This window comes from Camelus ferus, chromosome 24 (assembly GCF_009834535.1).
Source record: "Camelus ferus isolate YT-003-E chromosome 24, BCGSAC_Cfer_1.0, whole genome shotgun sequence".
In the NCBI taxonomy this organism is placed as follows: Eukaryota; Metazoa; Chordata; class Mammalia; order Artiodactyla; family Camelidae; genus Camelus; species Camelus ferus.
In genome coordinates this window covers 4,058,843-4,525,507 of record NC_045719.1, presented here as the reverse complement: position 1 = coordinate 4,525,507, position 466,665 = coordinate 4,058,843, and the positions used below count along the sequence as shown (strand labels likewise).

The 466,665-nt window shown below is 45.0% G+C and overlaps 2 protein-coding genes and 1 long non-coding RNA gene across 9 annotated transcripts; 1 reads left to right on the top strand and 2 right to left on the bottom strand.

The window, feature by feature from the left end:
- The first annotated feature begins 124,899 nt into the window (after positions 1–124,899).
- On the top strand, positions 124,900–222,450 carry LOC106729892. 6 transcript variants are annotated; one of them, XR_004315011.1, is made up of 8 exons: positions 124,900–125,596; positions 156,378–156,495; positions 157,502–157,611; positions 216,378–216,949; positions 218,112–218,224; positions 219,028–219,151; positions 219,283–219,407; positions 220,198–222,450. It is a non-coding gene; the product is annotated as an uncharacterized LOC106729892 (long non-coding RNA). The 6 variants fall into 6 exon arrangements; XR_004315010.1 differs by lacking the exons at positions 124,900–125,596; positions 156,378–156,495; positions 157,502–157,611 and adding an exon at positions 213,604–213,737 and having other exon boundaries at positions 216,378–216,562; positions 216,912–216,949; XR_004315013.1 differs by lacking the exons at positions 124,900–125,596; positions 156,378–156,495; positions 157,502–157,611 and adding an exon at positions 213,604–213,737 and having other exon boundaries at positions 220,216–220,314; positions 221,268–222,450.
- On the bottom strand, positions 158,126–167,867 carry TMEM200C (transmembrane protein 200C). Of its 2 annotated transcripts, XM_032467411.1 has the most exons (3): positions 167,030–167,867; positions 166,219–166,658; positions 158,126–163,406 (listed from the first exon to the last, which is right to left on the bottom strand). In XM_032467411.1, exon 3 carries the CDS (start codon positions 163,313–163,315, stop codon positions 161,444–161,446), a length of 1,872 nt encoding a protein of 623 aa, XP_032323302.1. In that variant the 5' UTR covers positions 163,316–163,406; positions 166,219–166,658; positions 167,030–167,867; the 3' UTR covers positions 158,126–161,443. The 2 variants fall into 2 exon arrangements, with proteins under 2 accessions (XP_032323302.1, XP_032323303.1); XM_032467412.1 differs by lacking the exon at positions 167,030–167,867 and having other exon boundaries at positions 166,219–166,719.
- L3MBTL4 (L3MBTL histone methyl-lysine binding protein 4) lies at positions 213,123–419,395 on the bottom strand. The gene is given in 22 exon segments (XM_032467410.1): positions 213,123–216,547; positions 217,838–218,049; positions 219,015–219,077; positions 219,255–219,361; positions 220,201–220,345; positions 222,933–223,102; positions 277,875–277,945; positions 289,518–289,691; positions 310,780–310,882; positions 330,213–330,327; positions 353,767–353,877; positions 355,905–355,990; positions 361,626–361,702; positions 362,706–362,860; positions 364,272–364,363; positions 366,002–366,137; positions 367,187–367,291; positions 378,723–378,814; positions 396,706–396,760; positions 407,277–407,379; positions 407,726–407,803; positions 418,887–419,395. Coding segments are annotated over 19 exon segments (2,109 nt in total). The 5' UTR covers positions 407,349–407,379; positions 407,726–407,803; positions 418,887–419,395; the 3' UTR covers positions 213,123–216,547; positions 217,838–217,869.
- Positions 419,396–466,665: the final 47,270 nt, after the last annotated feature.

Below are 466,665 nucleotides of genomic sequence, written 5' to 3'. Positions count from 1 at the left end.
ACCACTCCTCCCCTCTCCCAGCTGCAGCTCTTACGCCTCCGGCTCCCACAAGCCCACCCGAGTTCCCCATCTCCAGCCCACCAGGTACCTGTCTGCCTCACTCTCTCTCCCCACTTCCCACCATTCAGCATCTGTCTGACCCCCAGAGCCCTACGTTTCCTTCAAATCCAGGGTGAACATAGCACCCCCGACCCCGGGAAACCTTCCCAGTCTTTCTGTCAGAATTGTGTCCCCTCTCCGGTGTTTCCCCAAAACTGGGGCGATCACTTAAAAAGTACACATAAAACATTTTTATCATGCAATAATTTCATACATGTAAATACACACAAGCAAGTCATGAAGCGTTAATAATAAAACAAACACCGGCAAACCTGTCGCCTAACTTAATAATGAGGTGAGAATATTGTCAATGTCGTTGCCTCTGCCATTCAGTCCTCCTCCCTCCCCACAACATGGGTTTTCCTAAAGAATATCACTAAATGTTGCATGGTTTTGAGCTTTATAAAAGTCATGTTCAATCATTCAATCTTTGCAAGTTTTTTGCATCATCATTATTATGATTCATCCTTGTGGCTGGTTAGAGCTAAACATTCCATTCATTTTTGTGGCTTGTATAATATCTCCTTTTGTGAATATGCCATAATTTTTTAATCCATTTTCCCATCCACAGACATTTGTGACGTTTCCAATTTAGTGCTATTATGGATATTTTGGAAACATTTCTCAGTGCACATGTGTGACTGTTTCTCAATAGTATACAATTATATGCAGAATTACTATGTTGGAAAATGTGCACATCTTTACAAGACAATCAAAATTATTTTAAATATTATTGTTATCACTTTATCTGCTTCTCTAGCAATGCATAAAAATTCAATATTTGCATAAGAGCCTCTTTTGAAATTCATCATCACTTTCTATATCACATTTATTGGCATTTATATACTTGTCTCCCTATACGATGATAAGGGTCATATTTTATTCACACTTTTATTCTCATGGCCCACATCACTACCTTGCTTGTAAAAACAAATAAGTGAAAATCAAATTGAAGTAAATGCGACAACTTGTATTTGAGTTACAAGACTTTCTGCTTTTTAATGCAAATAGCATAGAAAGATTATGGGGTTATTAATCCCTTGCACACACACAAAAATATGATTTCATTCAATCAGATTGCTTTCTCCTATCACCAGGTTAGATAAGCAGAACTAAGAAAATGGTAGTTTTATTTGAGAAAGAGAGGAACTAATAAATTTGGAACAAGGAATAGATTTTGGGAAGAAAGCCCAACTATAAGCATAAAAGTGTGACTCAGGATTGTATGTGGACACCAGAGCCCAGAGAAGTGGCTCAAGAAGATGGACGTGAGATTTGGGAAGGGGTGCTTTATGCGTATGCGCGTTCAAAGATTTTCGCTGCAGGCTACCCACGTGATTGGCTTCCTGTTCTGCAGTCCCACCGCCGGTCCTAGTATTTCCAAAATTTGTTCATGACATACACTGAGTAATGTTGTCTGGACCAGCCTGGAAACCACCCATAATTTTCAACTTCTTCTCTCAGGGCAAAGAATTCAAAATTCCCAACAAATACTGACGTGCACTTTTGGAAAAAGGATTCATCTGTAAAATGGGGAATGCCTATATTCAGAAAGGAGGTCTCTGCCTTTTGTTGATCTAATCTTTTCACCCCTAGGACTGAGAAGAGCCAGAGGCTGAAAAAAAATAAGCATTTCCGTGCTCTTACAAATGCACAACCTCCACTAACCCCCTGTTTGATCACTGCTTATCTTCTGCTTTGAAAAATAACTCAGACAAGGAGTGCTGAAACTTACCAAAGTATGAGATCTGCGGGGCATTCCTTATGGGGGGAGAGGTAAACGTTTAAAAAAAAGACCGTGGGCTCAAAAAAAAAAGGGAGGACGCTCTCAGTAACATTGCTCCACCTGTTCCAAAGGGCACAGGGGTACCGAAGCCCGGCTTCTCCCCCGCCGCGTGAGCGCAATTGAAAACTCCGAGGCTGCAAGACAGTTCAGAGGTCATCGACCTCGTTTGTCTCTGATGCTGGCTTTTCGCATTATGGACAAACTGATACTTCAGCAGGTCAATGCCAAAAAGCAAGCAAATTTCTGAATTCACTGTGTTTCCTTATGAACAGAGAGGAGTCAACACAAAGTAGGGAAGAACCATACCATAACTCTCCCCTGCAAGCAACCCCAGGCGGACAAGTTCAGCTTGTCGCTACCACCAGGAGACTGTCGGACCATCAGCAGAAGAATGGGTCCAGGACGGAGCTGAGTGTTTTCAGCTGAGTATTGACAGCGCTCCAACTATCTGGTGTTAAGGGAAATTGAAACCCTTGCTGAAGTTACCAGGAGAGGGTTCAGAAAGACAGAGATCACTCTGATACCTGATATTTCTGATATCTGATATCTCTCTGATGAACTCAGCCACTTAAACATTTTCAGTTTGAAAACACATTTCAAACATACATGAACAGATGTGCTCTCATTTCCGTTCTAGTTCACAGTGCTAATAAATCAAGTCACTAGAACTAATTCTATTTACTGAACACCTGCTGTGTGCTCCGTGTAAAAGGACAGCCCCACAAAAAGCTGGCTTTTGGCTAGCTATTAGGAGAGTTTGGGGATTAAGAGGTAGAAACGTCTGGTTACAAAATAAATGAGTCACGGGGATGAAATGTGCAGCAGGAGGAATATTGTTAATCACTATGTAACGTCTGCGGGGTGACAGACGATAACTAGGCTTCTGTGGTGACCATTCTGTGATACATAGAAATATCAGGTCGCTACACTGTGGCCCAGGGACAAACGCAGTGTTGGAGGTCAATTCTACTTCAAAAACAAACACGCTCACAGAAACAGAGATCAGATCTGTGGTTACCAGCGGTGGCGGTGACACGAGGGGGGAATGAAATGAAAGTGGTCAAAAAGTACAAACTTCAAGTTATGAAATAAGTAATGCACCACACGATAAACTAAAATAATTAACACAGGTGTATGTCACACATGAACGTGAAGAGAGTAGATCCTAAGAGTTCTCACTCCAAGGAGGACACATTTTTTTCTTTTTCTTTAGTTTTGTGTCTCTATGAGATAACGGATGTTCTCGAAACTTCCTGTGGTCATTGTTTCATGCTGTGTGTGAGTCATGTCATTACTCTGTCCACCTTAAACTTCTACAGTGCTGTATGTCAGTTATACCTCAATAAAACTGGAAGAAAAAGAGAGTTTTGCAGACTCACAGACATAGAAAACAAACTTATGGTTACCAGCGGGGAAGGAGGTAGGAAGGGATAAATCGGGAGTTCAAGATTTGCAGATATGATCTACTATATATGAAACAGATAAACAAGTTCATACTGTACAGCACAGAGAACTATATTCAATATTTTGTAGTAACTTATGGTGAAAAAGAATATGAAAACGAATATATGTATGCTCATGTATGACTGAAGCATTGTGCTGCCCACCAGAAATTGACACAACAGTGTAAACTGACTGTCCTTCAATAAAAATATATTATATACAAAAAAAAAAAGAGTTTTTTTTGAGGGGGAGGCTAGGGCGATGTTCAGAGGCAATGAACACAGAAGGCGGGACAGCACCGTTACGTGACTCTGTCTGTGAACACAACGCTTGCTCTGTTGCGTCTACGAGAGCCGGCACTCGCTTTCGTCTGTATCCAACCCCATAAAGTGCAATGTGAGGGAATTATTACTTTCTTTCTTTTTTTTTTTTTCTTATTCTCAAGTCTCTTCCACAATCTTGTTACAGTTATACTTTTGGTCAGAGCAATAATTTTATGGGTCAGACACTTTTTTCCCAAATCAACCCATGTCTAGGCTGCATAGAAAGCCACTGAGGGCTCAGCCCAGCGGTTCTTTGACACGCAGCTCACAGTGAAAGCCACTTGCTACGTTCCAGGCCTGCCCAGCGAATCTTCATCGTCCACCGGCCTGACAGCTAGTCCCATGTAACCCACACTCCCTCTCCTCATGCCGAGTGGGGTCCAGGGGAAAGCATTTAAAAGATGCGCTACACCTCAGCCTGTGTGTATCGCTCAACAGATTTTAATGAAAACCATCAGGACAAATCATCCTTCTAGGCTCTATAAAGACTGCCCAGAACGTCTTTGAAATCATACAGATCTAGGAGGAGACATGAAAGGGGAGGAAAATAAAATGAAATTCCGGGTAACAGGGTTAAACAGAGAAAGTGCTGAGCCAGCTCCGAAAAGCCGTAGATTTGACTGTCATTAGGCCAATGTGACCAATTGTGCAGAGAATAAAAACGACATTACCTGCACTTATAGTGATAATAATATCACTATTATTGCTGTTATTAAACAATTCATTAGTGTTTCTACATAGCAGACCCTGTGCAAAGTGATATTTTCATTTCCTTGCGTCAAAATTGTGTTTCCATAACAGTAATGTGTAAAAACTGTCATGAAGTGTATGCCATGTCATCAGGCTTAAAAAAAAAAAAAAGAGGCTTATAATCTATGATGATGCTTTAGGATTGTAAGATTTGAAAGCCAAAGCAGCTGTAAGTCTGTCGTAAAGATGAACAAACTGTCATCTAGGGAAATTAAGTGCCGATGAACCCACAATCTGGAAAATTACAACACTGCCGATTTTTCCTGAAACACACGTATCTTCTAACTGTATCTAGGGGAGAGCAGAGTTACACTTAAGACCGAAATACTATGTGAAATAACCCAGAAGATAAAGAGTATATTCATGTATTCAAAGCACAAGGCATAAAACAAAACATCGTGACACTTTTTCACTTAGTGCAAAGCTTTGATGACGGGGTCACACGTACACTTAAGGAGCATTACTCACTGCTGTATTACCTAATTCATATCCATCTTTAATATGGTTTTCAAAGGAAGCAAACAGCTAAGAATAGCACAAATTACTCATCCTTTATAAATACAATGTGGATGATGTTGGAACATGATCACATTCCCCAGGAATCATAAATTTTGTGAGAGCAAAAGATCGAACCGACCTGTTAAGAATGAGATCTCTACATTTTCAGCTTTTGTTACTCCAACATCCAGCCACAGGAGAAAAAGGAGTCGTCTCCTGGAAAGCACCCAGGTCAAGGGAGGAGAGAGTCAAGGTCCCAGGCCCGTGTGGGGTGTGATGCTAGTTGCAAAAGCTCCTAACTTTCTGTCCTCCCCGGTCATCAAACTTACTCCCCGCAAAGCCTGAGCTTTCTATATCTACCCTCCTCATGTTACTCTTCTACATAGAAGGATCCATGGTTCCCCATTGCCTATTTGATGAAGTCCAAGATTTCATAAGCTCACAAGGTGAGTATATTTGTTCAAGCCTTTGTGACATGCCAGGGATTTTATATGAAAACACAAAAGCTGTAACAGACTCAGAGGGTGAGACAGAGGACGCCTGCTCCATGCTCCATCCTAACAGCCGGATGCTTGTATCTGGGTCCGGAGTGAAAGACCCACTTCAATTCAGTTCAGTCACAGAATCCACCAGGTGACCCTGCTGCGCCTCCAAGGTGAGAGGATGGGGCCAGGGGGTAACACAGCCGGCTGAGCAGTGATGCAGAACCTGCACCCACCTGCTGGCAACATGGGGGACTCTCCATGGGTTCCGGCCACGGTGGGTTGGTCGGCATCCTTGGGGGCATTTGGGATCTCTGAGGTCAAGTGTCGCTAAGGTGGCCAGAATAAAAGCAAGTGAAAATGGTGGGATGCAGGCAGCACAGAGAGAACCTGGTTTTGCAAGCAGGGAAGGGACCCTCAGGGACTCCTCAGGTCAGTTAGGAGAAATCTGACTATATTTAGAAGTCCCACGATTGCAGGTGGTGACAGTCAGCTGTATTATTACCCTTATTAAGCCGTTTGGCCAGGGAAACACGGGTTACTCTTGCATCCACTGTAAATTAAACTGCTCTTCTGAGAAAACAGATCCTCTCTGTCCATTTGGAAAAAAAAAAAGTGAAGTGCAGCAATTTTACCTAATTATCTTGGTAATTAAATGATCAATGTGGATCACTTTAAGATTGAGGAGTCTAAATGAATTTGTCAAGGATTATTTTAGGGCAGACAGAGACAAATGTCTACGAACTCAATATTTTCCCAATAACGAGTGATGCAGACGGACAGTAGATCAACAAAATAATAATTTCTGTTCAATTTCAAAATGCAGAAACATTTTGCAAGTAGGGTTACCAGGTTTATCTTCCCAGTTGCATTTTACTTTGGTTACTATTAAAAGAAAACTTGAAAAGCAACAAAGAGAAAATTACATTTCAATATACTTTGGATTAAAGTTTTTTTTTAATGATTAAAAAATAGATTTGCAGGTACTATTTGCAGATACCAACTACTATACATAAAATAGATAAACAGCAAGTTTCTACTGTACAGCACAGGGAACTATGTTCAACATCTTGTAGTAACCTATAATGAAAAAGAATATGAAAATGAATATATGTATGACTGAGACATTACGCTGTGCACCAGAAATTGACACAACATTGTAAACTGACTATATTTCAATTTTAAAATATTATAAGAAATCTGTAAAAAAAAAAATAGAATCAAAAGCTTGAAACATAAATACTGAGAGTAATATTTGATTAGTTAAATATGAGTTTTCATACTGAAGTATTAATAAAACATACATCATATGACACTAGTTTGAGCACTTACTATCTGCCAGACATTTCACAAGAATTTTTTCTAGTTCTTATGACAGCTCTGCTAGGGAGGTGTTACTAAACTCGTTCTGCAGAAGAAACTAAGACTTGGAACCCTGAGGGGACGTGTCCCTGGACATTCAGCTAGAAGCTGCCGGCTCTGGAGCATGGCTGGGTGAGTGTGGGGCTTGACTCTCTCCCATCTTGCACCCAGATCGTTATCGCGGGGTCTGCTTCCAAGCGAATCCAGACCAAGACACGCAGAGACTCTGACGTGTGTACGGGCGGCGGGGGGGAAGCTTAGCTCACAGGAGTGTGGAAGGTGGCTGAAGGTAGGGAGAACACTCTTCAGAAACGGCCTTACTTACACAATTTCTAAGGATCCCCGTTGACAGTCACTGTCAAGACTGTGATGACAGGGTGTCTGAGAGATCAGGATGAAAGTGAAACACTGAGACCCAGACGGACAAGAGGCAAAGCGTTCCATCTTCTGTGTGTCCCCACCCCAGCATCCACCCATGAATGATCCATTTCCCCTTTGCCCCAAAAGGTCCCTGCCCTAGACTCCCTACACTGTGGGACGTGTACTGAACACAGCAGGGAGTCTCTCTTGCTCATTTTATGTCATGTCCCTGTGTTTATTCTGCTTTTTAGGGTTTGCAGCTGCCTATTTTTAAACATCCTCATTTTGTAAAGATATTTTCTTATTCACAACTCAAACTAAAAAGGGCACTCAACCTTCAAAACAGCAACTATTTTGGGTGGAATGCAAATGAATCTCAATCTGTTTTAAAGCAGACCTCTAGCTTAGCCAAATGGTCTTTGCCCCCATGGGCTTCTGGTTTAATAATTTGGCTCTGCAGAATTTTGTGGCTGTTGGGGGAAAGAAATAAGTTCTTTATTTAAAGGTGAATATGAGTCTCTGATTAAATACCTGCTTGAATTTGAATTAGTTGTTGTGAATTTTCCATAATGTACTTAATGGAAGTATAGTTAGTTTCATGTGTACAGCAAAGTGATTCAGTTATACGTGTGTGTGTGTGTGTGTATATATATATACACACACACACACATATGAATTCTTTTTCAGACTCTTTTCCATTATAGGTCATTACAATATATTGCCACAATATACTTTTATGCTGAAGAGGTTAGAGAGATAGAAAGATTTACATAGCAAAATGCTGATTTTTAAAAAACTATCAATCAAGTAATTAAAATATTGTTTCTTACTTTAAGATGTTATTTGCTTTTTTTTTCCATTTTCTATGTGATATAGGGAACACTATCATTTCCATGTGCCAGTTTGAAACAGTGCCCTGAATAGGATTCACACATGTGGCCAAATGTTTTCACATGGTAGATGACCAGTATCTTTTCCATTTTGTAACATATTTATGGAAACTCTATAAACACCATGTGTCAAAATCTATATGGCATAGATACAATTGCTCTTGATCACTTAGATCATCCAATTTCTCAGATCTCAGAAGAGGTTTGAGAATATAATCCCAACATTATATAATAAAGCGTCTCATTCCCAACTCTTCAAACCTTCAGTACCTGATCATGCCCTGTTTTTCTTCCCTCTAGTTCATTCCTCATGTGCAATGGGCTGTTTATATCTATTTGATGAGGATGGATTTATCCTCTCAAGTTTGAAGGCTTATATATTGAAGAGTGTTTGGAAGCATGTCTGTTTCTGGAACATGGAAGCTGGCAAGATTTTTATAATTTGTTTTCCACCTGTCCTCAAACCTACTGTAAACACAAGAGTATCAGGTAAGTCTTTTCATTCTTCTAGATTAGAAACATTCAAACTACTCCCCAGGCTAATTAGCACACGCATAATTATGTATTTTGATAATACAGTATGTATATTTTGTCAGTCAAGGAGCCACGATGAATCAGATGAAGAGCTGCCTGAAAGGAATTCCAGATCAGACAAATTCAGGAGCCCCAGACCAAGAATTCCTCCATGTATCTGGATGCCGTCAGCATTTATGGGCACCGTGCGTAGCAAATCTGTTGTCTTCCAGCCCAATCACTATCAACTTGGCTTCCCCACCTCCTAGGCTGCTTTGGAAAGCTCTGTCCAACACACATGACTAGAAGCCCATTTCTACAATGAAGAATGTTAATAGTCATACAGATTCCTCCAGCTACCAGAGCTTAAGTCATTCATGCAATGGGACCAAAAGGAGGCAGAGGGTGGTTTGTGAAGCTTCAGATAATTGCCTCTTTTCCACTTTGCCTATAAAGACCCGATCGCTCAAGGGTTGGCTACTTCTTCCTCTTATGGACTTGAATTGGGTTTGAAACACCCTTTTCCTTCTGTCACTGCCCTTCTCTGGCATCACAACACAATCACTCTCTCATTAAGTTATGCAGCCCCCACTCTAGGCATCACTTAGTGATGGACACAAAGATAAATCAGGTCTCAATCAATGGGAACACATTGAAGAATAAAGACATGGTACGTGCTGTGTGAGAGTAAAAAGCCAAGATCTGCTGAGAGATGAGAGACCTTCTGAGACTAATGAAGGGAAGCTTCAGAAGGAAGGAGTATTGGAATCTTGAAGAACTGGTGGGATTTCAAGATGAAGGTAGGGTGAGGTTAGGCATTTCACTTAAAGGAAATGGATGAGCAAAGGACCTGAAAATGAAGCCTAAAGTCATGCATCCAAAATGGTGGCAGATGCCTTGGGTTTCGAGCTGGGGTCAGTGGGAGACCACACTGAGCATGCAGACATGGGCAAGCCAACATCGGGTTGTGAGCACAGATCTAAAGGACTGAGATCTTACCGTGCAGGAAATAGGAGCGACCTGAGGTTTGGAGCCAGGGAGTGATGTAATCAAAACTGTACGGTAAAAGGATTGAGCTAGAAGCACAGGTTGGGGGGTGGGGATGAGAGGAGGCCAGGATTTTGGCCACAACGATCCAAGCAGGACGTGACAAGAGCCTGGGGCAGGACCAGTGGCAATAACAATAGAAAGGAGGTGACAGTGGGAGACCCCCAACACAACCACTGGCATTTCTGTGGTGTGTGTCTATGTGGAAGTGATGCTAGAAGAGACAGTATTAAAAATGAAGACTAGGCTCCTGCCTGGTGACTCAGGACCTGCACTAGAAAAGGGAAGAAAGTATGAAACTGATGAATGAAACTGATGAATTCATTCATATTCAGCCTGAGGTGACTGCAGAACCTCTGGGTAAAAATATCTACCCGGCAGCTGGAAATATGAGACCAGATTTCTCATGGCGGCTAAAGAGAAAGACCTGGTAATCATTCGTCCAGGATGAAAATCGGTTCAATACAACCGGAAGCTTGTTGCCGGGGCAGCTAAGTAACTGTGTTTCCACGTTACTGACTTCACCAGGAGGTGTTCTTGCCCCGTGTTAGTGACAGGGACCCTGTGGTGACGTTGCATAGTGCACTGGAGCAGCAGTGCGGTGGCTGAGATCCGATTCCTGGTTTTCCCCCCCGCACTGAGACATGACACCTCCCTTTGTCTCCGAGTTCCCAGGGAAAGTACCCCCGTGCCTTCCTTTGCCCAGATCTCTTTTTTTCCACTTCTGATCTTGGTTCATCCCACTTGACTGAAATCCTCCTAGTGGGCCCCAATTATATTCCAAGCCATCCCCTATCTCATCACTGCTCTTAACCTAGTGAGCTGCTCACTCCCTCATTACAGAGGATTCCAAGATGTTGTCCTTTTAGCTCTGATGTCTTGTATTCAGCCCCACCAGGATCAGAGCCCTTGTATTAGCTTTGGGCTACGTGACTGGTGGCCCTTCAGAACCTACCAGACCCAGACCTGTTTGTACAGCATCTGTCCCCGGGACAAGCGCTTCCAAACCGAAGCCTCACATGCTACTCGACTTGCTTTTGAACACACTGATTTTCTTCTCCTCAGCAGTTTGGTGGCTACTTTGATTTCTCTCCTGCAGTTTCATTGACTCTCTGGACCAGTGACAAATCAGAAACTTTGCAACAGTTATTTATATTTCTCCATCTTTACTGTGAAGATCATGGTTCAATAGTGTTAAAATCTTCAACCCCTTTAGCAGCTCTCCGTGGAAAGTCATATTTTCTAACTAATTGTGTGTCTTGCTGTTCCTGGTCAACTAGCTCCGAATTGGAAAATTCTCTGTTCCATGTGCTCGCTCTCACACTCCTTCCCCAGGCCTCTGAAGTCATCAGTGGATTCTCACGGTGTGGCAGGTGAAAATTATTACTCCTTTCAGATGAGGAAGCGGCTGCCCAGAGTGGCGTGACTCATCCCATCCCTGGGTCTATTTAATGAACGTTCACAGTCAAGCGCTCTGACTTCAAGTCCTACAGAAATCATTCCCTGCTTGAGTGTTTGCTTTTTTTTTCTGCCAGAGAAAGCATGTGAACATTCAGTGTGATGTGAGGAAAGCTAGGAATGTGGGATGGGGGAACACGAAGAAGAGAAGAAACAAGAGGCTTAGAGACTGCTCTGAAATACAAGACCAGTGGGCATGGAGGCGAGAGAGAAGGCTCAGGAGGTGGTGCTGGGAGGAACAGATGTGCAGATGGGCTTTGAGAAAGTTCTTACAAGTCTGTTTATATGGACCTCTTCCGTCCCCAAATCCAAACCACGGGACCATCCTCAGTGGGGTGCCCCTTGCTGCTGCCACTCAGAGAACTTACGTCCCTTAACTTTCTCACATATCTATACGGCAGCACCAAAATCGTGGCTCTTTTGTGGCCTGCCAATGCGCATGTCAGGTTCAACCTTGAGTTCCTAACATTTGGATGATGAATTTATCTAAAATGGATAGAACCCTAGTGAACGTGGTGACGTCTCCGTTTCTAAAGGTATTCCATCTGAGACTGTTACAGAGGGACTTCATTCTCGTGCAACTGTCCTGTTATTTCTCAATTTCCTAACATCTTAAAGTGCATTCTTATTTAAAGTGACTTCACCAGTCCCAGATAGTTTAAAACCACATGTAAGCAAGGCACATCAGTCCTCAAACTGACTAAAGGGTTTAGTATTCTGATTTTCAAAATGATTGATCCTAGAAATTATTAAATGACTTTTCAGGCCAACATTTAAAGTTATAAGCACCGTCTATACATGTTTGTTGAACACGTAGTATACACCGGGCCCTGGGGCATGAGGATAAGGACGACAGAACTCTGCCCTCAAAGCTTCCATGCCATCAGGAGCATACCTCCTTTACTGGGATGGAGAGATCATAGCCTATTTACAAAATTTAGGTTTTAGAGCTCTGCTCCCCCTTGGAACACAGAATGTTTTCCTGAGGTCACTACGTGTTCTAAGAAGTCTGTTTAAAAGTCGTCTTTGGAAACTAACGTTACAGGAGAGGATCTTGACTCCTCGGTGTCACTTAAGTCTGAACATAATTGATCCAGCTGGGAAATGCCTGTGGCAGACAAGAGAAGGCCTGCAAGGTCATTTCCAAACCAGCCTGAACTTGAACGCTTCCCCACCGTAAATTAAGAGTAGAGGTAACAGCACCCCCACCGCAAAGCACGACCCCAGCTTGGGGAGGACGGGCCTGGCCTGGCCCTGCGATGACTGTCATTAGAAGAAATGCACCCAGCCCCTGCGCTACCAGATTACAGTCTGTTTCCAATCAAATGGAATTTGGAATAAACCGGAATTAGATTTGGGATTTACAGTCGTTTCCACTTTTATTCATTTCCTGGAATCCAGGCCTCTCCCCGCCCAGTCTTAATCCAAAGCACTTCGAAGGGAATTACGCAGGACTTGTCCACCAGCCTCAGCTGGGGGCGCAGCGGGCTGGAAGCCCCGGTCCCTCGGGAGAGCGGCGCCAAGGGCCGGACCTCTGGCCTGGGTCAGCCTCGCCCGGCGGCGCTCGACGGCGCTCCCCGCCGGATCCCGCATTCTCCCTTTCCGCGGCTTTTGGACGCCGCCCCTCGCTCCCCAGAGGATTTCGCCTCCAGCACCCCCGGCTTTCTGGGCGCAGAGGATTCATTTCTGCAGAATCAAAAGCGAAAGCCGCGGGCCGAGGGGGCGGCGGAACGCGCTGCAAGGCCGCTGCTCCGGAATCCGCAGCGGCCGCGAGGGCGGTCTTCACACGGCGCCCGCCTGGACCGCAACTTCCAGGTCAACTCTGGCGCCCCGGGGACCGCCGCGGCCCCCACGCGCCCTCCCACTCCGGCGCCCAGCCCTCCGGCTCCCGCGGCCCGGGGGCGCCCGCTCGCAGGTCGTCCCCAGCCAGCCCCACGCCTGCGCCGCGCGCCCCGCGCCGGCCCGCCCGCCCCTGGTTCCTCCGCCTCCGACCTGGACCCGCCAAAGTGGGTCTAGATGCTCAGTGACCCCCAACTTCGGCTTCCCGAGTGGCACGACGCCCTCCCTGAAGCGTGGCCTCGCCTCCGCCAGCCTCTACCCGAGGTCCTTCCAGCCGAGCCTCCGGAAGACGAAATGCCTGGCGAGGGGCCCTCCTCTGCATTTTGGAAACCTGCCTCCTTCGCCTCAAGAGCGCTCTGATCCCCCACCTGCACTCTCCGGCCGGATGGTTTTCACCCTGGGACGCGCCTAGGTGGGGCAACGGGCCCGGGGGGTGGGGTGCTGGCAGCTGGAGCGGGAGGAGGAGGGAAGCCAGCCGCGCTGAGTTGGTGGCATGCAGCTGCAAGCCGCTCGCGGCTCGGGGCGGCGGGGCCCAGCGGCTCGGACGGGCAGGGAGAGCGGGCTCCTGCGCCTCCGCCTCACGGAGGTACACACACACACATACCACACTGTCGCCAGCACCCCCACGCCGCAAGCTAGGATGCGGAGGTCAGAGCCACTGTCCACTTCACGGCAGGGGCTGAAACGTCCAGATGGAGGCAGCGGCTCTCGCCTCTTCTTTAAGGTTGGCAACATCCTAGAAGGCCCCTAATTTCCCAGAGTGAACAAGGTCTGGCTTCTGAGATTCCATTCCCTGGACAAGCAGTTCAAGCTGCAGGGGCAGGGATGGACAGAGGGAGCACTGGAGAGCGAGCCGGCGCCCCCTCCGCCCTCGGCACAGAGAACTGGCCCGCCGCACCCGCTCCAGCGCACAGCGAGACGGCTGAGGCCAGGGAGCCTAACCCCCGGGCGCTCCAACTCGGGCGAGGGTAGGGAGGGGAGTGATAGCAGCAACCACTTCGCGCGTTGGCAAAAGCAAGGACTCTCCAAATAGGCTGCGCCGCGGCCGCGGAGGGGTGGGGGCGAGAGGGGCGAAGGAGGAGTTGCGGGGCCGAGAGGAATGACATCCTCTGGTGCCCGGGGCTCGCGGGGACTGAAGATTCGTGTGCTCGCCCGGCCCGGCGCGCTCACTCCCGGGGTTCTCAGAGGCGCCGCGCCCGGCTCCTGCTGAGGCTCCAGAATCGCGCGCACAGGAAAGATCCCGGCCCGCTGCACCCAGGGTGCCAGCCCTCCGGCCACCTCAAAGCCTCTCTCTGTCCGTCTCTCGCCACGAATGCCCGCTCTGGAGTCCCTGCCGATTCCAGGCGGGCCGGGCTAGAAAGCCCCCGGCCAGGCCAGCCTCGCCCCTTCCTCGCCTTCTCCCTCCTCGACCTCGAGCCAAGGGCAGGCGCCCGTGCCCTGGCTCCTGCCCACTGGGCGAGCCGGCGTCCCGGCCAGCGCCCGGCTGCAAAGGGGGATGGGGCAGGGAAAGGAAAGGCACTCACCTGGGTCACCGGGAGCCTCCCTCTCCGGTCCCTCCCGGAGCCCGTTCGCCGTCCCCCTGCGCAACCTTCCTTGAAGAAAAAAAGTAGCGCAAGGGCAGATGAGAGGTAGGGAGGCTCACAGGTCCCTGCGCTGAGGCTTTTTTCCTTTGGATTCTCCCGGGTCCAGTCTCGGGTTCCGCCGCGGGAAAGAGCTCCTGGAGGCTGGAAGGGGCCGCCAGAGCCGGGCTCCCTCGCAGCGGTGGCGGTGGCGCCTCCAACTTGCCACCTGCAGCGCGCGCCGGGCGCCTGTGACAGCCCGCGCCTCTCGGCCCGCGCCAGCCCGCCCTCCCCGGCCGCTGGTTGGCTGCGCCGGGCGCCCGGGCGGTCCCCGCGCTCGGCCCCGCCCCGCTCCCGCCTCCGAGCTGCCGCTCGCCGAGTGCGGCTCCTTCCAGGCCGCCCCGGGCTTTATAGCCGGGAGTTCTGGGAGCGGCTGAGGCGTCTGCAGACGGGAAGAGTCCTGCACACACGCGGGCACGCGCAAATTGCGTGTCGCTTGGGGCCTGGAGGAAAGACAGAGGGTGTGAGAAGTGCCCTCCGTGTGCCTGAAGGGGACCTGGTACCTGGGCATTAAATCTGGGCGGTCTCTGGGGAGGGGTTCGGCCCCAGCGGCAAACGGGCGGGGAGGGCGCGGAACGTGCTTGGAGGCTTGTTTTCGCTTCAGCTTCACGCACGCTCACGCGAAGCGCTCGCACTGGGAGGTAAGTCCTGGAATCCCGGCCTTTTCCTAGCCACGGGCAACGAGGCCGGGGGGAGCCTCGGCTTCCAGCCCCCGCCAAGCCACCCGCCCCCACCGGTGGCCCCGGAGCCTCCCGGCCTGAAGGCCCGGGTGTCCGCCACACGCTTGCTTGGTTCTGCGCCTCCAAGTCCAGGCCGTGGAAACTCAAGCCGGTGTATACACAAGGCCTGGGTTTTGCACAACTCTGGGGCCTTTTAAGCAAACAAAGGGAACATTATCTTTCTTTTTTATTTCTCCCGCTGCCTCCCCGAGACTGGGACGGGAGTGCACTGCACCGTCTTCCAGGGCATTTGAGCGCACTCTTCACTCTGCCTCTAAGGAGGCACACTTTCTGCAAAACTACTGAGCAAAGTCTACCGAGGGAGAAAAACTATAAAAATACGCAAATACCACTCTGGAAAACTATCCAGTCAACCAGAAACATGTCACTCCTCGGGTGTATCTGTGCAGAAGAGGCACGTGGCCAAAGACCTGTGAGTTTAGGAACATTTCAAAATTAACTTCCCAAGTAGCACATTTTATACCCCACCAGGCACATGTCTTTATTTTGTGAGTGCAGGTGTGTCACTATTAAGGGACACAAGTGTACGTGGTCAGGCGTGTCTAGCTGGGCTGTAGACTCCTCAGCAGGGTGAGGGGCAGAAAGGCGCTTCACTCAAGGACTTCAGGGGACAGTTGGCACCAGTCAAGGAGCCACTCCCTGTCAACCGTTGCTAAGTAACTCAGAATGCTGCTCTATAGCGCCAGTTCCTTGCATCTTAAAGACAGATTTTGTTTCATGAGATCCTAACATCTTGGGTCCACTTTGAAAAATGATAGCCAGTGGAAACTTGTTTTTCCCTGCAGCCAAGTGCTAATGTTTACTTTTCTCAAGAAGAGGCAGGCTAGTCCTTATTCATCTTCTTGAAACTTCTTGAAACCCAAGACTAGGGTGGCACGATTCAGAGCTGAAGCATTCATGAGGAGGTACTTCAATACTCCAAGTTAAGTGCTTGCTAAATGCATTGCACTTTGACCTGAACTGGGTGAAACCAGGAGGAGCATGAAGGTGTGGCTTGCTCAAGTTTGAGGGCAGCTGACTCAGTACCTGGAGGAGAAGCTGATAAAAGGCGGGGCTGGGGCTGGGGATAGGGGCAGGGGGGATGTAAACTCACATCCACATCTGATGTGTTGACAGCCAGGTGAGGGCACAAACAACTAGACAAGATGCATTTCCTTACTAGTAGAGAAGGAGCTTGAAGACTCAAGTGGATGAGAAAGTATAGAGGAGAGGAATGAGAAAGAGTTGAGAGAGAAAATTGGAGACTCTCTGGACAGTGAAAGAAATCAGTGGACACCATTTGGTTCACTGAGCCTCCCAGTGGCTTAAGATTCTGAAGGAGGAGACAAGAGAGAGTCGCTGGGACCCAGAGGCAGGAAGAATGGATGCTCAGAGTCCTGGAGTGGCTGACGGAGTCAGCCGACACAGGGCTGAATCCAGGCTCCCACACTTCTGTGTGATGTGTTTGATTTGCAAGTGGGATCCGTTGTTTAAACCCCATTCTCTTTGTCTGTGTAAAGGGTCTAAGGGTGTCTGTCGGATGGAACTGTGGACAGGAATAACTGAGATAATGCATCCGTAACGTTGGGCACAATGTCTGCATATAGAAAGCATCCAATAAATAGTAGCTACCATTGTAAACAGTGTTTCAAAGGGGCCTAAAGGTCACCTAACAGTTTTTATATTCGTTTTTGATAGTGGAACTGTGGAACATTATATATTTTTTTCTGTGACTTCTTTCGTCCAGACTGAAAGTCCTGAGCCTCCGGGCCAGTCCTTACATGACCTGGTTTCACAATCATTCACCATCTCTCACCCTCCAAATTGCCTCTGACCTCCTTGAAAAAGAACGCAGTGCTCCAGCCCCGTCTGCTGGCCAAATACCTTTCTCCACGACGACTGCTGCTGCTAGTGCAGCCTGCGCTTCTGTGCACGCTGCGAGTGGGAGATCGAGTCGGACAGCTCATGAATCTTCACCTGTTACTGTCCCTTCAGAACTTTGTGGCTCCTGGTGCTGTAGAAGGATAGAATTAGACCCGATGACCAATGAAGTAGTGTTTTAATGATTTTGGGGAAACACTGCTAACTTACAAAAACATGGAACATGGTGCAAAGAACGCCCACGTCCTTCTCTCCTTGTTCTCCTGAACGTTATCATTTTATATTTGATCTCTCCCTCTCGCTTTCTCTAGATAGATACTCGTGATCAATAATCTTTTTCTGAACCATTTAAGAGCAAGTGTAGACAGGATGCCCCTTCACCCTTAAATACTCCAGGATTTGTATGTTTCCCCCAAACCAGGAATTCTCTCCCACATACAGCCAATTCATAAAACCCTTTCCCATTTCACCAACTTTCCACACAATGCCTGTCTTTCATTTTTGGTCCTGAATCCAGTCTAAGGTCACACATTACATTGAGGTGACACGCCAGGTGAGTCTCCTTTAATCTGCTGCAGGTCCTCGGTCTTTCCTCAGTCTTTCCTCGGTCTTTCGTGCCCCTGACAGCTTTAAAAACCACATGCCTTTTATTCTGTAGATTTAATAGATCTCAACCTGGATCCATCTCCTATTTCCTCATGATTGGCCCCGGTCATGCATTTTGGTCAGGAATATCAACGAAATGGTGCTGTGCTCTTGACAGCACACTCACTTTAAGAACCATCCCACCGTCGTGATGTGAACCTTAATCACCTACGTTGGTGGATGCTGGAATCCTCCAGTATAAAGTCAGCATTTCCCCCTTTGTAACTGATAAGTATTCTGTAGGGATCTATTCCTAGGCTACACCAATATTCTGTTCCGCATTAACCCTTCACTCAACCAGTCTCAGGCGGCATTGATGACTCCAGCCTGAATCAGCCATCACTACAATGGTTGCCAAATGACGATCCCCCATTTGCCTCTTTCCTTTTGCATCTATTAACTGATACGTCTTCTGTAAAAAAATATTTCCCGTCCCTGCATTTATCTATTGATGTCATGAATTCCTAATCCATCCAATGAATTGTATTGTTACTTTCATTATTTATTCTGATGCTCAAATTATCCAGATTTGGCCAGAGGGTGTCTCTTCAAGCTGGCTCTTAGGTCCCTCTGACATGTCCCCATTGTTCTCTGGGCACCTTCTAACTTCCTGGCACGGCAAGATCTTCCCGGCTCATTTCGTGCTTCCCTCGCCCTAGCCCTGGAGTCAGCCAGCTCCCCCAGGGGCCCTGGTTCCTTTTAATGAAGGATGACATTTAGGAACAAGTTTGGGCCCCCAACATGCTCACTGCTGCTGGTTTGTGGAAACCTCTAGGGTCTCACAGTGGATAGAGCAAGGAAATAAATGTCACGTGCTCACATGTAAGCTCACACACATTTATGTCTATGGCTACGTGTGTGTGTTTATCTATTACATAGCTATTTATAAATATGTATCTGTGTAAACATAGAGGTAAATCTGTCTCTGTCTCAATATCACATCAATACTCCCAATTCTTTCTTTTCTTTTTTTTTAGGGACATCAGTGGTTTAATGGGCAGGGGGAGCTTACACGTCTGAAGCAAGGTCCTGGAGCGACACCTCACTGTTTGCCGTGGATGTCGGGCGGGTCATGGTGGCAGTCTTTGCTCAATACTCCTAATTCTAACCCAACAAGTCAGGGTCCTTTTTAGCCCTCCCCCTTTCTATAGCTATAAGTCTTCTCTGACAGAGAGAAGCCTGGCTCCCATTGCCCTCAGAGTATTGACTTACTTGCCTGGCTCGCCGTACGTAACAATCCTCTGACCACATCCGCCCCCTCCTCACCCTGGCTCCGGCTGCAGCCCCGCTGCTCCTGCAGCCTCCTGGGTGCCGGCGGCAGCTGTCGGCTCCTGATCGTACCTCGTCAGTGAGATGACTTTTGCATCCTTGCAGGTGCTGAGGTCAAAATCCCAAAGTCATCCTTGACAATGGCCTTTCCCTCACATCCCACGCCTAATCTGTAGCAAGTTCTGTGTGTTGTACCTTGAGCGAGGTCCAGAATCCAACTTTATCTCACCACCTCCATCACTACAGCCTTGGTTCAGATCAACATCATCTCTTGTCTTAACTATTGTGACAGTCTCCTGACTGGTCCCCTGCATCGGACCTTGCTCTCCTCAAGGCTGTCGTCAACCCCGCAGCCTAAGAAAGACTTTCAGTGTTTGTCATGTCATTTTACTTCCCTGCTCAATGGCTTCTGCTTGGTCAAAATACCAATTCTAAATCCAAGCAGATCTGCCCCCTTGGTCTCAATGCCGCTTCTTCCTCACGTCTTCCTGCCCTCCCCCTCGGGCCCCCACGCTAGGTACACTGGCTTCCGAGCTGCCCCTCCTTCTGCCTGAGATGCTCTTCCTCAGGTGTCCCTTTAATTTCCACCACCTCCAGGTCTTTGCTCCAATGCATCTTCCTCACTGACGGCTTCCCTGGCGCCGTACTGAGACATGAGGTAAGCGGGCAGGTCACAGCCATTAAAAGAATGACACAGCAATTAGCACCAAGAGGGTGGAAGACTTAACTCCCAGTAGACCTGGAGCTTCGTTATAGGCTCACTCTAATACAATAGCTGCTAAATGGTAGTTTCAGGGCTGACCATAAAAGGTCAAAACATGGGTGATGGCCAGTTCCTGGGATTCCCCGCCCCTTCCCCAAAGCAGTTGGAATAGTCCTCCCACTTGTTAACATGTGAAGCTGCTGAACCCATAAAAACTAACAACCCCAGCCCGTACCTCATGGCCTTTTCTCTTGTCTTTTGAGATGGCCCGCACTCTGTCTATGGAGTGTGTATCTCTCTAAATAAATCTACCTTCATTCTACTATGGTTCGCTCTTGAATTCTTTCCTGCATGAAGCCAAGGACCCTTACTTGGTGGGGCAGGTCCCAGGGACTCGCCCGAGACCTGGGACACGGCCATCCTCAAGCTCCATTTTTCTGTATCAATATTTAAAAGTGCCCTTCCTCCCTCCAATCCATCTTCTCTCTTAACTGCTTGATTTTTCTCTATAGCATGTATTACAACCCAACATAGTATAGATTTTCATTATTCATTATTTATAGGCTGCCTCTCTGCCTGCCATGACTATAAACTCCAAGAAAAGGGAGATTTTAGTCTCTTTTGTTTACTGTTACATCCTCAGCGCCTGTATCAGAGCATGGTATAAAATAGGCCTTCAATAAATAATTGTGAAACAAATGGATGAAATTCCAGGAACACATAAACACATTTACAACTAACTATAGATATACCCACCTGCTAAGTGGTTGCCAATGTGACTTTCTTGAGAGATTGAAGCCAAATAGTGTTAACTTGAAAGGTTTCATAGAGAGGCCAGTATAATTAAAGCAGAGTACAGTAAAAGGTTATCAAGAATGTAAAGACAGAAAAAGGCTATGTGCTTGATGAATATGAAATAAAGCAGGTAATCTGGAAACAAAGCGTTCTTAGGTGTCAGTTGACCATTGAATGGGCCAAGAGGTGAAATTACATACCACCAGGCATCAAAATGAAAAGTTCTGTAAATACTTCCAAACATATTCTTTAAAATCATGTCATCTGTTAAGAGGATTTTGGACACTTTCCTTTTGTGAAACAGAAATCTCTTCAAGCAGAAAGAACTCATTAAAGGGGTGCACAATATTTCAAATTTAGCACTTTCTTTTTTTAAAAGTGGTAACTCAACTCACAAGGGAAATTAATCCCTTTCTTGTACTATTCAATCTCTGTGTCCCTCTTGGGTTTTTTTTTTTTTTAATTGAAGTTCAGTCAGTTACAATGTGTCAGTTTCTGGTGTGCAGCATAATGTCCCAGTCATGCATATATATACATATGTTTGTTTTCATAGTCTTTTTCATTAAAGGTTATTACAAGGTATTAAATGTAGTACTCTACAGAAGAAATTTTGGGGTTTTTTGGTCTATTTTTATATATAGTAGTTAATATTTGCAAATCTCGAACTCCCAAATTTATCCCTTTCCACCCCTTATCCCCCGAGGAACCATAAGATTGTTTACTATGTCCATGAGTCTTTGTTTTGTAGATGAGTTCATTAGTGTCTTCTTTTTTCTCTTTTTTAGATTGCACATATGAGTGACATCATATGGTATTTTTCTTTCTCCTTCTGGCTTACTTCACTTTGAATGACAATCTCCAGGTCTATCCAATGCAAATGGCATTATTTTATTCTTTTTTATGGCTGGGTATTCCATTGTATAAATATACCACAACTTCTTTATCCAGTCATCTGTTGATGGACATTTAGGTTGCTTCCATGTCTTGGCTATTGTATGTAGTGCTGCTGTGAACATTGGGGTGCATGTATCTTTTCAAATTAGAGTTCCCTCCAGTCCAGCTTGGGTCTTATAAGCCAGAAGTCCTTAGAAAATATTTATACAAAATGAAATGGAAACTCATATGTACTGGACAAATTTTCAGCATTGATTAGTCATCCAATTTTTAATGTACCTAGTTCTGTATACTTTAAAAGACTCTGAGTGCACATCTGAGAACTATTTAGAGAGCAAGTTTGACTGAGGCCAGTCCTGCAATTGTTTAATGACTGTGCTTGGAGATAACACATAAAATACAATGATTTATATTTGGAACTGCTAACAGTTATTTTCATTTTCTATAAATCCTCCAAGGTATCCAGGTAGCAATCTCAGGAAAAGTCAGTGAATTGAATGAAAGATATAGCTCCAATAGAAATTTCAGGTGTTGTAACCTTTAAAGATTTTCAGCACATCCTTAATGAAGTGAGATAGTTGGAAAGACGGTTCTTTCTCTTAAATTTATCTCATTAGTGTGAGTCTTCAAGATGAATTTTGGATTCTGCAAAAAATAGGCATCTGGTTTATGCATTCTTTTGAAAGGCAGACCTTTCCATGTTTTCTCGAAGGCACCATCATGGCTAACACAAAGGCCGGCCAAACCCGAGACCAGCATCCCCGCCTCCTGAGGCGCAGCCCGGAGACCCGCATTTGCCGCGTCAGTCTTTTCTCCCTGGTGCTGCTGTTCTGCTGGGGGACGCTCCAAAATGTTAGGCAAGGAGTCAAATAAGTTGTAATCTCTTGAAATGCCTTCTAGGCTTTTCTCCAGGGCCGTTTCTTTACTAGAAGCCTGATCACTGGATTAACCTCCCTGAAGCTCAATCTCCTTAGATAAATTGGGAACGGCATTGCGTGCCTCATCCAATAGGTAGGATTAAAGGAAATAATTTGATGAAAGGGCTTTGAAAACTATAAAGAGCCATAAGAATGACAGTGCTGTCATCACTGCCACCATCCTCCTCCTCCTGAAGCCACGTGTATTGAATAATAGTGGAAGTTTTAAAACACTATGGTTGAGAAGCCTGTCATTTTTCTTTCTTTTACAGTCAGATACTCCCATACTCCTGACCAGCTTTTCCCCTAAGTGAAGTCCTACTACAATACTTAAAACCACTGAATCTTCTGTGATTCCTCCGAAACTTGTTAGGTTCAGCTTGGCATGAACTAGCCCCAGAATAATTACCTTTTTTTTTTTTTGGAAAAAAGGACCTCTATGTTATAATAAAAATTTAACCAAGTTGCTGAGAGCAGAAAGTTCTGGAGGAAGCTCTGCCCTTTGCAGCAAAATATCAAACAGCCGTGACTGATCAATAAAACTTCCACATAACTGCAGATCATAAAGTCATTGTAAAGATTTAGGACTTGACGTTTCCCGGTTCTTGGCTTGGTTCACACCAGCCTGGGAAAAGAACACTCTTGATGCAGAAACTGTTAAGGTTATGTTCTGATCTGGGGCAAAGCATGTGAATTTAGCAATACTTTGGAGCTAATTATCTGAAAAGTGAATTCTTTGCTACATTTTACAAAGCAAGAAGTTTTCAAACGACAAGATAAGACTGACTTATAGTTGGCAGGTGTTGACACCCATATCACCTTAAGCCAGTGCTGATAATAACGGGGCTGAATATTAATCTGATTTCTACTTTTTTCTCTTTTAAAATCAGAGCCTTGTTCTTCGCCCTGAAAAGCCATACTTAGCCGATTAGCGATGTCTGTCTTTACTAGGTGAGATTTAGTCAGGCTCCTGGGACTTGCCAGTCTCTGTCTCACCTAACCTTGGCTCTTTTAATCTTGTCAGTTATCTGGGTGGCAGGGCCCTTCCCTGGGGAGGGGCTGGTCCGGCACTTTGCCAGGCTCGAGATGCCAGGAGAAGGATTTGATAGAAGTAAAGCTCAGGGATCTCTAGGAAGGGCTTCTTTGGAACTGTAGGGAACTTGGTTCTGAACCACTTCCTAAGCAGGTGCTATATGAACGACACTTTAAAGGATAGGTTTTTCTCCAGAGATTTGCTCCATCATCAGATTTTAAGCAAGCCAGTTAGCGTGCTCTTTTTTCACATATAGTGGAGCTGTTAAAAAAAAAAACTTATTTTAAAAATAAAATCCAGAATTTAAAATCTATAAAATCCAGTGTTTCAGCTTTTAAACCTGCACATTGCAAGGGTTCCTGACCTGAGTCACCAGAAGACCTATCAGGCTTGACCAGACCTACTTCCAGGTCACTTCCTCCACGTGTCCACGTCTTCCGTTGCCACGTATTCCAAACCTCCACCTTCCCTTGGTCTGGGCGGTCAGGAGTCTCCTAAACGCTGCTTTTCTCTCCCTTTGCTGCCGGCACATTCTCCTCATATCATCCTTTGCTTAGTCCTTTTCAATGACCTTCTGTTCACCCCAGATACAATTTGAAAAAGCCTAAGGTCACCCAATCTGGGATTGCCGCCAACCCCGCCAGCCCCACCAGCAACTCTTATCTCCTCCCACCGCCTCTGGCCCTGAGGTGGCTGCTGTTTGAGATCCAAGACCGCAGGGAGCACTGGCCCACCTCCAGGCCTCCCGGGGGCTGCTTTACCCGCCCAGATCCCTCTTCTTCCTTCTCTTCTGCCTGCCGAGGATCGAGGATTGAAGACGCACCTTCTCTGGGAGGACGCACCTCTCCCCTTGCTCCTCTGATTTAAATTAGATTCCACATCACTTTCTGTGGAGGTCCCCCGGCTCTTATCACTCAGTAGGGACTGGCGGGCCTGCTTCTCAGACAGGGCAGTAAGTTGCGTGATGACAGAGACAGGATGGGCTTGTTTTCCTCTTCATCTGCGACTTCTGCACCTAGAAAGAAGCTGTTCTCTGTGCTTTCTCCGCCAGCCCTGGAGCCAGACTGATGCAAGAGCGTGGGGAGTGGGAGTGGTTACAGTGAAAGGAGACACACACTCCACAGACAGAGTGCCGGCCGCCTTTCTCAGGAGGGAGAGCAGTGGCCTCAGGGCATGGGGTCGGCTAGGGAAAAATGAGGTCGCCCCGAGGTGCGGAGGTTGTTCGTTTTTATGGGCTCAGTAACTTCGCATGCTAACAAGTGGGAGGGTTATTCCAACTCCTTTAGGGAGGGGGCTGGGATTCCCAGGAATTGGGCCTTCACTCACCTTTTGACCTTTAATGTTCAACCTTGGAACTGTCATGGCACCATTTAGCAGCTGTTGTATTACAGTGAGTGTATGTTGAAGCTCAAGGTCTACCGGGAGTTGAATCTTCCACCATCTTGGTCTCACTGCTGTGTCATTTTTTCAGTGGTTGGGCCCTGCCCCCTTCCCTCCTGTCTCAAGACTGCCTGGGGTGAATCCCAGCTCTGTCCTTCTGACCTGGGGTAAGCAACCTAACACCTTTATTTGTCAACTTCCTAAGAAGCAAAAAGGGGCTATTGAAGTACCTCCCCTGTTGGATTTATCCTGGCAGGTCCTTTCTACACAGGAAAATCGTGAGGCTTCACTTCATTTATATGGCTATTTTATATAAGTCCATTATTCATTAAAACATATTTATCATTTTGTGGTTCACAAAGTTTAGAAAGACCATTGTAACTCTAATGCTAATGTAGCTTGTTGTGTTAGAATGACTTTTCTAACAATATGCTGATAGCTATGATTTGGATGTATAATTATTTACCTTAGAATTGAGCAAAATAATCTAGCATTTTTGCTGGTGTTGTTTGTTTTTATGAGGGGGAGGTAATTAGGCTTATTCATTGATGTCCTCTTGGAGGAAGTCCTGGGGATTGAACCCGGGACCTCTTGGGTGCTGAGCATGCGCTCCACCACTTGAGCTATACTCTTCCCCTATGATTGAGCATTTTTAAAATGAAATTATCCCATAACCTGGAACAATTTTTTAAAAATTAAAAGCATACATATGTGTGCATAGACCTCTCACTGGACCCTGAAGGAAAATATCCTCTGGTTTATATTGCTAATGGTTTCCAAATTCTCTTAAGACATGAGTTAGTTGCCTGCTTTCCTGAATTTTGAAAAGGCTTTTGTACATAAAATTATACCTTAATTTAGTGAGTCAAACCCATACCTATTTCGGTTAGAAGACTGGAGCATAATTAATGTCCTGAGTTGTCGGCTGGTTTATCCTTGACTAAATTTAGATGCGTAGAATCATTTTATACCAAGGGCCATTTTGTTTGCTGTTTGGTAAGTTCTATTTCTGATTTAAAATAAGCCTGCATATCTTTCCACACTTCCCACCTCCTATCCCCAGATCATCCCACTATCAAATTTGCTGTTTTTAAATTTCTGACAAGCTTGGGCTTGTATATATATATATTTTTAAGGTAAAAAATAGAATCTTTATATACTGCTTGATAACCTGATCCTTTTCACTTAATAAGTATTACGAACACCTGGCCACTCAATAAGAACGCTTTTTACTTATTTTTAAAAACGGCCGCCCCGGTTCTTAGGTCGTATTTCTCAAGGGCTCGTGTGTGAGAATACTGACTCTGCAAATCGCTACCTGGCTGTGAGTCTGAGCAGCGCAAACAGCTGCCCGAGTGTTGCAGTCAAACGTAGATGCTGAGAACTACTCTCACAAAGTGTAAACAGCTCCCCAGTAAGGCAAGGACAGGCCAGGGTGCAAAAGTCTGTCATTCACAGTTGTATGATTTCTACAATTCTTACATGCGTGGTGATTAAAACAAGCTTCATGTTCAAAGTCCACATGGAGATCCACTTTACTGCACCAGCGTGTAGTCCCGCCCGCTGGTTTCAGGTCGTGCCCAGTGCAGTTGGGCACAGACCCTCTAACTAATCCTGGAAATTGTCTTGATTTAGGCAGCTCGTAGCAAGTTTGGAGAGCTTGAGCCCCCTCATTTTTTATTGTGGGGCAATATACGTAACATAAAAGTTACCAACCTGACCATTTCTAAAGGGACCGTTCAGTGGCAGTAAGTACATTCACATTGTTGTGCAAACATGGCTTGATGCCTTTTGAGTTAAGCAGTGAGACTGACTCTAAGGGTCTCAACTTGGTCCAGCAGTGATGGCTTCTCAGCCAACCGGACACACAGCTAACTGGGAATACCTGGAATTTCTGGATGCTTGGAATGTTATTCTGCATAAAGAGTTCCTAATGTTGTCTTGAATCACTGTTTAGAATAATTTGAATTTTTCAGCTACCCTTTAACAACACTGGCTTGAAGTGCAGGTCCACTTATGTGTGGATTTTTTTCACTAAATTTGAACTACTGCACTATACGATCTGTAGTTGATTGAATCTGGAGATGCGGAACTGGGGATACAGAGGAACCGCGCATATGGAGAAACTGCGGTTATGGAGGGAAAAGTGTAAAGTTATATGATTTTCAACTTGGAGGGGAGGCGGAGAGGGTTCAGCTCCCCCAATCCCTGTGTTGTTCAAGAGTCAACTGTACAGAACTGTGTAGAGAGCTGCTACTATTTGGTACGTCCATCATTACCAGCAGGTAGCTTTCTTAGAACTTGGCCCTTAAAAGTGGACCCTTTGTTCTTCCCAACTTCCCAAAGCTCTGAAAGAATTAGCAGAAGACATTGGTGCTACTTCTCCTCACTTTATCAGCTAATTGCAACCTTAGGTGCAAACTAAACCACCAAACATGGTATTGCCATTTGATGGTACAAAGACTCTAACCAGACTGCCTTTGCAAGACAGGCAATGAGGCTGCCTTAAGCAGGAACCCAGTCACTGGTTCTAGGGGAGCAGGTGGGCTCTCTGTAAAGGCAGCATGTTTCCACAACTGTCATTTGGAGGCAGGACGAGCTCATGCCAGGCAGGCATAGCATTTGCCTCTGATTTCCCTTCTGTGCTTGTCACAGCGTGCAGACGGGCATTGCAGAATAGACCCACGTGCCTCAGATCACTTTCAGGGGCTCGAGCCCAATGTGGATGGACATACGTTTTCACTTGAATTTTTAAAATTTGACTTCTCCATTTAGATCCACTCACTTTTTGCTGAGTGTTTGCTCTGAATGGGTGTTCAAATCATTACGTGGACCACTGCACTTTTATTTTCATATTTTCGGTTTGTTACTGTAGGAGCAGAGAGCCTCCTGCAAGTGTGTCCCAGCCTGGTGTCCTCAGAGCATCTTTGGGACTCCTGGAGCTCATACGACTTTTCCTCTAGCGACCGTTACCAAGTTCACCACCCCGGTGACATAGTGCCTTCTTTCTGGATATTTCATGAGATACCAATGTCAAATGAGCAAGTATTTCTTGAAACAGCAACTCACAGCTTTTGGTTTTACAATCTTTTCCCATTCTTAAAAAACTACTGGGGACCACAAAGAGCTTTTGCTTAGGTGGATTGTACCAACATTTATTGTATTAGAAAATTAAAATAAGAAATGTATTTATTTAATTCCAGTTTTATTGAGAAAGAACAGACATCCATCACTAAGTTTAAATGCACAGCCTGATGGTTTGATTTACATACACTGAGAAATGATCACCACGGTAAGCTCAGCTAGCACATCCACCTTCTCATACAGATAAAATAAAAAAGAAAAGAAAAGGGAAAAAATTTCCTCCTTGTAATGAGAACTTTTAGGATTTATTCTCTTTCTAGCTTTCCTATACATTGTACAGCAGGTTTGGCTACAGTAATCATGTTGTATGTTATTTATATCCTTAATACTCATTCCTCTTATAACTGGACGTTTGCGCCTTCGGACCCCTTTCCTCCAATTCCCCCGCCCCATCCTCTGACTCTGGTGACCACAAATCTGATCTCTTTTTCTATAATCTTGGGTTTTGTTTGTTTGTGTTGTTTGTTTGTTCTAGATTCCACAGACACATGAGAGTTATTTGTCTTTCTCTGTCTGACTTATTTCACTTAGTGTAACTCCTTCAGGGTCCATCCATGTTGTCATAAGAGAGAGGATTTCCTCCTTTCTTATGGATGAATAATATTCCCTCATATATATACTGTGTACATATATAAAACTTCTCTCTCCATTCACATCTTCTTTATCCTTCATCCACTGGTGGACACTTGGGTTGTTCCCATGCCGTGGCTGCCATGAGTGACGTTGCCGTGAACATGGGGTGCAGATATTTTTCTAGTTGTTGTTTTCACCTCCTTTGGATGGATTCTCAGAAGTGGAACTGCGGAATCAGATGGTAGCTCTACTTTTAATTTTTTTTGAGGCTCCTGAATACTGGTTTTCATGATGGATGTACCAAATTACAAGTTAAAAAATAATCAGAATACAAGATGTCAGATGGTATCATTTCACGCCACGGAGCCTCCAGAAATCTCAGCGTCCCCTTACAAGAGCATAAGGGTAAAGACAGCAGTAATGTCTTTGTTCTGTTGTCAAAGTGCTTTTCACTTAACAGTCCCCTTGAAAGAGTCTCAGGGACTGCTCAGAGTTCCCGAGACCTTACTTCGAGAACGATTCTCCTAGAATAAATTTTCTTTTTTTCCCTTCCCTTTCCTTTTTTTTTTTTTTTTAAAGCTCTTTATACTCTATAAAACATTGCTATTTCATAGAATCCAAAGGACATATTTTAGGAAAAGATATTTGATAACATTCTTCTTAACTCGGGTTGTAGGTGGGAAAGGTGCTTGAAAAAGGGAGATGTTTTAAAAAACTGTTGAGATACTTTTCACATAGTTAGATGAAGTCTATTTTTTCCCACCTCCTACATCTCACAAAGTTAGTCTTCTGTCAGGACTAGAATCTTCAGTCATAGTTAAAGAACTCTAGTATAGAAATAGCAGACAAAAATGCATATAAAACGAAACTCCTTATTTCTACCATTGTGCTGAATTTCAATTAATGGGCTTTGTGGATATTTGAGCCCTGTGCTTGAAATGCAATCAAAATAAGGACCAAAAATGTCTTCCTTGGACACTCATTTCTGCAGGGAATGGGGGAGGGGTGCTGATGGCATTTCAGAAAAATGCCTTCCGAGCTGAGTGCTGCTGGAGATTCCAGGGAGAAGCCACAGGGAACCGGCAGGGGCTGAGCTGTGACAGCTACAAAACTCAAAGGGAAGGTGGTGGATTTAGGGTTAGGGGGGTGGGCTGGCACGGGGAGGGGGGTTCGTGGGCACAGATCTATTTTTATACGCAGCGAGCAAGTAACAGTCGGCAGCCACTCACAAACGTGGATGAAACGTCGCATAGCGAGGTGGGAAAGGTTGCATTAAGAGGTTAGCTTTTGACTGTCCTGACTTCTACTTGCTGGGTGGATCTAGACAGGTGACTTAATCCCTCTGGAAATATTTTCTCCCCTGGACAACAGTATTCTGGAACCTGCTTTGCCAGGTGGTTTTTGAAAAGGTGAGATAATCGTTTCTCCTTAAGAGTTACTTAACAGGTGCCAGCAAGGAAGATGGCCAGGAAATGAGAAGTCGCAGTGGTCAGGAGGGTAACGGTGATCGCCCACTCTGCACCGCTCCCCTCAGACCACCGGAAATCGAGGTAAAGGGGGGCACCCGCGACCTCCCACCCCCTTGGTCCCCTGCTTGGCCTCGACCACCTGAGATCACCTCAATATTCTGCAGGCAGAGCCAAGCCCCGTGCTTCTCAGGCCAGAGTATGGACGTGGAGGGCGCACACTGTTGCAGTCTTTCCCAGACCAGCTCCACGGGGCCAGGAGTGGCTCCTTCCTGGCCAGACTCTGCTTCCCAAAACCATGCACAGAATCACAGTATTGGCCGGTAGCCTTCTTTCACCAAAAGCACCTGTCACCTCCACTGAAAGTGAGGCAGGGCAACCCCCCGGCATTTTACACCAAGGAATGTGGAAACCAGATCTTGCTGAGTTTTATCTTCCCTGTCACATTATTGTTATGTCTAAGTTAGGGTGTAAATCCTTCAGGTGAGTCACTCATGTCAATGACTAGACAGTTTCTCATTATTTATTAAGAATGGTGTGACTTTTTATTTCCGACCCTTCTTCCCGCCCTCTCTTTCAACCCCTTGGCGTATTTCACTCATGTGCTCCTTTCTCCATCCCTCCGATAATTAGAGGTGTAAAACATGACAGGGAGAGCAGAAAGAAAGGAGACATGTTGCAGGAGTTTTTAGTAACATAAGACGACAATTAAAGATGTGAAAACAACATTTAAGACAAAGGAAAAAAGCATATCTCTGTAATAGGACCCGCCACTCTTTCAACCGAGGTTATTATTCTGAGCAATGAACTGAAACTTTTACCAGAGAGAAGGCACGATCTTAAAACATGAGACTGTTCAATCGCTGTTGATCAGGGTGCATGGTCACCTTCTGTTTTGCTGGGTGCCTCAGGGAATGTCACCTGACCTGCAAGTAATCCAGGGACATCTAAACAGGTTTCAAAGAGAGGCAGGGAAGAGATAAGTGTTGGCAAGGATGTGGAGAAAAGGGAACCCTCATATGCTGTTGGTGGGAATGTAAGTTGGTGCAGCAACTATGGAAAACAGTGTGGAGATCCCTCAAAAAATTGAAAATAGAACTACCAAATGATCCAGCAATCCCGCTTCTGGGTATATATCTGAAGGGAATGAAATCAGTATCTGGAAGAGATATCTCCACCTCCTTGTTCATTGCAACATTACTCTCAAAAGCCAAGACATGGAGACAACCTAGGTGTCCATCAAGGGGTGAGTAGATAAGAAGATGTGGTATATACACAATGGAATATTATTCAGTCATGAGAAAGAAAGAAAGAAATTCTGTCATTTGCAGCAACTTGGATAAAACTTGAGGGCATTAGGCTAAGCAAAGTAAGTCAGATAGAGAAAGACAAACATTCTATAATCTCACTTATATATGAAATCTAAAAAGCCAAACTCAGAGAAACAAAGTAGAACAGTGGTTACCAGGGGCTTCAGGGGGCAGGAAAGGGGGGGATATTTGTCAAAGGGTACAAACTGTCAGTTATAAGATTAATAAGTTCCAAACTGAAAAAGGAAAAGGAAAATAAAATAAATCACATAGTTTAAAAAAAATTAACAAGTTCTGGGCATCTAATATACAGCATGCTGATTGTAGCTAACAATAGTATGTGATATTCCTGAATGGTGCTAAGAGAGGAGGTCTTAAATGTTCCCACCACAAAAAAAGACATAGCAGTTAGGTGGCAGGATGGAAGTGCTAGCTAATGCTAAGGCAGGTATCATTTTGCAATTTGTAAATGTATCAAATCAACACATTGTACACCTTAAACTTTTACCCTGTTATGTGTCAGTTATATCTCAGTAAAGATGTGAGAAAAAAATAAAAGAGAGAGGTAAGGAAGATGGGAAGGAGATGAAAAAGTCACACCATTCTCAATTTGCCAAGACTTGGTGAAATATTTTATTCTCTTTTTGGCTGTAAGTCAGACTGTTCTTTTGGAAATGCCCAGTTTCACAGGAACTGGCTGAGTGACACTGGACACATGAACTGCCTTTAAAGTTAGACCAACTTAAACCGCTACCATCTTGTTTGATGCAATGACCAGAAGCTATGATCCAGCGATAACCAGCAGCCCTGAAAGCCTAGCATGTCAGCTGAGTGCAGTAGCCAGTGGCCAGCAACGAACTTGGATCTATAAAGAACTGAGTGCCAACCCTGTGATATTCCATTTTAGCCACTGAAAACAGTTGTTCGCCATAAGAACATGCAATAGATTTTTTTTTTAAGAAGGTAAAGGAGGGACACAAGACAAACTGGACAAGGAGAGCTGGCAGCATCAGATGGAGAGGTCACATGAGTGGTTGGAGCCTGGGGTCTGCTCAGTTGACGGGGAACATTGCACCCGTGGGCCTCTCAGGATGATGTTACGAGGTAAAGGGAGACAAGACCAGAACCTCCAGCTTTTTAAATTTCTCTTTTGCAGTGGTTTGAAATGCACATTTACAGTGTCCATACGTGTAGTTAAAAAATGTGTGTGCACAAATGGTCTACCGAGGGTGACGTTGTTCAATAAACTTGAGAGACCCCTGCGCCATCAGCGAGTCCTGAAGGAGGGGGCAGGGGGAGGAGGTCCATGTGGGCTCAAGAGGTGAGGAGGGGTGGAATTTGAATGTGCAGAAGAGAGAGGGGAGGGTATTCCAGTCCAGAAGATGACTCCAGCTGAAGGATGGAGCCACGTGGCCATCGAATGTTCCTGAGACCGAGAGGAGACTGACCGGTCTAGGGAGGAGGGAATGTATCTGAGAGAAGAGGGGATAACAGGCCAGGGATGGTAGCCAGAGAGCTTGGGTAGCACATCCAAACCATGACTGCAGGTGGGACCTGGCAGGCGGAGGACGTAAAGAAAAGAGAGGTTTGAAATTTAGGAGTTTCTGAACTGGGCTCCGACAGGTTGAAAGTCATGACTAAGGAAAACTCACCTGCCGGCAGAATGAAGCTGGGGTGGGAGGGGACGCACCAGGTAGGGATTGTCACAAGAAAAAAGGGACACAAAGTGGAAGCAGATGGTATTCAAGTTCTGTCCTCCAGTTCATTGTCCAGGAAAACCCACCCAACAGAGAACGGTAAACACTGAGCCAGCCCAGACTCCGAGTCAGAAAGACCTGGTTTGAAATTCAACCTTTGCTGCTTCCTCCAGTGGTACAACCATAGGTGAGACACTTTAACCTCTTAAAGCTGTTAACTCATCTGTAAAATGGGGATAACAATGCCTACCTTGTGGGGTAATGTCAGGACTTACGGGGTTGGGACACTTGAAGCCCTTTCAACATGGTTAGTGCTCAGTTTTTTGGAAACCTTTAATAAAAATTGATTTCAATGAAAACAGCAACAAAATATAAATATTAATTGGATTAATTGCTCTTTGAAAATAAACATTGAAGAAAAACGTATAGATTATAATTTTTTATTGATTGACTTTTCTGTTTCTTTGATTTATTTGTAAACCATTCCACTGTGCCTTTAAAAGTCAACCTTCAATTTTCATTCATGGCTTCTTGTTTATAAATCCCCCCCCACATCTTCCTCCAGAGGTGGGTTCCTGTGGCATGAATGGTAATTGCATTCATACTTAATCAGGTTCTAGACCTTCAGCAGGGCTTATTAAAACACAAATTGCTGGGTCTCACCCAGAGTTTCCGATAAGATCCCAGGTGGTGTCAATATTGCAGGTCTGGGTCGGTCTTTGAGAACCGCTGCTCCAGAGAGGAGTCCCCGGGTTTTCCTCCCAGGTGTGTAGGTTTGGATTCTGGGCTCTGCAGTTAACTCCCTCATGCCATCAGCTGAAGAAAATTGGGTGGTGATGGTGTTTCAGGGCGGAGGGAGAGCTGGTGTATTGTTTTTATTTCATAGGGTTGAAATTTGTGGAAAATCCTTTTGGGTTTATATAATATATATCGTATTTTACAGTTATGTTTTTCACACTGAATTTTTTTTACTGTATCTTTTTATGCAGTAAGTATTGCAATAGAATCCTGAAGATAGATTCTGGAATGAGGTGAATGCAATAAAAAAAATTGCTGAATCTCTAAAAAAAAAAAAAAAAAGCTTTGTTGCTGTTTCTTACATGTGGAAAGCAGAGAAAACAGAAAGTCATGTTGACTTTTTTTCCCCTCCACCTGAGAGAGATAAAGCTTTGTTTTCCCATCAGAGAGTAATGTTAGAGTTCTTCTTTGGTCGCGTGGGAAGTTAAGAGGCACCCCGTCCCTCTCTTCCTGTGTCCTTTGGTGTGGGAGCCTGGACGTTTCTGTGTAATGAAGTTTAATTACAATGGCTTCCTCAGCACTGACTCCAGCTCATACACTTGGGTCCAACATGGAATGTGCTCTGATATGGAGATTTTGTTTGCAAGTCAAAGCTTATGCTAATGGATATAATCTTCAAAGATTTTTAAAAATTTTAAATTGGGATAAAATAGGCGTAATAGGAAACTTACCATCTTTTAACCATTTTTAAGTGTATAGTTCAGTCATGTTAAGCGTATTCATCTTGTTATGCACCCAATCTCCAGAACTTCTGCATTTTTCCCTACTGAAAATCTGTACCTGTTAAATGACAGTTTTCCATTCCTCCTTCCCCACCCCCTCCACTGCCTGCCCCTGGCAACCTATAGTCTCCTTTCTGATTCTATCAGTTTGTTGCTCAAGATATCTCACTTAAGTGGAATCTTACAGTATTTGTGTGTGTGTGTGTTTGTGTGTGTGTGTGTGTGTGTGTGTGACTGGCTTCTTGCACTTGGCACAATGTCTCCCAGATACATCCATGTTGTGGCATATCTCAGAATTCCCTTCCTTTTGAAGACTGAGTAATGTTTCACTGTATGTAGAAACCACATTTTGTTTATCCATTTATCTGTCAATGGACTTTTGGCTACTATGAACATGGGTGTATACATATCCCTTTGAGATCCTGTTTGCAATTCTTTTGAATATATACTCCCAAGCAGCATTGCTGAATCATACGGTAATCCTATTTTTAGTTTTGGGGAGACTGCCATACTGTTTTCTGTAGCAGCTCAGTCATTTCATAGTTCTACCAATAGTGCACAAGGCTTCCAGTTTCTCCACATCCTTGCTGACTCTTGCTACTTTCTGTTTTTTTGATAGTAGCCATTCTGATGGGTGTGAGATTATAGCCTGTGGTTTTGACTTGCATTTTTCTAATGGTTAGTGATCTTGAGCATCTTTTCATATGCTTGTTGGCTATTTGTGTATCTTCTTTGCAGAACTGCAGATTCAAATTAGTTGCCCATTTTTTAATTGGGTTATTTGTTTTGTTGTTTTCAGTTTTGTTGCTGTTGCTGAATTGTAGTTTTTATATATCCTGGACTTTACTCCCTTATCAGAGATATGATTTGCAAATATTTTTTCCCATTATGTGGGCTGCCTTTTTGTTCTGTTGTGTTCTTTGAGGCGCAGAAGTTTTAAATTTTTATGTAATCCTGTTTATCTGTTTTTCCTCTTGTTACCTGTGCTTTTGGAGTCTTTTTCAAGAAATCATTGTGAAATCCAATGTCATGAAGCTTGCCCCCATGTTTCATGGTTTTAGCTCTTATGTTTAGGTCTTTGATCTATTTTAAGTTAATTTTTATATGTGCTGTTAGGTAAGAGTTTGAATTCATTCTTTTGCAGGTGGATTTCCAATTTTCTTAATATCTTTTGTTGAAAAGACTGTCCTTTTCCCCCACCAAATGGTCTTAGCATCCCTGTTGAAAATCATTTGACCGCACGTGCGAGGATTCACCCAGCACTCAGGAGGTTTTAACTATCTCTTGCTGACATCAGTGTTATCATCCAGAGATTGAAATCTCAGTGGTGCCCGAGGTGGCTTGAAATGTGGCAACACCACATTGCTTCCTTGACCATTCTGCTGTTACTTTTTAGAAGATCATAGTAACTCTGTACAGTTTGATAAATTGCTCCGTCATCCGCCATGGGAGGAGTAGTCCTCAAACTTCATTTTGATCGTATGATTCCTCTGCTCATAAGCTTTTAGTGGCTGTCACTTGCCTGTAGGATAACATCCAATCTTTTCATTTAAGTATCAAGATGCTCCTCCCTTGGGTCTTAATATCCTCATCCATCCTCTGTATCCAGGTATGTGCCCTGGGTTACATGAAGGGGGAGACCCAGGGCATGGCTGTGTGTTTGTGTAGACTGTTTCTGTATAAGGGGTTGAGTCAGCCTTTGCCTCCCCGCCCCGGCCATGGAGGCCGGCACCTGATGAGCCAATGCAGAGATGGCCTTCTTCCTCGTCTCATCGAGAGTCTGGTATCTGCAAATGTGGCCCATTGACATGATTTCTCCTTAGCCCTACTGTTTCTGCTTCTTCGCCATTGCATTTTTAGTTAATTTTTTTATCTCCATCTTCCTTCTTCTATGACATGACATTATCCCACTGGTTTCTGAGATTCTGTTCAATTTTTTTCAGTCTTTTTATTCTCTGTTCTTTCCAATGAATAATTCCTTCAAATTCATCTATTGCTATTTTGTCCATCTATTGGATTTTTCATCATACTTCATCTCTAGAAGTTCCATTTCATTCTTTTTTATTCTATTTCTATGCTGAGATTTCACATCTGTTTACTATATAGTGGATAATATATACATATTATTCATATATCCTCTTTTAAGACTCTGAACATATGTATACTTGCTTGTCTAAATTCTTTGTCTGTTGGTTGCACTAGTCAAGTCACCTCAGTGTCTGTTTCTGTTGACTAATTTTTTTAATGTATGTCACATTTTTCTGTTTCTTTGCAGATCTGGTGATTTTTGATTGAATAATGTACATTATAAATGGCACATTATAGAGACTCTGGGTTTTGTGACATTCTTCGGAAGAGTAGCTTTTGTTCTAGCTGGCAGTAGACTTGGCTAGATTTGAACCCCCAACTGTCTCCCATATGGTGAGCAGCAGCTGAAATCTCTGCTCAGTTCTTTCAGTTTCCAGCTCTTTTTGTCTGGGCTCCTTTGTGATTTTTGTGCTCACCTCTGAGACTCCCTTCCTTCCAGGATTTTTCTCCTAACTTGCTAGCTTCTCTGTGAGTCTCTAACTCTGTCCTCTGGCACTTCATCTAGTAAGTCTGGAGATTTCCACTGCTTAAGTACACAGAGACTGAGGGTGTCCTCGAGAGAAAAATCGCAGCCTGCAAATCTCACACACTGCAGTTGATCTCTCCAGGGCAGATTCCTTTCCAGTTCCTGCCTGCCTTTGGTCACTTCAAATAGTTCAGATAGTTATTTTATTTTCTACTTGTCCAGATTTTATAACTGTTATCTCTAGGAGGGTAAATCTGATCCACTACTTCACCATTAACAGAACCTGGAATCCAGAATCTGTAAAACACTGGATGTAATAAAGAAAATGAATTTTCGTTGCATAAGGATTGTACATTTCAATTCATCTTAAAGCTGTAAGGAGTGAGAGTTCTGGCAAATATCTTCTTGGCTACTAATCCTCCAGTGTGACACAGGTAGACAATATATACTTTGTCATCTCCTATTATTATGCCCACATAGGAAACTTATTTGATAGGTTTCACCTTCTCTGTGATAATCTAAGCTAAATACTCTATTTTGTGTGTTTGTGTGTGTTTCGGGGGGAGGAATGACTGGGGTGGCCGCAACACTTAAACATCTCTAAAAATTAAATTACCTATTCTGCTTTCAAGAAGATCTGCACTATTGAGAAGCTTAAGTCTCCTATGATTCCTGTTTCCCCAGATCTGAAAGCATCTTAGACTGCTTCTAAGCATTATTCACTTGAGATGGGAGAAGGAAAAAGTATTTCTTTTAAAGCAGCTGCTTCAAAAACCAATGATGTAATATGGAATTAGAAAGAAAATCTGTTATGATAACTCACAGAGAAAAAATGTGACAATGAGTGTATATATGTCTATGAATAACTGAAAAATTGTGCTGAATACTGGAATTTGACACAACATTGTAAAATGATTATAAATCAATAAAAAATGTTAAAAAAAAAAAAAGAAAGAAAGAAAATCTGCATCATGTAGACTCTGGGATGCACGGTTTGTAGCATTTCTCTAGGGTCTTGTTCAGAGAAACTGGAAGCAGTTTTTAAAGAGATTTTAAGAATATATTGTGTGTCTAAACTTCAAACAATCAGAAATTGGAAAATAGACACTGGGGAGACAAGTAAAAAGAATTCATTCAGTCAATGTACTGAAAAGCAATACTGGGCTTTTAAAAATGATATCACACCTCAGACTAGAACTTTAAGGAAGCAGATCTATGATAGTAACAGAATTCTCACACTTGCTTGTTCTCATGTCGCAGCAGAAGAGGAGTAAGATATAATCTTATCATTTCCGTCATCATCTCCCACATTTAATACCCAGAGTAAAGGTCTGAAAAAGTCTCATTATTAAATGCAGTCGGTACAGCAGGTGTTTACACAATGCCAATGATTTCATCTAAGTCGCTCATCAAAATTACGTCGAGTCGTTTTTCACATACACACACTTGACCACCGCCTGCCAGGATGGATTCAGTAAAACTCAAGTAGGAATTTGGACATCTGTTTTTGGTCATGTCTTTAATGTATTTAAATTTTTTTAAATTAAGATTTTACTTTTTTAGTGTAGTTTTAGGTTCATGGCAAAACTAAGGGGAAGGCCCAAAGATTTCCCCTAACCCCTACCCGCTCACATGCACAGCCTCCTCCATTATCAGCATGCCGCACCGGAACGCTACATTTGTTACCGTTGATAAACCTACATTGACATACCATCATCACCCAAAGTCCAGTTTACCTTAGGGTTCACTCTTAGTGTTGTACATTCTGTGGGTTTGGACAAATGTGTGATGACATAACCCATCATTATAATATCATACAGACTACTTTCACTGTCCTAAAGTTCCTCTGTGCACCACCGCTCTCCAGCCAGCAACCACTGAGCTTTTGACTGTCTCCATTGTTTTGCCTTTTCTGGAATGCCTTATAGTTGGAATCATTCAGTATATAACCTTTTCAGATTGGCTTCTGTCACTTAGTAAGATGCATTTAAGTTTCCTCCATGTTTTTTCTTGGCTTGATAGCTCATTTCTTTTTACCGAGGAATAGTATTCCACTGTCTGGATGGACCACAGTTTATTCATCCATTCACCAACTGAGGGACCTCTTGGTTGCTTCCAGGTTTTGGCAATCATGAATAAAGCTGCTGTAAACATCCGTTTGCAGGCTTTTGTACAGACATAAGTTTTCAGCTCCTTTGGGTAAATACCAGGGAGTGAGTTTGCTGGATCATATGGTAAGAGTATGTTTAGTTTTGTAAGAAACTGCCAGACTTCCAGTGTTGCTGTACCATTCTGCATTCCCACCAGCAATGAAGGAGAGTTCCTGCTTTTCCACATCCTTGCCAGCATTTGGTGTTATCAGTGCTCTGGATTTTGGCCATTCTAATAGGTATGTAGTGGTATCTCATTTTAATTTGCATTTCCCTGATGACGTATGACATGAATCGCTTTTTTCATATGCCCGTTTGCTCTCTATGTTCTTTGGTGAGGTGTCTGTTAAGGTCTTTGGCCCATCTTTTAACTGGGTTGTTTGTTTTTTATTGTTGCATTTTAAGGGTTCTTTGTATATTTTGGATAATGGTCCTTTATCAAATGTGCCTTTACAAGTATATTTTCTTTCATTCTGTGGCTTGTTTTCTCATTCTTTTGCCGTTGTCTTTCACAGAGCAGAAGTTTTTCATTTCAATGAAGTCTAGCTTATCAATTCATTCTTTCCTGAATCTTGCCTTTGGTATTGTAACTAAAAAGTCATTGCCATACCCAAGGTCTTCTAGGTTTTCTCATTTGTTGTCTTCTAGGAGTTTACAGTTTTGTGTTCTGCATTGAGTCTGTGATCCATTTTGAGTTAGCTCTTGTGAAGGGTGTGAGGTCTGTGTCTAGATTTATGTGTTTGCATGTGGATGTCCAGCACCATTTGTTGAAGACTATCTTTGCTCCATTGTGTTACTTTTGTTCCTTTATCCAAGTTCTGTTGACTATATATGTGTGGTTGGCACTGGTATTTTTAAAAAGCCCCTTAGGGGATTCTAGGATCACCCTCTAGGCACCGCAAGGAAAAGTTTCACCAATTAGAACCATGATAAAAAAAAAAAAAAAAAGTGGCTCAGAGAAGTGAGGAAATAATAGAAAGAAGAATGTTTACTCTTTTACGGAAGTCAAGTTTGGAATACTTCAGGACGTGGAAGACAGACGCAGTAATGCTATGTGCTATATTTGGATGAAATTGAGCAAATCTAAGAGCATAAGTTTTGCAGGTTATTCTTGGTGTCATCTTTTAAAAAAATTACGTAAGGTGCATTCAAATAGCCCTCTGACGACAGATAAAGGACCTCAAAATCCAACCATGCATTTTATCGCCTTTCAGACCCAGTAAATGAGAAGCAGATTTCAGCCACATACAGAATTTAATATGCACAGAGCTGCCTTCGCTCCCTGGAGGCAAATCTAGTCTCTGGTTGAAATCATGTTTCCATTGTAGCCGTTTCTGTTCTGCTTATTGAGAGAGCTCGTGCCACGACGGCGGATGCTAAAATAGACTTCTCAGGAGCTGGATCGCCGTCAGACAAAAGCAGCAGGGGTAGGAAGGGCCCTTGTGAGAAATGAAGATGAAGACCAACCCATGACCTAGCTCCCGTATGCCTTTTCCTTCTGGAGTCAGCGTCTTACTCTCCGTTTAAACATCTGTAGAACTGCACTGTCCATGGAAGTGTTTTGAACATAAGGACGAGCTACATGGGTTGGTGAACTTGGTTACTTGTTCCATTTAAACAGTCAAGTGCAAATCGGGAAACAGGGATGGAGGGCAGTCTTCTTAGAATGTTCACGACGCCCTCATGTCCCAGACTTCTCGTTCCTACTGCTCTGGCTGCGGAGCGCGGGGACAGTCATCAACGCGAATGGTCGCGCCTGAGAAAGCTCCTCCCCGCTGGCCTCAAAAACTGAGAAGGCCCTTTCTATTCATTCCATGCTTGAGAAATGGGGGAGTTAAGTTTTCAGTGTAGAGTAGTGGGAAGAATACTCTAAAGCTAAGGTTATCGAAAAGATTGGAAATACAGAAAATTCCTGAAAACTCCTAAGTGTGGATTGACATAGCTTTCAAGTACTTTATAATGCTGGGAAAATGTTACCTTGTCGTTTTTCTTCAGCCTGCAACTTTCCCCCAACAATCTTAGCTTTTCCAGCAGGAGGGAAGGGAAGCAGCTCAGTGGTAAAGCGCGTGATGCTTAGCATGCACCAGGTCCTGGGTTCCATCCCTAGTACCTCCTTCATGAAAAAAGAATGTCTGGTAAATTTTTCACCAGATGAAGTAGACTGCTAATTCTGAGAGGTTTTACATAAACTTCTATTAAAATCTCCTTAGAAACTTTTAAAATTGAATTAATATAATACAGGCCGTGAGCCTGATTCCAATTGCACAAGGGTTAATAGGTCTCTGCAGACAATGCATATGACAAAGTATGGGACATTGTTGTCCTTGGTAATCAAAATGACATTAACAATGTTTTTTATGATGTTTGTGCAGGCATTTCTAATTTGAAAACAGTACCTATGAGATCCAGGGAAGCAGAACAAGGTCATTTTTTAAGCTGCTGTGTGTATCGTTCATTAAAAGCGGATATTCCTCCAGGCTTATTAAACGTGGTTAAAACTCTCTATTGAGCTCATTCTGTTTAAATGGAATCCCAAGCACAATATTAGAGGGTTTAGATCCCACGTTCCCAGGGATTTGATCCCACAGCCCCTGGAACGATAGATGAGGGAAACCAGGACACCTCACTGTCATTTTCACGCTGACCACCTATTATCTGCTCTCCGTTAATCTTTCCCTTGACTTAAATTCGATGGCAAAGATCTGAGGCTTCATCATTTAAGACCAGCCAAAAATCTAGTTCCAGAGGCTTTTTTCATGAGACGCAAAGGGACAGTGATGTAGTGCTAGAAATAATTTCGGAGCAAGATTTAGCATATTCTGTTCTGATTCACACTTTGAAGTGAGCTGGATGAATATGAGCTTAAAGCTGGACGATTTCTGAAGAGGAGCAAATCAGTAACACTGCCAGCCTCTAGGCATTCTCCTCCTGGATGGAGAGCCGTCTCCAGACCAGATGGACGATATGATGTTAAGTGGAAAAGGGAAACAAAGTCAGCTCCCTAGTTTCTGTTGTCGCAACAGCTCGTCGACGTTGTAATCTACCAAGGGCAGGTGCCACCACATTTCTTTGTGTGATGCTCAGTTCCTGTCCCTCCGGCTCAGCCTGCCCAGATCCAGAGCCAGTGTTGGTCCCATCGGGCAGGCTCTGGCTCTAAGCTGGGGGCTGGGTGGGCAAGGCAGGGAGGATGGGGGTGGGAGTGGTGAGTCTTGAATTTGCTCTGGAGCCATCAGCCCAATGCCAAGGGAGCCCACGGTTGAGGGGAGCTCTGCACACACTGAGCAGGGGCTGTTTTCTAAGCCTCCTTGGAGTTTTCCCGGGAGCCAGTAAAGCCCAGTGATCACCATCCAGCCTCTGCAATCAGACTCCTAGCTTTAAAGCTCAACTCTGCTCATTCCTGTGTCACCCGGGCAGTTTATTCACCCTCCTCAGAGCTTGCTTTCTCCATCCATCATGCATTTCATCAGAGTTCCCATTCCCTGACTTAAGGGATTAAGGGCGGCCTGTGCCTCAGTTTCCTCATTTGTAAAACAGCATTCAAAGGACTTACCTCCCAGGTCATGTGCATATGAAATGAGTTAATCTATGGGAAACTTGTTAACTCTGCATGGCGTATACTAAGTGCAACAGAGAGAGAGCTGTTATTAATGGGGTGAGGGTAAGTAAAATAAGGAGTGGAGAGCAGATGGTAAACGCTCGAAATATTAACAGCTTGAGATTCTGTTTTGGTTCCTGGTTTCCATCCAGCTCCTGCTGGGGAACTGAAGCTCTCGACTAACCCCAGCTGGCCTGGAGGGGGCTCCGAGAACCACTGGGCCCTCCCCCGAGGTTCTGCCCTGCCCCAGCCACTAGCTTCTCCCTCCAGCAGCCTCTGCTTCGGTCCCAGCATGCCTTGCAGGCACCCCTCCTTGGGATGGTACAGCTCCGTCCAGCAAGATGAGGCAACGCACCATCCTAGCCGTTTCTAAGTGCACAGCGCAGTGGTGCGAGGTGCATCCACACTGCTGTGCAGCCGTCACCACCATCCTTCTCGAAACTCTTTTCATTTTGCAAAACTGAAGCTCTATATCCGTGAAACAATCACTCCCTACTTCCCTCTCCCTTAGCCCTGGGCAACCACCATTCTACTTTCTGTGTCTATGAATTTGACTCCTCTAGGTCCCTCATGTGAGAGGAATTATACCGTATTTGTCCTTTTACGTCTGGCCTGTTTCACTGAGCATAACATCTCCGAGGTTTATCCATGTCGTGGTGTGTGTCAGAATTTCCTTCCAAGGCTGAATAATATTCCGTCGTGTGCATACACCGCATCCTATTTATCATTCACCCCACGATGGACAGTTAGGTTGCTTTCGCCTCTTGACTGCTCTGAACGACACTGCCCTGAGCGCGGGTGTACCAGTCTCTCTTCAGACGCTGCTAGTGCTTCTCCTGGGTGCACAGGCCTACCTCACTTTGGTGTGTTTCACTTGATTCTGCTTCTCAGATACTGGTTTTGTTTGTTTGTTTGTTTGTTTGTTTAACAGATTGAAGGATTGTGGCAACCCTGTGTTGAGCAAGTCGATCAGCACAACTTTTCAACAGCGTTTGCCCACATCAGGTCTGTCATATTTTGATAATTCTCAAAATATTTCAAGCCCTCCACCGCCAAAAAGATTATGACTCAGTGACGGCTCAGATGCTGGTTAGCAATTTTTAGCAATAAAATATTTGAAAATTAAGGTATGTGCATTTTTTAGATGTAATGCTCCTGCGCGTTTCGTAGACTAAGCACAACCTTTATGCACGCTGGGAGACCAAAAGTCTGTGTGACTCACTTTATTGCAAGACTCACTTTATCGTGGTGGTCTGGAACGAGCCTGCCGTATCTCCGAGGTCTGCCTGCACACCCCGAGGTGGAGTTGCTGGATCATATGGTAATTGTATCTAAATTTTTTGAGGAACTGCCATACTGTATTCAAGGGAGGACTTTTTTCCATAAAGATTGTTTTTGTGTTACTTTATTCCATGTTTCACCGTAATATGAGTCCTATAACTATGCGTTGCGTTTCCACCTTCCAGGTTTCAGCTGAGATGCTGAAACTGAGGTCGACCCTGTTATCTTTCGTGATCGTTTCATGACAGAAGAACTTTGGTTGTAAAAACCTCCACATGCTAAAGGAAATATTAAAATGCTGGATCAAGAGGAGTGGAGACACTAAGACATCTGCAAATCATTAGCATCAATCAAGAAATCACTGCCTTACAAATCTTGCTAGGAGAATTCCTTGTCAGTTAGGAAAACGAGCTATCTCAGAGGAGAAATGAAAAGGTAAAGTTTTGCTGAGTTAAGAGTAATTAGTGTAGACCCCCAAGGAGAGCGGATGTTGGCTTTCATTCTTTAAATACTAGACTGGAACGTCCTGGATTATGGTATCAAATTACAATCTTCCAGGCAAGGCATTGCCAACTTTGTTCTCAGGCTTATTTCAAAGTGGAAGCTTTACCACCTGGGGTCTCAGGGTGACCCGTCGTCTGAATGGAACTGTGTAGTCACAGGAAGGAGCAGAAACAGGAATCCTCAGTGAGGAAATGTTTTTGAATTCTTGGGAAAACAACAGCTCTCCATTAGGCATGAAGCCAATTGATAACAAAAAAATCCGCTATTTTATTTCTTTCAATCAGAAATTTATCTGAAATGTCACCATGGTGTTGAAGTGACGTCCTGAGTATGAAATGAAGAGATTAGTTTGCCTCTTCCTCGTGAAGAGTTTCCCACACCTAGCAGGGAATTTGAGGTTCAGGCCATTTTTGTTAAATCCTTGGATATTTTATTCTGCAGAAAAGATAAAAGTAGGGAATGAAACGTTTTCCAGTTGCTGTTGAATATATATTTTTTAAAACCCCATTTCCAACTTCCAAAACAGGCTAAAGGCTCTTCAAAGGGTTTTGTAAACTTTTGACATTAGACAAAGACCGCTGATTATTCACAGGAGAAAAAAGTGGGAAGTGTTTCTGTTGAAACCATTTGTAATACAGTAAGTCATTAGCTTGTTCTGTTTTTCTGTGGAGGAAGTCAGCAGTGAATACATTTTGGTTCCAACGTGGACCTAGATTCAGGGTGAAGTGGTCCATCAGGCCTAGAATGTGCTGTAACTCAACACGCTGCTGCAGAGCCTCAGATCTCAGCCCCAGAACGCTCACCGCCCAGTCAGCTCTCTGCAGTTTCTTTTCCACAGAGAAAATCTACAGGATGTGGGCAGTCACAGAGATTTCACAAAGGGTTCTTCTTTGACATTTTAATTCCCAGAAAAGCAAACAGAATATTTAATAGGTCAAGTATTATGGTGACCGGCAAAAAGTATTTTGAAAATATACTCATACACACACTGACTATATTCTACTAAAATACTGAAAGTATGGTTGTTTCTGTTTGTATAATTAGTGCTGCTTCTTATTAAGCATCCAAAAGGAAAGGCTTACAGAAACAGACCCACAGACAGAGAAAACAAACTGATTACTGGGAGGAAAGGGCAGGGAGGCACAGATTAGGAGTTTGGGATTAACAGATACATATTACTGCATATAAAATAGATAAACAACAAGGACCTACTGTATAGCACAGGGAACGATATTCAACATCTTGTAATGAGCCATAATGGAAAAGAAACTGAAAAATATATATGTATGTATATGTATAACTGAATTGCTTTGCTATACACCTGAAACTAACATTGTAAATTGAGTATACTTCCATAAAAAATAAGAATAAAAAAAGTAAAACATTTTATAAAGGAAAGGCTTACAGTGTTTTATTTGTTGCCATCAAAGAGTTCGGACTGGAATATGAAGGACTGAAATACATGCTCTTTAAATTTTTACCCCACCTTGAAAGTTGGAAATTGAACCCTCAGGTTTGTTTTCTACCTTCAGGGCTCCCTGGAGGAGCCCGTCACGCCATGCTGTGATTGGAGTCCAGGGACAGCCATCCATCTGATAACTGCTGAGCAGGTGGGAAGTGCTTCAGTGAGGGCTTCAGCAACCAAGCTCCCCGCCGCCCAGCTGAGCTTCACAGACCTGCGGGTCTTCTGCGCGGCTGGTTGACTGACCTGGGCCCTGAAGAGCTCGCTCCTGTGAGCCGTCTCTGTACGACGCGCTGTGCTAGACGCCGAGTCACAAGGCGCGCAGGGGAGGAACCGCGCCTGCCTCCAGGGGGCTGGGGGTGGGCGGATACGCAGCGAAGAACTGCAGCCCTTGCTAAGTGCTTGGAAGGAGGAGTTGGGCGCTCTGGGAGTGAAAAGCAGGGAGCATCCGGTGCAGAGAAGGGATTGGAGAGTGGACACCAGCTGGGAAGCCCGGAAGAGGAGGCCAGTGTGTTGCTCTAGAGGTTCTGGAATGTACCTCCTCCGGCGCTACCTGCAGGTTCAGAGGGAAACTACCAGACCCAGTGGAATGTCCTGCACAAAACTGCAGGGTGCTGGGAGGTGGCCTGGGGCAGGACGGCCTTCTCAGAGCCCTGCCCGCAGCCGTCGGCCCCGCTCCACTCCAGGCGCCCTGAGAAGCGCTGCATCCTTCCTTCCTAGAGCGGCCGAAGTCACTCCAGACACGGATTTCTTGACCACTTTCGCATCCTTTACATAGTTGAATGCTTAAGGTTTGTCCTCAGTTTTAAACCCAATTCTTATGGGCAAAGCACTTGAAGCGAGTGCCTCAGAATCGCACAAAATCAGATTTCCTTTGTCTAATGAGGCTTTTTGAAAATGGTGGTAAAAAACTTATAATGTGAAATTTTCCATAGTAACCATTTCAAGTGGACGGTTCAGTAGTGTAAGTACATTCACGCTATTGACAGCCAACCTCCAGACCTCTTCCCACCTTGGCGAAAATGAAAACTCTGTACCCGTTAAATAACTCTCCACGTCCTCCAGCCCGCCGGCCCCTGGCAACCACTGTTCTACTTTCTGCCTCTGTGAATCTGCGGACTCTGGGTCCCTCATGCAAGCGGCATCACGCAGCATTTGTCCTTCTGTGACTGGCTCATTCCACTGAGCACCATGTCCTCAAGGTTCATCCGTGTGGTAGTCGGTCTCAGAAGTTCATCCCTTTTGAAGGCTGAATAGCAGTCCCTTCTTGGCAGAGACCCCATTTTGTTTAGCCATTCATCCGTCTACAGACACTTGGGTTGCTTCCAGTTGTTGGCTCTTGTGAATAATGCTGCTATGACCGTGGGTTAACTGGCAACTCTTTAAACAATCATGAATGAGAATCATACACCTACCCCTAAAGAGTAAATTGATAAGACAGAAATAATTGTTGGGGAAATAATTTCAGGGAAGCTGACTATGAGACGCAACTGAATCTCATATTCGATGTGTGAGCCTGGGCAAGGCAAGTCCGTCTTTCGGCATCAGTTTCCACATCCAGGAGAGCAGGGGGTAATGCTCCATCTTCAGGGTCCGCACAGGATCCTGAGCACCCCTTGGAAGGCAGCCTAGGGTTCTAGCCAATTAAGGGTTCGGTTAACATGGATGCAATATAACGTCTTTATTCATGGGGCTGTCCTTGGTCTTTAAATGATCTCATGCACATGTGGGGTTTTTTTCCCCCTCTTAATCTTCTCATCCTGGGAGACAAGGGGAAATTAAGGTCAGCAACTTTTCAAAGGAATTTAGAAGCGAAATAATAGGGGCCTTTTTTCTATGTGGAAACCTATGAAAAGAATGCTAAGTGCTTTCCTTAGCTTCCCCTTGTGAAATGACACAGGCTTAAGAGGGTCTGTCTAATAGCCAAGCAATTTGCATTGGAATATAAGTGGGCTCCTTTGTCTCTGTCAAATGCAATTTAGTGAAATGGCTACCCCAAAAAGCCCAAATTTAGAGCACATTACAGTCTGAGCTAAAGACCCAGCTAAGATCTTCACGGCCTATGAATTGTGTTAAAGACTGTCTCATCATCTGAGTGACCGCAGTCCTAACCCTGTCCTCGCTGGTGACCCAGAAGCTTGGATCCCCATTCTGTCTCACGTGCTGGGAGTCAAAGGGAGAGAGAACCATCTTCTCACGTGTCCACACAAACTCCTACTTGTCCTGACAGGTTCCTTTAGTGCTTGTCCTTGAAGGATGGTTCATAGGCTCATTTACTAAGAATCTGGCTTGACACTCTCTGCAGACACACAGGGAGGGGCTATCTTTCAAAAGGAAATGTCCCCACAGTTGAAATTGTCTTGTGGAAAGACACAAAATGCAAGGGAACCAGATTTATTAGGCTTGTATGTTAACCCTCAGTTTATAGAAAGTTTAGGTTTTCTAGATCAAATAGAGGACACCCAGTCTGAGTATCAAATAAATAATGAAACTTTTTTTAGTATACATATGTCCCAAAGAGTGGGACACAGAACATACCTATACTAAGAAAACAAATTGTTATTTGTTAAATTCAAATTTAACTTGACATGCTGTATTTTTATTTGCTAAATCTGGCAACCCTAAGGCTGTGTGAAACCATGTGGTCGGTTTGTTCAGTTTCAAAAACGTAAGAACTCTTACGAGATGGGGGTTTATGATCTAAGAGGCTCTCAAACACGTGTGCTCATTGAAATCAGGTTTCACTGATTGGGACACAAAACTGCAGCAGACCAAGACTATTGCGTGAACTTAAAAACAAAGCCTTTTAAAAAATATAACTGAAAATCCCAGTGCAATGGATAAAAATAAATATGCCCGCAGCACTAAAAACTATCCAGAGTAAGTGCAGGAAAAAGCAGGTAGGAGATTGTTCTGGATTCCATATCCTTTTATTTTCATGGAACTCTACATTTGTGGAGTAACTCTAAATAAACACAACAGCTGAAGCAGATGTTTCTCTTCTCTTAGCCCAGAGTTACATAATGAATTAGAAAGAGGATAGAATAAATTTTAAATGGAGAAGATGGTTTTATTAGATGTAAAAATTCGTGGTGAATGGAAGAGTTGAGTGATGAATAGCATTTTTATAAACCAATGATTTAAAGATTTTCAAAACCACCTGAAAAGGTGTCTCACAAGGAATTTGCTCTTGCAGAAATAGCTCAGAATATTCGAGTGGGTCTGTACACCAGGTTCCAGTGTTCCCCTCTACCTGTTTGCAGGTCACCTCTTAAAAACTTGACCAATCATACGAGCCAACGGTGGGCTCGTGGCCACAGGACTGTCCATTAGTAATTGGAGGTGAGCCAGAATTATACTAGGCAATATGAGATTTCTTGAGCCAAAAGATACAATTAAACCAAAAAGGGACACATTCAATTGCTCAGGGATGCATTACTGGAAAACCGTAGGCTCCCAACCTGGCAAAGAAGGAATGCCAACTTTATGGACGGTGCACCATTGATGGGGACACGGTCTTGATTTTTAAATGTGTATTGATCAGCTATTTCCAAGAGAAGAGCGAGCATCTATTTCAAGCAGAAGAAAAAGATTCTGGTTCTTTCTTCCTTTCAGAGATAAAACGAAAGGCAGAGGACGGCTGAGCCAGTGTACCTCACCAGCTAGCCACGCTCACCCAATATTAACCAAAGCTAACCCTCCAGCCTAAGTTGGCTTCCTATTTGGAAGTAGCATAATGAATACATATGACAATGCATCTGTTGAGAGCGCTGTAAAGGTTTTGTGTCTTCCTTTCTGGAAGGGTGAGGAAGGGGAGGTGATCCACAGTGATCCTTTCAAGATCTAAGAATGGGGAAGGGGCTCCCTCAGTCCTCGGAAGAGACAATACAACAAACTGATCGTCACACACCTTGCCTCAACCTTGTCTTCCCTTCACTGTTTTTCAAAAATTGAATTATATATAATGTTATGTTAATTTCTGGTGTACAGCCTGGTAATTCATTTATACATATATATATTCCTTTCATTTTTTTTCCATTATAGGCATTTACAAGGTATTGGATATAGTTCCCTGTGCTGTACAGCAGGACCTTGCTGTTTATCCATTTTATATATAGTAGTTAGTATCTGCAGATCCCAAACTCCTAAGTTATCCCTCCCCCCGATAACCATAAGTTTGTTTTCTATGTCTGCGAGTCTGTAAATAAGCTCATTTGTGTCTCTTTTTTTAGATTCCACACATAAGCAATATCATATGGTATTTTTCTTTCTCTTTCTGGCTTACTTCACTTAGTATGATGATCTCCAGGTCCATCCATGCTGCTGCAAATGGCATTCTTCCATTCTTTTTTTACGTCTGAGTAGTATTTCATTTGTGTGTGTGTGTGTGTGTGTGTCACATCATTATCCAATCATCTGTTGATGGACATTTAGTGACCCCTGGGTTGTTGAAAGGTCAGCTGTACTTGTCTATCCCCTTCCTGCAGCGCTTCTCAAGCTTGCCGAAATCGAAAATATATGTACACACACATACATACCCTTATACATGTCTATCTAATCTCTCTCTTCCTTCCTCCCTCCCTCCCCCCTCTGCCCCTCCTCCCCTTCCTGCCTCCTTTTTTCTTTCTTTAATGTTTCTAATAAACCTTTGGTAATCAACACCCCAAATTTCCTAGAGAGATCTGGAATTGCACTTCAACCTCTTGAAGGGCATCTGGTAGCTTGTAAATTCCTCTGGGTTTCGCCTGTTTACAAAAGGGGAATCTCTCCAGCAGCTGCGGAGCTTCTACCTTTATTCATATTCATCAAGAAGATTGCCTTGATTCTTATTTTCTCCTGATAAGGTCCCAATGTCTTCTTTATGTGCATTTTGCAAACACATCAAACAACGATACTTTATTTTAAAAATTAAGTTGTACTTACACAAACAAAAGCTAAAGCTATTACAAAATCTTAGGATTGATTTTTCTTACTAGGGACCTCCATAGCTAAGGATTATTTTTTAATTTTGAAAATAAATTGCAATTTCCAAATTGATTTCAAAATCTAGGAGCTTTATTTAATAGTCATTATAGATCTAGATGCCTTTATCTTAAAGCGTTCATTAAATGTAATTAGCAGAAAAGTAGGCAGCTAGCAAAAAATAATAGTGTGATTTGATAGAACTCCAAATTATCAATAATACTGCAGTGTGGCCTCAACCGCAAGGTTCTCTTAAGTGCTGATGCAACCAGCATGAGCTTGACTGTGGCTTCTCCTATGCACAGAAATGGGAACATCTCTGCACCCCAGACCTCTCTGTAAATCCAAGATGGGAAGCCTGGGACCACCACAAATGTGTACGTTGAAAGGCAATCCAAGCAGAAATGAGGAGAAGCTAAGTGATTTAACAAAAAGTTTTTGATGTTTATGCCCCTTTCATGGCTGTCTGAACCTCTGGAGTATATGGAACTCAGTCTGTACCTATCTGGCTGACCGCAGAACACGGAGGGAGCGTGCCCAGAGCACACAGTGGGGCTTTCCTGCTTGCAGAGTGTCGGATCACTTGTGTCATGGCTACGTTTCCACTTGTACAGAGCACCTTCGTGGGGCACTCCTATTTCTCAACAGGGCTTGCTAAGATTTTCTTTTTATTATTCTGTTGCCTTGTACAAGACATTCTTTTTAAACATTATTTAATACTGGAAAGTGGCGATGACATTATCTCATCCGGGTGGTCCAGGCAATTGTCACTGCCTGAAAATAAATAAAAGGGAAATTTGCATAGAAATAAGGGCATGTAGGCAAACATAATTGCAATTTTTCATCACCACAAATGAGTCAGTTATTAGCATAGGACGAGGAAATAGGAATCATGACCTCTGATATTGAAAGGCATTTGCCTAAAGAGCTAGCATGTTAGAAAATACAATACTTCTGAAAGAGTTTCTCTTCGTAGTTCTGACTCGGGACAATTTCAGAGCACACCTGGGAAAATACCACGAGGACAGCAGTGTTTATTTCATAATTGTTTTGGAACTAAATGGAATTTGATGCCAATTTTTTTTTTAATTTTTAAATTTTTGATTGAAGTATAACTGATTTACAATGCTGTGTTAGTCTCTGGTGTACAGCATAGTGTTTACAATATCTCGGTTCTAATGTTTTTATTAATAAAGGAAGGATTAACCTAAGCAAACAGCTTCAGCTGTTAAAAACTCTATTTGAAATCCGTTTTGATGGTTAAAGGTATTAGAGATGGAGAGCACGTTTTTCCCCCAAAGGCAGATTTTTCAAAAGTTCAGGTCATAGTGAGCACATTTTTCTCCCAAAGGCGAATTTTCAAAAGTTCGAGGTAGAGATCCAGCAATATTGAGGGTTAGTTATGTCGTCAGGGTGGTATCTGGCTTGGTGAGCACTCAGCCATAGAGGCTGGAAGCAGATGGACTTGCCAGGAGCCCTGCCATCTCGCTCTAAAGGACGGACTAGGACCATCTTGGTATAAAGGATTATCACACCTATCCGTTGCTGGGGAAGAGGAAGAGTGTGGACACTGCGTTTCAGCACTTTTTCATAAAAATGCTCTGTTGTTTACACTGCTCTACAGTCTCCCTGGAGACTCTGAGCCCCTCCCTTTCCCCTTTCCCTTCTAAATACCCTGAAGCTCAGATGCTCATAGACTTCCTGGCACCACCTCTAACAAAGTCAGAAATTGTATAAAGAACAGAGCTACCTTCCAAGTCTACTTGAGCAAATGACTTTTCCCCAGCATCAGCCTCCTGTGTATATTCCCAGTACTTTCCGCCTTACTACCTCCTCGGTACACAAATTGTGGTCCACAGATCAGCGGCAACAGCCTCATCCAGGAGCTCGACAGAGACGCGGAATCTCGGGCCCCATCGCAGACACACTGAATCAGAACCTTCATTTTAATGACTCGTATCACATGCATCTTAAACTTTGAGAAGCCTTAGTCTTCTTGAGCTGCTAGATTCTGCACACTTTGTATGTCTTAGCCATTAAGACTCATCTTCACTTTCTAATAAGGACCCTCGCACACTGGTTACCATGTGTTTGGTTTCCTTTGGACCCTGTTACCGTGGGAAGATGCAGATTTGTTTCCAGTCACACAAGCCTTCCCTGTTCTTACTCCTCTACTTGAGTAATAGAACTACTTTCCTGTCTACATGTATCTGAACCCTAATTATTTGTAACCCTACTGAAGACCTACCCATGAGGCGTGTGGTCAAGAGAACACAGTTCAGTGACTAATGAGTAATTTCAAGATAAATGTGTAACTATTTCTCAAATATCATGAAGTGTACACTTTTTAAAACTCCCTTTGTCTCTCGCATCTTTTTTCATAGACCATCATCCTCCCGCCCTCTCTCCATCACTCTTTACCAAAAGCTCAACATAAAACTCCTCCATAGTCCTAGCCTGCCTATTTCTTCTTCTAGCCTTTTTCTCTTTTTGCTCCATTCTGCATCTAGAAAGTCAAAGAAACGAGGTGGCCGTAGTGGATCCTTCTCCAAAAGAATGGGAAGGTACGGGAACAAAACGAACAAAGGCCACGGTGCAGAGGAAGGCTGGGAGCCCCGGTCCACTAATAACATCCTCCGTGTCCCTCGGGCCCCTTCATGTCTGCACGTCTCTATTTGACCATTTGTGGTGGAGACAGCTCGCTCTTATCAGATTTCAGCTCTCATCAGATTTCCGTTCTCTCTTTCTTCATGAGCAATCGGTTGGAAGATGTTTTCCAGCCTCCTGGATTCTAGGTGGGGACATATGATTTGTTCTCACCAGTGATAACGGGAGCCCACGTTGGGGTGTCAGTCTCAGGGCTGAGGCATCTCTGAGTGATGGGGCTTCCCTCTTGTCTTTTATTAGTGACTAAATGTAGAGGATCTAGTGCTGGGCAATGGTCCTAGGGCAAAGACTCTTAACCGAGGGTGGAGGAGGACGCAGGGGCCGAGGGGAGGGTAAGAAGTAGCTTTGAACCTCACGTGACATTTGACAATATCAGAGGGAGGCATTTCGGGTTGTCTAATCAAGGTTGCTACTGGCCCCTCGTGGGTGGAGGCAGGGACACTGCTCAACATGATACGATGCACAGGACAGCCGCCTGCAGCAGAATGGTCCAGCCCCACGTGCCAACAGTGCTAAGATGGCGAAGCCCTATCCTGGAGGATGGTGGAGCCACCAGATGGCCCGAGCCTGGGTCCTTTCCTGAGCACCCCAAAACCCAACTGCTGACACACACAAAACTGTGAAAGGAGCAAGAAATAAACCCTTTGTGGGTTTGTGGGTGCAGGCATTGAGCTTTGAGGGCTGTCTGTTTCGGCTGTGAGCCCACCCTGACCCGTAACTAAAAGCTCTGCCTCCATCTGAGTCCCGGGGTGGTTCTGCTGGTCTGCTGTGCAATGGTCCATTTAATCCGGGGACTTCAAAAAAAGCTGAGCATTGTTATGAAAATGACACCTCTTGGTTAGCAGCAGTAGACATTTACCACAACCTATGCATTTCCATCACTGCACATCAGAGCCCACTCCGGGGCTGAGGGCAGGTTCCCATGGTTATTAAACAATCACAGAGACTCAGGACCTCTCTGTTGTCTGTGCCCCCATTCTGAGAAAAGTGTGCGGCTAATTGGCCTCAATTGCCTGTGTGAAGTGGCTTCATTTGGGATTAAGATCATGGCACCACTTCCATTCCGGTACTTTCTCAAATGAGGGAAGGCGTATCCTTCTATGGATTCAGATTCAAGATGTTCGGTTTGGTTTTGTAAACGTCACAGACAACTGAAAGGGAAGCCAGGTTATCTGCAGGCTCCTAGAGCTTGGAAGATAAAAGGTGACCGTCTTGCCCGGTGTGACTGAGTGGTGGCTGTGGACCACCAGACGGACTCCTTGTTCTTAGGCCTGAAGAGGTTGACATCGAGTGGCTAAGGGACCTGCCCAAACAGCAGAACGGGGGTAAAAACCCCACGTCCACTAACAGCCTTTGTTGTCTTCTGCCTCCTGGTTGCTTCAGAAGCAACATTTCTTTTATCTTGTCTGTGTGCCTCCTTTTTCATTTATGAAGAGTTTGGCTGCTCCACTCGGCAATTAGGGAGGGGTTTCTGCAGTGTCCTACTGCTCTCCCCCGTTCAGATGTATAATTAGCTGCGAGCATTTCATTACAATCAGCGTTCTTCCCGGGGTCTCCACGACCCTTGAGTCACCAGTTCCCAGACCTCTCTGAATGCTGTCAGTTAATTAATTTTGCTGTCTGATGGGAAGATGTAAAACATGGAACCTGGAGCCTTGATGGAAAGATCATATCTAATGACCACATTATCCTCCATATTAAGGGAGCTTTATCAGGAACCCCAACAGAGGACCAAGTCAACAAAGCCGTTCTCTCTCGTTCCAGCAGAGAGGCGTGAGCCTTGCCAATCAACGCTGATTCGAAGAAGTGCTGTATTTAGTTACACGTGAACGTAACTCTAGAGTGTCATTCTTATTGAAGGGAAAAGACGCCGATGACTCAAAGGAGAGAAATATTCCACTGCGTTACTTTGAATGTGGGATACGGTCAGGGGCACACACTCAGGAACTAACATGAGCCTCTCTTAGTCTCCCCCCAAGGCAGGTTCTACAGACATTCCTGGAAAGGACAGAGCAGGTGACAGTGAGTGACACACACAGGAGAGGATCCAGTGATGGATTATTAAGAGCCAACTATAATGTGTCGTATGAATTCAAAGGAAACACTCTGGAGCAAGAGGGACGGGGTCCTTCCAGTCCTTTCCACACTGTGTGCTGGTACAGACAACTTGCGTGTTCAGCCACAGCTGTGTTTTCAGCATCTCTCACGATCTGTAGCTCTGTCCCCCTCAGGAGACCCAACACCTCCGATAAAAAAGAACCTTGTTCATTTTTTTTCTTTTTTTTTGATGAAGTCAAACTGTTCTGTTGGATAACTTGTCTCCACTGGCTTTGCAACCATAATGCCCATTTCAAGTGGTCTTTTCCCCCCTGTTTATACATCTTGTGGCAAACTCAGACTCAAAATATTCCTCTCACTGAATGAAGGCGCAAGCTCATCCAGAATACCTTTGGGTCCAATCCATGGGCACCATGCAGGGGCCAAAAGGGACTTAAGGCAAGCTAACAGGATGCATTCCAAGGGTCATTGTCTGTGATAATGGTCTTCTCATAAAATTTTGCGTGGCTTCCTGAAAAGTGTAATGAAACTGGGGAAGAGGCTAAGTGTCATATCTGGGTAAGTTTAAGCCTTGCAGCCTTATAGAAAACGGACCAGCCGAGGGAAAGGTGAGGGGCTGCATCTGCATGAGGGATATGCCGGCTCAATGGGTAAATCAGTGCACGTGTTTAGGGTGGGAAAGGCTTGGTTAAGACAAGAAACATCTTGGTGCTTAGTTAGCTACCACTGACTAAAGCCCTTGTTTTATTTTCTTTCCTGCTCCTTCCACCCCATTTTCACTGCTGGAATGGCTCCGATGGAAGTTCCCCTTTCCTCCCCACTTACGCATCCACTCCGTACTCTAACTAACCGCCCTGGGAACTTCTGGTTTGATGTGGAGAACATCAAGTATTCTGGAACCCTGCCTTGGGAAAACAGACCCATTCATGTTGAATTCCAGTTTCACTGCTACCGTGGCCATATGTTCTTTGATAAGCTCTTTAATTTTTTTCTGAGCTGTTTTCGCATCTGCAGAGTGTGGATAATAATAGCACCTACTCTATAGATGTTTTGTGTGAATTAAAATAATGGGCCAGACGCTTAGCAACAGGCCAGCTGCGCAGCAAGTGTTCTGCAGACTGTGATGGTCGCCGGATCCTTTTCATGATGCTTCTGTCATGATTGTTACTGTCGGGAGGCTGGTCACCTCGGCCTTCAGGATGTGTTTGGAATCCAGCCATGCTCACCTGCCTCTTGGCTGCCTTCCTAGCTCAAGCCACTGTGGTCCCTCGCTCAGACTCCTGCAGTATCCTTCTGAGCCATCTTCCTGTTTCCACACTTTTAAAATGATTTCCCAGACACCAGCCGGAGCACTCTTTTAACATTTGCTTCAATCTGATCATATGACTCCCCTGCCAAAGCCTCCATCACAACTAGAAGAAAGCCTACATTCCTCCCCTAAGACCTCAGCCTCCTTGTTTCAGCCTCTGTCCATCCCTTCAACTATGCCTCTCAGCCCTCCATCTCTTTGGTTCTCTGAGACTCAGCAGTTCTGCCCATCTGTCCCTCAGTTCTGGGTATTCCTGCCCCAGTGCCTCACACGTGCTCTTCTCTGGTCGGGAGAGCTGCATTCCAGGCACTTGTATGTCTGCGTCTTCCTCCAGTTGAGTAATCAGCTCAAGGGCCACCCCCTCATCCCATTAAATTATAGGCTGAACTGTACGAAATCACTGACATTTCCTGACCTACACTTGACCTACAAAAAATGGCAACTTTCCCTGATTCAGCCTAATAATGCTCCCAGCCACTCCTCCATCACCATGTCGTCTGTATAATCTTTTATTCTATGTTTTGCTATCTGCCCATTAAGCAGGTATGAGTCCATGTCAGGAGTGCAAACAGATTCCGTCTCAGATGACAACTCTTATCGATGGGTATGACCTGTTGATGCACTGTGTTGAGAAGGATTCTGAGGTTGCATTTACTCTGTCTCCCTCCTTGATGCAAACCTGATCTGAAGATGGGTGGGGGCAGGGATCTCAGACGCTGGTGTCGCCTTGAACCAAGTCTTAGTCCGAATTCTGCAGCTCTGGGGCTGCATGACCTGCAGACAAGTTACTTGGCTTCTTAAATTTCAGCTTTGTCATAGTAGCGTGGAGAATCATTGCTCCCTCTCGGCGGAGTTGCTGCAAGAATTAAACGCCTTGGACTTGCTAGGTGTTCACTAACTACTAGCCCCTAAAGCAGTGAGCCCAGTTTCCCAGAGCTGCCGTAAGGGTTAGATAACTTCGGGCCTGCAGGTGACCCGTGGTTCCCAGTTCACGGGAGGCACTTCAGAGAAGCAGGTGTTATGGATAGTCATTACTGATGGGTACCAATCAGTCAGGGCAAGGCAGACAAGGGAACAAGGGATTCAAAACAAGGGGCTCCAAAGACCTTGAAGACCAGTAAACCTGCCCCCCCACCCCTCTTCTCACGGGCAAACGGGGGGTTTCCAAAATGAGCGAGCGTGCACACCTGCGAAATGGAAAATCGCATCGGGAGTGTTAGAGTCCTCATGGCCACCTGCAGACGCGGCTCCTTTGCTGGCTGCAGATGTCCTGTCGCTCTGTCTCGGCAACTAATGAAAACGTGCCACCTGCTGTGACTCCAGAGTGTCCTGTGAATTCTTTCATGGAGGACCGTGGGTTGTTGACCCCTTACCCGCAACAGTGACCTCCCACGAGCCGTTGTACAGTGGGTGTTGGCCCACAGGTTGGGCTAAATTCAGCTGGGTGATTCTGTTCCTACAAGGAGCCGGCCCTCTTGGAGCTGACCAGACCCCCCACGCCAGGACTTGCTTCTGCCCGAGGCCCAGGGCACGTGGGCAATGCTAGGCGACCTCACGGTGGGTAAGCGGGGACCCAGCACCCTCACCCCTGCCGCCACCCTGCCTGCACATAGTAACTCCTTGGTCACCAGCAACACGCCTTTGCTTTATGAACACGCATGAGAGCAGGCATTACGGGATGAAACAAACATTTCCCCGTCTTTGCAGACCATGAAATTACTCACATTTTAATCTACTTGTTGTATTGAGGAAAGAGGCTTCTAATTTAATAGGTTCCACCAAAGTAAGTCATTCATAAACATGTTTTCAAACTCTGGGAAGGCAGATGGAAGAGCGAAACGATGTGCTCGGAAAACCCAGCCAAGTCGCAGCGTGGGGACTCAGGGTGTGAGGACGCCCGGCCCTCCCCCGCAGGCTGGCTCTGGAACTGGACAGCCTTACAAAGCAAAGGCTCCCCTGGGGATGTCAGGCCCGTGTCCCCCGAGCAAGGCAGGACCATTTCCCCATGCTCTTAGGCCAAACACCAGCTGGACCGAAATAGGCACCTACAGATATGTATGTCCTAATCCATTTCCCAGCACCAAATTATAGACTTCCTGTCACAACACAGAACCTAGAACGAGAAGATGTCACTGCATTCTTCCTGTATCTCATTGTGTGGCAGAAGTCTGATCAGCACCCACTGAGCTGCCGGAGAGCTCTGCTCCCAGAGAGGTGGGACATGCCCGAGGTGATGGAGGGGCCTGGGAGGTGTTCAGGCTTCTCTGACTCTTGGAAATTACTCCACGGATGACCCGAGAGTTTGTTTAAGGTATTCATTGCCCAATTGAATCTTAAGTCTATTTTTAAGGTATAGTTTACAAATATGAGGTGCACACATCTTAATGACGTAGCTTGATGAATTTTGTACCTTTCTGCACAGCCATCATCCAAGGCAACATTCAGGACAGACCCATCACCTCAGTCTGCACCTGAAGCCCTGAGAAGCAGGGGAGAGACGGTGTAAGGCCCTGTCCGAGGGCAGGAGACCCATGTCCCAGCTCGGGCGGGCGGCCGGGCGGAGGAGGGATGAATTCTGTCTCCCTCCAACTTTTGTTCCTGGCAGGGATAGGATGGTGCCCTCCCACACTGGGGAGGGCCACCTGCTCCACAGAGCCCACTGATTCAAACGCTAATCTCATCCAAAAACACCCTCACAGATATACTCAGAAATGATGTTTAACCAGACACCTGGGCATCCCTCTGCCCCGTGAATTTGACAGGTAAAACTAGCCATCACAAGCAGAATCTGCAGCAGCTATGACCTGAGCAGGCAATGTCACAATTCTTGGCCAAATAGACAGGCTATTTGGTTTGGGTCAATAAACTCGATGCTACAATTTGTTTTCCTGTCTGGGGCAGGGCGGGGGAAGGGTACGGGCGGAGATTTGCCTTTTCTCCCTCAATCCCTAGGCACTGGGCTCTGTCACACAGCCTCTCATTTAATCTCCACCCTGGCCCTGGATGGGAGGGATTTTTTTCTTCATTTTTTAGATGATGCAGTCAAGGTTCAGAGAGGTTAAATGACTTTCCCATGGCCACACAGCAGGAACAGAGTGGCTGTTTCACTAAGATCTGCCTCCCTTCAAAGCCAGAACTCAGTCTATTACACTATGTTGTCTCTCCAAAGTAGACGTTTTTGTAACACATTTAAATAAATTAATGTTATTTGCTTTAAAAAATCACTAGTGTTTAAAAAGCCAGAATTTCCCTTAATGTACAAGATGAATCAATGTTGTACAAAAATTACACTGCATACTCTCTGGACGACAGTCATTATTTTTATGAGGTGCCCTCATCTGCAGAAGAATGTAAGTCTATGGATTCAAGAACCTGGAAAACAGTATTAGTTTAATTAGAAAATAAATCAAATGGCTGTCCACTTAGATTCTAAAGGAATGACAAAAAGCCATTGGGAAGACCCATTTTGAAATCTCAGCTCCTTGAGTATGTTAGGATTTGTCCACATCCAATATCTCTTCTTTCCAAATCTACATGAAGAATCTGATAACTGGCATTCAGGAATGAGGGCCAAGATTTACTGCTGAACTTTCTGTCCTCAGAGCAAGAGCCTGCCATGCTCAGTCTCCCGTGCTCACAAAGACAGGAACGTGGGGGAGCTCATCTGGGAGGCGTTTTCAATCACAAGGATGGAAGCCACAAGGATGTCTTACTTAACCCTCAGTTTCATAGAACATGGAATTAATCAAACCACCCTGTTGCCCAAACATTTCTCTTAATCAAGGTTTTGCTGTCCTCCCGGATTTGCTGTTTTTTTTTTTTTTAATCAAATGCATCATTCTGGTGACATGGACAAATACAGAAGAAAAGGCTGATGTAACGGAAAAGAATCTGATTATATATGTATGTATATGAATCACTTTGCTGTATACTTGAAACTAACATTGTAAATCAGCTACACTTCAGTAAAAAAATAAGAATTAAAGAAGAGAAGAAGAAAATGCTGAGACAGGCTGGGAGAGTCAATGACTCTACAGGTCAGAGTGGAGGAGAGGCTGAGAGGAAGCTGAATGCAGCGTCAATTAACCTCTCAGGATTATGTACCTGGCTTTTGTACTTTTTTTTTTTTTAAGCTGGGGAAACATGCATCTTCACATCTCTTTGTGGAGAGCCAGCAGGAATGCTCCCTTTGTCACTGCGGAATGTCACCCATATCCTCCAGTGACAGAGGGTTCATCCTCCTGGGAGCCCCAGACTGATATTTTGTTCCTAAGAGATTGGCTTTGTGGTTTCTGAGGTTGCCCTTTGTTTTATAATCTGAAACATTCAATCTGCTCACTTCTAGTTTGTAAAGCAAAGGAGGTGTTTTGGGTTCTAATCCCCTGAGGAATGAAAGCAGACAGAAGGAACTGGGAAATGGGTGGATTCTGTGCATCCCAAACAAGCACAACCTCCAGACGCCAGGCTCAGGGCACCTGCATGGTTCAGCAGGCAAAGGCCTGGTGGCGTCCTTGGCGTAATTAGCCCGCGCGGCTCATCGTACGTCTTTGGAAGAGAATCCTCATCAGGATTCGGGCTCGCGGGGGTATTTCATCTTGTCTTTCTGGCCACATGGAATAATTTAGTAGGTCCCGAAACCGTGAGCTGCTGAATCTCTCGTGGCAAATTCAACAAGTCATAAATAGTCTTTGAGCACCTTTTGTGTACCAGACTAGGCATTAGGACTTTGACAGCAGACCACACTGGGTCCCAAACTTCAGGTGACCCACCTGAGAGCAAAGTGATGTCTGCCAGGCTGAGGCCACCAGTTCCAGAGAGGTGAGCTTGAAGAGGCTTTGTCCCCGAGCGATGGGTGACCTCAGGGCACCACACAAAGCTCGCTCACAAGCTCCTCGTGGGGAGGTTACCAAGGACACGATGTACAGAGAATGGATGCATATTTCCGGGGCACTAAGCAAAGAGTGGAATGACCTGGTACCCTCAACCACTTCACACACTGGGCCGAAGAGATACCGATGACAGCTACGGCCCTCTGCTTTTCTATGTGAAAGCTTTTCTTAAACATTTACACATTTCCTTAAACATCACACACGTACATTTCTTCAAAGCCATTTTCTTCAAATATCTGTGTGCCGTAGACTCTAGGTGTTCTCCTGATTCCACATGGGACACTTTCAGGACCTATTAAAGTTTGTTTGGACTGACAAGGATCATCTTTGGAAGGCAGGTAAGTAGATTATTTGTGATGGAACCAGCAGGCTTCAGGAAGGGTATGGAGTTAAAAAGGTCCACTGGACTGGAAGAGAAAGGGGGCGAAGGAGTAGGAACTACCAGCGTGGCTAGTGAGCTGGAGAGAAATCCTGGTTTGGCAGAGGCTGGAGGAGCAGATGGTCCAGCAACACAGGCACACGCACCCATGTGGGAGAGGAAAGAGCCAGCTACAAGGTACCAAAGCCCACCCAGCCATGATCGGCTTGGGGAAAAGCCCAGATGGGTTGATCCACTGAATCAAGGGATCTAAAAGATGGGCTGGAGGGGGCCGTCCCATTGCTTCAAAACTGGAGCAGGAACACCCAGTGTTTGTTGGGACCCTATTATGTCTTCCAGGGGAGGAAACTGGGTTCACAGACAGTTTAGAGGGCAAATTCTGATTCCCCATTTGCTGGCTGCGGGACTTCAGGAAAGTTACTGAATCTCAGTTTCTCATCTGTAAAATGGGATGACAGCATCAATCTGAGAAATCGATCTGAGGATTAAATGGACAATGTAACTTGTGTAGGTCGTCAGCATTTGGTGACTGTCAGCTGCTCCACAGCCCAGGGCGTGTACAATGCCACACCATCATGGTGAGAAGTCCACATAACTAATCTTTGAAGCTCCTAGCTCGCCGGCCGCTGCGTCCAGCCCTGGAAGCTGGGTGCTGCTTTCCCCACAGTGGACTATTTCTGCTCCTTTGTACATTTTCCTTCCTCTGATCCCACTCAGCCTCTTTCCAGGACACCATGCACATCAGAATGGCAGCACGCAGTGGCCCCAGTGACAAGCCGAGCTGTGTCATTTCAACTCCTGGTCTGAGTGATTCCAACTGTGAGCTCTTGGAAGGAGGCAGTTAGGTCTCCCTTATTTTTGCATCTTCAGACTTGGACCCTCGAAGCGCTCCTCCCCCGCCCACGTACATGTTACTAGATGAATGACCAGCTAGGGCACCCACTCGTCCAGGCCCTGCATTTCAGGTCTGGTGTGGACCTGGGGCTTGTGAGTTTCCACGGAGGCGGGTGAGGAGGCACTGCTGGCCAGCGTGCTCCGGTGGTGGTGGGGGATCCTGGATTTAGCTGTCGGCCTCCGAACCAGACTCTGGTTGCAAGCCATCCCTGGTGGGTGCTTTATGCACACATCAAAACCACAACCTGGATAAGCAGATGCCTGGCGGCAGCAAGCTGCCAGATTTCAGACGGCAGCCGTGCCCGGTGGGCACCTGGAGCACATGTCCCCATTACACCTGAGCCATTCTGTCAGGCGCGGACATAAACCTTCCCTCTTCCTGGGCAGTGAAAGAACAGAGCTTCTGAAAAGGGGTGGAAAAACAAATCAAGCAGGGCTGCACTAAGGACAGTTCTCCCTCTTTCCTCATAAAACAAAATGAGACCGGCTCTGCTACTCCATGTGAACCAGCGCCAAGGTGACTGGTTAAACGCTGGAGGGAAGAGGTCAGATCCCCAAGGTGAAACAGTAAAACCTGGGAAATAGCCTCTCATCAGAAATGAGGTAGGAAATAAAGAACGCTTTCAGATTTCCTGTACACCGGATGCTAAAATAGTCAGCCGTTTGGCTATCGCCATGTTATCCATCCAATTAACCTTGCTTCGTGCCGCTTACTGCCTTCAGCAGTACTGGTGTGTCACAAAGCCAGATGAAATGCCTCACTGCAGCCGATGGTGCCAGACAAGAGAGAAAACACAGGCTCTGAGTTCCTGAGTTTGAAAAGAAGTGAAGTTCAACTCTCAAGGTATGAAGGCAGCGATAACCTATGATTTGATTGCAAACAAGTATGATTTTCATTTTATCAGCAACATAAATTTGTCAAAATCATCAGCATGTGTGACTCCGTATCCTGATTAACAGTGATACTGGGAAATGAGTTTCAGCATTCCGCGGTTGAAATGACCCCATTAGAAATGAAGCAAAATTGGTACGCTAAAATGTTTTCTTGAAGAAAGGTTATTTTTTGAATAATGTCCACTGAATCCTATTATGTTTTTGTTTCAATTGCTTTATAAATAGAGAAACAGATGTTTTTCTTGCAGCAATTCTGCTTTCTCGCAATTAACATTTTTTTTGCTAAAGGTAAGAAGTATAAAGGACAAATTGAATGTATTATTAGCCCTACCTCTGCTGTGTTTGAACATTTTCAGAAGCTGATTTTATAAACATTTTATTACCAAAAAAAAAAAAAAAAAGACATGGAGGAGGGAAATTACCAAAATATCCCGGTAACTATTAAGTCTTTGGGGTTTTTTTTCCAACTTGATTTATCTGTTTAGTCATCAATTTATCTTTAGATGTAACAGGAACATTTCTCACAACTCACTCCTCTACAACTATGACTGTGGCTGAAATTACTATTAATATGTCTCCTTTCAAGGATCTACATGAAAAACTCATTAAAATTATGGCAAGATAGGACAGAATCCAGAAAAAATTCAACTTTGTATTTCTGTTTCAAACAAATGGGGTTTAAACACTAGTCCATCAGCAATCTTTAGCAAAAGCAAGGTGAAAACTTTGAAAACTATTTCCTTAAGTCTGTGGAATTTATCTCTGTTTTGAAGAGGGAAAAAAGGGAAGTGGTTCCCATTTAAATGTTTTCCAAAGTCACTGGAAAATAAAACACCTATTATATTTGTGCTACTTATTTCAGCCTTGGGAAGGAAATGACAGAGTTCAACCTTTTCACATAAAATACGATCCCATAACTTATAAACCTGACTATTACTACTTATGGAAAATGAGATATTTTCCTGACGTGGTTTGTAATTTAAGTATATGTGAGAGTCAAAGTGATGTGAGCCTAGGATAAATCACAGCAGCTCTGGCCTTAGTAATAAAGGGAATGTATTGCATTAGGTGGTGGCTCGTGCCAGCGAGCCCAGGTTTGAACAACAGGAATGCCAGGGTGCATTTATGGTGAGAGGAAGGGCCCGGGGCAGGAAATACCTCTCTCCAGGAACAACCAGTGATGAAGATTTAGAGGATGCCCAGGTGATGCAGTGAGGGGACCAGATTGAGGCTGGGCACTGTCACGGTGATGTTTCCTCGCTCACCTCCTCATCCCAATAAAGGCTCCCTGCCGGGCTTTGTGGGGTGTGGGATGTGGGGTCCGCTGGCTCCACGCCCTCCTCCCAGCCCCGTGCTCTACTCGCATTCAGCTGGCAGACCCTAAAGGCAGGAATCTTAAGTGTGAAAGCCCAACATATTGCAATGTTCCGGAATAAATACGTACTGAGGACTTTGCTAGGCATGATGCAGAGCAGAGTACAAGAGAGATTCTGGACCAACCAGGTCAGAGAAAGAACACAGAGAAATAAGCCAGTAACACAAGGTGGGATGTGGCAAATGCCTGAATGAGAAAGCCAAATTATGACGGGAATGAAGAACAAGAATGGCAAGATGGAGGAGGAGAAAGCAGAAGTTAACCAATAGATGGAGATCAGGTGTCTGATCTAAAACTACTTTTTAGTTTGAAGTATAGTTGATTTACAATGTTGTGTTAGTTTCAGGTGAACAGCAAAGTGATTCAGTTATACATATATTCATTTTCAGATTCTTTTCCATTACAGGCTATTACAAGATATTGACTAGAGTTCCCTGTGCTCTACAGTAGGACCTTGTTTATCTATTTTATATATAGTAGTTAGTATCTGCAAATCCCAAATCCCAATTTATCCCTCCCCAACCATTTCACCTTCTGTGACCATAAGTTTGTTTTCTATGTCTGTGAGTCTGTCTCTATTTTGTAAATAAGTGCATGTGTGTCCTTTTTTAAGATTCCACATATAAGTGGTATCATATGATATTTTTCTTTCTCTTCTAGCTTACTTCACTTAGAATGACAATCTCTAGCTCCTTCCATGTTGCTGCAAATGGCATTATTTAATTCTTTTTTTATGACTGAGTAGTATTCCAGTGTATACATACACACAACTTCTTTATCCAGTCCTCTGTTGATGGGCATTTAGGTTGCTTCCATGCCTTGGCTGTTGTAAATAGTGGTGCTGTGAACATTGGGGTGCATAGATTACAGATTCTAAGTCTTTTTGTTCCTCCTTGTATCCATATTCTGCCCATCATTCAATACCTGGCCAAGACAGCACTATGTAAAAACTTGCTCAGTAACTGTAGGCTGAATACCTGAATGTGGACAGAACGGCTGACTGGGGATTGTGTGTGAGGGTCGGTAGAGGTGGTGGGCACAACTGAAGGAGATTTCTCAGCAGAAGGAACACCAGAGCAGAGGTGAGGCTGGTTAGAAAGCCCCAGAATGCTGCTGGGGAGGGAGGAGGGGAGAGGAGGTTAGAAACTCTGAGGACAGATGGTAGAGGACCGTGACCCACTTTGTCATCTGGTTCAATTACATTCCTCCATCAGGACCAGCTGTGATCTGTTATCCCCTCCTCCGGGGCCCCCCTGGACCTCCAGGCCGGGTTAGGCGCCCCAGCTCCCCTCCACCCCGCGCTCATCTCACACTCGACCACGTTTCATTCACTGGCTTGTCCCAGTCTAGGGGAGACCGTGCATCTCTGTGCAGAAGGACTGAGATGTCGTTCACCAACAAAGTCTCGGTGCCAACCAACAGCAGTGGAGTGAACTCCTGAACACTAGCCGTGGGTCCCACTGACGTTTCTGAAAGAGGAACGGAATGCAATTGGAGCTATGCTTCCGGAAGGTCTAGTGGAAGCAGGAGACAGGTCGTCTGATGCGAAGATAACCTTGAAGGTGGACGTCTGTGGAGTAGCTCACGGCAAGATCCAGGGCTGCGGTGATAAGGGCGGAGGGCTGGGTGGCGGGGGCGGGAGAGGGGGTGCGGATGATGGCGAGCGCGGCGGGACCCAGCAGAACAACCCACGGAACTCGGTGACTGAGAGCAGGTGAACACAGGCCAGTGCGGAAGGCCCAGGCCGACGGTCTGACGGCGGCGGTGAGAAAGACAGAAAAGGAGAAGAGGAGACGGTGTCTCGTGGGAGGAGCTGGGAGGAGGAGGGGGTCAAGGCTGGAGAGAGCAGGAGGGGTCTAAAGGGAGACCTACCCGGGCGCATCGCCTACTGGCCGATGCACTGGAGGGAGGGCGTTCCGGGGGGAGGGGCACGTGTCCTGCAGGTCCTGCAGCCGCAGAGTGAGAGCAGTTCTCAGCCCTTCCTCGCGGAAGCAGCCCAAAGTGCCCCCGCGTCCTTCAAACTTCTGCTCACCCCGCAAGGAAGCTGTTTTCCCAGTCTATAGAGAATGGAAAGTCAAAAAGTTCTTTGCATCTTAACAGGGAACAATAAATAACCGTAATTTCCAAAAGCTTGTTTCTCCTGAGGGAACGTGCACAACTATTTCTTGGCCAGCGTGCCACTGGTTTGCTTTGCCTTCTGCTGGAAAATGGAGCAGAGACAACCTGTTGGGTTTATTTTTAGTTCTTACAGGGATGAATGACCATCCCCTGTGGTTTAACGATCATTTGAGTCTCCCTTTGGGCAGCAACCTGCAAAATCAATCTATGGTTAGCACAGCTTAGCTGTTCAAAAGTGATTATTTCACTTATATTTCATGAAAGGGGAGGCAGTGGGCTGGCACCGGGGGAGGGAGCTTGCCCCAAAGTCCAAGGTGTGGAGGTCTCAGCCACGCTGGGCCTTAGGGGGTCACCTGGTTCTGGACTCTGGGAGGGGCAGGCATCCTCCCTGTGCCTCCACTTATCCATCTGTGAAATGGGACGCTGCCTGCCTCTTGCTCCCCTCGCAAAGAAGGCACAATGACATATGGATCCTGAAAGAGTTTTTTCTATCCAGTCCCTAGAAAGAAGTGCTTGGAACTGCATGAACTAACTTAAAAAGACGTCCAGCCAAAAAAAAAAGTAAATATATACTGTGTGTATATGTACTGTACACATTGTATATAAAATATATACATGCTATGATCCATTTTATAAAATAATGGTAATTATTGTGTAGATATTCATGTATCCATAAAAACTCAAAGAAGTCCACATAAAATAATAACTGATTATTTCTGGGGTGTGTGATTACAGGGAACATTTGCTTTTATTTCTTAGATTATTTTTTACCACTTGTGTTTTCACAAGCTTGCATTTCTTTCATAACCAGAAAAAAGCTTTTTGATGCAGATAGATAAGTGAAGAAGGTTCTCGGTCTGTGGACGTCCATTTTGCTCCATCGATCCACGGATACACTTCACCCTCTCTGGAAAAGCTGACACAGCCCAGGTTGCAAGACCTCGGATGGCCTTTACCCTGGATGATTCACTTTCAGTGTCCCCACTTCCCACCCTGGGGCTCTAGTGCCGACCAGCTCTCAGAGGCGGGCTGATGTCAGCTCATGCAGGATGCCCACAGCCGACTGGAGTTGGTCAAAATTTTAAAGCCCACTAAGAATAAGCAAGTATTTAGAAAAACACATTTCCTTGCCTAAAAACGGCTGGAGAGTAAGGTTTTAATTTTTTTTTAATGCCAAGAGTTTTAAAAATTACGATTTGGCGAAATGTGTGTTTCTCCAAACAAGAGTTAAGCACCAGGACAAAGGCAGGCATGTGTTAGAACTGCTCCCCCCCCAAACTCCACTTCCCGACCCAGGCTCGGAAGGGCACGGCAGGGCTTGTCGGAGCCAGTTCAAGCTCTGCTTTCTGCATTGCCTGGGTCTGTTGTGGGTTGGGGTACAATTATGATGAGCAGTGTGAAATTAGTGCAGCTTTTGTTGCCAATTACTGCTGATGAAGGTGAATTCTGGAGTGCAGGAACTGGGCTGTAACTTTTAAGATACTAGGGAGGACGATAAAAATGCACGTTCATATAAACCCTGGGCATGTGGGGGCTGTGCGCCCTCCAAGGAGGGACAGGAAACTCACTCTCAAAACTCCATGCCCGGTTACTGCATTAAAGTGGGGGGGGGGGTAAATGAGGAGTTTGGGATTAACAGATACACACTACTATATATAAAATAGATAAACCACAAGGACCTGCTGTGCAGCACAGGGAACTGCATTCAATTTCTTACAATAAGCTATAATGGAAAAGAAACTGAAAAAATGTATATATAACTGAATCGCTTTGCTGTACACCTGAAATTGTAAATCAACTACGCTTCAATGAAAAATAAAATTAAGTTAAAAGAAAAGTATTTGGAATCTAGCTATTAACCTTGATCTGTGGTCAAAATTCCAGCATCTCTCTTATGCTTCTGTTCACTTTGACTCACAGAGAAACGCAGCATCTTAGGCTGCTCGTGTCCCTCTCAGACTCCTGAAAGTTCAGTGCTGACTTGACAGTTGAATGACATCTTGGAAATCTCGCGAACTTTGTAAAGCACCACTGAAAGCTCCCAACGCACAAGAACCCCTGAGAGAAAGGTCCCATTTCATACTGGGTTGAGTGTGAATTATTCGCAGAACGTAACACTTAAAAAATTAGATGGACATCTCACCCCATCCCCCAATTCCAAACAAAGGGCACTGTCAGAGCCATCAACAAATCTGCCGTCTTGGTCCCAGCTAAGAGGGCTGCCTGATGCAAAGGTGACTTGCAGCAAATCAGGTGGGCACACAAAAGGATGCCGTCAAGTCCATGGAAACTGAGGCTCGAGAGTGAGGGGCTCGCCACATGTTGCACAATCAGTTAGCATCCCTCCAGGAACGGAACCCTTTACCTTGTAGCCAGATCTCCTTCAGCGGCGCCAAGCCGCCTGCTTTCCGGGGGCTGGATCCCACCCTTGTCCGGAGCCCGGCACTTCAGCAGGGCTTCTTGATGCTGAGCATAGGAATTTCAGGCACCAAGGTGAAACTGCCCAGTGAGCTATCTGGGCACTCTTCCAGATCCCTGCCCTGGGTGATTATCTTGCTTGTGGTACGGCCCCTTGGGAAACTATCACTTGCTTTTCAGCAGTGCTGGACTTGAATGAGACATCGCCTGTGTGGACCTTCCGAGTCAGAGAATGCACACTCTCTTTCCTTTGATTAATTGGTAAGAAGGTCCAGTACTGTTTTTGTGGCCTTTGTCCTGTTTCAAGTGTACATTTTCACATCATCAGCAACATTTGTTGAAGGCAGTGATGCATTGGAGCTGCCTCCTGCCTGATCACCAGAGCCAGCCTGTGCATCTCGGTCCAGCTCAGGGCCAGCAACTTTGCACTAGTATCCTGAAATCAGACATGAGCAGAATACTTAAACCATGCAACTTGGCAAACATGAAAACTAGGGGTCCCCCCCCAGAGAGTCTGTTTACTAGCACATAATTGCTCCCAAGTATGCATTTTTCTCCTATAGCAAGAGAACTATTACCAACTTGTATTTCGTGCATGATAAGGACATGATGAAGATATTTGTAAAGGAATGAATGAGTGAATGAGCTAATGAACGAACAGATGGAGAATAAACGAATGGGCCTCTTCCATACATAGATAGTGCTCCATGCTGGTTTTTGAGACTCACCTGAAGCTATGCTAATTTTTATTTTTAAAAGCAGACGCAAATCCCAACCGGAAGAGCTGAACTATTCGGCAGAGTCTCATTCATTGCTGCCTGTCTGATTACCAGCTCCAGAAATTATAAAGGATGGCTTTCAAAATAGATGTTCAAATTCAATATGATTGTGCTTTGCATCTTGTTCCAGTAAAGTCTCTTGTTGGTTTGCTTGTCGGGAGCCAAGAAAAGCAGCAATTTTTGCTTGGGAAAATCCTGTGAATATTTATGTAGTGGCTCTAAGCTGCAGCGAATTTAAGATGCTTAGAAGTTTTTAAAGCAGGGAGTCACTGTAATACCATGAACAGGAATACATTCGTGTCAGACTTGAAATTCTGGGCGCTTAGTGCTATTCTGTTGGACTTGGACCTCCTTGGCCTTTTGAACGTTTCTGAAGTAATTTGACGTGGTAGTTTCTGCTTACTCGAAGTCGTCTATTCAAGGTTATCTGCACTAGTTTGCTAAACTTCTATGAATAAAGGCTAAAAGTTTTGGTTCTGGCTTTTGATAAATACTTGTCAAAATCAGGCAAAATAATTATGGACCAGATAGCATCTCTCCTGTAACTTAACCTCGACATTCTGTGGTTCCTGGTTGAATCTTACAAAGAGGATATTGACTGACTATATTATTCCACTCATATAAAGTTCAAAAACAGGCAAAGCTAATCCCTGGTGTTAGAAGTCCACATAGTGGTCACCCCTTCAAGGACAGTGGCAGAAGTGACGGAGGAAACTTTCTGGAGTGCAGGTAATGCCGTTTCTTGATCTGTCTTCTGGTTATACAGGTGAGTTCACTTTGTAAAAATATATCAAACTGCCAACTTACGATTTGGGCACTTTTCTGTATGTAACTTATATTTCAGTACGGAGTTAACTTTTAAAAACCTGGCTGTTCCCTGATTGGCTTTGAGATTCTAAAGCATTTTGAAGAGTGATTCTAAGTGGACAGGCGTGGCATCTGCAGGGACGTTACTGCAATGAGGGCAGTGACTGAGAGGGAAACGGCATCCCTGGTCTCACCAGCCCAACTCCAGCACCTGACTCTGCGCAAGAAAGACTGTCACTGCTCGTGCTTCAGCGGTTGTTCTCAGGGGACAGTTTCATGCTCCCCCAGGCAAGTGGTTGTTGGTAAATGAAATCTCAGTGTTATCTTTCTGCTTTTTTTTTGCAGAAACACACTACTGTATATAAAACAGATAAACAAGGTCCTACCGTAGAGCACAGGGAACTATATTCAATACCTTGTAATAGCCTGTGATGATTTAGTACATGAAAAAAATACATATATACACACGTATAACTGGATCACTATGCTGTACACCAGAAATTAATACAATACTGTAAACTGAGTATACTTCAATTAAAAATAAAACATGATTGGAAAATAAGAAAAACTTTTAGGGGTCATGTAAATAATTCGGCGACAGCCTCAGAGACCTCTGGTCTGTTGTCTTTGCGCCCCATCCTAAAATCCGCTCGGGAACCCTGGGCTAACTGGAAGTGCCAGCTAGCATGTATGGCATCAGCACACAGCCTGGTTCCGCAGACGGTTAATGCAATGCCAGGTCAGTAGGAACTCTGCAAATTATTTCTTCATTTCCGTCGTAGGCCAGTAGACGTCCAAGAAGGACAGAATGTCAGCCTTCAGTCAAGGAGCAAATGTGAACAGTTCCTGGCTCCTTACTGATGTGATGTCAGATTTTCATTTTCAAATGGAATAGACTCTGAGAGCATTTTGCGAAAGAGGCCCAGTCTTCTCAACCAAAGTACGTTCCCCCCGCCCTGGCGGGAGCCTTAGAAATGAGAACCACACTGTCGTTTGGAGCTATTAGCCGAAACGGCAGCTTTTAGGACATGATGGGTAGCTATCTTTCATAATCTTACAGAATAAAGGAAAAAATTAAAGGAATCTTGAAAGATAGGAGGAAACACTTTGGAGGAAAGATATTAAAATTTCTCTTCATTTGACCTTCTAATAATTCGTATGGAAGGCGATTTGGTTTCAAGTTTATGGCCACATTAGAGTGAAATGAAGCTCCTTTCAGAACTGTATGACCTGAAAGAGGCCTGCCGCTCTGTGTTCTCTGTGACCTGGTTGCCAGGGCTTCGAGCCTGGGGAGAGCGCCGGCGCAGACACTGAATGGAGAGTAATCTACTTCCTAAAAGGATAGCCCCTCCGGCCAGCTAAGAAGTCCAGGTGGGAGTCTGATGGCTGTCTCGATTTTTGAGAAGTGAACGAATTGTAAAATGATATTGCAGCCGGTTCCTTTCATTTCTGTGACTGACCTCAGACTGGTAACCGAAGTCAGCGTGTGTCTCCGCGCAGCCTGCAAACTCCTCCCTGAGTGTCAGAGGTGCAGAGACGGCTGCACCTCAGGGGCGCTCACGCTCTACTTACTGCTTTGGAACCTCCTGCCTCCTGGCAGCGCAGTAACGTTTCCCCAGGGGGATGCAATCTGGAACCAGAGAGTGGGGTTTTTTTCCTCTTATCTTCTTTTTTAGGAAAATAAAAGACTATAGAATTCCCCTCTCTCTGAAAATCAAAGTAAATTCAATGACAATGTCATCAATCCAGGAAAAATTAAAGGACAAAGCTATCATTTCATCTAAATTTCCCAGGCATGTTTTGTTTTTTCTTTCCCCAACTTACGATTTGGGCACTAGCTTTTTTTTTTTTTTTTTTCTTTTTCCTGCTCTCACATTCTTTCTGGACAATCATTATGGAACACTGGCTCACTGGGAATGAATTCTCAGCATTTCCCATTTGTTTGTTTTTCCCAAATTACTCAAGGGAGTGTAACGGTATATTCCACCGATGGAATGATCTATTGTGTTGATGGATGGGTTTTCAGAAATGTGCAGTCACGTGAGCAACTGACTCCACACGCTCGTTAGAGTCAAAGCTCTCCGTGGAAGCTTGGCCTCCTGTGCGAGGGCTTAACCCCCGAACACAGCTGTTGCTTGTTCTCTCCTGTGGTTTTCACAGCCCTCTCCCTCTGACCTTCTGCACTTTGGACAGATCTCGATCACAGCAGACTGCTCCTGTGCACAGGACTTTTCTGTGCCCCAGCCACACTCTCTCACACGTCCTCCAGCTAGTTCTTTAAAAAAATTTTTTTTAATATAATTTTTAAGGTTACCTTCCATTTACAGTTATTACAAAATATTGTCTATTTCCCCCGTGTTGTACGATACATCCTTAAGCCTGTCTCATACCCAGTAGTTTGTGCCTCCCGCTCCCCCATCCCGTGTTGCACCCTGCCATTGGTAAACACTAGTTTGTTCTCCATACCTGTGAGTCTGCTTGTGTTTTGTTGTACTCACGAGTTTGTGGTATTTTTTAGATTCCACATGTAAGTGATATACAGTATTTGTCTCTCTCTGTCTGATTTGCTTCATTTAGCAAAATGCCCTCCGAGTCGATCATGGTGCTGTAAATGGCAAAACTGTATTCTTTTTATGGATGAGTAGTATTCCATCTCACACACACACACACACCCCCCACCTCTTCTTTATCCATTCATCTGTTGATGGACATTTAGGCCATTTCCATATCTTGGCTATTGTAAATAAAACTGATATGAACACTGGTTGCACCAGTTTGCATTCCTACCAGCAGTGTAGGAGCGTCCCCTTCTCTCCACAGCCTCTCCAGCAGTTGTCGTTTGCAGACTTTTCGATGAAGGCCGTTCTGGCTGGCGTGAGGTGACCCCTCACTGTGGTTTCGATTTGCACGTCCCTGATGATGAGCGATGCTGGGCATCGTTTCACGTGCCTGTTGGCCACCACACGTCCTCTCGACAGGTCTCCGTGATGGCGAAGATTGCGTTCTGGTGCCCAGGACGTCTTCCGTGCCCCAGCCACACTCTCTCACACGTCCCCCGGCTGGTTCTTTCTCCAGGGCAGTTCTCAGCTTAAATATCACATCCTTTTGAAGCCTGTCTTGACCTCTCTCTGTGAAGCTGACGTCAGGGATCCTGTTATGTCGAGACACTCTCCCTCCCGTCTGCCTCCACACTGCTGACTCCTCCACGTGCTTTTCTCTGTAACTGGTTTTGTCTGTTTTCCACCCTAGAATGTCGCGGCCTCGGAGTCTCAGACTAGGTTTCTTCGTCCACAGCCCTGTTCAGGGCCTGGCGTGGTGCCCGCCGTGTGGCAGACACTTGGCAAATATTTGCAGACACTTAGTTTTCCTCCCTCACCTACAGGAAGGCTGTATTTCCCGGACACACCAGCACCGTCAGAACACTGTACCAGAACAGTTAAAGGCTGGCAAACGATCATCGACAGACTTCAGCTGCTCTTTTCAAATCAACTTTTGGGAGGAGTCAATTCAACTGTAATAATTCTTCGAAGTGACGGAACATGGCTTTTGACCAAAGGAACTAAAACTTCCTTTAAGTTTTATCTTTCAGGTAGGGCTGATTCTGCCACAAATACTCCATTTGTTCTACTGGTCATTCAAATTGGGTTTTAAATTCATGAAATAATCATTTCTGATGAATTTATATAACTTCCGTTCCTCCTGGTGACAGGCCAGGCCGAACAAGAGTGAGACAACCATTTGTCTCTGCTGCCCTGACTGTCCACTTCCCTCAGGTGCTCAGACCCGCACTGGTGCTCTTCCTCTCTTAGTATAAAAATTAGTCTTTGAATCCTTCACTCACTCCAAAGAACACGCAACTTGTTTAAAAATCATCACCCCTTCTAAGGATGTTTATAATACTAACATCCGAGTGACATAAGGGTTACGTATGCGCCCTCCTCGTTTCTGTGCTGACTTGCATTTTCACATACAGACATGGTGATGTCACTCCCTCCTGTAGCACCTCTGCCCCTTCCAGGATCCTGGGGCCCTGGCTCCCTGCTGCACTGCGTGCTCTGAACGCTTTGCCGTCCTGGGTCTTGGGCCCTGTGCAGACCTCGCCTTCCTGGGCCCCGCTGCTCCCCCCGCTCACTGCTGTGTGTGAGTTGCCTGAGGTCTTGTCGTCTCTCCCTTGGGACAGTGGGCAGACTCTCAGCTCATCGCCCATATCCCCAGCCCAGCCCAGGCAGGGCCGGGCTCAGGGTAAGATCAGAACCCGCACAGTGAATGAAGGAAGCTAAAGAGATGGCGCCCCAAGGGTGGAATTTCAGGGATCAACCCGAAGAAAATATAATTGCCTGGGAGCTGCGTTGATTCCCCCAAAACTGTACCATCCGAACAGCTGTGTACTTTGCCTCTGCTTTTGGTACATCCACCTTGTCCGGACAGTTCTATTTGAAGATACACGTCATACGCACTTAGAGGGCCTTGGCTAGGCTTGGCCCATTACTCAGTCACTAAGTGTATTTTTTATTACCTGCTGTATGTTCCTCTGAGTAATATCTGGAGACTCAGTCTAACTGTCTCTCCCCTCTGCCCCCAGAGACGCCCCTGAAACCATCACTCCATCCACGCTGTGCTTTCTTGGCTGAACCAGTCGGCCCCGCCTGGCCTGGGCTGCCTCCCTGCCTCCCCGGCCGGTCTCCGGGCCTGTGAACAAAGCTGATAATAATATATACTCCGCTGTTCTGAATGTCCCCCTCCTCAATGGCTGTGCCTCCAGACACTTGTCCTCTTGGAGCTGAGTGAGCAAGTAGATGGACTGGAAGAATAAACACAGGAAGGACACTGGAAATTTTCTTACACCCAAGTCCGACGATGAGGACGTAGCCGGGAGGTCCGGAAAGGCCTCGGGGTCAGGTGGGCCTGGTGAACGTGGCCACAGTAGCTAATCTCTGCAAGCAAGGAGGAGGCCTGCTCCCTCACAGGGTCCTTATGAGACGGTGTGTGCACGGGGCCCTGGCTCCTGGTAGGGGCTCTGTGATTACTCACTTCCATCCCCTAAAGGAGACACCTGGGTGCCCGAGGCCATGAGTTCCTGGATCGGACAGAACTTTTCCAGATTCAGGATACACTCAGCACTGGACCACATTTATTTTCTCGAAGTTTGCCCTTCCCCCACCCTTCACTGAGCTAGCCATCACCTTACACAACTTAAGCCTCTACTCACAAAACCTCAGGAACCTCGTGGAACACCTCCCCACAGCAGCCGGCTGGGAGTGTGCAGTTACCCCGGGGCATGCTTCTGGAAGCCAGCATGGATCTAGTCCCAAACATCCAGGTGTTAGGTTTCCAACTGTCTGCTCCTCGGGCAAGAATGTAGCCCTCTCATCTGGTTTTGCTCTTATTTAGCAGAGCTCCGTCCCCTGTAAGGGCAGCTGAGGCACTAGTGACAGTTTACGAATAATGAACAATGGCTATACCTTTGCCGGAGCCAGCGACCTAACGAGCCCAGTGTGGACAGAGCGCTGACTCGTGTGTGTGTGTGTGTGTGTGCGCGTGTGAGCGTGTGAGAGTGGACGTGGGTGGAGCCCTTAACAACAGTTCCAGGGACACAGCTACCCGTTTACAGTTGTGAAAATTTCATCTTGTCTGCTCTGGGTTCCTATAGAAAAGTCACCAGGTTCTTACAAAAACTCTGGGTCTTTGTGGGATTTGCAGTTTGTGTCATCGCCGTTTCCCTGCAATCCTGTCTTTCCAAGTGCGAGTCTTCCTCCTGATAACGCTCACCCTGAGCCCCCTCCCCAGTGCCCCCTCGGAGGACTCGGCAAACTTGTCCATGCCTGGTTGGGAAGGAAGTCAGTGACACCCCCAAATCGGCCTCCCTTTCCAGCTGGTGCCCCCATATGTAGAGCTGATAAACTCCCTGGGCCCCAGATAGAAGGATACCTGTTTGTTCCTTATGTTTTATATTATAAACATATATTTAGTTACATTATAATATTTTAAGAACTGAAGAGGAGATCTGTAAATGACGGTGGTTCTTTTTTCCACCGCTTTCTGCCTCCCTTCCCTCCAACCTCTCCGCATAATTCCCAAGGGGATGTGGACAGCAGCTGCGACACTGTGGTCGTGGACTTGGGCCGGGGATACTGCACACCAGAAATTGACACATTGTAACTGCCTATACTCTAATAATAATAATAAAAAGAATTTACATAAGGCCATACAGCTCAGTACACGGCATGGCTGGAATTTCAACCCTCTAGGAAGGAAAGAAAAGGAAGATAAAGGAAATCAGGACTGAGGTTGCCGGCGGTGTCTGGTTGGAGAATGTGAGTGGTGGAGTGATGGGTCGGGCACGGAGGTGTTGCTATGAAGTGTGGAACAGAGACGAGGGAGCAGCAGCAGGAAGTGCCCTTGGACAATGATCCTACCTGACTTCTCCCTTCTTCTTTTCATCTGTTTCTCTTTCCAACCTTTCTTTCTCTTCCACGTCCTTCCCTCTGTGCACATGTATGGAGAGACTCCAACATGTTAGGATCAAGGCTAAGTTCTGGAGACACAGTTGTGTCTGCAGGCATAAGACAGAGTTATGCTGCCTGTCCCCAGGGAGCTCACAGTTTTATGGGATTAAACAACGCTTTCAGGGCAGCAGGGTCAGGGCACAGAGGACGGATGGACACCTGGCCTAATTTTGAACGACAAAGCTCTTGGCTCTTCTGACTGCTGCCCGGGTTCCTTGTGCTCGGACCCATTTGTCGTTCGTGTCGATACCATCTTTGCCATCACAATCATCACTGTTAGTGTCGTAACTGTTTATAGAAAGTTTACTATCTGCCTGGTACCAGGCAGACACAGTACACAGCTTATTTAATTCTCACAACTAACAAGATAGTTACTATCATCTTGAGAAATCAGCTGTGTAGAGATGAAGTAAGTCGCCCACAGTCACCAGTCAGGAAGGCTTCCTCTGACTTTTCGGCTGTGTCTCCCTAGTACCCAGTGAAGGTCATTATCATCGTGCTTAGCCGTCATAAATCTAAACAGAATGTATGTATGTTTCCTGACTGCACACACCCTGGAACCACTCTCTCTCTCTTTTTTTTTCCCCCTCTGTAAGCCTAATGCCTAACTCAGTCTCTGGCTCAGAAGTCATTAAATAAATATGATTTATGTAAGGCAAAGTCAGGATTTGAACCCAGGTTTTTTCTAACAACAAAGCTCATGCTTTTCCATTGTGCGCAGCTGTCCTCCAGGTTCTGTCCTCGGCGTTCCTTCTCCCCCTTATGAATGAAGGTTCACCCCCCCCACTCTTACTTTCTGCCCCATAAACGCTGGGCCCCAGCTGATGGTCCTCTTCGTCTCTCTCTGGGAAGACCTGTGATTAAACCGATAAGCACAGACACATCTTTTTCAAAAGCAAATAAACGCCTTTTGGAAAAAGCCCTCATTGCCTTCAAGGGCAGCGCCAGCACTAATGTGAGCACCCAGACAAACCTCCTGTCGTAAATATTTACTACATCATGGGCAGAGACTTGGGACTCCATCTGTTCTGCAGGGTGGAATTTAGTAGAATCTTTTGAAACCGGATCCGCAAATCATTGTTAATATTGGCCATGCCTGGAAATATCTTGCTTAAACAGAACACTCTGTTCAAATGGCATCCGTTCCGAACCTTTAGTCTGTCTACACCGAGCTGCAGAATGCAGCACAGATAAGCCGCGGCGCGAACCGGGCTCATCACCCGTCAGTCAGGAGATCGCCTTTCTCGGAAAGCTCCCGCCGGCTCACAGGGGCCTGAAGCTCAGGTGGAAACGGCAGACGGAACTGATGCTGCGCAGAGACCATCCTGCCTCCTGCAGTTCTTCGCCAAGTCCTTTCTCTTCGCCAGTTGTTTACACGCTCACTTTGGGAGGCAGAAACGTGGAGGAACAGACCTGGAGTCTGGGGACACAGCGGGCAGAGTCCTGTTTTGGCTGGCTGAGCATTGGGAAACTGGGACCTTGGCAAGCGTGAAGCGCCTGAGTCCTGAATCTATTTCCCCGTCTGTAAAGTAAGACCAGCAGTGTTGTAAAGACGAAATAGAGAAGCCGTGTAGAACCCTGGCGCCCTTCAGGGCAGAGTCGTTGGGCAAAGACTCTGCGCTGCCCTTGCAGGAGATGGAGTCACGCGTGGAGACACCATGAGCCGCTCCCCACTCCAGGTGTCCTGATTCAGTGGGAGGCCTCCTGGGCACCTGAATGTCCTGAACGTGTTCCAGGGAAATCCATGTGGAGAACCACTGGAGGTGTGGGACCAGTTTTCTCAGTTGAGGCAAATCTGGGGGCTTCAAATTGGGTATTAAAATGGATCGTCAAGCTCAGGATGCCACAAGCACTATCACTGTTTATAAAGCACTTTACAATAATCATGTGTGTTCTTTCTGTATCCTTGATGGTAAGTTTGGTTTTCTGAGCTGTACTTTCTCCTCGAGGACACAAAGATAAAAAGATTAGCTCTGAACATCATTGGCAGCAAAAAGATTGGAATCCAGAACATTTATCACACATGATAGCGGGACATTAAGGTCCTTACTCAAGCAGAATGGCTAACGACAATCTGAGTATGACTGCACTAAAAACTTTGTTCACTCTGGCTTATAAATTATGTTTTAACAGCCTGTTATAAGTTGGCCACACTAAAAGGCAAATATCAATCTTACGATTTGCAGTTAAGAATAAGTTGAAAATTTTATCCACCCGTTTATGGAAACTATTAAGAACTAGTCCTCCAACTGAGACTCTCCTAGTGGGAATAGATGCAAATTCAGAGGTTTGTACAAGGAAGAGAATGGTCCCAAATGTAGGTTTCTAGGTATGAAATAGGAAAATTTGAATAATGGATCTTGGGAAATTCCAGAAGTTTTTATTTAAATGAGAAAATCATCAAGTTGTTTTAGTAACTAACCAGGAAGCTCTTCTCCCAAGCTGCCAATTTTATGCTGAACTCGATGAGAGATGAGTATTTCACGGCTTGCTTTCACAAGGGCTTCATGTAAAAAGCCCCACATTAGAAAAATAACCACAGACCAGTTATCTGGACACCGTCATCTGCTGGAAAATTTGTTTAAATGTAACTTGCTCCCCATTCTTCTGTCAAATAGATGAAAAGCCCGGAGACAATTGTACAAAATCACTTGGTAAAGGTTATAAAGGGGCTAAAAGAATCCAGATAATAAAACTCTTCCATAACACAGTCATCTTTCAACGATGCTTTGGTACCATTCCTACTCTATTCCCTGGAAAGGAATAAAACATACAGTGTCCACCCTTCTCGGTGTTCCAGCTATGATTTTTGTGATGAAATATCATGAACTGTGTCATAACACAGAGGTATTTAATTACAGTCATTTAACACATTGTAACTCACCAATGATTTTTGCATTCAGCATGTTTCAAACAGCTGAGCTTTAAAAATGTGGAGATTTGTTCAGCCCTCATTATCCGTGGGCGCACACAGCCTCCTAAATAGGGTTTTCCTCTGTAGCTTCACAGCTTCTCAGAGCAAGACAGAAACCAAGGAAACAGCGGCAAAGAAAAACTCCCACCTGGAGAGCAGGTTAGCCCGGGCATGCAAATGGGACGTGGGGACCAGCCCGAAGGAAGCAGGCAGCCAGCCTCCTGGAAAGGGGGACCCGGGCCATGGGTGCACATCACTGCCCTCTTATTTTGGGTCTCATATCCTGCCCTCTTATCTGGAGAATCTGTGCAGGGAACTCAGAGGGGGCTTTCCACAGGGTGACCCCCACCAGTCCCAAGCACAGGGCTGAATTCCATGGTGAGGAGGCCCCAGGATGACTCAGGCCAGTTCCAGCTCCCATGGCACCCCCGGGCCTCCTCTCCGACATGGAACCCCCCAGCATGAGTGGGACAGGGAAGGCCATTGTCCCCAGAAGGAAAATGTTACCTGAAAGTAACATAAGCTCTCCTTGAATTTTCCTGGTTTTTTTCCCTGAAATACATTTCTTCCCCCGTCACAAAAACAAAACAAGATCTTTCCACAATTTAAAAACTGATAAGCAAAAAAAAAAAAAAAAAAAAAAAAAAAAAGAAGAGACGAGAAAACCCTGAATCCCACAACTCAGACCGGAGCACGGTCAGCCCGTGGAAGACGGCCCTCGGTCCTTGTTCTCGGGGAGAAGAGGGTCCTGCCCAGACTCTAAGCACATCTATTTTCATTCCTTAGGATGCAGCCCTGAAGGGGTTTCACTGCCTCGGATGCTGTGTATGTTTTAAATGTTTCTAATAAATATTACAAAATTGTCCTCTGGACAACTCACTATTTTATATTTGCATCAGAGGAACATGAGAGTGGCCATTTCCTAACACACCTGCTTACAGGGAATATTAGGTTTAACCTGCTGATCTGCAAGGTGGGAGTCATTTCTTAGGTGGTTACAGTCACATCACCTAAACATTCCTCTTGAATTTTCACCTCTCCTTCCCACCCCCTCCTTCGTGAGTCCTCCATCGAGACTCGCTGAGCATCCCCCTGGTCCAGCCCCATCCTTTCCTCCTGTTAGAGTGAATGGACAGATATCTTGAAGAATGAAGAAACAGTAAATATCTGCTTTGTCCAAGAGGGGAACTAAAAGTTTCTTGGCGTAAACTGAACTTCTCTTTGGAAATGGGAAGATATTTAAGGGGGAAAAGGGTGCGACTAGAAATGGAATAGAATGTGGCTGAGACAAAGCCTAAAGATGCAAGGAGCCTCTTTAAAAATGCCCACGGGCAGCAAACGTGCAAAATAAGAGGCTGGTTTTTTTCCTTCTGACAAGTGAGGCTCTGACCCGATCACCTTCATACGTATTTAACAGCAGTTGACTTCAATTGACTCCAAGAACCTTCAACCCCATTTAACGCACCTCTATTTTTGCCAAAAACATAAACTCAGAGTTAAAACTAGCAGAATGTAAGTGATGGCAAAATAGGCTGAAAAGGCAGGAATCATGGAATGGCAATTCAACAAGCAGGGACGTGCGGTAGCTGCGGCCACCAAGGGAGAACTTGAAGCAGAGGAGGGGGTGTCAATCTGCACATGCCTGCGCTAAGCCATGTACTGCTTATAAAACACAGAACTGTTTCTGCAGCTCCAGAGAAAGATGGTCAGACATGTCTTTATTTTATCGAATTTTCTGTTTTCAGTTTTACCTCTTTAAAGGATGTTGACACCATTTTCAAAGAATGCCCATGGGAGGGTGGTTGTGTCTGAGACCAGCAACGCCCGCCCATGAACCGTGGCGTCAGACATCACAGCATGTCAGCCTTGTGGTCCCGCGGTTATGTTAGCAAGTGGCTAAGATAAATAAGAGATGAAAGTGAATCGGCAACCAGTTTTAAGTGTTTTGAATAAGACTATTCCCTTGCTGAATTCCTCAGTATGACTCAGCCAAGTGATGGATAAATAAGAAAAATCTGCCTAAGAGCTAGAGTTAGAGAAACGGCACAAATCAGGTTCAGATGGATGCTGTGATGCTGGCTGTGAGTAATCAGCTTAACGCTAACGTCCTCGTGGACCTTTTAGGATTAAGTGCAACTTCACGTTTGCCAGACTCCATGCGATCTGCCCCTGCCCTTGCTTGATTCTGTTGGTAGAATCTACTGTATACATGAGTCTTGAAGTTTAGGGGTGAAACTGACTTTTCAAAGATGTTTAATTAGATTTTACCACTTTATCTGCATAAACGTTGTAATATGACAGTTACTTGTGGTAATTACTGCAAGATGCAACTCCTTCTCCTAATTGCTCTTTTTTATCTAAAACTGCTGAATCTAGCCATCGTATCTTTCATCTTCACCGGGGCTTTTCCTGTTTTCACTTTGGCTTTACACCCAGAGAACCTTAACACCGCCCTCCCTGCCAACTACACACACACACACACCCACCACCACCACCCCCGTGTCCAGGAAGGACGCAGTAATATCATTCCATATTTGTACCTCTGTAGCTCATATTCCATTTTGTATTTTAGAACTCTGGGTACATGATATGTCTGTCTCTTACCAAAGAGACATTGTACTGGAGTGGTTTATAGCAAGGCTGGCAAATTTTTTTCTGTAAAGGACCAGGCAGTAAGTATTTTAGGCACTGCAGGCCATGCAGACCACTTCTCAGCTCTGGCACTGTCATGCAAAAGCAGCCAGAGACAGCGTGGAATCCGACAGGCACGTCTGTGTTCCAATAAAACTTTATTTATAAAAGCAGGGAGCGCACCAGATTTGCTAAGCCTGGGTGCAGGGCGTGGACTCTGCAGGCACACTGGCTCTGTGCCCTTGGGGAAGTCACTAACACCTCAGTTTTCTCGTCTTCACGGGAACAATGGTCACACCTACTTTCTAGGGTTGTTTCGAAGGTTAAATTAGCTAATATATGTGAAGTGACTAGCTTTATACCTGGCTAAAGATAAAGTTTGCTATTGTCCTAAGCAACTTGAGAAAGAAATATACTATTTATTTTCATAGCACATAGAGTCCAAGTTATACAGATGCCCAGTAAGTATGTGTTGAATCGAATTATTCTGACTTGTTTTGTCCTTACTTCTTTACAAAGAATAACTAATTACTTTCTCTTCTTACTCTTCCCTCTGATCAATAGATCATGTATATTTGTTGCTTCCTTACTCTTGCAGCAAAATTTTATTTTGAGATGCTGCAACCAATGTTTTTTCCCTCTTTGTGGTTTAGATCTAAACTTCTAAAGGGGGCTTTCCTAAAGAGATCAAATCTTTTGTTCTTACTCAATATTTCCCCGGTGGACAGACTCTGAGGCAACCCCAGTCACCCTCCCTTCCTGGTATTCTGGCCCCATGTGGTCCCTTCTCTACGAACTTAGGTAGGACCTGTGACTTGTCTCTCAGCAGTAAATGATGGCAAAGATGATGACGTGTCACTTTCATGACTGTGTCGCATGAGATTGTAATTCCCATCTTGCCAGGAGGTTCCCTCAATTGACAGCTCCTCTGCCACGCAGAGAGACTCACAAGACAAGGAACTGAGGGTGGCCTCTGGCCACCAGCCAGCAAAGAACCGAAGTCCTCAGTCCAATAGCCTACAAGAAACTGAGTCCTACCAACAACCAGAGGAGTTTGGAGGCAGACATGTCCCTGGTCCAGGTTCAAATGAGACCCTAGCCCTGGCCACATCTTGGTTACATCCTAATGAGAGACTCTGATCAGAGGACCCAGCTCAGCTGTGCCCAGAATCCTGACCCACAGAAACTTCGAGATGAGACACGTGTTGTTTTGAGCGGCCAAGTCTGTGGTAATATTGTTATGCAGAAATAACGTAATATTGGGCTACTGGATTATAACAGCAATTATTGAACGTGATTAGAATGGCTTCTTATCAATGACTTGGTTTGTCAAGCATCAAAAGGATTTACGCGTTCATTTTTAATGGCATCATGCTCACCAGCCTGGTTCACTGCTGACTCTGTGGTAATTACTGAAGTTCGTGCATAATCCAGCCTTTTTATAAATTCAGTTCTCCATAAGAATTCTGAGTCCAGAAGACTGTGTCAGAGAGTGAACAAATTCAAAATTTTGTGGAATAGAACTAAGAAAAATTGAAGATTGAAGTATTACACTTGTTCTGTGATACAGAAGCAAGAGGTTTGGTTCTAAAAGTAGACACATGGGAGCTGGGCTTGAGGCCACTCACACCCTCGATGCTCCTTCTAAGCACGCCTCCTACATCACTGTGCTCGGTGTTTGGAACTGGGCAGAGGCATCTGATACAATAATCACCCTTGGAGCCAGTATCCTTGACCTGAGAGCTGTGATGCACACTAACTTTCTAAGCAGCGCATTTCCTGCTGTGCAGTGCTTAAGCACTGACGGAAATGGGTCCTAGGTAACTAGGGAACAGTAAGTCATGTTTTTCTTTCTTGCACATGCGTGACCATGAGTTGGATGGACCAGATCACTTTCTCCTCCCCCAGGGTGCTGTGAACACGCAGTCCCGGTCCACAGACAGGTCTCTCAAAGTCATATTTCCATGCTTACCACAGGTTTCCCTCAATCTCATAACCCAAAGGATAACGGGGCCATGTTGAAACAGGAGAGAGGTGACGCCGTAGATTTAGGATGTGGGGGTGGCTCATTATAGTGTGTGTTTGCCTCCATATTGGGGATGGGTCACCAGAGGAGCTGATGATAGAATGTGAGGGTGGTGAGGATGCTTGAAAGCCTCATCCCATCACATGTCAGGGGGGGCCCCTCTCTCAGACAACTGGCTCATTTCATTAGGCGGCTTGGCATTCTTCCCTCCAGGACGATAAAACCCTACTGGCCTGGACCGTCTGGTGGAGGTGAAGACAGCTCTTCTCCTCTCCTGCCTTACACTCTTGGAGGACACACGCCTAAGGAAGAGGGAAGGGAGGTTATGATAAAAGCACAACCTACCAGCTCAAGGCGTGGAGGAAGCCTGAATACTGAGACTCCCCTTGTCTGTAGGCAACAGGCAGAGAGCTGAGCGTCCGGCGGGGTGACTTCACTTACAATCAAAGGTCACAGAATTAAGTTTTCAGCCAAGCTTTCTATGAAGTCATTTTTATGCATTTGGGGCTCTGTTTAGCTGATTAATAGCTTCAACTCTTCACTTGGCTTCATCTTCATAAGAGGGAAATACCTAATTGTGTCTCGGACTCACGTTAATTTGGTTCACGTCTAATTGGAAGACTTTTGTTCTTCTGCAAGTATCATTTACGGGAATAACCCACGCAGTCATCATGTCTAGACGCTGAAAACTCACTCTGCTTACTTCCGACAGCCTGAAAATTGTAGTTGGTTAACGCTGCGGTTCTATTCTGAATGAACCCCAGGGCTTGTCCTGATCAAATTCATTGCCTGCTGCACTGGTTTCCTGGTTAATTCCAGATTCAGCGGAGTGCCAAGGCTTGGAACACTAGGCTGGCGTTGAGCAGAGTCCAGTGACTGCTGGAACTGCCTTGCCTCCACTATCTCTGTGCGAACTAGACTGGAAAGGTTTGCTTATCTGAGAGCTCCGCTGTGCCCAGAATCTCACTCTCAGATCCAGCTGGGCTTCCAGCATCCTCGTTGCAAAAAGAAATCGTACCCAGCCAGCCGGTCCAAGGCTTCTTGGCTGATGGTAATCTCATTCTTTCCAACAGCCATCTTGTTTTTGAAACAATGTAATCTCCATGTGGTGCAGAGTTTAGCCTGACAGCACTTCCAGATTATTAGAGTTACTTTAGACAGCTCATGGGAGGATTTGATTGTGTGTGTGTGTGTGTGTGTGTGTGTGTGTGTGTGTGAACACAAGTGGTAAATTCTGGTTTTTCATGCCTGCAATTGGCTGTAACTTTTTTTTTTTAAAGAGTACCTGTATTAAGCCAGTTCCCGGGACCATCAGACTATGAAACACCTCAAGCTAACACATTCTTCTACTGCTCTTGTAACCAACCCAAAGGTCAAAGGTGTGGTGTGCTCCTGTCCCAACGAAATGCTCTCCTTTCCGGTCAAGCCAGTCGTTTCTCTGACTGTGGGGTATACATGTCACCCTCAAAGGCAAGTGTCTTTAAGCTTCCAGGAATTTTTTTCAATGACTAGGGACTCCAGATCAACAACAGCAACAAAAACTACCCGGTGCTCCCTGACAGGCTCCCTGTCTCCTCAATCTCACCTCCCTGTCACCCCAGCGTCCACTTCAGTCCCCATCTCTCACCTGGAAGCCTCCGTCAAAGAACTGTGGACCTCACCAACAACCAGAAGAAACAAGGCAGTTGAAATGAGACCTTTTCATGAATCCCACACCCCAGTAACAGCTCAAGAATAAAGAAGAGTAAAGGATGCCGGCTGTTTGGGGGTGCACACCACCACGCTGGGCAGCTCGGTCACGCTCTTCTCCCGCCCACGAGGGATTCCAAGGAGCCCCCCGACAACATGCCACAGTCATGCCACCATGAGAAGAGGGGATCTAATCGTGGTTGAATGTTTTCTCCTGCACCCCCTAGATGACGTTCAAGCAAAACACGTTTCCTTTCTTTCTGACTGCGATACGATAGCCTTCCTTTAACTCTTCCCTTTCTGCAGAGCTCTGAGGTTAAAAGAAGTTAAGTCACGCTACCCTTAGTGCTAAGACATTTCCCCCTGTTGGCCATTGTCTAGTCTGTTTCCGAGTGGGTCGGGTGGGTATTCCAGCCTCAGGGTTACTAGTGATTGCCCACAGTCTGTCGCAGTGAGTAATGCATGTTGAATACTCCCGGACCGCCAGGTGCAGAGGAAGGCCAGTCAAAGGATGAAAAAATAAACTCTTTCCTTGATCCCTCCAAGCCCTTCCTCCTTTAAGAAAGATGTCTTGGGTGAAGGTAGAAGCACTTCTATTTCCTACGCATGGCAGGATAGTTTTAAAGTCCCCTTCCTGTCCTGCAGGGCACCCCTCATCAGCCTTTCAGACTGAGTCCAGGTTCATCTCCTGCAGGGGACCTCCTCTAGCCCCTGCCGGCTGCAGTGGGTTCCCACCCATTTCCCTGTAGACTGCACCAACCACTATGTACTATTCCATCCTGCTCTGGGGTCTGTCACCTCCAACTGGCTGCAAGGTCCTCAAAGCAAGAAGAGGGGGGAGGGTGTAGCTCAAGTGGTAGAGCATGTGCTTAGCGTGCACGAGGTCTGGGTTTCAATCCCCAGTACCTCCTCTAAAAAGAAAGAAACCTAATTTCCTCCCACCCATCCAAAAAAAAAAAAAAAAAAAAAAAAGATCTGAAAGCAAGGAGTCCATGTCTTATTCATTTTTGTGTTTTAGTGCCTGGCATGCAGTGGACACCCAAATGTCTTTGAGTGAATTGATGAGTACATGACAGCAAAGAATATCCTGAGCAGACTGCTCTAATGAAAGCGCGTGCTCCCCTGGGTCGCAGCTGACGTGCCTCCACTTCGTGTCTGGCAGGCAGGGGTTTCCAGCGTCCTGTGACCCCTGCCTCAGTTTTCCATCCATTCCGTGGAGATAATTATAACACTTGCCACCCTCTTTCCCACCGATGAGTTCTGGGAATGAATGCGGTCACAGGGAAATAAACAAACAGGACTTGGATTTTCCCAAATGCTGTCTAAAGAACAGAGGTGTTTGATTAAGCGTCTCACTTCTAGGATCTCTCTCTCTTGATGGGTCTTTTCTTGTGAGCTGATCAAAAACCACCACCACTTTCCGTCTTCTCCTTGGAGGGTATGAGCTCATCCCTTGGATGAGGGTACATTTTATTGAATTAATTTCATTTCTTTCTCTGGGTTCAAGATCTTTTAAGGCCAGAGCCACGGGAGCCCTCGCAGGCCCAGCCTGGACGGGCCAAGGTGCCGGGGGCAGGGGGAGGGAGGACGCCGGGGAACTCAGATGGCCGCGACCTCGCAGAAACTTCTGATGTTAAGTTCACTGGCTAGTTCCAGCTGTGACCAGTTCAGCACGTCATTCAGGCACCACCCGTTCACCCCAAATGTGCTGACCCCCTGATGTCCACTATGCAAACTGTTAAATGAGATAAAATCATTCAAATTCCCTATCATTAGTTAGTGCTCACTATGTGCCAAGCACTGTACTCCACGTTTTATGTGGTGATCTCAGTTCACACCAAACTTCCTGGGGCAAGGAAATAGGAAATGAGACTTAAATCAGAGAAATAACTCAGCCCAGGTGATGAGAAAGAAAGAGGACTGATTGCAGAAGTCCGGTGCCTACAGGCCGCCCTCGGCTGCCTGCTGCGTGCCTGGGACGTTGTCCTCTCCCCTGGAAGCTCGTCCGCAGTCCTCCTGGCCCTCCTGAATCTCCTTGCTCTCTCTTCCTCTCAAGAAGATTCAATTGAGAGAAGAAAGTTATTCTCCCTGGGCCAGAGAATTAAAAACAAGAGCCCACGAGAAAAAAACTCAGTCATTAAAGTGTTAAGTTTCCCATTGATCCCATCCCTGGGCTAATTGAGCTTTCAGGATGCTTGCAAACCCTCAGAACCACCTCCTCTTTGTCCCCAGGCTTCACCATACCCAGTGGATGCATCAGCCAGTGGTCACCAGTTTCCATTTGGAAAATGGTCCATCCGAGGTTTAAAAGATCCCTGACACTCGGAGATGAGTCAGCATGCGGTGACTCTTAAGGCCAGCCACGGGGGACACTGGAGATTCTTTTTTCACTTTCATGAGTGGACAGGTAGGCCTTGAGAACTGACCTGTCACTGCCTGGCTTTACCCTTCTGTCTGGAAAATAATCTGCGCCCAGTCTTGATTTCAGCCAAGTCAGAAAGCAGTAAGTGGCAGGGCCGAACTATGCCCTGGGGCCGCAAACCACCGGTCTCCGGGGACTTGATGGCTCAGATGTGCTGTTCTGAGCACTTTACAGAGGTCATCGTGCCTCCCTCACCGACCCCACTGCTGCTTTCATAACAGGAATGAATGACGGGAAGGGATATTTGGGATTAAATGTAACATCACTACTTTTAAAAAGTGGGCTTTGGCTTAGATCCGTCACAAGCTTGTGCAGATGTGCAAAGTCTACTTCTCTTACGAGAGCAAGGATGACATCACTCTGCAGTGTGGTGTACTGGTGAGAAAGAAAGAAAGAAAAAGAAACGGAGAAAAGGCATGCAGTAGCACCCCAGCCACTCTTACCATGGCTCTTCAACGTTTAACCACCTCCGTGGGCACCTAACTGAACAAAACAGAAATGACAAAAAAAAAAAAGGCATTTTCCATCAAAGTCAAATGACATCAGTAAGCTAGAAGCCACTTAAAACAGAAAGCTCTTCACCCTGGAGATCTGGAAGCACCTGGCTCGCTCAGCCTGGGTCAAAGGGAAGCTTAGGGTGCTGCGAAGTCGTCTAAGCTGGATTCGGGGCTTCATTGTACGCCGTGCAGAACACAGCTTGCCTCTCGCTCGCTCACACCCAGAGGGAAACCTGGGCCGCGGGTCAGGAGAGAAAATGTGGTGTCGTGTGGTCAGATACCAGGATTTGGATGTGTCTGTCTAAGAAAATAAACATCTACAAGCGTTTCTGTCCGCTCTTGGAAAATAGATTTAAAATAGCTAACGCTTGCATGGCGCCTCATATTTTTAAAGAATCCATCAGTGAACACAGTGCGGCGAGGACTCGCGCCCCCGACAGTGACGTCGCTCGCCTTGCACCGCCTGCTCCTCTCTCTCCCGTTAGCTCTGGCTTCACAGATCCTTTCATGTCAGCTTCCCCAGATGGCTGGAGTCCCCGAGGCAGGGGCCTTGGTGGACTGGTCTTGGTGGGCCATCGGTACCAAAGGTATTAGAAGCAATGTGTATTTGTTGGGTTAAAGCCTTTACATTTCTACAGATATTATCAAGATGCCTGAAATTTATATCTTCATTAAAGACTCAGCTTTGGCTAAGAACCTATTAGCAGGGAAAGACTTTCAGCAAATTCATTAATTAGGGTCAGTCTGCTGTCAACTTTATTTGCTGTTCTGAACTGTGGTTCCCCTGGTTTTACACCATCATGACTACTTGTCAGTGAATGCTAATAAGCTTGAACTTTACAAGCACGTGGACTTTACGTTTCCAATAATAATTGTTACTATTAACATCTACATACGTCCCTGTTGCCTACAACAGGCCTGTGCTAATTAATATTTTTTTCATACTCATAGTTGTCGTGAAGGGAAAGTTCCCAAGGTAACTCTCGATAAGAATCATTTCCAAGGGTACTTCCGACGTGCACTTGACCTTGGGAGTGCACAGGGCAGGAAGAGAGAGCACAGCCAAGACTCGGATCCCTTTGGACGGTGCAGGAGTTTGTTGGGGGCACGGAGAGCAGGGGGCTCCTTACTTTCAATGACAATGTTCACCCTTTTTGGGGTTTCAAGGCATCTGGTTCTCACTTATCTTCCCGGCCTTTTGAGGAGAATCCAGATTTGTTTGGCATAGAGGCTCTGCCTTGTTTTGTTTTATTTTTCTCAGCCTTCCCGTGGCCTTTCCCACTGGCCACAGACCTCCAAGGGGCAGCTGCCAAATAGCTGCGGTCACGCCCGCCAAATGCCACCTGGGGCCCCGCGGCCTCCTGCCTCCAGCTGCCCACCTCAGCCTCCTTCCTGCTCCCGGGCCTCCTCTGTTTACCCTGCCACCCTCTCACCTACGACGGGGACCTTCCACAGGGCTCCTCGGGCTTCTGCAGCCCCGAGGGCTCTGTGTACGTTGGTCTTGTTTCCAACCGAGCTCTCAGGTTGAGTGAGTCTGAGAAGAGGTGGGGGGCTTTAGGGTATAAAACGTGCCGTGTCTGCGGCCCTTCCAGCAAGGGTGCTGGGACGCTGCACCTGCCAGGCCCCAGGGGCCCCTGGAAAGGTGGGATGAGGGACAGGGATGTGGACAGATGACATCATGACCATCTGTCTGCTCAGAGGCTCCTTCCCACAGCGCTGGTACCTGCGAACTTCCAGAAACAGAAGCCTGTTTTCCTTGGTGCCGGGAGGCTGCGGGGACGGGTCCAGGCACGGGGCTGCCTTGATTATCCCCTTCCTCGGCACAGTCATCGCTCTCCCAGCTTATGAAGCCCAAGTGTTGTGGTTCCAAAAAGAAATGCTACTTGCAAACAAGACATCAAAAACAGTGTGACAGTATGTTGGGGTTTTTTGGGGGTTTATTTTTAACTTTAAAAACTTTGATCTTCTGGGTTGAAAATGGGGTAAGCGTCTTTTTTAAAACTATGTCATGTCGTATGCTGTTCGGTTCATGAATGCTGGTGGAGGTGGGGGCAGACTGGAGTTTGGTGAAAGAGAAAAACAGATCATCTTTCCACAGCACTCAAGAGTCAAAGACCCTTTCTGAGGATGTCACCTGGGGAAGAAGTATTTCTAGAACTCAGAGTCACGAAGTCACTGCTGGGGCCTTTAGGCAGAGTGCAAGCCTGCAGGAACCTTCCACAGCATTCTCAAGTCTCCTGCTCACCATCTCGGAGTCATGGTCCGTGTCTCCAAAGCCCCGCACGTATGCAGGAAAAGCAGTTTTGTAACAACGGGTATTGCCGCAGCGGGCTTTTTTTGTACTCTTGACATTTCTGATCCAGTGTTTTTATCACAATAGTCAGACCCTGCACCTACACCCTCTACCTTAGAAAGCTGGATTCCTGGCCTCCCAGGGAGCTTTTCTCAATCCACTGTTTCAGAAGGGATCTCAGGAGGTTCATTTACAGCAAAGATCCGATTCCTGCTGTGATGCTAATAAGTGGGCCCAATTTTCTTACCTTTTAATAAAGTCATCAGCAGAGACAAGTGGGCTTCAAAGCAGGGTAGGGGGCAGTGCAGAGAGGCGTTTATGCTCCTTGGGACAAGGGCTCTCTTCTACATAACTGACAGTAAATAAAACTAATGTCTAATTAAGAGCTTGACATAGCTTAAAATAGAGCTCCTTGCTTGGGAATTAAATGCTTTGAATCCTCATTGAGTGAAACTCTAATTGGACACGTTTTGGTGTCCTGGTCCAACAGCCGAGAGCAGGACAGGCCTGACTTGGGCGGGACCTAGAAGTTCAGGGAGGAAGAAAGTTGACGACGGGGACAAGTGTGGAGACAAGCGCCTGTGGCAGTGAGTTCCAAGCAGCGCACGGTGACAAGCCAGTAGGGGGCGCAGACAGGTGGCCCCAAGGCCAGCCTTCAGTTCTCAGTTGGACAGGTAGGAACAAGACATGGAGAAAAAGAAACCTGCACACGGTTCAGACAGACGATATGACAAAGATCATTAGTGGGTAATGAGAGCTGACTCATGAGGAAGGAAAAGGACCAAAAAAGGCAAAGCTTGGTTTCAGGAACAACAGAACAAAGTCAAGGATGCAAAGGACGCCACATCCTAAGAACTGTCTCCCGCACCCCCACCCCCTGCGCCCAACCAGACCCCTTGTTTGAGCTGCCCTTTGACCCTGAACTCCAGCCTTGCACCTGCCCTGCCCCACAGTCACCTTATAGTCGGAGGGTGGGGTGGGGCCAAGCACTGGCCGGCCTTCCAGATCAAGGTCAAGGCCAAGGGCTTCTCAGCAGCTCTGTGCCAGGTGCAGGGGCCCCGTGGCCCCCCACGGCCTGGCCTCTCTCCCCGTTGAATTTATTCCAACCATTCAATAGGGATAATGAGCAGCGAGAAATCCATCGGCGCCGCATCAGCCCTGTAATCCTGACCCCATTTAACAAATCTGATGATACTTCGCATATCAGCATGTTTGCTTTCTTTCCAGCAAACAGTCAAACATGATTAAACTCCCTCCTCATTTCCATATTAATAGCACACCCGTGGGAAGAATTTTTGGAAAACACATTTCTGGAAATCTCAGTTTTGATTTAAAATTTTCCAGTCTGGCAATAAACAGGGACACACTGATGTGCGGAAACGTCCCCTTCCCCTGGGGCCCGTTTCTGGCAGCCGCTTCCCGGGTCAGCCGCTCCCGCAGGCTGCTGTCTTCCCCAGCCGCTTCTTGGGTCTGCAACTGAAACGTGCTTCTTGCCCTTCCCTCATTCTCAGGACTAGAGGTAAGAGCCCACTAGTCATCTGGGCAGGACCCCTCCTCATACCTAATGGTGACAATAGCACTATTCCAGCCCCTTCCAGAATCTGGAGTCAGAGACTCTTCCTATTCCAGCTGAATGGTTCCATTTTCTCTCATTTTTCTTCTGATTTTGGTCTGAGACCAGTTTGCGGTTAAAGACTAGAGAGAAATAGGGGTACAGTCGGGTTCCAGATCTCCGTGAACACATCTTGCAGGCTGACAGCCAGTCACACCATCTTCCTCATGGAGATGTGGCTGCTCTAAAGCCCCAACCTCAACCCCGGGCCTTGGCCAGGAGGGGGCACAGCCGCAGGCTCTGGAAACAGGTGGAGCAGGGCCCATGTCTTGGCTCTTTTGTGGACAAGCCGTCTCATTTTGAGCAAGCTTACCCAACACTGTCTCTCTGCCCATCAGAAGAGGAGGCATAATAGTATTACTTGCATTGATCTGCTTTGTAAGGTTGTCATGCGGAATTTTAAATAAATGATGCATATAGAGCATTTAGCTCAGGGCCTAGAATACAGTAAGTGTCCAATAAAAGTTGGCTATTGTTACTTTGTTTCAGTTATTTTAAATAATATATCACTGTTCCTTGTTCCTCCCAGCATCCCAACAGCGGTGAAGAGAGGACAGCTCCCAGCTATGACCCAGCCCTCGTGGTCCCCTCTGCCACCAGGCGGCAAGGAAGAGCGAAGTTGTAGGGAGCTGACGCAGGCTCCTTCTGCCTCTGGTCTCCCGCTATATTCGGGGGACAAGAAGATGCACTTTTTAGCTCCAACTCTGTTTCCTACCCCTATGAAGTTTATTAAAGCTGTAAAACTCTGGGATTTCTCTGAACTTGTTTCAAGTTCCTTGTCTTCCTGAACTGGGTGTAGTGAACAGCGGTTTATTTGTAGAGGACTTCAGTGGGTGCTGTGAGGCAGATTTTGCAGGGAAGGAAACTGAGATCCAAACTGAAGTCAAGTGACTTGCTTGGGACCAGAACACTGGTCTTCTAAGTCCAGATACATTGTTTTTCCACGTGGCCCCACCATCTCCCAAAAGACCCAGGATACCTATTGGCTGCGATAAACCACGCCCCTGCTGCGGCAGAGACGTGGTGACTTCTGTCCAGTGGTCTCTCAGAACGCTTCTGCCCAGGACGCAGAGCCCAATCTTGTATTAGTTCGGAAGCTCTTGCATTCCTGAGTGCAAATGTGCGGCCCTGGGCTTGGAGTTAGAGAACTTCCTTCTATTTCGGAACCCTGCCACCTGCACTCCAGGTGTTCTGCTCCGGATGGCCCGTGACTCTTGCTCTGTGGATCATTCTGAATAATTTTTGGGTTTTCTTACAAAACACAAAGCAGTGAAAATGGCCCTTTTTGGTCTGGGACAGGGAGTAAAGAGGATGAAGGGAGGAAGGATTGAGAGGACCCCCTTCTGTCTCTTCTCTGCTGTTTCGCTGATTTTGTCCCCATTAACTTCTAGATCAGTGACCCAGGGTGTGCTGCCTGAGCCCATCCCAGTGAGCCCGTGGGGGATCCTCCTTGTGGAGACCAGATTGCTGTTCTGGGACCCCTTCCCAGTTTCATCCCCACCGCAGGCTCACTGATCCCCGTGCCTTTGAATATTTGCCTGGGGAACACCGTATGTGTAAACTAAGTTTACCAAGAAGTATGCTTAAGAATAAATTTCAAGATGCTATCTTTTCAGCAGCCTGTGAATCACTTCAACTCATTTGCAAAATAAACTGTCTGCCAGAGGAAATTCATTTTTGATGACCGTGGAGAGCATGGACGTCGTAACACATGGGGCTCTTCCCTCCTGAGAGTCATGAGCTACCGCGCTGCGACGGATGACAACGGGCGACCAGATAAGGCACAGAGGCAGACTCCCGAGAAGGAAAAATGTATCTCACCCATCAGACGGTGGGCGCAGCCTCCGGTTTCCAGAGCTGCGTGGCGTTTTGCCAGACAGCGTGGACCTTATTCTGCTCTTTCACCGTAAGTAAGAAGGTGAGTTTCATAATTAAAAAGAAAGATTTTAGAGTTGCTCTGTGCCTTGATTGACCAAAGAACCATTCATCTCACTACCTGCTTAAGAAAAAAAGAAAAGCGCGTCTGAAAGCTACTCCCCAGGGAGGAGCGTTAAGAGAGGGCCTGGGCACTGACTCGGGAGGGGTTCGCTGCATCCTGATGGGTGGAGGGAACTGTCAACAGTGAGCGAGATTTGCTACCTGTGTTGGGCCTCAGATGCACTGTTTCTATTTTATTGGATTTTGCTGCCTCTTCGTGTCTCTGGGATTGTCGGCTGAATGGTGCCTCTTCAGCTCTGTCTGCTCAGTCTGTTGTTTTTTCACATCCTTATCTGGAGAAGGGAAGCTGGGGCTGGCGAGTGATGCTGAGAGATACGAGTGAAAAGCAATCAGCGCTCCTTCATCAGGAGCGAAGCCAAGATGTAGGTCGTTCCCGAGGATCAGAGCCCTGTGCAGCGACCTCCTCAGGGAGCGTCCCAGATGGTGCTGGGGAACTGTCCCGGGAGAAGCCATGTCACAGAAATGCGCACTGGAAACTGCTGACACTCCAAGGCGGACTGCGGCAGGGTTAAGAAACTGCCGGAATGCTCTCGGTTTTCTTGCTGCAATAATTGTACAAATTGTGCTGTCTTCTCTTTTCCAGCACTTTTCCTGGTAGCAGTTCCAGGCAGGGTTGTGCTTCTAAAATCAGTCCTCGTCAGGCCCCCAGGGATCAAATCTATCAAAGTGACTTTACCGAGTGATCAGTATACAAGCCCTGAGCGTTGGAAGTGTGCTGTAGAATGGGGTTTCAGCACAGGCCCAGAAGACGTGGGATGCAAGTGTAGGCTCCAAAGCAGGTCTCAGGTCTGTGCTGAATAGAATTCAGTTGCTCCTGGCTTTCCTGCTGACACCTTGGCCCAGCCCAGTAATGTTCTGCACAGGCTGGAGAGTCGAAAGCAACTCGAGTTTGGGTTTGACTTAACGCCAGTGTGCACGCCTAGCTGGTGTGCAGGGTGAACAAGTTTTGTTTTTTTTTTAAGTGTAAACATTGAGCCAGCATGAGCCAAATCCTGTTTGGTGCTCAAGGATCAGTCACAAATTATTTTATTGGTTTTTAACTTTATTTTTCTCCTCCTTGGGCTGTCAGCCTTTCTGCACAGCAGGCCCTGGGTGGAGAGCACCGGGTGGGGGAGACTCCCAGGCAGGAGTTCCCGGCAAGCATGGAGTTTGGAGGCTGGGTTAGACCCCCATCCATCGCGGGACATTGACGGCCCCGTTCCTGTCAGCAGGATGGCGTGGCAGGACATTAGGTGTATGGCCACGCATGGCCACGTGTGTACCACGTGATGTGTATACACCTGTGATTCAGCAGTTGATGCACAAGATGCTGGCCTTCCAGCATCCCTGAGGACAAGGACTGTCTCTTATACATCTTTTTACATCCCAGGGGCTAATACAGAGTTTACCTTCAATGAGTCATGGAGATGATACCAACCTATAAGAAAGAAGCCCAGAGTTGTAGCCCTGAGTTAACTTTTTGCCAAGATACACTGTGTGCAAACATAATCAGATAGCCACGTGAGGGACCGTATAAATGGGGTGTTTTATGGGTTGAATGCAAACATTTGCAGTAATGATACTGTTTGCCTCCCAATACCACATAACATGAGGAACACAACGTCTCCTGTGAAGGACCCTTTCCAAACCACTGGGATTTAATTAACCTTTAGATCTAACTCTTACTTCGTAGGAAAGTCAGAGAAAACAGGAACAAGTTAAAACACCAAAAAGAAACAATCCTACATACCCAGTCTTGGGATATTCTACTGGACAGCTGGTCCAGTCTTTTAAAGAGACTGAAATGTTATTCTTTTTTTTTTTTTAACATTTTTTATTGAGTTATAATCATTTTGTAATGTTGTGTCGAGTTCCAGTGTAGAGCACAGTTTTTCAGTTATACATGAACATATATACATATTCATTGTCACATTTTTTTCTCATGAGCTACCACAAGATCTTGTGTATATTTCCCTGTGCTATACAGTGTAATCTTGTTTATCTATTCTACGTTTTGAAATCCCAGTCTGTCCCTTCCCACCCCCCGCCCCAAAACAGGGGAGCTGTTGGAGGGAAGGGGAGTGGATGGTCTAGATTTTGAAAAAGACTTAAGATGTAACAACCAAACGTAATGTGTGCTCCTTCATGTGGAGCCTGGTTTGGAAAAAGAGAAAAGCCATAAAAGATATTGGGCCAACTGGTCAAAGGGAAGCCTGATCTGTGCACTAGTGACCTTGGAGGGTTATGTGTGAAAAAGCAGTTGCTGGATCAATGTGGGGGGCGTGCATTGTGTCAGTCTTTCTATTTCTCTGTGTGTTTGAAAATTTTATAATACAATTTTTTTAAAGGAAGTAAAATACCACTTGGCCCAGAAGGGAAAAGACGTCCTAACACCCCGAGACAGCACGGTGGGTTCTGGGATGCACGGGGAGCTCCAGTTTGCGGACTGGCCACTCCGTGTGGGTGCAGCAGACAGAAGCGAAAGGCAGAGAGGACTGACTACGTGCTGGAGCTTGGGATTTCTCCTGGGAGCAAGAGGAGCCGCAGGAGGCTTTTATTGTGAATAACCATATTGAGATAGAATTCACACACCATGAAGGTCACTCTTTTCAAGTTTCCCACTCAGTGGTTTGGGGGACATTCAAACAGTTGTGCATCCATCACTACTGTCTAATTCTAGATGTTTTTATCACCCTGACTTGAAACCCTGTACCCAAGAGCAGTCACTCCCCACCCACTCCACCTGCCCCAGCCCCTGACAACCACTGATTCACTTTCTGTCTCTCTCGATTGGCCTGTCCTGGGCGTTTCATACAAACAGAGTCACAGAATAGATGGTCTTTTGTGTGCGGCTTCTCTCACTTAACATGTGTTCTTTTTTAATTGAAGTATAGTCGATTTACGTGTGTTAATTTCTGGGGTACAGCATAGTGATTCAGTTATATATACATATACATATTCCTTTTCATATTCTTTTTCATTGTAGGCCATTACCATTACCACTTAGCATGTTTCAACAATCATTCACGTTGTAGCGGGTATCAGAACGTCATTCTTTTTTATGGCTGAATCTTTATTATATGTGTATCCATTTATCAGTTGATGGACATTTGGATTATTTCCATTTTTTGGTTATTATGAATAATGCTGCTAAGAACAATCATGGACGAGTTTTTGTGTGGACATTTGATTTCCATTTTCTTAGGTATAGACCTAATGGTGTACATCTAATGCTTTAAGGAATAAAACTTTAACTGCTGGCATGTCTTTTCCAAGGCAGCTGAACCATTACATTCCCACCGGCAAGGTATGAGGGTGTGAATGCCTCATTGCAATCCCATAAGAATCTTCTGCCAATATTCTAAAGAGGGCCAGACTCAGGGTTCTACTTGAGCTAAAAATGAACTTTCCTTCCCTAGAGACCTTCAGTCAGAATCTTATAAATATGATCACTGACACCCCAGGTGTGGGCTGTCATATGGAAAACTTAGGGAGAGGGTTGTCAGGCAAGAAGGCCTGCGCCTGGAGAGATCTGCGTTAAAGGGGCCACACATACATCCTCTGCTGGGGGTCAGATCCTTGAGACGTATGCGGGGCTGAGCCCTAAGATGGAGAGGAAGTTGATACAGCCCGGCCGTCCGGGTAAAGGCTCTGGAGGCAGGAGTCATGCAGGCCGAGCAGTGAGGCCAGGTGTCCGTGCAGTGAGAGAACCGAGAAGGCTAAGAAATTCTCTTTTCTGAGAGGATGCGAAGCAGCAGAAATGAGAGGCCAAGAGAGGAGTCCAGAAGCCAGGCCTGAAGAAGTGAGGGCGAGACAGAAAGGCGAGTGGGAGTCCAGGGAGGGAGGCACCGGGGCAGACACCACCCCAGCTGGACCCAAGGTGCTGTGGGACAGGCCCGTGCCCTCCAGGAGCCAGGAGGAGACTTAAGGAAATAATTTGGTTTTGATGGGAGTGGAGTGGGCCCGCCAGAGGCTGCTCTGGAGTCAGGGTTAGGACTGTGAGCACCCTGCCTCCCCACGCCCGCCCCAGCTCGGGGCTGGGCCTTTCTCCTCCATGTACTCCCCCAAATTCTGCTGCTTGAGAAGCCTTCCACTCTGGAAGGACCATGACCACGGATCCATGTCTCCTTGTGCCAGCCACTCAGAATTACCAGCTGCTTTTCCCATGTGTCTATATGCAACCCCAGGAAAGACAGATCTGAATCTAAGCTCTCTCTCCCCTAACCCAGGGGAAGGATTTTGGGGCCCAAGAAGGAGAAGTGACAAGAAGAGACCCCCAGAGGAGCTGTAGTGTTCACGCTAGTGATCTGGGTGGAGCTGAGTCATGAGGAACTGCACTGGATGAAGTTGATCTCCAGGAAGTTCTTCCTCTTTCTACACCACAGCTTCATGAGTGATGGTGGCTCACAGTGCAGCGTCTCAGGTCCTGCTCTGGGTGGTGAGGACACAGAAAGGCTGTTCGGGAGGATGTGAAGTTGATCTTGAGCCAGAGGTCTGAGGTTCTGGTCAGAGAAGAGGAGTCTTGAAGGTGGAGAACCTGCATTTCTCCTTAGTCAGAATTTTTTTTTGGATTCAGCCTCCTCCCCATGGATTTGTCCCTAAGTGGCACTGACAGAAACCAGCTCTCCCCTAAGAGGAATGGAAGCATATTTCCTTGTTTCAGTTGAAGCTTAGTTTGCTTTTGTCTCAAAGGAGGATGACTTCTCCCAAAGGCGCCTGCTCCAATGTGCCTGTAAGACTCGGCAGATAGTAGGATTGTTTTTAAGGAAATATGCCTGCTTCAATTCTTATTCCACCTACGTCGAAATAGCAATTATGAACACACTGGAGTAACTGTCACGATATTAGCAGGGACTCATTTATCATGTTATCTGCAAGCATCCACCCTGAGTATTTTGGGACGCTGTGGGAATGGTACCTTTCATGTTGATTAAGGCAAGCATGGAGGTGGGGATGAGGTGGACAAGAAAGTGACCATTCGTGGTCTGGGGATAAGGGGGGCACCTCTAAAATAAGATTGTAGGAAGAGATTAAGAGTCATCACTTTGCCGAGTGTTTCTTTTTCCTCCAAAGGGAGTATGTGCATCCATGGAATTTCTGCCTCAAGCTGCATTTCATTTCTGACTAATTGAGTCAGATTACAAATCAAATCTGTTTAATGTAAACAGAAACCCAGTTAAGCTTCAACCTTCCACCTGAGTCACCTGCTAATTAAATTCTTGATGTATCAGCCCCTAACCCTGGCTCCAGACCATCTCTCTCTCATTCTCTCCCTCGGGTCAGACTGCCTGTGGTCAGTTCACCTCATGACTTCTCAAGATGGAAGCCAGCCTGATGGACAGCCCCACACCTCCAGCAAACCTAGATGCTCCAAGTTTAGGGGACAGATACCTCGAAGCAATTCTCTCTTGCTTGGTCTGCATTGTGGCCAATACAGCCTCACACGGTGATAAATCACCTCCATATTGTTTTTTGAAAAGTTAGTTAATTGTTGAAATACCCTTTCCAACATATAAAGCATTGATCCTTACGTTTGAAGGGCCTGTGAACAGGGTCTCTCTAAGGCAGGAGGGGAGGTCTCAGTTAGGTAGAGGGCTGCCCAACACAAGATCCTGACAGCTCAGCCTTGACCTGGGAAGGGGACCGAGAGCAGGGTGGAGAAAGACAACAGTCGTCAAAATCACCCCTCGCCTGCCCAGGAACCCTCGACCTGGCAGGATTTTTGCAGTCCCTCTCATTTCTTTCTAGGGACAAATTCTCCTCATTTTAAGGGACAAAAGTTCAGGATGAAAGAATTTTTGTTCAATGTATATACTTTCCAGTGACTGACATGCCCTCTTTTAACTTTAATTAGAAACCAAACTGAATAAAATACTTGACTTTGACATATCATAGTGATTTTAGAAGACTTTTCAACTCCAGTAAAATATGAAACAGTCATTCAAAAGGCCATTAGCATGGCCTCCCACCATCTCTTGGGCACAGGGAAAGACTAAATTACTCACAATGGTAATCATGCCACAAATCAATTACTATTTAGGATTATTTCGACTAAACTTAACCACAAAATGCCTCACATCCACTGAACCACAATCTTAACTGTGGATTTTTGCAAAAATAAGCCATTCCTTATAATACACACACTCTCACACACACATCATGGGCTATTAGCTGAGAGGCGATCATTTTCTTAAACAGCATATATCATTCACACAGAGCCAAAGCATAATTTGAATGCAACAGAACAAGATTTTCCTTAGCTTCACATAAATTGGAGTGGGAGATAATAATGCTTTCTATTTTTTCCCTATGCAATAAGATAAGCATTTAGCTCTAAAAAAAAACAACACACACACACACACACAAACTCTCAAAGTGTTTCCAATTTAAATACATTATATTTAATGCAGTTTCTAAATTTTAACCATTTCTGATTCTTTTAACTGTTCAGGGAAAGCATATCAAGATTTTGAGATTTCCCAGTTGAACGGAAATGAAGCCCACAAGCATCAGCAAAAGTAGGGCATCGCTGGCCCTCTCAAAAGCATCTCTGAGCCTCCAGGTTTCCCTGCTGAAACTGCATCCCACTGTCAAACTAAAACATTTAAAAATTAAAATTTCAATTCAGTAAAATTACTTTAATAAAACATCTTCTGAGAAGGAGAAGGAGAAAGAATACTTGAGTACAAGTTTTAGGTAAACCATCCTTTACATACAGATAATTTTACATTGGACTGCAGTAGTGTTTCACTTGCTACTATGATCTATTTTTATCAGCGCTAAGAAAAATCAGATGCTTTGGGGAAGAATAAACAAGGACATCCTAAATTAAGGTGCATAAATAATTTCACACTTTCTACTTGAGTGTCTAATGTGTGTATTTCATTGTCTTTCATATGGTCTACAAAGGTGCAAACAACTGTTTCATATCCTGTGCCTATTCGGATACTGCTGTATGGTTAAAAATTGCAGCCCCTGTCTTCTTGATTAAGTAATGTTTGGTTCGGTGCCTCTTGGATTTCCTCATCTCAGATTTTGCTCAGTTCTTCAGTTCCTATTAAATTCTTGCCCATAAGTCTGTAACTTTTGGCTTATTCTCATTGGGAAAGTTACTCTCACTTTATCTGTACTAATAAATTATAGGATGTCTGTTCATAGCCTGGTATTTCTTTAGACTGCTGATTTGTCTAACCATGAAAAATGACTTTAAAGATACTTCTTTAGCAAATGAAAATGACCCTCCCTTAAGATCACAGGTTCAGTGGGGTAGCCATGAGGGCAGAAAGATGAATGCTGAGAATAATCCATTTTACTAGAAGTTCTAGAAATCTTTATTTTAAATAAATGTATGCTATTAGGCAGAAAATTCTAGCTCTAAGCCCACAGGAAAAAAAAAAATTGTTCTCTCTTATCTTCTTTTGAATGCTTCCACGACGTTTCTCCGACCCCCGTGTTTTAGTCCAAGGATATGTTGGGAGCCATCTTCACAGTAGCACCAAATACGGACTTCAAGGGGAAGAAAGCCACATTTGGGAGATCTACACTTCTCTGCAGACGTTAGATGTATCAGCAGACTGTGCCTCTGAGCAAGCTATGAAGCTCAGAAGCTCTGCTAATAACTTGAGACCTTGACCTTTACTGTTCTGAGTTTCTGTATGCCATTTCACCTTTGAGTCTTCTCACTTATTTATAAAATTGAACTGTTTTATAAATAAATTCTCAGCCTACCTAGTGTTGATATTATGGGCATGAAGATGCAATATCCATGAAATTATTCTGAATTACTTAAAACGTGACTTTCACTCATTCAACAAATATTTATTGAGCACATCCTTCCTCCCTGGTGCTGTGTCAGGTTCTGGGAATAGAACTGTGGCCATGACGGATGTAGCCTCTGGTCTCAGAGGTACGACGTGAAGTATCGCTCCTCATACCATTGGTATTATTTCTGTAACATTTGTTATTACCACTACTACCATAATATTGGTAGATATTTAAAGAAATTGCTATTGTTTATGTAACCATCAACATCCTTTATGCTAGGATAATATTTGAGACATCATCATTATCAAATGATTATCATCCTTACATAATTTTATAATTTTTAATTATTAAATTCACCTCCAAAATATTTGGTGATTTTGTAGACAGTGAAGCAAGCACCCTCAACCCCATGAGTTAGTTTGAGCTTTTGCTTCTAATTGGATTCACATTGTACATCTCTGCCTGACATCTTGTGAGAGTCAGGACCAACCAGAACCATACACAGGAAGAAGAAAGAACAATCTCGAAGGAGATCAGATGTCAGATCTGTACAAATGTATTCAGCTCTAAAGTCAAAGCTCTTCCAGCTGTAGCCAACAGTTGTGTTCTCTCACTGGCTCCTTAGCACGTGAGATTCCTTAATGTGACTCAGTCCACATGCAATTGATCAATAAGAAATTGTTGTCATTTTAGCACAGACCTCATGCCGGTAAATTGGTGACTCTTCCAGGGTGATAAAGTTCTGACAGGCTCAGGAGCCAGTCTTTTCACAATTAAATCAAAGTCTTCATGATACTGAAGATCTTCAGGAGAAGGCTGAAGCCAAGAAGAAATTCCTTCTACAGGAAGAGGTTGCTATAGTGGCTTCAAGAATGGTGACATTTTGCAGGATGTCAGCTGTTCTGGGACATAAGCTGCATCAGAATGAGCTGGAAAATGTGTTAAAACACAGGTAGCCAGGCTCTTCCTCCTTCCCCACCCCATCCCCAGGGCTTTGTGGTTCAACGGGACAGAAGGATGGCCTGAGAATCTGCATTGGAGGCTTATGTTCCTGGTCTGAGGGCCACACCTTGAGAGCCAGTGGACTGTGTCTAGCCACCTGGGGAAGCTGCAAATGCCGACGCAGAATTTGCAAGTTTTTCCTATGTCACAAAAATTGAGTGATGAGGAAGACGACCTCCAGATTATATGTTTTATGTTGATGCAACTGGTCTCTATCAGAAGCGAGTGTCTTCAAGGACGTCATTCTTAAGGGAGGAAACAGGAGCCCTAGAGAGAAGGCCACTGTGATGCCTGCACTGTGAATCTAGATACGAATGCCAGCGGAGACTTAACTGCGCCAGTATCTTAAGCGGTTGCTGTTGTTTTTGTTTCTTCTAATTACAAAGCTTTATAGGTTTTGAGTGGTCCTCTTTAATCCGATTTTTTCCACTAGTCCTGTAGCTTTTACCATGTGATTTTGCAGAATATAAGGTTTTTCAGAAACACAAATATGGCATTAGAGTAGAATACAATTAGATAATTAAAGTAATTAAACAAGTGATAATGAATAATACAAAAATAGTGTTACATCTTTATTAGAGCTATATAAAGAAATTTTTATCAAATCCAGTGACAATGACCCACAAATAGAAGACAGAGAAGAGCCAGCAGGTGGAGGTGGAGCTGATGACCTGGAAGTCGTGCCGGCCTCATAGGTTCTCACTGTAAAACTGAGTGAAACATCTTCCCTGAATTTGTCAGAACACCTCCAGCAGCCGAGCTGGACCAGCGCGCAGTGTTGAAGTGCAGGGGATTAAAAAGATGCGAGGCGGGGACAGAATAGCTTCAGGTATTTTGCTGAAAAAACAAAACCCTTGGTCTTTCCATAAATTAAACAAGCCTGCTCTCCTTGACATATTTTGAACATTGCTCATGTTTCCAAGTGTTTCCCTTTGGGGTGCTCTGTCTAACCCTCGTCTTGCCAACCAGGTCGCGTTCTGTTCACGGGAGACAAGCCGTTCATTCTCCATGGAAACAGGTCAGGTGAAGGCGCTGCTGGGAGGCTGTGAGGAGGAAGGGAAGGAGGGGCAGTGCTGGGGGCAAGTGAGGAGAGAGCTCGCAGGGGAGGGTCCCCGAAGTACCAAGGTTTGGGGTCTTGTACCCTGGGTCCTGACAAAAGCCTTGTTATGTGTGCACTTTCCCTGTATGAATGAAGCAAAAGTGCAGCCCCCTAATGTTAAAGTTAGAGGAAAAAAAGACATGGTTGTCATTCCTAATCTGTGTGGCTTGAATACCAGGTTTTCTGTGTTCTCTAGCCCATGGAGGGGATGGTGAGGGGCCCCCAAGTCTACAGGAAGTGGGTCTCTGCAGTGCCACTAGCCCTTCAGTAGTTTGCCTTGTCACCTAAATGTAGCTGTAGGGAGAATTTATCCTTAGGCCAAGATGTAAGACTGTGCTGATGTTTTAATCCTAGGTAAGCTTTCAGTAGATGATTTGGCTAAATCAGACTATGTGGAAATTGAGTGCAAACTTGCTGAGAATGCATTTCTCAAGAGAGCACAGGTGGAGGAATTAAAGGCAGAAATGTCTGGTGAACTGGTGTCTGCCAAGTCGTCCAAACAGAACTTACTAGTCAAACCAGAAACCAGGTCCTTAGATGACGAAGTGAGGCTCCCCACCCCCGCCATGGCTTTTATTAAAAAGCCCGCAGTCCTGTTCTGGTGGGGAGATACTCCTAGGTTTGGAGAAAAGGAGTAGATGGAGTTCTGACTTAATTAAAATGTTCATTTTAAGTGTACCAGCTCCTGCGGTGATGACAGCCAACAGGTCACCAGACGGAAGTGAACTGTGTGACAACTGTCTGAACGAACAGTTTACCGTGGGAACCCCGAGGTTATGGGATGGTTGCAAATGCAGTGTGCTCCCAGTCTGCTGTAGCTTTAATCAAACCTCCCTGAGGCTAGCCAATTTTTAAGCAACTGGAATGCAAGACAATTTACCTGCAGGTATGGAGTGTAATTAGAACCCATATTTCAGAAAGTATTTTGTATCTTGATAGACTTTGGTGCCTCTATCTGGCACACCAGTTCCCAGGGTCTACAGCAGCAGTTTGCAAACAGCAGGGCACACTAGAATCACCTGGAAGGCTGCCCCAGCTCACCCCCAACCGACTCCCTACCCCCCAGTTTCCCCCAGATGGAGCAGGCCTGATTGAGGCCCTAATATTTGCATTTCTAACAACTTGTAGGTTGATGTTGAAGCGGCTGATTCCAGGACCACACTTTGAGAATCATGTTTACATAGAAAATAAGCAAACAAACAAACAAAGATGGGCGATGGGGTGGTGAGAACCTCCACCAGGAGCTGTGGGAGGGGCATGAGGCCCTTCTAACCAGCTGGCAGAATGACCAAGCTCAAGCCACTTGGTTTTAGTTGGGTTGACTTAATGGCTTCTTACAACTCCCATTTGAATTATTGTGTGAAAATTACTGGTAAGCAGAGAATTTGGCCTAGAGGCACTGGTTAATGGTACTTTATCAATTCTTCCTTCCTGATCGTAAATGTTTTCCCATAGAATACTTAAAGGGAAAAATGAAATCTAAGTTGTCATTATCGACCAATTGTTTCATAATCAGCACACACTCACATTCAACTTCAGAATCTACAGGGTGCATCTCAGGAAGGAGAGTGGACTGTCCAGTCTGGGTGGACCACGGGGCTATTCTCCATCACAGAAAACCGCCCAGATCCCCTGCTGCCCACACGGTTTGCCTGGGACCTCTTCCTCTGATTTAGCCTGAGCTGCTTTGCTTCAGGACTGTTGGTCTAGGGATTTTAAGGACTAGGAAGGCTCATTGATTATTTCCTTGTAGATTATGCCGCATGTGTTAAAAGCCACTAAGCAGTAAGTTCTGGAAAATTTCACTTGCCAGAGGAAAGGCAGCAACACTTAAATCTCGTGTTTCAGGAGAGGAACAGAAAAACAGCAGGTAACTGGGAAGAATCTAGAAACCAGTATTTACTGTGTTTTATGTGCATGGATTAACTACTCTCTCTCTGAATCACCCTCCTTCTGAAAGGTAAGTCAAGTCCGCTTCCAGGTCATGTGAGGGTAGGATGGGGGTGGATTAGCGCCTCAGCTGAGATATTGATGATAAAATTTAAAAAATGTGTAATAAAAATAAACATTAACAGTCACACATTTATGCACATTTTAAATAAATTTTAAGTTTCAAAACAGAATAATGCTGAAGTAATTCTCGGGCTCCTTACCCACAGGCAGCGTGTAGCATTTCTTAGTAACATAACTCCACTGGGCATCCCCGCCTTCCGTCAGACGGTCATCCCACAGAAGTGAACGGTCTCCCCGGTTTCCTATGTGGAGCATTTGGACATCCTTCCAGGAAACCGGTCTGAAGTGTCATTTTATCGTTTATCTTCAGCTGATCCTGGACAAAGATGCGAATGGTGACTAGCTCCCCTTTTAGAGACACCAAAAGAGAAATGTATCAGTTTAGAAATGAGTACCCGGGCATTTCGGTGCTCTTCCCTGCTTCTTTGGGCATCATTTTCTGGGACAGAGAAGCACTTACTTGGGGTTAAAATCTGCTACAAAGCCAAAGCCTTTTGATGGAAGGGAAAAGCCATTAAGTTTGCTGATAGATAAATTATTTTTTTCTATAATTTTCACTACAATTCCAACCCCATGTAAAAGTCCTCTCATTTCTGCAGAATGATTTCCTCTCACATTTGGAAAAGGATACTCTAAATATCACATAATGTGGTGCATTTAGAAGATGACGTGAGCAAAGTCTTACAAATTGGAACATATTTATGAGAACGATTAAACCACAAGCTCAATGCACTTTTGCCTTAAATTGCCTTTGTACTAAGAAAAGAAACCATTTAGGCTGATATGAAGAATATTGATTTTCAATACAGTAGAACTAATTACCTCTCAATTTTAAATAACACATTCTGTGCAAGCTGATGATTTCTGAGTGTGATGGTGACATTGCTTAATTAGCCTTTTAAATGTCATATCAGGAATAAAGAGCAAATATTAACTTTCATTTGAACAGCACTTTACATATTTTTATAAACAGTTTTGAGATATAATTCACATACCATACAATTAACTCATTGAGTGTACACAATTCAGCCATTTCTAGTGTTTACAAATATATGCAGCCATCACCACAGTCAATTTTAGAACATTCTGACCACTTCAAAAAGAAACTGTATTCTTTAGCTATCATCCCTCTACACCCCCCCCCCCCCCCCAACAAACCCCTCAGCCCTTAATCAACCACTAATCTACTTCCTGTCTCTGCAGAGTTCCCTACTCTGGACTTTCATATGAATGAAATTCCATAGTATGTGGGCTTTTGTGCCTGGCTTTTTTTAATCAGTAGAATGTTTTCAGAGTTCATTCACCTTGTAGCACGTGCAAGTAGGATTCCTTCTTATGCCCCCGAAATATTCCATTGTGTGGATGTATCATATTTTGTTCACCCATTTGTCTGTTGGACACTAGGGTTGTTTCCAGCTTTTGGTTATTATAATGCTGCTATAAGCATCCATGTAAAAGTTTTTGTGCAAATATATATTTTCATTTTTCTTGGATACATACCTAGGAATGGAATTGCTGGTTCATATGGTAACTGTGTTTAATCATTTGAGAAACAGCTAGACTGTCTTCCAAAGCAGCTGCCCCACTTTACATCCCCTGCAGGGTGTGGCTTCTTCACTTTCTCACCAAACTTGTTACTGCCTGATTTTTTGATTCTTGCCATCCTAGGAGGTATAAAGTGGTATCTTGTAGTGGCTTTGATTTGCATTTCCTTCATGACTAATGATGTCAAGGACCTTTTTATGTGCTTATTGACCATTTGTATATTTTTCTTGGAGAAATGTGTATTTTGATCTGTTGCCCACTTTTAAATTGGGTTGCCTTTTTATTGAGTTGTAAGAGTTCTTTATATATTTCAGATACAAGTGCCTTATCAGATAGTCGGCAACCATTTTCTCCCATTTCTGCAAATATTTCACTTTCTGCAAATATTTCACTGTCTCGGTGTCCTTGAAAGCACAAAAGTTTTAAATTCTAATGAAATCAAAATTTTTGTTGTTGTTGCTCTTACTCATGCTTTTGGTGTAATATCTAAGACTCCTTTGCCAAATCCAAGGTCATGAAGAATTATCTTTATATTTTCTTCCATAAATTTTGTAGCTTCACGTTTTCTTAAAATCTGAATTTCGTATGTGGTGTGAGGTAAAGGTTCAATTCCACTCTTTTGCATGCGACTATCCAATTATCCAGCAACATTTATTAAGAATATTCTTTTCCTATTGAATGTTTTAGAACCTTTGTGGAAAAGTAGTTAACCATAGGTGTAAGGGGTTCTCAATTCTATTCCATTGATCTACACGTTTATCCTTGTGCCAGAACCACACCTTTGTGATTATTGTTGCTTCCTGCTAAGTTTTAAAGTCAGAAACCTGAGTCCTCCTACTTTCTTCTCCTTTTTCAGGATCGTTTTGGGTATTTGGAGTCCCTTGAAATTTCACATTAATTTTACAATCAGCTTGTTGATTTTTACAAAGAAATCAGCTGGGATTCTGATAGAGATTGTGCTAAATCTGTAGATCGGTTTGGGGAGTGTGGCCACCCTAATGTCTTAATTTTACTTCTGATCCATGAATGTGGGAGGCTTTTCCATTTATTTAGATCATCTTTAAATTCTTCCAACAATGTTTTGTAGTTTAACAATGCTATTGCAAAAGGAATTTTCTTGTTTCAAATTGTCCATTGCAAGTGTACAGAATGACAATGGATTTTTGTTTGTAGATGGCCCTTATATCCTGTAATTTTGCTGAGCTCATTTATTAGCTCTACTCATTTTTTAGTGAATTTCTTAGAATTTTCTATGTAGAAGATCATGTAATCTTAAAACAGATAATTTTACTTCTTCCTTTCCAATAATCCTTTCCGTTTTTCTTCAGGAAAGGCTAGAGCAGTGGAGCTTCTGCTGTAGCCAGAAAAACCAGAATCTGGCTCAAGAGTTGGTTATGTAGAGATAAAATTCCACAAACAGTTATAGAGATACCACAAGATCAAGGGCAGTTGATCTCCAGTACCTGATTGGTCCACAGGAATGTGACGGGAAGGGGACACACGGTGGAGGGGTAACAAGAGGGCAGCCTACAAGGAGGAGGGGGGAAAGGGGAAGTCCCGTCAAGACGCCTCCGTGGGCCAAAGCTGTTCCAGGTCAGCACGTTGAAGATGCAGTGGATTGAATCCAGGGGCATTTCATAGGCAGACAGGGACATGGCAGAAGAAAAACAAAATGACAGAAAGAACCAGGAAGGAGAGGCCTCAAGTTGTTCTGTAGCTATTCCAATAACCCATGGTCAGGTTATGAGTATGTTGAAGCTTTTGTGGATTTTCCTTGGGAATTTTAGGAAAAGATGTAAATAGATGTATTTCAGTTTTGCCAGGTCATCAATATGCTTATCTTTTTTTAAAAGCATCTTACATCCAGATATCCAGCTTTTCTATTAAATATTTTTAAAATTTGTTACCACAACCTATTTCTTCTCTTTCTGCCCTTTTATCCCTCGTCTTTTCCCCTTTCTCAGGATATTATCTACAGTGTATTATTTAAAAAGGATTCCCTCACAGCCCCAACAAAACAGGGGAGAGGAAGGAAAAACCATTTTTATTTTAAATGTGATCTCTTACTGGTGGGAGACGTCAACGTTCGTCCCTCCATGCTAGTCACCACAGGCTAAATATGTAGTAAACCCACGTGGTTCACGAGAAACAGCAACTAGAATTGAAGGAAAAGCTGCCGCTACCTGAAATATGTGGTCCCACCCTTCAGTTTGCGCCAGGAACTGTGCAGCGTCTGAGAGTTTGCCCTCCTTGTGAGCTAGAAGTTAGCGGTTTCATAGACGCTGCTAGAACAGAGGCTGCTCTGGGTCCCGCCATGAAGGACGGTTTCCATGACAACAGTGGCAGCAACCAGAGTATCGGCGTTTTCGCCTTGGTTCCCACGCCCCAGTTTCCACAGAGTACCAAGAGGTTCCCAGGCACCTGCGCACGCAGTGGGTTGTGACACAGGACTGGATTCTTGAGCCTGGGGAGGCTTCATCTTTCAAAATGAGTAGTAAATGCGCATGCTCTTCCTGGTTCCTAAAAGAGACATTATTTTGTCTTCTGAGACTTTTAGCAAGTTTTCCCCGTGCTCCAGAAGGACACACTATTCCTTTTTTCCAGGTCTGTTCACTATATGAACATCCTTGAAAAGATCGTCTGGAACAAGAGGCAGTCAGAGCCTTGCTTGCAAGATATGTAGAATCACAAGAGACCCACAAAGACTTGTCTCCCAACCATCTGTTGGCAAAAACCAGTTTATAAATGTTTGAAATTCATACTGCCACTTCTTAGAGAAATGATATTGCCCCTAGTGGTTAGAATAATAGTCTCGATGATATGGAAGCGTGGTACCATTGGACTCAACCATTAACTGCAGGAAGGTTCCTGTAGGAAAATGCCTGGAGATAAAAGAGCTGGGGCGACAGTGATGAGGTAGAAAGAGACGGGTCCCAGGCTACCACACTTTGTCGGATTGTGCATTCATGACATGTTACGCTTAGGGTATTATAGCCATAGCAAACCAGAGGAGGCATCAGTAAGGAAAATTATTTCTCGAATGTTAGAGATTTAAACCGGTCACTGTGTCCCATTTCTGATCCTAATAATGACAAATTGCTATGACCTTGCCATTTGTGGGACCCTTACTACATGCCAGGCAGGATGCTGACAGATAAGAGTGTATATATACATAGTTTGTATGCATCTAGGTTTCTGTGCATATATGCGTATTTATCCTACATACATACACTACATAAACATGTGTGTATGTGTATATATTCAATTCTAACAGTCCCACACAGTAAGTATTGTTATCTCCATATTACAGATGAAATAACTGAGCCCAGGAGCAGTGAAGTGACTGGTTCTACAGAAGCCAGCCACACACGCCTCACGTTTGTCTTCCTCCCAAACCCATATTCTTAAGCCCTGCCTCATTCTACCTCCCTGCCAAGAAGCATGGACTTAGACATCCTTTGCCTTCTCTAGCCTGACTTTAGCATCCTCATGATGATTTATTTATGCTTTGCTGGCACAGTTCTGACAGAGCCAATCTTTTCCACTAACAACAACAACAAAAAATGATGGAAACTGGTAGACAGTTTCCCTCCACTATGTGCTCCCTCTGTTGGGCGTCTACACAATCAGGACTTCTCAGGAGGATCAATAAGGCCTAAGAAGGCCCAGAGGACCCCTGAAGGGCAGCTGTCTAGGAGGCAGAGCACATCCTCTCACACCGAGTCCACTTCCCACCCTCTTTCCATCCATTCTGCCCTTGTATTCTGCAACAGGGATCCTGGTGGGCGGGATTGTTGTTGTGAGAGAGCTGATAAAATTCTCCCTGACGACAGAGCTGAAACGGAGCTGGAAGGAACCTCTTTTCCCCGCTGGTCCGGGAGGCCCTCTCATTAGGCCCGAGGTAAGTCGGAAGCTGGCATCCTTCACAAAGAGGCTGAATTTTCACAAAGGGCACTCCGAGCACCTCAATGCTGGGGCTTCCTCAAGCGGTCCTGCAGGCCAGGGCAGAGAGCAGGGGTGAGTTCTGGTCCTACTGGGGACCGTCCGTCCATCTCTGCAATGGTACTGCAGTCGACAGCGACCCAGCCTCCAAGCCAAATGTTAGCAAGTATTGTCTGACGGGCTTTTCTTCTGATTTGAATATTTACCTAAAGGGAAAGCTTATCATAAAAAGCTTTTTATTGGAAAGAAAATCATTGCCTGAGATGGAGATTACTGATTATGAAAGGGTTATCCTTGGAGTTCCTGTTTCAGAGGTCACCAAGATGCCTGTTAAAATGTAAATTCTTAGGGTCTACTGAATCAGAATATGCTGGAATATCTGAGAATCTGCATTTTTAACACAAATTGAAGAGGTTCTTTTGCATGTGAAAGTTTGAGAAGTGCTGACTTAGATAGTTTATTTTCAGATTCTTCGCCATAATTTAAATGCGATATTTCAAGTTCTGTATTTGTATGTACCTGCTTTGTTTAATAAGGAGAGATTTCCCCTCTCCAAGTGACTAAGTATACCCAAGGGAGAGTGGTTTTAAAATTACTCTATATAATACCACAATTATAAATTAAATTACATCCTTCTTAAACTCTCCTGCTTTATATTTTTTAGTTTTTTAGTTTATTTTTTTGTTTTTTTTTTTTTTGATGTAAGTGGCTGACACATGGTCTCTCTCAGATTTCAACCTTAATTTCCACCAGTAATGTTGGACTTGACACTTCCTTGGAGGATAAGGTGGTTGGTGCAAAATCTAATCTAATGGACGGGCACATTAAATCTCAACAGATCCAGTTCAATATTCTGTAAGGGGAGCTGGCGTAGAGCCTAAAAGAAAACGCTTAGCCATCTCTGAGAAGAGAATGGTTTGTACTGGAAATGTTGTAATGCCCTGTGATTATTCCAGGATGTCTTATTTATTACTGCTCACTCATCTGCCATCATAGTTGTGATGTTTTAAACAGATTTTGCATCTTAGGCAATGGAAAAGTGTGGAAGAGGGGTGGGGACTTTAATTTTCATTATTGAATGGAGAAGTTCATGGTTTAACCCTATGCCCTGCTTACTAAAACTGAATGGCAAGAGGCCATCCACGTTTATGGAAAGGACTCTTGACTTGGCAAGAACACTGAGTTTGACCTCAAAGAGGAAATGAAAGACCTGAGTTTTAAGGGAAGTTGATTGAGAACGGCTGGTTAGGCTCCTCTAGGGAGGTGAGGTGCGTAGAAGCAAGATGGATGGCTTGTTCGTTTTCTGGAGCTGCTATGACAAAGGACCGTAAACTGGGTGGCTTAAACAACACAAGTTTGTCTCAGAGTTCTGGAGAGTGAATGGCCCAGACCAAGGTACTGACAAGGCCATGTTTTCTCTGAAGGCACTAGAGATCACCACGCCACTCTGCTGGCTTCTGGTACTTCCGTGGCTTGAAGCAGCTAACTTGGACATTCTCCCTGTATTCCATTTTCTTTGTGCCCAATTTCCCCTTTTTATGAGGGTACCAGTCACATTGTACTAGGGCTTACCCTACTCCAGTATGACCTCATCTTGACCAATTATACCTGCAATGACCCTTCTTCCAGATAAAGTCATGTTCTGAGGTCCTGGGGGTTAGGACTTCAACATATAGATCTTGGGGGGGGGGGGACAAAATCCAACCCATCACAAGGTATATGGGAATCTGTGAAGTAGCTTAAGAAAAAAGGATGTGAATAGTACATTGATGGTGAAAAATGTCTTCTAATTTCTCCAATGTTATTTTCCTATCTCTCTGAGAAAAGATATATTCAATATTGGAGTAAGAAGGTTCTTACAGATCACCTAATTTTGTATCTTACGAGGGAGAGGGGAAAACTGAAGTCTCCAGAGATAAAACAAGGTGCGCAGAGTCAAACAGTGTAATAGAAAATCTAAAACTTGAACCTAAATCTCCTTATCTCCTAGACTCTATCCCTCATACCACCTGGGATACTGTGAACACCTTTGCCCTTGAAACCAAACATTAGGTGTCATTCCCTCCATGTTAAAGGCAAGGGGCATCCCTTTGGGGAAGTAAATTTGGGCATCTCTTAAGTTGACCCTTTCCTGTATTCACTGCATGGACCATAGGACACTCCAAGGGCACAGACAGAAGTCTCATGCTGAGGCTTGGATGGTATCCTGGGCTTTACACATCTCCTCTCTCTTTTTCATCTCTCCTTTCGCAAGGTCCCGTTCTGTTGTCTCAAAGCCCAGTCCACCTCCAAAATGACGATTAAAAAATGTGTCAATCTAACTTATCGCTTAATAGGTGATAGATGATATTTTAATGGGAATAAGCCAGTTTTCCACTCTTTCTCCCTTTCCTTGGAGTCTTTTGTGTTTTCTGAGTGCCTATTTTTGGAGAATAAAATGAGACATGTCTTTTCTGTGGCTGTTTTGGCCAAAGAGTCATTAGGAAAGAGCAGACGGTCATCAGTCTTCAAACTGCAAAGAGGTGGTCACCATAGTTTTTGTCAGTTCTTAAGACTTTGGCACCTTGGGTGGTTTTCTGGTGGATTCAACACATTGAAGAGTAAAGAGCTGCCATCACAACTGGCATGTTCAGCCTCAGAGCTTGTCTTGAGCTGTCTGGCCAAACACTGCAGTGGATCTAATCAACTGAGTTTTTATTTCCTAAATTTCATCTTTTTCAAACGATTCAAAGATAAGCTTGAAACAACGCTTTCGTGCTGTTTTCACTTTACTCCCTCTGTGCATAGGATTTCAAAAGCTAAATATTGATCAGGTCGCTTTCCTTGGTTATCTCAGAAAATATCCACTCCCTAAATCAAGTTATTACCTTCAGCTGCTTTTGAAGATGCATCAGTTTCACTCTATCAAATTTTTAATTGGAAAAATGGCATGAGATTAATTATGGAAATGCTTTTTGATTTCAATAGTCAATTAACAGGCAACTGTCTGAAGGCCACAATAATTACATTGTTCTATCAGCATGGCTCCAGAAGTCTTATTTTAGTATATTTAGACTTTTAAAAGAGAATCTGATTAGCACTATTTTTTAATGAATTTGACATTCGAGGGAGGCATGAATTTACTTTGGATGTTGGATTATATATTAACACTTACCAACTTAACATTGATTTTCTTTATTATCTAGGACCATCATCACAGAGACGTTTTTCTGCATGAGTTCCTGCCACAGCTGTACTTAGGTTCAGGCATGAGATTTCAGAGGGAATGTCAACTCTCATGGGCCTGATTCAAATATATTCCTTCCTGATATTTACAGAGCTGTGTGCAAGTCTTACAGATCTATCCTGCCCCCTTCAATGAGGAAATTGTTTTCTCTGACCAACAGGGAACGTAAGTGCTAGCCCCATCTCCTGCAGTTGGCCCTGGAAGTATTTAAGTAAAGCTTAGGACTTGTTTTGATATTATAATTGTATGCCGTCAGAAACACAGGTGCCAAGTATACAGTCAGCTGAGTTGGATCAAATGTATAACATTCAAATTGAGACATATAACTTTCTAGATGGTGGGAATGTTAATGATATTTTACAACAGAATCTTGAAAAGAAATCTCTCTCTGTACAGATCTACTGTAGTCCGAACTGCCTGAGAGTTTGCAGTTAATTTGCCTCCTTCTATGGGGTTTGGAAGAACTGGAAAAGGCAGAGGCTGTTACTGATTCATGTACCCTCGCACCTCTCAGAAATTTGCTGGAGCACTGACATTGGAGTCTAAGAAACCAGGTTTTACCTCTTGGCTCTGGCCCTACTTGGAGTCATTTAGGATGTTTGAACTTTAGTTTCCTCATTTCTAAGGATGCTATAAAGATGAACTAAGACACACTAAAAGCACCTGGCATCCAAATCGTGCTTAGCCGACATTCCACCTGCCTTCTCTGGTTAAAATCTTGGGTGCTAGTTATTTTCTTTCTCTCCCCCTCTCTGCCCCATACTCCAACCAACCAGTTGAAAGGGTATATTTTAAGTCTTTTAAGATACCGTGTTCCAAGGAGATTTTTTTAAATCAGAAAAACTAATCCTTGCTGATGCATTAATAAACTTGAATAGTTAGAATTTACCCCCCCCTTAACATATTTACATTTTAATTTAAGCCTTCAGGAGATGTTGCTTTAACCCACATAGAGGACTTTGAGTTGAAAGAGTCAGGAGGCTGGGGAACAGTATATAGTACTGGGGGCTAGGCAGCTCTATTTCTAAATTTCAGACAGCCGTCCACCTGCCTGTGTGCTCGGCTGCTTATGTTAAATGTAGGTGATTTTTCTCAGAAAAAAGATTATGTGCCCAGGTTGCAGGCAAATTTGGAACAAGCTGTTTTCAACGGACTCCTGCAGGCATTAAAATCAGCGTGTGGAATCTAAGTGCTGTGGCAAGGAAGGTGCCTTCACACAGCTGGATGACAGTCGTGGCTTAGAGGATGAGAAGTAGAGGTCTGAAGATCAAAACTGGGGGAGACCCAGCCAGCAAGCAGTGGCCCCCCACCCCCTGTGCGCCTGTCGGTGAAAATCGCCCTGCAGTTTTCCCCAGAAGCACAAAGAGTAGAGGGAGGACAGTTGATCACTTTCCTATTTAAAACATTTAAATTCAGAGCCCCAATGCATGTTATTAAAGCATCCCAGGTAAGCAGAGCAGAGGGCTGCCCCTCTGTTTCCCTACCTTATACAGATGGAGTGCTGGGTATGCCTTTGTTTTTTTCTCTTCTTTTCTTACAGAAAGTGGTCCCTAGCCTGAAGAACCTCACCATGTGCCAGTGACTCTTCAGAGTTCTGTTTTTATAGCATGGACTTTCAAGCCCTCCTTGCCATTGGCTGGTCCCTGATTTTGTACCAACTGCTTTTCCCACGTAAACTGATGCCCATTCACATTTGCTTTCATCTACTCTTCTCTAGGAAACCATAAAATTGGTCTGGATCTCATAAGATATTCTGTGATTGAAGCAAAGTCGATTTTTCTTTCCTGTCTCTCCTTGTGTGACTTTGTAGATTCAGGGAGTCATAGACAATCAGGTCCCAAGCTGCTGCGAGCACTGATCCCAAAGCAGGTGATGCTTATCCCATGATCACTCACCTCGAGGTTGATGTGATGTTCAAAAGTGAGAATTCTTTTTACCTTTATAGCAAATTTTGTCGCCATTATATTTTCACAACTTCACTTGTTTTAATAAGAAGTCATGTACAGAATTTAGGCATCACCCTAGGCTCCCCCTTTTTTGACATGGAATTTGGAACTCACTTAACAGGAATTCTCACAATCAGAATATCTATCAGGGAGCTGTATATGTAGGCTCATGAGCATAACTGAAGTATAGTATAAAAAGAAAGAAAAATCAGATACTTAGTACTTATTAAATCTTTGGCCACAGATTGCTTTCTTCATGCCTGTCTATTCAGCAGCAAGTTGTCAATGGAATATATGGATGGACCCTTCAGTTTACAGGAAACAGTTAATTAGATCAATGAATTAGGGACTGAGGGGAGGGTGCCCAATAGAACATTGTGTTCCCTTGGCCATTAATCTAGTTTATGAAGAGCTGCCTAAGTGGGGATTTCTTTGTGTTTTTGATACTATGCCTGTCATTCAGAATCAGTTGTCAATGTCAATGGCATTAGCCAACTAGCAAGATTGGAAGTGCCCAGCTCCAGTAAAGAAAAATAGGTCAAAGTAGACTTCTGTCAATGTGACTGAAGCTTCTATTTTACTAGTGTCAAGAAGAGAAAGGACAGTGATCAAAAGAATCTGATGAATATGAGAAATCTAAATGACCAATGAGTAATCAATTTTGCAGCTTTTCTGTCATTGTCTTGAAGCAATTACATGAATGCAATCCTTAGTGTGTGTTACTAAAACATAAGCTTAAGGATTTTAGCGTTACTGATTTTGAGACAAAATGCCAAGAAAAAAAGTGGCTATGAAATTCTTGAAGTTTCTATTTTAAGTAGTCCATTCAGTGTGTCAGTGACAACTGGTTCAGCAGAACGATTCCATTTTTAAGTACTCTTGGCTACTTTTAATCAAGCCACCTTCAGATTTCTGGACGTTCTACAGGGGCTGTGAAATAATTCTGATTGTCCAAAGAGTGAAGCTAGTCAGCATAGGCAAGCCAGAGGCCCCATGTGGACTCAGTCCTGGTGCCCCAAACCTCCGCAGGCCTTCTATGGGAGAGAAATCAGAAGTGTTTTCCACCTAGCTGTCTGGGCTTTTCACAGAGTGAACTTTAAAATCAAAGTTTTAGCTTTATGTCACTTGAGAGAGTAATGGGAAGGGCTTTCAGGTGGAAGGAGGGCTGTGATTAAAGCTTGAAAGGGGCTGAGAACAGGTATGTGGTAAAGGTATATATATATGTTTTATATATATATATATTTTTTTTTAAATGGTGTCAGGGATTTAGAATAGACAGCATTAGCTAGGACAGAGACAGGCAGAGTGATATACTCAAGGGGAAATTGGGGTCTATGTTTAATAAAGAAGTTTCCCTCCATAAATGAATTTGGTAGACAGCTCTTTGCTACTACAAAGCATTAGGGAAAAGAATACAGGTGGAACTCAATACATTTAAACAATACTGGATCAAATACATCACAGCAGGCAGGAGAGAATTCCAGGACAAGAAATAGCGAGCATCAAGCTTAGAAAAGGAAACTCTACCTCTTCACAGGGGTCAAAGGCCAGGGCCCCTCTCTGGGGTGATTTTATTCCTGTTCAGTGTGCGGCGGGGTTCAAAGAGACTCTTGGGGTGCTCTAGGATCAAAGCAGCGTGGGCTGGTGGAGCTTCACATATCAAGCTTTTCCATCTTGGGAAACTTACAATGGAATCCCTTCTAACTTTGATAGAAGTAAAGTGGGAGAGGAGTTGGCTCTGGAGCGGAGACCCGCCAGCAACCTCCTGATGTTCACACAGGAGAGTGAGCTTTGCTGGGACTCACCATGCTTGTAAATCTAAGCGTCTTCACTAAAACTTGTGTAGATTCAAATTCATGCCCATCTCCATCTGTGCTGATGGGTATGTGTTTGTGGAGGTGAGACCTTGAACTTGGTAACACCACAGTGTTCTTTTACACTCATACTTTTCTTTCCATGGATTCGTATGCAGAGTTTCTTATTCCAGAGTCATAGTTTAAAGATATAGGTAAAGCTCTTCAGGGGTTCCTGTGAAACTAAATGTGGCCAGGTATCTGGTTAGTGGGGTCTTCCTGAACCAAGGCAATAGGGGAAGCTGAGCAGATCAGCTGGGGAAGTGCATGGGCTGAAACTGGATTGCTCTCACCTGGCCGTGCCACATGCTAGGGTTGCTCCTTGCTGTTTGCCCCCCCTGGGAGGTACAACTTAGTAAGTGCAGGGTACACACAGGTGGAAGCCTGGCTGAGGAGCCCCTGTTGTCAAAGAAAAAGAAGCCACCTCCTTCAAGATGAAATGGTAGCTCTAAATCATCTCAATCCCATGTTGGTTTATGAAATTAACTGGGGAATTATTTACTCATACATAAAGGCTTTGAGGGCCAGGCGTTGGACTAGGTGCTTGGGAGAGCAGGGTCCTCACTATGGCAGGCAGCAGAGGGCAGGAGGGCAGTCACATGAACAGAAGTGACACTGTTGGATCAGTGTTGTAAGAGTTTACAGAAGATGCTCGCAGAGCCCAGTGGGACTGGGGCCTCATCAGTAGTTAGGGTGGAGAAATGTAGGTCTCCTTGAAAGCCCTGTTCTTGTCTTCAAATTAAGAATTATGTGAATGGTATATCCACCTGCTGCCAGTAATCCCATCCCCTCTTGTAGTCCTTTATTCCTTTCTCTTTGGGTGCTTTCCCCTTACCCCAGGGACCAGTACCCCAAGCAATAAACCTCTACTACCTAATCAAGCCCCAGAGGGTATCTTTTGTGGGTCCTAATCCTGCAATGCCACCTAAGAGAAAGATGAACTTCTTGGACAGATGAGTTTACCTTACTAATGGGTGACCGTTCTATCCACATGTCTCTGGGGTAACATGCCTTTTAATGGGGCCCTCAAATCCTTCACCTGAGTCACTAGTGCAGGGGTGATGTGAGCTGGCAAGGGAAGTGTTTGGGAGCCACTGGTTTTCTTGGATCATCTGAAATCATAGCACATGTGGAGAAGCTTCCTCAAGCAAATGAAGTTAAAAAAGTTTATCCCAAGCCAGGAAAAAAGTTCTGATTTAAAACTACAATGCTCATATATTTATTAGCATGTTTTTTTTTTGATTCCTCAAAAGAATAACTGAGAAGGCCTTTGATGTATCAAATGTTAAGGCTTTGATGTATCAAATGCTCTGTGCCTGGAGGGATTAGTTCTGATTAGAAAATTCGGGTCTCTGGTCCCTCGTCAGGCCTTTAAATGACTTGTGTATCCTTTCAATAACAGGGAAATGGCAGGGCTGGTGTCGCTTGGGGAAGGTGCCGCGTTTGTAGTGGCATGCTGTGTGTCTGTCCACGGAAGACCATTCAGTTTCCACCCCGCCGAGGGGACTTGGGGGCCAGGAGGAGGCCTCGCTGATCTTGGGGATGTCAGTCACAGTAGTACGTCTGGGAATGTTCATGCATTCCTTAAGGATGGGAACTTCTCTCTGGGTCCCTGGTGCCTATAGGCCTGCTTTTTTCTTTTCTTTTTTTTTTTTTTTTTTAAATCTTCCAAGGAGGACAACCTGGGGGCCTTTAGTATCTAATGGTTCTCCTTTTCCATGTGGCTTTCACCTGGGTCCTTTGGGCATGAAACAGTAAAACTAAAGTAGGACTTTTGCAAAGTAAACTTAATAAGACACGGTCTGGGCCCCTCTCCCAGCAGAGTGGGATACATGAGGGCGTCTGGAGAACAAAGGAAGCTGGGCGGGGCGGTGGGGTAGGACCTGACACCCTGACACCGAGCGGTCTTGGTTCATCTTTGATCTGAAACATCTCTGTTAAATATTTTTCAGTGGTCATGCCCTTACTCACTCTGGAGAGAAAAAGAAGTGTCCTTATAGAGTACAGAAAGTTACCCAGTGTTGTGGGGAAGAATGATCCGAGATGCCGCTGACTGTGGGTCTCTGTGCTCTCCCTGCCTCCCCTCCCCATGGAAATCCCTCTGGTCTTGCTCTCCCTCAGAGCAGAGCCTCTGCCCATGGAGAAAGCAAAAACCAGAGAAACTCCAGCTTTGGGCCACTTCCTGTGAAGCTGCCGCCCAAGGGCCTCCCGACAGCTTAGCTGAAGTACAAGGCCTTTTGCTAGCTGGGCGCAGTGACTCTGACTTTACTCTTCCAGGGCTGTTTACTGTTTTGCAAGTGAACAAGTAAGCTGTGCTCGGGTTTGTGTCTCAGATGAACCGAGAGTGATGCATCTGTTCTCCCTAAATGACCGCTTGACCTGCAGGGCGGAAGGCTATTTTCCCTGTAGGTGAATTCAGGGTAGGTCTGCGCTACTGATGCCCGAGGAAACAGCTGTGTTGGGTGGAATTAAAATACCCCTCACACCTAAGCGTCAACCTGGAAGCAACTCTCTTCACTTCTGCGCTCATCCCACTGGGAAGACCTGCATGTGGGCCCCGACGGCAAGGGTCTAGGACTCGTGATCCCCTGAGTATTGAGGAGGGGCACCTGATGTGGGTGAGCCCTCAGGAGCTCCTCGTGTTTTACAAGCATTCTGGGGGCACCTGCCCTGGGCTATGTATTGTTTGAGTCACCAGCATTAATAAGAGTCCTTGCGCTGGAGGATGCATGAACTAAAGGCAATAAGGGGCGTGAAAGAAGGATTAGGCTTGTAGGAAAAGTTACAACAGGACAGACACTTAAATGAAATCGTTGGTATATTCTCAACGTCAGATATGGGAACAATACCGACTGGGGAAATTGAGAAAGGATAACAAAGTAGGTGACAGTTGAGCTGGGTCTTAGAGAATGATATATATTCCTTAAGAACACACTGTAGTCTCATTTGAAACAATGCCTTTGCAAATGTTGCAGTTAGTTTTAGCTCCCTAAGTTTTGCGACAAAGGCCCAGCATTCTTTGCTGCTTTAGTGCAAGAAATGTTTTTCAGTTTCCAAAGAATCAAGTAACGTATGAGCACAGTTGTCTCATCGGTAAGAGTTGAAGTTGTGTGACCCACAAAGAGCTAACCAGAGACCAGGTGCAGAGAGAAGTGTGCCAGGATGGCCACGTTCTTAACATAGAATCAGAACAGGAGGGTTTACAGGAATTTTGTATTTCCTTTGTACGTGGAGGCCATCTGGGAGATGTGGTTTAGGTGCTGTAACGTGGGATTTGAGATATTCCAGAACCTTGTAGCCATAGAGGGAAAGAATGTTAACATCCCAGAAAAATCTAAGATTTGTTTTCACTGAAGAAACAAAGACAGCCCGTGGCTGGTGTAACGTTAGTTTACTAAGACTTTCCCCTGCAGGACAGCTAACGGTTGCTGCGGCTTCGTTTTCCCTTCCTCAGGGTACGAGGAAAATTCCTTTCTCCTGCTGTCTTAGCGAGAACCTCCACCCAGATTCAGAAAGGATGATATCAGTGATTATAACAAGAACTTGCTGTGTGCGAAGTGTAATCCGAGGCGTTAATCGCCCCATAACCAAACCGCCCTCACCGTCGGAACCACCCGCACCTCTAACTTACAAGCTAAATTCTAAGCAGCTGAGGACACACACGCTACCCAGCGGCAGAGCTAGAGCCTGAGCCCTGCAAGTCCGACCTCCAAGCCTCAATTCTTGGTCACTCCACTGTTTTCTCTCATAAACTGATTCACCCTATAGAATGGGTGAATGACAGGGCTTCCTCCCTCAAGAAGTTAAAGTCTGGTAGGCTGGTTTTCAAATGACTACGCTGCAAGCTTTTCTCCCTCAGGTAACTGAGCCTATATAAAGCTTGTCTTCATTAAAAACGCCCTGTGGTATTTATCCATTTCAAGCATCTCCCTTGCTCTCTGAAGACAAACAGGTAGCTGGCTTGAGCCCCCTTCCCGTTTGACCCCCCCCCCCCCCCGTCCCCCATAGCAGCATGGCTAGGAAGTCTGGACCAGGTTCGTTTTCCTCAACAAGTCAAACGCTGAGGCGCCAAGGTTTATAACAGAGAAAGGAAAGAGAATAGAACCTCAGCCCCGCCTCCGGGAGGGCTGGGGCCCCGCGTATTTATGGGAGGAGCTGGGAGGCGGAGGAGAGGGAAGCTTGCAGCGCCTTGGGAAACGTGACTGGAAGCACGTACATCATGGTGGTTCTGCGCAGGCGCAGCTCAGCCACGGGCCTCTGCACGTGCAAACACGGAGGCAGCCCGCTCAAGGGGGGGGGCGTTTTCAGCCCTCTGACGTCAAGAGGTCACCCAGCGGACACTCGCGCATGCCCAGATGGAGGGTCGCTAGTGGTCCTAACCAGTCTCAACCAGCGCAGCTCCGGCCAGACCCAGCGGTTTCGGCTCCGGCTCCGGGCGCTTGGAGCTGGTACCAGGCTTATGCGGCCACAAATAAAACGACCCGGATTCGTGAAGGCAGGTGGAGTGTGTTTGACTAATAATGACCCACGGTTTCACCTCCATCTGTCACGGGAAAGGGGGCACACGGAGGAAAGCTAATGGCCTTAGGTGAGCCTGTCAGGCCGCTCCACGGCGTCTTCGTCACCAGTCTCCTGGCAGCCAGTTCCCTGCCACCGGCTTAGAATACCTGCTCCTGCGGACCCGAAGGGGAGGTGGCTCCCCTCTTCTGCCTCGCTCGTGAACTCAAGCTGCTTAAGCTTTTAAAAGACCCCCCTCGACCAGCTCCTGGTAGAAACGTCAGATGCGTTAGGATGGAGGCGTTTTTCACTAAGAGCTTTCTCGTGCACCTTTTCCCATCGACTTTGTAAAACCTGCTGGCCTTTTGGGTGGAGCTGCCGTGCTGGAACCTAGAGGCCCACTCGGGCCGCCGGCGCTCACATTTGCATATGCCGCAGGACCTATTTCTGGGCGCCGGGGACTGCTGCCCACGCACGCAATCTGCCGCCTCTCCCGGCAGGGCCTCTGCTTTCCCTCAACTCCAGCTTCTCCGGAGAGACGGGGGTGCACAAAGCTGCCGTCAGAAGTTGCCGAGGCTCCAGTGAGAAGTCCCTGAATGGTGACGTTGGGGCAGACGAGTCATGGAGGAAAGGTGAGAGGGTCTAAGGCGAGACAGCAGGAATGGGATTCCTAAGTTTTCAATCAGGTGAAGGGGGGCAGCCTCTGCTTTCCCACAGGGTTTAAGGTGAGGGCATGTTAATCAGAAAGGAGTTGTTATAACGAAATCATTTTATGTGACACTCTACCAACTGGAACAAGGCTAGCTTTGGCTTTTCAGTGTATAATAACCGAGGGGCTCTTTGAACAACTGGCTCTTCAGTTGATCGGTCATGTTGGCTCTGTGGTTGGAATAAAGGAATAAATACAGCCCTGCACCCTATTTTGATAACCATTTCTTAAATCACTTGTTTACCCCAAATTGTGGAGGGAGCAGCTCATAAACTAGCATAGACATCACAGGCTTCAGACCCACCTGGTCTTCGCCCTCTCCACAGCAGCCTCGTGGAGAAGAGTGCTAATTACGCTGATTGAATCCTCGTGACTGAGCTCCTTTTCAGCTGCTTTGATTTATTCTTTTGAGTATAAACGAGTTTTCAATGAGAATTACAGAATAGGCAATACCGGAGGAAAAATGCCAGTAGAATCTATGATTCCAGATGCTGTTCTAAATAGCTGTTGAATTCCTTAAATTATTAGCTCTCTAAAACCCTGTCCCACCCTCCCTACCCCACAGGCTTACACAGTTGAGATTCGGGAGGAAGTCCGGGGTCACAGAAAAGCTCCTGGCTCCTGCGGGAAGGCCTCGGGACCCTGACCCTTGTCTCAGCAGCAGCAGGTGTTAAGCACTAAGGCCCCATGCTGATTTCTTACATGACTAGAGCGTAATAAAGACTTTTGAGTGAAGCCATCATATCCTAAAACCATGGCCTCTAAACAGTTGGGTCACCGACTTATCCACGTTTGTCTGGGATTCAACTGGTCTTGACACAAAGTTCAACATCCAGGAAACCCCTCAGTCTGGGACTAACTGGGATGATTGGTCCCCCTACTTAAAAGGCACTTAAAATGCAGCTTCCCTGGGATGCGATACGATTTTCTGTTTGTTTTGTGGTCTGGAGCTGCTGTACCATCAATATTCTATGGGCTGTTCACTCCATTATCAGAATGGCACCAGGGAACCCATTTAGCTGAGGAGAGGGATGGGGATATGGTGGGAGGGGGTAGAATAAGGGACAAGAGAGCAAAAAGATTAATGTCATATTGCAGTCGGACCACAGGGCTTCTTTTACGCTATAAATATTGCATGAAGTGGTGATGTAACCTGTACCACAGTGTGGCATGGGATTTGGCTGTTTTTATGGCTCGTGATTAAAGTAGGAAACAAGTCTCTGATTAGATTATTCTTCACCCCCACCTCTGTCCTTCATATTTCCAAGAATACTGTTTTATTCATGCACTCAATCTAACTCAAACCCAAACACCAGAATACGTAGATCACAACCTAGAAAATGCATCATCAGAAATGTCTTGTTTATTCTTTGCCCAAAAGTATTTATAATCTAAGATACTGACTTTGATAAGCACTGCAAGGGGGAAAAAAAAGTTGAGTCTTGTAAATTCTGCCTCCTTTTAGGAAGTGTTATCTGTATGTGGTAAAATCCATTGAAGTTCTGTTGAGGTTACATAAGAAAATAGATGGTTTTTAAATTATTTTAGTTTGTTGCAATTGCAGATAGCTAAATACAGTTGGTGAAAAAGCGAATTGAGCTCTAAGGAACAGAATTCAATCTATTGCTTTTCTCCTTCTGGTCTATCCTAGTAATTTAATTATTTGTGAAACTTTTAAACTCAGTTGACTACCTTGGAATTTATCCAGGTTGGAGGATGTTCGGTGTTACACTGGTTATATCTTTTGGTCCTGGTCCAGCAATTAGCAGCTTGGCTTTATTCAATCATAAAGATCTAAGTAGGTTGGAAATGCCGGTGTGCAGTGCTTAACATCTTTAAATTACATCTGTTTTTAAAATTCAGAACATTGAGTCTGCTTACTACGTGGAAGTGCAGTAGAGCTACCAGGTTCAAATTGAGAGAAATTTTTGTCTCTTTTAGCCCTTTCTATAGACTTACTGGGTGGGAATTTAAAAATTCAACTGTGATGACTAGGGCTCAAAATTAAAATAATCCAATATAAATAATGTCAGAAGGTGAGCTCTCATAAATCATCAAGTCTTATGTTAAAAATAGGTGAAGGTCTAAAATACTGCTCTGGTTATTGGATGCTATCTCCTGGCTATAATTACTGTTTGATACAATTGGCCATCCTTTCAACGCAGAGGGAGAATCATCAAGACCTATTGTTAAAATTCAGATAGCATAACATAGCATAGTTATTTTGTGCAAATCAGTCACTGAATAAGTATAGCTACATTTTGAAATTCAGGTTGCATTTTGGAAAAAAAAAAAAGCTACTGTGAACTTAAAGTGTTGTGTAGCTTTTACTTGTTTTTGTAAATTTTGGTCTCCCAGGATTATGTTGTGGGACCATCTAACGGCTATTGATTTTTTTCCTAGCTTATTTTCCAGCTGTATTATCATGTCTAGGCATCAGGATACAGTTCTTTCGTCAGTGAACCTTAAGACATTTTGCAAAGCGGTCAGATCCCAGCTGTTCTCCATATAGAACTTGGCCGGTGCCAACTAAAATGGCTCAAGTGCTGCTGATGAGCACACAGGCTCTCTTGGCATTTGTTTAGAACAGTTAGCACTGGAAAGTTAAGCACAGAAGCTAATCTCTTGCACTTCACGTCTGTAAATTCTAGCGTTTGAGTGGGGATGTGGGAATAGTAAGGGACAGTGTGAACAAAGGCGTTTACACCTCCTGAGTTTCTTAAATTAGAGGGAAACACACATGTAGCCAGTTGTGCTGATGTTCTAGAACAGGCCTTGCTAAACTACAGCCTGCTGACCAGATCCAACCTGCCCCCTGACTTTGTAAATAAAGTTTTATTGGAACACAGATGTGCCCATTTGTTTACACATCTTTAATGGTCTTGGTGCACTGCTTGGGGATGGGGGGGGGGCGGTGAGTCATTGCAACACACACCCTATGGCCCGAAAAGCCTAAAATATTTACTCTCTGGGCCTCTACAACAATTTTGCTGACGCCTGCTCTAGGAACTTAGACTTTATTTCATTAAGACTCTCTTTTATTTAAAATTCACAATCAGCAGCTTGGCTTCAGTCGGCACTTGCCTTGCCCCAGCTCTGGCGTGAGAGGGAGGATGTGGGCTCCCCTGCTGCAGCTCGTACCAGCCCCTGGGGCTGGACGGCCCGGGCTGCACCACTCCCCGCAGTGCCCAATGACAGCATGGGGTGCCAGCAGGGCCCTGAACAGAGCACTGGGGACTCCGCCTTCAACTTTTGGCCTCCAGAGGCTAAAATACATGTAGGAGGGTTGGTAGTAAAATTGACCTTCATGTTTATTGAGCTAGAGAGGCTGTTTTCTTAAGGTTTGGTGAACTGTCAGCAGCTTTGCGTTGTGCAGACTGTAATGACTTAAAACAACTTCATGTGGATAAGAGAAGCCAAAATCAAAGAAGCCAGAAATATCTGAAAAGCAAAAGCCCATTCGTCTTTAAAAAGAAAAAGAAAAAAGGGCAAATAGGCCAATTGACAAGAATTTGGGGAATATTTCCATATGCTGTTCTAAGGTGGAAAAGAGATTCAGGAAACCCCTAAAAGGTGCTTTTACAAATGCCCCGTTTACTGATAGATTTCAGACCCCTCTTTCTGTTAAAACTCCCTACATGGTGAAAACAATGGAAAAAATAGAATTTATATAATTTCCTTGGCGGTCCTTTTGGAGGCATCATCATTTATCCTCGAATGTGTTCTGTGGTAAGGAAGGGAGAGCTATCATCTGTCTCCAATTTCAATGAAAAGAAAAAGAAGATTGCGAACAGGCTGTGTCAGAGCCGAGCTGGGTTTGGATGACAGCAACTATTCACTGGCTGTGTGATGTTGGGGTAAATTATCTCTTGGGGTAAGAAGCTCTCTAAGCCTCAGATTCTTTCAGCTGCATCCATAATAAAGACACCCAGCTCTTGGGTTTGTTGTAAGGATGTATGAGATAATGTCTGCAGAACAAGGAGCGCAGTGACTGTCCTCAGATGTGTGCACAGTGAAATGTTCGTGGAGGTGATGAGTCACCAGGCGTGCAGAAGGGTTAGCCCCGCAGGCCTGGGCCTGCTGTCCTCAGAAAAGCCTGCTTGCAAGCTTGGCCCTTGGCTGGTATCTGGGAACTTGACTTGTAAACAGCCCCTGACAATGATAGAAAACTTCCTAACTGATAAGGTGGCTCCCTCTGCCTCCACTGTGAGTGCAGATAACGTGGTGTTCTGTGGAACACCTGTTTTCCCTCCAGGAGTCTAGAATGTTGGTAGATTTTAAAAGCAGAGGGTGCCTACATGACCAGCTCCTGTGAAAATCCTTAGACCTTCCTAATGAGGACCTTGCATTCTCTGATCTCCCTGGGCAGAAGTGTCATACACTTGTTGCTGCAGAAAGGTGCCCCGTCACCAGAGGGAGAGCAGGCAGGGGACCCTGCACAAGAATCCCTTCAGATTCTTCTTTTATGATCTGGCTGGATATCTTTATTACCGCCTAAGTCATCTTAGCCATGAGTCAAACTATGTGCTGAGTCCCCTGAGTCCTCCTAGTGCATCTCCACCATGGGGGTGGTCTCAGGGGCCTCCGACACACTGTGTATAGTTTCTCTGTATTTTAATGCTAATTTGATTAGGCTAGCCCAGTAGTTGCCAGCCTTGGCTATAATTAGAATTAGCTGGAAAATTACATACACGTCCCTCTCCACCCCAACTGCATACACCCTGCCTCACAACAGTCAAATCAGGATTTCTGTTGTGTAAGACCCAGGTATCAGTATCTTTGGTTCTGACATTTCCATTTGGTTCTTTTTTTTTTTTTTAATAGTTTCTATGTCTTTGTGGAAATTCTCCCTCTCTTCAGGCATGTTGTCAATCTTCCCACTAAATCTCTTGGCATCTTTTTTCTTTTAAATTTTATTTTGAAATCATTTTAGATTTACAGAAAAGCTGAAGGAACAACACAGAGGGGGAGCCTGTGTACCCTTCACCCCACTTTCTCAAATGTTCACATTGCATACAACCATGGTAGTTATTGAAGCTCAGAAATTGACATTAGCACGGTATTGTTAACTACACTACAGCATTTGTTTGGGTCTCACCAGATCTTTCCAGTGACATTTTCTTCTGTTCTGAGATGCAATCTAGAATTTAATTTTGCAATCCCTAATTGTCATGTTGCCCGAGTCTCCCCTGTCCCTGGCGGTTCCTCAGTCTTTGTCTGTTACAGCCTTGGTCCTTTTGAAGGTACTGGTTTTTGTAGACTGTCCCTCCATTTGGGTTTGTCCAGTGTTTTCTCAGTAAGATTCAGTTTGTGTATTTTCCGCAAACACTACAGAAGTGACGCATTTCTCTCCGTGTATTACAACAGGGTATATAACGTTGATCTCTCTCATCTTGCTGGTGGTCATACCCTTGACCACTCGGTAAAGGCGATGTCTTCTGGGTTTCTATATTGTGAAGTTTTGTCTCTGTAGTTAATCTCTTAGAAACATTGAGACGAGGAAAATATCCTGCTGCTTCTCAAACTTTTGCCTGCTCACTTAGGCAAACTTTTGTGGATCTTGCCTGCAACAATTCTACCTGTGGTGTCTAAGAATAATTTTCTGTTTCTCTTTTTTCTTCTACATCTGTTAATTGGAATTCTGTAAGAAAGCTGTCTCTTCTCCCCCGTTTACTTATTCAGTTACCTATTATGTCAGTATGGACTCATGAATATTTATTCTGTTTATGGGTTGTAATCTAACAATATCATTATTTATTTTATGTGTATTTGTAAATGGTCCAGCTTCAGCTGTCGGGAGCTTTTTCACGTTGGTGCCTCTGCCTTTTGACATATTCCATCCTCTTCTGAGTACTTTCTATGAGATGCTCCAGTTTCATCCCGTATTTTCTCTGCCCCACCCCTAGGACCAGTCTGTTTGGCAAAGAACCCCAGTGCCTTTAATTGGAGAATGGAATTTAAAAGTCAGGATCTGGGCTCTGGTGCCTTTGCCTGCAGTCCCTCTCAGTGGATGGAATTTGGAAATAAATGCATGTATCCTAGCCCGTGCCTGCATACCCACTCTGTTAATTTCCACACCTGTGTATCAAATGCACACACGTTCATACCCACGTCTCCAATTCCAGCCCAACACCTCAGGGTTAATTCTTTATTCTTACCTTCCTCCTTTCCTAATTTGTAACATTTTTCTCTGACAGTGAGAAACCTTGTTCTAGTTATCTGTATTTTCTGTTTATTCAATTCTGGTACACATACAGAGTAGTTGCAGAATTGCTAACATTTTGAGAAACAAACTTACTAAATGGAATTCCGTGTTTGTGTGCTGTTCTTTGTGTTTATCCATTGGCTTCTTTACCAGAGTTATTTTAAACTGGTCATGCCAATGTCTGGGGCCATCTGGGGCCATCTGGGTCAGCATCACATGATTCGTTCGTATTTTTGATCACATTTTCTTGTCCCTTTGGTGTGCCTTGTAATATTGTCTTTTATTTGAATACTTTTTAGTAAAAGAATGGCAGACGCGAATTAGATAGCATTTGCTCCGCATACAGGCGGGTCCCTACTTGGTCAGGCTACTGGAGAGAGAATGCAGATAGATTCAGTCTGATCTGTGATTGAGCTGGGTCTGAGCTTTGCAGCAGCTTTAGTTTGGCTCAGTCACTAGTTTCAAATGCTTTGAAGCAGGATCGAGACTTGCGCCACTAAAGGGACTGGGACACAAGCACCGGTGAGATGCTAGTGAGCCCTTGTGCTTGACAGCTGAACCTCCAGCTTTCTGCTGTCTACTCCGGATCCTCAGATCCTCAAAGAGGTTTTGTTCTCCAGTCCCACCCCCTCCACACACCTTCTGGACCATGACAGTGGTCCCCCAGCACTGCCTTATGCTCTGTGGAGGCCTCAAATGCCTTGGAGCAGTTTCTTTTGGTTTCCCTGCCCTCTTGTCTGCTTTGGGGGTACCTGCCTTGCACTTGGGGGAGGCACTTCATGCCTTGGTTGGTAGGGGATGGCTCTCAGATCTCTGATGCTGCCCTAGCCTTTGATATCCTACCTGTGGTAGGCAGGGTGATGGCCCCTCAGGGATGTCTGCATCCTAATCCCCCGAGGCTGCAAATTCATTAGATTACTTGGACAAGGGGACTGGAAGTTGCAGATGGAACTGAAGTTGTCAGTCAGATGACCTTAAGAAAGGAAGATGATGCTGGGTTATCCTGGTGAACCCAGTATAATCCAAGGGTCTTTAAAAGTGGAACAGGGAGGCAGAAGAGCAGAGGCAGAGGAGGAGACGGGATGATGGAAGCAGGATCTAGAGATACAATGTGCTGGCTTTGGAGATAGAGAAAGAGTACCACCAGCAAGGGGTGCAGGCAGCCGGCAGAGGCTGGAAAAGGCAAGGAATGGAGTCTCTCCTTGATCCTCAAAAGGGAACGCAGCCTGGCCAGAACCTTGGTTTTAGCTTAGGGAGCCTGAGTGTCAGCCTGCTGACCTACGGAACGGGAAGGTCATGAGTTTGGGGTGTTCTCAGCTGAGGACTCTGATCTGTTCCTGCAGCAACAGTAAAATGATCTACACCCCCAAGCACTTGGTGAGGATCTGTGGGAAAGCCTTGCCCAGTGGTCAGAGCCTTGGAATCAGGGTCATGTGAAGCAGCCCACTTGTGGTTAGTGAACGTTCGTGAAGAATTGGGCAGGTGTTCTGGGCTGAATTGTGTCCCCACAGGATTCATATGCTGAAGTCCTGACCCCCAGGACCTCCAAAGTAACCGTATTTGAAGAAAAGTTCTTAAAAAAGATAATTAAAGTAAAATGATGTGTTTAAGGTGGGCCTTAATCCAATATGACTGGTGTCCTTACAGAAGGACAGAATCTGAGCATAGGCCTGTGTGTGCGCAGAGGGAGAAGCCAGCTGTCTACAAGCCCAGGAGAGTGAGCTCAGGATAAACCAGTTCTGCCTGCACCTCCATTTTAGGCTTCTCACCCCCAGGCTGTGAGGAAATCCTTTGTTTAGCGGCCGCCTGCTCTGGGAGCTTTGTCCTGGGCCCAGCAGGCTGATACAGCGAGTCTCACAATTCTCCTGGGATGCACTGAACTTACAAGTAGATCTATGCACTTTCAGTAAGTGGTTACTGAGTGTCTCATTGTTTAAGAGAGAGGCCCAACCATGTTCATAAACCTAAAATCCTCACTCAGTGAGTGAATGAGTGTAGTTATTAGTAAGTTAGACAAAGAACAAAGTAGGCAAAGAACAGAGCACTTAGGCGTGGAAGAGATGGCAAGGTCACTGACACAGATTGTTCAAATTCGGTTGTCCTACACAGAAGATGTGGTGGCACCTCCTGTACACCCCCAGAGGGGTGTGAAATGGCCTGTCTGTTGGCTAAGGCATGTCTTGAGCCCAGGTACAATTAGAAAGAAATGGAAACACTTGCTGTATGGCCTCCCTCTCCTCTTTGTTTGTTTGTTTGTTTGTATTCCAAGATAACTTTGGATGTTCTGTTTGTCCTCTAAGCCAGGATATAATATATTGATTACTTTTCTTTTAAATCACATTTCTTTGTGTTACTGTTGTGGCTTTTATTTCAATTAGAATTTCCCGATATCTTCTATTAAGCATTTACAATTTCTTGGGTTCCTTCCAGGAAAGCTAACTTCTTATGTGTGAATTTCCCTAGGCTTAGTTTTGAGAAGAATTGGAGCAGAGGAGAATCCCTCTCACCTGGGAGCCCCTGTGCCAGTAAGAGTTAGGACGTAACTATGCAGAAAGCACTGGTAGCCAAGAGCCACTTGGATGGATCCAGCTAGTGTCATACCTAGAGGGTCAGCGAAGCCTGGTCAGCCGTGGTTTCGGATGTGGTCTTCACTCACCAGGAGGGGCAAGACTGATCCCATGAGCTCAACATTTAGAGCCGGGTGTACTTGAAGTGGTGGCTGTGGTCCAGCCTGAATGGCTGTCTAACGTGTGATCCCTCTGGTAACACAAGGGTTTGGGTTTGACTTACACTTCTGTTTCAGAATTGTCTGTGTTGTATTAGATTTTTATCGTATAGGTCTTTGTGTTTCAGGGGCATGATTTAGCTCATGGCATGTCCAACTCCATGAAGCCAAGGAAACCTTGTTATAAGAGTACCATTATTAACACGCCCATTAGGAAAGCTTCCTCAGGACTAAAAAGGATTTATGACCCCCAAGCTTAATTGGAATCAGGCTGAAGGCTGGGGCAGAACTGTCGTAGTCTCTAGCTTGATGGACGCTTTATGGGTGCTTTGTGCCTGAGGGCCTCTGCTTCCAGGAAGTGGATAGGCAGGCGCTCGGTGAGGGTCCCTTCAGAAGGCCCACGGCCAAGAACCTGACCACAGAGCCCACCGGAGACTCTCCTCCTTTTCCATCCAGAATCTGTCCAGCAAATGGGTGGTTCTGAAAGGAGTTAGCTACTTCCAGTGACCAATGACCTCGTTTCCTGTAAAATAAAAACTATGTACTTGGGAACATCTCTGTTGGAATATCTGACTGATGAGTCCTGTGTTCAGGCCCCATGCTTTGCTGGGAGAACATCTGCAGTCCATGATCGTGGGCTACAGCCCAGTTCTCCATTCCTGGAAGAATTATTTTCATATTCCTCTCCAGTTTTAAGTTCTGTGCTTTTGTGTCATGTTTGAATTCCTTTGACATTTCTCTTACAGTGAGGTTATTTGCAGGCTAAGTAAACCCACCTGGACTTCTGGCTAATGGCTCGTATTTTAGTGTTTTATTAACATTCATATGTAATGACTGTGGTTCTCAACAGGCGCAGTTCTGCCCCAGCAAGGGACACATGGCCATGTCTAGAGGTATTCTTGGTTGTCACAACATAGCAAGGTGAAGTTCTGGCATCCAGTGGGTGGAGGCCAGGGACAGTGCTAAACATCCCACAATGCACAGGGTGGCCCCCCGCCTCCACCTAAACAACAGAATTATTTAGCCCAAAATATCAGTTGTATTGAGTTTGAGAAACCTTGGCTTAGGGAAAGCACTTCTAAAAACATTATTTTTTTAAACTTTTGCTTAATTTTAGTCTGTCTATGTACAGATTTTTTTCCGTCATGCTTTAATCTTATTAATTAAATGACTCTTGTCTACTTTTAATTAGCATTAAATAACTTTTCCCATATTCCACGGCTATAGAAAGATTTGTTCAGCTCCATATAAAGACTATGATGGTAGAGCTTTCTGGGCAGTAATCATCAGTGAAAGTGCTCTGTGCTCCAGGCACAAGCAGCAGCAGGGATTGGGTGCTCTCACTGTGAATATTCCATATATCTAGCTCCTAGGAGCATACAGCAAGATCATAGAATACCATAAAGATAGATTGTTTGAAAGATACGGATGCCAAAGTGCATCTCAACCCGGTCCCGGAAGCCAGAAATGTCAGTAGGTGCTGCTGCTCTATGTCCTATGTAGCAGAGGGTGATGAAGAGCCAAATGACAATATTGCTACAGTTGAGACTGAAAGAAGGAAATTCATAGGTGAGGTGTTACTTCAAATGAGATCTTCACTACTGAGGGAGAGGCTCTGCTCCAAGCCAAGACCCGAACTTCTGACAGTTGAACCAAACTCAGTGGGGGCATCTTTCAGCGCTGCACACAAGTGCAAAGGTGGAGAAATGCCCTTTGTTCGAAAGCCACCTGGATTACAAATCGTGGGTAGAAATCTATTCAAAACAATACAGTAAATGGAAGTCATGAACATTTGGAATATTGGAAGGCATCAATCATAGACTGCAGACAACCAGAGGGGAAAATTGCTGATAATTAGAGATGATTAATACTTAGATACTAGTTGCAAGTATCTGTATAACTAGATACTTGGAAACAAGACTCACCAGTTCAAAATCCACCTGTTGGATAATGTTTGAAATAAATGTAAATGTTATTTTCAGAGGTTGAGAAGAGCTCACTTAAAGACATATGAAATGTTCAAGTAATCAAATGTTTTATCCTATAGATTTCAGACTTGCTTCTTAGAGATTATATAATTAAACATTAATGTTAACTTTCCAAAATTTCATAACTATCAAGGGAAATAGGAATGTCAACCTGTCAGCCTTAATACATTATAATAACATACAATATAAAGTGATATAACAGATTATTCTGAATAGACATATGAATGATAAGATGTCGTGGTAATTATTGCTTTGGGAGTTAAGTCATAAAGATCTATGAATGCAAATATGACAAATATCAGCTATGTGTGGAGTAAAAACCCTTTCACAAAATTTCTGAGTGAAGACTTTTTTCATTGCTTTAAAAATCTAAGTGTATGGAAGCTTACAAACCAGGACCCAGTCAGAATATCTAGACCAGCAGATGGCACTAAAAGGAAAACCAGTGATTCCAGAGACTTTTCAAGGGATCTTTAAAATTATAGGAGAAAATTCCAAAGTGAATGTAGAACAGGTTAAAATTTTGTATTTCCATTATATATGTCAAAGCAAAGGAATGGATTTGGGGGAAAGGAATATAAAGCTTATGATACGTCCTACTTTTTCTTTCCTTTTGAATTATTGACTGTTGGACCAATAAATTTTACAAACCTTGAAGATTGTTTCTAATCCACAAATATACCGCCGTAAGCTTCCACGACAATCATCTTTAGAGATGTCATCAGGACAGTTGTTCAAGCTGGATAAGCAGCAAGTGGTTAACTCCTCCCAGGGAACTGGCAGCAGATCAACCGGCTGACTTTTGCAAGGAGCATTTGTGGCTCTGGGTTTGGTTGCCCTCCTGGACACGTCCACTGTCTGAGGGTTTTGTGTAGGACAAACACCTGGGGAGGCAGAAAACCGTGGTTGCTATTTAACGAAGCTATCCTCTGCTGATGTTTCATGGCCGGTGTGCTCTACTTAGTGGAGTGTCAAAAGAAAAGTGTAGAGGCAAACGCATTAAAAATTATCAGACATTCTCATGGCCTTTCCCTAGGTGTCTCTGAAGGGTAATTACCTTTTGCACAAGTTGGAAATGAAATGGGGAAAAACGTTTTTGTACAGAAGTATAAGAAATGATTTTACTGTTGGCAAGCATCGTTAAGTTCCAGATGCATTATTTTTTGCTACTTCCAGCTTTTCCTTTTTTCCCCATTTTTATCCAGATGAGTTCTGCATGATATACAGGACTTACAGAGGAACAATAAGAGTCTTTAATAATTCATATCTGAGAGGAGTGAAAATGGCAGAGCATGTATTACGAGGACATCAGACAGACTGCTTATTCTAACACCTGGAGAATGCTACTGACCCTTCCAGTTCCTCCTGAAAAGGCTTATTCTTTCCTGTCCTGGAAATTTCGGATATCAAGGGCCCAAGATTCTTGGACAAGAACCCCTTCATTCTAATGGTTTATGCTCCTTTGGAGTTTAAGCTGAGGATCCAGATAGAATTTTGTTAGCTAGCAAGAGGAGAAAAGGGAGGGGAGGAGAGAGGAAGGAAAGAAATGTGGAGTCAGAAAGATCATTTCTGCTTCAGGCTAAATGCGAATTCTGATGCGAACAGGCAGCAGACAGTTGCCCCAGGAAGCAGTGTTGTAAGGCCATCAGCCCAACGCTGTTGAACAAAGTGTGTGCTGCTGCTTCTGAACCAAATCCTGTCATCTGAATCTGAAATGACAGCTGCATCAAAATAGGTTTGCATTATGTAAACCTAACTCCAATTTTTAAAATGCTGATTCAAAAAAACCTATGTAACCAGTAGCAATCAATTATAGTTGTCAGTTTCTTTGAATGCGGTTTATGATTTTCTCAGCACACCAGGAATGGACTCCATGCTACCACATGATTGAGAAGCTGTGTTTTCTGAATCGTTAATAATAATAATTATCTTTTATTGGACTTCCAAAGTCCAGATCTGTGGCCGACCAGACATGAGGTGGGGTGAGGTGAGGGGTGGGCTAGCTGAAGTACTGCTGGCTTTGGAATAGATTAAAATAAGCACGCATGTTCCAGCACTGCTGAGCTCAAATGTAAACAAGAGGCATTTTCAGTAGCCAAAACATGCAGAAAAAAACAAAAATCCCACACAACAACAAAAAAGTGACAGCAGTGGGCTGAAAATGGCCTTGATCATAGGCAAACCTCTAGATCTGGGTTCTTCCTGTCAGCAAATGCCCACACCAGCAGCAGATTTGGAATTTAAGCCTTCAACGCTCAATGAATGGAACAGACAAACTTGGAGATTGTTAGGAGTTCCTGTAGGCACCTTCTCTGTCTGGAAAAGCGTCCCAAGGAGTCAGAACTCTCACGGATTATGTGGTCAGAGATAGTTAAGTGAAGTGAAATGTAAGTGAAATACCATATGCCCAAGGAAACAAACTACCATCTACAAATTAGCAAAACAGTCAGTCTAGACACTCCACCTCCTGCATAAACACCTCCGATTAGTGGAGTGGTCAGATTTGGCATAGGAAGGAACCATGGCTATAAAATATGGGTTTAAAAAAAAATAGGAACAAAGGATTATCAAAAGTAGCATGCAGGTGAAATGAAAATTATAATTCTTGAAATAATCTAAACAGCATATATTACAGAAATGAAGAGTTAATATTATTCTTGAATTTAAAGAGTAAGCCCTGAACCTCCTGGTAAAAAAAGGGAAAAGAAAACACATAAATGTATGTCAGAATTACCCAGAATGCAGGCACTACACACACACACACACACACACACACACACACACACACACACACACACACACGAGACAGAGTGGGAGGCCCCACATAAATTTAGTATTTGAGGAGAAAATGAACAGAACAGAAAGGAGGGAAGAGAAAAACAATTTGACTGCAGAGATCTTGTCAGAAGTAACAGAAGTAAAAGACCAGGTAATAAGATCTTCAAAATGCTGAGAAGAAAATAACTGCCAACTCAGAACTGTTTATAGTGCAAACTTTTCTTTTAAAAACTTGGGTAAAGAAAGACATACTTTCCTATACACAAAAACAGTTTATGAGCAGCAGTATTTTATCAAGAGGATTCCTAAAATGTGTATTTCAAGGTGAAAGGAAAATCACCCCAGAAGGTGCTTCAGGAAGAACTGCTTAGTTAAAAAAACTGATAAGTACATGGGTAAATCTAAATGAATATTTTCTGTATGATGCTAAAATACCTAAATTGTGGGGTTAAATAATGAGCTAAAATACTGATTTTAAAAATACCACATGAATTGGAGGGCGATGATTAGATCTGGTCTTCTAAGTTCCTGTTATTATTCAGGGAGAAGGTTGAGATAGTGATGCATGGTGACATTTTGAGGATAAACACTAAGAGTGGAAACAGTGACTCACAAATGAATACAGGGGGGAAAAAAGAAGACTAAAAACAAAACAATTCGAAAGAAGAAAAAGGCAAAAGAAATGAGAGAAGAATCATTGAAAAGCAGGACAAACAGAAGACACACCAAGTAAGAGATTTGGAACAAGTCTAGGGTTTCTGCTCCTAGCTCTATGAAAGATCTGATATCTGGAATGACCCTCTCTATACAAATGGATAAAATTTGGGACAAAATGGAAATAAATCATTTAAATGCATGCAAAATGACATGGTGTATAAGATTAAGAAATCCATAGATCCCAAAAGTTGAGTGGAAACAGAGCCCAGGAAGGAGGCAGCTTTCACAGTCAGCTATCACCCTGAGGGTTTCTGCTGAGCCTAAAGAACTTGTATCCTCCCTACTTTGGCCACTGCACAGGTTATGCATGAGATTCCAGGGCCTGCCCAAGGTAGGAGAATCTAACCGGAGCCCTCTGCGTAAATCTGTGATCCTGCAAAACTACACCCTTGGTGTCAAGGTTAGTATGAAATAAACCTACACCACAGAAGAAGCCAGAAACGCCCCTGGTCCTGGGTGAAGAGGAGGTCTCTGAGGATTCATGTCTGTAAGCTTATCTTCATAACATCTTTTGGTCCAAATTCATGTTGCCAGTATGTTCCAGGGAGACTGCAAATAGATTGCTTAGAACAAGACACTTGGCAGTACACTCAGGCAGCAGAGGCAGAAGGAAAAAAATGCTCTGGAAGAATGTAACTTCACATCAAACCTGAGAGTTCCTACCGATGCTGTTCAAGGGCAAGTAAGCAGCTTTCAGCTTGTGGATGAAACCACAGAATCAACAAACAATGGAAAGAGACTCACAAAGACCGCAGATACTGGAGCGCCATACCCTGGTTACACGGTAACTTTAATATGCTTAAGGAAATTGAAGATTGAAAGATGAACAGAGAACAGAACCTACCATGCGGATTAGAAAGAGAACTGAACAGACTTCAAAACTGAAAGATTTAATGATTAAAAATTTAAAACTTGGACACATTAAACAAAGTACACTGCTGAAAAAATTAGCAAATGAGAAGATAGTTCGAAAACATTATCCAGAAGTCGGCACAAAATACAAAAGAGAGGTTAAGATAAAGAAGCCTTGAGTGAGATTCAACATATTCAATCAAGGTTTCAGAAGAAAAAAAAATCAAGCAGAGACAAAATAGGGGGAGAAAATGTCGGATCCAGGAAACTCAGTGAAAAACAATATACATAATTTAAAAAAATCTAAAATACATAACAAAACTTCAGAATACCCCCCCCCCAAAAGACTTTTTATGGAAGCCAGAGAGAAAACAAAAACCTACAAAGAACCAGCTATTAGACTAACGCTGATTTCTCAAGCACAGCAATGGGAGCCAGAATACAGTGGAATAATAGCTTTTGGGTGGTGAGAACTGATCATCTGGAATTCTGCACTCGGAACATTTTTCAAAACTGAAGGCAAAATAAAGCGCAAAATAAAGCGCAAAATAAACAGAAACTGACAGTTTCCCAGGTTTACTAGCCAAAACCCTCACTAACAGAAATACTAAAAATACACTTTAATAGATTTTTACAATTCTAACCATAGTCTGTTTACACCAAAAACACAACAATGCAAAGATTAACAGAGGATAGATAAAGATATACCAGATAATTATCAACTGAAAAGATTAAATTTTAATCAAATACGCCAGAGGATAGTTGACATAGCTTGTTAATATCTGATAAAAGACTTAAAGCAAGAAGCATTATTAGTGTTAGGGATTCACTTCAAAATGCTAAAAAGTTCCATTCATCAGGAAGACATGAAATGCTAAAATTGTAATAGCATAAATTAATTTTTAAAAATAGAACTGCAGGCAAAAACAAATACATGTAGATTTTAACACATTCCTCCCAGAAATTAAAAGTTCAAGCAGACAGAAGGAGTGATGGTATTTAAACAGTGCAGTGAGCAAGCTTAAATGAGTGCGGTCCTGCATGCAGTGATTGAAGAGTGCACGTTCTTCCAAACACTTGGGAACATTTTCAGACATTGATCATCTGTGAAGCCATAAAGTTACCTCAGCAGAAACAGGACTGCTGTCACAGAAAACATATTCTCTGATCAAAATGCAACCAAGTTAAGAATAACAGCAAAACTAAAAGAATTCCATGTTTTTGGAAATACTGAAAAGTTTTAAATAACTCACGCATCAAGGAAGGAGCAAAATACTATGTGTCAGAAATTGTGAAATGTTATTATGATACTAACAGGGAAATTTATAACCTTTAATGCTTTCATTTAAAAGGAAAAGGGTTAAAATGAAGGCACTAAGCATCCAACATAAGAAACAAAAACAAACAAAAACAGCAAATTAATCCCAAAGGAAATCTAATGAAGGAAGGTAATCATAAAAATAAAACCAGCCATTAATGAAACAGAAAACAGTCACAAAGGAGAGAATTAATGCCAAAAGTAAGGTTCTTTAAAAAAGATGAATAAAACAGACAAGCCTCTGTAAAGGTTAATCAAGGAGTGAGAAGATAAGATATTAGGATGAAAGGTGGGCTTACCTAGTAAGTCTCTAAAGTATCTAAAGTTAGGAATTACTGTCGCCAATTTTAAGCCCATTAATTTGAAAATTTAGATGGAATAGATTAGCTTTAAAAATACAACTTATCTCACGATCCTAGAAGAAACAGAAAATCTGGATATTCTTATAACCACTAATAAAACTGAACAGGCTTTGACAAATTTGACTTATTAAAATTAGGAACTTATGTTTATGAAAAGACATCAAAAAGTGAGTGAAAATACCACCCACAGACTGGGATTATGAATTTGCTTTGTACATAATAGACAAAAAGGGTTATTCAGATGCTCATTCCTGCCTACAGACGTGAACAGGCATTCCACCAAAAAGGTAATACAAAAGACCGTATGCAAATGGCAAGATACTCAACCTTATTATTAACTAGGCAACTCAGAATTAATATCCCAATATTACTTTATTTCTCAGTCTTCAGTTTGGCAAAAAAGTTTGAAGCCATATGCCCAGTATTTTGAGGGTGTGGAGCATTGTAATGGGCGTGTATATTTGAATAACTGTTTTGGACAACAGTTTGGCCCGGCCTGGAAAAGCAGGGCGTATGCTGCAATTCTACCAGAGAACCCTGTACACATGCGCTGGGAGATGCATGCATAGAAGCATCGATCATACTAGCACAATTGAGTGAATGGATATATAAATACAGCACAAACAGGTACTGCAGGTCATGCAAACGTCTGTCAGTCAACACAATGGATAACTTTCGGTACAGTTGCAGAAAGGGCTGTACGTGTGCAGCTGAAACTGAGTAAATGATGGCCTCACACAATACCACGTGTGATCTTTAGAACATAGTGGTGTATGCTTCCAAGAATCAGATTCACAGAGGAATCCATTCCACGTGATTGCATTTTTATAAGTTCAATAAACCAAGACTAAACAGTACGTTAAAGCATACATGCATAGATGGTAAAACTAAAAGAAAAGCGAGTTAATGATTAAAATAGAAGGATATTGGTTACCTCAGGAAGGTGGGAAGAAGAGTTGCAGTTGGGGGTTGGAATATCTGGAGTAATGGTGAATTCAATTTTTTAGCAAGGAAAATAGTACATAAATTTTGCAGCATGGCTTATAAGTTCTTAAAATGGAACACTACACAGATCAAATTAGTATTTGAATGTTGATATGGAATCACAGTTGATGTCTACAAAGTTATGTAATATAACATTCTGTTTTTTAAAGATAAACTTAGTAGAATCAGACATTGCTCTTTAAAATTAATTTCCTGTCTATAATTGGTAGTTCATTTTATGATTTAAAATTCTGTCTAGTTTCAGTGATGCTGATACAAAGTTCAAAGTGAGTATTTCTTAAAGCTGTTGTTATTTAAGAAAATGCGTTGTATTTAAGTGTCAGTATTTTCTGCAGCGTTACTCAGGCTTATAAAATTGCTTGAAGTATCTATATGTTTGTATATTTTTGATATACTTTTTGAACAAAAAGACAAAGCTAGAATAACGTGCAATACTCAATGCTGGTATAACATTATAATTTATAAGGCAAATCTGTTCATGAAATTTACACAGAACAAGACCCTTTGTGCTTTTTTTTTAAGACCCTTTGTGCTTATGCATTGCAAGTATTTTTTAAACAATTGCTGTTTTGTTGTTGCTGCTCAGTAATGCACCATTCTTTTTTCTCTTTACATTTTGACCCCCTTTGCCCATTTCTCCCCTCTCACCCTCGCCTTTGACAGTCACCAATCTTCTCTGTATCTATGGGCTTTATTTTTAAGGCTCCCATATAAGAATGATAATGTATTTGTCTTTGTCTGTCTGACTTATTAGCATAATGCTGTTGAGGGCCATCCATGTTGTCCTAAATGGCATGATTTCACTCTTTTTTATGGCTGTAATATCTATTCCATATGTGTGTACACGTACCACATCTTCTTTACCCGTTCATCCATTGGTGGATACTTAGATTGTCTCCGTATCTTGGCTATTGTAAATAACGCTGCAGTGAACGTGGAGGTGTGGTTGTCTTTTTGAGTTAGTGGTGGTGGTGATGGTTTTCCTGGCAGACAGTAAGCGCTTAATTAATGTTACATAGTTTTACTACTATTGCATATTAAATACCATTCAATTGTATAAGCAATTAAAATGGCATAGAATTAACTTTATTTGCATTAAAGTGCATTCATAGTATATTAAGTAAACAGTTAACAAGACAGCATATACAGCCTACTTCCATTTTTGTAAATAACAGAATAGATCAGAAAATTCTGTGAAGATATACACAAGTCGCCACCATTGAGGACTGCAGGTTGTTTACGTATTTTAATTTTGTTTCTTCTGTGTATCTGTAGCTTCTGATTTTCTTCAACGGCTGTGCCTGATAAAATGTTTTTCTTAGGAACTGTATGGTTTCCTGCCTGACACCAGAGGGCGCTGACGCTTGTGAGTTTCTTCTGGTACTAAAGTTAAGGGTGGAATGGTGAGCTGTCCAGGGGCTAAAGAAGGCTAGAGCGTCAGCCCAGAAGAATGAAAGAACAGTAGCTGGTAGTTAGAATGTTTTCACTAGTGAAGAGTGGTTTCCCCAGAAGTCCCCACAGAATTTCATTGGTTTGGTTTTATCATCGAAGGCAAAGGAGCAATAGCATTAGATGCTGTACTTTCTGGGACTACTTTCTGTAGGTTTATCGTAAAGATCTGACAGACCACTGTGTGAAGAACACTGGGGAAAGTAAGCTCTGACCATCCCCAAATTAGCTACCTCTTGCTGCGCAGCATACCAGCCCTCTCTCAGCACGCTGTCGGGTGGCGAGGTGCTCGTCCACTGCCCTTGTGGGTGCAGCTGGGGAAGATGGGGCTTTCTATCTAATTGATCTTTCATCTTGGGCTTCCTCCTGGCATGATGGTCTCAGGGCAGCATTCTGAAATGACCTGGCAGATGGTCTCAGGGAGCACAGCTTAAAGGCCTGTTGACAGCTTAGCTCTGGAAAGTGAACATGACTTTCACTACATTCAGTTGGTCCAGGCCAGCCACAGTGGGAAAACAGACTCCATCTCTTGATGGAAGAAGTAGCAGAACATTTAATATATCGCAGCATTTCTTGTCCCGGGGACTAATTGATATTGTGAGACAATTAATTCTTTGTTGAGTTGGGTGGGGAGAAGGGGAGAGGGTGTCCTGTGCATTGTAGGGTGGTTGCAGCACCCCTGGCCTCTAATGACTACATGCCAGGAGCACACTCACACCCCGGCTGTGACAACCAGAAACATCCCCCAAGCATTGCCAGATGTCCCTAAAGGAGACAAAATCTCCCCAGGACAGAACCACTGATCTGCTCCAGGTGCTGATTTCTTTTTTTTTTAAGATGGGTTCTGTTTCTTGGTATTAGCACCTGCTTTCTTAGGGAAACACTGACTCAGATCTGCTTGTATAAATTAATACCCCAATTGGGCTGACTCACTTGGCCTGAACAACAAATTCACCTGCCAGTGTGCTGGTGGACTGTGTACCCCTCTGCTGAGCAGCACGACGGGCATCACCATGTGTGGACGCTCACAAGCATTAGGAAGCAGTCTGCTTTGCTTTTGTTTTGTTTTGTTTCCCACAGTCACACCCACCAACTCTGCCCGCCTCTATGGAGCCAGGAAAGCTGGTGGGGCCACTGCAAACGACAAGGGAAAAGAGGTTCCATGTGTGAGTGGGAGTGAGAGAAGCATTTTACAATTCACTGGGATTTGAGTTAACTTCATTTTTGTTCACACACATAAAAGACCTACCACCTGTGACTCTTAAGTCACACTGTTTGGGGGTAATATTTGTGGAAGAATATTTTTTTATGGCAACTCTTTACTATTTCAACAATCATTCCTTCCCAAGCAATGATTAATTTTCAGTTTTTTCTTCATTGTTCCCTTCCCCTAATATCAGAGATGCAGTAATCATTACAAAATAATTGGAAATCGTAACATCTCCAAATGCTGGGTGCATCTCTGGTTGGAAGGTGGCCTCTATGCCCACACTTTAACAAGCCAGCTTTTTCCAGCTCAGCAGGGCTGTCTGTGATGATGCTAATGTCAGTTGAGAGGTGTTGCTGACACCATTATTTCTTGAAAGAAACTGAAGGACCAGCATCTTTATGTTCAGAAAGCATCCCATTTTGTCGTCTCGGCTCTTTGATGTTGCCAGGCATCACTGAACTGTGAGATGCTGAGAGGAAATTCATATTCCATAGAAAATACACTTTGCTCAGTAAAGAAGAAACATAATATTGGTAGAACTTTCTGCTTATGGAACTGGACATATGGAGCCGCCAGTAGTGAAAACCACCAGGAAGACTGCCAAGATACTCCGTCCCGCGGAGCAGCCCTTTCACCGCTTCCCTTATAAATAAAGGGCTCTCAAAGTTTCTTTGTCACTGATTTTGGGAACTGGAGCCAGGTTGCATGAGTTATGTGACGCTAACACAGTTCCAGCATTGCCTTCACAGCCCTGATGAAGTGCTGCCAGATTTTAATTGGAACCTGCACATGAAAAAGAGAGCCTCTTTTGACGTCTATAAATAATCACAACACAGCGGAAATGTAGCCGCTGTAGAAGTAGTCACAGCAAATAAGAACTTCCTTTGGAAGCTGCAGTCTTTTTTCCCTGGTTCCTCTATTTTCCCTTCACCCCTCACCACCTCTTCCTGTTGGTTCAGATGCCTGCTTCCTTGTGCCTAGAATTATTTCCTAATCAAGGTTTGCAATTCTGTCCATGCAATATTTGCTCATTTCTGGTTTTCCTCAATGCGGGGTAATGGTATTATTTGCCTTGGTTTTCAAAAGGTCTGGTGTATATGATTTAAAACTTAATTTTTAGTAACATGTGGATTTAGGTCCTTAAGCTCTATGGGCTAGAGAGCTATTGAAATCATCAGGCAGGTGTTTGTTACCTTCTCAGGGGTTGTATACTGTACCCACTTGCCATGCACCCCAGCTGTAAGCCCTGAAAATCGAAGGTCACATTAGATCTTTGATTTATATGTGCACTATTAAAAGGAATAAGGCTTGCTCCTCAGAAGCCATATACCTCTTATAAAACTTGGAGAACTCAAGGACCCAGTGCCAAGGAGAATAGATTGATTGAAAATAATTTAACATTTAAAGATCTCTAGGCAGACTAGGACCCTAATCTTTAAACAAAGCATGGGCTTCAGTTTTGAGTTCCTAGTTTTTCAAGTGGCTAAAGAGTCTAACCTTCGGCCACTTGAGCACATGTCACCAGAACCAGCATATTAGAGGGCTCAGACCACCAGCCCCTGACATTCAGCCAGATCATACCAGAAGCTCCTAAACGTCACCCTTTCTCCCAGTGGTAACTGTAAGCCTCTCCTAATCATCCCCTTTCTTTCCTCTGTAGTTTCCACACCGGAACATGTATCCCTATGTATACTTCGGTCCGCGTGCTTGCTCTGAACTGTAGAGTCACGTCATAGGTGCCTCTGTGCCTGATTGCCCTCGTCCACACTGCGTCTAGGATTAGTCCCCCTTGACGTATGTGGCTAGAGATCCATTTCTTTTCACTACAACCTAACATGCCACTGAATGCATGTGAAACACCATGTGCAGCTGTTCTGCTGGGATGGCCATTTGAGATCCTTGTTCTTATGAACAATATTAAAAGAAGCATTTCTGGACAATTAAAAAAGATGAAGAAAGTCACCCACAGGGGCTATGATGAACCTCTGGTTTTTAAGCTTGAAGAAGTAAGGCAGGAATGAAGTGCACAATCCTGAAATCCTTTATCATGGGATGGGAATAATGAGAATTTAGGTGACTCTGATGACAGTCTCTCCCCAGAGAGTTTTGTCTGACTGTTCCCCTCCCCTCCCTGGCTTCCCTGACCACCCCCAAGGAGGTATATATATGTGCAGCTTTGTCCTTGATGTTCCCGCCAATTAGAATGACTGTTTCTTCATCCACGGGAGCCTCCTTAGAACCACAGGAGGGCGTATGAGAAAGGTGAGGGCCAGGCTGAGTGGTAGGGTCTAGGGTAGTGGTTCTCAGACTTGAAGGGGCATCACCATCACCTGGGTGATGGGCCCTTGCTGGGCCCACCTCTAGAGCTGCTGCTGCTGCTCACTGAGGACAAGTAGGAGGAGTTTGACCATCAGGTGGACAAGATGACCCGGTTTGTGCATTTCAGTCATCGTCTTTCTCCAGCCACCTTTGCTGTTGCCCAAAGGGCTCATGAACAGAGTGATCAGGGCAGCAGACAACAGTGAGCCCCTAGCCTGGTGGCAGGTTGATTACACTAAACCAGTTAGTTCGTCACTGGAAGGGCAGCGCCTTATTCTTACTGGAACAGGTGTACATAGGAATTTGCCTGCCTTGTTGGAGCTGCTCCCGCCCAAACCGCCATCCATGGGCTTTCAGGATGCCTCTCACCATCGTGGCCTTCCGTGCAGTTTTGATTCTGACGTGTAACTAATTTGATGGCAAGTCGTAGTGTGACAGTGAGCTGGTGCACCCTAGACTCCTCAGTTTCAGTCGTCTAGACAAGTGACCTGATGGGACAGCCTTTTGAAGCCCACGTCACAGCACCAGCAATGTGGCAACACTGCAGGGCTGGGGTAATATTCTCCAGAATGGGGTATTTTCTCTGAGCCAGTGGTCAGCCTGTGTGGGTGCTTCTCCCACAGCCGGGGTTCACGCAGGGTGGAAATACGTGGGAGTGCTTCCTCTCACCACTGCGCCTAATGACTTACCAGTGAAATGTTTGCTTCTGTTAGACTTCAGTTTGGAGCTCTGCTGGTCTAAAGATCTTCATTCCCAAAGGAGGCACGTTTCCACCAAGAGACGTACTGTGGGTTACATTAGCTGGAGGATGAGATTGTCATGGGGCATCTTTGGGCTATTTGTGCCTGGGAAGCTGCAGGCAGAGTTAATGTACTCGCTGAAGTGGTGAAGTCTGGCTGTCAAAGGAAGATTGGTTTACTGCTACACAGTGGAGGCAGGGATGTCATCTGGCTTGCAGGAGATCCTGATGGCGACAGGAGGACAGGGGTCTAGGTGTGACTTAGGTGCAAGTGGCATAAATATCACTCAGAAGAATACACTGAATTTATCTCCCCTCTTACAGAGAGTGTATTTTCTGTTGTATAAGACATAGTTGTATCATGTCAGGTAGAAGGATGTTTTTCTTACGTCTTTATTTGGAAGTTAAATATGGTTCATGGGGTGTATCTGGATGCCAAATCGATGACAGATGGGCTCTGGTGGTTTTTTTTTTTTTCAACTGTGTCAGCTTGGTTAAGTTGCATCTATTTTTCCAGAATGTACTGCCCTGGGAATTCTGAGTGGGGAGTTGGTCTAAAGATCAGTTTGCACGTGGAGGAGGCAGAGTAGCTGTGGTTCCTCCTGCAAGGTTAGATGAGGTTGCAGCAGGTGCAGAGGCGCCAGTAGGGTCCAGCTCACCTTTACCCTCGCCTCCGCACCCCCAGATCTTCCTGACTGATGACCATTTGGAGCAGCAGGAGCTCAAGGCCCAGCCCCAGACGCTGGTAGTAGGCCCACGTGGGCAGTGGTAGACCAGAGCGCAGCTGCCCACAGCACCCCCAGGAGTCTTCAGTATGCTGTCCCATTTTGGTGGCTAGACATGCTTGGCTTCTCAGGTCGGGGACTCCTTTGCTGATAGTCCGAGTGCCTTCCTGGCCTTTCACTTCCCCCAGCAACTCCTCCAACATGCAGGTCCCATTTCTGCCCTAGGTTCCTTGTCCCGTAACCTTTAAGACCTCTCCTTTCTGAGTGGACCTTGACAGGTTGAAAATGCTTTGTCCAACCAGATGAAGGCATTTTGAGTAGGGAGTGATAGAGAGGAGGACCTGCTTCAGGAAACCTGGACAATTGCTGGTGATCATAATGCCAGTCATAGTAGCTGGTATTTATTAATCACCAGCTGTATGTTAGACACAGGGCCTTACATGCCTTATACCATTTATTCCTCACAAAACCCTCTGTGGTACATACCGTTGTCATCCTGTGTTGCAGGTGAGAAAATTTTTATATTTAGCTCAGAGCTGAAAATTCATGTTCCTAACAACTATGATTCATCTCACTTGTCACACGTTAAAATGATTTGTTTACATATCAGTGTCTGCCACCAGAGTGATATTCCAAGGGCAAGAAGGGGTTCCTTTTAATATTTTCAGTGTTCAGCACAAGGTCTGAAAACTAAAAGGTTTATGATAAATGTTTGCTGGGTAAATGGACACATAAAAGGGACAGTAGGAGGGCATGTGATTGGCATTGGTACTACTGGTCCAGAAAAATTGGCAGTGACCCTTGCAATGGACTTCTGTTAAAATTTTCAGGATGTGAGCTCAGCTGCAAAAAGGAATTCAGAGAGAACGCGGAGTGAGCTTATGCCATTGATGGGCCTAGGAGTGACAGAGAGAAACACTTATCTGAATTGCCTCCCATTTTGACCAGGGGGAGAGGGGCAGCCAGGGAGGACATTCATTGGATAGAAAAAAGCATACAATACCTTGAAACAGGGCATTTGTTTTTACTTTTGGGAGCACATTCATCTACTCAACAGTAGGGGGAGCAAGATGCAGGGAAATCGGAAATTGTAGCTCACCAAACAGAAAAATGGGAAGGGATCTGAGTCACCTAGGGATAAAAGCAGGAGAAAGTGGCTTTTACACAAAGCAGTCTGAAAATAGGGTGTTGATATGTTTTAAAGACTGACTCTTCTGATTCAAATGGTTTTGGAATTGCTCACCAGAACTCTAGCCTTCCGGCACAGCAAGGTTCAGGGAAGGTTCCACAACGATCAATGTAGGTGTTCACGTGAAGATAGAGCAGGATGGATTGTTTTTTAACCTCAATCAAATGCTCTGTCCTTTGACAATGGTAACATTCCCACCATGTTGATGCCAATGAGACCCAGGATTGAACCCTTTACTGTGGTCTATTTAAAACCAGAAATGAAGTGAAAATTAATGATGCTCTTGAAATGAGCTGCCCTAGGCATAAAATAGTGTAATAAGATAAAACTTTCCATTGCTATTGCTGTGTTTTGCTTGCTTTGTGAATAAGGCTTATAGTCTGCCTTGAAATTCGAGAAGTTCATAGACTAGTTCTAGGAAGACTAAACTGGAGAAAGGCAAGTTCAAGTGTGTGATCTCTACCAATGAATGTTTATGATGTTACACTTTTGAGTTCTTTGAATACTCTCCATAGCAAATCTTCCCTTAAAAATGCTCCCAAGTGGCACAAACATAAGCTGTTTCAAAATTATATTGACCATCTCTGAATTTTCTAATTAGAGTGTAGGTGGAAAAATCCTGTATATTCAAACTAAGCAACTTAGTTGCATAATGAATTATTCTTATTTTATTTTAATTTAATTATGTAAATTTGGTCTGAAGTCAGTTCCAGTGCCTGTAAAGTTGACATTGTTTGGTTTTACTTCCAGGGCTTTTTTCCCTAGTTTCATTAAGCCCACTTGGTTCTAGAACAGGGCTTCACTTAGGGTCACAATGTCGACTATAGTATGCATAATGAGAATATAAACTACTTGATATGAAAATCAAAACATAATATGCAAAGTGACCATGGAGTCTTACATTTCTGCTTTGCTACCATAAATATGCACTCCTTTATTCCTAAGCCTGGACTAAGACAGAGTTCTATGACATAGAAGTTAAGTTTTGGTATTGGATTTTCTGAAGGTTGTAGTCTATGTCATAAGAACTATTATTACCTGCTTGAAGCAAGGGTTTTCTTACTCTGCTATTTTTGTTCGTAGAGCACAGGATAAAGTACTGAGTTGCACAGATGCCCTTGCTTCATGTTTCAGTGGTACCACTGGTGCCCCTGTGAACGCCTCTGAGATCTTTCATCTGTAACTTCTGCAACTCAGAACCCCCGGTATCCTCCAGCTGGATACTTCTGTCATCAATCCTAATTTTCATTTCAACAGTCTGATTCCCAAATCTATCATTCCAGGTCCCAACACCAATCTCAGGCACTCACATCAGTTTTAGGATATTATGGTAAAAATGCCCTAGATTTTAAGAGGCCCTCTGGCTCAACTTCTCAACTGTCTCCCCTTCCTCTGCCTTGAAGATTGATTGTGTGGAGCACTTATAAATCAAACGACACAATGGCTGGATGATTCATTCTGAAACCGGCCTAATATCTTATCCCTCTGTCTTCCACGAATGAAGTGTCTTGCACGATATTGTGACAGAGAGAAAGCTTTGCAGTGTAGATTTGCGTTGCTGTTGAAGCTGTTCTTCTTAAACGGGTAAATGAAATCAGAGACGAATGAGGCAGGACTGGGACTCTCTGGAAGAGAATCATTTTCAGGGGATAGAAAAGGCTTTGCATTCAACCACCAGCTCCAGGGCTGAGAATCCAAAACAGCCTCTTAGAATGGGAACTTAATCTCCTTTCCAAATGACTGTGGGAGTATGGCTAAATAATTACACATCTCAACCATTGTGTAAACCAGTTTAATTAACATTTTTCAGGCATGTCACATTTATACAATTGCTAAATAATTTTCTAAAATTATGCTGCACTAGGAATTGCCACACATCAACTTGGATTATTTTTACTCATGGCCCTAATCATGCCTGAAAGAAATCTTTTCTTTTCATATCATTTTCTTTTTTTTTTTTTTAAACAATTATTTGGTACTTCCATTGAAGATGATTCATCCTTACAGGCTAACCAGATGCTCTGTTCAAATTATTTGTGTTATGTTTAACTGCCATTGACTTAAGCAAAACTGGCATTTTTTTTCAAGCAGTTATAACATTATTAAATTTCTTTTCCATTCATTTTATAATAAAAGAAATCTTAGAAAAGCATTCAACCCCAAATCTCGACTTAGAATATACCCTAAAAATAAAAGGAAGTTATAAAAATTAAGTGTCCAGCATCCATGGGATTAAGAAAGGAGAAGGCTGCAGACAGGCACTTTCATTGTGTTTTGGCAGCATGTTTCAAGAAAGCATTGAGTTTACTCTATTTCAGAAGATTTAAAAAAAATTGGGCACAAACAATTACTATATTATTAGTAAAGTACTCAGATTACTCTTGGGGCTCCTTTAAGCCTATTATTATCATCATCATCATCATTATTATTATTATTATTATAGAAGTTATTATTATGACTATTATTATAAATGCATTCATCTTCTTTCCAAAATAGTAATTTCAAGCAAGATTAATAAATCAAGAAATGCTCTGAGGCATAAAGCTGACATGGAATTAGAAATATAAATGGAAGAAATTGTACAATCAAATGTGCGAGCACTGAAGTCATATTTTGTGCTCAGAACACATTGAGATGTGTGGTTATATAACCAGAAGGATTAGCATTTAGGTCACTAAATTAGTCTTTTGAATTTTCTTACTCTATCAAGAATTCCGTTTTCTTCCTGACATTGTTTACCATGCCATATTAATTATAGCCCTTCATCTCCCAATATTTCCAAATTTTAAATTTCTTACCAATAAATATATCTGTATGAAAGACTTATTTGGTGGCTCTGATAATTAAACTGCAGTGGATCATATCTGTTGAATGTCATCTGTAATGGAAAGTGCTTTTGCAAAATTTTCACTTTGATGGATTAGAAAAAAGAATAAACAGATTTTATGTTTTCGCCTTGATTGTTTATGCACCAATAAGATTCTGAAGAAATCAAAATGTGGGAAATTCAAAGAAAGAATAATACTTTTTTTTTTTTACTTTAATCAATGTTTGTATTGAAAGAAGTAGGGGTTTTTTTTGTATATCTTAGTTTGCAGCTTTATGTAAATAAAGTAGCAGGCTTCATTTACATAGTGTCAAACCATTATTCTGGCTGAATCTGGTTTCAGCTAATATCCCAAAATGACTGGCTACTTAGAAATTTAAAAGCATAGTCTTTTGGTGCCAGTCCTTCAGGTATACCTAGACTTATTGTGTACTTACTTGCAACAGGACAGCTAGGCCTTAAGTGATCTTTCATTTTGCTGTGACCATAGATGTGGGAAAAAAATGGAATGGGATGCTTTATTAACAAAGATCAGTTATTTTTGCGATATAAATGATGTTGCAAACTAACATAGAAATCCATTAGGTTGTTATGTCTAGATTCTGTACAGATGCCCTATAGCCTGATAAAATAGCCCCCAAGTGAGTTCATGCTGTTCCCAACCTCACAGAACGGGGATCAACGCAATGTTCTCCATCATGCCTGAAACATACACAACAGCATTGCCAAGTGGCAGGTTCCCCACTCAGTCTCATCTCTTTATTCCACACCTGAGAAATGATTTTGAGAGCTTGAATATTTACACTAAATGATTAGGTTAAAGTGATATATGACTCAGCAAGAATAATTCTTACTCATAAAGACAGGTTAGGTCCAATGAGAATATGGTCAGTTCCATGTACTGAAACTTCACAGTTAAGAAATCTTACTAGTCAAGGTCAATTATAAATGGGGCATAATTAAATACCTAATAAATATCTAATGGAAGAGAATATATATTTTGAGTATCTTAATGCCCAAATCACCTTAATCTTCATACCAAAAATGCTTCTACTACTTATAAAAGGAGATGTCTGGGGGGAGGGTAGAGCTCAGTGGTAGAGCACATACTTAACATGCATGAGGTCCTGACTTCAATCCCCAGTACTGCCATTAAAATACAAACATACATACATAAACCTAATTACCTCCCCCCAACAAAATTTAAATAAAATAAAAAATGAATTAAAAATAAATAAATTTTTTTAAAAAGGACATATATGACTATCCACCCATAGATAGAAAGATAGCTTTGTTTTTGTTTTTGTTTTAAACGAACACCTCACTTTGTCTGCAATTATGCAGATACTGGGGAAGAGGCAAATTTATGTTAGGACAGTCTAGCTAGTTAAATTGTGTTTTGCCTCCATGCAGTTGCTCAGGCTGGTTGCACTGTTTGATAGACCTTTCCCAGATTTTTCTCACCCAGCTGACATTTTCCTCATTTCTCAAGATTCAGCTGCAGGGTCCACATCATAACTCATAATTCTCCCATCGTATTGAAATGATATGTGCCTATATCAACAACACTACTGCAAAACCCTGTGCTCTGGAATTGTCTCGTTCATAGCTTAATCCCTTCCACCTACCACAGTGCCTATCTGCGTCCTGACAGTTAAAAATATGAACTGATCTGATAATGAGTTAAGTATTTTACCAAAAAGGCAACAGCTTCGGCTAAAGCCGTTTATTCCTACAGATGAAATTATTGTCTTTTAAGTTATATAAAATGGAGTAAGGCAATTATCACATAAAACAAAGCAGTGGCCAAACTCCTACCCTGAGACAGAAGTAGTTTTTTGGCCTGGCTTGCTTTGATTGACCTAACACACCAGTTACAGTCACTTCTGTACTTTCTTCCTTTGAAAGCATAGCCATAATTTAAAGATACTTGAGTTTCTCAACAGAAAAGCACTTTGTAAATTGCCGGTACGTTTCTCTTTTTCCATTATTAAACACTACTAGACATTTAGCAGTCCCTAGTATCAAGTGGATTACTGTAAGTAATACAGTGTTAGGCTACATTTCTTAAATATTGGAAAATAGACAAATTAATGCCCAAAGAGGGCATATGGTTGGGCATTAATTATTATTTGCTGTAATAATGTATTCTAAGGAGAAAAGTTACTGTAATGTTTCATTTTAAGATGTTTGTCTACATACAAATGAAATGCAAGCAAGAGTCAGCAAGTGCTCATTTGTGAAGCAAAAGGCTTCCCTAGCTTAACCTTATCTTTTTTTTTGTCTTTTTTTGCAGGATTCCACCTCTTTTACATCTGGGGCTGCTGGCTTCCCCCCCCCGCCCCCCCCCCGTGATTGACAGTCAACTTCCTCGCCATAGCAGGACTGGGTCCCAGTGTGGGATGGAAGCGCAGGTAAGGCAGCATAGGTTATGAGACAGGCACCTGCTTTATGAGATTGCAGTGGAATTTGCTTAAACTTTTTTAGTCTTTTGACGGCAACATCACGAGGAGAAAAAAACTTACTTCAGTGGTAGATGAGCCAAACATCCTGTTTGTCGTACAGGGCCATCTCATAGGCTAGCACTGTTGATGGGGTGAGGGTTGGGAGCCAGTTTAAGCTGGAATAAATAGATTTGAGATGGTAGAAGCCTGAATGGACCCTGGCTAAGGGGTGAAGACTAAATTTGCAGGATGGTGGCCGTTTATAACTCCTCCTATGGTTGCTAACAGAGGGACTAGCCACCAGCCTAGTGCTTTTCTGCCATCGCAGAGAGGTAGATGGCACACACAAAGTAAGTTGTGCCTCAGGTCTTTGGAGGGTGGCAGGCAGCTGTTGGACCAAAGTCGTTAGTGCAAATGGACTCCCCAATTTGTGGTGACTTAAAACACATAAAAATTTTCATAGTCATTTAAAGAAAGTCATTCCTTTTGAAGGAAAGACCTGAAAGATGATTTCCGGGGGTGGGGGAGGGGGAAGCCTTAGAACGTGTTTCAGAGTTTGTCATTCAAAAATTTAGTCTAAATATTCAACCAGTGATTTTTGTAGTCCAAAATAAATAAAACAACAGTTTAGGTCTGTAGGAAACAAACTGCACAGAGAAGAATTCTGTTCTTTATATGTGAAACGTGTGTGTGTGTGTGTGTATATATGTATATATATATATATATCTGTCTTGGCAAAAATTCTATTCTGATCAAAATACAAATTCACATATTCAATTTGTTCTAATCTAATGTTATTGGCAGGGATTTTTTTTAAAGTTCTCTAACTCAAAAATAATTTTTCAAAACTGCATCTTTAAAAAGAACACAAAATGACTAAAGAAAAGCTAGTATAGAAAAAACTTTTGTTGAGACAATTGAAAAAATCCACAGGTACCTGCTCCTCACTTCAGTCTTCACTCAACCTTTCTCCCAGGCGTCTCTCCTGACTGGAGGGGGCTGGGACCACGTGGGCACCAGCCTGGCCTTTCTGATGTGACCAGCTGCCATAATGGGAAAGGAATAACCATGGCCAGTTACAGCCAGGTAGGCCAGTTTGCATGTTCCTTCTTTGTTCTGTGATGTTATGATGCCAGGGGATGGTTGGGGTACAGATATCCAGTGCTCACTCAGTCCATGTTCTACTGGGGACATTTCGGCAGCCTCGGTGCTCAATCTTTACATTGTCTTTTTTTTAATCTACCTAAATTATAGAGACTTTTTAGTACAGTAAGTTTACGGTTGTCCCTAACAATCGAGCAGTAAATTTAGCCTACTAATTACTTTTTTCTCTTCTGCCTTAATAATAGTAGTTAACATTTACTGAAGGTTTATTTGTGCCAGGAGTTGTCCTGAGTTCTTTAAATATGTTAGTTTATGTCGTCGGCACTCAAATAATGAATTCCATGAGTCAGGTGCTCTTTATTGTCTCCACTTACCAAGATGTGGAAACCCAGGTCCAGGGTTCCAAAACCCCACCCAGTCAGGCTCTATTGCCTTAAACTCTAGATTTTAAACCCCACATTATTCTGTTATTAAAAAGGCAGGCCACACGAAATGATTCTGTTTAGCAGTTGATTGTATTTTAAAGAAAACAAAAACAACTTTAAAGAACACTTTCTACTCATTGTACGCATTCTATACAGGTATGAATTCATTTGGTCTTTGCGCCGGTCCTGTGCGATAGGCACATTATTATTACCATTGTGTGGGAAAGGAAATTGAGACACAGAGAGGTTGAGTAGCTTGCCCATGGTCACCCAGCTAGAATGAGAGAAATTCAGGGTGAGGGTGCGTGTGCCAATTGTTGTCACTGTTTTAACATTCTAGTCCGGCTGTTGCTGTTCGCCTTTGAATGAATTATTCCATCTTTCTAATTCTTAGCAACCTCACTGATAAAGGACAGGGGTTGATTATGATCTCCTACAAACCCTGCAAAGTGACATTGAAAAAAACCTTGTTTATGCTGGTCTGAAGATTTGAATGCGAACTCCAGCTTTTAACTGGCTGTGCATTCTAACACTTCTCCGAATAGCCCGAAGAATGGTTTCTAGAAAAGGATTCTGCAGGACTCTAAAAATGTAGAAAATATTTTGATGGTCTCCAGAAATGTCAGCTTCAGCTCAGCATCTGCCAGTGGGTACAGATAATCCCCAGCTCTGTGTAAATCCTGGCTCTACCATTTAATGGCTGTGTAACCCAGACAAGGGCTCCATTGTTCTGACCTCAGTGTCTCTGTCTGGAAAGTGGAGATAATAACAACCCCACCTCAACAGAGTTGAGTGAGGATTGAATGAAGAGTCATTGAGATAATATGTATACAGCACGTGGAACAGCACTTGGCCCACAGTGAGCAGTGAGTAAAAGTCCAGCCTTATTATTGTAGAAGATCTCTGCTCCTATGAAAGGGAAGGACTGTGAGGTACTACAGTGGTAACTGCAGAGGATTCCGTCTGAGGTCTGATGAAAGCCCAGCTCCTCCCAAGATTTGGGCTCATCTTTTACCTTCAGGGGAAACAAATCTAGTTGAATTGCTCAGTGGTTAAGATAGATGGGACTTGATACTGAGCTGAATTAGTTTTCCGAAGTTACTTAATTTCAGGAGGCCTGAGTTGGAAGGCTCAAGTCCAGGTTGTGCTGCACTAGGCGGGCGGGGACTTGGGGGTCAGAGGCTCCCAGAAGGGGATCAGTGTGAGCTAGAAGTTTTTATTTAATCTGATTAATACAATGAGGCAATCGGCATTGTTAAGTTGAATCAATGAGTTGGACTGAATTTTCTTAAGTTCGTAAGGTATATTTTGCACGCCACTCTTTAGTTAAACTGAGAGGTACCGGCTTCATTATTTGCTAAAAGTCTTACAGTGCATTCTCTGATGACTAGTAACAGCATTTTAGAGCACTAGAACCTGTTTTTCATTTTAAACAGATCATCAGACTGTCTCAGTATATAAGTTGCCCAGTATGCAAGGTAATGGAGAAGAAAAACTTGGAATATTTTTATAAGTGTGATAAAACAATTGTGAGTTGAAATTTAACACTACTTGGAGGTCTGATTATACTTGGCTTGTCACTCTTACTAGTGGAAACTCACTTTTGATATATAGAAGAGCCAGATAAATTAATCCACAGCTTTAAAGTGAATTATTAGCTTAATGAAAATCCAATCTGGGAATAAATTAGATCCTTTAAAAATTGATTACAGAATGTTACACTATACAGTAATTTATGAAGTAATGTATTCACTCTGCAAGTTGTGTGTACAAATATGATATGACTATATCCAAGAAAAACAAATACCCTAAATTTATTGGGTCACTGAGACTGGGAAGCTGTGACTTGTTCACGGCTACACAGCTAGCAGATGCCAAAAGCTGGGGTCATCTTACTCTTAAATCTGCACTTTTTCCACTGCGCCCACTGCTTCACCATGGGGACCAATGTGACCACATCTTTGACTGATTTTCCTTGAAAAACAGTATTTCAACCTCCTGCAAAGATAGCCTCAGTCGTGCTTAACTGGAGAACTTGTGTCCAAATGGCCGAGAGCAAGTAACACCATTCCCACGGTGCTCAGTTCAAACTCAGAGGAAAACGACATCAGAATGGAACACTAATTACTGTTTGTCTACTGTGCCTGAAAATGAACTGAGTTTTAACAAAATCAAGTGTAAACAATCTACCACATTATGAAAACATTACCTGTTAGCCTATGTAGGCCGTGGATTCAAGATCAAGAATTTAAAAGCAAAAAGCAAATAGTCAACTCCAAGAGGATGAAAACAGAATATTAAGCCTGATGTTCTGTAAATTCATACTTGGAGGACTGTAGAAAATTACTGTTTATTTAATGTTTCATTCTATTTGAAAGAGAAACTCCCAGATGTCCAATTCCACCCTACATACAAAAGTTAAAAATATTCTTGATATTGATTGAGTGAGGATGGCGCTGAGCACTTTGGGAGAAAGTAACTACAATCACGGTAGCAATGTCATAGCACAGTATTTTAGATTTACCAGTTGAACTGTTGAGTGCTTTACATGTGTTAGAAGCATTAGTTCCACAGTGCAATGAGGCAATATTAAGTTTAACTGTTTGGAAACTTCTTTTATTACAAAAAGATTTTTTCATATTAATGCTATTTTTGATATAGGTGTGGTAATACTCAGTAAAGTATTGTGACTTTGCTAGAGTGAATTAAGGAATGTAACAGTCCACCCAGATGCTGGCCCCTTCCAGTCTCCAGTAGACACCCTAGTAGCAAAATGTAAATACCCTTTTAAAAAATAAAGAGGCTTTTGGGCAGTTGGATGAGCAGAATGGGGTGAGGGAAGGAAAGTGCTCTTCCCGGACATACTCATGCTTTTGGCTTTGACTTCATTTAGTGATATCAGTTCTTAGAGAACTGAGGCAAACCCTTCTATGCTCTGCAAAAGCACAGGAGGAAAAAAGCTTGTCATTCACAAGCAGCTATGGACAAAACCAGTGGCTGAGTACAGGGTAGGGAAATTAGGGAACTAAAAAAAAAAGTTGGAGTAAAGTGCACAGTTACTGTCAAAAATAGATTATTTTGATCCTAAGAAAATTAAGAGAATTTTATCTGATGAACTAGATTGCTGACCTTTTAATACATTTGGTTTTCATAGAACTTACAATCACCATCGGACATAAAAGACTAGTTTGCGCTTTAAAAAAATTGCTTGGAGTTATTTATCTACAGGAATCTCGTGAACGCAATTCAAGACTAACATTCTGCAGCTCTTTGGGTAGTGGACGATTGCCTCGGACAAGTCCACAAGGACAGAGGGAACTGTGAAATTCACTGATCCAAGCGAGCATTTCCGCTATTTTCTCAGTCTTACCTTCTCCCTCCCTCTTTCCCTAAATGCCAGTACTTTCCAGTTCTCCGTCCTCGACCCCTGAGGTGTGAGACCGGGAAATCATCAAGAGTTTTTCCTTGTTCGTAAACTGCCTCTGCACCGGCTGGGGGGGCTTGGCCGTGGGGGGTTCGTGGCTGGGATGCTCCCCGGGGCTCTGCTCTTCATCCTGGGCGGTGGCAGCCTCACCGTCCGGACTTTCACTGCCTGCCGCGTCCACAGCCGACTCCAGGGAGGTGCCGGCCTCCCGCAGAGGGGTGTAGCCCTTATTGCCGCAGGACAGGTCAACCGACTGGGAGCTCGGCGAGTCCGGCCTGGCGAGGGGCGAGTGTTGGGGTTGCAGAGCGGGCGAGGAGGAGGCAGCTGGGGCCGGAAGGCTCGAGTCCAGGTCTGCGCTGCGCGAGGCGGGCGGGGGCTCGGGGCTCGGAGGCGCCCGGTAGTCCGGGAGCCCGCTGGTGCTGCGGCGCCGCAGGGCAGCGTACCTGCCGGTCCTGGGCAGGCGGCCGCCCTGCCCCCTGCTGGTGCGCGCCACCGCCGCGCCCGCGGGCTCCTCCAGCTCTCGGGGCGCCCAGCGCGCGCCGCGGAGATCGGTTAAGCTCAGGTCGAGCTCGCCCCGCGGGATCTCCTGGGAGCCGCGCTCCCCAGGCGGCCGCCGCCAGCCGCAGCTCGCGCTCTCTGTGTCCCCGTCCCCGTCGCGGTCGCCTTGCAGAGGCAGCAGTGCCAAGGCGCTCAGTGAGGAGCCCACGAGGGAGCTGGCGGTGCTTGGGCGCCCCCAGCTCTCAGGTGGGCTGTGGGGCGCGGGGCTGCTGCCGCTGCTGGCGGCCACGGTAGCGGCGGTGGCGGCGGCTGCCTGGCGACGGCCGGCCACGCCCGAGCGCTCGCGGTAGATGCTGTACACGGCTTCCGCCAGGCTCGGCGGCTCCCGCGAGCAGTGCGGGGAGGAGGCCAGATCCGGCGGGGACGCGGTGCCCTGGGTCCCGCCGCCGCCGCCGCCCCCGCCCAGCGCCGCGTGGTGGGGCCACGCGCCCCTGGCCAGCATCGCAGCCGCCCCGAAGGCGTCCCCAGCGCTGCCACAGCCTCCGGGCTTCAGCTCCAGGCCCCGCGCCTGCACGTAGCTGAGGAAGCCGTTGAGCGGCGCGCCCCCGGGGGGCACTGCGGTGGGAGCGGAGGACGAGGAGGCGGCCGCGGCGGCAGCGGCCGCGGCAGCCGCCAGGTCTTTGGCACGGAGGCTGTGCACGTCGATGACAGTGGAGTAGAGGTCCCTCAGGTTGATGATCTTGGTCTTCTTGTCCCGGTTCTCATGGAGCACGGCGTTGGCGCAAATGAAGAGGAAGATGCCGATGCCCATGATGAGGGGTCCAAAGACCTTGAGCTTGTCGGAGTGCAGGTAGCCAGAGAAGATGCGGAAGAAGAAACCCACTGACGAGGAGGAGGAGGACGACGACGACGAAGAGGGGGCGGGGGACCGCGCTGGAGGCGTGCTCCTGGGCGCGCCCACGGAACTGGCATTGACACCGTCTGGAATCCCGGCGTGGTTCCTGGACCGGTTTTTACTGCCACTGCTGCTGTTGGTCATAGTTGGGGCGCGGTGGCCGCTGCCCGCGGGCGGCAGCTGCTTACCTCCCTCCCTGTTGGTCCCGTTGGCCTTGGGCCAGTAGCCCACCACGGCCATGGCTATGCCCACCAGCAGCACCAGGATCCCGCAGAGGGCGATGAGCCCGGAGATGGAGCACAGCTTCAGCTTGCCTTTCACCACAACCACGTCATTCTTGCGCCTCTTCTTGGCTTTCCGCTTGCGCTTGGGGACCTGGCTAGGGGGGCGGAGGGGATCCTGCTTTCTGGCGGAAATCCTCAGCAGGCCTCCAGTGGCGATCATGGCGAGCCGGTGGAACGGGGCTAGACCCTGGGGTGGTGGCCTGTGCAGGGGGGCACCAGCTGCCCACTAGCTGCTCCGACACTTCCTCCTGCTGCAAAGCAGAGGAAGATAGTCAGAGGGCTTGGCTGCAGCAACATCCCACGCGCTGCCATTGTCCTGCTCCCGTGTATGTCGTCTACCACGTGTATGTCGCCCACCCATAACCTGACTGACTGCCGTATGTAGAGACCAGGGGGTGCCATCAATGGATTAGAAAAGGAAAGCGCTGTAGGAGATGATAAAACACTTTGAGAGAACGCCTTCTTTCCACCCCCCCCCCCCCAGGTAATATCCCAGCATAGCTCATTTCAAACCTTCCTGGCTGGCAGCCAGTGTTCTGACCATTAGTAAAAACCAAACGTGGGGACTCAGAGAAGTGGGTGAGGGCTTTCCTGGCAAAAGCCTTTCCCTTTGTCCCACTGGACAGCTTTCCCAAGGGAGCTGCCACAGAGTTCCAAGTCCCAAACTAGGGGGAGGGCTCTGTCAATGTGGGACCCAAAGTCCCTAAAACAGTCACAAAAGTTACTGTCTTATTAAGACAAAAGGAAATCATTTCACTGGATGAAAATCTGGAGTTACATCCTGGCAGACGGCTTATTTACCCCAGATAATTAATGGGAGTCCATTGCTGGGAGAACACCAGAGATGTCAGTGCTCTGTTAATCCCTCCACCAGTTGTCTCCTACCTACCACTGTCTTACAGCTCAAGACAAGCAGATCCCTTTCACAGCCATTTCCTCATTTCTTTTCTGCAACATCTGGACAGCTTCTTGGGGTGGAATATTTAGTTTTAGGTAACTGGTTATGTAACTGCTTTCTTCCTTCTGGCCTCCTCTCCTCCCTCAGAGGAACTCCCTTAAAGGTACCATGTGCTAGATCTCATCAGGGAATCTGAGAAGTCCCCTAGGATCTCCAAGGGAAAGATCTTTTTCTTATGTGGGAAAATTACAATCTTAAAGAAAAAAATTCGGCTGTAGTAGCTTTCTGACCTCTTATTACTGTGCCAAGAGCACTCTAAGGAATCCAGATAGTCAAATGAGTAGGCAATTAACTAGGTACAGCAATCCACATAATAATGATGATTTGTAGAATGACATCTCCCCAAGTGACAGCTGCTTCCTCATCTTTTTCTCATGAGGTCATTATCAGGAAAGGAGGGTGGTGACAATCAATGGACTGTCCTGTAGGAAGTTTAGTTGTTGATAATAAAACCTGGGTAGGTAAATGCACAGAGGCACCTCTGTGGATGTCTGTTAGCTTCTAAAAATTTCAATCCTGCTGGGTCCCTAGAGTAAACCATTTTCTGTTCCATTGGTTATGTTCCCTCCTATAATAGAGATGCTAGAATTAAGGGCATTGTATGAATTTGAAAGGCTTAGGTATCACTCACAATCCTTTGGGTATTTTATCCTTTATAAAATAATTCATGTTTTAGAATAAATTACCTTTTGAAAATGTGGGATTACTTAGGTAGAATTTTGCTTTTAATTGGTGCCTGGGTGAAGAGCTTTGGCTCTTGATTTCCCTCCATTATACCAAATACAGGGAGGATCTTTTTTCCACTGGTGGAAAAGCAAGTGGTAATCAGCTATTTACAATGTTTGCAAATCAGTATCTCCTTGGAGAATTTAGTTGGTTTTCAGTAAGGAGAAATGCTGGGTAGGTTAGAGAGGGGTTAGTAGATTACATCTATAAACCTTTTAAATTTTGTTTTAAGAAGGAGCTGCACCAGTAAGTACAGATTAAGAAAAAACAAACAACCCCCCCAAACCTAGAGTAGCTTACTGCCCATCCCTCCCCCAATAAGCACATTTATTATACAGTTGTAACATAGAAACTCCTCTTTTAAGTGATCCCTAGACTCCAGCATCTTTAATGGTAATAATCTGGAGATCTGTGATTATTTTAAGAAGGATTTAGAAGCCAGAGATTTTAGAAGCAGCCCAGACTCAGTTGGCATGGTGGCTCTCCCAGAGGAGAGAAGGGCTAATATTTTGTTGGGCATTGATACGGATGCTGGACGTCTTCAGGGAGGAAGGTACACACATGTATTTCTCTTCAGCAAGGCAGCTTTGGCTCTGGGTAGAACGTAAGGAAGATTGGAATGGATTTCAATCGTTTACAGAAGACCTTTAAAATTAGTTTAATAGCTAGTAATTAACTCCCTAGTTTATTATTCCTTCAGCTCTGTTGAAGCCTGAATGCTTTTATAATGTATCTCCATTTGATGTGAAATACTGACAAAGGTCAGATGGCAAGGAAGATCCACCTTTGAGGTTTTCTTCATACATAAGGAAAGAAAATAAACTTGGCCTTCGAGGTTGGCTGCCCTAGCAATTTACTGCCTGGTGCTGGTCTTTCCGTGGTTAAGGAATGGAGGATGGGGGAAGCAAAGGAGGGATGTCTAAAAATACAACTGCTTCCAAGAGAGACATTCAAGTTCTCGGCTCATGATGGATTAAGCCCCGCTCTGTGTCTTGAGGCTCAGAGCCCGCAGGCTGGGAGCGCCCTGCCCTCCCTGGGGCTCAATCCAGGTTCTCGACCCCCGGTCCCTCATTGGCAGGGCAGCGAGCCCCTTGCCCTTCTTTTAGGTCTGTTTATTTATGTTGGAGTCACATGAGTGCAGCAGCTGGGAGTCCGCCTCTGGAGAGAAGACAGGCAGGAGCGAAGTGAGGACAATCCTGAACTCGCTTTTATCTGGGCAGCCAAGCCGTGTAGCCCGCCCAGGAAAATCACTCTCCTGAACACCCACGGGGGGGACCGGGGTTCGGGCAGGAGGGCTGGGGAGGGGCTGCTCGGGGGCTGGGGACAGACAGAATTTCTCAAAATGGCAGCGCTAGAAGCAAACAATATCGCTCACTTACCCAGGAAGACTGGGGCAGCTCAGGGCTGGCGAACGGGCGCTCGGGCGACACAAAGGAACCATGGAGAAACTTTTTCAGCCCGAGCCGACGGCAGAGCGCAGGGACAGCGCCTCGGGGCCCTCCATCCGAGCGCGGCTCAGCAGCCCAGCAGGGGCGAGCGCCCGCCCCAGGTTCGCAGCCCCCTCCGGTGCCAGGGCGGGAGCCATTTCCAAGAGTTTCCAAGAAGTGTCAGGTTCTCCGCATCCTGCATCCTGCCTGGAGCCGCTCTCCACGCCTCCGCCACCCCTGCTGGTCGCCGTGCCCTCCCGCGGCGCTCCCGGCCAGCCCAGCGCCTCTTTGTGTGGCTGCGGCGCGCCGGGCTCCGCCAGGTGGAGTTGAGCCGGCGGCGGCGGCGGCTTGCGCGGCTCGGGGCGGCCGGACCCGCGGCTGTTGCTAAGAGACTGGAGCCATGACACAGGGAAATTGCTGCCGGATGGCAATCGGTACCCGGCCCGACTAGGCTGTTCGGGGGCGCACCCGCCCCCCGCCCCGCCCCGCCCCCTGCCTCCTCCCAAGCTCCCCCCTCCCCGGCAGCCGCACCTACACCCCTTTCCCCCTACTTCCTCTCCCGCCGGCGCGCGTCCCCTCGAAAGAACCACTTCCCCGAGGACCTGGAGGCGCTCGGGGAGGCGGAGTAGAGGGCTGGGGCCCGGGGGTGCACGCAGGTTGGGCAGGGCGCGGAGCGCCTCGGCCTCGGTCCTCCCCACCCCCGGAGCGCCCCGGGACTGCCGCCTGCCCTGGCTGGGAGCTTTGTTCTTTTTCTTTCAACTACCTGTCTGAGCAGCGGGCTGGAGGGGGCCCAAAGAAAGGGCTGCTGCTTCCGGAGGGGGTCCCATCAGCTTCCGAGGGGGCACTCTCGGGGAAGAATGAGGTAGCGCCCCTGTTTCTCTGCCTGCCTCCCTCCTCGCCTCCTCTCCTCTCTCTCCTCTTTTGTTGCCTCTACTCTTGGACATGACACAGCCTCTGCTGTTTCCCCCCTCCCACTTGGGAGTTTGCAGTGTGGACGCACAGCGAACACAGTAAGTTGTCCCCCAGCGAACTCGGCCGGCCGAGTGGAGCCACCCCCACCAAGCTGTGCGCACAGCGGGGCTGGTGGCAACCTCTGTCTGCTGTCCTCGCGCTCCAGGGAAGCCGGGTTTTGTGGCCGGCCTCCCTAGGACGGCGGCTCCCCCGGAGGCGGGCAGCTGGGGCTTATCGGGGATTAGACTCAACTCCGGGGTTCTTCCTTGCCAGCCCCTCCTGTGCCAACACCGTGAGGTAATCAGCAAGCATTAAAAGGAAAACTGTAATTCTCCGGGAATCAGGGTTAGAATCAAAGAGGGGAGGTGGGGGTAGGGAGGCTGTCCAAAGTCCCTACGTCATTGTAAAAAAGCGAGAGGGAGAGAGAAATCCTGTTTCCTAGCTTATCCCTGCCCTTTCAACTGTAAAGTAGAAATGACGGGGAAAAGAGAATTTCAAAGTGGAATTTCCCCATGGAGAATTGAGAAGAAAGTAAGAAAGATTTCAATTATCTATTGAAATGGGGCAGCCAGGAGTCAGGAAGAAAGAAATGGAAGAGTCAGTGAAGCAAGTGCTTTCTGAACTCTGGAATCCAGACAAATATTTTAGTGGTAGTGGTGGGGCTGTTGTATATTCTGAGTTATTATGTTTAAGGGTGGGGTGGATGAAACCCACACAGGAGGGCTTTGCTGCCCAGGGTTCCAGTTATAAGGTTGTTCCTCAGGGTACCCAGCATTCACTTGTGTTTAAAGCTAGAGCTTGCACTTTGTAAAAAGAACAATAAAGACCAAACATTTACAGGTTTAAAGAAATAAATGTGGACAGTGATATGTGAAGTGAGTTTGGAGATGGAAGGGCGGATGGAGGAGGAATGTTTCCTCAAAGGAAACCCTGCACCTGCCTGTTTGAAAGGTGGCCTATGTCACCGTTTGCAAGCAGATAACGAAGCTGGATGGTGATGGGGTTGCTCAGAACCCACCTCCTTCCACCTTTGTGTCCCTGCTCAGATTCAGAATGTTAGAAAACAAGCCACAATAAATGGAAACTTTTCAGTCCCACATCGGGTTTGCTTTCAGAGAGATCCCTGCAAAGGAGAAATAACTCGGTCTAGTTGTCATTTTAAAGGATTTTTGTTTTGTTTTGTTTTTGGCTTCGAGCATCTAGACTCCTTGAATCCCAATGATAATCTGGTGCTTTGCGTGAAGATTGAATCTGAGAACTCATTTCATTACACAGCTGGCTGCCGAGGCCATGGGTGGTGGCTTCTACCCTTGTGGGCCTCTGTTGGCTGAGCTGTGTAAACAGGAATCATCCTGCAGAACTTCATTAGGATCTGAGGTGGATCAAGCCATTAATAGTTTCAAATTTCTGCATAAATTGTAGTCATCATTTGCATGGTTAAAACTCATTTGAAGGATTTGCGAAAGAATCCTTTTCTAGACAAACAGGTCTTGGGATATATTTTTCTTATGTTGATGACTGCAATAAAATTTATGGTTTATTATTCAAAGGCTTCCTTCCAAGTTGAGTTCTTTGAAACTTTGAAATGTTTTCACCTGAGTGCTATCACCTTTGGGAATTTTCTTTGTTTTCAGCTCAGGGTATCGGAGGAAATCAGATCACATCTGTTTCCGGTGAACTCCTTTAGCCTGTCTGTGATAATATAATATCAACATACATTCCCACGGGGGTTCCAACTTCTGTAGTTATTTTTAAAGAACTAGTGATGCTCTTGGCCTTTCTGGAGTTACTTTCTTTCTAATTTCACTGGCCTTTCAGTTTGGATGATTTCTGAGATTATGGGACACCCCCTTTCATTCTGCTGAGGACTGAAGGGCTAAGGCTACCAAATCATAACAACTCACCTGTGTCTCAAGAACTCGGAGCTGAGCACAGCATTCAGAACATGTCATAGGGGAGAGTCATGCAGGCCCAGGGTAAAAAGAAGAGGGGAAAGATTAGCTGAGTTTAGTTGGATTAAATTCTGACCTGAATGCTTTCATCTGCTCTTTCTTAAAAACAACCTTTATGTAATTTATTCCATTTCATAAGTTATTCACAATCCATTTACTTCCCTTGATCATGTCATCCACCTGGGCTGACGTGCTCACCTGTGCTCCCAGAGCCGTCCAGCAGGAGACCTGGTGGCCTGCCTGCTCTGGGCCACTGATGCCCCTTTGCTCCCCAGGAATGTGCAGTGGGAAAGGGGTTTGCTTGTGGCAGCAGTGCAGCTGCTCTGACCTCTCCCCACACCCTGTTCTCACAGATTATTCAGGCAGTTCAGTGTCATGGGTTCAGGAACGAGTTTGTATCCTTCACAAAGCAGCTACTTAATTTAATTAAATAGATGATGTAATGTTCTCCGCCTCAGTTTCCCCATCTGTAATGGAAATAATGACACATGTCTACATCACGGCATTATTGTAAGTTTAGTTCATGTAAACTAATGCTTAGCACCTGGTAAACACTCAGTACACTTAGCTGTCATCCTTGTCAGGCCAGTCATCTTCTCCCAGCTTGTAAGCCTTACTCTCCCATTCTATTCTTACTCACCAGCATCTCCTGGGGAGGTATCCCCACTCCATTGCTCTGAAATGGAGTTTCAGGATCAGCTTTTGTGACTGAGTGATGCCTGTCCACAAGGCTCAGGCTCAGTGGTGCTGAAGACAGCCCGCTTCCCAGGGGAGAGAAAACACTTTTCCCCCATTGCTATTTTGCTCATTTTGCAATTCCCAGGGTCCCTTCATTTCAGTTTGTTTGAGAACCTAGATTGCATACTCTGGTCACTCTAGAGTCAAATCTGGAGTTTGGGAAGGCAGGACCAAGAGGACATCCTTCAGACTGGAAGTTTGAGGATTTCACAGAAAAGACTCTTGAGTTTATAGCGTCTCTATAGCAGAAGGAAACAGCTATCCTGAGGTTAAACACAGGGCACCAAATACCTCACTCCTTGTCTTTCCTTCTTCCCTTCGTGCCCCTACCAGTAAAAAACATGACAAACAAAAGCATGACCAAAGAAAACAATAAACTCAGCCCTAGCCAATAAAATCTTACATGGACGGATGCTCAAAAACTCTGTTGTTTACCTGAAATTCATGCTTCACTGGGCACTGTCTCCTACCTGCAAACCCACTGTTACATACCTTGGTAGCCTCACAATTTTTTCACCGCACGGTCCAAGGGTAAAAGAGCTGATAAAACAGAAAATACAAGCTGCAACAGTGGATTAAAGCCCCATTCATTTCTTTAGGAAGAGAACAGACAGGAAAAGAAAACACCCAGCAGAGCCTGGATGGAGCAAGAGAACTTAGAAAACTCAAGGACGGCATTTCCACACTTGCTGCTCTCGGCCTTCGGGTTTCTCAGTGAGAGATTACGTGGTTTGTATTTCTAGCCCTTCCCTGTGGAACACAGCTGTGCCAGAGGGACAGATGCCTGCCTCTGCCTCCAGTCCCCGGAGTCCCACAAATGACCCCATGAGAGAAAGAACTCAGCATCACTTTCAAGAACTTCTGTTTGGAAACAAAGGGTAAAGTCATGCTGTGTCAAGGTCAAGAGCAAGCCCGTTCTTGTGCATTTGAAAGGTATCAGAATTCAAGCCCAAATGCTTCCAACCACAGAGGAAAGGAAATGACAAAACTTCTGGGGAGCGTTCCTTCGAATACATCAGACAGGGGCCTCTACCTCCATTCCAGACAAAGGGCCTGTGGCAAAGACAGCTTTCACTTTCTGCATTCAGCCCCATTCATTCTTAATTTTGCAAATCACCAAGCTCTGGAGACCTACCAGGGGTTGTTTTCTCTAATAAGTAGGTTCATTTTTGTATGCCCGGCAGTCTCTGCTATTATCCATGTACACCATCAAAGCTGGATTATGTGCCTTAGAAAATAATTGAGGTCTGAAATGAGAAACCAGGTTGTGTTGGCAGGCCTGAAAGCAGATCAGAGCCCAGCTTGGAAAGGGCTTTGCAGAGATGTCTCCATCAACGGTCAGCCAAGAGGATACTCAACAGCTAAATTTGCTCTGTGTCCCCAAAGCATGTCTTACGTGTCCACACTGACGCCACTTCTGTCATTTCTTATAATCCACAAGCACTCTGGACAGAAGATTTGCCCTACTGAGAACTAATAGAAACTCACATGTCCGAGCGCCTTTCAAAATTAATTGTGATGTGAGCTGCTGTGAGTACTCAGCAGGAAAGGAGAAACACACAGGCAAGGAACTCATTTTCAAAAGTGAAGAAACATAAGATTCCAGGATGAAGGCTTGGGTGACAGGTCTCTGAGTCATCCCAAAAGCATGTTCTTAGATGCCTCTGGTATGCCCAGTTCTTTGATTCTTGCACTGATTCACTCCACAAATATTTACTGAGTAGCTGCTGTGTTATAGTTACTCTTCTAGGCACCAAGGGAGAGTGGTGAACAGTGTAAACCAGGTCCCTCTCTGGAGTGGGGAGATGGGGCAGGGAATGAACAAGTAAACGAAGCAAGGACTTTTCAGAACTTGATGAGTGTCGTGAGCAAATTAAAAGAGGGCACTGTGACTGCTGAGGGGCTGCAAGAGAGAATCATTTCGACTAGGGGTTCAGGGAAGGCCTCGCCAAGGACTAACATTTGCACTTAGAACTGAAGGCTGGAAGGAGCTGACCATTTGAGCATATTCCTGGGACAAGGAAAGATGAGGGGACACAGTTCGCCCAGCCTGTGACTGAGTTAGATTCATTAAAAAATAATTAGTGACCAATGAGAGGCAAGAGGGTAGAGGACTTTTTTAAAAATTTATTATTATTATTATTTTTAATAGAAGGACTAGGGATTGAATCCAAGACCTGTGCATGCTGAGCGTGCACTCTACCACTGGGCTATACCCTCCCCCAGAGGACTTTAGGAGAAATGATCACTGGGGAGAAAAACTAGTTAAGGACTAGCTCATGAATTTGGACCCTTCCACTGACCTGGAATGGATCTGGGGAAGTGGAGCAAAGGTGGATAGGTAGGCACTGGGCAGTAATGATGTGGGCTTAACCTCTCTGATGGGCGCAAGGGGCCCAGGGAGTAGGGGCCAAGCATGCCATTGACAGGGATGTTAAGATGCTCGGAATGGGGAGGGACCTTCAGGTACCCTAGTCCCTTGCTCCTCGTGTGGTCTGTGGACTGGCAGCATCAGCATCACCTGGGAGCTCATTAGAAATGCAGAATCCTGGGCTCCATCCCAAACCTGCTGAGTCAGAATCTGCACTTTAACAAGATGCCCAGATGATCTGGGTGCACATTACACTCTGAGAACCACTGCCGCAGCCCAGTCCTCTCATTTGAGGGATGAGGGAACAGAATTCACCTAGTCCCCATTGTCATGTGCTTACATGTGTGAGAGGAGAGAGAATGTTGCTTTTAACTGTTGGTTTCAAAGAGTGCACCGGGGGTATCTGACACCTGTGGGCAAATGTGCGTTTCTTACATAGGACAGCAGCATGGTATTTAGCCCAGGTGGAAGAGGAAATGAACACTCAGTGGCTTTTGCAGGTGTATGCATCTGTCTGGGAAATGGGTTTGGCAGGTGTGAGGCCAGATCCAGCTATCTGAAAGGTCAGGTGTTCTCTGCTGTTAGATTACTCTTTGGATTCAGGCCATTTATACTCCAGTAACTCTGTCCCTTCTAGTTGTGTGATACTAGATGTACTGTTTGACACCTGCGTGTCTGAGTGTAGTGGTATTGTCTGACTCTTCTAAGGTTGTTGTGGGGAATAAATGAGATCACCAGGGCAGCTTGGAGAAGCAGTTGTGGGGAAGAGGCCTGCTGGTCCCCCATCATTTCCACCACCCGAAAAAGCACTCCTAAATGAACATATAGAAGTGAGAACTGAGTACGTGCTATAAAAATGTTCCCCATTCAGCCACATCATGGTCCCTAAGCCTATTCTATACAGAAATTTTGGAGCTGCCAGGGTAGATGTTGCTTGGGGCACAGGTGTTGAGGCTGGGAAAGCATTGGCCACATGTTAGTGGTGGTGGTGATAATGGTGACTCTGGCTAGAGAGCTCATTACATGCTGGGGACCAGAGGTGCAATGGAGGCAGAAGCTTCCTATGCAGTTTGGGTCAGATCCCAAAGACAGGGAGAGCTTCCCAGAGTGCTTTGCGGTTTGGAATGAGTCTCAGGCAGGCGACAGTGATGCCCACTCTCTCACCTCTTCTGAGCTGCGACACTCCTGGAGTAACTGTATTTTGAGGCTGGCCTGGGTTTCCTCGATCTCACACTGGGGCCATTGCAACCATCATGGGAAGCCCCCAGTTTGCTTCATGATTCAGGACTTCAGGTCGGGGCCCTGGCATTACCTCACTCTGTTTTGGAATCCCCGCTGCTGAGTTATTGAACATGTAACTATGGAATCTTAATGTCTGGGGCTCACAATCGTGAGAAGGCCAAAGAGGAATTCATTTCACATTTGAAGGAGGTACCACCCAGTTATTTTTTTATTATACGGCCCTTTCAGATGACCCCACTGCAACAACTATAATACATTCATATTCTTTCAGAGTATAAATACAGTCCTAGCAAAAGAGAAGATGGCCTGCTCCAAATAAGCATCCGAAAGCACATGTGTATCTAGTACATCAAACCAGCACTGATGGAATATTTTTATCCAGTGAGACTCTTCCGATCTAATCAGGACCACAAAAAAAGTTACATGATTAAAATGGGCTCAAAGTCATATTAATATAAATTTTTTTCTGAAGAGGAGAAGCACACATTTTCCACACTAAATTCAATTTTGAATTTCTATCAAATCTTACAATAATATCAGCTGGTTTTTTATTCTGAAGAAGACAGAAGTATCGTTACATCAGAAAAGCATCACAAGTATTTGCTAGCTAGAAAGAGGCCAACATGACTCCTTGACATGCGAAGTCAAGTGATGACACAGCTTGTTACAGAGCTGAAATATTGTACAGTATATTGGAAAATGAGATGCAGAAAAAGCAGAGATAATGCTTTTTTGGTCTGGTCTGTATTATTCTCCAAAGCCACTTCCTCCAAGGATTAGGGCTCGGCTACAGGAAGATCTGTAGAGCTCTGAACATTCACAGCAGATCGTGTAAGAGCTGAGTATATTCAGCTCACCAGAGTGAGGCTGTGCCGCAGATTTCCTTCAGATTCTTCCCAATCAGTTAGACCTTCTAGCTTTTGATGACATTAATATTAATGAGACGAGATAAAAATGATCCTTTCTGGAAATTTGGTACCAATCAATGTTACAGCTCTATATTTTGGCCAAGGAAAGGATGTTTTTCCTATTTTCACAGATAAGTATATTACCATCAGGACTGCGAGTCCACAACCCCAGGGAGGAGAATGAGAAAAGATGGTCATTTGCAGGGGTCACTTTAAAAGCGTAGGCATCTGAACGTATGTTTAATGGCTTACTTCAGAAGTACTAGAACTCAGAGAGTATCTACAGCTTCCCTTTGTAAGCAGTAAAGGAATCTATCCAGGAGTCTATGAAGGCTGAGGGGACAGGTCGGGGGTTGGGGCGGGGGTGCTGGGCAGGACAAGGAGTCCTGCTTCCCAAGTCAGAGGAAGTTACAATTACAAAGCTCTAGGGATTCCATCAGTGGAACTGGCTCTCTGGTTTTCAGTGCCTGTCACTACTGGCATGTAGTGACATCAAAAAGTCAGCTAGTCTTTCCATCTCTAAGCAAGGTGGGGTTCCAGACCATGTCAAAATGATCATTTCTGTACCTGTTTCCTGGGTGATCCTTCACCTCACAAGGTGAGGTGGAGACTGAAAACGTCCTATTTATTTAAAGGATGTGGAAAGTCAAACTAGATAGTTTGATTCCCTCTTTGCTTTTGCAGTCATAAAAATCTCAAGGGCATATTGCATAACCTCTTGGACATAATACATATTAATGCAGTATTTAAATGATGCATAATGTTGAAGAGTTGGTATTGAGTGATGTGATTTGAAGAAAGTACTAGATGGCTTTTAAAGATTCCTTCCTGCTTTCTGGTCCATGGTAGTCTCCCGGAAAGCTGTGGAAACAGGAGCCGGGTCATTTCTGTAATGTTCATGAGGCCACTGTGTTTTCTAGAAACCCTGACTTATACAAAATGTAGTACAATTACAATGTCCCCAAAACACAAGCTATTGGGTTTGGTTTTATACCACTCTGGACTTTGCCCCTACTTGGATTAGTGATTCTCAGACTTCTTCAGGAGGTGGGATATTTGAAAATCTCAGAGCTCTCCTTGGAACGTTTTGAGATACCAAACAATAAATTTGTATATTGTTTTCCATTGAATCACAAGCCCTCTAACGTTAGACTCTTACATGGGAATATAGTACGCATCACATGTTGAAGGAGTGCTCGTGGGAGGAAGCCTTAAAGCTGTGGACCTTTGATGACATTTTTTTTCCCCTAAAAATTGGGAAAGAACACAGTCATTTATTTGAGCCATGGGACGCTTTGACCTAGTTACAAACACCAGTATTCTCCAAGAATATAATTTTTAAAACACGGGCTTAGCAATCATGATGGTCAGATAGCTAAGAATCTGTCTTCTGCCATTATTTTTGCTTTGGCCACTTAACATGTTGACTCTCAGGACCACACTGCAAACGCATACCTGTTTCTGATTGTCTGTTCTGCCACACTGCTTTTCAGGTTTCTCTAGCTCATTAACTACCTTGTTTCTCTGGACAATACCCCAGAGGTATTAGTGGGCACTTTTTCCCAGTTGAATCTATTTTTTAAAATTTCCTAGCGCATTTTCTTTATCCAAGCAAATCCTTTGCCATCATTTCTGTATCCTTAGGGGTGTCTGTGACACCTCCTTGGTTTTGTGTCAGCATTAGTTAGGGTGCTGTTTACTGCCTTCTCCTGATCATTAGTGAACTAGGTGAGGTTCAGGCTCACCAGGGGAATTTCCCTGCTGGTTATTTGTATTCCACACCTCACTGTCCTCAAAGGGACAAGCACCTCAGGCTTGTATTGTTTGAAGACAGAGAAAGGGTTCAACCCACACAGAGTTTAGCTTTGAAGAAACATTTTGTGAAGTCTCTCTCTACCTAAATCAGGTAATAAGCTCACATCCAATTCTAACAACCGTCTCTGTTTCTAGCTGTGGGATGGTATCAGGAGTGTTCAGTCCACAGATTATCTCACACTTTTTCATCACAGGCTCTCTGTATGAAGTGGGTGACAGGGGACTAGCTGTTTGTGAAGTTCTCTAGGAGGCTTTCTGCGGGGGGGGTCCTGCCTCCAGCCCCCACTCTTGAAGGATTCAGGCAAGAGGATCATCAGCCTCGGGAGGGAAGCCTTTCTTCCTCACTCTTCAGCCTCTCCAGCCTCCCTTTTCTTCTCAGCAGGCCCAGGGATGGCACTTAACTGCTTCTCTTAGTAGCCAAGTAGCCGCCACCATCCATCCAATCTCCTTCTGGGGATTTTTCTCTCCCAAACTCATTCTCAGTGGGGTTGTCTCTTCCTGGCTAACCCCTTTCTCACACCCTCCAAACAAATGCACCAACATTGTTTTAGAGCTTTTCTGTCGATCACATGGGCCAAGAGCCTACTTAACATACATAGCACTCCTGAAGAATTGATAGGGATATCCGGATCTTCCAGACCATGAGACGGGGTATGGATGTCTCCTTGGCTTTGTTGTAGGGTATATTTTATTTCTGAGAATGTGGTTTGTCCATCCCCACCTTCTTGCCTCTGGTCTGCAAAGACTGCACACATCCGTTCTTCATCACAGCCCCTCTTCCCGGCACGGTGGGCCTGATGAGTCGGGACAGAGCCTTAACTGCCTGCTGGTCGTACAAATCTGGGTCATTCCCACCTCAGAGACCTTCTGGATTGGAAAGATGGTCCCGGCCTCAATCCGGAACATGTTTTTTCTGTTTCTGATCCTCACTCGCTCACCACTGTCCATGCTCTACCTTCCGGTCAGATATTTTAAGATTTCAGGCAAATTGTCCCTTCATTCAACGAGAAAGTAAGCTCAGTGAGAGTAGATACTTGGTCTTGTTCAGTGCCATGTGCTTAATGCCAAGTAAAGTGACTGATAAGTATCTGTTCCATGTACAAGACAGGGAGTGGATTTGTGGGCAAAAGGGAAGTGTGCAGAGTTGAAATGGAAATATTAGATAGCATCCCATTAACCAAGGAGCCTGTCTAAGTACAAAAATTGGAAGGAAGGTCTAATATTTGAATCACTGAAGGGATAGACCACTTTTCTGGACATAAAGACTCAGTATTGTAAAGATGCCAATTATTCCCTTAGCTTAATGCAATCCCATTAAGAATGTGACTGGGTTTTTCGTTTTTACATATCAACGTTATTCTAGGGACCTACTCAAGAGAAATGAGAATGTATTTCCACATAAAACTTGCATGTGAATGTTCACAGCAGCATTGCCCATAATAGCTAAAAAGCGGAAACAACTCAAATGCCCATCAACTTGTAAATGGGTAACCAAAATGTGATCCATCCATACAATGAAATACCCGACTCAGCAATAAAAAGGGAGGAAGTATATACTGACATGCTACACCATGGGTGACTTCAATAACGTGCTCCGGGAAGGAAACCAGATGCCAGAGATCAGATATTGGAGTTGATCACTCCGTGTATATGAAAAGTCTAGAAAAACAAATCTGTAGGGACAACAGGTAGATTTGTGGTTACCTAGGGCTGGGGGTGGAATTGAGGAGTGACTGCAAATAGGTCCAGGGTTTCTTCTGGGGGTGATAGAAATGTTTTAAAATTAGATCAAGGTGATGGTTGCACAACTCTATAAATATACTAAAAACTGTGGAATTGTATACCCAAAATGGATGGATTTTTTATTATGTAAATTATGTCTCCGTAAAGCAAAATTGAAATTCTAAAGTTTTTCTAGAAGAATAGAATGATATGAGGAGCCAGGGCATTTTGGGGGAAAAAAAAAGCAGTGACAGGACACTAATTATATCCTTTGGAAAGTCTTAGAAGGAGACTTTCTGGATTAAAGGATATACATAAAATGAATAATAACAGTAATTGAATACCACATATCCAGAATTGATACTAAATGAACCTGGCTCAAAACTTCACACCTTAAGATGTAATCTAAAGTAGATTAGAGTTTAAAGTAGAATATAAAATTATAAAATGTTTGGAAGAAAACAGGAAAAAATCTGTGGGACAGATTTGGGCTTGGTTAAGAGTTCTTAAACATCCATAATCCATACAAGAAAAAATAATCAATAAATTAGACCTCATCAAAATTAAAATATTTTGCTCTGTGAAAGATTGATCCTGCTAAGAGTATGAAAGAAATAAGCTACAGGCTGGGAGAAAATATTTGTAAACTATGTATCTGACAAAGGACTCATATGTGTAATATATAAAGAATTCTCAATAATCAGCAGTTAAAAAGACAATCCACTTAGAAAATGGGCAATAGACATGAGCAGATATTTCACCAGAGAGGATGTCTGAATGACAAAAAAGCCCAAAAAAGATGTTCAACATCACTAGCCATTAGAAAAATGCTAATTAAGACTATAATAAACTATCACTACATTTCTACTAGAACCACTGAAATTAAAAAAAAAAAAAAGACAATACCCAATGCTTGTGGTGATGAGAAGAATTGGGATCTCTTACAGATTGCTGCTGTGACTGTCAAAGGGTATACAGTCACTTTTTTTATTGAAGTATAGTCAGTTAAAATGTGTCAATCTCTTGAGTACAGCACAGTGTCCCAGTCATGCATATACATACATATGTTTATTTTCATATTTTTCCATTAAAGGTTATTACAAGATATTGAACATAATTCCCTGTGTTATACAAAAGAAACTTTTTAAAAATCTATTTTTTATATATAGTAGCTAACATTTGTAAATCTCAAACTGCCAAATTTATCCCTTCCCTCCTCCTTTCCCCGGTAATGATAAGATTGTTTACTATGTCTGCCAGTCTTTTTCTATTTTGTAGATGAGTTCATGGTGTCCTTTTCTTTTTATATTCCACATATGAGTGATATCATATGGTATTTTTCCTTCTCTTTCTGGCTTACTTCACTTAGAATGATGATCTCTAGCTCCATCCATGTTGCTGCAAATGGCATTATTTTACTCTTTTTTATGGCAGAGTAGTATTCCATTGTATAAATGTACCACGAGTTCTTTATCCAGTCATCTGTCACTGGACATTTAGGTTGCTTCCATGTCTCGGCTGTTGTATATAGTGCTGCTCTGAACATTGGGATGCATGTATCTTTTCGCATTAGACTTTCAATGGGTATAGTCACTCTTAAAATTATTTAGTGGCTTTAAAAAAATTAATACTCTTTTAACATACGACCCAGAACTTCACAAATCTGGGCATTTATCCCAGAGAAATAAAAACTTAAATCCACACAAAAACATGTATATAATTGTTTGCAGCAGCTTTATATGCAATAGCCCCAAATTGGAAACAACAGTGTCCCTCCATAGGTAAATGGCTAAACAGACCACAGTACAGCCACAGCATGGAAGATTACTCAGCAACAAAAAGGAACAACTTTTCATAGATGCAACAACTTGGATGGGTCATTATGCTGAGAGGAAAGAGCCAATCTCAAACAGTTCCTATTGTGTAATCCGTTCTGTAACATGCTCTGAAATGCCAGGATTATAGAGATGGAAAACAGATTAGTTAGTGGTTGTTAGGGGATGTGGATGGTGGTCAGGGGTCAGGAAGATGGGGGGCGGGGAGCTGTGTGTAAAGTGGGAGAGCAAGGGAGATCTTTGTGGTGATTAACTAGTTTTGCACCTTGATTGCAGTGACACAGCTCTACACACACATCATACCAGTGTCAGTTTCCTGGTTTTGATGTACTGCAGTTATGTAAGACATAACACTGGGAAATACAGGATGAAAAGTACATGGGACCTCTCTGAACTATCTTTGCAGCTTCCTGTGAATCCATAATTATTTTAAAATAAAAAGTTTAGAAAATTGGTGAAGAAAAAAGATGTGCAGATACAAATGTATTATAAAATTATAATTAGAGTTTAATTATTAACTTTAATTATTAAAGTTCTAATTAAAAGAATGCATAATTTAAAATAAATAGATGGGTAAAGAAGTGGAAGATTTTAACATGTTAAAAGTGGTATTTTTCTGAATAGGTCAATATTTTTTAATATATCTTGTTAGGTTAGGTATTTATTGAAAAAAAAAGTTAGGTCCCTGCTTTTCACTATACTCCAAAATGAATTCCAGATGGATTAAACATTTAAAAGTTAAAAACTAGACCATAAAAAATTAAAGAAAATATATATTGGATCACAGGATAATGAGATTCCTTTTAACCAGGAATCAAAGACCAAAGTCATAAGGAAAAAAATTGACAGTTTGCACTACATAAAAATTTTAACATTTTAATTAATGAATATCAAAAAGAAAACTCAAGAACAAAGAAAGAGGAAAAAATTTCAATATAGTCACCAAAGAGTTGATATCCTTAACATATAAAAATGTTCCCAATACCTAAAAAAGATCTTAATTAGAAATAAGGGATAAATGGAAAAAAACAGATAATTCATAAAGTAAGAAATTCAAACATATAGACAGGAAAAGTATTAATTTCATTAATAAGAAAAGTAGCAAATTTATTAATATGATTTTATGTATCTTAAAATTAATAATTGTATTTCAATATAATATTCACCTTTCAAAATGGCAAAAAATCCCTTTTTCTAAAAGATAATATTCACTGTTGCTCAGAAATTAGGAAAATGTATTTGTATGCAGTGCAGTATAAGTCTTAAAATATGCATATTCTGAGCAATTTCACTTTTAGGGATTTAACCTACTACTAATGGTAATAATGACAAAAAATTACAGCACCGATATTAGCTAATACATGTGGTACTTTCCATGTGCAGGCATTTTCCTAATCACTGTGCACATGTTGTCTCGTCCTCACAACACAGGCAGGTTTTGCCAGTGAGAAAACTGAGGTCCATAGAGGTTAAGTATTTACTGAAGGTCACATGGTTGATGATGGGTCGAGCCAGGATTTGAACCCAGCAGTCAAGCCCCAGAAAAGATGCTGTTAATTACTGAACCATACTCCCTCTCTTCCTAGGAAAATAATCAGAGATAGATGCAAAGATGTTTGTACATGGATGTCCATCACTGTTTCCTTTACCATGGTGAAAACTAGAACCGCTTTAAGATGGCAAAGTAGAAGATGGGTTAGCTAACTGAAGGGCTGTATCCATCCATTGTACCAAAATCAGCATCCATTAGAAACGATGCTGTCCAGTTATCAAAAGTAGGCTACTGAACTTTTTTCTGTGCAGGGCCAGGTAGTGAGGACATTGGCTGTGTCCGCCAGATGGTCACTGTCACAGTTTTCCAGTCTGCCTTTTTAGCACAGACAGCATGGGGACCAGTGAGTGCAGCCATGCAGCACTGAGACTCAGGATGGTGTCTAAGAAAGCTTTCATGTTATTGACGGAAGGACACCTTCCAGCCTGGTGATGGTATTCAGCTTGCTCAGCGAAGTAGAGCACCAAAAAGAGCCTGAGTCCTCAGTGCAACTCAGAGCCAGTGCCCCAGTCCTATACTGCCCATTCATTGTAGGGGAGAAACAAAACCCCTCCATATGATTAAGCCATTGTTAGTTGGGTTTTTGTCATGTGTGTCCAAAAGCATTCCTAATGCATACAAAACGGTAGGGAAATTAAACGTTTATAATTTTGCCTGAGACGAGCCCTGGCCTCCCAGAATTTCAGTTTTCTCTTTGATGGAGCCTAGAATGAAGAACAGTGCAGAGAAGCACATCAAAATTGCACTCAGTGAGGGGACTTCATAGGTAGTTTTTTTCCCACTTTTTTCTTTGTGTATTTTTCTTTTTCATGTCAAACACTTCCAAAGTGATCATGGATATCTTTTGTAATTACAGTAAAAAAGAAAATATGAATAAAAACAGCTCTTGTGAAGGAATTCTCGATCTAACTACAAGATACGAAATGCCAAACACATGGACAAATGAAGAAATGGACACAGATTAGATAGAACGGATCAGTGGAGAACAAATTAGTGGTTTGCAGGGGTTAGAGATGGTGAGGAGTAGGGATGGGTGTGGTGATAAAGGAGTAACATAAAGGAACCTTGTGGTGATGGCGGAGTTAAGTATCTTGATTGTTGTGGTGGTTACACGAAACCACAGATGTGATAGAACTGTACAGCTACACACACACACACACACACACACACACGAAAGTACATATTTAACTGGTGAATGTCGTGTAAACTCTGTGGATTGTTATCAATGCTACTTTCCTGGTTTTGGTATTGTTATATAGTGATACAAGAGGTTAACACTGGGGATTGCTGGGTGAAGAGTTCACAGTACCTATCTTTGCAGCTTCTTGTGAATTTGTAATTATTCCAAACTTAAAAGGGTTTCAAAAACTTTTAAAAACATGAAAGTTTGTAGTTTAGCCAAAGTCATTATAGGTTTCCGAAGCTAAGAAAGAAGCAAAGCTTACTTATCCTGTGCCTAGCACTGACTCGTGAGTTCTAGCAAAAGCATTTTTCTGGAAGTAAATTCTAGCCAGCGTCTCTATTCCTCCCTGAAAGCAAGCTAGGAAACAAATTAGGCTAAAAGTATTTGTCACTTAACTGTCAGTGGTCAACACTTTGCTTGTCTACCCTCAGGGCTGGGAGACTCTCAGCACATTTAGCACCTGATGCTAACCTTCTAAAAGCCACCTGGATTATTTCTGGGAATAGACTGAGGTACTTCTTTTTTTAAAATTCCTGGCTTCATAATGAAAAAATAAAAGATTAAAAAAAAATATATATATACATATACATATATATATGAATAATGTAAGTACCACACAGCATGAAGTAAGGATTAGAAATAACAGTCAACAGTGTCATCTATTAAAGTTTTTGAGACAGTAATGGATTCATCCCTGTATACATCTTATGTTTATTTTTTAAGTATTTTATAATCCTCTTGATTCTGTGGAGTTCTTTACAAGGTTTGCTTTCTTCCAGTCATTGAAGTTTTTTTTTTTTTTTTCCTGTTGATTCCTTCTATGTTTCAGTGCCAGTTGAATCGAGTGGTCCTCTTACCACTTTGAGTTTTAAAGGAAATGCAGAGCTGAATATTTGCCTTGGGATACATTTCCTCCTCCTCCTCCCATTTCTCTCTTTTAGAAGCATCTGCAGTCCATCCACCAACATGGCGAGCCTACTTGCGTGTATCTGTCTTTCCTTCCTATCTATTGCACTGAAGCATGGGCCCAAGTAAGATTCCTGAGAAGGAGCAGGATTCTGAGCTGCCTAGAGCACAAAATACATTAAATTCCTAACTTGTCTTGGGCAAAAATTTTATTTTTTTTAATTTTAATTTTTAAGTTTTTTAAAATTTAAGTATAGTCAGTTACAATGTGTCCATTTCTGGTGTACAGCACAGTGTCCCAGTCATGTATACATACATTTATTCATTTTCATATTATTTTTCATTAAAGGTTATTGCAAGATCTTGGATATAGTTCCCTGTGCTATATAGAAGAGACTTTTTTAAAAAATCTATTTTTATATATAGTGGTTAACATTTGTGAATCTCAAACTCCCAAATTTACTCCCTCCCACCTGCTTTCCCTGGTAACCATAAGATTGTTTACTATGTCTTTGAGTCTGTTTGTTTTGTAGATGGCATTCATAGTGTCCTTTTTTTTTCTTTTTAGATTCCACATATAAGTGATATCATATGGTATTTTTCTTTCTGTTTCTGACTTATTTCACTTAGAATGACAATCTCTAGGTCCATCCATCTTGCTGCAAATGGCATTATTTTATTCTTTTTTATGGCAGAGTAGTATTCCATTGTATAAATATACCACAACCTCCTTATCCAGTGTTCTGTTGGTGGATATTGAGGGAAAATTTTAAAGTAGGAGAATACAGGGCTCCCCTCTAATGTCTACAGCCTTCCTGGCTTTACCCCCGTAAGTCTAAAATAGGAATAGTTAAAATCCACCTATCATCCACCCAAATCTGGCTCTTCATGACTTCCTAGGTGTCATCAGCCAATGTGATCAATTAACTGACATTAATGGGAGCATCTGGACACGACTCCCAGAAGCCTCACCGAAGCCCTCCTGATGACAGCACCCCTCCCCTCCTCTCGGTGTTTAACCCCAAGTCACTCAACTAATCTGAATTTTGGGGAGTAAGGTTAGGCCGGTGGGGAACCTATTTTAAATGCTGGCAGATGCATCCTGATCAGTGGGTCTAAACAGCTATTTGAATTTTTAGCAAAAAAATGCAATATTCCAGGAGGATGCCCAGTGGACAAGGAGGCAGTCTGTGGAGCCACAGGACCAGTCCTGCATGAATAACAGGGCTCTGCCCTCTCTTTGTCCATAAACATCTCCTTGTCAGTTTGTTAGGACAACACAGTCTAATACTGAGTCTAAGCGTCTGTCACCTGCGGTGACCTTCACACACCTAGGTTTATTTTCAAGACAACTGTCAATGGGATTTGGTTGATTATCTCCATTGGACCTAGGGAGATATTGAGGCAGCATTTTAGAGAGAAAGACATGAGTCAGAGTGAGAACTAACCCAGTCGACTATCTCTATATTTCTTCTGAGTCTGCTACTGAAATATTTATGAATTGTATAACGTGATTATAGCACCGAGACTAGCAATCCAATCAAGAAACAGCACGTGTGTTGTAGCCCTGTTTATTTTTCACTGACCACAGGCAGCTCTGAGGCAGCAACTGAAAAGGTGAAAAGTCACAACTTCCATTCACCCATCTCTGGGGCTCCCTAATGAAAGCACAGTCTTCTTCTGGCTTTGGTTAGAAGTGCCTCCTCCTCCCAGGCTCTGCACCTCTTCCCCAAGGAGTTTCTGCTTATCTGCTTTGAAATTTCCAAGCAGACATGGGTGTGCCATGGTTCCCAAATGAGTTGCCTAAGACCCAAAAGGTTATTTCTAAATAAAAATATACACCCAAACTCATTAAAAGGATGGCAAAGGGAAAGTAGGACAGAAGGCAATGGCTGATGACGGAGACATGGCCGTTGCCATGGTAATGACAGAGTGGGCAGGGCTAATTCTGGCCCTTTGGCATTTACTTTAAATCCCTGGTTCTCAAATACCAGGGTGCATCAGAGTTAGCTGGAGGGCTTGTTGAGACACCGGTATCTGCCCCCACCTCCAGATTTGGACCTTACGATTTACATTTCTGACAGGTTCCCAGGTTTAGCCCAAGGGCCAGATCTGTTTTGCCACCTGTTTTGGTAAGGCCTGCGAGCTAATAATGGTTCTTACAGATGAACCTTTGCGATTGATTCCATGATGGGAAACGCTAATTTTGAACCCCAATTAAGTGAAATGCTGTCCCCCACAAAAAGAATTACATTTTTTCTCATGAGTAGATCTGTATTATAAAAAAGCATGGTGGCGGGAGGGTATAGCTCAGAGGTAGGGTGCCTGCTTAGCATACCTGATGTCCTGGGTTCAATCTCCAGTGCTTCCATTAGTATAAACAAACAAACAAACAAACAAACAATCCCCTCCTCCCAAGAAACTAAGGGAAAAAAAAGTCTACTCAGTACTATAGTTTGAATTTCATCAGTAAAACTGGGGGATTCTGATTTCCTCCCTTGTTGTATAAGTACCCACATAATATCCTTGGTTTTGCCTCTTGGCAAAATTCAGCACAAAGCTGGAAGTATTTGCTCTCTGGCCTTTTACAGAAAATATTTGCAGATCCCTGTTCTAGCAGATGCTGCAAATCTTGGAGGGACTTTGAGGACCACTGCTCTGAACTGATTTACTAAACGCCCCTTCTGCTCCCTGGCACAGCTGTTCTGGCCAGTCACACAATGTCCAGAGACACACAGTCCTCAGTGTTTATTGTTCCACTGCAGGCAGGGAATCTGCGGAGCCCACAGACTGTGGAAAATACCTTAGTGTTTGTTTCCAAGAGTAGAGAAAAGGGATTTGAAACAATATGGTAGTGAGTCCTCAGCAGAATTTTAAGGGGGGAGAAATTTGTTTAGGATGCCATCCCTCCTCTTTCTTTTTTTAAACTGAAATATAGTTGATTTACAATGTTGTGTTAATTTCTGGTGTACGGAATAGTGATTCAGTGATGCACACACATATATAATCTTTTCCAGATTCTTTTTCACTATAGGTTATTATAAACTATTGAATACAATTCCCCATGCTGTACAGTAGGACCTTGTTGTTTATCAATTTTATATATAGTAGTTTGTATCTGCTAATCCCAAACTCTTAATTTACCGCTTCCTCCTCCCTTTCCCCTTTGGTAACCATAAGTTTGTTTTCTATCTCTGTGAGTCTGTTTCTGTTTTGTAAATAAGTTCATTTGTGTCATTCTTTTAGATTCTGCATATAAGTGATACATAATACTTGTCTTTCTCTGTCTGACTTCACTTAGTATGGTAATCTCTAGGTCCATCCATGATGCTGCAAATGGCATTATTTCATTCTTTTTTGTGGCTGAGTACTATTCCATTGCATAAATGTATCACATCTTCTTTATCCAGTCATCTGTCGATGGACATTTAGGTTGCTTCCATGTCTTGGCTGTTGTAAATAGTGCTGCTTTGAACATCAGGGTGCATGTGTCTTTTTGAATTAGAGTTTCCTCCAGATTGTGCCCAGGAGTGGGACCACTGGATCAATCATATAGTAACTCTATTTTTAGTTTTTTAAAGAACCTGCATACTGTTAGCCATAGTGGTCTCACCTCTTTCTATAAGCGTTTTCTCCTTGGAATCCCAAGTGCCTTGTATTCCGAGGGTTTTCTGACTGTTCAGTGTCCCCGACTTCTGCTCTCCACATGAACCTTCTCCCACACCTGCTGCTGCATTATCACCTCCCAAGCTAAGTGGTGGGTGTGTAATCCAAAGAGTAATTCTTCCAAATTTATAAATCTGTGCTGCATTTCAAATATTTATGGCACAGATAACTTACTTCCTTTGTAGTTTAATATGGGATTGTATGTTGTGATATTATTTGGAAATTATTGCAACTTGTAAAAAAATGCTGTCCTTTTTCTGGTCCCCCTCCCTCCATTTCGCTGTCCATAGCAGGTTCTCGATATTAAAACTTGCTGAAGGTGAGATTTTCTTTTGTAGCTTGTCTCAAAGAAGGGTACCACTTAGCTTCTGCCTACTAATTGAATTTGGAATTCTCCCCAAGAAAAGCTCTGTCCTCTTGACTTTTCTTAACCACTGGGTAGGTCAGCCCAGGTCTTCTTCCAGCTTCTTTGAAATTAGACGGCAGGGAAAACCCTGAGGAAAACAACGTGATCTCACAATATGATGAAAATGACTTTCACTATCATATTTAACATGTCCCATGGCAGGCAATTACTCACGGCTTTCTCTTTTTCCTTTGTAAATTTGGATCCACCATTTGGAAACTCCTGGCTACTATGAAAGCTGGGAGAGAGCAGGGTAGTGCGGTAGTTATGAGTTCTAGAGTCAGAAGACCTTAATTTGAGTCCTCACTTTGTCACTAACTGTGTGAGCTTGGGCACAATGCATGGCCCCTCATCACACTAGGTCCTCATGCGTGCAATGGTGCTACAATCGTAGCTACTCAGAGGTGACTGTCAGGATTAAAATAGGTACTGTGCAGAGTTTCTAGGCCAGTACCTGGCACATAGCTTAGTGAGGGTCTCATAAAGTGTAGCTTTCCTCTAAGTTTGTATAAAGTACTCTATAACCAGAAGTGAATCATGTATGCATCTGTGCTCCCCACTAAACCAACCAACCAACCAAGCAACCATCCATCCATCCATCCATCCATTTCCTTGATAAATATTTTTGAAGACCTATTATAAGCCAAGCACTCACTTGGGTTTGGGGATATGGTGTCAGCAGACCAGAGGAAACCCCAGCCCTCTCAGAGGTACATTTTGGTGGATTGTGAGTTCTCAGAGCCGGAGAGCCTGTCCATGTAGCTCCATCTGATCCCAGCACAGCACTTCACCTAGAAGAGTTGCTTATAAAGTGTTTATGTAAGAATGACTGACTGAGTAATTGACACTTCTGCAAAATGAAAAGGGAAGGCAGCTGTGTTAGGCTTCCTCTCAGCTGGGGCTGGGCCACCCCTCGGAGCGTCATCTCTGGGTTGTGCTGCTGGACCCAGATCTGAGCTGAGCATCCTCGGAGCTCTGGTGTGGCCTGGCTCCGGGTGCCGTGCCAGGAACTTTCTTCCCAGCGAGCACAGAGTGGGGAAGTGATGGCCCCTGGAGAGACGGCGGTCATTCAGACTGTGGTCTTCATTTTAGTTGCAGGATGTAATTCTGCACTGAATTCCAAGTGGCAGCCACACTCAGATGTTTTCCTACATAACTCAGTGCTCTTTTCATTGCTGTGATATATCAGACTACCCATTCAGCTAATAGTGAGGTCAGGGGAAGGAAATATGGTATTAGGCTGTCTTGCATACTGAGAGGCAGAGAAAGCTTTCAGATCATGGAGCAATTAATTAAAGAACAATCAGGAAAATGTTCCTGATAATTCACATCAGGCAGCTACTCACTGTTCCTTTATTATTTCAGATAATATTCATGATTATTGCTTAATTTGCTTTTAATGTAGATACACAGTTTTATGTAATCCTTTTGTAATTGTGAAGCAGTTAGAGGTCCAGGTGTTCTGAAATATTTCTTTATTCAATTATCCAACTCTTAGAAGAATCCTGTTATGCAATTAACCCAAATTATTACCACAGACATATGCATTCTGTCTCTTGATTGCATGTAAACTATGAATTTACCTGATTTAAATTTTAAGTCTCACAGCCAAAGCCATATTGCCGTCTCTGTGTGTCTAATGAGTCCATAGTTCCTACTAGGGAAATCCATTAATAGTCAATCAGCAAACATTTCTTGGACAGTTACCTTGTACAAGGTATGGGATTGGAGTTTGGGGGCTATTTATACAAAAAATATAGAGGTTTGTCCTTGATCTCTAGGCACTTTTAGTTTTGTTAGAAAAATAAGACAGGTAACATAGAATGATAACTAATCATGTAAGGCAGTAAATGTTGAGGGTAATGATAAAACTTAAAAAACTGCTGGAGAAATTCCCAGGAAATGGCAGGCTCTAGGGTCACACTGGTTGTGACAGCCTCACCTGCTTAACTGGTCCCCTCCCTAAGAGTCAGCCTGATGAACTCAAAGGATGGCAGATTGAGTTTCTTCCTTTGCTACTCCAGGTGTGACTTGAGAGCCAGCAGCTTTTGCCGTGCCTGGAAGTTTGGCAGAGATGCAGGATCTCAGCCCTGCCCCCAACTTTGAATCAGAATCCACCTTTTAACAAGACCCCCAGTGATTCACGGAACATAAGGTGCTTAAGAACATAGCTTGCAGACCGATAAATAGCTTTTTTTAGCTGAGGGGAAATGAGACTCATGTTTGCTAATCTCATTCTCACCCCAATAAAAAATAAAGAAATTGAGGGAAATCATTCATTCAGCAAGTCTCTATGTACCTTCTGTGTGCCAGATGCCTGGCAATTTGTTCTAGTGACACAGTATCCATAAGTACCCCAGATGGTTTGGGGACCCATTAATTCTGGTGACTGCAGAAGACTCTGCAGTCTAAAAGCCAAATACATTCTTAAGGCTAGGGGATATTCCGTCATCAACCAGCAAACCTGGGTCACCCCAAGAAGTGGGGTAGATTAGAAACTCTTGTGGGCCAAGAAGGAGTCCTGGGGAAGGAGGGACTCTGACACACGAGTCAGCGCTGCAGCAGATAGAGTTCTGTGTTTGGTCTCCTCCTGTCTGAAGACTATACCAGTGGCCCACTGGACATTTTAGTGTGTGTGCCTAACAGGCTTCTTAATGATAAACATCCAAAGGGAATTCTTAATTTTCTCTCATAAGCCTGTTTTCCCTCTGATCTTCCTCTTGATGAATGGCACCACTATCCATCCATCCAGTTAACCAGCCAAAAAGGAGAAATGATTCTGAACACGTCTGTTTTCCTACCCACTCCATGGAACCCATGGGCACTTCCTGTCAGTTCCACCCTCAGCACGTGATCTTGGATGTGTCCCTTTGGGTCCATCTCCACGGGCGCCAGTGCCATCTTGCCTGGGAGACCGTGCTGGTCACCGAAGTGGTCTGCTTCTCCTTTGTCTTATCCAGTCTGACCTGCACACAGCAGGCAGCGTGGTCTTAGAAAAATGTCTGTCTCTTCACACCATTCATCTGCCCCAAACTTTGATTTTCTATTTATCTTCAAAGAAAACTGAAACCAAGAGGCCCTGTTTGATCTGGTCCTGTTGCTCCCCTCCACCTCCACTCTGCTGCAGCCTGACTGACCTTTCAGCTATTCCTTCAGTGCACTCGGCCCTTTTCCACCTCAGTTATCTGTGCATGTGTCTCCTCTGCCCAGCTCTTCCCTGCGGCTGCCTCCTGGTCTTTCAGAGCGCAGAGTACTGTCCTGCCTCAGAGAAGCTCTCCCCCATGTTCAGCTAGTCGGCAGCCCCACCCTGTTTACTCATCTCATGGTCCTAATGACAATCTCCAATCACATTTGTAGTTTTTTTGCTCTGCTTGAGTCCTCCTCTCCAGTCAAGGATGTAAACCCATGAACTCACCTCTCTTGCTCATCTAGTTTCCAGCACACAAAGGTGTGAATGGGTGAAGGTTCCAGATCTGTGTGATGGCTTTCTGTCCTCTCTCAGGGTAAATCTGAAAGACTCTTCTACTGAATTACCCAACTTTTAGAAGAATCTTGTTATTCAGCGAGCACAGATGATCCGCACAGGCACCCATGTTCTAGCTTTGCGGACGTGTATGTGTAACTCGGGCCAAACCCATTTTGCATGGAGGAGACGAGCCCCCTTGCCAGCCCAGCACCTAAAGGAAGGAGCACACACATGGCGCCCAGTCCTCTCCACAGCGCAGTCAGGGGTGTGCTTACAGGATCCACTCCAGATGGCACTGTGGCCACTTGTGTGTAGATGAAACCACCCGAATGGAGTGCTAAGGGATGAAACAGAGGTCAGAGAGGGCTGCGTTCCTGCGCCCGGATGGGAAGTGTGGGTGAATCCCTATATTTGGACTTAAACATGAAAGTAAGAAGTCTTCCAGTTCCCTCAGGTGGTTTAGATTCTTACATCCTCTGGAGCTCTAAGAAATGTGATAATTAAAAAAAAAAAAAAGGATAAACAGCTGCCTGTTCCTACACCCCACACAACACTAAGGAGATTCACGTTTGGCACGTGTGACGGGCAGACTGGTGCCCCCTCCCAAAGATATCCATGTCCTAATCCCCACCCCTCATAAACCTGTGATGACTAACACAGGGGAGATGTGGTTCAGGACACTGAGATGGGGGGATTATCCTGGATTATCTGAATGGGCCCAGAGTCCTCACAGTGGCCCTTAAAGGGTCAGAGGAGAAGAGGTGAAGACAGAAGCAGAGCGGCAGAGTCAGAGATTCGAAGGTGCTTTGCTGCTGACTTAAAAGATGGAAGGAAGTGGTGAGCCGAGGAAGGTGGCATCTTCTAGAAAGCTGGAAAGGCCAGCCAGCGGGATATCCGCGAGGGCCTCCAGAAGGACTGAACCCGGCTGACCTGGGCCCAGCGAGACCCATGCAGACTTCTGACGTCCAGAGCCGTGGACTCAAGATTTGTGTGGTTCTCAGCCAATTCGTTTCTAGCAATTTGGAGCAGCAGCAAATAGGGAATGAACAGAGAGTGAGAGTGGCTGGTAAAGAACCATCCCTTCTTAGTTTTCTTGTCCACCGATACAGTGCTGCTGGGGTTCCAGAGTCTTCCACACGGTCCTAACAGAGGTCATAAAACTCAGAGCACTTTCACTCCAAACCGAGCTGTCTCATCCCTTAACTCTTCATGCCACACACAGTTCTCACAGCTTTGCTAACTGGCTCTCTGGCCCCCAGCAGATTTAAAATAACAAACAAGGAATCATTGGAGCAAAAATAATGACCCTTCTGGTATGTGACAGTGGATGGCCTGACTGTGAGAGGAAAGATAGCAAACCCACAGAAAGGCCACAAGGGACAGGCTGTTTAGTGGTAACAGACGCCGAGGAAAGTGACAGCTCCTGGAGGTAGTGCTTGCTGACACCACAATGCATTCATTACTCACTGTTTGAATCAGGACCCTGAAGTATGGAAAAAGGTTAAGTCATGCCCAAGATACACCACCCCCCATGTGGGGAAGTGTGCTCTACGTTTAAAGCAGATACCCATCAAAATTAGTTACAGTGAAATGCTGTGATGCTGTGAGGTAGCCAGCTATCTGGAAAGGCTTATTCTCTAATATCGAACAGCGTGGCATTTCTGTGGGCATCTGTTCTTCTCAGATAAATGACCATCTGACATGGTTTTCTAGAGGTAATGAAGGACCTCTCTGCAGGACTTGATTCCTCTATCCTTTCTGGAAAATGGTGTGAAGTGATAGATGGACTTCTGACTGCTGTTAGAAAAGGCTGCTCCTGCCTTCTCACCAGCCCTTGAGAATGGCTGTCGGTTGGCAGAGGAATTCTCAGCAAGCTTTGGAGCTAAATGCTTACAGCACAATTAGACAGAGTTGTCATTGACATTTAAACATTTTTCATTTTTCATTTGTCACCACCCTGTAAGCATTAACTAATTAAGCTTCATCAGGCACTGAGGTGAAAGAATTACCTCCAACATTCTGCAGATGCAGAGTTCATGTGATACTGGAAAGGTCACCTAATGATGTAAAGGAGGGATGGGTCTCCTGTGGGCCAAATGCAGTGTTTTAAAGCATTGGTTCTCCAGAGGAACATGGTGTTACTGAAAGGAGCCTATGTTTCCATATATATAATCCCAAACATCACATGGATGCTAGTCGTTGGCAGGCATGTAGCATCACCATGGTGCACACTGGGTACCAGTGCAGGGTGGTCCACATACTAAGGCATATGCCCCTGTTCCACCCTTCTCTCTCCTCAGCTGCTCCTACTCCAGACCAAGCCCCATCATTTCTCACCTGGGCGAGGGCAGGAGCCTCCTGACAGATATCCTGCCTGCTCTCGCCTTTGCCTGCTCAGTCTTTCTTCTCCCAGCAGCCAGAGCAAGCTTGTAAAAACCGAAATCAAATTGATGCCACTCCCCTGCTTCCATCCCTCCCTGATCTACAATCGAGGCCAGTCTTCTCACTTGGACTTCCGAGCCCTGCAGTGTCTGCTCGCAGCAGCCTCTAGAAAGCCGACCCCCGCTCATTACACTGATCTCTTTCTCTGCTTTGAACATCCCAGGGCCATTCTCACCTCCAGACCTTGACACTCGCAGTTGCTCTGATCTTCCCATGACAGCATCTTCCTGTCTCAGCTCAGATGTCACCTCCTCAGAGAGGTTTCTCATAACAGTCTAACCTACAGAGATGGGGGAAGGAGGTGCTGGGATGAGCATTGCTGTTATTCACAGACTGCACATTAATTTGAAAATGTTGCTAAAGACACCATGGATTTTGGTCATTTGGAATTTTTTTTAACTGAAGTAGAATTGATTTACAATGTTGTGTTAGTTTCTGGTGTACAGCAAAGTGACTCAGTTATCTGTATATTCTTTTTCATATTCTTTATCACTGTAGGTTATTACAAGATACTGAAAACAGCTCCCTGTGCTAAACAGTAGAACCTTGTTGTTTTTCCCAATTTACAGTGGTCCATGAAAGCATTTGGCATTAAAATTTTGTCCTGATACTTGTAAAGTTGTAAAAAAGTAAAAAGGATAAATTCCAGTATGAATGAAAAAAATGACTATTAAATGGGGATACTTAATACTTTTTAAAAAGCTACTTGGTACTAAAAATGATGGCACTGGTATATCCTGTGATAGTTATTAAACATGTATATTTAGACCATTTCTCAAAACTAATTACATTCTGACTTTACTGCTGTAGCTGTAAATACCTAGTACAGAGTCAGGCATTGATTGGTGGTGGTTTTTTTGCTCCTCAAATATGGGAGAACCTGTTTTTCTAAGCTTCTCAAAGACGTGAGACTCCACATTTTCCATCAAGACTTCAGAAAGCTTCATGCTAACACAGTCAGGGCCCAGAAAGAAGAGAGAATTACTATCAGTCTCACTGCAGGCACTTTAACTCTCAGATTGTGAAAGAGAAAATGTATCCTTCTATAAGATTTCTGTTAGGGGAGCAAACAAGTTTGTTATGTCAGTAAAATGTGAGACTGAAGCCTTATAAGCTGCAAAAATATTTGATGTTTGCTGACAAAAAGTTAAAAGGATGCAGAATATTTTTAAAAAGATAAAAAAAAAAACCCAAAACTTGGGGGAAATGTATACCATGCGATGGGAGAACAAGGTACGTGATCGCGTTGTCTCTCTTAGCCGGTGGGCCCCTGGAACCCATGGTGCAGGACCCGGAGAGGGCGGAACTGCTCTGCGTGGTGGCAGGAGGAGTTGGGGGGAAGAATTTGGGGTGCGGTCCAGGAAGTAGAGAGGGTGGGAAGAGGAGAGGATTCTGGGTAAGACGCTGATGTCAGAAGCATCCGTGATAAAGAGACAGTGGGCAAAGAATGGCCAAGAGGATATTTAAGGACAGGAAATGTACTGTGGGACGTTCTGTCATTGAAAATGTGTTGAATATGGAACCTTTTCTCAGGATCCTCCATCGTTGAGCAAAGCTGGCTTTGTATAATGGGGCGTGTGTGTGTGTGTGTATTGAGGAGGAAGCTGAATTTCACATCTGTTTAGCAAGGCAAGTGAAAAAGTGGCTGTGAGAACATAAACCTTTCAGGAATTCAGAGGTTTCTTGGCTTTAGGTGTCCACAGGGAGTCTAGCCTAATCTGACATAGTTCCTAAGAGTCTGGGAGGCCACAGCAACACCTGGGTTATGACTCCTTAGAAGCTTCCAGGGGCTTGTGGGCGGGAAGAAGTAGTGAAGGACTCACTTTAGTGCATTCTTAATGATGGAAGTTGCTGGTGATATTTAACTGGGAAGTCATAGCTTTTCTCATACTGTCTTATGCATCTTTATTTGAAGGACAGACTTCAGTGCTGCACACCAACACTGGGACACTTTTCATTAGAGTTTTACTAAATTCCTACCTAGGCACATGCTCGGGGATGACAGAAACAAATTTAGTTTCGCTGAAGAAAATTCCCTAAGGTGTGATGGGACAGTGGTTTCCCAAACGTTTGGGAAATAACGGTAAGTACTGAGCAGAGAGGTGTTTGTCTTTCAAAACGTTATTGGACTTTTTGGGACTATGCCAAACTCACAATGGTAGAAAAGGCAGCTACAACAGATGTGAAGTCATCATATTTTAAGTCTGATGCAATTTATTCCACACAGCACATTTTTATTTAAGTGGGAAAAAACAGTTTTGAAGTAATTTAGTTAGAGTATTCCCTAGGGCAGCACCTGAAAACAACAGAACTCAGGTATATGAGAAGTGGGTGAGGGACTTTATTCGGGCTTTAGTCTGAATTTCTATTTGCAAGTTATTGTGGTTCTTTATTAAGCCAGCCGGTTGGCTTGAGGCTTGTCATGTCTCCAGTTCTCAATGACTTTATTTCATATACATTTCATATATTTTAAATGTGCCCTTTGAACACATTATTATGAAATGTTATATGAGAATGTCAATCTCCCAATAAAAAGAGAAGACGGTTTCAGTTTTGTGTCTGGGAAGATGACTCAGTGACTTGGAGAGAAATCTACTGCTCAAACAAATGTAGTTAGGGAGCAGAGGCTGCAGTGACATCTTCTATCCTCTGGGAAGAAATCATTCTCTTTCCTGTAGGATACAATGACAGTTATAGGAGTCTGTACCACGTTCTGGAAATGGGCAGAAATATGTAGCTGGCAGGTTAGCTTTCAAAGGGACCACCACCTGTGTGGAGAGGGAAGCTTCCGTGTTGGTTGGAGTCTGAAATGAGTCCTCATTATGTGTCAACACTGAAGATTAGAGAAGGCTGTCGCTTTATCAAACCTGACAGTGCAACTTTCTGGAAGTTCACCTCTAGCAAAGTAGCACTTAAGTGATGATGGGGAAACTTTTTAAGAGGAAGGGGTTGGAGGCAGTGATGAGATTTGCCATGTCTCCCCTCCCCCGACTCCTCCTGTTGTGTCTTTCCCTTCCCTCTAGTTAGTTCCATTTTCCATGATTAACTGGACACCCCCCACACCCCATTCTCTGGGCACACACACTTACTCAGCCTAGGAAATCCCAGCCTAGGAAACTCCAGACCAGAGAATTCCTAAAAGCTCTATTCAGTTTGAAACTCCCTGTCCAGCACCCACGGAGCCTTAGGTTAAAGCCGCAAGATTGCAAAAAAATGCAAAACTTATTCCAGACCAGTTGCCACTCTGCACTGGAGCAGGTCAGTGATTTCTCAGGGACAGGTCTGCATTTGGCTGGGCAGCATGATGTGGCCACCAATGAGTCACACAAACAGCTTGTCTGTGGTTTGTAAAGGACAGTGCGGATAGTTCATGGGCTTGGAATTGACCCTTCTGCCAGCTTCATCGCCCTCACCATCGTCACGTGGGATCCTACACTTTTTTTTTCTTCTCAGAGACTTCAAAGGCCCTATAAGGGACCACTAATGTGGAGAAGGAAGCCAGCGTGTTTGTTGAGATTTGAAACGAGTCATCATTATCAACGTTGAACATTAAGGTACATTGCTGCTTTATTAAACCTGACAGTGCAATAAAAATGAAGAAAGCAGCAAGTTCTTTGCCTCGCTGGAGTATGGTGAATGTTGTCAACGTGCTTTTTTAGAAGTTTGTTGCAAATAAATGCCTCTGGGCTTCAGATATTTGTAAGGATAATTTGTATTTATCGAAAACCTATCATATGTCTGATACGCTGCTTGGCATTTGGTATACTTGAACTTTGAAGATCATCGAATCCTTCCTAAGGATTGATCTACTGCCTGCACTTAACAGATGAGAAAACTGCAGCTCAAGGATGCTGGGTCAGGCCACCAGTAGACACCCAACCAGGTGGTTTTGCGCCATAATCTGGTCTTTCCATCTTATGAAGTTTCCCTCTTTATGCGAGAAGGAAAAACCGTGGGACAATCATTTGCCACCAGTCGGGGCAAGGTGGGGGGTAGGACTTTGTTTTGCTGTAGGTCAATAATTGGCCTAATAGGAAATGAAATGGAGAGGAGAACATTTGCTTCTCCAGATGGAAAAATGTTACCAGTTTACTTAATAGTTTTGCAAGTGATTTGGCTCAGAGAGTACATAGTGAGATCTCCAGAATTAAAGATGGAAGTGAAATGTCAAACTGACAGGGATAAACCATGGCAAGATCTCATGAGGTTTCCTGAGCGGGTAGAGAAATAGCAAATGAGCTCTCGCGTGGGCAAGTGTAAGGCAGTATATTCAGGGAAAATAATGCAAGCTTTGCTTGTGCTACCTCTTGTTTTCCATACAAGAAAAGAAGCTTAGAATCCATGTAAAATAGTATAAAATACACACTATTCCATATTTTGGAAGATGTTTTAGATCTGTTACTTTCTGATGTTCATAAGGCAGCAGGGAGCAAAAGCAATTTTTTTTTTTACATTTTTTTAAATTGAGTAATAGTCATTTTACCATGTTGTGTCAAATTCTAGTGTAGAGCAGTTTTTCAGTTATACATGAACATATATTCATTCTATTTTTTTTCGCTATTAGCTACCACAAGATCTTGTATATATTTCCCTGTGCTATACAGTATAATCTTGTTTATCTATTCTGCATTTTAACATCCCAGTCTGTCCCTTTCCACCCCCCGCCCCCTTGGCAACCACAAGTTTGTATTCTATGTCTGTGAGTCTGTTTCTGTTTTGTATTTCTGTTGGTTTTTGTTTTTTTTTTTGTTTTTTTTTTTAAGATTCCTCATATGAGCGATCTCATATGGTATTTTTCTTTCTCTTTCTGGCTTACTTCACTTAGAATGACATTCTCCAGGAACATCCATGTTGCTGCAAATGGCGTTATGTTGTTGGTTTTTGTGGCTGAATAGTATTCCATTGTATAAATATACCACATCTTTATCCAGTCATCTGTTGATGGACATTTAGGCTGTTTCCATGTCTTGGCTATTGTAAATAGTGCTGCTATGAACATTGGGGTGCAGGTGCCATTTTGAAGTAGGGTTCCTTCTGGATATACGCCCAGGAGTGGGATTCCCGGGTCCTATGGTAAGTCTATTCCTAGTCTTTTGAGGAATCTCCATACTGTTCTCCACAGTGGCTTTCCTTGCTTCCTTCCCTCTTCCACTTTTAATGATTTTGATGTCGTCTTCTACAATTTTGTGTTTATTCTTTTTGTAATTCATGGCAGTTATCTCCTTTCCAGTTATGAGTTTCTCATTTTTGTAGCATCCTGCTTCTTTTCTATTTAGAGTAGACCTGTCAATATTTCTTTTAGCATGGGTTTAGTGCTAAACCCTTCTTAGTTTTTGCTTGTCTGTGAAGTTCTTTATCTCTCCTATTCTAAAGGATAGCCTTGCTGGATAGAGTATCCTAGGCTGCATCTTTTTTTCATTCAGGACTGTGAATATATTTTGCCACTCCCTTCTGGCCTGTAGTGTTTGTGTAGAGAATTCAGCTGAGAGCCTTATGGGGGTTCCCTTGCAACTCACTCTTTGTTTTTCTCTTGCTGCCTTTAGGATCATTTCTTTATCCTTGACTCTGGCCATCTTGATTATGATATGTCTTGATGTGGGTCTGTTTGGGTTCTTCCTGTTTGGGACCCTCTGAGCCTCCTGTACTTGGATATCTGATTCCTTTAGGTTTGGGAAGTTTTCAGTCATGATTTCTTCAAATGCCTCTTCAATCCCCTTTGTTCTTTCTTCCCCTTCTGGAACCCCTATTATACGTAGATTGGCGTGCTTTGTATTGTCCCATAGGTCCCTTATATTGTTTTCATTTTTCTTTGTTTTTCCCTCAGCTGTTCTGATTGGGTGCTTTCTGTTGTCCTGTCTTCTAGGTCACTTATTCGTTCCTCTGCATTATCTAGCCTGCTTTGTACAGCCTTTAGATCAGCTCTCATCTCAGCAGGTGAGTTTACTAATTCTACTTGGTTCTTCTTTATAGCTTCTATTTCGTTTTTGACATATTTTATATCTCTAAACACTATTTCTTTTAGTTCCTTCAGTACTTTGATCACTCCTTTTTTGAAATCTTGATCTTGTAGGCCATCAATGTCTACTTCCTTGATCGTGCTTTCAGGGGATTTCTCTTGATCTTTTAATTGGGAGTGGTTCCTCTGCTTCTTCATATTGCTCATATCTCTCTGGCACTGTGGCTTAAGGAGTATCAGTTATGTAGTTCTCCTGGAGACGGTGTGCTCTTAATGATTTTATCGAGAGGTCTTTGTGTCTTCGCCCTGTTTTGCGAACTCAGCTTGCTGTTTCCAGAGGCCCTTTGTTGGCACCCTTGTCTGTGCTGTTCCCAGTGGCTGTCAGCTAGCAGATCGCGCCCCCTCCCAGCACCGTGGTCAGGTGCTGTGTTCCTGCCGGAAAGGCGGGGAGCCACCCGCTGTCTCCTGGCGCCAGTCACTCCGCGGCTACATGCAGCTGCCTGCTCCGCCTCAGGTGGACACTCCGAAAGCAGGCTCCGGAAAGATCGCGGAACGACCCCGCCCCTGCTCCGTGCCAAATCTCAGTTTGTTAGTCTTGGTGGCGCGAGTTCTCTGAGGTGCCAGGGCAGAAAGATCCTATCTGCCTCGGGCTGTAAACAAGTCTCAGTCCTGCCCAGGAGGTTGCGGAGCCCCCGGGTGCGGATTCAGGTCTCAGCCCCGCCCCCACCTGGGCGCTGCCCACAGGAGATGGTGGCTGTGGCTGCCACCTCTCTTCTTGCGAGAAGTGCCAGTAATGGTGCCGTGGGTCTGAGGAGACAAAGGCGACGGCGCCCCTCCCCTCAGGGGACACCAGCCGTGTTGCTTTGCCTTTTTTGCAATTTATGGGGGACCGAGGTGGTTCTGCTCCGTATCCCCTCCCAGCCACGGCACGCAGCCTGCTGCAGTCCCCGGGGCTGCCTCAGTGCAGCCACCCAAGTCCTCCGCCCAGCTTGGGCAGCCTGTCCCGGCCCCCAGCTGCTGGCTTGCATCTCGGGCTGGGTGTTGTGGGGACCCTCTGTGTCTGTTTAACTCAGTTCTGTCAGTCATGGGGTGCTCCAGGCAGATCCGAGCCTCGGAGGCTCCCCCTCCGTCCCACCGGCCTCTCCGTTGGAGAGGGGAGACCCAGCAAACGAGCGCCAGTCCTCCTTTGCCGCTCCCTTCCCGCGGGAATGGTCCTGCACTGTTTTGCTTTTCTTCTTTCTTTTTTCCTTTTCTCCTACCAGATTTTTGGCGTCTTTGTCTTTCGAAGAGGGCGATGTTCTGTCGGAGTTCCGCAGATTCTCTGGTTGGCTGAGTAGGCCCATAGATGTGAGTTTTGGTGTATTTGGGGGAGAGGGTGAGCTACAAGCGTCATTCTACTCCGCCATCTTGCTTCTCTCTCAGCTATTGTTAATAATATCATTTTATAGGGAAAATAAAGACCTAGATGGCTGCAGTGACTTCCCAAGGTCACTTTGGTAGTTCATAAAGGAACTCTTAACTAGAAACCAGCACCACAGAACCCCAGCCCACACCCTTCCTCCTCGGGTTCTTCTGCAGGCTCACAAAGCCAGAAATGTCAGATTGTTGTCAAAAGACGTCATCTTCCTGTAATGTCAGGTTATTATCAGGAGATGTCATCTTATCCTTACCATATCAAGGTCAGGAGCTCTGGCTTCAGAGACGGATGTACCTGGATTCTCTACTCATTTCAGTCCTTGCCAGAATATATGTCCCAGATTATTTAAGCTGCAGAGAGTGTTTTTTAGTTCTTGTATAAAATAGAGATGAGAGTAGCATCTGCCTCACAGAAGTGGTTTAAGAAATTAAATGAGGTTAAAAAAAAAATTAAATGAGGTAAGAGATGACGATACCTGACACAATGCCTGGCACCTAAGTATTAAATGAACATTCATTTTTGTTGTGGTCAGCGGACAGGAAAGTGCAGTAAATTCTCACTTGAGGTACTCTTGAGGATCCCAGCACACAGCAATGATTGATGGAAAAAGAAGAAAAACGGTGAATGACCACAGCTGGCTGAACAGTCACTGTCAGCTCCCTTGGACCAGAAATGCAACAACAGTGCAACCGGAGGTTAGACCAGGGGCATGGGCCTGCAGGGGCCTCCAGGATGGGAAGCAGGCAGGGGAAGGGGCAGGGTGGCTCCTGCAGGAGAAAGAAGACTGAAGCCACCTTCCTGAGCCGGGTGAAGCCTGGAGCTGGTACTATGGGCGGTACTAAGCCATCCCTTATGAGAGGAAGCTGTGGAAAACTGCTGTCAACAAGCTAGTGCTTCAGGAAAGTTATAAACCAGGGGAGCACAGAGACAGTGGGGCAAGGAGGCACCTCATGAAACCTCACGTTGCCTGGAAGGCTGAAGCAGGGATCACTGCACTGAACTGGAGATCTGAATAATAAGACAAGACCCAAGCCTGGGCCGTAGGTGCAGGCAGGTGGAGGAGGGCAGCCCACGACTTACAGACAGGGAGTCCCCAGCACAGAGGGAGGGAGAATAAACACAGGACAGACAGCCGAATCCAGCACCTCGGAACCATCCTGCAAGTCTGTTGGCTTCAAAAGTTTTTTGGTTGGAAAATGCACAAAGACATTTGAAGCTAAGAAAGGAAACAAAATTGGTAGCGAACATGAATTAAGTCCAGGAGTTAAAATATCTATCAGCCTGAGAAACACATTAGCAGGTATGTTTGGAAGGTTCAGAGAGAGACACACAGGGATAGTAATAAAAAAAAAAAAAAAGAAAAGAAACAAAACCCAAGCAGAAATAAAACAAGGCCATGTGGAAATGACTGTGAGTCAGTTTGAAACTTTGGAAATAAACAACGTTAATGGAACTAAAAACTTCATAAACCATTTAAACAATAGACTGGACACAAAGAATCAATGAACTTGAGGCCAGTGCTGAAGAGTTACTACAGAATGCAGCATAGAGAGACCAATGTTAAAATATGGAAGAGAAGTTTAGGTGCATAGTGGTTAGACTGACAGAGTTAATGGCTCAGAGCTTTCCAGAATTGGAGAAGGACATGTCCTCACAGTGAAAGTACCTACCACATGCTAACAAAGGTAAACAGAAATAAAACTATGACTCGTCGTCATAGTGTAAACAGAGAACATCAGAAACAGAGAAAGTTATGGAAATTACCAGGGAGAAAAGACGGATCATTGGCAAAGGTAGAAAAGAGTGGATTTTAAATACTGACAGAAATAATTTTCAACCTTGAATTTTGTACCTACCTAGACTATCATTCAAGATTGAATGCAAAATAGAGGCATTTTCAGATATAGGAAGACAGAGACCTTCACTGTTAGAGGTTACAGCTCATCAAGAGAAAGGAAGCCTGAAGAGGGGGAAACACCAGCACTACGTACAGGAATTAATAAAATATGTTATTAGTAAGTATCATTAAAATTGGTTATAAAATACAAATAACTAACAGGGCATATGAATTTAGTTAAGAAAAAAACCTTCTGAGTAGATAAATACGCTGCGAAATTTATAGTTTGGTGTGTACATTATATATTTTAAATTACTTACAAAAATAATATAAATACAAGCTCTAGTTTCCAAACTTTCCATGAGAGACCAAAGTTGGGAGTATAGGAAATCATATTCAGTAGAAATGGGAAGAGGAAGTGAAGCAGACAAAAGGGATGATGAAAGAAAACACAATGTGAGATGTAGATATTAATTCAAATGTAAGAGTGATAACAATTATGATTATGTCTACCCTTTAGCTTAAGACAGCGGCTACTGGAATGAATAAAACACAAAATCCAGCCATATGCAGCTTTTAAAAGACTTACAAACAAAATGATACACATATGTGGAGGACGAAGACAAGAAAAAAGATAAACCAGGTGAATACTTACTAACTAAATGCTAAAAGACAGCCCGTATAGTGATGTTAATATGAGGCAAAATAGAAGTTAAGAGAAAAAGCATTAACAGGAGTAAAACAGCAGCAAAACATATAATCAGACAAGAAGCCGTAACAACGTGAACTTTGTAATGCAGACATTAGGGATGAAAGACACGATTAGCATCTATAAAACCGTGTCCACTGGCTTTATTTTTGTTTAGTTCAGTATACTGTATTCTATCTTAGCTAAGCACTCCCTTGGAGTTTTAAAGGCTAGACTCACCAGGAAATTCTGTTTTGTTTTTGTTTTTGTTTTTTGTTTTTATGGAGAGTGTTAATGTTTGGCTGACAGGGTCCATCTTGGCTGAAAAAAAATAGGATTGGAAAAGTTTTAGTTAGGTGAATGAAATAGAACGCTAAACTTGTTACTTAGGATTTTTTTTATACATCCTTAACCCAAAGTGTTAGGATTCAAGAGGGCGACCCAGCTCTTCCATTAAATGTCTCTTTTCCAGTGTTAGAAGCAGAGGGTTGTTCTGGATCATTTTTTTCTGACACATTCCTTCTGTCATTCAATGGGACATATGATCAAAGCATAAACCTCGGAAGTTCATTCAGAGTGACCTCCTGGGTTTGTTGTCAGTACCCATTAATAATTCATACAAAGCTCCAAGATCCTGGCTCTCCCATTCAGATGCTGAAAATCCGACAAGTTCTGGGTCAGGGACAGACATTCCACGGTGAGGACAACAGAGGTCACTGGACATAGGAATCAGAATGAGCCCTCAAGTCCGATACCTGCCCCTCAGCTGCTCAGGCGGTGACCTCTTCTGCCTGAAAGGGGAAGAGCTCTGTTGCGCCCCCCGCCCCCGACGTACACACAGAAGCTCGGAAGCTTTTTGGTGGTTTTTCATTATTTTTGTGCATGAGTCCCAGCAATGAGGCATTCATAACCTTTCAGAGTATTTTCATTAATCACAAAAGAATTGATCATTTCACAGTATACACAAGTATTGACTCCTTATGTTGTATACTTGAAGCTAATGAAATGTTATAGTCATTTATGTCTTAATAAAAATAGATAAGTAAAACTAGCCTTACAGACACGCACACACAGCATTTTAAGAAAGGAAACAGCGGACGCCAGGAAGTGACGGAGTGCTGCTCTGGAGAACGTAACTGCCAGTGAGGTAGCGTATTTCACATGAAATTCTTTGGGCTTCTTTGAAAAAGAGAGATTCTGTGTGTGCATTAACAGTAATTATTCTGGAATCAAGTCTTTGTTTTCAGATTCCTGAGAGATCTTTTTCTTTTTCTTTTTTTCTTTTCCTTTTTCTTAAAAACTGAAGTATAGTTGATTTACAATGTTGGGTTAGTTTCATGTGTACAGCAAAGTGATTCAGTTGTACATATACATATTTTTTCAGATTCTTTTCCATTATAGGTTACTACAAGATATTGAATATAGTTCTCTGTGCTATGAGGTATTTTTCTTAAGACTGAAAAAAGGAAGAAAAGGATCAGGTGATCAAAATGAATAGGAACCCTTCACGGGCCCCCACCTACCTGTCTGCTCTCTGTAGGTGCCGGGATTGGGGGGGTAGGGAACAGCAGAGCGTTGCAGATGGAGACAGGTGTGCAGGCTCACTCCTGCTCACACTTCCACCGCGTGTAATACACATGCTGAAACTCCTTGTTGCTTTAACAAACTGAATTGATTTGAAGCTCTCAGTTGTGTTAACCTTGTTGTTCCCTATTTTGTGGGTCACCAGACTCGTGTGTTCGCACATCTAAGTTGGGCTCTGGGGGACCAAGCACAGAAGAGTGTTCTAATGTCCTAATGGAGAGTTGGATGCAAAAGGATGGAGCCACAGGGAGGAGAGGTTGTCAAATGACTGACCTCAGTGTGGATGCTGGCATGTTCCTTGTTCTGTGCTTCTCAGAATAAAATCTCATGCCTTGAAGGAGCTAGTGGATGACCTCAAAGGTCTTCACTGTGGATAGCTGTGATGTCCTGACTCCCTGGGACACTCACAGCAGCCTGGTGGGGCAATGACACTTGAGACGTCTTTGCACTACACAGGGGGCTGTTTTATCAGCTGGCTGACGAGCCTTATGTTTGTATTCCATATCTTTTTTCCTTTCTGTAATGCTTTAAAAATAGTTCTTGGTGACTCGTGTAACTTTTCTGAGTCTCAGTGTCATGTTTCTGAAAGAAGAAAAATGAACAAACCGCACCCCTACCTGCCTCCTCTGCAGTTTGCCGACCTGCTCTTTGGTTGCCCACAAGGGGGACAGCCCCAGAGCTGACTTGTCTGGCTTTAGAGCTGACTTTGCCCAGCTCTTTGCAGCTCTGTGTCTGGCAGCGTCGCGTGGGCAGCCTGGACTCCACCGTGATGACAGTGCTTCCACCGTGGGAGCAGGCACACACCACAGGCTCGGGCATTTTCCCTGAAGCCAGTTGTTAAAGATTCTGCTGCTCTTTCCCGCAAAGACAGCCTTACAAAGCCTGAGGCAGGGTGTCCTTTCAGATGCTATTCTGCTTGAAAAGGTGACTGGAAAGTAAGGACAATTGCACACGGTGGCTCATTGGCATTTGTGTTTCTGTTAGCGTAAGACAGCAATATAAACACAGCTGTGCCTAGCCAACAGAATATCTTTTTTAAAAAACCCAACAGAAATGTGTCCTTTTGCTGAAGTTTTTGATTCTCTCCTATTGTAGAATGTTGACTCCTCGCTGTACCAAATTAAAATAATCCTTGACAAACATGCTTCTCCCATCAATCATGGAATGAAACATTTAATGAGTGTTTACTGTATGTGAGACACAGTGATAGGCAATGTGCTAGATACAGAAAGTAGTTGTCTAGCGTCAAATGGTCATCTTCAAGAAGTATGTAATTTAGCGAGAGGCCCAACACGCACACGTGAAAGGTTATGTAAGAGGGTTTCTAGAACACGTGGAATTTGACTGCATCCAGGAAGTATTCACCTTGAGGTCTGTCTCAGTACATTGTTGCACACACACACACACACACACACACACACACACACACCCTGTTGAAGATTCTTATTAAAGGTTTCTGAAGGATGGGCCTCCAGAGGACAAAGGTGGGCTGTAGGGGGGACTGCATCTTACATCCTAAAGCAAAACTTTCTAAAAATTCTCTGAATATTTTTTCTCTTTCCCCAAGTTACTGCTCCCAGAGCACCCATCTATGTCTCCTCCTCCCTTTCCTCCTTTGCCTTTCTTTATCCTGCTCTCTCAGGCTACATGCAGGTTGTATGCTCCCATCTCTCCAGAAATTCTTGAATTCGGCAAAAAAAGGATCTTGTGGGGGACCCACCTTCTTTAGAAGGGAAAGGAGGAAGAGGGTGTGAATTCATATGATTTCATGGGCTTCTGCCACCAATAAAACTCCACAAGCATCGTAGGGAGTATGTGAAGACGGGTGCTTCTACTTCCTCAAAAAGCCCCCAAATCCACAACCCTTTTTTCCTCTCCCCAAAGAGGAGTCACCTGTGCTTCCCATGGACTGAGTAAAGGACAGACAGACTTCAGGACATCTCCCAGTTAGTACAGAAGTAGGCTCAGACCTCAGATCTTTGGATCCTAACCAGGGCTCCAACTGCTCTTGTATTTAGTGCAAGAGTTTTTTTCCAAATAATTCAAAGATGACGATGTATTTGAGGAGAGATAAATGTGGGTTCCCTTTGTTGTGCAGTTTTACAAGTGAACCTCAGTATCTGGCCAGAGAGTGACACTGTCCAGCGGTTTGGTCACACAACATCGGTTACCAAATTCAGCTGCTTTTTTTCTTTTCCAGTTTGGTATCCGTCAACTAGAAAATTTTTTTAGAACAGTTTTTCCACTTGTTGTCAACGTTGGTGGACTCAAATGATTTCAGTATGAAGGGGCATTTTGGCAGTGAACTCTGTTGTCAGAAACTTTGCAAAGTTCCTTGCTTGTAAATTTCCAGCCTCCTCGTTGCAGCCTGGTTGATAGGTTCAGAAAGCTCACTGCACCGATAAGAATCTTTATCAGGACCCAAGGTTATCTCTGCGATTCTCGCACTTTCCCACGTTTTTGCGAAGATAGAGCCATGAGCCTGGGACGCAGGGAGTCCAGAGCATTATGAAATCTCTGTATGAAGTCATTAAATTAATGGCAACCGTTATTTCCTTTATTTCCTTTATTTTCAGGCCTGAACCTCTGTAATAATCTGAATAGCTTCTTGCCTGCTTACAATCAGCTAATAAGACTCTGACACTCTGACAGCATCAAAGGCACTTGAATCCTTCAAGCGAATCTCACCAGGGCCTCAGGGATACTTGGCTTATCTGGATTCTGGGCAGTTCTTCCATCAGCAGCAGTGGGTCCTTCTGGCCACAGGACCTTGAGGGAGTTATTTACACCTTCCTGAACCTGAGCCGTATCATCTCCTAAGGGGCTCAGGTCACATGCCATGTCTTTCCAGGCTGTTCTGAACATCCAGATTAGCCAACAGCTACAACATCGCTTGGAAACTAGAAAGCTGTCTACAGTACATCAGTAACGTAGGTCCCCTTGGCTGATGAGAACAGCAGGACCGCAGTGTGCACACGCACTGGAAGGCCAGTTCTCAGACATAGTCTGTAGCATTTTTAGGATGGTGAACATGCAGACGCATTAGGGGTTGTCTTAAGAAGGTTATTCATTCTTTCCTGGTTTCTAATACGTTGCCCCCAAGTTAAAGCAGTCGTGTCAGCGTGGCATATTATTGTGCTGTCTTTGACACAGATACATTTTGGTGCCCTTGGCTTTCTGTCTAACGTGGTGTGGGGGAAGCAGCCTGCAGACTGCAGTGTGGTTCTCAAAGCTAGGAGCTAGAGGCTCAGCTCAGGACTCACTGTAGTGGGGGGAGTGGAGGGTGATGGACGACAGTGCCATTGTCACCAAAAATCAGGGGACACTCTTGTTCACAGTGGAGGCATCCAAGTCATCTCCGTTCACTTAGTCACTCAGTCATTTAGAAATTGTGCCCCAAACCTGTATAGTTTCACTGTCGCTGCTGTTGCACCCATCGTGGTTTAATCTGGGAGGGTGACCTGAAGAGACGGTGCCGGGAAGAACCGGCGGGGAGGTGGGGCGTGGAGGGAACCCAGGCAGGTGTGTGGGCCGAGATCTGGCTCACCACCAGCACCTGATCCTCTGAAAACCCGACGTGTCGCCCACAGAACCCAGTGCTGGGCTGAGCACATCCTGAGTGCTCAACCAGTATTAGTGGAATAAAGGCATAGACCTGGCTCTCCTCTCTGAAACCAAACGCCGTATTACTCAGTGGATGTGTTTTTGGTCCCCTAACAGCCTGAGGGTTTGGGCTGCGCCTCCCACTCTTGGTCCCTCCTTGGGCGGCTTTGCCAGGCGAGGCCTGGAGTGACCCGTGATGTTGCTCTCTCTACGAGGTGGCCGTGGGCTAGGCTGACTGCCCCGATGGCGTGTGTGAGCGACCAGCTCAGCCAGATAGATAGAAAAACCTTGACGTGCAGAATGAGAAGAGAGGGTGGTCAGCTTGGGATTTCCCCCCGAGATTTTTCCAGCACCTCTTTGTATCTGTGCTGCTAGCAGGTGGTTAGCTGTGAGGACCACATGCTGGGAATACCCGGGTTCAAATCTCCCTTGCTACCTGTGTGACCTTGAGCAGGCCTTCTTGTGCCGGTTCCCCCATCTGTAGGATGAAGACAGTAAAAGCACGTGCTGTGCAGAGTGTGAGAATCAGGAAAGTCGAGTGAAAATGGCTGTTACTGTTATTGTTGTTGTTATTCTAAGCAGCAGCAGCAGCAGCTTATGCTCCCTTGTTGCTTCTTCCCAGGAGCCTCCAGGAGGAGGAAACAGTCCGGGAAAGTGCAGGAGGGGCCCCTGTCTGGCTTGGGCCTTCGCATCCCCCAGCCAGACCCTCCCCCAGAGCCTGAGGGAGGCAGCGGCTCTGTTCCCTGCTTAGGCTTCGGAACAGAAGCCTTTGCTATTTTTGTCCTCCTGAAAGGACAGCGGCTGCCGGGCTGCCCTCTCCGCAGTGCAGTGGGGATGCTGGGCTCTGAGCAGGAACTGGCAGAGGAGCCGGGGAGCTCAGTGCTCAGAGGAGAAGGCGCCGGGCCAGCTTGCTGTCTGCAGGAGGAGGAAGCGAGTCAGAGGGAAGGGGGAGGGAGGGGCAGCTGGGTTCCCTCCACCTTCCCACCCGCAGCCTCAGCCTCAAGGACCCGCGCCTGGTCGCCCGTGCCCCTCAGCATCGCCCTGCTGTGGACATTCAGGCCGTGTAACTTTAAACAAGTGTGTCCTCAGGGACAAGGTGGCTGTGTCCTCTCTGTGACCTGTTCTTGCCTTCCCATCCTGGAAGCTGGGAGGTGGGCTGGATGCAGAGAAAAGAGCATTGTCTTAAACCCGCCTCGCAGCTCAAGGACCTGGAAGGCACAGAATGGAAGGGCAAACAGGAGTTACTGCCTCTTTTGTTTCATCTCTAAAAATATAAAAAGAACCATGAAACCATGGTCAGGCCGACACCACGTGACGTGACTTCTTCTTTTCTGCGTGGACCTATTTTGCATAAAAGACTGTTTTCTGGATTGGTACCTCCCAGCTGTACTGTCTCCAGCGGCAGAATGGGTGTCATTTCTGGAACTACGAGGACCCCGGGGGTCAACCTGCCTGGTGTTGCTTTTCCAGCAACCTTCTTGGCTCTGTGTCCAGGCTGACCTCGTGACAGTCACCAGACCTGCATGGTGAGCGTGCACCGCAGGTGTGGCTGCGGTGACTCGGGAACTGTGGGTTTTGTTTTGTCTTGTTTGGAGGCATAATGGACATACATAACATTATGCTAGTTTCAGGTCTAAGGAGCCGCATTATTTAATCTAAACTGAACTAATGAAGTGTAAATAGCTCCATGTGGTCAGTGCTGCCATCCCGGATGGGGCTGACTGACCCACACGAGGGAGAAGGGCCAGAGGTCAAAGGTCTCAGGCCCGGCGGCCGTTCACACGGCCATACTGGTGTCTGGACCGAGGTGAGTCTTAGTTGCTTCATCTCTGCTGTGGGAGAAGCTGTCTACTCTCTTAAACAGGAATGAGGTCAAGACCACATTAAAATAGCAAAGAATGTGATCTCCTGGGGCGGGTCACATTTCTCCTTAGAGCCCACCCTCGAGCTGCCAAATCACTGGGGAGGACTCGTCATTTCTTCCAGGATTCTGAAGACGCCCAGGCGGCCTGCTCAGGCTGGGATGAGAGTCTGAGGTCAGGGTAGCCCAGAGGGGACACAGCGAGGCCACCCTGGGCCTCTGGGGCCAGGATCCTGGTCCAGGGCCTTGGGAGGAATGAGTCCTGAATCAAAAGACCAACCAAAGGAAATGGGCAGCCTTGAGGAGAGGGGAGAGGACAGCCCCTGAGAATGAGCCCAAGGGAAACTGGGTTCGGAAGAGGCCTGAGCACACAGAGAATGTTTCTCTAGTTTCTCTTCTAGGAGGTTTATCGTGTCTTGTCTTGTATGTAAGTCTTTAAACCATTTTGAGTTGATTTTTGTGTGTGGAGTGAGGGAGTGTTCTAGCTTCACTGACTTACATGCTACTATCCAGTTTTCCCAGCACCACGTGCTGAAGAGACTGCCTTTTCTCCATTGTATGTTCCTGCCTCCTTTGTTGAAGTTGAATTGACTGCAGGTCTGTGGGTTCATTTCTGGGCGCTCTGTTCTGACCCGCTGGCCCATGTGTCTGTTTCTGTGCCAGTACCACGCTGCTTCGACTACTAGGAGGGCTGTTCTTCCAGCTTCGCTCTTTTTCTTCAGTATTGCTTTGGCGAGTCTGGGTCTTTTGTGATTCCATATACATTTTAGGATTGTTTCTAGTTTTGTCAAAAATGTGGGCAATTTGACAGGGATCTCATTAAATCTATAGATTGCTTTGGGTAGTATGGCCATTTTAACAATATTAATTCTTCTAATCCAAGAGCATGGGCTATCCTTCCATTTCTTTGAATCATCTTCAGTTTCTCTCATCAGTATTTTATAATTCTCAGCATATACGTCTTTAACCTCCTTGTTCAGGTTTATTCCTAAGTATTTAATTTTCTGATGTTATTTTAAAAAAGATTTTTTTAAAACTTCCCCTGATACTTCATTGTTTGAGAAATACAACAGATTTCTGTATGTTAATCTTACAACCTTAAGGTTTTTAAATCAATGTTATTTCTTTATCGTTTCCTCCTGAAAGCAGATATTCCACTGCACAGAATGTAGACTCAATTGTGGAACAAGTTTCTGCAGCCCAAGAGCGGTCACAATTTCTAAAAGACTCTTCAAGTGTCAAACAGCCACCCTCACTTGGAAAAACTGGGCTTTTCCCCCAAAGTTCGTGGATCGTAGCTTCCTTTCAACTCCAGTCTTAATATACTCTTACAGACTTTTCAGCTTAAGAGAATTTGCCTAGAACTAATGAATTAAATACCATTTTTCCTAAAATTGGGCATTCTCTAAGGCTAATCAGTTTTCAAATTAACATGCACTATGATGATTAACTTGAAAACTGGGGGCATTGAAAACAGTTGTGACCCAGGACCTGCTCTAGGAATGTAGTGCTGACTCACATAAAAGGTCAAGTTCCTTTTCCTTCTTTCCAGACGTGTTTCATTAGGATGTTACCCTTTTCAGGTCAGTATTGCATTTGAAAATCACACTATTAATCTTTCAGCTGCCCTTCTGGATGGCTGCAAGAATTAAGTATTGTTTGCATAATTTTTGGGGACAGGGCAGGATGACCAAGCATAGCAATGTGAAAACATGTATTTAAAATTCTTATGTATGTGTAATAAATATTAGAACACCACTGAGCTAAATTTAATGAGTCTATATTTAAATTACCTGCCTGATGACAATTTAATCACAATTAGAAGTAGCTCTGATTACTTCCTGATAATTGCTACTTAGAATCTGGAGGGGAAATTTCTGAACCCAGAAATTTCCAGGTAACAGATTATTTAATTGCTAACATCAAACTGGCACTCAAAATAATCATCCCACCCTTGTCCTGGGCGGTTAGCAGTGTGTACTGAGAAGCACCTCCGGTGGGGACTGTTCTAGGTCCTGTGGGGAGAAGAGAGAACGTCTCTGCAGTTGGCAGTGGTGGAGCAAGAACAAAGCCCTAGAAAACACAGTGGCAACACGTGGGTCTGTGTAGGTGTGTCATGTGACTCACGGGGACCTGCGTGCTTCCACACAGCGGTACCACCGGACTGTACTGTCCCTGAGATCTGTGGGCCAGCGAGGGCATGCCTCTGTTACTCAAAACCCTAGACTTTTCTTGCTTTCTCTCCTCCTGTTCACTGTCATATTTTTATGCTTATGGTTTATTATTTGTTTCCACCTACTTGAATTTAAGCTGCACAAGAGGAGAGGTTTTTATTTATTTATCTGCAGATACATTCCAGATGCTCATAAGGCCTTTGCACGTAGTGGGCTTCTCAATAAATACTTGTTGAATAAGTGAATTTATCTCCATAATGGATGAAGATAAGGACATCGGTTTAGATGCCTTTGCTGTTCATTGCAAGAAAATTCGCACACCAGTATAGATGTGCGTCTGATGTTTTCCTTCTACTCACAGACTGAACTTTCAAAGCCTAAAAGACACAGGGGTAAATCTCTCTGAAGGCCCAGAAAGAACAACCTCAAGTTTCAAACTGATGGGGCTCCTGAAAAAAAAATCTGTTCTTAAGAAGAAAATGAAAACGGAAAAAAAAGTGAGCTGGCTGGCTGTTTTAGAGGAAAACTTTGCAAGTTGTTGAAAGATGAAAGGAAAAAATTCAGTCATCAACACCAAGTAACCTGTCTGAGCTCCTTTATTAAACTGATTTTTAAACAGTTTGACTCTGTTGGAGAGGCCAAGCCAAATGAAATTTGAATTGCTGCTGCTTGGAAAAAACCAAAACAAAACAAATTTTGGCTGCCTGCAGAAGCAAACCGGCCGCACAGATCCTAAGTGCAAGTCCCGGACCAGTTACAGAGACGGCTGCACGGATGGAGCGTGCCCCACGCGTACCCTTCCCTTCTCACAACCAATGATGACGCAGCTTTCGCATCTCTGGGTACAGATCCCATAAACACACTTTCTATTTCTTTTTCTTTTTTAAATGAAACTGAGCTGATGTTAGCCAGTAAGTTCTTGGTATCTTTTTCCTACTAAAAGACCTCTGAGGCCCCTGCATTTCATGGTAAAACACTGGCTCCTGCATCTCCAAATAGCCCCCTTGTGCATTTAACACCATTGCTGTCAGCTGCAGTTCAAAGACTGTGAGAAACCCATCGTGGGACTATCCCGGGTGTAACCTGAGATTTCTCACCGCCTCGTGTACGTCGTGAGTCGATTTGCCTTGATGCCAAAACTCTTCAACCAAAAGGAACACGATCTGATTTCAAACCGAAGTAAACGCCCAAAACAGGTAAGCCTGATCCCATGAAACGGACCATTTGGAGAGAAACTCTCAGCATTTTAAAGTGAGCCTCGTTTCCCCCCACCTTTGGCTTCCCAGTCCCTTTGTAGTAGTGGTTGTGACTTAATTTTTACCCCATACCCCTTTTCCCTGACTTTTCTCTGTGTCACTCCTATGGCCACTATCAATCAGCAGACAGTGGTTGGGATATTCTGGCCCTAAAAGACATGAGGCCCCAAGGGAGGAACAACACGTGCTCTCCACATGTACGTCGCCCTCTGTGCTCATCACGTGGGAACTGAGTCCTCACCACTGCCTTTAAGGCTCCCAGGACTTCCCTGTGCATCCCAGTCCGGGCCTCTGGCAGGGCAGTGGGGCTGTGTTTTATTGATCATTGGCTTCAGCATCCACCATCTGCCTAAAGGAATAAATGTGTGAAGACGTGGACAGTCTCACTGAGAAATCAGGTTGTGAGCACCAGCTCACCAAACGGCTGCTTGTTTAGCTGTTGAACTGTGTTTGGCCAGTCTTTGCTTTGTCTTCATGGCAGCACTTTAAGGAGCTGGGCTGTGCCACATCCCAGCTGCAGCTGGAAACTGAGGGCAGGAGACGGAGGCTGAACGGGGATGTGTTCTGAAGAAAGACTGCCTGTGACTACATTATAGTTATTAATATATTCATTCATAGGAAGGATATATTTATAAGGATTCTGAATATTCAAAAACCTAATATTCAAAAACCTATTAACAAATAGATTCTTCATGAATATATAAGGAGAAAAAATCTAAGTTTTTAAGAAGAAATTATAAGAAAATGTATTCATGAATATATTCTTGCATATTAACAGTGTATTCATAGGAACACTTTGTATTCAAGAATATATTTTTATGTGTTGGAAAGACAAACTGAATATTCTTTAAAATGATATGGTACAAAATGCAATGCAATCAGTACTCAGTATTTCAAAGGAAATGAGTAAATGTGGCAAGTTGGTCACTTCCTGGGTGGTGAAGAAATGCTTCCAGATCCAGCCCCTGGTTGGACCCAGGACTCGGTGTCCAAGCCTGGGCCTGACTCCGAATCCCAAGTACGTCCCCGTTTCCCCACCTCCAGCCCTCCCTCAGCAGACAGAGAGTCCACAGACGAAGGTGACTCAACCAAGAAATCCCAGGGATGTTTGAAGGTCGGGGTCAGCCCGGTGCTCACAGGGAGGCCCTCTCCTGCACTGCCGCTCCTGCGGTCTGTTCAGGGTGCGGAGGGAGGGAAGGTGTTCAGCGCTGATTAAGGATTGATTTTTCTTGGAATGTCTGTGGGTTGCTGGAAGTAACAGAAACTTTTGCAAAAGCTACCTGAAGTTACAGGCATTCAAAGACAACGGTGTGAGAGGTCCTGAGCCCCCTCGGGGTGCTTGCTGATGACCTAACATCCAGCGTGGTGCTGTGCATTCGTGATGTGCTGTACGAATGGTCCTTTGAGGGAGGTCTTTCTAATAATCCAGAAGTTTGTATTTCTTGATGCCCTGATGGCATCTTTTTTTGCTGTTCCTTGACTCACTTGTATTCCAGGTGGGACTCAGGAAAAGAGGAAGGGAGGCTGAGGCCGGTACGTGGGGGCAGCGGAGGCCCTCACACCATCTGGGCACTTCCCTGAGGGTGGTGGGTCCACCTGGCAGAGCAAGAGCTCAGCTCCTAATGTTCCAGTGTTCGGCTCCGAGCCTTTCTGGAGAGTCTGGGGAGTGGGGAGGGGCCTGGTTGGAGCAGACTCTGGGCGTGGTAGAGTGGAGTCTAGGACAATCAAGGGTCCCTCAGGGGCATTCCAGGGCCCACCCCACGTGCTCCTGGGCCCCATGGGGTAAGGCCTGATGCAGGCTTGTGTTGGGGGGAGATTCCTGGAGGATGGTTCAAAACACAGATGGCGGCTGCTGTTAGTTTCCTGACATCTACTTCAGGGCTGCTGTGAGGTGTCAGGCTCCTCGTGGGTGCTGCGTGTACTGCACTCGCGTACACAGCCTCAAAATCAAATGGAAAAGACCCTTCGTGGGTAGGTGTTATGTCCTCATTTTATAGAGAAGTTACAACTATTGTAGGAAGTCACAGAGCTGGAATCTAGATTTGAGTTTGATTCACCTGCCTCATTCACTGTTGTAACAAATAACTGACTGTGTGTCAAACACCAAATATGCCAAATGCCAGGAATTAGTGATGCGTAAGACACGGTCTTGGTCCTAGGACCCTAGACTCGTGGGGAGAGACAAGCAAGGAAAAACAGGAGTGAGGAGCGATGTGATGTGGGGCGGCTGCCAGGGGAGCCAGGGAGCTATGGGTGGAGAGAGATGCTGGAGTCAGAAGATGCAAAGGCGGGAGGCCCAAGAGCAGGGGGAAGGGGAGGAAAGGAGCTGATTGCATATCCAGCTGGACCGGGAGAGAAGGGTAAGGAGCACCGTGACTGGGGTGGGGAAGGGCAGGGGCGAGGCCTGGACCCCAGTGGGGCTGGGGTGGCTGACTGCCCCTCCTCTGCCCTGTCCATGCCCAGTGATGGGGTGTGGGTGGCAGAAGGGTGCGTAGCTCAGAAACTGGCAGAGTCAGACGGTTCCAGCCTCCTGGCCTGGGCAGCTCTGATGATGATATTTCTCTTTCCGGTGGGGCCAAGGACTTGCCATTTGAACGTCAAGGTTGAGTGCTTGGGTGACAGAGTGGGGATGTCTGGCAGCCGGCTCCACTCCGGGATCAAGCTCTTTTGGTCTGACCATCCCGTCCTCCAGGAACACAGCAGCTCAACTCTGCTTCTGCCTGGAACCATCTGTCCTGTTCCAGATCATCCTGTTGAAATGACAGGTAATGTACAAACTGCAAATCTCAGGTCTTCCATGGAGCCTACATAAATGGGCAATTTTGAGGTTCTTTTTAATGAAAAAAAAAGCCTCAAATTTTATGTCTTAAATCATTAACACCTAAATTTACTGTATGTCAAACAACACTACAGTAAAATCCCATGTAGGCAGGGTGAGACGCAAGGATGTAACAGCACATCTCTTACTTGAGAAGCTCCCCAAACAGCATCAACTTTCTTAAGCCATGAGTCTTAATGAAGCAAACGGGTATTGTAGGACTGTCTTATCTATTTCTTTTCTCTCCCACTGCCAACCCCACCGCCCTTCAAAACCAAAACACGGCGGAGCTCCAGTTCAGAGGGGGCATTTGTAGTGCCTGCTGTCAGTGGAGGTAAGAAAAAAGGTGCTTGTCTTCTTTCAAAACTGGACTGACTCCACTTAAGAGTCAGATACAGTCCCTTATACAAAACAAGTAAGGCTGATAAGTAAGAATTGTTGAAACAAATAACCCAGCTCCCTGCGTTAGAAATCTCCCCTCTCAGTGGTGTGCCTGTCTGCAAAGCTGTACCCAAGGCCCTGTGTCACACAGCCCGCAGGACAGCCGAGTTCCATTGAGGCACTGCCCAGAGCTGGTGCTGGGTGAGCGTGGGCTCCCCAAGGCCCCGGACAGCCAGGGCGCCGGGTGGAGGGAGGGTCCTCCCGGCTTCTGCTGAGCACCCAGGCTGGCTGTTCACATGCTCCCCAGGCTCGCTCCAAGAGACCTTGAGGGCACTGCTGAGAAACACTTCATGGAACACAAAGAATTAATGGGTCATGAAAACATGTGCTTATCTAAAATTTTTTTTAGAAGATTCACACTTTCCTGAGTAAGTACGCACATCTCACGTAAGGTCTTTTGAAAGCACCAGGCCGGTGCCTCTTAGACCCACTGTACCCAGGTGGCAAATCTGAGCCAAGCTCAGATGTTCTGGGGATGTTAACAATGTGCTCGTATCATTTTTCTAATACTCTATCACTTGAGGGTTTCACGCTTGCAAAGTGGGAAAAGACTTCTTGGACAGCATGGGCGAAGAATAAAGGTGCTTGTGTGGGCTGCTTTGGTCAGAGCGGAGCTGAGGACGCTGGGGAACCCGGCCCGTGCCAGGGTCTCTGTGTCCTTGGCACTGGCTCAGACATCAAATCCTTCAAACGTAGAAACCACAGCCCCTTTAAAAGGTCCAGATCAAACGTGGCCATGAGCCTGGGGACCCCGAAATCAAGTTAACGTTGCTGATCTTACCTCTGAGAACAAGGCTCGGTGGCCACAGCACATCAGGTGGAATGTTTACCCCTGACGTCCCGGCCCGAGACGGCACCTTCCCCGGTGAGGTCCTGGGAGTGCCTGAACGTGAGGATGGAGTTATAGATCTTCAGAGCGGGACACAGCTTGATCTTCATCACCTGGACGATGTCTGCCTGCGTCAGGAGCAGGAAGGCTTTGCCATCAATCTGCTGCAGATAAAGAAGTAAGTACAAATGAAAATACCCTGCTGCTCAGATCTGTCTGCCTCCAGGAGCCCCCAGGTGCTGAGCTGTGTGGCCGGGACGGGACCCTTGATGGCCTCCGGGGCTCAGGGACCACGGGGAACAGCGGCATCTTAGGACCTGCAAGGGGACCATGGACAGGGTGAGTCTGGACGTTGCTGGATGCAGAGGGTGCCTATATGTGCGAGGCTGGGCTCGGGTGGGCCAAGTGAGCCCCATGTTTCCAAGGGCAGCTCCAGGCTGATGCTGTGACATCTGGGTACTGAGTTCCCTGGAGACAGGGCTTGCCGGGCTCTGAGGGATCCGGGACCCAGAACACAAAGAGTGCTCCCTCTGCACACACACACCCTGGCTCCAGAGAGGGAGAGTGTGCGCTGCACCCCGGGGCCCTCTGAGTGCAGTGTGCTCAGAGTTCTTGAGTAATGACGGAAGCTCGGGAATCAGGTGGGTGAGGGCTGGAGTACTTCCCTCGCCCGCCCCATCGTCTCCATCCGTACACTGCCTTGCTCTCTGAGGTTGGCAGCAGGGGCCCTGTGGAAGGACTGGTGGCTTCTGTGTCCCAACAGGGACAGGCAGGATGGCCCTACTTTGACTTTGAAGCAGACAAGCTCCCTCATTCTGCCAGAGGTGCAGGCCCCTGGCAGATCCTCCCAGCCCCCAGTGGAGCCAGAAGTCACAGTACAGGGGCCTTGGGATAAACTGATGGACGCGTTCCCATAGCTGACTTGCTGAGAGGTCTCAGAGCACAGTGACGGCCATCTGTGACCAAGCCCAGCGCACGTCAGCCACCCAGACAGAGGTTGCCCTGGGCCCCCGCTGGACCTCCTTCTCCCACCAGCCCCAAACTGCTCGCTCTTACCCTTAAGTAAATGGAAGCAAAGCACTTCTGGGTATACAAATAGAGAAATAGGTATAATCAGTACACCTCTTACCTCTTTCTTGAAGCACTTGGCGTGCTCTTCGCAGCCCAGGAGAGACTGCACAAACTCCACCACCTGCAGCGCAAGATGAAAAGCCTGATTTAAAACACGCACCTGAAATAACACCTTGGGCTGCAGTCATTCAGCGTGTGAGTGAAATACACTTCAGATCCCTCCAGCACTCGGGACGTAAATGAACAGTGACTCCCCAGGCACAGGGGCCTTTGCTCGGAAACCTTTCCGGCCTCTCACCTCCAGGCTGACCTGCGTTGGGTTACAGGTGTCAGGACGCCGACGACTGTCCCCACTTGTGCAGAGGCTTGGCGTCCGGAACCTTCTGTCAGATTGTCCTGTCCACCCTGTGGCGTCAGTTGTGACAATGAAAAATGAGTTGGATGTCGCCTGGTAAGAGCCACTGTGCTTGTGAAAGGTCCCTCACAGGCAGGGGGCTGAGGGTTGTAGTGGGAAAATTAAAGAGAAAACTGGGACTGGGAACCAGCTGAAGAGCGTGTTGTCGCTCGCTCACCGGTTCCTGGGGAGAGCTGCCAGCACCAGGGCCCCGGGCTCCCGCCGGGGTGTCCTGTAAATACGGGCCCCAGGAGCTTCTCAAAAAAGGGGGTGTGTGGCTTTGATGCTTGTCAGAGGTTAAAATGTCCTTTTCTGGGCAAACAAATTTTGAAAAGAAGGGTCACACTCCCTCTTAGTATCGTGAGCCAAGAAATCACTGTCCATGTCGGAGGAGATTGGATTTTTTTAATGAGGATAAATAATGTGCTAAAGCAGAGAGTGAAAAGAGCCACCGTACCGAGAGGGTGGCCCCGGGCCCGGCCAGCACAGCCCCTCGCTGTCCCGTCCCGCTGTCCTTTGCTGTCTTCCCTGGACAGTTTTACCACGTGTCTGAGATCCTCGGTCTTTTTGGAAAGAGATTCTGATTCTGTTCAATCTGCCTTTTTTCCAAAGTAAAGAACGTAGTCCATGAAATCTACTAAGGCAGACTTTTCTAGCCAGAATTTTAAAGTACCCAGAGGCCTGGGTCCTTGTTTTGGTATTACTGTTCAATACTGCTAGTCAGGATTTATCCCTCCAAGAATCAGTTCCACTTTGAGCTCTCACAGAAGCCTGTTTGCTACAAACTTTCTAAAAGTAACAGACCACAGAGGAGTATGAGACAGGTTCCTCTCCCTCTCCCCTGAAGCACCTGTGGTCCCCGCAGAGACGGCCTCATGGAGCCAACTCCACGTGGGAGGAAGCTGCTGTCCTTCATCCTTTGCCTCCGCCCAGGACGCTGCGTCGCGGCATCTGCTTTCCCGAGGTGATGGCGGCCCTGCTGGAGCCCAGCACACCTGGAGTGGAGGAGGGGTGCTCGGGAGCGCAGCGTCCCACAGCCAACACCCAGGCTTTGTTTTGGGAGGACACTAAGTTAGTTCTGGGGATGACAGCAGTTTGGAAAGACCTGAGAGAGGCTGTGCAGGCCCTGAGCTGAGCCCGTCACCTCCCCGCTGACCTCCCTGCCTGGCGTTCTCCTGGGCCCTGGTGGTGGGGCTGCTGCTCCCCTAAATCTCCCCAAATGTGGGTATTTTCCTCTCACTGACACTGGTCCTGGCTGCCGGTCCACCAGGGACCGTGTTTCCAACCCGGGGCTCATTTCTTAACAGTGGAATTTGTTATTTGCGCTGCTTCAGGGCCTGATTGTGTAAGGCTGCTGTGCTTAGTGAGCAGTATCCTGAATTTTTCAAAACACCCCTGTGTGAAGACTGCCCTTAAAGCGACCACTGTCTTTAAGAGTGAAGGGAAATGTAGGGAGCACTTGGATGAGGCCCGGGCGATTTAGATGTGCTGCTTTAAAAGGCACCTTTGAATGCAAGAAAGAAAAGTTCCCAGACAGGCACCAAGCACCCCTGAGCCCCACCCGTGGCTGTAATGTACATCCGCGTCACATCCAGGCCACGTGTGGCCACGGACACCTGGCAGGAGGGGCTGCAGAAATTCACCACCTAATTCACTCACTCACTCACTCACTCGTCACACACCTGCTCTGGCAAGTTACTTGCTATCAAGATGGAAAAAGATCTACAAATAATTTAGTCCCTACTTTTCAACGTTTGTGCCCCCTACAGAACACTTCCACAACCAGAATAAGAAATACACTTCCCAGGGACCACGGCTTGAGTGTGTGCACGCCCACATATTTCTAACAAGCCTTCCACAAAACAATAACCATTACCACAGCGATGTACTTTCATCTGGCCTTGTGTCTCCTTTTAGAACCGTTCAGTTGACTCCACAGCCTGCCCGAGCTTTGAGAGACTCTGCTCTAGCGCAAACAGCCACGCGGCAAAGGAGTTACAAGCCAGCCCCCACCTCCAGGCGCTGTGACAGATGCTCCGGTACACGCTCGGAGGGGAGCTCTCCCCCAGGCCAGGAAGACAGCCGAGAGGGAGCATCCTTGCGCTGCCAGAGACAGCAGCTGCCTGGAGTCTCCCTGGATGGCGTGTCACACGAGGACCACAAGCCATTTCAACATGCCTGCCCCTGGCCGCTGAGCTCCCACTCCGATGCTCTGCCCAAAGGGAACACAGCACAAAGAACAGCCCTCCCATCCCTGCTGGCCCCGACCTACGGGACCTCTCAAGGTCCCTCCCACCTCGCTACCCCACCCACCATTCTTGACTCAGCGTCTAGAACAGCAGCTCTGCGGTGGAACTCTGGAATGCCCCCAGGGAGCCCCCTTCTGACGGGCTGCCCTGTTTTCAAGGCTACAAGCAGAATGATCACAAAGCCCACACTCTGAACCATCAGATTCCCCTGGAGGACCAATCTTGGTACCAGAAAATGTGCGACAGAATGTGAGAATACAGCCAGGAGCGTAGGACGTGGTCAGATGAGAGGCCTACGGGTCCGCAGTGAGAGGCTGCCCCCCCCCCCTCCCCGGTCACCACTGTCCTTTCAAGGGCAAACCTGTCCGCGGTTCGATTACCAGCACAGCAGGTTTTAATTCTGTCAGTCGGCTCTGAACTGTTCAGAGTTCACTGACTACAGATGGGGCGAGGGCAGACCCCACATACTCTGCAGGGAGCAGCGTCACCTTTAGTCGCCCCCTGCCAATGCCTGGCCCGTCTAGTCGTCTCCGTTCCGCAGGAGCCTCCCAGCAGGGCCCCCACTCCACACGGAGGGTGCCGGGCATGTGAGCTGCCGAGGCGAGCAGGGGCAGCAGGCCAGCCTGGCCGGACCTCAGCCTCTGCGTGGCGTCTGCCTCCTGCTCCTTGTCTGGGGCTGGAAAAGAAGCCTCAAAGTGAGACTAAGTCAAGTTGGCCGCAGTGAGCACTCAAGGAACATTCTGTGACTAACTGAACTCCAGCATCACTGTCTCGTCCTCAGAGTGACTCAGGGTTTTCTTCATTTAAAAAAAAAAATAAAGGCCTGACATGTGAAAACACCTTGATCAAAAGAAACGTCGAAGAGTGTGTGGCTTTAAGTGTGAAGTGTTGCCACGGCATCACAGTGAGCAGTGGCACTTACCTGGTCCTTATTCAAAGCCAGTACTGTCAAGCATGTTGACACTGAAGTCGAATCCACTCCCCCACTCTGCACTGCTGTGATCTAATTTACCTCACAAATAAACCCGAGGTTGACCCGATCCCCTGTGGCTATGGAAGGACACGGGGCTGCTGGGAGTGAGGACTCGGAGTCCCCGGGCCTTGGGCATAGGGTGTCCGGTGGGGGGTGCTGGCCCAGGGCTGCAGGGACGCGAGCCTGGAGGCTTGGGATCCTCAGCCTGAATCAGCCCTGGGGTTGGGGTGGGCAGGTGATGGCAAGGGTGCATGAGGCTGGGGAGGGCAGGGCCGGACCAAAGGGCTTCCCTACCTTCCTCCCTGCAGTGTGGCTCTGGAATTTGAGCATCCATCCCAGGGACCCAGAGCAGCTGCTCACCTCGTCCACTGTCCACTGGGCCACCTCGCCAGCCCGGACATCGGCCACGCCTGGGAGTAGCTTGCGGTGCTGCTCGCGGCCAAGGGGAAGGACCCGGAAAGGCTGGGCCAACAGGGCCGACGTGAAGACGGACAGGTGCAGCACCTGCTGGGTCCGTTGGGCCGAGTGCTCTGCAAGGGAGGCAGCGCTGGGGTGAGGCGGCAGCTGGCCAGCACCCCCTCCACTGGGGCCGGGGTCAGACACGGCGGAACCCTGGGCAGATGGCGTCTCTGCCAGGAGGCGTCCCCAAGCACGGCGACACCGCTGCTCTCTCAAACAATGGTCGTGAGAAACGTGTTATTCAGTCACCGAGACTGGCTATTTGCTAATGAGCAGGTTTGGTAATCTCTGTGACACACTGATGCCAATGAAGAGCCAGCTGGTCACTGCCACTGGCCTCTCTCCCTGGGTCAGAAGTCGGAGCAAGTGCAGAGCCTTGTGGAACATGGCTGTAAGTGGATCGCACACCAGCCACCCAGAGGTGCAGAGACAGGGCGTGGTTCCTCCCTGGAAGCCACTGCATCTGTCACAATGGCCCGGGGCCACATCTGGCTTCCAGGGTTCCCTGGGGCACACCGAAAGTGGGATCAACACAGGGTCCTGGGAGAACCTGGGGGCAGCTGCCGCTGTAGGTCCCCATGAGACACAGTGGCCTCACTGGGCTTGGGGAAACAGCCACAGCTGAGAGCTGGCAGCCTGGCCCAGACTCTTAAATGGGCCCTCCCTGGGGAGCAGAGAGTGGGCTGTGGTCCTAAGGCTCGAAGAGCCCGTCTTGCCCCATACCGGCTGCTGGTCACCAAGGAGCAAGACTTCACGTCTGCCCACCTCTCCCAGGCTTTCTGAACTAGTTTCCACCTTCAAGCAGGACGTTACAGTCTTCTGTGACATCCTGACATTCAGGTGGGAACGTGGATCTCAATTCTCTAATTATTTTGCTTTGGCTGTACAAATGGTTAAGGGGCAAAACCACTATAGAGATTTCAGAGAAAACCTGTACCTTCACAATGACATCTTTTAAGATACTTTCAACACACATTAGCCAAATAAAGCTGTTGATATTTTAAAAGATTTCTGAAAGACCACAAAAGAAAATGTTTAAAGCCCTCTAAAGGTCTACCTTTTCTAATGTAAATGCCAGGTTCAGTAAGCAGTAACCACAGAATTTAAAGTTAGTTATGGAGGTCTGTGTTTCACTAACGACATCTGAAGAGCTATTATGCAAATATTTCCACCTCAAGTTAATTACAGTTTTCAGCAGGGGAGGCTGACCTGCACTTTGCACGCACACAGAATCACTGCCTGGTGAGCGACCAGAGAGGCTCTGAACCATAAAGGAGCCCGTCGCTCACCGCCCGACTGCTGGGCACAGCCAGCCTGCGCAGCGGCCCAGGCGTGCTGTCTCACAGGTAGAGAGACAGCAAGATTGCAGCTTTCTCCCGAATTCTTATGCTCCAGTTGCAAACAGCAGTAAATTCATCTCTCAATGCTGATTGTCCAGCACTGACCTTTTTAGTATGTAAATAGGTTATCTCCTCCGTGTGGTTCAGCCAACAGTCTGCAAGGCTGCCGGTTTGGAAGGGAAACCACATCTTCAGAAAGCCAGTACGTTTACAAATGTGAATATTCGTAATGAAGCTGTCAGGTTGGACAGGAACATGCACAAAGCCAGCCCTGGAAACCCAGGGTGCACGCGTCACAGGGCAGGTCTGCGGGCCTGGCCACGCACTCGCGAGGGCTCTCCTGGGAAGCCGGGCGTTAAAGCCCTGTGCTCTCAGGGATTAAGACCTGAGCCAAAGCTGGGCTTTATTCTGGAAAAGAATCCCCGCATCAGTCGGTTGCTTTTGCTGGAACAGCGTGGGCTTAAAAAGCAAAGCACGTCTGCATCTCAAACCCGGGCCCAGGGTAAATCAATTGTGTGTAGTTTGGGAGACATACAGAGCTCTGAAAAGACACAAGGAGTGAGTCATATGTTTCGGAGGAATGGAGATGTGATGGTGATCACATTCCTGTGATTCGCAAGTCAAGGCTGCAGGCCTTCAAGATATAAAAGAACCCCACTGCGCTGCCCGGCAGGAGCGCTTCCCACCCTGCACGGGACTCTGGAAGCAGACTGCCTCGGGCGCTGAGGCGTCCACCTGGAAGTAAACCGGCGGCGTGGCTGGCAGCTCTGGGGAGCACTAGGCTCCTCCTGGCTCTCGCCCTGGAGGATGCGGGCTTGGTTGGCCCAGGTAGTGAGATGGCCTTCAGGTCACAACTCCGGGGAGGGAGGGAGCCCAGCCTGGTGTCGCACACTTGAACCCAGGCAGCTTTACGCTCTCAGCAGCTTTTCAATTCCATCTGTGTCCCCATTAAATCAATCTGTTTGTTTGAAAGACGGTGGAGGCTGGACGTGCGGAGGGCTGAGCAGAGCTCAGCGGGGAGGGGCTCGGGATGCCGGAGGAGCGGGCCGCGGGGCATGCAGGCTCTTTGTGTGTTGGCAACTTCGGGCTTGGGGGAGGCGTGCCAGTTACACGCTGACCGCAGGTCACGTTTCTGCTGTTACGGGCTTTACAGTGTGAGATGGAAAGTCAGAAAGTTGAGTTTTCCTGCTCCAAAAGACATGAGTTGGGTTAGGGTGGGCGGCCCTGAGCAGGGAGTTCGCAGTAACCAGCCTGCCACCACCAAGACGCAGCTGGAGCTGACAGTGCCTACCGTGTGGAGCTGGCGGGCGGGGAAGAGATGTGTGTCCGTGGGAGAACACGGCAACCGAGCATCCAGTGACAGGTGCTACTCTGAGCCCCTGAGGTCAGGGCTGCCGCTCTACCAGGGAACTTGCATTGTTCAAAGTTAACACAACGCAAGACCAATCCTCCGGGAGTCACATGAGACAGAGATAACATTTTGGAGAGTGTTTCATGGTGGCTGTTTTGCCTTCTTTGTAGCATTTCCCAGCTCTGATTTTCCTCCACAGCTGACGGATTTGGGGTGGGGTCCTCAGTTCCAGCTGAGAGAGGACTGTGGCATCAGGGGAAGGGTGGGTCCCCAGCCCACCTGGCTGTGAATCCTGGTCCTAGGCAGCTGCTGAGTGGCCTTGGGTGAGACGCGTAACTCCTACGTATTGAGGTTTTTCATCTTTAAAGTGGAGTAATGACAGTAGTTACACCTCCCTGAGTTGCTGGGATTAGAACGGCTCCCAGCACGTACGTGTTCAGTGCATTTTAGATGCTGCAATACAGCAGACCTCGGAGCCGTGGGGGACACGTCCCGAGCCCCCAGCGGATGCCTGACACGGGGGATAGTACCGAGCCCTATGTGCACTATGTTCCCCCGCCCCGTACATGCGTACCTAGGGTGAAGTTTAATTTATAAGTTAGGTACAATGTGAGATTAACAGCAATAGCAATGAACTACAACAATTATAAAAATATACTGTAATACAAGTTACGTAAATATGGTCTTTCTCTCTCAAAATATCATACTGTCCAAATTTAATGTCTTTTCCGTCTCAACTGAGCACTTATCAAGCCCTGTGGCCTTAACTTTTGCACTTTGAGGTGCGAGAGCAAAACAAGAACAAATTTTTTTTCCTTCTTCACAATTTCAAGGATAGGAGATTTGTTCTTACCAGAGATCTTATAAGCAGTCTCAGCATACAACTTCTTTTCTTTCCTTATTAAGTCGAGAACTTTCACCCTTCCACTTAAAGGAAGCACTTTATAAGATTTCTTTGTGGCACGTCCCAGTCGCCAGTGTCAGTATCTTCTGCCTGGGGCCAAGATTCAGTGAAGTAAGGGTCACTTGAACGCAGACCCTGCATAACACGGTGGCGGATCTGATAACCGAGGGCTACCGAGCGACCAAAGGGCGGGATGCTCGGGGTGGAGGGATGAGTCGGGTCTTGGGGGAGCGGACAGTGGGAACAGCACCCAGTTAAGAACTTGTGAATTGTCTATTTCTAGAATTTTCCACTTAATATTTTTGGACCACAGTCAACTACAGGTAACCGAAACGGTGGAAAGCAAAAACTGGGACGAAGCAGGACCGCTATATTGTTACAAGATACAGTTTGGGATCAGCAGATACAACTGCTGTGCATAAAACACATACACAAGGTCCTACTGTAAGCTCCGGGAACTATTCAACAGCTTGTAATAACCTACACTGAAAAAGAATCTGGAAAGAACATAGATACGTATAACTGAATCACTACACTGTACACCAGAAACACAACTCTGTAAATAACTATACTTCAGTTAAAAAAAAAAAGGTATTTTAAGTTGTAACAATAGTGAACGTACGGACTTACAAAATTTCAAAGCCAGGGTGGCTAGAAGTGCCTGCGTAACGCCTGTGAAAGCTGAAAGTCATACCGACGCTCAGGATCTTTAGGGCCGTGTTTGGATTTCACACCCCAGGGTCACCAGAATCACCTGCAGGGTCCTGGTGAGCGCGGGTCCCCTGGCTGCGGCAGGGAGGGGCATCTGTGCTGATTCGCATGTGGCCACAACTGCCCCGTTCACGTGTGCACACCTGCCAGCTTTGAAATTCTGTGGCTCTAGACAGGCTTTAGAATGGGGGGTGGTATGCATTAGTTTAAATTTTGTGCATAAAATTCGCCTCTTGAAAATACCTACTTAAAACCTTGCATACGTTTTTTAAATCAGATAGGAACACACTGATCTGAACGTCTTATCAAGCCTAGCACAATTCCCATCACTTGATGACCAAGCAGTTAAAGAGCAGAGCCTGTGACGCAGGTGTACACTGCCCGCACAAACTACACTCATAAAATCAGAAGCATCAGATTTTTCTATCTGGGGACACTTTGAATCCATGGAGGCTTCTCGGTTGGGAAAGGATGTCCACCATGAAGAGGGCAGTAAGGGTCTCTAACTGGGCCCCGCATTTCATCCATGAGGCCCAGCTCCCCTAAAACAGCCAAGAAAACTCAGGCTGCAAACGCAGCTCTGCCACTGGAGGTTCTGATATTTTAATTAATCAAAATGCCTTTTGCATCAGAAAATGAAATGGATGTGTAATCCTGGCCTTGCCTCCAACACTAATGTGTGAGTGACAATAAATAAAGCTATGCCTACACTTAAGATACTTCCCCCCTTTCAGAAAAGTGTGCAATGCTTCTCACCTCAGTGGTTTGCCATTTGTAGAAGAGTTTGGTTGGAAGATTTTTGCTACTATTTTTCTCACACTGGGTGTTTCTTTGGGGTTTTGTGCCTTAAAAAATACAACGGAGTGTTTAATGATTTCAGTCAAAGGACACTCTCAAATTCCTGTGGCCGGCACATTCAACTCTGTGTCCAGCTCCAGGACATAAGGGGGCTCTGCCTAGAGCATCACGGCTTGCCTGGGACCCGAGCCCCTCAGGCACGTTAGGACGGGAGGGGACAAACAGTTCCATCGCAAAAAGCATGAAGTCTTTTCCTGCAGAGGCAACAACTTGCTTGGAATCCAGCCGACTCTTTGACGAGACATATGTCTCAATGCTACATACCACCTGCCCTTGAGCAGAAAACCCCAGCCAGGTGCGGGCCGACTTGCCCAAGTCCGTGCACAGTCATATGTGACTTGGGGGCTGCCTTTGGGTGAAATGACCGAACAGACCCGTGGCATCTGCAGAGTCTGTTTCCAGAATTTAGACCTAAGAAAGGTATTCAGAGACTAAATGATTTTAATTTCTGAAAATAACATGGAAGCAGGTCCCTGGTTTCTCCTTTGCCCTTCTCTCTCATCCTTCCCACTCTTGCTCAGCCCCCACGGACGAAAAGCATCCTTTATGGAAATGCTCTTTGCAAATACAGCTGTTTCTTCACAAAGGCTCACACAGCAAAACTGAAGCAGTGAGTCACCAGAGGCGGCATGGCTGGGCCTTGAGTGACTTAATCCCACTAAAAACAGACCATTTCACAAGTCCCCTCTTCAATGAAGGGGACAGGAATTCCACAAGCTCTCCACTCCTAAGAGAAGGAAGCAAAATGACAAAATTGCAAGCGGTCCCAATACCCAATTCCTTGGTGCCCCTGGCCTGGAGGGTCCACACCTGTGCACCTCCCAGGACAAGTGCTTAATGCCAACAGACTGCCGGGCCGTCTGAGGGGTTTCACTGAAGAGAAATGCAGGGCACGTGCCGACTCAGTCTGTGCCGGTGCACACGGCCACGTTCCGTCCTGCGGGCTCTTGTTGGCCAAACACACTCATGACTGAGCAGGCTGGAAACTGCGATACAACTAGCCCCTCACTTTCATACTTGAGAAGCAGAGAGTGCCTGGTTTCACTTTAACAAAAGTGCAGAAAAATCCATGTTAACTTTTGACACATTAGTCATCCAAGAAAAGACTTCAGTGCCGCCTAGTCTTTGAGGCTAAAGGCTGACCTTTTAGTTTAATAGCGGCTTCACACAGCTTGGGACATCGATCATGAAGTTCTTCAGATGGAATACTGCCGCCGTCTCGCCCAGCGTGCCCCCTCCCCCAGCGTGTCTCTTCCATCCTCTGCAAGGCTGCTTCTCAGTTGTCAAGGTGAGACCACAATGGAATGAACACTAGCGGCAACTTGACCGAGAACTGGACTCGCTCTTCCCCAGGAGGGCGCCCCCTCCCCATCCGGGGCCGTCCTGCCGCCTCCCCGTGCAGGGACGGAAGCGCAAATCACGTTGGGTCGGGATCACAAAAGAAAGGAGGTCGCTGCCGTCTTTGCACATGTGTGAGTGTGACAGATGAAAGCAGCACTGTGTGTGAAGGAACTAAGTCAGCGGTGGATGGCAGTGCCGGACTGGAAGGACCAACACATCCTGGAGGCAGAGGGCTTTGAGGCAAAACCCTCTGAGTTGACGGCAGTGTGCAGGCCCCTCCTTGGCTGTCAGCCCAGCGAGGCCCATGCCAGCCAGGCTCTGAGCTCCCTGGGCTCCGGTCTTGTGGAGGCTGGGAGGCCAGTGCACTAGTCTGAGTACAAAGCTTAAAACCTCTGGGCTGACCTCTGGGGGCAGACGCCACGTGCCGTTTCTCCAGCACACCAGGACGCGCCCCCGCCCCATAGCTGTTTGTTGACAAGTGACAAGGGAGGCGGAAGTCGTGAGACGGGGCAGAAGAACGGATACTTCCTGCCTGTTGGGAAGCTGACTGCCTTCTGCCCCCTGCTCATGGACATGCCATGAGTGATGCTCTCCTGGCCGTGCCTGCCCGTTCCCTGGCCTGCCCTCTTCTGGAGGCCACACTGTCGGAACAAGGGGTCCGTGGGTGCTTGGCCTGATCAGAGCATACCCAGGCCAAACGGGGAGGATGCCAGGGTTTCTGGGGCTCATGGTGACACCCAGCCTACCCGCCAGGAGCACTCAGACTGACCAACACACACTGGAATGAGCCCAGGGCTCCCGGACCCCTGGGCTTCGGAGAGCTCTGCCAGCACCTTCCTGCCCGATTCCCTGCACACAGAGATCACGCGTTTTACCCCTAAGTGTCTGCTGGGCTCCTTGGCCTGTCTCACCTGCTAATTACAGGAAGCACAGTGGGCAGCCAAGATTGGAAGATGGACGGGCAAACCAAACAATATTAAGGCCAATTTCCCTTGTTATAAGAAATAAAGAATTTTGGTATTTTATTGGTATCAGCTTTCTCCTTCAAAAATATTAGAATTATAAAAAGAAATGCTATATTAACCTTTGAGAAAACTCCTTTTTCTGGAGTTAGATCAAACATGCAATCTCTCCATACTTAGGAGCAAGTACCTGGCACGAATCAAAACCAACTGGCGAGGCAGAGAGCTGATGAAGGGCATCTGACGGGCCACAGCACTCTGCATTTCCTCCTCCGTCTGAACAGCAAGCGTCCAGCTGCGTCCACCACCCAGGCACCCCCGCCCTGCGGCTGCCTCCCTCGTGCCCAGAGAGCCTGCCCTGAGCTGCCTCTCCTCCGTGCCTTGCCTGCTGGGTTCTGTGTGCAGAGCTGCCTTCCCAGGCCGGCCGAGCTGTGGACAGAGGCTGTTTTTGATACGTCAGCACAGGAGGCAAGAACATCCACTGGCCTGACGCACGGTCTCTAGCCAGAAACTCGCATCCTTTGTCAGAACTCCACGTGGAAGCCAGAACTAGGACCAGGGACGGGAGCAGCGGGACCCGGGCCGCAGAGTCTGCCCCGCACCCAGCCTGCCGCGTGCTCCGAGAAAGCACAGATGGAAAAGCCATGGCTTTGCTGTTTTAAAAACTAACCGGAATAAACTGCCGCACAGAGGAACCACGTGCACGGCCCTGCTGTGTTCGCAGGCGCACCTCACCTAGATGCCGATTTTACACCCCCGGCCTGCCCGCCACAGTGGAGGCTCTCGCCACAGTGGCAGGCTGCCTAATTTCCATTTTTAAAAAGTACAAGAGATTGGCTCACAGTTGTGGTATTTACCACAGGCATGTGTAGAGAGAGGGAGGAATGTGAGGAAATGAGACAGTATGATCTGTCCTGCAATTATTATTATTAACTATATAATGAATTCTATAATTAAAGAATTAATATTAAATTGATTATTGTCTTCCATTTATGTGATTATATATCACAAGATACACAATTTGAAAATTATATATTACATACATAAATTTATGGGTATTAGTAAAAGTACCTATTCAGCAACTATTTACAGGTAACTTATAAGTAACTATTCCAAACCCATCATATCAGAAATTAAAGTAACATCCAAGGGGCAATTGAAGAAATGGGCTGAGGCTCCAGCACCTCAGCAGAGAGGTGACAGTGTCCTTGGATCTCTTACTTCAGGACGTGGAAAACTGACAGGACTCTGATGGGGAGCCTGAGTTGCCTGTACCAGAGGGAGACTGTTGTAAACCGAAGCCTCGCTTCCCACACAAAGGGGGTCCTGTCCTTGTAAGGATGGGGTCAACCTCTTTCTCAAGTAAATGACCCTCGTACACAAAACCCAGCTCCATGCCTCTGCTGACAGTAACTGCACCTGGGGTCAGTCATTTTCTCCTAAAGGCTGCCTTCCACCCGACGATGCCTTGGGAGTGAAGGAGGCTGCGTCCTACGGACCAATGCTGATGGGCTGTCCAGTCGCATGGTCACCAGCTCACGGCTGATGAACTAAAGAAGCTGGGAACCGACACGTGAAATGACGGAGTCTGACTCTCAGAGACCCGCTGTAAGAGGCAAGCTGCTGGGACGTGGTGTCTGTGCGGGTGGGTGCGGGTTAAGGAAACCCAGCTGTATGAGAAACGAAGAGAACTGCAGCAGAGGTGAGTGTGGGCTCCGGTGAGCGGTCAGCACTCCCGGAACTCTGCCTGTTGTGACAGGTGGTATCCAGAAACACTCTGCAGAGCTGCTAATAAGCCGTTTGAAACAGAAAACACTGAGAAGACAACTGAGTGGTGACAGAGTGGCAGTGATGGACAATGTGCCTGAATAAACGTCAAGCAGCGAGCTTCTCGGGCCAGACGACCCCTCCTCCTCCCCAGATAACCTGCGCACGCTCAGAACGTGCAAGCTCCCCTCTGTCCGGTTCTCCCCACGGCCAGTGTCCTCGCGTCGGACATTCCTCAGTGACACAGTGAGGCTGCACAGTGTCCAGTTTTATCCTAACTCGAACAGCAAGACCACTGAATCTCACCACCAGTGTCACAGTTCGGGGAAGTGAGGATAAATGACTGTGGCCGCAAGTCTACCGGGTGACAGCACTGCTGGACCCCACCACCGAGCTCCACCTTGTTTTAGAACAGCCCCCACTCAGATCTGTTGCTGCCACTTTTATAAACCACCCAAAATGGCTGTTCTTCGGTCAATTTCACGGCCTCCTCTTTCCAGAGGTTTCCATTTTGATGTCATTCAAAATGGAAGCCGAAATGGATGAACATAACTCCAAAGAAACCGCTAAACACACTCAATTATGTGACTGTAACCACACCAGACATCCTCCATGTAACTGACTATTTGGGGGAAAATGGCTTTCAAAGCATTTCAGAGGCAACTGCATTTCAGACTTTAGAACAGGAAGGGGAGACTCCAGGGGGTCCCCCATCCCTCATCTTAACAGATTATTCTTTCCAAGATTGGCTACTGTTGCTCACGTTCCCATTTCTTCCTTGGGGAGAAAATTAACCGAAAGGCTAAAACAACTTGCATTCAGAGTGCATCTCAACCTTGTATCTGAATTATTTTTGAACTTTGGCTTTTCTGAATCGTGGGTAATGATCTAGGTGTCTTTAGGAGCATTTTTCCTCAGAAGAAAACAATTTTACAGCTGTAGATTACTGACCCAAATCATATCAGTCAATTCTAGGTAGAGAATAGGACTGCTGGCTGGGCCTCAGGCTCTGCTTCCTTAACGACCAGGAAAGCACGCTTCTCGGCTTTTCCTTTCCAGATAACAGCACCATGGGAAGAAGCGATTTAACGAAAGCTTTTACCTGCTGGCTGAAATGAAGCCGCCTATTTATAAATGGCTCTGAAATTTAGGTAAAAAGCTCTTATCCACTCAAAGTTCAAACGAGAGAGCTGGGCAGACGAGCGAAGACACAAAGGAGAAACGAGATATGGGCAGGGAAAAACAACGGATCGAAGCAAAGGCAATGATGTGACAGATGACACTGGGGAGCCAGTGGGGACCGGGAGGCGGAGCTCAGCGAAGGTGGAAACGAAACCGCCCCGGGCGGGCGGCCGCGCTGCAGGTGAGGACTGTGCTGTCAGACACCGGGTGGGTTCACTCGGCTCCTTCTGCTCTGAACTGGTAAAATCTGTCCTTCCCTCTGACCCACCCGCTCTGGGTCAACGCTTACTACGTGCCAGGCTGTTTTAAGGCACGAAGAGAGAATGGAACTGGCCTAAGAAATCTGCTAGGAAGTGGCTCACAACTGGGCCGTTGGGCCTGTGCCCGTGACCTCTGTGTCACACTGCCTTTGTTAAGGGACGGACGGGCATTGAAGTCATGGAGGAGTGTCAGCAACACCAGGCAAAAACTGGTCTGGAGACGAAGGTCCAGGGAAAGTCCTGAGGAAGCTGCTTACCTACCCGGGAGGTAGGAGTTAGGCCTTGAAGTATGCTATCTGTGGGGTCAAGTTGAGAGCCCCTAAGACCAGGGTAGAGGACACAAAATAGAGCAGCTTATGGAGTAACTATAGACGTGCACCAGGAGATGGGCGAACTCAATGGACAGAACTTGTGGTCGGGGTTGGCGATGGATGGCGCTGAGGGTCAGGGAAGGACGGTGAGGGCCGACTTTGAGTGCACACTGCACACGGGGTGGCCAGCAGCCAAGGGGTATGGTCCCTCAGTCTTGGCTCCGGTCTGGTGAATGAGTGTGACCGGGTCAGAGAGCCGCCAATTCTCAAAAGTTGTGTCGGCGGGATGGCCGCTTCCCCTGGGGACAAAGTAAGCGTGTGGGAGATGCGCGCCTCTGACTTGCTCCCGGGACTAGGGACCAGCAGGTGCACCGGGTGAACAAGACCCCCCCAGGGTGAGAAGCAGGCTCCTCTGCTGGGGCAGCTGAGCTCCATGGTCTTGGGAGAAGCCCGGGGTCGGAAACGAGGCTGCCATGACCGGCCCACAGTCACAGAGCCGCAGGGGCGGAGGCCCCTGCCTCCCCCACAGCCCACAGCACTTCCCACTGATTTCATGTTGTTTTCTCATCTCACCACGTTCACGTGTCCCTGTTCGCGGCAGCATCACCGACGAGGTGACCTTTAATAAACATTCCCCAGGAGCCTCTAGTGGGAGGCTTCATGTCTCTTCCTCGCCTCTGGTGGATGTAAGGGGGTTTTTTTCCTTTGCTAAACTTTACAATGTGCCCTTCAGCAAAGATTTCAAAATAGGCACTGTGAGATTCTGCTAAAAGCAAAACCAACAGTTCTGAGGGAGGGAGAGCGCCCACCCTCTGGCGGGGGCTGTGTCAGGGTGGCTGTGACCCCGAGATGCGTGGACAGAGCCAGGGGCTCACTGTGCATCCCCGGCGGGCACTTTGCTGGACGCCTAACGGCCCCAGGGCCTCTGGTCTTTCTACTGGAAAACGGAGTAATGACACAGGATTAAAGGGGACTAAATGGCATGTGTGGGTAGCATTAGGTCAGTGTTGGGGACGGTCCCTTCCCTTCCAGCCAGGGTGCAGGTGACTCCCAGGTGAAGGAGAAGGGCATCTCTTCCCGTGAAGGGGCAGGCTGGTGCCTCTGCTGAGGCCAGCGAGTCTGTCTGTCTGCCGGGCTCCAGGTGACACACCTCGGGGCCCTTGCAGGTGAGCGTCCCCGGTGTACCTCCCGGGATGGGGTGGGGAAGGGGTCTGAGCGGCCCCCAGGCAACCCCCCTTCTCTCAGCCTTTCTTGACTTCCCTGGGAGAGACAAGGGCTCTGCCATGAGGAGAGGAGGAAGGGAACAGAGGGACCGGAGGATGCTCTAAAATGGGCTTTTCTCCCTCTAAAGTAGGATGCAAGTCAAGCCTTCACAAATTCACAGTCATCTCAACACTCCTCCACTGCCCGCCCTCCCACCAGCCCCAAGAGGGTGGCAGTGTCATCGGCAGAAGTGCATCACCATTTAGTGCAGTGGATGAGCCACACAGGAGGGGCCTCACGTTGGTCCTGCTGCTTCTGTCCATCTGGGGGTCAGCTCCCAGCGGGCAGCACAGGTGGGCAAGACCCCAGCCTCATCCGGGCATTAGTTTCCACCCTCCTCCCCCTTCAATGATCACGTAGTAAACTGTATTATTTGATCTTTGTCTCCCAACATCTCCCTCTCCCAGACTGCCTTTTGGTTAGAGTTCATAAAACAGGACAGAAATTACTAAAAGTAGGTTAGTGGAAAGGTGAGAAACAGCAAGTCTGAAATAATTCCAAAGCAGTGTATGATTTGTGGATTTAGCCAAGCAAGCTGATAAACTAGGCCATTCAAATATATTACACCAATATTTTCCCTGGCAAGAGGCTGCTTGTTGATTTGCATTCAGTTTCCCTTCAGGACTTAATTCCTTGTTTAAAAAAAATGCCGAGGAAAATTTTCCATTAGCTGTATTTTACTTAGACCCAGATCCAAAGCCTGGCCAACGTGTATTACGATACATAATTAGGCATAATTACATTAAAATGTTAAACCACTGTAAGCTATTAGAAATAATGAAATTTCTTGCATAAAGTCATGGCATGAATTACTCTGGTGATTGTTAGACTCCCTAATCAAGGGAATCTGCCTGAAACTGCAGAGTTCACTTGCCAAAGCACCGCAGCACGTCGGGAAGGCTGCGGGCGGGGTGGGGGGTTTCTATTAAAGCGGCCACGTTAGAGGAAGTCACCCTCTAACGACATCCTTGGATGAATACTTCTGTGTCATAAACGGCTGAATTTCAACAGTAATAAACATTATTCTCAAGTAATTAAAGAACTGATCGAATTTTAGGCTGCGTGACAACAGACGTAACAGCAGTTCTGCAACTGTCAGGGGGCCTGTCTGATGTCACAGTGCTCCTGGTATCTTCCAGATTTTTGTTTTTGTAACGGAATGTACTTTATATCTAGCTCAAGTCAGCAGCTGAATTTAAATCCTTAGGGAAGAAAGTCTAGGTTCTATAAAGCACTTAAAGCAATCTTGCTCACAGTACTTACTTGGTCAGCTCTGGTTTTCTACAGATGAGGAAGCCAAACGGCTGCCAGGAGACAGAACAGTCACACGTCCTGATTGACCAGCGTCCGCAGTAACAGGGCTGCAGTGTAAATCCTGTCCATTCGTGTGTGTGTGTGTGCGTGTGTGTGCGCGTGCGTGCGCGCGCATCAGACTTTCTGGGGCTGCAGGTGGGGAGTGGGCTCTGGTACTTTACACGCTCCTGCCACCAGGGCTGAGAGCCGCTGGCCTAGGGCTGCATCTCCATCCTCCCACCAGCCCTGTTCTCTCCTCGCCCCTGGTGGGGACTGCTTCTGTCCGGAGATCCTGGAGGTGACTAATGGGGCAAACCTCACCAGGCAGGGCAGCTCTGGCACCTGACAACGCTGCCTGGCTTCTCCGACTGCACAGTCATGGGGACGGCCAGGGGGGTGGGACGGGCTGAGCTGGCAAGTACTCTTCACCTGCAGAAGAGGACCCTCCAGAGCCAGCCTGTGGTGCCAAAAGGGAAGTGGGCCAGGGCTGCCAGATTTTCAAGAGAAGCCAGAAGTCTGGGTTTCTGTGTGAAAACCTCTTGATTTTTAAATGCCTGCAATGAATTTAAAAATTGATGAAAGCTCTGTGTTGGCCATACCAACACGTGCGTGACCAGATCTGATCTACAAATACCAAACGACAATGTCTGAGTGAGAACAAATACCCTGAATGTAAGTACAACTGGGTAAATGTTTGCAGAACACAACACGAGCAGTGTCTGCAAAATCGTCACGTTTTGAGCGGTGGAGGGAAATCTGTACTTGCTTGTCTGTAACTGAGCTGTGCTCTCCAGAACCAAACAGTGAAACTTACGTTAACAGGCCCTCAAAAGAGTTTGCTCCACCAAGGACAACTGGAACCCTGAGGTATATAAAACCACTGTAGACAAACGCACAACCCACCCCACCCGCCCACCCAGCTTGACCCTGTGAGAGTTAGAACAGAGCTTCCCACGCTCTGCTGTCCGAGTGAATCTCGGGGGGACCTCGGTCACGCAGAACGGGTGGCGGGGAGCTGGGATCCCGTCGTTGCTACAGGCTCTCAGGTGATGCTTGTGTGACGGGTCTCAGGAATGTGCCCCGAGAAGCAAAGCCTTCAGAGCCACACAGGCGGGCCCTAACCCCATGACCTTTCCAAACACTAAGCTCTGCAGCAGCGGGGAACCAGCGCCCCAGGTTCACGCCTCTCCCTCCTCCAGGAACCAGACTCCCCCATCTCTCTCCCTCCCCCGTCCCTGGGCCCCAGCAGCCCTTCCCCCGGGATGTGGATGCCGCTGGGAGCCGCCTGCCCTGAGTGTCCTGTCACAGACGCTCTCTCCAGGCCACAGGCTGGGCACCTGCCTGCCTCCTTCCCCAGCACCAGCCGTGCGGTGCGTGGAGGTTGGGCCTGTTGCATTTTGTTTATTGCCGAGCATAAAGGAGGCACTCAGAACAGAGCCTGGTGTCTCTCAGACGCCTGAGAAAATATTTTCCTTATTTACATTTAACAGACAGCTACCTGCCACTTATTCTATACCTGCTACTCACTGTCCTAAGTTTAAAAAAATTTTTTCCCAAATATCAACTCCTCAAAACTACCATCCCCATTAGAGGGGAGGAAACTGAGGCAGAGAAGGGTCAGGTGAGTCGGCCCAGGTTCTGAAGTTGATGAGCGAGATCTGGAGCCGGGCAGTGCGGGCTCACACTGGGTGCTGGCCCCTGGGAGGGGAAGGGACCTGCGGTTTCTCTGGATGCAGGAGCTGACTGATTTCCAGCCGACACCTCCAGCAACAGCATCACCCTACACGAGGTCACGGCCTTGCCACGCACACTAGCTGGGCTTCCCTTAAGGTAAAGTAAAATCGCCTTTTTGCACTTTTATGCATTGGCCCCTGGTCTGCTCTCTGGAATTGCCTCAAAATAGTCCACTTTCTCTTCTGTGTAAAAAAAAATCATGACCCTATTGTACATTTAGATGTCACACCTTTATATGCCTTTACGAACCATCCACAAGTCAGGTTCCCTACACTGACAGCAGGCCCCCTTTAGCAGTCTGAGTGAGACTTTGTTATCAGCAGAAGAGGGGGCATCCAGAAATACGGTTTCTCAAAAGTATATTTAAAGCTAATTTTCAAAATGGTTGGAAAATCGCTACGTTCAGAACACCAGCCCGAGGGAATGGCTGCATCCGGGAGGGTGCGGCTTTGATGCACGGGGCTGACAGTCACCATCTGTGCTGTCTGCAGGGGCGGCCACGCCATGCAGGGATGTGCATGATAAAGATGCCATCAAGAACTTCCAAATAAAACAGCAGTGGGCTCCCCTAATCTGATTAAACCCAAGCTCCCTACTGTCGTGTGCTCCACCTGCCTCCAGCCCTCCCATCCCGGGGCGTAAAGGCTGGAGGCCAAACCTGAAACTTGTTTTTTAAAAAATTCAACATATTACAGAAAGGTTGTTTCTGAAAAGTTATTGACAAGATGGCCTTTCTTATTTATGAAAATGAGAAAAAGAGAGACTCAGAATTCAGCCAAGAAGGCAAAGGAAATACATTCTTAGGCAATCTAGCCACGCACCTGGGTGTGCGTCTGCGTGTGCATCTCCACGTGCACCTGCATGTGTGTCTGTACGTGTCTCCATGTGCACCAGCATGTGCATCTGTGTGTCTCCATGTGCACCTGCATGTGCGTCTACATGTGTGTCTGTGTGTGCATCTAACCTGGCCCCTCGTCCTCACTGAGGCTGAATCATCATCTCGCCTGTGTCATCAAGGCTGCGCCTCCCAATTCTACAGGCACAGAGCTGACGGGGAACTCAAAACACAGACTTGGCTGCTGTCAGAACAAGGGCAGTTAAATGCCAGCAGAGATCGAGGAACAAGAAAATGCGGCCGAGGGGGCCGAGGCTGGCGGGGAAGTTGGGAAGGGAGGGGCTGTGCTTTGATTCCATTTAGTCCAAGGAGCACCGTTTCAGGCATTTTGCAGTTCAGCACCGTGAAAGGAAAGTAGAAGCTCCCATTTATCAAAAAGGCCTGGGCTAAACACCATGAGAAGCACAACCTGGGGCCACAGGGCAGCCCCTCGGGCACACACGGGGGTCCAGGCCTGCCCACCTGCCCTCCACTGCAGCACCCAGAAAGTGGAGGCCACAGGAAGTGTGTCCATGGGAAGGGGCTGGGCCTGGCTGTGCCGCCGGCTGTGGACTCCTGTCAGTGGAGATGATGAAACATACATTTCAGGACTGACGACTAGGAATCTGGGACGCACCAGGGCGCTCGCAGGGGGCACTGGAATGCTGAGGGGGCAGGAATGCTTGTTTTTCATTTTTTTTCCTGTTTTACATACTATTTATTGACTTCCTACTGTGGAAGATGCGGACTAGCGTCCTTAAACCCCTCCCACCCCTCAACACAAACATGTTTCTACCTCATCTTCCCAAGCTGTACCACAGTTCTGGATTAAACCTGTGTTCTGCACTGGACTGTTACTTATGCACATAGCAGGAGTAGCTTTGTAAGAAGTAGGACTTGGGCATAACTGATACGAAATGCATGGATCTTTTAAATCCCCAGATCATCAGAGCTCTTAATCATTTTACTTTTTCCCTCCTGATTTCAACTAATTTGAATGCTGGCATCTGGGGATTTAAAGGATGGGGAGGAAAAACTAACTTGGGTGGGAGGCATTATAGAAATAGAAGCACCACGAAGATGTCTGGCCCGAGCTGTGTTTTCCTTTCATAAGTTAAAATAGAGAAATTCGTCTCTCTTCACGAAATAAAAATTAGACAAATTAAAACCAAGATACAAAACAGCAACAGAAAAACCCTGGTATCTTCCTGGCCCCCAAATTTCAGCCTGCTTGAATCTCTGTCCCCACCCTGGCCCTAAACTCTCTGGCCAGACAGTGGCCAGGTCTGGTCGGTGCTGCAGCCTAAATGACTCGGTTGTGCCAAGTAACAGACCAGTGAAGAGGATCGGTGCCAGGGAGAAGCCCGGAGTACGTGCAGCAAGCTCTCAGGGGCAGACAAACACAGCCTTTCTCTTCCATACAGAAGGAAGCCGGCTGGAACACCAGGGTGTGGGGCAGCGGCAGGGAAGGGTGACGGGTCTGCTAGTGGCTCAGAGGATGTTTTACCAGAGCCCAGTCTACCTCCTTGGAGGGCCCTTAAGGAGGGGCTGTCTGCCAGCTCAGGCTGTGTCAGTATCAGGCAAGAGGGAGAAACCTTCCGATGTGAGGTCTGCCCAGCCCTGTGACTCTGCAGGCATGTGTGAATAGCCATTCCAGGAAAACCAGCCCAATCAACAGTGAGTGATTGAAATGAAAGGAAAAGGGATTGGTCGGCTGGTGTGCAAAGACGCCGTGAGAAAAATGTGGATGAGATCAGCAGAATCTACTCTAGATTAAAATGCACCCGGGAACAATGCTGTCGCCGAGGGGAGGAACAGGGATCGGACGCTTTGACTTGCATTTAGAAACACGAGACAAAGCTGAGAGAAGCAATTCTCTCCACGAATGAAGAACACAAAGTAGAAAGGCACTAATGTGGGGGAGAGATGGCAAGGTAACAGGAAGAACCCAAAACCAAGTGGAAGGAAAGGTAAAACCGTAACAGGGATGAGGATGAATGGGGGGAGGAGAAAGGGAGGACAGACCTTGGGTAACACAGAGCAGGGGCACGGAAGGCAAGTGAGAGACGCTGGCAAAGTAAAACAAAAAGTCTTTAAGAGTAGAGAAGGAGATCCAGCAAATGCATAACTAGGGTCTGAGAAAAAAAACAATGAAACAAACAAACACTTAAACATAGAATAAAAACTACCCTTTCCTGGATAGTTTGAGCTTAAATGTGCTTAAATACACTTGAATCTATACAGTGAAAGGGACACCATGTGCCACATCAGGTGAATGAGAATCTGCTACCAAGAATGTATCTCGGTCAAGATACTGTGGCTTAAAGATACGCCACCATCTGCGCAGCCAGGAGAGCCTCAGCCATCTCCTCAGAACCTTCCCAAACAGCCCAGGAATGGCAGGCGGGGCAGTGAGTAGGAAGTGCCAGGAATCCTCTTCCTCTCTAGACAGCAGCTGCACTGGCGGAGTCTGTCTGATGTGACTATTCTGGGATTCTGGAGCCTATTTGCAGGCTTGCCGCTTCCCGGGGAGGGTTGGATGGTAAGTCGCAGTCAGTTTTGGTCAATTTGGCTCCTAGTGCAGCAGTGACTCCCCACCCCCACGCTCAGCCCCATGGCAGGCAGCTGTGCCCACAAGCCTGGGGCAGCTAGCATGTGACTTGCAGGACCAGGGCGGGCAGTGAGGACCCTGCCCTCCCAGCGGCAGGGGCCTGTGTTCTGGGTGCTGGTGGCTGCTCCTGACCGCAGAGCTGTAGGCATAGAGGCAGCTGCTGCCACTGTGACCCCCACTGGCTGATGTGGCTTTCAGGGTATTTAAAGAGACAGTGCCTTAATTTTTTTTTCCTTTCATTCCCAACCCCCAACCCCCTCCCCTCCCCCCCCCCCCTTTTGGGAGCCAGGTATTTAAGGATTAGAGCATTCAAGAGCTACTGCATGTAAGGGAGAATTTAAAAAATCATTACATATGCCTGGGGAAAGATGTGGCTCAGAAGAGACCTGAGAAATGAAGTTTATACACCAGGCTGATCCCCAGTACAGAAATTCCTTAGAACAATTAAAAACAAAAACAAAACAGCAAACTCTGGGTGAAGGGAAAAATTCGATTAACAGAGATACCATATTATGAGATTCAAATATTCAGTATTGAACAAAAGCAAAATCACAAGGTATACAAAGAAACAAGAAAGTCTGACTCATTCAAAGGAAAAAAATAAACAGACAGAAACTGTCCCTAAGAAAGACCAAATGGCAGACTTACTAGATAAAGACTTTAAAATAACTGTCTTAAAGATGCTCAAAGAGCTAAAGGAAGATGTGAAGGTCAAGAAAATGATGTATGAGTGAAATAAAAATATCAATAAAGAGACAAATCATTAAAAAGCTAAAAAGAATTCTAGAGCTGAAAAGTATAATAATAAATGAAAAATTCACTAAAGGAATTCAAAAACAGATTTAAGCAGGTAGAAGGAAGAGTAAACTTGAAGACAAGACAATTGAAATTATCAAGTTCTGAAGAAGAAAAAAAAAGACTGAAGAAAAGTGAACAAAGTCTAAGGGCTCTATGGGAGAGCATCAAGTAGACCAACATATGCATTGTGGGGGCCCCAGAAAGAAAAAAGACAAAGAGAGAGAGGGATGGGGGGGAGGGAGGAAGAGGAGGGGAAAGAGAGAAAGAAGTATTTGGAGAAATAATGGATGAAAGCTTCCCAAATTTTAGGAAAGATATAGATCTACAAATTCAAGAATGTCAATGAATTCCAAGTAGGATAAAGTCTAAAAGACTCACATCGAGACACATTATAATCAAACTGTTGAAAGACAAAGAGAGAATCGTAAAAGCACTGAGAAAAGAAACTCATCGTGTACAAACGATTCTCGGGAAGATCATCAGAGGACTTCTCAGCAAGAGCCTTGCAGGCCAGAAGACAGTGTGACAACATATTTAACGGGGTGAAAAACAAAAACTGTCAAGGAAGAACATTTACATCTCGCAAAACTGTCTTTCAAAGTTTAGGAAGAAATTAACACATTCACAGGAGAACCACTATACCGGTCGCACAAGGAATGTTAAAGGGTATCTTTCAAGTTGAAACGAAAGGATGCTAGACAGTAACTCAAAGGCATATGAAAAGATAAAGTTCCCCGGAAAAGATAAATACAGAGACAAATATTAAAACAAGTATAATCGTTACTTTGGTTTGTAACTCTACTTCTTATGTCCTACATGAGTTAAAAGACCAGTGCATCAAAATAATTATTAGTCCATATTTTTTGACACAAACCAGAAAGTTGTGATTTGTTGTAGCTGAACTGAAAGGTGGTGAGGATGGAGCCGCATGGAAGCAGAGTTTCTGCACCCTGATGAAGTTAAGCTGTTATACATTCACATTAGAATGTTATAACTTCATGATGTTAAATGTAATCCCCATGGTAACTGCAAAGAAAATAACTATGGAGAACACACAAAAGGAAATGAAAATGAATGAAAACATTTCACAACAAAGTATCCACTAAACACAAAACAGTACAATAATGCAGTAAGTGAGCGACAGGAGTCCTATACGGTGCACAGAGAACAAACGGCAGAAGTAAACCCCTTATTACCAGTAATTAGTTTAAATGCAAAATGAGTAAACTCTCCAATCAAAAAGTAGAGGTTGGCAGAATAAATAAAAACCCACGTTCCAACTATATGCTGTCTATAAGAGACTCATTTTAGATTCAAAGACATAAACAGTTTGCAAGTGAAAAGATGGGAAAAGCTTCCATGCAAATAGTAACAAGAAGAGAGTGAGGTTGCTATTTTACTACCTGAAAAAGGAGATTTAGAATCAAAAAAGGTTACAGGAAAAAGGACATTATACATTAAATTATATATAAACATTTACATACCTAATAAGAGACCCCCAAAATATACAAAGCAAAGATTGACAAAATTAAAGAAATAGACAGTTTAAAAATGACAGCTGGAACCATGAATACTCAACTTTCAGTAACTGACAGAACCACCAGGCAAGAAGATAACTAAGGAAACAGAGGATCTGAACAACACAGTATACCAGCCAGACGTAACAGACGTGCCCAGAACAGTGCACCCAACAGCAGAGCACACAGCCTTCTCAAGGGCATGTGGGACACTCTCTATGACAGACCGTCTGTCAGACTGCAAATTACGTCTCAGTGGATTTTAGAAGACAAGCATCACACAAAGAATCTTTGTGGACTAACAACAGGATAAAACTGGATGTCAGCAACAGCAGGAAAACCGGAAAACTCACACCCTCTCAGTGAGTCAAAGAGGAAATCATACGGAATATTAGAAAATGTATTTGTCCCTTAGCGATACAAATTTAAAAGAAAACAACATACCAAAACTTATGGAATTCAACAAGACAGTACTAAGAGGAAAACTGTTGCCTGTAAATGCTTGCATTAAAAAAAAAGAACTCAAATCAACAATCTGCCTTCACAACTTAAGGAACTAGAAAAAGAACAAACTAAACTCAAAGCTAGCACAAGGAAGGAAACAATAAAGATTAGAGTGGAGATAAAATAGAGAAGAGAAAAACAACAGAAAAAGGCGGTGAAAACCAAGAGTTGGTTTTTTGAAAAAACTAACAAAATTGAAAAGATGAACCGAGAAAGCAGACTCAACTTACTGATATCAGAAATTCAAGTGGGGGCATTACCACCAACTCTACAGAAACAGAAAGGATGAAAAGAGAGGCCTACGAGCAGCTGCACGCCCACCAACGGGTAACGCAGACGAAGTGAAGACAGCTAGAGTTCTTAGAGAGACGAGGCCTACGAAGACTGAATGAAGAAGAAATGGAGAACCTGATAAATCTCGGAGGGACACCGAGTCAGTCAGTAATCAAGAACTCCTCAACAAAAACAAAAACAACAAAACCCCCAAAACCCTGGCGTGGATTGCTTCATTAGTGAATCTACCAAACACTGAAAGAACGACACAAATTCTTCTCAAACTTCTCCAAAAAATTGGAGGAACATTTCCTAACTCACTTAAATTGGAAAGCAAGAAGTAGAATTATCTCTGTTCATAGATGACATGAATGTAAGGGTCCATGGATGGATGAATGTGGTACACACACACAGACCGACTGACTTAGCCTTAGACAGGGATGCAGTTCTGATCCATGCTACCACATGGACACATCTTGAAGACATTATACTAAATGAAATAAGCCAGACAAAAACAGGTAAATATTGTGTGCCTCTATTTATAGGAGACACCTAGAATAGTCAAATTCACAGTGTCAGAAAGCAGAGCAGTGGTTACCTGGGGCTCAGGGGGACGATGGGAGCTGTAGTTTAGTGAGCACAGGGCTTCAGTTTGGAGGTGGACAGTGGTGATGCTCACACAATGTGAATATATTTAATGTCACTGAACTGTGGACTTAAACATGGGTGAAATGGTAAATTTTGTGTTATGCACATTTTACCACAATAAAATTAAAAACAGACCATAGACAGTGAAGCTACATCTGTAACACCCTCAAGGAAAGAAAGTGTAAGAAAGGTTTTATGTCTGACCAAACTGTACTTCAGATACACAGGCTCTGCACAGTTTGAACAGGCAAGAGCACAAGGAGTCTGTCTCCAGTTAGTCTTCCTTAAAGAGATGATGAGAAGAGAGAAAGCACAGTAAAAGGACAGGTGCCAAGCTGTGACTATGTTTACCTGTAGACCTAAAGTGAAAAGAGGAGGACCGGGGGCAGGTTTGCGAGACTGTGCTCTGACCACGGTGAAGGGGAATAAGGGAGGAAGGAGAGGAAGTTCTCTGGTTGTTTGATGTGCAAGAACCGTGCATCCATGGACATCACTTACAGCCAACAAATCAGGTAATGGAAGGACACAAATGTAACAGTACAGAGGTGCGTGTCAGTTAAGGTAATATTATCGATTACATCTGGTGTGAAGGGGAGGAGAACACTGATAATTTTTTCATCGCTTTCTGTAGGAAATAAGTAGGTAATGTCCTTTGAAGAGAAAGAAAGCCAAAAGTTGTATACAAGTTCTAATGGTGACCATGTGAACAAACAGAAGTCTTGTTAAATCTCGGAAGAATACATGAAAATTTCAGAGCAATCAGATCATGTGTACAGGACTTAGAAAAACATAGTAATAGAAAATGAGAAATGCTACGGGGTCAATACTCACAGAAACAGAGGAAATTTTAAAAAAACTACTCACGTTCAACTCTGTGAAAATACATTTGAAAAGCAGGTTAAATGAATAATTTTCTGGGAAAATATAATTTACCAACACTGCTCTCAGCGCAAATAGGAAATTTAAACAGATTTTTTAAAAAATAGAAAATAGTATTAAACACCTACTCACCCTTCACTCCTGGCAGAAAAGCTCCAGGTCACTGAACTGTATACTTAAAAAGGTCTATGGGGTTTCAGAGGGGATCCCTACCAAACCGTTTGTGAGTAAGAGATTCCATGCTGTTTAAAAGTGTTCCAGAGTACAGGAAAGGAGAAAACTTCCAAATTCATTTCATGAAGCAAGTATAATATTGACACCCAAATCTGACAAAGACTGCATGCCCATACACATCAAAGAAAACTGCAGACCTTTCTTGTTTATCAATAGCAAAGCCAAAATCCTGAATAAATTAGCGTGAAAAATTACATATCTTAACAATGAAGTTTATTCCAAAATCACATGTAGTTTTGTAACAGGAAATTTCTTCATATCAGAAAGTGAGGAAACACTGAAAATATACACGTACCTCAATGTTTATAGCAGCACTATATACAGTAGCCAAGACATGGAAGCAACCTAAATGTCCAATGACAGGTGATTGGATAAAGTAAGTTGGGTGTGTGTGTGTGTATGTGTGTGTCTGTGTGTGTGTGTGTATATATATATATATGATAGAACACTATTCAGCCATAAAAAAAGGATAAAATAATGCCATTTGCAGCAACATGGATGGACTTGGATATTGTCATTCTCAGTGAAGCCAGAAAGAAAAAGAAAAATACCATAAAATATCACTTAAATGTGGAATCTAAAAAAGAAAAAAAAGACACAAATGAACTTATTTACAAAACAGAAACAGACTCTCAGACACAGAAAACAAACATGGTAACCAGGAGGGAAAGTGTGTGGGAAGGGATAAATTGGGATTCACTACATTTCAATTAAAAAAATGGAAAAAAATTAAAAAGCAAAATAAAACACTGCATAATTTAAATTCACTAGGAACAAAAAAAGAAACTGAACAACAAGGCCCTACTGTATAGCACAGGGAGTGATGTTCTGAATCACTGCACGTATATATCAGAAACTAACACAACACTGGAAGCCAATTATACTATACTTCAAAAAGCTGCTTAAAAAAGAAAGTCTACGGAGAAAAAGTATATGATCATCTCTCTCTACAGATTTCCTACAGGTACTTCTCAAAATTCAACAGCCATGACTGACAAAAACGCTTAATAAAGGAACTGGCTGGTGTCTTCCTTAACACAACAAAGTATCTCTATTTTAGTCTAAAAGTTAGCTTCATGCTATGGGGGAAGCACTAGAGTAAATCTCCCACAAATCTGTGAACAAGAAGGATGCCCACTATCACCAGTATTATTCAGTATGGGCATCCTTGTCCTGCTGGGGCCCACATCAATGCAATTAGACAAGAAGAAGATATGAGAGATGTAACATTTGGAAAGGAGATGTTAACACCATCATTATTGCAGATGGTGTAACTATAAACCCAGAAAACCATGAGAATCAACTGACAAACTCCAACAAAAATTAGAAGATCTAGTATATTATGTGGGGTACAAAATTAAAAGACTTATACCAAAAGTTCTCACATACAAAGGTAACCACCAGTTAGAGGATATAAGGGAAGAACCCATTTACAACAATCAAATTCCTATGAAAACATTTAAATATGTAAGACTTACACGAGGAAAAATCTAATACACTAAGGGACACCAAAGAAGATTCCAGCCAACTAAAAGACTCAGCACGTTTCTGCAGAAGAAGAATCAACATCATGAAGGAATCACTTCTAAGTTATTCTCATTCATTTAACATGATTTCAATAAAAATTCTAACAGGCTGATTCTGAGGTTCATATGGAAAACAGAACAAACAAATGAACAAGAACAGCAACAGTGAAGAAGGGTGACTGACCTACCAGATATTAAAACATAATATGAAACTTCAGTAATTAAAATGGTGTGGCACAAGTACATTAACAGACGGACCAGTGGAACAGAGTAAGAAGTGCATGAACAGACCAAGGACTTATGGAAACCTGGTGCGTGCTAAAGTGGCATCTCAGGTCAGGGAGGAAGGTCAGGGAGGAAATGATGCACAGTGTAGAATTAGCTGCATAGCCTTTGGAATCAAAACTAATAAAATAAAGTTGGATTCACAGCTGACAGGACACACTGTGATAAATTTCAAATGAATACAGGATTTGCTGTAAAAAACGAAAACCTATAAAAGTACTAGAAGAAAACAACAGGACCCTGTCACGGGGAAGGCCTTTCTAATGATGCTATAAAACCCACAGGAAAAGAAAACCACTGACAAACAAGGGCAAGGAAACCCAAACCCAAACCAACCAAATAAACACAACACCCACGAGCAAAGTCAAAAGCCTAAAAACAAAAATGGTCCAAACGTTTGCAGCTTGTATTGTAGAGAAAGGGCTAATCTTCTGATACACAAAGATAAAGAGCTCTTTGAAATTGGTAAGAAAAAGATCAACATGGCAACAGAAAAACTGGCAGAGTTCATAGAAAGGGAAACAGAAATGACCCTTAAACTTAGAAGATGTTCAACCTAACTCATAGTAAAAAAAAAAAAAAAAAAGCAAATTAAAATTTTATCAAGACAGCGCTTTTCAGTTACCTTGTTTGCAAAAAACATCTAAACGTCTGGTAACACTTCATCGGTCCTGAGAAACAGGCATCTTCAGAAGTTGCTGGGAAGAGTGCATATAAGAATACAAGATGGTGCAAACGTCTATCCAAGGGCTTGGATTCTGTATAAATTCCCAGATCAGGTACTGATTTTTACAGTTTGGCTAATGTACTTCCAAACCTGCAGTGTACTGAGTCTGAGGCAGCTGTTGTTGATGTGTGCCTTCTCAGACTGAAAAGAACCCATTTCGGACAAGCAAGAGCCTCTCCTGTTTCTATAGACTTCCCTTAGGTTATGTTTTTACATAAAGTATGTTTATTATATTACGGTTAAGTCAAAAGGAAATGCTTCATATGCAAGACTGGGGAAAGTCAGCTAAGATATTTATCCTAAGGGTTAAGTCTAAGTGTGGAGCAGAACAGTCATGGGGCCACTGTCAGTGACGGAACAAGCTCCCCTGGGTCACCGCAGGGAGCCAGGCAAGCCACAGGCTACAGGTGCAGCCCCAGTGAGGTGCGCAGTCAGGGGGACTGGCGGCCATGGGAGAGGAGGGGCTCGCGGGCTGCCCCAGGCCAGCCCTGTAGCAGAGCCCCCAGAGGGCATTCGATGCCAGGGCCAGACACACCCCAGAGGTTGCCCAGAAACCTGCTTCAGGGTTTAACAGCTCTCTGCGGGCCAGGAATTACTTCTTGTGCAGCCGTGAACGTTAGCGATCGTCTGTGGGCACAAGTCCTGGGGCAGGGCTGGCGCCCAGGTGCACGGAGACATGCAGACCCAGGAGAGTGTGGCAGAGCTCCCCGGGTTGCAGACAGGCGGAGGGCAGGCAGGGCCTGAGGTCCAAGGTGACGTGCCGGACAGGAAGGGCAGCAGAGCGCGCTCAGCCGTGCCCCGGAGGGCCCAGGCTGCGGCTGCTTCCCACCTCCAGTGGGTAGTAACGTGCCGGTGAAGACCAAGGACAGCTCCCCAGGAGCCCCTGAATTCCCGCCTCCACCAGGCCTTCGAACTGGCCGCAGCACAAGCCCGTGTTCCCAAAGGACGGGCAAGACGAGGTTCCGGAAGCCACATTAAGCCCAAGTACCCGAGGATTCTTCCTTAGCCCACCCTCCACCTTTGGTGTTTAGCTTTATTTAATTTTCTTCTATTCTGAATCAGAACTGAGAACAAACTTGCCCACCATCTCTTCCTCGAGTCAGCCATGGGCCTAAGAATCATATTTCAGTTAGTTCTTTCGTCATTTTCAATCCAGAATTTGTAGTGTCCTCGAGCCCTCCTTGGTGTCCTTATTCCTTCAGGGTCGGCATTACCGTCTCCACCCCCATTGCCTTTTCCATGGCTCTTCTGCTTTCTAGCTACAACTGTTCAACAAGGGCTCCGCCTTTTTTTTTTTTTTTTTTTTGGAGATGGGAAATGGCAAGCAATACATTTCTGATTAAGAAGCGCCTACTTTTTCTTTATAAGACAGACATTAAAATTTAAAAGCCAGAACATGGAATAAGTGTTAATGAAAATGTTAGCAAGTGAAAGCTGAGGATTTAAAATGTTGCTAATCTAACAAGGAACACAGGGTAGATGTGAAGGGTCGAGTGGCTCTCATACAATCCGTTTTATGTCTTTGAAACATCCTCCAAATGTCACACAAATAATCACGTGTGATTAATTTTAATCAGTGATGACTCAAATCATTAAAAAAAAAAAAAGTCAAATCTGAAGAAGTCCAGGTGCAAAGCAACCTCCCTGAAGCCAGTGTGAGTGGCTTCTCCAGACAAGGCCGCCTGGGCTGGAGTCTTCCTGCTGCACCGCTTCCCTGGTAAGACAGATCTGGTTTCAGTCTGTGTTTCTTCAGTTTGTATCAGCGCTGGCCTAGATTTCCAAAGCTGAGCTAAAATGGAAATATTCTCTTCTGCCTTTAACCCATCTGTCTCCTTTTATTTACATAATATCATATTTTTCCCCTGAATAATTCTGTTTTTTTTTTTTAAGGCAAAATGGAAGTAAAATAAATGGAAACTTTTTCATCACAAGGGGAAACTTAGGATCTTCTCTTGGGATTTATACTCGACAGGCCCTTGTGACTAGTCCAGAGTCAATGAAAAGTGGCAGGAGGTGAGGCTCCAAAGCAACGAGGCCATTTCTCTAAGGCTCCATCACCCAAAGACTCTCATTTCCCCAGTGACTCCTCCCAAAAGACAGAATGAAGGAATATTCCTGAAAACCTGCCAACGCTGGCCTCCTTTGTCTGAAGTGAGGATAATTCCTTTGCTCAGGGCCGGCACGGGAAGGGTGTACAATCAGGCGGGCTGTGTTGTCACTGCTGCCGACAGAACAATTGATCAAGTTACGGAGTCTCATTGAGGGAACTGAAGAGCACGTTACCGTGAGAGACAGTTTCTGAAGGAGGCTTAATTACTACTCTATGTGTTCTTAACGTCGGCTGGAAGTACTCAGGTAGACAAGCTCAAGTGGCAAGTGACAAGTTCTCAGTCTGTCGGCCATAACAGCATATTTAGAAAAATATAAAAAATTTTAAAAAGATCAAGAAGTAGATTCTCTCGTCACCTCAAAGTAATTGCAGTATCTGCTGGTGAGGTCAGGGTTTCTGCAGGCAGACACCTGACAAAGACAGTTCTACAGACTTCAGATAAACACCAGGAGAGGGGCCAGGTGACAGGCAACCGTGTGGAGACGTTGCGTTGGTTGTACTCTGACCCGTCCGCATGGGAAGGGTTATTTAACCCATCCCCGTGTTTCCCGGTCACCGGGGCCTTTCCACTTCCTACTCAATCCCCGCCAACACTTATTCACCCACCCGAAGGGGGCAGGATTCCAAACCCCTCCGCTGCCCTGCCTCACCCCAGCCATCTCCAACAAGCAAGCGCTCCCAGCTACTGAGCGACGGCTCAGCGCCAGCACGGTGGCTCTTAGGAATGCAAGTGACCTCGCGAACACAGAGGACAGACGCCAAACTGTTTTCCCATGTTCGTAATTTCTTGTCATAACACACTTAGTACAAAACAACAGAATGATTGCCTGAGAATTATTCAAGGGATTTTTTCAAGTCAAGGAAAAACCATCACTTCCAGTTTACACAACGGCCCTGGGCTGCCTTGTCTATTCTGTTAGGAGTCAATTATGCTTCTGGACAGAAACCTTTTCTTTTGTTCTTTGGCCTGAAGCACACCGAAACCAAGTTTTCCTTAAGAACAGAATTTGTGCTCATTACCCAGAATGACGGCTGCACGCGTCCGGCGCTGGCTCAGGGCCCCGCTGCAGGCTGAGATAGCTAACATCTGGACGGCGGATGCAGGTTACAGGGAAGGCAGGGGCACGGTGTCGAGACGGTCAAAGAATTCAGACGCAGGGTTGAGGAGCAGCTCCCCCACCCCCTGCACCCCACCAAAGAGCCGTCTGACAGGCACAGAGAAGTGCTCTGAGGGATTTCCAGGCATGTTTATTTGCCTGTCAATGAAATAAAGGTCAGGGAGGAGAAGAAAACCCCACGGAGGAGAAGGAGCGGAGCTGAGGTGGAGGGGCTTCCAGTCGTGCAGGGCGTCCCGCGAGCAGCCGGACCCGGGGTCTGGGGCGCGGCAGAGGGATGTAGACTGGAGACGAGGTGTTCAGCACATCTAGTGATAACTGAAGTCGGGGAGTGGATGCTCTCCCCCAGAGGGAGTGTGCTAAGAAAGAAGAGGTGAAAGGAGGGGCCTGAGTAACTCAAAAGATAACGGAAGCAGAGGAAGAGAAATATGTAAGGAAGTCCGGGGAGGAGGGCCTGCGATGCGGGAGGCGAGCCCCGAAAACATGGTGGGGACCAGCTCAGTGCCTCTTACTCAAGTGTTGCTCATGTGGACGATATTGCAAAGATGATTCTGTGGTCTCTGAAGGCCGGGAGCAGAGGAGCAGAGGCACAGAGCTCAGCTAGAACCAACGAGCTGCTGATCACTGCCCCCCCGCCCCCCCCAAAGAGCAGCAGCAGCTGGTTTTACAGGAGCTGGGGGTGGGGCTGCGGGTCTTGGGAGAAGCCACCCTGGTTCAGATTGCCACTTTGGGACTGGGCACCTCCTACTCATTTATCAGTATTCAGCCAATATTCACTGAATACTTACTACCGCCAGGACGGTAAGGGGTGAGAGGAAAATGGTGGCTTTGACAGTTTCTGCCTGCAAGTTGCTTTCAAGTGGGAGCCGCCAGCAAGTAAACAGACAACTTGATGATGATGTCCTAAGTCTCCAAAACCTGTGATGGGGCAACGGGAGGCCTGGGAGGCCCCTCACTCAGTTTTGGGCAGATCAGGGACGCTTTCCTGGTGGAGAGGACAGCCAGGCTGAGAAGGGGACTGGGGGCAGAGAAGCTGCAGGCAGAGCCTGGGGAGTCCGGGTGCTGGCCAGCAGCTGGGGGTGTGGAGGCCGGGAGACAGAGCCAAGACTCAGGGTGGAGGGGCCGCAGGCAGAGGGCCCACGTGAGCGGGTCTCTGGGGGCTCAGCCCACAGGCCCCCTGGGATGCCTGGCACCCCGCGAGCACACAGTCCACTCCGCAGGGCCCTGGTCCTGCCCATTTTAGAAACAGGGCAAAAAGAAAGAAGAAAACACTGCAAGCCCTCGATGTCCCCACAGAAGACAGCATTTTTTTTTCCCTCGGAAAAAAGATTTCAAAAGCTGATGTTGAAAGAAAGATATAAAATGGACGTAAGGCAGTTTAAGTGAGAATGGGCAGCTCCAGGCCCGCCAGTGATCGGGACGCCGGCCCCGCAGCTGCCCAGGAAGAAGGGACAATGGATTCGTCCTGATGCTGTCGTGGGCAGCAGCTGTGGAGTTTTATTTACTTTTTCTAGACTTTACAGTGTAATTTAAGATGATAAATACCCGTTATGTTGCAAAACACTGTCAATTCAATACACGTGTTCTGAGCTGTGCTAGGCACGGAGCTGAGGGCGGGGACACAGAAGTGAAGGTGACCTGGTGCCCGCCCCCTGTACAGACCTGAACCTTCGCGGGCGGCATGCCAGGCACTGGGCGCCAGGCCTGGGAGGCTGTGCAGAAGGCGGCCTAAAGCAGGGGTTTCCTGCCACGCCCACTCAGAGGTGACCGGAGAACTTGGGGAAAGTGCCTCATCTTGGACCCCAGCCCCACAGGATCTGAATCTCTGGGGAGGGGAGTGTTGGGAGCAGGATTTTTTTTAGATGTTCCAGGGTTTCTCTTCTGCACTTGAAGGTTTAAGAACAGCTATTTTAAGAGATGAGTAGGATTTCAGCAGATGAGGAAAGGGAGGTGGGGCAGAGGTGCCATCACGAAGCCGGGACTGGAAGAGGCTGATGTGGTGGGTCCTGGACTCACGGAGGGAGAGAAGGTGGGACGGTTGGCCGGAGGGCTGGCTGTGCGGACCCTTGGCTGCACACAACGTGCTGGGCAGCGATTCCTTACCTTAGCTGCAAGTCTGAATCGCCCAGGGAAGCAAAAAATACACATGCGTCTGGCTCCTTTTCCAGAATTTCCAAAGTATCATCTCTTGAGTGGGGCATGAGCACGTGCATTTACAGAAAGGCTGCACAGGTGATTCTGACGTAGAGCAGGGCTGAGGACCACTGCAGAGGCTACAAGGAACCACGGGAGGCTCCAAAGCAAAGGACCATACCTGGCCCTCCTCTCTCCACAGATGTCCAAATCAAAGTCTCCATACACAAGGCTGGTAGATTCCAGAACGGCGATTACAACTGACTATTTACTACAGGATTCACTGACATGTACTACATCTAAACTGAGGAGAGAGAGTTCACGTGCTGTGAGCATGCAACATGACTGATTAACAAGCACTAGAACAGGAAAACGCCCTCCCATCTCCCCCCACCCTGAATTCTGAGGACACATCGGGATTTGTTCTTCCTGTGAACAGACCGCTTCTAAGCACCCAGCCAGGAGCGAGGATTCTCAGATAACTGGCTGACCCTTTCGGGAACGTCAAACCAGTTGTGCGCCTGAGCTCCGAAAGAGGTAAGGTTCAGAAAATAGCGGAGAGCAAAGATTCTGATTAGCAATGCTGGGAGGCGTGCACGGACTCCAGCCAAGTTGCCTAAAGCCGTGCAAGTTAAGTGATGACGTAACCTTTTCTTGGGGGACCCCAGACTAACTGAAATCAACTTGTTGGCATTCCGAAAGTGCAGTGGAAGCTGGTGGTGGTTTCCTGTTACCTCTTAGGGTTAAAGCACTCGGGTATTTCTGCCTCACCAACAGCATGAAAAATACACTTAGAGGACGCAGCTCTTCTCCCAAGGAGGTAAAATGTGACATGCGGCTACCACCTAGAAATTTTCTGATGAGAACTCGATTTCAGAGCACATGTCGTCAAATACATTTCTGCTGTTGCACAGCCAGTCACAGATTTTATACTTTTAAAGTGTCCCTAAGTATCCCAGGCTGGAGGGGCAGAGGTGCAGGGAAGGGCAGCTTCCTGTGTAATACTATGCAGAACCAAAATCGTGGACGAATCAGACGACCGAGTGCTAGTAAATCACTCTAAACAAAGGCAGCAGTGCAAACAGTCCACTCGAGTTGTATTAAAGGGAGCAGGTTTCTAGTATAACGGCCGCTCCTCTGGTTCTCAATAATTTATTACAGTTTAATGGAGGCAAATGATAAATTATGTATTAGGCCATAGTCCAGAAACTTCCCTCACATAGATCCGGGCTGAAGTTGTGATGTTGTCACATTCAAGAAATAGATTCTTTTCTCCTCATTTGTCTTCGGGCGCATTCATTAAGCAGCACTGAATAAATACATTCGAATTCAGCTGAATGATAAAGTAGCTACAGCCCACCGCGGACCTCCCGAGCGCCAGGCTCGGTGCACGTCATCCAAGTCTCCGCTTAATCCTCCGACAGTTCTGCACATGAGGTGTTACCACCTTCGCTTTTCTAGAGAAGGAAGTCAAGGTTCAGAGAGGATGGGTAATTTACCCAAGATGAGAAGGCTAACCCGGAGAGCCAAGGCCAAGGCCAGAGCCCCCACACTGGCTCCTGTCAGTATTTAAAAACCAACTCAAGTCTTCCGACGAGGTCGCCCCCTCGGGTGGTGTATGTATTTCTATTACAGTGTCTGTCACGTGGGACTTATTCATGAGCTTTCTTCATCACAAGATCATGAGCTCCTTGAAGGCAGGGTGCATGTCTTCCTGTGCACCTCTGCAAGCCCCAGGAGCAGCATCCGTTCGCTCCAGGTTTCCTGAGTGATTCGGGTGTGCTAACCACTTGGTGAGCACTGCAGGAACCGAGAAAGCGGACCTGGTCCCTGCCCCTGTGGCGCCCACACTCTAGGGGAGAAATGGACAGCAACCAGCAACGGAGTATAAGAAATGCTTCCACAGGAAAGGTGGAGGGATGACAGCATTCATGCGACAGAAGAGCGGGGTCCCTGTCCTAGTGGGGGAAGGAGGGCGGGGAGGGACACTAGTTCCCTTTAGCTGCAGCCCTGACTGAAGATGGAAGATATCTTGGTTGGGGTGAGAGGGCTGATTCTGATGAGGCCAGGTACCGGACGGAGGTGACGAGGAGGAGATGGTTCTGGGAAGAGCAAACAGCACGTGTAAGAGGCGAGAGTGCAGATGAGCAAGAGGGCAGTGGAGAAGGAGGGGCTGCAGGCGTGGGCAAGACCGGACCACGAAGGGTCTTCAAAGCTTATTATTCTAAGGCTACCGGAGAGGCTGCTAAAGGGACCCAACAGGAGTGATATGACTGGATCTGAAAGCTGCTTTGACTACAAAGAGGAGGATGAACGACCACAGAGGAGTAAGCGGGGAGGCAGGAAGACTGGATAAGAAGGCAGTCTTGCCAGTGCAGCCCCGTGCAGAATGGAGAAGATTCCTGCGGAACACGTACATAGAAGTGGCTGACTTTCTGTGAAAGAATTTTTAGCTTTCTAAGAAATGAGAAAGTAAGTTAATTAGGATTACATAATTCAGCATGCTACAAGTGTTAATTTAGTACCACTTTTGCTAAGCACCATCCAGGGCAATACTTAAAAATACGGGGAGGGGGAATCTATTAGAATTGCTTGGAAGGAGTGCTAAAAGTAATTCTAATGGAAAACCCTTTTCATATAAAATGGTAACAACAAACTGAGCACCAAGTGCTGGGTGGTCCCTTCCCACAGCACCTCCTGGGTCCTCAGTACCAGGGGGCGGAGGGGACGGGTGGTAAGATTACCCCTCATTTACCAGGTGGAAGATGAGGCTCAGAGACGTTAAGACACTTGCCCAAGTTTGTACAGTTTAAAAGTGGCAGACGGTTGATTTGAATCCAAGGTGCTTTCCATCCCTACACAATGCCCTTGCAAATACAGAATTACTGTACTTTTTACAAGGCTGCTATCTCATTTAAAAAACTTACTAGTGTGGCTTATTCGTATCATATTTCCCACGCTGGAAAAAGTCACATTCAGCTGAAAAACAGATGTACCTCCACTTTATGCAACTGAAAAGCTGGCCAGAAATCAACATTTTCTCCACGGAGTGGTATTTTTTTTTGCTACGTACCACAGACTTACAGAAACAAACTCCAATTCTCATTTGCACAGAACCGGTCACTATCAGCACTCTGCTGCGAGTGCGGGCCACTCTTCCCTGACAGCACTCTTCTGCTACGTTCAACAACTGCCCTAATTTACTTGGTATAAAGTTCAGGCGGTAGCCCCGGAGCTCCGTAAACGCATAGCCGCGTGTTCTCTACACGGAGTGGCTCGACACAACGGCTGGGGGGTGCCTGATCTTCCCTCTCACAAGCGCTGGCGGAGGGGCCGGCAATTTCCGAGCGTTTCTATAGTACAAATACCGCATTTACATCTATATAAATGGCCTTCCAGGGTACAACATGCAAAACGAATCTGTCACTGTTATTTCCTAATATATTCCAGGATATTGCCTTGCTAAATCACCATCTCCAGAACCCTCAGAGAGAAAAATAACACAAACCGCCTACTCTTCCACAGGGAGGTGCACCAGCGGCAAGGCGCCCTTACGTAACAGCGCCTCTGCGAGTTAAGTACGGCCGGCCATACGCATTTTTCTAAAGTAAGAAATGAAACCAAATAGTGTAATATACGTTTTTTCTTTTTTTGCCCTGCTCTAGTTAAAATTAAAAAGGCCAGAATAAACAGCTGAAGAACGCTGCTTACCATTTTTTTTTTCTAATTACTCAAATTAATGGGTATTAAAGAAAACCACCCTCACATTCGGTTTGGCTGTTGGTTTTACATGGTAGGCTAGCTAATTAAAACGACTGCGCTTTCTGGCACACTGTGGTATGCATTTCATGATCGTGAAAAGCTCACATACTTGAAAATCAAGTTCAGCGTGCCTCCTGCACTTAGCTAAGTAATCACGGGGGGTGTTCAGCCCTCTCGTCCAAGTAGAGCCCTGTCTTTCCCTGTTTGCTCGCGACTGCCCATCAACACTGCTCTTCCTCAGGGCGATCACACTTAGGGGAGCCCTCCAAGTGCCTCACCAGCGTGACATGTCTGTGGAGCGCATTAGGAAATAAGGAATCTGGTTTGGTTCTGGTAAAGACAAAACAAACTCCTGGAGAAATGACACTCCAGGGCTAGGATACTCAGCTAAGATCCACGAGGTGGCTGCGGCACTGATCTTCCACGTGAACGTCACAGAGAAACGTACTTCAAAGCCCCTGCTCCTTGGATAAGGAGAAACACACCTCTCCGGGGAGGATGCCTAAATGCAGGCAGGGTGTCCACGGGCCCCGCCCCCATCCGCACAGCCCTCACCCTCCAACGGCACCCAGGCTTCGCCCAGTCTTTTCAAAATGAATCAGAACCTCAAGCCAAGCCCAATCGTTTCAGGCTATCGGTGTCTGATTAACACGTGTGGGTAAGCTCATCCTCCAGTTTTTGCCACCTCTAAAAATACTCACTGTTTCACTCTCCAAACCTTCCCTATGTGTAGTTTCAGCCTGCTCATTGGTTTCAGGACTCCCACTCCGTATTCTAAAGTGTTGCTGGATGTCTGCCTCTCCCCTGTCTGACGGCGGTAGGGTACCAACGGCTGGTTACGCAGCATCACTTAAATGATGTCGCTGCAGGTAAACAAGAACTCAGTGAGTTCACGCTCATCACGCTGTTCCTGACTTCTTACACATGGCTTTTCCTTCTATGACCCTTTTCCAGTCTTACACAGGGATGTAAAAATAGGCTGTTCTTATAAACGTAAAGCTAGAACAAGGGACAAATACTAGTGTATGGGGTTAGAGGAAAGGGCATGGCTTGGTATACATAATTTAAAGGGCATCTTGGTGAGTGCTTCCTTTGTCTATTATTTCAAATAGTGTTTACTTTCCTTAATTTAAATAGTTTATACACGTTCATATTCAACATAGTTTTGGAAGTCCTTGCCGCAGCAGAGAAGAAAAAGAAATAACAGGAATCCAACTAGAAAAGAAGTAGAACTATCTCTGTTTGTAGATGACATGACCCTATACACGGAAAATCCTAAAGATGCCACCAGAAAACTGCTAGCACTCATCAATGAATCTGGTAAAGCTGCAGGATGCAAAACTAATACTCAGAAACCTGCTGCATTTCTGTACACTAACAATGAAATATCAGAAAAAGAAATTAAGGGAACAATCCCATTTACTACTATTGCACCAAAAAGAATAAAACACCTAGGAATACACCTACCCGAGGAGGCGAAGGACCTGCACCCTGAAAACCACGACACTGGTGCAAGAGACCGGGGACGACACAAGCGGAGGGAAAGGTACACCGTGTTGCTGGACGGGAAGGATCAGTATTGCTGGCATGTACAGATTCAGGGCAATCCCTATCAGATTACCAATGGCATTTTCACAGAACTAAACCAAAGAATTTTAAAATTTGTATTGAAACACAAAAGACCTTGAAGCGAAAACAATCCTGAGGAGGAAGAATGGAGCTGGAAGCATCACACCTCCTGTGACTATGGACTATATGTAGATTATGTATTTTGTAGACTTATGCTACAAAAATATGGTAATCAAAGCAGTGGTACTGGCACAAAACAGACACGTAGATCAATGGAACAGGACAGAAAGTCCAGAAATAAACCCACATATTTACAGTCAATTAATCTGTGACAAAGGAGGCAAGACCACACAATGGAGAAAAGACAGTCTCTTCAATAAGTGGTGCTGGGAAAACTGGACGGCTGCCTGTGAAAGACTGAAATTAGAACACTCTCTAATGCCAAATACAAAAATAAACTCAAAAAGGATAGAAGACCTAAATGTAAGACCAGATACTCTAAAGCTGCTAGAGGGAAACACAGGCAGAACTCTCTCTGACATAAATTGCAGCAATATTTTTTTGGATCCATCTCCTAGAGTAATGGAAATGAAAGAAAAAAATAAACAAATGGGACCCAATTAAGCTTAAAAGCTTTCACACAGCAAAGGAAATCATAAACAAAATGAAAAGACAACCTATGGAATGGGAGAAAATATTTGCAAACGATGTGACCAACAAGGGATTAATTTCCAAAATATACAAACTGCTTTATAGCTCAATATCAAAAAAATAACTCAATCAAAAAATGGGCAGAAAATCTAAACAATTTTCCAAATAAGACATACAGAAGGCCACAGGCACATGAAAAGATGCTCAACATCACTAGTTATTAGAAATCAGAACTACAATGACACCAGCCAGAATGGCCATCATTAAGAAGTCTACAAATGACAAATGCTGGAGGGAATGTGGAGAAAAGGGAGCCCTCCTACGCTGCTGGTGGGAATGTAAATTGGTGCAGTCACTGTGGAGGACAGCATGGAGGTTCCTTAAGAAACTAAAAGAGTTACCCCACGATCCAGCGATCCCACTCCTGGGCATATATCTGGAGAAAACTCGAATTCAAAAAGATCCATGCACCCCAATATTCACAGCCCCACTGTTTACAATAGCCAAGGCATGGAAGCAATCTAAATGTCCATCGACAGATGACTGGATAAAGAGGTGGTATATTTATACAATGGAACATTACTCAACCATAGAAAGAATGAAGTAACGCTATTTGCAACAACATGGATGGACCTAGAGATTATTACACTAAGTGCAATAGGTCAAATAAAAACAAGTATCACACGGTGTCACTTACACGTGGGATCTAAAAAAAGTGATGCAAATGAACTTAATTACAAGCTAGAAGTAGACTCATAGACATAGGAAACAAACTTATAGTTACTAAAGGGGAAAGGTGGGGGGATAAATGAGAAGTTTGGAATTGATATACACACTATTGTATATAAAACAGATACGTAACAAGGACCTACTGTGTAGCACAGGGAACTGCATCAGTATCTTATAATAACCTACACTGGAAAAGAATCTGAAAAAGGATATATGTATATAATGTATATTATATGTATAACTGAGTCACTTTGCTGTACACCTGAAACTAACACAATATTTTAAATCAAATATACTTCAATTAAAAAATTAAAACATTAAAAAAATTTAAAAACATATTGTATACACCCTCACAATGCTTTTCAATGCCAGTGTCATCCCTCAGAGGCCTACTTCTGTTTACGTTATTTAACGTTTCCGATTTGCAGTAGCTTTAGCAAGAGGCATGAGTCATTCCTTAGCCACTTTCTGAGAAGGTAGTAGACGAGCAATTGCAGGGAGGCAGCTTGATGGATTTATGCTAAGTTAGAGGCAGCAGCTGATTAAACCTATGGTTGTGTTTCTTACCCCAGCTGCTGCTTCAATCTGCTGAGGGAGCTCAGGGGAAGTCCTGAAGACCAACCCGTTTCCTTATCTGAAATGCCATCTTGGGATCATAATGACCACAGTGAGGAACAACACCAACCCAAAGGGCTGTGAGGTGAGGCCTCACAGTGATGGCTGTAGCCTGTGATTACAAATACAAATATAGCCTTGAATAGGTAATATTAATGACTACTTTTAATGACTATTACTTATTATTTAATATTAAATATTGATTAATTAAATATTTAATGATAGTCACATGCCAAAATTGAAAATATCAAAGCCAGAGGGGTTAAACGATTTGCCAGGATAGCACAGCAAACTGGTTTCCGAGCTGAGATTAAATCCGTAACTTCCTGCATTAATTTTCCTCACCCTCTGTTAAATTCAGCTACAATAAAACTAAGTTTATCAGTACTCTCTCCCCTGCCTGCCCAGTGAACATCTCAGGTTCCCACTGATGAGAGGAAAGAGTGTTATGCATCCGAGGCTGCCCGGAGGGAAGGCACTGGAGAAAGAATGCTCTGGTTCCTCGCAGGATGACCAGTTTCCAGACAACGAGGCTGCTCAGTATTACAGTAACACTCCCTATCTTCTACACTGGGTAGTTTAAAACTTCAGCACATAAAACAGTATTTATATGGAAACCAATAAAGCAAAAGTTTAAATCACTAAAGCCGTGACCAGCTCCTACCCTGCTGCCCTTTAGTACTAAACACATAGGAGAAATGAATTACTATAATTTCTCTTAGTAAGAGACTAAACAAAATTAAAATAAAAACAAAGGAATAACTAAGTGAAAGCAGTAGTGGGGCGGGGGGGGTGGTCCCTTGTTGGTCCCATGGGAGACACGGTTCTGCAAGTCTCAGAAAACCCTCTTCCTATTTGCCAGAGAGAATGCTTATGTCTACTGTTCGAAAGTTGCTAAGCTTTTCAGTTCAGGAAGAATCAGAAAAAATAGCTTTTAATAGGTAAAATGATCATTATTTGCAGATGACACACTGGTTTACCTGGAAAACAATTACATGAAAGAATGACACATAAGAAGAGAATCTGACACAGTAGCAAAGTCAAAATCACCATACAGAAATGGACAGCTCAAACATAAAAAGAAATAAAATAATGCCATGTGCAGCAATATGGACCGACCTGGAGACTGTCATTCTAAGTGAAGTAAGCCAGAAAGAGAACAAAAAAATGCCATGTGATATTGCTTATACGTGAAATCTAAAAAAAAAGGGGGGGGGCACCCAATGAAACACTTAACTTAGATGACTGATTTCTTGAACGTGTGTGAGCACGTCTGACTGTCCTTTATGACTGCACTACCACATTCTGTTGATTCTTCTTTTGTGGCTGGTTTTATTCCTTTGATAACCAATCACCTATTTTTTTTTTTTTCAGTTTAAGTCTTGACAATTGATCGGCCTGTTGAGGTGAAGTCCCGTCTCCCCCAGAAGACCTGATTAGGGTCTTAACCAGCCCCCAGAGCCCCCGGGGCCCCACAGCAGCTCTGGTCACTTTAAGTGCTCTCCTTACAAGCTAAGAGCAGCCACAACGGGCAACTCGCAAGCTCTGCTCCTTCCCCTCCACGACCCTGGTTATTTCCCGGAGAAGCCAGCGAAAAGAGCAACAGGAACTTTTCATCTTGTATAATGAAGGTAGTTTCAGAAAAGTAATTCTGCATAAGAAGCCCGATTTGTAATGGCATCTATGCAATTCTGTTACATACTCATTTTTTTTTTACCAGTCAAAATGTGAGCTAGCAAAATGCCGTTGAAAAACATGGGTGTGAGTTCAAGGCAGCAGTAAATGCAGAATTCTGAGTACTAAAAATCATTATCCACTCACACCACTCACGTTGGTACAATAAATATTGAGAGACCAAATTTTAAAAAAAAATCATTAAAAACTGCCTGGACAGGATTTTATTCAATATAAATGCTACCCAAATGTGACAAAATATTTGGAGGTCAAAAGATGGGCTTAAAGTTAATTCATTCTCTGTACGCTCTTCCTCTAGATAAGGAATTTTGCTTAATCTAACTTCTCACCAAATCCTGTTTTCCCCAATACGTCCCCGAAGGAGGTCAGAGAAACTCTTCAGGACCGTGTAAGATCCTGGCGATGCTAGTCCCGGTCTCTTCCTTTAGGTTGAGACTGTGTTAAAGCTAGTTAGTCTCACCATTCTGAAAGGCAATTAACCTTGGAGTCTTCCACACGATGAAAGTATTAACACTGTCACTGTGCAGTTCTTGCAATTTACAAAGTTCCTCAGCCTTTATAAACGGTGACACTCACCACTATTAACACCTGTGCACATGAATTTCTAAAGGGTCTAATTTCATTTTTTTATTTTTTAAAGTGTCTAATTTTAAACAGCTCCAGAAAAATCAATGCCTAACGTTTCCCCAAACGCAAATGTGACCCGACCCCAGTGTGCACCGCAGCGCGCAATCTGCTGTCTGAATAAGCTCCGCGTAGTCCGCCAGCAGCTCGGTGCGCTGCTGCTGTGCAGACTGCAACTTCTGGGTTTTAATGGAGTTCTTCTTTTTCCCTCTGAGGGCAGTGACATGGGTCTGAGAGGAACTCTGGAGGGAGGGAGAGACAGGAGAGGGTGAAGTACTTTCTCCCAGTAAGTGATCTGCTCATAACGGGAAATATTTTTATATCGAATTTTTGTTGCAGAACTCGCATCGATTTGCCCTCGAGTTCTCAGAAGTTTTCTCAGCGTGCTGCCTATTAAAGCATCACGGACATGTGATGTCAACACAGCTGGTAACGTACTTAGTCCCCTTCCACGCTGGGATGCCTGCTTTCCTCCCGCCTCAGGCCTCCGGGGAAGAAGAGGTGAGGGTGGGGGAGGCGGTTGCCTCGAGGGTCGTGGTTTGGCCGGGAGGGCCCATGGTGTTGACCGGGGGAAGTGCCGCCTGCGACAGATGCAGAGAGGTGTCCTTCGTGGAGCTCCCCGCACTCATTCCCTCCGCAACCTCAGCATGCACGAGCCGCCAGAACACACAGCGCCGACGTCACCTGTGGGGCTGCAGTGCGGGAGGGTCCTGACTCAAGCCCTGTGGGCCTGGGGCCCTCACTGTCGGTGTTCACGTCTTCATTCCAAGAGCAGGGCAAACTCAGGGGATGAGCTCAGCCATTTCTTGAAAATCTCAGTGGTGGACTGAATTCTAAGGGAGACACTGCCCCTCGCCCTGGGGAGCAGCCCACCTTCCTGTGTTTCGCTGGGACGCTGAAGGACGCAGTATCCGCACCGATGACAGCTGACCCGAGGGCACTGGGCTCTAAGAAGGACCCTGGCATCTAAGTGACCGATTTTTCAGCAACGACTTTCCCATCTTACATTAAACACTGCTGGCTTTGCAGGATGAATGTTCAACACAGGGACGGCTGAAAGCGGCAGTTGTGGCTGTAGGAGCTCAGAGGCCTCAGAGACACCGGAGGGACCCCAACATTTCCAGCCAGTCAGCTGCTCTGCCCCCGTCAGCGCTGCTGGGCACGTCTGGCCGCTGGCTCTGCTGTGATGACCGACGGGCCTCCTTCTGGGCTCCTCCAGCACCCATCCTGCTGTTCAATGATAAAATGTCTGTCTATCTTTGAGTTCTCAGAAAAGCAAACAGAGGTGGTTCCAAAGGCTTCCTAAAAAAATGCCTTTAAGTCAATTTCATATGCATTTTTTCTTTGATGTTTGGGTTTTTAAATTACAGATATAGGTAGACACTGCAGGCACTGTCACATCATGATGCAATTTAAAGGGATGGTAAAGCAATGGCTCAGAAGTTTAGGGGGCCTGTGGGCTGCTTTCTGAATCATAAAACAAAATATGCTCAGCATTATTTTCAGTATCAAATTAATTGCAATTTTCAGAATATGGCAAGCAGCTGACATACAGCTAAATTTTAATTAGTCAGTATACTAAATTACAATAAACACGAATCAGTGCCTTCTCCCTGCCAGATGCAGGTCACCGTGGACGTAGGACTCATTGCACTTTTTATGCCTCTTGTACAGTAATAAGCATCCATTTCCAGACATTAAAGCAGATGGCAAAAAAAAAAAAAGGTCAAATATCCTTGTCTGATTGACCCTGGCAGCTGAAAGGACGCTGAGTTCCAAAACTCCGATGTATTTTTTCCCATCTGACCTTTTGAGGTCAGAGTGAGAGTCTCAATTTAAGTTCTGCAAATAGCTGACTCTCTCTTACTTGGCCGGTACGGAAGAATGTTCTGCTTCAAGATTCAGTGAGTAAGGAGGTTAATGCACACAATGAATTCTGACATTGTTCGTCTTTAGAGAACGAACAAGTCAGCATCCTGGGAAATATACCATGATGGCCCGAAACTGGGCCATGCAAAGCGATACCACGATCCTACCCGCCAGGCACGGACGGCTGCGGGAAACCACAGGCAGCTCAGGGAATCCCAGTACAAAGTTCTGTCAGTTTACACTCCCCACAACGAACCGTTACTCGGAAGAACAAATCCAGTGTCTGAACCTGTGATTCTCATCCCATCCTTGTTAATGATGTCTTCCTACCTTCAAATGGTTTGAGGAGGCTGCTTATCTACCTCCAGCCAGGGGTCAGCTCTTTAAAGCATACCACGCTGAGACAGCTGGGACACTGTAATGTAACTGTGCTTAGTAGTGGATCAACCTTGCAGAGCTGAGAGATGCATTTGATAAGGCAATAAATACTCTGCAGAGAAAGAGGCAACAGGTTTAATTCCAGAAACGCTACAAAATTCATTCAGTGCTGAGTGCCCACTGCAGGGCTGGCACAAGGCCAGGCCCAGAGGACACAAAAATAAGCAGACTCCCTGCCTGGGAGAAGCTCACAGTCCAGCAGGCACCTGGATCGCATGCACAGTGACGGCAGAGAACACTGAAAACAAACTCAGGGTACGCAGGTGCCGGGGCAGGGTCTGCCTGGCCGGGTCCAGTTAAGCTCTGTCCGCCACACACGCCCTGCCTGTCTGAGGTCTGATGGGGTGCCAGCCGACGCTGCTCTCCCCACCCTGGAGACCACAGCTCTCGGTGCTCTGGTGGGTGCACTCTACTCTCGGCCACTACATCCTTTCTACGGAGGACTTGGGAAATGCCACCTCAACAGCACCACCTCCCTTAGTGCGGGGAGTAACGGGCAGGGACACCTGACTCTCTGATCTTGGCAAACGGACTGTCTCATGCAGCACGGTCCCTGCAGCCCCACAGGTGCCTGCTTGGCTCACTTCAGGAGGTGGTGCGGGGAGGTGGCGGGGTGGGGGGTGCTCTGCAGTGAGACAGGGTTCAAACCCTGGCTCCATAATCTTGAGCTGTGGGGCGAAGGGGACAGGCTTCAACTCCCGGACCCCGGCTTCCTCTCATCTGTGAGGCGGGGTACCCAACACAGGAAGAAGACTGTTACATCAGATAATCCTGGCAATGACTCGGCACACACAGGACTCATGACGTTGGCTCATGGAAAAGCCCAGGAAACAGCCTTCTTTGCTCCCCCAGCCCTCTGCCCCCGCCCTCCCCGGATGTCCAATTCACTTCTTCCTTTTTTGTTTTAATTTGCTGTGCTCTAGCAACTATTCACAAGGCATTTACACTGTATTAGGTATTATAAACATCTAGAGATGATTTAAAGTATATGGGAGCATGTGCGTAGGTTATATGCAAATACTGCACTGTTTTGTTTTATTATTATTACTATCACTATTATTATTTTATTATTATTTTTTTTAATGGAGGTACTGGGGTCTGAACCCAGGACCTCGTGCATGCTAAGCGTGTGCTCTACCACTGAGCTGTACCCTCCTCCCTTTCACTTCTGCTCACCCTTCAGACATGGGCCCTGGTCACTTCTCCAGAGACGTCCCCCTGACCTTGGGGGACCGTCTTCCCAGCTGCCACCTCATGTGCATGTGGGTGGCCGTCAGTGGCTCTCAGGAGGCCGGGATCCCATGACAGTTAAGCCCAGCTCTGCTTTCGTTCACCGCAGCCTCCCCCAGGCCCAGGATAACGCTGGCGTGTGAGAAGAATACGTGGACTGACCCAGTATATAAAGGAACGATTCTGGCACCAGAGAAACGGTTCTGTGGAAACCCCTCGAGGCCCCTGCGGCGTTAGAGGGGGGCTCAGCTCCCATCTGCTTATTTCCGGGTTACCCCATGACCCTAGTGGAAGACCCTAACATATAGCTTAAAAACTGCTTATTTTCAAAACTCTTTCCTCAGACCTACATGTTTTGCCTCGGGAACCTGTGTCACAACGTGACCAGACACTTCCACGTCGTCTGCTGCTGAAGCAGCAGCGACACTGTGCACCCTCACTTCCCGGGCATGGCCATGTCACCCCGACACACCTGCGGGGGCCAGTTACCTACCGCGGCTTCTCTAAGGAATCCTCCAGAGGCCTTCAAGGAGGTTTTAACTTTGGTAGAAAGGAGAAGCTCAAAGAAAATTTCTAACATTCCGCCACTCATTCTAAGATTAATTTCTCTTGATTAATAATCTGGTATTATGTTCATTTCCCTACCGAGGTGCTGAGCACGGGATACAGATGTTAAGATGTTACGCAACTCAATCCAGACTGCCAGGACCACTGCTTGAGCAGGTGTATTTGAAAGTAAGGTTTCTTTGCTAGTGTGCTCAATCAAAATGCAGTATTTGGGGGCGGGGTTGATTCAGAAAGAGTTTTGAGGAAACATTCTCAATTTTAAGGCAAAACAAGACACAAACAAGGATCACTCTGAAAACTTCTCACACCCCAACCCTTATGTTTACAGAAGCGTCTTTCGATGTAAACACAGTGAAGACACAAACACCGCCCCACCCCACAACAGAGCCAAATGCAACCCATCACCTGACAGACATCCCAGGAAGGGGGCCCGACACCACAGAAATAGCTTGTGACCCAACCCAGACTCCCGGCCCCTTGGAGAAGGACCTTCCACTCACCTCCAAGGTGTCTGTGTGACACATGGGTGGCTCAACTTTATTCTCAGCCTCCTTTCTGGATGCAGTAACCTTCTCTCTTTCAAACATACCAGTATCAACTGTGAAAGCGACTCCAAGGGGTCAGAGGTGGCCTGTCTGCAGGTCCGCTACCAGCAGGGCTGAGAGAGCCCTGGGTTTCAGGACAGCAGTGGCTTCCTCTATTTTGTGATAAAGCAAGGCTTTGGGCAGATATGTCCATATTTCTTTAAAATAAAAAGGATGTGGGCTGTAAAATTCATTAATGGTAAGACAGCAACTCTGTCACTTCCAAGGAGAAATTTCTGGCCAAGCAGAAAAGCATTCTTCTTAAGAAAAGAAAGACTGTCATGGAACAGAATAAGAATGTCAGAGACACTGAAATGGTTTTTGACTTCAGACTTCAATGCCAGTCTATCCAACACAAAGTAAAATCCCCAAAGTTTCTGCAGAAGAAGTTTGCTTTTCTGTTTAAAGGAGAACTTAGCAATGGTCAGACAGGAAGCAGAAGTCACACAGCATCTGGAACACACCCACCGCTGGGGCCAGGAGGAGGTTCAATCTAAGGTGTTACTATTAATCCACTCGGATGAATTTACAGACGAATGCTGGAGTCTTGGTCATACCTTCAGCGACACAGTGCTTTATTCTGAATGCTCTTTCGTATTAATTCTCCCTTTTGAGCCACTCAACTACCATTCTAAGTAGAGAAATGGTCTCCATCTGACAAGCGAGGAAACTAAGGCTCACAGTCTAAATGCTGCGAGTTTGTGGCTGGGCTCAAGGTCAGGCCCCTCAGCCTCCTAATAGGACCCTCCGTCTGCTGCAGGGAAAGAGCTTCCGATTTAAGAGGAAGACCTAAGCTGCACTTGTGTCCTTTAGCCGCGAGTGACCTTGGACAAGTTACCCACCTACTCTCAACCACCTCAACAGGAAAAACGGTGTCTACATGAATCTTCTTTACAACAGGGCGAGTGCTGGATGAATATATTATTATCACCATCACTGTCATAGCCAGCGCTGTAAGAAAACAGCTATTATTTGATGCCACTGCTAAGAAATGTTTTAAAAAAGAGTGTCTTTTCTGAATTTACAGAATTAAACACTAGGCAGAGTATGTTCATGAAAATCCATCACCACTGAGGATAATTTTTTTTCAAGCCTCATCTTTCTAAAGGCAAATAAAAGAAAAATAATCATTAGAGTAGCTACATCTCAGATGACAGGAATCTTGTTTTTTTTTAGTTTATTTTCTAGTTTCCTTAAATACTTGTTATTTTATTATTTCCTTATGATTATTTTATAATTTGATTTTTCTAACCCATCAAAGCCATTAAACTCTTGGCAGTCCCAATCGAAGGAAAATGGCATCGTCTAAAATTATTCAAAAAAGGAAAACAAATCAATGAACAAAAACACAAGAAAACAGTGAATGAGGGAGAACCATGTAAACAGAGGAGACTGTTCTCTTTGCTAATAAATAGAGTGACGCACACGATATGCGAGGTACCCCCTCAAGGCAACGGTAACCATGGTAACAAGGAGAGAGGCAATGTCCTCGGAGTGACTCAACCAAGTACCTAACTGATGTACTGAACATACCTCAGGTATGTCCTCACACGGCACTGAAGTATTTTATGCCCTTATTTATGTAAAGTTACTGATTTTAGTCGACACTCCTTTAATTTACAAAGAGATGGAATCTTCTTGTACCTCCTAACTTACGTAAGAGAGCAGCACTATGTTTACAAAAACAGCCCAGGTGTCCTGGGGTCAGCAACAACGCTGTTTTCTGTTTGGCGGTGATGATATTTAGGTCTGAGGGATTTCAGCTCGGAAATCTACCACGATGACAGCCCGACGGAGTACTAAGGCTCATTTACATATACTTACGGCACCCAGTTCCGACTCTCTCTCCATTTAGAAATACAGTGCTCGGCATTACTATCTGAAGTCTCCTTTCTCTGCAGTGATGGATTGTCGAAACAGCAGGGCTGACTGGGTAGAGAAACCCAGGACAAACTCTCGTTAAAGGCCCTTTAAGAGCAGGAATTCCACTGCCTCATCCCCTCAACTGCCCCCGCATCTCTGACCTTCTCTCCTGCCTACCTCTGCTGTAGCCTCCAGAACCAGCCCTGAGCTCTCCCTCACTGACTGTCCTGATGGGACATAAATCTCAAGTTTAGAAAACTTTTTCTCATAAAACAGGCATGTTCTTTCCAAGGAGACTATGTATTAGGGCAGTATTTCCCCCAAGTCCTTGGTACCTGTCATGAAGGCAAAAAAGCGTCTTGCACCCCCCTCCTGATGGAGAGGGGCAGGGCTTCCTCCTTGTGCTCCTGGAAGAATCTGAGAGGCACAGCTTCTTCGCTGTAGTCTGAGGACTCTTCCCTTTAGTACTGGGATTAGAGACGAGGACGACCAGCCTGGTGACACCCTGGACCAAGTGATGATTGAAGCAGAGAGATGCTTGCTCTGGGGGAGTCCACGCCCCAATACACCCACCTGACTCTTACGTGTTCACAGACTCTGCGGGGGAAACGCCCACATCCCTCAAATCTGACGCTGGGAAGAAGGTGAAGTTATTAGGATTCCCTGTCTCCTGCCTGGGATGATGGGCCGAGAATCTAAGAATCTAGGTCTCCCGTGTGGGTCCAAGAGAAAGAGGACTGTGCATGGTTGGAACACGAAGCTGGAATTCCAGTCCAGGAAAAAGCTCCGTCTGTCCCTGGGTTGTCCCTCTGCCCCAACTCCACACAGTAAACATGTTGAGGACCTCAGCTTAGCACCCTGCACCTCATCACTGTCCCGGAACACTGGCTAAGGGACCAACAGTGCCTGCAGGCTGCAGTGACTTGGATCAGAAAGCCGCGTTCTAATATAACCAGAGACGGAAGAGGATGTGTCAGCGGCAGATTCTAGTCCCAGAGGGATATTTCTGGAATACTCTGAGGAAGCTTATGGCTTGGCTGCCCACACAGCGCCAGACTTGGTGCTGTGGGATTCAGCTTTCAGAGCTGCCAGTCCCTCGAGCCTTACAACTAAAAATAAGCAGCTACTTATTAAAGAAGATTTATTTTTCCTAGATTTTTTATTCTTCCATGATCACTTTTTACACAGTTGAATTTTCAAAATATTTTGTCAGTAACATTTATAATTCTTCAAAACCCATAAACTATAAACTATGTCTTGATTCCAGCGAGAAAACTGGCTTTTCTCATTTTCATGTTTTTCTGGAACTTAACGGGAAAAAGTTTGCTCTAAAAAGAAGGGCGAAGGGAATTTTAGGAAAGACCATATAGAATATGTTAAAAACCAAACTAAAAAAAAAACCTCATGATCTCCTAGGAGGGAGCCTGGAGGCCTGCACACCCCACACTCACTTCCAAGATCTCCCTTCCTGCTCCGAGCCTCACGGGCCGCACGAGGGTGGCTTCCAGCAGGATCCCACCAGCGAGCGGAGGTGTTTGAGCGCGTTCGACAGGGAAGCCGACTCATTACTCAGATCTCAGCACCTCCACATCTCCTAATCTCAGCCAGCCTCTAACTTGGGTACAGGTCTCTGCTATTTATTATTTTAAGCAAGGTAAGGCTAACAGCTCTCCTTTTTAATGAGAAACTTTTGCTACATTCCCTCTGTCCTGGAAGTGCTTATTATTAATATTTTAACTGACACCAAAAGAAGGTAGAATTCCATAACCAGCAAAAATATTCTTGAAATGTTAAGCCAAAAGAAAAACATTTCTGAAGAAAACTTACTTAAAAAAAACATAGCTAGAAGACACACTAAAAGAAACACAGAAGAGTTTTTTTCAGAGGGAAGATGATCCTATACAAAGTTGTGTATTTTACTAGCTACAATATCTACTAAAAATATTAAAAATCGATAACCAACAAGCTAGTACAGAAAAAATAGCATAATAAAGTAAATTCTTGGTTAATAAAAAATAAAGCAAGAAATATGAAGCACACAAAACTGTTGAGAAAAATAGAAAACAATTATTAAAATAGTTATAAACCCAACTTAACAGCAATAACATTATAAATGTGTCAAACACTCCACCAGAAATACCACTATCATCAGACTGAATGTCGAAGTAAGTATCACGTGCCACTTACAAGAGACATGCTGAAGTCCAGGACAGTGACGGTCACTCGACTTATGACAAACAGGGGAAAGGAAGGGGTTTGTAATAATAAATGATACTGGGTCAGCTGATACTCATATAAAAGGTAAGTCTTGATGCCTATGTTTTACCATGTATAAAAAATCATGTCCAGGTGCACGACAGGGCTAAATGTGAAAGAAAAAGCAAAGATTCTAGAATGAAGAATAGCAGAATACAGTCACAAACATGCAAGAGGCACACGGTTTAAACAGGACACTGAAGAGCCACCCACAACAGAAAGGACTGGTGGACTGTATCACAGTGTGGGACTTCTCTTCATCACCAGGCTCCACGGAAGAGAAAGGCCAGTCACAGCCTGGAGAGGAAGACACCTGCCACACGTCTACCCAGTGATGCACTCGGGTACAAACACAGAGAACTCCTCCGTCTCAACAAGGAAAACACGATCTAAGAGACAAACAGGAGAGGTACTTCACAAAAGAGGCTGCTCAAGCAGCCAGCAAACGCGAAAATGTGTTCAAGTTCACTAGGCTTCAGGGAAACGCAAAATTAAAAGCATAATTAAATACTGTAGACCCCAAAGACTGGCTAACGTTAAAGTGACTGGCCGAAACTACCTGCTGGCAAGGACGTAGGGTACCTGCAATTTCCAAACTGTGCTGGGAGGCACGCACTGGGACAAACGCTTTGTGACAATATATTTGACGCCAGCTCCTGAGGTTGAACTTACGCAAACCCAGTTACCCAGAAATCCTGCTCCTGGTTATATGCCCACGGAAATGCAGCCACATTTCCGCCCCGTCACACACTAGAAGGTTCCTAGCAGCACCACTGGTAAGAGGGCAAAACTGAAAACAACCAACATTAAAATAAATACATTGTGATACCACCATAAATTGAACAACACGCAGCAGTGAGCGTAAGCAAACCACGATCTGAATGGATCTTACGAACAACGCTGGCAAAAGCAGCCAGTGATGAAAGCGCACACACCGTGTGATTTCATTTATAAAACAGAAACAAGGGACCTGACGGCAGCGCACATCAGGAGAATGAGCACCCCAGCAGGAGGTGGCAACCGGATGGGATGAGCTGGGGGTCCAGTCACCCTCTTCTCTGGACCCAAGAGTAAATGGGTACGATCCGTCGTGTACGTGGCTACAAGTTTTACTTAAAAAAAAAAAGAACCTAGCAGCTGCGTACGCACTGACTTAGGAAGATAACCACGGTATATCAGCAAGCGCAAATCAAGGTGACCTGCAGGTCACCAAATACAAGATGATTCCTATGTGTAAGATACTAGCAATAGAAGATTATACATACACACTATACTAGTAATATAAGAGAATAGATACTAGCAAAGAAAATAAAAAGATGAATTGTTACATCCAAAGTCAGTCCATGAAGGATTTATTAACAATGTTTATCTCATATTTTTTGCTCTATGAAACTTTCTGATTTTTATAAAAGTGAACACTGGTTATAATTAGCAGTAAGAATCCCCCCAGTTTTGCAGCTGACCAAGCCACAAGACCAAAGCTGCCCCCTGGGGAGGCACAGCAGGCGCCCTGTATCTGCGGCACAAGCGGCTGGGTTTTGGCTGCTCTGGCTCTCGTGTCTCTAAGGACAGAAGGCAGGCGGCACGGATGAGGAGGTCCCATGTACGCAACGACACGTGCATCCCCCAGCCTCGCTCCACATGTGTCCAAAGGGGCAGAGTTAGAGTAGTTCTCAGCGGAACAGTCACGGAGCAAAGGTAAAAACCTGCCAGGCCACTACGCAGATGCCAACTCAGCCCCCGAGAAGGGATACGTGGATTGATCTTTGTTCGTGCGTTATTCACTCAGCAAAAGGTGCAAAGGAAAACTCCCATCCGTGTGTCCTAGGAGTCACACCCAGCGAGCTTCCCTGCAAACCTTTCCATTAGTAAGACACACTCCAGCTTACATCTCTTAATTTTACTACCAAGCGTCCCTCAAGATAATCATGTTTTCCTCAACCAATTTATATCATTTAATTCAAAGTTTCTGTTATTTAACCCAACTGTTATATATTCTTACAGGAAAAGAAAAACGCTGATTCTCTAAGAAGGGTATTGAAAAATAATGGGTAGCCTTTGAAAATCTCTTATTTATCTGCCAAGCATATCAATTGAGAATAAAATGATTTAGAAAATACAGATGTTTCCAAGTAAACACTGCAAACACGCCCAAGATACAAGAAGCAGAAGCTGCACGTGTACATCTGCACAGGGCACACAATCTCCAAAAACCAAAGGTATACCGTTTTCCCTCATGGGAGAAATGGAGAACAAACTTTAATCCATTTACCTTAAGAAAAGAAAAAGAAAACATTTCTAATGACTTTAAAAAGGTGTTTATTCAAATCTGTGGTCAGACACCCCCTACCCCCCCAAAATAAAGGTAAGGATTTAGAAATTATGCTCAGATTTGTAGGCTCACAAAAAAATAAAAAGGAAATATGAAATAATTATTTAATATCACCATAGCGACATACTTATTCTCATTATTTTGTCTCACCCAGGTTAGAAGCAGAGAAAATGAGCTTAACTGCAGTAACAAGGATTACTCACTACAAGGAAGAACGGCTTTGGGTGACAAAGGGCTAACAAGAGAGCAGGTGCTAAATGAATTCTGGGCTAGAGCAGGTCCCCGCAGGCCTTCCCTCTGCCAGAGCTGCGTGCTGGGGGCCAGGCGGGGGCTCCCCGTCGCTCACGCTCTGGGCCTGTTAACACAGACCTTCACCGGGAGGAAATCGAATGTCCAAATCAGAGAGCACTGTAAATGCACCAATGAATCAATGCATACGGTTGCAAACTTCTTATCAACTACGCAGAAAAGAACAAGTGCTTACTGAACAAGCTGGATTTCATCCTTCGCAGCAGGCAACTGTGTTTTGCTAGTGATATTTTCTGTTTTTATAAGGGTGATCTTCATGACTACTTTCCCTGTGTGAACTACAAAACTGACTAACAGGAACATACACATAATTACTTTGTGGAGATATTTTCAAAAGTGTCAAAATATGAATTAAGACACTGACACTTTTTTAGGGTTCCTCATACTGTTGCAAACATGTTGTTTACAGAATGAAGGCTTGGCAAAATGGATTAGAACATTTGTATGGAGCGGCTTCCAAAAGATCGGTTATTTATTTTATTTTATTTAAAGTGATACTCCTATCTGGTTATAGACACAGAATTTCTTCTGGCTAGGGAGATACGTATAGGGGCACAACCAAAACAGAGAAACTTCCCTCCATTTTCTGAGGAAACGATTCTTCATCCCTTTGTGGGTGAGATGAAACTAAGCGTTCTTTCAACTACGAGCAGAGCACGGGCCCTGCCAGAAATGAGCCCACGGAAGTCACAGCCCTTCTGAACCCTTGTACACTGCTGGGGGGAATGCCAACTGGTGCAGCCACTGTGCAAAACAGTGTGGAGGTTTCTCAAAAACCTAAAAACAGAACTACCATATGACCCAGCAATTCCACTCCTGGGTATATATTTGAAAAAAACAAAAAACCACTAATTTGAAAAGACACGCACACCCCAATGTCCACAGCACCATTATTTACAATTGTCAAGATATGGGAACAACCTAAATGTCCATCGACAGATGACTGGATAAAGATGTGGTGTACACACACACTGGAATACTATTCAGCCATAAAAAGAATGAAATTTTGCCATCTGCAGCCACATGGATGAACTTGGAGGACATTATGCTTAGTAAAATAAGTCAGACCGAGAAAGACAAATACTGTATGATATCACTTATATGTGGAACCTAAAACAATACAACTAGTAAGTATAGCAAAAAACAAAAAAAAGCAGACTCAGATACAGAGAACAACTGAGTGGTCACCAGTGGGGAGAGGGAAGGGGGATGGGGAGGTCAGGGGTTGGGGATAAGGGTGTACAAACTATTAGATATAAAATAAGCTACAAGGATATACTGTGTAACACAAGGAATATAGCCAATATTTTATAGTAACTATTAATGGATCATAACCATTAAAAACTGTCAATCACTACACTGCACACCTGTAACATATCATATTGTACAGCAACTATAGTTGAATTTAAAAAAAGTCACAGCTCTTTTGTTCAATGACTACAAAGCACACTCTTTTTTTCTTAAGAAAAGTCCAACAGGTGACTGTACTGGAGACGAAGTGCAGTGCTACCCAGTGGGGCTAAGTCACTGCACTTCTAGGCAAACGAAGAGAAAACTCACTAATTTTCTCCCCTTTTAGAAGATACACAGATCTCCTACCACGTTCTGGAAGATACAAACAAATTACCAACATTTTCATCCGACCAAATAAAAACTATTGCATCAAGTTAACACACCCAAGGGGAAATTTATTCCTTAGCTCACTACAATGTAAGGTCAAAATTACAGAAGAAATTCTACCTATACTGGGTCTTAACTGCAAAGAAACATAATTAAATGAAAACATGCAACTCTTTTTCCTATACTCTAATAATCCCTCAGCTTCTAATGGTTCAGCTTTGTTCCATAACCTTTTTGCCTGTCTTGCTAATGAAATCACATCTTCCAGTCCTCAACTTCTAAAAATGCAAGGAGACACTGCAGATGCCCTCCACGCCCTGTGAAGGTGGCAGAGAGAGAGTCCACCCCTGACACGTGTGTTTCTATAGGCGTAGATTTGCCCTGCCATCAGTGAGGACCACAGAGATAGATTATACAGCCTGCTCCTTCCACTTTAAACATAAGAAAATTAAGGTCAGATCAGTGAAGTCGAGTTGAGACTAGAAACCAAGTCTCTGAGCCGCTGGCAGGTCCTTTCCCATTCCTTCTTGGAAGGGACAACATCCACTAAGCAGACAAGTAAGACGATCTTCACAGCGGAAAGCAGAGCCTGCGCGTCTGCCGGTGTTTTTGCTCTTACCTCTGAGCGGATTATCCAAGGCAGTATCTTCTTCTCCTCTGATTTTCACACACTTTTCCTGCTGTACAAGTCTGGGCAGAGAGCAGAAATAAAATCTAGATTCATTATCGGGGGAGGTAGGAATTAATCACGACAGCAGCACAAATTTAAATAGAAATCACAGGGTAAACAATAGTGAATTAGCAGGTATTTTGCTGCACAGTCTCATTAGAATATTTCTTCAGTTCCAGCTTCAAAAACACACTTCTGTTCAGAAACTCTAACTCTGAAACCTGAAACTTCAAAGCCTGCAAGCCCTCGTTCTATTACAGCGAAAAGTTTCTAAGACTCTGGACTCCTCAGATTCTGAGGAGCTGTTAGAGGCTGACGGTGACGGTGCGGTAGGTGAGTAAGTAAGAATTACTGCTGGTGATTTTTTGTGCTTATTTTAATCAGAAGATTATATACATTGTGCTCAAACAACTGTACAGAGTAATTTAGTTACACTGTTGAATGTCAGGGAATTAATTAACTTTTAAAATGCTCCAGTATGCAGTAAGGACTAATTCTGTAATTCTTTCATCAAGGAACTTTATTAAAATCTGAGGCTCATAGTTCGTGATGAACATGGAAGGTTCTAAACTGAAACTTTTCCAGCGTTGCTGATGATCTAGGAATTCATTTCAGGTGGACAGAACCTGAGATGGCTGATTAACTCATCTGTAACAGTTAAGATTTTAATGAAAATTATGACACCTTGTTTTGCAAATCTATTTTCTGATTGCACTTGGACAACAGCTCTGTCATTTTACCTTGACTGACAAGCCTTTTAAGTTCACACTTTCAATTTCTGTTTTAGATGCGGAAACTGATTCAGTTCCTAAAATCTTACAAAGAAACCCAAGGGACTGGTATGCAATTTGAGGTAATTTTCATCTACGTTCCATAAACATGTATGTGATGGTAAAAACACATTCTATTAATCAGCCACTTTTTAACCATTAAGACTTTTTTTTTTTCAAAAGAACAAGAAACTAAGAAAGGATTTCTATGGAAATCCCATCTTCGGACCTTACAAGAAGGTCCCCCATAGTTCCTGTGAACCATACCACCCCCAGGTTGTTAACCTCTGTGGAGCCATGCAGAGCCCAGAACACTCAGCATGGGAAAGCCTGGGTCCATGTCTCAGCACCATGCCCTGGGTTTGAGACCCAGAGTGCCCAGTTAAACTCTACAGGATGCAGTTTCCCAGCCTGCAAAATGGGGACAGTACTTGCCTTACAGGGTTTGTTCGGAACAATCAGTGAAACAATATGTTATAAACTAGTCCGCAAACTCTTATGCATCATGGACATGCATAAAAATATGTGAACTATTTTTATGAAATCAATGTTTAATTTTCATTATATATGTATATATACATATATTCAAATACATAAAATCAGGATTTATTTACATTCTTGTGGGAAACAATAATAAATGGTAGAAAGAGGTTTAACCCTACACATAGAGTGGAGAGAGCTGGTCACAGGCATGACATGTACACAGTCTAGTCACTCTGCAAAGAATAAGATGGGGGAAAAAAGCACACTTTCAGCTCTGCTTACATATTTTTGGCAAATAGTTGGGTATTTTCCCAAAACTTTATAAATTTTATGAAATTGGGTTGATTCTCAAACCATCTTAAAGCATCCTTCTGCAAGACATGCTGATAAAGATCGTGATTCTATCTCACAAAATAAGAGAAGCTAGTAGGCCTTATATAACTTGATGAAGATTTTTAAAAAGCAATTTAAAAATAAATCAAATAAATCTACTGAGTGGCTTTTTAAAAAAAATTCCAGGCACTGCAATTAATCACAGATATATTTAGGTAGAGTTCTTGCTTTCAAAACTATTACCTCACTAGGGAGATTCGGCGAGTCAAGCTCTGTAAACAGCTCATTTCCTGAGTGAGGGAGGTCCTGCCTGAGGACTCCCAGACTCTTCATCTCATTCCACCTCACCTCCTTCCCACATACACTCTACAAGGCAGGCATAGGACGCTTGTTGTGAATCAGGAAACTGAGGCTCAGAGATATTAAACCACATGCCCACCTTGGGGGCGCAGTGAGTTGATGGCTGAGCCAGGATACAAACTCAACAGACTCCAAATCCAGCTTCCTTCTGCTCCACAGGTCCTCTCACAGGGACGGAGGGTCCCTGAACACTTACGGAGGCCTGGAGAAGGAGAGGCCGCAGGCAGAGCCGGAGAGAGGGGGAGACAGGGATGCTGCCAGTGCTGGAGGCAGGACACGGCTCTGCGCTGGGTGTTGGGGGGGACGCAGCCGGGTCTGTCCCGAGAGAACAGGGGTACGGATGGCCAAAGGGGCCGGAATGGGTGGGAGAAAAGCAGGTACAGGCACGGAAGGAGCAGAAACCAAATGAGAGGGACAGGGTTTGGGGGACGTGACTAAGCTGGTCAGCTTATTTGGCTGAGGCACCTGCACTGTGAGGGGAAAGGAAGGACCAAGGGTGAGGTCACAGGACTCAGCTGGAGCCGAGCCAGGGGAGCCTGCATGCTATTCTCGGGCACTTGGGGTTTACCTTGAAGGCAGTGGAAAAGGCCGCTGTGGGGCTGCACCCGGGGAGAACCCACCACATAGTCAGCCATGTTCAGAGGTGGTTAGGCCAGCCATGTGCTGAAGATTAACATCTGTCTGCATTTCAGCTAAAAAGGCGACACCACTGAAATCTCAGATACTACGACTTCACCAGCAATTCTTCTTGAAGCCTGGCCGGGACCTTCATCACACAGTCATCATAGCTCCAGCGTGAAAACGACCTTCAAAATCCTTTGCTAACAGTGTGGCTGTTACCGCAGCAAGTGTCAGGCTACCTGTCTGTCTGTCTATCCTTGGTTCATTCTACAGGGGAGTGCACGTCTTAGCCCATTCAGCTGGCGAGACCCGCCGCTGACATCCGTGATCTTTGCTACCCGCTGTCTTTCCAAGTGACTTGCCTTTTCCTTAGGATTCTGCTACTTCCTGTTGAAAAAAGGGGGCTGCATGTTCTCTGACCCTCCTCCTGTGCTTCCTCTGCTCTTAATGAGGCAGATCAGTGGCAACTGTTTCTGTGCTCGGTAAACACCAGGCCTGTACCAGGTGCCTAACACAAAGGAGGTGGTATTAATCTTATACGGATGTGCTGAAAAAGACAGAGAGGTTAAGAAGCTCGCCCAAAGTCACACAGCAAGTAGAAGAGCCAGAATTTGAATTTAACTCAGGTTAGTCTTCATGTAAAGAAACACCTTCTAGACCGTGAGCTGGCAAACCACAGGCCACGAGGCAAATCCCACCACTGCCTGTTTTCATAAGTGAAGCTTTGCTGGAACACAGCCACGCTCATCGGTTTACTTGCTGTGTATGACGGCTTGCATGCTGTAGCAGAGATTTTACGACTAGCAGAGCCTAAATAAAATACTCACTATCTGGCGCTTTACAGAAATGGTTTGGGTTTGCTGACCCCTGTTCTAGAAAGAAAGATTCCTGAGACCAAAAATATGCACGCCCAGTGATGGTTTCACATGGCTATCTTTTCCTAAACTGCCCTAACAGCTGTCCTGGGTTATAACTTATAATGGGGTGTGGAAGGCAAATACTGGGCTGTGAGTGCTTTTTATTTTTAGACAAACTGTCCAAGTCCAGTCAACATTTCTTTGAGCATTTCCTGCACGCAGGCTGCATTCACCCAAGGTGGTGTCAGCCACCAAGAGACAGGATAACCTAACAGGGGATATGGACGTGTCCACTGCCAACCTGCACACAGAGTGGGTGGAGCAAAGGGCTGGAACCGAGAGATGAAAAGAGGAAGAAACCACGATGGGGTCACAAAGGAGGGAGTTTCTGCTCTGAAGGTCGGAGAGGTTAGAGAAATCTTTCAGAGGGAGATGAGCTTGAACAAGGCCTCAAAGCAAGTTCTGACTGAGGAAAGCAGAGACAGGGACTCGCAAAGGCACAAATGCACGGAGGGTGGGGGTGCTGAGCAGGCTGCGGGCAGGTCACGCAGACCCAGAAGCTCTCTGCATCTGTATGTCCCTATGCATCCTTGTGTGCAGGGATGCAGGGACGTGATTTATTCAGAGCAAAGCAAATGGGTCAAACACCCACAAGACTCTATTGAGCCAAAGAAGGATTCACATAACAATTTAATTTATATATCAAAAGTAATTAAACTTTGAAACATACTGCATTATACAGCATCAATGAATGATACAGGCACATATGAAAATGTTTACTGCAGCCTTATTTATAAGAGGAAAAATACTGGAATCAACCCGAATGCCTGTCAACAGGAGAATGAGATACGTTAAGGTTCATCGACACCATGGAATAAGACACAGTTATGAAAAGTAATGCACGGAATCCACTTGGGATGATTGGGCAAATTATTCATGACAGGTTGTCAAATAAATCAAACGTATTTTTAAAGCTGGTATCTTTTTATTGTCAGACTTCCTTGGGGCCAACAGATAACACTGCCGCACGGCTGTCTGTAAGGAATCAGGTCAATTTGTTTTTCCTTGTGGGCAGACTTAGCTGCTTGGTCTTTGTAACTTCTCCGTATAAAAATGAAAGTCCAAGACCAGATTATTCTTCTTCTGGTCATAAATGCTGATTTATTTACAAGAGCCTTGTTCAGACCTCAATTATAAACTTGGGATAAAAACGTGTGTATGTTATTAAAGCCTCAGTATTTAACACCCGGGGGCTTTAGCAGTTTGCTCCCGTGTTAATCTTTCAGGAAGGAGCATCCGTCCTCAGTACCCCACGTGGCCATGGCGTCATCTGTCTGGAGTGACACAAGCTAACCCACAAGGAAACAGTAACAAAAAAGTTACTGTATTTTTTTAAAAAAGAGTGAATGTGTCTCTGCACACCTGTAGGTATCCGTAAACACCAACAAAGCACAGAGAGAAACATGACAATCTAGTCACACCCGTAACCTCGGGACACCGCAGCGGAGCTGAGGACTCAGGAGTCAGAAATTGTTATTCTTAAAAACATCTATATTACCTAAATTATTGCAGTGGGTATTTTATATTTTTATAAGCCTCTAAGTCATGCTGTTTGATAGGAGAAAGTCTGGGGAATCTCAATGGGTTTACTGTTTCCTTTCTCCTTACTAACCTACATTTTCTAATTTTCCTGTAATACTCAAGCATCGCTTTAGTTATGAGGAAAAAAAATCATGTTCAATGTCCCAACTTTACTATTTACAACGAATGGGAAATAATTATTTTCAAGCCAGATGAAGCATGCGGATGAGAAAAAATGCCCGCCGGTGCTCAGGCAACAGCGTTTGTTTTTCTGGGGTGCGGAAGCACCAGTATTTCCTTGATGGAAGAGACCACGGGCGTTCAGCACACACTGTTCTCAGCGTTTAATTACTAAGAGCCCGAGCCAAGGCAGGGTTCCAGAAATTCAGAGATCACAATAAATTACAAAATGCCTTATGAGAGTGAGTGCAGAAAAGTATTTTTAAAGCTCTTTTAAAGGCAGACATTGGTTATTTTATAACATTTGAGCCAAGCGGTTCCTCCGCTTAGAAGACACGAGACTTCAGTGAAGGTGTCAGAGGAGCCCGGTGTAGCCGAGCTCCTTCCCCTCGTCATGGTGCCTGTCTGTGCTCCCAGGCTGGTCTTGATGAGATTCCGTTCGCAAAATATTCAACAGACCCCTTTGGTTTTTTCCTTAATGGCCTGGATCTGGGTAGAACTCTGGGAGTTTAAGGCAGGTACCTGCAGAAACTAGCAGTGTCCCCTTTTCACTCCTTGTCACGTCTCACATCTGTGACTCCTCTCCCATGATGGTTTCCTTCTGTTTTTCCTCCTCCATCTCCTCTCCCTGAAAACACACTCCCCGCAGGATCGGGCAGCTTTGCTCACCTCCTCATCTGCAGCCCTCCACGCCCCACTCGGCCGCAGCGGATGCCCTGTACATACTTGCTGGATGAACACATGTTGGGACCCCGCCGGCCGCCCAGTCTCAGGGACCAGAGCTGCCCCACCTGCATGCACGACCTCCTCCGGCCACTCACCAGCCTGGGTGGGCTTCTCACCACTAAGTGAAAGCTTAATACGGACAAGGATTTTGGACTGTTTTGTTCACTGCTGTGTGACTGGAGTTGGGAACAGTGCCTTTCTAAGGATTGGGTCAATAGATAAGTGTTGAGTCAGTGAATGGCTCTGGTCAGGATCCTGAATTCAGCAGGCATTCAGGTATTCACAGGCCACAAACCAACTCTGTTCTGCCCTAACCCTAACTCCAGGGCAGGAGGAGGTATGGGATGCTGAGTAGACCTGGGGGTCAGAGGGCTTGGAGCTGCCACTGATGACAGTGTCAGTACGGAACTAAATTCCTGGCTCTGTCATTCTTATGTCTCTGTTGCGGAAGGTGGATGGGACAATCTGAGTTCTTTCCCATTGTAAAGCTTCAGGACTGTCATACTGGGCTCGCGGTTCCTTGGAGCCCAGCTGGGAGTGTGCAGTGGGCGGAGCCTGTCCGAGTGGCTGGTGGGTGTCCTGTCCAACCACAATCCTCTCCAGAACCAGAAGCCTGGGAGGGTCCTGGTGTTTTGATCACTCCTCACTTGATTAAGGGGTTTACCTTAGTTCAGACTAAATAAACAAAGGTCTGAATTTCTACGTTTGGTGCAAAGATGTGGGGTATACATACCACTGGAACTGGTCCAACTGCAAGACTTTAAAATCAACAATTTGTATAAAAATGGAAGAAAGAGATGGAGTTATCATTCAGTGGTTTTCACTGTCTTCCAGGCCCAGTCACACATCTGTAAGTAACCACATCCACGCGCCTGTATTCAAAATCTAAGCCTCGAGTATTATATTCACTTTACAGGTGAAGGCATCGAGAGTCTAGGAGGAAAATGAATGTATATATCTGAGTCAATCAACTGAGATTTACTGAGAACCTATGATGTGAACGGTAATGAGGAAAAAATAAAAGCATAGTGGAAGCTGGTCCGCATCCTTCAGCGGCCTCCAGCCTTTCTGAGAGAACAAGGCACAGGGAGATGCTGGGTGTGGTAGGGACCAAAGGCACAAGGAGCTCCAGAACAAGGAGGGGCCGCTCTCATCCGATCCCGTCCCAGGGCGGAGCACAGCCCTGGCACACGGTTGTAGCTCAAAAGCGATCTAATTTGTTGAGTACCTACTAAGTACCAGGCATTGAACGAGAGGTTGGAAACACAATCTCAAAGGTCAAGAAGCTCTTACGGTTGAACCGCTGGAGGAAGTTTCCAGACAGAGACGAGCTTGGAGAAGGGAGCAGAGGCAGGAGAAAACGAGGTGGGAGGGATGGGGACAAAGGCGCTGGGGGTGGGACTAACAGTGACATCAATGCTGGGGACAGTGCCAGGGGCGAGGGGAAACTGAGCAGACTTCACCTCTCAAAGCAGAGCATTTACCGGGAAGGAGCACGAGGAAAGGCTGGCGGGCCAAAGAAAACCCATTTAATGACTTGGAAGGTTAGTACATAAAACAACCAGCTAACACTGTTTTAATTCTGAGAATGGACCTCATCGAAGGTACTTATGCTGCGGGTGATCTGAGCCGTGAAAATGCTCGAGTTGGCTCCATGCAGAGTGACTTTTTATGAGGCTCATTAAGGAACCACCCCACTGCATGCCTTTCTCTCTGATTACTGTAATTTCTTCCTGGCCGTTTTTACTGTCAATATAGGCCTCTGGGAAGTGCATAAAATGTATAAGATGGCAGGCATTAGTGGGCTTTATTAGGCATTTTCTTAGATTTTCTTAATAGCGGTGACTGAGTATGACGGCTGTTTTACCTAATGGTGGCTCTGCTGGCTGTGTGAACTGGAATGTGTTAAGCACTGCTTGGCGGAGGGGGAGGCAGAGGAGTCATTAAGGAATACTCAGGTGGATGGGAGGTGCCCAGGCCTGGGGAGGCGAGCAGATACTATAGGGCGGGGGTGGGGGCAGCTGCATTTCAAGTAATTTTCTTTATGATGAAACTGTTTAATGAGTATAATTTTATTCCTTTGTTGCAGACAGAAGCCTTTAGTACATATGACAAAAAAAGTGCTCAGGGTGGGAGATTCTATATAAATAAGATAAAATATTTTGGGGAAATCACGGTTAAGACCCTTCCTTTTCAGGAATTCTATTTCCACTAAGTGAGAAATAAACACATCGTAAGATGACCCTGAGAGTCCTAAACAGAAGCAGGAAGCCCATCCAGAAGCCCAGCCAGATGCCCTCAGGGCCTTCAGCCGTCATCCTGTCACCAGCCTGTTGTCATCGAAACATGTGCAGCACGTAGAGTCAGGCTGCTCTGGAATCAAATCCCACCTTTTCTACTAAGTACGTACGTGACCTTGGACACTTTGCTAACCTCTCTGAACCTTCCAGTGCCTACGTTATAAAACCAGAGTAAGAATGCTTTCCCTACAGAGAGTTGTTACAGGGATGAAATGAAATGAACAAGACGATGTAGATAAATTGCTCAGGACAGCGCTTTGCAGCACAAAGTGCGATGCGTCCGTATCGCTGATGATAAATCTGGTGTTACTCTGTCCGTTTACTGAACCAGGAATGTGCTGGATTTAACTGGAAGACCTGGAACACGTACCAGTGAGGACCTCTGCTTCCTCACCTATAAGGGGCAATACTATAATCACAATAATGTCTACGTTGCCTAAATAGCAAGGTTATGGGAAGCTCTGATGGTAACGTATGTGCGAACTTTAAACTGTTAAACAAATTAAAGGAATTTTCTGCCCTAGAGTACATACCCGAATGAAAGACACTTAAGTGTAATGTCATTTGCCTCCACTCAATGCACAATGAATATAATACTACTCATGCTGATTAGCACCAAAAAGGAACATATTTACAGCGTATAGTTCTTCGGTAACGGCCACCAATTGTGACTCTGACTCTTTAAAGCTGTATTAACACACAACCTTACTACAATGGAGGTGAATCCTGTAAACATCTAGCAGTGTGTAATCACTCAAACTCATGACTTGACCCTCTTTGTCTTAGTGAAAATGTGAACATAAATAGACTATTTCCACAAATAAATCATGGAGACTCAAAATTTACTAGTAATAATTTCCTCTCCAAAGATTAACATGAGAACAAACATGCTTTTTACACATAAAAACAGAAGGGTGCTGCGGTTAAGGAAAAGAACATTTCCTAAATTGCTGGGCAGCATCTAAATGATTTCGAAAGAAGGTCAAGGGTTAATTTTGCATCTTGCAGGCGAACTGCAAGAAGTCGGAGGTGCTAAGCTGACAGTGATGCTCGTGGAAGAAATTCCAGAGGCCTGTCCAGAGCTCAGCGACGGTGAACGTTTTGGGGGCCAGTGGAAATGGTAACTCTCATTTTCACTAATTTAGCCCCCGTGCCTATCCTTGGACATGTGCCAAGTCAACAACATTTTCCCTTAACGTGTAGAATGGGAGAGACGGAAGTTGAATATTCTCCTCCACCCCTTTGTGGCGTCTTGTGATTTGAAGAGTAAAGATGTGGGTTAGAGGAGAGGCGGCCTTGGGAGATTGCCACAAGGAAACTGCGAGAAGAGCTGAGATACAGCTCATCTGCTGTCATCAGCCACCGAGCATTCTTCCCTGTGGATTTCCTCTCGCTTCAGGCCTCACGCTGGAATTCTGGGCCGTGAACAGGATGTGGTGCAGTTGGTGGCAGGATCCAATCCAAGTGTGCTCTGCTGTCGATACTATTTATCCAAACATCAGTATAATAAGCGGTTAAAAAAAAAAAGAGGACGGGGATTGGAGCGCAGGAATAGCTTTGGTCTTAGGATGTGAAAGAAAAAGCAGGCTGAAGAATCCAAGATGTGCACCTTGTGACTCCCCCACCCCCGTCCAGCCACTTAGCACAGTTCTGTGCACACACAAAATAGGCTGTGACGGAACAGGATCACGCATGGTTCTTCTGCTTGGTTATCAACTCACGTTCTCCACTTTCTCTATTCGTAGTAATTATGCTTATCTGACAGATTTCAGTGCAAAACTCCTTCAAAACGGTGACACACACAATAATGTTTTTAAAGGAGTAAATCCCTAAGAGGAGTGAAGGAGGGGGAAGCTGTCCATGCTGAAAACCTGGCCAACCTCTGAGCGAGCACAACGGTGTAACTGGTTTCTAAAGCAGCTCAAAGATCTGTTTAGCCTCTCTGACTTCTGACACTGAGGGTGAATGTCTAAAATGTTTACAAGAGAGGCTGAGTTTTTATTTGGAAAAAAGAAAAAGATAACAGAACAGAACGAAAAGAGTAAGGGCAGATGGCCGTACTGGTCTCTGGAATAAATAAACACTGTTCCCTGGAAAACAGTTTGAAAAAAAGATAAAGAAAACACTTCTCCCTCAGCCAGGAAATGGGAAGGATGTTCAAGCTCTCAACAACTTGAAGTTGTCAGTGGCGTGGGCGTGAAAAGCAGGAAGGAACGCTAGACCCGCACAGCTTCAGCCAGAGGAGTGGGTGTAGCACAGAGGATAAGAACGCGGATGCGGACACAGCAGAGAAGCAGGGCGCGGTACCCGCGGGAAGGGGACGCGCCCTGGGGAGGGCGGGCACCGTCCCGAGCACAGCCACCACACTCAGAACCAGCCACTTAACAGAAATGAAACGTCACCCAAATGCTCTATAAAAAGAACAAAATCCACTGTCTGGGATGTAAAATCCAGGTGAAGAGTGTGTTCTGCGAGCCAAGCCCTCCCAATGAACAGGTCTTGTGGTGAAGGAATATCCCTGAGGAGACTGAAGGTGTAAAAGGGCAGAAACTGGTTCCTGCAAAGCCCGCTCCCGTGTAATGAGCGAGCAGAGTGGGGCTGGGGGGTCGGGGAACCAGCACCCCTCGCGAGGCAGCTCCTCCAAAGCTCGTCCAGACAGAGCCAGTGTCCTTCGAGGCTTGAACGCGAGCGCTTTCCACCTCTGTCTGGTCCCTGATTATTTACTTAGCGTTAGACCATCCTGTGTTTATAATTTCCAGCATGGAGAATGAAGCTTTTATTAAAAATGTTATTTATTTACTTATTTAGGTTAAAAAAATATCAAATAAGGTTGCACCTGCAGCTTCTTAGGAAATGATTATATGAAAGTAAAAACTGAAAACTGATACTTCAAGTCCTACCTGAGTTTACATTTAGGAACAAAAGGATGATGTGTTAGCAACAAATCCAAGTGGAAACTATTCGGAGCAAGGAGGTTGTATCTGAGGGACTTCTGGGTTACAGGTGACAAAGACGAGTGCCAAGTTGGGGAGGGGACCCTGAGAGGCCGCGGACACTCGGCCTCATGCCCTGAGCAATGCCACCTGTGAGACGGCTCCCAAGATAAAGGGAGACTTACAGGGTTTTACAGATGAGATTTTCCCTCTGTTGTTTACATATATCTGCACTTAGAGATAAATACACATTTCTGAGAATAAAGTAAGAAAAAAAATTTTTAAAGGAACATCAAGGGTTGGATGAATTCTATGAGCCAGCAAACACAGTATCCAGAAAACATATTTTGAAGAAACATAAGGAACTATTACAACTAACAAATCTGTTCTTTTCTAGTCTACGTGTTTTACTTTCTGGTTCACATCTTCAAAAAGTTCCTGGACTTACCTGCACTGACTGCTGACATTTTCATGTTTTATGCTGAAGTTCAAACTACAGAGGTTTTTCAATTTTAAACATGCAAGGTCTGATTCCAAGTCTGCCTTTGTTTGTTCTCTCAGACGATCGTGAAGCGTTGCCTCCTTTCTCAAGTTCATGTCCGAATACGGGCAGCCAAAAGCACTGGTTTGTATAAAAATGAGAGCACAGGTATCAGTTTAGGGGGATAAATCAGGGCTGCACTGTCATTGGAACAGACGTGTATCCAATATTGAAAGGCTGAACAGACACAATCTCCTCTCACTGAATATGCCCAGAGAAGATTCTGGCCCTCTGAGAAAATCTCAGGTTCCAGAACCCAGACACTGGTCAGCAGATATTACAGGTAAAGTCATCAGCATATGTGGTTTTCACAATTTAAAAAACTTAACAATCTAAGAATAACATAAAGATATGCATCCAATTGAGCAACGAACAGTCATCTAAACACCAGACCCAGTCTGTACCCCCTGACATCCATGCCCTGATCTGACCACCTGTAGCACAGAATACGATGGATAACTGACACATTTACCAGGATCAGAGAACATTCTGATTTTATTTCTTAACATTCATGTGTCCAGAAATGCTGTATCTGGATTTCTGCTTAATCCTCCTGAGACCTCCTGGGAAGTTTGTGTTTGAACGTGAGACCCTGGTGGGTGAGAGAGGAGAGACCACAGTCAAGGCTGAATCCTGAATCCGGGGCGTGGTCGGATGCTGGCAGCCGACTCAGGCCAAAGGTCTGCCGAGACCAGTGATCTGCGCCCTTCCACCAGCTGATCGCTCGTCTCTGTTAGACTTCTGTGCCCGCGTTCCTGCCTCCAAAGAGGCCCCAGCCTCTGTGCTGCCCGGGACGAGGCCAATGCTCTCAGGGGCAGCAGAGGTGTGACAGAGTCCCGTGCACATGACCCTGGGGAGGTGGTTCCAGCCGGACCTCAGTTCCTCCCCAGTGAAATGATAGAATCAGATCCAACTCCTATGAGCTGCTGTGACAGTGAGGAATCACACACTCACACACACCCACACACATGCACTCACACTGACACACTCATACACACTCTCAGACTCACTACTCACACACCCCCACAGACACACACTTACACACTCAGATCCACACACACACACACTCACACAGTCACACATTGATTTAAACTCTCTTCATCTGTTATCTCTTCCAGTTCTCACAATATCCCTCAAAATAGTACTACTATTGTCTGCCTTTTAAAGACGAAGAAACTGAGGCACAGAGAGGTGAAGTCAGTCACGCAAGGCCACAGAGCTTAGACAGGTGGGACTGAAACCCCGGGAGCCCTATGCCAGGATCTCGGATCTTACCCACGATGCCAGCCTGCCTTCTCTCTGAATACATTAAATATAAATTAAAATGACAGAATCCCTGACGTCATCACTTTGCACCTAGTAGGCGCTCTGCCAAATGGACGCTGGCGGTATTAACGTATTTATATAACATCTTTGGCATTGTTGATTATACAGACATAAAAAGTAGAGAAATTAGACTACTTTGAGAGAATTTCAGTTGTCTGAGGTTTTTTTAATTTCATTCCAAAATTTACTGAGTTGCTGCAAGAATAGAACATGTGGTTTAAAAAAAAAAAGGGAATTCTTTAGAAACAAAGACACATTCTCCGCGTGGAATAAAACGTAATGTGAAGAACCGGCCATCTGGATGGTTCTTATTGGGACAAGCCATGAGAAAGGAGAAGAAAATAGAAGAGAGATAGGCTTGACTTTCTGCCAGAAAAAGATTTTAAACACCATCCTGGCATGTCTTTAAATGAGAATTTAAATATGCCTACCCACTCACACACTCACTCACACGGCATCCACACAGCCAAACACAGCAGCCTACCTGCCGCAGTCAGGCTGGCCTCCGAGCAGCATCCTGTCCGAGCTGAGGCCGCGAGCAGAAGACATGGCTCCCGCCACTCCATCCCATCCACATATGCTTACAGACCGACGCTGAACACACAGCACCGCACAGGCACCAGGGGGCCCAGAGCACAGCAAAAAGCCTACCTCTAGGGTCTTTGACCCGAGGGTCAAAAGACAAATGGGTTAAAAATCTAAAAGGCAAAAAGCAGCACATACCATATTGTGGTTTATGGTTATTACGTATAATATGTGTTTAATCATGATGTAACCATAACCGTCGAAGCACACACTTAGTAAACATTTAATACGTATCCAGGCATGCTAGTGCATAGTGCGTTATATGATTTCATTAAATAAGCAAAATCTGGGGAGGGAATGTTTTCATAACGTTGTTTTTGCTTTTGCTTCTGTTGTTTCCTAATTTAGGACCGAGAGGGCACAGGGACAGGTTCCTGAAGTAGCACTGGCCGCCATCAGTCCCACGCGTGGAGACCAGAGATGCAAGATCACAAGGGGATGAAACGGGCCGAGAGCAGGGCCCCCTCTCGGCACGGGGGCCCCCGAATGTCTGCTGAAGAGTTTCAACTGCTCAGAGATGCAGTACGTTCCTGAATTGGGAAAGAGAGGCCAAAGGTCTGGCAGGTCCTCCTGGCAGTTGTGGCCAGGAGGGCAGCCTGAGGGCTGGCGGGGCCTGAGTGTGGACAGCAGGATCAGATGGAAAGTGGATTCTGACACAGACTATAGAAACAGTGCCAGTGGGGCTTGGGGACTTGCTAAAACTGGGAGTCAAACACTGAAACATAAACGGGGGAGTGTGGGGATAAAGCTGGGGGTGAGGTAATGTGCTCTGTCTCTAACTTTTTAAACTGCAGCGCTGACAGGTTGTTCCAGACTCCTCCTGCAGGTGAGCAGTCAGACAACCACGCAGATGAGAGAGAGGTCGGGCAGGAAGATGACTTCGGGGTGCCTCCTCCAGGCACCTGGGGCTACAGCCTGGAATGGATGCGTCCCCTGTGCACAGACAGGCTGCGGCTCACTTTGTGCATCTGTGGTCCTGGACGTCTCCGGAGCCTTGCCTGCTGCTTGCTTCACCTGTTAACTCAGCCCAGGTGACACACGGCTGAGTCACTGGATTAACCACCGAGTCACAAATCATCTCATGACTCCCACCTCGACTTCACTCACGCACACGCCTGGACCTTGGTTCTCTCCTGTTTTGAGCTGGAAGCCCCGGCCCTCCCGCATAGGCCCTTGCTAAGCCAGGTACCACAGGAGCACCCCGAGTGGTCCCTGGCGTCCGGCTGCAGCAGGCTGGGGGACAGATTTCATATCAGCCTCTTGATGGTGTGAGTCCCTGTGATTTAGCGTGAAAAAGCAGCCTTCACACAAGAAAGACATGGCTGGTGTGGCCAGGAGAGACCCCAGGCAGGAGGTGGGGCCTGGGTGGGGCCTGGGTGGGGCCTGAGAGTAGGCAGTATTCGAAAGGGCAGAAAAAGTTCTCCTTCGTCTTTAATTTTGTTAATTGCCATCTTTTAAAAACCTGCTCGTACAAAAATAGTTTCAAAAGAAAGGTTCCAGTTGGATGTTTTTGTTGGCAAATCTGTCAAGATAAGGTGGCATTTTAAGCTCTCCAGGTGTGTTAGTTTTGCAACCTAAGAAAGCTGAAACCAGGTCCAATTTGCAATAACACAGACGGTTCAGGCCCATAAACAGCTCTCAGTGTGATTCTGGAGAACCAGGTCTCACAGCTAGAGTCACGGACTGGGGATTCGTCCTGAGAACTAACTGAAGCAGACTCAGCCTCAGGGCAGATGGACTGTTCCAGACGCGGGAGTGGGCGGTGCTGACGGCTTCCCCCTCTCCCCCCAGGGCTTTCTGGGGAGTGCCCCCTCACCCCTGCTCTCCTCCTGGTTCTGGGATGCTGACGCTTTCAAAGGAGTGAGTCTGCGCAGATGCCTGGGGAGAGCTGAAGGCAGAGATGTCCTGGAGGAAGGAAACTTGTGGGGTAAGTCACGGTTTCTAGTCTAAAACATGAAAACACCGGCCTCTCTGACCCATGCTCAGTTCCTTTTTAGACCAGTGGCGGGCCACTTTTTAAAGCAACACTTGACAGGAAAGATGGAGAGGTGAAATTAACCCCTGACTTTCCCCGCGAGGTAGCTGCTCTTTGGAACAGTTTCTTTGAAACTGCAGGTACTCTAAACGTTCGCTTTGTTGGATTTTTAACAATTGTCTCAATCTCTGTTGACTCATTAGATTGCGCCAGTTTGACACTGAAATCCTGGAAGTGTTCTGATACTTCACAGACTTCAATTTCTGCTCCATGTTCTCTACTCACATGTCTGCAAGGGTTATCCATCAATTTAGACCATGAAAATGACTAGGAATTCTACTTCTTAGGTCCTGAAGGTTTTACTTGGCCTCTTTTTAGCTTGGAAACTATATACTGAAGTTTACATTTTTAGAAAAATGATTGTACATAATTTACAAATGATCAATGTTCTAGTACAGAACGTCAGGAGATGGTTTCCTACTGCAAACCATCAACATTTTTCTCTATTTCCTTCTGGTTTTATTTGCATACCACATGCGCAGGCGGTGCAGGTGTGTCCAAGCACAGGAGAGGGAGTCAATCCATGTGACAGTCACTGTCGCGGGGGTGGCGTTTCACTGTCCAGGGCGACCGCCTCCTGCCAACCTCGCTCTCTAAGGCACACTCTCCTCTCTGCAGGTCCTTTCTGAACGATGCATAAACATTATTCCAGAGCCTGTTTGGGGTCGAAATCCTTTTGAGAGTCTGCTGAACACTGTGGATTCCCTGGCTGACAAGTGCACGTGGGCAAATAGACCCAAGTGCGGCCCACACACTCACTGACTCCCTGCCCCCGGAAGCTGCCGTGCACCCCAGAAAACGCTTGGGCAAGCGAGCATCTCAACACACAGACTGTCCCTAGCAGACACAGCTCTGCTGCTCTTTTCATTTGCTTTAAAAATGAGAGTGATTTTCGTCACTTTTTCACACTTTCCTGTGGTCTCTTTCTAAAATTTTTTTTCCACTGATGAAAAGAGAGGACAAGCAGAAGGCCAGCGTGGGTTCCTGGTACCCCATGGGCGCCATCGCTAATGGGATCTTTATCCGAGCCAGGGTGTCCTCGGCGGGCTGGCATACTCCGTGTCAGCCGAGGGGTGACCCTGTTAGGCTTCGGGCTGCAGGGCTAGAACAGGTCTTACCCTGAATTTTTGCTTCAGTCCAAAGAGATGATTTGAAATTAAGGTGGTGACGAATAACTGCTCAGCATTCACTAAGTCCTCTGCAGGCAGGGGGTCTCTGTTTCCAGAGGGGAAACTTTAGTCCTGCTTGTGTCCGAGGCCCGTCTCTTCAAAACTGAATCTTCCAGTGAGAGAGCGAGTAGACGCTGCAGTTCAGTGTCGCCTCTGTAGCTTGTGTCAGCCCGCCAGTGAGTCAGTTTCCACACACAGACGGCGTGGTCTGCTCGATCGCGGCTTCAGAAGCCTCTCGGTGGAGGTGCTCGTGGTGCAGAGGTGGCCGTGTGCATGCTCCCCGGCTGCATGGGAGCCCTGCCCTGCCCTGCCCACGCCCTCCGTTTCAGCTTTGTTCCACGTGGATACTGAGTAACCCATCTCCAAGTATGCAAAGGGTGCCCTTTTTTGAAATCTCTCACACAGATTTCTGAGTCAAATTAAGAAAAACAATTTTTTTCCGAATCTTCAGTAGTATTTAAAATACAGTAAGAATGTCAGTTATATTGAAAATATGGCGGGTATGTACTCGTTCTTTAGAAAGTTAAAGAACATAGTGGCTGGGATGCCACAGTGATATTTATAGGGAAAAAAAGGGTTTTTGGAGAAGTCTCTTCTCAAAGGAATTCATATTTAAGTTAACGAGAAGTAATCTTTAAGACGTATGATTGATAAAACAGCTCCTTTTCAGATCTCACTGCATTTAGAAGTAATCAGGTTATGTAGCGAATTAGGGGGAGAAACTGCCCTACGATGTCTGGAGAAGCACATGGTAAAGGATGAATTTTTCCATTAGTGTTAATGAACTGTGCCTGGTTAACTCCCCAGCACAGCAGACCAACCGAGCCCAAGTCATCTGTCTCTCTTATTTAATTCAATTTTGTTTGCATACTGCATCTTTCAGTCAGTGTTTCCCAAATAAGCAATTTCAGGGAAGATAAAATTAAGAGAAAATACTTTACGGAACTGGATATATTGATAACAAAACAAAAGAGGTGGACAGGAGTCTTTGGAGGAATAAAAATTATTCTCTTGTGTTCTGTGCATGTCTGGGTTCTATCTGATTAGAATTAAAGGCCAGCATTTTCATACACTGAAATGGGAATTGATTCCTCTGTTTTCAGAAACTGTGACACAAGAGAACAAAGGCTGAAAAAAGAAAGCACATTGAAAATAGTTCAAAAACTGCTCTACTGTATAATCACAAAGGCCGACAGAGCTTTGCTGCACTTAAAGTAAAGCTGCGACATGGATATGACAGGAGGGACATGTGGGAAAAAGCAAAAGCAAACCAAGGAGCAACAACTCGCACTCGGGAGCGCGCCCCCGCAAGGCGCTGCAAGGCTCATGCCAGCCCGGGGCAGCGGCCCTCGCAGGCTCCCCGAGTCCTCTGGTTGCTGCCTCTCCTTATCTGGTAAGTACACACAAGGGGGACGGAAGAGGATGTCCCAAGACATTCACCGACTCACCTGCTTCAGGAGCACTAAGCCGCTGCCCTCCTGCACGCCGGGCCTGGGGCAGTTTTCTCTGCCTTCTCACCGTGGGCAACTCAAATACACCTGCGGTTTACTGTCACAGTATTTCTTCCCAAACCGGATATTCGCACCCAGATAACAGTAAATGTGAAACAAGGTGTTTTCAGTTGCTCCAGTGTAAGCGACGTACAGGGGTCCCGCCCCTGGAATACATTTCATCACCTCTAATGACTACAGTCTATTAACTTGGAGATCTAGACCAAACCCAAATGCGAACCCCTTCCCCTCTCCTCTCTCCTTCCTGCTCAAAGTGTCACCTGAGCACCTACCATATGCTAAGGACCGTTCAAGGCACTGGAGATGCAGTGAACAGTGTGCACACGCACCCATACACCCCTCCCCTCAAGATAAATCTGTATTTCCAATGAAGGCAAATAAAGGAGGGGAGAGAGGCAACACTCACGGGTTTGGATGTGGCCTCCCTCAGGGGACTTGAAGGAGCGAGGGACAAGCTATGCCTCCCCTCTGCCAAGAAAACACCTCCCCCACCTTCCCCACCGGTGTGCCCACTTCACAGCGGGAACACCACTGCCTCCGGGAAGCTCCCTGTGACTGCTCCACCACAAATTAATCTCTCCCTCCTGAGGAACCCAGAGTACTTCTCTGTGCTTTTCTCAGAGACTCATCACTTCCTGTTTTGTTCATCTATTTCATACATTTTTCCCTTATTAGACAACCAGGTCCTTGAGAGTATCCACTCCCTTTCTCACTTCTTGCAGCTGCTCTCACAGGGCCCTGGACACAGCACTATCGCAACCAGTGTTTCTGGAATAAATCATTAGCCCCCGCCACGGTCTGAATCCACCCCCGTCTGTGGTATTCTGCCTGATATTCCGTGTTAGTAACAGGAGAAGGAAAAGCCAGGCCCTAGCTTCTCTACATCAGACGTGCTGGTGACGGTCACTGGGCAGCTCCAGCCCAGGCACCGAGGGAAAGACGACGACCAGGCTGAACGGGCTCAGACTCGAACGCGAGACAAAAAGTCTGGACACTTGACCTCTAATCCGAGAGGCTAGGAAGGCTGACAGCCTGCACTGGCTGGAAAGAACTGCGGTGGCGGCGGCCGCGGTCACATCATCGGCCTCGTCTGTCCCCCCTCGACCCCCATTATCACCACCCGACTCCACGCTCTAGACGTGGGAAGTGAGAATTTGGTGCAAGCACACACGTGCACACACACCTGTTCTGTGTCTTGGCCCCCCGCCCCCTTGCTGGAACAGCCCTTCTTCCCCATTTGCCTGAGTAACTCCTACTCATGCTTCAGGACTCAGAAGGGATCTTTTCTGGGAAAGGTTTCTGAAACACTCAGACTAGATGCAGAGACCCGCATATGACCCACACGTGACGCCCCGAAGACACCTTTCTCGTGCCATTTAGTTACCATCACACATTCATCCCCTTCCCAAGACTGCGAGCGTCTAGAAGCAGGGACAGAACTTATTAAACCAAGCACCACGCTGGGCATACAGAGGGCATCCAGTAGAGGCTCGTCCAGTGAACAGATGAAAACTGTGTGAGAGAAGAAACACAAGCCACTCCAGGTGGTACCACATCAAGGTACAGCTACACCGCGGACGCCTCCAGGACTTTCAACGAACCTGGCACAGTTTGTTTTGTTACCAGAACAGCATCCTTCACTTCAAAGAGTCTCCCGTACAAGGCCAAGCCCTCCCTCCACTGGAGTGGCCTCCAGCCAGACTGGCACTGAATTTCTACCAGTTATGAACCGTACTGATGGTACAAAGTCACAGATAATGAAAGAGAAGGCCCTGGTATCCTCTGCCACCAGCTGCTGGCTTGTTTTTTTCAGAAATGTGATAGCCAGGGATGTGGGGCTGAAATCCTCAGCACTTACGTCTGTGAACACAAATTAGGACCTGTTTGGAGCTGCTGTCAAAGGGAGCCCGGGTCTGAGGAAGGGGCAGGAGCGGGGCTGCCCGAGGGGAGCCAGGGCGTGGACCCTGTGCCTGGCCTCGGAGACTCCCCTCCTGCTCAGGACGTGATGGCAGCCTGCTGCTCAACAAAACCAGGTTCTTAGTTCTCTTAAAAGATTTTTTTGTGTTTGTGGATTACCAGCAAAGAATTCTTAGATGAACACGTGGGTGGCGGGGGTGAGAGGAGGGGGCTGAGTGCCAGGCGTGTGTGCGCACGTGCGGGTCACTGCTCAGGAAACACTCGGGTAGGGGCACCTGCTCTCCTAGTCTTCTGAAGACTTTACCGTCTAGTTCACAGCACAGAAGCCCGGCCAGTTACCGTTTGACAGAAGACCCCAGGCCTCTTTCAGGTGTACGTGTCCCAGGCTAAATCCCAGGATAAAATCATGGTTTTCCATGAGACAGAAACCTTACAAGAAGGAGTTAAAGGCCAGCACTCGTCGCCCCCACACGCCTCTCGGCCAGACCTGCCGTCTCTCAGAGGAAGTCGTTGCCCCACCCCATCCACAGTTAAGTGAAAGGAAACGAAACAGGTCACCAGCTGGGTAAGCGACCTCAGCACGCACGGCAGAAAAGCAAGGTCTCCTAACTCCTAACTGAGGGAAATTTCTACACTTTACGCTGTTCTGTTTTAACCCAAGACGGAGACACACAGAGCAGACTAAAGCCTGGGATGAGCACCACGGGCCGCGCAACTCCAGCGGGGGCGCCGAGCGGCCCTGATGCGCTGCGGACGCGAGTGAGGGCAGCCCTGGGCCCTGGCTGCGGGCTGCTGCCCCTGGAGGCGCCGGATCTCCATGCAGAGGTAAGACAGACAGAGCACTTCTCTAGCGTGGGGTCACGTCCCACGGTTGCTAGGTCCACCAAACAGAGGGTCAGCCTGGAGAAACTTGAGAGAACGTCAGCTGGAAGGACTTCCACAATACTTCTGAGGCCACTGTTCGCGAACTTTCCTACAAGCGCACACACGCCCGCCGGGAGCACCAGGTGAAGGCACAGACCGGCCCCCGGCAGCCCCTCCACCCCTCCTCCACTGTCACAAGTCACCACTCACGGCTCATGGGCCTCAGGGACGATGCACTTTGGGCTGTTAAAACGGTGCTACAAACATTCTGGTACGTGTCTTTTAGTGAACTTATGCACACAGTTCTGTTGGGCATTTAACCAGGAGTGGAGCTGCTGTATCCTGTGAAGTTAATTTTGGTATTTACAACATAATCGATGCTTACAACATTCTATAAAAGGCCCCCCAGGTCAGAGCCCTCGTAGTACGGCAGAAGTACTCGTTCTCCTTCACATGTGCATCCTCCGCAGCCTGAGGGCAGCGCCACCGTGCCTGCCTTAGTGACCGGCGCCATCATTTGTAGAGACGCGGCACCATGTTATTTACTTTGGGTTTTTGCTCTGGCATTTCTGATGTAACCCCAAACCATCCTCAACTGCACCCCCTGTTCCTGCTGAAGTAATCTGGAAAATTCAGTAGTAACAGCTTGTTCTTATGAACAGGCAGTACACCTCTCCATCTGGCTCCACAGAAAGGCAAACGAGTATTAAATCTGACATATGTGGGCGCTGAACCGTAATGACAGAAACTGGAGGTGATGTCGTGTTTGTGATTTCATCAGAGTGAGAATAATGGAGACAAAGGGAAAATTAAAATCATCATACCTAGCTGAGTGTTTTCATAACTAAAGGTTTTACTTCAGATTTCTGACTTGTAAGCTTCTTAATGATTTTTCACACTTTATAAGGGGCACTTCCACAGCTCTACATACCTAAGTGGAAAGGGACATTCAGGCAGCTTCTATTCTTCTTTATTTTCCGTAACAAGTTATGAGGAACAACTACAGTTGTCTTTAAGAGTCGTGTGTGTGTGTGTGTGTGTGTGTTGGAACCAAGGATCAAAAGTTTATAGTTTGAAAGGAATCCTGGAAATCACTTTGCACTGCTTTGGCTCAAGTGAGAAAACATTTCTTAACAGTCTCCTTAAGCACTGATCATCCAGATGGGACGGTTCTGTGTGGAGTTTACCGTCCATGTCCCTTCCTGACCTTAAATCTCCCTGACCTGCAAGTGAGAGACACGATTCCAACTACCATTTCTGCCCCCGTGTGGAGCGGGAGTCGGAGAGAACCAGACACAGAGTCAGAAGACACTCAGTTTAAAACCAGCCACTTCCCAGCTCTGCTCTGATGAGAAGACACAGTCTGCCAAAGGCTCGTTTGCATTTGTAAAACAGGGATAATAAAACTTACATCCTAGGCTGCTCTGTGTATTCATATAATGCACCTGAGATCATCTCTGCAAGTGGTTAAAGAACTGCAAGTACAACGTATTATCATGCCCGTTACCGCGCTGCACAACACGCTCCTTCCAAAGGAAAAACACCAACATTCACACCTGTACCAGACTAGCTGCCCTACTGTCTGCACCGCGAGTCACTTCCCAAAATAAGCTGTGTTGTCAACCTCATCCTCATTTGAAAAAGGCCACCATCCCTGGCTAGGTTGTCTCCTTGGATTTCAGTCGCCACCTTTTAATAATGGTGCTTACCTAAAAATTAAGAAAACAGAATCTCCAAGCAAATGATATATTTAAGCTTAATTTATCCATAAGAAAGGAACTGCAGAGAGTGATAACTGTCCTAGACTTAGGGATGTCATCTCTTGAGAAAAAAATAATGCGTTTGAATTCGCACTGCAGAGTTTTCCGTGCACTCAGATTAGCTAGGACAAATTCCACAAGAACAGCAGTAACTCCAGGAACTCTCAGCAAGCTCATCGTGGACTCATTCTTTTCCCCTGTGCCCAGCAGACGATGGGAAGATCCTTAATCTTGATTCCTGAGGCATCTTTAGGAAAGGGATGATTCTAACCCAGTTCCGTTTGTTAGCAACAGTTCTGCAGTTACGGGCCTTGCATTGGAATATAGCTCATTGACTCAAAGATATTTACATTTTAATAAACAGCAAAGTCCAGACGCGGGTAAGTCACTCGCAGCTGGCAGACGTGTTCTCCAGGCAGCACGCTGTACACTTAAGAGAACTGTGCCGATACAGTTGATACGTATCTCTTCGAGTAAATAATATCACACATACCCAACTAACAAGGAAACGAGGAATCACTTAGTCCAGTCAGCATGTTTAACACATGAAAAAAGTGAGGCCCAGAGATGATGTGAATTCTCCCTTTGTCCTACCATCTGAAATTATGAGGAATATTTTAAAATTACTTTTAACTAAAGGTAGGACCACACAGAACTGCTTTTATTTTGAGTAAATGAATAAATGGAGAAAGGATGATCCCTGCTGCAGGGACGTCCGTGGGTTGGGATCGACTAAGAATCCTGTGTCACCCACGTGACGCAGACCATGTACGGGGCAGGTGGTGGTGGGGACAGTAAGACAACAGAGCTCCCAGGAGGCAAGACACAGTCACCACGTGCAAGACCTCAGTGGAGGGGCAAAGGCTCCAACCAGCTACTCAGACACACGTTCCCACAGTCTCCTCACTTCTCGGGGGGAGGATGAGGGACTGAAAGTGATGAGAGGAAAAGATGGGGATGTGAAGAGGATGGAGAGTCATTCTGCAGAAGTTCTGGAGAGAGGAATTCCATAAGATGACAAAACTTCAAAAAATACTGGGAGGAAAAATGAGCTGATATGAAGGAGGACTTTGGTCTAAAAACACTGTGAGAGTGCACAGCAGGGAAGTCAGTGAAAGGAAAGCCACACCCAGAAACACGCAGGGGACCCTACATTTCATTTATATACGTGCAGAGATGTAAGGAACCCTGTGGGAGACCCTGACAGACACCGGGTGGGCGCCTCTGAGGGACCACCAGTTGGGCTGGTTTAGGCTCTGCCGACATCACAGCGGAAATGAGAACATGAGCGGAAGCAGCATCAACAGAGCTCTGAGGCGGAGGGGTCTGGGCCAAAACCTCTGCCTCCTCTCGAAGACTCCTGGGGAGACGCGCTCCCAACACGCAGACTGTAAATACAACATGCAGGCACCAGTGACGCACGAAAACAGCCTTGAAGAGAACTGCGCCAGAACCGGGCATAAAGATGGTAAGTCAACAAATCGGGGGAAACTGCAGCTGGAAAGGACTGAGGCTCGCGGGAGCCAGTGAAATGTGCAGAAGGAATGGTGCACAATTGTTTTAAACATGACGGCTAAGTTGTCTGCTCTCTCTTCCCCCTAAAAGTTGATCTCTTTGCTTAGAAACTGGAAAGAAAGAAAAGAGTAAACGCTATAACCTCAAATTCATTCAATACAAGTGGGCATGCTGAATTAGGGAAAGAAGAAACGCATTTATTAGCATCCAAGCTTCACGAAAGAAAGCCAGAGATTAACGTTCTAATGACTGTGATAGTTCGGTAAGTGTAAACTTACAAATGCATCTGAAAAACTTCAGCATATCCATTAGAATAATTCAAAGCCCTCCTTCTAAACCTGAACTTACCAACAAGCTAAATGTTCTAAAAGAGGAAGGAAGGAGGGAAGGTCCCTTCCCCTTCCCAACCACCACCATAAAAAAGGAACAAAATATTTAAGGCAAAAACCAAGTGAGGTACATGTACAATTTATCTAATAATTATGATAATAACTGCATATAGGTCTGTTACCATGAAGGAAAGATGGGTTTTCATTTTTAAGATAGCTATATGCTTTCCACAAAAAGCACACCTAAATAAAATGACATAAAGGGCTAAAATTAATAGAATAGGCAAAGATTTTCTAAACACTTATAAAAATTCTTTTTGGCACTACTGGCACGGGACAACGCGAAGGTCAAGGAAAAATAATGGTGAAGAGTCATTTCTGACTGAAGGTTCGGGATGCAGAGACATGAGGCCATGAAAGTTGCACACCAAGTGCTGGCTGATTAACGCGTCTGAGGGGTTTTCAACAACGTGAGAAATGACTTGGCATTTTATTAAAAAACAAATGACAAAAATTGTATATCCTGTCTGATGCTACTCATGGAAAAATGTGTGTGTATATGAATACATACACATGTAAAATGCATATATACACATACATGTGGGGGAAATGCCTGAAAAAACAAAACATAGTAAGAATACAGTTTCTACAATATTGGCGATTCATGTAATTTGGAATTCTGTACTTAATGAAATCCTTAGAATGCAAAATAATACAGCATCTTTGGAAAGCAGTGCCCCTGTAAAACTAAGTGTTCCATACACAACCTTCTTCCTTAAAGATAGGAAAAAACCATACAATTCTCAAAGAATTATTTCCCAGTTCAGTAAAATCAAACATATCCATTAACCTTCAAGAACTTTATAGTAATGGATAGAAGTGATTTAAAGACCCATGGCTGATCTTTCGTAACATTTTCAGTGCGTTTACTAAATTGGGCGATTAATCATGTTATTCTGAGAAATAAAAGTGTTATCTCAAGTCAGATACTCTTTTTCCTCTTACTTATTAAACTAAAAATACATCTGCAAGTCTATTTTTAAACGTTCACCCAGTTCAATTTCACTATGTGGTAACAACATCACAGAAAACGACAGAGCGAGTGACAAAGGAATCAGGTCAACGTGAACACGTGTCATTACGGTCCTCTCTTGGCAGAATAAAAGTTTCAACTGAAGGTGGCAACAATTCAGAAGTATTGTGCGTATAAAATTAAAACCATGCCTTGGAGAATCCTTCTGAACACAGTATTTTGATCAGCCATTATAAACTCATAAAATTTACAAAGCCAAATGAAACAAAAAGTGACAGTAGAAAATCTTTTATTTAGTATGTGTAACAAGAGGAAGGTGCTGCTAGGATGAAGCAGAACCACGACAGAGAGTCAGAAATAAAGTCGTACACCATTAGCTGAATTATTCTTTGGGGGGAAACAACGTTTTAAAAATAAGCTGGAGAAAATACGACAGATTGGAAAACTGAATTTATCATTTCTCCTTGATAATCAATCTTTCCTCTCGGCAATTAAAAAAAAATCATAAACGAAAGAAAGGCCACTGATGCAAAAAGACCAAGCACAACAGAAGAGATGAGAGCAGATAAGAGAAGTCTACACAGCTTTGAGGCTGGAAAATGGGTAATCTGGGAGCCAAGAATCTGCGGAGAGAAGATGCCATAAAAGCCCAGTGGGAAACATTTGGGAGCAAGGGCTCTGCAGGAAGGAACCTGCTAGAAGGAGAGGGCTCTGTTGGTGACGACGGTGCTGTGGCGTGGGCCAGGTCCCCGCCGGATCACCGTCCCGAGCCCGCCAGCTGGCAGCCCCCAGTTTTCTGGTGCCTGGTTCTGGAGGGCGAACTCAGACAAAGACCGCTGCGATCTGAGAAACGCCCTTCACATGAGAAACAAACCCAAATGCAAGTACCCGGGGGAAAGTGGATGCAGGGAGCAGGCAGGCAATGGCCTCGGACACTGTCGGAGAGTCAGGAGAAGACCTGGAACCCATCCAGTAGGAACGGATGCCACAGAAAACAGATCAGAGAGGAAGGATAGTCTCAGAAGATGGAAAAAAATCACAGCACAACTAGAAATGTCAATCAAGGGACTGGAAGACAATGCCGAGGAGATATTCCAGAGAAGAGAACAAAAGACAAGGCGCTTAAAGACAGAAGAGAAAATGTGAGCATCCGTGTCAGAAAGCAAACGGAGCAAACAGGGAAGACAGCGGACCCAAGAACTGACACAGGGACTTTGGGAAACAGAAGTCCGGAGTCTCCAGACGCCCTGTTCACGTCCCAGGTTTCAGATGGGCCCGAGTGGGATGTGCAGACCTGGCACTTACTGAGACATCCAGGGCATTACCACACTACTCTTAGCCTCAGGTTCCTCATCTGTAAATGGGAGGTCTGTGCAACAGAAAAGGTTCAATTCCATAGCGAGATTAAAACAGGCATAAGTCTTCATGCACTTCATGATACAGTGTCCTGTTGCTGGCAGCATAACTAGAGGAAACACAGAGAGAGACGCAGCGATACTAGGAGAGCTTCACTCTCCCATGTGAGACTACGACAGGTAAACAGGGCAAATACAGATCTGCAGGACCTGAATAACGTGATTTCAAAAAGAAGAGGACTGACTGGAAGGCATGCATCAAACTGAAAAAAGAATAAATCTACTTCAAAGCACTTTTCAAACTCAACTGTTAGGCCACAGACAACTTAATAAATTCTGAAAACCAAAACAGTTCAGACCTATTCTCTGATCAAATGCCCTAAGACAAGAAGCTGTAGAGGAAAAAATCCAATCACTTGAAGACGCGCAAAAACATTCACACCACACACGCCACACACACGTAGGGGCACAGACGTGAAAAGAAGAAGACACCTGAAGTAATTTCGTCATTATTCTTGAGTTGGCTAAACAGTTCCAGATAAACCACAAATAGAGGCTGAGTTGTGCTAGAACTTTCCACGAAGCACAACACGCAACATCTTAGATTTATCCGACTCCCTCACTCCGGCAGCAGGCGCCCCTCTTCTATCTGTGCTCTGGCCAGTGTGCCCTGGGAATGCAGGTCCCATGTCCCAGGCTGGAGCACCGGGCAGGAGGGCCCTGGCTCTCTGTGTGAAGGGTAATCCTCAGTTCCTAAGTAAATTACCTTTCCATGTTGCTTAGCACGGAGGGAGGTCAAGTCTTCCAGAGTCTACGCTCTGCTCATTTAGAAAAAAACACGTATCTAATCCTGGACCCTGGCTTAGAAGTAGGTTTACATCTTGCAGTGCCAATATTGTCATCTTTAAATATTTCTGTGTTAACAAATACACCTACTTCTTTTTATTCACTATGTAAATTCATTCAAATAAAATGTAAATTGTGTGATAATTTTGTGCCCAAAGTCCTCTTGTCATACAGATAAGAACTGATGCAATTTCTTTCAAATAATGGTCTGTAGAGCTTCTACGCAAACTCTAAACAGCCTTGAGTATTATTTTTAACCCCTTGACTACTGACATAGAAACTACAATAAACCTGTCTGGAATTCATCAGAAAGGACGCCAAGGGGTCTACCTGATCTTTTAAAGCAATATGTTATTTTCAAACATCCTCAGTGACATCCTGATGTCACTATGCTTGTCAGCTGTACAAAACAAGATGCTGACAGCTTATTCTAAGAATATTGTTTATTTCTTTCCAAAATATCAAGCTGTCAATATCAGAATGAGAAATCCTGACATGAAATGGTAAAAACAAATTCACAGCTTGCAGGCACTCCACTGCCGGGGAGTGTTTCACAGAAAAGCAGCTGAAACTGCCACCTTCCTTAAAAGCCACGCTGCCCTGGCGAGCCTCCTCAGAGGCTATGGAGGTCAACTGAGTTGTTCTACACAGGCCTTCGTGAAACTGCAGGGGGTTTCTTGTTTTATTTTCTTCTTCTTTTTTAAAACGTTAGAATATTGGCCTAAGAATCTTCTGGACTAGACTGTAAAAAGCAACTTGTAGGATGATGACTCTTTGGTAAAGGCACTTATCTATGACAAGCTAAAAAAATACTTCCATTTTAGAGTATTTAAATTCTTCAGGAAACTCAAGCTAGACATGATTATAATAGTACATCTAGGATTCCAGGAGAATGCAGCAACACTTAAAAATTCTCGTCTCTTCACATGAAAAAATGCTCAATATCACTAATTATCAGAGAAATGCAAATCAAAACTACAATGAGGTATCACCTCACACCAGTCAGAATGGCCATCATTCAAAAATCCACAAATGACAAATGCTGGAGAGGCTGTGGAGAAAAGGGAACCCTCCTACACTGCTGGTGGGAATGCAGTTTGGTGCAGCCACTGTGGAAAACAGCATGGAGATTCCTCAAAAGACTAGGAATAGACTTACCATATGACCCAGGAATCCCGCTCCTGGGCATATATCCAGAAGGAACCTTACTTCAGGATGACACCTGCACCCCAATGTTCATAGCAGCATTATTTACAATAGCCAAGACATGGAAACAGCCTAAATGTCCATCAACAGATGACTGGATAAAGAAGATGTGGTATATTTATACAATGGAATACTACTCAGCCATAAAAACTGACAACATAAGGCCATTTGCAGCAACATGGATGTCCCTGGAGAATGTCATTCTAAGTGAAGTAAGCCAGAAAGAGAAAGAAAAATACCGTATGAGATCACTCATATGTGGAATCTAAAAAAACAAAAAAAAACAAACAAAAAAAAACAAAGCATAAATACAAAACAGAAACAGACTCACAGACATAGAATACAAACTTGTGGTTGCCAAGGGGGCAGAGGGTGGGAAGAGACAGACGGGATTTCAAAATTGTGGAATAAATAAACAAGATTATACTGTATAGCACAGGGAAATACATACAAGATCTTGTGGTAGCTCACAGAGAAAAAAATGTGACAATGAATATATATATGTTCATGTATAACTGAAAAATTGTGCTCTACACTGGAATTTGACACAACATTGTAAAATAATTATAAATCAATAAAAAGTGTTAATAAAATAAAATAAAAATTCTCACCTCTTGCTTTGACATATAAGAAGCAAACTGTCTAATGATAACTTGTATAATGGCAAGCATGTGTGTGTGTGTGACATCCTCAACAGACAGCACCAGCGATACACACTGAAGAACAATACTTTCATCTCCAACAGCTATGTAAAACTTAGTCTACAGTAATAGAAATAACATGAAAATAAAACCCAGAGATAATAAATATTAAAAAAATTTGCCCAGTCAATTATAAGAGGATCTAAATAAATTTTTACATATATACACAGCCACAGGAGTAAACTGACTAACTTGGTAAATGACATTCAGAATGTGATGACCTCGAGTGAATTAAAAATGGATTTGGTTGGTTATCTGCAAACTTATGGCAAAAAAGAATATGAAAACGAGTATATGTATGTTCATGTGTGACTGAAGCATTGTGCTGCACACCAGAAATTGACATAACACTACAAACTGACTACAATAAAAAAAATATATATATATACACACACACACACACCGATTTAAAAAAATGGATTTGGTTGTTTCAAAAGAAATCAATGTATTAATTGAAAATGGAAACAGTTAATAAGTAACTAGCACCTCAAAGCTAAACTCGGCAAAGACAGACTGTCCCTGGAAGTGACAGAAGCAGGACAGAGAAGTGCCCAGCGCCCGCGAGAGATGACCTATAACCCCTGACCTCCGCCCTCCAATGACTGCCTCACAGGAAACACTAATCCACCGAGAAGCTCGTCCCCATTTCTTGACACAACATAGTATTTGTTTAATTAAGAAAAGCTGTCTACCTGCACTTCTTTTCATAGGTAAGTCAGAATGTATTTACCTGATGGTCTAAATGCCTTATAAATTCTACTTAAAAATGCAAGTTCAAGGAATACCCAGTTCTCTAATTTTTGTCTTTTCCATTCTAGAAAGAAGCCAACCACATGCATTCCTCGCCTTTTATTTTTCTTTTCTGGGACAAGGGAATTACCGGGCTTTTGAGGACATTCCTCTTGCCCACAGGAGCCCCGCCCCTTCACAAGGCCAGGGCCAGAAGTCACAGCCCAGTCACAGAGCCGTCACCGGGGCAGCCCCAGGAACTGTGAGGTCCAGGGGTAGAAAGTCCCGGGCCTCCTGGTCCCCAGAATGTCTCATTCTTCATCAGAAAGACCACAAATAACAAATGTTGGCAAGGATGTGGAGAAAAGGGAGCCCTTGTATAATGCTGGTGGGAATGTAAATTGTGCAGCCAGTGCAGAAAACAGCACAGTGGTTCCTCAGTAAACTAAAAAGAGAACTACCCTACGACCCAGCAATTCTGCTCCTGGGTATATATCCCCCCAAAATGAAAACACTAATTCAAAAAGATACGTGCACCCCAATGTTCAGAGCAGCATTATGTACAACTGCCAAGATACGGAAGCAACCTGAGTGTCCATCATCAGATGACTGGCTAAAGAAGATGTGGTGTACACCTACTCAGCCACAAAAAAGAAAGAAATTTTGCCATTTGCAGCAGCGTGGATGGACTTGGAGGGCATTAAGCTACGTGAAGTCAGGCAGGCAGAGAAAGACAGATACTGTAATGATATCACTTACATGTGAAATGTGAAACAAAAACAAAAACAACTAGTGAATATAATAAAAAATAAGCAGATTCACAGACAGAGCTCAAACTAGCGGTGACCAGTGCGGAGAGAGGAGAGCGGGGCCCGGTGGGGCAGGGGAGGAAGTGCCACACGTTCCTGGATCTGAAAAGGCTACAACGAGATGCTGTACAACCCGGGGAATATGCCAGTATTTCCAATAACTATACATGAAGGAGAACCTTTAAAACCTGTGAGTCACTCTGCTGTACACCTGTAACTTGTAAGTGTGCATCAACTGTATCTTAATTAAAAAAGTAAAAAAAATTTTAAAAGTCCCATTTTTCTCCCCATCACCTGTATTCAGTATCTCATTTTTTCCTAAGCTTCATAGAACGCCTTTTTTTTTTTTTAAAAAAAAAAAAAAAACTTCTTTATTTTTACATTCTTCTAGTTTCTTCAGAAATTCTGAGGCCAACCATTAAAGGCCACTTGGTGGAGAAAATCATGTCACATATTCATAGTTGGACACTATCAACAAGAACAGCAGTCAGTCCCACGGGCACCACGCTGGGTGAGGAGAGCTCAATGCCTTTCTTTTTTTTACAGATAGTGTGTCATATTTTATAAGTGTCACTGTTACATTTATACATAAAACATACTCAGGCACACTGCTGGGGAGCGTTCGCCATTCCTTCTTGCAGTGACACTTGCTTTGATTGGCTCAGAGCTGTTCTAAGCACTGGTTTCCAGAACGGCACCCACCTGGTCCACAAGGACTTCTGTTCGGATCTGTTACTCAAACAAGTGTTTACTTGCTTCACATGCGACGTGGTTTATCCTTTTCTCTTTATACTTATCTGTGTATTTGTTTTATATATTTGTGTATTTGGACAAATTTGATGTCAATTCTGTTCAGTTTTAATTTACATGTTCTCTAACTTGATCACCAGCAGGAATAATTTATCCACACATGATTTTACCAACTGATGGGGACAGAAGCAGCAGTAAGGACGTAGACACTTTACTCACACTTGTTTTTCCTTGCAAGCATTATCCTCTCTGCACTATTGTTAAATATGTTTAAAACATATTTGTAATACAACTTAACACTTACTATTTTTATTTCTATCACAGAACCATCTCATCTCCAAATCAGTAAGACACAGAGAAAAAGAAATAGGGGCAAAGTGAAAACCGGAGGGGAAGGGCACGTGGCTCTGGAATTCCTCTAGAAGCAAGCACGACGGGGCAGTTGTGTGGAGAGGGTGCAGGCCTGGGGAGGGGTCCGGGGGGTGCGTGCTGGGGGAATGTGTGTGTGCAGAACAAGTCAGAGAGCAGAGATCGGGGAAGTGAGCTGGTCTGGGCCAGAAGGCGGGGCGGGCAGGCAGCAGGAAGGTCAAGGAGAGGCCTTGGAAACAGAGAAGGATGCTGGGGCGCATCCAGCTCCAGGAGAGTTGACTGTGATGCTTCCTACAGCTACTCATATGCATCATGTTTTAGTTCATCCCTGAAATAATTCAAATAAGAAAAAAATTTTACCTGTGATGTCCTGAATACCGCAGACCCCGGATATGGCCTATTCCTCGGCACCCCGGAGTAGGACACACAGCTTGACCTGGAAGGATTTTCACATCATTTGCTCCTTCAGGAAGTAAAAGAACATACCTTGAAACACCCTCAGTCAAGAAGAACTGGAAAGACTAGACTAAGCTACGTAAATGATCCTTAACAAGACTTTACCAATCGAAACAAACCATCACCCAAAACACTTCTCGGGTACTTGTGCAGTTTTATAAAAGTTTTGTAAAATGACTTAGCAGAGACCATCAGGGCTGGAATAGGTAACGTGACAGCCACTACCATCAGAGGCAGAGCAGCAGGAGGGGGCGTCAAAGGAGAAACAGACAGGGGAGCATCGCTGTCTCTGCCGGAGAGGAACACTGGCCCAGGCCATGCGGTCGTAAGCCGAGAACATGGGCGGGTGGTCCTGGGCTGTGCTTCCCCAGCAAACACCCCCCAACCACAGCAAGGCCCCCCCAAAGGCTGGGCAGACAGAGAACTGGCAAATAGGGTACCCCAAAGACATGACCGTGGCCCCACCCGGGCTGCTCAAGTGTGTCAGAATGGCTGAGGGTGTGCTGCTGCACTGGTGCTGTACAGTGCTGTGCGACACACGACGCGTGGACCACGCCACACGGCACCATGGCGTACACACTGCACTGCACTACATATCATCTATGTGCTGTACGGTGCTGCGCTGTGGGACACATGACGTGTGGACCACGCCACACGGCACCACGGCATACATACTGCACTGCACTACATATCATCTATGTGCTGTACGGTGCTGTGCTGTGTGACACATGACGTGTGGACCACGCCACACGGCACCACGGCACATACGCTGTACTGTACTGTATCACACTATTGCACACTATACACACTCTGCTTTATATACTATAACACACAGCGCTGTGTTACACTGCCCTGCACACACTCCATATACTCCACCATACCGCACTGTGCTGTCTGTTCTGGACTATGTTGTCTATTCTAGATTATACCATCTGTTCTAGATTAGACCATTCAACAGACCAGAGCTGCAGATCAGACCAGAGCCGAAGCCCAAGAGACAACCTAAAGATCGCCAGGACTGAAACCCCCTGCTCCGCTGTGTGACGTTTCTGTCTGGTCCCCCCACCCCCTGGCTCTCTGACTTCCGTCTCCTGCTCAAGCCCCTCTGCCCTCGTCCTTGTCCACGCTCTCCTGGCCCCCAGCTCTGACTGGATTTGCCCACCGGGCGACGACAGTGTCCCCTGCAGCTTCTTCAGGAGCAAATGCTCCTTTTCTCCTACCCTGTGGGCCTCAGGACTGGCGAGAAGTCAGCGCCCTCTCCTTGCACCTTTTCTAGACTGTTCCCTTCCTACTCCTCTAAGACGCCTGTTCCTTGAGGGGTCCCTGGGGCTCCATCACCACGGGCCCCTCCTTGCTCTCGCTCTCTGGCCTCTGTCACCCCAAGTCGCCAGCCCCCGTGCTCTGCCCCAGCAAGTCACCAAGGCAGCCCCGGTACCCATGTGGTTGTCCTGCGCCATATGCCGCTCTCACAGGTCATTAACCAGCTCGTCCCCAGTGGCCTCCTCCCTGAATCCATCTGAGCCACATGCACAAAGAAGACCCTCTGGACCTTGTCGTCACCCCAAATGGCACCGCTTCCAGAGTCACGAAGCAAACAGCCCACCTGGCCACAAAATCACACTGTAGTCAGACTCCTTCCCAGGATCCCAACTGCTGCTGCTGCTTCAACATCACGGGAATTCCCAGGCCACCGACTTCCTTTCTTTTTCCATCATCGGTCCACTCTCTTCCAACTCCCTTCCCTTGTCTAAGATTCTACCAGTATTTCACCCTTTATTGCAAATAACATAACTCCCTGCCTCTCTGACCTTTCATCACACCTGCTTGTGGGAAAAAAAAGCCAAATCACGGAAAAAACACGCATCAACTGGACTACCCGCTGCCCCGTGTTCTGCGTGACTAACTTCCGGGGAAAATTGTGCAGCAGTGCAGATCAGGTGTTACCAAAACGACTGTCTTCGGTGTCGCCTGCGTCCTCTGCACGCCCCAGACCCCCACTGCCCTCCACCCTCTGGGACTCCGTGGCTGGCTCGCCGGCTGGCTCACTGAGAAAACAGAGGCCTGCTCATCTGTGCCTCCAATACCCCTCTTCCGCCTCAAAGCGGGGAGCACCCTGGCCTCTCCACAGAAACCCCCTGAGCACCAAGGTTTGGATCTCAGCTACCTCCCATCCTCCAGGAGCTTCAGGCCCTCAAATGCTCGGATTGCTCCCTGACTACTGAATCCTGTCAGCACACCAACATTTAGACCTACTCCAGTTTCCCTCAACAGAAAAAGAAACAAAGACAAAACAACAGAAACCAAATGCCTGAAACTCTACCTGGAAGCCACACCCCCTTTTAGCTGCTGTTCACTGTCCCCTTGGTGGCCAGAGCTCTCAGGATGACATCCCCACGTGCTCCAGCCCACTTCTCCAACCACATACATCCGCCAACCTTCTGAGGCCACTACGGCCTCTCTGCCTCAGCCCAGCACGCACTGCTTGAGAGCACACCACCTGCAGTGCCCTGGTGCCAGACCGACTACAGCTGGCTGTCTCCACCTTGAACTGTTACTGTCCCCAGGCCTTGGTGACATCGCGCTCCGGCCTTCTGTATTCGGGCATCCTCTTCTTTGCCAGGTGTTCACCCTTCAGTGAACTGACAATGTCAGAGAACCCCAAGGTTCGCTTCTGGGACATCCATCTCTTCATCAACCAACTGTATACCACAGATGCTCCGAGGCTACAGCCCAGGCAGCTCTGAGTTCTAGACCAGCGCATCCAACTTTCATTCAGCATCTCCACTGGGATCTCTTAAAGGCAGTTCAAACTCGACATGTTCGAAACTGAAGTCGTCACCTTGTCCCCCAAGCTTCTTCTCTTCTGGGCCGTTCATCTCAATAAGTCACATTAATCCTTGACGTCTCCTCACCCTCATTTTACTCCACCTCAACGTCCCACCAGTTCTCCACCTCATACACTGATCTCACCTGTCAACTTATCTCCATCACTCCTGCGTGGCCTCATCTAAGCCACCATCGTCACCCCCTTGGAGGACTGAGAACCATCCCTCATTCAGTCCAACTCCCTGTCTTGTAACCAGAGGGACATATTCAAAAACACGTCACCACACACTTTCCTATCAGCATCTCTCAGTGGCTTCTCACTGCTCCTGAGATTAGGTCCCAAATCCTGAGCCCGGCCCATCTGGCCCGACTCCTGTCTCCTCTCCAGGCATGTCTTGCTTGAGTTTTCTCCTCATCCAGCTCCCTGCTGGAATGAGCTTCCCGCCTCTCAGCCTGGACAACTCCTCCTTACCTTCCGGGTCACTGCGTGTATTCCACTTCCTCAGGCTAACTTCCAAGAGTTGGTTAGGTCCCCGTTTTTCATATTATTTACTTCAACTACAAATTACATGCTGATGTGTTTAGTGCGCGTCTCTCTCTCCCTTATTAGAGCTGTGAGCGGCAAGCCTGAGTGGATTCCAGCCTTGAGTCACCGCTCCCTGGTCTGACACGCAGCTGGCGCTCGGAAACGCTTACTGGCTCACCAGATGAGCGCCCCACCTTCTCCCCCGAGGTGCTCAGAGTCTAGCAAGGAGGCTTACGTGTACACTGGGAATTCGCATACCCGTGTGATTCTGTTGCAAAAACCTACTGATGGGGGCTGGGTCCCAGTGCGTTGTGATGGTAGAACAAATATTTATGCCTCAAGTACATTTTCATTAAACTCACTGAGCAATAAGAAGTCATGTCTTAGACACTTATTATACCCTCACAACTTTGCAAAACACCTTCAGGGATAAATAAAAGTAAGACCTGCCCTACCCAAAGGTAGCTTTTGGAAAGGGCATTGAAAAAGAAAATGATTTTTAAACATACCTGAAAATTAATGTTTAAAAACTGTCAACAAGTCCTAATTCAGAACTATGCTTGTGCCAGTCAGTAAAAAAAAAAATAAGAATTTACGAGAAAAAGAAGAAACACAGGGTATGAACAGGCTCTTCTTCAAACTGTGCCTCACAATACGTTTCCAAGGCCACCAGCACAAAGGCCTGGAACCTTGGACCCACAAACAAACCCACAGGCCAGCTCCCTCCGCCAGCCGCCCAGACGTGGCTCCGGGCGGACAGCAGCCCAGCGGCTTCCCAGTGGGTGCTTCTGAGGGTTTGCTTCAGGACTGTCTTGATGCGCGTGGCTCAATTAAGATTTGAAGTGATATTTTAAATATTTATCAATTCTCTCCTTGTTAGACCCATCAGGAGAGGCACCACCTCAACTCTCGGGAGAAGAGTTATCACGTTAAGAACCGCGACAAGGACGCAACAAAAAAGGACTCGAGAAGAACATGTGATAAAAACGCCACAGAATCTCACAATTTTCTTGGTAAATTTTGTAGGATGGAGTTTAATGGGCTGACCCAATGGTGATTCAGACAGAGAACTATCTGCTGGGAAGAAGAAATTTCTAAATTCTATAATGGTTCAGATTATTGCCTCTAGGATAAAGGGAACCTATAATAAAATTGATGTTTTTCCCCAAAAAACAACTGCATTTTCGCCAAGAATATCTGACTTGTAACTTGTATATTTGGAGAATTAGGACTCAAGAATAAATGTTCTCAACTCGAAATTACTTCTACAGAGACCGTCCCCGACCACGTTACCCTTTCGTGCCTTCTGTTCACCACTTCACTAGTTGACCTGCCTCCTGCCTGTCAGCTGAGAACAGTGAGTGAGGACGTCTGCCTCATCCAAGCGTCCACCACCGCGTCCAGCCTCCGCTACAGGAGCCACCGGCACATAGTAGGTGCTGAATAAGTGTTTTCTGAATGAATAAATAACCAGAAAGACAAGAAGCAATCACACCGCTAAGCATTATTTTGGTACATCCTGACCACGATGCTGTGAGATAATCTCATTTTATCTCATGTCGGAGCTCAGACTGGGTAAAATCAAGTCTGCTAAGCCCATGAGCTACTTGCCACACCAGCAGTACAAGTAGCTCCTGATTTATTCCAAGTCTTCCAGGACAATTTCACTGGGGCAGGAGTAAATCTAGTGGCAGAGATCTTTCTACGAGGCCAAAAATGACATGGAAAATACCTTTGTAAATTGGAAATTATCTGAGCAACGAACGATGTTTATGCCAGCATGAAACTATAGCAAGCTGTCCTCATGGACCCCCTTCTCAAGAACTCCACGGGTACCATCAGCTGCCAGGGCAGACGCTGCAGGTGCCCACCCAGGACCTATCCCCGGATGCCTTCTTGCCAATGAGCCCAGATTCGGTTGTGGGCAGCAACGTGCCCAGTGGAAACTGTTGGCTTTCCCAGCCTCTCTCACACCCAGATGTGGCCATTCGATGCCGTCCCAGACCATACGACCTAAGGAAGAGGCAATGAAAGGACGCCCAGAAGGCTTTTCTCGCCTATTTTCAGGTGGCGCCGGTGCCGCTTTGCCCGTTTCCCCTCTTTGATCTTCACGGGACGTGGGTATGAGGGCTCCTGAGGCGACAAGCCCAAGGACAGAAGCAGCAGCGTTGACAAGAGCAGAGAATAAAGGAAGACGGGGCTGGGACCTGGGACACGCCAGGGAGGACCGACCACAGCGGTGTCTGCCATGGAGGAAAAATAACCCTCTCCTTGATGAAGCCGTTGTAAGCAGATTTTCATGTTACTTGCAGCTGAAGAATCCCTCGAACAAAACAGCAGTTTTACTGTGTGTTTCCTTTGGGGAATCAAGCAATTGGTCTAAAACAAAAACTAGAGTTGATGGGAAAAATTAAATAAAAGAGACTGCACTCACCTCAAGAAGACGAGAAAGGAAACCATCCCTTATTTCAAAATGACCCAAACTGGCGACCTGAGGGATGGGAATGAAAAGGCTTATTATCCCGCCCAGAGCGGGTCAGAGGCTGAGCTCATCTCCCTCCCTCTGAGTTGGAGGCAGTCTCCTGTGGAGTTGTTCTTTTATTTGGTACAGAGGTGACCCGGAGCAGGATGACAACATGGACACTGAAGCAAATTAAGATGATCTATTCATTTAAACACAGACTGGCGCTGGCCAGCATCAAAAGTAAGGGCCAGGCAGCAGCATCCTTATCAGCACTAACTACCCATTGCTGAAAAGGGATTCAATTCAACCTGCTTCATTTAGCAAGTGTTTTATAGAGAAATGACATTAGCATGGTGGGAAATCCACTCAAAGATGCACAAAAAAGTAAAACAGATTCAAATGTCACTGATAACAGACAAGTAAGACACTATTTCTTCTTAATTCTGAAATAAAAATAACCACTGCGGGTTATTCATTCACTTAAAGAGATAACCCAGTGGCTGTTATGTGCCAGACCATGCTCCGGGTGCCAGAGATATGGTAGCAAACTAAATAGAAAGACCTGTGCCTTTCAGCAGCCCCTCTGGGGCCCAAGACGGAGTAAACAACAAATACAAACTATGTGACAGTCAGACAGTGACAGTGCTGGGGCGAGGGAGGGGAAGCGAGGGGGTGGGGGAGCGATGCTGTTTTAAGGCGGAGCCGTCAAGGAAGACGTCCGATGTTGCAACAGGATCCTTTATGGAGTGGAGGCTCGAGGAGTCCTGGGATGACCGCAGGAAGGCCAGCATGGCTGGAACCCCATGGACACTGGAAAGGGTGCAAGAGATAAGGTCTCAAGGGCCACAATGAGGGTCTCTCCCTTGGGTGCTGGGTTTGATGGCAGACGCTGTTAACCACTGAGCGGGGAGGGAACCATTGGGGACATAAGTCACTGAAGCCCTGTTCCTTGAGAAGCATTTACTTCCACTTGGAACCTGTCAAGAGCTTGGGGCAGGCTTCTGCACTGCGGCTGGGACATCCGTACCTGGTATTAAAGCCGTGACTAGGATGCGGAGATTTTTAACTGATGGTAATGAAGGCATGTCTGGAACTGTGAAGTTGCCCAGGAACCTGCAACTTTCTGAGTTCCAGGTTCTACTCACGCAGCCCAACCCATGAATGAACAGGACTCCAGGGAGGCCACAATCAGGCGCCGGGACCCGGGAGAGATGCCGGAGGAGTACAGAGCATGTAAAAGCGTGTCCCCTCCTGCAAGCTGCACCCAGGTCTGGGGGGGCAGCGTGGGGAAAAGTGATGTGTAGAGATCCCGCAGTGAGGCAGAGTCTGTGGAGAAGAGCAGAGGCCTGAGGACCAAGCTCTGGGAAACACGACACATAGAGACCAAAAAGGAGGAGTGAGGAAGGAGGCCGGGAAGGAGCAGGCTGCAAGGATGAGGAAAGCCAGGAGAAGCCATGAAGCGGGGCCCCGGGGCTGCACGTGTGGCCGAGAGCAGGGCTGGGAGGACCGGGGCTTGCAGTGGACAGACACCAACAAGCCAGACTGACGTTCAAGGGAGAATGGAAGAGAAGAAAGGGGGAAATGATGGCAGAAACTACTTTTTACAAGAATTTTACTATAAAAGATGATATAAAAGTGGGCAAGAAGGTAAAAAGAAAAACCTTTTAAAAAAAAGTAGGCAAGAAGGTTTTTTCCTTTCTGTTTCTATCTGAGTGACGACAGGAATGTTGCAGTAGAGGAAATCTGACTGTAGAAAGAGAGGGTGTAATTGTGGGGAAAGGTCCTTGAGTCACGAGGGCACCACGGTGGCAGGGAGGCTGGACCGCGGACGGGTCAGTGGAAGGCAGGCAATCCCTGGGGACTAGACAGGGAGGGCGCAGGCAGTTGGGGTTGGAGGGACCCACTTCTCCACTAAGAGCTCTTACTTCCTCAGCCACGCAGGCAGTGAGGTCATGGGCTGAAGCTGAGAATGGGGCAAAGAGAGCAACCGGAGTAAATCTAGAACTAAAAATGAAAAAATAAAGCAAACCGGTAATGTATGCATGTCCTCACTTCAAATAATTAAGCTTCCTCTTTCTTCATTTTGGATTGGAGACTTTTAGGTTAGTATCCTTTTTTTCCCACCCCCATGCCCCAGGAAATTTATATTACAGTTTGCCAAGAAGATTTAATGAAATAATTACCCCAAATGTTGGAGAATGCAAATAATTAGCATATCTTTCAAACTGAAATTATAGGTTAACCACACCTATTCTCCATCTCCTAATGAAATTAGGGACAATAAACCCCGCTGGGCGATAATAATGAGCTTCTCAAAAAGAAGAAGAAAACAGCGCAAGCAAACAGCACGGCTGCCGCACTGGGTTTCAGGCTGTCGGGTTTCATGACGTAAAAATGGAAGAGAACAACAGGTTTGTGAAGTGAGAATGCAGGAAGAAAAGGACTCTAAGAACATGACTGTTAGACTCACTTGCTGATGGGGAAGAACTCTGAAGTCTGACCAGGACAGTGTTAGCAGGGAAGGGAGCTGACCATCCCCCTAAGGCAGAGTTGGGAGGGCCAGTGGGCGTGGTGCTCACCACGCGGGCCCTTCCTCTCAGGGCCCTGGGGCCAGGGGGGGCAGTGGCCTGGGCAGAGTGGGCCTGGCAGAGCTCCTGAGCGGCCAAGGGGAAAAGCAGAACGTGTTTCCCTGGGCTTCGCTCCATCTTTCAAAGGAGACAGCGGAGCAGCTGGCGAAGATTTTCTTAGCAAAATTTAATAAGATGCTCTCATCGCACGTTCAGCTTTAAGTGAGAGACAGGATGGTACAGATGTAAGTGGGTAACCATGCGAGGGTCCCGGGCAGGGAGGGGGCGTGTCTATAGGGGTGCAGCATGGGGGAGACCAGGGCTCTGCTGGACAACGGGGCGATTCGGCCCGAGGTACTGCCATGAAGCCCCTTAGCCCTGAGGGGCCTGGCCTCCGTGAGCACGGGGGGACAAGGCCGTGAGGAGGTGGTGGTACACGACCCGAGGGAAGGGAGAAATACAGATCTACCCTGAGTCCCCTCCCATTCACACACTCTGAAGTAAAGAATTTGGACCATCAGTTTATATAACTACTGAAGTACACACATCCAGGCTCTCTTTACATTACCGAACAGCACAGGCCTTCGTAAAATGCCAGCCTGCTTTGTAACCCATTTTTAACCCTTCAAAAAATCAGGGAAACGACACCCTTGGGTTATGGAAGGGAAAGCTGGGAGAGGCCCACACAGGTAACGCAGAAGCACAGGATTCAGGGCAGAAAAGCCTTTCCAGACTGTTGGCACACGGAGAAGCTGGTTTACACGTAACTAAAGCAAACTGCACTAGACCTGCATCTAACAGATAACCTTACAGTGAGGACACGAAGGCGACATGGCATCTGAAAGCATTTAATACAAACACTGCTTCACTGGGCTGCCCTATTCTTTTTTCATTATTTTTAAGAGAGAAATCAAAGCAGGTGTGCTGTCTTCTACACTTTAACTTTCATACAGACTCCCTCACAGATAACATGAAAAAGCAAAACCTCTTTCTTACTTCCTGAACCTCCTTGGCTTAGCTTTCATATAAAAGCAGGTTTTTCAAAATATGACTTGTTACTTGGTTTATGTGAATAGGTTATTTCCATGTAATTTAAGTGAAAATGCTGCAAACCCGCCCCCTCCTCTCTGCCTCTGTCTTGCATTCATTCTCTCTCCCAGCCTCCATTTCCATTTCTCTGTTTCTTTTTCTCTGTCTCTGGTCCCCTCCCCACCTCACTCCTTCCACTCTGCCTGCGGCAACAAAGGACTAAACAGAAGACACAAGGCTGGTCTCCTCAGGACACACGGGACAGGCCTGAAACTGTCAGCGCATCGTGGTCACTGATGGCTTGTTTTTGAGCGTCCCCAATCCTCAAAATGCTTTTTACCCCTTTTACTAAAAGAGAAAATTAGTTACTAAGTTCCATTTTCATTTGAAGTGTCACACATAATTTGCCAACCAAAAAAAATCAAACTGCTTGGTTGCTGCCAGAAACGTCCTCTGTCCTCATAACCAAACGTGTATAAACACAGAGCACCCTCTGTAAATCTAGACTCCAAGTAGGGAGATAAGAGCATCTTTCCAATGACCTGAAATCACACCTGAAGCAGTGACCACGGTGCCCGCAACCCCTCCTCAAATCAGCCTGGATCTCGTGGCCACGCTAAGAACTTTCATGACCAAGAAGCTTTAGGCCACTTGTCACAGAAAATTCTGGGAGCCACTGGAGAAACGCTTTTAAATATTTAAGGAAGAATGATGTGTCCCCGCGGTTCCTTCTCTGAGCCTAACTCTGCTGCAGTGAATGACGCTCCCGCAGTGAATGACCTGAGACCAGTCTTGGCAGAACTGCCCTGTTTCTAACGGGAAGGGAACCCTCCCCTTGACGTTGGTCAGAGACACTCGGATGAATCTGAAGGAGTCTCTCCCCCTCCCCCCAAGACCTGGGTCCCAGTGTATTCACAGGGGGCCCTGGATTGGTCTGGATTACAGACCTGACAAGAGGACAAGCCCTCACAAGTCAGGTGGGAGAGCTGCCCCCGGGGGAGCCCCATAAAGGGGACACAATTGGCCAGCCTCCCTCGTGCGGCCTGATCAACGGCACAGGCAACGAAGCTGGCATTCACTGCAGGCATGAAGGTGCTCCACGTGGGGTCCGAGCGTCCCAAGTCTAACCTGCCCTCGGCCGTGTGGGTGTCCACAGTGCCTGCACCCTCTCTGCCATTTCGGTCCCATCTAAAGAGCAGACAGGGCTCCGCAAGGGCAGAGGTCGTGGGCACAGCAGGACCCGGAGAGCCTGGGACCCACCAGAGGGGGAGAGAGGTCCCACTTCTCGCACACACAGTGGGGAAGAACTCAAAGATGTTCAAATATGTAAATTTCCAGGCCCCACATAATCAGAATTCTAGAGGTAAGCTTGGCAACCGTATTTCTTAAGTCCTCCCCGTTAAGTCAGGTTGGGAACCACTCACGGAGTCTATCTGACTATTTTTGCAACTAAGGACATAAAGGACTAGAAGGCTGCATCCTCTGTGCCAGACCACACGTCCCGTTCTGGCGACAGGACAAGAGCTCAAGGTCCCTGAGCCGCAGGCCTGTGCGCTTCTCACCCCGCTGCGCTGCCCAGTAAGCAAGTGCTGTACGCTCCCTCCACCTCCACGTGTCTAGACACACAAACTTAATTGACGATCCCTAGCTTTGCAAGACAGCACAGCCACACGCATCAAAGTAGACAAATATCTCAGAGGGACAGAATGAAGGCTGGGTGATCCCACCGGGTCCTGCGGTGACACGTGCTTTGACTTGCTTGCAAAGCTCAGAAGCTGATCCTCGCGTAAGATGTGACCCCCCGGTGTCGCTACACTTCCCCTGGCTGCCTGGCGTCACGTAAAACTTGGTCACAGGTTTTTAAATAAAAACGTCCTCCCGCACTCTAATGACCTGCATTACGAAACAGGTCCACGGACACGAAAAAGAAAATGATGACTTTAAGGGAAATGATGGAGGATGTGGCTGTGAATCTAAAAAACACAAGCTTGCTCATTAAGGTAACGGAAACTTACAAAACCGTATTTCTTTTACTCTGTTTTACGATTCCTCAGGACATGAAAGCTTTTAATGCCCAGGAAAACAGCCATGTGAAGCAGCACTAAGGGAAGCGTCGGATGGGGAGTCGGGGGCGCCGTGCCTTGACGGAGAGGGTGGGAGCTGCGGACGGACGAGCAGCAGCTGTGTCCTCGGCCCTGATGCCAGCAACTCTCTGGTGACGGCAGAAGTAACGTGCACAGGAGAAATGTCTGTGAAGGAGTGATGCCAGGCAAATTAGGACTGTTCTAAAGAATGCTCCAGGGTGGGCAAGATGCCACAAGCTCCGTCACTGCGGTCACCAGCACAGAGCTAGGTCCCACAGGACTTTCTAATTTCTAACATGGGTCTCATTATATTTGAGATACCAAGTGAATCTTCCTTCAGTGACAACAGCAACATTACCCAAGACGGGCAGACCCTCCTTCAAGTGCTGCCCCCAGGCAGGCAGTCAATCCCCCAGTCACGCCCTGTGGGGGGCACATATACACAATGGCTGCATCTCGTCCCCTTCCCCTGAAGGCAGTGTGGCTTCCTGAATAGGGTGAAAACTCAGAGAAATCCTGAAAGGTCTCCACGTCCACAAATCTGGGCAGACATGACTCATAACCTGGGACAGGGTAAGAGCTGGATTCACCCACTGTCAAACCACTGAGCACTCCGTGGCTTTCGGGAGTTAGTGTGCGTTTGTTTCAATATCAGCGGCTTTGCCCAGAGCTGCACCTTGTTTACACACAAGCCACCAGGGTCTGCAGTGGGCAGCTAAGACCGCCTGGCCACCGGGCAGCTAAGAACAGCGTGCAGCGTCAGAGAAGAGGGTGTGCACAGGGCTCGGGGCCGCGCTGGGCGCCAGGGACGGGGCGTTAGGACAAAGCAGGTGAGTTCTGCCCTCACAGCAGCGGAAGGCGGAGCGCACAGATGAGCACTTCAGCAAGGAACATTTAAAACATGAACGTCGTTAAGACTATAAGCACATTTTGAAATGTATTGTTTTTCCCTGGTAAGTCTATCACGTAAATCTGTAATTAGGGACTTCTAAAATAGCTAACTTTTTTTAAAAGCACAATATGCTGTAATTGTCTATTAAGGCAATGAGCACTCAGGGAACCCTAAACTGCTGATTATTTGCTCGCTGTATTTTGGAGGAACAAGTACTCAAGATCCCTTATGAAATCCTCCTTAAAATAGGATGAAATTGGAAATGTGCCGTTCCCTGGCTAAGTTAAAAATCTTCATTTTTCCCCTCAGAATGCCACCCATCATGATCATATTTATCATTCCAGATCTGGGCTATAATCACGTTAACTCTTATTTTATCATCTAATTGAATCTCCATCTCGACAGAGTAAGTTTTCTAATCTCAATTAGAAATTGGGTCCCAAATGTTTCTAATCCCAAAGGTCCCAAATAGGGCTTTATTAACCATCCATTTCTTAATGAAGATTTGAGTCGTTTATCTCACTTAACAGGATAAACAATGCACCAGGCCATATGGTGAATTTACAAGTCATTCCGTTGTATTTGTACATATGCTGTGTAGTGAACTAAATGGGATAAAAATGAGCTATACCTTTTATCAAATTATGTTCTATTATGCTTGTTTAACAGTTAAATAAATCAGCAATGCTCTCAAGGTCTTTAATATAAATTATAAAGATTATAAATATTATTATTGTAGTTTGTACCACTATTCTACTAACATACACTACAACTTCATAATAATGTTTCATTTAATTTACTTTGTAATCAACCACTATAATTACTTCCAAATGTAAATCAAACAGAAGCTAAAGAAGGAACAATGATAAAATTATTTAGACATGGAAGCCAGCTAGGAAAGCTCCTTTTTCTGCCTGCCAACTTCCTATTAATGAAAAATTCCTTTGTTATCTTGGGGGGGGTGTTTGGCCCATGTCTTTCCCTCTAGGCCTGACTAGACCAATTCCATTACTACTACTCAAGAATTCACTCCATAAAGGTTGCAGACAACACCCTAACCTGGTCTCTGGATGTGCGCTGTTGGGCATAAGCGAGTAACCAACTCTTAGATAGAGAAATAGGTAAGTATTTATTGGAAGCCAGACACTGGAGAAATGCTGACAGACGCTCCACTCATGAAACTTACAGTCTCACAGGGACTAGTGACAAAAAGCAAGGAGTCACACGATTACTCACACACTGATATGCACCACAGAGAAAAGGAAGTGGTGGAATGGAAAAGAACGGTGATGGTGGCTCTTTAGATAATATGACCAGGGAAGGCTCTTCTCAGAAGGGACCACTTGAGATGAATTCTAAAGGCTGAGAAAGAGTTAGACAGAACATTCTGGACAGGGAAGCTAGCATATGCCAAGGCCCTGGGTGGGAAGAATTCGTGTTTAAGCAACTGAAAGGCAGGAGTGAGTGCAGCAGATGAGAAGTGAAGGGAGGACGAGGCGGCCAGCGGCGTGTGCACCCACGTCACCTTCTCTCTTCTTTCACTTCCCCCTCTGGTCTCATCCCACCCACGCCTCACGCTGGCACTGGAGTGGACATTGATTTATGAATGAGGAGCCGTAAAACAAGGCTGGGGCAAAGGCCAGCTACTTGCTTCCTTCAGTGCACCTCCAGGAAAGGAGCCCACGCAGCAGAAGGTGACAATGCAGCCATGGCCAGGGGCCAAGCTAATGAGCCCAAGGCTGCCCCTTCCCTTCGGCACCGCTTGTGTGGGACCCAAGAGGGACCCAGCTCCTCTCGCCTCAGTAAGAACTTCCTTCCTACACAGACTGTTTATTTAAAGAACAGCAAAGTTCTTTAGTTCTTAGTTTAGTGGGGTTTACAGAGTCTGCTTATCTTAAGTCTAAGCCAGTAATTCTAAATGTCTTAAACTGTCCTGTGTGTTATTCAAAATTTGCTCAGAGATCAGCAACCCCTTTATGGACAATGCAATTATAACAAGTACCGGGGGGAAAACCATACTGGTTGTTAAAGTTTTAGGAAATAAAGTCAACTCTCAATTTTCTGGATCAGTGAAGAGAAACAGCAGCACAGGAAACAAATATGCCTGCACATCACCCCAGCCCCGACCCCGCTCCCTCCTGTAGGGCCCTGAGCACCACCCCAGCCCCCACCCCGCTCCCTCCTGCAGGGCCCTGAGCACCAGACACCTGAGGCAGCCATGAAGGTACTTAAGATATTTAATCTCACAGGCCTGCCAGTCTCAGAGGGGAAGTAACCTGCTCAAAGGCACAGGCAGGCAAGCAGAATAGAAACTTAAATCCAAGTTTCCTAACTCCAAAGTCCATCGTCTTGCTTCTCAAGTTTGGTTAATTTCCAAAGCAAAAGACATCTAGCATCTCAGTGCCGGAGAGGGTATAGTTCGTGGGTAAAGAACCAACAATGTAATAAAAGACACGGGCTCTACTGAAACAAATTCAGCAACCACTGGGACAGGGATTCGTTTCCAAGTGCCGTGACTGAGAAGACGGCCAAAAGGCAATCCTGCAGCTGTCTAGGGAGGGCATGGGCTTTCGGCTTTGTTATTTTTTATATCTTTTTAAGACATTCAGGGAATGCAAAGCACAGTAGAAACATTCTGACACCCTAGTGCTAAATCTTAAGTACTTAATTTTGATTCTACGTGTAGAAAACGTCCACCCTGCAGGACTGCACGTCAGGTAAGACAAGCAAGTTGTGCCCTCATGACCTGAGAAAAGGGACCTCAATCCGGCCATGGATCCAAGGTGAGCTGCGGGTGAGCCTCTGGCTGGTGACGGCGGCTGAGAGGAGACGTCACCTGGCCATCTCAGCTGGCGCGCTTCCCAGCTGCACGGGGACATTCAAGTTTCACTCTGAAGAGGCTTGTCACAGGTACCTTTTCAAGAACTAACATTCAGCCTTTGTGACTGAATATTATGAGGTACTAAATAATATGGTCTTGGCCAAAATACACAGCACAAACACTTCTACAGAAGCTTGGAGCTACAGCAAGTACCACATGTTCGCTCAGTTTCTGCAGTGAATATAAATACACTGATCAAATGGCACTAGAAAAATAAACTAATTTACAAAGATGACATTTTAATTAATTTTAATAAAATTTATGTGAGGACCGACAAATTGTAATTTTGCTCACTTGTGGCATTTCCACCTTTAAAGAGGCTACCACTCTCCCTCGGCTGGTCTAGTCCCCGTGCTCTTGTGAAGCCAGCTCAGTACCCATTCAGGGGCCTGGCTGGACTAGCCCTTTGTCATCCTGCTCTGTCTTCAAAACCATATTAGCAACCCACATTTAGTTTTTTCTCATTCGTAGGCAGCTATGTGATTTTATTCTATTTCACACACTTCTAAACTGCAGACCCCTCAAACGTAAATTGGGAGGTCAATGAAGAAAGAAAAGATTCATATATCACGTCTATATGTTTCTCATTCCTTTGTTTCCAAGATATTTATTATAATTCTGAGTGACACGGCTGTTGAAAAGGATTAAGGGAAAATATTCATAAAGCAAAACAGATGAAAAGAAAAATTAAAAAACTGCCTACCTCATATTTTCTCTGATTGCTCTTGTTTTCGTGCAATACTTCTCATAGACAACCTGCTGTGATGTCTTTTGTAAGAATTCACTAGAGTAAATCACTCAGATAGATCGAGTTCAAGTCACGTTCTGCCCCATAAATGAAAGGGTAAATTAGATGCTCTCTAAGCCCCTTTCTACGCCCTAAACTTTTCATAATCTTTGCCATGTTTGATCAATAAAGCACTCATAATATATATAATAAAGTACTGAAGGCAATTGTTGAATCACATAAATATAACAAAAGTAAAATGACAGAGTACACAAAATATCTGAAAACACCTTAAAACTCTCTGAAAATTAATGTTGGTAAGATAACTTTATCTGTTCGTAGATGATAAAATGCTATGTGTGGTTTTATAGATCTACTTACAAAACGTAATTACTTTGATCTGATTATCAAGGCTATCAGACATACAAATTTAGTTTTAATTACCTGAGTTATAAGATTAACACTTTTGACTTAAAACACCCCGGGAAGACGAGATGCCCTGACGCGGCTGCTTGGACCAACACACCCAGAAGAGACCGTACAGGCATGCCCGCCGCGGAGCAGGCGCCCTGGCTGGCCCCCCCACGCCAGCACCCGCCACCAGCGGTGGGTGTGAGCTTCCACATACGAGACCCAGACAGAGAGAAAGCGTAGAAAGGTGACGTACTGTCTTCAGACCCTTATGAGGCCAGCGTTCAAGGCACTATGAGTAATTCTGTTGGGCATAAATGAAGTAATTCTGTTCTTCTGGAAAATGGTGGAAGGGTAACGGAAGGGCAGACTGTGAAGGGCTTTGTACATGCCAAGGAGTCTCAAGTCTAAAGATACCGGTAAAGGTGAGAGCTGGCTTTTTATACAGACTACTGCAGGAAGTGAGTTACGACGCCGTTGCAATGGCAATGCTAGACCTTCAGACTGCGTTTTGCTGGAGGACTGAGAACAACCGTTGGTTTCCACTTTCCAGTGGAAAAAGATTCTATGTCAAATAAAAAAGAAAACAAACTCAGAGGTAGGACTGTGTGTGTGTCTTTGCTTTAATGACACAGGGTGTGGATGGTACGTGTTGAACCTACTCTGAGCATGTACTAAAGTCTAGGTGTTTAAAAATTAAGGAGATTAATGATGCATAATGATAAATATGAATAATTACAAACCATAAGGTTAACCAAGCAGCCAATAACAAACTATATCAAAAATAATTAACCCAAACAGTTACAACAAAAACCAAGCAGAGCAGTGACAGGACATCATGACCAACTGAAGACACCCAATTCCCCCAAATTACAGGGAGTCTAATCACCTAAGGATATGGAAACAAAGCAGCCATCCTGTAATATTGCCAGGAACACATCAAAGTCAAACTTAAGAAAAAATCCTATGAAAATATTTGGAAAACTCTAGTTACATATTCAGTCTGGCACAATTTCAAATTTTGTAATCCTTACTAACTCACGTGGTTTTATGTAACAATGAAAATCTACAGACTGTCACAGCATTCCCTGACAGCAGCTCACACTAGCTGGGCACCTCCCTCGGGCCAGGCAGTCTGCAGCGTTAAGCACACCTTCGTCCCATTTCATCAGCGTAACTTATGAGACAGACACGCGAGTATCATCTTCATTGTCTAGATGAGGGAACAGGCAGAGCGCCACAGGGCGAAGCAGGCAGTATAACTGAGATTCCAACCTAAGCATCCTGACCCCGGATTTCACACTCTGAACCACTGGACAATGCTGCCTCTAGAACATGAGCTTTCAGATCAGGAGGACTTTGTGACTCACTCACTAGCCAACCGCAGACCAGACTCTGCAAATCATTTGTAACCATGGTAAGAACTCAAATGCAATGGCCTTGGGAGGGAGAAAGGGTCAGAGACGGGTTCTGGAGAAATTTAGGAAACAGAATCAACAAGACTTGCTGACTGGCTACATGTGTGGGGTGAGGGAGGGGAAGGAAGGACTGGAGTCTAGAACGACCAACTTTGGAAGCAAGCAGCAACTACAGTGAAAAGGTAAGTCTCCAGCTTGGGATGGAGATGAGGTTCGATCCACAGACCCTGGGATGCTTCTGAGCCACTTGGGTCGAGAAGCCTGGTAGGCAGCCCGCCCCAGGAGCAGGCAGTGGGCGAGGTGGAGTGAAGTGCGCTGTCTCAGTACTGTAATGCTGGCCCGTCCCCGCTCCGCGGACACCGTCCCGACCTGAGAAAGTTGCTGGGATGCGGCACAGATGAGGGCGTGCTGGTGGGCGGGAGGGGTGGTGACCCTGAGTGAGAAACATCCCCCAGCACGGAGGGGAGGGAAGTCAAGGGGAAAAAGGGGGTCAGAGACAAGTCACAAAGCAAAAACGCTCGCTCGCGCCTCCCTCTACACGGAAGTGACCTCACTCGCCCCGCTTCGCATTCTCTGCGCGCGGACCCTGCGCTGGCCAGGGCACTGTAACTTGCGCGAGGGCCTTGTCAAGGTGTAGTGTCTGAAGAACCGAGCACAACGTAAGAATGCCTGTCAAGTCATTAACGCGGCAGTTCTGCGCACTTCTACGAGAGGTTAAGGAATTCTTCCAAGGGTGCGGCGAGCCCTTTCAGATCTGAGGCTCAGGCGTCACTGGGCTGGCCCACCGTCCTTAACAGAGCAACACGCTCGCTTCATCCCTAGAAGCCAAAGGGGGGCAACCGCAGCCGTGAGGAAAGAAAACAAACAGGAAAGGAGCGTGTGGACACAGTGCCTGGATCGAGGTATCAGCCCTGTCAGCCTACTCTGATCAGACGACTCCTGCAGACAGAAGAATACAGTATTTTGGTCCAAGGTTTACTAGAATTTAGAGTGGTTAATTTCATCCATAACTTTAAGGACCTAGAAAGACAGAAATAAGGAATATACCATATAATGGAACTTTGGGTTTTTTCCCCCAACTTTTACAGCTAAATTTTTTTAACTACTGAAATTTTAAATATTTCTATTTTTTAAAACCTTCTGAGATCTACTCTATAAAACAAAAGTAATTGAGATGGAATGTTAAAAAAAAAAAAAAGTACTTCAGCTAAAAGTAATGGCCAGAATTAGATGGATTTAGACCTGGCTTAGTTTTCCAAACCAAAATGTGGAAAATAAAGATTCTTCTAGACAATGTTATCAAAATAACTCCTTAACCATTGTAACTTTTCATTTATACAAACCATGAAATGTCTTTTGAGGCTCACTTGTGAATACCTGACTTTCAGTGCCGCTACAGTGCTGATTTATCAATCTGCTCATCTGATATTTATCTTTAAAATACTTACAATGACATGAAAGGACAGCATTACAACAGGCTTCAGGGGAAGTATTTAAAGAGCAAATACTCACGACAGGGCACTTCCAGGGGATGCCCGGTGACGTCGCACCATCCAGCTGGGTGAATGTCAGGGCTGTCTGCATCTGTCCAGTAGTCGTACTTGTGGTCCCAGCCATCAAAATGAACCTGTTGAAAATTAATATTTAGTCATTACTATATTACTATGCCTGTAGCAAAATAATTAGAAAACAGATCTCTGAAACTGAGATTAAAATTGTATTAATCTCACATTACAGCTGAAACAGTATTTAAAATGCAGTATGGAACAGTTTTCTAATCAAGCCACCAAAGGGCAATTTTTCCAAGAAATTAAAGAAGTTGTTACATTAAAAAAATCTGTTAAGGACTGATTAGAATTTGAAGGGACAAGACCAGTCCATTTTCCCAACTAAGGAATTCTGTCACGTTGCTGGGAGAACACTTCGTATCCTGCAGGCACTGCAAGAACAAAGCCAGCATCGCCAACCACGGGAGGCACCAGCTGACGTCAGTATGAGCCTTATACTGACTAAGCGGGAACTGTATGGAAGAGAGTAAAAGGAAGCAATAAATTTCAGAATCCTGATAAACGAGGGAGAGATGGAGCCAGTGGAATGATGGAGGCAAAGAAAGCAGACAAAATGTGCTACGGAGGCACAAGGATTAGTAGCTATGTTAACAGCTATTAAAGGACAACGTGTAAGCTGTCAGGAAACCTGAGGACCAGACGAGGTACAGTCCGCCCCTGGTTATCACTGTTCATAAAATCTCACCTACAAAACACATACACACACGCAAAATTCACGTTTATACATACAAAGAAGTCTGAGAAGAATTAAAATAAAGCCCAATTTCTGAAACAAAAAGCAATTACTTATTTCTGAAACTTATCAAACTCCATGTTTAAGAAATTTCTTACCAACATGAAGGAATCAATTTGTGAAGACAAAAAAATAAGAAAGATGGCATTTCATTATTACATAACTCTCCTTATTTTCTTTCATAGTTTCTGCTTCTGTCAATTAAATGGAGAATCTATTGCTCTCAATGCAAAAAAAAAAAAAAAACTCGTAATTTTTTGAAAAGCATACTTTGAATGAAAAGGGCAAGATGGCTCGCATTATAATAAACTCACTGAGATATACGTTTATTACGCAGGGCATAGGACTGGGAAAAAAAAAAAGTAAAATCGTATGGAGTAAGTGCCAAATAAAATCTCAACATTTTTCCTCAAGTTCCATCGTTCTAAGTGAGTGGTTCTCAAAGTGTGGTTCCCAGAGCAGTAGCATCAATGTCACTTGGACATGTGTCAGAGATGCAAATGGCTGGGCCCCAAGTCAATCCTACTGAATCAGAAACACTAACGGATGGAACCTAACAATCTGTGTAATTCAGCATCTGATGCGTGCTGAAGTTTGAGAACCAGTAATCTTAGGAGTGACTTTGAAAATAATACTTTTACCAGGCTTAGGCTTCTGGACATGACAGAGTGTCCTTTCCCAGAAATAACTATAAAAGTGGACAAAATACTTGAAATGACGATTTTAGACACTGGACAACAGCATAAAAACATAATTCCCAAGTGCACATTAGGATGAGCCCTGAATGTCAGCCCGGAGACCATGTCTTCAGGGCAGCACAGGGAAGAGAAACATAAAAAAGCAGTCAGGCTGCGCTAAGGAGACAGAGCCTGCAGTTCAGGGCTGGTGAAGCAGCTGGGAATTGGAGGACAAAGACTGGAGATGACAGGGCTACAAGAAGAGGCCCCAGAAGTCTAAGTTGGTTATCCACCAGACCCTGGCCAACGGCTGGACTGCACATATGCAAGGTGAGACGAGGTGAAGCCAAGCAGAGAGCAGCAGACACCAAGCTGAGATAAGACAAGACAGCAGAGGACATACATCACTGGGAGAGTAGAGAGACCTCAATAATGCCCTGAGAATTCGACTGAGGCACCAAAGCGGCCATACTTTTGGAGAAGGAACCATGTCCTGGAGTAAGGGCTAAGATCAGCCCTACAAAAGGTTAAAATCAAGCCTTGACAGGATTAAGAACCACCAGTAATTAACTGTCTGATAAAACAAACTACCTTTTTAAGGAAGATAAATACTCCCAACTCTGTACACTGTGTCATTCATAATGTCCAACACAGAATAAAAATTTACCAGACATGCAAAGGAGCAGGCAACGTGAGCCACACTTAGTTTGTCAAAAAGCAGTCAATAGAAAGAGACCCTACGATGACCCCAATGTTGGAATTAGCAGACAAGGACTTCAAATAACTGTCAAGATAGGTTCAAGGATTTAAAGAGAAAACAGTCTTGATGAGGGAACAGACCGGGAACCTCGGCAGGGAAATGGAAACTGTAAAAGAGGAACAATGGAAAGTCTACAACTGAAAAGCAAAATACCTGAAAAAAAGTTTCTGGATGGGCTTCACAGATTGGAAGTGGCAGAAAAAAGGGTGAGTGAACACGAAAACAGATTCACAGCAAGTATTCATCTCATGTACACACAATAAAATATTTTAAAAATGAGTAGAGCATAGGTACTTGTGAGATATCAACTTTTCTAACACATATGTATTTGGAGTCCAGAAGGAGAGGAGAGAAAAAGGAGTATAAATAATGGCCAAACAAGACAAAGGTTGAAAGAGTAATGTCAAAAACCTTCCTATTTTGGCCAAAGATGCCAATTTACAAGCTTAAGAAGAATGGCAAAATCCAAGCATAATAAATACAAAGGAAATAAACACCAGGCAAATCACAATCAAACTACTGAAAATGAAAGATGAAGGAAAAAGCCCTGAAAACAGTCAGAGAAGCACAACACGTCACATACAGAGGAACCGTAACAGGGGAGTCAGCCAACCTCACATCAGAGACAGCAGAGGCAGACAGTGAAATGACACCGTCAAAGCACTGAGACAAAAAAACTGTCAAACTAAGGTTTAAAATCTTACAACAATATCCTTCAGAAAGGAGTATAATAAAGGAATTTTCAGAAAAACCAAAACTGAAGAAGTAGTTGCCTATAGCTGTGCACTACAAGAAATATTGCAGGAAGTATTTCGGGCTAAAGGTAAATACTACCAGAGGGAACAACAATTTGGGGGGAAAACAAAAGTTGGAAGACCCATTCTATCTGATTTCTACAATTACTACAAAGCATCATTGTGAAGGCAGTGCTGTTCTGGCGCAAGGATAGGCAAATCTGTACTGGAACAGAATACTGTACATAAATTGACCCACATATATATAGTCAATTGCTTTTCAACAAGTATTTCAAGGACAGTCAATGAGGAAAGGTTGGTCTTTTCGACAAATGGTCCTGGAGCCACTGGATACCCATTTGTGGGGAAAAAATGAACCAGCTGACATCTACCTCACATCCCACATACAAATTAATCTGAAATGGATTACAGATCTAAACATAAAAGCTAAAACCAACAAAGTCAAGAAGAAAACTTCAGATAAAATATTCACAATATTGAGATATTCAAGAACTTCACACAAACAGCACTAGCCACAAAAGAATAAACTGATAAATTCAATTTTCATCATAATAAAAACTCATATTCTTCAAAATCATCATTAATAAAAAGGAAAACTAAGCCACAGACATTTATTTGTAAGGCCTTTATCCTAGAAAACACCTGACAACCCAATAAATAATGGGTAAAAAACTTGAAGACTCTTTAAAAAAAAGAAGATTCATGAATGGCCCATAAGGAAATTTTTAAACTCCTCAACATCCCTGTTCATAAGACGAACCCAAATGACCCACCTGACAACTTAAATGACCGACATCCATTACCGCCGAGGCTGTGGCTCTCCGAGAACACGCACACAACGTCAGTGGGGCTGTAACGCTGTACAAGCACTTAAGAAGACGGTCTGCTACTATTAAATTGTAAATTTAAACATGTGCCTGCTCGGTGACTCCTGGAAATTCCACCCAAAACAGATGAAAATGCAAAGCTGTGTAAGCAAGTGTTCCTGGCAGCTTCATTCATAATAGTCCAAACCTGAAAACAACCCAAATGCCCAACAACAGGTGACTATCCATTCACAAACAGGTGTGGTATATGCATAAAACGAACACTAGTCACCAGTAAACAAGGCTGGACTGTTTACACACACACGAGCATGCGTCGGAGACATCGTGTTGAGCAAAAGGGGGCAGACACAGGGGAACACGTGCTGTATGCTTCCGTGTACATGAAGTCTGACCAGCCACAGAAATCACACCCTGGTTGTCCGGGAGGGAGCGGGGAGCAGGACTGACTGCAACGGAGCACCAAGGAGCCTTCTGTGGTATGGGAAACACTCCAAGTCTTGACTGGGGTGGTGGCTGAATAGGATATGCATTTCTCAACCTCATCAAAACCCACTCCTAAAATCTGTACATTTCCTCATTTGTAAATCGCATCTCAACAGTTACGAACGTTCAAAGTGTTTCTACGTTCAGCTGCTGTCATACAGGGCTGGCTGCTCTGATCCTTTACTGTATTTATTTATGGTGATGTGTCAGCACTCTGGACACAGCCAAACCCCATCTCTGCTGCCCCCACGATTCTTAGCACCTTGGTTTACACACTGTGAGCCCTCGAAACCCATCAGCTGAATAAGATGCAGGACGGTAATTATCGCCCCTCGCTGTTCCTTTGGACAGTTAGAAAACAAGCAGTTAGATATCGAGGAACACCAGAGCTAACTTTAATGCTCAGTCATAACAATTTTATTAGCCTAAGTGATTATTATACTTGTTTGCTCCTGCTATATGGTTTTTAAATTTTTAATTTCCATTTTAACAGACTTATTGGATATGCGTACTTTATTGTCAGAGGCATCAAATCTGTTTTAAAGGCTTCTCTCTCCCCACCCCACCCTCACCATCCCTTTTGGTAACCAACCATAAGTTTGTCTTCTATGGAAATCACATTAAAAAAAAAAAACTGCACATCCCAGATTACTCTGTTGAAGATGGTTTTTGGATAAAACTTTGTGAAATGCTTCTTTAGGGCATCACCATGGCAACACATTGTTAATCAACTGAACTTGGCATCAAACTCTCAATTATGTCCAAAGCAATCAAAATAACTTAATTTTTTAAAAAGTCATAGACATTTTTAATTTTTAAGACGAGTCCAAGAGAAACCTGGCTGAAGGCCTAATGCAGAGGACATTCAACTCCAAATATTTCCATTTGTGATAAATATGTCTATATAAAGTTTCCATTTCTCTATTTCTATGGTTACTGTTACTGTAACAAATACAATTAGTTTTTCCCATAAAATGTTTTCCCCATAAGATTCCCACAAGAAATAAAAATGCCAAATTTCTAACAGAATCCCCAGGGCTTTAATCCTTAAGAAATCTTTAAATATTATCAGAGTTGGGCATAAAACAGCCCCATTCGGGGCTCCAGGACCACAGATGTGTGGGTCACGTCTCAGGAAGAAAAACCTCCTTCATGAACAGGGTGAGGACAAACAATCTCAAAAGCAGTTTACGGCTGTAACCAACAAATATGCTCAGAAGCTCTGCCGTAAGATTTACAAAGTGTCAAGCACAGAGGTGGCCCCCGCTGCCCGGTCCTCGCTCCTGTACAGGCCGGTCCCTCAGCCCCTTCCCCGGCCGCACCCCCGCCGCACGCAGGACACTCTGCTTCAGTGTGCGCCCCCCTCTGTCCTGACATGGATTTCCACTGCGGACATGAAATCACACGCTGCAGGCTACCCAGCAGGTGTTTCAGGTTCAGTCGCAGATCGCCGCAATAAAGCTGGGTACTGCAATAAACGGAGTCACATCAATTTTCTGGTTTCCCAGTGCATATAAAACTTGTGTTTGCACTATATTGTCGTCTATTAAGTGTACAACAGAATCCTAACGCCTTCCTCCTGCCCCTGCTGTCACCGCTTCATTCACTTAATTTATCTGTAAGGACACATACACATACAGATGTGATATATTAAATGGAATACAGCGTTGCTATTACTATTCGAACAAACGTCATCTGTTAGATCAATTAAAAATGAGAAAAGGCAAGTTTTGATTTCTCTTCGCTTACTCCTTCTTCCATGTCCTTCCTTCCTTGTAGAGCAGAGCTTCTACCGAGGTTTTCCTTCTCTCTGAAGAGTTTCTTCTAACATCTCTTGCGAGGCAGGTGTCCTGGCAATGAATTCCCTCAGTTGTCGTTTGTCTGAGAAAGTCTTTATTTCCCTTCCCTCCAGAGGGCTGACTCTGCAGGGGGCAGAACTCCATGCTGGTGTTTTTATTCACGCACCACTCCTCTTTCTTGCGTGGTTTCAGAGAAGTCAGAGGGGATTCTTAGCTTGGTCTCTCTGTTTGTAAAGGATTTTTTTTTTTTCGCTCTGGCATCCTTCAGGACTTTTTTTCATCTTTGATATTCTGTAGTGAAAATGCCTAGACACAGCTTTTTGGGCATTTATCCTGCTTGGTGTTCTCTGTGCTTCCTGGATCTGTGGTTTGCTGTTCAACATTAATTTGGGAAAATTCTCAGTCCAATTGTTTCAAATACGCCTTCTGTTCCTTCTCTCTTTCCTCTCCTTCTGGTGCTCCCATCACTCCTCCTGTGGTTGTCCCACAGCCCTCGGGTCACTCTAGTTTTTTTCTTTGTTCTTTTCACTTCCCAGTTCTGGAGATTTCTACTGAGATATCCTCCAGCCCAGAGACTCTTCCCTTAGCAAGGTCCGGCCCCAGCAGGCCCATCAAAGGCATCCTGCACTCCTGTTGCCCTGCTTTTGTAATCTCTGGTACTACTTTTTGGTTCTTAGGCCTCCCATCTCTCGGTTTCCGCTGCCCAGCTGTTTTGGCACGTGGTCTACTTTATCCAGTAGGACCTCTGACATATTAACAACGATTGTTTTAAATTTCTAATCTGATAATTCTAACATCCCAGTCATGGCTGGTTCTGATGTTTGCTCATCTCTTCAAATTGTGGTTTTTGCCTTTTGGTGTACCTATTTTTTCATACTCAGCCATACGTATCAGATAAAAGAAACTGCTGTAAACAGGCCTTAACTACTGTGGTGGTGAGGGGCAGCAGGGAGGGCCGCAGCCTGCAGTCCTGTGATCTCATCTCATCTCATCTTTCAGAGCCCAAGCCCCTGGACAGTGAACGTCACCACGTTCCTCAGCTTTGTTCCCTTCCTCAGGTGAGTCAGGATGGCCAGACCTGGCTGGAGTTGGGTGTCCCCTGCCTCCAAGTTCTGATACGCCCCAGTAGGTTAGGCTCTGGTTAGCTAGTCTCCCCTGCAGGCCGGCCTTGGTAAGGACAGCATGAGGATAGTTCAGAATGGTTCCTTTCCCTCCCCCATGCACACACGGCTAGAGATGGACACAGGGAGGCAGTGTGGGAGCCAGACGCACAAGTGACCAGCTCAGGAAAGGTCAGAGGCAGTGTCCCCTGAGGCCCCTGTGAGCGGTTGGTATGGCACAGCCACAGGGCTGAGAAGCCACAGGGTGATCAGAAAGGGGACCCCAGATTCTCTGGTAAAGCAGAGGCCCTGTCATCTGCTGAGGGAGAGGACGGAACAAGACAGAATGGCCCGTCAGACAGCAAATTGGAAACCAAACTGGCAAAGGCGCTGTTTTTCCCGTGGAGGTCTTGGTCAGGGGACGGAAGTCTGGAGAGGGTCCAGTGCCTACAGACACGGCCTAAGGAAAAAGCCAGCCCTCCCGGCTCTGCAGGGGGAGCCCTAGGGAGGGAGGGTGGGCAGGGGCGGGGTCTGGGCGAGGCTGCAGAGCGGGAACCAGCAGGGGTTGCCAAACAGATGGAAGACCCTGCTCGCAGACTGATTTCAGACTTGAAAACCTTACAGACAGAGCCACAGGCATGATGCCACAGGCCAGGGCAGAGCGATGGGGGCCGGGAGCAGGGAGCAGGGACAGGACACGCTGGGAACATTGGCATCAACAGTTCTGCCTTCTGTGCTCCAACCTGGGTCACCCACGACAGGGTGGAAAAGTCATCTGTTCAGAAAACTGATATTACTGTCTATTCACACTCAGAGCAAACGCCTGTGGGACCCCGATGCTTATTTTTAGCAAATACATTAGAGGTATCATTTTTTAAATGGTTTATTTAGTCTCTTTACCAAAAAACAAAAACCTTGTATTTCACTCCATTACTCAGTTCAAAGGTTTTTTATCTAAAAAGTCAAATCGTAATAGATGAAGATCTTGGCTCTATTTCAACATTAATATCTACATCGACTAGGTTTCATTTCCATACTGATCGTGTTCATGCCCTACAAAGTACACTGGGTCATTCAAATAAACGTACATGGTTTCTAAGGAACAAGGCGACTGAGCTCAACACTGCTATGAATTTACAATTCTGCATCACTTGCTCACATTTACATGTACTGGCCGCTGTGAAACAGGTAATCCAGCCAGTTGGCTGCAGGAGCCTTCTCCTCTTTTCATGTCGAACTGAGTAATTAGCTCAACCCAATGAGTGCATTCTGAAAACAGGTTAAATTTCCAGAGAAAATAAATAATATTCAAGCCAGTGAATAACTTTCAAGTGACAGAGGAGAATGAATGTTTGTAATTAACACGTTTGCTCACATTTTCTGACATTTTTGTTTGTAACTCAATATCAAAAATCTAAATTATTTCTGCTGGAAATTTATTAGTTGCCCACAGGGCTCCTGGTACAGAAAAAAATTTTTCACAGCTTGGCTTTTGCCCTCTAATAAAACTTTGCACGCCACATAGCTTAACATAACGTGAACTAAAGCGTCACACTGGGGTCTCCTTTTCAGAACCTGTGGGTGAAGGTGAGGCAGGGTGCGCAGGCGGGTCACGCTCCCAGCATGTGGAGTGCTCGTGAACGCACTTTAAACCCTGTCCGATCAGCACAGACTCGCCGGACAGCGCCTGACGCCTGCTCTTTGGCGGCAAGCACACCAGGAAAGAACGAAGACAAAGCAGCCCTCCCACCTTGGCCGGAGCCTACAGGGCTCGCTGCCCTGCTCTGGGGACTGAGGAGAGAAGGCATGCACCCCACTCAGTGTCCTCCCGTTGAGCTTTCCAAAATTAAGTCACAGAGATGAAAAAAGATTTGTGCCTATTCAAATCCCTCCCACTGGAAAAAATCCAAGAAATTCTGCAGTTTTACCTTTTAAGAATTTTAGGCAACAGTTAAGAGTTAAATTCCCAACACACAGTGAGCAGCTTCACACTTTACTGAAACTCAGGAGCACACCCGCCCACGCTGCCACCGCAACAAGTAAATACCCCGTAACTCACGTAAGGAAACTGACTCTGAGGTTATCTAAACAAGCCCGGTCCCCTCGAGGGGGTGGGAGATGGTCGCAGCAGCCCACTCACCTCTAAAAACTGGACTAAATGCCATATTTGGGACAGAAAGCCACATCGTAGGCTGCTGAGTGCCACCATAGTCATCTTTGCCATTTCTTTAAAAACTTTTTTTTCAGTTAAGTGACAGCTATGGCATCATAGTTATTACCAGTTTAAGAGCAAGCACGGTGGGAAGTGGCCCATTTAATCAATTACAGTCCACATGCTGTACAGCCTGAATAATGGTGCATCCCAATCACACCAGCAAAACAGAGCATCTAACAGGAAGGTTTCTATTTCTCCACTCTACGTGCTCCTGATCTTAGCTTGGAACCACCAAGTTGGAGAGCCCTGAAGGACCAGTAAGGAAGACAGAGGCCCCCAGACGAGAAATCTGCAGTAAAGGTACAGCGGACACAGGCAACCAGGACAACTATGAGGAACCCCAATCACCCCCGGCACTAGGTGGGCAGGTGAGCGGAGCCCTCACCACCGAAGCAGAGAGCAGCTCCTCCCAATATGGGGCGGTGGGAGCACCGCCATCCTTGCAGAACAGACCCACGTGGAATCCAAGTTCCGCTTCTTGCTGGCCAAGCGACCTTGGGTGTGATGCCTTTGAAGTCCTCACTGCAGAATGGAGGGAAGGATGCCAAACCTCCCCAAGTGCAGGGTTTCCTAGCTGTAAGCTGTCACGTCTGAAGGCGCTGGGACAGAGCAGGTACCAGCAATGGGGGGTCGTGGACGATAATATCATCGTGAAGATGGGGGAAAAAAAGGACTCTTTAGAAGTGACAGTGACATGAGGTTGGGAATACAGTGCATCAGGAGACCGTGGTCTGAGGTTCAGTCCATCAGCCACCAATGCCTGTTCAGGCAACGGAGAGCAAGCCCACCTGAGCTGTGTGAGAGGCTCCCGGCCGCAGTGGTGGGGGTCCAGGGAGGGAGGGCAGGTTCTCATCAGGTCTCAGACCCCCCGTCCCCAGGATGTGCGGAAGCCCTGGGACCCGAGCACTCGGAGATGGGGCGTCTAACCCTCTCCCCTGGCTGGGGGCTGGGTCACTCACGTGCACAACGCTGGGTAAAGCTGAGCTAACGGATCTGCCAGGGCTCTCTGTCCGGCGGTAAGTGACACACGTGGCCAGAAGCCCCTGCAGCGGGTGCCGTGACAGGACCCGTCTGGGGCAGACACCCTGGGATGAGTCAACCTCTCCTACCTCTCAGACTGCTGCAGAAACAGACACACCCGCGCATGCAGACAGCAAATCAGAAAAGCCTCAGCGACACTTCTGCAGTTGAAAAATGGCTGAAATTTATTTTTGTTATGAAAACATTACTTTAGGGATAAAATATTTGGTTGCTGAGGAGAAAACATTTTTAAAATCCCACACAATCCCGCTCCTTCTCAGTTGAGTTTCTGCAGATGCCTACTGCTTATCTGACTGGACTTATTAGCTATTCCGTAAAGCCCGCTTTCCCTGCGCTAGAAAAACAGAATGGAGTTTTAAAGAACGCGTTGCAAACCACCCCACAGCGGACAGCACGACCATACGCGCTGGTGGACACTGACGGCCAGCAGACCAGAGGCCGCGCGGGCCTCCTCCTCGCCCCAGCAGGCGGCCCAGCTGGCCTCCTCCTCCAGCCCACGCGCCCCTCTGCCGCGCCCTCACTCCCCTCCGGCTCCGCCACACGTTTCTCCGTATCTGCTCCCCAGACACATGGTGACCAAGACACGCCCAGAGCACACAGCGTGGGGTCAGCATCACTGGTGACTGCAGTGATGGCTACTCCCCACCCCGCCCCCTCCAAGGGCAAGACTTACCCAACCCGTCCTAACCTGGAGACCCACTTCAAAACCCAGGAACTCAGCAGTACTCTCAGTATATACATTACATACTCTAATCTTTACTGAAATTTCGAGTCTTTTGCCCTATTTCTGCTCCTTGTGTCATATTCTGACCACTGGCTGTGAAGTGAGTATTTTTAAAGAAATGAGTAACTGTGGGTCTAAAAACACTAGTTTCTATTGTGTTTTTGTCTCATGTGTCCCTTGGTCTGCTTCTCCCTTTCAGCCACTTGCTTTGAGCTTCAGTAAATTCAGAGCCACTCCAAAGAGTCCAAACTTTAATATTCGACAAATCAGTAAAAACTGAAAGGAGACCACCATGTGTTGTAAGAAGTATTAAATGAAGGTCCCTCGTCCTTCTCAGCGGACAGGACACCTAAGTGACTGAGGAGTCTGCTGGTCCCCGCAGCCCTGGAGGGTGACTGTTAACCTGCAGACAGAGCCTGTCAGTCTGGTAAAAGCAGCCCCTGTTCTGTGGACCTTCCCAGCTCTAAAGACATGTTCTAGGATCCAAAATCTCTTCAACAGGCTTGTGCTATTTGCCAGTAATGTTAAAGACAGCAGAAACCTGACCGCCAGAGCCAAGCTGACAGGGAAGACGCCAGGGAGAAGGACGGATGATCTCAAATCCAGTGCGGGATTGTCTGGCTCCTGGGGCAGCTGCTCGGCCCCCCACGCCCGAGAGAGGGCTTTCCCAGGTGCAGGTGGACTGGCCACCAAATGCCCCAGGGATGTACCGGCCATGACCGCAGCCACTCCACACATGGCTATGTCATTCAAATTAATTAAACTTAAATATAATTAAAACTTCAGTTCCTCAGCCACACCCACCACAGTTCCAGCGCACAACAGGCCCACCGGGTGAGGCCACCTCACTGAAGACAGCAGACAGAATCTTCCACCATCACAGAAAGTTCCACTGGACGGCGCTACCCTGGATGACGTGCTTCCTGTGCAGAGCCCAGCGGCAGCGAATACAGATGCAATTTCCCACGCAGACAAGGGGACAGTGTGGTCCTGAAAGAGGTCCACTGAGCCCTATCGCCAAGAGACAGTAGGAGCAGCGGACTGGATTCAGCCAGGCTCCCCACAGCCCTAAGCAGAGGGGGAATCTGAAGGCTAAGCGGCGCACCCTGGAGACACGGGGGACCTCTATGGCCTTATTCTTGAATAAATGAAGTTTCTGGATACAACTGAAATGGAAACATGACAATGAGCCTCAGCAGAAGGGGTCACTGGTCAGCACCAAACTGGCTCATCGGTGGTGACGGACGAATTATGATGAATGATCAGAGCAAAGCCTGTCCCTGAGCTCTCACTGCCACACTCGGCCTCAAGGCAGTCAAGGAGCTTCAGCCCCTGGCGGGAGTGCCGGCAGAGGGAACAGCAACCCTGCAGGGGCAATGCCTCGGAAGGAACCTCACAGCAGCAAGCGTGGGGAAGGAGCCTCCGAGAGCAGAGGCCTGGCTGTGAGGCTCCCGAGGGCAGCACAGAGCACGTGGTGCACACGGCCTGTTCCTTCAGGAACCACGGATGCAAGTGAGAAGCGCTCAGTGTGGAGCCCAGAGGATGAGAGGATCCACAGGTAGCCTGTGCATCACAAGGTGGGACCATCTGGGGTGGGGGCTGTATGCACTGAGTTCGGCCAGGCTAGCACCCTGACGGAGCAACACTTGGGCCCAGGCTGTCCGAGGAAACTGCCTCCATGTCTGGGATGCAGGGAGATCAAACTGGGTTTCCGGAAGGAGGAGCTTAAGCCACGTGAAGGGAGCCGTCCCCAAAAAGCAACACTTCGTGCGGCTGGCCGTCTTGGACACTGAAGCTACATTTACTTTGAGAGGATGAGGTTATTATCACTAGCAACCATCACTGTTCAGAAGTCCAATCGCTCATTATCCATTACGTACCCAGCACCCCCGCAGCCCCGCTGTCTGCCATGTGCCATTAGCATAATGGCCCCATAATGGCTCTGCTCCGCTGACAGTTATCGCTGCCGTGACTCACTGTGTCAATATTCCCGGGAAAACGCGTCGTATACAATGAAATAACGCATGATTTCAGTTATTCAAACGTTCTATCATTCTCAGCCATGTTACAGCTGCCACATTGCCTATTAAAAGTGTATTAGTAGTAAAAGAAGCTTCAATTAAAATCCAATGTTCCATGTGGTATTATGAATACTCTATTATGGGGAATTATGGAGAGGACATTGAGTTAATGCCAAGAGGTAATGCACATTTGTTTCGATAAGGAATAAGTAATTCTTAATAACTAATTTACTGCCAGTAAACAACCTATCGGTGCATTTTTACTCACAACCTTCACGCATTCATTTATTCATCCATTCATTCAGCAAGCGTTTATTTGGCCACCAGGAAATGTCAAGGACCATTCCACAGGCACAGGGACATGGAGAGGACTTGTGTGATCAAGAGAGAAAAGTGCTTTCTCCGTGAGTTTACATTCCAGTCACAAAACAGACGATAAAGAAAAACACAGGGCTGTGTAATCTAAGGTCAGGGAACTAAGTTCGTGTAAGGGAGGAATGAACACTTTAAAGGAGCAGGGGTGCTCCCCCCAGCACAGCAGGCAGAAACCCTGCATGTGTTCAGACACGTACGGGAGGCAGATGGGCCATGGGCCTGGGGCATCTCACTCTGCATCCTTCTGCCCTCCCCGTGAGTGAGAGGCATGGACGGCCCTGAGAGGAGGAGGAGGGTGTGGGCAGATGGGACAGGGAAAGAGCCTCGTTGGGGGACAGGAATGGGACCTGATGGGGAATTGGAGGATGGAGCAGAATCACCAGAACAGGCTCAGGGTCTCTGGACACCCGTGGAGACAAATTCAGTCAGACCCCTCGGAGGGGTTCTCTGTCCTCTCCAGCCACAGGCTTCAACCTGCCCTTACTAAGAAGTTTGTAAACAGGAGACTGTTAGAGAATGGGGAACAAGCCCCCTTCCCGGGGCAGTGGGCCACAACAGAGGGCCACTCAGAGCAGGAGAAGAGGAAGCAAGTGCCAGCCTCGCAGCACTGGTGCCAGACATGCCAGCAACATCTGCTTGCCTGGAGGTTCTTGATGCAGAACTTCGGCACATTCACATAGAACTGAGCGAAATCCACGTATTAGAAAAGCGTGTCTACTGCCTTCGCAAAGCAAATCTTTGCTGAAAACAACAGGGAAATGGAATTCCTCAATTTCCCTGGTTCTATCGTGCCCACCCCTCACCCCACCCTGTACACAGTTCAACAATTATAAAATCCAGATGCTTCCATCCATGTGGAAGAACTCTGCCAAGAGCTGGTAGTCGAAGCCCATCACTCGATAGTTGTCACTGCCCACGTGGGTTCTGAGTACGGTTAGGTCCCCAAGAAAGAAATGAACGTGTGCTCTCAGAGGCTTGAGAGAGGCCAGCGTGGGCCCACTCATGTCAGGTAGAGCTCAACACTGCTTTCACTTGGACGAGAATTGTTAAAACTAAGCCCAAAGTCACTAGCCAAATCCCAGTATTTTCCTAAAGTTTACAGCTCTCTCTAAGGTGATAAAGCATGGAAGAAGACAGGCCAGGGAGGGGGGTCAGTCGAGGGTAGTCACGCAGGATCTAGCTGGCACATTAAGTGTTGATTCCCTTTTACCTAAATGCTTGTGTTCCGGTCCACGTTTCTGGCTCACTTTAGCATCTCTGCACAGCGTGGACTGGCAGGGTCTCGGCGGGGTGCAGAGAGCCCAGCTGGAAGGGAACTGTCGTGGTCCATGTGAGAGGTGATGTCAACTTTCATTAGGGAGGCTGTCATGGAGATGAAGAGAGGTAAAGAGACCAGGGACAGAGTGCCGGGAGTGAGAATCTACAGAGCATGGTGGCTGACTGCACGTGGCTGTTCTGAGACGGGCCGACATTAGGAATGACTCCCAGGGGTCTGGATTGAGCACCTGGTGGGTAAGCTGCCTTTATGAAGTTGCAGATGCCTAGGGACCAAACAGGTTTTGGTCTTGTGTGTTGAGAAGTTCAGTCCAGGACACATTAACGTTGACACATTAAAAACACTATCAAGTTACAGTTAAATATCTGGAGCTCTGAGGAGCAGGCTTCTGTTAAAATGCAGGTTCTGACCCAGCGGGTCTGCGGAGGGGCCCGAGCCTCCATTCCTAACGTGCTCCCAGGTGACGGTGACCCTGCAATCTGCGGCTGCAGAGACACCTCCTCTGCACCAGACCCTGGAAATGCCACGGCCAGTTCTGCCCTGGCACCAGGAGACTGACCACTTCCAGCTGTGCTGTTTCCAGTGTGTGCTGGCCTGCGTCCCAGACCATCGCCCTGCTCACGGTGGCTGTCGCCCGGCCCAGACCACACCTCTGGACCCCACTTCGGTTCAAGGATCCTGAAACACCAATCTATCCTCCGAGTTTACAGGATCTACACCTGTTCTTTCTCTATCAAATGCCCCCTCGGGGTTAGGGGAAGACAGTCCCCCTGAAGGCAGCCTGGCCCCGCTGTCCCCATGGCCCCAGGCTGGTTCTGCCAAGGAAGCAAGGACACATACACCCAAGAGTGAGGCCCAGGATAGGAGGTAGAGGGAATAAGCCTCTACGAAGTAGACAGAGAAAAAGAACAGCCGTCCCAACTGCTTGAGCTGCAGACCCCTGACCCCTGTTACCACTGCTGAGCCCCGGAGCTGGTGCGGACATGCCACTCTCCACGACGCCTCTGCTCCCAGGGCCAAACACAGACCTCGTCTGGCCAGCCCGCCCGAGTGGCTTTTAATTAAAATACATACATATGCGTGTGTGCAAATACATACCTACACACATGCACACACGCACACAACTGAAGACAAATTAAACCTGAAGACTCCTTTGTCTCTACCTGATAGTAAATAAAGGCATTTGGTGTTTGGAAATGCAAATAAAACAAGGCATGTCATATACTTTCTCTAAGAAAAGGAAAACTGTTCTGGAGAAGCCACCTGCCCGCGGCACCTCTGCTCTTGATGCTCGCTGCATCTGCAATGCGCTTTCACAGCACTTGACGGACCATGCCACGTACCCTACACGGAACTGTGATTTAACTTACCTCCCAACTAGGTTGTGAGGGCAGGTTCCAAGCCGGAACCTCATCCCAGGGACCCCAGCTCCCAGAGTGGTCTCTTCTACCTTGGGGTGCTCAGTCAATAAAAGCTGTTGATTGCACAGTGGGCCTCACCTCTCCTGTTTTTAACACGTATCTTAACTTCACCAAATACCACTGCGGTAGGGAGGGTAATAGTTCTCAACAATGTCCACATCTTAACCCCTAAAACCCGGGAAAATGCTACCTTACATGGCAAGAGGGACTTGGCAGATGTAAGATAAGGAATTTGAGATGGCAGGGACTACCCCAGGTCGCCCTGCGGGCCCAGGGTAACCACAATGGTCCCTATTCGTGGGAGGCAGACCTGTCAGACAGAGGCTGGAAGAGGCTACACTCTGACCTTAAATATGGAGAAAAGGACCACAAGCAAGGAGTGGAAGCAGCTCCGGAAACTGGACAAGGCCAGGAAGAGGGTTCTCCCCCGGAGCTTCCCGGAGGAAGACGGCCTTGCTGAAACCTTGGTTCCAGCCTGTGACGCGGAGAAGTGCACCGTGATACATCTGTGTTATTTTAAAGTGTGGCGTCACGTGTTACAGTAGGCGATGGGACACTCACACAACTCCTTTCCGGAAGTGCATGAACCTGAGTCAGAGTCTACCCACTCCCTCCCCACAGAAGAGTCTCCTTTCCCTGAGTCTGTGGCCCTTTCCTGTATCACAAGAAATGACACATTTTGCAACACGGGGGAAAATGTATTCACAGTCTTGCCTCATCAGTTTATTCTGGGGTGTTTGCGCCCACTTATTTATTTTTAATAGATATTCTTCCGGTGGTAAAAATAGAGTGCCCGCAGAGCAGGCTGTGAGAAACAGAGACGCTGCTCGGCATAATGAGCTCAGCAGTGCTGCTGGTAAGGGCGCTGGGGACGTCCAGACCACAGCTGGCTGGGGGCGGGGCAGGGGGAGCACTCCTACTCCAGAGAAGAGTGCAGAACAGGAGCATCTCGTCTGAAGCTCAGACGGGCCCCCATGCTCTCCCGTTTGCTGCGAAGGCAGGTGAAGTGACAGGCTTCAGAACAGAAGGCCTTTTCCTAACTTGGTCAAAGGTGCATTAACCCCTGAAACACAAACATCACCCTGGATTTCTGCACACAGGTCCGTGCACAGGGCAGGCTGAGCGCTCCTCAGACACTCAAAGAACCACATGAGCCTAAAACAAGGGTTCAGACAACTGGTGCTATGACGCCGTCCTCACTTATTTATGAGTTTCCACACACTGTTCTGCATGGGAACTGAGGAATGTTCTATTTCCAGTCTGCTGAGCTCATGACTAAGCCGACGCCTCTGGCGCAAGAATCCCATGGCAGGATCTCACTAGATCTCCGGGTGGGGCTGCTGAGACCGGCTGGGGAGGTGGCCCAGGGGTCCTGGAAACCCCGCAGGCCTCCACGCAGTGCTGTGGGGCCAGTTTCTGTCCTGGATACACCGACTTTCATAAAGGTGTTCAAGCTAACACTCGACTCACAGTTCTTGGAGAACACAACTCCAGTGACAGAGAGGCCGCTCCGTGAAGGAACACATCTGAAAATCAGACTGGACAGACGGACGGTTCCTAGAACCCACCGATACCGGGATGTGCCTTCCTCTCAGGTCTAGAAGCTGCTGATTCCGTGCAAGGTCTAATCTCTTCTATCTACTGCACTTTACTGAGCATCTAAAGCACACCTAAAACTAGATTCAAAATCAAACACAGATCCTAGTTTGGTTCAAAAATCAAATATCTGAAAAAATAAGACAAAGATAGAAAACTGCTGATACTTAAGGGAACAACTTCATCAGTCCACTCGTAGTCTCTTCAGTGCAGTGTATCTGTTCAGACAGGAGTCAGCAAATCATAGCCCAGGGGCCAAACAGGGCCCCACCACCTGCTTTTGTGCATACCAGTAGCTAAAATGGTTTCTACATTTTTAAATGGCTGAAAAAAAGTCAAAAGAAGACTATTTCAAGACATATGAAATTACCTGGAATTCAAACTGCAGTGTCCACGAATAAAGCTGACAGGGACCCGCCACACTCACCCACTTACACACAGTTTAAGGCTGTGTTTGTGCTAAGCCACAGAGCCAGCGGGGCGCCAGAGGCATGGCCCCCAAAGGCTGCGTCAGTCTCTTGCCTCTTACAGAGAAAGATGCTGCCCTGAAGGTTAAGAGTTCGGGCTGTTGACCCGGGCCACCTGGTCCCCACCGGCTCTCCCTCCTCGGAGCCGCGGAACCTGGGGCGAGTAGCTGAAGGCGTCTGTCTGCGCGGCTGCTGTGTGGACTGGGAGAGGAAGGAAACGCAAGTCAGCAAACAGCCGCGTGGCCCCGCCCCGCGCCAGCCATCAGGGACGTTACTACTGCTGTTCGCTGTGACCTGATCGCACTGACGCACCTTTCCCAGGTGGAGCCTCCTACCGGCCTCACCTTTCCTGGAAATCATGGTGGACAGTAATTTATAGTTTCACCTACTCTGAAAATTATCTTTTCATTAATTGGTCATAATATTTTTGAAAACTGCCCCAGTCTCCTTCCCAAATGAAGACAGTCACCAATCACTGCGGCACCGTAATGGCCATTAATTAGAAGCTTAGTTCAAAGGACAGTCATTTTTAATGTTAGTATCTTGTTCTAACCTCATACTTCAAAACCATTTTCAAAAATGCATCTGGGTTGGAGACCCTGGCAAGTGAGATGACATATTCCAGAGTCTGTTCCCTCTTTGACAGATAATTAAACCAAGACACACAGGGGTCAAGCAACTTTCTCAAAGCGCTCACGACCCTTAATTAAAGTGAACGCTCACCGACTTGGATTTGGGCTTTTGCTTTGCATGAATCTACCTGCAGTTTTCCTCTTTTTCCAGACAAAAGCTTTGAACTTAGTGATCTGACCTAAAATTCAAAATAAGTCTCACACACAGACAACTTACCATGCCCATTTCTCTTGTCACGGTGCTCTTACTTCATTTAGAAATGCCACAAATACATCCAGTTAATGCATTAAATATGAAAAGACTTGCTGAAGAGACTCAATTTATTAATGATTCAGTAGAACTTTCTAAGGCATCTATTTGGAGTTCATTTATAATTCATTTCACAGCTTAGCTGCGGTTCCCACAGGGCAAATATTTATCAAATATTACTCTAAGTCCTCCCTTTACATTTATTTGTGGAAGAAAACATTTTTTTCCCAAATAAAGGCTAAACTTCCTAAAAACATCCATCAGTCTATTGTAATTTAATGTGCAATTCCTGATAAGGTGACAGTAATGGCTTTCAGATATAACAGAGGACGCTGTACAGCCAGACAAAAGAATAATTATTAAACATGATAGCTGGCTATAAATTGAACAAGATACACACTGAGTACATCATAAATATTTATTAGAGAGTAACCATGGTAATTAATAAACACGGTCATCAACACAAGGGGGAAACAGCATCTTAAAACCTCACCGTTAGAAGAAAAACTTCACAGCGCACCCACCAATGGACCACGCAGAACCAGATGAGTATTTCCAGTATGAGAATGAGAACATCTGGCTGACTAGCACCAGCGAGGAGAACACTGTGAATCAGGCTGCCACCGCCCTACTCCCCGACCCTGGCAACTGAGAGGCTCTGGTTCCAACGGCTTATCCCAGCTGCAGGGTAAGCGTTCAGATGAGAGCGCACTGGTCTGGAGTCAGAAATATCTCAGCGTGAACCCTGCTCTTGCACAACTAGTGGCGAAGCCTTGGTCAAATTAAGTTCTCCACGTCAACTGTAAAGAAGAAACAACACCCACCTAGAAGAGCTGTTGTAAAACCAGACTGACTGTGGTGACGCTTCCACGACGCACACAACACCCAGCCACACTGCACATCTGAGACTGATACAGTGCTGTGTGTCCACTATGTCTCAATACAAAGTCATGCTGTTGAGCACAGGGAGCTACGTTCAATTCCTTGTGGTAACTTATGAAAAAGAATACGAAAATGGCTGTATGTGTGTTCATGTATGACTGAAGCACTATGCTGCACACCAGAAACTGACACAGCGTTGTAAACTGACTGTACTTCAATAAAAATAGATACATACAAAAATAATGAATATCAAAAAATAAAAATTAAAAAGAAATTAAAGAGATGTTGTGAAGATAAAGACGCAGTGAGAGCATACTAACTGGCTGTCTGGAACAGCGCGCACGCTCAGTGCCGGGCCTTCTTACTCCGCCCGCACTGCGGCCTGCCTTCTGAGGCCGACACCCCCCCCCCCCACTGCTGTTACTGCTGTGAGCACAGCCACCACTCAGCCACCATCACCGCAGCCCCCTCCTCCTGGCCAACACATCGTGAGCGGTCACATGCAAGAACTCAGGCTTTCAGACCTAAACACGTAAGCCCACTAGGATGGCTAGAAGTTTAAAAATAGATAGAACAGACAATAGTGAATGTTAGTGAGGATTTGGAGAAACTGGAACCTTTGCACCCTGTTGAGAATGTAAACTGGTGCAGCCACTTTGGAGAGCAATGTTAAACAACAAATTACCACGTGACCCAGCAACTCCACTCCCAGATATAGACCTAAGAGAAATGAAAACACATGTCCACTCAAAAGTGCACCAAAATGTTCACAGCAGCATTATTTAAAACAGCCCAAAAGCAGAAGCAACTCAAAAGTCTATCAGTTATGGACAAATAAAACGTGATACATTCACATGATGGGAAGAAACAGGAATAAAGTACCGATACATGCTACAACATGAGCGAAACCTTCAAAACACGGTGGTAAGTGAAAGAAGCCAGACACGACAGTCACGTGCCGCCATTCCACGTACGCGAAACGTTCAGAACAGGCAAATCCATGGACACAGAAAGCGGATTTCTGGCTAAGTGGAGGTGCAACATGAACAGTGATTCTTAATGTACACGAGCTTTCCTCCTGGGGGGTGAGAACGTTATAAATGTAGGTGGTGGTGAAGGTCGCACAATCCTGGGAACATATGCAAAACCAGTACAGCTTATGGTGCGTGAATTATAGCTCAAAAAAGCTGTTTGTTTATAAAAATAGTTAGTCAAGTCCACAAGGGCAACTACAGATTTGGGGGAGAGGCAGGAAGGAAGACAGTCAGTCTTTGCTGGTCCCGCGGTGCCCTGCCCGGGAACGCCGGGACCCCACAAACCTCCAGGCAGGACACGCAGCATGGGCTCAGCGCAGAAGGCAAAGGAGTCTGGGGGTACCACTGCGCTGGGCTCCTCACCCTGGACGTCTGCTCCCCTCCATGAAGTGCAGCGTTCATGACAAAAAGTGGAACATGAGAGCAGAAGTAGGAAGACTTCAAGCTGCAGAGTTGGAAACCTCTGACTGCAAGCCAGGGCTTAAAACCTGGCTCTCCCATGTACTGACTTGTTACCTTGGAACAACTGCTTAACCTCTCTGGGCTTCGGGTCCCTCACCTGTAATGTGGCTGTAACAGCACCTTCTGTCACGCGGCTGCTGTGAGGACACACTAATGCGTGTAAAGCCCTGAGAAGAGTGTCAGACAGAAGCTGAGTGCTGTCCTCACCGTTACCACCACCAGGAAGATGGTTCTCCATGTCCAGCAGGCAAACCCAGGCGAGCCGCACAGCGCGGGTGCGCCCGTGGGCATCCCCGGGGTCCCCTCAGGCTCCCTGCTCAGTTCCTCACAGAGCAGCCCTGGGCTGCTTCCGCCCCTCTCCTGGGGACAGTCACTTCCCCGAGGCCCCTGCACAGGCACAGAACACCAAGGCCCCGGGAGGGCAGCACAGGCTTCTGCACAAACGCCACGGCCGCGGGAGCCCGGGAAAGAGTCGGAGAGCAACTAGGAGAGGAGCTGAGGTCGAGGGGAGGGTGCTGTTTGACCGACATAACCGTCTCACACATCCAAACAGGACGATGCAGAGCACACGCGATGCCACTCACCCCTTCATTCGTTCACACACGTACAAAGCATCTATTACGTGCCAGTGATAAAGATCTTCTGTAAAAGACACTGACTTCAAAAGAGAAAACTACAGAAGAGTATGATCAACACACTGAGGAAGGACAGCAGACTGCACTGGGCAAAGGTCGGTGAGTTCAACTCGATGCTGCTGTACGTATCTCACAAACCACAGGAAAATCATCTGACGACTATAATGCTAAACAACGCCGGCTGCACTATTAAGACTGAGCCTTTCCTACAAACGCAGTAATTTCATAATGGAAGTTAAACAAGAACCCAAGGAAACCTGATGCTTATTTTCAACACTGACATACTACTGAATTTGTGAAGTAATTACGATACCCAAAAATCATTCCCACAGAAAGTGCCGTAAGAGTGAACAATAAAAAGCTACAAGTAAGAACTTAGGCAATACGCTCAAAATTAAATTTAAAATAAACCATTAACAGTAATATATGTGGGATAAAATACCTACACCATACTATTCCAGAACAGTGTTTAGCACAGTTGCTGTTTTCATTTGTCAGGAGAATAAAGGGCGTTGCCAACATTGGGTCTTGATAACTTACCGCCAAGCAAAACACTCACCTCTATGTTTACCGCGATATATGCACTGATTATTTCCTATCAGATGAATTAGAAGTTGTTTTCAAGTGAGGCAAAGAGCAAGTAAGATTTCTTTTAAATTATATGAAATTGTATATCAAACTTAAATACATCTTCCGTAATAATGCCTACAAATATCCCTTGACTTCAGTCTTTTCATTAAGTTGAAAATAAACTGTGCCTGGGTAGAAAATGATTCCTGAACTTCCATATACTGTGGAAGATTTACTGGATTCCACAGATACTTCCAGCTCTCTGTATAAAAAACTGAAAAGCTTTCATTTACGGATAATTTAATTTCAAAGATGTGTATATTTAAAAAAAAACAGATGTCACAAGGATAGTACACAAATTGTGCATAAAATTTTCACTGCAGAATCTAACCTTTTGTTTGAATAGCAGAGAATAAGGACTTAATTGCTCTAGCTAAGGTGTTTAATGACAACTGTTTCAAGAAAAATCTGACAGTACCAACAAAAAGAAGCTTAAAAAAAAAAGAACCAAAATTTATAAAGTGTAAGCAGCAAATCTGAACACGGATGCATTAGAAGCCCTCTGAAAATCAGGCGTGCCTGCAGACTCCCCTTCCACACACACGCCAGCTGGACAGCTCTCTACTGGAGACCCGCAACTGGAAGTGAGGTCCGTCCAATTCTGACTCTCCTACTGAGATAAGAAACCAGAGCCTCTGAAGTCAGCCTCACAGCAAATGCAGCAAAAACGCCAAGATGATATCGTGCTAATCAGAACGTGTACCTTTATTCTTTGGTCATCGACATCCACAATCGTAGCAACACGGATTAACCGGGGGTTTCGTTTATCCACAACTTCAAGTTTCATATTCGGGAGAAAACCATGGGGCAACCGCTGTAACGTCACGAAAGCAGCCAAGTCAAGAGATATCCAACAATTCAGACAAGCGACTAAAGTTTTCTGAAATGTTACTGTTCCAATTTTACACCATATCTTTAATACAACTAGAATTTAGTTTTCAGAACACACAGAGCTTCATGCATATTATTTTATCCAGTTTCATAAAAACCTGTAAGAAGAATATTACGGTAATTTTCAAGACAGCTAAAAGATAAAGACAGATTAAATCATAAATTCATTAATGATCACAAGGTTCAAAAAAGGATCTCAGTCTACTTTGTCTATTGGTTTAGTTGTTTTTATTTTTTTCTTAATAAATTAAGAAATTGTTGACTATTATCACTGCCCAGCTTTGGAGTGCATGACAGAGGAGGCAAAATTAACAAATAATTACAAAGGATAAACATGATCCTTTATGTCTAAATTTCAAAACACATAAAAGCTGTCATAATTATAATAGATAAGCTGTTTTAAAATCATAGCACAATGTAATTTAAAGCCATGACCTGTGTTTTTGTTGCTCCATCTATAACATAAGCATGCTAAACTGTATTGATTTAAGGTTTCTTCCAAGTTTTAAAATGCAGGGACCAGAAGTCTGGAAAGACAGACGCTCAGGAAACATTTAGGAAAATGCAGTGGGGGGAAGATGGACTGGGATTTACCCAATCATTGAAACTAAGGAAACTTATCAAACATCAATCAAAAGACAACTATGACGGTGTTTAAGGGGAGGCGAAAAGTCTCACTCTGAGAGCTGCTGCACACCCAAGTGTTCAGTTGACTTTCTTGAAAATGAAAGTGTACTGACTTTCTCAAGTCTAGAAATGGCAGAAGGAAAATAAAACGTTTGATAGCACATGACTTATAAAACAATCACACCTTTCTCCAGTCCTGGGTCTGTTCCTCTCCGGGTTTTGTGGAAGCATATTTTCTTTCTAAAATTCACTATTATGTCTACTAAATGGGAGGATACTGATCAAAATTAGGTCTCTGTTCCTTGAAAATGTTTCTCTTCCCCCAACGGCCATTGTGCTAACAAAAGTTAACTGTATCACATTGCAGATGCCAAAGACGGACAGCTTGAGAGGAACTCATAATAACCCTGTGACAGAGCCTGGTGGGGAGGTGCCTTTTAAACTATATCTTTTCACAATTTTATTTTCCTGTAGAATTTTCTTGACATAAAGTAAGAAAGTAAATGAAACCACAAGCAGCCAGCATTTTTGCTCATGGAATTTCCACAATTCTTAAAATTCTCTCTAGCACCCTGCAACTTCTAACCCCTCTTCATTTGATGATGCCTAGTCCTCTAAATCCAACCTATTATAACCAACTGTCTTAAAGAATGAAATAGCACTTTGTTTTGAACTCCTGATCTTCAGAAAACTTTCAGTAAATGAAGTCACACTGTAAGTTCTGACAGAAGGTGAGTCAGGGAGCCCGGAGGACACAGAGCTGAAAGGGAACCGAGCCTGCAAACCCCTGGTGCAGAACTTAAGTGTCTCCAGCTCTGCTATCAGTGCACCCTCTTTTACAAAATAATTTACACTTGGTTTAATCCTTGAATAAATTTATAAGTGTAAATCTGAACTTTACAAATCGGTGTTCTAACAAATCACCCACAGCCATGTTCTCTCAAAATGGGTGAAACGGTAACACACAGGCGCTGCATACAAACCGCCCGTTTTATTATGACATCACGGGCAGTCTAACGGGCCCGGAGACGGAAAGCTCAGCGCTCCCACTCAGTGGACCAAGAGACCCGGAAACCCAGGGCTCAGTCTTCAGAGGCTGATGGGGTTTCAACAGCACCCCAAAGAGGAAAATCGTCATCCACATTTGTGTGTAGGAACAACAGTGAGTCCCCTCCTTTGCATTTTTAACTAAAAGCAATGAAAATGACTCTTGAATTTAAAAGGAAAAAAAACTAAAATAACTTTAAATTGCCAAATGAAGGCACAATTCCACACAAACAGGCACTGTTTAAAAGTTGGGAGTGTCTACAGATACAAACTTACCATTTTAAAAACTCTGGCAGGAACTGCGTAAGTTTGAGTAGCTTCCAGATATTCTGTCCAGGAAAATTTTTCTGGATCAGGATAACCTGAAAAAAAACATAAATATCAAAAGATTAGTCACTGCTATCTTGATTCCCATACACTAGAAGACATCAGATGATAAAAACCCCCGCTATTAACTGAATGCTCACTATTTAACAGCCCTTTTAAGAACTTCACATACACTCCCTGACATAGGTCTACGACAGCCTGAGGGCGGTTTGCCCTGCTAAGACACGAGCACACTCTCACTGGTTCGTGCACTCCCTCCACAAGGTAAAGCAGGTTGACCAAGGTCGAACGGCGGTGTGAGTGCACGGCAGAGCCAGCTCAAGCCCAGAAGGGCTCGTTGGATGTTTGAAAAAACTCATAATCACTGTCTGACCTCAAATCATGAACTGACAGTCTCTCCAATGACTCTGCATATATTAGGGTTTTATTCTCATAATCACATGTTTGTAATTACAGTTTCCAAGTCTGCTATTTATCACTGCAATTTAAAAATATGCATTGGTATAACATGGTATAAAGCACTCTTTATGTTTACAAAATTTGTCTAATTGGGTTTCTTGTTTCTCTTTATGTTTGTGTTATTTTATTCCTCATTACATTTGCCAGAGGTGGGCTGTCTATATTGTGTTGTTCTCGTTTTCCTTTCAAGAAATGAGTACTCATATTTATCCATCACATCTACTGTTTTCTTTTGTCTTTTCTAATTATTTTGTTTGCTGCTTTTATTCTTATCACTTCTTTCCTCATGCTTCCCTTAGGTTTGTTTTATACTTGCAAACTGAATTGTAAACATACTTAATTTATTTTCATATAAAAAATCATATAAGCATTTAAGACTATGAACTTCCCATTGCTGTCCCTGAATAGTGCTTTAGCTATTTGGGCAAACTTTTAGGAAATATTTATCTTTCTTATTTTTACTTTCTAAAAGAATTATAATCTTTCATTGCCACCTTGATTAAATCATTGGCCAAATATTTAAGAGATATCCTAAGTGGTTAATTTTTGCAGTTGTTTAAAACATTAATAACAATAGCTAGTTTACTACATGATCATCTCAGAATGTCACATGGTCTGTACAATGCCTGCTTGGGGAACTTAAACTAAGATTTCTTTTTGGTGCAACATAGGATGTGTTTAAAAAATTTTTAACTATGTACATATACACAGAGATGTATTTTAAGATCTCACTATGCATTTATTCAATCTAAATAGCTATATTATTCAAAAACCTGTTTATTTTTTATTTAAGCAAAAAGCCTGAAGCAATATGCTAAAATCTCTAAAATAACTTTTTCTGTAGAGTTTTTCAGTATTTCTCATAATTTTTTCTTCACATTTAAATGTTTTGCCAAAATAAAATGCATTAAAGAAAGATATACAAATCAAGTGGACAGACTGAAAAATTTGCCTACACTTTTCCACATAACCAGGAGGCAGGACACCCCCATCCCCAGCCTGCCCCCTTTTGGTCACTGCTGCTCTCCTCAAAGGGAGCTGCCTGTCCTGCCTTCTGCAGAGACCAGCTCTTCTCCTTCTGGTTTCTCTCTGTATAAATGGAATCGTACAGCACTGGCTCATCTGCAGTCCTCGGCTTCTGCTCAGCATTCTAGCTGTGAGGTTCTTGCAGACCTCTGCGTGCAGACCTTTCATTTTCAGTGCTGCATAGTATTCCGTGAGGGGAGGATGCCACAATCTACCCATTCTACTGGTGATGGTCATTTGAGTAGCTCTGATTTGGGGACTGGTACAGACAGTGCTGTTATGAACATTCTAGCACAGTTTTTGCAGAGACCAGAAGTACACATTTCTGTTGGAATGTATCCAGGAGTAAAACTGCTGGATCTTGAGGTATTTTGTGTCACATGCTGATGTTACAACATTTAGCATATGAAAGCATATGTGACATTCACTATTAATTGCACTTCTTACTTCATATTAATAGAGAAAATTTACCTTTTGGACACACTGATAGCCTCCTGCCTCAAATTCTTCTTTTTACTAAAAGTTAAATGGTATGCCATTCTGCTATTTTCTGTTTATTTATGTTTGTCTGATAAAATTTTACCCAGCTTTTGTACTCCTCTCAGCCTGGCCCTGAGCCCTGCCAGGCTCAGGGCAGAAGCACAGTAACGGGGGAAGGGACAGGGACAGACCCCCTCACACAGTGGTGGGCCAACACAGCGACAGAAGCTTCCCACAGGTTTAAATTCTACTTGAAAGTACTAATGAGCGTTAACTGCCATCCCCCAGTTTTCAGTCACAGCTTCTTTGCGTATGTTTTCATTGCACTCTGCTCTCTTGTTGGTACCGTGACGAAATGGCTGCCCACCTGAATTTCCACTTTATATATCACTAAATCGAGTGGGCCACTTCTAGGGTTCACTGAAGGCCACCACACAGGGTCAGCCCCCTGCAACACCACAAGAGGAGACCCTTTTGTGACTCTGTTGAGTCCCTCCTAAAGACAAGTAATCATACTATGGATGAACGTTTTAAATAATTGAACTTCTTGACTTAATTGTTCATCCTACTTTCCCTTAGTACTCTTGAGCAGCCTTAGGTACTCGAACAGAAATAAAAACATTTAAAAAGAGTGGTTGAGTTTAACGAAAACAGACAGAAAATTCCTCAACAAAATACTAGCAAACCAAGTGCAGCAACATGTAAGAAAAAAATATATTTATACACACACACATACACAGAATTGTGAGATTAACCCCAGGAAGACAAGACTGGTTCGGCATATGGAAAGCAATAAATATAATAAAACCATATTAACAGAATAAGGGACCACCCTTTCATGATAAAGCAAACTAGGAATAGAAGAGAACTTTCTCAATCTGATAAAAGACCCCCACAAAAATCCCACAGTAAATGTCATGTCTAATGTGGAAAGACTGAGCGTTCCCTAAGGTCAGGAACAAGAAAAGGATGTTCAGTCCTGTTCTGTCCCACAATGCACGCGAAGCACTATCCAGAGGACTTCGGGGAGAAAGAAAAGACGCTTAGCCTGAAGAGAAGAAGTAGAAGTATCTCTACTTAGAGATGACAGAATCTTGCACATAGAAAACCCTAAGGAACACACACCTTAGAGCTAATAAATGAATTCAGGATATAAGATCATTGTACAAAAATCAACTGTATTCCTACATAATAGCAGTGAATAACCCAAAGATGAAAGTAAGAAAACAGTTCCATTTACAGCACAAAAAAGAACAGACCAGACAAGGACATGATAAGAAAACTACAGACCAATTTCCCTTACGAATACAGATACAAAACCCCATAATGCAACAGTAGCAAACCGAACTCAATAGCTCGTTGAGTGAAACAAAGGGAAAAAAAACTCCCAGATGATCTTCTCAATAGATTGAGAAAAAGCACTGGACAAAATCCAACACTCTTTCACAATAAAAACATTCAGAAAACTAGGAGTAAAGGGGCGCTTTCTCAACATGATACAGGGAACTTATGAAAACCATACAGCTAACATCATACTCAATAATGGGAGACTGAAACCTTTCCACCATAATATTAGGAAAAAGACAAGAATGCCCACTTTTACCACTACATTCAACATAGTACTGAAGTCCTAGCCAGAACAAGAGGCAAGAAACAAGGTTAAAGGCTTGGTATCTATTAGCTAATGTAACATGACAAGAAAAGGAAATAAAAGGTATACTGACTGGGAAAAAAGAAAGAAAACTTTGATAAATAAATTGTGGTATATCCATACAACGGGATAGTATTCAGTCATAAAAAGGAATGAACTATGTATACCTGCTACAGCTTGGGTGAACCTCTAAAACATAATAGTAAGTGAAAGAAGCCAGGCACAAAAGATCACATATTGCATGATTCTTTTAACATAATATATCCAGAACAGGCAAATCTCCAGAATAGACAAATCCATGGAAAGCAGATTAGAGGTTACCAGGGATTGGTGTCAGGGAGTGGGTGGTGGGTATACTTAATAAGTGTAGGATGTTTTCATGGAGTGACAGGAAAGTTTTAAAATTAAAGAGAACTGGTGGCTGCAGAACATGAACACACTACCACTGAACTGTCACTTTAAAATGGTTCATTGTATGTTATATGAATTGCACTTCAATTAAAAAAAGAATAGAATACTTAGGAACAAATTTAATAATGAGCAAGACTTACAGACTGAAAACCATAAGATATTTAAAAATTAAAGAAGACCTAAATAAATGGAAGGATGTCCTGTATTCTCAGGCTAGAAAACTTAGTATTTTTAAGATGGCAGCACTCCCAAGGTTGAGCTACAGATCAATCCCTATCAAAGTCCAAGCTGGCTTTTTTAGAGGAAGGGCAGAAATTGTCAAGCTAACTCTAAAATTCATAGGGAAACGCAAGTGCCTCAGAGCAGCCAAAACAATCTTGAAAGAACAGATTCCAGAGTGAAAGGCTCTTAACTTACATTTTCAAAATTTACTCCAGAGTTACAGTAATCAACGTAGTGGCATTAGATTCTGGCATTAGGGCAGACGTACAGACCTGTCGGATAGAACTGTCAGTCCAGAAATAAATTCATACACCTGCAGACAACTTATTTTCGATGGATCTGCCAAGACCAATCAATGGGTAAAGAACAGTCTTCTGTGACAAGTCTTTGTGACCTTAGATTAAGGAACACTTTCTTAGATACCAAAAGCACAACAGAAGAAAAAACAGATAAACTGGACATTATCAAAATTAAAAGCTTTTGTGCTTTAAAAGAAACAATCAAGAAAGTAGAAAAGACAACAGGATTTTACATCTAGACAAAGAACCCTTATCACACAATAATAAAAAAGACAACCCAATTTTTAAAAGGGCAAAGAATTTGAAACAGCTATTTCTTGAAATAAGATACACAAAAGGCCAATAACCACATAAAAAAAATTTTAAAAACAGTAAAATTCCAGAATTATTCCATTTTAAAAGGTTAAACACCTGCTCCATGCCAGAATGGCATATTCCTTAGTCTACATTCCTTCCTGTGCATTTGTTATTGAAATAAATAGGTTTCTCCTAGAAAACTTGTTTTAAAAATGCTAAATTACATAGCCACTATATATCGTCTTCACTTTGAAATTAGAAAACCGATTTTATAGAGCAGGTCTCTAAACGTTTCTTACTATTTCTGTAATAGGAAAACAGATAAATTACAAGAAAGTCCCTAGATCGGTGCTCAGCTGAGCCACTAAGCTGGCTCGGTGAAGGGGTCTGGCAATCTGGCCTCTCCCTGTGAAATTCTCACTTCTTAGGTCTCCACATTTCTTACATTTAACTCCAAAGTTAGGTGAATTTAATAATCTCATGGTCAATTATTGAATTAACTATAAGTTACAAAGTAAATTACATAGGTGGAAATGGCTGGATTTACAGGTCAGTTCACAGTGATTGCCCTCATTTCACCAGATAAAAGAAAAATTAGCAATTTTTTAAAGTGGATGCCTAATGTCTTTAAAAACACAGTCCATCTTCATTATGGGGAAGGATGTGCAGATTTCAGACATCTGGGTCACTCGGTGGTCAACAGAATCTTGCACAATATCTTGATCAGATACTTTGTACTGCAACGTGGTTTGCACCAACAAGAGTAAGACCAGGCATCGCCAATCCCAGAGACAGCTTCAAAGAAGACCCAGCCAGGCCACTCACCTTGAGGGGCTACCAGAGTTCTCCCATTCTCCCGACACCAACCAACTGGCTGGACGTAAGGACTATTTACATCACACCTGCAAAAACAGGATTCTCTTTTAGATCCCAAATTAACTCCAGAGAAAGAATCCAACAGTAATGATCATTCTGGATATTAAAAGATGCCATGGAAAATATTACCTCGGAGCTAAAATATTTTATAGCTTGAGAGAATGAGAAGTAATTTTAGTACTTTATTTTGTAAGCTGAGGGGCCAAACTCCTCTTTTATGTAAGCTTCATGAAATTTAAAAGCAATTTTATAAAGAGTGTTTGACTAGGGCCTGAACTGCCAGCGCTCTCCCCAAAGAGTGCACATTTTAATGAGCCCCGTCTACCACTTCTTGCCGGCGGCAAGGGAAAATATTAATAGGCCAGTCCAGATTTTAATAGGACAGACCAGATTCCATCTGCCGACAGTTTCCTCCCTCTCCTTTTCCAGGACCCCAGACGATTCTCCCGAAGACACGTACAGCACTTCATCGATGCCCTGCTTCTCGGTTCAGAGAAGAAAACAGCCCCCACCTCGCACGGGAAGACCCACAGCCCCGGCCGGACCTGCCCTTTATTCAGGACCTGCTCTCCAGAAATGCCACAAAAATTACTTTCACCACGCCCTCATCTGTATTTCAGGTTTTTCACCCAGAAAGCCCTTTAAAAGCATGCAATGTTAGCTCAATGGCATTGTAAGCACACATTTTCTCTGCTCTCCACAGGTTTTCGAACAATTCACTCCATTCTCCCTGAATCTTCCTTTCTTAAAAATACACCAGTCTGAGTTCCACATTTTTCAGGGAAAAAAAAAATACTGCAAGTTGTTAACTTCCTCCTCACTTACAAACCACCCACAGCAGAGTGAAGGGCCCGGGGCAGGACACACTGTCTCGGATGAGGCCTTGTTAGGTGACCTCGCAGAGAGCGGCTCCCGAGGGAGCGCGGCCGGGCAGGTCAGCCGCCAGAGTCCTGCCGGTAGTTCCTAGGAGGACCACGGCTCCTAACACCAAACGCGCGCGCGGAAGGAAGGCGCACAGGGCCATCTCACCAGTAATCGTGACTGTCATCCCAGCTGTCAAAATGTACCAGCAAGCGGTCTTCAGCAATATCTGCGATGGTCGCCACGCACACCAAGGAGGGGTTGCTCCTGTCTACGGCCTCCAGCTTCATCCCAACCTCAAGGTCTTTAGGCGCTGGACCGCTCTAACACAGCACCGGGGGAGGCACCAAGAGAAGCAGGGCTGAGCCGCGGGCACAATGTCTGTGACGTTCATTCAGCATCAGGAAGGTCTGCAGGGGAGCAACACTCACCCTCCAGAACAAAGCCGGCCGGGAAAATACTCCAACAGACTGGCACCAAGTGTACGTTCATTCAAAAAAAAGAAAAACACTTTGTGTTTTTTCTCTTTTGTCCTGCAGGCAGGTTTCATTTTCCTTATCACTGTCATTTTTCCCTCTTCATGTCTTAAGAGTATTAAGAGTCATTTGTATGAGTTTTAAAATACTGCGCTGACTGAATACAGTGGTAGCAGATCACTTTCTCTGCTCCCTGCAGGCTTCTGATATGTGGTATATTTTCAAATACCACTATTTGGAAAACTAGCAAAGATATGCTCTTCAGCACTAAAATTATCATTTACTTTGACCAGAGCTGAAATTAGCGGCTTTCTAAATATTTTTAAAAAACACATGCACTAATCCATGAATAAATCATAGTCGAAAAAAACCAAATGGTTGTTTTAGTGCCCGCACGTTGTTTTCAGTATTTAAGAATGCCAAGGACTATGATTTACAGTAACATTACAGTGATAAAACCCTACGCCTCCTACAGCTGTAATTAGCCATTCCTGGACTGAGAGAGCACACGTGCAGTATCTGGGGGCTGGAAGGGGGCCTTCCTACTTCTTTACTGTCTCTACTGACCCTCACTTTTGTGTTCCTTTAGCACATTACATTTTTAAAAGCATTTTCACATTTCCATAACTCTCTTTCCTTAATATAATTCTACGAAACCCGTTGAACAGTTTGTATAACATTGATTTCAAGAGCAGGACACTGAAGCCTGGAGAAGTGGGGGACTGTCCTAAACAGGGACACAGCCAGCAGGTGGCAAGGCCCCCGCCCTGGTGCGTGGCCCCACAGGGCCCAGAGGCCGGGCTGCGACCTCCTCTCTTCTCTCCTGTTAGATGCTCAGACACGGGTCCTCATACAGCCCTGAGTCTGTCGGAAGGGTCACCCTCACGCTCACCACATGCAAATACCACTGGACCAGGTGCATTCAAAGCTTATCCGGGGCGTCAACTGGTCTCAAAACACCAAAACTCAGATTAAACAACGAACTCACTAGCTGCAGAAAGAAAACATTCTAAAAGGCATTTTAAATTATAGCAGGCTTTAAACGTAAAGTTTTTTCCTCTCTTCCATCTCATTAAAGTACTTAATTCTATGTTTAAAGGGGGAAAAAAAGTTCATAGGAAACTGACAAATTCAGTGAGAAAAGTCATAGGAAGCTAAGGATTCTTAAAAGATTAAAATAAAAGAGAATATACAGTGAATTTTTTAAAATTTAAGCAGAAGTAAACATCTGACTAATACCAAGGAAGAAAATACTTACAGAACTTCTGTTTCTGAATAATCTCTTGGGAGCATTTTGCAATTTGCAGGCCTTTAAGTAATCCATCCAACCGAATTTATCTTTTCTATAACCTAAAAAAAATACTGATTACTCAAAATACCCCCAAGATGTAACCACATGAATAATAAATATATTATTCTTATTCGATCTTCTGCCATAAATTCGATGTCCTTTAGCAGACACAAAAGACTCAAATTAAAATCTCTAAACTGTTTCAATGTTTTGAATGTATGGAATTGAAACCACTAAGAGTGATTTCCCACCGGGCATGTCATTCCCGACAAATGTTAAAAGCCGTTCAAATGCGGCACCAGTGCCCTGGTAGCCTGAGGGGAGCCTTGCCTCCCGTTAAGGCTTCAGACAGAGGGAGGGGACAACAGTCCCTACGGCCCTCATCCCCCTCAAAGAAGTTGTGTCACTGAGACCAGCGTGGGCCCTGGTGGTGACCAGGGAGCCAGACACTGGGGACGGGGACAGAACGAGCCATGGGCCACGTGGCAACTCCAGCTCCGTGTCCTGCCAGGCTCCGCAGGACAGAACGCCTCACCCTCCCACCCACGTGCCCACGGCTCAGATGGGGCTGGCCCACATCAATGGGCTTGAGAAACATTCCTGATGGAGTGTCCCACTCAGAACACAGCCTTCAAGGCCACAGTGGCACCTCTAACTTCCCCTCCTATCTGCCCGCCCTGGCCTCTGCTCCGCCACCCTCAACTCCCTGTGGTCCGCCCAGCACCCGTCAGATGTCCTGTCTCAGGCCTCTTTCAGCGCCCTTCCTGCTGGGGCAGCCCTGGGACCCTGCTCAGCCCTCCAGCCCTATCGCTGTGGACGCTGGCAGCTCTGTGTCTCCTCCTTGTCTCTGCAACAGATGCTCCATGAGGACAGATTCGGTTTACTGAATGCACGGCTCTACCCACAGTGACTGCATACGGTTAGGACTCCCTACTGAGTGATCCAGCCCGTGGCCTCTCACCAGCCTCCGTGAAACCCAGTGATCTCAGGGGATCTCAAAGGACCCCCCACTCCCCGACCTAGTTGCTAAGAATAAAATGACTATATACTGATTCCAGAAGCTGCCACGGTCACCCGGGAGCCTAATATCCGAGCAGGAGACCTTATACAAAGGTTTGCTGGACAAGGAAACCGGCCCACTGGCCTCAGTATGCCGCCGACCATCCCTGCGACCAGCACACAGCAAGTAAGAAGGGCCTCAATCCCATCTGCCAGACCCCGGTTCCTCTTGTGCATAATGAAAGACAAAGATGAGATTTTAATTCCCATCAAAAGAAAATAGCGACATTTTCTCTTCGATAGCTCCCTGTTCTCCATGATTCCTCTTTGAAAAAATTATACATGTGAACCAAGATTCCTCACTGTACAGCATTACTGATTCAGTGAAAAACATTATTTCAACTGTAATTTAAACATTAGTTTCTTCATTCCTTATAAAGTTTAATAAACTTTATGTAAAATAAAATGCTCTCATAAGATTTTAATTTTTCTCTATGTAACCTGAGAATATTTGACCTCAACAGTCATTGATGCTTTTCTTTTAAAGATATTTATTTATTTCTAAAAATGGAATCCTTGCAGTCTTAATGCTTTTCGTGGATCACACTTTCATCTTGAAAATCAATTCACACCAGGCTCTCGTGTCAGTATCTTATAAAATATCGTTCAAATGAAACTGTCTTCCCATCCCGGCTCACCCTTAGGGATGTGTAATTCGTGCCTGGTCTTTTCACATCAGCCTACTGGATGGATGTCAGGGGAACCAGCGTTGATCCAAAAATCATAGCAGCTTAAATAACCATCAAAATGAAGCCTTAGACGGTAACCACATACCTGAAAAATGGGATGTATGCATTTGTTCAGTAAGAGTCATGCATTTGAAGTGTACACAAAGTCAACAAAACGTTCATTTATTCTGTCAACACCATCAATGTAGATGAGCCAATCCCTACATCCAAATGTGCTTGTATTAGAGAACAAATTTATAGATGATCTGGATAACACAAAATGTTGACAAAATTGACACTATCTTTCAAGAAGCGAAAATTTTTCTGCAGAAAAATTATCCGTTTTCTCAGCCTAGGCATCTGAGGACAATTAACATATCCATTCACCAACAAGTTTATTTACTCGTTCAATACCTATCAAACATTTCTTTCAGAAATACCATCTCCTGCTGTCTGGCTTAGACTCATGTCCCAAGGCCATGGAAGCTAAAGTACAGAGCAAAACCAAAATGGGCGTGGCTTTATTTCAAAAACATATGAATCCAGTATACACAGTAAATAATAAAGCAGTCTGAGAAACCTATCTCCTACACATGCTATACACGTTTAATAGCTACGATCGGTGAATTAAGTGAACAGATTTTCTATGTTTGATAGTATTAAAATATAGAGGTATTTTACCAACTTAATATAAAATGTTTGGTAAATATTACATTTTATAAGCCATTTACTTCCATCAATGGCTCTTCATGCTATATAATTTTCATAAAATTCATGTATTTCTATAAATATGTAACTCATATGCATAGATATTTTTCATACACATTTCCCATTAGTGCAGCTTAAACTTGAATAATTATGTCTCCTTTAACAGACAAAAGCAACATTGTGGGATTCCCGGGTTTTTATCAATCTCAGGTGAAAACTATTTACCAATTAAATCAAGAATAACTGCTTGTGATGAGGGACTTAGAAAATTAATCTTCAGAGAAGGAAAAAAATCATTAAAAAACATATTTCACCCATCACTGAATAAAATAAATCCATAATGTAATGGAACTTGTTTACAACACAAAGCACTCAAATTCATCATTCTCTGGAAAATTCTCTTCTGTCACTGTGCAGTTAGCCCAAGACAATTACACCATGTCTTACCTCAGCTACAGAAAGCACACAAAACACAGATGGATGTCGGGGGTCAACGCCTTCTAATCTCATTCCAACCTGAAAGCCATTTTCATGCTCCGGAAAGGACTGGTCCTGTGAAATTCCACGATACAATATGAGCCACTAAAATACCTTCACGATTTGATATTAAAACACTTGGTGCGGCCGTGCACAAAATCATACTAGCCTGGAAGCCCAGTAATCCAGCTAAAGACAGAAGGCTGCTCTCACATATCTGGCCTCGAAGACGGCTTGGTCAGTCGTATGCGCTGTGAAATAGTTCACCTGCCAAACTGCGTGTGTGAACTCCCCGTTTATTCCTCTTGCCCATTTTTCCTTAATGATCTGAAGCTCTTCCTGCACTCTGGGAACAATCCTGTGTTGACTGGCATGATTACTTGGCTCTTCACTTTGTTTATGATGACTTCCTTGTGGAGAATTTTATTTTAATGTAACAAAATACATCAATTATTTCCTCTACAGGCTGCACGTCTAGCCTATGAAATCCCTTGCAGCCCTGCAGTTACATGGATAGTCTCCTAGGGTTATTTTAAAGCTTTTATTCTTCATATTTAAACCTACAATACGACTGGAATTGATTTTTTTTTTTTATGGTGTGAGGTAGGGCTCTATTTTTTCATATGGAAAACAAATCGTTCGACAAAACTTTTTTGAACAGTCCGTACTTTCACTGACCTGCAGAGTGTCCTCTGTTACAGCATGTTTCTACATGTCTGCGGGTCTATTTGTGGCCTTTTTTATTCTATTTATTGGCATGTTTGCCTATATCACATTGTGTTAGTTGCTGATAACGAGTCTATCTGGAGAGCAATCCATATCATACTGAGATTTTAAATTCTGGAACTTGTTCCCTCTGAATTTACTCTAATCATTTGGTCTGTTTTTTTTTTTTTTAATTTTCATGTAGACGTCGTAACATTTATTTCTGTGTACTTTTTATGTTTATTGCTATTATAAATGGAATCTACTTAACAGACTTCCTCATTTATTCCATTATTTTCTTTAATATTGGTCTTGTTTCCCATAGGCTTGCTGTATTATTACTAGTTTTGAGATGATTCAGCATTACCAGTCAATTTATTCTTAACTGAGAATAAACTTCTAAGTATACTAATGGAGAAGGGGGAAGATCTAGTACGGTTAGATCTAGAGCTGCTTTTTAATCACTAGTTGTATTAATATTTATGACTGCTTATCATACGGATGCCTATTTTTAGGGTAAAATTTATTCTTTTGGAAAAAAAATCTCTATCTGGAAACATCAAACATAGAGAAAAGCTGCAAGAACAAAACAGTACAGAGTACACATACAGCCTTTGCCCAGATTTATTTCCTGTTAACATTCCACCCCATTTGCTTTATCATTTCTGTTGGCCCTCAGGTGTCTCTGTGTGTACAGATACGGATGTACAGACATACACATATACGTACAGGGGATGTTTTTACCCTTTGAGGGCTCTTTACCCCTAAATACTAATTTTTTCTCTAAGAGTAGTTTATTTTCCCCAAGAACAGGAATGTTCTCTTAGCAACAGCTCAGTTATCAACTTCTCTAAATTTAACACTTATACAGTATTTTTAATTCATCTTCCATTCATATTCCAATTTTTCCAATTTATCCAACAATGCACTTTATAACACATTCCCCCTCCAGAGCAGGATTCAGTTTAAGGTCAAATATTCAATTAAATAGGCCTGTCTCTTTAGTCTCCCTTAATCTGGAACATCTTCCATTGCATTTCTTTATCTTTTATAACATTGACATTTTCAAAGAAGACACTCTTTTCCCTCTTCTATTTTTCAAAATAGAAAGTTCCTCATTTTGGATTTGCCTGATGTTTCCCCGTGATCAGATTCAGGACATGCATTTTTGGCCAGCACACTACATGGGTGATGACGGGTCCTTCTCAGGAGAGCACATCTGCAACCACAGATGGCAGCGTGTTCGTTGGTGACGTTCATTTCCATCACAAATTAGCGTTCTCCAGTTCCTTCACTACAGTTACATACAAAGCACACACACACAAACACTTATACATACGTACATATGTGCACATATATCCATAAATAAGTCCAAACAGATACATCTAACTCCAGTCCATCCCCAAAGGGCTTGCTCTTCTTCACTCTGTATTTGTCCTTGTCCTGTAACAAGCTTGGCACCCTTACTCACTCATATCCTAAATCCTGTGGCACATCCACTGCACGTTCAGACCTCTTTTACCTGCTGCTGTAATAAACAAGCCTGCAAAAAGAGCTCAGGATTTGTCTGCAATTCTCTCTCCCTGCTCTGCCATCCAAGAATGGGGTCCTCAGTTAAAAACTCTGCTCATAATCAACTTGGATCCATTCTTTTTTTTTTCTCTTCAGGGTAGCTATAGTAGTCACTTGAGATATGACTTAGTTCATTTGTTCCTATTTTCTTTCAGTTCTTAATAATTTATTGTGATTTTTAATATGCAGAATATGAACCTGCTTTCAAAAGTCAAAGCTACATGCAAAGGTACTCAAGGAAGGATCTCGCCCTCCATACCTTACCCACCCCATTCAACCTCTGACAGGTAACCAACCTTGCTCTTTTCTGGTTTATCCTATCTGGCTTTCTTCTTGAAAAAATTAGCAATTATGCTAATACTTTTTCTTACCTTTCCTTCCTTTTTACACAAAAGATAGCATACTACACACTGCGTTGCACTTGGCTTTTTTCACTTCCTAGTGTCTCCTGGAAACCAGTCAAAGTCAGGTCACAGTCAGGTCACAGCAACTGTCCACACCCTCCTTACAGCCGCCCTGCCCTCCACTGTGTGTAGGAACATAGTTCATTCAACCTTCTTCCAGACTTGGGTGCCTGCCTTTTTTTAGAACATAAATTGTTTTCACATCTTCATGAATTGGCTTGTAAAATATAGTTAAAAACTTTCTTGCATTCACAGATCATTTCAGATGCTTCCAAGAAAAAACTTAGAAGATGACAAAAACCAAAAAAACTGAAATGGCAAGAATAAATGATTTCTCGGGAATATTTTATTTCTACAAAAATAAATGTCATGTGTGTATTTAACTCTCCCAGCCTTCTTCTCACTTCTGCTCTGTTTCCCAGCAGATTGTATTTAACAAGTTTTCTGTGACTACCTCCTGCTCGCTGCTCTGAAATTCCTCAGTTAACTTAAAAAGCATCACACTCATACACACATATCCAGACGCACACACACAACACGGAAAAGAAAAGGCAAAGGGGAAGAGACTGGGAGACTGGGGAGAAGATGTTAATGATGCTGAAAGGAAATTAAGAAGCTACAGAAAATTAAAGAACATTTTTCATGTTTTAACAAAACTGAAAGATGTAAAACTGGGGATGGGGAGGAACCAGTGTTACACTGAGCAGTATTATATCCGCTTACCACACATGAATGGTAAATTCAAGACCCTGGTAATGGATCACAGTCGACAGCTAGGATGCAACATCGTTCTTGCCAGCATTTCACATGGTTTCTGAACTGAACATTTGGGAGCTTTATGTAACACTGTGAGGAATGCTATAGGACTAAAGCAGCCACAGTATCCTTGGGAGGGTTTCAAGTAAAACCCAAAAAACAGCCATGTTAGCAATCCGAAAGGCAGCATCTAGCGAGAAATATCACTGCCTTTCATCAACCTCTTTTCTGTGTTAATGGTTTAATCATAGCAGATAAAGATTCTTTCCCTTTCTAAAAAATCTTACATTTTATGAACATGAATGTTGATAGCTCTCCTTATAAAATCGTATTTTAGGATGAAAAAAGGGACCTGGAATCACACACTTTAAGGCAAACAATAGCCCATTAAATTCAGTCATAGAAAGTCATAAGGGTTGTGGACCTGAAACACACTTTTACAGATAAACTCAAGTTCAGAGACTTTCAAGGTCACACCAGTTTAGTGGCAGAGCACAGCCTAGGACTTGGGGCTCCCGAAAGCCTGCCAACCATCTCTCCCACGAAGGGGACGGAAGCAGCAACAATATGGGAAACCTCACTGGGCTCGAGGCCGAGAGGCCTCAAGGACACTTCCACGGAAGGGCCCGCGCCACATGCTCTTGGGTACAGAAGTTCAGTTGTTTTGTTTTCTCACAACTGTTGCGAAATAACGGTTTCTAGGATGAAAGTGATGAATGTGCCACAGTGATGGAGAAGAAGGATTATCCAAAGTTCCAGACCTCATGTCAAGAGCAGGTACAGATGACATACTAGTCTTTAAAAATAAAATGAGTCAGAGCATTAGGAAAAAAACAAACAAAAATGAAACATCATGTCTAGAGTAAAGAAGACAGGCCAGTGACAAAACTCCTTTAAGAAATGTAATGCATCCGGGCACTCGTTTTGACAGGTGTGTGCCAGCAGGTTTCTGCTCCTTCGGGTGACAAAGTCACAAGTGTGCAGCAGGAACAACTCTCAGGGAGCTGGTAGACACATGTGAGAAAATCCGGGCATTTTACTGTTTATCACTGAGAACCCCATTCAAGAGCAGAGATTATCTTGTACTGATGGCTCTGAGCTGCTACGCAGACTGCAGAAGAGCAGCGGCCACCACACCAGCAGAGCATTAACGAAACCATGTGCGCGGAAGAGCGCCCACACGCCAAGGCTCCCTCCTACTTTACCCGGGGCCAGAGCTGGCAGCCAACCACACTTCCCTGATCTTAATTCATTAGTTAAAAGAAGTGGGGGAAACCGGGTAGGCAATGGAATCACAGCCACTGAGGCCAGGGCCACAGGCTTACGGTTTTCCTATCTTCACATGAAGGCAGTCAAAGGGAGAGGTTCCCGGGAATTTTATATGCAGATGATAAAAACAAAATTTCTTATAACACCAAAGATCACTGCCATGAGTTCAGCATCCTTCTTAAATGGTTTATCTCAGCAACATCTTCAAAATCTCAAATCATCTCACTATGTATCTCCAGGGCTGAAATGTTACAATTTTCAATGAAAGAGGGGAGCGATCAGGAAACCTTATGCAGGCAAACTGTAATATAAACAGCGCGACTGCAGAGAATTTAACTTTTTCTCGACGCTTGATGATTTTCTTTAGTCAATGGGGAAAAAAAATCAGTTGTGTTATTGGTAGTGCAAAAAGATAATTCAAATACTACAGAAGGAAAGGTGGGAAAAAAAAAAAAAACATTTTCCTGAAATGAGTACAATCAAAGAGAAAGTTACAAAGGCATTTGCAGCTCTCTCTGAAGTAGAGAGACCTGGCCTGCCAGGGTTTCCATATAATGTGTCAACATAGCATTTGATAAAACACAATGAGTCTGGGTTTGTGTTTGATCTGAACACCCAAGACAGTCCACGTCTACGTGAAGAACCACCAAACACATGCTCTCACCGTCAACAGCCTATGACAGCTAGATACAACTTGCTCACTAAACAAAAATGAAGACAAAAGAGTGAGGGAGCTGGTACGGAGCATGAGCCACCCTTTACCAGCCGTATACGGCTGCCCCTGATGCGACAGGCCCTTCTGTAGCACATGACTCTGGGCCATGTCCTGTTCAAATACCATCCCCTTTATACATACCAATTCATTAAATTCTCAAAAAACCCTATGAAACCCTATATACATTTTACAGATGAAACTGGGGCCCAAGAGATTATGTATGTGCCTGAGGCCACAGTGTGTGTCTGGATTTAAAGGACAGTTAATTGCTGTGCTAGGTCATTCTGAAAGGTCACGTGCAACACTAAAGACTTCATAATTTTTCAACTTTTACTTTACAATCAAAACTTAGGATGAGTTTTTTAGATGTGAAAAATTGGAGGTCCGAGTATATGCTATACGACCAATAAATGAGCCTCCGGTACCAAACATCTGAAAACAGTGCCACGGAGAATGTGGGGCTTTACTGTGGAATAAATCAGGAGAGCAAGGATACGTGGCATCGGGACCCCTGACTATGCATTTGGGGAGGAAAACAATCATATTTCTACCACAACAGCACATATAAAAATAACTTTTTGGATGGAGAGAAAACAGACACAGTGTAACAGAATACAACGCAACTATTACAACAGCAAGCCACGGACCTGGTCTGCTGTGGTGTGCCACAGCCGTGAGGTGCTGATGGACACAGAGCAAGCACCAGGAGAGGAAAACAGGGCCGTGTAAACTTGCAGGACGCATCTCTACAGATCTGGAAGCACACACATCAAATTACTCTGAGTGGTTCACCTGGAGTGGGGAGCCTGCAGGGAGAAAGCCATTTATCTTTATACTCCTCTGTCTTGTTACAATTTTTAAATGGCATTCCAATCTTTTTTAAAAAGATCAACACACACACACACACACACACACACACACGCACGCACAATCAAGTGATGAAGAAACTCGACAAGGAGGCAGGACCCCGTCCCGAGAAGTCTTATACGTCCTGTTAAGGATCTTTCAGTTTATTCTTAGTCAACGAAGCACTAGCAAACGTTTTTAGGCACTGGGGAGGGAAAAAAAAAAACATTACTGCATTTTATTAAGATCTTGTTAGTGGTGATATGGAAAAATGATTAGAAAAGTAGCGAGATGAGAAATAGGAAAAACAGTAAAGGAGGCTTTTAATATCTACTAGTAACTGAGAACTTGCCGTGGACCCTGCACAGCCTCCAATTCAGCTCATGTAAGCTGTAGTGGCTGTTGCCCTGTATCGGAACTGGCACAGGTCCCACCTCACATATGAGCAAACAGGCTCAGAGAAGTTCAGGGACTGCTCCGTTTCCACAGCTAGTCAGTGAAAACTTGGAATTCGAATTCAAACCTTGGCCTGTGCGTGCACCTGCAAAGTTATAGTGTATTCTGGGATGCTGCAACAGCCTGGACACATGATAACAAGGACCTCAACCAATGCCGAGCAAGAGCTGGGAGTCCGGGGCAGGGCAGGCTCAGTACCTGCTTAGGAGGCAAAATGCGCCTGGCCGGCTGGAGACAGAGGAGGAGGAAGGTTGGGAATTTAGACGGACCACTCAGCTTTCAGACTTGAAAGAAATTTCCAGATTTTCATTGACTTCTGTAGTATTATTATCTACTGATACCTCCAAGGACTTGATGAACAGCCATGAAAACTACTATTTCTGTACCAATTCCAACTTTCTGGTGTGCTGCTACAGCTTCAGCGCCCTCCCGGGTCCCCTGTAACGAAGCTTCATCGTCAAAGTCTATTCACCGAGAGACACCGGCACCCGAGGAGAGGTCAGGAAACACCTTCCTCGCCTTTCCCTCAAGAAACGATGACTTCTGCCTGAGCTGAGAGTGGAAATTATCAAGAATATTAGAACCACTTTAGTCACAGAGAAAACGGAGAACCTGAAACACACACGCACACACGCACACACGTTTATTTCTTGGTACTCTTATTTATTTAATACGGCTGTTCCAACAGTGGAGCAGGGGTGGGCCCATGATGACTTCAAGGACTCCAGAAACCGAAATTTCATATAAAATTTAGTCTGCAAATGAATATAAGCACTTCTTTAAGGAGAATATCAATAGTTCACATTAAATGTTCAAAGTGGGTCTAAGACTTAAAAAAAAAAAACAAAACAGTAAGAACCACATGGCTGTCCTTTACAGGAATCGACCACTGACCAACCCAGTGACTAAGTGACCTCTTTCTTTATGAGACTTCAATAAGCAGAACACAGCGGTTCACCGCAGTGGCTCATCATGAAGACCCAGCCAGGCGGCGAGGCGGGCTTCAGATTCTGCCTCTTCACAGTGGTGCCTATTTTTGCCACCTATTTGTTAGGCTGATGGAGAAAAATCATCACCTACATAATTAAACACAATCTGCTGCAATGCTTCAGTGAGGATGGCAGTGAAGGATGGCTGCTTGTGTATTTTTAAACTCTCATTTTAGAGACCACTTCCTTGTTATTTTGAACATTTTCCATAGATTAATTCTGAATCCCAAACTGCTGTCAAGATTAGACCGAGAGGCATTCTATAAACAGGGAACACAGAATCCACGGCACAACAGAAGTGCTCTTCCATGAGTTAGTAAACGTAATTCCTACTGTGTTCTCGTGAATCTACTATAATCTCAGGGCAAGAATTCCCAGTCCCCTGGAACCGACTGACGACGAGCAGTGTGGCTCGTGTGTGTGCACGTCTGTGTGCACGACTGTACATATGCTGTATCTCCAGGGGCCCTAACCTAACCACTGACTGAACTACAGTCTCAGAAACAGAAAGCAAGCACAGACCAGAGCGGGTGAAGCACTGCTGAGTTCAGGCAGCTCTAGACTAACAAAGATCCTTATGAACAAAGGAAAAGAACCCACACAGTATGAAACAAAGAGCTGCTCAGAGAGAACTTTTAAAAATAACTCCTAAACTTGTCTGACAACTCACTGGCCGTCACTGAGTGGATCCTACAAATCCTCTGAGTCTAGTGTCTAAAACAATGAACCCATATATTTTTTCCTGAATAACTAAACTCTCCTGGGGAAAGGGGATGAGGATATGTGTAACATCAATGTCCTTTAACTGCGGGAGAAGAGCCGGGGACGGTCCACCTTTGACTCCAAATGCCACTACTTTCTTCCTTTAATTTCCCTTCCTCTGAACATGACGTTCTGCTTCCAGCTGGGGCTGCAGATAAGCTGTGTGCCGGGGCTTCAGGCCCCCCCGCCCCGAGAAGAAGAAAGCACCCTGATCCGTCTGCTGGCTCCACTGCTTCAGACCCGCTGAACTGCCTCACAGCCGCAGAGCTCTGAGTCCCACAGCTCAGAGGGGCGGGTTCTCAGAGGGGGAGAGGGCTCTGAGCCACAGATCAGGGCGCATCTTCAGTTCTGCCCCAGATCCAGGGCTTTGGAGAACAGGAGAAATGGACATGAACGGGCGTTCGCTCTGCTCTCCAGAGTCCCAGCCATCAACCAGCCTAAAGGACTGCACGTCCTGGTTCTAAACACACTTTTCCCCCGCCCTCGAATGTCTTGTGTTTGAAATTCCCATCGAACAACTTAATGTAATTTTTCTCAAGACATGCAGGAGAGCACTGTGGCTACGGCCAGGGGGGACCAATGTCTTGAGCGACCAAGGACGATGTTACACTCTTTTGTTTCACCACAGATGAGGGCAGCAGAGGTCCTGGGAGAATAACGGGAGGGAGCTGACCCATAAGATGTTGCTCAGGCTGGGGGTGGGGACGGACCAGCAGCAGCCATGGGGAAGAGGTGGCACCTGAGGCCGGCAGAACAGGGGCCCCCAAAGGCGTGCACATCCTACCCTGAACATGTGACTCTGGTATCTTACATGGCCAAAGAGACCTCGTGGGCGTGATTACGTGGAGAATCTGGAGATGGGGGGACGTCCTGGAGTGTCCAGGTGGCCTAGTGCCATCATAAGCGTCCTTAGAAGCGGGAGGCAGAAGGACCAGGGCAGGAGACGTGAGGATAGAAACAGAGAGTGGAGTGATGTGGGCCCACATCCCAAGGAAGGCAGGTGGCCCCCAGAAGCTAGAAAGGATGAGGAAATAGAACCTCCCCATAGACGGCAGGAGGAACTCAGAGGACAGAGAGGTGTTTTGAAAGCCAGCCTCAAAGCAAAAGAAAACAACATTTTAAAGTTTAAATCAAATCAAGATAGGCACATTTCACCAGTAATGAAGAGAAAAATGTTTTTAAATTTTCTATGTCAACAGAAGGTGTTTATATCCTTGTAGGTTCATTACTCCAGATGGTAAAATAAATTATAAAAAATAATTGTACAAAAAGAAACTTAAAATAGACCTTCAACATGCAAAAACCGTGCCTGCAAATAAAACAAGTGTACTCTTCTTTAAAAACGTCCACGTTTTCTTGGTAGAATCCGTTTCTGATCTGCATGACAATTAACACGGTGTGTGTGTGTCACTGGCATATCTTCTAAAAGCTGAATATCAGGATGGAAACTACACACTAAAAGTAAAACAATACTCACTGTCTTTCGAGTAGCTTTCCATTCAGGATATGCACACTATTTAAAGTTTTACCTTCAACATTCTCAGTGTTAAAAGCTGAAGAGTTCCATCTCAGCTGGCTGACCTGAACACTTACCGTAATATTACTGTTACAATAATGGAGATGAACATTCACTGTCAAGGGCACAGAATCAACACAAAACTGAGTCCAGTCTGATCTTACTTCTTGGGGGGCTGGCATCAACCACCCGCCTTTTTTAGTCTACTGAAACCAATTTCCAATTATGAATCATGCTGACTTCATCTTGGCATATAAATGTAACATGTATCGCCTACATGTAGTGCATGTATGCATATACGTGTGTATTAGAATGTGCAGTCAGGGAAGCACTGTATGTCCCATCCTCACGACAAATCAGACATCATCACGGGCACGCAGAGCAGGACAAGGAACATTCATGGACAACTGACAACTCTTCCTCAAAGCATTATCCGTTATCACGTTTTCTGCGCATATCTCACACCCCAATGAGACGGCAAGACTTTTTGAGAAACCACGTTATAAGCACATTAGCGGTTCAGCCCAGTCTCACGTGGCACTCTGCACAGAAAGCCCAGAAGCAGGGGTGGCCTGCCCATGAAATCACGAGTGAAGATGAAGGCAGCCACCACATCGGGCATGTCTACTTCCCCGTGTGCTCATGCTTCACTGGCACCTTCCCAGCAGACAGAGACCAGAGTTCAGGAATTCTAAGTCCTGTCTTTAGCCAAAGAACCACGCGGCCTGCATGCCCAGCCCGCTCACGTCCACGCCACCCGCACCCTCCACGGGGACCCGCTACCTTAACCTGCCCTCGGTGCCCAGGGCTCTGTCACACCTCACAACGTCAAGGTGCAAGTTACACAGCCCACAGTCGGTCACTACACTCCATCGGGTTTATCTCAGGACAGAAATCCCACCCTTGCCCTCTGGAGTTGGGTACCTTGGGTAGAGATGGTCCCTAAAGCTGCAAGCCCCTGGGGCCAGTCATCACTGGGTCCAGCAAGTCCACTGAGGCTGCTCTGGGCACCCTTACAGTCAGGGAGGATCTGATTTAGGGGTTCGCTGTCTCCCTAACAAGCTGCCTGACCCACACCTCCATGCAACACATCAAAACAGATGCCTCACACCAGGCCCTTGGGTGGACGTGTGCAAGGTAAGATCAGCTAAGCAGAAGAAAGGCTCCCGCTTGGTGTTTATTACGTGCCTGTTACACCGTGTCCTTCTCACATACAGCAACCCAGGGAGGCAGGTACGGCCATCCCTATGTTACAAATGAGGACACGAGGCGCAGAGAGACTGAAGGGCTTGCCCAAGGTCACAGAGCTGGTAGGTAGCGGCGCGGGGCTTCCACCCAGGCGGGCCAGCCCCAGAGCACACACGGAGTCAGCGAGGCTGTGATTAGCTTTGTCATGTCATTTTCCAGCAAAGCCTACTGATCAGATAAGCTGGGTTCCACCAAGACAGATGATTTCATCTTCAGGAATTCTCGTACGTGTTGATTCTGCGAGAACCTATGAGCTCGAGCGGCTCACCTTGGAAAACAGCTCCACGGGCGCGGCCACCGCCTCCTGCTCCTGCAGGTACTGCTCCCAGGACCAGGCTTCCTGCGCGGCTGCGGTGGGGGCTGCAAGGGAAACACAGCGGCTCTTCTTGAGACAATTAGTGACAGAATAACAATGCAACTGACAGTAAATCCAAGAAGCAGGCTCAGTACTTAAACTGATCATCAGAAGACCCTGCAACTAACAGGAAGAGCCTGATCGCCCACCTTCTGCGAGTGTTTAGTAAAATCGGGTGACCACTGTGCTCAGCGCTTCCTGTGCCAGAACAACGTAGGGGACAGCGAATGCATCCCACCCAGGACCCTGCTGAGGGGCACTCAGAACAGGCACTCCTCGCGCCTCCCAAGACGAGGGAACAGGCACAGGCTTTCTTGAAGATGATCTGGGTAATTTTAGGGCAAAAGACTTGAATACTTTTTTTGTTATACCCTCAGTTTAATACTTCTTGGTGTGAGTGTCAACTGGTACAACCTGGTGAAAGGCACTGTGGAAACGTATGTCAAAAGCCTTAAAAATTATTTAGATCCTTTGAACCAGCAATTCTCCGTCTAGGAATCTGTCTTAATGCAGTTACAGAACTCTTCATCACAGGGAAACAGCAGAAACAAACTGAAGGTCCACCAGGGGAGGGCTAATTAAATGCACTAACAGACGTGTCATCTTAATAGAAGGCCATAAAACTACACTGCAGCAGACTGTCTAATGGTAGAGAAAGGCTATGTCAACGATAAACTACTAAATGAAAAAGAAAGCAGTTTTAGGAAACACAATGATCCTTCTTGATAAAATACATAATGGAAATAAAAAAGACTAAAATTATGTAAATCAGAATCTTAAATGAAGTCACCTTTAGGTGTCAGGATTACAAATAATTTCTTCCCAGTTTTCTTTGTACTTTAATTTTCTGCTTTCCAAATTTTCTAAATGAACAGCTGTCCTTTGTAATTCAGTAATAATATCATTTTTAATTAATAAAAATCTGGCCAAAAGGATTAGTAACATTTTAAGTTTATATTCTATGGTCCAGTCATTCCTCCTCTACGATTAATATGCTAAGGAAGTAGTCATGATTAAAGTTGATGGCAAAAATGTACATCACAACATCGTTACAGCAAAAATGCGAAGTAATATTAATATGGGAGAAAGTTAAATAAATGATATTTAAATATACATACAACCATATACACATATATACATATATGATTACAAAGATGTCAAAAAGTACACTTTTTAAATAATAAAATATCTTGAGTATTTTCTGGGTTTTATTTATTTATTTATTTTTCTATTTATTTATTATTTTACTACCCTAAATTTTAAAATACAAATTATTACACATATTAAACTATTCATGTTTTCAACATACTCATAAAGCCCCTTCCTCGGGCAAGACACAACGCGTATACATGTATCCATACATACAAACATACGTGTAGAAAAGAAATTGGAAAGAAACGGCAAAATATTAGTGGTGGTTACACGTGGGTGGTAGGATTAATGTAAATATTCTTTTCTTACTTGTTACTCTCTGCAGTTTTAAAATCCTCACAAGCATTATTTAACCACACACACACTTGCACTAACACACACACTCACATACACACATCCTTGGAGGAGACTGGTAAGAAGTGGTCTGTGAGTGTTAATTCTAACATTCATCTTGCTGCAGAATGTGCCTGAAGAAGGTAGACAGTGAAAGGTCAGAGCTGCCAGAGCCCTGGTGGTGACAGGTGGTCAGACCACCGCTAAGTCCAACATTTGAAACCTCTCAGGACACCAGAGCCACCTGACGGAATAGCAAACATAAAAATCCATCAAGTTGTGCACGAAGATTTCATGCAGACTTTTCAACAGTCAAAAACATATTTTCTGAGCTCCTCTTAATGCACCAAGAAGCATACTGTCCACTGGAATAAAACTAGAACCCAGTCCCTGGTTTAGTCAGCAAAAGATAAATGAATACTATATACTGTTTTTCCCTTTGACAGTAGTATACACAATTGACAAAAAAGAGTAATTTAAGCTCAGACTGTAAGGAAAAAATCATTAACTTTTAGTTTAAATTATATACACAGAGCTCTTCCATTAATATTTACTACTGATCTATCAGAGCACACTGATGTGCTCTCGCTAAGAAATACACTTACTAAGGTATAAGAATTTCAGAAAGCACCTCAGACATCAAACAAGGCTGAGAGAGCTGTCCTTGGCGGGCTCCCTGCTCTGTCTGGGAACAGTGAGACTCTGTGTGATCACACCCAGGAGCGCAGGCTGCCGCCCGTCACGCCATGAGAGACGCTGCCACTCCTACCCCACACGTGACACGTCTCATGCTGCTAAACAGACAAAGCAGTTTGACAAACCCCAAAGAATCTCTGGTAAGATTATTCAACAGCCTTATTTTCATATAAGCAATTCACGACAATTATAAGCTCAACAAGAAAACATTACAGCACCGTTGGCTCTAAAGCAAATGTAAATATCTCACTTTCTACAACAGCTGCGTTCTTTAAAAACTTGTATGTGAGCAGTGATGTCACCAAGACAGTGACCTAGGTCCTTGCTGACTCTGCTCCTCTCACAAGTACTAATGATCATTCAAGACCAGGACACCCTGAGAGAACCCTGGGACTGGGGTGAGGCTGAAGCCCCCTGCACCTCAGAGAGACCAAGACAGACACAGGAGAAGGGAGAACAGGCTGCACCTGACTGTGGGCCACACCCTACCCTGGGCTCCCGGAGTCCCAGGCTCCTCCAGAGGATGCCAGAAAGAGGATGCCAGAAAGAGGATGCCAGGGCCCCGCCAGCCCCCATCCCCAGCATCGTGGGTCACTTCGCGGGAGCCCCTATTCTGACCTTGCCCCACAAGGGCTGCAGGGGCACCTGCGGGGCTCACCACTGGGGACTGGCTGGTGGAGGCGGGGTGGGGCCTGCAACGCTGGCACAGGGGGCCCCCACAGACTGAGCCCACACCTATATCACCCAAGCAAGCAGTGATCCAGCCAGCGGTTCTGTGCGGCTGCAGACCAAGTTGGGGTACACTCTGGCCCAGACACTGATGGGGTGCAGGTCTGCCTGAATCAGATCCCGAGATGAGGCAGCTACTGGCCCTCGAGCCTTGGGTGCTGAGTCACAGCCCAGTCGCTGGGGGCGCATGCCTTCCAGACCACCTGACCATAAGGGCTGGTGACGGCTCCTGGGAGAAATGGGGCCCGTCCAGGGAACTCAGGGCCCGGTCAGCTCGAGGTGAGACAACAAAGAGCTTTACTGGCTTTAGACTGCTGCCCCCACCGCCCCTGGCAGGGCATCTAACTCACAGTGCCTCCACCCCATCACTGAACACAGCCTGCCCACCAGGGACCCGCCAGAGCACACAGGGAGCCAGAAGCCCACTCAACAGTCCCGTGTCCATCGGCACCTGAACAGACAGCACAGCGTGGAGCTGCCTGTCTGCAGAGCAAAACCAGGGCCCCACCTGCACACACTCGGGCCTGATGTGGGTCCCTAGACAGGGAGCTGCACAGGCCCTGGGTCCCAGGCTGCCCTCCTCCAGGGAGGGCACTAACTCACAGCCCATCCACGACGGAATGCGCACCCCGTCCCCACCATCTACCAGGCCTGACCAGAGGCCGGGCAACCGTGGAGCCCATCCTCCAGCCTCCCCTGGGCAGGAACCAAGTCGGCCATCCTGTCCAATTGTTCCTGGCCAGCCCCCACCCCCATCCTGCCACTGGCCCAGCCCCCACCCCCATCCTCATCCTCAGAGCTTGAACAGGTGCCTCACCTCAAAATAAACTCTAATAACAGGCCCCACTGCCCAAGGACTTTACTGGCAGACACACTGGAAACTCAAGCAGAGCTGACTGGTAAGGAACTTTCTCTGACAAAGCAAAGCTGCACAGTCTGGAAGAGGAGCCCCATTACTCAGATGCACAGACACCAACATAAGGAATCCAGGATCATGAAAAACCAGGTAACTGTGACACCCGCAAAGGAAACTGACAAAGCTCCAATGCCTGACCCTAAACCAGTGGTGAATTATGAACTGTCAGACAAAGAGTTCAGAATAATTCTCTTAAGGAAGTTTAATTAACCACAAGAAAACAAAGACAACTAAACAAAATTAGGAAAGCGATGCATGAACAAAACGAGTTAATCAGGAAACAGCAACCAGCAAAACAACAAAGGCCCTATGGTTCAAAAATACAACAGCTGAACTGAAAAATTTAATATAGAGAGTTTCAAAAGTAGATTCAACCGTGCAGAGGAAAGAATCAGCAACCTGGAGGACAGGACATGGGAAATCACCCAGTCAGAGGAGCAACACGAGAAAAAAAGGAAAACGAGAGAAAAAAGCCTACGGGAATTATGGGATACAACGAAAAGAAACAATATTCACATTATGGAAATTCCAGAAAGAGAAGAGAAAGAGAAAGGAACAGAAAGTATACTTAAAGCAGTAACAGCTGAAAACTTCCCAAATGTGGGGAGAGAAATGGACATTTCAGATCCAAGAGGCCCCAAGGATCCCAAATAGGTTGAACCCAGGCAGGACTACACTGAGACACACCGTAATTAAACTGTCAAAACTCAAAGACAAAGAAAGAATTTTAAGAGTAGCAAGAGAAAGAAGTTACGAACAAGGGAACCTTCATAAAACTATCAGTGAATTTCTCAACAGAAACCTTTCAGGCCAGGAGAGAATGGGATGGTTTGTTCAAAATATCACAAGAAAATAACTGTCAACCAAGAATTCTCTACCTGGGAACCTGTCCTTCAGAAACGCAAGAGGGATAAAGACCTTCCCAAACAAGCAAAAGCTGAGGGAGTTCATGACCACCGGACCCGCCTTCAGGCTGTTCTGACCCTCTCTCCAGACCACCCAAACTTTCTCCCTATCAGCAAGAAGGCTGCTCCACTTTCTTATCATTTGTGTTCACTGGAGTAGCCCTTAATTTCCTTCTAGAAATGAGATCTCAGCTCATACCTGCTGAATGGCCACCATCTAAAAGACGAGATGAGTGCTAGTGAGGGTGTAGAGGAAGGGAGCCCTTGTGCACAGCCGGTGAGGCTGTAAACTGATGCAGCCACTATGGAAAACAGTACGGAGGATTCTCAAAAACTTAAAAACAGGCATATCTGGTTTTCTTCACTTTGCTTTATTGTGCTTTTTTTTTTTTTTTTAACAAATGGAAGGTTTGTGGTAACCCTGAGTGGAGCAAGTCTATTGGTGCCATTTTTCCAACAGTATTTGCTCATTTCATGTCTCCATATTTTCGTAATTCTCACAATATTTCAAACTTCTCCATTACTATTATATTTGTTATGACGATCTGTGACCAGCAATCTTTGATATTATTATTGTAATTGTTTTGGGAAGCCGTGAACCACACCCATACGCGGTACCACACTTCACTGGCAAAAGCTGTGCTCTGACTGCTCCACCGACGGGTCCTTCCCCATCTCTCTCCCTCTCTGAGGGCCTCCCTATTCCCTGAGATACAATACTGAAATTAGGCCTGTTAATAACCCTACAATCGCCTCTAAGTGTCCAAGTGAAAGGAAGAGTCGCACATCTTCTACTTTAAATCAAAAGCTAGAGCTGATTAAGCTCAGTGCGGCAGTCACGTGGAAAGCCAAGACAGGCTGAAAGCTAGGCCTCTTCTACCAAAAGGTTAACCAAGCTGTGAACGCACAGGAAAAGGTCTTGAAGGAAGTTAAAGGTGCGGCTCCAGTGAACACACGAATTACAGGCAAGCAAAACCGCGTTATTGCTGATACGGAGAAAGTCCTAGTGGTCGGGACAGAAGCCAAAGCCTAAGCCAGAGCAAGGCCGTAACTCTCTTCAGTTCTGTGAGGGCAGAGGGAGCTGAGGAAGCTGCAGGAGGAAAGTCTGAAGCTAGACGCTGGCTCCCGAGGTTTAAGGAAAGAAGCGCCCCCGTAACACGCCGGCGCCGGTGAGGCAGCAAGGGCTGAGGCAGGAGCAGCGGCGGGTCACCCAGAAGCTCCAGCTCAGACCGCTCCTGAGGGAGGCCACCCCAGACAACGGGGCTCAGTGCAGACGAAGAGCCTCCACTGGAGGAAGACGCCGTCTGAGACTCCCACAGCCGGAGAGGAGAAGTCAGCGCCAGGCCTCAGCGCTCCCAAGGACAGGCTGACTCTCGTCAGGGGCTAACGCAGCTGGTGTCTTTGAGCTGAAGCCAGTGCTCACTTTCCATTCAAAAACCCTAGGGCCCTTCAGCATTTTGCTGAATCTATTCTTCCTTTGCCCTGAAAATGGAACAACAATGCCTGGATGACAGCACATCTGTTTCCAACATCACTTACTGAATATTTGAAGCCCACTGTTGAGAACTACTGTTCCTTTTAAAACATCACTGCTCACTGCTGATGCACCTTGTCACCCACGAGCCCTGAGGGAGAGGCACTGTGAGATTCATGCCGCTTTCAGACCTGCAAACACAGCATCCACTCTGCAGCCCATGGATCAAGGAGTCATTCCAACTTTCAAGTCTTACTGTTAAAGAAACACATTTCGTAAGACTTATCGCTCCAATAGAAGCTGATTCCTCTGAGGCATCTGGGCAAAGTCAAATGAAAACCTTCTGGAGTGGGTCTCAGATTACAGATGCCTTTAAGAACATTCATGATTCATGGGAAGAGGTCAAAATATCAGCGTTACCAGGAGTTTGTAAGAAGTTGATTCCACCCCTCCTGGATGACTTTGAGGGGTTCAAGACGTCAGTGGAGGAAGTCACTGCCGATGTGGTAGGAACAGCAAGAGAACCTGCATTAGAAGAGAAGCACGAGGCATGACTGAATGGCTGCAACCTCATGATAAAACTGAGGGATGGGGAGTTGCTTCTTACACATAAGCAGAGAAAGTGGTTTCTCGATATGGCATCTCCTCCTGGTGAAGATGCTGTGAAGATTGCTGAGATGACAACAAAGGATTCAGAACACAACCTTAGTTGACAAAGCAGAGGCAGGGTTAGAGAGAACTGACTCCAATTCTGAAAGAAGTTCTACTGTGGGTAAAATGTTATCAAACAGCATCGCATGCTACAGAAAAACTGTTGGTGAAAGAAAGAGTCATTCGATGCAGTGAACTTCATTGCTGTCTTATTTTAAGAAATCGCCACGGCCACTCCCACCGTCAGCAACCACCACCCTGATCAGCCAGTAACCATCAACACCGAGGCAGGACCCTCCACCAGCAGAAAGGTCCGCATGTTGAGTACAATATACCCCAGACCAGGCCCGCCTCAACCCGAGGGACTTTTCAGACTCTGTGAACCACACTGTGCCCTGCTTTATCATTTCAGACCTGAAGTTCTGAACAGTTGAGTTTACTTAAATTAATTTTTTTAAGAACCCTTTACTCCAAGACTTTATATGAATGGTCTTCCATATGCGTGTGCTAGTATATTTTTATTCTCAACTCTTCTGGTAAAAATCCATCACAAGAAAGCAGATCAGGCTATTTAAATATGGAAAGAAGCCCTGGTTTCATCTAGCTAGGTGACTTCTTCAGACCTTAAATTTCTCTCTAGCATGGCCCCATTTTTACCTACAAAAACGTCTTTTTCGGAGCCCCAGCACTAGAAGCCCCCAGGGACGCTGCTGCGCCCGGCCCCGCCCTGCGCACTTGTCCCCGCGCAGAGCCCAGGCTGAGAACTCGCCGACAGGGGGAGCCCTCGCTTGGCAGTAAGAATGTCTAGCTTAGGAAGCTGCACAATATTTATGAGTGATTTTCTGGACTAAAATTACAAATGTCAGGGGGTGAAGAATGAATAACTGTCGTTCTTAAGGAGAGAACTGCGTCAGTCAGTCCTGTGACTCGGGCCCCAGGGCAACACCTTTCCAATCCCATCAACCACGAACACAGCCCTTTACAATGTATTCCAACTGCATTTCAAAAGTCGCGCCGCACACGGCTTCGTCGGGCAGAACCTCAGAATACATGGGAAAAACCAATGTCGGTAGCAACCAGCCCATTTTATTACACACAGATATAAATAACGCCTTTCTTTGCAGCACCAACTGGAGATGATAAAACTTTCCTACCGTTAAGACTTATCACCACGAGGTGATAACCCGGAACAGCAGCTCCATGAATGTAACTGCAGCTCCAGACTGACATTCCACCTGCCACATCACTGCAGCAAGGCCGGAAACACTTCATTTGCACATTTAGGCTGTGTCTCATTTCAGGACAAGTGAATTCGAAAATCAGTTATCGCTCCCTCCCTGGCGCAGAGCAGGTGTAGAGACACCACACAGGAAACTCACCTCTTGTCCTCACATGCCACTTACTCGAGGGGGGGAGACATGTGCAGACAGACAGACATCACTCCAATCTGACATCTGGAGGGACTCAGTGTTTTGGGGAATACATAGGCACCGGTTAAGAAACCCAAACCATGTGTCTGGGAACAAAGTGTGGTACCCAGACCTGCAGCATCAGTATCACCTGGGAGATCATTAGAAATACAAATTTGGGGCAGCAATTAAAATTTGGGGGCATCTACTGAATCAGGAACTCTGGGGGTAGGGCCCAACAAGCTGTCGTCACAGGCCCTTCAGGTGACTCTGACGCAGCTAATGTTTGAGACCTCCTGCCCCAGAGTGAGGGCCAGACTCTGGCCACAGATGGCCCTAAAGACAGGGAGGATGACAATGTTCTGACCACAGCCTTCCAAGCGTCTCCATCCTCCCCTGACGTGAATTTTACAGGACAGCCCATTACCCTAGGAAGCCCTGAGTGATCTCTCTTTCTCGCAGAACAAATATCTAATAGAACACCACAGGAAGAATTTTAGTCTTAAGTCTACAGACGTGCTGTGAAACCAGTGGAAGTTTTTCAGTAAAGAAATGCCATGGGAAGTTTTAGACTTGTTTCTTCTCTGCCCTGCCCGTTGCTGGTTTTGCGGCACCTGAGATTTCTTTTTTAAAGACACCGTGGGCTGCAGTTTTAGAGACGATGGAACAGAACAAGGAGGGAGATAATAGAGCAGAAAGGAGGCTGTTGCAACAAGCAGGCAGGAGACGGTGAAGTCTGGATCTGAGACAGCTGCCGTGAGGACTGAGGGGAGCAGAAGGACCTGGGTAGGCATCTGAGTGGGGCTGGACACACTGGACGTCGGTGGGAAGGGAGAGAGGACCTGGATGTGGACGTTTCCAGCTCGGGAGGCTGAGTTTATGACTATGCCAGCACAGGCTTAGAGAGCAGGATGAACATATTCACAGAGAGGCTAAATCTCCGAAATGCAAAGGACTCTAAAGGATATGCAGGATGAACTATCTAGGAGGCATTAAAAATAGATTTTTCAGGAGATAGATCCTGACTGGGAACTTGGATTTGGTGGCCATTAGCATTCAGGGGGGCTGAGAACCTCAGGGAGGGCATGCAGAGCACAGAGCAGGCAGGGACAAGAACGGAATTCTAGGGAACACAGTATTTCAGACGTGGACGGAAGGAAGCCAAGCAGTGAAGGACAGTGAGAAGGGGCAACCAGAGAACAGGACGGAGGAGAGAGGGTATTCTTTCAAGGAGAGAGGAGGAATCCTTACCAAACTAGACCAAAACGTAAAACGACATGAGGACTCTACAAAGCCGCTAATTACAGTACCTGGAGAGACGCTGAACACAGAGGTTGACTAAGATATAGGAGAAGGCAGGGACCTGAAGCTGGAGAAAGAGATGCAACCAAAGCCAGGTGGTGGGATAAGTCTCAGGGTGGTTTCTGTAAGGAAACAAGGAGAGGGTGCTGGTCCGAGGAAGCCTGGAGGTGCACAGGGAGCGGCTGGAGGCAGAGTCTGTGGTCTGCATATGGAAAAGTGTATGGCAAACAGTAACCTTCAGAGTGACCAGCTCAACGAGCTGTGAGATTACAGTGACCAAACAGAGGAAACCAACGCGAACATGGTCAATTTCAGCGTCACCACTTTGTACCTAGAAAGGTACTGGATTCCCTGTGGTGCTCATTTCGTGAGGTACACAAACGTCAAACCACTATGCAGTTCACCTGAAATGCGCGTAATCCTGTACATCTACCGTATTTCAGTAAAACAAAACAAAACAAACAAACAAACAAAACAATGCAAGCCAGGTGTGCCCACTGATTCAACAAACAGGGTCTTCTGTGTCACAGACTGTGTTAGGTGCTCATGAGTCAAAGATGAATAAGATACAGTTGTTTTTTTTTTCCCTTCAGGAGCTTACAGCTTAGTGGGGAACCAGGTAACCATTGCACAAGGAAAATCTAACTGCAGAGACAGGCGCTAAGAGCCACGAGAACACAGCAGACAGAACAGTCAACACTGTCTTCCGCGCATTATTCATTGTTTTCATTTTTCATTCAACAAATATTAACCAAATGCTTACGATATGCTAGAAGCTTATAATACAGCACAAAACAAATCCCTACCTTTACCCACCATGAATGCTAGTACGTGACGACAGAGATAAATAAGTAGAGTACGCAGCATGTCAGATGGCAATAAGCTTTACAGAGAAAATAAAGCAGAAATGGGGGCTAGGCAACACGAGCAGGAGGGGCTCTGAGACTGTAAGACATGCTGACGTCTCACCAGGAAGAACACAGGCAAGAAGACAACGGAGTGGCATCTTCAATGCAATGAAAGCCATGAAACTGTCAGGGAAGAATTAAACAACCAACAAACACATCCTCCAAAAGGAGTGAAATAATGAAATTTTTTAATACACTAAAACTGAGTTTGATATGTCCAACTTTCTCTTATAAAATACAGTTCCCATTCTTGACTGAGTCCTTCCTCACTCCTAAAGAATTCATTTTGTCTCCTAGAGATAATTTTTTTTTTTAAAAAAGGCTTTATCAGAGTCAGTCTTCAATCTATTAGGAGTTAATTTTCAAACGGATAGACGGTCAGCTTGGCAAGCATAACCTATCATATAATCTAAGCTTTATCCCCCTAAACTGACTTACCACCTGTACTGTGTGCATCAGCCTGTGTGTAACAGATCACATTCTCACATCTCTTTCTGGTTTCTCTCTTATGTTCCACGGTTCTTAGTCTAGACCACCAGAATGTCTGGGATTTCAGTATGAATTAACTGTATCCAATTTAAACTTTAAAGGTGCAAAATGAGAATCACAGCTGAGACATAGAGGAATCTCAGCCTTCCCGGTGGAAGGTAGACAGGAAGACACTGAGAAACTCTAGGACAGACTGATGCATCAGGACACAAGGGAAGAGCAAGAGGAGGAGGAGGAGAGAAAGAGTCAACACCTCACCCGAGAGACGGAATCCGATAGGAGACCAGGAACACAGGGACAGGGACAAGAAGAAATCAAACCGATGAAGGGGCACTTGCCCCAGGGCTGGAACGTGGATCAGGTTTCCTGAGTGCGTGCAGTTCATCACTGGAGGAGAACAAAGAACTAAGAAACCCCGAAGTTCTTACGGGAAGTCTCAGGTGATGGTGAAGCAAGGAGCACATTTACAGGAGGGGACGTCCGTGTGCAGATCTCCCCGTGTTAACTGATTTCCCCCTTGACATGAGGCAGATGTGGGCAGGCAGGTCTACAACAGTAACTTTCATCACCGAGACTCCTTAAAGAAGACCCGCATAATTACGGGTTGATGTTAAAATACTCCCCTCGGAATACCACGCTGTAAGTCATCAAATTAACGTCGGTCTACATGAGACGGCAGTATCCTCCTCCTAAAGTGATTAACTGCATGTTTCCCTTGATCTTTTCTCCTAGAGACATCTAACGGAGTCCGCTGAACACAACAGAGCTGCAGTTGTTAACACTCCTTTCATTAATTTAACTCTGTCAATCAGAATTTAGACTTTCTTCTATTCAAGATACCCCCTGCTGGGCTTCAATTAATGGACATTCTTAGAATATTATTCAAGACTGTTTTTCCTCTCGACACTGAAAGTCTCTAGAATGAATTATTTCCCAAATCATATCTTAACCTCACAGCTTGCCAGCCTTTCAAAACACGAATCATCGTCAGTGAATGTAAGTTGAAAACCCATGAAGGAACACTGGATTTCAGTTCTCCTAGCAGGCCATCTGGGGCAAAAGACAGAACTTCTATCAGTTGAAAGACAACTAGCACTGTTTAAAGGAAAGTTTTTAATGTAAAAAACATCTAGAACAGCTTCAGGAATTAAATTCCTGAAAAGCACATTCATTCAAAGCAGCAGTGAAGATTTCATTCGCTGCCACCGGCCTCTTCTCCTCTGGGCTCTTCAGGACTGTTTGGGGATGAGAGCCCTTGGTGTGGACCTGAATTATGTTGTGTAAAAACGCAACAAGAAAGTGCCAGAACTGTAGACCTCACGACTAAAAGTCCCTAAACTGAAGGCGCTCAATAAAGGCACTGTTCCCTTAGAAACAGGCACAAAATAATTTCCATTTCCTGCAAGGAAGCCCAGAGTCATTCTGCAACTGAGAACTTGTGGAGGCAGAGCAGCAGCCCTCTAAAGATGTCCACACCCTAATCCCCAGAAACTGCACGCCATGTTCCACGGCAGAAGTGCTTCTGCTGATGTGATTAAGTTAAGGTTCTTGAGATGGGGAGATTATCTTGGACCATCCACGTGGGTCCAGTATAATCACAGGGGTCCCTAAAAGTGGAGAAGCTTTCCCGGCTGTGGTCAGAGGAAGATGTGACTATGACAGAAAAGTCAGAGAGACGCTCCCTTGCTGGTTTGAAGACAGAGGACAGGGCCATGAGCCAAGGAGTGCAGGTGCCCCTAGAAGCTGGAAAAGGCACGGAAGCAGAGCCTCCCCAAGAGCCTTGGGAAGGAACGAAGGGCCACAGCTCTGCCCACTGCCTTTAGACTTCTAACCTGAAGAACCAAAGGGAACAATCTTCTGCTGCTGGAGCTGCTAAGTCACGGTTACGGGAAGCGATACCGAGCTGGGCGGCGGGAGTAATAAGTACTGTGTAATAACAAGTACAGTAAACGGCTCAGACTCACCACCAAAAAGTCTCTAAATGCTCAACAACTGTGAAAATGGATCAAATAATCATACTTAATTAAATACACAAAAAATAAGGAATTCACAAATAATAAATGAGATTAGGACCACGAGTATCACATGGTAGGTATTGTATTCTCTGATTTGAACAAAGGTTCACTGCATAAAATACAGACATTATAAAATAACTTTGAAAATGCATCTAGAGTTAATGTTTCCTCTCTCTTTAGGCTTATGTTCAGGGATCTGATTTATATTAGCTCGTGCTGTCTAGAAAAACATTTCACCATCCTAGCATTTTTGTGCAGAAAGTTTATAATGCTAACTTTCCAAAATAATTTTAAATATAGCCATAAAGTGTCAGGGCTGGGACGTATCCAATAAATCAGCTAATCATTTTAAATATGAAAGAAGTGATTTCCCTAAAGAAGGTTTAGTTTTGGCATAAATGTCTTACTTTGTGGAGCCATCACACTGATAAGCCATAAATGTGCACTAATTTAAATAACTGGTTCCAATTCCCAAGCATCCCTTCCGCGCTTTAAAAATCATCAATAAAATATAGCTTCCTTGTCAAATTAAATCCTGAATTATTGAATTCAGATTTGCCATCCATAAAAAATTAATTATGGTAACAACAATCAGAGAAAAAGAATTCCTCCCAAGGTCCTGAGTGCTGTGACGACAACTACAGATAATTAAAAGCACAAAGAAAACGGCAAACCACAGGCTTATCTTGGGAGAATACTGTCCAACACACAAGAAAATCAAAGTAGTAATGTCATAAACGTCTAAATCCTGGCTTTATACAGCTTTATGGTTAATTGGGAAAAAAAGTTTCTACTCTAGAATCTCCATCACAGAGGCAGATCCCTTGCAGGCAGAACGGACGGGTACAGAGTGCTGGGGGCCCCAGGGGACACAGGGAGAACCACCCTAGGCCCGTCCCTGGAGCCCACCGGCCTGCGCTCCCGCCAGGTCCTGGGGCTCCGTCTTGGTCCCGCACAGGACTCTCCTCTCTGCACCAGGCGGGGCGGGGGTCTGTCTCCTCAGCCTTCTGCTCAATCTGCTCCCCCAGAGAGGTCTCCCTGGATCACAGGATCACCTACTGCCTACACACCTGATGCCCCCTCCCGCCCCTCCCACCAGCTTCCTACCCAGACTCTTTGAATGCTCCACAGACCCTCAATCTTCAGACAAAGACCCAGCACTGCACCTCAAGTGCAGTCCCCACGTTCCCGAGGCCGGTGACTGGCACCCACACTAGGCCCAGTGACACCTGCTCCAGCCCCTGAAGTTGGCCCTTCACCAGACCCGGGGGCCCCTCCCTCCTAGCATGTGCGGAACCTGGAACAGTCAAGCAGCCGTCTCCTCGGCCCTCCGCCGTCCCCTGCCCTCCCCACCCTGCTCCAGGGGTAGCCCAGAGTCCTCTCCCCACAGGAGAGGTCACCACCATCCTGCCCAAAGCCTCAAAGTCTATTAACTTTGCTTCAATGTCCAGGCAGCTCAGCACAGCAGACACGGCCCCACCAGCCTGCAGCCTCACCAGCCACCTTCTCTAATCATCTCTGCAGTCAACATGCGCAGGGGACCCACCCTGGGCTGGGCTTCACAGCCACAGCAGCAGACAAAAGCAGGCATGAGGCCTCACTCGCAGACTGCCAAGTCTAGTGGGGAAGAATCAAATAATCCAAAATATACTTATAGACTACACTCTGCTTTCATAGAATTTAGGGCCTCATTTAGGGCCTTGAGAGTGCAGAGCAGACAGCCCAGCCTCGTCTGGGACATCAGAGAAAGGCTTCCTAACAGGGGCTCCAGGGTCAGCGGGCCTGAGCAGCACACACACAACTGAGTCAGACACACAGGAGGCAGACAGAGGAGGTGCAGGGACCCAGGGCGGCACCTGAAACAGGGCCAGCCCGTCAGAGCACGAGAGCTGAGCTGGTGCGGGGTGGGATGAGGCGGAGGGGAAGGAAGGGAAAGCCCTTCAGTGAGATGAAAGTTTAGTATGATGTCTGTTTCGTGGACTATTAAAGCATTCATGGAATTAAAGAATTTTTTTCAGTACATAAAACTGGCAAAGTTTATTACCAAGAAACTAACAGATCTCTGAAAAATGGTTTTGGTTTTACAAGACTGAAAGATGACAATCCATGACAGGAGATGTAACACAAGGATAATTAAGATATTAAATACCAACTGAATTAAAAGACCACACACAAAAATAAACTCAGAATGGTTTAAAGACTAAATATAAGACTTGACACCACAAAACTCCTAGAAGAGAACAAAGCAAAACATTCTCAGACATAAATCTTCATACTATTTTCTTAGATCAGTCCCAAGGCAATCTCCTCCCAAGGCAGAAGAAAAAAGCAACAATAAACAAGTGGGACCTAATCAAACTTAAAAGCTCTTACACAGCAAAGGAAACTATAAATTAAATGAAAAGACAACCTATGGAATGGGAGAAAAGTATCTGCAAACAGTGCAGCTGACGAGGGGTTAATATCCAAAATACATACACAGCCCATACAATTCAATACCAAAGAAACAAACAATCCAATCAAAAAATAGACAGAAGAGCTAAATACACATTTCTCCAAAGAAGACACACAGATGGCCAACAGGCACATGAAACGATGCTCAACATCACTAATTATCAGAGAAACGCAAATCGAAAGCACAATGAGGGATCAGCTCACAGCAGTCAGAACGGCCATCATCAAAAAGTCGACAAATGACAAATGCTGGAGAGGCTGTGGAGAAAAGGGGACGCCCTACACTGCTGGTGGGAATGTAAACTGGTGCAGCCACTATGGAAAGCAGGACAGAGGTTCCTTAAAAAACTAAAAATGGAGCTACCAAATGATAAAGTAGAAAGGCCACAGCTGAAGTGGAAAGCACCACGGCTTCAGAGCTCCCAGCTGCAGCTTCAGTCCCCGCAGCCACCGTTCCCTAGTCGGGCTGACCCTGAGGAAGCCAGACAAAGCTCCCTCACCTGTTACGGAGGGGCCAGTGTCAGCAGCACAGACTGGGCATCCAGTAAATTGTTTTGTAGTGATTTTCAAAGAAATATCTTGCTTGTTGTAAAATCACTACTAAAAATTAAGCATTTATTTTTCGATACAAGTTTCTGTTCACATATAAATATGCATGAGTCCATAGTTTTTGTTTTTCTTTTGTTATTATTTTAAAGACATAAGGTAAGTGGCTAAATCTCATTTTGCAAGCAGCCTACAGAAAAAAATTAATCTATTTCCAAGAACTACAGGAGGAAGATCCCCACTGTACTACTAAAACAACAGGCAATTTAGGGAATGGTTTCCTTTATCCCATTCAAAGTGGTAAAAATATAAATCACCTCAAAAGTCCCTCAAATAATTCAGTCTGCATTCAACGAGCAGTTTGTAGCATCTGTATACACAAAGCAACCCTCATCCTTCTTCTAAACATCTGGCTGCGCGCCACAGCCGGAGAAAACAGCTACAACACCGGCACCAGGCCTGGAGAAGAGTCAGCCGGAGAAGGGCCCTTTGGGGAAGGGACAACTGACTATAAAATGGGGCTGAACAACAGCAAAAAGTTGCTTTCTAGTAAAACAGGAAAATGATTCGAGACAAACATATAATTGGCTACGATGAAAACTATAAATACTAAATCATTAAAAAAAAAAAAAAAAACCTTAGGTTGGGGGACTGAACATTTGTAATTTGTTGACCTAAGTCTGCTTTTCTTTTTCTAGAATAAATGCTTCAACCATGAAATAAAAGAATCTAAAACAATTTACATTAGTGTGAAAATACAGCCGCGGGGGAGAAACAACACCATAAATCACAACCTCTCTGAGGGAAAAATCTTTCGGAAAAAACCCTGCTGTTAGGGCCAGGTACAGCCCAAATTTATTTCCCGATTCCAGTGTTGCATAACAGGAGTGCACTTCAATGAAGCTGAACACCAAGTTACATAATTGTCAGATTACTGTATTCTATTTTGCTTTTTCAGCAAAGAACGTGGTGGGACTTGGGGTGACAGCAAAAAAAAGAAAGAAATTTAAAGCAGAATATTTTGCCTCTAATCAAAAACTTTCATTTCAAAAATCATTTAGGTAGAAGATCACAAATTTTCAACATTCTGTCCTAAGACTAAGCATTATAAAATGGTCTTTAAAAGCCTCAATACTTGTTATCATCCTTTAAGGCATTTTCAGTTGTTTCCATTATTGGAGGGGAAAAAGCTTGCTCAACACATACTTACGGGACTTTATAAGGTCATTAGGGGAGAATTATCAAATTTACATGCTTCCTTCCCATCGAGAACAGCACAAATGTTGCATACTCAACTACGTTTTACAGAAAATTTAATAGCAGCTGTCTGTTTGTGCAGCATTAATCACAATGTGTGTGGAACAGATATTCCAGGGAAGTGGCATCTGTATTTGTTGATTTAAATTTAAAGCATCAGAGAATTAGTTGAATATTAAGAAGCTGTTATGTAAAACCTATTGATATATTAATACCCATAATTAGGGATATTCGTCTTGGAGCAAATGTACAATCTCCTTTGAAGCACAACTTCCATAGAAGAGTACGAATGCGATCATTAGAAGATTAAACCAATCTGGGAAAAGCTCAAGCAAAGCATTATAAATAAACTAAGTAGCATCACTTATTTTCTCATTCACAGGCACAAGTTCACAAATCAGAAGCTGTTTTACTCAAAGCTTCTTTAAAAGGCAAAAAAATGAGATAAGGGCTTCAGACTTTTTCTTGAGACATACATACATTTGAAAATCTCAGATGACACTGATAGTCTCAGAATTCTGAGTATGTGAAACACTGTCAATAAATGGTACTATTATCACAGATTTACATCAATAAATCTAAACCAACTACAGCTACCTAATAAAAATGCCATTTAAAAGTCATTCATCATAAATGAAACTAAAGAGTGGTGACTATTACCGTGACTCAAGGGGGTCCCACCATCCCTGGGCTTCTTCTCTTCTCCAGCTTGCTCCTAGAACACAGAAAATGTGGTTGAGACCCTATTTCTGGATATTTGTGTGGAACACTGAAAACTAACTTTCCTGTCTGCAGGAAGCCAGGAAATGTAAATATGCAATACTTCTGATTAGTTTCCAAGAAAAGCTGACTGTCATCAAAGAAGATGAAAACTCAGCAAGTGAATTACACAGAACCTTTGCCTCACTGATGGATGTTGGTGACAAAGGACTACCAGGACTTAGTACGTCTGGCCAACAGCTGTCCCTTCAGCTCCCTCCTGCATAACTCTGGGGCACATCTCTTTAAGCCAGGGCGAGGGTGACTGGCTGTCCCAGGTTGCCTGGGACTGGCCTGGTCACAGCACTGAAGTCACACAGCGGGGCAGCCCTTCGGTCCAAGGTAGACCAGGAGGGCTGGTCACCCTAAAGCCGACAACCATCAAAACCCAACCCAAAAAGGAAACTTCAGGTGACAGTAACACAAAGTTTTGAATCAAGGTTTCAAAAAAGAATCATGCATATTAATAGTTTAATGAGTGCAAACTAGTTTTTAACTGTTTAATTAGAATTTATTTTGTGATTAAGTACACTATTAAATTTCATCTTTATATTGTACTTTCTTGCTTCTTAGTCTGGCTTTAAGGTACGAAATACAATTTGTGCAGTCGTGTATCATATAAATGTTCAACAATCCACATATATCTAGTATGTGATTACAGTTTCTTTACTGATGAGGTGAGCAAACCAAACCAACAAGACTGAAGATGATTGCATCAAACTGCCATTTGCTTACTCAATAGAATTGATTGTGATAGATTCCTTGAGATGCCTTAGCTTATGCATATAATTTATTTCATTTTTAAAGTTCATATGGTTCAAGGTTCATATGAAAACTTACTTCTCTGTCCTTCCCCATCCAGTCAACTCAAGATACCTCTACCCAGTAATCATCATTACTAGATTTGGAAATAGCCTTGCAAAGTTTTCTTTATAAATATGCAAAAAAGAGAAAGATATATTCTTTTTTTTTCCGCTCTTGTGCACAAGAGACAGTGCATCATAATACTGTTTTCTATCTTTCTTTTCACTTAAAATGGCCTGGAGATCGCTATCAGGTAGTGGGAGCATGCTCCTTCTTTATGTGGTTGCACAGTATCACATTGAATGGGTATTTCACGTCTAGATTGTCCCCAGTCTTTTTTCCAGTCATATAACACTGCAGTGAAAAACTAGCACACGTGGCATTTTGCACACGTGCCGGGATGTGTACAGAATCTTCTCAGAAGCAGACGTGCCGGGTCAGATGTCCTGCCAGTCCGGCCCCACATGAGCCCCACAAGCCCCAGATCAGGTCTGTTTTCCCAGAGCCTTGCCAACGGGGCATGTTACCAAATTTCTGGATTTTCTTCCCAGATGAAGAGAAAAGTAGTATCTCACTACAGTTTTATTAGCATTTGTTTCATTATGAAGAAGTTGAAGATCCCTTTGTATATTTTAAAGCTGCTGGTATTTCCCCTTCCGTGAAGTACCTCTTCACAGCCTTGGCCCATTTTTCTGTTTGAATGATTACTCATCTTTCGGTCTTGATAAATTAGGAAGACTAGTCTTCTGTCTACAATATGAGAGGCATTATTTATTTTTTTTCCAAGTCAGTCATTTCTCTTTTTCACTTTTCTTACAGGATTTTTAATATGCAGAGATTTTTGTTGTTTGTTATTTTGAGAAATGAAATTATCAGACCTCCCTTCCGTGGCTTCTAGAGGTGAGTGATAGTGAGACCCTTCTCCACTCCCACATAAAAACCTTCTTCTCTGTTTGTGTCTGTTACACTTACGGTTCACTGCTTACACTTACATCTTTGACAAATCTGAATTTGTGCCGGGACACGGTGTGAAGTTAAGACACGCTATTTTTGCCCAGGTGGCTACTCACCCGTCCCAAGACAACTTAAGGGACAGCCCCCACCCTCATCAGTCTAAGATAAGGGTTCTGCACATTAAATCCCCGGGTGCACTGGCTCCTGCCTGCGGCTTGTCTCCTCTGTTTCTGTCGCTGACCCGTCAATCCAAGTACCGGAGCCACGATGCTGTACTTACTACAGCCTGATTTAAATATGCTTCCTTGGCTGCTGAGTGTTTCACACACAGTAAGAGGGTTCTGTTCTGTTCAAGTTTTAGTCAGCTGAGAGTTCACACCCCTGCTCCTCCCCTCACCAGCTGTGTGACCCTGGGCAAGTGATCTAACTTCTCTGAGTTTCGGTTTCCTAATTTATGACTTGGAGATAATAACATCTTTACTGAGATGTAAGGATTAGAGATACACAGGTAAAGCCTTAGTAAGCACGTGCCTCATGGCAGACAATTAATGGCAGCTATCACAGGTATTTTGCCAGATTTCAAATTGCCAAGAACATGGCAAAGGTGATGGGACATCACCCCTCAATGCATTAAGATGTATGTCTCCACCTCAGCTGACTGGAGGAGCGTCTCCTGCTGGCCTGTAACAGTGGGCGCCACATTGTGAGAGGGCCATGCAGCAAGGACCTGCAGGCTTCCTGGAGCTCAGACCAGCCCCTGCTGGACAGCCAGCAGGAAAGCAGGAACCTCAGTCCTACAACCACAAGGAACTGAATTTTGCAGACCACCAAATGAGCTCGGAAGAGGCCATTGAGCTCCTAAATGAACTTGGCCAGGCCAACCATTTGATTTTACCCTTTGAGACTCTGAGCAGACACTCTATGTAAGCCATGCCTGGACATCTGACCTACAGACAGAATGACGGAACCATAAATGGTTGGAAGCCACTAAGTTTGTGGTGATCTGTTATCATCAGTAGAAAGTAGTATGTGCTTATTTCTCCTTTACGAGTTAGCTCAGGAAGCTGTCTTTGACTCTACTTCCTCCTCCCTGCTCCACACATGCTAAGCTGGATAACTCCTGAAGCCTGGAAATATCCTATACAGATGTCTAACACTGGGTCCCATCTGCTTTGTTGAGTTTACTGAAGGCAGACAGTGTCTTAACCATCTTTCCTCTCCAAAACATAGCTTGGCTAGCTTAACAGATACCTGCTGACTGAAGGCATGAGTGCAAGGTTCAAGATTAGTACCTTTGCATCTGGCAGATTTCACATCCAAAGTTATCATGAATACCTTTGTGCAATTAATAAAAGTTGCATCCTTACAAAACATACTGTAACCCAGCACTTCTCAAACTTCAACATGCACATAAATCATGTGAGAATCTTGCTGAAAGGCAAATCTGGATTCAGCAGGTCGGGGGAGGGCCTAAGAGTATGGGTTTCCAACAAGCCCCTAGTCAAGGCCGCTGCTGAAGGTCTGGACCACACAAGGTGCCACGCTCGCCAGGCAGCAGTGGGCGTGGCAGGCAGCAATCCAAGCCCTCCTACCTCTGTTCCACTGCATGTGAAATCATGAACTGAATGGGGTCTGATTTTCTATGGTAGCTCTTCACCCCAAATTCACCTCTCCTGGCTCACTCAATGCACAGGAAATTTACATAACTCAGAACAACATAAGTCTCTTCCCATAAAGGTTCTACTGCAAAACTGGGACAGTAACAAGAAACCGTATTCAAGGGTTGATTATGTGAGCAGAACAGCTACCGAAGCATTTTTATAATCATCGTATCATTCAAATATAAAAAGAAATTTATAATATGCTGTCTGTCACTCACTCGGTGGATTAGGATGTTTGGTTCACACTTTATTTGCTATTGAAATTCTGCCTAGTTAGAAGCAGCATACTCCACACAAAAATAACATTACCTTTAGCTTCAAAGTTAAATTACCCAAGCTCCTTATGTCCACATGTTTTTCAAATGGAACAAAGGTACAGAAATGTAGAGATACACATAAAAGTCCATGACTTTGTACTGCAGAATAAATCTACATTTCTTTTACTGACCTCATTTTTAGAACAATTTTTTTTATAAATAAAAAAGTGATTTAATATCAAATGATACTGCAAGAATGGTGAATCTGGGGTCAGGTAACCTAAGGCCAAATCCTAACCCCACCCACAAAGAGCCCGGTCGGTACCTGTGAATAGATGACTTGTGTTCTCTGGACCTGATTTCTTTTGTCTGCAAAATAAAGGGGCCGGACTAAATGTTCTCCAGAGCTCCTAAGAGCTGTAACAGTCTCTGCTTTTGTCCAGGCTAATTAATTATTTTGTAAAAGTAATAAATCCACACTGCTATTACTGAATAGAGAGTTCATTTTTTTTTTAAGGGAAAAAATGAGCACTTTCCCTTATCCTCCCAACCAGAACACTATAGGAAATCAGTATGAACTGAGAAAAATAAAACCATTACTGCGACTTCTCGGGCTTCAAAGTTTAGCTCTGAAAATTGAAAACAGAGCTTTTAGAATAAAGAACATTGCTATACACAAAATGTTATGATAACTCACAGAGAAAAAAATGTGACAATGAGTGTGTGTATGTCCATGAATGACTGAAAAATTGTGCTGATCACTGGAATTTGACACAATATTGTAAAATGTTTATAAATCAATAAAAAATGTTAAAAAAAAAGAATAAAGAACATTGCTCAGAAAGGGGGGGAGATAACAGTGTAAGGAACATAAAATAAGTGTTTGCCATGGTACATTTCCATCAGCCAACTTAAAATCCACCGATTCGGAAGAGAGGATTATGAGGCGGGAAAATAACCAAAAAGGCTTGACACCGTGCCCTTCCCGATGGCCCCAGACGCTCCATGTGCCTTTACGATACGTTTCAGTGATGTCTTCTAATTAATCAGCGCCCGCAGTTCCCTGTCTGAGAATTCCAACCCAGGAAGCAAGACAGAAGGAGTTTCTCCCACTAATTTGTGTTTGGCAATTTCTGGCCGTCACCTTGGCTCCGTCAGATAAAGCCCCTCCTGTCTCTCCCTGTCTGACAGGTCCCTCGGACACACAGGGATTTTCCAACACCTGGCTATTCCTCTTATGCACGAATGGAGGGTGACGCCCTCTGGTTTAACAAACTACAGAAAACACTGAAATCCCACTTAATGACCCAGTAATAAAGTACTATTAGAATTTCACCTCCTGTCTCAAGTTCACTTTTTATATTCTCTTTTGCTTTGATCCCATGTGGTTTACAGCGTGACGATAAATGAAATTAACCTTTCAGATAAAAATACAGGGCAGGGTGGGTTCCTATTTCTCTACACACAGAAGCAAAGGCCCTTGTTTTGTTCAAATACTCTAAATGAAATCTGTCCACCGTATTTATTAATCATGATTTTTATTTTCTGTATTTTGTGACGGACATTTGGGGACCCTGTGGACAGGGGAGATCCAGCTCCTGGAGACAGCAGACTATATGCCTGGGACCACGCCTTCGACGTGCAAACCCACCAATGCTGAGTCCACGGCCCTGTCCCCACTCCTTGTCAGGCCCCTGCAGTCTGGGACACTGTCCCCTTGCCCTAAACCACCCCACGATCAGGTGCTGGACAATCAGCGACAGCCCCTGTAGCCAGAGACCAGAGAAATTACTCAAAGCTGCTTCACCTGCTTCCCTGCCTCACCCTCTCACTTCCGAGAAAAGTGAAGTAGAGGCTTCTGTCCACACTCCCCCTCTCCCTGCCGCCTCCTCCCCCACGGGCCCTGCCTGGTGCGACGCGCCCCTCCTCTTGGGAACGTGACTCACACAAACTGTCCTTTCAATGGCAGCCATCTCTCAATCTGTTCACCTCGCTATACCTGAACCAAAACAAAATTCCAGCTATACTTCAAAACAGTATTTGCTAAGACGTATAACTAAAAAGGGGGGAAAAATCTAAAATACCTTTACGAACATCTTCTCTTGATGGCTTACGTACAGATGTACTCTACTGGCTGATGCATACTGATCCCAGTCATGTGTGGGAAAAACAAAATGCGTAAAAAATTAGATACCACTGAAAAATAAGAAACTAAAGCAATCCTAAACATTTTTTCAGTATCTATTTGAGGATATTACAACAAAGATTTCATTACACGACACCCAAGCTGAAGCCAACCACGGCCCCCTCCCGTGGCTCTGTCCAGTCCGGGGGCCACGGTACCAAGCACAACGCCCTCTGCTCTTCCATCAAGACCCCCTGAGCTTGGCCACCCAGATGCACTCCATTCATCTCACCATTTCATTATGTGCCCAAACTTAGACGTGTTGAAATAAAGCATCTGTTCTGTGAAAGAAACCCAGCCCCAGGGTTTCTTTCTTGTCCTTGGTCACACAGCAAATCATCATCCAGATATCCTGACCCCCCAGCCCAACACCCATTCTGCAAAACGGCCAACAGCAACACCAGCTCTGTCAGACAAGTCACAACAGCCGTTCTAAACCCACCGTCGGTCACACGGCGGGTTCCAGCCCCACACTCAGCCTCGCGCTGCCTCCCTGGCCAGACGCCCCTGCTCTGACCCTTCCCCTCTCTTCTCTCTCAAGGTTAGCCGCCTACAGAACACCCACATTTTAAGCAAATAATTTGCATTCCCTTATTTTGCATTTTACCAGGTTGGATTTTAAAAGACATTTGTTACAACAGCATTAAATATGCATTAGATATTTTTATTTTTTAAATAAATGAAATCAAGCATTAAATATGGACGTCTTAGATACCCTTCATCCTTCAAGATCAGACTCCAGCCCCACCGTGATCTCCCCTACCCCTGAAGCTCAGTCTTAGAGCTTAGTCTACACGGTGCATAAGCTAGTTCTCTTTTATTCTGCAATACTCTAAGATGCTTAAGAATAAATGTTGCTATTTCTCAACATTCATAACTCACTAACTAGATGCGGATTGGTAGATTTTTAGGTGCTGCAGAGGGAAAGAATGGGAACAAACATTTATTCAGCATCAGATATTTTATATACACAACTAGACAACACATCTTTCATTCCTGTCTAGTGAAATAAAATTTCCCTTTTTTATTTGAGAAACTTGCATTTTTATGAAGGAAATTTGAAATTTTATAGCCTACATATGGCTTGGGGTTTTATGCCCAGAACACCCACATACACACCAAACATCTATGAAATCACCTTGAAAAAAATGCTTAGTTTCCCCAGTTGTCTTGTGGCAACACTTTGCCAGTCAATCCTAAAGGTGGTGGGTGGAAAAGGCTACCAAAGGCACTTGCGATGACACTTGCCTTTGTGCCGGATGTTGTGAAAAGCATACGTGAGAAGGAGTCTGATGGGGTGGGGAAACTCCTCGCCAAGTCTGCAGCGGCACCAAGAGACCAGCACAGCAATGAGTCATCCACACGGCAGGGTTTACTGACACCACTCTCAAGGATGGCGTCACAGAGAGGACCACCCGGGGCGACCTCTTTGGAGGATGATATGAAAGGCTCATCAAAATTGTATAAGCACAAACTCTTTAGTACAAGGATTCTACTGGTAAGATTTTATCTGTGAATCAAATGTAAAAGTACAAGAAATATGAATGAGAACACTGGCTGTAACTTTCTGTGTGATGACGAGGAATGAAAACCACCTAAATGTCTACAGGAGGGCACTGTTTGAATAACTTAGGGGACATCCACAGGGTGGAATACTACGCAGCACTGAAAGAATGAGAAGATGTGCATCTCCAAAACACACCTGCTGAAGTGCAAAACTGCAAAGCAGAGAGCAAGCGCCAGAGCGTGAGCCCACCTGGGGCAGTGAGTGTGTGCACTGTGTCCACATGCATAAAGGGTTTGGGATTTTTAGCTTTCTTTTTGTTTTTTTGGTTTTGTTTTGCTTGTTTGTTGATTCCTGTATAGATACACAAGAAACTATAAACAGTGGTCACACTTCTACAAAAAGATTGGGGATTTAGCATGTGTGTGTGGGTGAGTACAGTACAGAATTTACTTATTATTTTAATACCTGTCTGTACTATTTGATTTTTTTTAACTAGGTGCCTGTATACTGAAAAGTACAAATGAATATTTTTTAAATCTGCAAGGAAATACATAGAAAATATTAGTCTAGAAAGACATTCATTGACAGATATTAATACCAGCACCAAAAAAGTATTACATATTCAAGATATGAAATTACTGTCTCAAAAGCAGATGTTTAGAAAGCACCCAACTGTTCATTAGTTTGATGTTTTACGTGCTTAACCTGCCGGTGCTACTTGGCTTGCGTGGCTTGAAATGTCACTTTAAAATTAGAAGAATAACATAGAAAGTAAAGGCTATTATTGATATTTCAAGCAAAATTCAAACATGATTTTAGTGACTGAACCCTTTTCTCTCCATGGTGAATGCAGCCACAGATGTGAACCTGCTTAGTGCATTAAACTATTGAACTTAACTAATGAAAATGGACACTGTAACTAGCAATGAGCCCCAAACTGACCGTTCAGTGTGGAATTCATCCTAAATGCACATCTTCCCAATTATCTTCCGTGAATATCCTTTAAAATAATTAGACGTTCCCAACACTTCATATGAGTAATATGGCTCTTGAAATAGCATTTTCTTACTGCTGATCAGAGAAGTCCATTTGCATGGAGACGCCATTAAGCACCAGGAACATCATTTTCCAGGTATTTTCAGGAATCCAGCCGTGCAAGGCGCCAAGCTGAAACAGCATTTGCGTGGTGAGCACTGAACATCCCCGGGGCCCACGAAAGTGGAGACCCCGGTGTGGGACACAGATAATGGTAAAAGCACCAGCATGAAGTCAGAAATGGAGAGAAAGAAAGGTGAAAACTGGTACTTGGGCCAACCCAGAAGAGACGGAAGGTTCAGTATTCATGTTGGAGGGCAAGGTAACCAGAGTCCCAAGCAGGGGCAGTGACCACTTGAGCAACTTAAAGGGAAATGACACCGAGAAAAGGTAGGACATTTAACTGACAGGAGAGGTGGTATCAAATTATACACTAAAAATGTATTTTAAACATGCAGCAGACAATATTAACTACAGCACTCTTAGTAGGTGAGACGTGTCAAGCTTTTTCCCCGGGACAGGGGAAAACACGCAGGCGTATCCGAATCACCTGGAGCGCCTGGAGAGCTACAGGTGTCTGAGCCCTGCCCCCAGGGTACCTGGTTCAGTAGGTCTGGAGTGGGGCCAAGGAATCTGCATTTCTAACAAACCCCCAGGTGATGCTGACGCTACTGGTCCAGACCCCCAGCAGAAGAACCGCTGTCCAAGGGTAACTCTGAATATCCAGTACCCTGTCTCCTCAGAGGACGTGACACAGCAAACCCAAACTGCTGAGAGGAGCAGCACCCTCACTGGCCTCAGACGGGACAGGCCTCCCAAGGCTGGTCCAGGCAACCCCCCTAGACAGCAAGCTCCCCAAGTGCACTCAGAGCCCTCCCTGCTCATGGAAATGGTCTGTGAGTGAAACAACTTAGACCTCCAGGGACGGGGCCTCAGCCCCACATGAACCACCCACTTTCAGTGGGGCTGATGCGGCGGAAACAGCTCTGAACACTTGACACGGGCCTGTATTTAACACCTTGAAACTAACCTCAGGCCAGATCATCGCTTCCAGTCCCACGTGGTGCCCGGGGGGCATCAAACCACAGCTCACTTGGCATCAAAGCAAAGGGTGTGTGACACTGAGTCACTTCACTGACTGCATGACGTGTAAATGCATAACTACAACCCACATGGAGACCCCAAAACCCACACGCAAGGAAATGACGAGCACACGCTAACGGCCTACCATCCCCAGAACAGTCATCACGAAGGTCTCCCGGTCACTTCCGCCCACCTTGCCACTTGTAGGAAGGGATACAAGCAGCTGTCATAAGGAAACAGCACAGGGAACCGGAGGTGTGATGCAATTTACACCCTCTGGCTGCCAAGACATTACGATGAGGGATTTCTTAGGTGTGATTAACATTCAGAGAGTAGACTCTTGAGAAAAGCAGGTTACACTCCACAGTGAGGTGGGCCTCGTCCAGTCAGCTGAAGGCCTTATAAGAAAAAAGATTCACCTTCCCCAAGAGGACAGAATCTGCTTTCAGACGGCCTCAGGACTCAAGACTGCACCATCAACTCTCTTCTGGGTCCCCAGCCTGCCAGCCTGCCCTGGAGATTTCAGACTTGCCAGTCCCCATGACTGCAGCACTAAATTCCTTAAAATAAGTCTCTCTCTAGATTAATACATATATATACATATAATTCATCACCATCAAGTAGGGACAGAGATTGTGAACAGAGACTGTGACAAGGCTGTCAAGCACTCCAACTGGTACTGATCCTGACAGATACAACCCTCTACGGTTCACAATCTGTTCCTTACCTGATAAGGATCAATTACCTCCATCTTTCTGAAAGAAAAGGCCCCCTTTCACCTTTAAAATGAAGATTACCTTTTAAAATGTATCAGACTTAACAGTACATATAATCTATCCTACTATACATACAACCCAACCGGAAGCAACCAGTTTCGAGTGATTGAAAAAACACCTCCACTGTGTTTGTACAAGGTACACAACTGCCCTGTGAACTCCCACTGTGAGCACAGACCAGGAGCAAGGGTCCAGGAGCTGACACCTTACCAAACATCCATCCTGGTCCAAACGCTCTCTGGAATCCGTATTAAGCTTCCTCTTCCTGCTGGGCTGTTTCATGGCCACTTGAGCACTCCTTAGCAGTGTTTTTCTGCAAAATAGTGCCACACTGAAGTTGACGGGTCTCTTCCCCTTTAGAATTATGAAAACAAACAAACAAAAACCCCACACTTTCAATTATACTTCTTTTAATTGGTTGCCATAAATACCCTGATGAATAAACTGACATAAAAATTCCACTGTTGATTTTATAGCCCCTAGTATAATAACAAATTAATGGGGGGAAAAGATGCATTTTCCATCTCTTCTAAAATTTATATCACAAAAAAAAACAGGTATTTCCTTAGGTCCCACCTCTATGACATTTCTGGATTTTTTGCTTAGCTGACCCAACCAGTTAGGACCAACACACTTTCTCTATACAGCTCCGTACTCACATGGTCTGACCCTCCACAAGTGTCAAGCAGAGGTACTCTTGGCGAGAGGCCCAGTCACACAAGGCACAGCACAGCAATCTGCAACAGAGAAAGTAAGGCAGCTTTTCCCCAGTCCAGTCCATCACGACTGTCCTTTGGTACATCAATAATCAGTAGCAGGCATTCTTTAACAAGTTACCTGGAATTAGTTTTTTGATAGAGCAGGTTAACCATTTTGGAAAATCAACCACTAGTATTATACAAGTCCCACTGGCTATAATTCAAAAGGTCATTCATTTTGAATTATTTTAACTACAATTGACATGTAATTTTTGAAAAGTTTAATAGACCTAAATCACCTAAAGTCCCCAGTGTTTTGGAATCATGTGTCAACTTATTTTATACTTCTACCCGAACAATGACCCTAAACACCACAAACTGATCATACTCACCACTGAGCTCATCACTCCCCCTCACTGCCTCCCAGTTCTACCCTCTTCTTCTACTTACACTAATGACATGAGTGGCCACCCATTTGCCTACATCTGCCCGTTACAGTTGTTCTGACTGGGCACTGCACAAGAGCATCAAGGGGCCAGTGGAAGCTGAAATCTATCCTGGGCTCTGCACACAGGCCACACATCCCGCCACAAGGTTTCCATCTGCCAGAAAGAAAATATGTCTTTTTCTAATTCAAACAAATACACCTTTTGGGCCAATGGCAGCCCTGATTTGCCCGAGCCAGAGACCGAGTAGTGACCAGCATTTCATCCTTACATCCACCGCACGCTCTGTCACCAGGCTGTGCCGCGTGTAACCTATGGAACACGCCTTGAATTCATCTTCTCCATCTACTCTTATTAATGGACCACCTCCAGCCTCATGCCCATCTGCACACAGGTCTTGGAGTTCTCAGAGCACGACGTGCCCACAGCTTCTCCACCACGCACCTTTGCTCATCCCATAGCCTCAGGACACTGCCCCTCCTTTTCACCCTAATTCTTACTCATCCTGCACGACTTAACTGAAGGAGACTTCGTGTCCTTGAGAAAAGCCTTCGTTGCTTACCGCCTGCTGCCAAGGGACCAGGTGTATCTTCCCTAAAACGCATCGTACCCATGCTGACCTCTCCCACAGCATCCAACGCTTCGGACGCCTCGTGTTTGTATTTGCAGATACGTCTCCCCAGTGAGGCTGTGGGCATCCTGATGACAAGGCCTGGGAACAACTGACCCCAGTTTTCTGCTGTCTCCGTAGTGCCTGGCTCACAGCAGACTCCCACATGTATTTGTTACCCTGCACTGCAGAAGCACGTCTCCCAGTTACAGAGAAGCCTCCAGTCCAGTGGATATTAGTGCTCGATCCACGCGCTGCTCCTTTTAGAATGCTACACCAGCAGAACCAGCAAGCTCTCAGACTTAGTAACTCCTTCCCCTTTCTCCTTCGTACACAAAAAAAAAACCCAAACAAACAAAAAACACTTCCTCATACCGTTTGCTTCCAGTCAGATAATATTTATGCCCTTAAGACAAGCACTTTCCTGCTAAATTCAATAACATTGCATTCATTTTGTAGGATGTAGATACAGTTTATCATGCCTGGCTCCCGGCAATACTCTGAACACTATGCAAATGAGCAACTTAGATCTGATGCCTTCAGCAAAGCCTCACTGCACCAGGCAAGCAGGGCCAAGGCGGGCCTGTCCTCCGCGGCTAACAACACCCGGCGGCTGGTCAAACCGCAGTCACCAGGCTGCTGGGGATCGTCTTGCTGTCAGAGATCTGTCTTGCTAATACCTGGTAATTATCTCACTAGCTCTGGTTTGTTTAAAAAAGAAAGCAAGCCTGAATTTATATTATTATGTATTGGGGAAAAAATGAAATTTTTTAATGCTGAGGAGATGTTTCCAAATACAATTAAGTAAAAATTAAATTTCCTTTAGACTTAAAAATAAAACAAAAATATAAAAGGTACCTAACAGCCCATATAAAATTTTGCTGCCAGACCAAAAAAAAAGAATTAGATACAAGTCCCATGAAACACAATACAAAGGAGATGGAGGATCTGTAGACAGATGATAGATGGACAGACGGACAGGTGGTAGACATGCTGACACACAGCAGAGGTTTTACAGAATCCCTTCAAACGTCAATTCACAGGACACATTCTAAGCAACCGAAGAGAACACTGCTTTTGACATAAAATGAACTAGATATCCTTGGCCCAGTATCACAATATCCAGATTATTTTGATTGTCCAGGATACTGGCCTACTCCCAGGGGCCCCAAATGTCACGTCAGCCACATGCCTCCCTGCTGAGCTTTGAAGATATTAAAAAAAAAAATAAAAAAAAACCTAGAGCCGAGGAAGAATAATGTCAGACTCCAAAACACATCACAGAAGCAAGGGTGAACAGCTGCAGGGGGAGCTGGGCCCCCGCGTCCTTTAACACTGTTAGCTGTGGCAGAAAAGGTTATTTTAAGTGATTTTAATTAAAGAAACTTCTAAATAGTATTTCAGATTTAAACAAAAAACAGATGAGTATATATAACGATTTGTATTTCTGTGAAGAAACAGTACACTGATTTTTCAAATTAATCCTCTTAATCATTTTGATTTCCCTTTGTGGTTAATAGAACTGTCTATCTGCACATTCCCAAACACTTGTCTTACTGACCTCCTAATTAAGCAGAGAAATCAGACTTATTTAGAAGGCGTAAGTAAGAACAGTGTCAAGACTTTAAATTAGTCTATAAACAACAAAAATTATGCACAGTTGCTAAAATATGTCCAGTCGCTATTTGGTAACTCTGTCAAAAATAAGTGTTGATCATCTGCTCTCATCAGGACGGTCACAGGTGCCCTTCAGAACGTAAGGGTGGTCCATCAGACCTTCTCAAGGGGGAGGCACCTGAAGAAGCCACACGCCCTGGAGAGCCCAGCACAGCTCTGCCGTACGCCTCCCACCCTGGCGCAATTATTAACAGCGCTGCCTTTCACTCCCCAGAATGTTCCCCTTTAAACAATAAATCATATGGTCACTGTATGGGTAAGAAACATACATAAATTAACAAGAAATATAATAAGAATTACCAGTGGGTAATTCATGTGGTGTTCCCAGGACAACACCAGGAGAGACAGAGAGACAGAGTACGTCCAACATAGATCAGAAAATGTGTGTGGAGAAGCATCCTAGCTGCATCTAGGACACTGCATACAATTTAAAGTGAATTTAGCACCAAAATATCCAATGCATATATCCAATTACTATACTGATTTCCCACTGTTCCAAAGATGTAACCAGGCTAAAATGTATTCATCCAGCTGCGGCTCAATACCAGCAATACATAGTAGTAGGTGTTGGAATAAGTTAATAAGTAATTACAACTGCAGACATTTTGACAACTTCCGCACGAACTGTTGCTCCCTACCCCAACGGACCGCGTTGACAGTCACAGCTAACGTGACCTGAGGACCCACACACACCCAGCACAGCCAGAACTCCTCTACAAATTGACTTTCATTAATTCTTATTAATTAAATTTAGCACAATGCAACTTTTTTCTTTCCTTTTTTTTTTTCCTACCATTGTCACCACCATTTCACAGATGAGGAAACACTGCCAAGGTTACACAACAAACAGGTGCCCAGGACAATTCTAGCCCTTCCTTTAGATGCCAGACTGTGCTGAGCTTTCACAACTGTCTTGTAACTTTAGTCATCTGAGATGTCACCACAGAGGGACACCAGCCAAACTCTTGCAGCCACAAGGATCTGAGCAAGAAAGGGACCAACAGTCCCTGTCATGGAGCCCACCTCCAGGGCTGATCTGTACTGGCTCTTTACTTACATCAGGGCAGCCACCTACTCTCGTAATTTTTTAAAATTTCACCTTTATTATCTATTTTGGAATCTTAATGAATTAACCACAATCATGTACTGATTGTGCACTCAGATATCTGACATGACGCTTTAGGATCACAGCACAGGAAGTCCCAAGATTCAGGGTCTAAAGGGGGCCTTCAGGGTTGTCTGAACTCAAAATATTACACACAGATACTTTACTAGATATATCTTCAAATCTGAATTCTTTCTGTCACCATCACAGGTATAATAAAATCAGATAATCAGAACCATAATCCCTTTCCTTGCGTGCATGTCTCTGTCTGTCTCTGTCTCTCTCTCTCTCACAAACACACACACACAATTACAGCAGCAGTACCAAACATAAAGGTCCCAGAGAACATTAGCACAGTAATAAGTCTGGTAAGTCTATTTTAAGGCCTACCTGTCTCAATTCTTTCTAGACCAATATTTAACAATTTACACTCCACTCAAAAGTATCTGGTGGCTAGTATACACAGACACTTTCAACAGTATCTCTTAAGAGGTCTGTTCCCTGCTGAGGTCTCCTAACTTGAACCAGCTAAGTTGCTAAAAATTCCCTCTCAAAACTTCCTGCCAGGATGGAACAGTACATTCTTGCTCTGAGACATCCCTTGGCCCTAAACACAGAACAAAGCCATTAAAATACACACCAATTGACCTCCTCTGTAAACTAGCAGCAAATGAGAAACAAAGTGGTGAGTGAAGCTAATCCTGAGTCCACTGGGCTCCAGGCTCTAGAGCAGGAGAAAGCAGGGGGGTCAGGAGTCCAGCTCCCCAAGTGGGTGTGAGCTGTCAGGTCATCAGGAGATGGGAGCCGGAGCCAGGCTTGCCCCTGGAAGCCAAGCAGTGGCAGGAGGCTCCACCAGTCACACATGGGAGCAAAGGGAGCTTCCGGCACAAATGCTGCGAGTCTCAGGAGGCAGGACGAGCAAACACTGGTCCCCACCAAGAAGTGGGCCCCAAGGAAGTGGGTGAAAACAACCACAAAACCAAAGAGTCAGGGGACGGTGGGCCCATACAGGTGAGAAACCAAAGTCCCCCCACCCACAGCGCACCTGCAAATCAAAACTCACAAGGACATAAAGAAAGCAAATGCTAAGGACAGTCAACAGAATCAGCCAGTGGGAGAAAAATTCAGTCCTGATGAAATTTATACTATTTTTAAATAAATTTAAGATGTTCAAAAAGATACAGGAAAAGAGCTTTAACAAAAGAATAAGACTTTATGAACAATAATTCGAGTAAGTTAAAAAAAAAAAAAAGAAGAGTTGGATATGAAGAAGTTAAAGATCTTGGAAATTTAAAGGACAGTCAATAATATAAATAAGCCTGACATACTTTTAGCTAGACAGACCAAGAAAAAAAAACCCAGCAGATTCAAATGACTAAAATCAGAATGAGACAGATTGCATCAGTACTGATTTACAGAAGTCAAAATGATTATAAGGGAATATTATGAAAACTGTATGCCAACAAATTAGATAACTTAAAATGGAATTCCTAAAGACACAAATTACTGAAACTGACTGAAGAAGAAATAGAAAATCTGAAAATATCTATGAAAAGTAAAGAGATAAAAGTAATAATTTTAAGACTTCCCTAAAAGAAAAGCCCAGGCTCAGATGACTTATACCAAATATTCAAAGAATACCCATCCTTCACAAACTCCTTCAGAAAAAGGCAAGAGGAAGGAATACTTTAAACCCATCCTAGGAGACTAGCAGAATCTCGATCCAAAACCAAAGGTATTACAAGAAAACTACAGACCAATATCCCTTATGAATATAGATTCAAAAATCTTCAACAAAACACTAGCAAACTGAATCTAGCAACGTATAAAATTATCATCCAACGTGACCAGAAATGCAAAGTTAGCTTAACATCAGAAAATCAATGAATGTACTATACCATATTAAGAGAATTAAGGACAAAACCACACAATCACATCATTAATACAGAAAAAGCTTTTGATAAAAGAGATACCCTTTAATGATTACAAAAATTCACAATGAAAGTAACAGGAATAGAAGGAACTTCCTAAACTGACAAAGAGCATTTATGAGACACCTACAATTAACACCATACTCAGCAGTGACAGACTGAGAGCTTCCCCCTACGATCACAGACAAGGACGCCTGCTCTCACCCTTTCTATTTAACGATGTGCGGAGGTTCTAGACAGCGCAGTTAGGCAAGAAAAGGAAACGAAGGGCATCCAGGTGGGAAAGGAAGCAGTAGTCTCTTCTTCTCTGTGTCACGGAAGAGTCTAAGAAGGAATGGCATTAATTCTTATTTAAATGTTTGGTAGAATCCACCCATGAAGCCACCTGGTCCTGGGCTTTTATCAGCTGTTTTCTTGTTTGTTTGTTGTTTTGTTTTTTATAGATTTAATCCCCATAATAGTCACAGATCTGTTCAGACTTACTCTATTTCTTCATGATTTAGTCTTGGTAGGTTGTGTGTTTCTAGGAATTTATCATTTCTCCTAGGTTATCCAGTTTGTTGGTATATAATCGTTCTTGGTAGTGTCTTACGATCCTTTCTATTTCTGTGGTACCAGCTGTAATGCGTCCTCTCCTTGTTTCTTCTCTCTGAAGTCGTTGAGTGTTTGTTAACAAGTTAAGCTAAGGATCTGTCAATATATTGTTTAGCTTTTATCTTTTCAAAAATAAGTTTTAAGTTTCATTGACTTTTTTTTTTCTATTTTCTATCTTAGTTATTTCTGCCCTAATCTCTGATATTTTCTCCCTTCTGCTAACTTTGGGCTTAATTTATTCTTTGTCAAGCACCTTGAGGTGAAAAGTTAGCTTCTTTATTTGAGATCTTACTTCTTTTTTAATGTAGGCATTTATCACAATAAACTTCCATCTTGCTACTGCTTTGCCGTGATCCCCTAAGTTCTGGTATATCGTGTTTTCATTTTCATTTGTCTCAAGGTATTTTCCAGTTTCCTTTTAGAGTTCTCCTTTGACCCAATGGTTGTTCAAGAGTGTGTTATTCAATTTCCACGTATTTGTGAATTTTCCAGTTTTCCTCCTGCTACTGATTTCTACCTTCACTCCACTGGGACCAGCAAAAATACTTGGTATGATGGTATGACTTCAATCCTTTTAAATTTGTCAAGTCTTGTTTTGTGAACTAAAATATGACCTATCCTGGAGAAAGTCCCGTATGCATTTGAGAAGAACGCGTGCTCTGCTGCTGTTGGGTAGAATGTTCTGTATTTATCTGTTAGGTTCACGTGGTCTACAGTGCTGTTCAAGTCCTCTGCACCCTTGGTGGCCTTCTGTCAGATCTTCCATCCGTTACTGACAGCGGGGTACTGAAGTGTCCTACTCCTACTATTACTGCTGCCTATTTCTCCCTGCAGTTCCGTTAATGCTTGCTTTACATATTCAGCTGCTCTGAAGTTAGGTACATATATATTTATAATTTTTATCTCTTCCTGTTATTGATCCTTTTATCATTACATAATGTTCTTCTTTGTCCCTTGTGACAATTACTGACTTGGAGCCTATTTTATCTGATATAAATATAGCTACCCTGCTCTGTTTTGCTTACCATTTACATGAAACATCTTTGCCCACTCCCTCACTTTTCTCAGTCTGAATTCTCGACTCTCCTGTAACAGAATGATCCATCCTCACTCCTGCCACAGCTCCATCTTGACCAAACGCACTCGACTTGGGCTTGGACTACGACTTGCTCTAGCAATCAGCAGATGCAGCGTGAGCTGAGCCCTAAAATGTGCTTGTGAATGAGTCTGCACTATACCGCACCTATCCACCATTGAGCACGCCTCAGTTACACCTGCTCCTTCCGAGTGGCCCCAGGAAGCACACAGGTAGAGCACCCTAAGCCTGACTCGCAGCCTGCAGCCAAGCCCAGCATACCAAGCCTGAAGCCTTTTACAAACCACCAGGGCAAGCCCAGTCTAGATCGGCCGGATCACAAGTCACCCAGCACTTATTACTGTACAAATAAGTAAGTGCTGTTTTAAGGCACTGAGTTTCGAGGAGGTTTGTGAGGCAGCATTTTTGGTAGCAATAGCAGACAGATGTAACAATCCACAGAGGGAAAAAAAGGGCAAAACCATGAGTAAGTATTTCACACAGAATTTCATGGGAAGTTGCTCAACCCTGTTAGTCATCAGGGAAATAAAGACTAAACCCACACGAGATACCAAATCATGGCCACTGAAGTGATAAAAATTGAGAACTTGGACAATACTAGATGCTGACAAGGTCAAGGAACACAGGGAACTCACACTCCACTGGCACAAGATTAACTGGTTTCACCACTGGAAAATAATCTGGCACAGACTCGAAACTGAAGACATTCCAGCAAATCCCACAACCCAAGACTCCAGCAATTACACCCCATTAGGAGACAAGTTCATATTAACGGGCCAGGGCGGGTGGGGGGGGGCACTGGAAACAATCCAAATATCTGTCTGCAGGAGTCTGAAAAAATAATGTATTATAGTCACACAATATCACATTACACAGTGAAAATAAGCCAACTGCAACTATATTTCGAAGAATAGATATGAGCAGTAATGTTGAATGAACAAAGGACACCAGAAACCTGCATCCATTTTTTAAACAGGAAACCAAGAAAAAGCATTCGACATGTGCCTTAGACATACATTCTTCAGTGGGAAATTATTTTGAAGAAGCAAAGAAACGATAAGCATAAAACTCAGCACAGCAGTTAGACAAGGAAATTAACAGCATTGTAATGTTCTCATTCTTAACTTGGATGTTGGCTCCATGTATCTTTTTTGTTATGCATCATAACTTACTTATAAATTGTGTTGTTTTGTATATATAAAATGTCACAGGATTGTTTTAGTCATTTCAAATGGTATACCCTAGTCATGCACTAGAAGAGAAAAGCTGATTTAAAAGAACAGATACAGTATTCTCTTTGCATTGAGTCCATCTTTTCCTGTCTCTAAATCCTTTCAACGAGACTCGCTGCTTTTCTCTTATATTTGGGGGGGAAACTCTCTCTAGACCCCTTCTGAGCACGTTCTGTGTGTGGTTAGCAAGAGGCAGCTCATCCAGGAGCCGCGCTGCTCCCACCCACCCGCAGTAGACCACACTGTTGTCAGGGAAGGAGTCTTACCACACCTGTCATGAAGTCGCCTGCTCAATCTCCTTCAGGGACACAGGGTGTACGCTGAACCCCAGCATCTCTACCTCCCGAGTGAAATGTGAGCAGGGACAAAAGATGGGCATGCAAATCTCAAGTAAGAGAAACTGAATCCGGTTCCCTTCAGCAACAAGGCACCTGCTGCAAGACTATCCAGGGCTCAGAGACTTGACATCCATGGCAGGATCAAAGAGAGACAAAGAAATGCACGTTAAAAATAAGTATCCTCTCACACCCATGAACGCAACTGGCAGAGGTAAGTTTTATCCAGTGTCAGAGCAAATGTGAAGTGGCAGAACTGTCACGTATCCCTGAACTGTAAACTGGTACAAACACCAATTAGGCTCGCTGTTCCCAAAGCCAGAGAAAAAGTCTAGCACCTGGGCTCAAGGAACACGTTTACTGTGGCATTATTTGCAGTAAAAAGAGTCTGGGAATGCCCCAAATATTCATGGATAAATAAATTGTGATACATTAATAAAATGGATTACAACACAGCATTTAACATAAATGCACCAGAGTGATATATATTCCATCACAGACACATCTTTAACATACATCTGCACAAAAAGGTCACGTTGCAGGGTACCGCAGACCATTTACATAATGTCTACTGACAGATCCGCCAGCATCTAAGCAAAATATAAAAACATGACTGAGAATGATACAATACTACAGCCTTGCAGTAACATCTCAGGAGGGGTAAAAATTCATAGGTCTGGAGACAGGAGAGTCCAACTGTAATTACAATGTTTTCATTTCTTTTAAAAAATGGAAGCAAATATGGCAAAATATTGTGACTGTTAAATCTGGATGACCAGCAGGAGTTGTTCATTTTCTTACTCTCTATACTTCACTGTATATTTGAAATACTTGCAATAAAAATTCAGCATTCAGGGGTAGTTTTATAGAAGGAATTTTATACATCCTCCTGTTTCCTTCCAGAAGGGTTTCATTACCCCATGAATATTACCACCCACAACAAAGTCACACAGCCCCTCAATATCACCTATTTGTTCGGAACCTTTCACAGCATCTGGGACACAGAGCAGACCACAAACGCCAGCATCCCCGTGAGCACGGTGGATCCGGCCGGCTCCCCCCGTGCCGGGCGGGCGGGGGCAGCCCCGCACAGCCCGCCGAGACTGCATGTGCCCCTGTGACACGGCCAGTCGGTGCGAAGCCACAATCTGTTTAACTCCAAAATTTGCACCTTAACTAACGGCTCCATTTCCAAACACATACTGCGGCTGCCTCTGGCTACAACTCGGAGGCAAAGCATGCATTTAACGCATAGCAGTAACAGTGACATACATTTTTGATTGTGAGATGGTGAGCAAATGTGTACGTAAACTTGCCTAAGCTCTTGGGGCTAGCTGAGCGGAGCTGGAACTAGAATCTAAGATTTAGGCAACAGAGCACATCACATCTCACCAAGGAGGACAGACTACACTCATTACAGCAGATTTTCCAACAGACGCCTCTCTCCAGGCTTATCCAAATTAAATTCCTAGTATCACACCACTAAGCACGTTCCAGTAAGTTTCCCTCCACGAGTATCTTTAATACATGGGCACTCGAATCGTGACAACGAGTACTGCTGCCTAAAACGACCTGCCACATTAAATGCCATGAAAATACATCATTTGCGGAAATAAACTGTTTCGTTACTAGAGCATGTCACTATTATGAGCAGTTCAGGACTGCATTAGGTATTTGTGAATTCCACTAATCAGAATTTTCATCAGGCAAATCAAAAACTAACGCTCCTGAGACTTTCTTTAATCTGATCCAGTGACGGTGACGATGTCAGCCCAGAGCGGCGGACAAGCCGTCCAATCACAAGTTCTCCATCCGACGCCCCAGCTCGCTGGCTACGAGACCCAGCCTCGTCCACACTGGCCAGACTGCAGGGCTCTCGTGGAAAATGACGCCGTGTGCTAGGAAGTGTGCTTATTTTAACTGAAGTATAACATACGCGCAGAAAAATGCATAAAAGATGAGTGTGTAGCTCAGTAAATTTTCACACATTTGACACGTGCAACTCGCTCCCAAATCAAGAAACAGATATTACAAGCACGTCCCCTTCCAGTCACTACCCAGCAAGGACAACGTGGACGGGTATCCCAACTTCTTACACAGCAGGTCACTTCTGTGCCTTTTACTCCCACATAGAAGCACTTGCACAGTCCATGTTGTCTGTGTCCAGCTTCTTCTGCTAACAGCTCGGGGTCGGTGACAGTCACCCACACTGTTGCGTGCACACGGGCACAGCTCCCTCTTACTGCTGCAGAGCACGTGGACGGTGTCGCAGCCTCCTTCTCTGTCTTGTTTCTGATGGGCATGTGGGTGATTTCCAGGTATGGGGCACCACACACAGCGCTACCGGAACATTCTACAGCACGTCTCCTGCTGAAATGCACACTCAGCACGCTTCCGGTCAGTGGCTGGGGCAGAACTGCTGATCACACGGTATACACATCACTTCCCGCTGCCCTGGAACCAACTACCGCAGACTCAGTCCCTTAAAACAACACATTTATTTTATATATTTATCATATTTTTTTTACATAATAAAACTGTAACATTCATTGCACAGTTGAGGAGGTCAAAAATCCTACATGGATCTCACTCAACTAAAATCGAGCTGTCAACAGGGCTTGGTTCCTTTCTGGAGGCTCTAGAGGGGACCCATTCTTTTGCTTTTCCCAGCTTCTAGAGGCCACCCACACACCTTGGCTCGAAGCCCCTTCCTCCACCTGTGAAGCCAGCTGTGGCCAGTCGAGTCCTCCTGATAACCAGTCGCCCTGACTCTGACTCCTCTGCTTCTCTCCTCCACATTTAAGAGCTGTGATGGAGTGATCCAGGATGAGTTCCCTATTTTAAGGTACACTGATTAGCAACCTTAAGTCTACCTGCATCCTCAGTCCCACCTTGCCCTGTTTGACATTCACTCTCACAGGCTTTAGGGATTAGGGTATGGACGCAGTATGCATATGTTTTGAAACCATTTTTAGAACCTGTAAGTATTACAAACATTGCATGATGACATTGTGGCAAACTCAAGCAGATCTAGTTTCTTCTGCCTGCTTTGTAACCCTCTCCAACTAGAAAAATCTTTCTGCAGTTACTAAGCATAAAAATAAAATTTTCAAAAATTTTAAAATTATATACATGGAAATAATATAATTTCAACTATGTGAAAGACAATGTACCAGGGGCTACAGAAATGCAAAACAAGTAGGTGACTTCTGGTCTAAGTGAGTAAATGCAAGGAAAAAAAGAAATACTGGAAAAATACTTTTTAAAATTTGTGTTAAACAGCTGAGCTCTGAGCTATTAAAAAAATGAAATCTTTAGATGCCAGAAACAAAGAAAGAACTAAGGAAATTAAATCACACATACACATTAGAGCTTTAACTTTTCCTTCCAATCTGGGTATCAGAACTGAAACCATAAGCTGCAGGCAATTTGGCTAGAAATTGTCTGCTGTTTGTTTACAGAGCCAAGAGCCAGGAAAATGGGGTCCTGTCTTTGATTAAGGTCTAATAAACCTTCACGCTCTAGTCTAGGTAGCAGCACAGAAGGCCACCTTCACTCAAACGCTCATGGAAAAATAACCACTGGGAAATCAGAAACCCAAACCGATACCACATGGAGGGCTGGGACTCCACTGTCCCTACCCAGCAATGCAGAAGCTCAAATCAGGGACAGCAAAACTGCCCCATGGCAACATCTCAACCACCTGGGACCTCTCAGAACTGATATGAAATTCTCACTGCAGATGAGCTCACAGATGGAAACTACAGAACACACAGGAACACCCATGAGAGTACAAAAAGGCAACTAACCAGAAAATGAACACCCCAGAAGTCTTCATAAGAGAAAAAGCCTCCAAGGACACGAAAATAAGAATGTGTACACTCTTGAAGAAATAAATGAAAATAGACTCTAAGAACAGAACATTGTTCAAGTAAAAAAAAAACCAGATTTGAAAAATCGGAAAATTTGGAAATGAAATACATAATATGGTAGGAAAACTGCTGTGGTTGTGTTCAGTAAGCACAGTTCTTACAAGTAAAAACTAGGAAACTGGAGTCCAGAGCTGAAACAATCACCCAAAATAAGGCACAGAAAAGCAGATGCTAAAAATTATGAGAAAGAAGAGACAGTGGATAACTTGAGAAGCCCCAACATGCATCTAAAAGGAGATCCAGAAGGAGAGACAAGGAAAAAAAAAAAAATTAGAGACAAAATGTCTAAAAAGCAAGAACCAGTATAATCCCTGCTGCCCAGGAGCTCACAACTCTGTCCTCACGCCTCCCGGAAGGATGCTCCGAAGTCTAGGCTCCGCCTCCCTAGCGTGTCCTCAGCGTCTTGCCCCTTCAGCCTTGACTGACACAGTGTTGAAGTGGGGACGTCATGTCACCCTACAAGCCTGACGGAGGCAGGGCTGAGGTTAGAGATCTGTTTCCATGGGTCTAGCTCCAGGTTCACGATGGTAGTTTTCACTTCCCCTCCTTGTTCAGTTAAGTTCACACGTGCTGAGGGCCCCTGGGTTTCTGCTCACAGTGGCAGTAAGAAAACCCGCCGGTTAGCCGGCCGAACATCCTCCTTCTTCGTCCTGCCACTTGAGTTTCACTGTGGAGAGCCTTGTTCCAAGTCCACGCAGCTCCAGGGCAGGCAGACAACCCGGAAAAGGACAACTCAATAAAATCCACCCTCTTGGCCACGGTAATTGCTTCAGGGGTAAGATATCTAAACTAAGAAAACACAGAGATATTCGATTCCAGGACTCTGACTGGAAATACTGGGCAAAAGAACTTTTCTTCTGAGATTGTTAAATTAGTATAAGTAAGTCTGGAAATGCAGAGGCCACCAGGTAAAAGAGAGCTTCACTGAGACCAAGAAGGCAAAACCAAGTGCTGACAGTGACAAGCCCCTGGATCCAGCCACACCTGATCCAACACCACACCAGGACTTCTTAGTTCTATGAGATGACAAAGTTATTTTTCTACTTAAGCCAGATTGAGCTGGATTTCTGTCATCTACAACCAAAAGAGTCAAGACTAATAAAAATTTCAGAAGCAATGAAACAGCACTGACAGCAGCAGCAGCAGCAGCAGCAGGACAGCTGCTCTCGGAACAGTTCCCCAACTTAAAACACAGAAAGATTTGGGTTGTAATCCGAACATTAACTCAACCATATCATGCTCTGTGAATCCAATCTAGATTTTATAATGCCTTAGAGCTCTTCCAGCTACCTTAAAAGACATCACAAAATTATAAATAACAATTTCAAAACAAAATAATTGCTAATTATTTAGAATTTAAGAAAATGACATTTTTAATTTCAGGGAAATTAAGAGATGGCACGAAATAAAAGTATCAATTAAAGCTTTAAAAGATTAGGAATCAATCATAATGATAACAAATGGGTTTTGGAAGTTGCAGAGGCAACAGCAGATGAGACTCTGGTGCAAACAAAACACCTGTTTATGAATAAGAGATTAGCATGTAGGGGGAAGGAAAGGGTGGGGTGGGAGTGATGCTGACATACGTGTTTACATAATGTTGTGTGTGACTCCAGGTCAATGAGAAGAGACAACAGAGATCTCCCAGGCAAACCAATGGGAACAAGACTTTTTTCCTGTCATCCACTTCCAGAGTGTCTTGTGCCTCTTTCTGTTCCTAGTCACTCAATAATGTAAAAATGATCCTTCCCATAACCCCTGAATATCAAAGATTAATGTCAAGCAGTGCGCTAAACTCATCCTTTCTCTCCACTCTGTCTGCCAGAAGACAGGGATATCTGTGGCCAGGAACACAGAACACGTCAGGTACAGGGCAGCCAGATACTTAGTGGTCGTAGTGAATGCCATGTGTGCCACATGCGATTGAGAGCAAAACACATCCTGTGCGTTTTATCACACCTGAAGTCAGATGGTCTCGCAGCACGGTCAGCCAGGTAGCAATTCTTACGTACTCACGACCGCCTGCCCACGCACAGGCGTGGCTGTGTTTCCTGGTGTCTAGACGGAACAACTGTGACCCTTTAATGGTCAGAAGTGGTCAATAAACAATTTGCAGATCATTTGAAGAAGGAACAGGAGTCCTAGTCATCAGATAAACCATGTGATGATACCATCAGATGTGCAGAATGTGTGTCAACAGCTTGGAAGAAAATCCCAGGACAGTGCTGAGACATGCTCTTAAGAAATGAGCCAATGTGAAGACTCCTGCAGCACAAGGCTGACGCGGGGAGAACGGAGGGGGAAGGAGGAGGGAAAAGTGAGTCAGCAGAGCTGGACTCTGCAGGTGATTAATTTTTAAAAAGCCCAATCCAACTTAATAAGCTAATATGTTCTTTTTCGAATATGTACAGTAGGAATAAATAATAAAAAACACGTGCTTAAATGAACTCTTTGTGATAAGAAAACATTCTATGACTGTCCGCTCTGGCCTTTCTTTTCCTCACCACGGGCCCTTGACACAACAGAGCAGCTCACAAGCAACAGTGCCGGGCATCAGAAGAAACGCGGTCGTTTCTACAAAGAAGTCATCCACAGCAAGTCTACCTTCTAGTTCGCTGAAAGCAGGGCTTGTTTGGGGGTAAGGAGCTTTGCTTGTGACTACCAAAAAGATACGTGCTGACTTCCTTGCAGTGTCGCTCATGTAGTTTTACCTCTCTGCTAACGTGTCTTTGCACTTCGACCTGCCAAAGTTGTGCCTGGGGTTAAAAAAGGTCGTTTTATTTATTTCTGAAGTGTCCCCTTTATATACATAGGTCAAAGGCACTGAAGGGACAACATAATCTCAATGATGCTAAAAAAGCAGGTGCTAGTATCCCTCCTTAACCACTGCCTTTCTCTCTCCACAATCTCTCTTTCTAAAGTATCAAGGCTCTCAGAAATCAATTGCTCATTCAAGACAACAATGTGCTCTCACAGCACTTTAATTATACAGGTATTAGAGTTTCATGACTGCTTGAAAATCAATAGGGGATGACAAACTAAAATAATGCATCTTCCTTTATTCTAATGAAATGCCCTAAAGATCTATCAAATTTGAGTTATTCTCCAAAAGGCCATATGTTGTCAATATTTAATTCCTAATACTCTGCATTCACTTACTAAATCAAATTTTGTAGTTAAAGGCTTAAATTAAAGCCATAGGTCAGAATCAGGCTATCATGTGGTTCAAAAAGTCATCCAGTTTTGCAAATAAACATTTATTGAGGATATCCAAGTGGAATGAACTGCTTTACGACAGACTAATACTTCCTTACATAATAACAAGAAAAGCTAAGTAAAATAGTAATTGATAAAGGCATGAGAGACATATGAAGGTAATGAGCACTAGAAAGGCTAAAATTACAAAAAAAAAAAAAAAGGAAAGAAAGAAAAGAAAACATCAGAGAGATGACTTGTTGACCGGCATCAACACTTTCCTGGTTATACTCGACCATGTGAGGAATCAGGATGGAGCTTCTGTGTCTTACGGGGCTCCAAGGTCAAAATCGGAGAACTGAAGGCCCTCAAACGCATGACCCGTTTCACTCTGGCATGCAGTAACGTGCAAAGTGGAGAAGCTAAGCCACAAGGGTCTGTGAGCAACGTAGAGCTGTCTAGAGGCTCGTGGCACTGTGAAGGCAAAGATCCGAACTGAAGACTCAACAAGGAAGAGGTGAAAACAGACTCTCAGTTAAAGCCCTGGAGGGACACGTCTACGGGACAGAGACCAACTAGAGGTGGACTGGACTCTCAGGGACGACAATCCAGCTTCAGCTCTGCCAGATTAAGGTGATCAATCCCCAATTCTTCTGCCCTGCAGAAGAAAGGGTAATTCCTCTCCAGGGGAAGATAATATCAATTTGTAACATTCAGAGCTTCTACGACTTTTTACACAGTGTCCGGCATTCAATCAACAATTACTATGCATGATAAGAGATAAGGTAATATGACCAAAAAACCACAACAGACCCACAGGTGATACATACACTGGAGTTAATAGCCAAGGATATTAAAACAATTATGATGAATATGTTCAAGAAAATTAAGGAAAAGATGTAAAAAAAAAAAAAAAAAAAAAAAGAAAAGAAAAGATAGAGAATGTCACCAGATACTCGGAATATATAGCAAGAACCAAGGAGAAATTCTAGAATTGGATAATATAGAAAGCACACTGACAGACACGCAGACTGACACTACAAATCAAAAGAAAATATACAGATGGAAGCAACAGAGAGGAAGAGTGAGAAATATAGGAAAAGAGCACAAAAGATAAGTAGGACACAGTGAAAGGATACAAAATGTAATCGGGGTCCCGAAAAGGAAGAGAGTAAGAGAACTAGCGAAAAGCAACGTTTGTAGAGAAAATTGCCAGAATTTTCCAAAACTGATGAAAAACATACAACCACAGCTTCTCGAAGTTTTGTGAATCTTAAGACCTAACAACAACTTTCCCGGAACAGAAATTTATACAAATATTAAGCAAAAGTCACATATAAGGATTTTCATTGTACCATTTCTGATAACAAAATGTCCATCGACAGTAGAGTGGATACATTACAGGACAGTCATCCAACAGAATGAACCAGTAACGTACAGCAGTGACAGTGACTGTAACTGCACGCATCAGCACGGATGAATCTTGCAGACACAATGCTGACTGAATGAAGCCAGAAACAGGAAGACGTACCATACAATTCTATTTACATGAAGTGCAACCATAGGCAAAACTCCCCTAAAGCACAGGAAGTCAAGATAGTTGTCACCTTTGGAAGGTAACACCTAGAAGGAGACATGAGGGGGTTTCTGAGGGGCAGGTAATGTACATATGGCCACCAAAATGGCTAAAATGAACAAGGAAAGAACATCAAGTGCCAGGTAAGGTGAGGAGCAATTAGAACTTTCGTTGCTACAGGGAGGCATGCGCATTAGTGCAACGACTTTAGAAAACCATCTGGACGTAAATACTAAGACTGAATGGACACCTCTCCGGTGACGTATTCCCATGCCTCATAATTACTCAAAAAAGGGGTCACTCTAAGCACTGTCTTTCAGATCTCTTGAAATCGGGAGCATCTACCCAGGAATAGCTCAAATGAAGACCTCACACACCATTTTTTTCCTTTATTTTGCACACTTTAATTTCAGAACGAAAACAAACACAACACACATCCAAACCCTATGTCAAATGTGGGAAGGGACAGGGCCTGAGGCCCCTGTATCCTGCCTTAGAAAGACAGGAACAAAACCACCCCTCTAAGCAGTCCTGTCCTCTTACCCAAATCAAACACACTCAACCCAAGGAGTTAAACACTGGGCTCAGTTTATAGCTGTTGCTCAGTGCACTCACTTACAACAGTCCACTCCACAAAGAGGTGCTCAATAAATGTTAAATATCATTATTCATTCAAAATTTGTGGAGAACCTATCATGATAAAAAGGAGAAGGTAAAGATTCTCACAACAGCTACGAAAATTTCCATATCATGTGTCCTGTCTTCTGATCTGGAAAAATAAAGTGGTTGACAAAACGAACATGAATTCTGTGATTGTCATTTGTAGTTCCCTAACATCTGGGTAATTTTCTGCATTACAAGTCTCGTCTTCCCCAGGGCAGAGGCCAGAAAACCTTGAACCACAGACTCCCCTGAAAGTAGGATCAGGCAGTGACCTGGCTTCTGCCAGTAAAAGGCTCAGGGAAGCTTCATGGACAGTAAGGCTTTTCCACCTTTCACTTCCTCTCCTGGGTGCTTAAGACTTAAAGGAAAGGAGACTCAGTCGTTGGCCTCAAAGCTGGAAGAAACTGAAAACAGACTTCTTTCAGGTAATACTTTAAACTGTCCAAGTTATCTTCTTTCTTAGGTTTCATTTTCTCCTAAATACCTCCTGTAATCGTCTAGAATAAACCAAACCAACAAAATCACAGTTCATCGATAAACTGAACTAACACATATAAATTATAACTTACACAAATACAACTTACTGCAGTATCTTTTTAACAGGCACATTCTGTTTCACAAGCTTTCCATATTTCGCCTCTAATAAACACACACTTGAAAAATTACAATGGAAAATACACTGGCTTGCTGCTGCTGACATAACTCATAGTACAATACAAACCAGCAGGAATGGCTGTTCACGAGGTGGCTCAGAACCTCAGCTTTCAAAAGAACATGATGAAAGCAAAAAGGCTATGCACGTGTGTTTGCTGCTCATCACAGATGTATTCTGCTCATTATTTTCAGTAAGCATCCTTCCTACAGAATTTTGATATTATGCACGATGAGGCTGGGATTCTATGGACCTCACTTAAGCAGATGGGATGAAATAAATGGTGCGGAAATATGAGATGGGTCTTTCAAAAACTGAATTTTTTCAAGAACACACTAAGCAAGTTTCTCAAAATACTTTTAATAAATTAACTCTTTATTCACTCACAATGTTTTTAGTAGACTATGGTAAGACAAGGATATTTAGGGGTTTGTTTTGTTTTGTTTTGAAGGCAGAAAGCCAAAACGCTGGGTAACAGTAATCTCTTTCCATTTTGCCTACAGAGCACTTGAGAACTCAGGTAAAAATTGATTATCATAAGAAAGTTTACTATATGTAAAAATAGATTAAAAACAAGTTTCTTCTGTATAGCACAGGGAACTGTATTCAATATCTTGTAATACCCTTTAATGAAAGAGTATGAAAATGAACATATGTTATGTATATGCATGACCGGGACACTGTGCTGTACATGAGAAATTGACACATTGGAACTGACAGTACTTCACTGAAAAAAAAAAGCAGCTTCAACAGGAACAATCCACCGCCTAGAAACAACCACCTGAACATAAACAGTCTGGAAAGTGGAACAGTTCTAAAGAATTATCATCTGATTACGTTCAAGAACATAGGGCTTGCTTTAATAAGTTAATTCCAATGACTTACAAATCTACCACCCGTATGCAAGTCAACCTCTAGCGATAATAAAACTCCATTAACTTACAACATCTATGACTAAACAGTGAGGCAAAGATAAACCTTATTAACCTTACCTTATCCTAATTCGAATTATGTTTTAAATCCACATCTATGAAGATCAGAGTGGTGAGGTCTTATTTGAGAAATAGGTGCACACAGAGTGATTCACTGGTACTTGTCAGGGTCACCACCCTGGGTCCTGTTTCATGGGACCACGACCAAAGGCCCTGCAAGTGAGCGGCAGGCCTGGGACCTCCGGCCCCTCCACTGCCATGCAGCTGGATCACGGCCCTCAGAAAGCATTCCTTGTACCTCCCCCTATTCCATCTGCTCCAAGCCTTCTTTCTAGTTACTAATAAAAGCCACAGGAGCCATCTGGACTGTCTGTGTCTATATGTTTTAAATGCAAAATAGTTAAATGTGTTTGCACAGGACCTGGCGCAAGAGGACAGTAACTCCCCAGGGAAGGCCTGGGGGAGGGCAGAGGACGCTGCCCCCTCTCCAGAGCCAGCCCCAGGCCGGCCTCGGACCTAACAGAACCTGGCTTTCTGCCGAACCCCACGTGCACTGCACCTTCAGTGTCTGTCTGCAGAGCCTTGTGTACAGACACTTTTTCTGACTTTCTAGATCAATCTCAATACGTTTGATTTTTGCTGTACCTCATTCAAAGCACGGATGGCTTATCAAATTAGTTCCCACTTGAAATTTCATTTTAGCCTGAGTATCCAAAAAATTGCAATTAAGAAACACCATTTATCTTAAACACATATGGTGGTGACAAGCTGGAGTCTTTGAGACTATATTTTGTTACTTTCTCACCAAACCTGGGAACTTTCTGTGCAATTTCCAAGTCTGTACTGAGTGGAACTTGATAAGAGAAGATTTAACATGTGAGAGCACGAAACAAAATCCCCTGAGCAGTGAGACGAGGAGTGCCTCTTTCCCTTCTGCAGCTCATCTGACTTTGGTATCTTTTCTATTAAACCATCTCCCCTCATCACCCTCAACCAATGAACTATTCTAATTCCAGGTGGTGAAGATTTGACAGAAAAAGAGATTGCTCTTCTTAATATGAATGCTGGAGTCCTCCAAATGCTGATTGCCTGATTTTAAATCGCCCTTATCAAAATGCTGCAAACACATTGGCAATTGTGAACATTCCCCTCAATTCCTGGGCCCCAATTATCACAATCAGTTCTTCTGAGAAAAAAATAACTGGAGAAAAGTCAAACCACACGCATGAAGGACAGAGATGGCAGGGCTTTCTGGTCACCTGATGGGTCAGTCAGTTGCCCACCATTACAGGTTATGTAAGACGCGTAAGTTGTGATACAGCCATCAAAGAGGAATGACTCACATCCAACCACGAACAGCTTTATCCTCAGGCTGACTTCGTCCAGCGCTTCAAAGTTCAGAACATAATCTCATCTCACTGTTCTCTTGCTGGCCATGGGAAGACACAAAACTGCAGCCACTAAAAAAGTTCCCCTACTCAGCCCTGGTCAGATCCAGACAGAGCAGGTAAACGGCACTGAAGGTATCCGTCCTCCTCCTCAGCCTCGCCCCCCCCCTTTCCCCTCCATCAAGGTGGAAAAACTAAACTCACTATGAACTATGCAGCTTTAAGGCAGGGATGTCACTTCTCTGGGAGTTATGACCTCATCTGTAAAATAAATGGGTTAGCCTACCCTAGAAGATGACCTTAAGACCTTCTAATTTACACTTCTGTAACTCTACTCTGGGCAATTTCTTTCATCTTCCACCCCAGCCCATCCTGTGAAGGTCTGTAATGCGGACAATGCTGCAGACATAGCACCCGGGCCTATGAGGCTGACCTCCCGGCGCGCTGGGGAGAGCGAGCCCCGGGGGAGGGGGGCCCCGGGGGAGGGCTCTACAGACGCAGAATCCAAAGCTCTCGTCCAGCCCTGGCTCCACCCCTTGTTCATACTATCAAATTCAGCAAGACACTCAAACTCGAAATTCTCAGCACACTTTTTTTTACAAAATGGAAATAATTCTTTATCATCATCATTGAAAAATGTAAGAATCAAGTGAGACATAACCGATCATGATTCCATGATTGACTTATTTCTAAGACTTGCTGACGTATACCAAGCATTTACTAATTCCAAGAAATTTTACAAAATGTTTTACAGGCATTATACAACCTTCAGGGCCCCTGCTTTACAGATGGGAAAACTGAGAGTAAGTCACTTGCCCAAGATTATATGGCAAGTAAAGGGCTCAGCCAGGATTCAAACTGAACTTTCCCCAAAATCGCACGTTCTTAACCGCAATCCTCTAGGACCGGACAACGCTGAACCCAGGACTCTAGATCCTGCCTCTTGATGAGTTTAGCAAAGTAAAAGTAGTGAGATCTGTAACTGAAAGAAAAGTTTTAACTTTAACACAAACTGTACTTCTAATCTTAGTGAAAACAAATCCTTTTTTCCCTCAGAGCACCTATTAAATGAATTGATGCTTGATGGAAACACAGTTTATGAAATACTGAGCCAAATCAATCCAACCTGCTCATTTCACAGAAAGAGAAACTGAAGCTCAAAGCAGTCAGAGACAAGGTCACACACGCTGGCTGACGAGGGGCTCGGGTCTGGAAAACCCGGCCCGAGTCCACTCCGGCCTTCCCTCTCCTGCCCCACCGCCTGGGTAGCAGTTCCCTCTAAAAGGCAAGACACTAGGAATGTTACCACATTTCCAAAGCAGATTCCTCCGAAACCAACATTTTAGAACACAGTATCGAAAGAAGATTTACCCCCAGAGAGAAAGCCGTAGGCGAAGTCAAGGCCATGCGGATAAGAAAGTTACTATGCCGCACACCACACCAGCCACTCTCACCTCCTGCCTCGTCTCCAGGGCAATCCTTGTGAGATCTTACTCAGCTCAAGTTCAAGAAGCCTATGGGTAGTGTAAGCTCACAATTTCTATACTCACCAAACTTGGCTTTTCAAATACCAGACTGACCTTTTTTCACAGAAAGCGGATGAGAGGACAGTCCCAAGGGAATTCAGGTGTCGGGGCGGGGGGGGGGGGCACACTGCAGTGCACCCACGCAGGCCTCCGCGAGGAGGGTCTTAGCACAAAAGCACAGGAAGCAGAGTGATATTAAACTGAGTGGGTTAAACCACAATTTTCATTTCCAGGCTGTAAAATATTCAAGTTGACAGTCCTGGTAGGATTTCAGGTTATGAAAATGCCTTGCAAAGTAAAGCATCTTGGTCTTTCCATATTTACTGATTAAAACCTATTATTTCCATTTTCTGCCAGTTAGCTCCACAGCACAGTCCTACAACTAAGGGAGCTTATTTAATCAGCCATTTAAGACACACTGACATTGTTTTAAAATATAAAATTGTGTGATATCCTTAATTCTCAGGTCAACATGTAAGGATACATCATAACCTCAAACAATTCCTTACTATATTCCTGAGCTGAAATACAGGTTCACTGAGTTGTTGTTTTTTTTTTTTTTTTTCATTTGCACATGTATAACCCTTCAAAACGGGAGGGGCAAGTCATGACATATTTGGGGGGAAATTATTTTTATAGAACACTCTAAATAAATCTTTTATTCTTGGGAATTCTGAGAAGGATGTTACAATGAAACAGTTTTAATCTCAGAAAGCATCCCCAGAGAACAGGAGCGAATGAGGCCCCAAGGCCGTGTTGCAGCACCAGGTGACCACAGCAGATCGCCTTGGAAAAGGAGGGCTTGAGACTGTTCACGGGTCTGCTTTTCCATCCCAGAGGCCGGGCCTTCTCCGCATCCCAGGCTCCACATACTTTGTCCACGTGTGTGGCAAACACGGCGGGTTAATGGGAAACGTGAACCAGGCGACTGTGAGCTTTCCTTCTTCCCTCTGGTTGCGTTTCGTAACCACTGAAGTATGAGTTGATAATTCAGGGCCACCAAGTGTCATATTAATAACAACTTGACGAGGAAAAGGTAATGCTCTGTCTCATAAATACAGTACTTAAAACAGAAGCAGAACTCTCGAAGGAGAATGTTTAAAAGGCCAAATCTGGCAGGAGGTTAAACCAGTCACTCCTCTAGAGGTTTTCACCTTCCTAGGATCTTGTATATCAAACAACCAGAACCTTTACAAAAGCTAACCAGTGCTGGGAGGGGATTTATCACTTTAATGATCTAAAAGGGGAAACTGAGAAATCCAAGGCTGGGTGAAAAGAACGCCATTAGACCACGATAGTGATTAAATAATAATACCTTAAAGTGTATTGTGTGGTTAGCACACCATCACAACGCGAGCGGACTGAGTGCTCGCAGGAGTGACACGGGGTGGGCAGCCTGGATGGTGGGGGGAGCCCAGCAATGCCGGGAGGAATAAAAGCAGCAGCAGCAGCAGCGAGAGCAACGCCCTTACTGATGTTCTGACGACACCCTGTGACACCTCAGCACCTTCCTTCTAGACAAAAAGTTTATAAAAATAACCAAACACATAAACACAAATGTTTCATATAGGCAAAAAAAGGAGGCAGAAAGAAAAAGAGACACACAGACAAAAAGACAAAGAGATCAAAGAAACACACTGCCCAGTGGAATGCTGAAGGAGCTGTTCTTTTCCCTTTAGCTTTGCAAAGTAAACATACACTTTACAAAGTTAAAAAGAAACATAGTTAATCGTAAACACACATGATAACACCTATTTAGACTCTTTTAGACGGGCTTAAAGTGCTCTGTCTGCTTCCTGCTCAGGAGAAAGCAGCGGAGGCTTCCTCCTACTGTCACCTTCCTATTTGAGGACATTTAGCCACCTAACAAAGAAAATTATTCAGACTCCTCTTACAAAGATAAGGCAGCAACAATGGTTTGAATCACCAGGTCCCACATTTCAGACAGAGAAAACAATGCCCACAGAGCAAGAAAAGCCTGTAAAGTCGAAGAAAGAACAAACCCAGGCCACCGTCTCCTAGTATAAACTGCCTTCCACCTGCTGCAAAAACGCCAGCTTTTACAGTGTTACTTGGAACGCCGCCCTGTCTGTAGACAAAAAGGTCTTCCACCACATTATCACTAGTTCCTCGAGGGATGTCAGATTTTGCCGTCAGTCACCTGTTTTTTATCATTACTAGGCTAAACAGGCTTCATCAAGGTTGCTCCCCTGTGTTAAACAATAAGGAGACTGTCCACAGACTAGCTTTGGAACCGCCACCCACCTCGGCCCAGGACACCCATGAGGGGCACCGCCAGGGGCCCTTCTGTTGGGGTGAAAGGTGGTGCGACCTTCTGTGACTTCATTACATACACACGGGGGCTCAACTGAGGAAAGTAACCTTCCACCTTTTAACTCTACAGTCTTCCCTTCTCTAAATGTATAAACTTCATAAACTTGGTAACTAAACTGTCATTTCTCCGCACAGGACAGGCGAACAATTTAATATGTATTTTCTGACAAAGTATTAAGCTGACGTTTCCTGTCCGCAGACGAGCAGTGCAGTCCTCACTGAACAACCGTGAAATGGACAGAACCCCCCAAAATGCAGCCAGACGTGGGTACAGATAGAGGCCGTCACGTCAGAGCACGACCTGCGGCTACTGCATCTGCACAAAGGCATCGCATTTTGTCATTCTCAGGTCATCCTCCAACATCTGAAAGCGTTCACAGTGTCACCGAATGCTTAAGACAGAAAAGTTGAGATTTTAAAACAATGACATTAAGAATAGCTGTTTTAGAATGAAAAAAAGAAAGTGCATAGAACAGAGGCTGGGGAAGATTTATGAGTCTTTCTACATAAAACAGATCACTGGTAAGTTCATGATGCAAGAGAAGTGATATTCACAGGTTCCAAAATATCCCAAAGCAAAGTTATAAATACAACTTTAAATGGGTGTCTGATTTCATATGTCCCCCCAAAGAATATTCCCAGAAAGAAAATCTAGCTGAATAGATTGTGCTGTGACATTAATATTCTGGTGAACACAGAGGTTTGCTTCATGCCCAAGGGTGCCGGGAAGCCGTCAGAATGCTGGATTTCCTACCATAGTTTGCCTGTCTTTTTCCAAAAGGTTCAAGAATGTTAAATTATTGTTTTTGAAGGAAATTCATGAATTAACTGTACCCCTGTAACAACGGAAGATCTCATTCCATTTGAGCCAAAGAAACTACTATCTGTGGAGCAAATCTCTGCACTAAACAGAGACGAGGCGGCAGTAAGGGGCAGCGAGGTGGCTAACAAAGCCCCAGCCAGGCTGAGGCACCATCCCCCGAGGCCCAGGACAGCAGGCCCAGGCCGGGAGGGAGGCTCGCCCGGAGCAGCTGAGAGGACAGAGCCCTGGTGCGTCCCGCCTGGAGTTCATCCCTCCCATAAAGGTCCTGAAACGCCATCAAGACTTATTCTTCAAGTACATACCCAGAACACCCCTCGGGCTCCAGCACATTATGGACTGTTTTCACTTCCAAACTCAGGTGAAACAGTCAGTGGGAAGGCCGGGCAAACAGGTGCCCAGAAGCCCCACACCACTAACAGTTTAGCCTCATCCAAATGAAACTCTCATACGAGGCCAAGCCCTTGGCCAAGGGGCCCTTCCTGGAAAATGAGTGCCCTCCTGCAGGGAGCAGGTGCCCCTCCAAGTCCACCATCAGGGCACTGCCTCCTCCCGGGTGGGCTCCGTCCTGGTCCAGCAGAGGCAGTGTCACCCCTCGGCCTCTTTGAATCAGACACACGAGCGGAGACTTCTCTGCAGAGGGGACACAGGACGGTCACTCCCACACCCGACGCTGCCTGTCCCAGGGCAGGACGTTCTTGGATAAGGCGCCCTGCGGGCCAGGCTGCCACCAGGACACCCCCCCATGTCCCGCCGCCTCTGGGAATGCAGGCGAGGCTCGCAGCGGACACCGGGCTGCCCATCAACAGCGGCCATGAGCTCCACTTACAGAACAAGATGAGTTCGTCCTGACCACAACCTGCAGGGCAGGTGACAGCATCGTGCCCCACTTTACACAGGAGCCGGGCTACGCGGTTCACAGAGCTGGTCACCGGCTAGTAAGCAGTGAAAGCAGAATTCAAATCCAAGCTCTGGGAGCAACACAGAGGAAGGATTTGGTTGGAAAAACTGTTCCTTGAGCTGCCCAAGGATGCTACATCAGCAAAGTTCTACTAGACACACACACACACACACATAAATACAAAGACACACAAACACATATACATACACACATACACACACAATACACATAAACACACACACATATACACATACAAACATAAATACACGTACACAAACACACACACATACATATACATACACACACGCACACACACCCATGGAGACCACAGGCCTGCCTCCCTCAGGGCGGGCAGGGTAACCTCCCCTCCCACAACCTCAGATCCCTGCAGCCCCAGCCCATCTGCCAACTGCTTTGTGTTGCTCTTTGGTGACCAGGAGTGAGGTACTTACTTGATACGTATTTTTTTCCGACGTCACCAGCACAGAAGTATGTGACGTCGAAATGTGGGAGAGAAACACCAAGCCACCTTTGTTCAGGCCACAGCCAACAGACTCCCCTCCCGGTCACCCCCCAAAGAAGCAGAAGCAGAACAACCTGGCCACCCACCAGGTTACCTGTTCAGCTACAAGCAGCAAGTGTCAGAGACTGACAGCCCTAAACACACAATCAGTGTGATCACCACCCTCCAAGAACCCTTCCTTCCAAGCACTTTACAGGTCAACCTCAAGGAATAAGTTTTATTATTCCCATTTTTTAGATGAGAAGACTGAGGTATAGAGAGATTGACTTCCTCAAAGCCACAAAAGTATTATACCTCATAGTCCCTGACTTCAGGGGCTTATAACCCAGTTATGGAAACAGGATCAATTCACTTAAAACAAATGACAAACAAAAGTGTAACAGAAAGTTCAGTGCAGCACATGGACAAGCCCTGCCGCAGTCCAGGGAGTGGATGGAGCAGGGCTACGACTCCACACGGGCGGTGGTCCTCAACAGGACAACTGTGTCCCAGGGGACGGGAGCAGGCGTGCTACTGAGTGGAGGCAGGGATGCCGCTAACATCTGACAAAGCACAGGGCAACCTCCCACGACAAAGAACTGCCTGGCCTCAAGTGTCCACAGAGCCGAGGTGTAGACGCTCCGAACTAGCAGCACGAAGGGCACTTAGACGGGGTGATTCCAGGCCAGGGGGTAACAGAGCCATGGCTCAGACACAGGAAAGAGCTCACTCCACAGGAAGCAATATATCATGGGGACTTGAGGAATTACCGTTGCTTAGGATGGCTTCTTGGAGGGCTCTGAAAGCCAAGCGGAGGAGTTACAGCCGGATTTGGCAGGAAATGGGAATAGGTAATAGACTCGTGATGACACTCACAGGATGAGAATCAGGGTCAGGGCGGCCCAGAGCCCAGCGAGAAGGGCTCATACAGCAGCCCGGGGTAAAGTGACAAGAGGGATCTGAGCAGAGAGGAGAGAACGTAGCAAAGTACGCTAGAAGGGAAGGACCCAGCTCACTGAGGACACAGGGGTGCAGGTCAAGGTTCTTCCTGTCCCACCTCTCACCTGTGCACCCAGCGTGGCGCCCAGGACCATGCCCAGCAGAGAGATGCATAAATGTCTGATCCATGCACGTCACAGGGAAGTTGGGTTAAAGGAGAAGTGTAACAGGAAAATGACAGAAGTGCCTCTAAATGAGATCTTCCTCCAGCAAGGGGAGGCCATGCTGGCTTTTCAGGCGACACCAGGGAGGGCTGGCCCGTGTATGCGGGCTGGCGCAGCACTCGGGGCCCAGGCAGGGCAGTGGATTCCAGCTCCCACTGCAGGGGCCGGGGGCAGACGACACCCACTACTGGCCAAAAGAGATGAAGTCCCCGAAGGTTAACTTCACGTGTGATGCTGAGGCTCAGGGGTGTGGGGACAAGAGGCGGGAAGACTGAGGGAGGTGACCGGTGGCTGCCTCCCACTGGCTCCCCAGGTGAGTCGTCTGGGCTATGGCACTGCCCCCAACAAAACCCACCCTTCAGCTGTGTGACCGTGGACCGGGCCTTTCACTAAATGTCATGCTTATCATTCTTTTTTATAAAATAGAGACAAAGCACTTTGTATGCACAGAGCACTGTGCACAGGCACACGAGCAGGAGAGACCCAGACGCGTCAGGGAGAGCGCTGCCTGGTGCCTTTGCTAACTCAGACCAGGGGTCGGCGAACTCGTCCTTTACAAGGCCACAGAGTACACACTGAGGCTTTGAGGGCCACGCAGTCCTGCTGCAACCACTCTGCTGATGCTGTGTGAACGGAGCCACAGACAACAGGTACACAGGTGGGCATGGCTGGGATCCAATAAAAATATTTACAAAAACAGGCGGTGGGTCAGAGCTGGTCAAGGAGCACAGTCTGCCAACCCCTGGCTTACACGTTTCTGTGAGCAGACTGACCAGAAAACAAACTATCAGAGCACTTGGCAGGTGCACGTGAAGAGCACCCAGTGGCAAAGAACCAGGTGGCCATGAGGACACTCAGGCCCGAGGGCAGCACAGCCTCAGTCAGGAATGAGGGGCACACCCAGGAAACGCAAGCAGAAGGCACTCCACAAGCTAAGGAGTGCTAACCCTGCCCAGCAAATAACCCTCTGAAATTTCACCAAGACCCCGACCATGGCGGATTCCATCACTCTCCAAAGCGTTCTGGCCTGTGTATTAAAATACACAATCACCCTAGTTATAAACCAATGGATATATTTTTGCAAATATATAAATTGCTTCAATTTTTTGTTTGTGATTTTTTCTTAAAAAAATGGAAAGTGGTCTGACTTCCCTTCTTTCACTTAAAAACTCTTCTGTGCTAAGAATTTAACCCACTATAATCACATCTTGCAAATAATGGGAAGGAAATTTTAAATTCAGTGTCCTGCCACAAAACAGAATGCTCAGTAAGGGCTTTATCGTTACAGAGCATATTTATATATGCACTATTTTTCCTTTTAGGAAACCATCATCTAAAACTGGAAATGAGGCAAAATCCCCTACATTTGATTACATTTTGTGCTAAGATTTAAACATGGTCCCTTCACCCACAATACTGTGGAGAAAAAATCCTCGAAGAGAAATAATGAGGCCACACCAGGAAGATGTGACTTTGTAGATTCCGGGATGCTGTCCAGGTTCCAAATCTCTGTCTCTGCAGCCCCCTCCCTGCTGGGAATTGGACAGCCTGTTTCATATGCAGCAAAGAAATAACCTGAACAGAGTGGTCCTTTATAAGCCTTCCCAATGGGCAACCAAAACGTTTCCCCTTTCAGCAGCTTTCTGCACCCCCTCCTCCAGCCTTAGCAGAGTGAGATCCTTCTGTCAGCTCCTTACACAGAAACCAGGCAGTCACTGGACTCAGTGTCCCTGACAGGACATAGGTCCCCCTCCAGTCTGCACCAGCTCCACCAAACCGCACATCCTTCCACCCGCCCCACAACCCACTCCCCACACACAACCAGAGCTGAAGATGAGACGGAGTGAAAGAAGTCCCCCTACCCAAAACCGTGGTGATTCCTGCCACACAGAAGGAACCGACCCAGTGTCGGCGGAGCAAGCCCTCGGTTAACAGCTGAGTCACTGTACAAAACGCATCTTCGCAGGGGGCACAGAGGGAATTACAGTGCCGGGCCCAGTTTACAAACTGCTTCAGATGTGCCCAAGCGTCAAGCGACTCAATAAAAAAACGCACCCTCTCCACCACTTCTACAGACCGAAGTATTTTTTAAATAAACTTGAAAGTAATGGACTAATCAAAGCAGAATCTGTGTGTGTCCATTTTCCTAGGTGACAGACAAAGCTAAACTATTTTCTTCTTTAAAGGAAGATCTTAGAAATTCACAGCAGAAACAAAAATGTGTCTAAACGGGGGATTTTTAAAATTATCTAATCTTTTGTTTTCCACGTGCATCAGTGGTCTCCCAAAGCATGAAAGTAGAACCAAAGCCCTACCTGGTCTCCCCATTTACCCCGTGAACACACGCCAGGTGCACGAGGCCTCCTTTCACCCTCCGGCTTTGTCTGCACCCAGCACCTCTGGGTGTAAATCCAGCTCCACCACCGAAGAGCCCCGTGACTATGGCAAGTTAGTCATTCTGTGTGCAGGTCCATGACGTGCAAAATACTAGTAATCATGGCACAGGTCACGCGTGGAGCTGTCATGAGGATTAAACGGGTCAATATTGGTAAACGTCTTAGAACAAAGCCTGGCACGCAGGTGTCTGTTAAACAGTTATGAAGAAGCTACAAAATAAAATCCCTCACAACATCCCCCCTTTAGACAAAAGGCAGGGCTGACGCCTGCTTATTTGCAAAATCCTTACTTTTGTGTAGGGTGGTGCCTACCACGTGGCATCAGCAAATGCGTGCAGGACAGGTAGATGCAAGAAGCAGAACAAGGGCAGAAGCCAGCCAGCTCTTCCACGATTCTGTCTAAAATTCAAACAGCTGATCAAATTCACATGACCGGGGCGGTGAAGCGGGGGCTGAGTGCTGCCCCACCACGAGGTGACACTTCCCCCACTAACATTCACTCTGGGGGAGTATAATCACAATTAAACACTGTAAAAAATCGAAATGTGACTATTATCTTGGCTCCACAACAGCTAAATACATTATCATATCACGTGGGTATTCTGTAATCAGTTTTCCTTCTGATTATTATTATAATTTAACGCCCAGGGATACCATCTGTGATAAAGCATCAGAAAAGAACAAGGCATCGTACAATTACCTCTTTCCCAAGGACTCATCACAAATGTAGTAAGCAGAGCAAGACCAGGGCTTGAACCCAAGTACTTCTGCTACTACAACTGGCACAGTCATAAAGTATGTTAATGTTTTTTTCTTTATTTGGGTTAAAAAAAATCTGATCCATATTAAGAAGCATATAATTTTGATGTTATACTAAATGAAGATGGCTCGAATTCTGACACTGAATTTCTGATGTCTAAGCATTAACTAATGAGAAAGGATCTCCCAAATGAAGATTCAAACAGAGCCTCCCTTTTCTTAAGATTACACAATTCTTTTAATGTCATTCATACAATTTATAAACAATCACTGTGCAGCCTTGAGGCACCCATCATGCAAACTGGTTTGGCCTGCCACACTCCCCTAGAGAAATCCTTGACTGCACAGCGGCTGATGACTCAGACCAGGAGCTGGACGGCACAGCCCTGAGCCAGGTGACACAGGTGAGGGACAGAGCAGCCACTCTGCAGCCCAGACACCCTGCACCTGGTCTGCACCACCCACCTGGCCGGCCCTCACTGGCATGTCCTGTCCCACCCAGAAGGCGCCAAACTGCTCTCTACAAATAAGGCTCAGACGGTGTGGACTTCCTGCTCATGCTGCCGCCACCATCAGGGTGCAGCCCGCGAGCAAGGGTGAAAACCACTCCTGTGTCAAAAGCAAGATGAACCCAGAGACCCACACCAAGACATATTTCAATTAAATATCAAAAGTTAAAGATAATGAGAGAATCTTATGAGCAGCGTGCGCGCGCACACACACACGTACACACACAGTTACGTACAAGGAAACTGCCATGAGACTATCAGCTGGTTTTTCAGCAGAAAATCTCCAAGAAGAGACTGAAACAATATATTCAAAGTACCAAAAGGAAAAAACTTACAACCAAGAACACTATCCAGCAAGTTTATCATTCAAAATTGAAGGGGAGATAAAGAGTTTCTCAGACAAGTAAAAGCTAAAGTACTTCACCATCATCAAACCAGCCTTGCAAGAAATGTTAAAGGGATTTCCTTAAAAAGTCCATAACCAGAAACAATTATGAAAGAAAAACTCACTGGCAAAGGCAAATACATAGTAAAGGCAGTGGATAAACCATCTATAAAGCTGGTATGAAAGTTAGAAGTAGCAAAAGTAGCAAAATGACCTATATTTAAAATAATTACTTAAGCAACACACAAAACACAAAAATGCAAAATATGATGTCAAAAACACAAAATGTGAAAGAGGGGAGTGAAAGCGGAGTGCTTTTAGAATGCCCTCAAACGTAAGCACCCATCAGTATAAAACACGCTGCTACATATCTAGGTTGTTACATATGAACTTTGTGGTAACCATAAGCCAAAAATCAGTAACATATACCCAAAAAAGAGCATAATTACAAAAATCACAGTAAAGAGTGTCATCAAATCACAAGTGAAGAGAACAAGAAAGGAATAGAGAAGAATGACAATAGAAGAAAGAAACCAATTAACAAAATGACAGTAAGTACATACCTGTCAACAATTACTTTAAATGTAAATGGACTAAGTGCTCTAAAGACACAGGATGGCTGAATGGGTAAGAAAAACAAAACCCATATACCTGCTGCCTACGAGAGACTCACTTCAGATCTAAAGAGAGACAGACTGAAAGTGAAAGGATGGAAACAGATATTCCATGCAAATGAAAACAAAAAGGCTGGGTGGCAATACTAACATCAAACAAAACAGACTTTAAAACAAAGACTGTAACAAGAGACAAGGATATTACGTAATGATAAAAGGATCAATCCAACAAGAGAATATAACATTTGTGATTATTCATCTATGTACCCAGTACAGGGGCACCTGAATACATAGGGCAAATATTAACAGATATAAAGGCAGATATTGCCAGTAATACAATGAGAGCAGGGAACTTGGACATCCCACTTACATCAATGGATAGACCACCCAAGCAAAAATCAGTAAGGAAACGTTGGCTTAAATGTAACACATTAGACCAGATAAACTTAACAGATAAATACAGAACACTACCCAAAAAGAGCATAATACAATACATTCTTTTCAAGTGCACATGCAACGTTCCCCAGGGGAGATCACGTGTTAGGCCACAAAGCAAGTTTCAATAAATACACACACCCACACACAGTGGAATATTACTTAGCCATAAAAAAGAATGATATTTCACCATTTGTGTCACCATGAATGGATCTAGAGGGTGTTACACTTAGTGAAACAAATCAGAGAAAGCCAAACACAGTATAATTTCACTTATTTGTGGATTCTAAAATACAAAAACAAAACAAAACAGAAACAGACTCACAGATTTAGGAAACAAGCCAGTGGTTGCCAGAGGGGAGGTTGGTGAGGGATTGAGCAAAATAGGTGAAGAAGGTTTACAGGTACAAACTTCCAATTATAAAACAAATAAGCCATGGGGATGCAATGTATAGCACAAGGACTATACTAAATAATATCAGAATAACTCTGAATGGTGACAGACGATTACATGTTGCACACCTGAAACTAACATAATATTGTATGTCAACTATATTTCGATAAAAAAGAAAAAAAAAACAACACACAGATACATACAACCCAGGAAATTACACACACACAATTTTACGTAATTCGATTTCTGACTTCTACTGGGGCGAGGAGGGGAGAAAGGAACAGTAGGCCTGGCAACAAAGGACTCAGACTCCCGAAGGCACCAACGCATCACACAGACACAGGTGTGCACCAGGGCACCACAAGTACATGAATCCCTCCCATCTTCAACCCAGGCCACTTCACCTACTCAACTGACCTACCTGCCCTAAGGTTCCTGACCCCTGAAGCTTGCCTTAAGGAACCCCTGAGAGGACCCCAATGTCTGTTCAATAATCAGTTGCTTTTTACTTGTGGGTTAAAGGTATGTTTCAGTAACATCTGGGGGCTGGATCTTCTTCACTTAACACTGGTTTCTATCCTACTCTTCCTATTTGTCTTTAATCTGGCTAGATCTAAATGTGGCCACATGAAACCTCCTTATTTGTTAATTACACTTAGATCTTTGAAAAGAAAAAGGAAATAGTGCCACCTAACTGTATAAGTGGCTTTCTTATTAAGGGTTTTCTTGACACATGTTAATTATCAGCCATAGATCATTTATTTCTTACTGTATTATTTTTTAATTCTTTTTTGTTTGGGGGGATGAGGTAATTAGGTGTATTAATTTTTTTAGAGGAGGTACTGGGAATTGAACCCATGACCTTGTGCATGTTAAGCACGCACTCTACCACTTGAGCTATGCCCTCCGCCCCTATTTCTTACTCATTTTTATCTTAACTGACTGGATCTAATTTATCAAAGCAAGTTCAGCAGTTGCCACATTCTCAAAAGCTAACGAGATGTCAAGTTTCACTGTTCTTACATCTTAGAAAATAACAAACTCTGACTCTTCTAGGTAATATAACTAATGGAGAATTAACATAGTAAATTTTATTCGGTTAACCTTAAAACCTTTTGTATGAATTTTCTTTATATGATGCACTGAAATATTCAGAATATTAATCATTTTAGTTTCCTCACATAACCATTTCTTCTATTACAGAAATTCTCAATAGCTGATGACCTGTAAAACATAATGTTTTACCCAATTAGAAAAAATTTTAATAAGAACAAAGATATCTCAAAAACTCTGGCTTGGAATTAACTGCCACTAATAACTCTTGACCTTGAGAAATCACTGTAGCAAAATCAGCACGTTTTTAAAAAGTAGAAACTGAAATCCATATGGATATGTTCTAAAAGCACTAAGTACTGTGGCAATACCAAATAAATTTCAAAAATATACTTTACATAGTGCTAACGAGAAATATGGGGGAACACTAAGTTACGATGTTCTGCATCTGACCTTGAAAAGTTCTTTTCTGTTAAGTCTACCAAAAAATATGCTATCAATACACAGAGTGAGCCTTAAACAACTTAATACATCGATTTTCCTCTGGCTCCTTCACATATGAAGTTGATAAACCATTGAATGCATTTGCCCCAGGGTTCCCACACTCAGCCCATAGGTGCAGAGTGAAACAAAAGACAAAAGTGACAGAAAGGCCAGAGACGATATCAAAGAAGAATGACTGTAAAAACCTGTGGGTCTGATCTGTGTAAACTGCTTCGGAAGCTGATCAAAAGCTCTGCAATTATGATAATCAAGAAAATGGACTAATGCTCACCCTCACATCAATACACAGCTCCTGAGAACTGTGAGCCAGACGGACAGGTCCTGAGAGACACCAGCCTCGGCGCTCCATCGTCCCTGCAGACAGAGGCCAAACCCAGCGGGCCACCCCGCCTCGGAGCCCGTGTCTCCTGCCACCCTCTCTGCTGAGGGTCAGAGAGAAGACTCACAATGTGCCCTCCATCTGCCCTCTGGACTAGGATGCGATTTTAAGTTACCTGATGCGTTAGCCAACTCTCTCCTCTAGCTTGTGTCATTAGAAAAAGACCTCATAAAACCACATTCCCTACCCTTTAAGCACAACTTCACATTATATCTGACTCTAACTATACCGTGCAACAAACTGAACTCGAAAAGAGCATGTCTTTACATCTTCACAGAGAGTAACAGCTACTAAGTCAATAGCAAACCCCAAGTCGTCATGTATGAGTGTGAGCATTAGGTGAGTGGCTGTGTACATGGCACCGATTTAACTTTTAGTGCCTCCAAGCTCCATTCACAGACATCACTCTATATTCATTTTATGTATTATATTTCTTTCCATTCTCTGAATTTTGACTAGTTTTCCAACACCATTAAAACATTACTTTGTGGAAATTTACGTCCCTGTGGCTCCTTATGTCGTATTCAAGCTGTAAGAATGTACTGGAATCCAATCCCACCTCCACTCTCACCCCCAACCCCAAAACAAGCCCAGAACAACACCTGCACTGGGAAGAACACCGCTTCTAACACGCAGATGATGTGGGAGGAAAACCGGTGTGCACACAAGGACTAGAGCATTAGCCCACATGAGGGTAAACCCCACACACTAAAATTCATTCTCAATTCCTATTTTTAAATTAAAAATATGAAATAGGGTACTTACTGCAAAGGCGCTCACTTTTTAAAGGTGATAGTCCCACCTGACAGTTGTATATATATTTTATAAGCCAAATTTCTTGCATCCTCTCATACCTAGCAAGGCACTGAAACCACCAGCAGAGACACATGCTCCTGGTGACCAGCAGCAGCCTCCAGGGAGGTGTGTGCCTGAGTGCACGTGGCCCCTCCGCCAGAATCACACACATACTGACCTCCCCCTGCTCCTCAGAGCTCCCTGAAAGGCTGTCTCCCGGGCTATGGTCCTCATTTTGCCCCAAATAAAACTTAACTGTGCTTTTTTTTTTTTTTCAGTCGACCCAACTAAGTGCAGGAGGGGCCACAAGTCCCAGGGGGGTTGCTGGGTGTCCTCTAATGCACAGGACAGTCCCACAGGACAAAAGTTACTTGTTAGGAGGAGACACTGAGAAAATCTGGATTAGATTCCTTCCAAACTCCCTAAAGTTCAAGAAAACGCTGAGTCTCAGTTGCTAAACGCGAGACAAGAGAAGCCTCTTCATAAGCCACCGTGGACCTGTGGCAGTAGCTACAGCTGCTCTGAGCTGAAAGTTCTAGAAACCTGAAAGACACCTTACTTGGACATAGATCCAGTTTAAAACCAGGCCCAGTGACCTCACACTGTGCAAATCGCGCTGGTGATTCAGGTCTGACTGCACTCTGCACAGCCTCCTTTCTTCTTTCTCTCTCTATTTACTCCGCAGCAATGGGCACTGTTTGTTCTGGACACAGATGAATGCCGGTTCTGAAAAGACTGACAGGGATATTCTCCTCGTCCGCACAGTAAAAGAATAAAGTGACCCGAAAGATCACGAATGATCGACTGCAGTAGAGTGGGTGGGCATCAAATTCACACCAAACAGGAAGATGACAACGGCTGGCAGAGGATGCGTCCGCTCTGCACACGGGGTCCGTCCCCAGGACAGATGCCCCTGACAGCTGCTGAGTTACATGGGCTGCGGAAGCCAGCGCCAGACTTACCCTATGACCTTCCTGAAAAGGACCAAGTACTGGTGGCATTCAATTAACAGAACAAACGAAACAAACTCACACCTCTACCAACCTGGAAATCACCTGAAAGTGGAGTTTTCTAAGTACACACTTTGCTCTCCTGTGCTGGTGAAGACATCTCACTTCCTGGGCTGTTGGCCTCAAGGGTTCCTACTCTAAGCTCAACTGTATGTGTTAAGCTGCCTGAAAAACATCCACATATCTTCCGGGAATAAAAATCACAGCAAGCTCAGTGTTTTGGAAGAGAAGAGGGTGAAAAAGTCTTTGTTCTAAGCATCCTTAGAAATTGAGTACATAAAATATAGGTTTGCCTGCACCATGCCGGCATCTCTAATAATTCACCTTGATGATGGCTAGCTCCAGGACTAAAGGGTGTAATGGTCAGAAATTAAAGAATATTATTTTCCATAAAGCAAAGAAAAGAACACCTTTACATTTTATTTGATATGTGACCACAGTAATAATAAAATGAGTGGCTGAAAGGTCAGTGCTTACATTTTCAATCAAACCCAGAGTCTAAGCTGGATAGCCAAGAATTCCAAAATGCGAGGGACTTTGTGGAATTTCTTTCCTGTATGAGCCTAACCGACTCAAAATCACTCAACCTTTATTTACTGGCGTCTAACACGCGTCAGGCTACTGCTGGGTTTTGGAAAGACGTAGTGAGCTATCCCTTAACCCAAAATGTTCAAGGGCACACAGAGAAGGCAGGCCCTACCCTTCAGAGTGAAACAGCGGAAACAGGCCATTGTGGTAGGAAAGCATGCAGTGGGGACGTGGAAGCCAGTTTTAGGGAGACGTGGCAGCTTCCTGGAGGAGGAAAAACCACAAGGAGAAAAGCAGATACAAATGAACAAAAGCCCACAAGCGGAGGAAGACACTGTCCCTCCCATCACACAAAAATTAGTGTACTTAAGTCCCACAAACTCTTAGCTGGGTAAAAAGATACACTTAACCAAGAGGAATATGTTTTAGAAATTCCACAGAAACATAACTGAAAGCTTTAAAAAGTCCAGGTTCTACCCAAATTTTGAAAACTCTAGCTCCTTATACAAGCATGTGCGTTCACGGGTCCCGGGGCTGCCCAGGCCCAGCCGCCCCCACCTCCTTCCCGGATTTCACCAAGCCAGACCTAACGGGGCAGGAACCAGGCGAGGAGGAAGCTGGTGTGTCTGCTGGCACTCTGCATCAGGATAAATGAGAGCCATTCTGACAAGTCAGAGAAACCCGCCCGAGTCAAAGGCAGGTGCGGTCAGCTAATCACGGAGCGGACCCGCCGTCAGAGCCCGCACGCGGTCTCCCAGCCCCGCACACGTGCCCTGCATACCTTGGCGGTGTCCCAGCACCTCCGAGGGAGCCAGCATTTTTACATAGGGAAGTTTCACACCTTTTAAAAATGCAGATTTCCAATTTAGGATTTTTTTTTATAAAATCGTAACGACCCCTTTAGAACATGTAAGATCACTAGTCTGCCAGTCTCTACCAGGCCCTCCTGTCTCCATGGTACCGAGGGGCTGTTCCTCCCCTCACTTCGCTCGTACTCACAGAACTTCTTACACTAAACAAGCACCTGTGCTCAGTTTCCAAAGGTGAGAAAATGAAGGTGAAATCAGGAGACCTCTGAGTTTTCCTCTCCCTGCCGGCCTCATTCAGTTCCCTTACCTGCCTAGCCCCTTTAGACATCCAAACCGGGGACCCTGGATTTAGGCCTGAACCCCATTTACCAGAGCGCCATGCCAAACAGCTCCAAGTCAGGGCACCACGCATGGCGAGATCTAGAAAACCAAATGCAAGAACAGAACACTTGCTCATCTATGAACTGGGTCTTGGGACTGGACCAGTGCTGACTTGGGTCCATGTATACTGGCCTGGAATCATGTCTGTAATCTGCGCCTTCGTTTTTATTTAGAAAGAAGTTGTAACAATAATAATGATGACCAAGGGCAATTCTGTAAACACCGTCACTCCAGAAAGCCCCATTTTTAAGTTTGACATACTCACAAAAGAAGGAACCATGAAGCGTAAGCCATGGCTCATAACTGCAGGGCCGGAGACCTCTCAGGGGCTGGGAGAGTCTTCCAGCGCTGAGATCAGTGTGGGATGCCAGGTTGTGGGGAAACCCAGTAACAGACGGTCCCCGCAGTGTATCGTGTCATTTTAGACCTTTTTGTTCAGGACTGAAAATGCTTCCCCTGGGGCGGCTGGATGGCCGCACTAAGACCACATGCACTTGGATGCACGTGTCAGTCCACCTGCGGACAGACTGACAGCTCAAATTCAGGAGAGCTGTCAGATCTGGTACAAGCTAAGCAGAATACAAAAAAACCCATGGCCACAGAAAAGGAAAAGAAAGTCCACATTTGTTAAACTCCAAAACCATGTACCAAGCACGAAGCTGGGTGCTCGACATGCAGGTATCACAAACACACCAAGCTGTCTCCTGGAAAATAACCCACATGCAGCAGATTTCACACTGGCAGCACGATCAAAGCCAAGTTACGAGGTGTGCTTCATCCCAGTCTCTCCCCATCATCAAAAATTTACCCTCTTCTCATGCTAAAATCCAGGGTAGCAATCTTACCCTCTTGTCCATAAGCAATTTTGTCAATTCTACCTCCAAAATACTCCTGGAGTCCCCCGACTTATGCCCATCTGCACACCTGCCTCCCCTGCCTGGACACCCGCAGAGGCCTCCCAACAGCTCTGGGCACCTGCACAGTGCTCTGCAGACCACAGCCCGAGGGGGCCCCTCCCAACACAAGGCAGATCACAGACCATGCTGTGCCTTGCTCAGACTCTGCAAAGCCTTCCTGTGGCAAGAAAAACAGAATGTGAAATGCACAATGTGGCCTTCCTGGGGCTTCCTCTCTGGGCCTGACTGCCCCCAGCCCCTCGCTCACCCAGGCCGGGCCCTTCCCGTCCCCCGGGCACCAAGCTCTCTCCCACCTCAGGGCCTCACACACATGCTTCCTTCTCCCTGAACTTTCTGCCCCGCTCCCCACTTGGCTGGTGGCTCCTCTCCTGGGAGAAGCCTCTTCTACCCACAAACCCGCATTAGGCACTTCTGTGGGTCTTTCCCATAATATACTTAGAGTTCGTCCTTAGACATGAAGTGGAGGAGTCTTTAATGTCTGTCCGCTTGCTGGACTCTGTGCTCCATGAAGGGGGGGTTGCATCGGTATCAGTCACCCCAGACACACAGCACAGACACAAATGGATGCCCAGCAAAGATGCCTCGGCCCCGTTTAGGTCCCTTAACACACTTCCCTCAGAAAAACAGGGCGCCGGGCAACAATGGTTTAATCTCAAAGGCTATCACAGTCGTAAAAGTTATCCTAACACCCACACACCAAAACGCTGTTTATGACAGTGTCCTGCCGCCCATCTGTCCCTCTAGGTAAATACCTCCTCTCTAGCCAGGTACGGGGACAAGACTCAACACTGCTGCTCAGCTCCCACGTCCCCGACCTGGCCCTCCAAACAAGCAATTAATCAATTATTAATTGTGGCAGCTGCCACATGCTCATCACTTAAGACCCCTTGTCAGAAGGGACACACAAGACCTCTCCACAACGTCTAGTTTCATTAAGAAAATGCTTCACACGTGAGCTGCAATCAACAGAGCACAGAGAAGAACGGTTCAGCAGGTCTGCTGAGCAGGGGGCCTACTGCAGTGATGTCCTCCCCCCAAAAAGGCGCACGCGGGTGGGGGGTCGGGGGTGGGGAATGATAGCTCTGACGGGCTCAGAGAAAAGGTTGCATTTTCCCACGGCCACTGTGGAAAACTGTATTTGCAAAATAAAATAGGGAAACATTCAGCGCAAGTGCTTAAATAAAAAAATGGTATCACGTGTGTGAATTAATTGGAGTTTCATTTCTCCCAAGTACATTCTAATTCATTGTTTTTGCTTTATTTTGCTTAGACAAACAAGATAACATCTATATTTGCACTACTTGCTGCAAGGGCCCTGTGGAAGTACGTCAACAGTCCATGGACCTAAACAGTTTTCTTCAGCTGGAAGTATGCTCCTATAATAAACTATCCCCAAAATGCTCTCCACTGCTGCAAGGTGAGAACGCTCTGTAAGCCACAAAACACCACTCAAATGAAAGGGGACATCTCTATATATCAAACAGAAAGCTCACACTGAAGGCTTCCCACCAGGAAACCTCTCTCTAGCCAAGTTCAACTCCATCTCCTCTGTTTCGGCTTTTCATCAGCAACAGATGAGACCTGACCCGAGGTCCCCCTCTGGTCCTGCACTGGCTTCGCCCCTTTTCCTCCCCCCATCTGACCACTTTCTGGTTTCTCAGGGATCCTTCGCTGGCTGTGGACACAGTCACCAGTCTCGGCCCTGCCCTTTTCTCTCGGTATAATTTATTCCCTGCCTCATGCTTTTTACCTCCGTCACCCCCGTAGCGGCGGGCTGTTTCCCTGCTGGCTTGTCTCCTGGCCCAGCACCAGAGCTCCTCTCTCCAAACTCGCCACCTCAGCATCTCTCGAATGTAGGATTTCAGAAATTGCACTCCCCTTCCCAGCTCCACTCTGATCTCAACTCGCCAACCTGGCTCTCCAGCCAACCCCCGCATTTCACAGTAGCAGCGATCTTTAATTAAAACAATTAATTGAAATAATTAACACGTGTCTAACCGTGGTTTTGAAACTGTCCTTTAACTCTGAAGAAGAGGACCCTAAGACACAGCTCTCCCTCCTCTTCCAGGTGACAACACCAGGCCTTCCAGCTGAAAACCCTCCTTCATGATCAGATGGGCTTCCCAGCAGCAGCTGCTTCCCCACCCAGCCTCTGCTCACCCCTGGGTTCAGTCCTGCAGACACCTGCTGAGTATGCTCTTAACTAACTGCCAAGGACCAGGTCAGGCATCAGAGGGCTATTAGCATTTCCTTGACAAGTTCTGACCTCAGCACAAAAACACCCTGAATAAAGAGAACTAAGGACATGTTCCTGCCCTTGAAGGACCTATATGGGTTACTTAAAGACCGAAACTTAAGTCTTGAAAAACATAGCAAACTTTTTCTTGATGACTATAGTTAACAACAGTGTATTGTATATTGGAAACTTACTAAGAGTAGTTCTTAAAAGTCCTCAATCACAAGAAAACAAAATTTAACTGTGAGATGATGGATGTTAACTAAACTTATTGTGGTAATTACTACACATCTATCAAATCACTGTGTTGCACACCTGAGACACAAAACAATGTTATATGTCAACCAAAAACTTAATAAAAAGGAAATGCCAAAATCTAAGGTCTGGGCCATTAAAAAAAAAACTGTTTATACTTATATGCACTGATAGGTGAACCAAGAAAAGTCTAAGTCAAAAGAAGGAACTTTGGTTGTGAGAATCAAAGAAGCCTTCACAGAAGAGAAATTATGCTCAATCATGAAAAATGAATAAGTGTTTTCTAGTCTATTAGATAAACAGGAGCTAGTGGGGAGAGCCCACACCTGGCACGGCAAATAATTTCTCTTAGCTCTAAAGAAACCATAATCATCCCTTTTGAGGCATGAGCCCTGTCCCCCCTCAGGTTCCCACATTCTTCCATCTACACAATAGTCATTCCTCAAGACTCAGCCCAAGGCCTGACTCCTTCTGGGTCCTTTTCTGATCACTCCAAACCCCAAAGACCGTCTCCTTGCCAAACCCTCTGACCACTGTCTGTTTTATAACGCTGCCATTTTATTTTAGATTGTTTTAGTCTCAGATCCTATTTAGTTCCTTGTCATACTGTTTTCTACTCAAGTGGCTTGGCTTGTGTGTTTTATCTCTTCAACAAACCAAAAGTCAAGCTGTTAGTGGTTTCTCATATGAATGTATAAACATAGAAGATGGTTTACCATAGAAGTAACATTTTTTAAGAAAAGTAAAGATGAGTTAGAAGTGTAAGATACAAATCACACAGGTATTGACTGCAATGAAATCTACAAATAGCAGAGCTCACCCAAGATTCCTAAAAGAAATTAAAAATACATTTAACTTCTCTTTAAAGTGAAAGCACAGTTCCTTAACTTTCCTTAATTCTACCTTCACCAGATCACCTTCCCACCAATATTCTTTCTCAGGAAACAGAACGGGAGCTCACTGAAGATGCAGACCAAGCTCAATAATTCTGACCCCAACACAGTCCAGCAAAGTGCTAAGTAACAACTCCACAGTCAAGGTCACCTGCAATACAAACCCATCAGTGCGCCTTACAATCTGAGAACATAATAAATAGCAGTTTTAAGCTCATCTTTCTTGTTACTCAGCAATTACACACTGAGTATAGCAAAATCCAATCCATCTGGATGCTCCGAAAATCTCTACTCTTTCAACCCTTTCTCCAGATTCTTAGCTACAATAAGGAGTAACTGAAGTTACTCAGCATCTTATGAAGAGCTAAAGGCATTCAAAGTCTTTATATTACCAAACATCAAGAACAAACCGCAACCCACCACCGTTTGCCACTTTAACCTTTTTTGAAAACACCAAGAGACCCCACTACACTTATTCTGCCAAGTACTCAAACCAGAGCCTGCCAGGGTCATCTTCTGGATCTACTCCAAAGACGGGATCCAGAAGACAGTGCCACGGGCAAGTCCTAGTGGAGACAGCGTCGCCCTGCAGTGAGACTGAGTCGTGGGCACCGAAACGGCCCAGCCGAGCAGGTCCGGTCCCCAGGCTGGGATCGCCGGGCTTTCTCGTGCGCTAGTTTCAAAGTAACTATGACCAGACCGTCCTTTTATGCAGTTTCCGCTTCGGGGCATGGACGGATTAAGAATGCCCCTCTAAGTGGAAACAGACATATGTAAAATAAAGCACATTCTGCGGACTTGCATCAATGTAGGGGACGGAACCCAGCAGAGCGCCCCGACCTCCCAGTAACGCCCGCGCGGACCCGGCAGGTGACCGCGAGCCGCCCAGGTGAGCCCGGCCAGGCCGCGGTTCCGGGCGGGGCGCGGGAGAGAGCGGTCAGCTCGTGCTCCAGGGCCCGGCGGGCGGGGGCGCGCGGAAGGCGGGGAGCCGGGCGGAGGGGCTCGGCGCCCGGGTGTCCCGGCCGCAGGCCTCACCCGGCTCGCACGACGGTTGCCGGCGGCGGTGGGGAGCGGGAGCCGCGGGGCCCCCGGCCGGGCCTGAGGGCGGGTGGGGCCCCGGGAGTCACGCCGGCCCCCGCGGCCAGCCCGACTCGTCCGAAGTGGGCGACATGTGGGCAGCGCCTCGCGGGGGAGCCCGGCGCGCGCCCGGCGGCGAAAGAGCGAGAGCAAGAGCCGGCGCCGGGCGAGGCAACTCCCGACCGCCGCCGCCCCCGACCCAGCCCGCAGCGGGCGACGCGCTCCCCCTCGGGCTGCGCGCGGGGCAGAGGCCACCGGCGGCGGCGTCCTCCTTACCCGGAGCAGAGCAGTGCCGTCTGCAACGCCGACTCGGCGACTGGCGGGGGCGCGAGCCGGAGCAGCGAGGTTTTGGCGGCTCAGCTGCGGCGCCTCGGGCCAGGCGGCGCAGGGCGGGAGGGGCGTGGAGCCTCGGGGCCGCCCGGCGCGCATGCTCCCGCCACACCTGCCGCCTGGCGTGCGCTCCCGTGTGCTCCAGGGCAGCACGGGGCACGCGGGGGCCCGGCTCTCCAGTGAGCGAGGGGGCGGGGACAGCTGCCTCCTGACCCGCTCCCTGGGAAGGAACCCGCAGCCTTGCTCCTGCCCGCCCCGCATCCCGCCGCGTCCCGGGGCTCTCGCCCCTGCCTCACCTGGCTCCCAGGGTCCACGTGCCGAATGTTCTCCCTCCTCCAGATTCTTCTCCGTCCTGCTGTTCCTTCCGACTTGGCTACCTCCTCTCAGATGTCCCTTTCCCACTCTTGGCTATGCACGCGTCGGCGGGTATCATTTCAAATTGAAAGAATACTTTTTTCAGGTGGCCGCAACCAATATTGAAGGATCCTGTTCTGCTCGAGATGGAGAGGGAAACAAGATTCCGCTGAGTTCCTGTCCTCGTGAAATTTAACAGTCTTAGTGGTTAACGTGAGGCTTTCACGAAGCTTCATCTCCGGTTTGGGGAGGAACTAATTAAATCATTTATTTTGGCACGTAATTAAAAGTAGCCAGTAACTGAAGACTGTATTTTGTGACTTTTAATGGGATTTTCTTTCATGAAGGTTTCTTGTGTATAAATTCTAGTATGCAAATAGTAGCTGGTACTTCATATTAGTTTGTTGCTTTCAGCAAGTAATTTAACACAATTAACAATAATTTCCAAAATGTTGTTTTGACTTTTTTTTTTGGATTTGTTGTTGACGACCATAAATCAAAAACTAAAACTATTTTGTTTTCCAGGTGAGACTGGTCGTTTGGTAGACATAATGTAGTGTTATTGAATAGAGAAATATAAAACCCTTTGCTAATGTAGTCTTTAAATTAGGAACCATGTTCAGACATTTTAAAGTACAAACACACACACAAACTGTGCTGTGCTCTAATCAGTTAAGAAAAAGAGATTTGAATCAAAGACAAAAGAAAAGAGAAGCAGAAAGCATCAGTATAGAGAGAACATTTAAAGTAGATCTAATGAAGTGAGGCACCTGTTTTCATTCCATTCTTCTGAGCTTGTCCTAAAAACCTTATAGAGTTGTGATGTATTTCTGTGACAACAGGCACACTTCAGGGTAGGACCTTTGCTTACTTACTCACCTGACTGCATAATATTAGTGTGGGACTCAATGGGTGAATGAGAATCCCCTCTCCCTACTACTTGCCTGAGGACAGATAGCATTTTTGGTGAAGGACACGACTTTGATTACTGCAGTGTAACCCAGTCCTTCCCAGCGGTGTTCATTTGTCTTTAAATAATCTTAAGTCTTCATGATATAAACATCAAAATGTTCCCAGCACAGAAAGAGTTAAGGACACTCCTGGTTTCACTTGTCTCTTAGAAATACCAATATTAATATTATACAAAATAAAAAAAAATTGGATTGAAATCGAAACAGTGAATTTACATCACCTTGTCTACACTTTTGGGGAGAAACAGTTATTACATGTTTATTGAATATATTTGCCTTATATTTATGAAAACAGAAACACTTCATTGGCTAGGTTTAAATAAGGGAAAGGATGCACCAATAAAATAGGTAACACAGGCAGAGGACCTCATCCTAAGTTACTTAAAAGTAACTCTATGGGTGCACATTGCTGACAACAACATATTCAAAGAAGTGACATCTGTTTTAAACAATCCTGTTATTCAAATTATATGGAAATATCAGCAGGAATGCTTAGCTACACTGATTACAGAATTTTTCAAAAGCTGTTGTAGTAAAGCCCTTTATTTTGAACAGCTGCAGATTAAAACGAAACAGCCACATTGTTGATTACTATAACATTACCAATGGTCCGTTATGAGCCATGGGGTTTAGAACACTGATGGTTACCAGGTATTTTATTTTTATAATTCAGTTGAATCTGACAGACTCTTAAGTAGCAAAGCTGATGCTGACCAGATAGATACGGTCGGTTTATTGTTGGGACAGGACCCTCTGGTGACATGGTAAACACCCAAGAACTCTTTTCTGTAGGTCATCAAAATGTAACAGTCACAGTTCTGTGTAATGTGTCTTTATCTATTTTAGGTGGAAACATAACCTTCCCATTTGCTAAGATAGTAACTGGCTTTATTCAAGGAACACTCCATTTTATTTTATTTTTTAATTGAAGTATAGTTGGTTTACAATGTTGTGTTACTTTCTGGTGTACAGCATAGTGGTTCAGTTATACATAATATATATATTATGTATATATATACATACATTCTTTTTCATTATAGGCTATTACATGGTATTAAATATAGTTCCCTGTGCTATACAGTAGGATCATGTTGTTTATCTATTTTATATGTAATAGTTAGTATCTGCAAATCCTGAACTCCCAATTTATCCCTCCACCCCTCTCTTTCCCCGCTGGTAACCATAATTTTGTTTTCTATGTCTGTGAGTCTGTTTCTGTTTTGTAAATAAATTCATTTGTGTCATATTTTTAGATTCCACATAAAAGTGATATCATACGGTATTTTTCTTTCTCCTTCTGGCTTACTTCACTTACTATGATGATCTCCGGGTCCATCCATATTGCTGCAAATGGCATTATTTTACTCCTTTTTATGAATGAGTAGTATTCCATTGTATAAATATACCACAACTTCTTTATCCAGTCATCTGTCATTGGATATTAGGTTGCTTCCATGTCTTGGCTACTGTAAATAGTGCTACTATGAATATTGGGTCCCATGTATCTTTTCAAATTAGAGTTAACACTCCATTTTAAAATTTGCTAAATTTATTTATTTTTCCTGATTGGGTGTTTTTATTTCATTTTATATGTTATATATGTTATTTTTATAAGCATACATGTTATTTTTTCCAATGAAAATTAAATTACATTGCTGTATTACCTCATCAATAGCAAGATTGGCCTTTGACATAAATTTGTTTTTAAAACTCAAGATTATTTCCTAACTTATACTTGGGGCCATCTGCAAGAGTTAAGCACAGAGTGAATTCCTTTACACCTGTCAGTGTAATTGAAGAGGTCTTAATCTTAATAGCGTTCTGTGCTTGCTCCCCAAGCAAACTGTCAATTGCAGCTAAAATTATTTCTGGTCACCATTTATCTTCAGTAGTTATTTCCATAAAGTTTATTTTTATATTAATGCCATTGTTAATCACTTTACCCACACAGAACTGTATTTTCTCTGTTACATTTTATCTGTTACAGCAATATTTTCCTAAGTGGACTGTCCGACATTAGACTTCCTTTAATGGCTTTAGATAAAAGTTATTGCACAGTTCTATTTAAATGTAAACGTTCGTTTAGAAAGACATGGTACAAACAGTTTTGAAGAATTAAAACCAATTTTAAAGAAATTATACCAAAAGCTTCAAAAAGAAGATAACATAGACATTATACTATTTTGAAGTAATAACTTAAAATCTGTATAGAAATCTTTTTATTTTTATGTTTGTACTTTTAGTTGAACAAAGCTATCATAAAGTAGCAGAAAAACACTGTTTCCAGGTATACTCCCTTGAATTTTTAAAAATCCAACTTATTCGCAGTATTTCTGGTGATGTTTAGAGTCTATATAAACTGAACAGGACAAGGACTCACATCATATGCAAACTTCCCAGTACAACCATCACTGAGTAAACTAATAGGATCTGGAGAAGGGCTTGAAAACTGCAGAAGGAAAGCTATCAATCCTTTAATCTTATTTTCATAAGTATTGATGACACACTATACCATTTCCAACGTTAGAGACATAGAAAAAGAAGAACGGAAAATTCAGAGCTAAGCAGTTCTTACTTTCTTGAATAGCAATGCGCCCAAAATAACTTGTAGCTGGTCATGCCTTCTCTAAAAATTACCAGGTGGTAGAGCACGGTGAACACATGCTAGGTGTCAGGAAAGGTGGTTGTTATTCCCACCTCTGCCTTTGACCCACCTTGGAAAAAACAAGCTGGCTCCACGGGACGTGTTTCATGGCACAGCACTTACTCTGGGGATCATCAAGTTCACGGTCTGGGTCTTGTTCTCAACATTGTAGGTCCATTGTTAATGCTCCCGGAAGTAAAGGAACCAGCCAAAGACAAGAATGCTGATTATACTGATAGATATAACTGTTACCCACTCGGGGTCCTTGGACTCTTCAATTAATCGAAGTCGGTAAGATGCCAAATGAGGAATTTAGGCACGGCTTTACTGGGCCTCGTACCCAGTAGTCATAGGAGGCAAATGCAGCTGCTTATGCTTTGCACGGCTGTGGTCAGCACTGTATTATCACCACTCTCCATGAATGGTCTCTTGAAGTCTGACATCTGCCCCCAGTGCTCTATGAAACAGTTCTCTTAAAGGTTATAAATGGCCCTAGAATGGTCCAAAATCATTTCATTATCTGGGTATCCACTTCCTGGACTCATCTGTAACTTCTGAGTACATTCAGCCTGACCTCATTCAAATCCTGTCCTTTGGCCTAGGTCAAGGACAAAACCTCTTTGGGGTCACTTTTTTTTTTAAAAAAAGGCAACATCATCAGACAGAATCAGGGGTCTTTCCAGAAATCAAAGTCCAGAAGCACTGTCTGAGGTTACAATGCACCAGGACCCATCACTCCGGGCACTCTGGTCTCTCGAGTCCTTTCTGCTGTCTGTACACATCCTCTGTCTCAGCAGATATAACGCAGCTCCCCCTAACCTGCCCCGGCCCCTGGCCCAACCTCACTTCCAGTTCAGGCAGCTAGCAGACTGGTTCACTCTGCTGAATTCCAGTTTCTCATTCCTGGGAGAGAAAGATTATTTGGCTCATCTTGACTCACAAGTCTACTCTTAACCTTGTAAGGGGGCAGAGACACATGTTCAGAAGGGGACAGATGCCCACACCTGGCACAGGTGTAGTATAGGAGGGGCAGACACCCCAAAAGCTGTATCCCTCCAAAGCCTCAAGAAACTTCTCTGGGTCTCTTTGGCCTACACTTTCAAGTCTAGATATTATCCTAAACCCTTCCAGGTACCACACTTTACCCCGAAAGACACAGCCAGCTCCATCTCCACTCCATCACTGTGACCAGGACACGCCCTGTCCCAGAATGGCTGCAAGTTCTATCACTTTGTCCTGGAGCCTTATATGGGAGCACTCTTCTCTCACAGCTTTTTCTGAATATTGAAATAATGATTTGCAGGTACTAACTATTGTGTATAAAACAGATAAACAACAACGTTCTACTGTGTAGCACAGGGAACTATACTCAGTATCTTGTAATAACCTACAATGAAAAAGAATATGAAAACGAACATACGTATGCATATATATGACTGAAACATGATGCTGTACACCAGACATTGACACACTGTAAAATGACCATACTTCAATAAAAATAAATAAACAAACAAAAAGCTAAATAAATAAATAAATTTACCGTATTTACTGTAGGCTTTTGTACAGACCCTTTTTCAAGTTAAATAGTTCCATTCTCTTTTGTTACTAAGTGTTTTTTGTCTCTCTGTTTTTACATAAACAACTTTGGATATTATCTGATGTCATTCAAGGTCTGTTGAGATAGTCAATTTTTTTTCTCTTTCATAATGACTTATTTTACAGAACTTTTTCTTTTATTTCTGGGAGGATCTGAAACATACTTATTTAAAAGTCATTTTGATGTGGTTCTCTTATCTGTGCTTTACTACTGGTAGATTCATCTTCCAGTCTGGGGTCGTTGGCGGTTTTTGTCGGTGTTAAGCATCCTCAGAGACTCTGAGTGAGATCTCTCTCCTCCTCCCCTCACTGCCCTCCCTCTTTTGCCTCTGCCTGAGCCTCACTCCTCATCCAGATTCAGGTCTCCTCTTGGCCTTCCATCCTACAGTGATGTGAGGAGACTGCAGACACAGTCATCGGGGCCAAGAGCAACTTGGCGCAGGTCCCAGGCCTTCCTCCTCCTGGCCACCCTGCAAAAATGCAGCAGCAGTAGCTTTTTTCCGGCTCATTACGGGCTAGGAGAGCGCATCCAGCCCCAGTTTTAGAGACTGACTCTGGCTCCAGACCTCTGCCAGGCATGAGATGTTTCTTTTTCGACAGAAATGCAACTGCCTTTCATCTCTGATAATTTCCGACCCAGAAACTCCCAGGTTTGGTTCTGGCATCGTCCCACCATGTGCGTGTGTGTGTCTAAAACATAGAAATGACTGCCTTATCATGTTAATTGGTTTCAGGGGCTTTGTTTGGATCAGGATGGGTCCTTCAAAGCTGAGCTCAGTGACTTTCCCAAGTTTCCATTTCTCAAGTGACTTTACTTCCCACAGTCTTGGCAGAGGAGAAGTGCTCGAAAAAAAATTTCTGGAGTTGAAAGCACTTCGTCACCTTCAGGGAGAGGCTCCTTGCAGAAATATCCTGCGGGAGGAGATTCACTGGATACAGGCTTGACCTGGATGAACTTTAGTATGGGTCCACCTGCAAGTGTAATACTTTAAGTGCTTCTGAAGTTCATGTTAACTTTAAGCCACAGTTTTCCTTCTGTGTTTTTATTTTTTCATTCTAGCATCCCTATGAATGTAAATTTGATGACACACAAAGGTTGAGGGGCAGGCCAAAGTTCATAATTTGCTTGCATGGTGTTGGTGTGGAAAATGCAGGTACAAATCTCACAATCAGGGCATATAATCGTGCTGTACTCTTCAGTTATTAACCAGCACAGTTCACAAAAAGCATGTCCACACTGAAGTTCATGATGGTGACCGGAAGCTCCGGGCGCCCTTCCTCCACACTGGGCGCACAGGGCCTCCCCGGTGCCCTGGGCTTGGGCCTGCCTCTCCACCTGCCCGCAGAAAGACGGGGCACCCCGAGCCCTCGATGCCTCAGCCGCCATCGCCTTTCTGTGTCAAGGATCGCAAGATTTCATCCCTGTTTACGTGCATGGAGTGGCTCTGAAGAGGGGTGGGCACATTCAAACCACTGCCAGAAAAAACAATTACCAACTGCTCATAAATACTTGAGGGTGACCAGGGTGATACCAGAGGAGTTGCCTTGTCTACAATTCAACCCTAAGGAGGCTACTTAATACACCCTATGTATGTTTTCATTATTATCTTCAGATTTTCCTGTCTGCCTTCACTAATCACTGTTATGGTAAAATATATGCAAGTAACCAGCCTATTCATCTGGGGTTATCATCCACTCTTTAATCATCATCTCATTTCCCAGGCTAAAGTAACTTCCCCTCCTGCCCACTTTCTTACATCCTTTTACTTTAGTTCTTATCTCAGTTTAGTGCCAAGTCTTTGGACTCTGACATTATAAAATGACCCAGAGAGGCTATTAAATAGAGCTCTAGACATGCAACTTGATAACCTCCATCTTCAACAACAACAAAAACAAAAAATCTGATTACCCTTTTGAATCCTATGTTATCTTACCTTGGGTTCCAACTCAACACATAAATCTTGACACTCACGCTGGTTTCCATTATAGAGTTCCAATTCATAGGCCAGTCCTCTGTTCTCATCTTTCTTCCACAGGCTTTAATTTAAGCCTGGAAATGAACCACCACCAAGATAAATGAACAGCGAACAAGAGTCAAAAGGTGGGACTTCTAGGGGGAGGGTACAGCTCAGTGGTAGAGCATGTGCTTAGCATGCACAAGGTCCTGGGTTCAATCCCCTGTACTTCCATTAAATAAACCTAGTTACCCATCCCCCCAAAAAAGAAAGGTGGGACTTCTGCTTTGTCACTAGCAGTCTTAATAACCAAACTAAACTTTTCACGTGTACAACCACCAATAAACCAGAGCCTGGGTGTTGGTTTGTGTCCACTGAATTGCTTCACTGTCTGCGCAGTGGGTAGGCAAGGTCTTACCCTCCACTTACATTTTGCTGCACTTGTACTATATCCCAATAGTATTTTCAAATTTTTTGTGCAATAATCTTCATCAGAGGCTTCGGTCAATCTTTATCCATGTGGTTCTTCTTCATCATTGTTCCATTCCATTTTAAGCTCAGAGGGGAACATTTTAAGTAGCAAATGATGCAAATTACAGTTGCACAATATTGGCTTTTTATCATACTGTCAATGCCACCTTTTGTGCGTTTTTCTAAGTATTTCACTCACTCTTAATATAATCTCTCACCACACTGAGTAATTAGTATCATTCTTCTCAGTTTATAAATGGAAAAATAATTATTATTTCTATGGTTTTTCTTTTTTTCCCTACAGTATCATTAATTGGGTTTCACTGATTTCTGACAACCCAGCCTTGAGAACATCCGATCTTAAATAACCGGATATCTGATAGGAAAACATTTAGTGGATTTTTTTTTTGTAGAACAACAAATAAGGTTATTATAAAGCAAAACTTAATAATATATATTATTTTTTACCAAGTGTGAGTCTAATGTTTGGAAAAGAATTTATTAAACTACGTACAAACTCCTTTCTAATAATAAGTATATACATCCTTTACCTTGAAAAAGATTTACTGATTTCATTTTCTTTTTGAAATAAAACAAATTTAAGTGCAAAGCAAACATCAGCCTGTCTCCCTCTTTTCACGACTTTAATGCCCTTATCCAAATCCTCCTGCTCAGATGAGCCCTGTTTCACAAATGGAGGTTACTTCCCTGACCCAGGAGTGGGCAACCGCAGGGCATTTTCCTGGAACATTGGTTTGTCTATAGGTTTGGCAGGTGGGAAAATTAAATTATTTTGCTGATGATTAAAAAGATGAGACTGACAAGGACTTAATTTCTGGAATATATAAACAGCTCATACAACATAATAACAAAAAAAAAAAAAACCCCAATTCAAAAATGGGCAGAAGACCTCAAGAAGCAATTCTCCAGTGAAGACATACAAATGGTCAACAGGCACACGAAAAAATGCTCAATATTGCTAATTATCAGAGAAATGCAAATCAAAACTACAATGAGATATCACCTCACATCTGTCAGAATGGCTAGCATTCTAAAGTCCACAAACAATAAATGCTGGAGAGGCTGTGGAGAAAAGGGAACCCTCCTGCACTGCTGGTGGGAATGTAGTTTGGTGCAGCCATTATGGAAAACCGTAAGGAGATGTCTCAAAAGACTAAAAATAGACTTACTACATGATCCAGCAATCCCACTTCTGGGCATATATCCAGAGGAAATTTTAATTCAAAAAGATACATGCACCCCATTGTTCACAGCAGCACTATTTACAATAGCCAAGACATGGAAACAACCTAAATGTCCATTGACAGATGACTGGATAAAGAAGTTGTGGTATATTTGTACAATGGAATACTATTCAGCCATAAAAAATAATAAAGTAATGCCATTGGCAGCAACATGGATGTCCCTGGAGATTACCATTCTAAGTGAAGTAAGCCAAAAAGAGAAAAATACCATATGATATCACTTATATGTGGAATCTAAAAAATAAATAAATAAAAAGAAGACAAATGAAATTAAATATGAAACAGAAGCAGACTCACAGACATAGAATACAAACTTGTGGTTGCCAGGGGGTTGGGGATAGGAAGGGACAGACTGGGAATGTGAGATTTTTAGATACTGACAGGTATATATAGAATAGATAAATAAGTTTATACTCTATAGCACAGGGAAATATACACAAGATCTTGTAGTAGCTCATTATGAAAAAGAATATGAAGTACTTTTTCAATTTTTCTGAAAAAATTAAAAAATTGTGCTGTACACCAGGAATTGATACAACACTGTAAACTGACTGAAACTCAATTAAAAAAATTTTTAAATAATAAAAATAAAAGCAGGAAATTTCACGCAAAAAAAGCATTTTTATGTTATTTTTATGTTAAAATAAACATGGCTCTATTAAGGAGTAGAGACAAAATGTGCCTGAATCTTTAAGATCAAACAGGTGACTTCAAAAATAATTTTGTTCTTCTAAAAAATTATTCACCTCTTCTGTATGCCAGAGAGTTAATTTTATTTTTCTAATAATAATTTTTTTTATTATTTTTTGTTAGAATTTTACTTCCTCCATAATTTCATTCATGTATTCATTTATAACAAAAGATTTCTAAGAGGGGGACTGAGCTGGATTGTTGGTGAGTTATTTGCTCCTTTGACTTTATGTATCCTGACCCGGGTGGAAGATCAACCTTAGCCTTGGCCTAAGAATGACCTACAGAATCGTACCTGAAATACAGGTTTGTGGTTCATGATGACATGATTGTTATAAACTATTTTAGCTGCATATGAATGGATTTAATATATGATTGTGTATCGGCTATACTCTTTACAAAATAAGAAACTAACAAACAACTATTACCGTTGTAAAAATTTAACATGCTTCAGCCTGAGTGTATCTATCAGGGAGAAGTGTTGTCCCAGTACATCACGTGGTCACTTGCCCTGAGGATGAACCATGTCAGAAGAGAAAAGGCAGGTGGTTTCTAATCACACCACACAGGCACAGACGTGTCTGTTTATTCATAAAATCATGTGCTGCTGATAAAATCCCAGCAGTCTTGTTTTCTTAATGGATACAGGTCAACTTAGGCAACTCTAAAGGAAAGAATAAGAATCCAATGAACCCAACTCAATTCATATATTTCCCTTCAAATTCTCTTCTAATCTTTGCCAGATATTGCTGTTTTTTCACAGAGGAAATCGGGAAGTGGTGTGTTCTGTTCTTTCAAATTAATTTTAATTTTTATTTCCATAAGTCAACATGGTTTTCACAGTTGACATTTTTATCACTCTGCTTTATCAAATTAATTTTATTCCATATTTTCATGCATCAGCCACACAGTTGATACTTTTATAGCTCCACAGTTATCTTCTGTCGTAATGGGACAGATTTTGCCTAGCCATCTCCTATTCTTAGCCACATGGGTTTTCCCAGTTATGTTTTTGTTTTTGCAATCATAAATAATAGCATTACTATAAATATTTCTATTTAATCGATTTACTTCCTAGGAGAATATTGTATAGAGTAGGATATTATGCCAAATCATATCCAATAGTTTCATAGTTCACCATGTCTTTTTTTCCCCCAGAGAAACTAAAACAATTGAAAATGTGAACAGAACATTTAAAATTTAATGTCATGTGAAACATTTTAAATTTATGTCATTCTCAGATCCAGCAGATCCCAAAATTGACATTTTATAATTTCTATTTATTTAGTAAATAGGTGTATAAAGGTATCTTAATGTTGCTAAACTTTATATTTATTAAATAATGTGAGAGAAGCAGATTAATCAGTGTGATGATTTCTTAAGTGTAGTTCTCTATTATTGAATGCTCAATTTACTTCCGTTAACCAATTGTCAGATGCAATTTGCGTTAGCTGTTATAACTTTGTTCCAATTATCTGCATATTTTAGAACACAAATTTTTAAAAAAAGTATCAAATGTATCAAGCATATGGAAACATACAGAAAAAAAAAATACACAATATACCTTGCAAACACCACATGGAGGGGAAATAAAATACAACTGAAGTCACTGAAGCCCATATGTACCCTCCTGGACTCTTGTCCCATCCCTCCCTGTCTAGAGTGAACCATCACTCCCATCACATGCATTTTTACACTCTTCCTGCATATGTATGTAAACATAACACATACACGTTTCCCATCTTGTCTTAAGTACGTTCTGTGTTTTGGGTATCCCTTCTAAGAAACTTGAGGTCCTAAAGCTTCTTTCCCATGTTTGAGTTTTCATGCTCAAGTGTTGAATCCACATGTGCTGAATTGTGTCCTCAGGGATTCCTATGTTGAAGTCCTAGCCCAGTATCCCAGAATGTGACTGCACTTAGAGATGGGACCTTTAAAGAGATAATTAAAGCAGAATGAGTTCATACAGTGGACCCTAGTCCAGTATGACCAGTACCCTTAAAAGAAGAGGTCAGGAAACATCACACAGACCAACTGGTGACCATGTGAGGACAGAGAGAAGGTGGCCATTTGCCAGCCTCGGGAGAAACCTACCGTGTGACACCTTCTCTCCCTGTTTCGTGCTCCCTGGGTTACGTTATCAGATGGAATTCCAGCCTCCAGATCTGTGGAGAAAAGAAATTTGTTATTTTAGCCACCCAGTCAGTGGTATTTTGTTACAGCAACTCTGGTAAACTAATGCAGTACAAGTCCTTAAAGTAGCAATCCCACTGCATGTGACTGATAAATTCTCTTTTCCAAGGGCCCAGCTTCAGAGCTGGGCCTGCAAGACTGCCCCCAGGCGGTGTTACAGAAACCCCCCAAGAAGTTCAGGAGGGAAATAAACATTCACAAAATGCCTATTTTCTGCTGGATGCTAATAAGAGTTAACATTTATTGAGAACTTATGTGTTCAGCTAAGCACCTTACAGAGATTATTTCATTAAATCCTCCACTGAAACCTGCAAGGAAAGTGATCTACTAAAGTCCCACAGCTTAGAAAGTCGTGGAGCCAGATTTGAAGGCAGGTAGTCTGAGGGCACAGCCCCTGCGCAGTGATGCCCCTCCCACCTCCGCTCTCCCTGGGAGGGTCTGGGGTTGCCACGTGTGCCCCCTCCTCTGCTGTGGAGTGTGTCCTCCCACTGAGCATCCTTACACTAGCTGCCTGCCTTCCTGTCTGCCCTGCTCCTTCTTTCACAAAGATGCTCCTTCACCCGCTGAGTAGGGGGCAAAGGGCTTTGCTGTTTTAGAAAAGATGCGTCTTGCATTCAAACTGTTGTCTCCTTGGCAGGACACATCCTTTCCATCATTTGAAATCCTTGAACTCTTTCCCCTCCAGCTACGTATGGGTTATCGTTACTCAAAATTTACAACTTTTGGAAGTATGATAACCATCTCAGAAACCTCACTGCCCATCAGCTCCCCGGAGCTCCTCACAGCATTTCCAATTTTCGTACATGTAAATAGAATCCTCCCTCCCATTTTTTTTTAAACAAGTGGATTTATGCTTCCTGAGTTACATTATCGGATATGCTTCCAATTCTTCCAGAAATAATGATACTGTAATACATGGTCTACTCCTCAGTCTCAGAGCTGCCTCACGGGATTTTTCAAAGTGGATGAAAACATCAAATAGCTCAATCTAGTTTACTTTCATGTCTGGAGAAAATGAGAATGACTCAATTTTGTTTTACTATAGGCTGTGCTTTTAAAAATACCATTAAGTGCTTATCCTATCTTTTCTACAGACCAGAAATATGTCTCAGAAAGGCCATGAACCATATTTCTGAGGAATTTTTTTGTCAGTGGAATAATATATGGCTGCCAAAGCATGCTAATAAATTGGATTCTGTCCCAATTTTAAGTCCCCACACCACTACTGTTTTGGCAGATATATTCAGACATACCTTGAACAACATTTCCTCATAAATAGCATCCTACCTCTGGTATAAGAGGCAGCACAGGGAAATAGAAGATCTTGGTTTCTGAACAACCTGGGGCAAGTCATTTAAATTCTCTGACCTTCAATTTATCCTATCAAATTAGAAAATGAGAACTAAAAGATTTAAAGGCTCTGCTAACTCTAAAGTTGTTCAGTGTGACCAAAACTATGTTTTTAAAAGAAACACTAAATTATATGCATTAAA

Coding starts and splice junctions, on each gene's coding strand:
- TMEM200C (XM_032467411.1), bottom strand. CDS start 163,315: ATGATCGCCACTGGAGGCCTGCTGAGGATTTCCGCCAGAAAGCAGGAT.